The sequence below is a fragment of the Magallana gigas genome, chromosome 9 (assembly GCF_963853765.1).
Source record: "Magallana gigas chromosome 9, xbMagGiga1.1, whole genome shotgun sequence".
In the NCBI taxonomy this organism is placed as follows: domain Eukaryota; kingdom Metazoa; phylum Mollusca; class Bivalvia; order Ostreida; family Ostreidae; genus Magallana; species Magallana gigas.
Window position 1 is genome coordinate 17,752,263 of NC_088861.1, and position 554,163 is coordinate 18,306,425.

At 33.4% G+C, this 554,163-nt stretch overlaps 19 protein-coding genes, 11 long non-coding RNA genes and 2 pseudogenes across 37 annotated transcripts; 19 read left to right on the plus strand and 13 right to left on the minus strand.

Annotated features, from left to right (window-relative positions):
- Positions 1–5,649: 5,649 nt before the first annotated feature.
- LOC117681872 (uncharacterized) lies at positions 5,650–7,066 on the minus strand. Its single transcript, XM_034448256.2, has one exon. It carries the CDS (start codon positions 6,853–6,855, stop codon positions 5,824–5,826), a length of 1,032 nt encoding a protein of 343 aa, XP_034304147.2. The 5' UTR covers positions 6,856–7,066; the 3' UTR covers positions 5,650–5,823.
- Positions 7,067–10,435: 3,369 nt separating this feature from the next.
- Positions 10,436–13,993, plus strand: LOC117688357 (uncharacterized). The gene is made up of 6 exons (XM_066071379.1): positions 10,436–10,810; positions 11,840–12,101; positions 12,269–12,449; positions 12,704–12,789; positions 13,179–13,316; positions 13,521–13,993. Exons 3-6 carry the CDS (start codon positions 12,328–12,330, stop codon positions 13,967–13,969), a joined length of 795 nt encoding a protein of 264 aa, XP_065927451.1. The 5' UTR covers positions 10,436–10,810; positions 11,840–12,101; positions 12,269–12,327; the 3' UTR covers positions 13,970–13,993.
- A 31,688-nt stretch (positions 13,994–45,681) lies between these two features.
- On the minus strand, positions 45,682–49,424 carry LOC109617505 (uncharacterized). Its single transcript, XM_034483269.2, has 2 exons — positions 49,031–49,424; positions 45,682–45,773 (listed from the first exon to the last, which is right to left on the minus strand). Exons 1-2 carry the CDS (start codon positions 49,420–49,422, stop codon positions 45,746–45,748), a joined length of 420 nt encoding a protein of 139 aa, XP_034339160.2. The 5' UTR covers positions 49,423–49,424; the 3' UTR covers positions 45,682–45,745.
- Positions 49,425–113,308: 63,884 nt separating this feature from the next.
- LOC117691831 (uncharacterized) lies at positions 113,309–114,730 on the plus strand. Its single transcript, XR_010709007.1, has 3 exons — positions 113,309–113,547; positions 113,922–114,325; positions 114,433–114,730. It is a non-coding gene; the product is annotated as an uncharacterized lncRNA (long non-coding RNA).
- Positions 114,731–144,157: 29,427 nt separating this feature from the next.
- On the plus strand, positions 144,158–148,144 carry LOC136271854 (uncharacterized). The gene is made up of 9 exons (XM_066072394.1): positions 144,158–144,571; positions 145,112–145,246; positions 145,802–145,911; positions 146,760–146,790; positions 146,883–146,966; positions 147,064–147,085; positions 147,294–147,357; positions 147,881–147,906; positions 147,993–148,144. The coding sequence occupies exons 2-7, from the start codon at positions 145,207–145,209 to the stop codon at positions 147,346–147,348; spliced, it is 342 nt and encodes a 113-aa protein (XP_065928466.1). The 5' UTR covers positions 144,158–144,571; positions 145,112–145,206; the 3' UTR covers positions 147,349–147,357; positions 147,881–147,906; positions 147,993–148,144.
- Positions 148,145–161,721: 13,577 nt separating this feature from the next.
- Positions 161,722–164,999, minus strand: LOC117683143 (uncharacterized). Of its 2 annotated transcripts, XM_066072293.1 has the most exons (5): positions 164,118–164,999; positions 163,659–163,991; positions 163,311–163,461; positions 162,701–163,050; positions 161,722–162,609 (listed from the first exon to the last, which is right to left on the minus strand). In XM_066072293.1, exons 2-5 carry the CDS (start codon positions 163,944–163,946, stop codon positions 162,394–162,396), a joined length of 1,005 nt encoding a protein of 334 aa, XP_065928365.1. In that variant the 5' UTR covers positions 163,947–163,991; positions 164,118–164,999; the 3' UTR covers positions 161,722–162,393. The 2 variants fall into 2 exon arrangements, with proteins under 2 accessions (XP_065928365.1, XP_034307901.2); XM_034452010.2 differs by having other exon boundaries at positions 163,659–164,999.
- Positions 165,000–169,222: 4,223 nt separating this feature from the next.
- On the minus strand, positions 169,223–170,381 carry LOC136271181 (uncharacterized). The gene is made up of 3 exons (XR_010709042.1): positions 170,287–170,381; positions 169,787–169,886; positions 169,223–169,383 (listed from the first exon to the last, which is right to left on the minus strand). It is a non-coding gene; the product is annotated as an uncharacterized lncRNA (long non-coding RNA).
- Positions 170,382–190,947: 20,566 nt separating this feature from the next.
- LOC136271347 (uncharacterized) lies at positions 190,948–192,301 on the plus strand. Its single transcript, XR_010709280.1, has 4 exons — positions 190,948–191,079; positions 191,425–191,439; positions 191,938–192,020; positions 192,138–192,301. It is a non-coding gene; the product is annotated as an uncharacterized lncRNA (long non-coding RNA).
- A 6,871-nt stretch (positions 192,302–199,172) lies between these two features.
- LOC105340102 (uncharacterized) lies at positions 199,173–485,060 on the plus strand. Of its 6 annotated transcripts, none has more exons than XM_066071980.1 (12): positions 199,173–199,295; positions 208,401–208,468; positions 208,896–208,967; positions 209,346–209,446; positions 209,883–210,017; positions 210,264–210,428; positions 482,021–482,059; positions 482,156–482,268; positions 482,525–482,552; positions 482,637–482,720; positions 482,811–482,826; positions 483,245–485,060. In XM_066071980.1, exons 1-12 carry the CDS (start codon positions 199,275–199,277, stop codon positions 483,294–483,296), a joined length of 894 nt encoding a protein of 297 aa, XP_065928052.1. In that variant the 5' UTR covers positions 199,173–199,274; the 3' UTR covers positions 483,297–485,060. The 6 variants fall into 6 exon arrangements, with proteins under 6 accessions (XP_065928052.1, XP_065928054.1, XP_065928053.1 ...); XM_066071982.1 differs by having other exon boundaries at positions 482,183–482,268; XM_066071981.1 differs by having other exon boundaries at positions 210,264–210,413.
- LOC117691836 (uncharacterized) lies at positions 201,719–202,726 on the minus strand. Its single transcript, XR_010709787.1, has 4 exons — positions 202,635–202,726; positions 202,294–202,383; positions 202,119–202,183; positions 201,719–201,890 (listed from the first exon to the last, which is right to left on the minus strand). It is a non-coding gene; the product is annotated as an uncharacterized lncRNA (long non-coding RNA).
- Positions 234,475–236,959, plus strand: LOC136271383 (ATP-dependent DNA helicase pif1-like). Its single transcript, XM_066071310.1, has 2 exons — positions 234,475–236,382; positions 236,952–236,959. The coding sequence occupies exons 1-2, from the start codon at positions 234,663–234,665 to the stop codon at positions 236,957–236,959; spliced, it is 1,728 nt and encodes a 575-aa protein (XP_065927382.1). The 5' UTR covers positions 234,475–234,662.
- LOC105324325 (uncharacterized) lies at positions 244,753–248,952 on the plus strand. The gene is made up of 3 exons (XM_011423392.4): positions 244,753–245,364; positions 247,145–247,337; positions 248,079–248,952. The coding sequence occupies exons 1-3, from the start codon at positions 245,162–245,164 to the stop codon at positions 248,724–248,726; spliced, it is 1,044 nt and encodes a 347-aa protein (XP_011421694.3). The 5' UTR covers positions 244,753–245,161; the 3' UTR covers positions 248,727–248,952.
- Positions 256,488–258,281, minus strand: LOC117691756 (integrase/recombinase xerD homolog). The gene has a single exon (XM_034478440.2). The coding sequence runs from the start codon at positions 257,686–257,688 to the stop codon at positions 256,762–256,764; it is 927 nt and encodes a 308-aa protein (XP_034334331.2). The 5' UTR covers positions 257,689–258,281; the 3' UTR covers positions 256,488–256,761.
- LOC117684331 (uncharacterized) lies at positions 258,246–260,670 on the minus strand. Its single transcript, XM_034455975.2, has one exon. The coding sequence runs from the start codon at positions 260,478–260,480 to the stop codon at positions 258,246–258,248; it is 2,235 nt and encodes a 744-aa protein (XP_034311866.2). The 5' UTR covers positions 260,481–260,670.
- LOC136271667 (uncharacterized) lies at positions 271,306–306,984 on the plus strand. Its single transcript, XR_010709606.1, has 5 exons — positions 271,306–271,446; positions 276,880–277,069; positions 277,329–277,439; positions 306,662–306,719; positions 306,861–306,984. It is a non-coding gene; the product is annotated as an uncharacterized lncRNA (long non-coding RNA).
- Positions 282,425–283,378, minus strand: LOC136271384 (uncharacterized; annotated as a pseudogene).
- On the minus strand, positions 283,797–291,472 carry LOC117690891 (uncharacterized). The gene is made up of 2 exons (XR_010709366.1): positions 291,225–291,472; positions 283,797–284,202 (listed from the first exon to the last, which is right to left on the minus strand). It is a non-coding gene; the product is annotated as an uncharacterized lncRNA (long non-coding RNA).
- Positions 285,099–285,823, plus strand: LOC136271968 (uncharacterized). Its single transcript, XR_010709887.1, has 3 exons — positions 285,099–285,242; positions 285,339–285,443; positions 285,598–285,823. It is a non-coding gene; the product is annotated as an uncharacterized lncRNA (long non-coding RNA).
- On the minus strand, positions 286,591–287,951 carry LOC136271969 (uncharacterized). Its single transcript, XM_066072596.1, has 4 exons — positions 287,871–287,951; positions 287,618–287,773; positions 287,353–287,484; positions 286,591–287,259 (listed from the first exon to the last, which is right to left on the minus strand). Exons 1-4 carry the CDS (start codon positions 287,926–287,928, stop codon positions 286,697–286,699), a joined length of 909 nt encoding a protein of 302 aa, XP_065928668.1. The 5' UTR covers positions 287,929–287,951; the 3' UTR covers positions 286,591–286,696.
- LOC136271209 (uncharacterized) lies at positions 328,802–330,386 on the plus strand. The gene is made up of 4 exons (XR_010709087.1): positions 328,802–328,926; positions 329,274–329,288; positions 329,787–329,869; positions 329,987–330,386. It is a non-coding gene; the product is annotated as an uncharacterized lncRNA (long non-coding RNA).
- Positions 347,428–365,543, plus strand: LOC136271603 (sialoadhesin-like). Its single transcript, XM_066071942.1, has 8 exons — positions 347,428–347,503; positions 361,796–362,095; positions 362,184–362,489; positions 362,655–362,924; positions 363,273–363,587; positions 363,685–363,794; positions 364,243–364,264; positions 365,334–365,543. The coding sequence occupies exons 1-8, from the start codon at positions 347,449–347,451 to the stop codon at positions 365,447–365,449; spliced, it is 1,494 nt and encodes a 497-aa protein (XP_065928014.1). The 5' UTR covers positions 347,428–347,448; the 3' UTR covers positions 365,450–365,543.
- On the plus strand, positions 350,833–352,386 carry LOC136271385 (uncharacterized; annotated as a pseudogene).
- Positions 370,963–373,966, plus strand: LOC105331615 (uncharacterized). The gene is made up of 4 exons (XR_010709130.1): positions 370,963–371,558; positions 372,116–372,180; positions 372,290–372,436; positions 373,587–373,966. It is a non-coding gene; the product is annotated as an uncharacterized lncRNA (long non-coding RNA).
- Positions 374,000–376,451, minus strand: LOC136271242 (uncharacterized). The gene is made up of 5 exons (XR_010709132.1): positions 376,315–376,451; positions 375,960–376,040; positions 374,519–374,549; positions 374,238–374,420; positions 374,000–374,116 (listed from the first exon to the last, which is right to left on the minus strand). It is a non-coding gene; the product is annotated as an uncharacterized lncRNA (long non-coding RNA).
- On the plus strand, positions 380,174–383,378 carry LOC105330004 (uncharacterized). Its single transcript, XM_034474315.2, has 5 exons — positions 380,174–380,876; positions 381,182–381,455; positions 381,837–381,986; positions 382,111–382,279; positions 382,415–383,378. The coding sequence occupies exons 2-5, from the start codon at positions 381,335–381,337 to the stop codon at positions 383,019–383,021; spliced, it is 1,047 nt and encodes a 348-aa protein (XP_034330206.2). The 5' UTR covers positions 380,174–380,876; positions 381,182–381,334; the 3' UTR covers positions 383,022–383,378.
- LOC136271239 (uncharacterized) lies at positions 391,476–433,205 on the plus strand. 2 transcript variants are annotated; one of them, XM_066070810.1, is made up of 6 exons: positions 391,476–391,614; positions 405,443–405,632; positions 405,930–406,040; positions 431,815–431,872; positions 432,016–432,182; positions 432,366–433,205. In XM_066070810.1, the coding sequence occupies exons 1-6, from the start codon at positions 391,543–391,545 to the stop codon at positions 432,986–432,988; spliced, it is 1,221 nt and encodes a 406-aa protein (XP_065926882.1). In that variant the 5' UTR covers positions 391,476–391,542; the 3' UTR covers positions 432,989–433,205. The 2 variants fall into 2 exon arrangements, with proteins under 2 accessions (XP_065926882.1, XP_065926883.1); XM_066070811.1 differs by having other exon boundaries at positions 432,402–433,205.
- On the plus strand, positions 414,802–417,986 carry LOC105345503 (uncharacterized). The gene is made up of 2 exons (XM_034483444.2): positions 414,802–416,128; positions 417,809–417,986. Exon 1 carries the CDS (start codon positions 415,062–415,064, stop codon positions 416,100–416,102), a length of 1,041 nt encoding a protein of 346 aa, XP_034339335.2. The 5' UTR covers positions 414,802–415,061; the 3' UTR covers positions 416,103–416,128; positions 417,809–417,986.
- On the plus strand, positions 433,263–437,635 carry LOC136271241 (uncharacterized). Its single transcript, XR_010709131.1, has 5 exons — positions 433,263–433,864; positions 436,400–436,510; positions 436,645–436,836; positions 436,971–437,018; positions 437,182–437,635. It is a non-coding gene; the product is annotated as an uncharacterized lncRNA (long non-coding RNA).
- Positions 440,481–444,322, plus strand: LOC136271240 (ankyrin-1-like). The gene has a single exon (XM_066070812.1). It carries the CDS (start codon positions 440,482–440,484, stop codon positions 441,700–441,702), a length of 1,221 nt encoding a protein of 406 aa, XP_065926884.1. The 5' UTR covers position 440,481; the 3' UTR covers positions 441,703–444,322.
- A 21,144-nt stretch (positions 485,061–506,204) lies between the features above and the next one.
- On the minus strand, positions 506,205–508,425 carry LOC117691832 (mannose-binding protein A-like). Its single transcript, XM_066070482.1, has 4 exons — positions 508,142–508,425; positions 507,792–507,868; positions 507,377–507,470; positions 506,205–506,564 (listed from the first exon to the last, which is right to left on the minus strand). Exons 1-4 carry the CDS (start codon positions 508,278–508,280, stop codon positions 506,338–506,340), a joined length of 537 nt encoding a protein of 178 aa, XP_065926554.1. The 5' UTR covers positions 508,281–508,425; the 3' UTR covers positions 506,205–506,337.
- A 14,200-nt stretch (positions 508,426–522,625) lies between these two features.
- LOC117691523 (perlucin-like protein) lies at positions 522,626–527,200 on the minus strand. The gene is made up of 4 exons (XM_066071587.1): positions 526,888–527,200; positions 525,867–525,943; positions 524,477–524,570; positions 522,626–523,581 (listed from the first exon to the last, which is right to left on the minus strand). Exons 1-4 carry the CDS (start codon positions 527,198–527,200, stop codon positions 523,364–523,366), a joined length of 702 nt encoding a protein of 233 aa, XP_065927659.1. The 3' UTR covers positions 522,626–523,363.
- A 3,843-nt stretch (positions 527,201–531,043) lies between these two features.
- LOC105346265 (ras-related and estrogen-regulated growth inhibitor) lies at positions 531,044–543,864 on the plus strand. Its single transcript, XM_011454767.4, has 4 exons — positions 531,044–531,543; positions 537,608–537,664; positions 540,253–540,326; positions 543,112–543,864. The coding sequence occupies exons 1-4, from the start codon at positions 531,411–531,413 to the stop codon at positions 543,553–543,555; spliced, it is 708 nt and encodes a 235-aa protein (XP_011453069.3). The 5' UTR covers positions 531,044–531,410; the 3' UTR covers positions 543,556–543,864.
- The last annotated feature ends 10,299 nt before the right edge of the window (positions 543,865–554,163 follow it).

The window sequence follows — 554,163 nt, forward strand, 5'->3', positions numbered from 1 at the left end:
GTTAACTTATTTCAGAAAAACGTATCAAGTCCTCTTTTTATTGCTTGTGAAAGTGGAGATGATAGCATGGTAGAGTTTTTTATCAAAAACAATGCGGATGTTAACTTATGTGACTCAGACGGATTCAGCCCCCTTGCTATCGCTTTTACCAATGGATATAAAAGCATTGTACAATTTTTAATTGAAAACGGCGCAGATGTTAACTTATTTCAGAAAAACGTATCAAGTCCTCTTCATATTGCTTGTCAAAGTGGAAATGATAGCATGGTATAGTTTTTTATCAAAAACAATGCGGATGTTAACTTATGTAACTCAGCCGGATTCAGCCCCCTTGCTATCGCTTTTACCAATGGATATAAAAGCATTGTACATTTTTTAATTGAAAACGGCGCAGATGTTAACTTATTTCGGAAAAACGTATCAAGTCTTTTTCATTTGGCTTGTCAAAGTGGAAATGATAGCATGGTATAGTTTTTTGTTTATCAAAAACAATGCGGATGTTAACTTATGTAACTCAGCCGGATTCAGCCCCCTTGCTATCGCTTTTACCAATGGATATAAAAGCATTGTACAATTTTTAATTGAAAACGGCGCAGATGTTAACTTATTTCGGGAAAACGTATCAAGTCCTCTTTTTATTGCTTGTCAAAAGGGAAATGATAGCATGGTAGAGTTTTTTTTTATCAAAAACAATGCGGATGTTAACTTATGTGACTCAGACGGATTCAATGTTTTTCTGTCGCATTAAATTATTTTAATACAACTCTTTCTTTGTATACGTATTAATGCTCTTTTAGAGCCCTACTCAGTATTCTGAAGAAGAAGAAGAAGAAGAAGATACGTTAACATATTATTGCTTGTCAAAGTGGAAATGATAGCATGGTAGAGTTTTTTATTAAAAACAATGCGGATGTTAACTTATGTGACTCAGACGGATTCAGACCCCTTGCTATCGCTTTTACCAAAGGATATAAAAGCATTGTACAATTTTTTAATTGACAACGGCGCAGATGTTAACTTATTTCGGAAAAACGTATCAAGTCTTTTTCATTTGGCTTGTCAAAGTGGATATGATAGCATGGTATAGTTTTTTTTATCAAAAACAATGCGGATGTTAACTTATGTAACTCAGCCGGATTCAGCCCCCTTGCTATCGCTTTTACCAATGGATATAAAAGCATTGTACATTTTTTAATTGAAAACGGCGCAGATGTTAACTTATTTCGGAAAAACGTATCAAGTCTTTTTCATTTGGCTTGTCAAAGTGGAAATGATAGCATGGTATAGTTTTTTTTTATCAAAAACAATGCGGATGTTAACTTATGTAACTCAGCCGGATTCAGCCCCCTTCCTATCGCTTTTACCAATGGATATAAAAGCATTGTACAATTTTTAATTGAAAACGGCGCAGATGTTAACTTATTTTGGGAAAACGTATCAAGTCCTCTTTTTATTGCTTGTCAAAAGGGAAATGATAGCATGGTAGAGTTTTTTTTATCAAAAACAATGCGGATGTTAACTTATGTGACTCAGACGGATTCAATGTTTTTCTGTCGCATTAAATTATTTTAATACAACTCTTTCTTTGTATACGTATTAATGCTCTTTTAGAGCCCTACTCAGTATTCTGAAGAAGAAGAAGAAGAAGATACGTTAACATATTATTGCTTGTCAAAGTGGAAATGATAGCATGGTAGAGTTTTTTATTAAAAACAATGCGGATGTTAACTTATGTGACTCAGACGGATTGAGACCCCTTGCTATCGCTTTTACCAAAGGATATAAAAGCATTGTACAATTTTTTAATTGACAACGGCGCAGATGTTAACTTATTTCGGAAAAACGTATCAAGTCTTTTTCATTTGGCTTGTCAAAGTGGATATGATAGCATGGTATAGTTTTTTTTATCAAAAACAATGCGGATGTTAACTTATGTAACTCAGCCGGATTCAGCCCCCTTGCTATCGCTTTTACCAATGGATATAAAAGCATTATACATTTTTTAATTGAAAACGGCGCGGGTGGTTAACTTATTTTGGAAAAACGTATCAAGTCTTTTTCATTTGGCTTGTCAAAGTGGAAATGATAGCATGGTATAGTTTTTTTTTTATCAAAAACAATGCGGATGTTAACTTATGTGACTCAGACGGATTCAATGTTTTTCTGTCGCATTAAATTATTTTAATACAACTCTTTCTTTGTATACGTATTAATGCTCTTTTAGAGCCCTACTCAGTATTCTGAAGAAGAAGAAGAAGATACGTTAACATATTATTGCTTGTCAAAGTGGAAATGATAGCATGGTAGAGTTTTTTTATTAAAAACAATGCGGATGTTAACTTATGTGACTCAGACGGATTCAGACCCCTTGCTATCGCTTTTACCAAAGGATATAAAAGCATTGTACAATTTTTAATTGAAAACGGCGCAGATGTTAACTTATTTCAGAAAAACGTATCAAGTCCTCTTTTTATTGCTTGTGAAAGTGGAGATGATAGCATGGTAGAGTTTTTTATAAAAAACAATGCGGATGTTAACTTATGTGACTCAGACGGATTCAGCCCCCTTGCTATCGCTTTTACCAATGGATATAAAAGCATTGTACAATTTTTAATTGAAAACGGCGCAGATGTTAACTTATTTCAGAAAAACGTATCAAGTCCTCTTCATATTGCTTGTCAAAGTGGAAATGATAGCATGGTATAGTTTTTTATCAAAAACAATGCGGATGTTAACTTATGTAACTCAGCCGGATTCAGCCCCTTGCTATCGCTTTTACCAATGGATATAAAAGCATTGTACATTTTTTAATTGAAAACGGCGCAGATGTTAACTTATTTCGGAAAAACGTATCAAGTCCTCTTTTTATTGCTTGTGAAAGTGGAGATGATAGCATGGTAGAGTTTTTTTTATCAAAAGCAATGCGGATGTTAACTTATGTGACTCAGACGGATTCAGCCCCCTTGCTATCGCTTTTACCAATGGATATAAAAGCATTGTACAATTTTTAATTGAAAACGGCGCAGATGTTAACTTATTTCAGAAAAACGTATCAAGTCCTCTTTTTATTGCTTGTTAAAGTGGAGATGATAGCATGGTCTAGTTTTTTATCAAAAACAATGCGGATGTTAACTTATGTGACTCAGACGGATTCAGCCCCCTTGCTATCGCTTTTACCAATGGATATAAAAGCATTGTACATTTTTTAATTGAAAACGGCGCAGATGTTAACTTATTTCGGAAAAACGTATCAAGTCCTCTTTTTATTGCTTGTGAAAGTGGAGATGATAGCATGGTAGAGTTTTTTATCAAAAGCAATGCGGATGTTAACTTATGTGACTCAGACGGATTCAGCCCCCTTGCTATCGCTTTTACCAATGGATATAAAAGCATTGTACAATTTTTAATTGAAAACGGCGCAGATGTTAACTTATTTCAGAAAAACGTATCAAGTCCTCTTTTTATTGCTTGTGAAAGTGGAGATGATAGCATGGTAGAGTTTTTTATCAAAAACAATGCGGATGTTAACTTATGTGACTCAGACGGATTCAGCCCCCTTGCTATCGCTTTTACCAATGGATATAAAAGCATTGTACAATTTTTAATTGAAAACGGCGCAGATGTTAACTTATTTCAGAAAAACGTATCAAGTCCTCTTCATATTGCTTGTCAAAGTGGAAATGATAGCATGGTATAGTTTTTTATCAAAAACAATGCGGATGTTAACTTATGTAACTCAGCCGGATTCAGCCCCCTTGCTATCGCTTTTACCAATGGATATAAAAGCATTGTACATTTTTTAATTGAAAACGGCGCAGATGTTAACTTATTTCGGAAAAACGTATCAAGTCTTTTTCATTTGGCTTGTCAAAGTGGAAATGATAGCATGGTATAGTTTTTTTTTTTATCAAAAACAATGCGGATGTTAACTTATGTAACTCAGCCGGATTCAGCCCCCTTGCTATCGCTTTTACCAATGGATATAAAAGCATTGTACAATTTTTAATTGAAAACGGCGCAGATGTTAACTTATTTCGGGAAAACGTATCAAGTCCTCTTTTTATTGCTTGTCAAAAGGGAAATGATAGCATGGTAGAGTTTTTTTTATCAAAAACAATGCGGATGTTAACTTATGTGACTCAGACGGATTCAATGTTTTTCTGTCGCATTAAATTATTTTAATACAACTCTTTCTTTGTATACGTATTAATGCTCTTTTAGAGCCCTACTCAGTATTCTGAAGAAGAAGAAGAAGAAGATACGTTAACATATTATTGCTTGTCAAAGTGGAAATGATAGCATGGTAGAGTTTTTTATTAAAAACAATGCGGATGTTAACTTATGTGACTCAGACGGATTCAGACCCCTTGCTATCGCTTTTACCAAAGGATATAAAAGCATTGTACAATTTTTTAATTGACAACGGCGCAGATGTTAACTTATTTCGGAAAAACGTATCAAGTCTTTTTCATTTGGCTTGTCAAAGTGGATATGATAGCATGGTATAGTTTTTTATAAAAAACAATGCGGATGTTAACTTATGTAACTCAGCCGGATTCAGCCCCCTTGCTATCGCTTTTATCAAAGGATGTAAAAGCATTGTACAATTTTCAATTGAAAACGGCGCAGATGTTAACTTATTTCGGACATGAGAGTAAAGTACAATGCTTATTAGATAACTGCGGATGTAAATTGTTGTAGTTCACAAAGCTTTAATCCCCTTCCTGTAGCTTCTCAAACTGGACATGAAAGTACTGCACGACCTTTAATTGAAAACGGTGCAGATGTTAACTTATATCAGAAAAACACATCAAGTCCTCTTCATATGGCTTGTCAAAGTGGAAATGATAGCATGGTAGAGTTTTTTATCAAAAACAATGCGGATGTTAACATATGTAACCCAGACGGATTCAACCCCCTTGCTATCGCTTTTACCAAAGGATATAAAAGCATTGTACAATTTTTAATTGAAAACGGCGCAGATGTTAACTTATTTCAGAAAAACGTATCAAGTCCTCTTATTATTGCTTGTGAAAGTGGAAATGATAGCATGGTATAGTTTTTTATAAAAAACAATGCGGATGTTAACTTATGTGACTCAGACGGATTCAGCCCCCTTGCTATCGCTTTTACCACAGGATATAAAAGCATTGTACAATTTTTAATTGAAAACGGCGCAGATGTTAACTTATTTCGGAAAAACGTATCAAGTCCTCTTATTATGGCTTGTCAAAGTGGAAATGATAGCATTGTAGAGTTTTTTTTATAAAAAAAACAATGCGGATGTTAACTTATGTGACTCAGACGGATTCAGCCCCCTTGCTATCGCTTTTACCAAATGATATAAAAGCATTGTACAATTTTTAATTGAAAACGGCGCAGATGTTAACTTATTTCGGAAAAACGTATCAAGTCCTCTTTTTATTGCTTGTCAAAAGGGAAATGATAGCATGGTAGAGTTTTTTTTTTTTTTTTATAAAAAACAATGCGGATGTTAACTTATGTGACTCAGACGGATTCAATGTTTTTCAGTCGCATTAAATTATTTTAATACAACTCTTTCTTTGTATACGTATTAATGCTCTTTTAGAGCACTACTCAGTATTCTGAAGAAGAAGAAGATACGTTAACTAACATTTAAGGGTAGACTTTACTTTACCGGTCCCCAGAAATCAAGATCCGCGCGCATATTGCACTATGACGTAAGATTTAGGTCGTTGCTATGCATCTATTTACGGCGGCCATTTTGAGCTCTCGATCAGAAAACTTCCGAGATTCTAGTTGACACAAAATACAACGATATGAATGGAATAAAATCTTACCTTAGATTTGAAAGTCGTCAAGACTGTTGTTCGGATTTTGAGGGAGGTCTACAAGTGCCACTCGGGGTTTTTTGGTCGGTTCTTTCGTGGTAATAGCGGGGGTGATGGTAATGAAGTCGGATTTGATGGATTCAGGGTTGTAGACTTTTGTAATAATTTCTAAAAAACGCGTGAATGGGTCTGTGGAATCGTTGAGGTATAGTTTACGAATACAGTACTGGGAAAAATAACTGTCATACAGGGTTTTCTGTGTACCGTTGGAGGGTAAGGATTTTTTCAATGCTCTCCAGGTAGATTCAATGGTGTTTGTATGAGCACCTGAGTTTGGATCTACAAAATTTACCGAGTGGTTTACTGTCAAATGAGTAAAACCCTCCTTGTCCAAAGAATTGTAGGCTTTCCAACAATCACTATTTATAGTTGATCCGGGTTTAATGTGTTGTTTTATTATATTGACAAGCGTATCGGCAGTTCTGTTCTCAACGGTTGTGAAAAAACACTTTTTTGAGTCCCGCTCTATGCCCCCAAACACCCAGACTCCATCCACCCGTCTGCCCTTGTGATATTTTCTTTTCCCAAACTTGCTTTCGTCTATTTCCACTACAATTCCCGGGCCACCGATGACATTGTTTTCATTGGTTTGCAGAATGTTATCACAAACTTCTCTGGCGTAGTTATACCAGTCTACTATAGTCCTTTCACAAACTCCCAGTTCATGGCACACAAACTCCTGGTTACATCGATAAACCCAAAAATAGGTTATGTGAAGAATTTGTTCTAATGTCAAATTGTGATTCTCGAACCACGATCCTTTTCGAACGGAAACTTTTTTATGACATTTCTTGTTTGAACATCTCCAAACGTAATTATCCCGGCTAAAGGAGGAATCTTTTCGAAATCCAAAACGCCCAATTTCACAAAATTTGCATATACAGTCTTTAAGATTAAGGAGTAAATTAAGATTAATTAGCCATGCAATAATAGATTCTGTAGACTCACATATTTTTGCTAGATCCTTAAGCTTCAACGGCATCACGTGTATTTATTTACATTGCAGCTGTCAAACTATGAAAATTACACCACTAGGCATGCGCAGCTCGCGCTTCGTTAACGATCATACATCATCGATATTCACTTTATAAACATCAATATATATTGAAATTTATTTTAAAATTAGGTTGAAAACTCTCGTTTTAAAAAACGAAGTTTTAAACCATAAAAACTACCGTAGATTTCGATTTTGGGGTCAAAATAGCTCAAAACCTCACAATTTTCATTTTTATCGATCGCTCACGCGATCTCATATATATAGAAATCGCCTACGGCGATACTATACTTTAGCGCGTTTTTGGAGGGACCGGTAAAGTAAAGCATTAAATTATTTTAATACAACTCTTTCTTTGTATACGTATTAATGCTCTTTTAGAGCACTACTCAGTATTCTGAAGAAGAAGAAGATACGTTAACTAACATTTAATAAGTACGTTAAAAATATTAAACTAGACAAGGAGTTTACGAACGGCTTTCCCCAAATTTATTTCAAAATTAAATTGGTTGACGGTTTATAATGATGAAATTATGGTGTACAGATTCAAAATATTCTATATTTTTTAAAAATACAATACTTTTAAAATTATTTTACATCAAACAACAATTATGTTAATAATTGTATTTATGTGTTGAATGCTATAATTTTATTTGCTGATTTATTGTATTTTTCATGTTTATGTTTGATCTACATTCTTTCTTACCCCTGCAGTTTATTTATAGCAGGCCAGTGATTAACTGCTGCTATTGATCTGTACCAAAAAATGTCCTTATGTTTGTTACTTTTTCCATAAGAGAATCTTGTGCGTAAAATAAGGAGGGTGTCTCAATTAATTTTGTTAGTTATAGTATGTTTACAGGTGTAGTAATTTGTAATGATAGGTCAGTGTTTAACTGCTATTTTTTAGTTGCACATTGTGTCTTTAGAAATTGTTAGTACAATTTTATAGTTAGTCTATTAGAGTGCCTGCGGGTTATCACCTTGGAATTGCCATTCATGTTACATTTGTACGGGTTATAGTATAATGAATTATATGCACTTATTGCCAGGTCAGTGTGTAACTGCTGGTAACACTATGCCAAGTCAGTGTTTAACTGTTGGTACATTTGACTATAAACTGTGATTTGTGTATGTGTTCACATCAGCATCAACAAGTGCACAACTCACCTTGGATGGCACAATGGAATTGCCAATTGTCATTATGCAATTCACATTTGGTGGCATATTTTATTTTTGAGGTGCTATCTTTTTGCTGGTTTTGTATATATTGTATATAATTTTGAACAAAATATTGTTTTTCTGTATTTTAAGGGGATCAGCATATTGATAAGTTATTTAACATTTTGTGTGAACAGTTTTGGGTCTGATCCCCTACTATGTTGTTTATATTTTTCTTTAATTTCGTCATTTTTAATAAATGACAAATTTCATCATGCACAAGTGTTGAGTTCATTTATCAGACAGCAAAAACGGAGCTGCGGTGAGGTTGTGCAGCATGAGAAAACATAAAACAACAATTATGTTAATAATTGTATTTATGTGTTGAATGCTATAATTTTATTTGCTGATTTATTGTATTTTTCATGTTTATGTTTGATTCGATAAGTTGCATTTCTTTCCCAGGCCTTGTAGAGGTCGTTGGCCATATGATGTAATTTCCCTGCAGTGGTCACTGTCCATGTCTATTTTTAGCCAAAATTCCTAGTCTAAAAACCAGTGACCTATTATGTAATTGCTAAAAATTCCATGGTGTAATTCTCCCCAAATTTAATTTAATAGCCAATCAAATTAAGCGATACGGTCACGTGGTTTGATGCGGTCAGTATCTGACCAGTGAGAGTAGGGTCATTCTGTCTTCATCTATAAGAGTGTTAGCACGAGTAATGTTTTGATACACCCACCACCATCCCCGTTTCTCCACTCCAATATTCGAAAGTTGCATACATGTACAAAATATTGTTATTTTGCATATGGCATATTTTATTTTTGAGGTGCCATCTTTTTGCTGGTTTTGTATATATTGTATATAATTTTGAACAAAATATTGTTTTTCTGTATTTTAAGGGGATCAGCATATTGATAAGTTATTTAACATTTTGTGTGAACAGTTTTGGGTCTGATCCCCTACTATGTTGTTTATATTTTTCTTTACTTTCGTCATTTTTAATAAATGACAAATTTCATCATGCACAAGTGTTGAGTTCATTTATCAGACAGCAAAAACGGAGCTGCGGTGAGGTTGTGCAGCATGAGAAAACATAAAACTGATTATGTTGATTGCTTCTTGCTATCAATATATCATTATTGCCGATCATTCCTTTACAAGGAATACTTGTTTCAAGTTACAAGTTGTTTGTTCACACGTGTTCTATAAGATGGTACAATTTTATTAAACTGACGGCGCTTTCTTTGCTCTTGGTTAATTCTTGTAACTATTTGGTGTTGAAAAAAGGGTGTTATAATTGGATATCTGTTTGGATATATGTTGTCACCTAACATGAAACAGTCTAATGGGAAAGGGAGGCCTGTTCCAATTTTGTATGACATTAAGGAATACTACTGAGCGTCGTTTTGATGTCCAAGAAATCGACTTCTAGATGACGAATCAAACCCAAAATGTCAATTATGATTTGTGCACGTAACGCGTGATATTTTCTATGACCAGAGTAATAGTCTTTGTAGTTCCGTTCTGGGACAATATATTTCGACTGATGTTTCGTCGATTGCACCAACTGCATTTTGGTAATTTTGGCCAAACACGTATCATATCCCGTCATTCATCAACCGATGGCCACGTGATGAATAAATTTGATACAGCATGGAATGCAGGCATTAACTGGTCAATTTCTTCATGAATTGTTGTGGTACTTACATCAAACAGTAGAGACAAGAAATTGTAAGATGGATAACATCTCATTCAAATCATAAATAAAAGCGTACGGTTTTTTGGTGAAAAATTATGGCCAGTCATTTTCCTACCCATAGCGTTAGTTATTTTTTGCACAAGGTCTAGAAAAGTTTAAAGACTCTATCTAGCCTGTTATCTCATAAAAGCCATAGGAAACATGCTGAATATATCTCTTCCTTGCCACACATCTGGTTCACATGTACAAAGACGATGTCGCACATCCACCAAATGATCCGATAGGGATTTATTAGTGATAATCATCAATATTGATAAAAATTTGTTTAACAATAAAACAATCGGGCGGACACGAAGCAAAAGCTGGGAGAGCTGTGTATCAACCTCTAATGATTAAACGCCGCTTAATGATACAAATATCATTAAGCTTTGCAATTGCAACCCCTAATGCTTTTAATTCTGGTATTAACTGTTGACAATATCAACCACTAATGAAAAATCGCCGCCTAATGATACAATTTTATCATTAAGCGTCGCGAATGCAAAGCAGACCTAACGCTTAATAAAACAAGCAAACAGCTACAAGATCAACCCGTATTGATACAAACATTTTTATCATTAAGGATGGATTCTTCTCATCATTTTTTTACCTCAAGTGGGTCTCCATATATGAACATGTCGTAAAATTCAAACTGTTGCAATTCACAATGAAACTACATTAATAATTATGAATATATTTCATTTCACAAAATAATAACTTCTTAAATGTGTTGAGACCAAGGAAAAGGTAAAATTATGTCGTTTACGAAATGCCGTGGTCGGCGCGAATAACAACAAAAACAAATGGAGAGGGGGAGGCCGAGATTGAGGGGTCGTTTTGTGTCAAAACGACGGGAACGCAAATACGACTCCATAAAAAGGGGGATTCGGCAGAGATGGGGGAACACAAAAATAGCCGAGACACATAGCTATTCTAAAATCGCTTCCACCAATGAAACAATTGAGTCAGACGACTATCACTCCGTTGACAATGTCCCAGTAGATCTAGAAGAGGTTGAGATTGTTTACACTGAAAATGTAAGTTCTAACCGCTTATATATTAAATATATTTGAGAAAAATGATATTTACGCATTCTATGTTCACTAGTATCATAACATACACATTGCAAACTCTAACATCGCTCACACTGTATTCGTTGAACATATACCGGTATATCGCCACTGCACAGGCAGACGACAGAGATAGCGTCATTTTTGTTGTTCTCTAATTAGATTGCAATATGTAACACATACAATGTTTATTTCTCTCTGTTAAATTTGTAAAAAGGTTAAAGTTATCCAAATTATTCCTAGAGAAAACGATCAGAGAATAATTTCCCACTGTTTACACTCCATCATGAAATATGGCGGCCCATACGTATAAAAAATATGGCATTATAACCCCCCCCCCCCCACATAAATCATACAATACTTTGTATCCATTAAACGTCTTAGGTGTATATTTCAAAGTTACAGAGATACAAAAAAAATCATTTACAATTTTTATGATGAGATTAGTAATATTAAAAGATTTAATTTAACTCTTTATAAATTTATTCCTTGTTTGTTATAACCCGGGCCCTTTTTAAATTTTATGGTCACAAAACTTCAACTAGCACAGTAGAACCTTTTTTTATATAGAATTACCTTAAGTTAATAAGAGATCTGTATTAAGATGAAGTAAAAAAAATTAAGGTAAATTTGAATTTTTTCTTTACTATTAAAATTGTCTTTAAAATCTTTTTCATTTTTCTTTTTCAAATTTAAGTCAGGTCGCATAAGTTTATTTTTTAAGGTATAGCAATATGGATTTTAAAAGTTTAAACCTTCACTAATACAAAATAAAGATGGATATCATAAGTCATTATTTTAAAATTCATATATATCATTATATCTAGGCCTATAAGTATTATTTCATTAAAATTTATATATCAAAAGAAATATGCATACAATAAAGAATTCGAAGGAAAAAAAATGACAAAATACAACATGGAAAAAATGATTTTAAAAGATCAGAGTTTTTGCATAAAGAAATCTCAGAACAAGAATTTTCTTTTTTCAATTAAGGTAATAGACTCCCCTCGTCTTGAAAAGGACTGGAGATGTGGCCGTAGGTTGATTGAGCTTGGGGTACTTGCTGATGGCTTGTCTGCCTGCAAGAAATGTGGCTTACCCTTACAACTTTCCCACTGCCAAGGAATAACAAACTTTGGTCTTTCAGCTATGCTCAAAATACCTTGCATGAATTCTGCTTGCAAAATGATCAACAATGTTCCAACAGGAAAAAGGCATAATTAAATTTGGGATGCCAATACAAAGTTAGCAGCAGGTCAGTATATTCAATGTACATTGGATGAATAAAAATTGACAAACATTCAAAACAATAATGATAACTAAGTTTAAAATAATGAAAATTGTATTCAAATGAATATTATATTAAATAATTGATGGTATGTATTTTATTATTGGATTATTTTTCTTTTCATGTTCTGACAGCTGTACAACACACTGGGATAGGCTTTGACCAGATAAGTGGAATACTGGCTGAGCTAAACATGCCACCCATCAGCAGAACACTACTTAGCAGCAGACAAGTAGAGATTGGAAAAGCTACAGAATGTATTGCTTCCTTATCGATGCAAGAAGCTCTAGAAGGAGAAGTTATGGCAACAAACATGTACATTTTTATAATTCATACACTTAAAATTGATATTATATAGGCATATGGTCATAAGCAATTTGAAATAAGTCTGAATTGCCCCCCCCCCCACCCCACCCCCATGTACCCTCTTAATACTACAAGAGCATGATATAAATTCTGAGTTTTAAACAGAGATACATTTCACAAAAACATAAAATGATATTATATATATATATATGGCTGTTGAATTATTAAGAAATGTTTATTACATATATTATATCTTCCCACAGAAAGAAACAGTCATCCAGCATAAGTGTCAGTGTAGATGGGGCTTGGCAAAAGCGCGGAAGTGGCCGGTCATATGATAGCCTTACAGGTAATATTATACAATAATGGAGTCTTCACGATTATCATATGGTTTGATATTCAAAAAAAAAAATAATTACTGGGTCAAATGTATTATTTATATCATACCTGTATTTGTAATTGGTTATCGCTTTTTTCATACAAAAATAAAGTATGAATTTTTTAAATTTATTTCTTGATAAATATATTATACTTGATTATGTAAATATTTTATTATTTATTTGAAAGTTTATATATAAGTTGATATATGTTATATACATACAAGTACTATAAAGAACTTTACAGTTTAAATAATTATGTCATTCCTTGTAGATGTGAATTATCTATGTTATTAAAACGCAATATGATTTTTATAGCCAAAATTTAAGAACACTGATTTTCATCTTAATTCATGTTTAGGCCATTGCTCAATGATGGGTGTAGAAACAGGGAAAGTCATCGATTACAGTGTCCGTAGTAAAACATGCAAGATTTGTGAGAATGCGGAAAGGAAAAATACACCACCTGCTCCACATGAATGTACAAGAAATTGGACAGGTAATGTCACTAAGAAAACTTCAACAAAATAATTTAATTCATGCAAATATTTACAAGCATACCTGCAGAAAAATTTAAGCAATGTGAAATACTTTACTTTAAAATCCTATTCTCTTAATTCTAAAGTCTTAAGGGAAAAGAGATATATTATACTTTTTAAGAAAAAAGTTTTTTTGATATTAAAAAAGAATGTTATATTTACAGGAAGCTCAAAGTCCATGGAGCCTGATATGATAGTGGAGATGGTAGGAAGGACACTGGAGAAAGGAGTAAGGATGGAAGGACTGGTTGAGGATGATGACACAACTGCTATCACGCGAATCAACAAAGAATTTGATGCACATATCCAGAAACAGTCCGACAAGAACCATGTAAAAAAGAACATTGCAAATTCCCTGTACAATCTTCAAAAAATGCATAAAAGTCTCTCCACTAAAATCATAAGATACATTCAGAAGTGCTTCAACTATATGGTTTCTCAGAACCAGGGTAGCCCAAGTGGAATTGAAAAAGGCCTGACTGCTTTGTCCTTTCATCCCTTTGATAATCACAAAGAATGTGATCAACTTTGGTGTCACCATAAAAGAGACCCAACCAAAAAGTTAACATCCCTCCCTTATGGTCGACCATTGGAGAATAAAGCTCTGCAGTAAGACCTGGAAGGCATTTTTAACAAGTTAAAGAAGCACAGAAATTAGCCAATCTTGGAAGCACGCAACCAAACGAAAGTTTTAATAAAACTGTGGCATCCAAAGCTCCAAAAAATCACCTCTTCAGCAGAACAATAACCTACAGGGTAGCAGCAAGAGTGGCACAAAAAAATATTGGTCAAGGCTATCTGGTGCAGGCAAGCAAAATTTCCATTACATTTAAAATTAGGCTTTGATTACTTTCTGTGTGAGTATATATGTATATACTAGTGCAAGAATTGTAACTATGAATTTAGCAATTCATTCTTTATAAAGTCCCTGTTTTTATCAATAGGTCAACAAGAAGATTGGCATTTCCCCGGGAACTTATACAAGGAGGCTAGCTGCTCTCAAAGACAGAATAAATAGACGGAAAAAAGCGATGTCGATCACCAAAGAAGCAAAAAGAAAAAGACTGCACCTGAAAGCAGAGAGGTTTGAATGAAATATACCTAACCATTACCATAATGTTAATGTTATTGATTTTTTTTTTACAAATAGAGGTTGCGTAAAGATACGTAATTAATGCATGCACGCCAACCAGTGTCGATACTTAATATGATGACAGTGAAATGATATTTTATGCTGACAATTATATGATGAACAGTTTACATATACAGTATACTCTTAATGATAAGTGATAATCTGATCATACCTGAATTCACATACAGTATAGATTTTTTTTTATTCATATATAGAAAGCAAATGACAGCAGCAAGGGAGATTAGAGATGGTCCTACCTATTGCTCAGAAATTGTCTTGCAGACCCCTACTGGTATTGGTGAAATACCACCAACTTTGAGTAAACCGTCCTTTCAGCCAATTGAAAATTAAGGCATTTACCAGCACGTCTACTTTGACCTTGAAACAACAGGGCTAGGTTTGTACTGCGTGTTTGCATAAAAACAAAAACAAGTACACAAGAATTTCAAGTACATGCAGTCCAATATAACATCTTTTCAGCATGTGATTCTAATGTCTTTTACCATACTGAAATGATGTCCCATTATCGAATGTTATTTTATTGTCTGGATGATATGCTTTGAATACATGTAACAAGATTGTATTGCTGTAAAGTTAAAAAAGTAATATATATATATATATATATATATATATATATATATATATATATATATTGGTGTATCCAATTTTTTAAGATACATATGTTATGGTAGATTATGAAACTGATATGCTTTGTCAACTGTAACCAATGTTTAAACCTTTCAGCCAGAAGCTCACACATTACACAAATTGCTGCTGTGTGTGGATCAGACAGATTTTCCCAGTACATTTTACCAAAGATCCCAATCACAGACAAAGCTACTGAAGTCACTGGATTAAGAGTTATGAATGGGAAAATGTTTCATGACGATAAAGAAGTGGATGCTGTACACTTGGTGGCTGCTATTGATGCACTTTTGAATTTCTTCACAAAATTCCAGTCAAAAGTTGTTTTAGTTGGACATAATGTCAAGTCTCTTGACTGCCATATTTTTCTGAAATCTCTGCAAAATTGTGGTAAAACACAGGAAATTGGTAACTGTGTTGCAGGGTTTGTTGACACAAAACAGTTGTTCAAAGTTTTTGATTCAAAAGTTGGATCATTTTCCTTAGAAAATTTGTACAAACGCTATGTGTGCGAACCTTACAAGGCTCATGATGCACTAGAGGATGTTTTAGCGTTACAAAAACTAGTGACCTCTGTAGGTGTGGATTTGAGTGATCCAAAGTATTTGTCTTCTTCATTCACATTTTCAAATGCAGTTGATAGCCACTCTTATAGCTTAGAAGTACGCAAGAACTTGCCCTCCTTAGAACATTTGATTTCAGAAAAGATAGTTAGTAGACACATTGCTAACAGGATTGCAGGGAGTGGACTTTGTTTTAGTTTTTTTACAACAAAAAAGCTCCACGTGTTACAAAGTCTTTAAAGATATGTTCATCTTTAAACAAATATTTTTCATCAAGTTGTGAAAGTTAAGATTCTAGACTAGTGTTTTGAGTGTACATGTACTGCATGGTTAATAGTATAGTTACATGTAGCATTTGTTTAGCATTTTTTACACTGATAACCAAATCAGCCAAATTTCATTTTTAACTTGAAAATATAATTTCATTCAACATTTTTAGATTTGTGAACAATATATATATAGTTACATGTATATGTACAGCTAAGCTAGATGCCATATATTAATACATTTAGTATTTTTAGCATTTTTTACACTGATATCTGTTAATCACATCAGCCCAAATTTCATTGTAAACAGGTAGATATAATTTAATTCATTGTACATTTTGAGATTTGTGATCAATATATATTTTAAGTACAGCTAAGATGCCATATATAAATTGTATTTTTAGCGTTTTTTACACTGATATCTGCCAACCATATCAGCCAACTGGAAGCTAGAATTTTCTTGGTACATTTTTGAGATTTGTGATCAATTTTATAGTTATACTATCAATTATTACAGTGTATATCATAATTAATTAATATTAATTAAATGTACATACATTTTTAAAAATTTCATAATACAGCTTCATTTTATGGCTTTGTTTTTCAATGTAACATTATTAGATTCAGGGAAAAGATGTAACTTTTTTAAAATCAATTAATCTTATAATTTTGTATCAGAGGAAATTCGGACGGAAAATTCCTTATTATATTATTAATTCATAATATCACATTTTATAAAGAATATTTTATCCAACTGCTTGTCTGGCCTGATTAATTTTTGTTCTATAAATTACAATAAAATATTTTCATGTTTTTATTGAAAAATTTTAAGATGAGGAAATTCGAGCTAATCTGAAAATCTTATATGCATGAATACCTAACAATTCCTTTACTGTAAATGATTTGCTCACTACTTATCTTCACTATGAATGTAAAACAAAAAAATTCTGAATATATAATACATCGAAAAAAAAAATCCATTAGATGGGGATTTACGAACACATAAATATTAATTCTTCAAGTGTACAGAGGAAATTCGGAATACATTTTTTGTGAGATTCAAGCAAAAGTTCGGTTTTTTTACAACTTAATATCATGCTTTAACATAGAACCTTAGACTTAAGTTGCTTTTTTACATCTAATCATATTTTATTTTCTTGAACAATCAATTTAAGATACCACCATGGAATTTCTGTGTTATTACACTAAAAAACTCTATTTTAAGCATTGACATTTCAAATGACCTTCAAGGAAAATCAAGCATGATTACCCTAAACTGTTTGTGTTTTATTGAAATGAGCACATCTTAAAGTCTCTAGATGCTTAATTTCATCATTTTCTGAATATAAGAAATATGAAAAGAATCCATCCTTAAGCGTTGCAATTGCACTATTAATGATATAATGATATATCTAAATGAAGAGCACTGATCTGCAATGGACGTACGACTTGTTGTGAATGTCTTTAATGTCTTTAGTGGTTATAATAGAATATTAGTAAACGTTACAAACACTTGTAGAACTCAATAAAAATCGCATTGTTTTTATTATTTATAGAACTCCTCCCCACCTAATAATAATGCATAATGATGGCACTGTACAAGACTACATCCACGTGCATATGCGTCCTCTCTTGACTAAAACTACAGTCTTTAGTAAAGAGATATTAAAAATAACACTCTTTTATAACAATTACAATGGTACATGAATGTCATTCAAATGCGTTAGTTTGATTGAAATATTAATATTGAAAAATATTTGCACAGTATTTCCTTAAAACAATAACTTAGTAGTTACAAAGTAGTACAACGTCATTAAGTAGAGATAGGTTAAAGCAATTTCTTTTATTTAAGGTACATGTAGTACGAAACACCCATGAAATTATTTATTTGAAATATTTCCTGAAATACACAAAATTATGACTTAATATGATTTAAAAACTAATTTCAGTCCATTATCTTAAGGAAAAAATATAAATCATACCCATCAATTACTCAAGGCCAAATGAACTTAGGATACAATGTATTTCGATAATTTTGAAACATGCATTTGGATGGTGTTCAAATAATTTTTGTGCCATTTAGCCTTTTATTATTTAAAAAAGCGTAACTTGTGTTCTTTTCAAAGTAAACACTGAAATTTGGACACAACCACCACCAGTATTTAAGCTTTATGTCAAACAAATTTCAAGGCCATATTCAACAGGTCAAAGGTCAAATATGATGACGTCATCTAGGATTTTTATCAATTTATACCTCCGTTAAACATACTTAAACCTTAATTAATCTAAAACCAATGGTTAAATTTTCTTTATTTTGATATATTTTAAATACAGGGTCATGCCAATCATACTGTTAAATTTTATTTAAATTTGAATTATACATTTTCTTTTTAGATACTGTTAGGTGCTGCAAATTTTCGTCTTAAAAGAGTATTCACAATCACTAGTTTTACATTATATTGCATGAGAAATTATCTTAAGTTACCGGTTAGAATTTATTTCAGTATTTTTAAGTAACAAGAAGGTCTCCTGTTTGCATAGCAGCACAAATATTTGTAATATCTTGAAAAATAGCTTAATAGCATAGACAATTACAACAATGACTATTTCATTTTACACTTTCATTTTTAATGGTAGGTTTGGGGCGATGTGGGCAAAATTGTGAGGTCGGATTTTTTTTGTTCAAATTTTACGTATAAAAAGATTTCATTCAAAGAAAAAAAATATAAAAATTTCAGAAAAATTGAATGATAGGAAAAATTTTGCTTATCTGTTTTGTATTACCTTAATGCACCTTGGTTTTCAAAATAGCATTTTTTTTTTATCCCTATGAGAATAATTAGAGATTTAATTTTTTTGATACCCGTTAAATAATAGCATCAGTTATATATTTAAAGCTGACATGAATTCATAAATATCCATTATTTCCCTTTTATCTCCGACTACCGCCATATTAGTTGACGATTTCTATTGTTCTGCTCATCGCTCCACACCCCCTATATAAGCTGAGAGCCCTATTCATGCTTCACCGCATTCAGGTATTTCATGCACCCGAACACGTTACCTTGGACGAAAAGACGTGAAGAAAAGCGTTTTGAAGGAAAATAAAATGGCAACCGCTGCACTGGCAAGAAATATCCAATACATGATGAAACAAGACAGACTGAAATCCAGGCGCAGATACTTATAAAATTCCTCGATAATTGTAGACAGTTTTCCTGCGTATGTTATAACATCGCACATGCGCAAACAAGACACTGTGGCAGATCGAGCAATGTCAATGATCGCATGGATTTTAGAAACCGTGAAACGCATGGAAACGATGTTACGTTGTCTCTTTCTTGGATTTACTATCATTTATCTACTGTGTTCGATGTAGTGCCGCCGGGATTTTCAAAAAGACGCAGGCGTTATTCACTCTGTATGAACGACACACGTGTTCGATGTGAATGCGTAGTGAGGCAGCATTGTATGTGCAAAATAATAAAGATATCTGGAAAATCCTTTCACAGAATAAACATATTTTGTATTTCATTGATTGTTGTTTTTTTTATTCTTTACCACAAACATTTTACTACAATGCATTTAGAAGTCCGTGCAACCTGAATGCCTCGATCGGAAAGCAACCGATCGTAACTTTCTCAACCGGTATATATACCCCAGTGGCAGTAGAGGAGCGATCGGAACTAATATGGCGACCAAATGCTTTTATGAATTCATGTCAGCTTTAAACCCAATCTGTATGTTTTAAACCTCTTAATCTAAAAATGCTTGGACAAGTTACCAAACAGCGATCTATGCTACGGAATAACAAAGGACTATGTGCGGTATGGTCTAATATCTGCCCCCAATTTTAACCAATTTTTTTGTCGTATAAAAAAAAATCTTCATAAATCACTGTACAGTGGACGCCTATCACTTTAATCTTGATTTTTAGTCCAGTCATTCTAGCCAAAATATGACCAAACCTCAAACTAATTGCAACAGAATGTTCTTCTAGTTTTCCAAGCTGGTTTAGGTGAACTGTTGAACATAAAAAAAATCGAGAATGTTTGGATGAAAGGAAATTGTTAATTTTGGGTAAAAACCTTGGATTTTGATGAAAAAACGCCGAAAACTGGAAATTTGCCGTGACTAAAAAACAAAAATAGCAACGGACTAAATTTTTAAGAAAGTCAATAGATCTTATTATAGTTATGATTTATTTCAACGTTGATGAACTGCAAAGTTCAGGAAAATGAAAATTTTGGGTGAAAACTTTGGATTTTGATGAAAAATCGCCGAAAACTGGAAATTTGTTGTAACTAAAAAAAGAAAATAGCAACGTACAGTACCGTCAACGCGGATCCCGTATTTGACCGCGCTCCCCCCGCGGTTATTTAATCCTTTCCGCGTTACACCATCGCGGTTAATTCATCGCGGTCCTCGTTGCAGCCATGTTTAAACCGCGGCGGTGTGACCTACCGTTGAACAAGGTGATCGAAGATTTTTACCTGTATGCTATTAGACATTAAGACGGCCACCTAACACTGAGAGTCATTCTATACTGGCCATGTCTGATGTATTGGTTTTATTTCACATAAAATGATTACGTATTTTTAATGCACGTTTTCAAAACTCCTTATCAATTATTTTAGAGATATTTTAATTAAAGAATCATCTGCACCCGTAATAATTTTCATGTATATTGTAACTGTTGATATACCTATTATTTCAAAAATATTTAATCATTTTTATAATATAATCTACATGAAGGAGAGGGTAAGAACTATAATATATTATTTTCCGATTTTTTAATGATTGATACAGTTCCGACTACAAAAATGCTTTTATTCCATATCAGTTTGTAGCTCGTTTTACGACACTCTCTCGATGCTCAAGACAATTAATCTAGTCCGTGACAGGCACATGCTACACGGAGAAAGTTTACCTATGGTCAACGGCATGATATGACAATTTTACTCAACCCTTAAAATACTAAGTTATATTGATATAATTTTATGCGAGTTCAATATGAAGCTACAACACAAATGTACATGTAGTATCTGCTGCGAATACCGTTTTTCGTAACCGCCCCCTCCACTTCTTCAACGTTTTAATGACTGTCAAAGTACATGTAAATTGTACTTGACTTCAGTCCCAATTGTTTAACACAAAGGTGTGAAATTATCGCATTGACGGGAAATCACTCCACGCTTGAACGCACAGAATACACTGGTACATGTACATGTATATGAGACAGGTGAATAATCCGTGTAACGAGTGACCATCAGGAATTTCATGTTTTTCAAACAATTTTACTAACAGTAATAACAATAAATAGTTATTCATTTTACTGTTATCTGTTTAACTTTTAAACGTGTTTAAGATGCACCTCCCCCCTCCGCAAAAACCTGAAACCTTCAATATAGACTAAACGAGAGAGAGAGAGAGAGAGAGAGAGAGAGAGAGAGAGAGAGAGAGAGAGAGTGTGTGTGTGTCAATACTCAAGACAATTAACCTAGTCCGTGACAAGCACACGCTACACGGTGTACGTATACCATACGATCAACGGCAAAATATGAAAAGTTTACTTTACCCTTAAAATATAAAAAGATATTGATATCATTTTATGTGTGTTGAATATGAAGCTACTACACATATGTCGTATCAGTTGCGAATTATAACGTTTTTTCTAACCCCCCCCCCTCCCCTTTCCAACGTTTTAATGACTGTCAAAATGTACTGTATTTGTCCCAATTGTTTTACACAAAGGCGTGAAACCATCGCACAGACAGGAAATTACTCTTCGCTTGAACGCACAGAATACACGGGTATGAGGCAGGTGGATATTCCTTGCAACAAGTGACATCCAGGAATTCTACCCGTATATCAAACAATTTATCTAACAGTAACAATAAATAATTGTTTCATTTTACTGCCTTCTTACACTGTAAAAGGTGTTTAACTTGTCTCTTCCCCCGAAAGAAAGAGAGAGAGAGAGAGAGAGAGAGAGAGAGAGAGAGAGAGAGAGAGAGAGAGAGAGAGAGAATTAGTTTTCTTTTTAAATAACGTTGTTTACGAACTAAACTTCACAAACACAGTGTCAAACATTAAATTAAACATCATAAACAGTGTTTAAATACTTTATTGTTAGACAAACTTCTTTTTTTCCTGTACCTAAAAACTAATAGAACGAAACTGTTTTCCTTTATCAAGGAAGGAGCACGTGGTGCAGCTCGCGGGCTGATTTGATTGACAGGTGAAGCACTCAGACAGAAACTGCATATTAGATTCAATCACAATGTATACGGTCCCTATTTTTTTATGAATACTAAACTTAGGAATATTTCATATTAGTATATTTGAATTGAATGCAGTGGCGTCGTGGGGGGGGGGGAGGCTAAAGAGCATTACCTCTCTCTCTCTCTCTCTCTCTCTCTCTCTCTCTCTCTCTCTCACATAAAGATCGTAGATAAAATCAAGATCGGCGACACTAAATCAAGAAGCCTCCTCTGTAAGATAGTTGTACGGTTAGACGAAGCCGAACGCAATTTGGAGATTTTATTTTGTCTTCAATAGGCGTGAAAACCCCTAGGGCATGCCTTTTTCTACCCTGGGTTTGTTAATCACTATACACAGAAAATGATCGCGACTTATAATTGATATACACAATAAAGGAAATGTGTACAAAATAGTTGGCATTTGAATGTTTTAAAAGTAACTCGAGATGTATGCATTTAATAACATGTACAACTTCCCATGTTGTTTTGTGATGTAACAACCTCATTCCATTTCTTGTAAAGAATAACAGCTTAAATAATCTAGTTAAAGACAGTAGTTACAACAATTATTTTAATATTATCAATAAACCTGAAAAATATCCTCGCGACCTTTAATTGCCATAAACCACTTTGCGAATATTCTTATATAATAACTGTTTTCCAGATCGTGAATTATATCATTTGTACAGAAAACCTTGCCTATGATGAAGTTGTTTAAGAACATAAAATACACAAAAAATACAAATATGATAAACACATTTAAATGTGTACTTATTGTTTTCTATATTACAATTGCAAACTGTTTGAAAGTTTGTTGAAACTCGATCGCACGGACATATATAGATCGGCAAAAGCATGTCATCAATTTAATTTACCCGGTATGCAGTTTACGTAGATTAAATAGGAAACTTTCATTACTTGTTCACAATTTAACAAGACTGAATAAACAAAAATTATAATCCGACTGCCACGCATACTTATCAATTTTTGAATTTGTTATGTCAATTTGAATGGAATGTAAAAATACACTGTCAAGTATCTAAATGAAGAAGCATTGATGAATGATTTTAAACACACTCTATAAATTTAACATTTTAAAAATACATATCGTATGTTATTCTAGATCGTTCCATTAATTAAAATGATATATATACATGTAGGGTCGTGTAGCTGACAATTATTTTTTAGTCGAGGGAGATAACTCGCGTTTCAGTTCGATACTTTTGTTCACATGTAATTTATCGTCAAGACCGCGGCGGTGTTGATTTGCTGGACAACTCTACCGCGGGGGTACGCGGTTTTACCTGAGACTCCTGTTTTAAACCGCGTTGCAATTTGGACCGCGGGGGTGCGCGGAAAATACGGGATCCGCGTTGACGGTACTGTACATAATTTTTAATCAAGTCAATAGATCTTATAACAATGATAAAAAAAAATAAACTATGATGATTTGTGAAGTATAGGAAGTGATAAGTTTGGGTGAAAATGTTAGTATTTTTGATAAAAACTGGGAATTTATGTTTTCTTAATAAAAATTAAATTATATCACGAGTCTTCAAATTCATTTTATATATATGTTAAGTGTTTAGATGAATCAAATAATGACCAATTCGTAAATTCAGATCTTATAACAACAATAAAAAACGATTGATCGGTATGATACTTTTTTTTAAACCAAAATATTTACTTTATATGATAACAAAACCATGGAATTGTTTTACCGAAACCCCTTATTTATGCTTATTATGTTTTTGCGTATTCTACATAAATCTCTAGAAGTTGATTGTCACTTAATCGTCCATGTCAACTGTTTTGCTCGAATTTGTACAACCAGTTCCTTTACATTCGCCACAAGCTACTGAACATTCAAGTCCGTTTTTTCTACAAGTACATCTTTTAGTGTCACAGTTTGTCTTACAATTGCATCGAATAATGTTCAGCAATTTAGAGGGAGCTGCGTCCATTGTACACGTAACTGGAACAAGGTTTCCATTAGCGACTTTCCAACCCCATTCACACGGATTTAGATTGTCCTTGTTCATCCACATTTTCATTTGAAGATAAGCCCTCTGGCTATGAAATGAAGCTGCATTTGATGTTGGCGGCAAAGTATGAATTTGAACGCATGTTTTGTTTGTCAATACTCTTGGAGCAAACTTCCTGTAGCGAAGAACATTCAGTCCTTCATATGGAGCACCATTATATAAAGAGGAAATAATGTTTTCACCAGCAGAAATAACATCATCCTTTGCGTTAGCATTGCATAGTAACTGTGCCTGAGTCTTGAGAAAGTCATGTTCTCCAAATTTCTTTAGGGTCGCTGCCTTACTGACACCGAACATTCTTGAAGTTGTGTCACAACCACTGATAGCATGAACTAAAGGTAACAATGTACATAGCTCCTCACCAAGCAGCAATTTGGTCTTCAAAATATCCCATATTTTAATATGTGTGTTTACTTTTGACACATTGCCGGATTTGAATATCAGCGAATTTGATGTAACGTCCGCATGATGAAGGAGTAGTACCAAAAGATCAGTGTCCTCTCCAAGCAAAACAGTTTTCGCCGATTCGATGGCAGTAAGGGCTATCAATACATCAGCATCGGCATCTGCGTGTTTTGTTTTGATTCCCCTTTCTACCATCTTTGCACTCAAGAGATTAATAAAGTTTTGCTTATTCTCAATGTTTGCTAGAAACATTTCTTTTTTAGATTTGAAAGGAGTTCTATCTGTGAATGAAACTTTTGTGCCTATGATTCCTTTGGTGCGCCGCTGGTGAATGGCATCTTTAGTATCTGGACCCGAAGCATATCCATCAAATACAACTATAGCTTTACTGTATTTCCGTTCTACGCTGTCAATGTACCTTTGACAAATTTCACCGAAAGAAAGTCCGCTTTGCCAGTGTATACGATGGAGAAGAGAGCCGCCATCAATAACATACTGAGTTTCGTCGTTTTCGCTCATTTCAAATGCGCAACAATCGCCCTTTCCCCAAATAGCATCTGCAAGACTAGACTTTTGTGCTGTTCGCATGAGACCATTTGGATCAAACATTGAGCTGGGATGACTACAGAGTTCATAGGTGAATATTTCGGACTGATCTTCATATATGCCATTTGATGCAGCAAGAAAGCGCTGGAAGAGAAGCTGTGAATCAACAATAATGACATCATCATCAACTTTGATAGCCGATTTTGCACTTAAGATAGTGGCCTGTTCTTTCCTTTTAAATGAAAATTCATCTATTTTTTTTCCGTCCATGGACTTCAGTATTTTAATACCTAATTCCTTCGAATTATCAACATTGACAAATTTGTCCGCCGAGACTCCTGTTTCTATGTTTCGCAAACTCGTTTCCTCTACAAAAGGACTTCTGCTAATAAGAAACGATAAAAATGTTTTCAAATCTTGACAGTCATTAGATCTCCTTGACTCCCCACCTTCTTTATGTTGGTCACTTGTTCCATAATTGACTCCAGTATACTCTTGCAAAGCATTGTTCATTTCCGCGCAGTCTGGCATAGATAAAATCCATTGGGCTCACTGACCCTCTGACATACCTCTTCCTCGAGTCATACCGCCTGTCGTCTTTAGGCTTCTCATTAAAACCTGTTCTATGACCAAATCAGAAGAAAGACCTGCCCAGAATTTATCACTCCTCCTTATAACATGATGGCCTGATTTAACCACCATTGCTCATTGGCAATTTATCTATGACGTTAACTTTATGACCTTATTCCCGCAAATTTGCAAACGGATGAAAATATTCTCATTTTTTGCTTTAAATTTTCCATTTGGAAGTATAGAGCGCAGGTCTGCTCAAGTAAGATTTTAACATATGTTTTTCTTCAGATAATTATACACATTATACTAAAAAATGGTACTTGAGCAAGCCTGCGCTCAATGTTTCCCAGTCGAAAAACCATTGGAAAACACCCATATTTTGCTTCAAAACATCAATTAATCAAAATTAGGCAATATTCATGACGTCATTTCTACATTATGACGTCACTGTGGTGATAACTTTTGCACCCTTATTTTTAATATGATTCCAACTATCTTCACCCTTATTTTTAAAGCGCTTTATAAAACTTTAATTTTGGGGGCAAAAAATGCATAAAACCGCACATAGTCCTTTGCTTTGATTTCCAAAACTACAGTAGAAATGAGTGTCATATTCAGAGGTAAAACATTGTCCCCAACCCCTATAATTTGAAATAAACAAGAGATGTTTGTGAAACACTTATGCCCCCCTCCCTTGGAAACATCTACAAAGAAATGAGCGGAACTGCAAAAAAATGGAATTCTTCTATGTCCAAGAGCCATAACTCTGTCGAACATTGCTCGATCAAACCCAATATCGAACTTGACCTAGATATTATTTAAATAAACCAGTATACTAAATTTCATTTCAATATGTTCATCCTCTGAATAGAAAATGAGCGGAAACTGCAAATAAGTGGAATTTTTCTACGTCCAAGGGCCATAACTCTGTCGAAAATTGCTCGATCGAACCCAATATCAAACTTGACCTAGATATTATCATGATACACCTGTATATCAAATTTCATTTTAATATGTTCATCCTCTGAATAGAAAATAAGCGGAAACTGCAAATAAGTGGAATTTTTCTACGTCCAAGGGCCATAACTCTGTCGAAAATTGCTCGATCGTACACAATATCAAACTTGACTTAGAAATTATCATGATAAACCTGTATACCAAATTTCATTTCAATATGTTTATCCTCTGCGAAGAAAATGAACGGAAACTGTTGGTGGACCGACAGACCGACCGACAGACAGCAGCAAAGCAATATGCCGTACCTTCTTCGAAGGGGGCATGATTATATCAAAGGACTTACTTTGTAATAAATGGTTGGTTAAATTATATAAGTCTTACAAAGTCAGTTAGCGTTTGATAAGGTCAATTCATGGCTAAATTAATTATCTGAAAATTAAAAGTGTTGTCTTAGTTAAATGTTCATTTGTATACATTCTTAATTATTTTGCAGCCAGAAAGCACTGGATGTTGACAGCCATCATAAAACATTTATCTAATAATATTGTAGCATGCAAATACTGACTGCTGACATTCACCATTAAACTTTTTTTTAAAATTTTTATTGAATACAATCATTATGCTCTCTTTCTCTCTCTCCCTCATAATAAGTTTTAAGCATAAATAAATCGTTCATAGCGTTTATCACATTCAATTTAGGTCTAGACCTGTATTTATACTTCGAAGTTCAAAACTTACGGTATGTTAACATGACACAAACAATTGTGAGCTTTGTATTTCGCTTATAACACGGCGACCGAAACTCTATATTTGGTTGACTATTATTCTGTCATTCAGATAGCTTCAACCATGTCCAATCAAAACCACGTATTGCAAACACATAGATTTTATTGGATGTCAAGGTAAAAACTACAATGGAAACAAATATAAACAAATTAAGTACAGGTACAAACGAATAAATGGTACATAAGACAATTCTAACACATTATCAATAAAACGTTAACCGACATTGTGACACGAACTGCGTTCCATAGAAAAATTGTTTGAAAATGGGGCTTAGATAGTTAAACATTGATACAACATAATTAAACGTTTAAAGCATAACAGTGATATATGTAAAGAAGGTTCAAACTGTAGGAAATCATGTTTGACTAATAGCGTAAACACAAATCATGAAAATATATGATGACTGAAAACACGTGATACATATAGGTTTTTCATGTAAACAATTCAGACTAGTTCAAATACGTAAAGAAACTGACAGTATGTATTAGACAATCATAAAAATACAAATGAGACAATATTGATAACAAACTTACAGTGTGGTGGACCCAAATCACAACATAATCGACAGATCAACGAGAACCGAGCGCGTCACGTGCGCAGCAAAATCAAATTAAGGGGAGTAACTCACAAAAAGTATGGAGACACATTTCTAACAAAAGTGTACCAGAACACTCCTCACCTGACATTAAAGAAAATGTCACTATAACATAATACACGATAAACGAAGAGAACCTTAAGCATATCTTGCAAAGACTACAAACTGAGTCACAATCACATCAAAGTTTACACACTAAGTAGCAGCACCATTTCTGAGATTGGTCTGGTGTAGGTAGAAGTGGAACCGTTTTTGGCGACACGAACCTCCGCCTTTCTGACTCGTCCATCCTGACTTGGCAAGGGATTCACTATGGTTCCAGTTGGCCATTCGTTCCTCGATACGGTTTTGTCTCTAAGTAGCACAATATCTCCGTGTTTCAAATTGGGAACAGAGTCTTTCCATTTCCGACGTGTTTGCAGAGTGTGAAGATATTCTTTGTTCCAACGTTGCCAGAATGTATCAGCTAGGTATTGCACCCTACGCCATTGGGCTTTATACATGTCTTTCATATCGAACGTTCCAATGGGTGCAGGATAACAACCAGATTTTTGGGTATCATCGCAGGACTTAATATCAAGGGAGATTCTGGGTCCGACGACACCGGAACGATGGGTCTACCATTGACTATGGCACAAACCTCTGCCTCTGCTAAAACCGTGGTTAGCACTTCATGAGTAAGGTCTTTCGATTGAACCTCCAGGATCATAGAGTTGAGGATTCTTCTTGTTATACCGATCATCCTTTCCCATATACCGCCCATGTGTGAAGAATGTGGGGGATTAAAAATCCACACAGTCCGTTTCTCTTTTAAGAAGTTATGGACTGGCCCCTCTTCTACGTTAATGGAGTTCATGTCTAGATGATGTACAGAACCCACGAAATTTGTTCCTCGGTCTGAACGAATTTCTTTCACACTGCCTCTTAAAGCAATGAATCTACGAAGGGCATTAATGAATGATGATGAACTGAGTTCCTCTATAACTTCAAACTTCAATGTGTATGGCCCTTGTAGAAAGACATGTGAATAACAGAGCCCAACGTTTGCTGTTGGCTTGACCGCCTCTCGTCTTGCGTGTCACGACTGACCATGGCCCGAATGTGTCTATTCCCACTGATGAGAAAGGAGGGTTGGGGGATACTCTATCCTCAGGTAAGTCTGACATAAGTTGTTGTTCTTGTTTTCCTCTTAACTTATGACAGATGACGCACTTGTATAGCAATGACGAGATCAATCTCCTTTCGCCAACTATCCAGAAACCAGCATCTCTTAATGCCCCTGCTGTAAAGTGGCGGCCTTGGTGCTTTACTTCACAGTGATAATGGCGGATCAACAGAACTGCAATGTGGTGTTTCCTGGAATGATGATAGGATGTTTTCTTTGTACTCAATACTTGCCCTATGGATTCTACCGCCAACGCGCAGCAGTCCATCATCATCAAGGAATGGATTCAGGTTTCGAATTCGACTTGTTTTTGGTAATGATGATCTGTGCTTTATGCAGCTGATTTCCGTTGAAAAAACTTCACTCTGTATCTGTCTAATGATAAGGTTCACAGTTGCGCTGTAAGATATGTCACTAAGTTCATCTTTAGTGCCGTCTTTGTGTAAAGTTCTTGCAAAAATTTTCAAGCGTTTGAATGTGTTGACTAGATTTCTCCACACAGAAAACCTTTCAATACGATGGGTGAGAGCAAATGTGTTCTCATGAAGTTCTGTTTTGAGAACTTGCACTTGTGGTCTAATTTCTTTGTCTTGATCTACGTTTACTAACGGAAATTTGGTACCATTTGAATCTTCCGTTGGCTCGTACAGGCTGGGTGGTCCTTGCAACCACAGCCTGTTTTGAAGCCTATCAGGAGGAGTGGATCTGGTCGCTGCATCTGCAGGATTAGACTCGGTGTGGACATACGACCACTGGTGTGGTTGAGAAAGCTTCCTTATTTTGGCCACACGATTTGTCACATACATGTAGAACCTCCTTGTAGAGTTGTGAATATACCCTAGCACTACTTGGCTATCACTGAAGAAATGGAATGAATTTCTTTCAAGGTCAAGCTCATTGGAGATGGTTTCGGATATCTGGACGGCTAATACGGCCGCACAGAGTTCCAATCTTGGAATGTTGTGTCCGTGCAAGGGTGCAACCTTTGCCTTGCCCATGATATATCCCACATGAACACCACCTTTGGTATCAGTCATTTTCAGAAAAGCGACAGCTGCTATCGCTTTCTCTGAAGCATCGCAATATATATGTACCTCCTTGCGGATCATGTCTTTCCACGAGATGGTAGCGTAAGTACGTGGAACCGATAGCTGATCCAGTTCTAGCAGAGAATTCTTCCAACGTTCCCATTTGTCTCGCATATGTTCTGGAAGTGGCTCGTCCCAGCTTTTCGTACTGGCCATTAGGTCCCGCAGAAGCAATTTGCCTAAAATTACCACTGGAGCGATGAACCCTAAGGGGTCATAGAGGCTATTAACAACGGATAAGATTCCCCGCTTGCTGAATGGTTTCTCTCCTAAAGATGTACGGTAGGTGAACGAGTCACTCTGCAAGTTCCAGTACAAGCCTAGACTGCGCTGCATTGGGGCCTCAGAAACACCAAGATCAATGTCCTTCAAATGGCTTGCTTTGTCGTCCTCGGAGAAAGCATTCATAACATATTGGCTGTTGGATGCTATCTTATGCAGTCGCAAGTTTCCTTCTTCCATCAGTGCTTCCTGTGTCCTTTTCATGAGGTCGATAGCATCAGATGCGGTCGGTAGAGACACCAGTCCGTCGTCAACGTAAAAGTTTCTTATCACGAAATTCACAACATCAGATCCATAGACTTCTTCACCAGATTGTGCAGCTTTCCTTAAGCCATACGTAGCTACTGCTGGAGACGGACTGTTTCCGAAAACGTGCACTCGCATGCGATACTCCACTAATTCCTTTTCTGGGTCATTATTTTCGTACCAAAAAAAGGGCAAAAAGTTTCTGTGTTTTTCACTGACCACAAAGCAATAAAACATCTGTTGGATATCAGCAGTGATAGCAACAATGTCTTTACGGAAACGCAATAACACGCCAAGAAGGCTATTGATCAAATCAGGTCCAGTTATGAGAACATCGTTCAATGAAACATTGTCATATTTGGCCGATGAATCGAAGACTACTCTAATTTGTGTTGGCTTCTTTGGGTGGTATACCCCAAAAATGGGTAAGTACCAGGCCTCCTCACCATCTGTCAAAGGAGGGGCAATCTCAGCATGGTTGTTCTCAAAGATTTTTCGCATGAACTCCAGGAAATGATTTTTCTTCGCATCATCTTTTCGAAGGGAGAAATCCAGGGATTTAGCTCTCTGAAGGGCTTGGGTTCGATTATCCGGAAGTCTTCTCCTTGGAGAACGGAAAGGTAGAGGGGCTTCCCAAAACCCTTCAGCATTTTTAGAAACCGTCTGATCCATAATACAAAGAAACTCTTCATCTTCGACGGACAGTCCGACAGTGTCATCATCATATCTTCTAGCAAAAATGTCTGAATCACACTTGAATCTGTGTCAAATGAGTCTGTTGTGAACTCTTCCTTAAACTCAAAGTTGTTAGGACATGGCTTGCATATTGATGATCTGCCATTACGTAACAGGTAGGTCTTATTTACAGTGACTGTATCTGGTCGATGAAACTGGCTGATACATGTTTCTCCTACAACCACCCAACCTAAGCGCAATCTCTGGGCATACGGAGAGTGACGAGGACCTGTGAGTTGTTCGAGAACATGGTGCGCTTCGGGTAAGTCACGACCAATCAAGAGTACAATTGGAGCAGAGTCATCAATTTCAGGTAGGTAATCCGCAATTTTCCGAAGGTGCGGGTGATGGCGTGCAGCGGCCGGGGATGGGATCTCTTCCCTGATATTCGGTAAGTCACATTCAATCAAAGTTGGCAGTTGAAGAATTGTACTACCATCCAATGATTCCACAACTACACCACTAGCCCGTCTACCATATGTGTTTACTGTTCCTGCGCAGGATGTAAGATGGTATTCCAAAGGACTTCCATTCAAGTGTAGTAATGAGAATAGTTCTGATCCAGCCAATGACCTATTGCTCTGGTCATCTAGAATGACATACGCTTTAATTGCCTTATCAGGGCGTTCTTGTTTGTACACTCTCGCGAGGACTGTTTTCGAACAGGATTTTCCACTGAATTACCTCCACATACCTTCGTACATTTGTTCCACACTTCAGGGGTCTCCTCACCGTAATTTGAGGACTTTATTTGTTTTGTGAGATGTAAGGCAGTTGGATGAGAATTACCTCCACACTCTCCACACACTACTTCCTCTTTACAATCTCTCATCTTGTGTTCAGTTGAAACACAACAGCGAAAACATAGGGCATTATCTCTGATGAATTTTTTGCGTTCGTCCATTGGTTTCACTCTAAAGGCTCTGCATTCGTTTAAACTGTGAAATGTCTAGTGGAAAGGACAATGTTTTGTTTTGAGGCCTTGCAATCCTCCTTAGGTTTGTAAAGCGTTTTCTTTGTAGCGATCCCAGGTCGATTCCAATTTTCGTGACCTTTGACAAAGTTTTTTGACACTGTCCTCGATGATGTGTTACATGAAGTGTCATATGAGAAACTTGGGTTGTTCTTGACACGACTGGTTTCACGGATAAACTCTACGAAACATTTGAATGGAGGAAATGCAACCTCATGTTGTTTCTTGTACTTGACAGCATGAGTTGTCCATTTTTCTTGTATTCCATAAGGTAATTTCCTCATAATGGGTAGGATCCCAGCAGATGAATCATAGAATGATAACATTTGTTTGAATTGTTCATCTTCTTTTGCTGCCTCAATCTCACAAAGAATGTCACACAACTCATAAAGTTTTGTATTGTCTTTGGCACTTAATTTAGGGAAATTCTCTGTCTTCTGACGGAGAGCTGCGTCTATCATTTCGGGGCAGCCAAATCTCTCAAAAAGTCTTTCCCAAAGTCTGGAGAGTCCCTTCGCAGGATCATGAGTATTTGTGGATCTGATGCTGTAGGCATAGCATGATGATTCCGGACCTAGGAATTTCACTAAGAGGTCGAGTTCCTCTGATGGGCTGACTTCCAGTTCTGACATGACACTCCTAAAACTGGCTTTCCAACTCTGCTTTATCATTAAATGAAGTGAGTCTAGAAAGGAGCAAGTCTTTCTTTAACAAAAACGAGTTAAGTCTGAACCAGTGGTCTGTGGTGGTTCAGGTTTGTGTCTAGGTGGATGACTACTAGGCAATGTTATGGGTGGTGGATTGGTCACTGGAAAATTTGCTTCGGCTTGAGGCCTAACACTGTGCTGCGGTAACTGAGCACTTGTTATGACCTCTGGTTGTTGACTGACAAATCTTGCTGTGTCCCTGACAGGATCCATAGCTCCATCAAGTCTCAGTCTTTCTGTAGAATGAACAGATTCAGCATCTGCTTCGCTCTCCAAGACTTGATACTCAGCTTCTGTCGCTGCCACAGTCTTTCGCAGGGAAAGCAGCTTCACCTCTTCTTCCATTTCCACCCGTTTTCTCTCCAGTGAAGCTGTTGTTTGTTTTTGTTGCTCCTCTAAAAGGGCATTCTGTTTTCGCAAAGCTGCTTCTTTTTCAGCGAACTCCATGTTCACTCTCGCTGCTGCTGCTTTTGCCTTTAATTTCAAAATCTCGGAGGATATTGAGATCACTGAACTGAAACCAGCATGAGATTTTTTGGCAGATAATGTTTCCAACTTAACTCTTTGCTTCACCTCATGGGATGTGGATGCTGCAAGTTTCTGTTCAATGGACTCGATCTGTATGTAGGCGTCCTTCACTGCTTTGTAATATTCCGGGAGAGTTGCTTCCAGTTCATCCAAGTCTTTCTTGTTTTTTTTCAGTGTTCGTTCTTATGTAGAAATCTTTAATTTCTTCAACGACTGTGCAAAATCCATCGAAGTGCCTTGAAATTTCGTTTATTTATCTCTCATCACCTCGTACATTTCTGCTCCCTTTTCTGTATGAGTCCGGGGACGTTTTTCTTTATCAGCATCTGACATCATGAACATCGGTCATCACACTTTTTTACTATTCTGTCATTCAGATAGCTTCAACCATGTCCAATCAAAACCACGTATTGCAAACACATATATTTTATTGGATGTCAAGGTAAAAACTACAATGGAAACAAATATAAACAAATTAAGTACAGGTACAAACGAATAAATGGTACATAAGACAATTCTAACACATTATCAATAAAACGTTAACCGACATTGTGACACGAACTGCGTTCCATAGAAAAATTGTTTGAAAATGGGGCTTAGATAGTTAAACATTGATACAACATAATTAAACGTTTAAAGCATAACAGTGATATATGTAAAGAAGGTTCAAACTGTAGGAAATCATGTTTGACTAATAGCGTAAACACAAATCATGAAAATATATGATGACTGAAAACACGTGATACAGATAGGTTTTTCATGTAAACAATTCAGACTAGTTCAAATACGTAAAGAAACTGACAGTATGTATTAGACAATCATAAAAATACAAATGAGACAATATTGATAACAAACTTACAGTGTGGTGGACGCAAAATCACAACATAATCGACAGATCGACGAGAACCGAGCGCGTCACGTGCGCAGCAAAATCAAACTAAGGGGAGTAACTCACAAAAAGTATGGAGACACATTTCTAACAAAAGTGTACCAGAACAACTATTAAAATGTTCTTACTAAAGAATTGTAAACATTGAAATTCGGAAAAATAATTTTTTAGCAAAATCAAGATCATCCGTGTAGCTTGCAATTAATAGCTTACGATATATATCGTTTAACATTATCAAATAATATTCATGCTATTGTACTGGCTGGAAAAATCCCCTTTAAACATTTTGTTAAATATTGCAGCTTGCAGATATTGGTTATTGATATTCACCTTTAAACACTTTCTAATAATAAAGTAGCCGGAGTAAAGTAGAATTATGACCCCCGTAAAATAATTCTTCAGGCAAAAGGGTCATTTTTCTGCCTATATAGAATAATGACCGGGGTCATTTTTCTACGTCGAAAATGACCCCCGGTCATTATTCTATACAGGCAGAAAAATGACCCTTTTGCCTGAAGAATAAGTGTCAATTTTATAAAAATGACCCCACTCTACATGAAGAAAAGTGACCCCTGTAGAATAATGAATAAAGTTTTTAAAACAATGTTTAAAAAATGTTTAAAAAATGGTAAATGCTGTTAAAAAGGTTTGGTTTTTTATATAAAATGTCTTTCGCAAATCAATTTTGTGCCGGTGTAACGAAGAATATTGACCCGGGTTGAAAATTGACCCGGGAGTCATTTTTCAACGTTGAATATTGACCCGTGGGGTCATTTTTCAACGTCGAAAATTGAGACCAAAATCGTGAAATTTATACCCGGGGTCATTTTTCAACAGTATGAGAAAGATTTTTCTAAACTCTGATGACCTCGACCCGTTGAATATTGATCCTGTTGAGAATTGACCCAATCCTCAGAGTTTTGATCGGAACTGGAACTTACTCTACACGGTTTAAATGTACAATCATGCACATATTTGAAAGTTTCAGTTTTAAAATGTACATACTGTCCGATACATATGCGGACGTGCTTAATTTCTTTTAGGCTGATATGTCCAATTAATCATTTAGTTTTTAGATTGAAAATATATCCATTTATTATTACAATACTATGTAAATAAAGCTAAGAAGATGACCGTTTGCTTCGGAATGGAGCAGGCGAGTAGGGCTAGAATACTTTTTGACATAGATGACATGGTTTTCATTCCCTCATGTGACAGAATTTAAAGTTAAACTTGTCACAATCTCTGATAAATATATCTAACAAACATATTGCCCGTTATCGTCACTTTTAAGGCAATTTAACAGAGCTCTATTCGACAGGCACCTGACGTTGTATATTTTTCTAATAATTGAAAATATATAACCTCTATACTGCTTTATTGGGTAAAGGGTATATATATTTATATCAAGACAAAAGGATATAATGTCAGATACCTATGCTTAATTTGAAGAAGTCGGAATATTTCACTGACAAAATAATAAATGAATGATTGTCATATTTTTATCCTTTTTCATATATACTGGGTTTTTTTATACGCATATATACAGCATATACATATTTACACATGTTTTTAATTTTTTACGACTTTAAAATAATTTTTCATAAACTTGTCTGATTAACTATATTGAAGCACCATCCAATTTTCTGCATATACAGTCATAGTTCTTCTTAAAAATGCGTTTATTTCTATTATTTTGAGTTTTCAATTCTATCATTTACCTGTAAATTAGAAACACAGGCAACTGACGTAATATATTTTCTCAAAAATAAAAACATAGGATGGTTGATCTAATTATATTAATGGTATATACATGAAAAGGTATGCGAAAAGTATACAACTGATAGATATGTTGTTTGGAGCAGCTGTATCAAGGAAAAACCCGAATTGCTTAAACATGTACAAATTGAAGCAACCAGGACAGTGACAGGGATCAGAATTAATTCTTCTAAAATAATTTTATATAGTGAGCTTAATTTGGAAACCTTGCAATCTCGAAGGGATAACCATAAGCTAATTATATTCTACAAGAATATAAATAGTTTAGCACCCCAAGATATGTTAGATTAAATTCAATCATATTTTCTTACTGAACATGCATATAATCAATTAGCTTTTTTACTATCTACCACCATATACTTAATACAATAGCTTTGCTCCGTATACATGTAAATTATGGAATAATCTTCATGCAGAAAAGAAAATTTCATGAACTTTATCTTTCTTTTAAGTCAAAACTTAAAAAACAAAATATACCAAGAGCTTACAAACCTTTCAGTTAAGACAATAGGAAATATTATTTTACGTCAATTACGGAATATAGCTAGTAAAGCTTACTTATTTAAGGATTTTTTTATTTGATGTGAGTCGATGTTTATATTGTGGATCTGAATCTGAAGGAAATGTGATTTTTCCCCTGAATATCAAAGATACACTCAACAAAGAGACGAACTTTTTAAACAACTTATTGACATTAGTGTACCATTTTATATGAACTATATACTTACTGGTAGTTCTGATTTTTCATATAGATAAAATTGTAAAATTGTTTCCCATGTTTATACTTATATTAGATCTCCAAAGCGTTTTTGATTCTCTTAAGGTACACTGTTTAAACCTATTTAAGTATTTTATCTGTATATTTACTAAATATACAGTTCCCTTTTATTTAGTGTTCTTTTCAAATGGGCTGGATCATGAGAATCTCATTCTTATGTTTGTATCTCTGCAGGTATAAATGAAGGTGATATGTTATAGGTGTGTGAACATGTCTACCAACAATATGTCTTACAATCATATATGATAAATATTCAGATAATTATTTAATATTCAAGTACCTCATGTCTTATATACACATAATATACACTTTTAACACGTTTAAATTAAATTAATAATGTAGGTGGCTGTGATAGGAAGGTCGATCATCTACTCCAACGCTGCTGTTAGATATTCTACTACTTATTTCTATTCAAAAAATGCAGTTTACCAATTTATCGACGAAAACAATTACTGTTAGTAAATGTATGATACATTTTTGTGATCAAGGCAATTTAGAAACTTTAAAGCAAAATTCTATTGTCATCCTGTACAAAAATTAGGTTGCTTACTTGCTACAGATTCCATGAAGCATAATTGTTAATGCCTAGAAAAATTAGCGATTTGATGATATTTAGTTACATCAGAAGTTATTCTAACGGAACAAATAAAACACCAACATTCGGCTTTCAAGATATAGTTACTACAGCATTGTTCATGAAAGAGTACAATCATGTTAGCATATCATCATTTTGTAAACTGTTATTGGCTGGATGGGTGTGAATACAAAATTTAGATAGTCACAGTTTTAACAAACTGAGTGGGTGCAAACACAAAAATCTCAATATGACATACTGTAATTTTTTTTATTTACACCCACTCAGAAAATTTACAATGAACAATATCAAAGTTTCAATTTACTGGGTGAACGTAAAACCAAAATTAAATAATATGACGTATTGTAATTTTTTTTAAAATTATTTACATTTGTACACTTCTCCAGGGAATTTAAAAAAAGGGTTTTACTGAATTGAATATTTTAACGTGTAACCAAGTATACTAATATTATTAAAAACATATATTCTATAAAAATATATAGATATCACACAAAAGACCAATTATACGCAAGAAGTTTATTATGAATAAAATTACATGTATATATTTAAAGGGATACTATGTAAATTCAAAAAATAATTATTTAAGTCTCATTTTAATCCCTCCCCCCTCCCCCCCTCCCCCCCCCCCCACCATTTTAACACATGAACATGTAAATCTAAAGAATACATATATACAAACTGATGATTTTTAATTAAATAAACTCAAGTTAAAATATTGATTCGTTAATTTGTGCTTCTGTGCTGTTGAATTTTGAACCGGTTTCATGATCAAAATTCCACGATGCGGGTCAATTTTCAACGGATTAGGGTCTTTTTTCAACACCTTTGGTCTCAATATTCAACGTGGAAAAATGACCCCCGGGTCAATTTTCAACCCGGGTCAAAATTCTTCGTTACACCGGAAAACATTTGTTGATCAGTTGGCAAAAAATATTTAAAAAAAAACACACACATAAAAAATAAAATTTTTAAGATTAAATATAGCAAACTGTATATTTATGATGCATTGTTGCATATGCATAATATATATTCATTTCGAAAGTGCATCAAACCCCCTGACATTGATTAAGAAAATAAAAACAAGATACGCGAGGACCACATCGCATACTCAAGTTCATAAAGCACTGGCAAGAACACGAAAATACACTGCTAAATAAAAAGATTATGTATATCCTTCTATTTCAGCACAGAACATGTGTTTAACTTCAAACACCTACCCAAGGTTTTTTTTAAAATCGATATTTGCTATATTCATTTACAAATAAGGGAATTTTATACAAAGTTTAATTGATCTCCTTTTGTATAAGTTTTGCAGTTATTTTACTTTTGGAAAGAAATTGGTATAAAAAGTAAACAATTTATATATTCCTATCCATAATTATGATTTCTAACAAATTTAAGGATATACAGGACAGTGATCACGTGAATATCATTGTTTTGCTGCTTTGATTTGCTCTGTTATGATTATGATTACATAACTGATTTGATTTTATGATAATTTGATATATTTTATCTATGACATCAAACATGATTTGTTAGATTCCCCCACCCCGTACTTTACTGATTTTTAGAAGTCATTTTCACAATGTTTCAACTTTCTTTTTTACATTGTACCAATTTAAGTCCTAAAACATATACAAAATATAATATCAAATAAAATATGTCTAACAACTTTAAAAAAATACACGTATACTGTTTTAGAAAGACTGTAGGAATCTGGATTTATTTGATTTATTTGCTCGTAGCAGTTCATCATAAACCAAAGCCAATGTTCTAACTGATTTTAAGTATATTGCTATTTTTATAGAATATGACTTTAAAGTCAGTATATTCAGTTATTAAACGTGAAAGAAACTGATTTTGTAAAAAAAAATTCACAATTTTATTTAAAAAAAAAAAACACAAGGTAAAAAATGGCAATACAATTAGTATATTTTGCGAAGGACATTCTTAAACTTTGTAAATAACAAATATTTGTTAAGTAATTTAGTAATAAATTAGTTCCCCCATCCTGTTTCTTGTTAGCTGAAATTGATCTAGTGGCTCTAAAGAAGACAAATAACACCCTTAATGCATTATATCATACATGTATAGAACAATATTGTAAAATATGATATGATATTGCATTGAATCATGTGATTTTGTAGAATGAAATTTTATGGTATCATATGATACAATATTTGTATATAATGATACGATATTGTATACTCATATAAAATATGATATAGTAATGTCTTATATGATGCAGTATTGTTTAAAATGTATGATATGTATCCCAAAATCTTTTTTATTTATATCATATAATATGATTTTGTATCATAATAATGATATTGTATCATGATTTGATATTGTTGCATTTATCACCATATTGTGATTAATGCTTTTAATTCCTGTGCAAGCGCGACAACTCTGCATCATTGTTCAATTTAAACGTCCCTGAAACTATGATCTTGGCATATACAGATTGTTTTATACGACTAGGCCTCTAATAGATACTGATTTATCAGAAGACGGTTACAAGGCAGACGAGCGGCTAAAAAATTTGAACCCAAGCCCAGTATCCAGGGTCCAACTCTTACGGGGCTGGGGCAGGATTCAAACCACGTCAAAATACAAGTAAGCTATCTAGGTCCATCGGCAACTGCTATGCCTTTAATTGGGGGGTCCTGCTCATTGAACCCCTGCAAGTTTAGACACAGATGTGAACACTGCGGAGGACCCCACCCTCAAGCTAATTGCCCGAGGCAAAACTAAGTCTGTCGGGTTTATCCCCCTGTATAGTCTGGCTTCAACACTATTGTTTATAACCAAATATAAATGAGTTAGATTCACACCCCTTTCAGAATGACACACTCCAATTGATAAAAGGTTTCACATTTGGTTTTCCATTACAGTATGCCGGACCAAGAATTTATTATGAAGCAAAAAAATTCAAATCAGCTAGGGATGCTCCTCAAATAGTGCAGCAAAAGTTAGATAAGGAAGTTAGCTTTGGTAGGATGGCTGGTCCCTTTGATGAAATTCCTTTCCCAATGTTAAGAGTTTCACCGGTTGGCCTCGCACCAAAGAAGGACGGGGATTGTCGTCTAATTCATCACCTATCCTAACCAGATTTTAACTCGGTTAATTATTTTATTGACCCAGATATTTGCAAAGGTTAAATATAGTAACATAGATGAAGCTGTACTGATGATCCAGTTACTGGGGCAGGGTACTTTATTGGCCAAAACTGACCTCAAGAGTGCATTTCGTTTATTACCTATCTATCCGGGCGACTTTGATCTTTTAGGTATTTTTATTATTATCCCGTTTGGTTCGAAGCTTTCGTGTGCGTTATTTAATAAGTTTAGTACATTTTTACATTGGCTTACATCCAAGAAATCTGGTAGTAAAAATATCATACATTACTTGGATGATTTTTTATTTGCAGGGAGGTCAGATGACTCTATATGTTAACATACTTTATACATTTTTCACCTCATTTGTGCTAAACTTGGTGTTCGGTGTTTGCTGACGACAAGACAGATGAGCCTACTACATGTTTAACTTTTTTAGGGATTGAACTTGACACTGTAGCTATGCACATGCGCTTACCTGCAAGCAAACTGGACGAACTGAGGACCAAACTTCAAACCACCTTACTCACACCAACAATTACCTAGTAGGCTCTGGGTTTCAAATTATACGATTCAGCTTTTTACAGATAGTGCAGGTGGTAGGTCGGGGGGGGGGGGGGGGGCTTTGGTATTTTTGTTCACAACAATGGGCTTTTGAAAGGTGGCCGCATCAATGGGTACAATTAGGTAGGCTACAGGACATGACTTATTTAGAGCTCCTTCCAGTTGTAGTTGCATTACATGTTTGGGGTCCTTTGTTGGCCAAGAAGAAGTATACTTACATCAACATTGAATTTTTGGTGTTCTACACGATCTTAAATCATACAGACGATACAACATCATTGAGATGGAAAAAAACCGTACGACTAACGACATTTAAAATTAAAATACATTAAACCAGAGGCATAAATAATATGTTATTTATGTATTTGATTAAACATTTAAATACCCGGTACTTAGTGAAACTATTATTTTAAGCAATGGAATTTTGTTTACATTTGCATTACATGGCAGTTGCTCATTCCTGCAGCTATATAAATATGGTCTGAATGGAGTGATTTTATTATATTATAAATTTATAATATTACAAATTGATTATAAATTGAGACTATAATCTGTCGATCCCAAAATATTCATGCAGCACATTTGGACGATTTTTTTTTAAATAAACATACCTGTAAAAGATGTAATTGAAATAGATGCTGAAATGCAAAACCCCGTAGACTTCTTTATTTTCAGCCGTGTATTAAAACCAGCTGATGAGCTAGAGAGGACGTTTTAAAGAAAGTATAATGAGAATTTTTAATGCTTCTGAAAGAGAATTGATTAAACCTTGAGGTATATATAAATATCGAGTTATTTTGCAAATAGTGAATCAAGGATATTTTGGGATATAATATAGTGGTCAATGCATGTACTATTGATTCTGAGGAAATAAGTATTCTTGAATAAACAATTAAATATTGTTAATCTCTCAAAACAATTAAAAAATTACATACAGTATATTGTTTTTAGCATATTAACAAATCTATGAAGGAAATAACATTAGTTAAGATTTTCCGTTTTCCGCTCCGTTCCGCTTTCCGTTCCGTTTTCCGTTCCGCGTTTTAGCAACACCCATTCCTCTACCCTATTTTTTTCAGAAACTAGAGGTCCGGCATAACCTGTTATTGCAGTGGTAAATTATTTAAAAGTTCGAGCTCATGGTTTATGTCAAGGTCAATTCTTAGTTCATTTTGATGGCAAACCCCTGACACGTTATCAGTTTTCAGCTATACTTGCCAAATCATTGCAATTCTGTGAGGGAAATATTGGACGATTTAAGTCTCATTCGTTTCGTATTTGGGCTGCAACAGAGGCATCAATGAGGGGCATCCCTGGTCAAGTTATTAAACAATAGGGGCGCTGGAAGTCAGAGTATTATGCTTCATATATTAGGTTTTAATACTGCTACATATAAGTTTGCTTGTAGATTATTGTTACTGTTCACTTTTGTATTGTTCTTACATTAACAAATACTTAGATTTACAGGATGTAAGAAAGTTATATGGGTCATGGGATCGTCCATCGTGTACTGGGCTGCACGAAGTGCCTGTATTCGGCCGGGACGAAAACATCTCACCCTACCAGACAAGAACATCAACATTTTTTGTTTGGAGTAAGGGTAAACAGATGGAAGGACTTTGACCCTCTTTTCGACCGACAATAAGTTAAAGTCTAATCCGTCACCGGATTACCTGGTAGTACACTTGGGGTCAAATGACCTTCGCATTTTGTGTTGGTCCCAGGTATGACTATTATTATACCCCCCCGCAAACGAAGTTTGGGGGGGGGGGTATATAGGAATCACCTTGTCCGTCCGTCCGTCTGTCTGTTCAATTCGTGTCCGGTCCATATCTTTCTTATGGAGAAATATTGGAAGTTCTTACTTCACACAAATATTGCTTATGACCTAAGGGTGTGTCATGACCTTGACTCAAGGTCATTTGGGCAAGGTCAAGGTCACTGGCAGAAAAAGTTCAAAATTCGTGTCCGGGCCATATCTTTTAATGGAGAAACACTGGAAGTTCTTACTTCACACAAATATTGCTTATGACCTAAGGGTGTGTCATGACCTTGACCCAAGGTCATTCGGACAAGGTCAAGGTCACTGGCAGAAAAAGTTCAAAATTCGTGTCCGGGCCATATCTTTTTAATTGAGAAACACTGGAAGTTCTTACTTCACACAAAGATGACTTATGACCTAAGGGTGTGTCATGACCTTGACCCAAGGTCATTTGGGCAAAGTCAAGGTCACTGGCAGAAAAAAAATCAAAATGCGTGTCCAGTCCATATCTTTCTTATGGAGAAACATTGGAAGTTCTTACTTCACACAGAGATTGCTTATGACCTAAGGGTGTGTCATGACCTTGACCCAAGGTCATTTGGGCAAGGCCAAGGTCACTGGCAGAAAAAGTACAAAATTCATGTCCAGTCCATATCTTTTTAATGGACAAATATTGGAAGTTCTTAATTCACATCAAGATTGCTTATAGTCTGAAGGTGGGTCATGACCTTGACCCAAGGTCAATTGAGGAAGTTCAAAGTCATTGTTTTAAAAAAAATCGGGCTGAGTATACTTATAATTCAAAATGTTTATATTAAATGGCTGCTTGACATGTGGAATTTTGTTTGATTCGAGTCATGTTTGTTAACATAAGGATGCAAATGTCCTCATGCATTAACAGTTAACTTGAACTAAAATGGAATTTAAAGAATAGAAATTGGTTTGTGTACTCATATTAGCATTAACAGTTTTATTAAAAAATAGAGCAGTTGTTATGTATATATAGAAAATGGAGAGTGAAACAGATTCATCCAATGTTTTCTAATATAGAAAAAATACATGAGTTATGATTTTCTTAGCGGGGGGTATCTATTGTGAGCTTGCTCACAGTACCTCTAGTTTGGTCAGATATGTTGCCACGATTGTACTGGCACAATGCAAAACAGCTAGTAAGATTGATGCCACACGCAAAGCTGTAAATCGTGCTGTAAAGCAATTTCTTAGACGAGAGGGGGGTCTGGTCATAAGGCACCCAACAATCAATTTTGCTCAAAAGCAGCTGTTACGTTATGACGGAACACATCTTAATGAGTTTGACAATGCAGCATTCCTCAATAGCCTTCAGGGGGGCCTTGAAACCATTGTGTTTTCATCATCAAACATCACTGTATTCTCAGATCAATAGATATAAGTATGCTTTATTAAGTCCACAAGCAAACACGTGCATCGCGATTTAGTAGCGGGTGAACTCGTAGAGACAAGTTCATTTGGCGGAATCCGGGGATTACCACGAAGGAGGACTTCTCTAATGTCTGTCTCAAACCTCGGGGGGGGGGGGGGGGTATTCATACTCAGTGCTAAGGAGGATTCGGGGGTCAATTCGTTGGTACATGAAGGACCGGCTTGACTCTTGGTGCCAAGGGCAAGCTTGGGGTGTGTGTTATCCCCAGGTGGGTTATACCAGGGGAGGCAGGTAAGAGTTAGGGCCCGAGTCAGAACTTTATTTCCTCTTTGGGTTGTGACAGTCAATCTGGTGGTCACCTAGATGACTGTTCCCACCACAGTTGCCTGTGGGGGTACTATCGCGCCAGTGACCAGGGAAGATCACCCCTGTAGGTGGGTAGTGTTCCTTGGGTTCCGTCGGTATGGGCTTACTTTGTATAAATACTTGGTACAAACTGAACTTTTATTCTGCAGCCACATCAACATTAATTGATTCATTAGGCTTTTGAAGCGAGCTGGTAGTTTGTTATCCGGGTCAGAGTTCGACCCCTTTCTTTATTTATAATTACATTGAAATTAATGTTAAAACGGGCTTGGCCTCTTTGGGGAGATCTATCAACAAATGTCACGATACTATTAATTAAAAAGTTTATAAGTGCGCTTTAGCGCATGCAATGAAATTAAAATTTTATGAATAAAACTGAAGTAAGGTATAACAATGTATTCTCCCTGGCTTCCGGTAATCCCAGCCTATTTAAAGAATAAGATCTCGCAAGATATTCCTTCTTTAGTTTGGCGGAGATATGTATATATAGATTTTTTTTTTTATATTTTTTTCAAATACTCATAAAATTCTAATTTCATTGCTGTGTGTAAAGTGACATTTGATTGAAAAAATAACAACTTTTTTTTTTTTTAAATTTTGTTGTCAAGGTAACAGAGTTTCAGAGTCAAGCTGCCTTTTCACTTCTTGCTGCCTGGATATGGCGCTCTACAAAATACAATGACAAAGATTTATGTATCAACTGATCACATCAAGTTGATTAATTTAAATACAAAATGTAAAATCAAAGACTATATCAAACACCTGAAGTAAGCATAAGCACTTAGGGTGAGGAGGGTGGGAGGCTTTAACTTACTTCAGTTTTATTCATAAAATTTTAATTTCATTGCATGCGCTAAAGCGCACTGATAATTTTTTTAATTCTATTTCATAAAACTGAAGTAAGGTATAACAATGTATATTTAAAGCCTGATATGTTTTAGATTTTAATTCTCTTTTACTTTCAGAACTGAATTAGAAAATTCTGACTCATTTACAATTGGTTTATTGTAAAACGTATAGAAAGTATTTGCTGATTTCCAGTTTGCTAACTCCATAATTTGCTTGACCGACAATCCAAGCTTATTTGCTTTAAAAGTACTGGCCCCTCTTGTAGAATGTGCTTTAAAAATGCTTGTATCAATTCCTGCATTTTCCAATACTGTTTTTAACCATCTAGCAGTAGTACAGGACCCAACTGGCTTATGGGGTTTCAAAAAACTGAGAGAAAAAATTATTTTCTCCATTTCTAATAGGTTCTGTGATTTTTAAATATTGCATAATGTGTTTTCTGACATCAAGTCTTTCATTTTCATACTCCTTGAATATCAATTTAACAGGTTCCATTCCCACTTTTCGTGTTTTAGTCAGTTGAACTATTTTAAACACAATTTCGTTTGGGGAAATTTGCATAAATTTCAGATCTAAATGGAACAGCTCCGATGACCTACAAGCTGTTGACAATGCCATAAGGCTGGCAACTGTCAAAGTTTACAACTTTAAACCTAAATTTTCACAAGGGCCTAAGGAAATTAGATATTTAAGTACAATATCTACATCCCAAGTGTGATTGTATCTAGGCATAGGTGGCCTGGAATTAAACACTCCAGACATAACTTGCTTTATAAGGTTGCTTTGACCTACTTTTATACCATTAATTTCAGGATGAAATGCTGAAATTGCAGATCTGTAACTGTTTACAGACCTATATTCGTATCCCTTTTTGAAACAACTCTGACAAAAAATTTGCTATATGTTCCGAAGAAGAGAAAAAGGGATCAACTTGTCTGCTACCACACCAGCTAGCCCAGTGTTTCCAGCAGCTGTTGTAAGCTGATTGGGTTCCCTTCCTCCATGATGCTGCGAGTAATTCTGAAGTGTTTGCTGATAACCCATGCATTTCTTTGTTTCGCCTGAAATTTTCCAGACCACTAATTTTAGCGTCCCATTGGTTATCAGAGGATGGGGATCCCCCCTGGTAACAGAAGGAGGTCCTTCTCTGGGGGTAGAAAAATGGGGTCTACTATTGACATATTCAGTAACATTGGATAATAAGGTTGTGTTTGCCATGCTGGTGTCACAATGACTAATTCCTCCCGCTCTTTCTGAACTTTTGCTATGCATCTCTGTATCAGGCAAAATGGTGGAAATGCATAAGCTTTCATTCCTCCCCAATGTGCTAGGAATGCATCTGTTCCCATAGCAAATGGGTCGGGTTTCCAGCTCATGTACCTCTCTAGCTGTGTATTTAATCAGGTCCATCTCTAGAGGACCCCATAACGAATTTATCTGAGCAAATATCTTGGGATTCAACCTCCAACTGTTGATGCTCATGATTGACACATTCCTGCTCTCCCAATCTGCTGTCTGATTGAGAGATCCAGGAAGGTGCTCTGCTGTAAGAGTTATCTTTCTTTCCAGACAATATTCCCATAGATCTTTTGCAATGTTTGTTAGAATGGGTGATTTTGTTCCCCCCATCTTGTTTACATAAATCACAGCAGTTGTATTGTCCATTTTCAAATGAATGTGTACATTTTGTTTGTTTTTGGTTACTGATTTTACTGCAATATTTGCAGCTTTCAGTTCTAATGCATTTATGTGAATTTTTTTCTCTACTGGGCTCCATGGACCCCCCATTCTTGTTTGGGAAAATGGGCAGTGGAACCCCCACCCCATCGTGGATGCATCCGTCTCTATTACTAAGTCTGGCTCGTTTGTTATTATTTGTTTCCCATTCCAGACCTGCAATTGTTGAATCCACCAGGAAATTTCTGTTTTGCACTCCTGAGACAGATTTATTTTGTTCTTGTAACTCTTTTCTTTGATCAGACATTTCGTTTTGAACATTTGTAATTCCCTGACATAGAGTGAGGCTGGAATTACTGCCTCCACTGTTGCATTAAATGATCCAACTAAACTTGCCAATTCTTGGATTGTAATGTGGTCGGATTCTAAAGCTTTTTGACATTTCATTTTTATATTCTGAATTTTGTCTTGAGGAAGGTAAACACTCATTTCTACTGAATCTACTTTTAGACCCAAGAACTCTATTGTTTGTGTTGGTTCTAGAACTGATTTCTTCCAGTTAATCAACCACCCCAGGTTGTGTAATAACCAAATAAGGGAATCTCTGTCCTTCATCAACCCTTCTTTGGTTTGATTCAGAAGTAGAATATCGTCCAGATAAATTACCAGCCGTATCCTGTCTGCGCAGAAATGCTATGATTGGTTTCATAACTTTTGTGAACAAACGGGGACCTGCTGCTAAACCAAATGGCAGGCTTGTGTACTGCAGGAGTTGACCCCCCCCCCCCCCCCCCCCCCAAGTGAATCTCAGGTATTTCCTGTAAGTTTGGTGTATTGGAATGCAAAAATATGCATCTTTCAGACCGATTTTGCACATAAAATCTCTTTTGATCATAATGTTTTTGACTACTTGAAAACCTTCCATCTTGAAATGTTCGTATACTACATACTCGTTCAACTTTTTTAGGTTGAAAATGGGACGAGACCCCCCATCTTTCTTGGGACGTACAAACAAAGTGCTTATGAACTGATCTTCAACATTGTTTTTGGGGTCCACAATCTCCACCGCTCTTTTTTCTAACATTTCCCCAATTTCCTTGTTCAAAATCTGATATTCTTTCTCCGAGTAATGAATTTCCGTTACAGATATTGCCTGGGTGTTTTCAAAAAATCTATTTTGTACCCCCTCAGTTCGGTCAGAATTGAACAATCTTTTGTTATTTTTTCCCAGTTTGAAGCAAAATACTTTAGTCTCCCCCCTAACGGGATTTGATTTTGTACAATTTCTGTCAATTTCAACTTTTCTACACTGGGATGGAGATTGTGGTGATCCCCTAAAACTTTTGATATTTGTTCTACCACTATCGGTATATTTATCTGAAACGTCATTGACGTACCTTTGTTTCTTTGTAATGCCACTTCTGCCTCTAAAGTTCGACCCCCTGGTCCTTTTCTGCTCACCAGAGGGTCCCTGACGAAAGGGCTGGTCGACAGTCTGAGTCAGCCTAGGTTTCTTGGTTACAGGCCTGGCGATATCCCTTGACATCTCTCGGGCTCGCTTTCTGTCTTTTGACTTCCGGTACAGGGTAGCATAAAAATCGTTCCCAAATAGTACAGTGTCGTCCTGAAGTTTTGCCTCGTTGTCGCGTAACATGCTTTTCGCTTTCTTTGTACTCCTGAGAATCTTGGCGAGGAAATTTATTCTCCGCACGTAAAGACACGCCACGTTCACCTGGACAATCATAAGAATAGTCTTTTCCAGCAACTTGACCACATCTTCAATACCCATAGTTGATGTGTGGCCCTCGTGAGCTTTGTCTAATTCTTCCCATATGCGAGATACTGGTCCCATACACTGAGCGACCCGTTTCTGAACAAGTTTCAACGACGAATTGTGCATTTTTAAGAACTTCATAGACTTGTGATCCGCCACTAAGTCCTCAATGTAATCGTCAATTTCCGGAGGATTCAAAAATTCGTTACCTGGTATGGGCGCGTCTTCTAAAATACAGGAGCGGATCTTCTCCTCTGTCAAATGAAGTTTGAAATACTTCTTAGCATACTTTGCCTTGCCTTTGTCCAACAAATATTCCGCCTCATCATTAAGCGGATCAAAACGCTTAGCGTCCAGTTCATCATCCGAATCGGCCTCTTTGGGCTCCCGGGTGCGTGATAATGGCTACTTGTACGTAAAATCGTCAATTTGGCCCTCTTCTTCAGAACTATCGTCTTCGTAAGGGTCTGACGAAGCACTGTCGTCGTCATAACGATCTTTCATATAAGTTCTCATAGAGTCTTTGTTCTTAGTTGTTTTTGGTATACTGTTACCACCCCACGGTTTTCTGGGTTCGCCATCATGGCCGCATGTTTTATCTGTCTCGACAGAAATGCCATCTTGGCTTAAACTTGCCCTTTCGGGGCTACCATCAGGACTACTCATGTCCTAAAACAATTCTCCACACGATATGTGACCAATATATGGAGAACAAAGTACAAATCCGAAGAATTACAGGTGATCGGAATTGGAGCAAAAAAATATCGTCTGCTATGTATCGAAGTCAAACGGAAGAATGAAGATCTCGCGAGATCTTATTCTTTAAATAGGCTGGGATTACCGGAAGCTAGGGAGAATACATTGTTATACCTTACTTCAGTTTTATGAAATAAAATTCAGGGGACCCACTAAATGTCATACAAAGTAGCATTTACTATACTGTTTCAATAAACATCACATTTAAATCATGGTGTCATTTTGACCCTCAAATATATTTTTCTATTTTTGACCATTTCCTTATAATTTATTATAAGTTCCACATAATTTATTATATCTTTAATTTTGAAAACTTATATTTTATATTTACTTACTTTAATCAATTTTACATCAGATTTACTTAGATAAATAACTTGAGGCCATCTGTCTTTAATTCACACGCACAGTTGTTAAATCAATTAGTGCCATCCGAGCTAATTCAATATATGATGGCGTAGTATAAAACTTCAATTTTACTCCTCCTTTCCTTATTTTCATATATGTACATTTTCCAGTATCTTTGCCTGTGATAACACTACGTATCGATTTTGAACTACATTGTATATAACCCATCATACAAACGACGCCAAATTGAGGCGCCAGCGGGGTTTGCTCATTTATATCTAATTGTTTAATCGTACGATGGCAAAAAATTATATAAATATAAATAATAAGGAATAATTCTTTGAATATTATGAGGTTATAATTTCGGTCGGGGCGTGATCAAATCTATCATAAAGCTCTTCGGGCTTTATTGGATTTGATCACGCCCCGACCGGAATTATCACCTTATAATATTCAAAGAATGATTCCTTATTATTTATCAAATACGTATTCCTTATTATTTATCAAATCTATCATAAAGCCCTTCGGGCTTTATTGGATTTGATCACGCCCCGACCGAAATAATCACCTCATAATACTCAAATAATGATTCCTTATTCCTTATATCAATTTTTTACATACTCCCAAAAAAGTGGGGGGGGGGGGGGGCAACTCCATGATAATTTAATTTTTTATATGTAAATTTTCAAACATGTGTTGCTGCGAGAAAAAGTGTGTGGGGGGGGGGGGGGGGGGCAGGCCCCCCATATGCTACGTGCCTCTTTATTTAAGAATATAGGTATAGACACGTCCGATTTCATCGTAAACGTTGTAGTTTTCTCAATTACCTCAACACAATTCCGGCGATTAGGGCTAATTTGTCCATGATCAACGTTTATTAAAGATCAATTATTAGGACAAAGCTTTGGTTTATTACAGTGTTTATATCATTTACAAATATATCTATATGTATGTATATGTTTAAAAATAAAGTATAGTTTAATAAAATAAGTTGTATTTAAAGTTATTGATGGAAAACTGGTGTTGTACAAGGGATGTATACAACCTGTGGTAACGGGGGGAGGGGGTACACTCCTAAATTATTTAGGGAGTTTTTGGTTAGTACCAATGAAAGCTTAGGAGAGAATTTTGAGACGACATGACCTGTTATTCTCGGATACTTTGGCATTTAGTTTTTACATAAATATTACTTTACTTTTACCTTTACCATTAAGATATATATAATGATTTTTTTTTGTTTTTAGCTCACCTGAGCTGAAAGCTCAAGTGAGCTATTCTGATCACATTTTGTCTGTCGTCCGTCTGTCCGTAAACTTTTCACATTTTCAACTTCTCAAGAACTACTGGGCCAATTTCAACCAAACTTGGCACAAATCATCCTTAGGCAATGGGGATTCAAAGTTGTGAAAATAAAGGGCCACACTCGTTTTCAAGGGGAGATAATTAGAAATTAATGAAAAATTTCGAGAAATTTTCAAAAATCTTCTTCTCAAGAACCAGAAAGCCAGGAATGCTGAAACTTGTGTGGAAGCATCCTCAGGTAGTGTAGATTCAAAGTTGTGAAAATCATGACTCCGGGGGTAGGGTGGGGCCACAATGGGGGGTCAATTTTTACATAGGAATATATAGAGTAAATCTTTAAAAATCTTCTTCTTAGAAACTAATCAGCCAGGAAAGCTGAAACTTGTGTGGAAGCATCCTCAGGTAGTGTAGATTCAAAGTTGTGAAATTCATGATCCCTGGGGGTAGGGTGGGGCACAATGGGGGTCCGAAGTTTTACATAGGAATATATAGAGTAAATCTTTAAAAGCATCCTCAGGTAGTGTAGATTCAAAGTTGTGAAAATCATGACCCCAAGGGGTAGGGTGGGGGCAAAATGGGGGGTCGAAGTTTTACATAGGAATATATAGAGTAAATCTTTAAAAATCTTCTTCTCAGAAACTAATCAGCCAGGAAAGCTGAAACTTGTGTGGAAGCATCCTCAGATAGTGTAGATTCAAAGTTGTGAAAACATGATCCCTGGGGGTAGGGTGAGGCCACATTGAGGGGGGGGGGGGTTTAAGTTTTACATTGGAATATATAGAGTAAATCTTTTAAAATCTTCTTCTCAGAAACTAATCAGCCATATGATTCTTTATTATTGTTAAGACTTTGGCTCCAGGACAATTCTTCGGCCTCACAAGAAGGTTCAATGTTTGATGTTGCTTAATATCCCATATATAAACAATTGTAAAGGATCTTTTTGAGGACTGCAATACTCAACATGTGAAATGACTATAAAATCATCCTGTTAGAAAAGGGACTAATGATTATAAACATAAGAATATCCAGGGGAAAAAATGGATTTTATTTATACAGGATCTACATGTATTATTGAACATTGTCAAGATTGTTTGTATTATGACTCCATTAAGCTGATTTTATCATACCTATTGTTCCTCAGGTGAGCGATGTGGCCTATGGGCCTCTTGTTAGATAATCTTATAGCTCTGGCTGAGCAATCATTATATACATGCAAACTCTGTTATATTCAACTCTGTTATATTCAACACACTGTGCCAACAATATTTTAGTAAAGGATGAAACTGCATGCGCGATACGTAGGCAATGTCGGCAAAGTTTTGAGAAAAAAAAATTGAAAATAATACATACATATGTTGTATTCTGCGAACTTAAAAATATTATCACCGTGTCAAATGTTCCCCTTGGACATGACACCTTTTCCCCTGTCACTGGCGTTGAGTGACTTTGATCCGGACACCCTTAATTGACTGACAGTATATCTTAGTAATCCGTTAATTAAAGTAACTCTTTATATTTACTTTTCTATTATTCTCTATTGTTAAAAATGTTTTGTTATTTATATGTAATTGTTGGCCATGTTTAACTATTCGGCGGCTGTTCTCAAACACGAACTTGCCCAAACAAAACAATCTCTTTAAGATTCACAGGACAACTTTTTAGGATTGATTGCCCAGTTCAATAAAATGCAAAAGGAGTTAAATTCGACTTGACTCAAAATGCACGCGATTCAAGAGAATTCCCGAGAAGAAATAAGACAGCTGCAGACAAAACTAGACGCATCCATAGAAATAAACAAAATGGCATCCGAAGAAGCGTACTGTAGTGGAACCTGGTACTTGTTCAAAATGGAATCCGAAGAAGCGTACTGTTGTGAAACCTGGTACTTGTTCCTTCTCGGCCCATTCTGGAACTAGGTAGATCACATTTCCAATTGCTGGTAGACTCGAACCGTCTGTGAGCATGGGTCGAATTCACCGCAGCTTTACGATAGTGTCCCCTGAATCACTTTTCTTTGCCTTTTCCTTTAGTTCTTCCTCTCTTTCACGTATTATTCTGCTTAGGTGTTGTATTTGTTCTTCCAGCTGCTGAATTTCTTTGTCTCGCTTCTGTAATTCAGCCAGCACTACAAAATGGCGTTTTTTTAAAGAACTTTGCTTTTGCAGTTTAGTGGTCAATATCTCTCCGCAAAACGTTAATTTTCTGCTTCGCATCATCCAGTTTATTCTTAGTAAGCTCTTCATTGAATTGAGCGTCTTTTATCCTGGAAAAAGGAAGTTCCGCAAGGAATAAACGTTTCTCGTTGAAAACTCTGATCCGAATTCTGTCTTTTCTTTTCCGATTTTCTTTTGTCTGTTTGTGTCGAGCAGTCTGCCCTCTGGGTCTCTACGACTTAAATGGCGTGAACGTCACTTTGGCGGCTAAGTTTCTTTGTCTTGCACATCCGCGCAAAATGTCCATTCTTTCCACATTTAAAACATTTAGCAAACCGTGCGACACAATTCCATACGTGATGAGCAAGTCCACACTTTCTACTTTTTGGATAATAGATATGGTACAAAACACCTTCATCTAACACATAGTCTTGAGATTCTAGTGTCAACACGTCCTCTGTTTGGTAGTTCTTTATTTGCTGTAACGTTTTCCGGGTTCGAAGATTCGGTTGCTCTGCCTGAGCAATTATAACACAAATCAAATTTCTCAATCTAAGCAAAGCAGTAATATATACAATTCACTACTTTCTACTAGAGCGCACGCGCTTCCTCGACAGAAATTATTCTGTTATCACAACACATACAATAAAACCTCGAAAGCCTTATGCAGGCACGTAAGGTATTTATTCGTGTTCTAGGTTTCACCCTAATTACTGCTTCCTTTACAGCCTCTTCTGACCTCGGCTGTCTGTTCAGAAGTCCGGCTGAGAGCTCAGAAACTTTCCTTATATACCCCAAGTCGCGTGATACTTGGGGATCTAGAAACAGGAAGTAGTACTCTAGTATGAGAAGCGAATATGATTTTGATTCCGACTTTCGTTTCATTACCCACGCCTCCAGGAATGCGTCCCGCATTTCAAATAACAATATGATCTGGTAATGCGCGTGGAACATAACAAAACTGACAATAAACAACTTGATTCAAAAGAGAACCATGATCAACAAAAATAATTCAAAGACAGTGCGCTCATTACAAAAATCAGTGAAAAGATCTATTAGTATGAGTAAAAATATGAAATCAGCAAATCATCTATGAGCAGTCCGCATGCCTTACAAATAATGAATAATCAGCCAATAATGAATATGCCTTAATCAAAGAAGAACACATCTTCAACTTAAATTTATCTAAAATCAACTCTTGTCTTCACGCGATGTGACAGTGGTTTTTCCCTCCTAGCTGTGACCATTTTATCGGCTATGATTTACAACAGGTCAACTATCGCTAACCTTTTCCCGTACAAACAAAAGTCAATATATCGCTTGCACTCTGAACAATTATTCACGTTTAATATATAGCCGCTATAGTCGACTTCATAGTCTTGTAACTACATTGGCGCATTTCTATCGCGTCTCGGTCGACAGTTTACGCTCGCCTTTGTTTCCTCAACGGAAATGAATGGCTCCGTTTCTTCAATGTGAACATCGTCATGAGGTGAACTGTCACCTATCTGTAAGTCACCTTTGTTTTCAGCCTCGTTGTCAGAATTGTCCTCTCCCCTTAATGTCTGAGCATGGCTCTTTCTCATTCGGTCACAATGAATGACAGTGCTCTTTTCTCGAAAACCACATGCAACGTTGTAATACATCTGACAGCTTATTCTCTACTTTATAAGGACCCCTCCAAAATGAAGTTAGCTTGGGAGAGCATCCGGTTTTCCTTACTGGGAAGTATACATATACCATATCGCCTGGCTTAAATGACGACCAAGATACTTTAACATCATGGTACTTCTTCTGACGAAGCATCTTTCCTTTTACATTGTCCCTGACAATGGCATGCGCCTTCTTCAAACGTTCGCGCAATATCCAAACCCATAGATGAGCTGGTATTTCTTTAATTTCTGTCAGCATCTCGTACATTAAATCTAAAGGCGTCGTTGCCTCTCGACCTAACATAAGCATATTAGGAGAGAAATTCGTTGTCTCATTCATCGTTTATTGAGAAGCCATGAGGATATAAGAAAGACACACGTCCCAATCTCGTTGGTTGTCTCTGACATAGGCGCTCAGCATTAAAAGCAAGGTGCGGTTGAATCGCTCAACCATTCCATCGGATTTAGGACGGTATGGCGTTGTCCGTTCTTTTGTAATGCCCAGCAATTTGCTCATTTCTGTGAACAGCTTACTCTCATACTGTCGGCCTTGGTCGGAATGAATGATGGATGGAACACCAAACCTCACGATAACTTGTTCCATAATTGTTCGAGCAATTGTCTCCGCTTCCATATCTGGAAGAGCAATTGCCTCTGTCCATTTTGTAAAGTAGTCCGAAACGACTAGAATGTAACGATTTCCTCGGTCCGTCTCGGGCAACTCACACTGAATGTCAGTTGCTATTCTCTCCATAGGCACACCAGATGTTGTGATTTGCATAGGAGCGCGGTGTTTCGGAATAGGATTTTTCCGCTTAGAACACGTGTCACATTCCGCTGTGTACTGATGTACATCTCTCTGTAGATCTGGTCAATAGTATCGTTGCCTTATTTTTGCCAGCGTCTTTGTCACTCCAAGGTGACCTGACGTCTTATTGTCGTGACACATCTCCAAGACATTTCTACTCTCACAATCTGGTACTATGGCTTGATAGATCTCTCGATTTTACGGAAGCAATACCCATCGACACAAACCATCCTGGATACTTAGTCTTTCAAATTGGTTTCACAACGATTTGATCATGTACCCTTGCTGCGAAACATCAGAAAATGAGGGTCTTTTACCGAGGTCAATCCATTTGCGAACTAATTGAATGTCTTTGCTCTCATCTTGAGATCCTCTTAGACTAGCGCTCGCCAACCCATTTTTGTTATCCTCGACCTCAGTAGATGAGTGCAATACCCTAACTAAAGGTTTTGAATCTTTTGTATCCCAATTAGAATCAAATCCACACTGAGTGCATGGAATTCTACTAAGGGCATCCGCGTTCCCGTGTTTTCTGCCCGGGCGATTCTCTATCTCCATATCATAAGTGCTGATGACTTCTAGCCATCGCGCTAATTGTCCTTCCGGGTTTTTATACCCCCGCTCCGAAGGAGAGGGGGTATACTGTTTTACCCTTGTGTGTCTGTCTGTCCGTCCGTCCGTCCGTCTGTCTGTCTGTCCGTCTGTCTGTCCGTCCGTAACAAAAATTTCTGTCGCATTTATCTCAGCAACTATTTATCGCAGATGCTTGAAATTTTAACACAGTGTTTGTTAAGGCATGCCATATCGTGGGATATATTTTTGTACCAATCGGACGCCAACTTCCTGTTAAATGACGACTTTGCTTATTTTTTAACCAAAATTTTCAAACAAATTTTCGTCAAAGAAATCTCAGCAACTGTTTATCGCAGATGCTTGAAATTTTTACACAGTATTTGTATAGGCATGCCATATCGTGGGATATATTTTTGTACCAATCGGACGTCAACTTCCTGTTAAATGACGACTTTGCTTATTTTTTAACCAAAATTTTCAAACAAATTTTCGTCAAAGATTTCTCAGCAGCTATTTATCGCAGATGCTTGAAATTTATACACAATATTTGTATAGGCATGCCATATCGTGGGATATATTTTTGTACCAATCGGCGTCAACTTCCTGTTAAATGACGACTTTATTTATTTTTAGCCAAAATGTTCAAACAAATTTCCGTCAAAGATTTCTCAGCAACTATTTATCGCAGATGCTTGAAATTTTAACACACTATTTGTATAGGCATGCCATATTGTGGGATATATTTTTGTATCAATCGGACGTCAAACTTCCTGTGAAATGATGACTTTGTTTATTTTTAGCCAACATTTTCAAACAAATTTCGTCAAAGATTTCTCAGCAGCTATTTATCGCAGATGCTTAAAATTTTTACACAGTATTTGTTAAGGCATGCCGTATCGTGGGATATATTTTTGTACCAATCGGACGTCAACTTCCTGTTAAATGAGTACTTTGTTTATTTTAGCCAAAATTTTCAAACAAATTTTCCTCAAAGATTTCTCAGCAACTGTTTATCGCAGAGGCTTGAAACTTTAACACACTATTTGTTTAGGCATGCTATATTGTGGGATATATTTCTGTACCAATCGGATGCCAGCTTTCTGTTAAATGTCGACTTTGCTTATTTTGCATATTCACATCAGAGCGGGGGTATCACTAGTGAGCATTGGCTCACAGATATCTTGTTGAACCTAAGAAGCCATTTCAGTGACCCATGGTCAGTCCTTAACAAAAATTGTTTTCAATAAAGATAGTGCCTAAAGTACTTTATGAAATGGACAACAGCGAGCAATTCTTTTCTCGCCACCCAATACCGTCTCTCTGTTTCAGATAGTGCACGACTGGCATACGCTATCACCCGCTCGTTTCCGTTGATTTTCTGCAAAAGCACAGCGCCTATTGAGCAGTTACTTGCGTCTGTATCAAGAATGAATCGGTTAGACACATCAGGTAACGCTAGTATTGGTGCAGATATTAACCTGTTTCGAAGATTTTCAAAAGCGCTCTGTGCTTCTTTCGTCCACTGAAACGTTCGCCCCTTTTTGTAAGACGATGCAATGGTTTTGCCTCCGAGGCAAAATCTCGAATAAAACGTCTATAATAACTGCACAACCCTAAAAATGAGCCATTGTCAGACAGTTGGCCACTGGGCTACTGCTGCAATCTTTTCTGGGTCTGTAGCAATGCCCTCATGAGATATTATGTGTCCCAGGTATTTTACATTAGTTGCAAAAAGGTTGCACTTCTTTGCCTTTAATTTCAGTCCAGCTTACTGAAGTGTATCAAATACCTTTCCCAAGCTCTCTAGCATGTTCTCAAAGGAATTTCCAATAACTATTATGTCGTCAAGATACACTAAGCAAATGTCTCACTGAAGACCCGCTAGAACAGTCTCCATCAGACGTTCAAACGTCGCAGGCGCACAGGTTAGACCAAAAGGCATAACCTTAAATTGAAATAAGCCTTTCCGTGTTACAAAAGCTGTCTTAGCTTTATCCTTTTTTTCCATGCCAACCTGCCAATACCCACTGTTAGGGTCTAATGTGGAGAACATAGCATGACGCGAGAGATGGTTAAATGCTTTGTCAATATTTGGGAGAGGATATGCATCTTTGATAGTTACTTCATTTAAGCGGCGATTATCAATACAGAATCGCATTGACCCGTCCTTTTTGCGCACTAGAAATACAGGCGATGCACAAGGGCTATTGGAAAGTTCTATAACATCTCTTTCTAGCATTTTATTGACTTGTTTGTCGACTTCATGTGACAAATGCAAAGGAATCCGGCGCACGCCTTGCTTAATTGGTTTCTCAACTGTTCCAGTATTTATCTTATGCTTAACTACTGCTGTTCGTCCAGGGTCAAAATTTGATCTTGCAAACAGATTTTATTTGCGTAAGAATTTTTCAGCATCTTTGGCTTGAAAGAGATCGCGGAAATCCTCTCACAGCTCACCAGATGACTGCTTTTCAAACCTAGCCGTGCTCTTTTTTGCATCAATAGCCGTCATCTTAGCTATGGTTGTGTCCTTGTATATCGTCTGCGGTACATCTGTTATATTCATAAGTCGAACAGGTATATTCTATTCACCTTTAACTAACGTTCGCCCAACTAGCGCACGACCCCTTTCTAGAAACTTTTCTTCTGGCTCGACAATGTAATCTATGGTACCGCATTTATTGTCACCAGAAATTTTACCCTTAATGACTAATTCACTTCGTGGGGGAATATGAACATCGTCGGCAGCAGTGATACGATAACAGCCCATAGCTCCTTCACAAGAGACTGCGCATTCCTCGTCATTTAGCCGCAAAGTATTAGTTCCAAGATTTATAATACCATTTCCCATTTTTAGGAAATCAAGGCCGAGTATTCCATCGATAGTGATATCCGTCACTATCGCTGGAATATGTGTTTCAGACTGACAAACATCGATACCAAATATTGCTCTTCCATACTGAGGGAGAGCATCTCCACTTGCATTTAATACTCTTTGCGAACTTTCTTCTAAGAATCGGGCGCGTGTGTTGTGACATCAAATCGTATATCTTCTTTGATATTGATGTCAACGAAGCGCCTGTGTCGATCAACATCTTTGCTTGAACTTCATTGACCTTAGTATGTAGAAAGATACCAGCTTCATGGTTTGAAGTGTTTGCGCCTATATTTGCGTTCATACACCTGTTTTTCCTGCGATTGCATCGAATTCGTCGAGTTTTCCCCTCGCCCGAACTTTTCTATAAGGCTCATTTTTCTTATCCGCTTTTCTACTTTTCAAACTGGGACAATTTCTCCGAATATGGCCCTTTTCTAAACAGTAATAGCAAACCACGCCATTGTTGAGGTTTCCGCCTGAAGGCTGTATAGGTCGTCTTTCTCGTGTCCCATTTTGAACCTATTTTTCTAATTTATCTAATTTAGTCTGCATTGCCTTCATTAGCTGCGTTGTCTGAGGTTGTGTGCTTTCATCACTTTCAATCATGCGCAAGTCTCCTCGCTTTTCTGTTTTGAAATACGCATCCAGCTCCACAGCAAGGCGAATTGCGTCATTTAGATTTTCAGGTCTGCTCTGTTTGATGCGCAATCTCATATCCGAGTTGACTAATGCATCGATAAACGCATCTTTACCTAGTGTCTCCCTTACCTCAGACGGTGCCGTCGGATAAGCTAAACAGGTCAACCTATGAATAGCCTGATCTAATTCCGACAGGGTCTCAGACGCTTTCCGTCTGGTTTGGCGGCGCAAAACGTTCCTCTAGAGCAAATACCAGCAAATCATACCGTTGTCCCATTTCTTTAGAAACATTCCAAAGTATACCTTGAGCTGCCCCACACAGCGAAACAGATAAGTATAATCCTTTCTCCTTCTCTGACCAATTGTTAAGGGCAGCGCAGGCGTCAAAATGAGATTTGTAGTCCAGCCATGAATGAGAGCCATCAAATGTTGCTGGTTTGATGTTGCATCTTGTGCCCTTACTTCCTGGATCTGTGCATGCTTCAATCTCTCCTCTCGGAACCGCTGACTGTCTACTTTCAGTCTGTAGCTCACGAACTGGTGCGTAATTGATACTATTTCTCCTCATCGCATCCGTATTTCTACGCTCTAATGGCGCACGCGTCAATGTCGCACTCGACAGTATTGGCGCTTCCGCGGCTAGCGGTGCGCTCGCTGTTTCAGTGCCTAATATGTGATCACCCAGTGCATCCGCAAGCAAAGCCTCACTAGTATTACCTTCACTGTGTGCCTTTGCCTGGCGCACTGTAACATGGCCTGTGCGCTCAGTATCATCAATACCATCCCTTTCTTCAATAGTCTGCAATACAGCTGTATTCTCAGGGTCGTAATACTGACCTCCACTCGCTTCATTCAGTGTAGCGCTTCCAGAATCGCGCGCTTGCGTTCTTCTTTCCCTAGGTGTAGAAAACCTCTCTATTTCTTTGCGCAATCGATCGCAGCTCTGCTCTAGAAATGATATTTCTTCATCTATCATCTCATCCATATTAATTGATCACAGCTATTATAAAGAAATAAATAAATGATTATCTATAACCGAATCCCGACGCTGCTACCAATTTTATGTAACGTGTTCCGGGTTCGAAGATTCGGTTGCTCTGCCTGAGCAGTTATAACACAAATCAAATTTCACAATCAAAGATTTAAATCAGTAATATATACAATTCACTACTTTCTACTAGAGCGCACGCGCTTCCTCAACAGAAATTTTTCTGTTATCACAACACATACAATAAAACCTCGAAAGCCTTATGCAGGCACGTAATGTATTTATTCGTGTTCTAGGTTTCACCCTAATTACTGCTTCCTTTACGGCCTCTTCTCACCTCGGCTGTCTGTTCAGAAGTCCGACTGAGAGCTCAGAAACTTCCCTTATATACCCTAAGTCACGTGATACTTGGGGATCTAGAAACAGGAAGTAGTACTCAAGTATGAGAAGCGAATATGATTTTGATTCCGACTTCCGTTTCATTACCATGTACGCAATGATGTCTTTGAAATCAGAGTCATTCCTTTGAAATTCTATTAATTCCGTTTTTGAGACTGCTGTTATCTCATGCACACAATCAAAATCCGTGAAAATGGCCTCTATACCTCTGTACTCCTCTGTACTCTTCTATCCCTCTTATGAGTGATATCGAACTGATAACCCTGAAGGAATATAGCACATCTAGCCAATCTGCTATTTGTTTCTACCTCTTTCAATTTCTTGACAAACGTTATTGCACTGTGATCTGTGAAAACCTGAAATTTCTTATTTGCTAAATAGATTCTGTAGTGTTTGATCCCCTCTACTAAAGCTAGGCACTCTCTATCAGATATCGTCCAATTTCTCTCGACCGGTCTGAGTGCACGTCCACCGTAAGCTACAACGGTCTCTCGTCCTTTAGAATCTTTCTGTCCCAGAATGTAAGAAATAGAAAACCCTGAAGCATCCGTGTGTGACGGTGCACATTTTGATTTTTATATATTTTACGTAATAATTACATACAGTCTATAATATTTCGTAAATGTTTTAATTATTTTATATTTTACAATTTAAGATTTAAGGTACGTGAAAGTTAAGAATTTCTGGGCTAAAGAAATATTAAGAAGAAAGCGTCGTGCTAGATAAATAATGTACATGGGTTCGGATTAACGTTTACACGTTTCCTTTTTGTTCGGATCTAGAAAGTTAGTAACAATTTATTTAGGAATAAATCATTCTCACATTTCGGCAATTATCAAATGTTCAATTGATTTTTATATATTTTACGTAATAATTACTTACAGTCTATAATATTTCGTAAATGTTTTAATTATTTTATATTTTACAATTTAAGATTTAAGGTACGTGAAAGTTAAGAATTTCTGGGCTAAAGAAATATTAAGAAGAAAGCGTCGTGCTAGATAAATAATGTACATGGGTTCGGATTAACGTTTACACGTTTCCTTTTTGTTCGGATCTAGAAAGTTAGTAACAATTTATTTAGGAATAAATCATTCTCACATTTCGGCAATTATCAAATGTTCAAGTTAAGAAGTAATGCAAACAAAAGTCGGTCTATCTATTCAACTGTCAGTACGTAGGTATTTGAGTTAATTTTACTATCACTTTAGGATTAACGCATAACAATAGATGCCAGGGATAGTGAGAAACTCTTCCGCTAATTGAATAAAAATTAAGGTAAAAGGGGACGCTAACCTCGCGAGGCTCCCCAAAGGAAATTCAATAAAGTCATTATAATAATTTGTTAATTACACTGTAATTACCCCCTTTGAGTGACCTCACTGAGGACAGGTCGAGGATTAAGTTTATTCCCCCGTCTCCCTCTCGTCACTTACGCTTGGGACACAGAGGAATAAACATCATAAGTACATTGTATCCTCGACCTTGTCTTTATTCAGGTCAGTATTTTCATGTTTTATAAGTTAGTTTTGTTTTATATGAAATATAAGTATTTTTATTAATCAAGTTTTTAAAAATTAAGTTAAAGTGATAGCTTTAATTTAACATTAAGAAATTAGTAAAAGTTCCTTAACATTTCTAGCTTGGGCGATAAGATAATTTTAAACATAATTTTGTACAGTAAATCCGATTCATATTCACTTACTTTAATGATAATTTAATACTAATTTGGATATTGGGTTCAGTATTTGAAAATTTGTTTAGTCAATATTTTTACTTTAAAATTGTAATACTGTCAATCAACGGCCGGGAATTGATACCGGAAGTTGGTTTTAAATATGGCCGCCACTCTTTAAATGGCGGACCAGTGATGTTATATTAATGTCTATTTTAATCATGTTCTTTAATAATGTTCAATTTAAATTTAATTGTCAATATGTTGTAATTAATATTCATTTTTATACTGTGTCACTTACGCTTGGGACACAGAGGAATAAACATCATAAGTACATTGTATCCTCGACCTTGTCTTTATTCAGGTTAATAAGGTTTCTAACCATATACGTCCGGGCGTAAGGCTAATTACAACAGCGAGTTCCCCTTTACGAGAAGAACTTCGTAAAACGTGGTGGAGGAAAAGATCTTGGACCTCTCTTTCATCAGATGCCAAGGCCCCACAACTACTATCTTCGTACAGTGTACGACGTGGACGAAGACATTGACGATTTTGAACTAGAAGTCGAGGACAACCAAGAAGTCGAGGACACCTCAGAAGCCGAGGTAATGAGTTCTATTCAATTGGAGAAGTTTGGGGGTGGCGATGAGAACGCCGCAGCATGGCTGGCCAAATATCGCCAGTATGCTGTATTCATGAATTGGCCACTGGAAAAACTGACAGCGGGCTTTCAATTCTTTCTAACAAACACTGCTCTCGTCTGGTATGAAAATCTTGATGAAAGGGTTAAAACGAGAGGGTTTGAAGATGTTACGAGAGCATTTCTAGAAAGATTTAATGAACAAAATCAGACTGATGTATCATTATTTAAGATTCAGCAGTTGCCCGGTGAATCAGCCGAGCAATATGTTACTAGATTTCTGAAACAAGTACAAAAAGTTAACGGGCCTGAGCATGTGCAGGTTGGTGCTCTATTGAATGGTTTGTCGGGCTCAATTAAGAACTATGTGAATATGAAGGAGCCACAATCAGTAGAACAAGTCCGTCGATATGCAGTTCTTGCGGAAAAGAATTGCACTTCAGATGCACATGTTGAATCGTTACATGCTAAATTTGACGAAATGACAAAACAGATACAACAATTAACGCTCAATTCTGTAAATGTCAACAGTGTTCAGAGAACTCAGGGTCAAAATCATAGAAATTATCGATCACAATCTAGACCAATTCTGGGTAGATACTCTTACCCTCATCAATCCAACTCTGAGTATCAATGTACGAAATGCGGGATGGATTGTAGGGGTAGGAGGAACTGTCCTGCACACAATCAGACTTGTAGAAAGTGCGGTAAGCCAAATCATTTTCAGAGAATGTGTAGATCGGGGGTTCGTAAATAGGGATTCGGGCCTATCTATAGAAATTCTATAGGTGGGCACACTGACAAAGAATTACTTAGAGCTGCTATGAGTGCTAGGGATAAAACACTTTCTGAAATCAAGCAACATCTTTTGATGCAAAATACATTATTGTCGGAGAAAAAGTGTAAAAATAACAAAAGTGCTAAATCTACAAAATCCCCAAAACCTTCTGTGCTCAGTCTAAAAACATCTTTACAGAAAAGTACAGTAACAGTTCATGTAGCAAATGTTAAAACTAATGCTTTGGTTGACACAGGTGCTGATGTTAGTTGCGTTCATTCAAAATTGCTTGCAAAATTAGAAATGTCTAATGTTGAAGTACGGTCATCTAATATCATGCAAATTACAGGTGTTGGCGGAGAATGTCATAATGTCAAAGGGGAAATAACTCTTCCACTAACATTTGGTGATGTAACAATTACTAACACCTTTCTGATTTTTGACAATTTGCATCATGCACTAATCCTTGGTAGAGATTTTCTTGTTGAGAATAAGGTAGAAATAGATTTTTCCTCAGAGACCATGACGATCCCAGGAAACAAACCTCTGGTATGTACATTACATAGAAATTTAGGGTTAGTCAGACCATTGGAATCTGTGGTGATTGAACCAGACAGTTCAGTACGCTTGAATGTGTCAGTATCAAGGCAAGTATCAGGTAACTCGGTACTTTTAGAACCAACTTCAGCACTCGCAAACCGTCAATTGCTAGGAGCGCGCTGTTTAGTTAAAGTTCACAAAGGCTGCGCTGTAATGGAAATTATGAATCCGACGAAAAACAAACGTTTTCTTTCATCGCAACTTGTCATTGCTACGGTTTCAAACGTACATCAAGAATCAATTGTTGATATAGACGCGAATTCACGCGCGGAAAAGACGGTAGTCGCAAATATTTCGACTGAAAATTCTATAGAGTTTGATTTAGAAAAATGCGATTTAACAGTTAATCAAAAAGAACAACTTCATGAATTTCTCTATCAAAATCGGTTCGTATTTTCGTCTAATTTGTCGCAAATAGGTCAAAGTAAAACATATCAACATCAAATTGATACGGGCAATGCACTTCCGGTTCGCGGACCGAACTACCGAACGTCACCGAATATGAAAAAGGAAATTGAGCGCCAAGTCGACGAAATGCTGCAAAATAATATCATAGAGCCTTCTAATTCTGACTGGTATTCGCCTGTGGTACTAGTCCCGAAGAAAAATGGTGAGTTCCGCTTCGCGATAGACTATCGGAAACTAAATAAGGTCACGAGACCAGCTTCATTTCCGCTTCCGAAGTTAGAAGACGTTGTCGATGCTATTGGCGAAGCTGATGCTAAAATTTTCTCGGTATTAGATCTTGCCAGCGGATTTTGGCAGATTCCGATGGATCCGTCCACAAAACATAAAGCAGCTTTTATCACGCACACGGGAATTTATGAATGGACACGAATGCCATTCGGACTTCGCAACGCGCCGATTACTTTTCAAATGGTTATGACCCAAGTATTACGTGGTCTTCATTGGAAACAAGCTCTGGTTTACGTGGATGACATCCTTATTTACAGTAAGAACTTTGAAGCTCATTTGCACCATCTTAAACAGGTTTTTCATAGACTACAGGACGCTGGACTTACACTGAAGCCGTCGAAATGCCAGTTTGCAGTAGAACAGGTATCGTATCTTGGGCACAGGTTCTCTAAAAACGGTGTTATGGTTGATCCATCCAAGATTGCGTTGGTACAGGACTATCCTGTTCCTAAGAACCAGAATGAGATACGAAGCTTCATGGGACTCTGCAATTATTATCGTAAGTTTGTCAATTCGTATTCTATTATTGCATCTCCTTTAAACGAGCTTCTTCAGAAAAATATTCCCTTTGAGTGGACAACAGACTGTCAGAAATCCTTTGAAACGCTTAAAGCTTCACTCTCCTCAGCACCAGTCTTAGCTTATCCAAACATGTCAGAACCTTTTATCTTGACGTGTGACGCTTCTGCATCGGCTATTGGATTTATATTGGGACAACTGCAGAATGGTAAGGAACATCCAGTAGCGTACGGGGGCCGATCGCTCAACAAAGCTGAACGGAAATGGGGGATAACAGATAGAGAATGCTTAGCTGTCATAGAAGGTATCAAACATTTTCGTGTCTATTTAGCAAACAACCATTTCAAGGTAATAACAGATCACAGAGCTCTGAAATGGCTACAAAACCAGAAAGATCTAACTGGACGACTCGGACGATGGGCTCTACGATTACAAGAGTACGATTTTGAGGTAGTATATCGCCCCGGAGTTACCAATCAAAATGCAGACGCCATGTCCAGACGCCCATATTCCAGTGATCACAATGCAGACGACAACACGAAGAATGACAGACCAGAAGTACAAGTAAGCATTGTTGACAAAAGTTTGCCACTTTCTGATGAGACGTGTAAAACTGTTTTTACGTACGAGGAGAACCCCTCTGTTCACCTGGTGGATGCAGAACCACAACCAAGTTTGCCAGATTTTCATGAGATTGGTCAACTACAACGAGTTGGTGTGTCAAAGATGCAACATCTAATCAAATACCTAGAAACGCAGGAATTACCGGATGATGAGAAGTTGGCTAAAACCATACTCTACATGGAGAACTACTTTGTCCTTGAGAATAACGTTCTCTACCACTTTTATGAGCCAAGAACAAAAGGTAAAACTGATGCTAGCAAATCAATTAAACAGTTATGGCTGCCAGAGACCTTGCGTACAGCTGCCCTACAAGCCTACCACGACAACCTAGCTGGAGGATGTCACTTGGGAATAACAAGAACGCACAGAGCCCTACAACAAAAGTACTTCTGGCACGGTATGTATCAAGACGTACATGATTATATCTCATCCTGCGACGTATGCCAACGAATCAAACGACCAACAAACCACCTGAACGCACCTCTACAACCACTACCGATATCGGACACATTAGAGACTTGGCACATAGACTTCCTATCGTTCAACAAAACAACTGAGGGATATCAACATGTACTCGTGGTTACCGACAGTCTGTCCAAATGGATTGAAGCATTTCCAACCAAAACACAGGAAGCCTCTGAAGTAGCCTGGATCTTGTATGCAGAAATATTTGCGAGGTACGGAGCACCAGTAACCTTAGTGTCAGATAGAGGAAAGAACTTTATGTCTAAGTTGGTAAGTGCTTTGTGTGAATTTTTCAAGATCAAGAAGATAGCTACAAGTCCTTATCATTCGCAGTCCAACTCTCCAGTAGAAAGGTATAACTCTGTCATCTCACAATGTCTCAGAGCCTACATTGATAAAGAACAAAACAACTGGCCTAAACTTTTACCAAGTGTTCTGATGTCTCTGAGAAGGTCACCATGCACCGAGTCTACGCAGTACTCGCCTTACAAGATGCTTTTTGGTAAAGAGATGAATCTGGCTTTCGACACACAAATTATTCCCAAGGAAACCATGGGTAAGGATGCAAAACAACACTTTGACGCACTTCTTGATGAGTTAAAAATGGTTGAGGACACAGCAAAACAAAACGTTTCTCAAAAACGGGAACAAACAACAGCTACTAACAATGTAAAATCCAAAGAACCATCTTTTCGCATGCTCCAACAAGTCCTCGTTAAAGTTGAAAAGACGCCGGTGGGTTTTTCCAAAAAGCTACATGCAAAATGGGAAGGACCTTACTACATCGTGAAAATTACAGGTAACAACACATACGGTTTACGAAAGTGTTCAGACAACAAACTTCTTAAAGCGTCTATTCATGCAAATCGTTTAAAAGCGTACCACGATCCACAAGATAGACGACTGCAGCCTGTTGAGGATCAAAATCTAGATGCAGGTAAGAATGACAATGAGCTTGCCGAACAAAATAATCAATTGCAAAATCAAACCGGTACGCCCCTTGCGCCCAATAACACTGTTACCGATTTTCCTCACACGGCCGAAAATGCAAACATGCAGCAAACCGCGGCGCCGAGCAATCCTAGCAATGGCTGGTTTCCGATCAAAAAGATAGTTAAGTCCAGATATGTACAAGGTAAGCGTCAGTACCTAGTGGATTGGGAAGGTAAATACGCCAAAAGTTGGTTACAGGAAGAAGACCTTGGCCCAGGACTCATACGTGAGTATCATGCAACGAGGACTATGGCAGGTAAAAAGCGTAAGCGCAATAAAACCTATTTTAATTAAGCATACATAGGTAAGTTGAAACTTCTACCAGATGCATTCTGTATTTTATTCAAAATTTACTTAGATTTATTATTAATGAGCATCCTTCATTGTTTGTAACTTTGGGATTATTCTCGTATATTAGTGCTAAGTGTGGTGGCCAACACACAAATTAACAAACAATTAAGAATCCTTCATTTATATCTAATTTTAGACCTCAAAGTACAGAATGCAGTGGTATATTTTCTTCATCATCCTTGTGGCTTCTCTGGTTTCACCTGCGGAAAGTTCCAACAAGATTAGGCTGAACTATGGGGTCATCTTCAAGGAAGAGACCAAGGTACAATTTTCGAACGAGATGTGGCTGCATACATTTGCGGTTGACATACCTAAGAGTATGGCACTTGAATCGGCAAATGAGTGTTTTAACTGCACACAATTTAATAAGGTTGTTCAAACCATGAACCAAATTAAAATTAGATGTCAAGCAAGGCTAAATGCCACTATTGAAGAACTGTACACGTTAATTCCTCAAATACGCCAAGACCGAAAATCGGGCAAATCGCCCAGAGCATTATTAGGGTTTGTTGGAACAATTTATAAATCTGTCTTTGGGTTAGCAACAGTTGAAGATGTTAATATTTTGGCACAGCATATTAATAGAGTCACATCGACTGTCAACAAGGTTACCGAAGCGCTAGCTCAACACGGAAAACATTTGTCGTCTTTTACGGCAACGGTTACCCGTAGACTCGATAATATGGTTCTAGGTGTAAAGCAAAATCATGACGCACTTATTTCTTTAAGCAATTCATTACGAAAAGATATTACGTTGTTGAATGATGCTATTGACACTGTATCAACGTTTTTAATTAACCAACTTAATGATGCAGAAACTTTAGAATCTCAGTTAGAACAATTCAAGCTAGGTGTAGAAACTTTAGTGCAAGGAAAACTTTCTCCTATACTTATTAAACCCGCCCTTTTACAAAAATCTTTGCGAGAAATTCAGGGAATACTAAGCAAAAACTACAGACGAACTTATATTTCATCTACTGATCCTCAAGTTCATTATGCGCACTCTAAATTTTTCTTTGCACGACATCGTTCAACTTTGTTTATTACTTTGAAAATACCGTTATCTACTTTTAGATTACCATTTACCCTGTACAAAGTTGTTTCCCTTCCAGTTCCTATTAACTCCTCTTCTAACCATGCGACAGAATTACTAAATTTGCCTGATTATATTGCCATTTCTAACAAAGCAGATTACTTTACAGAAGTCAGTAAATCGATGATTGACACATGTGCAGGTGACACACTCAAACATTGTTTACTAACAAAGGCACTGACTTCGACTACTAACAACGACTCTTGTCTTATATCGCTTTTCAACAATAACATAGAAACAATTAATAAAACATGCAATTTCAGATTTGTTCAAGAACGATTAAGTCCTAAATTTATCGAATTAGATACATCTTCAATAATTGTTTACAATGTTCCGGAAATTATATACAACTGTAAGCATAAAGTCGCCAACATTACAGGTTGCAAATTTTGTTTAGTTAAACTTCCATGTTATTGTTCTTTGACTTACTCTAATCTCTACTTTCCCGCTCGTTTAACTGCATGCAATTCAAGACCCAAACTAAAACCAACTTACTTTCACCCTGTAAATTTAGCATTATTACAGCAGTTCTTCAATGCATCGTCTATAAAATCTATCTCAGGTTATACTATGTTTCCCGAAGAAGTTATAATTGACATTCCTGCATTTCAAATTTATAATCATTCTATGTCAAACATTTTTGCTAAAGATCAAAAAGAGCACTTGAATTTGAAAAAGATGGTCAAAGCTGTTAAGCAAGATTCTGTCATTTTTCAGTCATTAGCTGAACCATTAGCCAATGGAGATCTGACGGTACCAACATCAATTTTTGACACCTTTAATATTTTGACAATAGTTTCACTGTGTTTATCAATATGTTCTTTTGTTGGTATTGTTTATATAGTGTATAAGTTTAGAGCACTATCAGCAGCATTATTATTAACCAAAGCAACTTCAGTCAAATCATCTGCGGTTCCGGTGTTTAGATATATAAGACCAGACAATACACTACAAGATGACGCAACATCTACAAATATTTCTGATATTTTGAGTTGGGACCATGGCATTTTCATCTTAGTATCCATTTCAACCCTGTTTATTGTTATAATGGTCATTAAATATCTGCGAAAACATCGTCACAATTGCAAAATAGTTCTTGAAGTTACGACAGGATCCCTATGCGCTATGGTACCTATTACATTCTTCTCCTTGTGTCCATCCTATTGGGAAATTACGCCTCCTTCGGATATAGAAAACATTCAAATTTCGGGATATTTTCGGCCAATGTTAACTCTTCAATGGGATAATTTAGCAATTAAAAACAAACTTTCAGAAAAACAAATTGAAGTAAAATCTACTATTTCTCTGTCGTACTGGCAAGCCTACAAACTCCGTAAAATTCTCAATCAACCATTTTGTGCGTATCTGATTCTGATCCATGATAACTATTACTACGCATTATCAGACTGAAATCGTTTTCATTTGATTTTGATCATGGCTCTTTGCAATTCTGTTTACAAAAACATTAACTTGTATATATGTTGGGTTTTTTTCCCCGTTTCTGTGCGTTTTTCTTTTATTTTTCATGTCACAAGCATGCAAAGGACTGATGTTGGAGACCTGGTTGTAACGGCAGACAGCAACACACAGAAGACATCTATTCAAGTATACCACACAGACCTAACCGGCGACAATCCGCGCACGCAATGGTTCGTTCCTTTGAGTCAATAAGGACTTTTCCAATGGACTCCATATGCCAGATGGCAACCAAACAAACTTTTTGCGTGTGAACTTACCGCTGAACTGTTCGAATTTCTATTCCCGATGAACTGTGAGTGAACTGAACTGTGTATTCGATTGATTTCGCCACCTGCACACCTGAGTCGTGCCGGACTGTTTACATAACTAATTGGATTACACATGTGACTGTGTGGTGTTGTGACAGTGTTATGTTTTGATAAAAGGTGTCGTATATTGTGTGTATTCAATGTGTATTGCATGTTTATTATGTTGTCTTGTATTATGTTTTCATTTGCATGTGTTGCTTGTCTTGCTGCAGGTTCTCCTATTTCGTTTAATTATTTGTTTGTTTTTTTTTTCTGTATTTTGTGTATGTAAATGTTTTTTGTGTGTGTATTTTTGATGCTTACGTAGCATTTAGAATTTTTTTTTGGTGATTTTGGTGTTGGTTTAGAATTTGTCCTTATTAATTTTGTGTATTTTTCTATTTTAGTTTTTGATAGATTTTTTTTTTTTCTCAACTTCAGAGGACTGAAGTTAGGCGAAGAAGGGGGTAGTGTGACGGTGCACATTTTGATTTTTATATATTTTACGTAATAATTACATACAGTCTATAATATTTCGTAAATGTTTTAATTATTTTATATTTTACAATTTAAGATTTAAGGTACGTGAAAGTTAAGAATTTCTGGGCTAAAGAAATATTAAGAAGAAAGCGTCGTGCTAGATAAATAATGTACATGGGTTCGGATTAACGTTTACACGTTTCCTTTTTGTTCGGATCTAGAAAGTTAGTAACAATTTATTTAGGAATAAATCATTCTCACATTTCGGCAATTATCAAATGTTCAATTGATTTTTATATATTTTACGTAATAATTACTTACAGTCTATAATATTTCGTAAATGTTTTAATTATTTTATATTTTACAATTTAAGATTTAAGGTACGTGAAAGTTAAGAATTTCTGGGCTAAAGAAATATTAAGAAGAAAGCGTCGTGCTAGATAAATAATGTACATGGGTTCGGATTAACGTTTACACGTTTCCTTTTTGTTCGGATCTAGAAAGTTAGTAACAATTTATTTAGGAATAAATCATTCTCACATTTCGGCAATTATCAAATGTTCAAGTTAAGAAGTAATGCAAACAAAAGTCGGTCTATCTATTCAACTGTCAGTACGTAGGTATTTGAGTTAATTTTACTATCACTTTAGGATTAACGCATAACAATAGATGCCAGGGATAGTGAGAAACTCTTCCGCTAATTGAATAAAAATTAAGGTAAAAGGGGACGCTAACCTCGCGAGGCTCCCCAAAGGAAATTCAATAAAGTCATTATAATAATTTGTTAATTACACTGTAATTACCCCCTTTGAGTGACCTCACTGAGGACAGGTCGAGGATTAAGTTTATTCCCCCGTCTCCCTCTCGTCACTTACGCTTGGGACACAGAGGAATAAACATCATAAGTACATTGTATCCTCGACCTTGTCTTTATTCAGGTCAGTATTTTCATGTTTTATAAGTTAGTTTTGTTTTATATGAAATATAAGTATTTTTATTAATCAAGTTTTTAAAAATTAAGTTAAAGTGATAGCTTTAATTTAACATTAAGAAATTAGTAAAAGTTCCTTAACATTTCTAGCTTGGGCGATAAGATAATTTTAAACATAATTTTGTACAGTAAATCCGATTCATATTCACTTACTTTAATGATAATTTAATACTAATTTGGATATTGGGTTCAGTATTTGAAAATTTGTTTAGTCAATATTTTTACTTTAAAATTGTAATACTGTCAATCAACGGCCGGGAATTGATACCGGAAGTTGGTTTTAAATATGGCCGCCACTCTTTAAATGGCGGACCAGTGATGTTATATTAATGTCTATTTTAATCATGTTCTTTAATAATGTTCAATTTAAATTTAATTGTCAATATGTTGTAATTAATATTCATTTTTATACTGTGTCACTTACGCTTGGGACACAGAGGAATAAACATCATAAGTACATTGTATCCTCGACCTTGTCTTTATTCAGGTTAATAAGGTTTCTAACCATATACGTCCGGGCGTAAGGCTAATTACAACAGCGAGTTCCCCTTTACGAGAAGAACTTCGTAAAACGTGTACAAAATAAATGTTTTATTGAAATCAGGGAATGCCAAAATTGGTGCTTCAGTACGTAGTTGTTTGAGTTTGTCATATGACTTTTGACACGGTTCGTCCCAACAAAATGTTGTTCCCTTAACTAGTAGCCTATTGAGGGGGGTAGCAATGTCTGAAAAACCGTGAATGAATTTGCGGTAATAATTCGCAAGTTCAATGCTCTGATGTCAGTTGTATTTTTCGGTTCCGGGAAAGATTTGACAGCTTCTACTTTTGACTTATCTACAGAAATTCTATCTTTTGAAATAACATGGCCTAAATATTTCACTTTCCTGACAGCAAAATTGCATTTTGATGGTTTGAGGCGCAAATTTGCCTATTTGAGTTTTTGAAAAACTTGATCTAAATGAAATAAATGTTCGTCGAAATTCTTTGAGAAGAATAACATGTTGTCAATGTAAACTAGTGAATACTTCCAGTTTACATCACGAAGTACATCTGACATCACAGACATAAATGCGCTGGAACTTCCCTGTAAACCAAAAAGGATGCGCTTGTATTGATTCAAACCTTCATGACACATAAATGCTGTTTTGTGTTTTGTTCTGGGGTCTAGATTGAGTTGCCAATATCCAGAGAACACATCAAGAGAGCTGAAAATTTGTGCATTGCTCTCTCCCAGTGTGTCAATAATATCTTCCATGCGCGGCAACGGAAAATTCATTGGTTTTATTACCGAATTTAACTTCGGTAATCTACGGCAAATCTGTAATCGCCGTTTTTCCTACTGTCATGTACAAATTTAGATTATTGATAATCAAAATTTGTAGTTGTCATGTACAAATTTTGATTATCAATAATCTTGATTTTTGTAAAGAACACTACGAACAAGTACGATGGGACTTGACCATTCGCTGGTTGACGGTTCCATGATGTCATTTTCTAATTGTTCCTTGACTTGGTGCGAAATTCCCTCGCGTGCTCGCGGGGATGCGCGGTACGGTCTCTTTTTATTTGGATTAGCGTTCCCCGTGTTTATTATTATATGCGGGTGGCAATTTGATTGACCTTACTCTGATAAATCTTTGGCAAAGACGTCGCGATTTGACCAAGCATATCTAAAAAAAATTCCTTTTCACTAATTGACAAATCAGATTGAGAACAATCAATACCCATATCTATTGCTTTTTGAGCGTTTGAAGTTTTGCATAATGATTGCTTATCTGAAAGTGACACACAAGTAACCTGTTTGTTTTCATTTCCAATTTCTGAAGTAACATTTTCAATTTCATAGAATTTGCCTACAGATAAGTCTTTTGATAAGTTAATTTCTGAAATAGTCGGGTTCATGATTCTTGCTACAGATTTGTTGTCTTTTATTTGAACCAAGCAAGTTGATCCTAAAACCGAATGAGTCCCAGTCAGTGTGGAATTCATTTCAATGACACCAAATTTTGACTTTATGAAATCTTTGCGATTTGATTGAACTGTTAATTAGAAGAATAAGATTTTTCCGTGAAATCAAATGCGATATATCAGAGAACCGGTAGATTTTCACACTGTCAAAATATTTCTCATACTCTTCTATTCCGGTAGTAATAGCTTTTTAATTCGTTGAATGATTTCAGAATTTGACCGCAAATTCTTCAATTGTAATAGAATATGCGAGAATTTATTTTGTATGTTGGCAGTAGCACTATTATTGAGACATATCCGCTTCTCTCGTGTTCCTTCCGACTATTATAAAAAGTGTAGAATCGTCTCCCGTGATGTGAACTTCTAAACTTAGGAAAAATATTTGACTTGTATTTTTTCACAGTAATTACTCCACAGATAACTGTTAGATTTGAACAATACTTCTCTGCATCCATTCGGTATGTCTCAGCCTTCAACTCCTCTTATTAACAATGAGTGTGCGGTGTAGTGGGGTTTTTTTCCTTTATTAAATCATGCATGTGTTGCTCATGCAATCTAAAGTTGTACAATTTTACTCAGATTACTTCATAAATCATCATCGGAAATACACGACCAGTCTCGCATTCAATTATACGCGTATGATAGACGGGTCTTTGGTTTTTAACAATGATTTATAAAAAAGTGATTTCGCAATTAGAGCATATTTTCATCACACACTAGAATGTAACATGTGGTGTTTAAGATTCATAGCGGGTGCAAAAGCAGCAATATAAAGACGTCTCAGCATCATCTTGTGTGCAATATTACGCGTTCGAAATGTGTAGATATTGACGTTACATGTGTATATGCAGAATTGGACATTATTCCAGAATGTGTTTTACACAGATGAAGAAACCAACAAAATATGTTGAAAAGGAAGCAGTTTTGGGTCGTAAAAAGACGCGAGACATGAAACGACTGTGCAAATATCTTGAAAACAAACGTACTTTGAGAGAATTGCCGTTTAATTCAATTCGTAACAATCAATTTCATTCTTTGTTTGATACCTCAAGTATTCTACGAACTGAGCTACACAACATTAAGGTTCAGCTACGCAAGTCCGATCAACTTACGAAGAGTATGGCTGAAAAATCTACAAAGTGCTAAGTCTGAGAACGCAAGACTTCAAAGTGAAAATACGGATTTGAGAACAAAACTCCAAGAAAACTCGAAACGTTCTGACATTGATATGTATGTGAAGAAAATTCATAAATTAGAAGCAGAGGCACACGGGGATAAAGTACTCATGGATATAATGCAGAGGAAACAAAAAGATATCGGGAGTGAACATTCTCCATATGTAATGAAAATTCAGACAGAGGCTTACGATACAATCAAACAGCTGAGGGAACAAAACAACGCCCTTCTGCAGACCATTTGGGTATTGGAATGTGATAACAAACATCTAGAGGCCATGTTGCTTGATAAACATCTTGACCGCCGATTTTAACCACACAGGCAGCAAAGAAGACAACAACGCGGCTACCGTCGATGATAAAAATTCAAAACACGACGACGTGTTTTACGCGGACGCGAAGCATGTGTCACGGTGTGAAATTCAATCTTTCGGACTATTTTTAATTATTGTGTAAATTTACTTTTTCCGACTGCGTGTTAATTGCTACAAGAACTTTTCACCTATTTCGACAGTTGTTTTATAAACGTTATAAATTCCGCGCAGCATTAATCCCACCTGAGGCACAATCAGTGATGGACAGCTAACTTTTAATTGACTTCTGTTTATGTTAATTGACACCTAAGTTTCTTTCATCTTATTAATCCTTTCATGTACATGCTGCTAGAATGTCCCGAGTTACTCAATAGCTGTTTGATAATTGATTTACTTACATCTGTACTTATTATGTTAATCCTTCATAAATTAGAAGCAGAGGCACACGGGGATAAAGTACTCATGGATATAATGCAGAGGAAACAAAAAGATATCGGGAGTGAACATTCTCCATATGTAATGAAAATTCAGACAGAGGCTTACGATACAATCAAACAGCTGAGGGAACAAAACAACGCCCTTCTGCAGACCATTTGGGTATTGGAATGTGATAACAAACATCTAGTTGCCATGTTGCTTGATAAACATCTTGACCGCCGATTTTAACCACACAGGCAGCAAAGAAGACAACAACGCGGCTACCGTCGATGATAAAAATTCAAAACACGAGGACGTGTTTTACGCGGACGCGAAGCATGTGTCACGGTGTGAAATTCAATCTTTCGGACTATTTTTAATTATTGTGTAAATTTACTTTTTCCGACTGCGTGTTAATTGCTACAAGAACTTTTCACCTATTTCGACAGTTGTTTTATAAACGTTATAAATTCCGCGCAGCATTAATCCCACCTGAGGCACAATCAGTGATGGACAGCTAACTTTTTAATTGACTTCTGTTTATGTTAATTGACACCTAAGTTTCTTTCATCTTATTAATCCTTTCATGTACATGCTGCTAGAATGTCCCGAGTTACTCAATAGCTGTTTGATAATTGATTTACTTACATCTGTACTTATTATGTTAATCCTTTATTGTGTTATTCCATTGTTCATTATATATTATTCGGAATTGTAAAATATAGTCAGTTGGAATCAGACCCTCGGTGCTGATACATACCAAACTCACGTAAAAGTATATTTCATGTAAAGTCTATATTAAAGTCTGAAAAATAAAACGCGCGTTGGCTTGTTGGAGGTTTTATGAGGCTGGGTCCAACAACAAGAGAATACATTGTAAGCTCACGGTTGGCCTAGTATTCTGAACGGGAGAGAGCGCCCCGTAATATTGTGTCACGGTGTAAAATTCAATCTTTCGGACTATTTTTAAATATTGTGTAAATTTACTTTTTCCGACTGCGTGTTAATTGCTACAAAAACTTTTCATCTATTTCGACAATTGTTTTATAAATGTTATAAATTCCGCGCAGCATTAATCCCACGTGAGGCACAATCAGTGATGGACAGCTAATTTTTTAATTGACTTCTGTTTATGTTTATTGACACTTAAGTTTCTTTCATCTTATTAATCCTTTTATGTACATGCTGCTAAAATGCTCCGAGTTACTCAATAGCTGGGTCCAACAACAAGAGAATAAGCTCACGGTTGGCCTAGTATTAGTTCTGAACGGGAGAGAGCGCCCCGTAATAAAATTTAATATTTCCCGGTGAAAGAATTGGACCACAATGAATGGGGTGGTGCGAATTTGTACATAGGAATATACTGAAAAAATCGTTTAATATCATCCTCTCATAATGAATTGGCCACAAAAGCTCAAACTTGTGTGAAAGCATCTACAGATAGTGTAGATTCAAATTTGTTCCTATTATGATCCCCGGGGCAAGGATGGAGCCACAATAATGAGTATAATTTTTACATGGAAATATGTAAAATGTTTTAAATATCCTCTCAAAAACCAAATGGCCAAAAAAGCTTAAACTTGTGTGAAAGCGTCCACATTAACCGAAGATTCAAGTTTGTTCAGATCTTAATCCCAGGGGGGAGTATTGGTGGGTTGAATTTTAATGTAAGAATTAATAGAAAAAAGTATTTAAAAATCTTCTTCTCAAAAACAAATCGGTCAGAAAAGCTGAAACTTGCATGGGTCATCTTCAGGTAGTGTAGATTTTTGTACGATTGTTAAAATCATGATCCCTGGTGGTAAGGTGGAGCCACAATGGGGCTCAAATTTTTACATAGGAATATATAGAGAAAAATCATTAAAAATATTCTTCTTAAAAAGCCAATTGGACAGGAAATCGTAATTTTAGTGAAAGCAGTCTGAGATTGTGTAGATTGTAGATAAGTAATAGTCAAAGTCATGATCTTCAGGATTAGGATGGGGTCGCATTGGAGGATTGAATTTTTACATAAGATAAATTTTAAAATTATTCTCCAAAAGCTCAAATGTAATGATTGATAGTATTAAATGAACTTATTTGCAACCATTTTGACATAATGTTGACTCAATTGTTTAGACAGTTGCCCCATTGCAAATATTGGACCCTGTAAGGGGTTAAAATTTAGATTAGATCTCTCTCAACTATAAAGATTTATTGGAAACTTTGAGGTCAAAAAATTTCACATAGATCAATAACATCAAAACGTATGATTTTTCAACGCTTTATACATGTACAATCTTTCTCCATGACAAATTGAAATATAGGCTTTTTCTCCAAGGACAATGGAACTAGTTAATTTTTAACCTTGTCATTAGAAATCTATAAAATCATATTGTTAAAAACATTCTGATTGAACTTGTGTAGTAATCTGAAGTTGACATTAAAAAGATGCTTGATCTTCTGATAGACAACATCTGTAGTTTTATGAGACCAGGCCTCAGGATCATGAAGCAATTTTAGACTGAAGTCAAAATTTCAGTCTGTCATAGTCTCATTATTTATCATAATATTGCGATTGAAATTGTTGATTGACATCTTTATACATGTATTAAGATTTGAACAAACTAATTTAAGGTAGCTCGCGGGTTTACTGCCTGTAGAAAACCTACCCTGAAAATTTGTCCGTGTGATCTATAGGTTTCAAGGTTTTATTTCTAAAATTTATTTAAGATTCGTATGCGTGTTAATAATGTTAATTAACGGGCTCAAACACAGTGTCGCTTTTAAAATCGAGCAACGCCATCTCAGTTGAATACATAGTAAAATGCATATTTTTGTCGGGAAACGCGTATCAAACTTATGCTCTAAACTTTTAAACGATTTAGACGAATTTTATTTTACTCAACACAATAACAGAAGTGATAAATTTGAATCAATACGTAAAAAACTAGAAGGTATTTTTTTTTTACAAAAAAAATACCCAAAACACATGTCTCCCCTTCTCCCCAATGATTGTAATATGGGACAAATTTAATAAGTAAAAAAGAATGATGTCAGCTATGTTATATATCATCCATATATGATACAAGTCCTTATTGTATGGAATATCTAGATCCAAATAGTGAAACATCACTTTTTCGATAGATTATAAAAGTATGTTTTAAGTTTAAAGTCTCTTCGTCAAAGTTTTTTGAACTTATGGTCTGGAGGAAAAATTGAATGTTTTCTTAATTTGACCTTGAGTTAAGAAAAGGTTCAAGGTAAAAAATTAAGAACAGTATGTCTCATGGTATTTTAGTTCATTGTTTACAGTTTAAGGTCCTTCTGTCTAAATATATATTACATAAAGACGAGAATGGTTTTTTTTCTAATGTGAACTTGAAAAAATATAAGGCTGGGGTCAAAAATATTGGTAGGTTCCTTCAAGGTTACTATCTATCCGTGTTACAAGTTTAAAGTCTGTATGTTAAGATATGTTATGATTCGTACAATATTTTTTAGAAAATGAATTACCTTGCAACAAAAACTTGGTCAAGGTAAAACATTATGATGCTGTGCACTTTTACTCAAAACCATCTATCTATGTTTTAGGTTTGAAGTCTTAATGTCGAAGGGTATTTAAGTTACGACCCAAACAATTTTTTTTTATTTGACCTTGAGTAAAAACAAGGTCAAGGTCAAATATTAATCAATAGTACACCTCACTGTATTATTATTGTTCTTTATTTAAAGTTTGAAGTCCTTCTATCAAGGTATATTCAGAAAATGAACAATGAAGTTTGTTTTCTAATTTGACCTTTAAATAAAAATTTTAGGTGAAGGTAAACATTTTTGGTAGGGTTCAGCTAGGTTATATACCATCTAGCTATGATACAAGTTAAAAGGCTGTATGTTGAAGCTCGAAGGAGGTAATATTTTTTCATTAACACCAATATTCATTTTTTTACCTGTGGAAACCTTAGTCATATAATCATCCCGTATGTCCCACAATCTTAAGTTTAATATAATTGTCAATCGTCCTAGATTACGCTGTTTTGGTGGAGAAGTTTAAAGGTTAAGAAATATGATTTTAAATCATTATCTTGAATTAAATTATGTCAGAAAACGATTAATTACTAGTACTTATGTAGATATCAAATGCTCCTTACTTTGGGAACAGTCCTCGGCTGTCCATCCTGAGAAACACAACTGACTGATTGTTTGATGTATTGGATGTAAACTAACTGTGTCTATATATTGGGTGTGATGGTCAACAGACCAAATATGTTACATATTTGATACTCCAAACATTGCGTGCCACGCAACTGTATGTGTAATATAACTATATTTAATATATGTTAAATTTGAATACAATGTACAGTATATTGTTTATATGTGTATACAAATAATAAATGTAAAGAAAACTGTATTATTTTAAAGTGTTGTTATGGTCCGGACAATATCTTTTATAAAACGCTTGACCTTGAAGAAAAACATAAGCCAAGGTTAAAATTTTTGTGATGTGCCCTCTTTCTCAATACCATCTACTTAGGTTCGAAGTTTGAAGTCTTAATGTCAAAGAGTATTTTAGTTACGCCTGGGCAAAATATGGATGAAGAATAAGAAGGCAAAGTTATTTTGTTTACTATATTTATTTGAGCTGCTTAGTTAATTTTTGTTTTGTTTTTTATCTTATTTGAAGTCCAGTGTTCGTACAATAAATTCGGAGTATTCTGTGCAAAGGACTGTTCTTGTATCCAAGGCAACTTTGATAGATATGATGTCAGAGATACACGCATTGCGCCTTGCACTATTTTATTTACTATGCAATGACAACCTTATTTAAATCTTTAGCTTACTGAAAACGGTTATCTTATCCGTTTACCCTGAAAATAAAACATTTATAGAGCTACATACATAATGATTGAAAACACGTTTTTTTTTCACATATGCGTAAGAATATTAGTAGGAAGTGTAATTCGCATACTAAAAGTAAAGCTCATTCATGCCTTGCCATTTAGGAAATCAATAAAACGGTGCTATATATACATGTAGTTAACTGCATGTAGCGTATATTATATAAACAGAGCAGACCAATGATATTTCATGCCGATCATTCCTTTAAAAGGAATACTTGTTATTAATTGTTTCTGTTCGCGAAAGTATCTTACTCTTCAGCGATGGATGCTCAAAAAGTAATTCATCGTGTCCATTGTATCAAATGTGTAAACATCTTGTTATCATTTGGTTTATTTTTAAACCAGCATCACTTGATTGGATATAAATCGGTGTTGATGGCTTTTTTGTAATACTAGTGTAGACATTTATTGTCTAACTTTTCGATCCCCATCAGTTTTTTGTAGAAACAACATCGTACTAATCTTTATTGAAGGCGATTATGTCAAAAGAACATGTTTACAAAATTTACTATTATAATACTATATTGGCATAAAGATGTCATCATCTTGTAAATCATGTTGTCAATTTTGTATTCACCTCCACCAAGTAAATTTAAAATTTACATGACAAAGAGATCTTTAAAAGTTGTCTAGTTTGATTCTCCGCGTGTAGTTTTTGCATGTGCTCTTTATTTTGAGAAAATGATTTCATCATCATAATTGTCGAAATATAGAAGCATCACATAGACAACTTTATTTACACAGTGGGTACGCCCTGTATGAAGGCAAGAAAACAAAATATTTTACGCGCATTTTTTATCGAACGCGGCAACCGTTACATGCGGGGATCCTGAATTTTTTTCAGGGCCGAGTTCCGTGGAATAATTTTGTTTTCCGGAGATGGGGGAGGTTCGAGGCCATTTTTCGTTTATTTTACTACGTAGTTTTTTTAGGACCTTCCCCCTCCTTTAGATCCCTGCATGCAGGTAGAAAAATTGCTTTATGTATTTTGATATTCACAAAACAATTTCATTTCTTCTTGCCATGGTGTTTTAAATATTTTTTTGGAATTTCATAAATAAATCTGATTTTCACTCTTGAGTTTGGTTTTTGTTGTATTTTTAGAATTATTGCGTATTTTAATATCATCCAGATAAACATATGGAACAAACTTATCCTTTCTATTTATATTTTTATCTACCAATTGCATATCGCTGATTCATACCTTTCGTATTGCTTTTGAATTTTTCGATGTCGACCGGTACACATAGCGGTATCTTTGGAAACTGCATATTTTCCTAAACGAAATACACAAATTTTCTTGAATGATGCATGACGTTGTTTTTAAATCCCTCGTCCAGCAGAAAATGCTTGCAATTCATGTTTATAATGTGGACAATATCCGTTAGGTTGAAAAAAGACACATTTTTCGGACATTAATAAGTTTCCTATCGGAAACCGCTATTGCCTTCTAATGCAATTAAAAATTAAAATAAACTAGATGCTGTCATTCGACAATAATATCTGAACCAAGTGTTTGCCCCTAAAACACTCTTGTACCAGTTTTAGTCATAAAAAGGACACATGCAATCTCTGGTGCTTTTAGAGAAATATAAATTTTATGATGGATGAGATCCCATCCTATAGTGGCCCTTTATGTTCAAATTGGGGTTAAACGGTTTGCAAGTGATTTATCTTTAATCTTAACTTTCCATGTCATAGAAAGTATGATCTATATAATTATTAACTACAAAATTAAATATGCCTCCTACCTTGGAGGTTGCCGGTGAAAAGCAGAATAATAACCTCCGTAGAATAATGACCGGGGTTATTTTTTGACGTCGAATAATGACCTCTGCAAATCGAAATGTACTTTGTATGTTTTTTGCTTTATTTAAGTTGTCTGGCGGTTTCAGACCACAACTGACAAGGATTGTTTTTTTTATATTTATCATACTCCCGCTCCGAAGGAGAGGGGGTATACTGTTTTACCCTTGTGTGTCTGTCTGTCCGTCTGTCTGTTCGTCCGTAACAAAAATTTCTGTCGCATTTATCTCAGCAGCTATTTTTCGCAGATGCTTGAAATTTTTACACAGTGTTTGTTAAGGCATGCCATATCGTAGGATATATTTTCGTACCAATCAGACGTCAACTTCCTGTTAAATGACGACTTTGCTTATTTTTTAACCAAAATTTTCAAACAAATTTTCGTCAAAGAGTTATCAGCAACTGTTATCGCAGATGCTTGAAATTTTTACACAGTATTTGAATAGGCATGCTATTTCATGGTATGTATTTTTGTACCAATCGGACGTCAACTTCCTGTTTAATGAGTACCTTGTTTATTTTTAGCCAACATTTTTAAACAAAGTTTCCGTCAAAGATTTCTCAGCAACTATTTATCGCAGATGCTTGAAATTTTAACAAACTGTTTGTTTTAGCATGCCATATTGTAGGATATATTTTTCTATCAAACGGACGTCAACTTCCTGTTAAATAATGACTTTGTTTATTTAAGCCAACATTTTCAAACAAGTTTTCGTCAACGATTTCTCAGCAGCTATTAATTACAGATGCTTGAAATTTTTACACAGTGTTTGTTAAGGCATGCCATATCGTGGGATATATTTTTGTACCAATCAGACGTCAACTTCCTGTTTAATGAGTACTTTGTTTATTTTAGCCAAAATTTTCAAACAAATTTTCCTCAAAGATTTCTCAGCAGCTATTTATCGCAGATGCTTGAAATTTTAACAAACTATTTGTTTAGGCATGCCATATCGTGGGATATATTTCTGTACCAATCAGACGTCAAATTTTCTGTTAAATGTCGACTTTGCTTATTTTGCATATTCACATCAGAGCGGGGGTATCACTAGTGAGCATTGGCTCACAGATATCTTTTTTTTTTTTTTTTTTTTTTTTTTACAAATTTTGCAATCAATTCTGTCATTAATTTTATTAGTTATTTAATTATCATTATTTTGGTTGTTAAATAGTTTTAGGCAGAAGGGATCAAATATTCAAAATTTGATATTGTAAGTCGTTTTAATTTCACGGTGTTAAAATTTCACGAAATCAAAAAAGGTACCAATCGCGATGGTTTTAATTTCACGCTCCAAGGAAACCATTTGATCAAAGTATAGTCATAAAAGCGTTTAAAACACTGAAATTAATATTTACGATGGGTTTATTTTAGCGGTAAAACGATAAATTGCGAACATAGTGAAAATCAAACCATCGTGATTATTTGCCAATCTACAGTATTAATGTTATAAAATGTGATTATTACGTATTCATCTAACGTCATATGGTTTTATCTGTAATTTCATTTGGGATAAAAATACAGTCACGGTAGTGGCAAAGTGCAGCATACATCTTTTGTTTTTAGTTTTACATGAACTTTATACAAATGGAGGACTCGGGTTGTTGATATTGTTTATGGTGATTTTATAATCGTTAATTTGGAAAATTATCAGTTATGGATAAAGACATTAATCGCATATCCAAGGCAGTATTGCAAAGTGAGGGGTGATTTTAATTATTGACAGGTGTAATTTTGGTTGAATTTGTTGTTAGCTTAGATGTTAAATGACCGACCGGAAAACGGAGAGGATCGCAAAAATAATTTTACCGATGAGTTTCAAGCAAAACTCTCAGCTGATGTGACTGTAGTTTGGAATAAATCCAAGATATAGGGTATTTATTTTTATTTTGAGAAAAATGTATAACGTCAGGTACCCGTGTGTGTGGTAAAAATTAAAATTTCAATTGCATTGTCTATTACTTTCAAGGCATAAAGTCAATGTTAATATTTAATGGGAAGAGGAATGAATATCATCATTATAGTTCTTATGTGCGTGTTTCGTTAGTATTTCCCAATTTGGCAACGCATTATTCAAAACATGTAACTTACTGATTAAAAACTAATGTTTGATAATTCCCTTACATTATAAAATATTCGTATTTTCCAACAAACTAAGATTTATACGATGATGTTTGCAATTGCTTTTGAATAAATGAAATAAAACTAAAACTTTGAAATGCAAATAAATTTGAAAATCATACTTACCATAGAAATACAATTAACGAAGCTTCAAAAGCAACCTTGGATTTCCCTTTGCATTGTTTGAAGTCTAATGTATATATCCTGATAATCATTCGAGAATTTTGGTGTTTGTTTATATTTCGGTTGCAAAACTGATGTGATCATGAAATACTTGAATCAAAAATACGTGTTAAACTTATAATACATTGCATTATACGTTTTCAGAGTTTAAAGTACGCATACATAGAAAACTCTTTATGGTTAAACACTATTGTCCTTATACTGAATCCTGGACCTCTATCTGTTTTTAAAGATGATTAGATTCTGGAACTCATATGTCTTGCTATTATATCTAATGGGTGTATTTGTTTCAAACATTTGACGATTGTGGACGGGAAATATATCTCTTTTATGGTGGAGGTGTCTTCAGGGAGTGTGTGAATCGATCTATTGTAGCTTTCATAGAATGCTATTTTGAAATCATTGGCATTTACATTAAACCTGCTTAATCCGGTCCGTGATCAAATCATCTACTGCAGCAGATCCTTAAACCGAACTGTATTAAACTCAAAGTTCTACAACCTTTATACAAGGTAAAATACTGGAAATGCAATGTAATTTTAAAACTTTTAAGCTTTCTATTAAAGAACCATCTTATTTCTTCTTTTAAAGCTGTTATGTTAGATGAATAAACACATTAGTTTGTTCATTTTCTTCGATTCAGTTCATGTATCAATGTTAAACTTTTTTTCACTCCTACCTGATATCGGAGATGGTGAACTGATAAATATAAATTGTCTGAAAAATAATTGTCGGCCTCTGGCAAACATTACCTGGGACAATTTTTAAAGGACACTCAGAAATCTCCGATCAGAAACTTTTTTGACCACCTGTTCAGAAGGGTCTCGTTGCTGCTGGTGTATTGTAGAGCCAGCAACATCAGAGGAGAACATGTAGAATCAAGAATATATATTCTAGATGTAACATGAAGGATTAAGAAACTGTTTCGCCTTCATTCTCACTTGGTTTAGTTTCTTATGTTTGATCCATGCATGATAATGTAATCACTAAACATTATTGTTTAAAAAACATATTTAGAATATGTTCTCTCATGAAAAATGTCTCGAGCATTACATGTATTTGGTTTTTGTAAATAGATAAAATGTCAGTTCTTAAAAAAAACCTATAGATCAAGGATGATTCTCTACAGAAATATTTACACAACATGAAATCCACAATAGCAAAACTGTTTATATTTTCCATACGTCATTTTCATATACTCCTGTATATATGCGAAGTCTCAAGAAAATCTTCCATCTGGCTTTATTTAAGGATCATTTTAAATACGGGTATATTTATTATAGGGTTATATATGATATTGTCAACAACTACGTAACGTCAAATCCACACGATAATGCCTCATCACTGAGGGTCCCTTATCGCGTTTTCTGTTTTGTGCCTTACAAGATCCATTAAACCATTGTTTGTCAGCGCTTAACCGTATAAATTTTTCAAGTCTGGTTATTATTTGGCTCTGATTGTTCTGTACTAGCTCTGCATTGTTTGAAATTCCACATCCCAAATTTAGAAAATTTATCCGAAAAATAATTTCCTATCTTGAAAATTGTTGGGGAAGTTATTAGTACATGGGGTACCAGAAATGCATTATTATATCAAACAGTGATTAAGTTCAACAGCAGGTATTTTTTCATTAATCAAAATCTAAGAAATATGCATATTTTATATATATATATATATATATATATATATATATATATATATATATATATATATATATATATATATATATATATATATATATATATAAAATCAATAAAACAACAAGTTCCTATCTTGAAAACTGTAGGAGGAGTTATCCGTTCAATGGAGGTACCCTTTTGGCAGCCGTCCAATAATCAGCCATCCGCCATTTTCATTATTTCAATAACCCAAAATTTCCGTTAGAAAACCTGTTTAAAAAATACAGAGCATGGTCCTTTACGCAGAAAGACTTTTAAGTCCATACAATACATATATTAGTATTTCTTTCATCTATTTCAATAAACAGTAATTGAAAATAATTATTTTTAACAAGTGTTATGCCTTTCGTTCCTATACACTCAGAAAAATATAGGTAATCATTAATGGAGAGTAACCAAAATAAAGATGATCATTACGATCATTCATGGTATCATATTTTCCATGTGTTGTTTCTGTTTTGTATATCATACCTGCATGATGATATTGAAAATAGAAAATTCATTAAAAGTTTCCAATATACATGTACGTGAAACATATTGAGGAAAGAGAGAAAATAAGTAAGCTATATGCAATAGTGATGATACGTTACGCGAAGATCTGAGAACAACAGACAGGAAACGATATTGCTTTTCTGTAAAACTTTTTTAAAACATAAAAAAATGCTAGGAAAAGGTTTACGGCATACTCGTTTTTTATTTGCTTCAATATACAATGTGACTACACCACTAGATGTCTATGTCTTCCTTGTATAAACTGACAAACAGGTTACGCAGTTATCTATATGTACATGTATTTACAGCCGGAAGAAAATCAAATAAATGAAAGCAAGATGGATTCACGTTTTTATACCATCTTAATATATATTTCGATATTCGGAGGCAACGGTAAGTATGCATGTAATTAATAATCAATGCTAAATTAATCAGAGTGTGATTTCATTTGACTGAAACATAATTATTCTTACTGTTAGAGTTTATGGTCGTACACAGGACAGATATACTTATTGTCTTCATTGTACGGAAGCGTATCGTGGCCTACACACTTTAAGTTTCAAGTTAAAAACTGGCATTTGTATTGTATTGTCAACATATAAAGTAAAGTGACTTCTTACATGTATGTATGCCAATGTATTGAATTGTAATATTTTTTGTTATTTCTCAATAATCTAAATCTCCTTAATGACATTTACCAGTTTTATTACTATCAACATTATTGACTTTGCAAAATTATAAATTTTAAATGTTTAACTAACAATGTTTTTTTTATTATATTAAGAAAGAAATTTAGACAAAAAACAATAAACTTAATGCTTTCAAGTTGTGTATACTTTCATTTCTGTGGAAAGTGATGCAAAATATTGTCGTCGAATGAACTTTGCGGGCGAGGAATTTTTGGTGGTACCTTTATGTCACCTCACTCTTAATCTAGCTGCAGACGGCACGTGTAGACTAACAGGGACATTTTAATAAAAAATAAAACAAATCAAAACAAATTAACGTTAACTCTTATTCTTCTTAGTTTTTTAAATCATAATCTTGGTTAGTGGGCTGCTGTATGGTTTATATTTAAGTAATCATTATTCGTAATAATCATCTATGTTTATGTTACTCTCCATTAAACATGCGATTAGTGTTTGAAACTGATGATGGGACATTAAACTCTTTACTTGCACGTATAATATTACCACCTCTTCCAAAACTAATGTTTTATTTACCAAATAACAATATATTATAAAATGTTTTTGAATCATATTATGCATTGCATTATCGCATCATGGTTTGGCGCAAGTCTTTTTATTAACCGGATGAAGGAAAGATATCAGATAATGATAATGAGAAAATGCAACACTTATGCAATTAGAATGACGCTATTCAATAAAGTCAACTGAATGTTAACTGAAAGGTTTGAATTGTCAACCATCCAGTACACCTTCAGCCAGATTTCATTTGACTGACTAGTACTGTTTTATCCTGTGTTTAGTTTATGCATAATAACATTTGATATCGTAGTTAGATTACATTGTACATGTAGTTGAGAAGGTTAGTAATCATCCAATAAAATTGCTTCAAGATCGTGTTATATCAATTTGAAGACAAATGGGAAACAAGCCTCATTGATGGGAGACCGTTGTAACAACGTGATTATTGAATCATGATCATAAGTTTGGGGTAGGACTAATCATGTTTAGCTTTCCTTACTACGATTACAAATGCAGATTTCTGGATGCATGACAGTAAAATAAATATGTTATTTTGAACCTGTTTTTCCAAAGGAAAAATACGGTTATTGTACATAATACTTCTACAGTTTTTAAGATATGAAGTACTTGTTTCGCAGATCAATTCTACATAAATCGAAGATATGCATATTACTTGAATTTAGATTTTTGATAATCAACCAAATAAAAAAATGTCCCACCCGTTGTCCTTTATTCACATACTGATGCATATAGACATATGTACATGTAGGGTGCTCCTATTGAACAGATAACTCCTCCTATTGTTTTAAGAGTGAAAGTTGTTGTTTTGCAAACCAAATGTTCAAATAATTATATATAAACATAATTATTCATATAAAGTATCTTTAAAACGATTATTTCAAACCAGCATAATCAGTCTCCTTTCTAAGACAGACATATACAAAGTACGGTAATGTAAACATCTCTCTATGCGTGAAGAATGAGAACCGTTAGATTTAGTCCTAGAATTGATAAGGACAATTACACAGCATCCTTTATTATAATTTTTTTATGACTTTCTTATTGCAATAAGGCTTAATTGACCGAAAATTACAGCAATGCCTATTATTATACAGATACAAAAATAACTATCGTTTAGCATACATAAATTTATAGAAAATCGGACCAAGCAGCTTTAAGTGTTGTGATCTTTGGTTACTTGAATATATATCAGATATACACGTAAGCCTTACGCAAGAGTTGCAAGTACTAACCTCGCGCAACTCACAATTCTTGTATATCAAAACAATACTACACAATTTATGTAATGGAAAAAACACGATACATTTTTTTAATGGTGCAATCTGGTTTCATTATTCTCATTTTCTTCATAAAAACATGAAACTGCATCTCAAACTGAATTTAAAACAAATCAGAAGAATTTAGATATGCAAAAATATTCCACAAATGTACAATTTCATGTAAAAGAATGAGATTTATTTTTCAGGAGATGCAGTATTGCTGGTTCTGTCCTCGTCAAACGTTTTAGTGAACCAGGCGATAACAATTTCCTGTTTATTTGAAACTGGACAAGAAGGCGTCGAATTTTTTTTCCCAAACAATATAAATTGTATTGCTCATTATAGTTCAACGACTTGTGGGAAATTTTCGTTAGAGTGTCCAAACAAACTGACCTACAGAATAAATGCAACTGTGTTGCCTTCATGGCACAAAAAAGAGTTATATTGTGGAGATCCATTTGGAGGGCCACGCAGTAATATTGTACCTCTGGACGTAGTTAGTAAGACTTCATGAAAAATATTGCTTGGGTTCTATTACGAGTACATATAAAATTGATTTTTTCAAAAATGAATAAATAATCTATTGGCATTTAAATGCGACCAGAGTTATGTTTTGACGATCTATTTACACACTGTTTGCATAAATTCGCCAATATTTGATCATCTTAGATTTCATATAATATGCAATATTCAACATTCCGTATATACTGAAGATAATTACAATGCTAATTAACTTGCAGTTCCTGTATCAGCATTAATCCTGAGTCCAACTGATCTGTCTGTGAACTCGGGAAACAAAATCTTTCTGGAATGCCAGACAAATGACTGCAGTCCACCTTCAACGATCATTTGGTATATCGATGACAAGAAAGGTTCCGGTCAAATAAATGTCACCATCGACACAAATAGCACTGGTCTTTCAAGAACGACTTCTGTGCTTCAGTATACGGCTGCACCAAGTGATTACGGTAGACTAGTGTATTGTTCTGCCTCCAACTTCGAGGGATATACCATTGTGTCAAATAAAAACATGTTAGATGTCAGATGTGAGTTTTTCAGATCAATTGCAATGTTGCTCTTTTCATATTTAGACATTTAAATCAAAATCATATCTAATTTGATTCATACAAAATCAATATCACCTAAAAAAAAAAAAAAGCTTTAAAAGATAAGTAAATGTGACAAATTTGCAGTACTCGTAATCATCGTTTTAATTTTCATCGTCCGTTAGATATTTCAGATGTTCAAATTATCCCCGCACACAATGTTAACCTAATTGCTGGGACGAACCGGATTTTGATTCACTGTTATATTGTAAATGCCAATCCGAAAACCGTAGAATACCAGTGGTTTAAAGGGACTTCATCCAACTTTTCACTGATATCATACTCCCAAACACTTGTCTTAAAAACAGTTGACAGTAAGGACGGTGGAAGGTATTGCTGTAGGGCAACAAATGCTGCCGGAACATCAAATGACAGTATTCAAGTCATCGTACAATGTAAGCCATTTTAGAAATGAATGCTGTTTGTATGGTTATTATATTTATTGAAACTTTAAAAAAAAAATTATATATTGTATCAGTTTTTAAAGCTATAATATATATTTCAGTATTTTCACTTGCTTGTCTCTGAAAGGGTTGCATTTGAATACAAAAATATACATTATGCCTTAGAAATGAATTTAATTTTTTTTTTAGAATTCTTAATTTGCATGTTATACTGACTATTGCAGTATAATTTGTTGTAAATATTCATACGTTACGTTTTGAAGATACTCCTCTGGCAGCCAAGGTTGTAAAGGTAATATGTCTTGACTCTCGTGCTTTCATTTTATGGACGTCTTCGTACACTAGCTCAAGTGATGATTTCTTTGAAGAAAAACTTCAGTACAAACTTTATGAAGACAAGCTTTTCGAACTGTCTGATAATCAAACCTGGAACAGAACCAATAACCACTTTCAACTGACTCAGATAACAGGTCTGGAACATTATTCAAAATATGTATTCAGAGTGTTGACATTGAATAAATATGGCTCCGTTTACTCTAACAACGGAACTTGTGTAACAGGTGCTCAACAAAACCAAGGCAAGATTTGTTTTCTTTATCACTTCTTAATGTTATTATATGTATCGTTTTTTATTCTTTGTAAAGTAACATATCAAATGACGTTGTTTGAATATTTCAGATTTGAATAAAACCAAAAACGCTCAGTTGGTATCTGTGATTGGTGGCTTGTTTGGTTGTTTTGTATTTATTGTTATTGTGATTGCCATGGGCGCCGTTTTTAAAAATTACATAAAGGTTTGTTTTCTCGATTTTTTTTTACATTAGTCAATAAAATTATATAAAATGTGAATGAATTTCTTCCATTTACAATGAGACATCAACAGTAAAATTGTTCACAATATAACAATTTAATATTCATGTGTACATGTTTGTATTTGTGTGTCAGGATATCTTAACCATTTATTTCATAAAATGTCAAATAATGCGACATTGGAAATAGTTTGACAAAACACCATATTATTGTGCATGAAGAACTGTTTTAAGATTTATCTTTTTTCATTCTTACCTATATCAATATCTTAATATTTTTCTTAATTTTAGGCAAAACAGAATTCGGACAAAGGTATATTTTAACAAAATAAAGTTAGGGGAAGGGGGCTTTGCATATGAAACTTAAATTGATTCAACATTTCTATTATTGATTAAAAAACCCGTCAATATTTCATTCAGAATCATTAGGGAATAAAGATAGATCTGCGCCATACGAAGATCAGTTCTGTGGAGAAAAAGACCACCAGTATGAAGGAATAGTATCAACAACTGCAGGTAGCTTTTTGTTCTCGATAAGTGTAGATGAAACTGATCTAACGCATACTGTTTTAAGCAAAAACATTCAAGTAATGTCGGTAACCATTGCTGCAATTCATAAAATAAAAAAAAATGAATTGTTCATTTGTTTTCTTTCAGGTAACATTGAACTGTACTCAACTGTTAGTTAAGATCGATTGTAAAACCATCAATACAGTATGATGTCATTAAACATAAAATGATTGTTGTTGTTGATTTTGATGACAGTACATCTAATGACAATAAATCACTATAGTCCTGATAGCGGCTGTAACATAGCACCAGGTAATAACTCTTTACTACCATATTTTGAGATGTTATGTTGATAAAATCTTTTATGCTCTTCTCAATTTTAACTTATAATATATCTGTCTTTTTTGTTTAATTTGTAATCAATATGAATAATATACATGTACTCACCGCTGTGTATTTGTCATAGAAAAACAAAATGGCAATTGATCGTTTATGGTTGTATGAACGTCAAGAAAATAAAGAAATTGTATGCATTGTCGGTGTGGTCAATATGAAGTATTGCAAGTTGTTGTTAAAAATATAAATCTCAATTGTATTCATATTCATCAAATGAGCGAAATACGCGACTTCTTATCACAATGATTATCTTTAAAAGTATATTTATCAAAGCAGTATTAATAAAAGAAAAACAGTATGTGCAGATTTCATTTGCAGATTATATTCCTGAAAGGAAATAATTCCTTTTCATGTTTATCTTTACCTACAATGGCAGAATATGTTGACCGAACAGCAGGATGAATTTAATTGAAGCACACTGTTCGTTAAAATCAAGGAAACTATTAACGATTGATGAGCCACAACATATTGTTTGTGAATAGAAATAAAAAAAGGAAACAAAATCATTTCATCCTCCTTCCTTGATTAATTTATCACGGTTGTAGGAAAGACTTTCCTCCCGCTGTCGTTCCCTTAGGGAAAAAGGGTCAAGGTAGGACTTCATTGAGAAATGTATGACATATTAAATAATACATTTTACAATTTTATTAGTTGATGTCATAAATTTGAGAATGTAATCAATTATCAACAAACTACCAAACAACTTACTTTTGAATCAAAAATGACCAATTTTGTTCCAAACCCGGAGAGTTGGACGTGGCCGATACAAACTCAAAATTGATATATCCTTTAAAAAATGTTCATGTTTTAATAATCACAACCAGTGCAAAATTGCAGATTATATGAAATTATATGAAATCGGCAATTTGAAATATCGCTTATATTGAAGCCACTGATCGGTCCCCAAAGGTGATCATTAGTTGCTTTTATAACGGTTATATTGAAGTAATCCCTGGCGGCTGTCGTCACGGTTGGTGACAGTAATTATGCCAGACTGACCAGTTGATATACAAAAGTGTGAATTGATAAGTTCTCATCATGTGTGTTTTTATACTTCTTTTAAAAAGTTAAATTTATTCACTGTTGAATTCTTGTTTTTACGTATACGGATGTATTGATGCTAGACGTATTATGAAAACCCCACAGAAAAGAAAAACCTTATCTTTGGGCACTAAATACGAGTTAGATATGGCTATTGATAAACGGACAAAGCCTAAATTCGAAATTGCTAAGGATTTTGAGATTAACGCGAGTACAGTTACGATGATATACAAGCAACGTTCAGCAGTATTGGAAGCGTTTCAGTCTAGTGATTTTTCTCTAACACGTAAAAGAATGCGATCAGATTATGATGAGGTTTGAGATAATAACAAAATGAAACTTACAAAACTTACGGATATAATTTTAATCAAACTTTCAAGCAAGCCAATGAGTTTCTTGGCTAAATTTGAAAAATTGCGCATTTTTTTTATATGAGTTCTCGTGAAACAATTATTATACAAGAACTAATGATCTTCCAAATTCCATGTAAAAGTGGCCATACATCTCGTCTAATTTTACACAGTCGAACTGTTCAAGATTCGTTTCTCACCCTTTAAGGTGGAATAACACAACTGGAAACAGTCACTCAAATAACATAATTTTTTTTGATAATGAAAGTAAAAATGATAAACTGTGCAAATGTCAAATAAATGAAAAATTTGCAGTTTGGGGATAAAAAACAAATGTCTAAAATAATTATACCAGTAAGTAAAAACACAAGCCCCTACAGAATTCGAACTCGGGATATATGGATCACAAGTCCGACACTTTATCCACTCGACTATGGAGTAAGTTACATATGTCAGTCCAAAAAAAACCTTTTTAATAAAACGAAATGTCGTTTCGATCAGCGGTCAGCCATTTTGTGATGCTGTGTTATTCCACCTTAAATAGTCGATGCACGCTTGTGTACTTACAATGGTTTGTTCCTATTTACTTTTAAACGTTTTCTCCTTCACTCCGCAAATGGTCTGATCAAATCTCGACGTACTGCCATTTTATTCTGTTCAAGACACAACAATTTGACGTCAATTAAAAGGGCAACTACTCAAATTAAAAAGTAATTTCAAAAGAAAGCACTTCAAAATATTTTAAGAACAAACAGAATCCGGTTTCTGTACTACACATTATGAAATATCGAGATGAATAGGTGAAGCGTCGGCCATATTGCCGAATATCATTTCTAATCAGATGGACATAGAGATATATCTGGCATTCACACGTCACGTTTAAACAAATGCAATTGTGACATTTTAGTCCATGGATTTAGCTGCCCTCGTGCAAACTACAAGTAAAATGCCATTTAGTAATACATGTAATGTAACAACATAACAAAGCTACTGTAAAACAAAACAAAGCTTCGACGACAGATATAAATCGCCATTTTGAAAAGACTTGAACATCGTTCAAGGGAGAAACGAAGAAAATCATCCGCTGATGTTTGTCATCTTTCTGATTTGTAAATTTGTCAAACCGTTGTTAATTATTTAATAGTCATTAAAAATAATTATACATATATACAATTCTATACATAACAAATACGACGAAAACACTAAAACCAAACACAGGAAAACACATCTGCTGTATCATTCTGATCTTATAATATAAAAAAAAGAAAAAAAAGAAAAAAATGTTTTGTTTGCTCTTGGAAACAATAAAATATATATATATATATATATATATATATATATATATATATATATATATATATATATATATATATATATTTGAAATCATGCTTAAACGCATTTTATTTGTGATACAATAAAATAAATGCTTAAATACTAATACTAAGGGATAACAGGATATTTCTAAATGTAAAACGCCTTATCAGTGGCTAGTATTTCAATGACAACTCTACACTTGATTCTGATTAATTATTCAGGAAAAAATTAACTTAATCTTTTTAAGGACGTTATATTTATTGATAGTTTTAATTGGATCAATATTTATTACACAACAGAATGCGTGCTTCGTGCATGGGGAAGGTCCTCTTGCTTGTAAGTGTAGATGTAGAGTTTTTCTAAAATATACACTGCATATTATTTATTGAATTATTATCTTTGATTGTTTGCACGTTCACTACTCTCTTTTATGATAGACGACAGAAGCGTTTTAACTAATGAATATGTATGTATGTAATTTTGTCGCTTTACACCTTTTAAAGGACTATATACGGTGTAATGTGTTTCTCGCCTCCAAAATTGAAGTTCTATAGAGGGATCTAAAAATTAGGTTAAAAATAGTTAAACTCATATTTAAATTAAGTATGTTAAAAGTTATCGTCCCAGTGACGTCATTCTGTAAAAATGATGTCTCGCAGATTGTTTTATTTGCATAGATTATTTTTGGGGGGATTATATGTGCGTGTTCCGACGGTTTTTCGAATCGGAAGGATCGAGCACATTCTTGATTGAGTACCATTTAAACTATGATGGGTATTATTATAATTAATTTTATGACTACAATGGAGGGCAGATATTTGACCATATCAAATGTAGTTCAATTTAATTTATTCGTAATTAATATAAAAATACGTAGTGCAAATATCTTAGGGAGGTCCTTGGAAAAGCCACAATGAGCTATAAACATTTGAAGCAAAACACGTTTTGATTTCAACTAAAACGTGGTATTAACATATGGCTTCAAAAACATTTTTTCCTTTTGAAGTTATACTGTAATAATCAGTGCAAAGTTAATATGTATCCCTGATCTGATAATTTACCGATGACTTTCGTGGTATATTAGACAATAATAGTCGTGGCATCTCTTTAATCTTGGTAATAACTGTATAAGAATAAAATAATAAATTGTTAAGAAAAAAATAATACATGCTTTACGGTGTGAATGTTGGGATGAACATAGCAGTTTCATTGTCATTCAGCTCCTTTTAAAAACAGCGCCGCTACCTCTAATATTACTTGTTAGGTTTGTCATTGACTGTATACGGAAAAAGCTTTGCCTTCTACTCCTGTAAGAGTTCCTTTGGTATTTTCCAACACTTCAGCGATCAACCAAGATTTGCTGAATGTAATTAAAAAAGTTGAAGGCAAAACTGCGAAGTTGTGAAGGCGAGGCGAAGTTGCGAAGGCAAAGGAGCGATAGTACTGCGGCTTCTCCGCTTTTGCTGCTTCGCCTTCGCGTTTCGCCTACGCACATTCGCCCTAAAGGCGAAAGTGTGATGGTCGAAGTGGCCCCATCGGAACACCATAGCTTCCCCTATTTCCTTAAAATGCATCACATACAGACCCATGTTACACAAAAACACAGAATGATTAAAAGATAACACAAATCTTATCTATAGAATATTCAAATGATACAATGATTTGTTACAGATAATAATGGTTATAACGATGTGCAGAGGACAGGAGCAAGATGAATATAATTCAACTTGTTTTAAAACGTAAGAATATACATTTATTATTGTATCTGATTTCTACACGTATAGTTTAAAGTACACATAAGTTCGTTTTGAAATGTTAAAAGGTTACCGATGATTAGATAGAAACCCTTTTACTGGAAAATTCTTGGAAAACCATATCTTTTCTTAACATAAACCAAATTCACACATTCATAATGTCTTTCTTGTTTTTTAAAAGAAAACAATTGCAAACGATATGCAAATTAAAAACATGCCATGTATTACTTATTGTCTGAAGTCTATCTCTCCGTAATGTGTCATACATCATTTTGTCAAATCTTTTCGTCCATTTCTTAAAGCTGAACACCGCTCGTAAATAGGCACTGTCCGCCATATTTCTCTTTAATCAATGCTGTCCCTACAACCCTTACATAAGGGACAGACCTCTAAACAGTTCAAAGTACTTCGCTGTAGAGGTCTCACCTGTGTGGACGTACATTTTGCCTCGCCGTGTTACCCGGTCGCGATAAAATTATCAAATTTTACGCACTTTTTGAAGCCAGGAGAATACTAACATCAAATAAATTGGTCAATGCATTATTTACGAACAGAAAATGAACATAAGATAAGAAAAAAATGCATAAAATCTAAAGACCACGAAAGGAATACTACATGTCGGCCACGAGGTTCAGGTGTGCAATCGGGTGTAACGAAATCGAAGGGTTTATATACCAGGTATCTGTGTGACGGTGCCTATTTACGAGCGGTGTTCAGCTTTAAGATCGGCGTTTTTAAGTCCCCTATCGATAAAACCAGGGAGAAGGGATGGGGCAGTATGGTCTTTTTTGCGGCTTTTCAGTCATCCTGTCTGTCCCTTACGATGACATATTTCCGCCCCTACCTGCAATATAAATTATGTCAACATGCAGGAAAATTACGTCAACATGCAAGATAATTATGTCTACATGCAAAATAAGTATGTGTACATGCAGGTTACAAATCTTTTTGGAGAACCTGATTTTTATATTGGTAAAATAACTTCCTCCCAGTGCTGCCATCCTAAAAGATGACAAGGACGGGATAGGAGAGGTTTGGATGCAGGATACATGATAGAAATATAAAAGTTAAATCCTATCCTATCCTATCCTGTATCCTGTACCCAATCAGATTCGAGTATAAATTTCATAGTCATTTTGCGAAAGGAAAATTAGCGTAACAATGTATTTGCAATGTCAATTCGTTCTACAAGTTAAAACATTTAAGAATGATTATTGATGTAATATATCAACAAACGGTGCATGACACTGATGGGCGTTTGTCAGCGCTTTATGTTTGTCAATTCGTACCCAAATTTAGAGTTACTGTGAGAATTCGATGTCATATACGATTACTTCATAAATGGATGTCTTTACATCGGTTAAAGTCTACAAAATATTAAAAGCTTCATTGAATTTACAGTCAAACAATTAGGCATTATAAAAAATAAACCTATAAACAAGAAACAGACATTGTGTGTACTTTTCACGTTTCATGTGCATGTAATTTCTTCGATGCCCGAAAACTGAAACGTTATTTTTGACCGATATTAAACTGACCAGATCAAATTAATAAATGTTAGCTAGCTATAAATGCGTATGAATTTATACTCTGAAAAATTTTTAAAGGGGCAGATCACGATTTTGGTCAAATTCTTTCTTCTGTTTTTATTATTAACAATGCTTTAGGAATGCATTTATAATGATTAACCCAAATTTTAGTGTTAATCGTAAAGTTATAAGCAAGATACAGGGCCCACAATTATTTATCATGTAGACAAGGCTCTTGCCCTGTTTTTATTTATATAGGTTTAATATACCAGTAAAAAAATTTTCAAGCTGATTTATCTATCTTCTTATTTATTCTAAGCATAAGTAAACATTTCCTAACGTTACCCCCCCCCCCCCCCTTGGCCTTATTTGGTTAGTTCAGATGATGTCTGCTACCCCTTCCCCCTTATCCACCCCACTATTTGGTTATCAATAACTACTATAGATACTAATATGATTATACTAGGATATGTGTTTAACCATTTATTTTTCTTTGTGTTGCTGGCCACCTGACATTTTGTTTAATTAAAACTAAAAGTTGTATTTAAACCTAAGCTGTACTGCAAATATATATGATTTTTTTTTTTACGTATTTTGAAATGGTCTAATAAGTAACCAGTTCCCCTTTTTGTCCTTTGGGTGGCGGAATCCAATTGTCATTGGATTTTGTGGCAAAATGTTTTGTATATTGCCACCTTAATTTTTACGTTGTTTTGGTTTTCATATGACAGGGAGATCCCCCTGTCATTGTTGTAGACTAGTTTGGATATATGTTATCGTGGGATCTCCCATCTTCTAAATATGTATTCATCAATGATGGTTATGTCTTACTTAGTATTTAGGGAGATCCCACTGCCTGTCTGAAATTAGGTGCTTAATAAGTCTCTTTATATTTATCTGGTATCTCCCTAGTAGTTAAGGTAGTTTATTTGTAGTTAGTTGTTTATCTTCGTCATTAATAAATGACAATATTCATCAAATCATGACTTGTAGTGTTTAAAGGAGTAAAAACTAACAGAGCTGCAGGACCAAGATGGAACTGGTTTCCACACATTTTAGCATAAGATAAATGGAGGATATAAATGTTTTTTGGATATTTTATGCAAAATATTAAGCGCCACGGTCGATCAAAATTTCTCAATCGGGAAACGAATCATCCACCTACGCGGCTAACCTCCCGTACTTATGACGTCAGTAAGACCCAATTGCCTTATAAAGCTCTGTAGTGAATACAAATATCCATATCAATTTGCAGAAGATTAAAAGGAAAAATTTAGGTATTATTTTATATTAAAACTTATATAATAAATCAAAACACCTTTGATTTTACAACGTGTATAATTATGTGCGGTGTTTACTCGCGGATACATGTACCTTCTATCTCCCTCTCTTCAAAATTTGTTGATTCTCTACACATTGATTCACATTTATTTCAATCAAGCAACCGATTTATTCTACCGATATATTTCTAATCCTTATGTCATATTTCCGCGATCTGATAATCAAGTGTACACAAAGTATTGTCTTAAGATATTGCTACATATCCGTATGTCATAAATTTATAGGCCAGATTAATTAAAATCTATCAATAGATCTAATTCTAAAATAAGATTTACGAATATCATAGCGGTATTTTACAGCCGCTTTTAAATAAAAACGATACACAATGCCTCTGGCTCAAACAATTTCATTTGCCTGCCTGATACTTTCTATGTGACGAAATAAATAACATGTAAATGAATTAAAATGCTTTAATTCTCTTTAAGTAAAGCTCAATTATTATATGTATCGAAGAAGAAAAGTGTGTCTCTGTTTTAATATTTTTAGGACAATTTATTAATGGTAGAGCATTTTCTTTTGTTAATTTTTTACTTATTTTTTATACGGGATATTCATCATGATATTGACAATCTGATAGTTATATTTATTAACGACCAATTAAAACAAAATCATCTGTACTACGAAATCAGATGATCTCATCTGTAAAGAAACACACGTTCATATATGCAAACATAGATAAAATTAAATCAATACACTACTGTAAAATTTCACTAGTTCTAATGCATTGTTTACACCGGAGGGTCTGTGTGACGTCATGAATCCACAAAATCAAGAACCATAAGCGGGATCAATTTTTTACAGGTGCTGAGTTTTCCCGGTAATTTCTCAGTAATGCAAAGGCAGAAAAATCTTACAACACGTATTTCAACATTCGCTTATACAAAGCTTTGTATTTATGAAAGAAAATCATAGTGTTAAAAATCGTTTCATATGACCTTTAATTCTTAATTGTCGTTTTATTTAACTTTTATTCTTATATTTGGATGGTATAAGATAGGATAGGACACATTGAAGGATAGGATATGAAAGGATAAGATAGAGCTTATTTGCAGGATAAGATACAGGATATAGGATCGGATAGGATAGTTTTGTCAACTTTTACGATAGCAACACTGTACGCCCGTATCGGACTTCATAGATGCAATATGCAACCAAATTATGACAACATGCGACTTATTAATGCTGATATGCGACTTACTTAGGTAAACATGCAAGTTAATTGTGTTAACATTCAAGATATTTCTGTCAACATGCGAGATAATTATGTCAACATGCAAAACATTTATGTTAACATTCAAGAAATTTATGTCAACATAATAGATAATTATGTTGACATGCGACTTATTTATGTCAACTTAATAAAAGTTGCATGTCAACTCATTTATTTAGCATGTTAACATAAATATCTTGCATAGTGATAAATTAACTCAAATGTTGACATAAATATAAGTTGCATGTCGACATAAATATGTTGCATGTCTACACACTTATCTCGCATGTCAACAGAAATAAGTCGCATGTTGCATCTTGCATCTATGATGTCAGAGTCCGGCATTAGTAAGTCATTTTACCCATATAATAATCAGATCATCAAAAGAATTGCAACTTGAATGTCAACATGATTATCTTGCATGTCGACATAATTATTTTGCATGTTGATATCATTAATTTTGCATGTAGGTGGCAGATATATGCCGCCATAGTCCCCAATTATTTCCCATACTTTCTGGTTTTCGGTCCGGCAATTTGATGAGAACCTTTTATGTAGCTTTAAAACGATGCCCTAAAGATAAAGTTTGGCGTTTGTTACTTTTAATAAATAAGTATTTGCACATTTAATTTTAATTAATTCATTAAATCATCGTTTCACAAAAAACGTTAATGTTGCGGATATACGTTATTTTCCGCACTGTATTAATGCATGAGATGTAAAGAGAATCTTTGAATAGTTGTGGCCACAGAATTTTTGTATATCAAATATTGATATTACTTTGCTTTAAGATACATTTTATTCGCAATTAAACAATAGAATATCACAACAAAAATTATGTTATTTCAGGGTTTGGAAAGAGATATGGTCATTCAAATATGTAAAGTACAGGACAGAATACAGTTGGTGGAGAATCACCATTTACAGGCTAGTAAACTGCTTCTTCTTGCCATAAGATAAAAATTTAAATAGAGGTAATCTTTGATTAATGTTTAATGTACTAGTAATGCATTGCAATGGATTTCATGTTTTCAAAGTAATGCTTAGATTGTGTAATGCCAAAAATTTAGCATTTTAAAGAAATGGTAATATAATGCATTAATATAAGGCCGGCATTACATGGTATAACTTTGCATTACTATGCTTATTTATGCATCTTCATATCTTAAATTGTGATAAATTGAATAACTGAAATTTGATTTGATTTAAAATCATTTTAAAGAAGAAAGAAATAATTCTAGAGATAAAACTAGTTTAGTTGTATTATTAAAAAAGATTTTTAAAATTTATTCTTAAATTGCCAATATTAGTAGCTCTAACGAAACATTTTAATACGGTAACATTTTATGAGGGTTATAATTAAGAGTTTGAAATCATTTGAAAATTTACTCCAATTAGTTGTGCATTTAATAAACTCATTACTGTGTAGAATGTGTCAACAACACACAGGATAATCTAAGTATCAAAACAATCCATTGTTTTAATAAGTGATAAAACCCCTATCCCCTTCTCTTGGCATTGTTTCGATAGAATATAGGACAGACATGCTCCTTTAAAAGCAAACATAAATGAACTGTCAAACTATGATCTCTGGAGCCTTAAAATCACTTTCAATATTATGAACCATTTAAAAAAAATTACTCTCCCTGTCTAATAATAAAATTAAGTTGTATAATAAAATTAATACAACAACAAAAATAAACATACAATATATTTACCATGTACAGTCATTCCATCACATATACATGTACGTATAAATGTATACACATTTACGTGTCTCGTTGTTTATAGTTGGATCACACAATCATTTTGACGCACTGAAAACTGAAACAAATAAAGTACCTCCCAAGCTACTTAACTCTTTAATTTGTCTAGTCATCTGTTTCCTTTATTGCCCGAACACTTAATTTATCCTGAGTTAAAGATTGCCAAACAGTATCTTTCAGTCCCAGCTTCCACTGCTCCTATAGAACGTTTATTTATTATAGTTGGAAAGATTTTCAAACCCGACAGTATGCAGTTAAAATATGAAACCTTTGAAACTTTGATTTCCATAAAGTGCAACAACAATCTTGTACATTTTATAAGCCATTAAAATGGACCTGGAAGTAAACATGAACCTGTAGATATGTTAAAGTGATCTTATATTTTGAAACATTTGCAAAATCTCTTTTTTAGCGTTACTTTTTAAAAATTAGTTACATGTATTTATACAGGAAAATGAGAACAAGGTTTTTGATTTAATAGTTTCATTTGGCGAACATTAGTCATCATGGCATATTACTTTGTGGGATGCCATTAAACACGCAAATTTTGGGCAAACCAACACATATTTCAACAATTGCATCACCAGTTATACAACACACAACATATGTTTAAATGACCACCCCAGGTAAACCGCGAGTGGTTACGTATTTAATTTTAAGTTATATACACAATACAATTTAAACCCACATAAAGCAAACATTTTACCCTTCTTCACAATACAAAGGTGACAACTTAACAATTATACAATACTTATGTAGGCATCAGTTTATTGGTGTGCTGAAGCGTCAGTGCATATGCCAATACATTTCCGGAAATTAATACATATGTCTTCCAACGTTATAATCTGCAAAAAATCAAAAGGAGCCAGCAGCAAAAAACAAATCATATCTGAATTGAAAACTTTAATACCTAAACAAATGGGAATATGTGGGTGGGATATTAAAACGGATGCCAAAAAAATTTTTCTTAACCAACTTTGTATGTAGCGACTTTCAGAAAAGAATGTTGATCCCGAGCTTCTTGACTTTCTATAAGAAAACCATTGGCCGATCCCGACCAAAATTAAAATAACCCTTTTCCCGAAAAATTAAGTCATCGATTTTATATGCATAGAATAAATGGTGTCCTCAACTTTTATCAAAGTAATAGTAATGATAATGGTAATGCATTACTTTACTCATGTAATTGTAATGTAATACACTAAGAGCATTAAGAGAACAAGCCCGTATACATATATGACCAGATAGTAAAAATGTATGCATTTTCCTCACTTATCGTTGATCAACTGTTATTGTGACACTAAAATGGAAAAAAAATTACATCTCAGATTTGAAAAAATTACATATCTTCTCCATAAAATTTACATTTAAATATTTTAAATAATATTGTATATCGTGTTTCATTTACCTCATTGCAGATCACGGGTGTTACAGATATCAAAGCGAGTTTCAGAGCTTGTTCCAATTTGTTTCCAAAGTTATCTTAACGTGTCAGGAATCTGTGCAATTGGTAATGTACATTTAATGTAACATGTTATAAAGAAATAACAGGTTTGTGTATTTTATGCTTCAAAAACTTTATAGGTATCATTTATGATTTTATGATAAACATTAATAGTACAATTTAAGCATATGGTAAGGTTGTAAGATTTAAAAAAAAAAACAAATGATGCTTTTTTCTCTCAAAATCACACTGCAAATTAAAAAGCTATAACTTTTCAAAATCGATATTGCTGAAGTTTTACATCCTATTATCCAAACGAACTGATGACTTCCAATTTTTATACGAACTTTTGTATAGCTAGTTCAACACTTAATTTTAAACAAACTATAGTTTTCTTTATGTTACGAAATAGGTACAAATGGAGTGAAATGTTCATGTTCATATTGTTCAAACTCTTATTTAATTACATTTTTAGACCAGTGTCCGTTTAATAAAACTAATATAAACTGCACGTTGGACTGTCGATGTGTCCCCCAACAGTATGAAGCGTGTTACACCAATGGCACGTGTATGTGTTATAGTGTTTTGACTGTGGACGGTGCACCCAAAGGTAAAACAAATTTTTTCAAGTGAGGATTGATATTTTGTTCATAAATTTCTACGAAAGTTTATTTCTGAATGCAAACTCAAAATAACGTTTCCGTAAATTAAACATCAACATTGTTATTTCACATTTTATTGATTCAATATTCCTTTTTTTTTCTTCTCATGCAAATTTCTGTGCGGTAAAAATTGTCAATTTCAATGTATTCGAGAGCACGGTTTTTCCTCTTGGAAATGAAAGCATTGGGGACGCGTTTTTATTTTCGTCAAATATCTATAAAACAAACATGGGAATGATTACTGCGAAGTCATAATTACAGAAACCGTAATATGTATCTTACAAAATGTTTTTCCATACTTTTAGATCACATATCTATTACATAGAATTTAATGTAAAGCGATAAAATAACACACGAAAATATGATTATACAAGGTACATTGGGCTTTCTTATTTATAGTTGAAAGCCCTTATACTGTAGCATGTTTTTTTTTTATCGCATCCTTCGATAGGGAATTTTTTTAATAGTTTGAAAAATGGAAAATTAAAAAATAATGACTTTATAATTTTAGGCCAAAACAGTGGATCCTTCAGTGGACCTATGATAGGCGGATCGCTAAGCGGCGCTTTTCTTGCTCTGTTTGCTGTAACTGTTGGATTTGCCATTTTCAAAAAGAGAAAAGTAATGAACACTTTTATTTCATGTAATAAGGAAGGTATTTCGTTCATCTCAAAGTCTCAAACAAACATCATTTCAATGTTTTTTATTAATTTTTCAAAAAAATCACAACATTATTAGTTTTCCAAAATATGTCAGAACATAATGCAAAAATTAAAGTTATTAAAATAAAAATGTTGGGGAAAAAACGCATTAAAACAATGATGGATGGTTCGGTCAAATCCGATGTTTGGCATTACCAAACACTGTAAACATTATTCAGTTCAATGATACTAATTACTACATGTTTCCAAACAATACAAAAACCTTAAACACAAATTAATACATTTAAAGTTGATAAAAAGTTTGTAATGGATACGTACTTTACTGGTAAACAGTATTGCTTAAAACTATTTCATCAATATAGATGTATTTGAAATTCACATTATGAAACAATACAATTACAGCAACACAAACAAATACATAGACATCTCTCTCACTCACTCACTTTTTGAACATCAAAAAAAATATTAAACCAAAAAAAAAGCAACAAAAAAACAAAACAAAAACAAAACACCAAACATCTGAAGATAAAACAGTAAAATCGCAAAACAGGGGAAAATAGCTTGGATCTTTAAGGGGATTAAACCCAACTCGCCCAAGTACAAAACCAAAAGGGTTACCATTACACCAACATAACGTTCGCTTCAAAATCTTAATGAAAAAACTCTAAAGCATGTATGTGTTGATTAATTTTGAAGCTTTATTTATATTCTGCATTCAAAGTTTATATAAACAAATATTTAAAAAATATAAAAAAAAAAAAACAACGGTATAGTTTATCATTTTTGAAATTTCATTAAATTCAATAGGCCATCTCTAAAAAATCGCAGCAATCAAAAATGGCAACAACAAAAAAAAAATTCCGGATAATTTAGAGTTATCGAACATTGCTGAGGATCAGAAATTGTTAATTGAATAGAATGTTTAATAAATGTTATTTGATAGATTCTCATTTTATTCGCATTTATTTGCAAAAGAAGTTCAAAGGATGAATTGCCAATTATATCGCTTTGCCTATTTTAGATTCCTTTGTTGTCACTTTTTAGTACGATTACGTTTAAAAAATAAAAAAAATATAGAACTTATATCAAAAGAAATAAACGGCTATTTCTCAACTTGTGAACTGATTGTTCTATCTGAATTTGTAGAAACCAAAGCAACCAATGTCAGTACATACAGGTAAATTGAAACAAGTTTTCCCACAATGATATACAAGTTTTACCATACACGAGGGCTGATAAAAAAAACGAATGCATGTCGATTTATAACAGATGTACAGAATTCCATATATGAAGACGTTTCCTTGCCAGCGAACGAGCATCAGTATCACAGTGTGTCGTTCTACCAGAATAGAGGTATATTGTATTCAAGAATGAATAAAGTGCCAGATCAGTTTTATTTATTGCAAATCAATCAAATAATCAATACTTTTAATATGCATCCTTTACTTTTAGTTTCAATTAAAACACCCAAAAGGTATGTTTAATGTCTGAATTATATTTGTCTATCTTTTTTCATTTTTTTTCAATTTTTCTGAGACTCTGCCTTACTAAATATTGTGTAAAAATAAATATATCTTGTTTCTTATTATAATTGTAATATTAACTATGTAAGGTTAATTTTTAACTTAATGAAAGAGTCTATTTTGATTGATTGTATATTAAATCATCAAATGATAGTTTATCATTTATAGGGATAAAAATAAGGAGATAGAGGACATAATTTATGAAAATGTGACCGGAAAATAAATGATGAAAGGTAAATCTGTTATTGATAAAAAATCAAGGAATACAATTATTGCTGGTGTTGGAATTATTTGACATTTCAATTACAATCAAATAACAAAGCGAGCTTAAAAATAGTATGTCAATCAATATTGCATAAAAGTCAACTAATTTAGTAATGTAGTCAGATAGTTATTAAAGCAACTGTGACTTTATGTTCCATTCCTAAGTGGTTCAACTTAATGGTAAATGACATCAACTTAGCGTTGATTGGAACATGACAAATTAAAAGCGTACACCTCTAACTTCAAAGTGTATTTTCAGTGTTAAAATTAATGGTCATTTGAATCCCTAAATTTCGATCGTCTATGACATGTTTTTAATAAATGAAGCAATTTTTGGAGAAAGAAGTGTAGTAGGACATAGATTGAAAATAAAATGATGGTTTATTTCAGACAGGAAAAGTAACAGCTCAATACTTACTTTTAACAAAAGGCAGTTAAAAATTATGCATTTTTTTCTATTTTCAGGCTCGGTGGGATAAAAAATTAACAGAGTAAGGATAAAATGATCGTGAACAAAAACAATATGATTTAGTGCTGATTATACATGTACATATTAGCATTTAAATGCTTATTTTCATTTTCAGATATATGACCAGTTTCACGTCAAGATTATTGTATGATAGACAACTCTTGATATTTATTCAGAGAAAACATTAATATATAAAACATTCACGAAATCATTAAGAAAATCTGTTAAGCTATCTGCCTTGTTAAATCCGGATGTGTATCTCAAAACAATGTCTAATTCACTATACGATGTTTCTATGGCTGATGAAAAAAATCTATTTAATTATTATATTTTGTTTGGTGTTTGTCTTTATATCTCTTTTATTTCCATCTTTTAAAGGATATGTTGAAATAATTTTCAAATAACCATTCAAAAGCTTTTAGCTATAGCTTTTTTTTAGCTTAATATGACACGACCCAGTATGATTTCCTTTGAAGTCTACTGTACAATAACATTTCATGATGAAGTCGGACCCAAGTACATGTTGTTAAATATCAACACACTTAAAGCTGTCATGAATTCATAAATACACATTATTTCCCTTTTATCTCCGACTACCGCAACATTAGTTGTCGATTTCTATTGTTCTGCTCATTGCTACACACCCCCTATATAGAGCACGAGAGCACTATTCATGCTTCACCGCATTTTAGTATTTTATACACCCGAACACGTTAGCTTAGACGAAAACTCGTGTAGAAACGCGTTTTGAACAACATTATATGACAACCGCTGCACTGGCAATGGTTTTTCAATGAACGACGAAATAAAACAGACTGAAATCCAGGCACAGATACTCAAATATTCTCCGATAATTGTGGACCGATATACTGTGTATGGGATAAAACACACTGTGGTAGATCGTGCGATGTGAAAATCGCATGGAGTTTTAGAAGCGGAGCGTTTTTAAAGAAACAGATAGAAACGATGTTACAGTGTTAATTTTCTTGGATTTACTATCATTTAGCTACTGTGTTCGATGTGCCGCCGGGATTTTCAAAAGGATAATGACGTTATGCACTGCATGAACGACGCACTTGCTCGATGTAAATGCGAATTAAGGCAACATTATCTGTACAAAATAATACGGTTACCTAAAATTCTTTCAAAGAAAAAATATAGTTTTTATTTTACAAATTGTTATTTCCTTTATTACACACATTTTCCTACAATGTGTAGTTTATGCATTTAAATAGAGGACTTCATGTACATCAAAACTTTGTATTTAGTTTTTTCCCCACAGGTGTGGGAATAGAGAAGTTTTTTTCTCATTTACCATTTCTATACTTATCTTTATTTAATATTGAGCTGTTTGCCTGAGTAGTCTGAAAATAAATTTAAAAAAAACCACATATCGTGATTTTTAACTGGTAAGAAGAACAAATTGGGAAGAATTTTCGAGAAGATTTTCTTTCTAGCAAGTTTAGTCTTCGGTTTAAACTGAAATCTGCTCTAAAGTATGCACTCCAAAAATGAAAATGAATAAGGTAGCAGGGACTTTTTTCTTAACTTTGCAAAGGTATTTAACTATAACATCGTATTTACCAGCATTATACATGTAATATAGCTAACGTTTGCGCTCTATCAGTTTACTTAAAATAAACAACTTGTGGAAAACGGATCTTCTCAATTTTTCTTGTAAAGGACCTAATATTTGAAATCATGAGGGAATACTTTTTCCCACTATTCTAAAGGAACAGTTTTAAAGTTCAAGCGATACTTAAGGTTAAAATAACCATATCTAACCTGGTGACTGCCCCCGTGTTGCTGTTGTACCGGTGAACAATATCTCTTAATTTTAGTGATTTATTTTACCTGTGGTCACCAAGATAGATTTGCTAACAGTGCTAGTTAAGTGCATCCCTTAATCTTTAATTGTAAAAACACAGGCTATTAAGGCGATTACGGAATTAATTGAGTCAAAACTGGAATGAATTAACAAATTAAAACCTTTTGATAAAGTATAAGTTTATCAGACAAGTTTATTAAATTTAATCAAAAGCAAGATAGAATTAGAAAAAAATAAACAGAAATAGGATTTTTACAAAGAAAATCCCACTTCATGCACATTTTGTGGCCTGGTTGTCTGAACACAACTATGAAATTTGCCTGAAAATTTCATGCAATACCAATATAATTAAAATCAGATTCACAGATTAATTGAATCGCTTCGCAGATAACTCTTTGAGTCAGACAGAAGGATGAAGTCCGTCTGCCTTTCGAATACTATGGTGGCAGGGGACAGTTTTTTTATACAATTCATTGTAGCCAAGGGATGCATGTCTTCGGAACTCTGTAACTAGAATTTCCTCAGTTCCCATTCAGCACAAATACCTTTAATTCACTCTTTATAAGGCCAATCACCAATTTCTGAAGAAAATTACTAATCAAAACCTGTAAAATTCTCTACACACTGGTTTTTATGAGATTTTGACCCTTTCATCTTTTGCTAATTTTTCATGATTTTTCAGCTTTTTAGACCTCCCCCAGCTAATTCCCTGCAGAGGGTTGACCTTCCGTACCGCGTGCATGTTGCACTATCACATGTCACAAACTTACCGGTGTTTAGTTTTCAATGTCCCATCCACCTACTTTTCGTGTTATTTTACCTCCCGCCTGTAACTTGCAATTTCACTGTGTAAAGTCAGCACAACAGTCATAGCCGCAGGTTTCGCATTTTACTTCTGATTCTCATGTACCTAACATAAGGGGATTGCATATCAATTTCAACAAGAGACACCCCTCTAACTAATGATAATCATTTAAAATCATTTCATGAATTTTAGCAACACTCATAAGACTTCAAGTACAGCAACTCTCAATTTTACAAAAATATTGACGGGGTACTTTATTCGAAACTGTCCCTTGCTACCTATGGACATTCTTAATAGAGTTGAGTTTCGTCTTGGTCTACGCGATTGACAATTTGAGGCATTGTAAAAAAGAAAATTATTCAGGACAATTTAAAACTTAGAGTATTTTATTCTACGTGTATTTGGACCAACGAGGTATGGAAAGGACACGTGCTATTACCAACTGTTGATTGTTATGCCTTGCTAAAAAAGGTTAACGTTATCAACAGCTTATTATAGAATACACTAATGCTGCAACAATCTTCTTTTTCTTGTTTGCAAGTATCATTTGTAAACTCTGTGAACATTTTTTTGACATAGGTTCAAATCACAGGTTAAACTTGCTAGAAAAAATCAGAGAGGATATTAAAGTTTGTTTAGACAAGGCTTTTTATTAGGCTAATCTAGATCGTTGTAAATAAGCCGATTAAACAACATCTGATTTTGACAAGAATGATAATGTACCTAAACCTACGTATTTATTTATTTTTACCTCCCTAACTATATGCACTGTTTCAAGTTAAACCTTTATCGAATTAAACTATAGTGTCTTTGTCGTTTACATTATTAAAAAAAATATCATTTATAGTGCTATTAATATTTGTGCTTTTTGAAATGATAAAATAAAAAAAAGGAAGGTAAAACAAATTTTAAAAAAAAAAGAAGCTTAAATAACATTAGTTACTGTTAGTCGCATTTCCGTATTGGGTCTGTAGGTCTAGTCACATGTCATTGACTGGTTAATTTTTTTAATACGGTGAAAAATGGGTTTTCGCTTTTGTATCTGAATAATTACGTTGAGTGGCGTACAAAGATGACAAGGAAGAGCGAGGCTATGATGGAAAGGTGGGGATTTTACGATTTGCTGCTGACGAATTACATGCTATAAATGCGTGTGTGCAGAATTCCAAGAGAGACACTTCGTACAAAGTAGAGGTTCTGTCATCATTCTGCACTATTCTAGAACTTTTGTTATAGTAGTGAAGATAAACAGAAGAGCATACACGGTTTGATTGATTTTTTTTAATTTTTTTTTGATTTTTTAAAATTTTGGACTCCGTTTGTGAAATTGAATACTAAGGAAATATACTAAGGCTGTTAAAAAGGAGTATGGGTGGCATAGGCAGGGTTTGAAAAAGGGGTTAAGTAGTTGAAGTTTTCTGTTTTTTGAAGATCTGTAAATAATTTTGTGCTATAGGCATAACATTATTATTTTATCTCATCAATTTAATTTGTTATATTTTTTGATAATCAAAAAACGGAAAATGTTAACGCTGTCAGTGCCTGATGGGACAATGCAAGTACCATTTTGCTGCTACAGCACTGCTAAATGGATATTTATACTTACAAAAACATGATCAGCTTTCTTTACTTTTTTTAGGAAGATGGATTTAAGGTTGGTACAGTTGAAAAAATGAGGAACCATACAGACCCTATTGTAAACAATTTATTATGTATATCTCTTTGATTTTTCCTTTCATTTGAAATACAATTACATTAGATATTATGCAATACAAATAATTTTCCATAAGTATTAAACATTAAACTAGCGTTTTATTAATAATAAAAATCATCATTAGTATTCAGTAACATTGTCTTTAGGTGCAATGGCTTTTAATGGCTGGAACTACACATTCATGCATGTCTGACCATAAGTAATACGTATTTAATCAATTGATTGTAATTTTATTTGGTTTATTTTTAATAGGGAACAGTCGTACTCGTACGGTAAAAGAACCTCCCAAAAACATTTTACAAATGTCTGGCAAAATCAATCCGACAGAGGTGGTTTTAAGTTCTTTGTTATCATTGCATTTGCAACGAGGATTTGAATCTTTGAATAAATGTGTACATCGATGATCATTTTTAATTATTTATATCTATGTATTTAGGTCTTTATCCAGACGGGGGATTCGGGGGAGCTCCTCCTTCAAGGAAGTTAAAACCAAATACTTATGAAGAAAGCAAGCTTATGGTCACACATGGAACACCAAAACCGGTTAGCCCACCCAGTGCTCCCGAACCACCACCAAGCAGCACGTGATTATAGGAGGCTGGTGGCCGACAGCAATAGTTCTAATGTGAAGAAGATGCGAAAATTTTACACAAGGGTGTTACCTTGTTTACATTTGTTTCACTTAAACATAGTTATGATGATTAGTTCTTATCTATATCAAAGGAAGACCGAAAACCTATTTACTTTTTTAAATTCATTAGAACGGATCCAAAAAAGTTTTTGTAAATTTTTGTTGTTTTGAATTGTAAATACTTTGTTGGAAAAAATGAAATTATTCTTGGGTTCATTGTTTTGCTTTTGTTTTTCTGCTGAGTTTAACATGTAAATATTACAGCAAACATTTTAAACATTATACCAATTTTTCATTTCACATATTGATGTTCTTGAACATACATATACATTTCCTCTTGTGTTGCGAAAACTAATGAATAAAAGGACTAAAGGTTTTATATGTTGTTTCTAAAACAGGAATCCGGAAATAATGGCTTTAAAACATCTAAAATAAATTTGCATAAAAAAAAGTTCCTTAAAACCTCGCTTTAATATGCATGTATGGTAACAATTTTGATGCATGAGGAAGTATAAAACACTAAACAAATGACACCAAAAACAGAAGCTGTGCTTCTCAGTAATTGCGTTGTAATTTGCAAATGAAAAACCAAAAGTAGAGCTTTCTAAAACCCACACTAAGGCATTAATTTATAAAGAAAATCGGAAATTAATTTGTTTAGTGTCTATTTAATGGATAACATGTAAAAATAGGAAAATTAACTGACATTTGACGAATGGGTAATGCAAAGGAAATAAACAGTCTCAGCTAAATTAAGATTGTTGAAAAAAAAGTTTCTTGTTCCAAAAAAAAAAAGAAGAAAAAATATATATCTGACTATGCTATCCATCTCAATTAATTAGAATTCAGGTAGAATATGACATGTTCCTTGCTGTACTGATTCTGACTTCTTTAATATTTCTGAAGCATATGTGTTTGGTTCTTTTACCGTGCCACTGTAAAAAGACCACAAGTGTAGTTTTTACTTTTCTTCGGTAAACACATTTAAGTAAAAAATAGCTTATAATAAATATAATTATATAAAAAAAATAGAACCAGTCATGTGGATTTCTTTATGCACAATTTATATTTTTGTTCTTTTAAATATATTGCTGTATATATCATGTAAGTAAGCTTGGGTTCGTTTTATTGCTGACTTCAACACGTTAATATTACAGCAAACGTTTCAAAAATTATACCAATTTTAGATTTCATAAACTGATGTTTTTGAACATGTATATACATTTCCCCTTGTGTTGCTTTACTAATTAATGAAAGGACTAACACCAACAGTACCGATTTCATATGTTGTTTCTATAAAAAAAAAAGACAACCCGGAAATAATGACTTTCAAAATCATCTAAATTAATTATGCATAAACAAGAAAGTTCCGTAAAATCTTGTTTTGATGTACATGTATGGAAACATTTTTGATGCATGAGGAAGTCTTAACACTAGAGGAATGACACCAAAAACGGTAGCTGCCATTCTCATAAATCGAGTTAAAAACTGTGCACGAAAAACCCAAAGTAGAGCTTTCTAAAACCAACACTAAGGCATTAATTTTGAAATATCATAAATTAATTAGTTTAGGGTTTTATGTAATGGATAAAATACAAAAATAGGTATATAAACAGACAATTAGCTAATAGGACATGACAAAGATATAAACTGCCTATTAATCGAATTAAAAGTTTCTGGTAACAATAGGAAATTCTCTGATTACGTTCTCCATCTCCGTACTACCGCAAAACGACCGTACCGCAAGTGTATTTTTATGTCATTATTACATATACTATTAAGTGCTTTAAGCAGCAATCAACTGGCCCCGTGTTCCCCGTCATCTACGGATCAGTCTTGTTTGATTCCGTTGCTACTCAGTTATTGAAACGTAAAGATTTTGTGACAAGCACTGGCAAAACTGACTGCGTGTATAACCTCTCCCTTCTTTAAATTAACAAATTATTTCTAAAAAAAAATAAAGTAAACTAGCTGCAAAACTGTAGCTCCATGGAACTTTTGGGTTGACGGACCGTGGGGTTACAGTGTTATTTAAACCAAATACTGTATATTTAATGCGAAATAGTTGCGCACTAGTTTAGACGTACTGTACTCATTTAGGAAAATATTGTTTAATATTTTACCAAACATTACTGAGACACTTTACTTTAAATTTTAGTAATTTTTTGCCTCTAAATATCTTTTAAACACCCTCACAGCCCCGTAAAATGAAACAGTAGGGTTTGTTTACAAGTAAAGATGGCGACTCTTAATCCTGACGTGAATTTAACATACCTCATTTTCCGAGGTTAGTAAGGGTGTTTAGAAAACGTTTTCAGCCAAACGGGTCTTCCTAAACTGACTTTAGGCGTACATGAATTTATAAAAGCATTTGGACGTCATATTAGTTTCGACCGCTTCTCATCTGCTACTGAGGTGTATATCAGTTTCTACAAAATCAACCTGTTTTCTGAAGTTCATTCTTTCACTGCACGATCTGCTACAGTATGTGGTTTGCGCATATGCGATGATATAACAGTACGACACTGGAAAAGGTTCTACAATGATCAAGCATTTTTAAAATATGTAACCCTGGATGTCAGTATGTTTTGTTTTGTCTTTCATTGGATATTCCTTTAACTAGTTACATGTACTAGGGCAGTAGTAACTGTTGTCTTTTGCTTTTAATTTACGAATTATTTGTTCAATGCGATGTGAAAATCATGAACAGTGGTGTCGGATTTATATAGGGGTGTGAAGCGATGAACGTTACAATAGGAAAATCGGTAGTCGGAGAGAAAAAAGGGAAAAATGCGTATTTATAAATTCATGTCAGCTTCAACACACTACTCGATTAAAGCTGGTTCAATTCAACCGCATGACTGAACAAACTTGAAATTAAAAGCTATTTGATTTGAAAACTTTACACTTTCATACTGCGTATGAATTTACTAGTAATTTTACGAATGAAGTTGTTCCCCAAAAATATAATTGTTAAAACACCATGTTTTACAATTATTCATCAATACATTTGATTTTATTGTTGATTGTTTTGACCATATCAAATATAGTATTTTTGCTTTTCAACAATACAGTTGATTTTATTGTTGGAAGCATTTCAAGAGTTATTTTTCATGGATTATATTTTCAAGGTTTATGTCAACAATCTATGTAAAAACGGATTTAAAAATATTCACTTCTTTCGTGATCTGCAATTTATACCGATTTTATTTAATAAAATAATTGATTTTATCAATAAGGAAATGTAAGTATAAGCATTAAATGAATTATTTTTAACGTCTTCGTGTCGGTTATTGCTAACGCGCGTTATTCAACTTGTCTGCTCAGCTCCTGGCAGTTATTGACAAGACGTGTCAAAATCAATTATACAATGCTAAAATAATCAATTTTCCACCTGTTAATATGAGTTTACTGCATGGTACCACATGGGCCGCAAAACGGTTTCCATTGTCCTGTGATGTGTATGCTCATAATGATCGCAATCTCGACCTCACTCCTTTGATAATTTCTTCAGCTGTAGAATGGAATCCAATTTTGTCTTTGTAAACTCATTTACTTTTCGTAAAGATGTGTTTGCTACCAATCAGTGTGGTTTTTTTTTAAAATTTTATTTTTTTATTTACTTATTTATCTATTATTTATGGACTTCATATACATGTTTTATCTGGGCTGATGTAGGGAAACTCTGATGTGAAACTTTTTGTCCTTAAAAATTGTGATTAATGAATGTCTCCTACATGTACATGTAATTATATCTATGCGTGATTTATTTGCAAACATGGAGAGGTCTTTGAAATGTCTCTGTAGGTCTCTAATGTGATTTGTTTATATATTTGTCGGTTATACATCCAGTGTTTATACCTCCTCATCTAGGAAGCAAATACGTGATTCATGATCTTAGGGAGATTATTTTGTTAATTCATCTCTGTCGCCTGTGTTTCTCCCCGATAACTTCGATATGCTTTCTTTTTATTAATGTGACTTTTAGCTCTATAATTTGGTCACTTAAGACTACTCAGGACAAACTACGATTTATTTTTTTTTATTTTTTTACATTTTCTTTTTCTGCTTTTCCTGCAATTCAGAAATAAAATATTCAGAAAATTAATTATTTTTTTTTTGAAGTTTTCCGAGCCTTTTATGATTTCTAATATCGTTTGTTACTCCATTAAAATGTCAATCCTGTCCATTTATTAGCAAAAGTATATAGAAAGGTCAAAGTACTTGTATCCAGAAAATCCCTGAATAGTAAATCTCATGGAAAAGTCTGCTTTTCATAATAAGTTCTTTTTCCTGCTGGGTTGCATGTTCACATAATCAACCTCCCAAATACCTCTTTGGCTGGATAGACGAGTTTGACATATTTAACGGTATTAGGGTTTGGTTAAAATACACAGGACACAAATGTGAGTATTTTCATCCGAAACTCACGTTCATAATGATGATGACATAATGACTTACAAAGACATTTTACTTTTTATGAATGACACCGAAATAAGAATAAATATAAGACATTTGATCATGCCGCGTGTGTCATGCAAATTAAATCATCACCTATTCGTACACAATTCGTTGAAACTCACCCGAAATTCCACATGTAAACGAACCAAGTTGTTTTGAACATTGATTCCAGTGCCATGTTATTGCGATTGCTTTCTAAAAAACTGGCTATATTGAGATATAAATGTACACACTGAAAAGAATTGGGACTTGTCGTCTGTAGTTAGAAATATGCATTCATTAATAGAGCATCTGAATAAAAATACCCCAAAGAAATCATTGGATTTCATTGTAATGCCGATTGTTTATGTTAAATGTATATGCCGCGATGCAGTATTAACGTTCCCCTGCGTTTGAGTGACTATGTACATGATAAAAGACCTTGATATTTTGTATTATTCGTGGAATTTTCATAAAAATCCATTGTAGCATATTTTAGATATTTGAGTTTTAAGAAAAATGTTAAGAAAAAAAAAGAATAATAACAGTGAAAAATAGAGAAAAAGAAACCTAACCGAAAACAATAGGGTCTTCCGTTGGAAACGGAAGACCCTAATAATATTTGATAAACTTAAAAAAAAAAAACTAAAAAAAAAAACTGATAAACTTAATGAATTAAATGTAAATTTTTGTGAAGTAATATTTAATTATTCTACAATATCAAGTTTACACAAAATCTCTACACTTGCAGAGAATATCCTTCTGTGACAAGGAAATAGGTGTCTATAAAAAAGAAATATTAACCCAAATTTGATACATAATGCCAGGGAAGATAGCAATATTTACACAATTTATCACTTTAATTATAATAGTCATTACCAAAACCAACTCATTTGTTTCGGTTTATTTGAAATTTGACGAATTTATGAGAACTGTTGACATTTTTCACAACATAAAGAGTCTTTCATATCACAGGAACCGACCTAATGTTTGGGAGACTTATTTTTCCCTAACAAATAAGTAGGGAGAAGTTTGAGAAATCATGTAGACTGTCATTATTTGATACAACATATTAACCTACAGGAATGATGATATACACTGATTCAACTTGATCAAAATTGAATTAGAATTTAAGCAAGTCAGTTAAAAAATAAAACAACTTCTTAAAGTTTAGAAAAAAATTATCCAATCTATTTTAATTTATTTGATGTATTCATACATTTGATAGGTGAAATTTTTGTAATTGTGTTAGCTAAATGACAAATAAAATCAATCTCTGTACTTCTACGTATTTTAGAAGGTAGGTATTACTCCAACCATTTGATCTAATTACAACCATTGTGTAGAGGATCATTTTAATTTTTAAGATAACTGTAGACAGACGGTTTTATGATTATTTTAGCAATAATTTAGCATTATTATTAACTAATTACAAGTTACCAACTAATTGTATTACCAACACTAAAGGTAATAAGCATAAGTTGTAATTTTCAATGCACGTAGTGTACATCATGTATATAAGTGTTGCAGCACCCATATTCATTTAACCATAAAATATAAGACAATCGCAAATTATTAATCACAACTTTCAGTGGTTAACTGAGGCTGTGGAAACGTCTTTTGAATTAAATGATTATCATTTTAATGTCTTTGGGATTTATTTACACTATCTTGAACTCAGAATACAGAGCGAATTCAACTTCTCTTTAGGAGGAAATTCCGGTGAAGGTATCGATCATAAAGCGAGTATTTCGCCTAAGTTGATGTTCAAGGCTATAAAAATAATTGTAAAACCAAAACGATGTGGGTCTTTATAAAACGAGTTTGGGTAAAATTAGGTTTCTTAAAAAATGTGGTTAAAAAAAACAATTCAAAGAAAAAATTGACCGGAAAACTTCATGAATGCGCGTAGCGCATTGATGAAAAAGTTTTCCGGTCAATTTTTTCTTTGATACGTCGATCAATAGAAAAATTATTATCTTCATTTCTTATCATTTAATAAAACATTTTCAAATCAAAAAATGATAAGTGTCATTGATCAAAATGTAAATAATGTAAATGAAGCGGGGCATATGAATACAAAACAACAACAGCAACAATATTCAAAATGGATGCGCCTTCAGCTGATGCAGAGCTACTGAGCTGAATTAATGGATTAAACACAAATAGTGAGTTAAAATCTGAACCGGCTGAATTGAAAACAAAAGGAAAATACATGCGATAGCTTGTGATATTATTCACTGTGCTGAAAAATTCGTAATAAAACTAGTTTTCATGTGTGATCGCTGGAATATGCAAATGGAGATAACCATCCAAGGAGAGGCGATCATGGACGAATATGGTTGATATGTCGACAAAAAATAGTATGTAAAAGCGACTTTTGTAAACGTTGTGGTAACTAGCTAGCCAGTGATGTACTTAAATGGTATATCTGCCGCTTGGAATGCGCCGGAGGAGTTGATGCATTACTCTTAGTCTTAGCTTTTCTTTACGATGCTTATTCTGATGACCGATCATGTACGTGTGTAAATTTAAAAATCATCGTTACCAAATTTGAACAGCAGTGTTACCGTGAAAGTGTATAGGCCTATATGTTCTTTATAATTAATCTGGAAAAGGAACAGCCAGCCTCGCAGTAATGTTGATTGATCTCAAGCAGACGAAATCGTGAGAAGACGCTTAATTTTCTATTTCGTGAATCAAATAATGTGTTTTGTTTATTTTTTAAAGTTAATTTTAAACTTTCAAGTTTTTTTGTTTGTAAAATTGTATTTTGTCTGCTGACAATAAACAGACATAACTTTACATTTTGTTGACAGTGTTTATATTGGAAATTCCCGTTCTATAAATAGTGTTAGATCAGAACAGTTTAGAAAAGTAGATCATGATTTAATGCTTATATTTACATTTTTTAACTTCTTGCTTTGTCTGTAAATGTGATTCATACCTTAAAATTCCTATCTTATCCTAAGGGTAAGTTAATATTAATGGAAGAGCCACAGTAACAGCCACAAGCGTGAACTTTGATTTTCGCTTGTGACGTTGCAGTTTACAGCGTTCAACGTTTGTGACGTATTATAAAACTCGTCAATTTGACCTTCGACTACTTGTTGCATTTAGAGGCATTTGAAGATCACAGAATTTAATGGAAAAACACAGTAGAATGTAAATATAAGGATTTGCGAATTACTGTGAAGTAAAATCAGGTAGAACATCTGTATGTTAATTCTTACGGTCGGCGGAATATCACCAGTGACCGTTTGATGCTGAGGATATTTTGGAAATGAACTTTGCACAAAATTGAATTCGTGAATTCTTTGTTGAGCTAAGAAAATTATGGCGATTTGTTTTCAATTACTTTCTTAAATTTTGGTTTGTTTTTCATATAACAAAACAAATGTTTACTGTGTTTTCGGGCAACATTGATTATATTAGCCCCCTTGGGACGAAAATATTGCACTCCGCTTCGCGTCGGGCAATATTTCGTCCCTTGGGGGCTAATATAATCAATGTTGCCCTCAACCCCAGTCAATATTTGTATAATATTCTTACAGTGCGCTGTTTTCAACCCAACCCATAAAGTTTATGTGAAAAAAATTTCAGTGAACAAACAATATCATAGCATCCAATCTTTGGCTAATGTTTTCCTTTTGATTTACAATCTGGGTGGGACCATTTTTTGGCTGGACAATTTGCTCTAGTACACTCCACCATAGGTACATCATCTCCCAGATCGTCAACATAGATATAGAAGAAAAAAACAAAACTGATATAAAGTACACTTTTTTTTAAAAATTAAGAATCAGGTGAACATTCCTTACAGTGATATACTTTGAACATTGAATCATCGACATCTCATGTTTTATTTTGTTTTATTTTCCTGACGTTTCTTTATAAATTATACTCGTTTGTTTTTGATTCTGCATTGTGTCTATGTTTTTTTTTTGACTTTTATTTTTGCAATAAGAGTGTATCCGTATGTAAAAAACTGAAAATTGAGAAAACCGATCCGCAAAACAATTTTCTATCTTGAAAACTGTATGAGGAATTATCCGTATTGTAGAGGACCCTATATGCAATATCATTACAGAGAATGACTACTTAAAACAGCCATTATGCATATCTCTTATGTATGTTCTCTTGAAACTGATCTGTAAAACTTCTTATCCTGAAAACTGTAGACAGAGTTATCCGTACAATGAAGGAACCCTTTTGGCAGCTGTCCGTTTGCCAACCCGCCATTTTCATCATTTCGATTCGAGCATGATTTTAACTTTTATGCTCATATAATGCATTTATTAGTATTTTTACGTCTATTACAATAAAAAGTATTTTAAAAAAATTAACAGCAAACAAGTTGCTAAAAGATTATCAACAGTTTCGATTGAAGTCATTATTTCGTAAGTTCTACGGTCGACACAACGACCTTGTCAGCAAATACAATCTCCTGGTAGGTCGAACGCAGACTGACATTTTTCATACTTATTGTTAGGCCATTATGAGTCACAGAATTGTCTACAGATTTTTCTGTTGTCCCGATTACGACAAAGAGCACACGACACTCAGCAGAGGATGATCACTCCTCTATGGTACCTGATCCTGCCTCTAATCTAATTTTTGTACGTTTTTGCTTTGCTCCTGTTTTGTATTTTTAGGTTACCTGAGTCACTCAGATGATATACTGCAATTGGCGTTCGTTAAAATTTTTTTATTCTTTACTTCTTGAAAACTACAAAGCCAATTATTGGTGTGAAGCATCTCTATGGCAAGATAAATATGTATTGTGTAATTTATGGTTCTACCCAACCAGGGGGTTATAGATGGAGCAAAATATGCAAAAAAGCCAAATGTTCAAAAATATATGATTATAATTTATGACCCCTTGATCAGAGGTTCAGGCCCAAGGGCAGCGTCCATATGGCCATATAGTAAAAATGTATGAAATCCTCTATTTCCATATAGTTTACATTTGAGAAAAACTAGATAAGCGGTTATAATGTCCATGAAATCCTCTACCAAAATTGAGAAATGCATGACTCCTGGGAGAGGGATACAGGCCCTACGGCGGGGCCAATAAAGCGATATAGTGAAAATGTATTGGATCTTAAAAAATCTTTTTCTCTTCCCATATATATATTTTTGAGAAAAACTAAACTTATTTTCCAAACATTTTGGCACCTGGATCTAAGGTTTAGAAAATCCGAGATTCCTTAGGCTCTTGAACCCCAAACCCTTCTTTTTATGAATGAGTAGTTTTTAAATATTAAACATTAAACGCAGGCTGGCAGTCGGAGGGGTCTCAGATTAGGGTTTAGACCTCAAAATAAAGCGTAAAATGCAAACATGAGACTCTCTGATATGTCAATCGGAGGGAAAAGTTTACGGCCATACTGATTCTTCATTTGCTTACATTGCAATTACGACACCGAATGTCTTCCTTGTTTATAATGAAAAACAGGTTACGCAGTTACATGTATCTATATGTATTTAAAGCCGGAAGAAAATAAAATAAATGACACCAACATGGATACACGTTTTTATACCATCCTAATATATGTTTCAATCTTCGGAGGCAACGGTTAGTATGAATATTATTAATCATAAAATTATTAGACTCTATAATTTCGTTCGACTTAAACAGTATTATCCTTATTGCTATCTCGTAAAAGTTCAACAGCCGTAGACATGGCAAACACCCATATGGTCTCCTTTGCATGGAAGCGTATCGGGGACTACATATGTTTTGTTTCAAGTAATACATTGTAGACTATTGTCCTATTTATTGTATTGCCAACTTATAAAGTATTGAGATTTCTTATTTATGCCATTGTGTTGAATTGTAATTATGTTTCTATATAATTGAAATCGCCTTAAAGAATTTACCAGTTTTATTGCTTTCTGCGTTATCGACTTTACAAAATGTGAATTTTTATATGTTTATTTAAGAATGTAATTCAATTTTATTGAGAAAAAATTAAGACAAAGAACAACAAAAGAAATGTGTTGAAGTCATGTATGCTTTCATTTATTGAGAACATGATGCAAAAATATTGTTGTCGAATGTCATGGAATTTCTGATGGTACATGGAGCGGGGGGCTCTTTAGTTTTGTTTCCACAAAATCAAATTTGCATGGATTAACTCCAAAACGATGATACAAATGCGTGTAATTTTTCATTGGAAATTTGCTATATATATTCTGTTCATCGAAGAAAATACGGGAGATAACTCCAAATCAGTGCATTAATATGAAAAATACCGAGAGTTGCGAATGTCAACATGGTTTTCAATGAATAATTTGACTGTTATTTTCAATGCAGTTTCATTAATATTCTCTAAAATCGTTTTTGAGCGATTCTGAAACTTTTTGCTACATTATGGGTAAATGGGAGGTATTTTAACTATGGTGAAGGCCTGTCTCGAGACAAAGTTTAATTATTCTAACTAAGCAGAATGTAGTGAAATTTAGTTATAGTATTATTGTAGGCTTAAAGGGGCATGGTCACGATTTTGGTCAAATTCTTTTTTTATGTTTTTATTATTTACAATGCTTTAGAAATGCATTTCAAATGATCAAATAAAATTTGAGAGTCGTTCATAGAGTTATAAGCAAGATACAGGGCTCACAATTCTTTGTCATGTAAACAAGGCTCGTGCCCTGTTTTTGTTTACATAGGTTCAATTTACCAGTAAAAAATCTTTTTCATGCTTATTTGTCTATCTTTTTATCTATTTTAGGCATAGATAAACAATTCCTAACGTTTAACACATTCCTTTTTAGGTTTAAACCTGAAGTTTGTATTTCAACGTTCAAAATGTAAACAAACGCTTTGTTTACATAGCGAAGAATATTAAGCCCTGTAACTCGCTTATAACTCAACAAATGACTCTCAAATTCCGGTTGCCTATTAAAAATGCCTTTCTGAAGCAGTGTAAACATTAAAATTGGAAAATTAATTTTTGACTAAAATCGTGACCATGCCCCTTTAAAGCTTGTTTATCTATTACCCTCAGCGTTAGCAACACACTTAGCAACGGGTAACTCAACGAATTGTTACATGTGCGTAAATTATGCGCGTACGGTACGGTACGGTTTTCCATAGAATGCACGTCATTTCTATATAAAAAGCAGTAATTAAGACATTCAGTATAATTAAATAAATAGTGCCTATTTGGGAGGATAACAGTTGATATTGACACCCCTCGAAAAGCACTGTCAACCTCCGCTTCGCGTCAGTTGACATTGGTTTCATCGGGATTGTTACCCTCCAAAACAGGCACTATTTCTATAGTGTCGATGTATCTATTTCGTAAATGCCCGATATCATATGCAATATCGACCCGTGCACGCACGGGTCAAAGTCTAGTTGAAATAAAATATTTCAATAGTGGATTGGATTCATTTCAGTTTTATGTCTATTATTTCCTCAGTGTGTTACACTTCCCTTTGCAGTAGGGGAATTTCTTAATAAAAGAGGTATGTCTTATGAGATGACGAATTCCTTTTAAATCATGATGTACTTTGATTTACTTTTGTATGGTCATGTTTCCCATACCACCTGTTATCTGGAACCGAAAGTGTTATACGCACACGGAATGATAGGCTTAAAAAATGACATGCATCCCTACCACTACTGAAATACTTTATTTCAATAGTGGTTGTAATGTAACGCGTCCTTAACCACTTGAAATAAACTAGTTCAATAGTGTTTGGAATGAAAAGTCTTCTAAATCACAATGACTATTGAAATAATTTATTTCAATAGTATAATGAAATACATAACCAACCATTACTGAAATAATTTATTTCAATTTTGATTATAATGAAATGCATACCAAACCACTATTGAAATAATATATTTCAATAATAGTCGTAAAGAAGTACATCCCTATCCACTATTGAGATAATTTTTCTCAATAGTGATATATACAATAACATGTACATGTATCTATAAATGATTTATTAATATACAAGGGTTTGAATAGAAGTTCTGGCAATTTACAAGGTGTTTTATCTTGTACAAATAATGTACAATTTTCATAGAACATGATGTGTCTATAGAAAAAGAAAGGTAAAAAAATTGAAAACAATTGTATATGTTAATCTGCGAAAATTTGGTTGTTTCTGCACAACAGTGAACATCCTAATATAAGTACATTGATTTTATAGTCTCGGTTATTATTACCGTTAAATATATGCAAGTCTATAACACCTTAACTGTGTATTTGAAATTGTTCATTAGATAAAGTGTTTCTTGCATTCCAAAATAGTTTGCGAAAATGATGTACAACTTCTTTCTTTCCAAGTGTGTTACAATAGTGATTACAAAGTAACTGTTATATTTATAAAGGAATTCATTCCCATCAGCGACTAAAAAGAATAATTTTAATAGTATTTGAACTTCAATAGTGTCTGTAAAGTAATTCTTATAATGAAATACATCCAGGACAACTATTGAAATAATTGATTCAATACTAGTTGTATTTCAATAGTGGTTGCAAAGTGATTCTTCTTATGAAATACATCCCCAACAGCTACTGTGGTTTCATCAATATTTGTTGAATACCAATTTTCGTGGATCTCGTTGTAAAATTGATCCACGAAATTAAATGTTCATTGAAGCGCAATTTCTATAAACATTTGGTATTGATAGGGTCATTGGCCATGAAGTTACGTATCATTGAAACTTTGATTCTCACTTTATCGACGAAAATTGATATCCTTGAATATTAATGAAAACACAGTATTGAAAACTTTATTTTAATAGTTGTTGCAAAGTAATTCTTCTAATAAAATGCATTTCAAAGTGACTGAAACAATGCATAGTTCTTGATATTTGATTTTTGGTAATTAAAAAAATTTGCGACGACATTATTTCGCAAAAGATTCACTTGAGACAAGCTGGTTCACGATACAGACCCGTGGTGTTTTTACAACCAGGGCTGGTAAGCGCGAAAAGTATTCGCGCCAATGAGGCAATTGCAAACCCCGCCGAAATTCCTTGTTTGCGAATTACAGTTGGTTTACAGTATAGGGCATCCCTTTTGCACTGATAGCTTCTCCTGCAGTTTCAAGACAGAAATTTGTTGTTTTGAAAATCAACTGTATAAATCAGTTTTAAAAATTTCCATACAAACATATTATCTTAGAAATGTAATTCACCACAGCAAATATGGTCTCTTTCAAAGACAAAAAATATTCAAAGTAGGGTAAAATAAACTCTGTACGGGAAGAAGGAGAATAGTTTGAATTAGTCCCCAAACTGACAGCGTTTTTGAAACACACATGTTATTTATCGATTGTAAACGAAACACACTTGAGAAAGATGTGAGAAACTAAATGTAGGTTTATTTTATATTTGTCAAAATTATTAACAAAACGTATTTGTATTTCCCTTTTTTACGGCGAATGTCAAAGTCGTTATGAATCATATCCGCCTTGACGTTGGGAGCGAATCTTAATACGAAGCAAAATAACGCGACACCCTTAAATATAAAATTAAAGGGTTTTTTAATAATGATTTTCCCATTTAAAAAAGGCTTAATTGACCGAAAATGACAGCAATGCCTATTATTATACATATACTAAAAACACTATCGTTTGGCGTATATAAATTAGATATAAAATCGGGTCAAGCAGCTTTAAATGTTGTGTACTTTTATAACTGGGATATAAATTAGATGTACATGTAAGCCTTACACAAGAGTTGCAAGTACTTTGCTCGTTCAAATTACATTTCTTGTATTAAAATGATTCTACGCAATATGTGTAATATATTTAGTGTTATAATAAAAACACAAATGATTTATATTTGTTATCTTTTTGTACCTTTATTCTTAATATATTTATTAAAAATGAAATGGCATTCAAAATTTCATTAAAAATGCTAAACAATTCAAAAATGCAAAAATATTCCTAAAATATAAAGGAATGAAATATCTTTTTTCAGGAGATGCAACATTGCTGGTCATTTCTTCGTTAAACGTTTTGTTGAACCAGACGATTACAATATCCTGCTTATTTGAAACTGGACAAAAAGGCGTCATTTTTCAATTTCCTGACAAAATATACTCTGCTCAATATTGTTCAATGATTTCTGGAAAATTGTCGTTAGATTGTCCCAATAATCAGACCTACAGATTAAATGCAACCGTGTCGCTTTATTGGCACAAAAAACAATTCTATTGTGATGGTTTATTTGGGGGACAACAAAGCAACCCGGTAACTCTGGACGTAACAGGTAAGACTTTATTATCCCCTCGCGCAACTTGTAGCGAGGGGGATATAGCATCGCTGCTGTGCGTGTGTGTGTATGTATGTGTGTATGCAGGCACGTAGCATCGTTTTTGAAAGTGGGGGGGGGGCAGACTCATCCAATAAATTTTGACAAGCCAAAAAAAAATAGTTTGGATTTCCAAAAATTCCTATTTCGGGGGTGGGGGGCTGGCGTGGTATATCCATAACTTCAATTTCACATGGGGGGGGGGGACTCAATGATAATTCAATTTTTTATATGTAAATTTAAGAAAATTATTTGCCCCCCCCCCCCATGCAACGTGCCTGTTATGTATGTGTGTCTACTGTCAGCTCTTTAGCATTACTCCAAGAAAACCCTCTCATGAATATTTATCAAACTTTGTACGCTTCGTTGGCATGGTAAACGGTCAAATCCTATTAAATTCCAAGTCAATTGATTAAATATTTTTTAAATTATCGTTAAAAAAACGAAGTTAAAACAGGAATGTTATGGATGACTTGAAAATAGACATTTCTGGTAATTTTATGTACGACTTGCAGAAAATCCTACTGTATGCAGTTCAAATCGGGTGTTGCTAAACGCGGAACGGAAAACGGAACAGAAAGCGGGACGGAACAGAAAACGGAAAATCTTATCTAATGTTATTTACTTCATAGATTTGTTAATCATGCTAAAAACGATATAATTTATGTAATTTTTATTTTTTTTCGAAAGATTAGCAATATTAGATGATTTAATCAAGATCTAGTATTTCCTCAAAATTAAGAGAACATGCATTGACCACTATATTCTGTCCTAAAATATCCTCGATTCACATTTTGCTTACATTTTTGTATACCTCAGGGTTCAAGCGATTCTCTTTCAGAAGCATTAAAAATTCTCATTATTCTATCTTTAAAACGTCATTTCTAGCTCATCAACTGGTTTCAATACACGGCTAAATATAGAGAAGTCTACGGGGTTTTGCATTTCAACAGACACGGGTGATAACGTTGAAAAATTGTGCAAGGTCTTCTGAGTGATTAACAAATGGAAAAAAATGTCAATATTTCCATTTTAAATCTCCTTAAGAAATCTGTTTTCGATCCTGTGAATTTTACCGATTTAAAATGATAATGTGTCAATTAAGCTTTGTAGGATATTTCCCGGTTCATCTATTTCAATTTCATCTTTTACAGGTATGTGTATTTTATTCAAATCGTCTAAATGTGCTGCATGAATATTTTGGGATCGACAAACTATAGTCCCAATTTAATCGGAAAATCAAACCAGGCAACGTCTAGAGCTCTCTATTCGGATCATATGCATTAAACTGCAGGAATGAACAACTGCCAAGTAATGCAAATCTAAACAAAATTGCATTGCTAAAAATACTAGTTTCAATAAGTACCGGTATTTGTATTAATGTATTATAAATGTCGTCAGTCATACCTTTTTTTTTTTATCTCAATGATACTGTATCGTCTGTATGATTTAAGATCGTATAGAACACTGAAAATTCAATGTTGATGTAAGTTATACATCATATTTGAAATTTAAAAATACTCATTAAACACATGAAATGCTTATACTAACTGCGTACGTTACGCTGATATGCCAGCAATACCATATAAGAAAAATAAGTAAAAAGTTAGAGCTTTTACTCGTTTGATCATGTTAATATTTCACAATACGTATACATTTTATTTTTTCCGTTTCGTACTCAACTAAAGCCAAATGAATACAATGATATATTTGATAGACATTTATAAGAATATCAATAAGACAGCTATAGATAAATGATACAAAGTAAATCGTTTCGGGACAGTTTATACCCTAAGACTTTCAAAGCGTGAAATTATATTTTCCGTTCCGTTCCGCTTTCCGTTCCGTTTTCCGTTACGCAGTTTAGCAACACCCGTTCAAATCTACAACTTGACATTTTTTGGGATTTAAATCTAGTAGAGGTAAAAACACAAACAGTTTGTAGCATTGGAGGATTAGAAGTTTGCTCATAGTTAAAATTTGAAGCGGGCAAGAAATTAAAGTCATCCGATTGACATCGAAACAAGCAGTCGACTTTCTGACAAATTTTCCCGTATTACTTACAATAGAACTAGTCCAAAATTCGGAGGATACTTTGACAGAAATCTCACATTTATCACGCGAAGATTGTTTTATATCAATAACAACTGCATATCTACTACTGTGGGTCGACATACGACAAGCAACTAGAATTGTCCATCAGAGCAGACTACCGATCACTAGATCTTTAGCTACGTTTCATAATGTATACGGATCGTTTATGCATGCTTAATATCAAAATGAATGCATGCTTAATATCAAAATGAATGTCACTAAATGAATCTAAATTATTAAACTTTAAAGCCTATGTGTTGAGTTTTTGCTTGGAATAGAAAAACTGTACAACCACGTAAATATACCCCCCTCCCCCAATTTATACACCACAAAGCTTTGGGATTATGATAAGATAGAAATTATGAACTCAAAGTGGTTTAAAAAAATACTTGTTTCATATTTATTATGATCTGATAAATTTACATGTATTTTCCTAAATAATGCATCCCCCCTACAATTATGAATAAGTCATGTCGCGAGGGGATGCTCCGCTTAGCGGTGTCCTTGTTTAGATTGGCTCGGTTTTTTGTTTGTTTTTTACAAATAGGTACTCGTACACAGAAATTTATATATTTGTTTAAATATGTATAAACTACATGTACATATAGGCATTTAAATTTGCGAAGTTTATTTTTCTTTATTACAGGCTGCATGAAAAAATTCACGAATATTTTTTCGACTTACATATTTTTTCAAGACAGTTTAGCACTCCCTATAAACTGCAAATTAACAAGACGCAAATCAATTTAATTAATTTACTTACAGTTCCTGTATCCACATTAATCTTAAGTCCAACCAAATTGTCTGTAACCTCAGGAAAAATCATTTATCTGGAATGCCAGACAAGCTACTGTAACCCGCCTTCAACTATCATTTGGTACATCAATGGCGAGAAAGTTGCCGGTAATGTAAATGTCACCATCGACACAAGTAGCACTGGTCTTTCAAGAACGACATCTGTGCTTCAGTATACAGCTGTAACGAGTGATGACGGTAATCCGATATTGTGTACTGCCAGTAATATTGAGAGACTTACCATTCAATCGAGAACACACAGATTAGATGTGAGTGTGTCAGATGCTTTTTTTACCTTTTGACATTTATGTAAGGATATCTATAGTAATTTGATTCATACATAAGCATTATCACGATAAGAAAAGATTTAAAGGTTAAGTTATTGTGATAAATGGCAATACAGGTTACAAACGCTAGAATTTTATATCCTTTATTAGATATTTCAGATGTTAAAATTATACCTGCACACAATGGTTACGTAACTGCTGGGACAAAACGGGTCTTAATACACTGTTATGTTGAAAACGCCAATCCGGAGACCGTAGAATACCAGTGGTCTAAGGGGACTTCATCCAACCTCTCACTGATATCATACTCCCAAACACTGGTCTTGAAAACAGTTGACAAAAAAGATGGTGGACAGTATTGCTGTAGGGCAACAAACGCTGTCGGAACATCAAATAGCACTATTAAAATCATCATACAATGTAAGACATCATAGAAATAAAATGTTGTTTGTAGTGTTATGATTATTTAATCTTTTTTAAGTAATAACTATTATACATCAGTTTTCTTAAGGTGGATCTCTATACCAAATAAGTGTAGGAGATTTTTGTTGCATGCATATTTTACTAATACATGGCACGATGTTCAACAATAATAAACCTCAGAGTATAACACTCTCTTTGCTAGCCAAAGTTTTATGATCCGCACCGCTTCTCACAAACCCTTTGGCATATCTTGGTATCAAAAGTCCAAATTTTTATCGTCACGTGATCTCATCCTTTTTTAAAATCAGTCAAAGGATGCAAGATGCCATACTATATATTTACCTGGTGCAGAAATGGCAGCATCTGTAAACATTGATATTGACAAGTTGGAAGAACGTTTTAATGTCCAAAGTATTCAATAAATAGGAATAGTGAATTGTAATATATAGATCGAATGCATTGGTAAGGTGAAAGACTGGGAGCGGTAAACAGTTGGGAAATCCTCAAAATACGAGTGCATGCCTCTGTTGATATACAATCTGGTATACTTTTTATTGCACTATTGAATGATACATGCATCATGAAGGCTCAAACAGAAAGACTAGAAAAATAAGCTTTTGAGCTATTCGTGTAAGTGACACTCGTGAATAAACAGTAGGAAAACATTGTTAATCAAATCGGATATGCTTTGCATTTTTTGATTGGTCGAACGATAACAGTAAACCCAAATATACATACAGTGAAAAAATCCCGACTTTTGATAGCACAATATGCCTAGGGTTTGTGAGGAGCGGTGCGGATCAGAAAATCTTGGCAAGCAAAAATGTATTTTCTAGAGATTTATTTTAGAAATATAAGTATGGTTCCAGATAACCCCTCATTTGTCAAATTTTTAAACATTTTCTGTTTTAAAATTCTTATGAAAGTGAATTGTTATAACGTTTATATGAAAAATAAAATAATCATGTATGATTGTATGATTTTTATTGGAATCCACATTAATATAAAATTAAAATATAAAAAAATATTCAAGGCACCTGTTAAACAAAATCCCACAAAAATCTGAAAATATAAACAATACTAGTTGGTTAATGGAATGAAGAAAAGAAATTGAATAAAATTTAAAAATATAAAGAAATACTGAACTATTGCACAAATCTTGGTTTAAAAGATCTGTTTTAAAGTTGTCTTTCTTTATTTTACATGGTCTCAAATATCTTGGGACCAAGTTTTTCAATTATAAAAATCACGAAGAATCTTAAAAAGAAACAAGTCTATGCTAAATATGTAGATATAAGGTTAGTATTACATATGATAATGTTTGAATCTGAATTTTTTTTTTAAGAATGCTTCTTATATATTTAACTCTTTAAATCAAAATCTAGTAGTAACTTGCCTTTTACTTTTTCATATATCATAGAAATGATATTCATACGTTTTGAAGATACTCCTCTGGCAGCCAAGATCATAGACGTCATATGTCTTGACTCTCGTGCTTTCCTCTTATGGACGTCTCAAGCGATGATATCTTTGAAGAAAAACTTCAATACAAACGTTATGAGGACAAGCTATTTGAATTGTCTGATAATCAAAACTGGAATAGAACAAATAATCACTGTCAACTGACCCAGATAACAGGTCTGGAACATAATTCAGAATATGTATTCAGAGTGTTGACATCAAATAAATATGGTTCCGTTTACTCTAAAAACGGAACTTGTGTAACAGGTGCTCAACAAAACCAAGGCAAGATTTGTTTTCTTTATCACTTTTTAATTGTTATTATATGTATGTTTTTGATTCGTTGTAAAGTAACATATTAAATGACGTTGTTTGAATATTTCAGATTTGCATAAAACCACGAACGCTCAGTTGGTATCTGTGGTTGGTGGATTGTTTGGTGGTTTTGTATTTATTGTTATTTTGATTGCCATGGGTGCCATTTTGAACAATTACATAAAGGTTTGTTTTCTCGATTTTTTTTATACTAGTCGATTAAATGATATAGAATGTGAATGAATTTCTTCCATTTACTATGAAACATCAACTGTAAAATGGTTAACAAAATAATAATTTAATATACATGTGTGCATGTTTGTGTTTGCGTGTCAGGATATCTTAACCATTAATTTAAAAAAAATGTCAAATAATGCGACACTGAAACAATTTGACATGACACCATAATATTGTACGTTAAGGACTTTGTTTTAAGATTAATCTTTTTTTCATTCTTACTTACATTAATGTCTAAATGTTTCTGTTAATTTTAGGCAAAACAGAAATCGGACAAAGGTATATTTTAACAAAATACAGTTAGGGGGAAGGGGGTTTTTGCAAATGAAACTTAAATTGATTCAACATTTCTATTATTGATAAAAACGTCAATATTTCATTCAGAATCATTAGGGAATAAAGATGCATCTGCGCCATACGAAGATCAGTTCTGTGGAGAAAAAGATCACCAGTATGAAGGAATAGTATCAGCAACTGCAGGTATCTTTTCGTTCTCGATAAGTTTAGATAAAACTGATCTAACGCATACTGTTCTAAGCAAAAACATTCAAGTAATGTCAGTAATCATTGCTGCATTCATAAAATAAAAATAAATAATTCGTTGATTTGTTTTCTTTCAGGTAACATTGAACTGTACTCAACCGTTAGTTAAGATGGACAGTAAACCTATGTATGTTTACATTATGTTTACAGTATGTCATAAACAATGTCGTTGTTGATTTTGATGAGAGTACATTTAATGACAATATATCAGTATAGTCCTGTTAGAGGCTATAACATAGCACCAGCTAATAACCCCAGCTAGCATATTTTGAGATGTTATGTTGATAAAATATTTTAAGCTCTTCAAATTTGAACTTATGATATATCTGTTTACTTTTGTTTAATTTGCAATCAATATGAAAATATACATGTACTAACCCTCTGTAAATTTGTCATAGCATAACAAAATGGCGATTAATCGTTTATGGTTATATGTACGTTAAGAAAATAAAGAAATTGTATGCATTGTCGGCGTTGTCAATATAAGGTATTGCAAGTTGTTGCTAAAAATATACATATAAATTGTATTTATATTCATCAAATAAGTGAAATTCGCGACTTCTTATCATAATAATTATCTTAAAAAGTATATTTATCAAAGCAGTATCAATAAAAGAAAAACGGTATGTGCAGATCTCATTTGCAGATTACATTCCCGAAAGGAAATAATTCCTTTTCATGTTCATCTTTACCTCCAATGGCAGAGTATGTTGACACAGAACAGCAGGATAAATTTAATTGAAGCACACTGTTCGTTAAAATCAAGGAAACTATTAAAGGTGGATGAGATACAATAGATTGTTTGTGAATAAAAAAAAAGGAAACAAAATCATTTCATCCTCCTTCCTTGATTAAATTTTCTCTGTTGTAGTAAAGAATTTCCTCTCGCTGTCGTTCCTCTTCGGAAAATTGGCCAAGGTAAGACTTCATTGGGAAATCTAAGGACATAAAATGTATTAAATAATACATTTTACAAGTTTATTGGTTGATGTTACCAATGTGATAATGAAATCAATTATCAACCAACAACTAAACACACTATTTTTGAATCAACATTGACCAGCCTTGGTCCGAACCCGGAGAGTTTAACGTGGCCGATACAAACTCAAAATTGTCATTATTCTTTACATAATGTACATGTTTTAATAAACGCAACTAGTGCATAAATGGCAGATGCTATATAAAAAAGATTTATAGGTATTTAGTTTGTTCACCTAAATTTAAAAAGATGAGGTTATAGACATAAACAAAGAACTGATGCAGCGACGGGAGTTGATTCTCTTCATTGAATTTATTTCAAAATCAACCATTTTTTCTTTTGCATGTCATTAGTTTCTTAGCTGTGTTTGAAAAATTACGCAATTTTTAAAAAAATATGAATTCTCTTGAAACAATTATTACATAAGAAGCGACGATCTTCAAAATTCCATGTAAAAGTGGCTATACATCTCGTCCAATTTTACACGGTCGAATTCTTCAAGATTCTCTTTCTCACCTTTTAAATAGTCGATGCGCGCTTACTTTTCTCCCTCACTCCGCAAATGGTTTGATCAAATCTCGACGTGCTGCCATTTTATTCTGCTCAAGACACAACAATGTGACGTCATTTAAAAGGACAACTACTCAAATTAAAAAGTAATTTCAAAGGACAGCACTTCAAAATATTTTAAGAACTTACAGAACATGGTTTCTGTACTAAATATTATGAAATGTCGAGATGAATAGGCGAAGCGTCGGCCATATTGCCGAATATCATTTCTAACCAGATGGACATAGAGATATATCTGGCATTCATTTGTCACGTTTAAACCAATGCAATTGTGACATTTTAGTCCATGGATTTAGCTGCCCTCGTGCAAACTACATGTACAATGCCATTTACTGATACATGTAATGTAACAACATAACAAAGCTACTGTAGAACAAAACAAAGCTTCGACGACAGATATAAATCGCAATTTTGAAAAGATTTGAACATCGTTCAAGGGAGAAACGAAGAAAATCATCCACTGATGTTTGTCATCTTTCTGATTTGTTAAATTTGTCACACCGTTGTTAATTATTTAATAGCCATTTAATAATTATACATATACATACAATTCTATACATAACAAATAAGACAAAAATACTGAAATCAAACATAGGAAAACACTTCTACTGTATCATTCTGATCTTATAATACAAAAAAGAGACCAAAGTGTGATGTTTGTTCTTGGATATAAAAAAATAATAAAAATAAAATAAAATAATTTTTTAAAAAATCATGCTTATACGCATTTTACTTGTGATACAATGAAATGAATGCTTAAATACTAATACTAAGGGATAACATGATATTTTCAAATTAATGTAGAACGCCTTATCAGTGGCTAGCATTTCAATGGCAACTCTACACTTGATTCTGATTAATTATTCCGGAAAAAATTAACTTAATCTTTTTAAGGACGTTATATTTATTGATAGTTTTAATTGAACTAATCTTTATAACACAACAGAATGCGTGCTTCGTGCATGGGGAAGGTGCTCTTACTTGTAAGTGTATATCTAGAGTTTTGATAAAATATATACTGCATGTTATTTATTGAATTATTATCTTTGATTGTTTGCACGTTCACTACTCTCTTTAATGATAGACGACAGAAGCGTTTTAATTAATGAATATGATAATTGTAATTTTATCGCTCTACACATTTTAAAGGACTATATACGGTATAATGCGTTTCTCGCCTCTTAAATTTAAGTTCTATAGAGAGTTCTAAAAATTAGGTAAAAAAAACTCATATTCAAATTAAGTATGTTAAAAGTTATTGCCCCAGTAACGTCGTGCTTTAAAAATTATGTCTTGAAGATTGTATTATTTCATAGATTAATGTTTTGTTTTTTGGGTTGTTTTTTTTTTTTGGGGGGGGGGGGGGGGGTTATATGGGCGTTTTCCCAAAGTTTCTCGAATCGGAAACATTTGAGGCAAAACACAGCGTTTTGATTGCAACTAAAAAGTGATATTAACATATGCTTCAAAAATATACTTTCCTTTTGAAGTTATACTGTAATAATCAGTGGAAAGCTAATAGGTATCTCTGATCTGATAATTTACCGATGCCGTTCGTGGTATATTGGAGAATAATGGTCGTGGCCTCTCTTTGCTCTTGGCAATAACTGTATAAGAATAAAATTATTAAATTGTTAAGAGAAAAACAAATACATGCTTTACGGTGTGAATGTTGGATGAACACAGCAATTTCATTGTCATTCAGCTCCTTTCAATAAGTACCGCTACCTATAATATTACTTATTAGGTTTGTCAGTGACTGTATATGGAAAAAATCTCCGCCTTCTATGATAACTACTGTAACAGTTCCTCTGTGAATTTCCAACACATCAGCAATCGACCGAGACTTGCTGAATGCAAGTAAAAAAGTTGAAGGCAAAACTTCAAAGGTGTGAAAGCGAGAGTGCAAAGTTGCAAAGGCGAAGGAACGATAGCAGTACGGCTCCTCCGCTTTCGCAACTTCACGATTTCGCCTTCGCATCTTCGCGTTTTGACTTCGCAACTTCGCATCTTCGCCTTAAAGGCGAAGTGGCCCCATCGGAACACCATAGCTTCATCTATTTCCTTTAAATACATCGAATAAAAAATCATATGACACAAAACACAGAATGATAAAAAGATAAAACAAGTCTTATCTATAGAATATTCAAACGATACAATTATTTGTTACAGATAATTATGGCTATAACGATGTGCAGAGGACATGATCAAGATGAACATAATTCAACTTGTTTTAAAACGTAAGAATTTACATTTATTATTATTTCTGATTTCTAAACGTATAGTTTAAAATACACATAAGTTCTTTTTTAAATGTTAAAATGTTAACCGATGATTTGATAGAAACCCCATTACTTGAAAATTCTTGGAAAACAATATCTTTCTTTAACATCAACCCAGTTCACACATTCATAATGTCTTTCTGGTTTTTGAGAAAACAATTGAAAGATACAAATGATATGCAAATTCAAAACGTGCCATGTATGACTTATTGTCTGAAGCCTTTCTTCCATAATGTGTCATACAGCATTTTGTCAAATCTTTTCGTCCAATTCTTTAAATCGGCGTTTTTAAGTCCCCTATTGCCAAAACAAGGGAGAAAGAATTGGGGATTATGGTCTTTATTGCGGTTTTTCAGTTATTCTTTTCCCTATGTTATCTCTGCCCCATACATGCAAAATAAATTATGTCAACGTGCATGAAAATTACGTCAACATGAAAGATAATTACATCTACATGCAAGTTACAAACCTGATTTTTGTATGGGTAAAATCACTTAGTTACGCCCGTATCTGACTTATCTGACTTAAAAGATCCAATATGCAACAAAATCACGATAACATGCGACTTATTTATACTGACATGCGACTTATTTAAGGCAACATTCAAGTTAATTATGTTAACATGCCAGATGTTTACGTCAACATGCGAGATAATTATGTTGACAAGCGACTTATTTATGTAAACCTAAAAAAATTGCATGTCAACATAATTATATCGCATGTCAACATAAATATCTTGCATGATGATAAATGAACTCGAATGTTGACCTAATTATAAGTCGCATGTCGACATAAATATGTTCCATGCCTACATACTTATATTGCATGTCAATAAAATGAGCGCATGTTGTCAAAATTATGTTGCATCTTGTATCTATTATGTCAAAGTCCGGCATTATTAAGTCATTTTACCCAAATAATGTATATATGCATGAAATGTAAAGAAAATCTTTGACAAGTTGTGGCAACATAATTTTTGTATATCAAATACTGATGTAACTTTGCTTTAAGATACATTTTGTTTCCAATTAAACAATAGAATATCATAACAAAAAAAATCTTTTTCGTTTCTTAGTTTGTTTGTTGCTTTTTCTGTCAATTCAGGGTTTGGAAAGAGATATGGTCATTCAAATATGTAAAATACAAGACAGAATACAGTTGGTGGAGATTCACTATTTACAGGCTAGTAAACTGTTTTTTCTTTTGATAAGATAAAAACTTAAATGGGGGTAGGCTTGGGGTAATATTTAATGTTAGTACTGGTAATGCATTGCAATGGATTGCATGATTTCAAAGTTATGCTTAGAATGTGAAATACAACAAATATAGCATTATACATGTAAGAAATGGTAATGTAATGCATCACTTTCAAAACTCTAACGTAAGACTGACATTAAATAGCATTACTATGCTCATTTATGCATGTTCATATTTAAAATTGTGATAAATTGAAAAACTAAAATTTGATTTGATTTAAAATCATTTTAAAGAAAAAAAAAACATAATTGTTGAGATAAAACTAGTTTAGTTGTAGTTCTATAAACATTTTTAAGAATCCGTTTTTAAATTGCCAATATAAGTAGCTTTAATCAAACAATTTAATAACATTTTATGAGGTCTGTCATTAAGAGTATGAAATCATTTGAAAATTTACTTCAATTAGTTGTGCATTTAATAAACTCATTACTGTGTAGAATGTGTCAACAACACACAGAATAATCTAAGTATCAAAACAACCCATTGTTTTAATAAGTGCTAAACACCCCTATCCCCTTCCCTTGGTATTGTTTCGATAGAATAGAGGACACAAATGCTCCTTTGAAAGCAAACATAAATGAACTGTCAAACCATAATCTCTCGAGCCTTAAAAATCACTGTCAGTGTTATGACCCATTTAAAACAAATTTACTCTCCCTCTCCAAATTAAGTTGTAAAATTAATATACAACAAAAACATATACATTCAGTTTATATACACCATGTACATTCATTCCATTACATATACGTACAAATCTTTTTACATGTCTCATTGTTTATAGTTGGTTCACACAATCATTTTGACGCACTGATGACTAAAACAAAGTACTTCCCAAGTCAACTCTCTAATTTGTCAAGTCAATCTATAAATATGACGCCGATCTCTCTCTTTCTCTTTCCTCTCTCTCTCTCTCTCTCTGTTTTTGTCTCTCTGTTTCTCTCTCTCTCTCTCTCTCTCTCTCTCTCTCTCTCTCTCTCTCTCTCTCTCTCTCTCTCTCTCTCTCTCTCTCTCTCTCTCGCTGAGCTGTTACATTAGTTTGGACTAATAGAAGATACAAGATTCACTAATTTTTTTTAATTGCCTAAGGCTGTTTAAAATTAATTCTACGTTTAACGTAACCCGCGCGCGTAGGTTTCGGCGAAATCGTCGTTTTGAAAAAACAAACAAATCCGGATTTGAAAAAGTCGTTCCGGTTTGGGTTTTCATTTAGCGACTGAATTCTACATCCTGTATGAGAGAAAAACATGCTCAAAGACAGCATTGAGGTATTCAGTTTTCACAATTCGAAGAATATGAGAGTATACGCCACTATCAAATTAAAAAAAACAACAATAATGGATCAGACAAACACATGATCGAAGTTGGCAGTAAAAATCTTATTCGAGATTGTTTAATGTCGGTTGTCAAGTCACAGAGCCTGAACCATGCTGAACCAAATTCCGCCCAAATAGGCAAAAACGAGGTTTGTTGTATATATTAATTTAAGTGATCCATCAACAAGTGAAATGACTACCCATCTTATTTAACAAAAACTCAGAATGTGTACGGTTAAGTTATTTTGGCATTTTTTTAAGAAGGGGAAAGCTTAAGCAATTTCTTACCACCGCTTTACTGAAAAGATATAAAAAGAGTTTAAAAATTTATACCTTTCTCCATAGACTTCAATATTAGCTCCAAGATGTGATAATTTTTTTCCTTTTTAACTTTTGTTCAATTTCAAAGGTTAATGACCCTATAAAATCATACAAAGATTTCAGTGTTCGAACTACCAATATTTGGTTTTAAATATAATAATTGTGGATGTATATACCTTGAAGTGAAGCAATACATTAAGTCAGCATAATATACTGATTTAGATAAGAGTTTTGACACGATAATGACTGCAAATCCCTTTCATTTGAAATGTATCTACATGTTTAATAACATGTTCAGGAATAATAATTCATTCTTTCACAATATATAATAGGAAGAAACTAACAGGAGGCCCAACTAAAGTGGAAGAATGGAGAGAAGTGGAATACACTTGTAGGGTGGCAGTTATTTCAAGAACCCTGTCTTGAGTTCTTAGAAGTAGGTACAGTGAATCTTACAACACAACTCTGATATGTTAAATTTTAAAATATGTCATTATGAAAATGTATGAAATAATATCATTATTTTGATTGTAGATAATCTGTGAATCACATGTGTTTGCAACATTTTCCCTGAAAAGAAAAAGTTTTCCCTTTGGTTGCTATGTTGATGTAAATCCATTTGATATACCACTTGATGTGCTTGCAGGTCACTCCACTTCTCGTCCAGTATACATGATGTACCCACAGAAAGGATGTAAACATAAATTACACAAAAGTATATGCTTTGAAAATGCAAAAATTAACATGGACTGAATCTTACCATATGTATTATATGACAGTGTTGATATATTGATAACTGAATGGGTGACTTTCAATAAATACACACTTGTTTGAAATTTTTGTTTGTTTATTTTTTTCCTCCCTCCCTCGTAGGTTTTAAATTTTCATGTTACGTTAAACGTAGAATTAATTTTAAACAGCCTAAAGACTTAATATAGCTTGAGTTAAAGATTGCCAAACAGTATCTTTCAGTCCCAACTTCCACTGCTCCTATAGAACGTTTATTTAATATAGCTGGAAAGATTTTCAAACCCGACAGGTTGCAGTTAAAAGATGAAACATTCGAAACTTTGATTACCATAAAGTGCAACAGCAAACTTGTACATTGTATAAAGCCATTAAAATGGACCTGAATGTGAACCTGAACCTGTTGATATGTTAAAGTGTTCTTATATTTGAAATATTTGCAAAATATCTTTACGTAGCGTTACTTTTTTTTAAAACTAGTTATTTAATCAGGAAACTGAGAACAAGGTTTTTGATTTTAAAGTTATTTTGGCGAACAATAGCCATGGCATATTACTTTGTGGGATACCATTAAACACTCTTATTTTGGGCAAACCAACACAAATTCCACAAATGCATAAACATACATTTATACAATACGCAACATATGTTCAATTGACTTACCCAGGTAAACCGCGAGTGGTTACTCATTTAAATGTACGTTATATGCACAAAACAATGTAAACCCAGATCAAGCAAATATTTTACAGAAAAAACGGTTTAACATTTTACCCCTCTTCACAATAAAAAGGTGACAACTTCACAATAATATAAAACTTATGCTGTTGCTATGATGTGCAGAAGCGTCAGTGCATATGCCAAGACATTTCCGGAAATGAATACATAGGTCTTCCAGCGATATAATCTGCAAAAAATTAAAGGAGCCAGCAGCAAAAATAAATCATATCTGATTTAAAACATTAATTCCTAAACAAATGGGAATAGATCGACTGGAAATTTAAAACTGATGCTAAAAAAAAACTTGAAATAAATGATTAAAAAAATATTCCTCAAAATTTTTCAACCAACTCTGTATTCAGCGACTTTAAGAGAAATATTGATCCCGAGCTTCTTGACTTTATATAAGTAGACCGTTGGCCGATGCCGACCAAAATTAAGATAACCTTTTCCCGTAAAATAAAGTCATCGATTTTGTATGCATAAAATAGAAACGTGTCATAACTTTTAACAAAGAAATGGTAATGATAATTGTAATGCATTACTTTACTCATGTAATTGTAATGTAATGCACTAAGGGCATTAGGAGAGCGAGCCCTTATACATATATGACCAGATAGTAAAAATGTATGCATGTTCTGCATTTTTCGTTGATCAACTGTTATTGTGACACTAACATGGAAAAAATTACATCTCAGATTTGAAAAAAATCACATATCTTCTACATAAGATTTACATTTAGGTATTTTAAATAATATTGTATTTCGTGTTTCATTTACCTCATTGCAGATCACGGGTTTTACAGATATCAAAGCGAGTGTCAGAGCTTGTTCCAATTTGTTTCCAAAGTTACCTTAACGTGTCAGGAATCTGTGCAATTGGTAAAGTACATTTAATGTAATGTGTTATAAAGAAATATAAGGATTATGTATTTTATGCTTCGAAATTTTTATAGATATCATTTATGATTTCATAATAAACATTGATAGTACATCTTAAGCATATGGTAAGGTTGTAAGATTAATAAAGTAAACAGTGCTTTCTTCTCTCAAAATCACGTAGCAAACAGCTGTAACTTTTCAAAGTTGATATTGCTGAAGTTTTACATCTTATTATCCGAACGAATTTATGACTTCCAATTTCGATAGACAATGTCTAAGTTCATCCAACACTTTATCGTCGGAACCGACGGGTTTGGTTTTAAAGCAGTGTAACGGATAGATATCCCGTTGGTTCCGACGATGCCAACACTAATAAATTCTAAACAAATTAGAGTTTTCTTTATGTTTCATCATTTATCATTAAAAGGTAACAATATCCTCAAAAATCGAAATAGGTAATAGGTATTAAAAATGTAACATGTACATGTTAAATTGAGTTTTAGTGCATTTATTCAAACTCTTATTTAATTACATTTTTAGACCAGTGTCCGTTTAATAAAACTAATATAAACTGCACGTTGGACTGTCGATGTGTCCCCCAACAGTATGAAGCGTGTTACACCAATGGCACGTGTATGTGTTACAGTGTATTGACTGTAGACGGTGCACCCAAAGGTAAAACAAAATTTTTCAAGTGAGGATTGATATTTGGTTCATAAATTCCTACGAAAGTTTATTTCTGAATGCAAACTCAATAACGTTTCCGTAAATAAAACATCAACATTGTTATTTCACGTTTTATTGAATCAATATTCCTTTTTTTCTTCTCATGCAAATTTCTGAGCGGTAAAAATTGTCAATTTCAATGTATTCGAAAGCATGATTTTTCCTCTTGTAAATGAAAGCATTGAGGACGCGTTTTTTTCGTCAAATATTTATAAAACAAACATGGGAATGATTACTGCGAAGTCATAATAACAGAAACCGTAATATGTATCTTACAAAATGTTTTTCCATACTTTTAGATCACATATCTATTATATAAAATGTAATGTAAAGCGAAAAATATCACACGAAAATATGATTATACAAGGTACATTGGGCTTTCTTATTTATAGTTGAAAGCCCTTATACTGTAGCATGTTTTTTCTTTATCGCATCCTTTAATAGTGAATTTGTTATAATGTTTGAAAAATGGAAAATTTATAAATAATGACTTTATAATTTTAGGCCAAAACAGTGGATCCTCCAGTGGACCTATGATAGGCGGATCGCTAAGCGGCGCTTTTCTTGCTCTGTTTGCTGTAACTGTTGGATTTGCCATTTTCAAAAAGAGAAAAGTAACGAACAGTTGTATTCCATGTAATAAGGAAGTTATTTCTTTCATCTTGAAGTCTCAAATAAACTTCATTACAATGTTTTTATTAATTTTCCAGAAAAAAATGTCACAACATTATTAGTTTTCCAGAATATGCCAGAACATAATACAAAAATTAAAGTTATTCAAATAAAAAAGTTGGGGAAAAACGCAATAAAACATAATTTTTTGAACAACATAATAATATCTAACAAAAAAAATACACCAGATATCTGAAGATAAAAAAAAGTAAAATCGCAAAACAGGGGGAAATAACTTGGATCTTTTGGAGGATTAAACCCAGCTCGCCCAGGCAGAAAACCAAAAGGGTTACCATTACGCCAACATAACGTTCGCTCCAAAATCTTAATGAAGAAACTCTAGAGAATGTATTGATTAATTTTGAAACTTTAACTATATTCTGCATTCAAGGTTTTTATAAACCCCTACACATAAAAAACCGTATTGTTTATGATTTCTGAAATTTCATTAAATAAATAGGCCATCTCTAAAAAATCGCAGCAATCAAAAATGGCAAAAAAAATCCCGGATAAATTAGAATTATCAAACATTGCTGAGGATCGGAAATTGTTAATTGAATAGAATGTCTTATAAATGTTATTTGATAGATTCTCATTTTATTCGCATTTATTTGCAAAAAGAGTTAAATAGATGAAATGCAAATTATATCGTTTTCCCTATTTTAGATTCCTTTGTTGTCACTTTTTAGTACGATTACGTTTAAAAAATAAAAAAATATAGAACTTATATCAAAAGAAATAAACGGTTATTTCTCAACTTGTGAACTGATTGTTCTATCTGAATTTGTAGAAACCAAAGCAACCAATGTCAGTACATACAGGTAAATTAAAACAAGTTTTCCCACAATGATATGCAAGTTTTACCATACACGAGAACTGAAAAAGATAACGAATGCATGTCGATTTATTACAGATGTACAGAATTCCATATATGAAGACGTTTCCTTGCCAGCGAACGAGCATCAGTATCACAGTGTGTCGTTCTACCAGAATAGAGGTATATTGTATTCAAAAATGAATACTGCCAGATCATTTTTTTTTATTGCAAATCAGTCTAATAATCAATACTTTTAATATGCATCCTTTACTTTTAGTTTCAATTAAAACACCTAAAAGGTATGTTTAATGTCTGAATTATATTTGTCTATTTTTTTTTCAATTTCTCTGAGACTCTGCCTTACTAAATATTGTGTAAATATATATATTTTTTGTTTCTTATCATAATTGTAATTTTAAAAATGTAAGGTTAATTTTTAACATTATGAAAGAGTCTATTTTGATTGACTGTATAGTAAATCATCAAATGATATTTTATAAATTATAGGGTGAAAAATAAGGAGATACAGGACATAATTTATGAAAATGTGACCGGACAATAAATGATTAAGGTAAATATGTTATTGATTAAGAATCAAAGAATACAATTGCTGCTGTTGTAATTATTTGACACTTCAATTACAATCAAATAACAAAGCAAACTTAAAAAAAATATGTCAATCAATATTGCAAAAAAAAAAAAAAGTAAAATAATTTTGTGACGTAGTCAGATACTTATTAAAGAGTGACTTATGTCTCGTTCCTGAGAAGTTCAACTTAATGGTAAATGACATCAACTTAGCGTTGATTGGAACAGGACAAATTAAAAGCGTACACCTATAACTTCAAAGTGTATTTTCAGTGTTATAATTAATGGTCATTTGAATCCCTTAATTTCGATCGTCTATGACATTTTTTTAATAAATGAAGCAATTAAAAAAAAACCCACAAAGATTGTCACTGGTTTCTTGGGGGACAGGATATCAGAACGAAAGTAAAATGATGGTTCATATCAGATAGCAAAAGTAATAGCTCAATACTTACTATTGACATAACGGAGTTAAAATTGTATTTGTTTCTTTTTTCTATTTTCAGGCTCGGTGGGATAAACTATTCACAGAGTAAGGATGAAATGATCGTAAACAAAGCTACATAATTTAGTGTTGATTATGTACATTAGCATTTAAATGCTTATTTTAATTTTCAGATATATGACCAGTTTCACGTCGAGATTATTGTATGATAGACAAGTCGTGATAACAGTCAAGAAATCATTAATAAAATCAGTGAGCCTATGTGTCTTGTTTGATGCGGATGTGTATCTCAAAGCAATGTATAATTCGCTGTACCATGTTCCAATGCCTGATGAAAAAAATCTATTCATAATATTTTATTTGGTGTTTGTCTTTATATCTCTTTTATTTCCATATTTTAAAGAAAATGTGGAAATAATTTTTAAGTTACCAATTTAAAGGCTTTTAGCTTTAGCTTAAGCATTTAAGCTTTAGCTTTACCTTAAGCATTTTAGCTTAATATGACACGACCCAGTATGATTTCCTTTCAAGTGTACTGTACAATAACATTTCATGATGAAGTCGGACCCAAGTACTATAGCATTGAATCATGATTTTTTGAAGTATACACTCTCATAACTGCCGCGGTGTGTGCATACAAATTGAGTAACGCGCGTTAGCGCGTTATGAAAATTTGTATGCACACACCGCGGCAGTTATGAGAGTGTATACTTCAAAAAATCATGATTTAATGCTTATATTTACATTTTTTAACTTCTTGCCTTGTCTGCAAATATGAATTATACCTTAAAATTCCGATCTTATCCTAAGGGTAAGTTAAAATTAATGGAAGAGCCACAGTAACAGCCACAGGCGTGAACTTTGATTTTCGCTTGTGACGTTGCAGTTTACAGCGTTCAACGTTTGTGACGTCATAATAAAACTCGTCAATTTGACCTTTGACTACTTGTTGCATTTAGAGGCATTTGAAGATCACAGAATTTAATAGGAAAACACAGTAGAATGTAAATATATGTTGTTAAATTCCCACACCCTAAAAGCTGAGATAAATTCATAAATACGCATTATTTCCCTTTTATCTCCGACTACCGCCACATAAGTTGTCGATTTCTATTGTTTTGCTCATTGCTACACACCCCCTATATAAAGCATGAGAGTACTATCGCTTCTCCGCATTTACGTATCTCATACACCCGAACACGTTACCTTGGACGAAAAGGCGTGTAGAAACGCGTTTTGAACAAAAATATTCATGACAACCACTGAACTGGCAATTATTATCCAATGAACGACGAAATAAAACAGAACATTGCAAATGCGCAAACCACACACTGGTAGATCGAGACATGTCAAGATCACATGGATTTTTAGAAACGGGGCGTTTTCGTAGAAACCGATGTTACGGTGTTACTTTCTTGGATTTACTATCATTTAGCTACTGTGTTGGATGTAGTGCCGCTTGGTTTTCAAAAAATGCAGACGTTATGTACTTTGTATGAACGACACACATGTTTAATGTGCATGCAAATAAGGCAGCACAATCTGTACAAAATAATACGGTTACCTTGGAAATTCTTTCAAATAAATCTTTTTTTTTTATATTTTCCTACAATGTGTAGATCATGCATTTAGAAGTCCGTTCATCCTTAATGTCTCGATTGCAAAGCAACACACCGTAACTTTTTTCAACCGGTATATATATCCAAGTGGCAGAAGAGGAGCGAGGAAAGTAAAATGAATAGAAAAAGAAGCTTAAATAACATTATACAATTATTTAATGCTTGAGCAGTCAATAGACCAGATTATTTTTCCCGAGGTGCATGGAACAGCTCAGTATGATCTATTGCCCGAGGCCAACTGCCGAGGGCAATAGATCATATTATTACCTAATCAAAGGGATTTCGTTGTTTTATTACAAATTAAATATTTGCGTCTATTTTGAACTGCCGGTCAATAGACTGCGATCTATTAGGCTACCGGTCAATAGACTGCGATCTATTGGACCGCCGGTCAATAGACTGTGATCTATTGGACCGGCAACGTATATCAGAACGCGTTCATGTTATGATGTTCAGACTCTGAAACATACTACTACACCACACGCTCGCTGCACGCTCGCTACACGCTCGCTAAACGGTTCACACGAAACGCTAAACGGTTTACACGAAACGCTGCACGCTTTGCCCGAATCGCTAAACGATTTACACGAAACGCTGAACGGTTTACACGAAACGATTCTCGCACGAAACGATTTGCTCGCTTTTCACACGCTTTGGACACGCTTTTATCCTGATCGATTCGGGTCCTCTCGGATTTTTACCTTGAATCTGTTAGTAAGAACTAATTTTAAGAAAACACGAAATTATAGAAATACTGATATTATAAACATATACTTACAAATGTACATAGGTATTGAATTGATTAATTAAATTAATTGGCACTTTTATTAAAAGCAAAAAAATATTTATTCACAGATTTAGCAAAAAATACTACTTCAATAAATATATTTATTGCTCAAAAGAAATATCAATGATTCTTATTAATGCCGTAAAAAATACAAATTCCATAAAGTTAAAAGTTACCGTAACACAATATTCAATACCAAAAATAAAATCCGTATGATTACAAAATGAAATCGGTTTTTCAGTATTCGGCGGGATTTGTTTTTTCTTCTCACATTAGTATTCTTATTGGTTTCAGAGAATACGATGTAAAATACAATAAATAAACCTGTAATTATTTACATTGAAAATTTTGAAAGTTATGTAAATTAAGATTAGTCACATAAGTTAGAAAAATGCTATAAAACCGATTATTTTTTTATGTCGTATCATTCGCGTAAATAAATGTTCCGTACATAAAATCACAGAGAAAAATCAATCGATTAAACAATAAAGAAAGTTGTCATTATTATTTCGGAAAGAACAAAAAATAAAACTGATTTTAATTTTTGTCTCAATATTCGTATACATAACCGGCACCCCGCATAACGGCGTACAATATATCTATCATAAGCTATTTGAATTAAGTACCATGCATATAGACTCCCATAATAATCAATAGCATGTGTACATTTTAGGAAAATTTCAGTGTGTTAATTACTTGTTGTTTTCCGTTATCAGTGTTGAAATAATTAAAAATAATAACTTGTAGATATATTTTTAATCGGGATTCAGAAGTTTACTTCTTGCATTTCATAGAAATGAACAGTATATTATCTTTCGATGTTTACAGTTGACTTTGTTCAAATTAATGTTAAATAATCTATCATATCAATTGTGTGCATCATCAAATACTGATTCCGATTACCTTGAAGTCATCAAATTTCTATTGGCTATTGACAAAAAAGACACGCGTGACCATCCAATGAAAACGAATACACAGAGTTTGATTGACAGGTTCAGCCAGGTGCAGGTCTTACCCGATGTCCGAGGTTATGTGTCCTGGTTGTACACAGCCGAATAGTCTCAGTAACTAGTCTTCTTTCAATACGCGTACTTTTCTTTTGTTTGTTTAGAATTAATTCAATTTTGTAAAAAGATAAGTACATGTATATCATTTCTTATAATTTTTTTCACAAGAATATCTACTAAGGAGTTTTGCCAATCACAAACAGTTTTAAGTAATGTTTAACACGAGCGCAATTTTGAAGCAATTAAATTGTCAGAGAGTTCCGAATGAAATCTGATGAACGTTTAACACGGTTCTCGCACGCTTTTCCCGAAACGATTTACACGCTTTGCCCGAAACGCTGCACGCTTTGCCCGAAACGCTAAACGGTTTACACGAAACGCTTCACGATTCACACGAAACGCTAAACGGTTTACACGAAACGCTAAACGGTTTACACGAAACGTTTCTCGCACGAAAGTCGCACGCTTTTTTGGTGTAGTAGTACGTTTCAGGGTCTGTACATCCTTTCTCAGGGAATGTATATTCCTTTACATAGACGCTGTTTTAGTACTTGGTAAAACCAAATTCAATGTTATCAAAATGAAGTATCAAATAATCAACAGTTTTAAAGCCTCATATCAGGTAAAATACTATTTAAAATCTAATGGGTTGAAGACTCCGTCCTTCTTTGTGCAAACTAATATTAAATTGAGATGTTGTAATGCATACAACAGGTTTGGTGCATGTAAAAGATGAAAAAAAAACTTAGTAATATGCAAACTGTAAACCCAGAAAACTAAAAAAGAAATTAGGTAATAAAACAATTATTTAATCCTTGAACAGTCAATAGACCAGAATTTTTTCCCTTGGTGCAGGGAACAGCTCAGTATGATCTATTGCCCTCGGCCGTTGGCCTCGGGCAATAGATCATACTAAGCTGTTCCCTGCACCAAGGGAAACATATTCTGGTCTATTGACTGCTCAAGCATTAAATAATTGTATACTGTGCTGTTCCCTGCACCAAGGGAAAAAAATTCTGGTCTATTGACTGTTCAAGCATTAAATTATTGTTTTATTTCCTAATTCCTTTTTTAGTTTTCGGGGTTTACAATTTGCATATTGCAGATGGTTTTCGTGCGATTATCTACAATATACTCAGATTTTATTTTCATCTTTTACATGCACAAAACCTGTTGCATGCATTACAACATATCAATTTAATATAAGTTTACACAAAGAAGGGGGAGTCTTCAACCCATTGGATTTTAAATAGTCTTTTACCCTATATAAAGCTTTAAAACTGTTGATTATTTGATACTCCATGCATTTTGATAACATTGAATTTGGTTTCACCAAGTACTAAAAACATCGTCTATGTAAAGGAATATACATTCCCTGAGAACTATCGAAAGGATGTAACATTAACATACCCGCGTTCTTAAATACGTTGCCGGTCCGATAGATCGCAGTCTATTGACCGGCGGTCCAATAGATCGCAGTTTATTCACCGGCAGTCCAATAGATCGAAGTCTATTGACCGGCGGTCTAATAGATCGCAGTCTATTGACCGGCAGTTCAAAATAGACGCAAATATTTAATTTGTGATAAAACAACAAAATCCCGTTGATTAGGTAATAATAGTAACTGTTAGATCGTTTTTCCGTATAGGATGTGTAAGTCTAGTTACATTGTACGTGACTGGTTAATTTCTGGAACACGGTGAAAAATGGTGTTCTCGCTTTTTTATTGTATCATTTGGTTGAGTGGCATACAGAGATGACAAGGACAGGCACGTAGCATCAGGGGGGGCCTGGCCCCCCCACTTTTTCTCGCAGCAGCAAATTTTTTAAAATTTACATATAAAAAAATGAATTATAATGGAATTGGCCCCCCCCCCCCCCACTTTTTTGGAAGGTAGTAAAACATTGGTATGAAAATTAGGAAATGCGTAGTCAAATTGAAGTAACCGCCCCCCCCCCCCCCCCCCCCCCGGATTAGGAATTTCATGATCTGGAGGGAAAAAAATTTTGGTAGGGAATAATTTTTTTTTTGAGCTGAGTCTACCCCCCCCCCCCCCCCCCCCCCCCACGGATTAGGATTTTGAAGATTTTTGGAAAACTTTAAATTTCCCTTTTTTTGCTTGTCAAGATTTTTTGAATGGGTCTGGCCCCCCCCCACTTTCAAAAACGATGCTACGTGCCTGAAGGAAGAGCTAGGCTGTGATGGAAAGGTCAGGAATTGTATGATTTGCTGCTGACGAATTACATGCTATAAATGCGTATGTGCAGAATTCCATGAGAGACACTTCCTACAAAGTAGAGGTACTTGGAAAATGCACAATAATAAACACATTAGCAATCTCTAAACTTATATATGTAGCTAGCATTTTGGAAATACCCGACAATGATTTCATAAAAAATGTTAAAAGGCTTATATTTAATTTCATGTGGAATAAAACTGATAGGATCAAAAGAAATACCATCATAGGTGAAGTATATGAGGGAGGAATAGGTCTTGTTGATATAGAATCTAAATTTACGGCCCTAAAAAGCTATGTGGATTCCACGTTTACTTAGTACAGAACACAATATTAAATATTTTTTTAACAGTTTCTGTAAGGATACAACAATTGATATTGAATATCTGATGAAAACAAATGAGACGGTTGCCAAAGACTATGGTATAATAAACAACTTCCCAGAGTTCTACAAGCAAGCTTTTGTATGCTATAATTTATGTAAAGATGATACCAAAACCAAAATACCTGCCTTTTCTACCGAAGCTTTTTTATTACAACCTATTTGGTCAAATAAAATATTCAATTTTAAAGGTAAGACAATCTGCTTTGAAAATTGGATTAAAAGCGGAATTCTATATGTAAAAGATATTTTTGAAGAGAATGGAACTTTAAAAAGTTCGTCGGATATATTCGATACATTACGCAAAAGAACAAACTGGTTATGTGAATACAAAATAATAAAACAAATTTTTACCAAATTTGAACTCAAATACGATTTTTCAAAAATCCCATACTTACAAACAAAACAAATACAAATAATTTCCGATCAACACAACACCAAAACTTTTTATTCAAGATTAATAAAACGTAAATTTCAAGCACCTTGTACACAATCTAAATTAGAAAAAGAATTAAAGTTGTAAAGCAAAAATGTATGGAAATCAATATATACACAGAAAATTAAAAATACCAAAGACAAATCCTTAACTGAGTTTAATTACAAACTACTGAACAATCTGTTATGTAACAATCTTTTAGTGAGCAAATGGAATAAAAATATCACTGCTAAATGCAAACAATGTAACGAAATTGAAAATTCAAAACATCTTATTTTTGATTGTGTTAATGTAGTAAAAATTTGGAAAGTGGCCAGCGAGTGCTTAAATTTTGATATTAATTGGAAGCATATTGTTTTAGGGTTCTACCTGGAAGAAACACAAGTCACCAAATTATATAATTATTTTTTGTCATTTATTGCATATAGAATATTCAAATGTAAAATGTATTGTAGACTTGAAAATTTACCCGAATCAATTTTATTGATAAAAAACTCATTCAAAGAGTATATTACGACACACTGTGCAGTTCAATTAGCTTTTTCAATTGTTGATATCTAAACTTTGATATTTGTTATTCTTTTCAAAACAATAATATACCCGATACACATAGGGATTGTCTATGTGTATTAGCGCTTTACCCGGGGACGTAGTGATGGACTGTATGCATATGTATGTGTTATGTCCACCGGGTAAGCCAGGGGTTCAACTTATTTTTACTAAGTATACCAATGAATGTAACATTTCAATATATGCATGTATGATTATGTTTTCGGACGATACATTGTGTGTTAGTATGTATGTTTTATTATATTTATCACTGTGTGCATAATAATGAATAATGATTTCAATTGAATTTTATATCTATGTATAAGCTATCTTTGACCACAATCTTGTAAATTGTTTTATATAAAATCAATAAAAGAATTTGAAAAAAAAAAAAAAAAAGTAGAGGTACTTTCATCATTCTGCACTATTCTAGAACGTTTGTTATAGTAGTGAAGATAAACAGAAGAGCACACACGGTTTGTTGGTTTTTTTTTTACTCCGTTTGATTAATTTAAAACTAAAAAAATATACAAGTCTGTTAAAAAAGGAGTAAAGGTTGCATTGACAGGGTTTAAAAAAGGGGGTTACGTAGTTGAAGTTTTCTGTTTTATAAAGAACTGTAAATAATTTTGTGTTATAGGCATAACATCATAATTTTATCTAATTGATTGAATTTGTAATATATTTTGATAATGAAAAAAATATTAACGCTGCCATTGCCTATTGGGGCAATGCAAGTGCCATTTTGCTGCTACAGCACTGCTGTTTGGGTATTTTTACTTACGATAACATGATCAGCTTTCTTTATTTTTTTTTAGGAAGATGGATTTAGGGTTGGTACAATTGATAAAATGAGGAATCATACAGCCCTTATTGTAAACAATTTATCATGTGTATCTACTATTGGATTTTTCCTATCATTTGAAATTAACAATTTTTTAATATCATGCAATACAAATCATTTTATATAAGTATTAAACATTAAATTAGTTTTTTGTAGTTAATGAAAATCATCATAAGTATTCAGTAACATTGTCTTCGGGTCCAAATATTCTATCTCGTGCATACATATACCTAAGTAATGGCTTTCATTGGCTAGAACTACACTTACGTGCATATTATTCAGCTAGCTGAAAGTTTACTGAAATTTCTGAAGAGAGAACGAAATGGCAAAATTTCTTTATATTCTTTTGAAGATATTTTTTTCATTTCAATCAGGTGAAGAGCAAAAAAAGAACCCCCCCCCCCAAAAAAAAATAAAACTTAACAAACAAATAAACAAAACAAACAAAACCTGTGTAAACCACAAGTATTTATTTAAGTGATTGTAATTTCATGTGGTTTATTTTAAACAGGGAACAGTCGCACAAATACGGTAAAAGAACCCCCCAAACATATTTTACAAATGTCTGGCAAAATCAGTCCGACAGAGGTGGTTGTAAGTTTTTTTTGGTCATTGCTTTTGCTAAGAGGATTTGATTCTTTGAATAAGAAAAAGGTAAATGTGTACATCGATGATCATGTATAATTATTTATATCTATGTATTTAGGTCGTAGTCCGTACCGAGGACTCGAAGGAGCTCTTCCTTCTTTGGAAAAAGCGAAGAACTTAAAACCAAATACTGATGAAGAAAGCAAGCTTATGATCACACATGGAAAACCAAAACCGGTTAGCCCACCCTGTGCTCCCCAACCACCCCAGAGCAGCACGTGATTATAGGAGGCTGGTGGCCAACAGCAGTAGTTCTAATGTGAAAAAGATGCTAAAATTCTACACAATGTTGTTTCGTTGTTTAAATCACATTTAGTTAATTTAAATATACTTATGATGATTAGTTCTTATCTTTATCAAAAGAAGAAAAACTCTTTTAAATTCATTAGAACAGGTCCAAATTAGTTTGATTATCTTGTATGTAATGAACACAACTGTTTTGTCTTTTTGGTAATTCTTTATACATGATTTATAATTTTGTTGTTTTATTTTTGTTTTTGCAATTCAACATTGAAGCAAACTTTAAACAAAAAACACATTTTACATATTGATGTTCTTGAACATGCATATAAATCCTTCTTGTGTTGCGTTAACTTATGAATGAAAAGATTAATGGTAAAGGTTACTGTGGAATCATTTTAATTCGCGGGGACCAATTTTCGTGGATTATGACTTTTTCGCTCATTTGTAGGGATGTAATTTCGTGGATGCGTCGGTTACTGTTTCAGCAACAAAATAACTCTTTCTAAAATCTTTTTTCGTTGAAGATTTAAATTTGTGGTGGAAGGCTACCCACGAATACCACGAAAATTAAGCCACCACAAATTCTAATGATTCCACAATATATGTTTTTCTAAAAAAAAAAACAACCCGGATATAATGGCTTTCAAGAACATCCAAAATAACTATGCATGAACAAATTTCTTAAAAACTCGCTTTGATTTACATAATATGAAAACTATTTTGATGCAAGAAGGAAAAACACAGTAGGAATGACACCTAAAACAGTGGCTGCTTTTCTCGGTTATCGCATTGAAAGCAGTTTATGTAAAACCGAAATTAGAGTTTTCTAAAACAAACACTAATACATTAATTTTATTTTAAAAGATTAGAAATTAATTAGTTGAGGGTTAATAAAATGAAGTAAATGTAACAATTGGTAGATTTACATTTTTTTGTCAAATAGGGAATGAAAAAGAAATAAACTGTTACTTAAATTAAAATTGCGTTGAATTACAAAATTTCTGGGAACAAACAAACTATAAGAAAACAATAGATTGGTCTCTGACGACATAGTTCATCTCAGTTGACTGGGATTCAGGTAGAATATTATGTGTTTCTTGTTATACTGATCCCGACTTCTTCAATATATTTGAAGCGTCTGCGGTTGATAATGTTAATGTACCACAGCATAACGACCACCAATGTATTTTACGTCATTATAAATACACCGTACATGTAAGTGCTTTAAGCAGCAGTCTTCCGGCTCAATATCCTCCGTCATTTTCGGATTCGTCGTGCTTTGTTCCGTCGCTATCCGTAAATCGAAATGCAAAGATATTGTGACTACTACTGACAATACTGTCTTCACGAATATACATGTAATCTCAACTAGTTACATTCTGCTTTAAACCCCATTCATTTATGATACGAGATACGTGTAAGTAATATACGTAACAACAGAACATATGAAATAAACTAAGACCGACACTAAGAAGCTTTTTTTGCACGTCTTAATCTGTTACATGTAATTTCTTCATACAACCCTGAATAAATCTGCACTTTCACATAAACACTTCCCTAAAAAAAAAAAACATTGATAAATTTACAAATAAGGTTTGGAGAAAAAAAACATATCAAATTTACAGCAAACGTTTTAAAAGTAATACCAATTTTAGATTTCACGTATTGATGTTCTTAAACATGCAAATTCACCCTTCCACTTTTTTGTGCGTTAACAAAAGTATGTCCAAAGTTACTGCTTCCACCACTTTTTGATGATTTTTAATACAAAAGTACAGAAAGAAATACAGTTGAAATAGACAGAAGGGAAAATATCAAAGATATCTTCATGGACAAATTATCATTTTTCACTCATAAAAGTTGACAGGAACGAAAACAAACTTCGTACGGAGATTTATAATGAGAAACGTTTACATCTCTCTATTCGGAACTCACTCGGAATACCTCGCACAATCTTTCAACGTAATCACCCGGGCTATTTCATGGCTGATGCAATGCAAAATCCCCGTAGACCTTTTATTTTGGGATGTATATTGAAACCTGAAGCTGTAGAGTTCGCGTTTCAAAACAGATAATCTGGATATTTTTCATATTAGTGGATGAATTTAGTTTCAGCACAAAGGTATTTATGATTATCTAAATACCAAACGAAAAGTGGTGGAAGAAAAAACTCGGGACAGATGTAATTGATGAAATGACTACAACTAACAGTAACGGTTTCATATATACTAATATCATGTATAAAGACAAACCGGAGATAATGCCTGTCAAAAACATCCAAAATAATAATATATAAAAAAGTTCCGTAAAATCTTGCTTTGATTTATATTTATGGAAACTTTTTTGATGCAAAAAATAAAACACAGTAGGAATGACATCAATAACAGTAGCTGATCTTCTCAGTTATCGCATTAAAGGCTGTAAAAAAAACTAGCTGCAGAACTGTAGTTCCATGGAAAATTCAGAATGGCGGACTGTTAACCTCCGTTAAATTATCTTTCTCTCTTTTTCTGCTATTTCTGCAATGCAGTAATGAAGTATTTAGTATATTAAGTCTTTCTTTCTTTTTTTTTATCAAGTCTTTCTCCTGTTTTGAACACTTTCCAGCCTTTCATGGTTTCTAATATCGTTTGTTACTTCATCAAAATGTCCATCCCTTCCATCAATTAGCGAAAATAGAAAGGCCAGAGTACTTATATTTAAATATTCCATGCTTGGATATATCTCATGTTAAAGTCTTCCACTTTATTTTCGTCAGTTGATTTCTCCCTAGGCCTGCTGGATTGCATGTTTACAGATTCTACATCCGAAATACCTCGCCTCGTTGACTAGTTAAACGGGTTTGGTTTCAATACACAAGACACAAGTGTGACTATTATCACATATCAGTAAACAATTCGTTTATAACTCACACGGAATTTCCCATTTAAACAAACCGAGTTGTTTTTGACATCGGTTATTAGTCCCCAACCGGTCTCATCGGAGGGGACTATAGCTTTCCTCTACGTCCGTCAGTCTGTCCGACTTCATTTTTGCACACTTTTTTTATGCGTTTAAGGAATAATATGAAACTTGCTGAACAGCTTCAAAAGCTACAGATCAAGTTTACACTTTTGTAGCGTCTGGTTGACATATTTTCAAATAAAAATATTTTTTTTATATTCCATTTTTTTAATGTTCGGGTTCGTTATCGGGATTCAGAGTGTATTCAAAAAAAGAGGCCAGTAGTAAGTAATAATATCATGTGTTACTTGTACCATGGCTTTCATCATTTCTAACAAACAAATAAGTTCTGTAAAACAGTGTCAATCATTGTGTTGTAAATTTAATTGTAAATCTATGTACTTTGCACATAGCCATGATTTGTACAATAATTTGCCCGGTACTTTTCTTAACATATATCTTTAGAACTATGTCCGACCCCAACCCGAAAATAATCAAACATAAATGTTTTCCAACGAAGCCGTTTCTTGTGAACAACAGAAGCTGTTCCACTTTCACGTGTTTCACTCTAACCCCGTCATTTAGGAACTTCGGATACGAAAGAACGTCCCTTACAGCTTTTCTCAGTGGTCTTTTGCAAATGTCGTTGCCGCCCATTAGAACAAAACAAACATTCGGTGGTGGTTTGGGGAAATTAATGAATTCAGGGCAATTAGACAGGCCTTAAAAAGTAATACCTCCTCGCGATTCGATACATGATATCCTATGGAAGTATCATTCATAAACTTTTGGACCGATCCTCTGTCGCAGAAAATATCACAGGTTCAAACAACAAGTAAAACTTGCAAGAAAATATTTAAATGGATATCTATAAGTTTGTTTAAACGAAACCTAATATTGGTCTTCTCTATATCGTTATTCTTGAAGTTGCGTAATAACTGATTTAATAAGAATGATAATGCGCCATAACTTACGTATTTCGTTTTTGTTTACCTCCCAGACTTCCTCGCTGTTTCAAGTTATACATTTTCAGACTTGAATCTCAAATTGAAGTTTCTCTGTCTTTTAAGTTAAGAAATAAAATATCATTTACAAAGCATTTCTTTGTGCTTTTTGAAATGATAACAATGGAAAAGAAAAGTTAAATAAATTCAAACAGGAGGCCAATTGGCCTTAACAGTAACCTGAGTAGCAAATAACCCCTACACAAACTTGTTGAGGAGTCTTATATATGCATTTAATTAGGTTTCATTCTGGAGTAGAAACATTATAAATTTGTAATGACCACCACCTCCCTGCCTGAAATCTTTCAAAAAGAACTTTAAAATCTATAATTTTGGTGAAAAACTTCAAGATCTGGTCTACAACATTATGAATTCAGTTTTCCTTTCAGGTGTGTGGGAGTAAAGAAGACAATTTTTAAACATTATATGCATTAACACCTATACATCCATTTTGGCCCTGCCCTAGAGTCAAAACCCATACTCCAGGGGCTATGAAATTTTAAATTTTAGTATAGGACTTCCTGGCAAACATAATAATGAAGTCAATGTTTCATACAGATGTGTGCACTGGATGAAATATCTGGTTTCAGCGCTGCGGAAACCCTTTGGAAACTTAAGGTTACTTTAAGTTTCCGACAGGTTTCAGCACGGAAACTTCAAGTTTCATTAAGTTTCCGCAGTGCTGAAACTTAGGCTGTCCATGAATCCAAATGGTTTCCGCAACGGAAACTTACTGAAACTTGAAGTTTCTGCATAGTTTCAATCTCCATATACGTTTGGGATACATATTGTTTACAAATGGTTTCCGCGACGGAAACTTACTGAAACTTGAAGTTTCTGCATAGTTTCAACCTCCATATACAATTGGGAAACATATTGTTTACAAAGGGTTTCCGCAACTGAAACTTACTGAAACTTTTTATATATTTGCTTTCACAAAAGCTGAGCAAGGTTTCTACTTTATGTAAAACAAAACAATTTCAAACAGTTCCAAATTTATTTTGTTCAAAAATCTGAAATTGTTTCCAATAATAAATAAAATACAGCCAAGATACAATAATGGAGAAACATCCATATGGCAATTTCCTTATTAGGGACTTTTATTTAAAAAATGATAAAATTGCACAAGAAAAAAAACTCCCATAGAAATCTTTACATTAAAGAGCTAGAGCCACGAAGGGTCAAAATCAGCCTAGTCTCCGAATTTTACGATATAACCAGGAAACAATCTCAGGTCAATATACTTCACAAAAATAAAAGTCTTGGTTTGGTTTGGTCCCTATCCATGCTGAACGACGCATGGAAAGAGCGCTTGTTTAATGTTAAAATTACAAACGTTCAATGACGTGACTGACGTCACATTTATTACATGTCAGAGTTGATAATAAATATCAATGATACTACAACTAACATCAATATAACAATAACACTTTTGCACCAATTTCAACAAACTAGAAACCATTCAACACGAATATACATTGCATGTGGTATAATTAATAAATGAATGCATCATTAAGATCATATACCCGTTTATCTCACGGATATCCAATGCAACACTTTAAAATGTCCATCTTTTCAAGAGAAACATATACTATAGTACTATTATGTGCGCACAATAACTTTTAAGCAATAAGTCTAGCGCAATGAAATAAAATTGTTATTATATGGGTAAAAAATGCAATTACGTAAATAAGAATATCATAGCTAAATATTATATATTATCATTATCTGTTTTTTGCCATCAAATATGTTCACTATTGTTCATAAATTGGGAAAAAAAACCAATGTTGCTTAAATAGTTAAACATCTATAATGAGAAAACTGAGAGACCACGTTACCAATACAAAGTATGTGCAAAAGTAAATTTTAAAGTGTTCATTCTTCTATGGTGCTGTCCTCGCTGTCAGATGCGTCTATTGGTTCTGGAAGGCTGGCTGCGTCTTCGACATAGACCCCCCAGTTCCTAACCCCAATATTCAAAGAGTCCTGTTTGTGTCTGGCATACCCGAGATACCACAGGACGGACGCAACGTGTGCACACACACCAACCACTCTCGCCCCGGTCTTACACAGACAATACCATGCTGTGACCTGAATCAAAGGAAAAACAAACAGTTAATAGGTTTTAAAACTCTTTGTGATTCTAATTACTTTACTAACAAATAAACAGTTCACACCATACCTCAACTTCGTTGTAGGATATCCACAAGACATGTGCTTTTGAAGACACGTGTCTGCTCTGCATCTTAACTTTTAGAAGTTGTGGATCTTCTCTATGAACGAGGATGTCGTGGTTTCCGTCAAGGTGCTCTTGGATGTAGCACCTTGAGAGTTTAAGCTGGTAGGGCCCACATGTCATCTCACGTAGCTGTTCCTCGGTCATTTTCGGGAAATCATCGATGGTTGAAGCATCTCTCCACATCGAGGATTTCCTACTGTGCAAGCTCTCTGCCTCCACTCGCTCTTTCAGCACATTGACCTGACGACTAAGATGCAACATTTTAGCCGCCACTGCAACATCGTCGTCATGGGCTATTTAGAAACAATCAAAATAATTTAACTGAAATGTCACTTTATTACAACGGTGGAAAAGTTCCTGTAAAAAGCTTTATGCATATGCGCGAAACCAGAAATTGTTACCGGGAAGGGGGGTGGTTTACCAGGGGAGGAGGGGGAGGGATACATGGCCAATTCTGTTACTTGTACTTTATTGGTTGCATTGAACAAGTCTGAATTTTTACAAGACAATTCTAGTTCCGCGTCGTGCATAATGCATATGTTATTTTAAATACCTGGTGATAGTGGAGGTAAGAATTTGTTAGAGATGGCGCAGACAATTCTTATGTAGTCTCCAATGTAAGGGACTTGGTTTGTTGGGAGAACTTTGTCAAAGTACTTCCACCTCTTTATTCGGGCATTCGCCGACTCCACTACCCATCGCACCTTTAGTTGAAAACATAAAAAAATATTACTATATAACTGTTTAATAATTATGATCAGATATTTTAACAGTTTTAATTAAATATTTCATTGATTAAGAAAAATATTGTCATGGATGTAAGAATCAAAATCTACCAAGCTGAATTTTGATACTAGAATAATCTAATTAGAGCAGTTTTAAACATAAAAACTTCAGTTACCTTTGTAACCAAACGACTAGCATTAGCATCCTCTGTCGACAGTTGCTTATCCCCTCGTTTCATGAAGCATGGCATTTCTGATTTTATCCCCATATCCTCCAGTAGACTTATTGCATCTCTAAAACCCCGGTCGACAACAAATATGTCATTTTCTTGCACCCAGTGTTTAATGTCTTCCAAGTTTGACTTTAGCATATGGGTAAGGATGTTTGCATCATTGTTCTTATTATCTGCGAGGTAAGGTCCAACCGCTGTTACAAAATGGCCTGTTGTCGTAACGACCACCATCGCTTTCACTAACGGTCTTCCTTTGTGGACACTGTACGAACGTCTCTGGAAATGGAAATTGTTACTTTTTTGGATATAGATATAAGTACCATCTAATACTAAAATCACTTGTGAATTCCCAATATCTCCAAACAATGTCTGCGCTAGAGGTTTCGTATGCTTTTCAATTACCTCTTCACGTGATATATGCTGAAGACCCAAGTTCTGTGGAACAATAGATGCAACGAGAGACTTTCTTACAGATGCTATGGCTCGACGCAAACTAGATTTAGAAATGTTGAAGATGGTTGAAAGTATTTTATTGGAAAGTCCAGATTTCAATTGAATACGAAAATGCCCAAAGATGTTCGTGTGGTCCTAGCGGGTGTGTTTCTAAGATCTTTTAAAGCTGATGCACAGATTTCATCGAAAGCGTTTTTGCATATTCCAGTCAGATTCAAATAATCATTATTTGTCAGGTTGGACGATGTTTCAAAATCAATTCTGCGATTTTCGTTTTGCTGTGCAGCTGTTCGTTAACTTTTGATCAGTTCAGTAATAGACGTCCTGCTAAGGAGTGAGCTATTTGCTGTCTTTATGCTATGCAACATATCGGCTTTAAATTCACCATTTTCCAAATGATTGGGACAACATCGACTACCCGCTGGTACAATAATCTCACAGTTCATGAACACATCAAATCTCGCGTTTGATGGTACCACCACCAGCTTTGGTCCCGGACGCTTACACAAAAAGCACTGTGCTTGACTTTTAGGGGTAGAGGGGATCGACAAAGAGATAGAGGGTGGACTTGATAGAGCGCTGGATTTTGGACGTTTTGGTGTGGGAATGTATTCATCGTTGCTTTCATCATTTTTAGCGACAACTTGAATTTTCTGTCTTTCTGCAGCATAGTATTTATGCCTACATCTGTTGCACAATGTGTCATTAGTATCTTTGACTGTAATAAGAAAGGTTTTCTGAAGGAAATGAGTTTCCTGTGTTGTTATTTTACGTCTCTCCCGTGGCTTTGTCCGTTTGTTACACAGTACACTTGGAAAAAACTTTGGTCCACCACCGGGCATTCTGTAAAGGAAAGTCGTGAAGTTTCGGTCGTAAAGTATTTAATCTTAAGACTATGTAAAAACTTCTGACTGAGAAAACACCATTTTATTACTGAGTATGTGTATGAGCGTCGAAAATTATCGGAATTATGCTGTTAAAGCCACAAATAAAACTGAATGGCAGAAAAAGATTATACCACATTTTTTTTCAATAATGACATTACTTTATGAACCAAAAAAAAAATACTGATACATATAGATGTCATCATTTCGCCAATATTTAGAAGCCAAGTATAAAAAATAAAATAAATATTATTCATCGATAAAAAATATCAAGTATAAGACTTCAAGTAATGCTATTTAAAATTTTACATCAGCGACACATAGTATATTAAATTACATTTATCTGTTCTTATAATTCATCATTATGGAATCATTACTAGATAATCACAAAACATTGTGTAACATTTCTAGCTTTATATCAGGACAGGCTTACACTGTCGTTTAAGGTAAATAAACTAATTATCACAATATCAAATAGAGTGAGTGGTTTATTAGTTTTCTGCTTGCTATTTTATTCATGTTTGTCAGACATGTCATCTTTTTTTTTGAAGAGGCAAATTATTTGACAAGCAAATAAACATTAAAATAAATTTTAAAAAATCACTAATCAACAAAATCCGAATCACCGGGGAAGGGGGGGGTGGTTGTTGGTGGCTGCAATACTAGTTGGTTCATAAAACTTTAAATACATTGATGCATTCGCGTATCTAGAGTGGGATGGTCCGGACCCTCCCCTGGAAATTCAAATGTATTGATTTCACATAAAGGGAAATTATCAAAAATAGGTGTCAGGCCCCTTCAACCCCACCCGCTAAAAACAAAGAAATCTCCAGAAAAAAAGTCTGGATTCAGGTAATTTTAGTTCCATCAATTTCACTACAATTTTCTACATGCTCCCAGAGTATTGGGGGCATCTTTAAAATTAAATTTACAATTTGTAAATTTGGAAATAAATATTTACTGCGTGAGAAAATGGGAGAGCACCCCCTCCCTCCCCCTTCCCACCCTGTCACTAGCCTGTTATACAATCATAGGAAAGCAGTTGATAGATAAAACGTGCAAATAATATCATGCATTATACGCTGTAAACTCACTATATGCTAAGAATCTCTCTCTCTCTCTCTCTCTCTCTCTCTCTCTCTCTCTCTCTCTCTCTCTCTCTCTCTCTCTCTCTCTCTCTCTCAAGAGGCGTAACTCAAAGGGAAAAAAACCTAGTACACTCCCTTTGTATTTTCATTTCCTATGTAAACAGTGTAGGTGATTAATTGCAGACGATGATCGATCTGGTTAATTAAAATCACTAGATAACGCATGGAGTTACCAGATTTACACCTTTGATGGTAACTTTTATTGATTTTGTATTGTAAAATTACAAACATAACGGTACAGAACTTTAGATGCAGATCATGTAAATATTTGTTATATAGGCTATAATTCGAATTTCCTATGTTCAATTGTAAGTACATTTCGTTGTCTGAGATCTGATTTCGTTTACACAGTGATTTCATAGATTATCGTTGACTTAAAATGATAACACTAACTTTTAATATGGGATGTTTGCTTTAACATTACTCTAAATGACGACTTCGATAAATAGACCTACACTACGTATTGTAGATGCAGACGTCATGAATGTGCATGAACCATGTTATTACAGTTAATGTAAAGTGGTTAGGCCTATATGATCTGTGTAAATTGATACGTACATTCAAGTCGTTGTATCCATGGTATATCTATGTGTCCTCCATCTTCTAAGCTTGTGTTTTTCGCAATCTTGAACAGAATTTTGGCTATGTGAAATCTAGTAGCCTACATCATTTCGAGTTATCTCCCGTTGAGTAAACAGTGACCATGGCGACACGGTGCCGATGGTAGGAATTCGGAAAAGCATCAATCGAAAGTTTACAATATGCCTATTGATATATTTTTTTTTATTTCAAGCATCATCATATTAATAAGTGAAGTTCCACAATTTAATAGAAAAAATATCGGTCAGAACACTGGCTAATATATAACGCTATATATAGGGCCTGTTATAAATGGAACGACCAGATTTCATTAATATATTATTATTCCCAATAAAACTAAGAAATAAAGCAATCCCATACATTTTATTTACATGTATTTGCAATAAAAACCGTTTTTCAATTAGACCAACATTGTAACACCGTTATTATATATAAAACAATAGGGTTTCCCCGGGATTTTATCGTTCTGAGGATTTTGACGCTGAAAGAAAAGTTCGATTTTCGACGTGGCCACACCTATCGAACAAAATAAAAGTAAGCATTATTTATGCCTTTTTAAATGTCCTTTAAAATAACATATTCTTTATTTTGTTCGAAGGGTGTGGCCATCACGAAAATTTGAAGTAAAGACGAAAAAACTGATACTTTTTTAATGAAAAGCAGCAACGAGCGCGTGTTTAGACGTGTACAGTGCAGTTGTGACGTCATACAATAATTTTTGTGTACTACAGATTTAGAGCTCATTACTTATAAGTAATATTTTTATTATTATTTTCCTCCTTGGCTTGTTTCATTTTTCATGAAAAAATTAGGCTGATTTTGACCTTTCGTGGCTTTAGCTCTTTTGTATTTTTTTTCATCTCGATTAAATGCCTATCAAATCTCCCTTTAAAAATGCAACAAAGATCTTACTTTTTTAAAAATATGAATGCAATTTACAAAATAACTGCACGTACATGAATAAACAAAGAAAACTTCACTGTTACATGAACATGATACACTTGTCTCAATTTGTTTTGAACTACAATGAATATGTACACCATAAAATATTTGTCAAAAGTCTAAAGTATCCATCTTTAAAAAAAAAATACACTACAAGATAGTAGTTGACTATAGAGGTATGACCCAGATTTGATTTGAATATGTCAATAAATTCCAAAATGAGGTCAAAGTGACCCACTTACAAGTTGGGATAAACCTTTTCTTTGTTAGTAATATAATCTAATGTTTTACAATAGAACAGGATTTGATATCATTTTTTTGATAATCCATTAAGTCCAAAGTGAACTTTTCATTTCCACCCATGATGTACCAACTGATCAGATTTTAATATCATAAGCCTGTCAGTATTTAATAGATGACCCAAAGGGGGATATGAAAAGCTTGTTAGCCAATAAAAAGCTAACAATTGAGCAGTCTGTCAAATCATGTGCAAAAATATGATGTACACATTTAATTAATTATGCTGATTGCAACACACTTCATTCCTGATGAATATTCTTCTTTACACATGGTTTACCTTCCTACATTTCACTACTTTACCTACATTAATATTTTTAAATCCAAGACATGAAGTAAAATATACATTGTCTAGTATATATGACAAGTATTACTACATGTACATGTACTTGCTTTTTGTAGCATGAATGTATAAAATACAAAGTATCACACAGATCATTCACCTTACAATTCTCATTAATACCAGCATTTTACTTATGATATAAAAGCTAATTCCAATTATATATTAGTTACATAACACAGATTAGAATAAAACTCACATGGAAACAACTTTCCATCCAAGTAATTTTGTTACATAAAAATTGTAATATATGGGGTATATGTTGTCTTTATATATTTTCATATACGACATAATTGAATATTGTTTGGTGTATTTTATCATTTCTATGACCCATGCATTCATCTCCTAATGCAGTGTTTTTACATTTAAGATTGGTTTCTTAATTTTTCATATATTGCTGCAAATAAAAACTAAGTTATCAATAAATGTTTAAACAAAGAAAATGGAAACAAAGTAGTTAACACTTATCAACTTGGAGGTGTGAGGTTATATGTTACATGGAGTCTAATATTTTATGCAATATTTGCAAATATAACAAATTATTTAAGAAAATGGAAGTTAATATCTGCAAGGTCTAATCAATCATTTAATAAGTCAAAACCATGTGATTTTCTAAGATTCTAGCTTACAGACAGACATTGTAATATACTGGTATTTGATCATATAAAAAAAGTACTTTTATAGTTTATAGGTGTTTTGAAATGAGAATACTTTACAGTTAAAAAGTCTTGTTCTGCAGAGGATTAGTCGGGTCATAGAGATGTGTCCATTCGAAGCAATAAGGAGTGTCCTTGGCTGTTGTTGATGTAACCCGAGTCGTAGTTTTTGGAAATAGGCCTTTTTTGGGGACTTTCGAGCATTGTCCAGACCGATGAAGCACTCATATGATCACATCATGGCTACAGCAGACTTAGTAGTTCTGGACAGTGGTAGCATTAATATTCTTCTTCTTGCGATGAACTTGTTCCTTTCACTGGGCTGTACTTTATGTCTGTTTTATTTATCTTAAACATGAATAATAAAGTTTCATTTAGATTTTTAAGCAATAAACATAAGTCATTCAGCCTAACATGTAATAAAAGCATTCTGAATAATATTCTGAATACAGAAGCTACTATGCAGTTGCCAGTTGCTGTTTAAACTATGTCATATAATGACTACAGTAGTATCTGGTCTAAAATGTTTCATTTTATGTTTGAAGCTATGTTATTTTCATTTTGATTCAATTATTGTTTGTTAAACAATGGAAAAACTTATCAACAATAAGTGTGTTTCACCCCCCCCCCCCCCCATCAACCTCCTTTTCAAGAACTTAGACCTGGATTTCCCAAAAATTACTAAAGTAAATTATAAACATCCAACACATGTATAAGTTAATGGTGAAAATAATCAATTTCAAACCAATACCTTGCGTTCACATCGTCCAGCTGGTCAAAACATTCACCCGAATCACCGAACAGAGGATGCAACTAATCACCGGAAACATTGACTTTGTATGCTGTCAATGCTGAAAAAGAAAAACGTGAAAGATTTTATTTTCCGGATTTAATTAATAAATTTTTTTCGTTACAATTAGAGTTTGTAAATTGTATAATGTGCGAAAGATTCATTGTTCGTCTTGTTTACCATGTTTACCAACCAAGCATTCATATATTAGGGACTTTTATATAATTATGTATGTGTATACCCTGGATAATCTTGATTATCATGCATATAAAGTTGGTTAATGGTTAACTTGGTCAAAACGTATATTTAAAAGAGATACGGTAATAAAATTAAAACGCCGAACCAAGTTTGAAAAAATGACGCCATCTTGATTTGATGGCGCGAGATCTCGTTTACAAATGAGAGATAAATTATAGCCTTGAAAATGTTATTGGGAGTGTCTATATTGTGAATTAAGTTACCTTGACATGAGTTCTTCATTCCTGCATTATCTCCTTGTTGTAGAGGCTATTAATGCTTCTCAGTTCTCCATTTTACAACAGCACCTTCTTGTCCATTGTAAGCTTCGCTCGGAATCATAAAGTGCGCCAATACTGACAAATCAGAACCCGCTAAATCTTGGAAAAGTGCATCTTGGGATAGTTTAAAATGAATGATGTTTAATCAAAATTATCGTTTTTTACCGAATAGTATACTTTTTACATGTATATTTATTTTAAATAAGAATTGTCGGAGTCAGTATTTCCTGGTTAAATACGACAAAGTATTGGCGTGTGTTTGTTACACTATTGTATTTGTAACACGTGATTAACCCAAAAAAATGGCCGACCGTTTGTTTACAAATGTCTAATGAAATAAAACAAGTTTTAATGAGACATATGTATCAGATTTTGTCTTTAACTATATTGTATTTACATGTACTGACGATTTTGCCAAACTAAATATAATAGAGCCATATATAGTTTACTGACAAGTTAGTCTTGACTTGTCCAATTTTCACCGCGATTCTAAGCACGGTCATATTCTTATTCAAATTATAGAGGTGTGAAAATATTATGTTCATCACAGAGCAGGTTCTGCATGAACACACAGAAATCACAAATATAATTAGATGCCGATCAATTAACGGGGTCCGGTTAACAGCGTTCACCCGTACGGTGAATTTACAACTACGATGAATTGATGGCAATTATTTTACAGTTACACATGTGCACTGATTGGTCATGCGATGATTAGTACGTTAAGAATACTTACGAAATTAAAATACAAACGCGTTAAACAAGCCGGGAAGTAAGACGTACACGTCGGACTGATATATAAACAAAATATAATCTTAATTATTTGGTATACTTTCTACATCAAATGTATACGAATGTATAATCAAATTTAAAAATGGGATTAAAATCACGTGCACCACATGGCTAGTGCTGGATTTTAAACTGATTTTGTAATATAACGTATAACTTCAGTAAAATTATAAATAATGCTTATTATATCTTATAACAGAAACATGTGCATGTTTCATAAACATGTATTAATATCTGTGTTTACAGTACAGAAAGAAAATACAAAGTATAGAAATGCACGAATCACATAGGCGTCGAACCGGGGGGGGGGGGGGGGGGGGGGGGGGGGCTTAGTGCAAAGTTAGACTTAACCAATAGGCATATAGCCCCCCCCCCCACTTTTTCTCGCCGGAAATGTAATTGTTCCTAAATTTACCTTGAAAGATTGAGAAGTTGGAGTAATAGGCATACTAGCCCCCCCCCCCCCCCCCCCGACTCGAGTTAGGAATTTCATGATTTTGGGAAAAAAAATTCGGGTAGGGATATATATTTTCGGAAGTATATAGTATAGGTATACCCCCCCCCCCCCCCCCCACGGATTAGGATTTTCATGATTTTGGGAATTAGGGTTTTTTAGGGGTTTTCCTCAATATTTCTGAGGATTAGTCTAGCCCCCCCCCCCCCCCTCTTTCAATTTGCTTCCGACGCCAGTGAATCATGATACAGTCATACATGCAGTAAAGTCTGAAATGCATGTAAATAATTAAACAATTATTTTATTAGACTCAAACTCCAAGTGGGTTTTACTTGTTATTATCAACTGTAGAATTTTTTTTTTTTAAATTCCTGTGTACATGTGTTGGCGTGGTATTAAAAAAGAAATGAATTAGCTCTAAACTTCAGGTTGTACGAATATTTGGTACGATTTGTAAAAATTTATAACGACTTTACCTTAATTTGTTTGCTTAATTAGTTAATGTACCTCAAGGTTCATTCAAATGATAACTAAATGATTTAAGAAGGAGTCTTACAAAATAGGTATATTAATTTATTTTACTAAATAATTATAATTTACTTATCAGTTTTACTAACTCAGGTACACACAAATTGAAAAAAAATTCCCGCCGGGCTCCAGTTATAAACTCACGCTTCGTACTGTGTATATGTTATGTAACAGTCTTTTGTTCACTCCTGACAGAAAAAACCCTGCAATCCACACAGAATATACAGGCAAATCACAGAGGAGGTCACCTGGACAAAGAATGTATACACATATATACACGTGCCCGAGTACCTAAGATTAATGATTTCATCATATGCATTAAACAAGATCAGACATCAGTTTTTCTTTTCAAATTCAATTAATTACTTAGTAAGGTTCTTAATCGCCTTACTTGCCACATTTGAAGATAGTTACATGTATACATATAGTTTCAGTCACGCTGAAACCTTACTGTACATTTTAGTATGTACGGATTCATTATCGTTAGTCTAGAATTAAACTTAAACCTGTTGAAAATAAATGATATCACTATTAAACTCAAATCAATTATGGTAATAGTTTCAGCAATGCGTAAACCATTTGGAATCTTAACTTAAAGTTTCAGCATACTGAAACCTAGCGAAAATGTTCTGAAACTGATTGATATTTCCATAATAATTTACACAACTATTAACATGATTCAAATTTAGTTTCCGCATTGCGGAAACCATCAGGAATCTTAACTTAAAGTTTCAGCATACTGAAACCTAGCGGAAATGTTCTGAAACTGATTGATATTTCCATAATAACTTACACAACTATTCACATGATTCAAATTTAGTTTCCGCATTGCGGAAACCATCAGGAATCTTAGACTAAAGTTTCTGCTGACTGAAACCTAACGGATACTTGCTGAATCGATATAATGGTTTCCGCATTGCGGAAACTATACATGAAACTTCAACTTCAAGTTTCAGCAAGGTTTCCATATAGTTTCAGTTTTGCTGAAACTTGATTTTTCATCCAGTGGTGAGAATAAAGAAAAAGATTTTAAACATTATATGCATTAACACTAAATTGCCCCCCCCCCACCCTGTCTTGAACCCTGACCCCGGGCCATGAATTTCACAATTTTGGTAGAGGAGATAGTAGACATCATAAACATGTATTCAGTTTTTTGCCTGCATGTGTGGGAGTAAAGAAGATGTTTTTGATATTTGATACATTTTCACTATATGGCCATATTGGACCCACCCTACAGCCCGAACCCCTGACACGGGGGTCATGAATTTCACAATTTTGGTAGAGGTCTTCATGGACATCATGCATTTTGTTGTTAACAAATTTATATGGGAGTAGAGGAGAAGATTCTCTAAGATTCAATACATTTTTACTATATGGCCATATTGGCTCCACCCCAGAGCCAGAACCCCTGACACAGGGGCCATGAATTTTACAATTTTAATAGTGGGCTTCATGGACATCATAACCATGCAACTAGTTTTTTCCTCACATGTGTGGGAATAGAAAGGAAGATTTTTGAAAATTTTGCTTTTTGGGCATACTTGGTCCCACCTGTGGCGCCCCGGGGGTGGTAGAGCCATGAATTTCACAATTTAGATTTCTCTTACTATAGAGATGCCTCACATCAAAAATGGTAACAATTGGACTTGTGGTTTTTAAGAAGTTGAAAATGTAAAAACGGACGACGCACGACGACGGGCGAAAACGGATAGCAATAGGTCACCTGGGTTTACTCACGTGACCTAAAAGAAGCTTAAATAACATTAGTAACTGTTAGATCGCTTTCCGTATAGGGTGTGTAAGTCTAGTCGCGTGACTTGTTAATCTCTGAATCACAGTGAAAAATGGGTTTTCGCTTTTGTATCCGAATAATTACGTTGAATGGCATACAGAGATGACAAGGAAGAGCGAGGCTGTGATGGAAAGGTGAGGAATTATACATATTCTATGAGAGACACTTCCTACAAAGTAGAGGTACTGTCATCATTCTGCACTATTCTAGAACGTTTGTTATAGTAGTGAAGATAATCAGAAGAGCACACACGGTTCGATTGATTTTTTGTGTTGTATTTTTGGTTTAATTTTGGACTCATTTGATTAATTGAAAACAAAGAAAATATACTAGGGCTGTTAAAAAAGGAGTATGGGTGGTATAGGCAGAGTTTGAAAAAAGGGTGTTAAGTAGTAGAAGTTTTCTGTTTTATTAAGAACTGTAATTAATTTTGTGTTATAGGCAAAACATCATAATTTTAACTATTTGATTAAAGGACTAAGTGCGGTTTTATGCATTTTTTGCCCCCAAAATCAAAGTTTTAGATAGAGCTTTAAAAATAAGGTGAAAGATAGTTAAAATCATATTGGAAATAAAGGTGTAAAAGGTTATCACCACAGTGACGTCATAAAGTAGAAATGACGTCATGAAGATTGCATTATTTTGATAAATTTGTGTTTTTTTAGCAAAATATGGGTGTTTTCCAATGGTTTTTCGACTGGGAAACATCGAGCGCAGGCTTGCTCAAGTACCATTTTTTAGTATAATGTGTATAACTATCTGAAGAAAAAAATATGTTAAAATCGCACTTGAGCAGACCTGCGCTCTATACTTCCGAATGCAAAATATAGAGCAAAAATGAGAATATTTTCATTTGTTTGCAAATTTGCGGGAAATAGGTCATTTTGGTGACGTCATAGATAAATAGTGAATGAGCAATGATGACTAAAATCAAGATAAAAGTTATAGGCATCCTCTATACAATGATTTGTGAAGATTTTATTTTTATACGATACTATTTAAAAATTGGTTGAAATCGGGGGCAGATATTTGACCATACCGCACATAGTCCTTTGTAATATTTTTTGATAATCAAGAAAATGTTTACGCTGTCAGGGCCTGATGGGACAATGCAAGTGTCATTTAGCTGCTACAGCACTGCTGTTTGGGTATTTACACTTACAAAAACATTATCAGCTTTCTTTTTCTTTTTTTTAGGAAGATGGATTTGAGGTTGGTACAATTAATAAATTGGGGAACCTTACAGACCCTATTATAAACAATGTATCATGTATATCTATTGGATTTTCCCTATCATTTGAAATATATTATTTTGAATTCTATGCAATGCAAATCATTTTCTATAAAAAATTAAAATTAAATTAGCGTTTTTATTGTTAATAAAAATCATAATTAGTATTCATGCAGTAACATTGTCTTCAGCTCCAAATATTCCATCATGTATATACCTAAGCAATGGCTTTCATTGGCTATAACTACACATACATTCATATTGTTCAGCTAGCTGAAAGTTAGATAAATTTCTGAAGAGATAACGATATGGCAAAATTTCTTTATATTCTTTTGAACACATTTTTACATTTCAATCAGGTGAAGAGCAAAAAAAAAAAACCAAATAAACAAACAAACAGAACTTGTGTAAACCACAAATTATACGTATTTATTTAAGTGATTGAAATTTTATGTGGTTTATTTTTGATAGGGAACAGTCGCACACATACGGTAAAAGAACCCCCCAAACATGTTTTACAAATGTCTGGCAAAATCAATCTAACAGAGGTGATTGTTAGTTCTTTTTTATCATTGCTTTTGCTAGGATTTGAATCTTTAAGTAAATATGTACACCGATGATCGTGTATTATTATTTATATCTATGTATTTAGGTCTTTATCCAGACGGAGGATTCAGGGGAGCTCCTCCATCACTCAAAGAAGCGAAGAAGTTAAAACCAAATACTTATAAAGAAAGCAAACCCATGGCCACACATGGCAAATCAAAACCGGTTAGCCTACCTTGTGCTCCCGAACCACCACCAAGCAGCACGTGATTATAGGAGACTGATAGGCCAACAGCAACAGTTCTAAGGTAAAGAAGATTTTACACAAGGATGTTACCTTGTTTACATTTGTTTTAGTTATAAGTATAGCTTGTAGTGTTATAGTTAAGATGATTAGTTCTTATCTATATCAAAGGAAGACTGAAAAGCTATTAACTATAAAAGATCCGACCTAATTTGATAATTTTGTATATAAAAAAAACACAATTATTTTCTTCTTATGGTGGATTCTTTGTGCATAATTTAAATTTTGTTGTTTTGAATTTTGAATACTTTGTTGGATATAATTAAATTAATCTTGGGTTCATTGTTTTGCTTTTGGTTTTCTGCTGAGTTTAACATGTAAATATTACAGCAAACTTTTTAGACATTATAACAATTTTTCTTTTCACATAATGATGTTCTTGAACATACATACATGTATACATTTCCTCTTGTGTTGCGAAAACTAATAAATAAAAGGACTAAAGGTTTTATATGTTGTTTCTGAAACAGGAATCCGAAAATAATGGCTTTAAAACATCTAAAATAAATTTGCATAAAAAAGTTTTATAAAAACTCGCTTTAATAAGCATGTATGGTATGGTAACAATTTTCATGCATGAGAAAATATAAAACACTAAAGAAATGACACCAAAAACGGTAGCTGCGCTTCTCAGTAATCGCGTTGAAAGTTGCAAATGAATAACCAAAAGTGGAGCTTTCTAAAACCAACGCTAAGGCATTAATTTATAAAGAAAATCGGAAATGAATTTGTTTAGTGTCTATCTAATGGATAAACTATAAAAATAGGAAAATTAACTGACATTTGACGAATAGGAAATGCAAAAGAAATAACATGTATATTCTAAATTAACATTGTTGAATAAACAGTTTCTTGTTACCAAAAGAAAAAAGAAAAAAAAAAGATGTATATCTGACTATGCTATCCATCTCAATTGATTTGGATTCAGGTAGAATATGACATGTTCCTTGCTGTACTGATTCTGACTTCTTTAATATGTCTGAAGCATATGTGCTTGATTCTTTTACCGTGCCACTGTAAAAAGACCACGAGTGTAGTTTTTACTTTTCTTCAGTGAACACATTTAAGTAAAAAATAGTTTATAATAATTATAATTATATTTAAATAATAAGACCAGTCATGTGGATTTCTTTATGCATAATTTATATTTTTTTTTATTATAAATACATTGCTGTATATATCATGTAAGTAAGTTTGGGTTCGTTTTTTTTTTGGCTGACTTTAACACATTAATATAACAGCAAACGTTTAAGAAATTATACCATTTTAGATTTCACATATTGATGTTTTTGAACATGTGTATACACTTCCCCTTGTGTTGCTTAACTAATTAATGAAAGGACTAACACCAACAGTAACGGTTTCATTTGTTGTTTCTATAAAAAAATACAACCCGGACATAATGACTTTCAAAATCATCTAAAATAATTATGCATATACAAGAAATGTCCGTAAAAACTTTTTGATATACATGTTTGAAAACTGTTTTGATGCATAAGGAAACGTTAACTCTAGATGAATGACACCCAAAACGGTAGCTGCGATTCTCAGAAATTGCTCTAAAAGCTGTACACGAAAAAACGAAAGTAGAGCTTTTTAAAACAAACACTAAGGCATGAGTTTTAAAATATCATATTTTAATTAGTTCAGTGATTATGAAATGGCTAAAATACCAAAATAGGTATATTTTTTCAAAGAATCTAACAAAATATATTCCATAGATTCTTTTTGTTCGTGGTTGTTACCTAACCTTTTTTTCGCCTGTTGCATAAGTTTTGTTTTTTTAAATTTCTTTATTTTTGCATGCTATATGTATGTTGTATCTCTCCCCCCCCCCCCCCCAATCTTGAAGGTGTGTAATTTCCCATTTTCCGATTTGATGGTTTGACCATATGCAATGTCTATATAGGTGTTTTATCTGTTTATTTTTTTTCTTTATTATCCATTTTATTCATTACAAAATGACGTGGCTGTAACTTTGATTATAAATATATTTTTAATTTCCTCCCTACTTACTGTTTGCAATATTAGCTTTGATCGGTATGACAGTAAAGTTTAGAGCTTGTGTGTATCTTCACCATCCCTCTAAGCCCAAGAAAATTTATAAAGTATGATTATCTTTGGGGTCATCGTTTACACTGAAAAAGCGAGTACACGCAGTACAGACTCTAAATTTATCGCGGGAAATATAGCGCAAGATCAATATGACGTCATACATAAAATTGTTTTGCTATGTTTACGTTTCTCGACATAAAACAAATGAATGCAAGCGTGACTGTAGAAATACCTTGGTTCCCAGTAATTAAAAGCTTGTGCGATGTTCACAACGTGTCTTCAAACCCCAAGATCTCATATCTTATATCGTTTATTTGTACCACGTGAATTTTGATTGACAGTAATTGACATGTGCTGAACAAGTTTTTCGCCCGACTATGATTATCATGGTATACGATGTAAAAGGGACTCTCTAAACGGAACACATGGTCATCATCACTTTCTCGATAATTTATTAATGGTTTACCAATTTCAGTTTATTCTAAAATGAACTGACATAAATATGCAAAAATATAATCCCTCAAGGCGCCTCACTTACAAAAATGAATTGAGGTTGTAGCAACTCCTAACGTGCGAGTACCCGTTATTGTCGAGTACCCATTATTGCCGAATGTTATACAAACAGCAAGATTTCCGCTATCTATTCGTTGGTTTAGCTACAAACCAAAATAAATAAAAAAATAAAAAATAGAATTTTTAAGACACTATATGGGTTGGGAATGAAGAAAATTTACTGCAAACCTCTCGGACATCACCTTAACCAAGGTAAGCCTATGGAAACGTATCGCATTTGTATCAGTGCGATGACACATGCCACTGAATATTTGACTTGTAATCCACTTTGATGACAGGGCATTTTTTGTTTAGGTCCAAATTCTAAGAATACTTACCTCCGTGTTATGATATTTGGCAAAAATAAGCAAGATATCATTTCTACTACACAATATTTTAAAAGAAAACCGAACATCTGCTTGCTTTTTGTTTCTAACCTGAGGCGGATCAAAGATTTTTCACACATTTATTTATTTCTTTTACTGGACACACTAAAACTTATTCTATAAAAGCTTTTGAATAAATAAACAATGCATTTATTTAATATTAATCATTTGTCCCCGCACATGTTCCTCCGTTTGTGTGTATTTGGTCACAGGGACATTTAAAAGAAAATTGCTTAAAATATGATTGAATAGCGTTTATGATATAATTTTTATGTTATATTCTTACATTTAATCTTATACTGTAAAATTCTTTTAAAAGTTTGACCTTTTTACCAATTAATTACTGGAAAAAAGTGAAAAGATATGAGCGGCAATAATGGGTACTCGAACTTCCTGTAAAAAGTTGATATTGATGAGAATAAACTTAAAAGTATTCCTCAAATTAAATAAATGAACAGTGCAGAGATTTGCCCAGAAATTTTTACATGACAGCTTACATGAAGAGAGTAATAGAAAAACAAATTTGTGTATTTTTCTGCAATAATGGATACTCGCACGTTATGATAAACACGCAAAATACATGCTTACAATATAACGAATGTGGTCATTTTAAAAACTTTGAGCAATTATTACCTGAAAGAACTAGAAAAGACATATTTCTATCAATAAACATGTCCAGGGAGATCTTCGCGAGCCCTGCATGTGTTTTGTTTACAGTAAATACGCCTGTGTAATAGAAGGCTGAACACCGAAACACGTTGCGATTTTAATATGTATGGGTTGTTCGTAACTATTAATTTTAATCATAATGAAATAATTAGATTTATTTGATGGAAAAATTTGTCATTTTCTGAAAATTTATGCATTTATGAGTAGTACAAAAATACCGAACCCGGTCGGAACATTTATTAAGTCGGTTTTTTAATAAGATGCGCTCTTTAAATACCATTAATTTTTGGCATAGCACTACGGGAGCTAAAAGGCATGCTTGGATGCTGCCAAAAGAATTTTCTTGATGTATCTGTAGGTTTAACTCGTTCTTTTTCCCGTGCACTGGAATTCGCCGTTTGCAAAACCATGGCGAAAAGCTCACGCTTAAATGATGTAATGGGATGAAAAATGTAGATATTTGTTAATAAAACGGCATATTCATTGATTATAAGCAATGATTTAACAAGTGTTCATTTCAAAACGTTGCAATAAAACGTTTAATTCGTCTGAACTACACAACTTTGCTCAAACGCGAAGTAGACAGACAATGCAGAATACATAATTAGGCTATCACTATAACATATAAAATCATTTTGTAATTATGTAGAGAAACTATTAAAAATATGTATTTCGTGGTTCTTTAGTTCTGACTTATTTCATCTATTACCGTGGTTACATTAACATTTGTAACAACAAACAAATTCCTCTATTTTGTTTTAACGCCGTTTTATTTCATTAGCCAATATAAAGTCAAATATGGCCAAAATGATCATATAGTGCTTATGAACATAATTTAAACAAATCCTCTTCACGTTTACCGACACTGAATATAAACTGGCAGCATGTTTTAATAAAACCATAAAGCTGTCTTCATAAATAAAATTTCATGATACTTAAGGCAGGAGTTCTGCCGGGAGGGGGGGGGGGGGAGGTGAGTGGGTGGTGATCATGTTTTAAGATCTTTTTCTTTTGTTCTACTGTTGAGCTTTATTGTGGAGATAAATACATATCTAGAAATTAGAATAAATAAAGTTGTCTATTAGAGTTAGATATCAGAAAAGCCTTTGACCCATGGGACAATAGTTTTGTCATTGGGAGAGGGGTGTAATCAATCTTCCCTTGCTTGTTCATAATAAATAAGTTATCATTGTAAATAATTTAATAAAGATAATAATAATTTAATTAAGGGGCCAAAAAGGGAATTGATTACTAGGTAAAACAGGCATTCTGGCCATTTTTAGTTTATAAATGAAAACATAAAGACGTAAAAGCTATTTTTACAGTAAAACAAATATGGGAAAATGTTTTCCTGTCATTAGAGTCTTGCAGCTTTCTCAATATCCGATATTGGGTTTTTCACCAAAATTATAGATTTTATAATCCTTGTTGCAAGATTTTACGGGAGAGGGATGTCATTAATGTTTTCTAGATGTCTTCTCCAGAATAAAGCTAAATTAGATGCATATATACAGGTATGCATGGGCTAATGATACTCATATGACTGTTAAGGACTGTGGACCACTTGTTTAATTTTGGAATTTATTTTTGGAATTTTATAAGACGTCCACACAGCCATACACAATATGTAGTTACATAGTAAGTTATCAAAGATATATGACAGAATGATTCTGTTTTAGGAGGGATGGTGGAAAAATCAATCAAAATTATTTTTCTTCACAGCCCAAATATGGTATTGAACTTGTTGATGTTGTCATTGTTTTGAAAAAAAAATAATTTGATCTATATCAAATTTTACCTTAATATGCAGTAATGCAACCACAAAAGATGGTAATGTATTTTGTTTAAGGTATTTCTATACTCGGCACTAAATGGGCTCAATCATTAAAAGCTTAGCTTTAAATGATAAATATACATTGTAGCAATACATATACAAAAGAAAATATGTATGTTTACATGCTAGTTTGTTTGTTATCACCTCACAGACGGGAGTATTCTCTTGCGAAAATTATTGACAATTATGAAATTTGCCAGACGTCCGTTTTTTCCTTAAAATAATTACCAATTTTGGGAAAATTAGAACTGAACATCGTAATAGAGTATAAATATTTATTCAAGCCATATCTCATCGATAGTTTTGCGCAAATTTTTGTAAGTAAGTACGCTTTATGGACCTGATGTATCAAAATAGAATACAAATTAAAGTACTGAGGAACTGACGGGAGTTGATTTTGTCGATGTTTATTTATTTTAGATATGTTATTTTGCATGACAAGTACATGTAGTTATACCCGCACTTTCTAAAGAAAGTTCGGGTATATTGTTGTTACCCTGTTCCGTCCGTCCGTCCGTCTGTCCGTCCGTCCGTCCGTCCGTCCGTCTGTCACGTTTTACTTTCTCAAACTGCTCTTACATCTTATAAACCAGCAAACTGAACTCTTGGAGTTTGATTTGGGGTATCATGTTGTTTTGTAAAAAGGTTTCAAAAATTCTCTGTTAGTCCTGGGGGTCAAATAATTGGTAAAAAATGACGTTTTTTCACAAAAAACCTTCTTCCTCGAACTCCTCCTACATTTTCAAAAGTAGACAAATCATCTTTTGGAATATGTTTTAGGGTATCCTATAGATGCGCAATAAGGTTTCGGAATTTTCAATTTTGTCCTGGGGTTCATTTAATGGCTAAAAAATGACGTTTTTTTACCAAAAAAACTGGTTTAAAAAACGTCATTTTTTTTAAGCAGTAGCCAAATGATCTTCTAGAATATGATTGGGGGTGTCATATTGAGGCATGATCAGGTTCCAGAATTTTTTTTTTAATTAAGGGGATCAGTGGGCAACAAAAAATGACGTTTTTTGGCCAAAAAAATATGGTTCCCAGAACTCCTCTTACAACTTTTGGAGTAGCTACGTCATCTCTTGGGATATAATTGGGGCTGTCCTAGAGACGTGCAATAAGGTTTTAAAAATTTAAATTTCATCCTGGGAGTCAAATAGTAGCAGAAAATTGACGTTTATCACTAAAAAAACAAACATTGATCCAAGAGCTCCTCTGATGATTTAATGGATAGACAATCATATCTTGGGATATGATAGGGACTGTTCTATAGATGTGCAGTAAGGTTTTCAAAATTTAAATTTCATCCAGGGGAGTCAAAATGTAGCAGAAAATTGACGTTTATCACTTAAAAAAAAACATAGATCCTAGAACTCCTTTTATGATTTAATGGATAGACACATCATATCTTGGGATATGAAAGGAACTGTTCCATAGATGTGCATTACGGTTTTGAAAAATTAAATTTAACCCTGAGGCCCATTACCTACCGGTACATACCTTTTGATGCCCTTTAAGGATCAAGAATATATATGGTTAAGGGGTGGGGATCTCAACTGTTTTCGAGATATTCGTGCACTTCCTGTTCAATGGGGGTCATGACCACCCCCGGGGCCCATGACCTACATACCGTTTGATGCCCCTTGACACAAGGAACAAGAATATATATGGTTTAAGGGTAGGGATCTCAACTGTTTTGAAGATATTAAGGGACTTGCTGTTTGAGGACGTCCGGACCACCCACAGGGCCCATGACCTACATAACATTTGATGCCCCTTGACATCAGAAACATGAATATATATGGTTTAGGGGTCATGATTATAACAGTTTCTGAGATATATGGTAATTTCAAATTCCTGGGGGGTGGGGATGACCCCAGGGGTCAGATCTAATAAACCCTATATATTGCCAGTAACAGCCAATATATGATTATGAAAACCCTATATTATTATCTTTGTCCGTTTTTAAGTTACCATTTACAATAGAGTCTATGATTCTTCCTACAAGGTTCAATGTTAGACCCCACACCCTTTTGACACCCCCCTCCCCCCCCCCTGCCCCGAAAAGTGGTTGTCTAACCCAAAATGAGAAAAATCAAACCAGGGTGCACAACTAGATTTGCAGGCCTATCATATCCTTGAGTTTTGTACAATTATGTTCAGCCATCTCTGAGAAACAAGTTCAGAGCGGGAAAGAAGAAAAAGAAGATGAAGAATATATACATGTATTAAGAACCGTACAAAAACAATAAGTCTCCAAACTTCATTCAGGAGACTTAATAATTAATAAAGATTAAATAGAGATAGGATCATGAAACATCAATAATTTAAAGATAATTGACAATTTCTGATTCTAAGGGGGTCAGGATGACCCCTTAGGGTCATGACTTACATGCCATAATGATCTGATGCGCCTGCATGACCTAAGGAGGAATAATATCTTTGGATTAAGGTGGGGATCTCAATGGTTTTTATGATATTTGATAATTTCAGGAAGAGCACTTGGGATCATGACCTACATACCATCTTAAATGCCTTGAACAAAGAAACAATAATATAATATGTACATGATATATGATTCAATTTAAGAACCAAGATATAGATCAGTCATCTGTTTTGTAATACTTCCTATGTATATATACATGTACATGTATTAGTTTGTGTTTTGTTCTATACTATTCATGTTCATGACTGTAGTATGGCTTAGTCTTATTCTAAATTACATTAAAATATTGTCAAATATATGAATTGGAACCCCCACTCCCAAACAAACTCAAATATAAACTGTTCTCTCTCTCCCCCCCCCCCCCTTCCTTGTCGAATAATCTATTAAAATCAAAATATAATTTGGGTGTCTAAAAACTTTTATAAACTGGTAAAAAATGTTATTCTTAAAAAAAATTACATTACACCTTGCATAATTGACAAATGATCTATTGAGATACGATCAGAGGTCATATTTCTACCTTGGGATCAATAAGTAGTATTCATTGACAAGTTGAAATTAATTAATAACAATAAATGATTCAAATTATAAATGTTTATACTCCACTTTCATCCCCCCCCCCCCCCCCCCCCAATCTCACCTGCTTATAAAGATTCAGTCTTCTTAATACATTCTTACATGTGTATAGTAGCAAATTTTAAATCATTTCTTGATTGCTTTTTCTCTCGTGATTCACATTAACATTTTGGAAATTGCTTAATTCAATTTTTAAGATTTATAAACAAAATGTTATATGCATCACTGCCATGTGTATTCACCTATTTGGGGCAATTGTAAAGTCTCCTAAACAAAGCAGTGACATCATTAGGCTAGGAATTACCCACATGGATCAAACACTACTGTATAACATATGAATAAGATAAAATACATTATTATTTCTAGTTCTAAAATGTCAGGGTGTCTCCAAGGGGGCATTATCTTACAATACAATTTTACGCGCAATGACACAAAGAGCAAAAATAAATTAAACGGTTTAGGGATGAGGATCTCAGATCTCAGAAGTTAACAAAATATACAGTGTATTATATCATTTCCTATTTCATAAAGGCGGGGGGGATGGGGGGGGGGGGGTTAAAGACAACACCTGGGGGTCATTAATGTACTTTACACCAGTTGATGCATCATAATGACTTTAGAAGATATTTTGTATTTTCCTGTTTCGTGGGGTCAGAACAGTCCCATAAGGTCATGACCTACATTGTATTTGATGCATTATAATACATTAAGAAAGAAATACTCCTTCCTTCCTATTATTACTCATATAAAAAATATAAGTGTCTACACTTACTTACATATGTAATACACAAATTTAATAAGAAATTGTTTATACAGGGTCAATATGGGGTCAACTCAACAGTGCATGCAGTCTGACAAATGAAAAAAATAACTTTTGCAACTAAAATGACAGAAACTTTACAAATGCGATAGGATAGGTAACGATGATAAGCTTATTTAAATATTAAAAGATGATGATACAGTATGCTGTCAAAGGGAGATTACATTTAGAAAGTGAAAGTAGAACTTATATGCTGGCAGGAATCCCATGCTGGCATCTTATTATATTGTGCTACTGCTACTACATGTATTATGCTTACCTAAATTGGTCAACATCATAATGATAATCCAATTAAAACACAATAATGAATTCCTTTAGCTGATCTTAACTACCGTAATCCTTTTCTGCATACGGAAAACACAGACATGTATGTATGGGTGTTGCTAAAACGCGGTACGGAAAACGGAACGGAATGGAAAATATCATCACGTTTATCGCTTAAAAAGGGTATAGACTGGCCAGAAACGATTTACTTTGTATCTCTTATTTATATCTAATGAATGATTATCAACATGTTGTTATCTTATTAATATTCATATGAATGTCTATCAATTATAGCATTGTATTCATTCGGCTTTAGTTGAGTACGAAACGGAAAAATCAAATGTATACGAATTGTGAAACATTAACATGATTAAACGAGCAAATTAGCTATAACTTTTTACTTATTTCTCTTATATGGTATTGCTGGCATATTAGCGTAACGTACGCAGTTAGTGAAAGCGTTTTATGCGTGTTTTGAGTATTTTTATATTATTTTCAAATATGATGTACAGGTATATACTTACATCAAAATTGAATTTTCGGTGTTCTAGACGATCTTTTATCATACAGACGATACAATATCATTGAGATGGAAGAAAAAAACTGTAGGACTGACGACATTAAAAAATTAAAATACAGTAAACATTAAAATACCCGGTAATTTGTGAAACTAGTAATTTGTGAAACTAGTATTTTTAGCAATGCAATTTTGTTTACGTTTGCATTACAAAGCATGCAGTTGTTTATTCCAGCAGCTATATACATATGATCCGAATAGAGAGCTCTAGATGTTGCCTGGTTTGATTTTCCGATTATATATTGGGACTATAGTCTGTCGATCCAAAAATATTCATGCAGCACATTTGGACGATTTATAATGGAAAATGTTGACATCTTTTCTCCATTTGGAAGTCACTCAGAAGACCTTGCACAATTTTTCAACACTATCATCCGGGTCTGTTAAAATGCAAAACCCCGTAGACTTCTTTATTTTTAGCCGTGTATTTATACCAGCTGATAAGCTAGAGAGGACGTTTTAAAGAAAGAATAATGAGAATGTTTAATGCTTCTAAAAGAGAATCGCTTGAACCCTGAGGTATATATAAATATACAGCAAAAAGTGAATCGAGGATATTTTGGGACAGAATATAGTGGTCAATGCATGTACTGTTAATTTTGAGGAAATAAATATTCTTGAATAAATACTAGTAATCTAATATTGCTAATCTTTCAAAAAAAATTAAAAAGGTACATAAAGTATATCGTTTTAGCATACTTAACAAATCTATGAGGTAAATAACATTAGATAAGATTTTCCGTTTTCCTTCCGTTCCGTTTTCCGTTCCGCGTTTTAGCAACACCCATGTATGTATACACGTGAACCCATCTAATCGAAGAGCTGGGTAAAACTAGTACCCGCTAATGAGACATGCAAACCTGTGTTGTGTACGTAACTTCAGACAAAGATCAGTCATTTGTAACATGCATGTATTTTTATGACCTATTCTTCAAATCCACTTGCACTATTTTATTAGGTAAATAACAGCTTTAAGGTGGTGCAGGACACCTGCATATTGTGATGTACATGTATACTTCCTATTGAGATAAACAATAAAGTATGTTGAATATTGATTAAATATTTACCGCCCAAATAATGTTACCTAACATTGAAGCGCAATGGGTTAGAGCGTTTACATGTCTGCAAGAGCATTGGGGTCCAAGGTGTATTTTTGGTAATTTACGAATTTTCATGGGGAGGGGGGGGTCTGGACCCCTCACTCCCACCCCTTCTCTAAATCTGTGCACACGATGATGTTCATGTAGGCACACAGAAGCAAATCTAAAACCGGCAACCGCCACGGGGAGGGGGCATAATTTAATTTTTAATTTTGTTTGTAATAATTAAATAGACCATTATACTTCCTATGACATAAAATGTTAAGATTATTGATTAACTGAAAATTCACTGCAAACAGTTCTACCCCAAATTGCACATAAAGTGCTGCTTATGTCACGATGTGTATTATCATATGGGCAGGGATCTCATTCTTCAGTTATGAAAATTATAATTTTTAAATGTATTACCGGAGTTTGCATGTAGCCTTCATTTTTAATTAAACTGGTACAAAACAGTGTTATTTAGGGGCAAACACATGGTGCGGGTATTACTGTCTAATGACAGCATCTAGTTTCTAATTTGTATTTGAATTACGCACATTTTTATAATATGAATTTTTGGACTTTTTCGACAAGAATGTCGAGAAACCCCCATATAAATCATGTTAAATAATATTTGAAGATAAATTTAATTTAATCAAACTATGTATCAGTAATAGAAATATTTCTCGAAAATTGTATGGATCCAAGCAATACTGAATTCTAGTCTCGTTCGACCAAACGGTCGGCTGACACCGTAAATCTCCGACAAGCAAGAGAGACTCTCTGCTTGTCGGACATTTACGGAGACAGCCGAGCGTCGAGTTGAACGAGACTATATTGAACTCTGGCGTAGAAATACATACGACTACAAAAAATATCTGAATTGTTCGTACCATTTAAAATCTGACTATTTTCAAGGTATTTATAAATAAGTTTCCTTGAAAAACAATGCTTTAGCATACATTACATCGAATTTATCAATTATTTTCAAAAACTAAGAACACTGTGCCGGATAATTATGCCAGTGCCAAGGTGGCATTTTTGCACCCGTATATGCTGCATATATCGAAAAATTCATTGCTTAAAGAGATAACATTCACCTTTGTTATCATTGTATCTCACCTGTCAGGTGAGATATTTACCTTTCAAAAATAAATTCCTATATGAAAGTAACTTTTCCCATAGGAAAAACAATATTCCTATAGGTAATTTGAAAGAACTACTGTAGAAACATATATTTTCGTTGGGTCAAAATTTCGTTGTTTTTAAACCAAACAAGATTTCGTTGGCATTTAATTTCGTCATATCGTAATCTTTTTGTATTCATTAATACCAGGGTTAAAAATTCGTCATGGATTTAATTTCGTTGATTTATATTGCCAACGAAAATAACGAAATTAAATCCTCAACGAATATTTCTGCTTCTACAGTATATATGATATTAGTCAAATTTGGCCCCCAAAATTCGCTATTTTTAAAATGATTCAGGAACATTAATTTGTTGTGTTATTTTATAAAAGAGTTGACATGAAATATGTTTTTCACTTATTTATTTGATTTATATGCACTCACTGGCAGTATATGACGTCAGAAGTGACGCTATTTTAATAATTTAATCAATATCAATCAAAAATTGAAATTTTTCTTATCTTTTTTCGAATGGGAAATATCGAGCAACTCTTTGAAAAAGAACGAACTTTTTGCCACTTTTAAGTATTGGATAGAAACATCTTTGGTGAAAATATTTTGTTTGTTCAAGCAGTCGCGCAATGTTTCCTTAAAGAAAAACTACCTAAAAACAAGCCGTTTTATGCTAAAAATGAGAAAATGGCGGGAAAAGGTAAACTTTATGATGTCATATTTTTAAATTGTGGGTACTCAAATCAAAATGAAAATTATGAAAAACTTCAAATGTATATTTGTACAAATAAAACGAAGAATTACAGTAAAATGACAATGTTCATTTTAGGGGGCCATTTTAGGCTCAAACCATATATAGTCCTTTCCTATCGGAATACAAGAACTTCCTATAGGGATTTTAATTCCGATAGGATTTGATTAAATCCGATAGGAAAACTTAATATCCTATAGGAAAACTACATGTCTGAATTAAATTCCAACAGGAAATACCATTCTCCTATAGGAAATATAATTCCTATAGGACTTTTAAAAAATCCTACATGATTGTCAATATTTTCTGTAGAAGAATCAATTCTCCTATGGGAATTATCATTTTCCTATGGGATATTAATTTTTAAAGGTAAATATCTCACCTGTCAGGTGAAAAACACTATAAACATAGGTGGTTATATATACTCTCTAGACAATGGTCTACCATTTGGTATATATGGATTTTTCCGAAACTTCATCTTAAGCGGATGCAAAAATGCAACCTTGGCACTGGCATAATTATCCGGCACAGTGTTTAAGTCTTGTCAGCAGCGATGATTTGTGCTGAGGTTCAAACACTGTTTCACTTTCGGTTTGTCCGAGTAACTGCATAGGAGAGTTGATTAAAATCAACTCCCAAAAAAGCAATGCTTGTATCGCGTTTTGTAATTTTTTTTACTATTTTATGGACTCAAACTTAAATTCATGGTGTTTATTCTATAGATTGGCATCTTAGAAAAAAGATTTGGTAAAATAAATTATATGTTGACGGATTACTTTTCACGCTATAAGCTCTAAACCAAGTAGACCCTGACGAAAAAATCCGTAAGAATCACATTTTGCTACAGTTTTCTGCCTATATCTATCAACAATGTTAGATATCATTTAAACAGTCATTAACTAATTGAAGATTTATTAAATTCGAAATAGCTTCTGTCTCTAAATTTAAACCGGTTTTAGTAAAAGAAAAATAAAAATTCGGGGGGAGGGGGGCATCAAAACAAAGAAGATATAAGCATACCTGATATCCTGGTTAATCAGAAACTTCGTTTTTCATTTTACTTTAACAGAATCGAGTTTCTCAACATTAATCATTTCTATCTCTCATAGAATACATATATTACCGTTCTAATTGCTTATTATTGCCATTGTTTACAACAGCGATGTAGAGCAAAATCAATACCGGGTATCTAAAACGCTTTGTAAATGTCGAACCAATATTGTAAAATCCGTATTATGACGTAGTGCGATACTCGGACTACTTTAATACATAAATATAAAAATCGATTTTTATAAAATAATTGGATTTGTAACTTTAATTGAATCTACTGTTGGACATTCGCCAAAAATAATATTAAATACATTAAAACCAATTCTATGTGAATTTTGTTTAAATATGCATGCTTAATTGGTTCCATAATAGTAATTGGTTCCATAATAGTAGAACATCCTCACAATATACAAAAAGCATGTTTAATATTCGCGAAAATGAAATTTACCCAAAAAAGAACAAATATCTTCATCAAAAACTTCAATTTTTCAAGGTAATTTTCTATGTAAGGAAAGTTAAATGAAAAAAAAAAATTAATTAATAACTAAACTGTTACATCGATTTTCCGTGCAGGGTTTTATAAATCTTGTCACGTGACTGGTTAATTTTTTGGTACATTGAGAACAATGAGGTTTTTGCATTTGTATTGGATTAATTACGTTGAGGGCCCTAGTTATAACAAGATATATCAGAGATAACAAGGAAGTGAAAGGCTGTGATAGAAGACGGGAGAATTCTACGATTTGTACTGACGAATTGCATGCTATAAATGCGCGTGTGTAGGATGCTATGACAGACACTTAGTACCAAGTAGAGGTACTGTCAATATTGTACACTGTTCCTTAGCCTTTGTTATAGTAGTGAAAAGAACCCAAAAAGTATATTTGGTATGTTCATTATTATTTTTTTGTTTTTTGTTTGTTTTTGAATACGTGTGACTAATTGTAAACTAAGAAAATATACCAAGGCTGTAAAAAAAAGTGTATTGGTTGCAGAGGCACGGTTTGAAAAAAAGGGGGGTTACATAGTTGAAGACATAGTTGTAGACATACTATCAAAATTTTATTTTATCAATTCAATTGAATTTGGAATTTTGGATAAGGAAGATAAGGAAATTGTAAAAGCTCTCACTGCCCGATGGGACAGTGCAAGTGCCATTTTGCTGCTACACCAATGCTGTTAGGGTATTTTTACTTTCAAAAACATGATCATGTTTTTTTTTTCCGTTTTAGGAAGATGGATTTAAGGTTGGTATAGATAATAAAATAAGGAACCTTACAGCCCATATTGTAAACAATTTATCATGTATATCTATTGGCCATTTCTTTTCATTTGAAAGGAACAATTATTTAAAAATAATGCAATAAAAATATTTCCTATAAGTATTAAACATAAAATTAGCGTCTTTATTGTTAATAAAATCATCATAAGTATTCATTAACATTTTTGTCAGGTGCATATATTCAATCACGTACATACATATACCTAAGCTATGGCTTCCATTGGCTGGAACTACACATACATGCATGTCATTCGATAGCTGAAAATTTACTGAAATTTCTGAAGAGATAACGAAATGGCAAAATTACTTTCTATTCTTTTGAACATATTTTCACATTTCAATCAGGTGATGCGCAAAAAAAACAACAAAAAAACAAAAAACCCCAAACAAACCCGTGTATATAAACCACAAGTTATGCGTATTTATTAAGTGATTGTAATTCTATGTGGTTTATGTTTAACAGGGAACAGTCGCACATATTCGGTAAAAGAACCCCGATAAGATTATTTACAAATGTCTGGAAAAATCAATCCGACAGAGATGATTGTAAGTTCTTTTTTGCCATTGCTTTTGCTACAAGGATTTGAATCTTTGAATAAAAAAGTAAATGTGTACATCGATGATCATGAACAGATTTATAGTTATTGATATCTAAATATTTAGGTCTTTGTCTAGACGGAGGATTAGGAAGAGCTCCTTCATTCGAAGAAGCGAAGAAGTTAACACGAAAATATTATTATAATAATAATTATAAAGAAAACAAGCTTATGGTCACACATGAAAGACCAAAACCGGTTAGCCCACCCTGTGCTCCCCAACCACCACCAAGCAGCACGTGATTATAGGAGGCTGGTGAACGACAACAATAGTTCTAATGTGAAGAAGATGCGACAAATTTACACAAGGATGTTACGTTGTTTACATTTGTTTCACTTAAATATAATTATGATGATTGTTTAATTATCTTTATCAAAGGAAGACTGAAAATCTTTTAACTCTTTTAAATTCATTAGAAAAGATCCGAATTAATTTGATAATCTTTTATATAAAGAACACAATTGATTTCTCTTTATGGGGGATTCTTTGTGCATAATCTATTATTTTTTTTTTTTTGAATTTTAAATACTTTGTTTGACATTACATGACATTACGCTTGGATTTGTTGTTTTGATTTTGTTTTCCTGCTGAATTAAACATGTAAATATTACAGCAAACTTTTTGAAAATTATTCCAGTTTTTCATTTCATATATTGATGTTGTTGAACATGCACATACATTTCGTCTTGTATTGCGTTACCTATTAAATAAAAGGACAAATAGTAAAGGTTTTATATACTGTTTCTTGTTACAAAAAGATGTATTTCTGACTACTTTGTCCATCTTAATTGACTGGGATTCATGTTCCTTACCGTATTGATCCTTACATCTTCAATATGTTTGAAGCACATGTGTCTGATTCTTTTACCGTACAACCGCAAAAAGACCGCGAGTGTATTTTCTACTTTTTTGCAACGTACAAATGTACGAAAAAAAATAGTCCTTATCAATTTATAATCATATTAAAAAACAAGTCATATGAGTTTCTTCATACATAATTTATATTTTTTGTTCTTCGATAATTTAATATATTGCTGTATGTATTATGTAAGTAAGCTTTAGTTCGTTTTTGTTCTGACTTAAACACGTTAATATTACAACAAACGTTTAAAAATTATACCAATTTTAGATTTCATATACTGATGTTTTTGAACATGTGTATACACTTCCCCTTGCGTTGCTTAACTAATTAATGAAAGGACTAACACCAACAGTAACGGTTTCATTTGTTGTTTTTATATAAAAAAAAAAAAAAAGACAATCCGGAAATAATGGCTTTCAAAATCATCTAAAATAATTATGCATAAACAAGAAAGTTCCGCAAAAACTCGTTTTGATATACATATATGGAAACATTTTTGGTGCTTGAGGAAGTCTAAACACTAGAGGAATGACATAAAAAACGGTAGCTGTGATTCTCAGAAATCGCGTTAAAAACTGTACATGAAAAACCCAAAGTAGAGATTCCTGAAACCAACACTTAGGCATTAATTTTAAAATATCATAAATTAATAAGTTTAGTGTTTTATGTCATGGATAAAATACAAAAATAGTTAAATAAATAGACAATCAGGGAATAGGGCATGAAAAAATATTAACTTCCTCATCGAACATTATATAATGGAAATAACAAGTATTCCTTTTAAAGGAATGATCGGCAATAATGATATATTGATAGAACGAAGCATTCAACATGATCAGTTTGATGTAAAATAATTTAAAAAGTACTGTATTTTTAAAACATATAGAATATTTTGAATCTGTACACCATAATTTCATCATTATAAACTGTCAACAAATTTAATTTTGAAATAAATTTGGGGAAAGCCGTTCGTAAACTCCTTATCCAGTTTTATATTTTTAACGTAATTATTAAATGTTAATTTAATGTATCTTCTTCCTCAGAATACTGAGTAGGGCTCTAAAAGTACTGGCGTCGGAAGCAACTTCAAAGTGGGGTGGGGGGTGGGGGCTAGACTAATCCTCAGAAATATTGAGGGAAAAAAGATAATTCCCAAAATCATGTAAATCCTAATCCGTGGGGGGTGTGGGGGGTATACCTATACTTCCCAAAAAAAAAATCTTACCTACCAGAAATTTGTTCCCCCCAATTCATGTAATTCGTAATCCGTGGGGGGGGGGGGGGGGGGGGGGGGGCTATAACTCCAACTTCTCAATCTTTAATGGCAAATTTAGGAACAAATATCTTTCCTAAGCCCCCCCCCCCCCCCGGTTCCGACGCATAAAAAGAGCATTAACACGTATACAAAGAAAGAGTTGTATTAAAATAATTTAATGCGACTGAAAAACATTGAATGCCATCATAACTTGCTATTATATACTGACTGCGTATATAGCCTCTCCCTTCTTTAAATTAAAGAATTATTTCTAAAAAAAAAAAAGTAAACTAGTAAACTAGCTGCACAACTGTAGCTTCGTGGAAATTTTGGGTTGACGGATCGTAGGGTTACAGTTTTATCCAAGCCATGGCCAAATACTGTATATTTATTGCGCACAAATTGTTGCGCACGAGTTTGGACTTACTGAACTCGTTTAGGAAATTATTTTTTTAATTTTTTTTTTACCAAACATTCCTGAAACATTTTACTTTAAATTTTAGTATTTTTTTTTTACCTCTGAATATCTTTTAAATCCCCACACAGCCCTGTAAAATGAAACAGTGGGGTTTGTTTACAAGTAAAAATGGCGACACTTGATCCCGACGTGAATTTAACATACCTCATTTTCTGAGGTTTGTAAGAGTGTTCAGAACGTCTCGTCTTAAACTGACTTTAAAGCGTACATGAATTTAAAAAGCATTTGGATGTCTTATTAGTTTCGACCGCTCCTCAACTGCTACTAAGGTGTATATACTGGTGTATAAAGTTACGGTCGGTTGTTTTCCGATCGTGGCATTCAGACTACATATACTTCTAAATGTATGAACTACACATTGTAGTAAATGTTTTAAAAAAGAAATCAAGAAACTTGCAATCAATAAAAAGAAAAGAGGGTATATTGTTTGAAAGAATGTGCAAGGTATCCATTCCGTATTACCTTACACGGATACATGTTGTGCTGCGTTACTAAGCGTGTATATCGTCCACGTGTGTCGTTCATGTTGAGTGCGTAACGACAACATGTGCTAAGGACAGGACCGACCCCCTTTATATCCCTTCCCACCCCAAGTATCGAGACTTTCGTGACCTTAGTCCTTTTTCCTTAAATTTTCCTATTAAGGCTTATTTTAAACTAATTTGTACGTTTTTTGCAGAAAATTACTTGTTAATAAATCAAAAATTTCTTTAAATAATCTCTATATATAATACAAGAGGGTTGCTAACTTTGTCTGCCGGCCAAAAGGCACTGCCGATGAATATTTGTTGAAATGTACTATCAAACTACAACTGCCAGTAAAAATGGTGACCTCATCCTATTGTGGACGCTGGTCCCATCACATATACATCCGACCCATTAGATACATGATGGTATATTCGTAAAAGTAACAACGCACATGTAATATAGATTTTATCAGTTTCTACAAAATCAACCTGTATTCTGAAGTTCGTTCGTTCACTACACGATCTGCTACAGTATGTGGTTTGCGCATATGCGATGATATAACAGATGATATAACAGTACGACATTGGACAATGATCGAGCATTTTTAAAATATGAACGTCAGTACGTTTTGTTTTGTCTTTCATTGGATATTTCTTTAATTAGTTACTAGGGCAGTAGTAACCATTGTCATTTTCTTTAGCGTTTTACGAATTATTTGTCCAATGCGACGTGTTCAGATGAGTGAAATACCTAAATGAAAATCATGAATAGTGGTATCGGATTTATATAGGGGTGTGAAGCGATGAACGTTACAATAGGAATGTCGGTAGTCGGAGAAAAAACTTAAGGGAAATAATGGGTATTTATAAATTCATGTCAGCTTCAACATACTACTCGATTAAAGCTGGTTCAATTCAACCGCATGCTGAACAAACTTGAAATTAAAAGGTATTCGATTTGAAAACTTTATACTTTCATAATGCGTATGAATTTGTAAGTAATTTTAAGAATGAAGATGTTCCCAAAAAATATAATTGTTAAAACACCATGTTTTACAATCATTCATCAATACATCTGATTTTATTGTTGATTGTTTTGACATATCAAATATAGTCTTTTTTCTTTTCAACAAACAGTTGATTTTATTGTTGGAAGCATTTCAAGAGTTATTTTTCATGGATTATATTTTCAAGGTTTATTTCAACAATCTATGTAAAAAACGGATTTAAAAATATTCACTTTTTTCGTGATCTGCAATTTACACCGATTTTATTTAATAAAATAATTGATTTTATCAATAAGGGAATGTAAGTATAAGCATTAAATGAATTATTTTTAACGTCTTCATGTCGGTTATTGCTAACGCGCGTTATTCAACTTGTCTGCTCAGCTCCTGGCAGTTATTGACAAGACGTGTCAAAATCAATTATACAATGCTAAAGTAATCAACTTTCCACCTGTAAATATGAGTTTACTGCATGGTACCACATGGGCCGCAAAACGGTTTCCATTGTCCTGTGATGTGTATGCTCATAATGATTGCAATCTCGACCTCACTCCGTTGATAATTTCTTCAGCTGTAGAATGGAATCCAATTTTGTTTTATCTGTTCTCCAAGTTCCTTGGGCTGATGTAGGGAATCTCTGATGTGAAACGTTTTGTCCTTAAAATTTGTGATTAATGAATGTCTCCTACATGTATATGTAATTATATCTATGCGTGATTTATTTGCAAACATGGAGAGGTCTTTGAAATGTCTCTGTATGTCGTATTTCTCTAATGTGATTAGTTTATATATTTGTCGGTTATACATCCAGTGTTTATGCCTCCTCATCTAGAAAGCAAATACGTGATTCATGATCTTAGGGAGATTATCTTGTTAATTCATTCCTGTCGCTTGTGTTTCGCCCCGATAACTTCGATATGCCTCTTTTATTAATGTGACTTTTAGCTCTAAAATTTGGTCACTTAAGACTACTCAGGACAAACTACGATTTTTTTTTGATTTTTTTTTTTAAATTTTCTTTTTCTGCTTTTCCTGCAATTCAGAAATAAAATATTCAGAAAATTAAGTATTTCTTTCTTCTTTTTTTTGAAGATTTTCTAGCCTTTCATGATTTCTAATATCGTTTGTTACTCCATTAAAATGTCGATCCAGTCCATCTATTAGCAAAAGTATATAGAAAGGTCAGAGTACTTGTATCCAGAAAATCCCTGCATAGTAAATCTCATGTAAAAGTCTGCTTTTCATTAAAAAGTTCTTTTCCCTGCTGGATTGCATGTTCACAGAATCGACCTCCCAAATACCTCTTTGGCTGGATAGACGAGTTTGACATACTTAACGGTATTAGGGTTTGGTTAAAATACACAGGACACAAATATTAGTATTTTCACCCGAAACTCACGTTCATAATGATGATGACATAATGACTTAAAAAGACATTTTACTTTTTATGAATGACACCGAAATAAGAATAAATATAAGACATTTGATCATGCCGCGTGTGTCATTCAAATTAAATCATCATCTATTCGTACACAATTCGTTGAAACTCACCAGAAATTCCACATGTAAACGAACCAAGTTGTTTTGAACATTGATTCCAGTGCCATGTTATTGCGATTGCTTTTTAAAAAATGCTATATTGAGATATAAATGTACACACTGAAAAGAATTGGGACTTGTCGTCTGTAGTTAGAAATATGCATTCATTGATAGAGCATCTGAATAAAAATACCCCCAAGAAATCATTGGATTTCATTGTAATGCCGATTGTTTATGCTAAATGTATATGCCACGATGCAGTATTAACGTTCCCCTGCGCTTGAGTGACTATCAAGCGGAAGCAGAAGAAAATATCCTATTTTTGTGTTAGGCCAATAAATGATCATTCTATTTTTTTCCTGTATTACCCGATTTATTTAACTTTGAAAACCCTAAGTTTTCAAAAGTTTATCTTTTTATATTAAATATTTGAAAAAATCGATTTTGGTAAATCATGGGTTTGTGTGTCATCATGTCTCTTTACTCTGTTCGTTTTAAATATTGTTTTCATCTCGGATCGTTAACACAGCTTATAGCACATGTTGTTTAATGTCCACCATATTTTAAGGTTCGCAGAATACAACATATCTTTATATCATTTTCAATTTTTTTTCTCTCAAAACTTTGCAGACATTGCCTACGCGTCGTGCATGCAATTTCATCCTTTACATACATATTTTTTGCACAGTATGTTCAATATAACAGAAATTGGATGTATATATTGATTACAGTTAAGCTATACAATAATTTGAAATCAAAAAATATTTATTTCATAGTTATATCTTAATGGTAAAGGTAAAAGTACAGTATTATTTATGTAAAAATATAATGCCAAAGTATCTGGTAATAACAGGTCCTGCCGTCTCAAAATTTCTAACGCTTATCTTGGTTTTCAACTCAAAGTGATCTATCAAAAGTGCACAAAATAAAGCCAAATACTCAGAATTTATGTAAAGTGTTGACTTGAGGTAAGTTGGTGATGTTGGGTCTATATTTCTCAGTAAATGTACACATATTGAGTAGAGTTTAGGAATCCAATGCTTTTTTAACAAAAAGTGTGTCAGTCGTATGACGGAGATTTTTTGCCGTTTTTTACAAAAATCAGGACACGCAGAACTCTTTCTTAGTACTGCAGCAGAGCCTTTAGTTCGTTTATAAAAACAAACGTTATTTGTTGGTCGTATATATTTCGAAATCCATTTATTATGCACATAAGCTGTGATAAGAATACAATAATTATTGCTGACCTCTATTTTTAAACAAATAGATGGCAATAAATAAAGATCCAACTTAATTTAAAAATGTTCGCCTTTTTTCGCTTCTGAACAATTGGTCTTAAATACTATTATTCCCATTTATTTCATTTTCATTATTATAAACATTGAAATATGTTCTAATATCTCAACTGTTATGTCAAAATATTATGTCAACTTATGTAAAATCTTTAAGGGCCGGATATATGTGGGGTTTTTCCATTTCTATACATTGCATGTAAAATATATTGAGTGACTCGCATAAGTAGTTTCAATAGATATCGTAGAAACATGTCGTCATTTTTAAGGCAGAAAGGAAATTAGAGAAATAACAGACGAGCTATGGAGAAGAACGTGTTTTTTGTAAGTTTTGATTTTAAATTATATATATTTCAAGAATACAAAGAACGGGAGGGGTTAGTGTGAAATTATTTCAACTATAGTGATAAACAATGCCTTATGATTAATTATAAATTCAATATAGAACAATTAAAGTGTGTATTGAGCTGCATGATTATAGACATTTTATGGATAAGAACAGGTTGGAAATTATACAATAAAAGTTTAAAGCAATCATATAAGAAAAATAAAGTTGTCTATGTGTTATAAGATAACTTAAGTCACCCTGTTACCAATTAAACATTTCATCTCTGCTCTGTAATCACTGGGGTAATATTGACCAAATTTGATGCGTTGACTTCATGAGGGTCAGTGGTTCTTAGGGTGGACTCAATTGCAGGGTATTCTGTAAACCTTTTTTTTTCGCGGTGACTTTATTTAGCGATTAACTGCCGATAAACTGGTTCGCGACGACTATTGTTCGCGACCAAGCCTTATCCAGACCTGTATTGTAATAAAAACTATAGACAAAGGATTTGTACGCGGCGAAAAATATTTGCGACAACAAGGCTCTCGCTAACCTCGCGAAAAGGACTTTATTCCGTATGGTCAAATATCTGCCCCCCAATTTTAATGAATTTTTAAATTCTATCGTATAAAATCAAATCTTTATAAATCATAGTACAAAGGATACCTATCATTTTAATCTTGATTTAAGTAACCTTTGCTCATTCGTTGTTTATCGTGTCTGCTCATTTACGAATTTAACATATGTTTTATTTCATATAATTTTACACATCATACTAAAAAAGGTACTTGAGCAAGCCTGCGCTCGCTGTTTCTCAGTCGAAAAACCGTCGGAAAACACCCATATTTTGGTACAAACCATCAATTTTACAAAGTAAGAATATCCTCATGACGTCATCTCTACATTATGACGTCGCTGTAGTGAAAACCTTTTACACACTTATTTTCAATTTGATTTCAGATATATTTTACCTTATTTTTAAAGCTTTATATAAAACTTTAATTTTGGAGGCAAAACATTCATAATACCACACAGAGTCCTTTCTCGCACGCGAATAAAAGTTGGTCTACAGTATACAGATAGTAGGCAGACTAAGTGGTTATGGTAAACAAAGAGTTCTTTACTACACAGGCAAAAATGGCTCGCATGAATCTCATGTGAAATTCGCAAAGTAACACCCATGAATTTCATGCGAAAACTTCATGCGATTTTGACATAATTTTCATGCGAATATCATATGATAATTTCGCACGATATTCATGCGAAAATGTATATCTTATGTTTCACTGTTGTTTCATGCGAATATCATGCAAATATCATGCAATTTTCATACAAAATACTATGCAGCTTTTAAATTCAATAATCTTGAAATCTTGATCTCTTTTTATCTAAATTTGAGAATATAATCTGTTATATTTTGAAAAGAAAACTGAAGTCCTAATTAATTTGCTTTATATAGAATTAACATTAACAGAAAACATTGACAATAACCTTCTTAGGAAAATCTTCTTTATTTAGATAAGAACATAATTCAAATTTCTTCTTCTTCCACTTCTCGAAAAGGCTTGTTAGTTCATCAATGTACAAGAAAATATACATAATGCAGTGTTCATGAAATTTTCCTATTGCTGAATGGCATACTGGTATCTATTTTGAATGTGAATTATTAATATTGGAAGATAAAAACAAAATTAATTGATATATGACATGCAGTTGGTAACATGATAAATGCTCGTTAAAGCAGATTTGATCAAATACAATAAATTTATGTTTGTCATATCCGATTACTACGATTCTCACTTTATCACTCTGATGATCTGATCCATGTCCTTATTGTTATTTTAAGCTTTCAGTTTGTGAGTTTATTACATAAGCCAAATCGCTCACCTGAGCATCAATAGCCATAACTTATCAAATCTACTTTATGCTGCCAAATACAAAACATTTGGACAATTTTGAAGAGTACTGTACATTTTGTTTAAGAGGATTTTCAAATTTTTCCTCACATAATCATCAAGCCGCTTTTGTTGTTTCAATCTTTTAGGAAAATATTTCTAAATGTCAAAAACAATTTTTATTGTGGCCCAACCCTAGGAACCATTACATGTATATGAACAAATTTGAATCTACAATACCTCAAAATGCTTCCATACAAGTTTCAGCTATTCCGACCAAAGGCTTTTAAGTTGTTTTTTTTAAAAATAACAACGCATTCTAATTTCACTAAAAGAAGGTGTGACTTTTCATTGTTAAATTAACAAACTGGAATTCCCCTTCACCTAATTTTGTTTTGTGTCAAGTTTGATTAAAATTGGCTCAACTGTTCTAGAGAAGGAGAAAATGTCAAAATTTTACAGAGGGATAAAAGACAGACAATAGTGATCAACACACAAACTTTTCACTCAAGCCTGTTGTCTGAATCTCTTAAATGAGCTTCAATGTTAAACATTGATCCAAATTATCATACAATTCTTAAAAAGTAGAAGTATTACTTACCACTGCATCCATGAATTCTTCCGGAATGTTGTTGGTTGTCATGCTTTTAAAATCTTTTCCAAAGAGTCTTTGCAAATCTGCAAACTTAAGGTTCTCTGCAAATATTATTGTTGTATAATTATTAAATGATTTCATTCCTGTTTGATCTTATAAATATCTATATTTTTTTTTTTATAGATATAATTAAGTATATAAGTAATACAGCTATTGTAATCTTGATATTCATTAATGAATTTCTTATTTAATGTTTTTCACATCTCCTATACAAATTCTTAACAAAACTACATATACATGTAAGTTGTTGTGCTTACTCAATTACGAACCTGCTATTAATGGCGGAAAGACACTCTGGAAAAATATGGAAGGATCTTTTCTTCTCTTCTTTTGACTTTTGGAAGAAAACAAGCTATGTAATGAACAATTTTCAGGCTTTGGATTGGCTCGAGTAGGCCTATAGAATCTCAGTATATTTAGTACTTTGAATTGATTTATCCTCACCTTTTATACAGCCAACAGGCATGTCATCATGTTCACACCTCCATCCAAATAGTACCAACTCCATATCCGTGTAGGGATGTTTTTGTCATGCTTCGATGAAAAAGATATCAGATATTTTATTGCATAAGCCCATAACATTACGCTAAGGATATAAGGATATAAGCAAAGTTTGCTCAGCTCTGTTCATCATCACAATACACTTCATCTTTATTATAAATAATTGTAACGAATTCTTTATAATACTTTGCAAAAATTTCGAATGATGGTTTTTATTTATCAAAACGGGAAGCAGAGATCTTCCGATAATACATAAAAATTTCATTTAGGCCTATGTTTCTTACCTATGTCATTCACTTTGTACTCGAGTCTCGTTCCCGCTGACGTCACATAATGCGTAAATTTTTGGTACTGAGAACCGTCAGGATGGTGTTTGATTTTACATAGAGCAATATACCAAAAATCAGTAGATCAGATCAGATTTTGTAATTAAGAGATATGATTAGAACAATTGTCGTTAATAATTCAAAGCGCTACTGGTTGATGTGCATCTTTTTTGTAAGCCCTTGCAAACATTTTATTCGTTTCCGAAATCCCGTTCGAGTTATCTCCCGCGATAACTCATATGCAGACACACTGAATTTTCTCTAGCTGCAAAGTTATGTACATCGGCACTCGCTGATCAGTGATGCAAGCCGGCAGAAACTTTACATCAACATCATCAAGATGTGTCCGATCTAACGTACTATTATATACTCAGCGATTGAAAAGTTCGTGATCCTGGATAGGAGAGGAGCGGATCGTCAACATGCAGGTACTCTAGAACTACGATGTTTCAAGTGTGTGCATATTCTATGTTTACATGTTATATGTTAACTAACGTTTCCAGATACGTGTTTAAACACTAAAAAATCAACTGTTATTATTAAACTTAGATGCAGGTCTTTACATGTAACTATACAATATACGGGGAAATTCGGGTTGACAGAGGGTCTGTCAATTTTCTCCGAAGAGCTTCGGATAAATTTCTATCTATTGTGTATTTCTTAAACAAGAATGAATGAACACAGTGTAACCGTAATGATTACGAAATAAATCTGCAGATATATATTTTAAACATGCGGTTTCAAGCGCGGATCCAGAAAAAAAATGCGGACGGGGGGGGGGGATTGATTGAGTAACAAGGTTGGGAGGGGGAGTAAGCCATATTTTTATGAATTTTATAACTTAAATTTGAAGAGTTTTTTAGGGGGTATGGATCCCCTTGACCCCTCCTAGATCCGGTCTACATGTATAATTTTTGTGCATACTGTCTACAGGGTTGTTTTAAGATCCGAAGCAATGTTACACAGACAGAAGAATAGGTGAATGCCTCTCCGGTATATGTTGTATATATGATGGCTATAACAATAACATACATGAATATCACTTGGGAAATCATGCACAACAAACTGTCCATATGATGATACCTTGTAAGTATTTATTTGGTGAAATATGCCTATGCCTTGCGTTTTGAATATTTCTAAAGTTTGTAATTACATGTATATAAAATCATACATGGATTAACATATATTTGATAAAAGAGGTTGGACATACCTCTTGATCTCATTTGCTTTTGATCAATAAAACATACTGTAAGTTATTTCAATACAGAAATACATTATAATTGTTTTGTTTTTTTAAATTTTATCTGAGTGTATAAATCTTGTGCTTTTATGCTGTTATACATGTACTCAATACATGTACATTTGTTTGCATGTTTTATTATGAATTATATTTTGTTTTGCATATACACAAGGTTGACAAAGATATTGAAATATGGAGAGGGATAAAGAGACATGCTACAGAAGAAGGAAGATAAAGGCACATGATACAGACACCAGAGTGATTACACCAACATCAGTCCAATACCATTGGTACACACTGAAACTTGAGACCACAAAGGCCTGGATTCTTTTGAAATATACTGTCATCTGTGCAATATCACTTGGAATCATGGAAAACTTGTATCACAGTGTTAACAATTTTCAGTGAATTTTCATTGTCTAGCATAGAAATAATTAATTTTATGTTTGAATATATAGCTGGAAATTTTCCTATTTGTAATTCACTTACTGCGTTCAACAGGTTTGGTACACGCAAACTCATAAATTGTATCTCAAAAACATAAGACTTAAAGTATGTATCCTAAATAATGATCAATGCAATCAGCACAGTATTACACATGTAATAAAATCTTAATGTTTACTGACCTTCTAAGAAGAGAGATATAACTCTCAGTTGGTGTGAATGACTATTGTAAAGGCAAAGTTTTACATGTTTACATAAACAAAGACTTTAAAAGTTTTGAAAACATTTAAATTTTGATACAATGTAAACTCTATTCTAATTTTTATTTATACATGTATTAATTCCAACACATGTAGAAATTGTTTAGTTGTCTTAATGTCAAATTTGTTAAAAAAAAAAGACACTATAGTATGTCAACATATGCATTAAAGAATGTTTTTAAAGTGTTATAAATTGATTTGTCATAATTAAATTTTTATATGAAAAACATGCAATTTTCATGTGAATTTTGCATGAATTTTATATGAATATGACACAAATATCTAATCGCATGAAAAACATACGAAAAACTATTCGCATGAAAATTGTACATTTTTCATGCGAATATCATGCGAACATATTCGCATGATATTTGCATGAGAAACTTTTTATCTGATTTTCGCATGATATGAAAATTATGCGAGCCACTCTTCCCTGTGTAGATCTGGGAAATCTTGACCACTAGTCAGAAGTACTCTTTATTTATTAATAATATTAACATTATAATCATCATTTGTCACATATTTTAAATCAATGTATCTTACTTATTAATGAATTATACCATTCTCACAACTGAATAAATAACTGTTGGCCTTTTTTCAGAAAAAAAACATGTACATATCATACAGAACAAATTGTGTGATGTGTGGGTTTTTTTAATGGCAAGATAACGACTCTGCTATTTCGGGAAAATTCTCTAAATGTTAAATACAAATATAAGGAATATTTTGAGATGAGCAGGAAAAGGAAGAATTAGGCCCTGTCATCAATAAATGATCATCGAAAACATTTACTTTTTGTATATAATTTTTTATAAATATAAATTATCAGTCTTTCAGAGAGTTTGACTTCCTTGTACAGTTATTTTGTCAGTTGTCAAACATATGATATACTAAAAGGCTAAAAATGTAAACAAGGTTTTATGACAATTTTTTTTTTATGAAAATTCGTTTACAAGTTTAATGTTTTCAAAAATATTGATCATTAGTTCATAGATTAAGTGCAAAATTGATAAACGCTAAAAGCTAGACACTGTTGTTATACGGATCAAAAGAGATCTATCAGTAAAATCTATTTGGAAATGAGTTTTCAATTGCGTGTGCTTGTAGTTATATATTAAGTAGATCTACAAAAAATGAAGATAGGGTAATATAAAAATTATGTCGTATAAATTAAGAGGATACATATATGACTCATTCATCTGGAACAGCAAACAAATACATGTAACATTAAGAGCCCTATCCTTAATATTATAAATATCGTGATATTATTTCTATACATCAAGTGATGTAAAGTTATCTGGTGAGTTTGTAAACAATCTGGCTACTCATTCTTGACATTTAACGAGGCCAGGTCTAATTTGTTCTGCCCTAGATTTTTAATGAAATTTTTTACATGAATTTCTACTGATATAATTATTATTTTAAGATAAAAAAAAGACATTTACCACACCGTTTGTTTATGGGGTCATCTCAAAGTTTTTTAATTGTTAACATAGGACCCTGTGGAATTATGCATGAAATGTATAAATTTTGCACAATTTTTACATCTTTTTAAACGTCTACCCTGGGGATTTCTTTTTCCGTTCTACATATTAAAGTTATTGCTTAAAGGCATCAAATGGTCATATAAAAAAAACCCTTTTACCTCCTGGTTTGTTCCAGGGGTCTTATCAAAGTTGTTTTTTGTATGCCCAATTTCCCAGTTTGCCAGATAATGGCTATTTTTTATTTGACAAAGACGCAAATGGTGATCTTTATAGTATTATTAAAACATTCAGTAATAAATAAATATATAACATCACATGTTAAGGGTAATTAATTATATAATATAAAATACATGATTACTGTCTTGAAATATATGAATTAAGCTTTATTTGGAGGGGTTAAGAAAACGTGACAGAGGTCTAACTTGCTAAACCCTTTTCACGTTTTCGACCCGAGCCAAAATATAGCTTATACTTCGAGACATTTATGTTTATATATGTATAATTTTCCACAATATAATATCAAATTTACGCATCAAACGAGCTATATTCAACAAATTTCGCTGAATATCTCAAGTTGAAACTATCACGCGATGGCGTCAACAAAGCAAAAAGATGACGTCACAATACAAATGGAACGCTGCGCGAAAGCGTGCGTACTCGTTCTGTACTGGGCCTCGTTAAATTGCCAACTATCTCTATAATTCAATTTTTGTTGTAGTGCCTCATTTGATTGGCTAAACAAGTTCATCTCTAACGTATAACATCCAAATAACTTGCGTACGTCATTCAATGAGACGTATGCAACGCGTATTAATCCGCTTGAATTCACATTTAAGTTTTACACATAATAGAGTCCGTTTTTAAAATAATGTGCCTTATTTATAAAAAATTTAATTGCAAGGAATAAATTTATATTTTCTACCTATGTTCCATTTATACAAGTATAACATAACTTTGGACACTTCAGGCTTTTTTATTAACCGTCTAGCGTAAACTGTACAGTTTTATTGTATAGCATTAGTGAGAATTAAATTTATTCTTTTAATAAACTTTTTTTTAGAAAAACAAGAACTCAGTCTCTTATTGTTCCTTGTGTCTGTACCTGTATATATATATGAAGGTCATGATAAATCAAGGTCTTCCCAATCCTTAGAAATAAAAGGTAAAAAAAATATGAAAAAACGATAAACGATCCTTGATTAGAATTGTTTTTATCATTGTGTTTTGAGTAAAGATGCATTGCCATGCTAGAGTTTAATGTTGAATTTAAGCAATTAAATGAAAAGCTTAACAGAAGAATGTCGGAATTAAACTCAATAAAATAACTATCATTTTGAATAATTACATTGTATGAAAACACAACAAATATAAATAAATACATAGGTGTAAACTACTACACCCTAGTTAATTTACAAGATGCTACAAAATTGTTAATATCATGATGACACCAGAAAAATGATCATGAAATATTTTGTTCCTAAGCTTTTATTGGTGGGTTTGAAAGAATTACTGTACGTTATGCTGCATTCTATATTAACTGTAATGGTAATTGTCATTTGCATTGTCTACTTTTCGATACTTGTTGCGTGCTACAAATTAGCTACGATCATTATAAATAAGTTTTTTTATTACAGAAAATAAGTTTTGTATTACAGTCTTTCAGGTAAAAATGATTTTTTTCTAATCAGCTGTACTTTAAAACATTTTAAAGGAATATGGGATAATTGTGTACATATACGTACTAGCCAAAAAGGCAATTATCGTTTATTATTCCTCATCCACAAGCTAATATAACACCAAATCAGTTCACAAAAATAGCTTTTAAGATAGAATTGTATTCTTTCTTATTATGTTAGGATATTGCCATATCCTGGTGAATTTTTAAGGAAATAATAATCTTTTCACTAAGAGCAACATATAAACAAACTACAAGTTTAATATTGTATTTAACGTGCAAATATAGTGTAAAACAAAAAGGCCACAATTGCAATGGTTTTTTTCAATAATCATGAAATGTGTTTTAAAAAAGAAAGAGGAAACAAATTAAAACAAGAGTCATTTAAAGTTAATATGTGCAATAAATATACATAGTGTCACTTGAAAACCATAAGTGATTTGTGTAAAGCAGAAATACAGTTGTAAACAATGTCTTGCCTTAAAATAAGATATAGTGATTGTTTCTTTTATAATTGATATAACAGATATACTAAATTGATTTTTGAGCAAAACGTTTACATTGAAAGATAACGAATTATGTAACCTCTAGTAATATGTTCGTATATGCTTCTTTTAGCTATCGATAGCTGTAATGACGTGCATCGGTCAGGAACAAGATAAAAAAACTTCAACATGTTTCAAAACGTAAGAATTTAATTTTCCTCTGATTTGTGTAAATATTTTGCGTTGTATAGTAAAATTTGCGTATATCGATGTATGCCCATATATTACAAAAAAAATTTCCAAACAAAAAAATTTGGATTCAAGTATTTAAGGTGTGTGTTTATGCTCCATTGTTACATCAGCATGGACAATAGGTCTAAAACAGATTCAATGAAGGGTCATTGGTTAATCAGACAGCAAAGGTTTAGCTTCCTATACCCCAGGGTCAGAATTCTAAAAACTGGGAAAAGGTTTATCGTAATGTTTATTAATGATCTCTACTATGTATCATAACCATGCATTTGATTTAAAGTTTACTCTATGGGGATATTTACGTGTAGAGGAATAATTTGAATGTAAAAAAGAATATTATTCTTAAAAATTGTGTAGGTGTGTGTTATATTTTTAGAGTTATGAAGGAGGAAATTACCAGCCAGTATGCATTGTTAACGACAGGAACCGGTTGGTGGTTTGCTAACAAGTAAGTATATCATAACCCTGGATAAAAGCCAAATACAATATATATGTGATATTGAATAACATTTACTTGATAGTATACATTTAATTAACGTATCAGTTAATCAATGCAACAATTCACAACATTCACTTATTTAATAGCTAAACAGAAAGAATATTTGAGAAGGATAAATTGAAATTTAAAACTTTAGTTTTTAAATAAAAGGATTTTGTTTTAATTTTTAATAATAAAACATAAAATTCAAGCGATAAATGATACAGGGTACCACTTTAAATCATCTTCTCCAAAGAGACGCTTCAAAAATTGTCACATTGCAGATCTATAAATTGCCATGTTATATTTGCATTTATTAATGTGTATCAAATTCATATTTACATGTAGATTAAACAGAACACAGAGGAGACTAATTACAAAACAGATTCTAGTTCAAGTTAATATGTGTTGCCAAGGATACGAAAACATATCAGGAATCTGCACAAAAGGTAATACAATACAAAATACGAAAAATGTCTAAATGTCTTGTGTGAAGTAAAGATATGAATTTTTTATATCAAAATATGTAAAATATGTAAAATCTACAGGTAAGAATCAATCATAAAATGTACTTTTTAACAAGTGTTTAATCGTAGCATGTCAGTAATTAAAGTGATACAGTTAAATTTAGGTTCTCTAAGTTCGAATTCATGATGCCTCATTTTTTTATACAGATTATATGGTCAGTTTTCACCATGAATGTATGTGCAAAAGAGCTCTCTTTGCATATAATATTACTAAAACAGCTTCGCAAAAATCTGCTTTCCAATAACATTAATAATGAACTCTACGTATTATTCCTTATAGTTCACTCTGCACTGTAAAGTTCTTTTGTTTACTATTTGAGTTGCTTCGATAAATTTTTGTTTTGCATCTTATTTGAAGTGCAGTGTCCGTACAATAAATTCGGAGAATTCTGTGCAGAGGACTGTCCTTGCATCTATGGCAACTATGAGAGATGTGACGTCAGTGGTACATGCCTGTGTTACTCAGGATGGACTGGCGAGGACTGTTCCCAAAGTAAGGGCCTTTCGATATCTACCTGAGTACTAGTAATTAATAGTTTTTGACATAATTTCATTCGAGATAAAGATTTTTAATTATATTTTTTAACTTTTATACTTCTCCTCCGCAAAAACCACTTAATCTAGGACGATTGACAATTCTATGAAACTTAAGATTGTGGGACATACGAGATGATTATATGATTAAGGTTTCCAGAGATGAAAAAAATGATTATTGGTGTTTGATGAAAAGATATTGCAGAAGCCTTTGAAGATTTTCCGCCGGTCTCCTCTAGCAGTAACTGCACTCTAACCGACGCCAATTATTCTGAGGTTTCAAACCATGGATGCATCTCTCTGTCTAGTGTCTGTGTCAATGAAAGCGAAAAGCGGTCCGAAAATTGTTCGGATGGTGAGATATATTTGGGTTGGTAGGCGTTAGTTAGTAAGTTAATTTCTTTTCACACACACATACACACACACTGAGATATATATATATATATATATATATATATATATATATATATATATATATATATATATATATATATATGTGTGTGTGTGTGTGTGTGTGTGTGTGTGTGTGTGTATACATGTATCAAGTCATTATGATAATTTTTCACAAGTCCAATGGTATACTAGTACTGGTTTATATCTATGAATGGTCAGCATATAAAGGTTTGTTTGGAACAAAGCTAAACATTTTTATAATACTCTTAAAATGAGATTGTCTTCTTCTCGAACTTCCATTTTCGCGCACTAGCGTATGTAACAACAAGGCGCCATCTAGCGACGATATTGTTAATCAACCAAGAAAGACAACCAAATTTGAATTTGCTAATTTTAACGGCAATTTAAACTCGAAACTCAAACTTTTCAATACTTTTTAAAATTAGGAATTATTGTGCTGAGTGAGTTAAGTAATTAGTAAAATCAAATTTTCACATATTTATATTAAGACTGTTTTTTAGATCGATATATGTAATAATATCTGCAGTTTTATTAAGACTTGTATGGCTTCAAACTTGCGCGCCATGTCAATATATGGGGTCCGTATTCGACAACCAGACAGAATATCTCAAAATATTTCGAAACACATTCCTATAAATGCCAGTTGTTTACAGGGTAAAAAGTCATTGATTTCATGTTTAAGCTCTTATCGCAAAAATTCGATATTGCCTGATTCTTATGTGAACCTGTACTATATTACTTGAAATATATGAGTAATTTGTGTTTAAATTCGATATCACTTGTAAGTAATTTTTAAAAATATTTTCTTTAATTTCACTTTCAGTTTATCATCAAAACTTCCGGTCTCCTGTTTGATATTAAGAAGTAAATGAATATAATTATATTAAAGATCTTCAATTCTACATGTACTGAAAATCTATTATAATAGCCTTTTTGGACAAAGGGGGTAATAAATCTCTCCTCAGATAATAACTCAAGATTTGTCAATAATTTTCTTAAGAGGAGTTTAATTCATAGAAAATAGAGCATGGCAGAATAATGTACGCATCCCATAATCAGCCTGAGACTCCAATGTCAGCCCAAAGACCATAGAGCTGATATTGGTTGATGTTTGATTTGAGTGTGATACAGATTTTGGCCATGTACTGTTGTTTTGATAATATTTTTGATAGAAAACTCGTTTATATTTTCATTTTACTTTATTCTAGTTTTCACAATATCCAAACCCGCGTAGTTTTGACGCTCAGATGTATGGGACCTATGCTATAAAACAGATGTCCTTGTCATAACGTCAAAGTAAAAACTGCAGATATGCATCAATTAAACGAAAAAGAACAAACGAAAATAAAACCTCGAAGTATTCCGAAATCTAAATATTAAGTGTAATGATAGCGCGTGCCTTTGTTCATATCAGGGGTGAAAAAACATGCATTTTATACCTTAATTTAGTCCGTTATATCTGACGTTTTCCTGGCTTTTTAACGATTGTGATATTTTACTTGCCAGAAAAGCGTTAGAAACGGCGCCATTCCAAAAAACGGATACTTAAGTCTAATTTAAATACACACTTAAAGAAAGTCTTGGTCCCCACGCTCAAAGAATTGGAATATTGTTGATCGCAGAGCGAAATTCATGTTCTTATTCACCAGTTCAAACAAATATAAATATATGTAGGAGCAGATTCGCTTGCGTCTGGATAACAAACTTCATTTTTAATTAAAATTTTATGAAAAAGTATATCTAGTATTATCTTCTGGTTGCATTATCAACATTCTACAATAAAGAACAAATAAAAATTTGATCAAGGAGATATACAGTGAATGTAAAGGGAGGAGACGGGGCTGTATGTTGTAAAGAAGGTAAACCTCGGCTGACTTTCATTTTCTAATACCTGGACACAGGTAAACTACATGTACTTTGTCCGTATTCTTATCAAAGAGCCTATCAAAATCGTTATAATTGAAATAACGAAAACTGACAACACCTGTTCATCTTACCAATTATGAATATAATCAATATTTTTAATGTATTTTCCCGATAACTCCTCATTAATATGAATCCATTTTTCTTCTTCTATTTTTGACTTTAAACCTTTGTAAAAAATATGATTTAATAATAAAATTAAACCACTTTGAGTTATTTTCATTTGCTTATTGTTCATTGATTTAAAAATGGTAGATGTTGTGGTCATGCACGAGTGATACATCATATTGTACACCTTTGGATTTTTTGTGATCGGCTTTGGGTAATAACAGTTGTCTCCGTATAAGGCATTCAACAAACATCACTTTATGTGCACACATAACGCTTCGCATATGTTATTACTATATTATTATTGCTTATTATGCAGTGACATCTTCATGTAAATCTTTTATGAATAACCATTATTATGATCTATTGATATAGCATCGCTGCTGTGTGTGTGGGTGTGTGTGTGTGTGTATGTGTGTGTTTGTCTGTCTGTATGTACATTGTCAGCTCTTTAGCAAAATTCCAAGAAAAACCCTCTCATGAATAATCTCAAACTTTGTACACTGCTTTGGCATGGACAAAACCCATATCCTATTGATTTCCAGGTCAATTGAGTCAATATTTTTTAAAGCTGACATGAATTCATAAATACGCATTACTTCCCTTTTATCTCCGACTACCGCCATATTAGTTGTCGATTTCTATTGTTCTGCTCATCGCTACACACACCCTATATAAGGCCGAGAGCCCTCGTCATGCTTCACCCCATTCAGGAATTTCACACACCCGAACACGTTACCTTGGACGAAAAGACTTGTAAAAACGCGTTTTGAACAAAAATAATATGACAATATTCACTGGCAAGATATATCCAATAAACGACGAAACAAGACAGACTGAAATCCAGGCGCAGATACATCAGAAGTTCCTCGATAATTGTAGACCGTTTTCCTGTGTATGTTATAACATCGCACATGCGCAAACCACACACTGTGGCAGATAGAGCAATGTCAATTATCGCATGGATTTTATAAACGGGGAGTTTTTGTAGGAACGGATAGAAACGTTGTTACTTTCTTGGATTTACTATCATTTATCTACTGTGTTGGATGTAGTGTCGCCGGGGTTTTCAAGAAGATGCAGACGTTGTGCACTCTGTATGAACGACACACGTGTTCGATGTGCATGCGAAGTAAGGCAGCACTATCTGTGCAAAATAATACAGATACCTTGGACATCAAAGAATAAATATTGTATTTCATTGATTGTTGTTTTCTTTATTCTTTATTACTACATTTTACTACATGCACAATGTGTAGTTCATGCATTTAGAAGTCCGTGCAACGTGAATGCCTCGATCGGAAAGCAACCGACCGTAACTTTCTCAACCGGTATATATACCCCAGTGGCAGTAGAGGAGCGATAGAAACTAATATGGCGACCTAATCCTTTTATGAATTCATGTCAGCTTTAAGTTATCGTAAAAAAAAACCCGAAATCAAAACAGGAATTTTATGTACGATTTGACAATAGACATTTCCAATAATTTGATGTACGACTTGATGTAAACCGCTAACATATTTTAATGACAATGTTCGATATTTTTTTTTAAAAATTGATAATGACTACTTCATACTTTGCAGAGATTTAACTTAACACTAAATCAAGCTATGGACACTCAAAATCAAAGCCATATAAACAACCTTAATGTAAAAGAAAAAGTTTTAGAAATAATGAAAGACTTAAAACTTGTGGATTACCATCGTGTTCTTAACCCAGACAAGAAGGTGTTTACATTGAAATAGGAACATCCCCTTAAACTAGGAAGTCTTGATTACTTTCTGATATGGAAAATTTTACTAATGTAGTTGAAGATATGTAAATCAAATGTGGCTATCGGTCTGACTATTCTGCTGTTGTTTTTGAATTTAGAATAAATTTATTTGAAAGAGGACGAGGTTTATTGAAAATCAATAATAATCTACTTTATGATAAAACTTACATTAATAAGGTCAATAATGAAATGTAAATAGTAAAAACACAGTATAGAAATAGTTTCTTGGAGACTGATTGTAAACTTAATGACTCTGTCTTTTTGGAAATATTACTTAATGAAAATTCGTGGAATTACATGTAACATATCCTACTCCTCTTTCCAAAAAAACCCCCCAATAATTTAGAATGTGCTTTTATTATAGAAATAAATGATGTTGAACATAACAGTTAAATTGTTTATCATACTGTTTTAGAAGATAAAAAACAACACTTGAAAAGTTACGAAAAGAAAAATTATATGCCACTTTGTTCGATCTAGGGCAAAGTTGCAAAATGGGTAGAACAAGGGGAAAAAGCAACGAAATACTTTTGTCACCTTGAATCTAGAAATTTTTCAAACAAAACAATTTTAAAAAATGTTAACCTAAGAGGAGAGACCATATATAATCAGTCAGCAATTGTGAATAATGTTAAGCTATTCTATGAAAATTTATGTAAAAATTTTGATAATGAACCAGATGATATAGTGTGCTCTCTCTTCCTGTGTACCATGTTTAGATGATAAGGTCTTACGGAAATTTGAGTAACTTATTACAGAAAAAGAAGTTCTCCAAGTTCAAAGATATGAAAACCAATAAGTCACCAGGAAGTGATGGTTTTACGGCCGAATTTTTTGAATTCTTTTGGAATGATTTAAAGTATTTTATAATTAGTGCTATCGATGACATATTTAATCAAAAACAATTACCAATATTACATAGGCTTGGTATTTTTTCTTGTTTACCAAAGCGTGACAAACCTAGGCAATTTCTGAAAAACTGGAGACCTATTACACTTCGAAACGTTTTTTTTTATAAACTAGTATCGGGTTGTATAAGTTATAGGAATAGATCCACCCTAGACACTCTAATTGCCAATACTTAAACCACTTTTATTCAGAGCAGGTTTATAGGTAAAAATACTAGATTTATTTTAATCTTATGGATTATACATAATTCAATAACATCCCAGGCCTTCTTATGTTAATCGATTTTGAAAAAGCCTTTGATTCTATCTCATGGTCATTTATTTATAAAGTTTTAGAATTTTTTGGATTTGGTAAATATAAAATTGACTGGGTGAAAATTTTAAATACTTATTTTAAATCTGCAATTCTGCAAAGTGGTCACTTATCGGATCAAATTAGTATTCAACGTGGTTGTCGACAAGGTGACCCAGTTTCCCCTTATCTATTTATACTTTGTGCAGAAATACTTTCTATTTTGATAAAACAAAACAAAGAAATAAAAGGTGTAATTATCAATAACAAGGAATATAAACTAATACAGTATGCCGATGACACTTCAATAACCCTTGATGGTTCGGAACAGTCTCTTTCTGCTGCTCTTGATACTTTAGAAATTTTTGCAAGAATTTGTGGTTTAAAAATAACAAAAATTATTTGGATTGGCTCAAGAAAATGTTCTACTCAAGTCTTCCATCATACTTCGTGGAAACTAGATTTGAGAGCAACAGAATTCAATTTATAAAGTATTCATTTTTCAGTTAATCTCAATCAAATTGTTGACTTAAATTATGATATACAATTAACAAAGATACTTGCATTGATACAACAATTAAATATACACATTTTTACTCCTATTGGAAGAGTAATCGTAATTAAAACACTTATATTGCCAAAGCTCAATAATTTTTTTTATTTCTCTACCAAATCCCAATTTTTGTCCCAAGAACTTTTAAAATTTCTATGGAAAGCCAAGTCTGATAAAATCAAACGGGAGGTTGTTACCCAAAAATATTTTAATGGTGGACTTAATATGGTCAATATTGATAATTTTTTTAGTATCTTTAAAAAGTTCCTGGATACAAAAGCTCCTTAAAGGAGAGCAATCATAGATTCATATTTTTATGCAATATATGGCAAAACTGCTGTCAGCAAAATGCTAAATTTTGTAATGATTTTATTAATTTTTTTTAGAAAGGATCATGATTGTATGTACTGTCATCATATATTGGTAACTTGCAAAATTATTTCAAGGTTACGTTTTCTCCTGTATGGTACAATTAGAAGATAACAGTTGGTATGAAAAGTTAATTTATAAAATACTGGTACGAAAATGGTGTAAACACTAATGATTCCTTAGATGATAATGGAATTTTTCTACCAAAAGACATGTTTGAAAACAAATTTATCATTAATCATGTATGTACAATGCAAAAAAATAGCACTGTAAGTGCCATTGCAAAGTTTTTAAGACTTTCTTGTTTCACTTAAGAACTGTACTGTTGTACTATTGGTCCAATTATACCATTGTATTATGAACCATTGTTCCTTCATAAAAATTGTACCAATATTATCTATAAAAATATTAACACTAAAGACAAAACTACAGCTTCTGTTGTCAAATAGAATTCTGAAATGTCGCTTAATGTACATGGCTATTTAGAAGAAATAAAACTAAGAAAGATGTGTTTAAACTATGTATTAAATTGACCAAAGATGCTGCTGCTCGATGGTTCCAGTATAGGATTTTACACAGAATTCTCCCAGTTAAAATTTATCTGAAGAAGATAAAAGCTATTGATAATGATGACTACACATTCTGTGGGAATTCTACTGAAACTATTGAGCATATTTTCATTAGTTGCTCCTATTCATTAGCTATGTGGAATCAGTTTAGTACTCACATATATATTACTACTTCAGAAAGAATTGGTTTCAATATATCAAATGTTATTAGTGGATATTATTTATTATTTTGTCCTCTTCTAGATAGAGAAATGGTTGTGAATCTCCTTATTTTATATGGGAAACTATACATTTTTTACTGTTCTAAATAAAACAAACTTCCATATTCATCTGGTTTATTATGTTACTTAAAAGTGAAATATGAAATTGAAAAATGTGTATTTTATAAAAATTCTGAAATATAAATATTTGAGAAAAGATGACCTTTGTTGAGAAATATTCTTCAAGAGTAGACTTGTTGACTTGTGCCTCAAGCTTTCTATTGTATATTCCTGTTGAGATTGTATGAGGGTGTTTTGAATGTCTATGTGAAAAATTATAAATTGCAAATAAAAAAAAACCGCTAACGTATGCAGTTTAAATCAACAACTTGACATTTCTTAGATTTAAATCTAGTAAAGGTAAAAATACAAACGTTTTGTAGTATTGGAGCGTTAGAAGATTGTCCATTGTTTAAAGTTGAAGCGGGCAAGAGAATAAAGTCACCCGATTAATATCGAAACAAGCAGTCGAATATCGGACATTTTTCCCGTATTACTTACAATAGAACAAGTCCAAAATTCCGGAGAGACTTTGGCAGATATTGCATATTTATCACGCGAAAATTGTTTCATATTAATAATATCTGTATAACTACTTCTATGGGTTGACATACGACAAGCAACTAGAATTGTCCACCAGAGCCGGTGTAACGAAGAATTTTGACCCGGGTTGAAAATTGACCCGGGGGTCATTTTTCCACGTTGAATATTGAGACCAAAGGTGTTGAATAAAGACCCTAATCCGTTGAAAATTGACCCGCATCGTGGAATTTTGATCATGAAACCGGTTCAAAATTCAACAGCAAAGAAGCACAAATTAACGAATCAATATTATAACTTGAGTTTATTTGATTAAAAATTATCAGTTTTTATATATTTATTCTTTAGATATACATGTTCAAATGTTTCAAAGGGGGGGGGGGGGGTTAAAATGAGACTTAAATAATTATTTTTTGAATTTACATAGTATTCCTTTAAATATGTACATGTAATAACTATTTTATTCATAATAATCTTTTCGCGAATAATTACTGTGTGTGATATCTATATATTTTTAAAGAAATATATGTTTTTAATAATATTAGTATACATGGTTACACGTTAAAATATTCAATTCAGTAAAACTCTTTTTTTAATTTGCTGGAGAAGTGTACAAATATAAATAATTAAAAAAAATTACAATACGTCATATTATTTAATTTTGGTTTTACGTTCACCCAGTAAATTGAAACTTTAATATTGTTCATTGTCAATTTTCTGAGTGGGTGTAAATAAAAAAAATTACAGTATGTCATATTGAGATTTTTGTGTTTGCACCCACTCAGTTTGTTAAAACTGTGACTGTCTAAATTTTGTATTCACACCCATCCAGCCAATAAAAGTTTACAAAATTATGATATGCTAACATGATTGTACTCTTTCATGAACAATGCTATAGTAACTATACCCTGAAAGCCGAATTTTGGTGTTTTATTTGTTCCGTTAGACTAACTTTTGATGTTACTAAATATCATCAAATCGCTAATTTTTCTAGGCATTAACAATTCTGCTTCATGGAATCAGTAGCAAGTTAGCAACCTAATTTTTGTACAGGATGGCAATAGAATTTTGCTTTAAAGTTTCTGAATTGCTTTGATCACAAAAATTTATCATAAATTTACTAACAGTAATTGTTTTCGTCAATAAATTTGTAAATTGCATTTTTGGAATAGAAATAAATAGTAGAAGATCATACAGCAGCGTTGGAGTAGATGATTGAACTTCCTATCACAGCCACCTACATTATTAATTTAATTTAAACGTGTTAAATGTGTATATTATGTGTATATAAGACATGAGGTACTTGAATATTAAATAATTATCTGAATATTTATCATGTATGATTGTATGACATATTGTTGGTAGACATGTTCACTCACACCTATATTAACAAACATATCACCTTCATTTATACCTGCAGAGATACAAACATAAGAATGAGATTTTCATGATCCAGCCCATTTGAAAAGAACAGTAAATAAAAGGGAACTATATATTAAGTAAATATACAGGTAAAATACTTTAATAGGTTTAAACAGTGTACCTTAAGAGAATCAAAAACGCTTTGGAGATCTAATATAAGTATAAACATGGGAAACAATTTTACAATTTTATCTTTATGAAAAATCAGAACTACCACAAAGTATATAGTTCATATAAGATGGTACACTAATGTCAATAAGTTGTTTAAAAAGTTCGTCTCTTTGTTGAGTGTATCTTGGATATCCAGGGGAAAAATCACATTACCTTTAGATTCAGACCCACAGTATAAACATCGACTCACATCAGAAAAAAAAACTTAAATAAGTAAGCTTTACTACCTTTATTCCGTAATTGACGTAAAATAATATTTCCTATTGTCTTAACTGAAAGGTTTGTAAACTCTAGGTATATTTTGTTTTTTAAGTTTTGACTTAATAGAAAGATAAAGTTGATGAAATTTTCTTTATTCCATAATTTACATGTAGACGGAGCAAAGCTATTGTAATAAGTATATAGTGGTAGATAGTAAAAAAGCTAATTCGATCTATGATTATATGCATGTTCAGTAAGAAAATATGATTGAATTCAATCTAACATATATTGTGGTGCTAAACCATTTATATTCTTGTAGAATATAATAAGTTTGTGGTTACAATGTATCCCTTCGAGATTGAAAGGTTTCCAAATTAAGCTCATTATATAAAATTATTTTAGAAGAATTAACTCTGATCCCTGTCACTGTCCTTGTTGCTTCAATTTGTACATGTTTAAGCAATTCGGAATTTTCCTTGATACAGCTGCTCCAAACAACATATCTATCAGTTGTATACTTTTCGCATACCTTTTTAATGTATATACCATTAATATAATTAGATCAACCATCCTCCGACTGTATATCTAGATGCAAACCTACTTTTTTTTTAATTGATAACATTTTTGCTGTAGAGGGTATATGTTTTTATTTTTTAGAAAATATATTACGTCAGTTGCCTGTGTTTCTAATTTACAGGTAAATAATAGAATTGAAAACTCAAAATAATAGAAATAAATTGCATTTTTAAGAAGAACCGTGACTGTATATGCAGAAAATTGGATGGTGCTTCAATAAAGTTAATCAGACAAATTTATGAAAAATCATTTTTAAGTCGTAAAAAATTAAAAACATGTGTAAATATGTATATGCTGTATATATACGTATAAAAAACCCCCAGTATAAATGAAAATTGTTGAATTGCCTTAAAAGTGACGGACAATATGTTTGTTAGATATATTTATCAGAGATTGTGACAAGTTTAAACTATAAATTCTGTCACATGAGGGAATGAAAACCATGTCATCTATGTCAAAAAATATTCTAGCCCTACTCGCCTGCTCCATTCCGAAGCAAACGGTCATCTTCTTAGCTTTTATACATAGTATTGTAAGATCAATTGTGAGATCAAAACTCTGAGGTTTGGGTCAATTCTCAACAGGATCAATTTTCAACGGGTCGTTTAGAAAAATCTTTCTCATACCGTTGAAAAATGCCCCCCGGGTATAAATTTCACGATTTTGGTCTTAATTTTCAACGTTGAAAAATGACCCCCCGGGTCAATATTCAACGTTGAAAAATGACCCCCGGGTCAATTTTCAACCCGGGTCAATATTCTTCGTTACACCGGCTACAGATCGCTAGATCTGCACCTACGTTTCATTCCTAAAGGAGTTGCAGATTAAATGACATATCGAAATTACAGAAGTCGATGTAAATCTTTTTAGGTCACCTGAGTCACTCAGGTGACCTATTGCAATTGGTCTTCGTCCGTCGTCGTGCGTTGTGCGTCGTGCGTCGTGCATCGTGCGTCGTGCGTTAACAATTTTACATTTTTAATTTCTTCTTGAAAACAACCAGGCCAATCGTTACCATTTTTGGTGTGAAGCATCTCTATGGTAATGTGAAATTCATGGCTCTACCACCTCTGGGGTGCCACGGGCGGGGCCAAATATGCAAAAAAAGCCAAATTTTCAAAAATCTTCTTCTCTACTCCTACGCATGTGAGGAAAAAACTGGTTGCATGGTTATGATGTCCATGAAGCCGTCTACCAAAATTGTGAAATTTATGGCCCCTGGGTCAGGGGTTCTGGCTCTAGGGTGGGGCCAATATGGCCATATAGTAAAAATATATTAAATCTTAGAAAATCTTCTTCTCTACTACCATATATATTTTTTAAAAACTAAATGCATGATTATGATGTCCATGAAGCCTTCTACTCAAATTGTGAAATTCATGACCCCTGGGTCAGGGGTTCAGGCTCTAGGGTGGGGCCAATATGGCCAAATAGTAAAAATATATTAAATCTTAGAAAATCTTCTTCTCTACTATCAAATATATTTATTAAAAACTAAATGCATGGTTATGATGTCCATGAAGCCTTCTACCTAAATTGTGAAATTCATGACCTCTGGTTCAGGGGTTCAGGCTCTAGGGTGGGGCCAATATGGCCAAATAGTAAAAATGTATTAAATCTTAGAATGCTTTCTTCTTTACTCCCACACATGTGGGAAAAAAATTGATTGCATGGTTATGATGTCCACGACCTGCTCTACCTAAATTGTAGGTGTTCCGGCTGTAGGGGGGGGGGGGGGCAATATGACCATATAGTGATAATACATATAATGTTTAAAAAAAAATTTTTCTACTCTCACAGTACGTCTGTAAGAAAAACTGACTTCATAATTATGCTAACACTACTTACTAGGGGTACTAGGAAGTCCTCTACTAAAATTGTAAATTTTATGTCCCCTGGAGTATGGTTTTGACTTAGGGTGGGGCCAGAATGGATGTATAATGTTAATGCATATAATGTTTAAAAATGATCTTCTCTACTCTCACACACCTGTAAGGAAAACGGAATTATTGATTTTTGAGACCAGGAAGCCCTGTTCCAAAATTATAAATTTCATGTCCCATGAGGTAGGGTTTCTGAGTCTAGGGTGGGGCCAAAATGTTCATATAATGTTAATGCATTAATGTTTTAAAAAGTTGTCATCTTTATTTCTGCTGATACTGAATAAAAACTGACTGCTTGAAAGAAAGAAAAGAAAGCCATCTATCAAAATTTTAAATTTCATGTCCTGCAATGTAGGGATTTAAATTTAGGGTGGGGCCAAAACACTCATATATTGTATAGGGTAGGGATTCTTATTGCAGGGTGTGGCCGAAATGGTCATTTAGTGTTAATGTATATACTAGAATGTTTAAAAAATGTCTCCTGACACAGAATAAAAACTGACTGCATATTCCATTTAGAAAAAAAATTCAGCTGTCATTTATAATAATATTGGCAATGCATGTTACCTACATGTAAGGCAAGGGTTGTGGCTGGGAGGGGGTGGGGTATATATTTTTCTTATTTATATATTCTGCTCAGGAATTTCAATGAAAGAAATGAGTTAATTCACATAGTTTGAAAAGAGAAAGAATGAAGCTTAGATATTGTGAAAGTTAATTGAGTTATCTTCCATTGTGTCTTCATAATGGAGTTATCTTCCCTTGCTTCTTCAAAATGGAGTTAATAATGTAATTAAGAAGTTGTATGTTCAGAAGAGTTATGCAAGTGTTTTTATCATGTTAAACAATAACAGTTTTTTAACTTTTTGAATAAACAAATATACCTTTAGTAAAGTAATAATTGGCTAACCTAAATCACTGATAAACAGTACATATATATGTAAAATGATTTTGGTATAAAAACCAGATAGTGATAAAATGTTACTGGAGGTTGAACATTTAAAAGCTGGAACGAATGTGAGATATACATTTTTGTTTAAATGCCCACAAGAAGATTTTCTGTCAACCCCTGGGGATGGGGATGGGAGGTTGTTTTAAATAAAGCATGTATACTTTATAGCAACCTTGTTTTAGTTTATCTGTGAAAACATAAACACATAAAACTTATCTTGAAAGTTAACAAATATAGGAAGATTATTTTCTATCAGTGCCTTGTACCTTTTTAATATCAGGTCATGCACTTTATTTTCTACTTTGAGTTTTTGCTAAAATTATATGTTTCATAGTCATTTTGGCCTAGCTTTTTTTTAAAATTTGTTTTTTGGGTTGTTTGTTTTTGTTTTGCATTGGGTACTTATAGTAATTGTATGCATTTCATGTGCAGTATAGATATGACTGTAAATATTAAAAAAAAAAAAATGAATGTAAGATATTACCGTTGTTTATATTATTTTTTATTCCCGTATCACCCCCCCCCCCTTTTCAATTGATCAAGTTCGCCGCCCGAATATGAAATACCTTCCGAGACCCGAGTGGTTTTTTTTTCTTTTCTTTACAAACGATTTATTATTGTGGCTTATGTGATGTTTTGTTATCGTCCTCTGGAAAATATCTTACAACAATTTATTCCGGGAATTTTACTTCCTTTACCATACCATCTCATATTTACGCGTTTTCCGTTCATGCGCAGAAGTCTATCCAGATTTTTCCATTGTGGCATGGCATGGTGACAATCGTATTTGTGTTTGGACATCGAGTTCGACTGCAGATTATTTTGTAAACAATTGGTGTGAAGATCCAGGTTTTTGTTTGCTTTCGGTTTGTAATTTTCATAACGACGTGATATTAATCGCCGAGTAATCTTTTCCATCGTTACGAATTAATCGGTTGCGTGTGTCGCACCGCCATTTTAATAAAATGATTTAAACAAAAATGTCAGCATTATTAAATGTTTAGATAGACCTGTTTCCATGTTAAGCAGTGTAAGAATCTGTTTTCCCCTTTCATAGGTGTTGAAGATGCTTTAAATGCGTAAATGGGTTCGCATGAACTGGGATTCTTAAATTTTGTTGTACCCAATATTGACAGAACAACACTGTATCTTGGAATTCTTTAAGATGTCTTACAGTGCATAATAATCTATTGTGTTTATTGTAGTATTTATTTATTGATTGGTAGAATAAGGGTGTGATGTGACATGTACTGGTCTCTCTACAGTTTTGTCTGTAGCATTATATTTGTAGGTAATTTAAATTATGGATATTTAATCTAATATGTTAATGGTGTGACAGTTGGACCGGGGCAGATTTCACACAGGGCAATTTGATTGTTTGAACAACAATTCATTTGTAACGCAAACAGTAGGATCTGCATACTCAACCATTAGCCAAAGTTGAATTAATTAACTTGGCACAATGTACATTATGACATCATGTTTCATACTAGCTGCAATAATGTAGCCCTCTCCCGATTTTTTTTTTTTGGGGGGGGGGGGGGGGGGAGAGGGCTACAACTCCATAGGATCTCCGTAATGGTGCAAGTGCGGGAGTGATTCACTCCCGCAACGATTTAGTCTCAAATCGTATATAAATGACAATAACATCTGCATTTCTTACCTGAACTCAAACATTGTAGATGTCTGTGGCATAAATCAATCCAAAAAATTCACATATAGTCCATATATCGGTTATTTTCGTGTATGTCAACAACGCAAGTTGAATTTGTCCGCCATGTTTGCTGACCTTGACCGGTTTTATTTTGGGACAGCCAATGAGAATTTAGGAGCGGATCTTGAACTTAATGTAGGAATTCCCCTATTTTAAACATAATTAACGCGGTAAATATGAATTTTCCATTATATACCATTTCCTTAAATGATGTTTCAGTGATAGAACGAGGTAAGATTGATTATTTACACTGACATTCACGTTATCAAGCCCATCAAAACTCCAAGCGTAAATCCCATAAAATCATGCGAGAACTGTCATGGCTGCTGAAAAAGACGACTGGTAAACATGCTGATGTGTTTTATCTGGTTTTGATTTATATACGGTTAGTTTGTTCAATCTGAATTAAAAAATCATTTTATCCAGAGGAAGTCAAATATAAAATCGATCTTTTCAGACCGAAGTCAGCCGCATTAAAAAATTAATTTTGCACCATTACGGAGATCCTATGGAATTGTAGCCCTCTCCTGTAAACATCAGATATAAAAAATCGGCTACATTATTGCAGCTAGTTTCATACATTTTCGTATGTAAAACATACAAGTTTTGTCTTCTGGAAACAGCCAACGAGAGTTAAGTGATTCCGACAAGAATTTATTTGTTCTTTAATTGTTTATCAAATTAAACCACATGTAGACTGCTGGTAATAAAACTGAATATTTTATTCAATATCTAAAAGATCAGTTTCTTGATGTTAATGTTTTTATTTTTTATTTGATAATACAAATATTGAACTAGTGATGTGTCTTTATTGAAGCACTTTTGAAACTTATTTGGGTGTCACTTTAATTAATTTTGATTTAAATTAGGCCTACATTCAATTAAAAACATTGGAGAGTTTTTAATCAAGTGTAGGGGCAATAAACGTCGATGTGTGCCAGTCAATCAATGATAAAACTTTTAAAAACAAAATGGTGGTGTCCAGGACTGGAAGAACATTTTTCAGCCCATACCCCATATCCAATTCTAATTTTCACTGATTTTCATATACATGTTACCATTAATCTTTGCGGAGCTGCACTCGGTATTAATGAACATGTTCTGTATAAAATAATGCTGGTTTTTACTGATGTACAAGGGTAGATTTTTGAGCATAGAATAATAAATTGTATAGTAATTCATACTTTCATGTTTGTTTTATGGACATCGTGTAGTGGACTTGTTAATGGATTGGTATACTTTTTGCGATTTCAGGGCAGTCATCAGATTATATCAATTGTACATATAACAGAGGTGTGCATATTGCTAGGAGTTTGATTTCTGATAATTTATGAAAAAAAATACCAGCTTTTGAACTTGGTCATTTTTGACAAAATATTGCATATAGGGTACCCTTATTGTACGGAAAACTCCTCCAACAGTATTCAAGATAGGAAGTTGTTGTTTTGCAGATCAATTGTACATAAATAAGAGGTGTGCATATTGCTAGGATTGTGATTTTTGATAATTTATGAAAAAAATACCAGCTTTTGAAGTTAGTCATTTTTCGACAAAATATTGTATATAGGTTACCCTCATTGTACGGATAACTCCTCCTACAGTTTTCAAGATAGGAAGTTGTTCTTTTGCATATCAATTTTACATATATCAGAGGTGGGCATTTTGCTAGGATTTTGATATCTGATTATTTATGAAAAAAAATACCAGCTTTTGAACTCGGTCAATTTTCGACAAAATATTGTATATAGGTTACCCTCATTGTACGGATAACTTTTTCTACAGTTTTCGAGAGAGGAAGTTGTTGTTTTGCAGATCAATCGTACATATATCAGAGGTGTGCATATTACTAGGATTTTGATTTCTGGTAATTTATGAAAAAATACCAGCTTTTGAAGTTAGTCATTTTTTTGGCAAAATATTGCATATGGGTACTCCATTTCTTTGGATACGGTAGGTAGTGTTTATCAATTCAGGGTTGACATGGATAAGGATACAGTTCACATAAAAGGAAACCTGGTTTGCTCAAATTGCTGTCACATTGACAGCTTTTCACTTGTTTTTTTATGACATGGACAATCAATATTTTCCATGTCATAAAAAAAAATACATTTAGATTATGTTTTTGTATCAATAGATATCAATATTTTTTAGCTTTATCAATATAGAAAAAAAATAGTTTGATAATCAGGATATCAATGTGCAAAAAATTTTAAAACAGAACATAGCTACATACCTACCCACTTCAAAAAATTTGGTTCAGAGTTAACCAAACATTTTTATTAATACTGGCCTAACCAAATTCTTGAATTTTAAAATAACTTAAGTATTAACAACAGAATTAAGAAATAATTATTAATAGGTAATTATAATTACCTGTATTTATCAATGATGATTCTTTAACGATATTAAGCTAATTTGAATTAAAGAATCATATATTTATAAGTATTCTCTGATATTCCTTTTTGTTATTGATATCATTTTCCGTTTCTGTATATTTTGAAAAACAATTAAGTTGTTTAGTCTGTGTACTTGTCTGCATCAGGCAGACGTTTGCTTTTATATCAGGGTGATCGAGAATTTCTTTTTAACATGGTTCCAGCATGGTGAAGTGTGTTTTAAAACAATCATAAATTCACAATCAACATAAAGATTTATTAAAGTGTTTTGGTATTAATTAAAGCATCTACATGATCAAATTGAAAATATAAAATTTCAAACTCAACAAAGACAAACTTCAGACAAGGAAATTAGCAGTAAGTGCATAAAGCCAATTATTTATTCACCTGTTTTGTTCGATGATCCGGTGCTTTTGGGATATACTGCAGTTTGTAAGCACAACTCTTCTTAAACTGCTGCATGGAATTAAGGACACTTTGTAGCCATTTAGAACACAATGTGCATTTGTGCTGCGCAGTGCATATTAGTAGAAAATGACCGGTGTCGGCTGCCAAAAGGGTACCCCTATTGTACAGATAACTACTCCTACAGTTTTCAAGAAAGGAAGTTGATGTTTTGCAGATATATTGTACATATATCAGATATGTGCATATTACTTGGATTTTGATTTTTGATAATTTATGGGGGAAAAATACCAGCTGTTAGACTTGGTCAATTATTGTTGGTACCTATACATTTACTTTACTGTGGCATTGGAAGCAAATTGAAAATTTGGGGGGGGGGGGGGGGGGGTAGACTTATAAGAAATCTTGACAAGCAAAATTTGAAAAGTGTGGTGGTAGATTTATTATTTTTAGACATCTTGACCAGGAAAAAAAAAGTTTAATACATGTATATGGCTATGGTTATTTCTGTCTATCTTTACCATAAAAGTGTGTGGGGGGGGGAATGTAAGGTAAAACGGGCATTTTTAAAAAAAGAAATGTTGGAATGGATTTTTTAAATGGAAGAGTTTTTAAAACTTATGAATAAAAATTATATGAACCATGAAGTATTTCTGATAATCAAGTGATTAGGCAAATTGTGAATCAAGGTAATCTTGGGACAGAGTACAGCTTGACCTCTAAAATTGGTAGTCCTGGGCATTGAGCCATGGTAATGCACACATATGTGAATAAGTAGTCCACATACATATTTTATGGTTTATTGTTTAAAGGTCAAGGTCACATTGATCTTTTATCTAATAATGTGTTCAAAATTCAGAATACCTTTCAACTCAAAACATTGATACTTTCCATGTGATTATCTGAGGTCATACATTTGAAGTTCATTTGTTCAAAGGTCAAATGTTAACATTCTGTTCAATTTTAGTTGCACAGTAATTAAATTAATTCAATGGGGAATTAAATGTTTATTTCAGACACTGCAATGCCTCGCAAGAAAAATTGGCGGCTGTCATTGGCGAAGAAGGGAAACCAGAGTCGTGCCAGCATTAATGACCATGGACTCGTGGATCCTGGCCACGTAAATAACAGGAGCGAATTAGACCCAACAAGTGACATTACAGTTAACGGACCTTTGAGAATCGTGGATCCTGGCCACGTGAAAAACAGGACACGAGACCTGGGGGATACTGCCTCGTTAAAAAGAGTACAGAATTTGCCTTTGGGCGCAAATAACTTTGCAAATTTGCCTTCGGGCGCTCAGAAATGTGCTAGATTGCCTTCAGGTTCTAAGAAATTTGATAGTTTGCCTTCACGTGCAAAAAAATGTGCTAGTTTGCATTCTGGTGCACAGAATATTCAAAATTTGCCTTCAGGCGTCAAGAACTCCTCAGATTTGGATGTGAATGCTCAAGATGAAATGAATTATTCATGTATTTCTCATGGTGTTAATATTTCTAATAGTTTGCCATCAAATAATCTAAGCAGTGCATTTTCTGAGAATGTAATTTTGAGTCCAAACCCTTGTGTCATTGAAAACCTTTTATCATTTCAAGCTCAAGAAACTTCGAAAATGGTATTTGCCTCAGTCAATCAAGCTAATGATATTTTCCCCAGTGTTTCAAGGGGGGTTCAGTGCACATGTAATGCATTAATGGCAATCATACAACACAATGCAAATACAACACAGGAACTTGATGATATACTTTTTGCTGGAGATGATTTATATAGACTGCGTGTAGGAGAATTACAATCCACTGTTCAATTTATTTCTAAAATGCTAAAGTTTGAAGAGCTCCCCACAGTTGTTTCCATTCACAATCAGCACTTTGAAATAAAATATCATGAACAGATTTATGGAACAGTAACTCATGAAAATTGGAATGAATCAGGTGAAAGTATGAATCTAAAGGAAGGCATTGAAATGCTATTCTCTGGTTACAGACAAGGTTTAATCATAGTTGGTTGACTTTGTTCAGCAATATATACAGATGAGAAAAGCTGTCCAGTTTTCTTTGATAGTCATTCACATTCACAGGATGGTATGTCATCTGCAGATGGAACTGCTCTGAAAATCACTTTTAATAATATTGATAGGTTAGTGGATTATTTGTTCGCATATTATCAAAGTTGTAATATATCAATGACAACCCAATTTGAGTTACAACCAGTGTCAGTGACAAGTGAGGCAGGTACTCTGAATCTAAGGAATGATATTAATCCCCAAATGCATAAGTATTTCCAATATCAAGAGGACATGTTGAAAAAACACAAAAAGTCAAGATCTCGTGAAACCAGAAAAGAGTACATGAGGAATTATATGAGTAGAAAGAGGGAAAACTCTGAAAAACAGAGGGAAAAAGACAGAGAAAGTACTTTAAAGAGCATGAGTAAATCTAGACAGTGTAAAGAATTCAAAGAGAAAGAATTAAAAGCAAAGAGATGTGCTAGGAAAAACCCAGAAACTCAAGTTAAGGGGAAAAAAGCACCTTAAAGAGCATGAACAAATCTAGACATTGCAAAGAATTCAAAGACAAAGAATTAGATGCAAAGAGATGTTCTAGAAAAAATCTAGAGACTCAAGAAAAAACCAGAAAAAGCACTTTAAAGAGCATGAGCAAATCTAGGCAGTGCAAAGAATTCAAAGAGAAAGAATTAAATGCAAAGAGATGTTCTAGAAAAAATCCAGAGACTCAAGAAAAAAACAGAAAAAGCACTCTAAAGAGCATGAACAAATCTAGACAGTGCAAAGAATTCCAAGACAAAGAATTAGATGCAAAGAGATGTTCTAGAAAAAATCCAGAGACTCAAGAAAAAAACAGAAAAAGCACTTTAAAGAGCATGAACAAATCTAGACAGTGCAAGAATTCAAAGACAAAGAATTGGATTCAAGGAAATGTTCTAGACAAAACCCACAAACTCGAGAGAACGACAGAAAAAATACCTTAAAAGGTATGAATAAACTTAGGCAATCTCAGGTCTTTTGTCTTAGAGAGAGGAATGAAAAGAGAAAAAAAACGGGAAAATACCCTGCAGCTAGAAAAAGAAAGACTATAAAAACAACAAAGTAGAAAAAAATATCGAAATGCTGATAAAGAACTTGATAAAATCTGCAAAGCCCAGAAAAGATCAACTACAGTATTCACAGCACATGAAAAAGAATTGTCAAAGAAAAGGAAACAAGGACATTCTTTAGATCAATGCATACAAAAATTTCATAATCAAATTAAAAATGGCCCAGTTTATGTATGCACTTGTTGTAATCAAACTTGGTTTTCTAAAAGTTTTGTTAAGATGGAGTCTGTAAATATTAGTCAAACAAGTCGAGGCATTTGTACTGGTTTTAAATATGTTGATGATGTTGAATGGTTATGCTTAACATGTCTTAAAGCCTTGAAAGATGAAAAGATTCCACGGTTGTCGGTGAGGAATGGAATGAAATGGCCAGACAGACCAGAAATTTTGAAATTGCATCCATTGGAAGAAAGACTAATTTCTCAGAGAATACCATTTATGCAGATAAGAGAATTGCCCAGAGGAGGGCAGATGTCTGTTAAAGGAAATGTTGTAAATGTTCCTGTTGATATCCAGCCAACAGTAAATGCTCTTCCTAGACAGTTAGATGAACATGTTACAATTGCTGTAAAGTTAAAAAAAAGACTTTCTCACAAGTCTGCATGTTTCTCTGAAAATGTCCGTCCTAATAAGGTCATGAATGCTTTACAATGGCTTATGGAAAACAGTGAATTATATAAATCTTCAGGCATTAACATTGATCATTCATGGAGAGAAATTATTGATAATGACAACCAGGAAGTTGTTAAAGAGCTTGTTGGAACATCCTCCAGCACGCGGGTATGATAAGGCAACGAATGCGACTAAATTCCTCTGATCGATATGACGTCACAATAAGCAGCATGATGTCATATCTTACTCAGAAATATGTCGATTTTAACTTTATCTCTGGTTTAAATTATAAAAACTACAGGCATAAAATATCACTAGAAACTCTTCTAACTGAATATAGCTTCGATTTCTCTCTATTGCGTATAATTATCATTGATGACGTCACAAGCATGTTTAATAGAGAATATCATGTCGGGAGACAAATCATCGGAATGCAGTGTAAACAATGCCGAAATAAGACTTATTTAATACAGATATCTAAGATTTAGATGAGTGTCAGTTAGGATATAATCAGGATAATACAGGCATGGATATTTTGTTTTATCAGCGAGTGTTTTAAGGTAAGCAGATCGACATTTATATGGCTTAACCATCCTTTCCTCTGTCAATGTGTACAAAAAAAGGCAAAAGTGTAACACTACCCTGGATATTATGAAAGATGACTTTGGTAAATATCAACGGTATATGACCTAAACTACTTGAAAAGTGCTGCTAGAATCCTGTGTTTCGTTGTTTTAAATGAAAAATACGTAGTATTTTCAATGAAATTATAGAAGTTGAGAGGGTTTCCGATAAATATTTACAATATCTTTTTTATGCGATTAACAATAGGATTCTTGCAGTAATACCAATAAACATGAACTAATTGCCAATCGAATTATAGTAGCAAACATACAAATAAACTTCGGGGTAGTGTTACACTTTTTCATTTTTTGTTAAGGTAAAAAAGTGATCTATTTTTAACTGTCACGTGATACCATGGCTCGGCCGCTTCAAAGATCGAGTCGATTCCGAAGTAGAAAAATGATATCTTTGGGAACACATTCACTTGGTATTCATATTCAGCACTGTTTTCATTGAAATTAACAGTTTTTAAATTGATCATAATTTTGACGGTCATTAAACTCGGAGTTGCCTTAACATACCCGCGCACTGATGAACGTGAAACAGAACCAAATGATGATGGATTTTGTGAAGTTGCTGCAGATGATAATATTCAAGGCACTTCTGATACTCTTGTTGATGAAGCAGATAATGACACCAACAAGGCATATGTTTTTGCCTCTGGAGAAAATCAAAGACCAGTAAGTTTATATGAAGATAAAGATGCAGAGTATTTATGTTTTCCTACCATATTTTGTGGACATAGACGAGTAGAAAATAATGACAGAGTTGTATCAGTTCATTATAGCGATGTTGCAAAATGGGAATTGCGTAGCGTTGATTGACGAGCAGCAAAATTTGTTCCAAACATTTTTTTCAGGTTGAAGAAAATTCAGATTAAACAAGTTAGTGATAAAGTTAACTTAGCATTGAGAAGATGCAAAACAGAGGGAAAGACGATCACAGCAGAACAAGTTCTGAATCCTGCCACTGCAGAAAAAATTGTTAGACTAAATGAAGTATATTATATCTTCAGAACACTCAGAAATTCTCCAGCTTATCTTGCATCCAAAAAGAAAGATGTTTTTGCAATGATCAGACAATTAGGTCTTCCAACATGGTTTATTTCTCTTTCATCAGCTGATACTCGATGGGTTGATCTTCTGAAAACATTGGCAATACTTAGAGGAAAGCCTCTTTCAAATGAAGAAATAGAAACTCTGGACTGGAATGCAAAATCTACTCTAGTTAAGGAAGATCCAGTGACACTTGTGCTAGATATTTTGACAACAGAGTACAAATATTCATCAATACTGTTCTAAAGAGTCATCACAATTCTCTTGGTGTTGTCACAGATGTATTTCGGCGTGTAGAATTCCAGAACAGAGGTTCACCACATATTCACATGCTTGTGTGGACCAGTGATGCTCCAAAGTATAAAGAAAATAGTGATGAAGCAATTGAAGCTTATGTCGACCAGTATGTTACCTGCAGCTTGCAGGAAAATGAGGCTCTTTTGAAACACCTTGTAGAACTCCAAGTTCACAAGCATTCAAAGACATGCAAAAAAGGTGGAAAAACAGTTTGTCGGTTTGGATTTCCTTTGCCACCTCTACCCAAAACACTGCTGCTTGAACCATTGGATGTTGATGTAGATACATATAGAAAGAAGTACTCTGTTCTTCAAGAAAAATTGAATGAATACAAAGATGGTTGCAATTTAGACTATGACTCATTCTTGGAAAATGTCATAAAAATGTCACAAGAGGACTATATCAAATGTATCAGAGCCTCCTTAAAAAGTCCTAAAATATTTCTAAAAAGAAGTCCATCAGAAATGAGAGTTAATTACTACAACCAGTCATTGTTACAGGCTTGGAATGCTAACTTGGATATCCAGTTTGTTTTAGATCCATATGCATGTGCAACATACATTGTGGCCTATATCAGCAAATCACAAAGAGGAATAAGTGCAATGCTTGATAAAGCATCTCAAGAAGCTACTGATGGAAATATGGATCTTAAACGACAAGTTCGGCATATTGGAAACAAGTTCCTTAATTTTGTAGAAGTTAGTGCACAAGAAGCAAGCTACTTAATTCTACAGATGCCTCTGACACAATCTAGTAGGGAAGTAGTTTTTATAAATACTTCATCTCCAGAAGAGCGCGTTTTTCTTCTCAAACGAGACGAGGAACTGAACAATTTACCTAAAGATTCAACTGATATCAAAGCAGATAGTTTAATTCAAAGATATGCAAGACGTCCAAAACAATTGGAACACTGGTGTTTAGCTGATGTTGTAACAGAATTGGAAGTAAGTTTTCCCAAAGAAATGGAAAAAGAAAATGATGATGAGGAAAACAATGAAGATTGTCCAAATGAATCTGCAGAAGATATCTTTTCTGAAAGTGATGTTGTTGTTCATTTGAAAAATGGCATCAAAATTAGAAGGCGTAAAAACAAAAGAGTCATCAAATATGTAGGATAAAGTAAAAAGACAAATTCTGAACTGTACTACAGAGAAAGACTGTTTTTGTTTCTGCCTTGGAGAAATGAAATGGTTGACCTTCTTGGAGATTTTCAAACATATGAACAACATTATTATAGAAAAGCTAACATAATTAAGATAAAGCAAAGAGAATATGAACATTTCATGGAGGAATTAGAAGAAGCTCGACTTCAAGCTGAGGAAGATCTTGATAATTTGGCTACAGTTGCACCAAATACAGAACAAGCAGAGGCAGAAGATTTAGAAGTAGATCCAAAACCATCAGAAGAGTTTGCTCACTTTGATCCAGATACAATTCAACACAGAGACTATGATATAGGGCCAGAGATTGGCATGTCATCAAAAGTATCAGAAATAGAAATGAGTGCAGTTCGCATCCCAGATGAACAATATCACAAATTATTACAGAGCTTAAACATAAAACAAAGAGAATTTTACAATCATGTTGTAACATGGATTCAGCATAACACTGAACCATTGTATGCCTTCCTTACTGGTGGAGCAGGTGCAGGAAAATCGGTCGTTATTGATGCCATATTTCAAACATTACATAGAATATTGTATTCTAAAGAAGGAGAAAATTCAGATGATATAAGAATACTTCTTTGTGCATCCACAGGAAAAGCTGCTTATAATATTAAAGGAGCTACTATTGCATCAGCATTTCACAGAAAAATGTACCAGAACCAACAAAACATGAGTGCTGATGAACTGAACTCATTTAGAACTAAATACAGGAATTTGTCAGTTGTAATTGTTGATGAAATTTCAATGGTAGGTAACAACATGCTTACGTTCTTGAATGAAAGACTTCAACAACTTACAGGCAGAAAGCAAGATTTCGGTGGTATTAGTGTTATTGCAGTTGGAGATTTATATCAATTGGCCCCTGTTTGTGACAAATGGATTTTTAAAAATTTGTCAAATCCTGGCCAAGGACTTGCAAAAAATTTGTGGCAGGAACACTTTCAAATGCATGAGTTGACTGAAATAATGAGACAAAAAGATGATCTCAGATTTACAGAAATGTTGAATAGACTCCGTGAAAACAAATTAACAGCAGAGGACAAAGATATCATTAACCAAAGGATTATTACACCAGATTGCCCTGAGTATCCAAAACAGGCACCCCATCTTTTCATTGAGAACAAATTTGTTGATACTTTCAATTCAAATCTGCTTGAAAATTTAACCACCTCAAAAGCACTTATCAAAGCTGATACAGATGTATTGTCTCAGGCCAAACTCTCAGCAGAAGTAAAATTAAAGCTCATTAAAAACTTGCCAGAAAATCAATCAAGTACAGGACAACTGAAAACTCATCTGGTTATTGCTGTTGATATGATTTATGATATATCAGTAAACCTTGATGTTGCAGATGGATTAACTAATAGAGCTACATGTGTAGTGAAACACATTGAATACAAAACTTCCATGTTTAGGCCTGCTATTATTTGGGTTCTGTTTAAAGATGCCAAGATTGGAATATCAAGAAGACATCAATACCGTCATTTGTTCAATATGAATACTAGTATATCCTGGACACCAATTTTTGAAATGAAGAGAACTTTTATTTACAACAAGAAAACTTATGAGAGAGTCCAATTTCCTCTTCAGGCATCTGCTGGTAAAACAATTCATAAAGCTCAAGGAGCAACACTTTCAAGTGCAGTGATCAACCTGTCACAAACAAAACAACGTAGAATTCCACATATTCATTATGTAGCACTTTCCAGAGTAAAATCACTAGATGGATTATTTATTTTAGATTTTAATGAAAAGAGTCTTGACAAGGACGACAGTGTAGATCAGGAAATGGTGAGACTAAGACAACACAAAATGCAGCTTTGTTATCAACCACTGTACACTCTCTGCATGAATCTCAAATTTGTATTCAATAATGCAAGATCCCTACATAAACACTTCTTTGATATCAAAGCTGACCCTAATGCATTAAGTGCAGATATTATTGGTAAAGCTGAATCTAGGCTCTGTGAATCTGACAAAGATGAAAAATATTCATTGGATGGCTTTAAAATATTTCGCAATGATGGCAAAACTGACCATTGTTCAAGGTCACACCATGGGATTGTTTTATATGTAAAAAACAACTTGACAGTCTTGTCACACAACTCATTTTCTAGTGACTCTATTGAGTTTTCTGTTATAAATGTGATAATCTCAAATTCTGAGGTTCAGTGTGTAGCACTTTACAAAAAGCCTTCATGTCACCTTCAGGTCTTTTGTAAAACTTTGGAAAACAAGTTGTTACCATTTATGCAGAACAATGCTAAAACTGTCATTATGGGAGATTTTAATTTAGATTTAACCAGTAAATGTCATGAAAATTTCTTAAAATTCATGAAAGAAAAATTTAGTTGTAATCAAATGATGAAAAAGGTCACAACAAAAAATAACACGCAGCTTGATCTTGTATTTACTGATTTTCAAGATGTCCAAACAGAAGTCCTTGAGGCTTACTGGTCAGACCATAACATGATATACTGTGCAACACACTTGTAGTGAAAAGATCCTGTGTAACAACAAATTCATGTTAACAGAAGTTAAACCCGCCATTTCCCTATATACAGGCAGTTTGTTGATATTCTGTTTCCTTTTTAGGATACTGAATATTTATACAAACTGTCATGAGTGGTTATGCAAAATAAGGGTTGCCACTTACTCATTATACCCCCCACAAACAAAGATAGGTACATGTATATAGGAATCAGCTTGTCCATCTGTCTGTGCAATCATGTCCGCTTAATATTTAGGGCCCCGCAAGGATTTGCGGGTGCCCTATAGTAATCGCTCTGTCTGTCGGTCCATCTGTCTGTCTGTCTGTCACTCTTCCGTCCACAAATTTTCTGGTTTTTTTCTAATAAAATATTTTATGGTTGCCCAATCAAGTTCAAATTTGGTATTGTAGTTCAGTAGTCTGAAAAACATATTTTGATGCTAAGGTTGGTTCTCTATGTCTTCTGGTGGTGGGGTAGATTCCTTATGTATACTAGGAAGGCTGTGCAATATTTGTGCAATATTTGTCCTTTAATTGGATTAATTCCACATGAAGAAAATCCTAAGCTTTATCTTTATCTGTCACATTGAGATTAATTACTGCACTGCCTGTGTCTGCAAATGAACTTTGTTTTGAAGTTAAGGTCAATTTTGAATGATGTCTAGTATTGTGTACATTCTTTGAAATATGGATTTAAAATATAATATTCATACTTTATTTTGGTTAAAATACCGTACACAATGATTTATGATAATTTTATTGAATTCTAAAATCAAGATATATATTAAGATATCCTTTTTCACTATTTTATTTTTTAATTATTTATATTATTTTTTTCTGCCTTAATGCTGTAAATTTTAACAGGTAATCAAATAATAACCTCATTCTGTCATTTCTGAAAAAAAAAATCTTATCTTTAGAAGAAAAGGATGAGAGAGCAGAACAATTAACCCCCTGGGATTAATTATCTTGCCTGCTGCAAAAAATTTAGACGCTTATCTCTATCTGTCATATGAAGATTATTGAACACCTTTGTCTGCAACTAATGCTTGTTTTGAAGTTGAGGTCAACCCTGGGTGATACATTGTATTTGCATTCACTGAAGGCTTGCATTTTATAAAACACCTGTTTATAAATCTTTTTTAAATACACATTTGATTTAGTTTTTTTTATAAGACATGAGGTTATCCCTGTTTTATGCAGATACAAGGTTACTATTTAGAGTTTTTGGACATTCAGGAATTATCTTGAAATTTGAAAAATACAATTGTTACTTATAATTTCATAAATATTTTTTTAAATGTAATCAAATTAAACTCTCATTCCATGAGCTGCACCCTTATATTTTTACCCCTCAGTTTAACACTTTAATTGTTGGATGAAAATCATATCCAACTACAAATCATGAGATCCTATATATTGCAGTTCTTTACATCTTATGCCGGGCATTTATTTTTCATCATTGTTAATATAAAGAGGATGGAATTCAAAGTTTTTTTTTCACTTCTGTATATTAATTGTCACAGCGGGGACCTTCCTGACTGGTCAGTTTTCTAGTTTCTTATAGAGGAACATTACAAATTATTACTTCACACAAAGATTGTTTATTAATAAGCTGTGCTTTGACTTTGACCTCAGGTCATTTTGGAAAGTTCACGATAACTGAAACAAAGTGCATAATTCATGTGCACTCTATACCTTTTTATCGAGAAACAGAAAGTTCTGACTCCACACATAGATTGTGTATGACCTGAGCTTGTATCTTGATTTTAAGACAGCTCATATGTGCAACTTCAAGGTCACAGGAACAAAAAATGTGTGATTTGTGTTAGCTCTATACTTTTTTCATGGAATATATTAGAAACAAAAAAAACTTCAACTAAAATTTTTTAATCACCTGATGATGTGTAGTTATCTTGACCCAAGATCATTTGTACAAGTTCAAGGTCACTGTAAAAATAGTAAAATTCTGGTCTTTGCAATTTCCTTCTATGAAAAATAATTGGAAGCTACAACTTGACAAAAATATTGCCTCTGACATGGAATTATATCCTGACCTTTAACTTTTGTCATATATGCACATTTAAGGTCAATGTGAATATGGTACATCTATTATTTTCCAAAATAAATACTTGACCAATAGCATTTTCTTGGTGGGGGTATCATTTGTCAGGGGTATCATTTGTGACCTTGCTTACAGTACCTCTAGTTTATACTGTATTTGCTCCAAAACATATTTGCAGACACACTTAATAAATATTTAGAATGTGCTTAAATATTATTTGTGTGTCCGATGATTCATTCCCCAGAATGATCCTACTCCAATGTTTAGCAAACTAGAACAAACCTATGGCAACGGTGTCAACTTGTGTATATAGGATGGGGTTTAACAATATTGACTTTATATTGTGACATATCATTATGAGATTATTTGTGCATGTTCTTATATTTCAAAAATCCTGGTCATTTCGGATTCTGATGACCATGAACTATATAAACCTGATTATAATGAACTGTCAAATGTATGACTATGATTATTTTACATGTATGGATATTATGCAACATACTGGCTACTGCTTGAATCATATTTATTATTCTGGTCACACTTACTAATCTTCCATTATGGTCATTTTAATGAATTGTTTTGTACTTAATTCTTTGGTTTGATGTCCCCAGCCAGAAAAGGAATTATATCACTTGATACTACCTCTTACAGAGATGTTCCAACTGGTACGTCACTGGAAAGTTCATCTGAATTAGGGGAGATCAAGGATGCTTTCCTGCTCTGGGCACCAGGCAGAAAAAAATCTCCCCCTGGGAATTTCTTTTGTTTGGGAGACGTATGTATTGTAAACAAATGACTATGCTGTGACCTTGATAAGAACTATTAATATGAACACATAAATGATTATGTATAGACTGCACAATTATTATGAATATTAACCTATTAATCACTCTTTGGAAAGTCCTTCAATAAGTACAGTTTGAATTTAATTGTGCAGTAGTATGATCTCATACCTCCAGGTATGGGATGAGAGTGCTATATTTGTCGTAATTACAAACCCTATGGAGCTTTGTTATTGCATTGTTGTCACATATTACATGTTTTTTGTCAACCTTTGACATATGCTCGTGTTCATACTCATGATTTGTACCGATGCAAGAAACTGCAAGCCCGCATCCATCTATGCTGTGATGGACAGTTTCACAGTTTTGATATTGTATTTGGAATTGAAATACTGCTTTTAAATTTGGTCACTGAATCTACACTCATGATCAGCACAGATGGTCATGACTAACCAAAACTGTCTATTATAGTCGAGAGGGTATATATACTCATGTCATTTTCTTAGAGACGAGAACCAATATTCAGACCTACCACTATACGACACGATAATGAAAATTGTGAAAACAGTAACTTGGACTTTCCTTTAGTAAATAATAAGCAGTAGACCGGGCCACTTTTTGCGCGGTGAGCCAAACGTCTTACAGATCTTTACTACCTTACTTGAACATAAACTGTAAACTACTAATCATTGTATTTTTTTTAACATGATTTTTTAATTTGGTTTTATTTTTACAATCATGACATCAGCTGAATTATATAACATTGAATGTATTTTCTTGAAATTTTCTTACAAAACATTGGTGTCGGAACAAAATTAAAAGTGGGATTGGAGGGGGGGGGGGGCTAGATGATTTTTGGTTATATCTAACTTTTTTCTTTTTGCTTTCGATATTTAAGAGTGAAATTATGTTGTTTCTTTTATTACCGGTGTATATATACAGTGTATACTCTATCATCATTAAAAATCTATTTATTATTTTCTCATTTTTATATTTATATGTTGAATATAAATCTTTGAATTTATATGGAAAAAAATCTTGAACCTGAATCATCATGATTCAGTGATGGTATTTTAACAATAGTTATTAGAAAATATGTGGTTTTTAATTCAATGGCAAATCAAAACTGATGCAAATCAAATACTCTTCACAGTTTCATTCTATCACCTGTCATAAACATTACCGGTAATTGTTGTGAAAGTATTTTTTTGAAAACTCACATGCATGTAGGTTGTACAACATAAACTTTTAAAGATAAGCATGCCATCACAGTACATTGGTAATTTTTGTATTTAAAGATATTTAAAAAATGCACATTGAATATTTTTTAAAAATTTAATTATAATTTAGAATTAATATTTTAATTATGTAAATATTGCTCATACAGTGTGTTGTTGAAGTAATTCCTAATGAATTATTTCTTGTATTATACGTTATATATTTTAATTAGAATAAATTGAAATTATAAACATCTGGTTGTTTTTGTCTTCATCACAATGAAATATGTATTTCATTAATGCAAAGGAGTGAAAACAGTAAAATGTGGTGAATCATGTTCAACCCGACAATATGCAATCCATCACAGTATTATGGTACAACATGTATTAAACGTAGTAAAATGGAACACCGCAAATAGCTGTGCAATTGTAAATTTCTCCATACCTTATCCCCTAAAGCAAAAAAAAAATTCAATCTTTACTAGCATTATTGCAATCTGAGCTAGAGAACATTTTCTGTATTTTATGAATCATATCTGTATTTTATCACATATTAATCCCAATATACGGTGGATATCACTCATGGGATAAATTTTTGATATTCCACTGTGTGTTCTTACGACACGTGACATCATAGTTAATCATTACGTAGGTTTAGACGGTTGATTGACGTAGAATGAAAAAGTAAATAATTAATTCAGTTGAGAGGTGTTGAGATAAAAATTTGAAACATTTAATATTGTTTCAGTTATTTGTCATGAATTCATAAAAAAAATGTTCGAAAATGAATGTCTGTTTGTTAAACTTCAAGGAACTTTTTTTCCATGCGTAACGTTGTTGACGTGTTGTAAATAATGTGTTGTGCGGCTCACAATCACAATTTTTACAGAAAAAGTTGGGATAAACAAAATACTTGGTAAAACATGTGATAAAAAGAATCTCTCATGATTTGCGATGGTATATGGTTTTTATCCAACTCGTTGTGTGTTTTCTATCCCGTCGCCAAGGCTCAGGGATAGAAAACACACAACTCATTGGATAAAAATCATAAGGCTCGGGGATAGAAAACACACAACTTGTTGGATAAAAATCATATACCATCGCAAATCACGAGAGATCCTATATTTATGAATCATATCATGCCATCATGGTAAAACTAAAAAACTACTTGTAACTTGCATTGGCAAAACAAAGATAAATTATTCCAATCCTGTCTGCATTTCATTGTATCTATTGACGTACTACTGGTAGTTGTTAATGTTGGATATTTGTAGTTTGTATGTGATTTTTTTACTTTTTGAATATCTTGCCATGAACCTATTCCACAACAATTTCCCCTATGTGCCCCCCCCCCCACCTTTTTGGTTGAACTGCTCCTGTTTTACCATTTACGACTGTACGGAAAAAGGAAGTGGTTTTAATCAGACTTAATTCTATTAGGAGTGTTCAAATCTAATAAAGTCCGAATGGCTTTATAATAGATTTTATCAATCACCTCACATGCGAGAATCTAGGCAAGGAAAAGGGGTCAAGGGGTCAGGACCCCTACCCCCCACCTGCAAATTCATATTTCTCTATATTTATATTATGAAATTGCCCCCTAAGAATGCCTCGGCCCCACCCCCTCCCACGAAAAATGTTCTGGATTAACGCATGCCTCATTATTAGTCACCCCGCAAAGTTGCGATAAAACTTCAAATGCGCTTGCGTAAATTGTAATTCTGGAAAGGAATTAGACAGTCCGTGTTTGAGAAATTCGAATAACATTTTCTAGGTCAAACTGAGCATTTCTTTATTGGAATATCGTTTGCAACCACTGTCCGCAGTCTGCATATAATATATATCTCACATACTCTTAGTGTGATTGGAGACAATATGGTTTGCAAATAGACAACATGCACGGTTGCTGTAACTTAATACAGAAAAAGCTATACACCGTGTTTAATGTGTCAACATTTACATTTACAATTGAAAATGTTATTTGGAATATAATAAACAACAGTATTCAAGATAGGGCTGTCCACCATGCAAGTGTGTAACCCTGATTTAAAAATAGATTACCCATAGATGAAAACAAGTGGGGGTGGGGGGGGGGGTCATCTTAACAAGATGAATTATATAGTCTATTACGGTAAAATGTAACTAATAATTGCTTTTTATCATCATTCACGAACAAACAGTTTAGATTAAGACAAATATATATTCACATTGCTGGAATATTAACAGGACGAACAAAATCGCCAAAGCGGGGTACATGTACACGTGTGACCTGATTTCATCACTTCCCTTGAAAATGGTATAACCCGCGTGTTTACTAGGTGCAAGTGAAACAAATAGCCTACTAGTCTAGTGCGTATATATAAATTCGATAAATTTCGGATCCAAAGTATATGTATCTATTTGTTACTAAACAAATGAAAAAAATTTATGTGACCCCTCTCTATATGGATCTATCAGTATGCTAATGGATGTGTTCCTATGCTAATGGATGAGTTCATTCAGATCCATCGAATCGAGATCTCGGCCGTTTTATCAATGGTAAAGCAGGACTTCGCGACTTATTGAAAAGTCTCAGTCAATTCTGCAAGACGATTAGTTGACAAGTCCTAATTGGGATCATGACGATACTTGGCTGGGCTACCCCCCCCCCCCCCCCACACACACACACAGACATACATGTAACACACCTAGAACAGAAAGAATATGCAAAAATTGTACACTTAATAAAATTGAAGATGAAGAACATTTTCTTATCCAATGCAGCAAATTTACAAAAGAAAGAGAGGAACTATTTGATTTAATTTCATCTAAAGCAAAACATTTTTACTAGTTTAGAAGATAAACAAAAATTATTTTGGATTCTAAACTGTGAAGAATTAGATATATTAAACTCTGTTGGTAAATTTTTACAAAAGGCATTGCCTTAATTTGTATTTCCTATTCAAATATTGGTTTTTTTATTTTTCAATCATATGATAAACTATTTCAAATTTGTATGTGCATTTGTATCTTGACATATTTATGTATGGTGTTTAACATAAATATATAGAAGACACTATATTGAATGTATGGAAACATACATTATTATACATATATATATACATATATACTATTTAATTGTTCATGTCTGTCATAGTTCTTTAAATCATCCAGCTCTTTCCCTCTTGTATATGTTTATTGAATGTTTGATGTTCATTGGATGTTGTATGTCAACAGTCTTCATGTTGCCCCTTGAGGGCCCTTAATTGGTTCATAAAGAAATTGAATTGAATTGAATTGAATTGTACACACTTTTAAAGCACGATTCTGCTTTAATACCCTTCCATCCAAAATACAAGTAAAGAATTTGACAGTGTTTTCTTCTGCTTTCAAGATCACATGCAATTTATTTGATGCATGTACATTCCTAAAATAATTTCAAATAATTTACTTTCAAAATATGAAATGATATACAATGTACATGTACATGCACTAGATTCGGGAGAAAATCAACCGAAATTTCATCTTAAATTTGCTGATTCCCTTTATGAATTTTGATCAGCAAAAAAATTATAATTCATTTCAAGCATGCTTCCGTTGAATAGTATTCTTTTTAGAGAGCTGTTATTTGAATTCATATAATTTTCAGCACATTGAAATAGTCATCGATGAGATGTATTCCTCTCTACATTACACAATCGATTCGGTGTGTTATACTGACCGGAAAACGTAAATCTTACGTTTCTATCACGCAGTAGCTCATACCCCCACCCCCCACCCCGCATGCACAAAAACCTCGACGATGACGTATTGTCAGGTCCTCGTTCATAAAAATCTTGCTATATTTGGTATAACCTTCTCGAAAATTTCGCTAACAACCAGATTCTCAGGTCCGCGCCCAGGCTAAACTTCTTGCCTTATTTGGTATACCCTTCTCGAAAATTTCCGCGAAAAAACTACCGCAGTGTTCAAGAGACTGCATTACCAAATAAGGACAGATTCTGCATCAAACCAAACTTTACTCCATCGCGGAAAAAAATAGTTCTGACTATTTCTCCTGTTTAGGGCAATATGCATATTATCTCGCACACAAATATCAAAAGAATTTGTTTGGTAACTTAGTTTTTTTTACGATAAGACGAAATAAATATTTCAAATACTTCAAATAACACATTAAAACAAAAGAAAATACAGGTTTCATGCTAGCGTAGTATTTTCCTCTTTTCCCGCTATCATTTTCTCACTCTTTCGAGAAACGGCTTACAGCGAAGATGGCATCCGCACAGAAACGTCCAAAAAGAGACGAAAACGAAACCATAGATGGTTATATCCATATGATATCCCCCGTGAAGACGTCAAAAAACAAAAACATCAAGTATTTCAACGCCGTCATGCAAGAAAAACTGAAATTTACGGACGTTGTTTGTTTCAAGTCAGACCTACACTGCAACTTCCAAGACTTGGAAAAGAAAAAGTAAGTTCTTGTGCTTTTATATAGTAATATTCTGAAAACGTTTTCTGTATAATATATAGACTTTTCTCAACGAACTATCAAAGACTAAAGATAAAGTAGCCTATAATAATGATTGCTTTTGCCTGACGTCAAAACGTTAGGCATCGATCGATAGAGTCCTCATCTAAAGGTTATATCTAACGTTTGAAAGAAGCGTTCTCCGGAACAGTGCTAGAAATGAAAGCTATTTTCCATTTAAACGATAACACTATTTATGTTTGTTTTGTCAACATTTATATTAGTTACATAAGATGTAATGAACAGCAGTGAAATTTTTTCAAATTATAAGACGATGACCATGTACGTATGTAATCCTGATTTAAACAAAAAGTGGCAATGATTCAAGCGCGTTACTAATGCCGTCGAGTTTTCCTCTTCTTGACAGTCAATGTTTACGTCGGCTGCTCGCTAGACTCGTCGGCCGATCCCTTTGCCAACATCAAAGAATTGCCGCCGCCGCCTCAACAACGCATGCGGTTGTAACCGGTAACAGTGCACGCACACTGAATTGAAATTAATGAAATAGTGTAGGGCTACTGTAAATCGTGAAACAACTATTTTTATTACATACACTTATGTATTATTATTATTCTAATGTTTAGAATTACTTTGTGTTAAATGTATGGAGAGAGAAAGACCGAGCAAACTTACCTATGCTAAGCAAAGTAAGCTTCATCAGATTAAAAAAAAATTCCTGACTCTTTTTTTAATCATGTAGAAAATTAAAAATGTGGGTATATTGTTGCCAAAACAGTTATTTCCAACATGCAATCTCTAAATGTTGAGCGAATTACTTCTTTGATGTTGGTAAAGCACCCGGCAAGGTCTGACGGTCGTACTGCGTGGGTGTTTTGGCGGCATGTCTTTCATGCCGGCCAAGCATATGGCGTAAGCCGTCAAATTTTAGCGAACAGCTGACAGAAAACACTGGCACCAAAGTCTGCAAATCGACCGTATTTTGAAACTAGCTCTAACACAAAGGCAAGCATGTCAATATCTTGTTACCTATTAAGTACTATGGTGGAATGCAAGTAATAATTCAGGCATGTAACATCATCTTTGAAAGTGGGAGGGGGGCAGACTCATCTAAAAAATCTCATCAAGCAGAAAAAGAAAGGAAAATAAAAAAAGTTACTTTACAAATCCTGAAATTCCTACTCGGGGAGAGAGGGGTATACCTTTAACTTCAATTTTACTGTTTATTTCCTTATTTTCAATTTAATTTCTTACATGGTGCCATAAAAGTTGGGGGAGGGGGGGGGGGGCAACTCCATGTTATTTCCATTTTTTAAAAAATTTTTGCTGCACAAAAAAGTTTTTTTTGAGGGGTGGACTGGCTCTCTCCACCGCACCCCCCCCCCCCACACACGCACACCCGATGCTACATGCCTGTAATTAACTTGGCGATTATCCTTATTAATCAAAGTCATCAGTTTGGATTAAACTTAAGTGCTTAATACACACTCTCACTTCTGTACTGCACTTTCATGTGCCACAGTCTTCATATAGTAAATGATATTTTCACATTCACCATGGCCCTTCTTCATTATTCATAAACTCATCAAAGTCTTGCAACATCAATTCTAACAAAAATGAACAAATGAAATAATGCATCGTTAACAACCATTACGCAAAACATTTGCTGTGTACCACATTGCATTTACTTTGCTTTGATCAACACAATCCTTCTTTGCTTAGCTTATTAAAAGTAATGAAATGGTGTTTTTTTTTTTGCTTACAGAAGCCCAGTGTCCCTCAAGAACATTCAGAGAGTTCCAAGCAATAGAACTTCAGCAGACTTTGACATAAGGGTTGGATTTGCATCAGAATTGTCTACTCCAGTGAGAGCATTGGACTTTGACTTTCAACCTCCACCTACGCTTCAAACCACAACTATCAAAGATATTGAGCAGAACTTGAATGCTTTTCAAAAGGTAAAACGCACAAGATTTACAGTTCATTTCATTCTGGCCTATGAAACCAAAGTTCTTTTTAAGTTTTTGTTATATTATGTCCAATGATTCACCTACTGCCAGAAATCCATTCAAATAAAATTCACCAATTTGTTTGTTTAATGACATCTCCTTAATGAACCATTCTTCAAACAATTTAATTTTGAAACTTGCATTAAATAGTATACCTAGAATTCATTATCTTTCTCTTTAAATTATACCAATTAAAACTAGATTTTTTCAACTAAATGCAATTTGTCTAGTTGGGTATTTGACTATTACCATTTGACTTCAGTGTAAAATATGTCAATTACTATGAAACCTTTGGCTTACAAACTTCTTATAATAAATCTTCATTGTTCCTCAAATGCTAGTGTCAAAAAACCAATCAACATCACAAATTCATATACATATAAGGAATATACAGCATGTTGACTGATTAACTAGTTAGACTAGTTGAAAAATTTTCATTCAATGTCTTAACAAATTGGTTGCAAGATGATATACCATACACTTTGTTTATTTGACAAACACAAATCACAGAACTTCAGAATAATGAATGTGTTCACTTCTGTTCCATAAATAATGTGTATCTTGTATTATAAATAACATATTTGATACAACTGTACATTATGTAATTAACTTCACATTTTTACTTAAAAATTAATATTATAACTCAACATGGTTTTTATTCAATTGTAAATCTGTTCTTCTCTTCTTCAGGCAACCATTGCAATCAAAGTTATTGACATTGGACCTACAGAATCGCGCACAACCCGGTCAGGGCAAGTAATGGATTGCAAACAGATTATCGTTGCTGATTCTACCAGCTCAATCTCCTGCTGTTTGTGGGAAGCCCACTTTGACTCCATAAAACTCGCCCAGTCATACAAAATAACCAATGTAGCAGTGAGAAATTTCGACAACATCAAAACTCTTACTACATGCCCAGATACTGCCTTTGAAGCAACCAATGACATTGGCCCCATTGTAGAATCTGAAAAGAAACCCATTTCAGTAGAAAAAATTATTCGCATCAAGTCTGCTGCATGCACCGCTGCCAACAAATGCTCAGTCTGCAGCAAAGACGTGGGGAACTTCAACTCTGAGCTTGACACCATAAAATGCCAATCTTGCAACATGAGACAAAGAACCCTCGACATCACAAAGCAATACAAATGTGAGGTAGTCGCTCAAGTCGACAACAACAACACCAAGTTAATAATACCGGATTTAGTGTTGAGAGGCCGTCCAGACCTTGTCCTTGATCCAAATCAGTTGGAAACACAACTTCTCAATTCCGTATCTCTAACTGTGAAACTCAACATTGGCTTAACACATGTGTTGGACATTACACACATCGAAAATTGAGGGATTTATCAAAGAAAACTGTATACCTTTTTGTTAAGTGCAAATCAGCAATTTGTATCGGTTAAAAAAATTGGTACTTTAAAGTTGTAGCTGCTCATTTTTTATTTTTTTTTTGTACAAATATACAAGTACAAATAAGCAATTTGTATCGATGACTTAAAAATCTTGGTACTATGCAGTTGTAGCTGCTCGTTTGTTTTTTTTGTTTTTTTAATACAATTATAAGTACAAAACTAGACATGATCTCGTTGCGAGCAACGAGGAGGTCTTCCGTCCGATTTTAAGAAAAGGAAATAAAATTGCCTTTGATCTTCATCAACGAAACATATCAGTAAATGCGGGGGGATCTAATTTTGTTCAACAAGTGTTTCGAAATTATATACCGTTCTCGAGATATCTGGAAAAGATCATTTTAGGGGCCGGCCCTATAACTCCTTTAAGGGATCAGGTAACAAAACAATGATGATTGCATATTGTTAAGCATTCGAAACTTTTCTCCATTTTAATATATTGAAGATCAAACTTTCGGACTTCTGTCCCCATAAACCCTAATTACGTAATAAAGGAGTAAACAATTGTCATTTATAGGTGTATGGTGTTTCGATGAATATAATTGCTTCTATAATGTATTACAAAATAGTTCACAATTAAAAATCCCCTAATTACGTAATATATGAGATTTTTTTAAATCATATATGGATGCATAACTGGAAGATTAACATTTTTGCATTTTAAACATATTACAAAATATTTCTCAGTAAAATGATATGGAAGAAAAACTTCAGAGCCCTTTTGGCCTCTAATTTTAGGGGCCAGCCCCTTTTTCTTGATGTCAAATGAAAGGTCTTTTGATATCAAACATATTTTGTTCAACCAGTGTCTAAAAATTCGTTACTGTTCTGGAGCTATCTGGGAAAGAATAGTTTTAGGGGCCGACCCCTTATCTCCTTATTGGGGCCACCGAACGAAACTTTGATGGTTGAATATTGTTTAGAACATCATTCTAAGCATCTTTATATTGCTTTTCAATATATTTGTCCTTTTTATGATACAGGTGAGCGAAATTTTGAATTTCTGGCCCCTTAAAACCCCAAATTACGTAACGCATGAACTTTTTTATATTATGAATAGTTAAATAACTGTAAGATAAACATTTTTGCTTCTTAAACATATTACAAATTACTTCTCTGTAAAGAGCTATGGAAAAAAGACTTTAGAGCCCTTTTGGCCCCTAATTTTAGGAACCAGTCCCTTTTTCTTGATGTCAAATGAAATGTCTTTTGATATTAAACATATTTTGTTCAACAAGTGTCTAGAAATTCGTTACCGTTCTTGAGCTATCTAGGAAAGAATAGTTTTAGGGGCCGACCCCTTATCTCCTTATTGGGGCCAGAGAACGAAATTATGATGGTTGAATATTGTTTAGAACATCATTCTAAGCATCTTTTATTCTATATTGCTTTTCAAAATATTTGTCCTTTTTGTGATATAAGTGATCAAAATTTTGGACTTCTGGCCCCTTAAAACCCCTAATTACGTAACGCATGAAATTATTTTTATAATGAATAGATAAATAACTGTAAGATGAACATTTTTGCTTCTTTAACATATAACAAAATATTTCTCAGTGAAGTGCTATTGAAGAAAGACTTCAGAGCCCTTTTGGCCCCTAATTTGAGGGGGCAGCCCCTTTTTCTTGATGTCGAATGAAAGCTCTTGTAAAAAAAAATTTTAATTGCTCTACATGTGTTAACAAAATATTTTCGAGATAAGAGATATTTAAAGAAAACTTAGAAAAATCACTACATTTTTTACATCTCAATTTTCGGGTTCAGGCGAGCTTCGTCGCCTTTTGCACCAGACATAAATGGCTCACTTTAGACAAAACTACAATCATTTGTCTACAATTCCTGAAAATTTGAATTTGATATCTTTTATCGTTTAGGAGGAGTTCGACGGACAAGCTGACCCTCTAAAAATCGCTAAAACGTCTATTTCTCTGAAACGGAAATGACGTCATCAAAATAAAAAATTTCCAATAAGGTTTAGCTCATTTTCTATTATATCTGAAAGTTTCATGAAAATCGGCCAAGCCATTTCCGAGAACTCGCGTGCACAAAATTTGAAAGAAAAAAAAACAAAAATAATAATAATAGGGAAGAAGAAACCGAAGAAAAACAATAAGGTCTTCCGTTGGAAACGGAAGACCTTAATTATTTGCATCAAGTCTGCTGCATGCACCGCAGCCAACAAATGCTCAGTCTGCAGCAAAGACGTGCGGAACTTCAACTCTGAGCTTGACACCATAAAATGCCAATCTTGCAACATGAGACAAAGAACCCTCGACATCACAAAACAATACAAATGTGAGGTAGTCGCTCAAGTCGACAACAACAACACCAAGTTAATAATACCGGATTTAGTGTTGAGAGGCCGTCCAGACCTTGTCCTTGATCCAAATCAGTTGGAAACACAACTTCTCAATTCCGTATCTCTAACTGTGAAACTCAACATTGGCTGCACACATGTGTTGGACACTACACACATCCAAAATTGAGGGATATATCAAAGAAACTGTATACCTTTTTGTTAAGTACAAATCAGCAATTTGTATCGGTTAAAAAAATTGGTACTTTAAAGTTGTAGCTGCTCATTTTTTATTTTTTTTGTACAAATACACAAGTACAAATAAGCAACTTAAAAATCTTGGTACTATGCAGTTGTAGCTGCTCGTTTGTTTTTTTTGTTTTTTTAATACAATTATAAGTACAAATAAGCAATTTGTATCGGCGATTTAAAAAAATTTGGTACTATGCAGTTGTAGCTGCTTGTTTGTTTTTCTAGTACAAATATGTACAAATAAATAATTTGTATCAGTGAATAAATAAAATTTAGTACTATGCAGTTGTATCTCCTCGTTTGTTTTTATGCCCCCCATCAAAGAAGGGAGGTAATATTGCTTTGCTGCTGTCTGTCGGTCGGTCCACCAACAGTTTCTGTTCATTTTCTTCGAAATTTGGTATATATACGTTTATCATGATAATATCAGGGTCAAGTTCGATATTGGGTACAATCGAGCAATTTTCAACAGAGTTATGGCCCTTGGACTTAGAAAAATTCTAGTTTTTATACACGTTTATTATTATAATGTCTAGGTCAAGTTTGATATTGGGTACAATCGAGCAATTTTCGACAGAGTTATAGCCCTTGGACTTAAAAAAAATTCTAGTTTTTTGCAGTTTCCGCTCATTTTCTTAGGAGACGATAAACATATTGAAATTAAATTTGGCATATAGGTTTATCATGATAATATCTAGGTCAAGTTTGATATTGGGTGCGTTCGAGCAATTTTCGACAGAGTTATGCCTCTTGGACATAGAAATATTCCAGTTATTTGCAGTTTCTGCTCATTTTCTTCGCAGAGGGTGCACAGATGGATATAAAATTTGATATACAGATTTATATAAATAATATCTAGGTCAAGTTTGATTTCGGGTATGATAGAGCAATTTTCAACAGAGTTATGACCCTTGAACTTAGAAAAATACCAGTTATTTGCAGTTTATGTTCATTTTCTTTGTGGATGTTTCCAAGGGAGGGGAGCATAATTGTTTCACAAACATCTCGTTTAAGTACTAATATGCAAATACAAACAGCAATTTGTACGAAATTTTTTTTACTTTTGAACCATACAGCAGTAAACCATGAATAATTTTTATCAAAATTCCACAGTTTTTACAAATCAACAACGAATAATGTGAAATTCACATTGTCATCAAGAGTCACAAATTTTGCATTTAAACAAACGGCTTGACTTTACAGGGGTGGTGACGGTGTTGAAATACAATCGCACCCAAGTCAAGACACAATACCATTAAATAAATGTAATTTGCATAAACATTTTAGTAATACTATTTTCCCCACAAAATTTACGTTAAAAAAAGTTAATCAGACGAAAACAACCGCACATTTTTATGCACAATAAATACACAATTTTTTAAATGGCTGACACGATAGCTTAATATGGGCTTTTAAACCTTTTAAACATGTTCAGCAGAGCAAGTGCTCGACACCGCTTGCCAAGTTGCATGTATGTGCTTCATGTGTTATAACTGCACATCTACAATTCCTTGATTTTAACAAATTTACCCAATCAATTTTTCAACACTGTCTTAAATCAAAATCAACTTTTGCTTAAAATCCATGTTCACAAAACACAATGCTCACAAATGCTACCGTTTAAGACAGTAGACCATACAAAATCTACAACCTATTGTACTCAGGTGACCGTCAAGGCCTGCGGGCCTCTTGTTACTTGTAAACAAACCACACTGTTTCATTTTACGGGCCTGTGAGGGGGTTTAAAAGATATTCAGAGACAAAAAATCGAGCAAAGGCAAATTCCAGTTACAGAAAGGATTCACTACTTGAAAAAGTACATTGGTGGACCAGTACAGGATGTAATCGAAAACTATTTCCTTATAACTACTAGTGATTCCTTTAAGGAAGCCAAATCATTGTTAGATCAACGTTATGGGGATCCTTTCATTATAAGTAGTGTGTTCAGAAATAAACTTGACAAATCGCCAAAAATTGCGTCAAGAGATGGCCCTGGTCTTCCGAAATTTTCCGACTTTTTGAGACAGTGTTATACTGCTATGAGAAGCATTGGAAACATAGATGTCTTGAACGATAGCAGAGAAAACCAGAAAATGCTGAGCAGACTACCGGACTGGATAGTTGTCAGATGGGGCCGCATTGTAGTGCAGAAAAAGGAAGAACCCTACCAGTATCCTCCTTTCAAGGACTTCATGGAATTCATATCCAAAGAAGCTAAAATCACCTGTGATCCCGTGATTTCAATTCAAGCAGTTAAATCTGAGCAAGTGCAGCGTGGACAAAGTGAAACGGCAAATTCCTTTACTCATTCAAATAAATAGGAACAGATATTCATCTTTTGCTGACAAAGGAAGAACTTTCGCTACATTCACGACTCCCAGGACAGGAAAATCCTGTGCTTTTTGTAAAGGAGAACATTATCTCAACCACTGTAACGATTTTCTAGCTATGGATGTAGAAAATAGAAAGAAATATGCCAGAGAAAACAATTTGTGTTTTAGGTCTCTAAATGCTGGTCACATTTCTAAGCATTGCGAGCGAAGACTGAAGTGTAGGACTTGCGGTAGGAATCATCCTACATCTCTTCATGGTGATATACGCAAAGCAGAGCCGAAAGAGAATTCAAGGGACAAGAAATCGGAGAACTCTGTTCATGAATCACAACCTTTTCCGTCTCAAACAGGGAGCATTAGATCATCATCCCTCCAAAACCATGATGGCGTGACAAACAAGACTTCTATGATAGTGCCAGTATATGTTTCTCACAGGGATAAACCAGACCAAGAAAGACTGGTTTATGCACTTATAGATACTCAGTCAGATACAACATTCATATTAGAGGACACCTATCGTGAACTTGGACTGTCAGGAACAACGGTCAAATTGTTGTTGTCTACAATGTATGCAGAAAATCAGGTTGTTGAAAGTCATAAAGTAAGAGACTTAGTAGTACGTGGATTCAGTAATGAATTGAAGATACCATTGCCTGATACATTTACACGAAACATTATGCCAGCTGATCGCTCTCATATTTCTACTCCAGAAGTAGCAAATGCATGGCCATATCTTAAACCAATAGCTTCAGAAATTATGCCTCTGCAAAACTGTGAGATTGGACTTTTGATTGGTTACAATTGTGCGAGAGCCCTAATACCCCGGGACGTAATAGCACCCCAAGATGAGGGACCATATGGACAAAGAACAGATCTCGGTTGGAGTATTGTTGGAATTACTGATCAGAGTTTTGAAGATGAAAATGATTGCATTCGCACAAGTCATCGTATCATTGCATGTGAAGTACCTCCGAGTATTTTGAACTCTGACGGACATGGACCAAAACATGTGATGTTTTCCCTTCAAAACAAAATCAAAGAATTGATAAAGCCAGAGACACTTTCACAAATGTTTGAACTAGACTTTATAGAACATTCTGTTGGTATTTAATCGATTTCTAATGATGATCGTAAGTTTCTCGCCATTCTAAAAAATGGAATTCACTTTTTAGATGGACATTACGAAATGCCATTACCATTCCATGAGGACTTACCTTATCTACCAAACAACAGAAGCATGGCTGAGCAGCGTTTGAAGCATTTAAAAGGAAAACTTGACAAAGATGAGACATACAGATCACAGTATGTAAGTTTCATGACAGATATGATACTGAAAAGTTTTGCTGAAAAAGTTCCAGAAAATGAGCTGACATGCTTTGATGGTCATTCCTGGTACATTCCTCACCATGGTGTTTTTAACCCACAAAAACCAAACAAGCTTCGTGTTGTCTTTGACTGTAGCGCAAAATATGAAGGACAGTCGTTAAACGATTACCTCCTACAAGGACCTGATCTTACCAATACGTTAGTTGGAGTTCTGTGTCGATTTTGTAAGGAACCCATTGCTATTGTTTGTGACATTGAACAAATGTTCCATCAGTTCAGAGTGAATTATGAACATCGAAACTATTTACGTTTTTTATGGTGGGAAAATGGTGACACAAATAACTTACCTTCAGAATTCAGAATGTGCGTGCATCTCTTTGGAGCTGCTTCTTCACCTGGCTGTGCAAATTTTGGTATGAAACAAATGGCCAGTGATAACGAAACTGAATTGGGAACAGACGTAGCAAACTTCGTGCGACACAACTTCTATGTCGATGATTGCTTGAAATCCGTATCAACTATATCCGAAGCGGTGACTCTTATTCAAAAAAGTAAGGAGACGTGTCAGAAAAGTGGACTACGATTACACAAGTTCTTATCAAATTCCAAAGACGTACTGAAAGACATTCCTCAAAATGAGAGAGCTAAAGTATTGGAGAATGTGGACCTTCTTCATGACAAATATGACGTGTATAAAATCAGACTCTTTCAGTTTAAGATAGTATTGAATGATCGACCCTTGACTCGACGTGGTGTATTGTCAACTCTGAGTTCTGTATATGATCCACTTGGGTTAATCTCTCCATTTATTCTTGTGGGAAAACAAATTCTCCAAGAAATGTGCAGAAATCAAATAGACTGGGACAGCCATATACCAGACACATTGAGAACTCGATGGGAAAAATTGAGAATAGATCTTCAACAATTCCAGAATTTACATGTAAAGGTCGCAAGATGTTTCAAAACAAAGGATTTTGGAAAAGTCATTACAGCAGAATTGCATCATTTTTCCGATGCCAGTACCATGGGATACGGTCAATGTTCTTACATTCGTTTAGTTGATGATCAAGACAATATCCATTGGTATAATATACACTTATAAGAATATTTCCAACACATTAAGAACAACACAACTTAGGTGTGAGCCAGACGAGCTTTGCGGGCAGCTGGCCTTTAATGATAATACATCATCGATATCATGTGTACATAAAGTGTAACAAAAAATATAATTCCCCATGAATGACGTTAAAAACCGCCCAGGAAAAACCATAGATAAAATATTTGAAAAAACTATGGAAACCTGTGTCCGAACGCAAGTGTAAATAACGTCTAGGGGCGAATATCGGACTTATTCATACATTATTATAAATATTATTATTAATTACGGCATGCTATATAATTCACTAAATATAGTGACATCAAAAAACTTAAAAAAGAATGTAAGCTTCGTGCACTGAGTGAAACTGGCTAGAATGACCTTTACTTGTATTCCTACGCGAATCTATTCGAACACGTTAATATCATACAACATTTTCCCGCTATTCTACGAAACGCGGGAAAACTATAGTATAATATACACTTATAAGAATATTTCCAACACATTAAGAACAACACAACTTAGGTGTGAGCCAGACGAGCTTAGAATTAAATGTTCAAAAGTAGGCAAAGTATGAAATATTATGCGAAATAGTTTAAGTACCGAAAAAAAAAAACCCAAACAAAACAAAACATGTAACCTGACTGTCTTTTGTTTGTTATCATAATCCCAAATTTTTTGAAACTGAAAGTCTGCTTTCTAAACTGTCTTTTACATAACCGTCTTTAGACGAATCTGATGCCCATCGTCCGTGCTTTTTCCAACATCGCTCATTTACGTTGGAATTTGCTGCTGCTGTCGCGCCTCCCGATCGTAAGGAATGAAGACCAATGTTGACATTTCCCATAACGGATTTAAGTTTTGATAACATGCACTCTCTTGCTCGTGTGTAACTCAGTTTTTTATTTTTGTATATTAACTTTAAACCCTCCTTGGATTTAAACACGGACTTAAACAAAAAATGATCAGAAAAAATGTCTATATTTCCTAGCGATATATAACGTTGCAACATTTTTACTGGACAAGCCGAAGTAACACCCGTTGAAATTAGTATTTCGTTTCCTTGTCTATATTGGTCAGTTTTGCTTTTGTTGATGAAAATTTTGACGTATCCATCTAAAAATTTAACATCTGAACAACGAAGTGAACTTAGTTCCTCGTAGCGTAAAAAACCTGCAAAGGAAAGTAGAATCATGCACATATCACGCACTTCCAACAAACTGGAACTATCTGCATAAATATCACACAATAATACGAGATCTTTAGTCGTGACGACTTCTTTTTTGATAACTCTGGCTTTGTTGTTGCGTTTGGAAGCTTCTACTATATTTTTAATGAATGGATGTTCTGTTGGATCCTCATATCCTAAAATGGAATGCGCCCATTTGATAGCGTACAGAGCACTGGATATAACATGAAAAGAACATCCGATATTCAACAAATACGTTAGATAAAGAGCGACATGCATTGAATTGGCTGGAATAGCTGATTTTCCTTTGTTCGTAATGAATTTTGACCACCTATTGAATGACGACATATATTTTTTGCTTGTGTTTTCACTTCTGGATTTCACGATATATTCACACATTTTTTCTGCTAGAGCTGCATTGTCCGCTGATGATGTGTCGATGCCCGCTAAAAATAAACTGTCGTGTACTCTCTGTTCAATGTTTAGCTCTGGAATAAAAAATGAAAAAAAAACTGAACAAGTTGCATTAAATATCTAAAATTCCAAGCGCAATGCTACCATGTCGAACATTTTATGGCCCCCAAATATGCCGTTTGCCCCTCTGCCTCTTTCGGTTATCAAAGAATTAAGTTTTTTCACGCCCTTAATGAAATAATCCCACTTTTCCGCTTTGCACAATAATGGCCAAAACGGGGCCGATTTCCACTGAGGAATAACAAGGGTACCCTTACCCTTATCCTGTTTTTATTTATTTATTGTCTTGCAAACCAACCTTGGTGGTGGAACTAACCAGTTATTATCGTTACCCCAGAATTGCTTAAAAGCGTCTATCCCGCCTGTGTTTGGACACCACCATCTAGAGTTAAATTTGGTACATTTACTATTATAATCTGTAGCAAACCTATCACAAGTGTGTATGCCCCAACATTCGTCAATAATTTGAAAAACACTGTTTTTTATTCCCCAGTCGTCACTGTCAAAACACCTGCTAAGTGAATGTTTTCTGCCCTTGGTAACCACTGAATGTCAAAAATGATATGTAAATTCTGTAATTTTTCAAAAATTGTTACGGCAATTTCATGTAAATACGACTTTCTGCTACCGACTTCCAAAATTCTGCAAACATTTTTGCTGTCGGTATACCATGTTACTTCTTTACCCTGAATACTTTCTCCTATAGTATTCAAACACCTGTTAATTGCCTCTAGTTCCCTCCAGGTGGAACTTTTCATGGATTCCTCTCCAGTCCAGAGGCCTACTACATCTGAGATCTCAGAATTTTCTACATAAGCTCCAAAACCTGAGTCGGATGCATCGCTAAAAATTTTTAGTTCTGAAAGTTCTTTGGAAGTCTTTATTTCTTTGCCATTTATAGATCTTAAATTAATCTTCCAAAATTCTAATTCTTCTAAAGTTTGCAAACTTAATTCAATGTAAGAATTCCAACTGAATCTTGACAATATATCTTGATAAAGATACCTAGTTTTGAAACTGACCGCATTTCCTATAGCGTTTTCCATAGATATGATCTGACCTGCTATACTAGCGATGGATTTCACCCGAAAATGCGAGCACCCTGATTGACTTTTCAAATACACTTCTTCAATGCAACTGAGTAGCTTCCTTACTCTCTCTTGGGTTACTTTTAAAATACCGTTACTCATATCCCATTCGAAACCTAACCACACAATATTCTGTTGTGGGAACCAAACACTTTTAGACTCTGCTATAATGAAACCCAACTCTGTCAAGTCGCGTTTGATAACCTCACTGAGTGTAGACGCTTGATCAAAATCTTCGGCCCCTGCTAAACCATCGTCCAAGTACATAATGACCCGATAACTCAAAGATCTCCAATACTGAACCACCTTTCTCATAAGTTCTGTAAAAATAAATGCTGCAGAAGAAATGCCAAAAGGTAATACGTTGAACACAAAGTATTTTATATCCCCTTTCATCTCCCATCGAAAACCTAGATATTGTTTATGGTGTTCAAAAATTTCAATGTGATGATATGCTGATTTTAAATCAAAACATATCAAAAAATCGCCCTTCTGAAAAATTTCTCTAGCAGTTTTGACATCTTCCATTCTGAAAACGAAATCGTGAATACAACTATTGATATGCCTGCAATCTAACACCAACCGAGGTTTACCTGTTTTATTGAACGCGAGTGTCAAAGGATTGACAACAAAAGGAACATTCTTGACCTCTGTTACGCAAAATTTATCAATGAGTTTTTGAATCTCAGAACAAACTACTTTGACATTATCCCTAGCAGATTTATTGTTGTCTAAACACACACTTTTTGGAATAGTCTTAAACGGAATTTTGTATCCATTTTCAATAACGTCCAAAATATACTTATCTGCTTGTATATCTACCCATTTAGTCAAATGACCTCTCAAACGTCCAACTGGACTGACATTTTCATCTATTGTGGCCACAAAACGGCAGACATTATTTTTACTTTCTGAAAAGTGCTCACTCATGCATGCATGTAAATCTTTGCTCTGAACAATACACATACTTTGAACATTACTATCTAAAGTACTTAACTTAGAGCCTGTCTCTTTGTTGTTGTTGTTGTTGGTGCAATTCTTTGCCCAATGACCGGGGAAACCGCATTTGAAGCATGTTCCCGATTTTTTACTGTTCTCGTAGGACTTGGTCTGGTTCTGCACGCTGCTGGCTCGCTCCGGGTATGGATTGGTACGCCTGGCCGTCCTCGCCTTCTGTATCCTCTCCTCCTTTAATTTCTTCTCCGCCCTGATTTCAGCTTTAAAAATTCGTTTTTCGTCCTCCTCGTCTGACGCTAATTCATGCTGTGTATATTCTTGCACTGTTCGCCAACCTGTTTTGGAAGAGTCTGCTAATTTAATTAACTTTTGTCTCTGATGAATAAGCTCTATACCTGATGAAATGCTGTTAAAGGCCATTTCTGGTTCCCCTTCGCTTAAGCTGGTGTTGGCTTCTATCAATTTTTCTCTTACGCTGTTGTTGAATTTGTACTGGGCTTCGTTTCCCTTCCTCTTGAAAACAAACGTCTTGTCGTTTGCTGCCTGAATCCTGGACAATTGCTGTTCGTGTTGCTGTTTTTGTTGTTTGGATATCTTTTGCTCGAATGAAGAAAGTTTGGAGTCCATTATTTCTGAAACTCTTTGTAAGAATTCGTCATTTGGTGCCGCCATGCTGCCCGCGATAAAAGAATGTAAGCTTCGTGCACTGAGTGAAACTGGCTAGAATGACCTTTACTATTAACTCTGACCTTTTATACTGGCCTTCCTATGGCCCCGCCCTGTATTCCTACGCGAATCTATTCGAACACGTTAATATCATACAACATTTTCCCGCTATTCTACGAAACGCGGGAAAACTATATTCATTAGTGATGGCAAAGTCTAGAGTTACACCCCTAAAGTCAATAACTATACCAAGACTTGAACTCACTGCAGCCGTGGTGTCAGTGAGAATGAACTTATTATTGCGAAATGAGCTAGAATACACTAACATGACAGAGTGGTTTTGGACCAACAGTAGTGTGGTTCTTGGTTATATTGCTAACAACACTCGAAGATTTCATGTGTTCGTTGCCAATCGAGTTCAGCAAATTCGTGATGTCAGTGAACCATACCAATGGAATTAGGTTAGCTCCAGTGATAATCCAGCGGACATCGCTTCTCGTGATGCATCTGCAGACGAACTTGTGAACAATTGTAGATGGTTTTCTGGACCTAATTTCCTGTGGACTACAAACCCTTTCAAGAATTGTGATGTGACCCATCCTAATTTTCCTGATGATGATCCGGAAGTGAAACAATGTCAAACATTGAAAACAGAAACAACTTTGTATGACAGCAGTTTATTAGACTATTTGAATCGTTTTTCAGATTGGAACCATTTAAAGCGTGTGATTGCATGGTGTCTTAGATTTATTGATTGTACACAAAACAGAATCAAGACAAAAGCAAGTAGCCTGCCAGACAGAAAAGACTCCTTTTCTCAGAATGAACTCTCAGTTACTGAAGTATATCATGCGGAAAATAAAGTCATTATCCAACTACAGAAAAATTTCTTCAAGGAAGAAAAAGAAACTCTTTAAGAGGACCAAAGTGAAAATTCTCACATCCTTACAACTGAAGTTCAACTCTCCAATTAACCGCCTCGACCCATTCTTAGATGATAGTGGTGTACTTAGAGTAGGAGGGCGTGTCCATAGAGGAAATTTCAACATACAATTGAAACATCCAATAATTACATGTATACCAAGAAAGTCTAACATTACAAATTTATTGATACGTCACTATCATGAAAGAATTCGACATCAAGGACGTGGTATGACAACTAACGAAATAAGAGCCAATGGATATTGGATAATTGGTAGTAGATCTGCTGTCTACTCTCACAGATTTCGAAATGTGTGAAATGTCGTAGGCTGCGAGCTTGTACTCAAGTGCAAAGGATGAGTGATCTTCCAGCTGATAGATTGACAGATGAAGCTCCGTTTACTTACAGTGCAGTTGATTTCTTCGGACCTTGGTACATCAGGGAGGGACGTAAAGAGTTGAAGCGTTATGGCGTTCTTTGTACATGTATGGCATGTCGAGCTGTTCACCTAGAAACTGCATGCTCATTAGACACTAGCTCTTTTATCAACTCATTGTGCCGCTTTATTTCCATTAGAGGCCCAATTCGACAGCTTAGATGTGATCGACGAACTAGTTTTGTTGGAGCAGAAAATGAGCTTAGAGATGCAGTTAAGGAACTTGATGACCAACAACTACAAAGATACTTAACCAGCGAAGGATGTGATTTCATTACATTTAAAATGAATGTTCCCTCTGCAAGTCATATGGGAGGAGTCTGGGAAAGACAGATACGATCCGTGAGAAATGTGCTTTCCTCATTAATTGAACATTGTGGATCTCATCTCGATGCTGAAATGCTAAGAACCTTGATGTGTGAAGCTGCTGCTATTGTTAATAGTCGACCTCTTACCGTAACAAACATTCATGATCCCAATTCATTGGAACCTTTGACTCCCAATCATCTGCTGACTATGAAATCCAAAATCATATTACCACCCCCAGGACAATTCCAGAGAGAAGACTTGTATTCGCGCAAAAGATTGAGAAGAGTACAGTACCTTACTAACGAATTTTGGATCCGTTGGCGGAAGGAATTCTTGAACACACTCCAGACGAGAGGTAAATGGACGTCAAAACGCGATATGTAGGTGATATAGTGTTGATCAAGGATGAAAACTTACCAAGAAACCAGTGGCGCCTTGGCCGTATTCACGAGTGCTACACTGACAATGATGGACATGTACGGAAAGCCAAACTCGTGATAGCCAGTTCTTCTTTGGATAAATATGGCAAACGGCAAGATCCTGTGACTTACCTTGAAAGACCAATCCATAAGTTAGTGTTATTACGCGAGACCGAGGAATTCCCCATCGAGGAGCCTAATTAACTGTGTCGTTCTATTTATAAATTGTGCTAAAGACAATTGCGTTACTTTGCGATAATTTATATGCTTTGTATTTAACTTTTGCATTATGATTGATTATTGTTATTGTGCACAAGTCAAGAATTTTGATATTTGATATAGTTTATTTAAATAATATTCCTAAATTTGAGGAGCCATATTACGGTTAAAGTTATTACACGAATAATTATATGTACGAGTGTTTGTAACTCTTTTGTGTCGGAAATTTTTGATCGTGCGAGTGCGAAAGAAACATGTATGTGTTCCCTCGTTTATAAGTGGGCGCAAGGAGGTATGTAGAGATATATCGATATATTAATATGAAATATTATTATTATATAATTCAGTAACGTTTATATTAATGCACGGTAGTAGTTATATTCTTTATTTAATTACAGTTTCACGTATATGAAGGAATGCGAGGTGCAAGGTGATGAGAATTGGAGAACATGCGTGTTTAGTTGAACATTGTTACGTAAAATATTGCGTCTTGACACTGCGTTTTGAATATATTGAATAAACCTTCATGCAGTATGAACTCCGCTCCTTTATTGAATATTCGTTAGGAACACATCCCTACCGAAACAAATACAAAATATCAAGGTCTTTTATCATGTACATTTTTGTTGATGATCACTTCCGGTCGGCCGTTATATTCGTTTTTCGTTTTGTAATAAGTGTTCTTGTCCTCCCTTTTTCGCAAAAACGATTAAAGATAGAAAATTGAAAGTTTCAGGAATGATAGATTTTTGAATTTCTAGGGCCGATCAGGTAAAACTACGATCGTCCGTCACTTGAGGTCCACTCAAACAGCATTTTTGGAAAATTGTATTTTAAAATTTTTTTAAATCAAATAATCTACAATTTTTTTCCATCAGAATATGTTTTAATATTATCAAATTTTTATATGAGCAGGTCGTCCGTCAGAAAAAGAATATTAAGAAAGCTGATCGTGTTTTTGTAGTATTAATACTAAAACAACAGTTCTGTAGCAGCAAAATGGCACTTGCGCTGTCCCATCAGGCTCTAACAGCGTAAACATTTTCTGTATCTTGGTTATCTAAAAATATTATAAATTGAATTGAATAGATAAAATTATAATGTTATGCCTTTAACACAAAATTATTTACAGTTCTTTATAAAAGAGAAAAAGTAAAATAATTAACAACCTTTTTTAAATCCATACTATGCAACCAATACTTATTTTTTAACAGCCTTAGCATATTTTCTTAGTTTTTTAAATAATCTAACAGTCCAAAAATATATCAAAGCAAAAATTCAAACAAGCCGTTTGTGCTCTTCTGTATATCTTCATTACTATTACAAAAGTTCTAGAATAGTACAGAATGTTGACAGTTCCTCTACTTTGCACGAAGTGTCTCTCATTGAATTCTGCACACACGCATTTATCGCATGTAAGTCGTCCGCAGCAAATTGCAGAATTCCCCAACTTTTCATCACAGCCTCGCTCTTCCTTGTCAGCTCAGTATGCCACTCAACATAATTATTTAGATACAAAATCGAAAAGCCATTTTTCACCGTGATCCAGAGATTAACCAGTGACGTGACTAGACTTACATAACTTAAACGGAAAAGCGATTTTACATGTACTAATGTTATTTAAGCTTTTTAAAAAAAAATATTTTACTTTCCTTTTTTATTTTTTTCATTTCAAAAAGCACAAAAAGAGCACTGTAAAATGATATTTTTTTTTGTTAATGTACAGGACAATGAAACTATAGCTTAACTTCAGGTCTGAAAATGTATAACTTGAAACAGTGTATATAGGCAGGGAGGTAAAAAAAAAAAAGAAGTACGTATCTGTAGGTTTGCACGCATTATCATTCTTATCAAAATCAAATGTTTAATCGGCCTAATTTACAACGATCTAGAATAGCCTACAAAATGCCTCGTCTAAACAAACTTTAAAGTAGATCCAGTGTTCTGTGACGTCACACTTTTTTGTAAAACTTTGAATTCTTTAAAAATTGTGCAAGATAGTTTTATTTATTTTATGTGAATATAATCACATGGATGTAATTAGAATTATTGGTAGGTTAAAGATATTTTCGCACTTAATTTTATCCTAAATTTCCAAATTTTTATATATTTTATCTATGCAAAGGGGAAATAACTCTTTTTCTGACTTTTCTCTCAGTTGTATGTCTAAATGCTATAGTTTTTCTTATTCCAACGATTAATTTTAAAATATTTCTGTAATTTTAGTTTTCTGATAAAGTTGACATTAAAATTGAACAAGAAAAACAAATTTCTGCCTACAAGATTTTACTTTTAACAGAAAAAAAATACATTTTTCTAATGCTAAAATATGCTTTAGTTTATGTTTATCTGGCATCTCAAAAAGTGTGATGACATGTATATTTTTTCTAACAATTGATGACATTTAAGTCTATTAAGTCGAAATCAGTTCGGATTTTCAACTTTCCTCAGAGAATTTTACGAGTATGGAGCTACCTTAATATCCTATCCAATGTGTTCTTGTAAAGAGGAAGGTACAGTTTCTTTCAACATTTGCCCTAAAATTCAAAAGTTGTTTAAATCTCATAAAAATACACATGTACCATCTTGAACATGTATGTATATAAAATACTAAGTTTTATTTTGTTTTTTACTTTTATTTTGTTTCAATAAATAGTTATGACTTAAACATTTTGGCATATTTTAAAGATTTGGTAAAAACTGATAAAAAAGGCACTTTTCTCAGAGTTTATTGAAGAGGAAAATGTGTCCGCAGCTGTCGCTCACAACGAAATTAATATATTTTATGTGATATCACATTTTTCTATTAAACTAAACCACTACGGAATTGATGTCTTCTGCTCAGTTTTATGAAAATTACGGGAAAATGCACTGCTTGTGACGTCATAATTAAACTTGTGGAAGTATTATCGGGTAACTATATATAGATTCATAATTTATGGGTAATCTTGTGTAAATAAACGTTGCATTTCAATTTCTTGTGATATCTTTATAAAACCCTCTTAATCAGGGCAAAATAAGCTTGAAATTGTACAATACCTATGATATTTTCGTGCAACAAAAGTAATGTCAAGAAGTTTACGAATGATACTTGCATACAAGAAAAAGAAGTCAGGTGTAGCTTTAGTATATCCTATAATAAGCTGTTGATAACGTTAACTGTTGTTAATAAGGCATCACAATAAACAGTTGGTATTAGCAATAGTCCTGTTTATACCTCTTTGGTCCAAATACATGTAAAACACTCTAACTTGTAGATTGTCCTGAATAGCTTTTCTTTTTTACAATGCCTCAAATTGCCAATAGCTTAGACGAAGACGAAACTCAACTTTATTATATATAAGAATGTCAATAGTATTCGAAAGGCAGACGGACTTCAGCGTTAAATTCTGTCTGACTCAAAGAGATATCTGCGAAGCGATTTAATTAATCTGTGAATCTGATTTTAATTAGATTGGTATTGCATGAAATTGTCATGCAAATTTCAATGTTGTGTGAAATCAAGCACAAAATGTGCATTAAGTGAGTTTTTGTTTGTAAAAATCCTATTTTTTTATTAATCATAATTCTATCTTGCTTTTTATTACTTGAAATAAACTTGTTTGATAAACCTATACTTTATCAAAAGGTTTAAATATGTGTTAATTCATTCCAGTTTTGACTCTATTACTTGCGTAATCACCTTAATGACCTGTGATTTTACAATTAAAGTTTACGGGATGCACTTAACTAGCACTGTTAGCAAATCTTCCTTAGTGACCACAAGTTAAATTAATCACCAAAATTAAGAGATAGTGAGAACACTTGTTGTTCACCGGTACAACAGCAACATGGGGGGGGGGGGGGCAGTGGACGGGTGTTGAAGCCTTATCGTTTGCACTTTAAAATTGAAACTTTAAAATAGTGGGAAAAAGTATTCATTTACATTTTGACCCTTATGATTTCAAATAATATGTCCTTTACAATGAAAATTGTGAAGATCTGTTTTCCACAAGTTGTTTTTTTAAGTAAACTAATAGAGCGCCAATATTAGCTATATTGCATGTATAATGCTGGAAAATTCAATGTTATAGTTGAATCCCTTTGCAATGTTAAGAAAATAGTTACTGCTATCTTGGTATTTATTTCATTTTCGGGGTGCATACTCTAGAGCAGATTTCAGTTCAAACCGAAAACTAAACTAACTAGAAAGAACATCCTCTCCTTTATTTTCCCAATTTTCTTCATTGCAATTGAAAGTCACGATATGTGTTTTTTCGATTTATCTTCACTGTTAAGATTTAAAGAGATATCTGAGTAATTGTGTTATAATATCATGTATGTGACCTTATAGAATGTTCAAATAAATCACATTTGTAGATATCTTACTTACTTGAGATATATAGATAAAAGCGCCAGAAATATAGATATAGGTATAGATATGTGGATAACTTGACAAAATGTTGATATTAGCAAGACTGGCTTATATGTTCAATCTATATATACATCTACTTGAGATATATTGACAAAACCGCCAAAATATAGAGAAATTTGTAACAAAATGCTTTTATTAGTAACTGAAGACACAAAGTGGGATATATGTGTAATTCTATCGCAATAACTTGTGGAGGACCCGATACAATGTTGATATTAACAACCCTGAAGATGTATGTCCTTAATCTTTATGTACCTCTACTTGAGTTGCATGAAAAAATTGTCTATAAAATAGAGATAGTTGAAACGATATGCACTTGTTGCCGACGAGATTAAGAGAGATATCTGAGTAATAGTGTTGTAATATCATGCGGATGACGTGATTAATTGTTATAAATTCTAACACTTGTTGATATTTGCAATCTATAAGTACAGCTACTTGAGTCAATTGGACAATATATCAAAAATAGATATATTTTAAACGAAATGCACCAATTTACAGATGAGAGTACATTTGTATGAGAGGAATATGAGTAAATTATGATAAAGTGCAAGGTACATATTAAGAAAACAAATAGAAATCCTAAGTATGTTTTCTCACTTTGACAGAAACTAGTAGCCAAGTTTCTTTCATCTCGTAGCCAGTTACTAATAGGTAGCTTTTCTTACTTCTCGTAACCAGTTACTAGTAACTATTTACTAGTAACCAGTTACTAGTGGCCAACTTTTATTTCATCTCGTAACCAGTTACTAGTAACTAACTTTTCCTACTTCTTGTAGCCAGTAACTAGTAGCAAAGTAAACAAAAGGGCATTGATTACTCAACACTATGTTTATAAAAGTTATACACTTTTGGTTCATTTCAGCCCACCAGAATGAAACTTTAGTTATCAAATAGAATATAAGACTTTTTGAATTGAATTTTAGTGTAATTATCAGTCACTTATAAATCGCTGTTTTACATCAAATTTCTTGACAGAAGAGGGTTCTGTACTGGATTGGATATTTCAGAAATAGACGTATGGCTTAGAACCATAGAGTTAAATGCATTACAATACTCTAGGTACATTTGTAAGTGGGATGTGTAATACTAGACGTTAATTGTTAAACAAATGGGTCATATTTATTTGAGATTGAAAGTGACCAAAGAGTGTTGATGTAAATAAAGCAGAGTGGCATACCTTTCTCTTATTAATGAACAGATGGGGAGATTTTTTAAAAGTGTGGTTGGGCAGGGTTTTTTTAATTATTCACTTGGATGTATTTTGTCACATTTTTTAAAGATTACTTCATCAATATGGATGTAAATCTTCATGGTTATTTTGTATAATTCCTAGTGGGGGAATAGGGCGGGTGTAGTCTTATTGACAGTAAAGGGACACTTTTTAAAATCATGAAAGCTTTTGCAATGAATATTTTATAATTGTTCATGCATTTTGGAATAAAACGTTGCATCAAGAAAATGACAAGTCTTGGTTTTACCATACTTTATGATTGAAAATAGTTTCTATGGTATTTTACCTTAGTTACAATACACATGTATTAGTCTGAAAGACATGTTTTAAAGGGGCATGGTAACGATTTTGGTCAAACATTATTTTTTCGATTTTAATGTTTACAGTGCTTCAGTAAGGCATTTTTAATAGGCAACCAAAATTTGATTGTCATTTGTTGAGTTGTAAGCGAGTTACAGAGCTTACAATTCATCACTATGTAAACAAAGCTTTTGTTCACATTTTGAATGTTGAAGTGAAAATTCCAGTTTTAGACCTCAAATGAATGTGTTAATCGTTAGTAACTGTTTATTTATGCTTAAAATGAATAAGAAGATAGACAAATTAGCTTGAAAAAGAGTTTTTACTGGTATATTGCACCTATATAAACAAAAACAGGACATGAGCCTTGTTTCTAGACGAAGAATTGTAAGCCCTGTATCTTGTGATAAATAAAGTGACCATACCCAACTGTGTGTGAGACAAAAATTGTATGATTCGGACGACATTCGGTTCAGCTGTTGTCTTGACCGATCTCTTTTTGTCGTCGGCCGACCAATTTTGTGTCCGTCAGGCCAAGTTTTTATTTTTTCTGCGACGATGGCCGATTTGCTTAGTTGAAACAGTCGTTGAATAATCCATCAAACAACCCTCGACCATCGTCCGACTATTGGCAGACAGTTTACGTCTGTCGTTGATCGGTCGACGTTTTGGCATTTGTATTTTTCATAAATGTCAGCCAGCATACACCGATTGACGACCGAAAATCGACTGGGGGTCAACTGGTCTATCTGGCAATTTAGACAAATTAGCTGAAGGGCGACCGACTGTATACAGATAAAATTAAACATCAACCGCCTATGGGTCGATGAGCGGTGGCCAGGCGAACGACGCTATGTTTCAGACTTCGTCAGCAACCTGATCCACGATACAGAATAGTCCGTGAAATAACAATTTGCGTATATCTATTTCCGATTTTATAGGTAGAACGTTGAAAACAATATCACAAGTATCGGATCTTGTTTTGGCCAGAAGATTTTGTGCATTTTTGAAAAACATTAAGGCTTTGGTAATCGTTAGCAGGTAGATTGTTTCACAGCTCACATCCGTAGAGGACTGTGGGAAGAACGATTGTCTTATAGAGATGTGACAAAGTTAGCGGGTTAAAATAGTTTGAGAACGTAATATGCTTTTTGTCCTTTCCGACAAGCTGATAGAATTCTATCTAAGACTGTCAGTTTGTTGTTGATAACAATGCCTATGTGATTATAGTTGTCCGCACATGGAATTATTGTATCACCAAGTTTCCATATACAATCAAAATCCAGTTCGGAACCTTTGGAACGGACTTGTAAAATGCACACTTTTTGGGCATTGGAGGAAAAATCACTTCCTGGAATATTCATAGGAGACGTAAAGCATACGCTGTAAAGCCGTTAGTGTTATTGCAATACATGCAATATCAACAGCAAGCGATGGGCAGTTGCTGATTATACTAAAAATACGATTATTTGTACAGGACCTTTCCAGGTTAACAACAGGTTTTTTTATATACACAAGATATAAGTAGGTTGACAGAACTCCACCTTGTCGTACACCCTGTGACACGGAAAACCTTTTGATTAACAACAGCTGCGCTGGTTGTGTTTGTATGACAGTCATTAATGATTGACTAATTCTTCCCTGATACATCCATTTTGCTTAATTTGACAGAGAGGCAATGCCTCCAAACCTTATCGAAAGCTTTTGAGATATCTAAAAAAAACATTAGTAAATATTACTACCCTGTGTAACATTATAACAAAGTTTCTTGCATATAGAAAGAAGCGGTTAAATACCCAAGATGCTTTTGAAAACCTTGTTGTTGTCTGCAAATGAAACTATTGTCAATAACGAACTCCGATATTCTTGAATTAATAACATTTTATAAAACTTTCAGGAATACACCTGCAACACCCACGTAATTGATGCAAGTGGTATTATCATTCAACTTAGAAATAATTGCTAAGTCGCAAAGAGTTTGGTCTAACAACCTTGACAAACTCATTGTTGATGAAATAATTCCTCTAACATTCCAAGATAAAATAACTATCATTACGAATTATATCAATACAATTGTGATATTGTGAAGATCCATACATTGTATAACTTTAGTAATAGGCACCCTGTCAATTAAGTCATACTCCTGCCACCGTTCGGGTTGTCGGTGGTACCTTTCATTGTCACTTCGGTTTTGCCATCTATTCTCCCATTCGTGAAAGCTGTGCAATCTGCGACACGAAATAACGTCAGAATCCGCGACTCTCCACACGTTGCGCGAGTTGATGGGGTAAGTTGATTTTTGCTGCCAGTTGCGACCGATGAAAGCGACCGGAAAACAAGACAATGTGTGTTTTTTAACTCCTTATAATTAGCTTGTAACAAAGTATGTCTTGTTTTGATGATTCGGTATCAATTCCTGAGAGATAAAAATCTCATTCTAGAGTTTCTCTTGTAGGTTTCCCGTCGGAGAATGTCTTGTTTATAATCGCTAGTGCCTTTAGTGTCGTCTGACGTAACGTTCAGATCGACAAAAAGAAGACTAACATCTGTGTCAAGGTCAACAGGATAGTCTAATATGTTTTTTTTCGCTGCACGAGTTACCTACATTTTATACATATTTGGATTTTCCACTTTCGGTTACCTAAGTTTCAAAATGGCCGATCATATGCATTGGGCTGCTTTGCTGTTAAGCACTTTTGTGGCGTTTTTTTGCGATTGCGTAAGTATAATCATTATAATGTTTATTAATTACTTGTTGCAACTACTTAAGATACGCTAAAGATAGTATTTTATATATCATGTGACAACATTGATCAAAGTTTATTATTCTCAGTCAAAACATTGACGTTAACTAGTTTATATCATTTAATTGAAAAAATGATATGGAGGTGACATTATTGTTCCATGTAAAATATGGATGCTATCGTGCACAAGAGGTACAAGTTGTTAATGTTTTAAAAGAAGCAAACCATTAAATGTACATGGATGACCTATTCAATGTAAGTGACTACCACATGTCTATGTATTTAAATCCCGATTGCATCTAAAGCCTAAGCAATCTCGTCTGAGTTTTATTTTAAATGGATTTATGCTTCGCATTAATTTATTAAGGCTTACGATTTATAGAATTGTATATGCTTTAGAGCCAGGCAAAGCCTGTAATAAACTGTCATACAATCTAATCAAAGCTGAATATCATTCATAAAAAGACATAGTCACACAGGTATATATACACCTTTCAATATCGTTACACCCGATTGCACACCTGAAACTCGAAGCCGACGTGTAATATCCCTCTCATGGCTTAAGCTTTTGTGCATTTATTTTTTTTTTTCTTATTTGTGTATTTTCTTTTTAGTAATAATGTATTAATCTGTATATTTGATATTCACCTGCTTCGAAAAAGAGCTTTAAATTATTTCTTTATAATATCGCGACCATGTAACACGACGATGTAAGATATGCGTCCACACAGGTAATACCTTTGCATCGAAATACTGTGACCGCGTAGATTTTAACGGTGCTTGAGAATTCGTCTGGATCTGCATCGGTCGTGTGCAAAACGAACCGGGTGAGGGAATGTTGGCGTTAAGGGTATAAGGTATAAGGTTGTGGCGCGTTGTAGGCCGTAAGGTAAAAACGAAGGGTAGGTTTGCCGTATTCCCGAAGGTCCAACAGTATAAAGTTCCAGAGAAATAAACAGGTAATTAATGCAGGATCACTCTGATTTTATTGGACGCAAATCAACGATGGCAATATTAAAACAATTTTAACAGATAGACATGTTACAAACAAGTCGGATATATTACCAGTAGTGGCCTCCGGACTCAAGACTCTTGGTGAGTCGGATGTGGCCGAGGCTGGCTGCCGTATTCCAGACTGCCGATTGACAATGTACATAACTATATATAAGAATCTGAACAATGAGTATAAATTGACAGGTGATGACATAAGTAAGCTGAGTGAAAGGTTCACAGATATAAAATAATTAAACTCAATGAGTCTTTGATGTCCAAGAAATGAAAAAAAATGATTATTGCACAATGTTGTTTTTAGAGATTAACAGTTCTTGAGACATGGCACTCTGTTTCTTTAAAATCACATATAGAGTCCGAAAAGTGTAAATCACTAAATAAATAAGTAACTTTGTAAGAAATAAACTGGAGAAAATCTTACGAAACAGATGTTGAAAGATGTTTAAAAGTAAAGTCCAAAATAAAGTTATAATTGAACAGTTAATTTTGCACGGTGATAGTTTCCCATCGCTCCCGGGAAAACACGTCCTCTTGTTTTGAATGGAATATCACAATCTTGTCATTTTGTTGAGTTCTTTGGTTTTTTGAGACAGTAGTAATTGGGCACTGAAATTTTTGCACAGTGATAATATTTCGAATTGTTAACGCTGACATGAAGTCATAAAAGCATTTGGTTGCCGTATTAGTTTCGATCGCTCCTCAATGCTTTCTTAAGAAAATGTTGCTCGGCATTCAGGTTGCACGGACTTCTACTTGCATGAAATGTTTGTGAAAACAAATTAAAAAAACTACACTCAAATAAACCATAAAAGAGCGTTTATTATTTGAATGAATTCTCAAGGTATTCGTAGTATCCGCATTACATTTACATGTCATAGGCGTCGGAACCGGGGGGACTTTTTTTGCAAAGTTATACCTAACCATTAGAAACATAGCATGATAGAGGGTTCAGCCCCCCACTTTTTCTCGCAGGAAAGATTATTGTTCCTAAATTTACCTTGAAAGATTGAGAAGTTAGTTTCAGAAGCATACTAGCCCCCCCCCCCCCCCCCTCCCCCCCCCCCCCCCCCCCCACGGATTAGGAATTTCATGATTTTGGAAAAAAGAAAACTTGGGTAAGTATTTTTTTATTTGTAAGTATAGGTATACCCCCCCCCCCCCACGAATTAGGATTTCCATGATTTTGGGAATTACTTTTTTCTCAATATTTCTGAGGATTAGTCTAGCCCCCCCCCCCCCCCCCCCCACTTTCAATTTGCTTCCGACGCCTATGCATGTAGTGCTACGTTTACCTTACACAGCTTGCTCATCAAAAACGTTTACTTAGTTGTTCATTCAATGTAACAACCAAACATCGTTTATATCAGTTTCTGTAAAACACTCCGTTTTCTAAAGTACATGCTGTCACTGCATGATATGCTACAGTATTGGATTTGTGCATTTGCGACACAGGAAAACGATCTAGTACAATGACCAAGATTTTGTTTTTATATATGTGTGCTTGTATTTCAGTTTGTTTTGTCTCGTCCCCACTGTAGTTTCCTTTTCAGTGCAGAAGCTGTCAGTATTTTTGTTCCAAAAACGTTTCTACAAAAATTTCTGTCCAATGTATCATGTTCGAGTGAATGAAATATCTAAATGCGGTGAAGCATGAATAGTGCTCTCGGTCTTATACAGGGGGTTTGAAGCGATGAGCATAAAAATAGAAATCGTCAAATAATAGTCGGTAGTCGGAAATAAAAGGGAAATAATGCGTATTAATGAATCCATGTCAGCTTTAAAAAGTCTGCGGTTTATGTAAGGGTTGTATGAATAGCGACGATGAGAGAGAAATATGGCGGGCAATGTCTGTTGTACGAGTACTGTTTCACCCCTGTGAATGTGTTCGGATTGTTTTCTTTATCGTTGCTAAGTATATAATAAATCCAGAGGTGCTCGAATGAAAGTTCACGAGACTTCACCGAGATTTGTTCAGTTCCTGTGAAACTTCGAGCGGAAGTATAAGTGTTCGGATAATATTCTCAAAATACGTAAGTATTGGTTGTTTTTCACATCATATATCCTACATGTACTTTGATTTATGTTAAAACATGAAAATCTTTAAGATGTATGTCCTATTTCACCGTCTAGCGGTTATCTACAGTATATTAAACGATAATATTCAGAACAGAGTTATCGTTCGTGTTCAACCACGTGTAGAGTGGTTTAAAATATAAACATTGTGTTGCTTAATAAAACATAGCCATGTTTGATGCTTGTGGTTTGCAAAAACCATGTTTTTAGAAAAATAATGGGTGTCTGTTTTGCATAAAAACCTAGTATATCGAGCCATTTTCAAGGAACTTTCTGCATAAAATAGTGTAGTTTGTTTTACTATTGATGCTATTACTAGGTCAGGCGCGGATCGAAAATTAATCCTATGGGGGATCTCTACTAAAGCATATTAATTGTTGCAATAGCAGACAAAAACTATTTTTTGTATTGTCACATTTATTTCTAGAACACATTTTATCATCAGTTAATGAAGATAAAGTTTAAAATTAATAAACCTCTAGATTTTATATTTGATTAAAAATATCTAGATTCTATGAAATAGACTATAAACACGAGGCATGATTTTTACTGCGAAACTGAAAGGGTCAAATAAAACCACGTGGTCTAAAATTTAAATGACAATAACATTCGCAAGGGTGTGTTTAGCTTTTAAAATTTTACTTGGAAAACCGGCTACGTTCTAACAATATCCAGTACGGGGTCATCTCAGAGCAACCTTTCAGAAATAAATAAACATTAGATGTTAGCCAATCAGATTCAACCTTTGATTAAACATGTCTTAAAATAGATTGATAGTTATCATATTTATGCTCGGTCATCTATTATTATTTCCCTCAAACCCTTTCAATCTGCTATTTTTTCTTGATTTCTGAAAGTTGTCAAATTATATTCAGTATCTGTGTCAATTCCATTGGTATTTTTCTGTATAGAAATACACCAGGACAAATCATCGCACTCAATCATTGTTTCGATTGATTGTCTGCGTTCTCTTATATGCTGTGAATTTTAGGAAAAAATGCTACAATTTCAAACGTTGAGTAATTTCATGAAGATTGATTATAAGTTGGTTATCATTTTCACGTGATTGATAAAAAATAGATCATTACAATGAAGATTTTCAACATATCTTATTTGCTTTACTTACATGTCATTATATTCTTTGCAAGTTAATCAGTATTTGAATCATATGAATCGAAATGGGTTATTAATAACTAATGGGTCTTATCAAATGAATCAAATGTTGTTTTTTTTTAATTTTATAATACCGTTAGTTATTTTCCACCCCATGTTTTAATTTCATTTCTTGCTATCAAATTCATCTCATAATTTAATTATTTTAACTTGCCGATAGAAGGCGGTCGGTTATATAATATAAAAGTAAAAGGTAGTTTTGCTTTTCTGCGGTGCTATATAGTTTAACCAGACGCTTTGTCTAAGCAATGTATCTTTGCTGAGATAGCGTGTAGTTGAACTAAATGTTTATAAAGTGTGAAAAAATAATCATATAACAGTTAAAGAACTATATATGATAAGAGTTAAATTTGGCCCCCATAATTCGCCATTTTTTAAAGTGTTTCGCTACAATAAAATGTTAACTAAGAGTTGATATAAAATATACTTTTCATCTATTTATTTGATTTATTTGCACTCACTGGCAGTATATGACGTCAGAAGTGACGCCATTTCTGTAATTCAATCAAAATCAGCCAAAAATTGACATTTTTCTTATCTATTTATGAATGGGAAAAATAGAGCGCATGCTTGAACAAGGAAAATGTTTTTGTCACTTATTAGTCTTGGCTAGATACATCTCTGATTAAAATATTTGATTTGTTCAAGAATGCGATCTATGTTTTCGGAATGAAAAACTGCTTGAAAACAAGCTGTTTATGCTAAAAATGCAAAAATGGCGGGAAAAGGTTGTCTTTACAATGTCATATTTCTAAATTGTGGGCACTTGAACCAAAATGAATATTATGTAAGCACATTACATACATATCTGTACTAAGAAAACAAAGAATGATAGTAAAATGATGATGTTCATTTTAGGGGGCCATTTTAGGTCCTTATCATATATAGTCCTTTATTAGTAAAATAAATAATACATGTTTTGTGTTTATTTGCATTTTATTTAAATTCAAAAACAATAGACTGAGGTAAACAACATTGTCCATATGTCTTTTTGTACTACAAAATCTCGATCTTTTTTTCATTTCAAATATTTTGTTCAGAAAAACGAATGGTTTGCGTCCGTTCTTTTGACGCTTGGGTCGTCTTTTTTATATAAATAATCATACGAAAGTACAAAAAAAAAATTATTATTGTCTCTGTAATATTTTTAGAAACCAATAGACGGCTACAAGTTTCCGGTGTATACAACAGAGTCCTGTCCAAGAAATCAGACAGAGTGGAGCGAGAGATCATCTGCCATCAACTGTACCGAGAGTAATGGCTACCTGTGTCTTCCAAACGAAGACCTCATAGAACTCTTAGAGTTTTGTTACTTTGATTATCAAATACCGATTGCAAAAGGTAGACATTCTTACATGTAGAATATGGGACTATTAAAACTTTCAAAATGTATCGTTTATATATTGAACCATCTTGTTTGTTCATTAATAAGTTTAAATAGGAAAAGTTAATGTTGATACAATAATTATTGACAAAGAGAGAAAGTGGTACATTCATATGTTAAACAATAATCAATACATATACAGGGCCAAGTACGCATCGGGCTAATAAAATGCTTTAAATTCTATATAAAAATAATACATATTTAATATATTTTCAGGTTTATGTATGTTCTTAAGAAAACGAGATTCATTCATCGATGATTATAGCTGTCGTAATTTTGTTGAAGGATGTCCAAATTCTACCTACCGAATATACGAGGCCTACAAATGTAAGTAGCTAACCGAATACGTTTTGTTTTGTCCATGAAAATAGTCAAAGGCGCCTGTAATTTAATTTTTTCCGGGACAATTTATTTCCTCTTCAGAATACAACTATGAAAAATACTACTAATAATCAAAAAGTAATTTCATTATGGTTTGGACCCTTTACCCTGAGGCCAATCACTAGGTGTATTAGGTCAAGGTGTTAACTTCATTGAGAATGCTTACATATATACTGCTTGCTGCTTAATCCATTTATGTTAATATATATTTGCATAATAGAATGTGTTTAAATGAAATCATGGTGTTAACTTCAGGCCTTATTGGATCAATAGATATAATTAGAAATCGGCATCCGAGTTTATAAAAGAGAATCTAAATGATTGTCACAGATTGGCCGTGCTGGTTGTCAGAAAGAATAACTAGTTGAATAATTAACTAAATTTTAATACTGTTCAATACATTTGGTTATACTTGTAATTCAGTTTTTTACATAGAATTATATTTAAGTTTTTTGTATGTCACTTATTGGCTGGTCCGTAATGGCGGCCTCGGTGGGCTCACAAAACCATCCGTCCGTGTATCCGTGTAAGACAGGCCAAAGTTGGTGAATCTTGACTGTTGAATAGTTGAATGGTGACTTATTATGGTGGTTCCATTTTTCTAAAGGCTGACTCCCTTGAATACTGCAATACTGCAATACTGGAATACTGGGATCTATTAATAGTATACATTTCATAACTGTATATACGATACATTGGGGTTATATTCTATGCACGTTTTTCCACATACATATACATTACTTTACACATATACTTTACATGTATTTACTTATATTATACATGCATACTTTTACTCATGTTTTACTTATATAATTTATACTTGTACTTTACACATACTATATATATTATACAAATAGCATGTTTACCTATACACTGAATTCACGCAATTACTATACACACTTTTTACAATGTTTACGGAGCATTGTTACTTTACAGTTACTTTGTATACTTTATAAACATTACCAGTTTTTATGGACTTAAACAATATGGTAAGTTTAAAACAACTTTATGGAACAAATGAACAAAAAACACAAAAAGGAATTTGGCTGTCATTGCAACTGAAATGAAAAATATACAAACTTTAAAATAAAACTCTCTTACCTCAGAAGTGAGAAGAACCTGGTTAGAAAATACTCAGATGTAAATATTTTGTTGGACAAACTCTATTACAGGACAGCATGTCCTTCTCATGTGCCTGCTACGCCCAAAACTGACTACACTAGCACGGGTATTTAAATGCCTAACCAGTTGAGTGAGTTTAACGTACTAAAAATAAATCTATGGACACCTGATGTGATTAAAAATATATATACAGGTAAAAACTATGGTAAACAGTTTGGACCTTAAATGTGACAATCCTTCCCCCTTAAAGAGGTACGTAGTACTGTTTGAAAACCATTTAAGGTACAAACACTTTCATACACAAACAACAAATGAACAAACTCAATTGATACATTTTATTTATTTACACAACTACGCAAGAGTCTCTTTGCATCGGTTTCAATGTTCACTGAGAATTAGAGACGACTTAAGAAATCGGCACCAACATTCTCTTTTCCTCGGATAGAGACAATACGAAATCTGTATGGCTGCAACGCTAATGACCATCGCATAAGTCTAGAATTCAGGAGTTTGGAACTGTTTAAATAAACCAATGGTTGGTGATCCGTTTCTAAAATAAATTCACGACCATACAAGTATTTGTGAAATTTCTGAATTGCCCACACTATTGCAAGACATTCCCTCTCGATTGTCGAATAATTCTCTTCAGCTTTGTTCAGCTTCCTACTGATGTACGAAATAGGCTGTTTTTGATCTGAATCTTCCTGAAGTAGAACAGCACCGAGTCCACGATCTGATGCATCCGTTTGCAGAATAAATACTTTTGACAAATTTGGAAGCTTAAGAATTGGGGGCTTTTTTCAGGTTTTGGAATGAAATTTCTTGTGACTCTGTCAACTGTATTTTGTTTGGAGAAAAGTTCCGAGTAAGATCCGTTAGTGGTAGTGATATATGAGCACAGTTTGGAATAAATTTCCGGTAAAAATTTACCAAACCCAGAAATGATCGTAACTGCTTCTTTGTAACTGGTCGATTTGCTTCCTGCACTGAGCGAACTTTATCAGGATGTGGTTGCACCATTTCCTCTCCAACAATGTGTCCAAGGCACTCCAATTTACTGTAAGCTATGACACATTTACTCGGTTTGGCTGTCAAATTGGCTTCTCTAAGTCGCTGCAAAACTTCTGTAAGAGATACATGATCTTCAAACGTCATGGAGTAGATCAAGATGTCATCAATGAAGTTCTCTACATTTGATAAATCTTGAAGAACTAATCGCATTAATCTACAAAAAGTTGCAGGTGCTGTAACTAGACCAAACGGCATTTCGTAAACTGAAATAATCCAAGGGGTGTTTGAAAAGCTGTTTTTGGTCGAGATTCTACAGATAAGGGAACTTGCCAATAACCTTTTGATAAATCTAGCCGTGAGAAATACGCATGTCCCGCCAATTTTGAAAACATCGCATCTACGTTTGGCATTGGCTCTGCATCGAATACTGTTATTTTGTTTAACGAACGAAAATCAACACAAAACCGATATGATCCGTCTTTCTTCACAACGAGAACTATAGGAGACGAATAAGGACTCTCTGATGGCTCGATAATGTTTAACTCTAACAGCTTTTTAACTTCATCTTTTACAGTCTCTACCATTGAATATGGGAGTTGTCTGGGAGCAATCCTGACTGGTTTATCTGTTGTAGTTCTCACCTCATGGTTCAATACATTGGTTGAACCGGGGATGTCAGTGAATACATCTGTATACTCACTAAAACTTCTTGGATGCGTTCTTGTTGACTCTCCTGGAGATCAGCGTTAGTGTCAACATTGAGATATGACTCACTCTTTGGAAAGCTGAAATATTCAATTGGTTGCTCATCTTCGATAGTTTCTGCGGTGACTACTGAAAGGAGATTTCCATCTTCTGGATCACGTTCTACATATTGTTTCAAAAGATTGATGTGAAACGTCTTACTTTTCCCATTTACGTCAATCTCATAATCAACTCTGTTAAGCTTATTGCGAACTACAAATGGTCCTTTCCACTGCATAAGCAGTTTGTTGCTATCTGTCGGGAGCAAAAAGAACCTTTTCTCCTGCCTTTAAACTGCGACTTCTGGTCTTCTTGTCATAATTTTTCTTGTATCGTGCTGATGATTCCTCAAGGTTCGATGAGCTAATTCACACGTAGACTCCAGTCTGTCTCGCAAATCAAGAACATATTGGTAAGTTGTCTTTATTTCAGGATCCTTGATTTCCTTTGTCCAGAGTTCCTTCAGGATCGTCATTGGCCCTCTTACAGGTCTGGCATATACTAAATCAAATGGTGAAAACCCAAGACTATCTTGTGGAACATCTCTATACGCAAATAGTAATGCTGGCAAATATTTGTCCCAGTCTTTAGGCCGGTCAATACACATTTTTTTCAGCATCTGTTTTAGAGTTCCATTGAAGCGATCGACTAACCCATTACATATAGGATGGTATGGGGTTGTGGTCAATTGTCTCATGGATATAAGCCTGCTTATTTCCTTCATCAAAGCTGACGTAAACTGGCTTCCCATATCAGTGAGCATTTCTTCGGGGACACCTATTCCGGAAAATATCTCAACCAAGGCTTCGGCAACGCGTTCTGTGTCGATTCCTGCCAATGCAATGGCTTCTGGGTATCTAGATGCATAATCAACAAGCGTCAAAATATATATATTACCTTTGTCGGTTGGTGGATGTAAGGGACCCACAATATCTACAGCCACTCTTTTGAATGGAACGTCTATTAACGGCATTTTGACAAGAGGAACTTTGGATACTCGTCCTTTTGGTAGCGTCCGCTGACATGTATCACACGAATGACAGAATCTTTTTATTTCTGATTTCATTCCAGGCCAGTAGAACTCCGTTAGGATTCTGTTAATGGTCTTACTGGTAGCCAAGTGTCCTGACATGATTGATTCATGGGCTAGCCTCATAACGGTATTCCTGTATTTTGATGGAACAATCAGCTGAATGTATGTTTTGTCACCTTTAAATTCCCTGTACATTAGCCCATTTTTAGAAAACCAGGTAACCTTTCCATCTCGGGATGTTTTACGCTCCTTTACATTCTCACGTATAACAGATAAAGTTGGGTCAACCTCTTGTTCTCGGTGAATATCATCTGTTTGAATATCATCTACCACAATATCGGGAACTTTAAGAGGAGGATGAGGCTTTTCTTTCTCTCTTCTCTGTTGTCTTGTTTCTACTGCAAGAACGGACTCCCACTCTGGATTTGGATCGTAAGGCTTCCTTGCTTCACTAACTTCACCAATAATGAGATCAAATACTGGATTATCCATGCACCAGACATTGTACTTACCTGTCAAATATGGAGAATCTATATCTATCGTGGCGACAGGGACTACCCTCTTTGTACTGTCAGCAAGAACACAAGTTACATGCTCACCTGTAAATTGATCTTTCAAAACCAAACTTTTTCTTACCACAATGTTTTTGCATCCAGTGTCACGCAGTAATGTAACAGGTCGTCCATTAACAAAACCAGCTGATAGAGGTAACTGCTGAGTTTTGCTATGACACGCTGATGTAAGAATCATGTTATCATTTTTACTCACCCAAGAATCAAGTGGTGGGTTATTAGTGACTATCAAAGCACTGCAATTAATGACTGATTGCTCATGGTCCTCTGCATCGTTGAGAACGGCTCCAGAAACAGAAAACTTACTTTTTCCTTTTGTAGGACAGTTGGGTGCTATGTGGCCCTTCCGTTCACAAAGATAGCACTTCCGCTCTGATATTGGTACGAACGGTTTTTGTTTTTTTATCTGAGGGTTCTTACCATTTTTAACATTATTCTTACCTTTCACATCAACACTTAGTTGTTTCCTGAAAGATTTTTTGACAGAGATTTAACGCATTAGTGTTTCGAGATTCTGAAAACTGATCTGCAAGTTTGCACAATTCATCTGCTGTCTTTGGTACGTTTTGGCGCAGAAAAGTTGTTAGTTCTTGGTTACAAACATGCAAAATTTGGTCTCGTAGCATCAAATCAAATAATCCATCTACAGTTCTTGGTATCTTAGACATTTCGATCCATCTTGTAAGATATGATCCGAGCCTTACCGTAAATTGTGAAAACGTCTCACCTGGTTCAGGTCTACTGGATCTGAACTTTCTCTTGAATCCATCTTCCGTCAGATCATATCGTCGAAGAAGAGCTGACTTTAGTTCGTCATAATTTTGAGCAGTTTCGGAAGACATTAAAGCGTACACATCTAATGCTTTCCCACACAATAACGCACTAAGACTAATTGCCCACGTACTCCTATCCCAATGTTGGACCGAAGCGTACCGCTCAAACCGTCTAAGATAACTATCCATTTCATCATGTCTTTCATCAAACGGCGGAATTTAAGGCATTCTTGCTTTAATACCTGAATCTGTATCTACACTTTTAACATTACCTTGACTCATCTTCATCTCAAGTTCAAGCTTACTTTCTATTTCTTTCAATTTCACTGCCTGATCCAATCTCTCTAATTCTAATCTATACGCTCTCTCTTCCTTCTCTCTCTCTCTCAAAAGAATTCTCTCATCTCTCAGCCTATCTTGCTGCTCTTTTACATAATCCTTCAACTCTTGATCAGTGTAACCTAATTCTTTTCCCGCTGCTATGATTTCGCTCAAACTTTCGCTTGACATAGTGGTTCAATATTGCTGGCAGACAATTCAACATAAAAAAAGGTAGACAAACGACAGACTTTTACTTTGACCTTCACTACAAATGCTCTGCTATCAACAACTGACAGACTGTGACCTTGACTTTCACTACAATGTTCGACTATCAAGGGCGTATTGTAAAAGTAGTCACTACAGAATATCTACTTTAAAGCAAAAACATGATATCTCAAATTTGGGCGACACAGTACCTATAGATGACTAACTAAACAGTTTTTGAATATAAACTTTACCGTTTAAGTCTGTAATCAAACAGCTGAAACTTCACTTTCCTGACCAGATCCTCAAACTCACATTCCAAGGAAGGACAGTTCTTGTTGATGAATTCACTTTTATTCACTTCTGGATCCCAGTAGCAATGTAAACCGCCAAATTTCTTTTTTTTCTACAATATTATGTAAAAAGTTGTAAATGCGCACGAAGTACAAAATTAATACAGTTACAAAAAATTGTAATTATTTTTTTTTTTTCAATTACAATACAGATATTTGATTTCTTTTAATAAGATGAATATGTTTCTGACAACAGCTCTGTGTTACATTACTACTATCCCACTTCTGACACCAATTGTCACAGATTGGCCGTGCTGGTTGTCAGAAAGAATAACTAGTTGAATAATTAACTAAATTTTAATACTGTTCAATACATTTGGTTATACTTGTAATTCAGTTTTTTACATAGAATTATATTTAAGTTTTTTGTATGTCACTTATTGGCTGGTCCGTAATGGCGGCCTCGGTGGGCTCACAAAACCATCCGTCCGTGTATCCGTGTAAGACAGGCCAAAGTTGGTGAATCTTGACTGTTGAATAGTTGAATGGTGACTTATTATGGTGGTTCCATTTTTCTAAAGGCTGACTCCCTTGAATACTGAATACTGCAATACTGGAATACTGGAATACTGGGATCTATTAATAGTATACATTTCATAACTGTATATACCATACATTGGGGTTATATTCTACAGGTTGGGATTCATCCCTCGATACCGCGATTGTCTCTGAAATGAGGGATATTTCCTTTTATGTTCACAATAAAGTCGCGCCAAAGCGGGATTTTTTCGTGCATTGCAATTGTTCGGACCGTTTTGTTTATCTGAAGAACATTCGCAGCATGTCAGCAAGTGTGGTAAGTCGAACACATATAACTGACTATGTGTAAGAGAAAAAATTATAAAAACGATGTATAATTAATGGATATTGAGAAATATTTATACCAAAAAGGTGTTTAAGACCACAAACAACAATAAACATGTTGAAATCAAAAGGTACCTGAAGAGTTTGCATGTCATTCCTCCATTTTGAATCGCCACCTAGTAGTGACGATTATAATTAACCAATCATATTTGATCTTTTACTTTTTCTATGGCATGATCAATGTACGGCGAACTGTTACTGCTAAAAATCAACAGTACAAGAAGCTTTTTTGTTATCCGTTTTCTATAGTATTCCTATAATCGTTTTCCGATTAAACATATAAGAATAGTCTTGGATAAATTCTGTATAATAAAAAAAATATTTTACTTTCTGTTTAAAGGGGAAAATTCGGGGGTGGGGGTGGGGTGGGGGGGGGGGGGGGTTGGTGGGTGCTGTTGCCATTGATATAGCTCTCTTGAAATAAAAAAAAATATATCCATTCAAACCATCGTGCATTTATAATTTTTCATAACATGTTGTAATATATTGATGTAACCTTTCAAATCGTTAGTATTCACTTTATCCCACCACCCCCCCCCCCCTTCCTTTTCCAATGAACTGCGTAAAGTTTGTCATTATAAATACACAAATCCATTACAATTCATATATGTACCCTTTTTTAGGAAAAGGTTTCTAAGAAAGGGGTGGTGTCCCTTAAACCACTGAAGGTGAAGTCGGGGGTTGTGAGACTGCAGAAGCAGTCTCTCATCACCAAAACCCTAAGTAGGAGGAAAAACACGTTATTCACCAAGGTTTGTAATTTTAAGTAGTATATTGCTTTTAAAACATATCAACCAAAGTTATTTAAGACTGCATATTTATATTACACGTGTAATAAATTCATATAGGCACACGAGCTGCATGTAGTGACGGGGGCACCTGTCAGAGTTGAGGTACATGTACCCAACTCTGACAACAGGTATCTCTACCGGAGTGATGGCTTGCCAGCAGAGGTAAGAACTGTTTTACATTTTAATCAACAATTTGCAACAAAGATATTAATAAAAGAGATTCTTTTATCATGTTGGCTATAGTATGTAATTGTAATTTTTTTAGGTTTCTTAGTTGATTAGGAATGTTATTATATTGGTATTCTTTAATATGTAGAAAAATCAGCCACAGCAAAGTTCTGTTGAACAAACACAGCCTGGACCCTCAACAGGACCTAGATACCCTTCACCCTCACGGCCTGTATGTCAGCAAGATGCAACAACACAAACGGTTTCCGTTTACGAGGAGGAGGACAAGTGCCGCATGTGTGGAGAGGGCCAGCTGAGGACAAGGGCACTTTGGGTGGGATGCTCCCAACCAAAGTGCAACTTGTGGGTTCACGCCCGTTGCCTTCACCTAAGGGCAAAGAGCCAAAGGGCTCTGTCAAAGATCGAATGGTTTTGCCCTCAGCATTGGAGGGAAGAAATAAATTGATGTTTATTTTGATTATGATTTTACCTTCTTTACTTGTCCAACTCTCTTAGTTCTTCCAGAAAGAGAATGATGACTGGCTTGGGCTTTACTTTAATAGTCTTCCACCTTTCTTTATAGGACAATACCAGACTAAGGCTCATATTGTCCAGAAGATGTTCCGCCATTTTAATCAATGATGCCCTAGTCTGGTTGTCCAATGCTTGGTGTTTTTCCCTCTCCTCTGGAAGAACAAATATTGGTTGGTATTTGCGCCTGGATGAAAGGTCGTTGCCAGCAGATTCCAAGAAATCTTTCATGTTATCTTGGCATCTTCTGGAGAAATGTACGAGTTCCTCATCCAGACGGACTCCACCAACACTGATCATCGTGCGTGAGGCAAGCCATCTGCTGCTGCGTACCATTTTCCTTTTAAAATAAATACCAAAAACAATTTAAATGAAATTAAATGAAAACATCTTTTATAATGATTTTAAAGCTTTTAAAATGTTTACCTGAATTCAAATATCTCCCTGGATAAATCAACAGCATATGTGTAATCTGTGTCACTAGAGGATTCTAGGATTCAACTGTAGCTTGTACACCTGTGATCTAATCTATTTAAAATATATATTGATATGAATGTAGCATAAGTTATTGTATCTATGTAAAACCCGTATCGCTGCCGCCTCTTTCTGAAACATTGAATTTGGTATGCAATTAAACAAAGGACAATTAAGATGCATAGGAATTATTTGACAATTACCAGAGGTTTATACAGTGTTTCAATATGATCTTCATCTCATTAGGCAAGAAATTTATGCTTATTAGGTACCTTACTTAATCTGTCAACATTTCGAAAAATGTTGGTCCATATTTGATTGGTGGGGACTCCAGAGGGTACAAGTCTTTTTGTTTCCCTGTTTTTGGCCTCAAGCACGAAGTCACCACCTTCACCTTTGCTTTCGTTACCCGATAAGCTGTAGGATTCATGTCTCTCAATGAACGCAAGTACTTCAGGCGGACATTGTATACGAGTCAAGGAATCCCTTATATATGTTTCCATGTAAAAAGGCATATTTAGACCAAAAAATAGAGGCGCAAACTTTCCTTTGCTACAATTAATAGCATCAGCATTGTTGCGCCTTACACCTGCTCTAAATACATGGATGGAGAGGCAGTAAGTAAATACCACCTCCCGCATAAATTCATACATTGGGGTTAGCTGAGACGACTGAAGCCATTCGTAATACCCCCTCAATGATGGATGGATGTGGGTACTCTCACACTGTTGCACATAGGGTGTGACAAGCTCCTCAGACACCGCATGCAGAAATATTTGTAATGCCTGCCAGCTCTTGTGGTGGTCTTTAGAGAATGATCAAAATAAAAGGTATCATAAATGGTCAAATATAATTTTAATTTGCTTACATAAATGTAGCAATGAAATACATGTTTTACCTGTACAAGCACGTAACGATGCTAACGCATTAGGACTTTTAAACCCTAACATTTTGCCTAAGTCCTCAAATGCGACTTTCCACAGGAAATTAACTACACCCTTTACCATGTTAATTTCATAATGACCCAGTCCTGAAAGGATGAAAAAATAATAACCATGAGTACATATTACGTACCATGTATAATATATAAATTTTATTGGAAAGCACATATGCAGTAATAATTATAGATTTATTTGTGCTTGTGTTAATTAATATTAAACTACCTGGTATGAGGAGTAAATTCTTAAATTTTTTGCATTCATCGATCCTAAGGCCAGTTGAATGATCCGACAGGTTTCGATGTTGATCGAAACTATGTTCGTCGGTAAATTCCCTCTGGCATGTTGGACACAGGAACGAAGAATCAATCAAACGGCTACCTATTATTGATTTTTACATACATGTACCGCATTGTTGAGTTTAAAGGAAGTAAATTTTAGTTCATTAAAATTTCGGATATGTTAAAACATGACCCACCAAGTGTGAATGGCAATGCGTCACAGCCAAGAATTGTCCATTTCCTGTCTCCACACATTGTGAGGTCTGATATGTGACTAAAAACCTGTAATAATATTTATTCAAAAGTATGCATAAAACAAACACTATACATGCGCACTCGAATTTCCTCTGTTGTTTTTGCGCACCAGAATTTCCTCTGTTATATATTCATACTGTTGTTTACTTTATTTTATCAAACAATTAAAAAGATGTTAGGTAACCCATATACCTCATCAATTGCGTCATACGAGCAGGGGTTTTCGAAGCAAGGCTCCCCAATCACTACAGTGGGTGGCTCTGCCGGGTGTTGGGACCCGATGAAAGCATATCTTTGATAGATTGAATGTAGGTTATTATGGCATGTCATTGATAAAAAAAAATTTGAACAATGATATACTATGTATAATATACACACCTTTCATCCGTTCTAATTTTCAGTCGAACGTCGTTGCCATCTATATGGTCTGTCCCCAACCTATGTTCCTCCCAAACACTCTCTATTTTATTTCCAATGAATTGGTCTCTGTATTATGAATTATTAATATTTTTAGATATATTTTTATTGTGTGTTTCATTGATAATTATTCAAAATATGGTAAGAATTAATATTTTTATAAATATTTATTTCATAATACCTATATTTCCGGAAGTTTTCATTCATTTTTGTTTGATGCTCCATTAGCATTCTTGGCACATCCTTGCATCCTTGTGACGCATGCAGCCAGTTGCATGGAGATAACTGGTCCTGCTCCTGTAGAGTGCTATTTTTATCAGGGAGGATATGGATTATGTTTGTAAAAACACTTGCAGTAGACTTAAAGTCATACTGCACCCTCCATTTTCTCTGCAGAATCTGTATATAATTTATGATACTTAAAAGTATGCAATGATTGGAAAACCGGCACTTGAATTACATATTGAAATCATCTTGGGCAATTTAAATTTAAAAGAAACCTGGAAGAGATTTGCACACCTGCATATATAAATGTATTTATGAATAAATATCATAATATATAATTTAACCTGATTGTTGTCAAAGAATGTGACAATGTCAAAATCTTTTGGGCATTCCAGCTTCATTGTCCCATGCTCTTGTATCCAACGCTAGAATTACGTAAATATAATAAATCATTTATTTTACACGTTTACCCCTGTATCGCAATGATATAACTCATTTGGCCATTTCTGTTCATGTGTTATGAGACAAAATACTGTATATTATGGTAATGAAAATAACAATTAATTTTATTTGTGTATATATTTTTTTTAAACCAAGCTATAGGCGTATACCTGTAACGTGGAGTATGATCCACACGGCAGTCCCGAGGACAACAAAGAAACTGCCGTTTTACTGCCTGTTGCAAAATACAGCATCAGCAAATTCGCAAAACTGAAAGGTGCCACAAAACTGCCATTTCACACATAGTACAGCTGCTCCACAGCTCTGACCTTGGACACGCTTAAAACTGTGTCCCCAGATAATCCGTGTACGAATTTCAAAAGCACTGAGTTGCGTTTTTGCATCCAATCTAAAAGTAAATTTCAATACTACCTTTACTATAGCTCAATGTATCATTTATTAGCACTTCTTCAGTTTATTTATGTTTCAATACTACATCTTACCATCAAAATTGAGCTGTTGGATAAAGGTTGCATCTTTGTATTCATTGCAACATGATGTGGCATCTTCTGCAACCTGTCTTGCCAAAAAACGCCCTATACTGCCTGCTATTTTACCCAAACTTTCTTCAGTAAACATGCCAGATTCAATACCTTCTAAAAAATCATTAAGGTATTCCCTTATCGTTATTTTCTTCTTTTTACAGAGATTCTCTTCTGCATATGAGGCACAAGCATTGCAAATATATGTAGAATGGTAGAATAGTAAACCGTTTTTTATGAGAGCTTCAGTTGCACTCTTCCTAATTTTTTTCCCATCGTTTTTATAAACAACAAAATCCTTCCCATTGGAGTAGGTGTCGTGCTCCTTGCAGCTGCACTGCTTCCTTTTGGGTGGCATTTCTCTCCTATTATAAAGTTATATGCATTTAATATAAATTTCTATCTCACCTACTCTCTCTCTCTTTCTCTCTCTCTGTCTGTCTCTCTCTGTCTGTCTCTCTCTCTGTCTGTCTCTCTTTTTCTCTGTCTGTCTGTCTGTCTCTCTCTCTCTCTCTCTCTCTCTCTCATAAGAGACCGTTGATAGTGTTGTTTATTTGTACAAAACCATATTGAAATGGAAAAAGAATTATAAAGTATAAGAATTTCACTTTATTTTACCAATAGTTCAGAAAATGAAATATAAAAAAAATGTAAACTTCTTTTAAATCTTAGAATATTATGAAAAAACGTTGAATGTGTCATATATTTGTACAAAACGTATTTATCAAATTAATTGTTTATCTTTGTAATGGGTTTCTGAGGTAATTGTGCTAAAAGTAGACTATCAGGATATCTTATTGAAAACAAGCACGCACTGAACGCCTTACTTTATGAGACGATGCGAAAATTTTATCTGAAACTGCTTTTTATTGGATGATCAAAAAGTCACATGCTTCCGGTATTAACAGCAATGGAAGACAAAGTCAAGTTCTAAAGAAGTAAGTTTAGAAAAACCGTATAAATTTCGTAGGTTTTGCTAAAATACATATTTTAACTGATGTTGGATGAAAAAAATACCTTTTCTAAGTCTTCAAATGGTAAAAGGCGCTCACACAGACTATGTAACTGATATCTACTGGCACGGAATCCTTCGTCAACTCTTCCTGAACATGTACTGTATCAGAAATTTCGCGCTTTTGCTTATAAAGCATGCATTGCTTTAAATAACAAAAGATGTTAATATTGTCTCGCATACACGAGATATTTATTGTGACCATAAAAGGAAATATCCCTCATTTCAGAGACAATCGCGGTATCGAGGGATGAATCCCAACCTGTTCTATGCACGTTTTTCCACATACATATACATTACTTTACACATATACTTTACATGTATTTACTTATATTATACATGCATACTTTTACTCATGTTTTACTTATATAATTTATACTTGTACTTTACACATACTATATATATTATACAAATAGCATGTTTACTTATACACTGAATTCACGCAATTACTATACACACTTTTTACAATGTTTACGGAGCATTGTTACTTTACAGTTACTTTGTATACTTTATAAACATTACCAGTTTTTATGGACTTAAACAATATGGTAAGTTTAAAACAACTTTATGGAACAAATGAACAAAAACACAAAAAGGAATTTGGCTGTCATTGCAACTGAAATGAAAAATAAACAAACTTTAAAATAAAACTCTCTTACCTCAGAAGTGAGAAGAACCTGGTTAGAAAATACTCAGATGTAAATATTTTGTTGGACAAACTCTATTACAGGACAGCATGTCCTTCTCAGGTGCCTGCTACGCCCAAAACTGACTACACTAGCACGGGTATTTAAATGCCTAACCAGTTGAGTGAGTTTAACGTACTAAAAATAAATCTATGGACACCTGATGTGATTAAAAATATATATACAGGTAAAAACTATGGTAAACAGTTTGGACCTTAAATGTGACAATGATGTAATAGATGACGTTAAAATATATTACAAATATAATGGTACATTGTAGCCCTTGTATTGTAGTGCTATTATCAAATTAAAAAATCGACCAAGGACCGCATTTTATGCTAGTGACCTCTATACATGAATATAGAAAAAAATCCGTCCTAATGTCAACCATTACCACTGTTTCCTTCATTTTGAAATAATTATCAACTAGAGGTACTGTCAGCAACCTAAACAAAAGGCCCATGGGCCTTATCGCTCACCTGAGCAACAAGAGACATGATAAAATCAGCTTAATGGAGTCATAATAAAAATATGTGGACAATGTGGTATATTACATGTAGATCTTGTATGAATAAAAGTCAAACCCCTCCCCCCACCCCGATATTTTTGTGTTTATGATCCATTCCCAGATAATTTTATAGTCATATCATGTTTAGCATTGCAGTTGTCAAAAAGATCCTAAACAATTGATTAAAAACGGAATATACAAACCCACATCACACTCTGAACCCCTTGTGAGGCCCAAGAATCGTCCAGGGGCTAAAGTCTAAGCAATTTTAAAGAATCAGCAATATGTCAAAATGCTTGCATATAAGTAAAACAATACATGATAACATTTCAGTTTTTGTGATGAATTAAAATGGTTTGTACAATTATATCCCCAATGTGGCCCCACCCTACTCCTCAAAATTTTGATTTTAACGAATTTGAATCAACAATATCTGAAGTTTATATATTCCTACATGAAAATTTGCACCCCCCCCCCCCCGTTGTGACCCCATCCTACCCCCGGGGATCATGATTTGAACAGACTTGAATCTACACAACCTGACGATGCTTCCTGATTTTCACAAACCTGAGGGTGCTTCCACACACGTTTCAGATTTCCTGGCCAAATGGTTCTTGAAAAGAAGGTTTTTGAAGATTTACTCTATATATTCCTATGTAAAATTCGACCCCCCCCCCCCCCATTGTGGCCCCCCTCCCCCAAGAGTCATGATTTTCACAACTACCTGAGGATGCTTCCATACAAGTTTTAGACATAATTACAAAAATATAGCATATAATTAATGATATATATGTATTGAATGTTTATTTATAAACCCTCTCGTCGACAGATAGACCTCTATTTGTCGCAAGATTTCCGCATACTTTCGTAAGGGAAACTTAAAAATAACAACAGTCCAAATCCCCATTTCTGACAGCTAGAACACCCACAGGAGGCACAAAACACCATCATGTCCCATTATCGGCAATTTAATTGGTGATAATTACTTTAATTGTCGTTTAAATCTAATCCAATTACAAAGATGGCTAACAGCACCTTCTGGCTCGAGGTCGCATATGACGTCACATATCATGGCGGGTAGATCAAGAGAGAAAATATGCATATCGCGATATTTGAATTTCATCGCTCTCAAAGTCACGAATTAGGCAGAATATTTTATGCAAACGTTTATAAACTTCATTTTTTATGAGTATAGAATGATTTTATTTAAAAAATTCCGAAAAATTGCAAAACCTGCGATATGTCCTTCGGGCTTTATCGGATTTGATCATTCCCAACGGTATTGGATTTCTTCATACTACTCAAAGAATAATTCCTTATTCCTTAGATAAAAAGTAAAGGAAGGTCACTGTGTCGAAGTTTTTGTCCTATACTTTAACGATTATTTTTAGAATTTAATTCCCTTAAAATGTTTTGTAGAAAGTAGACTATAGAAAAAGCGAAAAATGTTGAAATTCTTCAGACAGACAAAGGGACAAAGGACAATAGGTGATCATAAAAGCTCACCTGAAAATTCGGTTTCGACGAGCTAAAAGAAATGAAAAACTAGTCTGAAATTGTTGTGTTGGAATATTAATCTACTGTTGACGTGCATATTTTTCACAAGTAACAGAAATGTTTTACCGGTATAAATATCAAACCAATATTTGTCTACCGTGTACTTATTTTATACTTGTTTCATGACTTTAGATATTGAACGCAAATTGTAAGTAAAAGTACAGCACAGCTATCGAGTATCCCGACAATAGGATCAGTACATCGGTACGTCCAGAAAAAATGTCTTCCCTGATCTTTTTAAGTTTTTCTATTTCATCATTATTAAGCCATTTAACAGGTCGAGGCCACTATATTTTGTGACGTCGGCACATATTTGCATACTAAATTAGCCATATAACTGTTTACTTTTATCGACAAACGAATGAGTTGCAAAGCATTGTGGGCTACTACAAGTTTCTGTGAATACAAAGCGTATTGAAAATATATACCATTTTGAATTTTCCTTTGAAAACTCATTTTGAATGATTTTTCTGAATTTATGAAATTTATAAGGACAATAATGTCTGATCTTCAATTTATATGCTCACATTTAAAAAAATATTGTATATGAGGACTTATATATTAACCTATTTAAATACCCCATTGTCAATGTTCAAAAGAGAGGTACATGTACGTCCTATTAGAAGCTGTCAGTACCGTTTTTTTACGTGATACCCCATATTTGGGACATTAGTAGAATGCGCGTTGATATTTTCTTTAGGGACATTCATCAGAATGCTTAAAGGACAAAATATTATATGCTGCATAGCTTGCGCTTCTACATTTGTATATTTGTGCATTTCTACTACCGTGGTTATTCACGTATGTTAAAAATGTACAGTTACCTGTACTTATTTCTACTGCACAATTATAAAGTCACCAATACACAATTGTGCAGTGTTTTTTTAAAATCAAAATCTGTTTGTACTTGTATGCGTATGTTTGTCATTCGTTTGATACTGACCATTTTTAAGCAACAATTGATCAATTCAAACAAGAGTATTTTTCAATGTGAGCATGGAACAAAGTTAATGGTACGTAATCATTCCTTTTTACCTTCTAAAGTGAAAATCAAGATGTACAAACATTCCGACAAGCAATTAAATATTGTGTTTAAAACAGGCAAAAACCACGTGCGTTTGTTGAATCGTAAACACGTTGCAGACCGTCATGCATTGCAACTCATTCGTTGGATTGGAGGATCTGTTTCCCGAAAATACTGTCTCGTGTTAAATAATGCTATCAATATAAGGTAGTGTACCCGACCTATATAAGCTAAGACATCATTTGTATTCCAAGAAACTATTATAATAGTTATTGTTTGATTATATACAGTACCCGCAACGTTATTTTTTTTACAAGATAAACGATAAGATAGGATTCACGCACAATAGGATAGCATTAACGCACGATAGAACAGTATACACGCACGAAAGGATAGGATAAACGCACGATAGAACAGTATGCACGCACGATATGATAGGATTGATACACGATAAGAAAGGATAAACGATGAAAAACGTATGATCGCTTTAAAACATATTTACGAACAAACTGATAATGGCAGAATTTGAGAGAGAACACGTACATATAAAGATTTACGTGGAATTTCGTTTTAGTAACAATTGCCGAGTTGTTAAGCATCGCTGCATTTACAGAATGTATAAAAATGACCAGTTATTTTTTTTTCAACTAAAATTATGAGCTTTAATGATCAATAAATTTTCTGTATTGTTAAAATTGTTTTCATTACCGAACACCCTAGCCGACCCCCGCGAACATTTCAGCCCGAGATTAAATCACTCGGAAAATAGCGGGTTTAATTATATAAATCCAACTATTGTATAAAGTAAATATAAAATCTATCATAGGTACATTTTTTTCTGTATAAGAAAATGATGCATTAAAAACAAATTATTACAGTCAGGTTAAATAAATATTTACGCAGATACACATTCCGCGTACGATTTGTTAACATTGTTTTCATCACCACACACCCTAGCTGATTGCCGAGAACATTTCAGCCTGAAATCAAATATCACACGGAAAATAAGGGGTTCAAAACACAACTCGGGTTTTAATTAAATATTAATTATATCATAAATAGTTTTGTTTCTGTAAAATATGATGCATCAAAATTATATTGCATAAAAGTTAATGTTTACGCAGGTATACACCCTGCGTACGATTTATCAAATTCGGTCTACAGGTAAATATGTTACCTGGTTCTTAAGAACTTCGTTTTTCATTTTCAAAGTTAACAGATATGATTTACATATAATATTGGTTAATTTTGATCTAAAAAATTTATAAAAATTAGTATCCTGACGGAATGTTAGAGAGGATTTTACAATTCTTGTTCAATAAATATTCGTATACGGCGCACCAAAAGAGTTGCAACTAAGTAATAAATTTACTTGCTTATGAAAAGGCACGAAACGATTAACACGATAGGATAAACGGAAGAATTGTTGAAATTAAACGATAAACCTGATGGGATTAACGCATGATAGGATAGGATTAACGCACGATTGAACAGTATACACGCACGCGTACGATACGATAGGATTGATACACAATACGATAGGATAGGATTGTAAAAAAATAACGTTGCCGGTACTGTATTGATCGTCATAAGAGAGAGAGAGAGTGAGAGAGAGAGAGAGTAAGGCTTAAGTGCATTTTACTTGTAATTCACTTAAATAAGATACTTTTTAGTAGTTTGCATATATAATGAACATTTCTATCGTTAAATTGCACATTAAGATACAATCATGTCAGAGTCCATTGCTTCCCCTGTCAATCAAATCAGCCCACGAGTTTCACAACGTGCTCCTTTCATGACAAGAAAACAATGTGGTTTCATTGTTATTTAAGAAAATAAAAATATGTTTAACAATGAAGTAGTTAGTTTTCGTAATGTTTAGATTCTTTATTCTTATACTGCATATACGAAAGTTGCAATACTGTGTTTTTAAAACTCTCTCTCTCTCTCTCTCTCTCTCTCTCTCTCTCTCTCCAACCTGAGTGTATGTAATTGTGTGCAAACAAATAATTTTGAATTATTAAGATTTTATTTGTATGAATATAATTCATTTTTTAGACTCGATTTTTAAACAATTGCTATCTTCGCTAGCCAAGGGTTTCTGATCCGCACCTCATGCACCCTTGGCCTATTGTGCTATCAAAAGTCGGGATTGTTTACGTCACGTGATCTCTAAGCCTATTTATAAATCAGCCAATGAAAATTTCCGTACTTTAACATCATTATTTACAATATATGACGGCCTCCATGATTGACATGGGTATTTTGAAAGAACGTTTTAATATTCAGGATTTGAAACGTATTAAGCGAGTAGGAATTAGTGCAATATTAAGTGGAACGGATTTTATTTGCAAGATGTAAAACTGGAAGCGGGAAACCTCTTATATATGAGAGCATACCTCTGTTGATACCAGCTTCGAGTTTACTCGTTATTGCACCATTGCAATCTATTACGAAGGAACAAACAGAAAGACTACAAAAGTTAGGATTTTCAGCTATATGTTTTGGTGACAAGGACTCTAATGACCCTAAGCTAACGAAAATGGAATATGACTTTGTATTTGGAAGTCCAGAAGCGCTCTTGGGAGATAAAAAATGGCGCGAGAGGTTGCAGACACCTGAGTACCAAAGGAAAATAAAATTGATTGTGGTGGATGAAACGCATTGGTAGGTCACTGTTTCTTTGAAAACTGGTATCAATTTAACCTCTACAAGTTACATATTTTAACCACTGTCAAGAAATTTCAAAGGGACTAAGACATGGGGGGGGGGACTGTTTGGGTATATCACTTGTCTTTTTTTTTAAATATCAGTCGGGTTAAATCGACATTCATAATTTTATTTTAAACGCTTTTCAGGGGGATCGGCAGTTAAGATAAAGAACCCCTTCGGAAATGGTTTTCCAGAATAGGAGAAGTACGATCAAATTGCCTTAAAGTACCCATTGCTGCATTGACTGCAACTTCATCAGCTTCTCAAAGGAGGACAATTTTGAACAAACTATGTTTCAGTAAGCACTCTGAAGTGATTGCAAAATCTTCTGACAGAGAAAACATAAAAATAACATCTGTTCAAGTTCCCAATAATGAAGATTTACACACAACATTTGGTTGGCTAATTGATGTACTAAAGGCAGAGAAAGAATCATTCCCAAGACATGTGATTTTTTATTAGACAATTCATACAGTCTCTAAGATATGCTCTGCTTTTGATGATGTGCTAGGAAGTGATTGTAAATACTTTAACATGTTTCATAGTAAAAGAAACTCTGAAGGAAGAAATCCAAAAAGATATGACACAGGATGGCCTTATCCGAGTTCATATTTGCACAAACTCTGCAGGGATGGGGGTCAACTATTCCTTTTTAAGAAATGTAATTCATTATGGATTGCCATTATGGATCTTGTTCAGCTGGCAATTCAACAAGGATGACATCAACCCTTTACATAACTGTTGTGACGTTTGTGAAAAGGAGTGCCAATGTGGTGGTGAATCATGCCCAGCAACGCACCCAGCACGAATGGAAAGGAAGATCTATTGTCCTAGTATGGAACGTACTGTATCAGACCAAAAAAAACCCCGTGTCCTTTTAAGAGACAAATGGGCATTGAAGTTTTCGTTATCCATTTCCAACCCATTGCTCTCGTCTGAACTGATGCATGGCCTAACAGACGATGTGATTGAGGATATTGTGGCAAAATCTGACAAGCTTTTTTCTCCATATGACATTTTGGCTACTATGCCCATTTTGGTCATATGAATTTTCAGAGAAGATATGCACTATATTAAGTGATGTGTTCGGAGACATTGATATGTATGGCTTTGATGACAGTAATGATTTCGATTGATAAAGAACAATTGTAAATGTTATATAATTTTGACAACTTTGTTCATTTAAATCCTAAACCTATGTTTTACCAAATGTGCTTTTTTCAATCATATAAAAGCACAAAAAAGCATTTGTTTATTCCCGAATTAAAGACATCAAATACTATTTAAAAGTCCTTTTCATTTCTTTCTACTCATTATTAATGTAATAGTCATACTTCGTAATATTGAAAGAGGAAACTTCTAAGGTATTTGAGGGATCAAAATATTAAGCGTAAAACTCTTCAATGAAAAAGAGGTGGGACTTCTAAATCAATTTAAAATTTCTTTCTTTGGTGCCAAAGATATCCTCTTTCGAGAAACCGAAGTACAGCTGTATTGCATTAGCAATGTTAAAGGTATAATTGCAAACTAAAAAAATAAATTACTTCAGTTGTAAGATTTTTTTTAATTCAGGAAGTGGATTTAAACTCTGCTTGTTATATAATCAGTGATCCATACAGTTTTAAATTAATCACTTGATATTGCTAACTGAAATATTACCAGAATCTAGTAAGGTGTTGGTAAAAATTAAGACAATGAGTACAAATTCTGACTTAAGGCTTTAAGTGGTTCATGATACTGGGGCCTGAGATCTTTAGGAACACTTGAAAGTGCTCAACGTATACCCCTGTAATATAATCCATGATGCATGTAATTCACAATGACCTAGCGTTTATATAAAAGTGTACAAAATAATTTGTCAATCTGGTAAATTAATATATTGTAAAAGAGCTAGAGTAGATATTGATTTGCACGCCTTACAAAGTTTCAAATAAGTTCGAATTTAGGTCTTTGTTTTTGTGCACTTATCCATTTGTGGACATTTTAGGAACAACTCTTTGTAATGGATCTACAAAGTTTGCAAAAATTACCTAATATTGTTTTCATGAGCTGCCCCTTTTCTGCTTCTTGTATGATTAAAGAGATGTCCATCACTTTACTGACGGGTGGTCTTGCAGTTCCAAAATGGGATCCACATTGTCTGATGATGTTTTGTTTAATGTCATCTTGTACTTGGCTTGAAATTGCAATAACTCTAGCACTGTCATATGTCACATTAGCACCTTGAGACCGTGACTTCTGCTTTATAGCATTAACATTTATGTCAACAAGTAAAACATTTCTACCAATTCTCCCATTTGTGTTAGAACAACAATTCCATTTGTACTCGAAGGCTTGACGGGGGGAAAGAAGTGCATTTTCGTAAGCAAAAATTCTCCAAAGCCACAATCTATATTTTGTGTGATGGAATGCATCTGCAAGTAGCATTTCAAACTTTGCGTTGCGGAATATTCGATTGCCGTCTGCCTTTTGATAGGCATCATACGTGTCACAAAGAATCAATGAACAATTCATGAATGATGCTCTGGCTTCTGCAACACCGTCCTTGGTACAAGTGGCAGTTTCGCCTTCCTGGGGAAAAGTCCAGTTGTGGATACTTTGTAAATGCCTCTTAAAATGGCCCAGAGTTTTGTACACTTTGCTACATTCACACGTGTACACCCCCTCTGCTGCATTGTAGCACGCCTGTAGTTGGGAACTTTGGGTGTCCATTTCTTCCATTTCATTAGTTTCTAAAAAAAACCAGTACCTATAAAAAAAAAATATATATATTCCCTTTAGATAACATATCCTGTAAGGCAAAAAAACCCAACATTTTCTATTATGAAATACTAATTAAGTAACGTAGGACATTTTAATGACAGTGTTATTATTATTTCTAAATTGTCGCAATTTCTCTACCTCAACTTTCAATTCATTTTTATTTTAAACTGCAGATTTGCTCATTTTATACATGTATTAATCAAAGTAAATTTACCAGGTACAAAGACAGAATAACTATAACGGTGAAACTTTATAAAGTATAATGAAAATTAATTTGCATATTATGAGCATGATCCACCGATCATTAAGCGTGTAGTTTTTCACTCGGTTCTATTTATTATGCCTAAATGTATGTGACCCGTGGTTATAGTTTAGACCTTTCTTGATGTAGACTTCCAGAATGTGTCTTCCAATGAATTGAAGCCACCTAAGTTTGTCTTCATTTTTTCATGTTGATAAGAGAGGACGGTGCTTATAGGGTCGGACTCCAATTTTTCCATTCCAACGTAATCCATAAATGCACTGCATATATACCCATCTAAAACATCCTCAACAAATACAAAGGGTGCCCAGTTAAAAAAATTGAGGCTTCTTCAACATACAAGTTGATTAATGCTGCCACAAGTTGATATTCTACAGCTACAACTAATCATGATTCCAGGTGCTGGAAAAAAAATCGTAAGCAAATGCAACCAAATAAGATGAATCATGAAAACACAAAGATTATAATAGTACATTAACTTGCTAACTAATAACTGTCATATTCACAAAGTATCCATTCACACATGCATGTCCATATGTATTAGCAAAGCGGATGGTAAGTATCAACATTTTTTCACTGGAGAAAACAGAGAGAGAGAGAGAGAGAGAGAGAGAGAAAGAAAGAGAGAGATTGGTTTGACCTTGATTTTAGCATTAACGATACCCGAATCTCTCTGTGACTGTGTCATGACCATGAACATCTCTTCTGTTGATAAGATAACGCAGCTGGAACAAAGATCCCCCATCTCTTGCTGTCTGGCACTTGTAGAAGGTTTTGTAGATTTCCCTAAAAGGAGATAAACTGTTTTGATAAAAACATGCACTTGTAAATGTTCATCAGTTATTATACCCCCCGCAAACAAAGTTGGGGGGGGGTGGGGGTGGCTGGGTATATAGGAATCACCCTGCCAGTCTGTCCGTCCGTCTGTCTATGCAATCGTGTCCGGTCCATATCTTTCTTATGGAGAAACATTGGAAATTTTTACCTCACACAAAGATTGCTTATGACCTAAGAGTGTGTCATGACCTTGAACCTAGGTCATTTGGGCAAGGTCACTGGCAGAAAAAGTACAAAATTCGTGTCCGGTCAATATCTTCCTTATAGAGAAGCATTAAATGTTCTTACTTCACACAAAGATTGCTTATGATTGAAGGGTGTGTCATGACCTTGACCCAAGGTTATTTGGGAAAGGTCAAGGTCACTGGCAGAAAAAATGCAAAATTCGTGTCCGGTCCATATCTTTCTTATGGGGAAACATTGGAAGTTTTTACTTCACACAAAGATTGCTTATGACCTAAGGGTGTGTCATGACCTTGACCTAAGGTCAATTGAAAAAGTTCAAGGTCATTGTTTGAAAAATGCTAAATTATGTCTGTGTCATGTCTTGTATTTATGGAAATATTAGATGCTAAAATTTGACACAAAGCCTGCCTGTGTCAGGCCACATAAAACTATTTTTAGACTCTCATCCCCGTCTCTCTGAAAATGGCCTGCCCCGATGATTTTTTTTTTTGGAAAAAAAAATGTATGGAAATTTTTCCGGCTCAGTATACCAATAATTAAAATGTTTATATATTAAATTTTTCTTAGCGGGGGGTATCACTTGTGAGCTTGCTCACAGTACCTCTAGTTTGAAAGTGTTTTTAAAGTTTTGTGAGAAATTTGTATAGGTATCATTTTTTCTAGATGATCATTAACTCATGTATAGTACGTAATCAACTTCATTACAAAGAAATATTTTTTTGATAAAGAATAACATGAAAACAGAAGCAATACTGAATTATTAACAATAAATTGAATAATTAGTAAAACAAGGAAATGAAATTATGTTAGTATTAACATATATAATGCCACACCAATTTAATTTCTTGCTCGTCAAACGAGCTCATATTTAAACAAAACTCTGCCAATAATATTATAAAATTTATATATCCAGGTAATTCTGATCTTTTTCTGATCTTTTTTTTGCCCTATTCCTTGTACTTTAAATCGTTAAAAAAACAATATTATTGTCCAGTCAAATTTATTTATGTTCTCCCTAAAGAATTACCCTATAAAAAAATAATTTTATTAGATCACCTACCCACACTTATTTTTCATCAGATTCTTAGTCTGACGAACAAGAAATTTAATTGGCGTTGCCCAACTTTAAATAAACAAGATTGAGGTCTTTAACTTTCAAGCCCACCTGATCACAATGAAAATTAAACAAAGCTATTCAACAAGTTCGAAAACACTAAAACAAACACTAAACACAATAAACAACAATAATATATAATAATAAACACTAAAATATTAATCACCTGAATTGAAATAGAAACTGAAATGAACAAGCCAACTCAAACTCTATTCTGCTCTACGAGTATACCACAAGTGAATTCATTATCCTGTAAAATCCCTCAGGCCTATGAATCACCCCTTTCAATCTATCAAAATCATTGGGAGAGTTCAACATAGCCAACTGGGCCGAGTAAGCACGCTCATTTGTAAGTACATCTCCTCCAAAAACCTTCTTTTTTATTACTTTTGGATCTTCTCCTTAACTGTGGCTTATATAGTTGTCATGAATATGTTCGAGGATAAGGAATTATGTCTTCATATTTATTTTCGCTCTTATCGAACACGTTTAAGATTGAGAAGTTTGATTTCCTACTACATTCTTCAACATAGGGATGATCAATATTTGCAGGTAGTACTACACATTTCTGAAGACCTTGTAGTGCTGGAACGTACTTTGTAGCTGCCTTTACAATATGGAAAACCATATCATTTTCTAAACTTTCACACTATTCTCTATCAGGGACAAATTGACTGTTGGGTACATTTACATGTAGTATATCAGCCTTGGGATAATCATCCGGAAGGTCACAATTTACAACCCTTCTTTGTACACCAAGCATTAAAAACCAATGATAACTCTGAACTTGCCTAGTTTTCGTCATTGCAGATGGTCTTTTGGTCCAATCAAAATTGTCTCCTATTATTTCTACTGGTGGAAGTGGTTTCAGAACTTTAGATTCATGTGAGTCAAAAGCCACCTGAATATGTATTTTGGATCCTCCTATGCTTGCTAGGGAAGTTAACATTGTTCTTATGAGTAAACATCACGAACGGAGACTGTACGTCATATGAGATTTGTTATGCCCTTTTTTATTTGTCGACCACTTATAGATAGTAAACCCCAATCAGAATTAAGGGAAAAAAATCCCGACTTTTCATAGCACGATAGACCAAGGGTTCGTGAGAAGCGGTGCGGATCAGAAACCCTTGGCTAACGAAGATGAACAATTAATAAAAATGTGTACAGTAGACGATGTAATCAGATTGTTCGCTTAAAAGTTCGACACTATTCAAACCACACATATTAAATTGAAAATTGGCCAGGCATGCTGTAACTTGTGTGGAATCATCCTCAGGTAGTGTAAATTCAAGTTTTTTCAAATAATGATACCCGGGGGTAAGGTGGGACGAATTACAATGGGAGTTTGGATTTTTACAAAAGAAAATATAAATTAAAAAAAAATTATTCTCAAAAGCTTAATGTCCAGACAAATTTAACTTATGTGGAATCGGGTAGTGTAGTTTCAAGTTTAAGATCCTATGAGTCATTCAGGTGATCTATGCGATATGTTCTTGTCCGTCGTCGTTCGTCGCTTGTCGTTCGTAAAATGTTGAACATTTTAAGCTTCTTATCTGGAACCACTGAAACAATTTCAACCAAAGTTGACATATAGCATCTATGGGTGAAATGAAGTACAATTTGAACTTCAAGGCCCCTGTCCCCTGGGGTATGAGGGCTGGGGCTAAAGCCATCAACATTAATGCAATATTTAAAAAAAATCTTTACTCCTGGACATCAAGCAGTCAAACTGATGGCATAATTGTAATAAGCATTGAGCTCCGTACCAACATTCTGAAATTCATGGTCTAAGGGTAAGGGGTTCTGGCGATGAGCAAGAATGCCTCTAAATCTTCCAAAATTGTGAATTTCATGGCCTTGTGTCAGGGGTTCTTGAGTTATGGTAGGGTTCTAATGATTATAGCGTGAAAATGCATTCTTTGCTAAGGAATATTAAGCAGACGAACTACATAGTTCATAGTACTATGATGTACCTAGTTAATTGCCCCTGGGTCATAGGTTATGGTGTTAGCATAGGGCTCTAATGATTACTTTAAATTCCTTATATTATGCGAGTACTTAGTACCGCGATCCCGCTGGTTTGTATCAAATCACGAGAAAAAAAAATCGCGAATGCGGAAATTTTTTCTTATTTCTTATAGTTTTTAACTCTCAGAAAATAATGGCCAGATTTTTAAATTCGCGAAAGAAGCTTCTCGCGATTTTAGGCTGATATTAATTCTTCGCGTTTAAATAGGAATATGCAGTATATAGGGTAGGGTGATCTAATTTCGACCGATTATTGATTTGGACTTGAGATTTGTTAAGTTATGTCACTGTATGTTATCCTTTCAATATTTTTCTTACAATTTAGAAAGTTAATTGAATTAAACAATCCCGAAATATTAAGAACTATTTAATTAGATTAATTTAATCAGACGACCGATAAGGCCAGTGGGCCTTCTGTTTCAATAATGATCCCTGGGAGTAAGGTAGGGCCATAAACGGGCTTTGAATATTTACACAGGAATATATAGAGAACAATCTTCAAAAATCTAAAACTAATTGACCAAACAAGCTTTAACTTTGTCGAAGTTTCATTAGGTAGTTTAGATTCAAGTTTTTTAAAACATGACTCCTGGGGGAAGGTAGGGGCTCAATAGGGTGTCAAAATTTTACATAGGCATTTATAGAGAAAAATCTTTAAAAACCTTCTTCTCTAAAACCAATTGGTCAGACAAACTGTTAATTGTGTGGAATCATCTTCAGGTAGTGTAGTTTTAGGTTTCTTTAAATCATGATTCCCGGTGGTATGGTGGGACCATAATGGGAATTTAAATTTTACATAGGAATATACAGAGAACAATCTATAACAATCTTCTTTTCAATAAAGATCCCGAGGCGTAAGGTGGGGCAACAGTGGGGTTTGAACTTTTACATGGGAATATACAGAGAACGATTTTCTTCTCAAAAACCAGTTGAATATACAAGTTTTAACTTGTGTCGAAGCTTTCTTTAGTAGTGTAGTTTCAAAGTTATCCAAATTATGATCCCAGAGGTATGATGGGACCATAATTGGGGTTCCAATTTTACATAGGAATATACAGAGAACAATTTATAACAATCTTCTGTTCAAAACCCATTTGACCAGTGTGCTATTAGAAAAACAGCTAAGTGAACCAGGATATCGTGTATATTCAGCTTTATTGATAACGCGTGTGCCAACATATTGTAAAAGGCTGTATCAAAAAATAAAACACAAATAAAGGCACATTACAAAACCATGTTATAGAATACACACACAGTCACATGCATTTATATTTTAGTAAGCTATCTTTAAGAAAAAGTAGAGAGAAAATACATATTCAGAAAACTTAATAAATTCAAGATCTATTAATAAACCAGAAACTTTTAAAAACAAATTGTTGATACCAAGTATACATATAAAGGACATTTTAAATTTGGCCGCCAAAGTAGCTATTAAAGTATTAAACCGTGTTTGATTAAAACTAGTTGATTAAAACATAAAAAGCAATATAGGAAAAAGAGATATTCATAACTACATGTATGAGGTTATAAAATCAGTCTTACATTTTGAGCAGGCTAGGATGGCGTAAATCAAAAAAACGATGGTGGAGCACCTCGTGTACATCAACAGGGTAAAACGTTTGACAACGAAAACATTGAAGAGTTCAAAAATACAAAAAAAATAGATAACTCGTACAACAAAAGACAAACAAGCGGCAGAACTCTTGTTTGGTTACAGCACAACCAGAAAAGGTTTAACTTACATGTGTGTGTGGAATCATCCTCAGATAGTGTAGAGTCAAATATGTTCAAATCATGATCCCTGGGAGTAGAGTGGGGACACAATGGGGTGGGGGATTAAAGTTTTACAAAGAAATATATACAGAAAAATCTTTAAAAATCAATACAATAAAGTGTTTAAGGTGGAATGCAACACCATTTTTTATAGATCGTTTAAGCATGCTTTTAAAACATAATTTTGTTGTTCACAGACCGATATATTCTCTTTATTATTTGAAATGATTTTTTGCATTTTCTCTGCAAGCAGTAATATAGAACCATTAGTATTTTAAAATTCTCAATTCAACCTGAATTTTTGTCCTCCTACGAAAAATCTTCGCCACGAATTTGTGTTCACCTATATACTTCAATAGTTTTGTATTGTAAAATTCAAATAATTTGACCATTAAGACACATGTTACTTAAATGTACAACACAATATTCTTTTATAATTTTATCTAAATATGCCGCATCATTTGATGATAGTCGACAAATACCATACAACGGTAATGACAATTTTAATAAACTCTATTTTTTTAAGTAGAAGAAACGGATTAAAGGCGTTGACATTTTTTCCATTCTATATTTGAATTGTTTAACATTTCGATCATGAAAGTAAAATACTTGAACATCCTTGCAATGTGTTGCTTTCTTGTAGATAGGAGTTGTGTGTCTATTGGCAACGGATGTTTTCTTGATGATCCAACCTGTGTCAGGTAAACAGTTTTTTTTTTATTTCAAAACATTTTGATCTGTCAATTATTTATAGAAAATATCTCTGACGTATTTTCTCTCTCCCCTTGCATTTTCTGTAAATTCTTCTGAATATTTGATAATTTAACTTTTCTTTCGTAAAGAACCATAGCAACGTACAAAGTGACATTTAGTTCAAGAACGACAGCTTCAGTAGAAACACAAGAAAAAACAAAACAAGAAAGAAATGACTGGGTGTGGATAATAACACTTCTTGTTGTGATTATATTGGTATTTTTACCAATCGTCATGTATTGTATTAAAATTAAGGGTAAGTATAACATACAGATCACTTTTCTCTTAAATCCTATAAAAATGAATATAACATTTAGGGAAGTTATTTGGGGTGTTATATATATATATATATATATATATATATATATATATATATATATATATATATATATATATATATATATATAAGCACAAACATTGCAATAACTCTTAAATTGACCTGCCAATCAAGAATATATATATATATATATATATATATATATATATATATATATATATATATATATATATATATATATATATATATATTTAAAGCATAGGGAAATTCTTTTCATAAGAGCTCCACCTCCGCTCCGGCCGGGTTTTAAACTCACGACCTCTGGAATGTACTCTCCTAGCAGTGAGCGGCCACCGCGCTTAACACTCAGCCATCTAGGCTAAACAAACAATCTGACGAACGGAACACCTAGTGCGCTGGAAATGAGCAACTAGCGCGCTAGATTCCGTTCGTCATTGAAAGCAAGATTTTTTTGTCTTACCTAGATGGCTGGGTGATCGGCCACTCATTGTTAGAAGAGTAAGTTCAAAGGTCATGAGTTCAAGCCCCAGCCGGGGTAGAGGTGGAGCTCCAATAAAGTGAATTCCCCTGTGATATTTTTTGATTTAAGTAATGATTTTACCAAACATGAATCCTACGAAAATATTGCAGAAAACTCTTTATTTGGAAAAGGAATAGAGAAAGAGATCGATGCTGCAGAAAACAGCTTGTGTCAAAATAAATCAATTACAAAAATGTGTTATGTCGTTTATCAATATCTATTTGTTTATTATGAATATTTTTAAAATTACGCATTTATTAAGCTGGAATACAGTATGCTATTATTAAACTGGAATACCTGGTAAACAAATTTTTGTCTATTTCGATTGCTAGATAATGTATCGGTTTAGTTGATTACCTTAAGAACTAAATAAAATACAAAAAGAGATAAAAATGTTGACAAAATAATAAAAAAAAGGTTTCTTACCTCTATTTGTAGCTTCCATTAATGGACATAACATAGTAGTGGATAGGTCACAAACAAACAGTTTTGATGTAAATGTACGTGATGAGGAAGGATTCACTGCCCTGTATTGTGCCTGCTGCGATGGCCATAAGAGCACAGTGAAATTTTTAATTGACAACGGTGCAGATGTTAATCTTTGTTCAAAGGATGGAACGAGTCCCTTCTTTGTCGCTTGTGAAAATGGACATGATAGCATTGTACGACTATTTCTGAATAACGGTGCAGATGTTAATCTATGTACAAAGGAAGGAACGAGTCCCTTCTATATCGCTTGTCAAAATGGACACGATAGCATTGTACGACTATTGCTGAATAACGGTGCAGATGTTAATCTATGTCCAGAGGATGGAGAGACACCTTTCAGCGCCGCTTGTCGGAACGGACATAACAGTATTGCAAAACTTTGGTTAAACAAACGTGTACAAAAGTAACACAGAAACGTAATTAATCGTTTAATATTTGGTAAGAGTATGTCTTTCGAATATTTATTTAGAAACTAGCATATTGCGCTTGTAATTCTTAAATTAACTATTAAAGATTTTTGCAGTTAAACTTTCTATATCTACATGAATTTTTGCCTAAAAATTCATCAGAGCAGGCCTGCACCTAGAAAATGTATATTTTGATGGCTTTTGATGAAAGGATTATACTAAGAGAGGATTTTTAGGGGCCCTCGTGCCCTAAGGTAGAAATTTGCAAAAACCTACAAGAAATCTATAAAACTCATTTGTTTTATAGTGGTTAAAAAATGAATACATTGTGCGTGTTACATCTGTAGGGTTTGAATAGCTCGGTTGGTTTCACTTACTCCGTATCTAAAAGTGTTTAAGGCCTTCCGTTTCCCTCTTGTTTTTCTATGGTTTCTTTTTAGGGTCTTGTTATTATTCAACCGATTTTCACAAAATTTTTAGGAATGATAGAGCATTATCGGGGCTACATGTTGATAAATTTTCAAATGATGACGTCACTTTCAGTTTCAAATATTGACGATTTTGTTTTTTTTAAGAGTCATTTTGTCCACGCATCTCCTCCAAAACTTTTCAAGATAGAAGCTTGAAATTTTCAAGGAATGTATATAAATGTCTGTAGATGTACCTCTATGCTTTCAATGATTAAAAATGCACAAGGCCTCTAAACTTTCCTGCAGAATTATGATAAATAGACGAAAATAGAAAATCCCACTTAAAGCACATTTTGTGGTTATCCTTACACAACTATGAAATTTGCCTAAAAATTTCATACAATACCAATCTAATTAAAATCAGATTCACAGATTAATTAAATCGCTTCGCAGATGTCTCATTGAGTCAGACAGAAGGCTGAAGTCCGTCTGCTTTCGAATATTTAGGACATTCTCTAGTTAATAAAGTTGAGTTGCGATTGACAATTTAAGGCATTTTGAAAATGAAAAAAAATATTCACGAAAATTTATAGTTTTGAGTGTTTTATTCTACATGTATTTGGACATAAGAGGTATAAACAGGACACGTGCTATTACCAACTGTTGATTGTGATGCCTTGTTTTAAACAGTCAACGTTACCAACTGCTTAGTATAGAATATACTTAAGCTACAACAGACTTCTTTTTCTTGTTTGCAAGAATCATTCGTTAACTTCTGTACATTTTTTTTTGTCATAGGTTCAAATCACAGGTTAAACTTGCTAGAAAACATCGGAGAGGATATTAAAGTTTCTTTATAGTAGTCATTTGATTATGCTATTCTAGATCGTTGTATATCAGGTCGATTAAACATCTGATTTTGATGCGCCTAAACCTTAGTATTTAATTTTTTTTACCTCCCTGACTATATACACTTATTCAAGTTATACATTTCAGACCTGAATCGAGTGAAACTATAGTTTCTTTGTATTGTTTATTAAGAAAAAAATATCATTTACAATGCTCTTCTTTGTGCTTTTTGAAATGATAAAAATGAAAAAGGAAAGTAAATTGAATAAAAAAAGAAGCATAAATAACATTAGTAACTGTTAGATCGGTTTTCCGTATAGGGTGTTTAAATCTAGTTACGTGACTGGTAAGTTTCTGGAACACGATGAAAAATGGTGTTCTCGCTTTTTTAATGTATTAATTTGGTTGAGTGGCATGCCGAGATGACAAGAAAGCGCGAGTCTTTGGTGGAAAGCTGTGGAATTCTACGATTTGATGCTGACGAATTACATGTTTTAAATACGTGTGTGCAGAATTCTTTGAGAGACACTTCGTACAAAGTCGAGGTACTGTCAACATTCTGCACTATTCTAGAACTTTTGTTATAGAAGTAAATATAATCAGAAGAGCACACACGGTTTTTTTGATATGTTTGTTTGTTTGTTTTTATTTTGGACTACGTTTGATTATTTAAAAATTAAGAAAATACACTAAGGCTGTTAAAAAGGGAGTATGAGTTGTTAATTGGGTTTGAAAAAAGGGGGTTACGTAGTTGAAGTTTTTTGTTTTATACAGAACTGTAAATAATTTTGTGTTATAGACATAACATCATAATTTTATCTATTCAATTGAATTTCTAACACACATGTATTTTTAGATAATCAAGATGTTTTTCATAAATTATCTAATCAATCACATCATTGATTACATCAGTAATGGGAGTTATGGATTATTTTAGTTGTAAAATATTATGGGTAAAGAATTAAATATTCATAATTTTATGAACTTATTAATTATTGTTATATAATCATCTATTGTCATTTTCCTGATTATTTCAAACCAAATTTGGTTAACAATAAAGTCACAAAAGTGGCAGAGTGCAACATACCTATTTGTTATGTGATGTTTTGCTGTACAAAGATGAAGGGCTCAGGTGGTTCAATTTTGAGCGGATAGAGGTTAATTATTTCATGAGTGAGAAATAATGCTATATGCAGTAATGGTCTATTTTGAAAATTATCAATTATGGATAAAAATAATTTTGTGTTATAGACATAACATCATAATTTTATCTATTCAATTGAATTTCTAACACACATGTATTTTTAGATAATCAAGATACGGAAAATGTTAACGCTGTTAGTGTCTGATGGGACAATGTAAGTCCCATTTTGCTGCTACACCACTGCTGTTTGGGTATTTATACTTACAAAAACATGATCAGCTTTCTTTATCTTTTTTTTAGGAAGATGGATTTAAAGTTGGTGCGATTAATAAAATGAGAAACTTTGCAGACCCAATTGTAATCAATTTATCATGTATACCTATTTATTTGAAATTAACATTTTTTTATATTAAGCAATACAAATCATTTTCTATATGTATTAAAGATTAAATTAGCGTTTTTATTGTTAATCATCATTAGTATTTAGTAACATTGTCTTCAAGTCCAAATATTCCATCACGTACATACGTATACCCAAGCAATGGTTTCATTGGCTAGAACTACACATACATGCATATTATTCAGCTAGCTGAAAGTTGACTGAAATTTTTGAAAAGATAACGAAATTGCAACATTTCTTTATACTCTTTTGAACATATTTTCACATTTCAATCGGATGAAGAGCAAAAAAACAACAAAAACAAAAAACCGTCAAAAACAACAACAAACAAACAAACAAACAAACCCGTGTAAACAACAAGTAATACGTATTTATTTAATGGGGAAGGAAAGTCAAAACATAATTTATTTATTTTAATAAAGTGGTGTAAATTACATGTCTCACATGTGGTCATGCTGTTTTGAAAATAAAATACGTAATTAAGCTTTAATGAACGTTTGAAGTTGGAGAAATCGTATTTACTGGAGGCTGACATGATGTAGAACTCTTTTGTATTAAAAACCAAAAAAATTCATTATTTTGACGTCACACCATCTATTCCGGTTTGGTTTACATATACAAATGAATGTACACAGTGCGCTTAATATAATTAACGCTGGTTCATACCTTTCTGTTTCTCAAATAATCGACTAAACAAAATTGATAATGTTTGAGTTCACACGTCAATCTAAAGAATAAATACATGTATCATTGTATGCATAAATAACGTTATAACGTTATGCATGACAGCTGTTAATCTGCTATCATTCAAAGTTGAAAACAACCTCGATTAATTTGTTTATTCCAAGTCAAGTTCTTCGCTAACTGAATAAATGTTATAATTGTAATCGGGATGTTTACAATTCATTCTTTTAAGTCAGAATGACCATGTCGAAATAACGACGGCAGACATTTTTATGATACTTGGCATCTGTTTACAATTTCCACATTTACGCGGAGATTTCTCCGACACTAACTTCCGCTTTTAGATTTCAACGAACATGCTCCATTTGACGTTAGTTTGTAGGTTGCAAAGGTAACAGAACGGTCTCAAATCAATATTGTTTCAAATTTTCCAGAACTTGTCATTTAGAGCGAATATCATGATGTTATGTTGATAAGACAAACCGGAATAGATGGTGTGACGTCATAGATTAAAGTTAAATGGCAGCCCCCATGGCGGCGGGGAATTTAAATTAAGCGATCGATTTTCTTAATTTTTTCATTGTTCCGGGGTTTTTAATGAAAATAAATACGATTTACAATTATAGTAGATGATAATTAATTGATTTATTGTACAACATATTTTTAGTTTCCTTCCCCTTTAAGTGATTGTAATTTTATGTGCTTTATTTTTAACAGGGACCAGTCGCACACATACGGTAAAACAACCCGCCAAACATATTTTACAAATGTTTGGGAAAATCAGTCCGACAGAGGTGGTTGTAAGTTCTTTTTTGTCATTGCTTTTGCTAAGAGGATTTGATTCTTTGAATAAGAAAAAGGTAAATGTGTACATCGATGATCATGTATAATTATTTATATCTATGTACATGTATTTAGGTCGTAGTTCGTTCCGAGGACTCGAAGGAGCTCTTCCTTCTTTGGAAAAAGCGAAGAACTTAAAACCAAATACTGATAAAGAAAGCAAGATTATGATCACACTTGGAAAACCAAAACCGGTTAGCCCACCCTGTGCTCCCCAACCACCCCAGAGCAGCACGTGATTATAGGAGGCTGGTGGCCAACAGCAGTAGTTCTAATGTGAAAAAGATGCTAAAATTCTACACAATGTTGTTTCGTTGTTTAAATCACATTTAGTTAATTTAAATATACTTATGATGAGTAGTTTTTATCTTTATCAAAAGAAGAAAAACTCTTTTAAATTCATTAAAACAGGTCCAAATTAGTTTGATTATCTTGTATGTAATGAACACAACTGTTTTGTCTTTGTGGGTATTCTTTATACATGATTTATAATTTTGTTGTTTTATTTTTGTTTTTACAATTCAACATTGAAGCAAACTTTAAAAAAAAACACATTTTACATATTGATGTTCTTGAACATGCATATAAATCCTTCTTGTGTTGCGTTAACTTATGAATGAAAAGATAAATGGTAAAGGTTACTGTGGAATCATTTTAATTCGCGGGGACCAATTTTCGTGGAGTATGACTTTTTCGCTCATTTGTAGGGATGTAATTTCGTGGATGCATCGGTTACTGTTTCAGCAACAAAGATAACTCTTTCTAAAAAAAATTTCGTGGGAGAGGGCTACCCACGAATACCACGAAAATCAAGCCACCACAAATTCTAATGAATCCACAGTATAAGTTTTTCTAAAAAAAAAAAAAACAAAAAAAAAAAACAACCCAGACATTATTGCTTTCAAAAACATCCAAAATAATTATGCATGAAAATTTTTCTTAAAAACTCGCTTTGATATACATAATAGGGAAACTATTTTGATGCAAGAAGGAAAAACACAGTAGGAATGACACCTAAAACAGTGGCTGCTTCTCTCGGTTATCGCGTTGAAAGATGTATATGTTAAACCGAAATTAGAGTTTTCTAAAACAAACACTAATACATTAATTTTATTTTAAAAGATTAGAAATTAATTAGTTGAGGGTTAATAAAATGAAGTAAATGTAAAAATTGGTAGATTTACATTTTTGTTGTCAAATAGGGAATGAAAAAGAAATAAACTGTTATTTAAATCAAAATTGTGTTGAATTACAAAATTTCTGAGAACAAACAAACTTTAAGAAAGAAAACAATAGATTGATCTCTGACGACATAGTTCATCTCAGTTGACTGGGATTCAGGTAGAATATTATGTGTTTCTTGTTATACTGATCCCGACTTCTTCAATATATTTGAAGCGTCTGCCGTTGATAATGTTAATGTACCACAGCATAACGACCACCAGTGTATTTTACGTCATTATGAATACACTGTACATGTAAGTGCTTTAAGCAGCAGTCTTCCGGCTCAATATCCTCCGTCATTTTCGGATTCGTCGTGCTTTGTTCCGTCGCTATCCGTAAATCGAAATGCAAAGATATTGTGACTACTACTGACAATACTGTCTTCACGAATATACATGTAATCTCAACTAGTTACATTCTGCTTTAAACCCCATTTATGATACGAGATACGTGTAAGTAATATACGTAACAACAGAACATATGAAATAAACTAAGACCGACACTCAAAAGCTTCTTTTTTGCACGTCTTAATTTGTTACTTATGTAATTTTTTCATACAACCCTGAATAAATCTGCACTTATCACATAAACACTTCCCTAAATAAAACACATTCATAAATTTACAAATAAGGTTTGGAGAAAAAAAAACATATCAAATTTACAGGAAACGTTTTAAAAGTAATACCAATTTTAGATTTCACGTATTGATGTTCTTAAACATGCAAATTCACCCCCTCACTTTTTTGTGCGTTAACAAAAGTCTGTCCAAAGTTACTCCTTCCACCACTTTTTGATGATTTTTAATACAAAAATACAGAAAGAAATACAGTTGAAATAGACAGAATGGAAAATATCAAAGATATCTTCATGGACAAATTATCATTTTTCACTCATAAAAGTTGACAGGAACGAAAACAAATTTCGTACGGAGATTTATAATGAGAAACGTTTACATCTCCTCTCTATTCGGAACTCACTCGGAATACCTCGCACAATCTTTCAACGTAATCACCCGGGCTATTTCATGGCTGATGCAATGCAAAAATCCCCATAGACCTTTTATTTTGGGATGTATATTGAAACCTGAAGCTGTAGAGTTCGCGTTTCAAAACAGATAATGTGGTTATTTTTCATATTAGTGGATGAATTTAGTTTCAGCACAAAGGTATTTATGATTATCTAAATACCAAACGAAAAGTGGTGGAAGCAAAATCTCGGGACAGTTGAAATGATGAAATGACTACAACTAACAGTAACGGTTTCATATATACATAATATAGTTTCTAAAAAAAAGACAAACCGGAGATAATGCCTGTCAAAAACATCCAAAATAATAATATATAAAAAAGTTCCGTAAAATCTTGCTTTGATTTATATTTATGGAAATTATTTTGATGCAAAAAATAAAACACAGTAGGAATGATATCAAAAACAGTAGCTGCGCTTCTCAGTTATCGCATTAAAAGCTGTAAAAAAAAAAACTAGCTGCAGAACTGTTGTTCCATGGAAAATTCAGAATGGCGGACCGTAAACCTCCGTTAAATTATCTTTCTATCTTTTTTTGCTATTTCTGCAATGCAGTAATGAAGTATTTAGTATATCAAGTTTTTTTTTTATCAAGTCTTTCTCCTGTTTTGAATACTTTTCAGCCTTTCATGGTTTCTAATATCGTTTGTTACTTCATCAAAATGTCCATCCCTTCCATCAATTAGCGAAAATAGAAAGGCCAGAGTACTTATATTTAAATATTCCATGCTAAGGATATATCTCATGTAAAAGTCTTTCACTTTATTTTCTTCAGTTGTTTTCTCCCCTGCTGGATTGCATGTTTACAGATTCTACATCCGAAATACCTCGCCTCGTTGACTAGTTAAGTGGGTTTGGCATGCTTAACGGTACAAGGGTTATGGTTTCAATACACAAGACACAAGTGTGACTATTATCACACATCAGTAAACAATTCGTTTATAACTCACACGGAATTTCCCATTTAAACAAACCGAGTTGTTTTTGACATCGGTTATTAGTCCCCAACCAGTCTCATCGGAGGGGACTATAGCATTCCTCAACGTCCGTCAGTCTGTCCGACTTCATTTTTCCACACTTTTTTATGCGTTTAAGGAATAATATGAAACTTGCTGAACAGCTTCAAAAGCTACAGATCAAGTTTACACTTTTGTAGCGTCTGGTTGACATATTTTCAAATAAAAATATTTTTTTTATATTCCATTTTTTTAATGTTCGGGTTCGTTATCGGGATTCAGAGTGTATTCAAAAAAAGAGGCCAGTAGTAAGTAATAACGTGTGTTACTTGTACCATGGCTTTCATCATTTCTAACAAACAAATAAGTTCTGTAAAACAGTGTCAATCATTGTGTTGTAAATTTAATTGTAAATCTATGTACTTTGCACATAGCCATGATTTGTACAATATTTTGCCCAGTACTTTTCTTAACATATATCTTTAGAACTATGTCCGACCCCAACCCGAAAATAATTAAACATAAATGTTTTCCAACGAAGTCGTTTCTTGTGAACAACAGAAGCTGTTCCACTTTCACGTGTTTCACTCTAACCCCGTCATTTAGGAACTTCGGATACGAAAGAACGTCCCTTACAGCTTTTCTCAGTGGTCTTTTGCAAATGTCGTTGCCGCCCATTAGAACAAAACAAACATTCGGTGGTGGTTTGGGGAAATTAATGAATTCAGGGCAATAAGACAGGCCTTAAAAAGTAATACCTCCTCGCGATTCGATACTTGATATCCTATGGAAGTATCATTCATAAACTTTTGGACCGATCCTCTGTCGCAGAAAAATATCACAGGTTCAAACAACAAGTAAAACTTGCCAGAAAATATTTAAATGGATATCTATAAGTTTGTTTAAACGAAACCTAATATTGGTCTTCTCTATATCGTTATTCTTGAAGTTGCGTAATAAATGATTTAATAAGAATGATAATGCGCCATAACTTACGTAATTCGTTTTTGTTTACCTCCCAGACTTCCTCGCTGTTTCAAGTTATACATTTTCCGACTTGAATCTCAAATTGAAGTTTCTCTGTCTTTTAAGTTAAGAAATAAAATATCATTTACAAAGCATTTCTTTGTGCTTTTTGAAATGATTACAATGGAAAAGAAAAGTTAAATAAATTCAAACAGGAGGCCAATTGGCCTTAACAGTAACCTGAGTAGCAAATAACCCCTACACAAACTTGTTGAGGAGTCTTATATATGCATTTAATTAGGTTTCATTCTGGAGTAGAAACATTATAAATTTGTAATGACCACCTCCTCCCTGCCTGAAATCTTTCAAAAAGAACTTTAAAATCTATAATTTTGGTGAAAAACTTCAAGATCTGGTCTACAAAATTATGAATTTAGTTTTCCTTTCAGGTGTGTGGGAGTAAAGAAGACAATTTTTAAACATTATATGCATTAACATATATACATCCATTTTGGCCCTGCCCTAGAGTCAAAACCCATACTCCAGGGGCTATGAAATTTAAAATTTTAGTATAGGACTTCCTGGCAAACATAATAATGAAGTCAATTTTTCATACAGATGTGTGAGAATAGAGAAGAAGATTTTAAACATTATATGGATTAACACTATATTGCCCCCCCCCCCCCCCACCCTGTCTTGAACCCTGACCCCGGGCCATGAATTTCACAATTTTGGTAGAGGAGATAGTAGACATCATAAACATGTATTCAGTTTTTTGCCTGCATGTGTGGGAGTAAAGAAGATGTTTTTAATATTTGATACATTTTCACTATATGGCCTTATTGGACCCACCCTAGAGCCCGAACCCCTGACACGGGGGCCATGAATTTCACAATTTTGGTAGAGGTCTTCATGGACATCGTGCATTTTGTTGTTAACAAATTTATATGGGAGTAGAGGAGAAGATTCTCTAAGATTCAATACATTTTTACTATATGGCCATATTGGCTCCACCCCAGAGCCAGAACCCCTGACACAGGGGCCATGAATTTTACAATTTTAATAGTGGGCTTCATGGACATCATAACCATGCAACTAGTTTTTTCCTCACATGTGTGGGAATAAAAAGGAAGATTTTTGAAAATTTTGCTTTTTGGGCATATTTGGTCCCACCTGTGGCGCCCCGGGGGTGGTAGAGCCATGAATTTCACAATTTAGATTTCTCTTACTATAGAGATGCCTCACATAAAAATGGTAACAATTGGACTTGTGGTTTTTAAGAAGTTGAAAATGTAAAATTGTTAACGGACGACGCACGACGACGGGCGAAACGGATAGCAATAGGTCACCTGGGTTTACTCACGTGACCTAAAAGAAGCTTAAATAACATTAGTAACTGTTAGATCGCTTTCCGTATAGGGTGTGTAAGTCTAGTCGTGTGACTTGTTAATCTCTGAATCACAGAGAAAAATGGGTTTTCGCTTTTGTATCCGAATAATTACGTTGAATGGCATACAGAGATGACAAGGAAGAGCGAGGCTGTGATTAAAAGGTGAGGAATTATACATATTCTATGAGAGACACTTCCTACAAAGTAGATGTACTGTCATCATTCTGTGCTATTCTAGAACGTTTGTTATAGTAGTGAAGATAATCAGAAGAGCACACACGGTTCGATTGATTTTTTGTGTTGAATTTTTTTTTAAATTTTGGACTCATTTGATTAATTGAAAACAAAGAAAATATACTAGGGCTGTTAAAAAAGGAGTATGGGTGGTATAGGCAGAGTTTGAAAAAAGGGTGTTAAGTAGTAGAAGTTTTCTGTTTTATAAAGAACTGTAATTAATTTTGTGTTATAGGCAAAACATCATAATTTTATCTATTTGATTAAATTTGTAATATTTTTTGATAATCAAGAAAATGTTAACGCTGTCAGTGCCTGATGGGACAATGCAAGTGTCATTTTGCTGCTACAGTACTGCTGTTTTGGTATTTACACTTACAAAAACATTATCAGCTTTATTTTCCTTTTTTTAGGAAGATGGATTTGAGGTTGGTACAATTAATGAATTGGGGAACCTTACAGACCCTATTATAAACAATGTATCATGTATATCTTTTGGATTTTTCCTAGCATTTTAACTATATTATTTTGAATTTTATTCAATACAAATCATTTTCTATAAGAAATTAACATTAAATTAGCGTTTTTATTGTTAATGAAAATCATCATTAGTATTCATGCAGTAACATTGTCTTCAGCTCCAAATATTGCATCACGTACATGTATATACCTAGGCAATAGCTTTCATTGGCTAGAACTACACATACATTCATATTGTTCAGCTAGCTGAAAATTTACTGAAATTTCTGAAGAGATAACGATATGGCAATATTTCTTTATATTCTTTTGAACTTATTTTTACATTTCAATCAGGTGAAGAGCAAAAAAAAACAAAAAACAAACAAACAAACAGAACTCGTGTAAACTACAAATAATACGTATTTATTTAAGTGATTGAAATTGTATGTGGTTTATTTTTAATAGGGAACAGTCGCATACATACGGTTAAAAAAAAACCCCTGAAACATGTTTTACAAATGTCTGGCAAAATCAATCTAACAGAGATGGTTTTTAGTTCTTTTTTATCATTTCTTTTGCTACGAGGATTTGAATCTTTGAGTAAATATGTACATCGATGATCGTGTATAATTATTTATATCTATTATTTAGGTCTTTATCTAGACGGAGGATTCGGGGGAGCTCCTCCATCACTCAAAGAAGCGAAGAAGTTAAAACCAAATACTTATAAAGAAAGCAAGCTCATGGTCACACATGGCAAACCAAAACCGGTTAGCCCACCCTGTGCTCCCCAACCACCCCAGAGCAGCACGTGATTATAGGAGACTGATGGCCGACAACAATAGTTCCAATGTGAAGAAGATGCGACAAATTTACGCAAGGATGTTACGTTGTTTACATTTGTTTCACTTAAATATAGTTATGATTATTAGTTCTTATCTTTATCAAAGGAAGACTGAAAATCTATTTACTCTTTTAAATTCATTAGAACAGATATGGATTAGTTTGATAATTTTCTATATAAAGAACACAATTGTTTTCTCTTGATCGGGGATTCTTTGTGCATAGTTTATATTTTTGTTGTTTTGAATTTTAAATACTTTGTTGGATATCATAAAATTATGGTTGGGTTCGTTGTATTGCTTTTGTTTTTCTGCTGAGTTTAACATGTAAATATTACAGCAAACTTTTTAAAAATTATACCAAATTTTCATTTCACATATTCATGTTCTTGAACATGCATATACATTTTCTCTTGTCTTGCGTAAACTAATAAATAAATGGACTAATAGTAAAGGTTTTATATGTTGTTTCTAAAACAGGAATCCGGAAATAATGGTTTTAAAACATGTAAAATAAATCTGCATAAAAAAGAAAGTTCCGTAAAAACTCGCTTTGATATGCATGTATGGTAACAATTTTCATGCATGAGGAAATATAAAACGCTAACGAAATGACACCAAAAACAGTAGCTGTGCTTCTCATTAATCGCGTTGTAAGTTGCAAATGAAAAACCAACACTAAGGCATTAATTTATAAAGAAAATCGGAAATAAACTTGTTTAGTGTTTATGTAATGGATAAAATGTAAAAATAAGTAAATTAACTGATATTTGACGAAAAGATTATGCAAAAGAAATAAACTGTCTCATCTATATTAACATTGTTGAATAAAAAAGTTTCTTGTTACCAAAACAAAAGAAAAAAAAGAAGAAAAAAAAAGATGTATATCTGACTATGTTATCCATCTCAATTGACTGGGATTTAGGTAGAATATGACATGTTCCTTGCCGTACTGATTCTGACTTCTTTAATATGTTTGAAGCATATGTGTCTGATTCTTTTACCGAACCATTGTAAAAAGACCACGAGTGTAGTGTTTACTTTTCTTCAACGTACACATGTAAGAAAAAATAGTTTATAATAATTTTATTTAAAATAGAACCAGCAGTCATGTGGATTTCTTTATGCATAATTTATATTTTTGATATTATAAACATATTGCTGTATATATCATGTAAGTAATATGGGTTCTTTTTTTCTTGCTGACTCTAATACATTAATATTACAGCAAACGTTTAAAAAATAATACCAATTTTAGATTTCACATATTGATGTTTTTGAACATGTGTATACACTTCCCCTTGTGTTGCTTAACTAATCAATGAAAGGACTAACACCAACAGTAACGGTTTCATTTGTTGTTTCTATAAAAAATACGACCCGGACATAATGACTTTCAAAATCATCTAAAATAATTATGCATATACAAGAAAGTTCCGTAAAAACTTTTTGATATACATGTATGGAAACTGTTTTGATGCATAAGGAAACGTTAACTCTAGATGAATGACCCCCAAAACGGTAGCTGCAATTTTCAGAAATTGCTCTAAAAGCTGTACATGAAAAAACAAAAGTAGAGCTTTTTAAAACAAACACTAAGGCATTAATTTTGAAATATCATATTTTAATTAGTTCAGTGATTATGAAATGGATAAAATACCAAAATAGGTATATTTTTTTAAAAGATTCTAACAAAATATATTCAATAGATTCTTTTTGTTCCTGGTTGTTACCTAACCTTTTTTTCGCCTGTTGCATAAGTTTTGTTTTTTTAATTTCTTTATTTTTGCATGCTATATGTACGTTGTATCCCCCCCCAATCTTGAAAGTTTGTAATTTTCCGATTTAATGGTATGACCATATGCAATGTCTACATAGGTGTTTTAACTGTTTAATTTTTTTCTTTATTATTACTTTATTCATTACAAAATGACATGGCTGTAACTTTGATTATAAATATATTTTTAATTTCCTCCCTACTTACTGTTTGCAATATTAGCTTTGATCGGTATGACAGTAAAGTTTAGAGCTTGCTTGTATCTTCACCATCCCTCTACGCCCAAGAAAATTTATAAAGTATGATTATCGTTGGGGTCGCAGTTTACACTGAAAAAGCGAGTACACGCAGTACATACTCTAAATTTATCGCGGGAAATATAGCGCGAGATCAATATGACGTCATACATAAAATTGTTTTGCTATGTTTACGTTTCTCGACATAAAACAAATGAATGCAAGCGTGACTGTAGAAATACCTTGGTTCCCAGTAATTAAAAGCTTGTGCGATGTTCACAACGTGTCTTCAAACCCCAAGATCTTATATCTTATATCGTTTGTTTGTACCACGTGAATTTTGATTGACAGTAATTGACATGTGCTGAACAAGTTTTTCGCCCGACTATGATTATCATGGTATACGATGTAAAAGGGACTCTCTAAACGGAACACATGGTCATCATCACTTTCTCGATAATTTATTAATGGTTTACCAATTTCAGTTTATTCTTAAATGAACTGACATAAATATGCAAAAATATAATCCCTCAAGGCGCCTCACTTACAAAAATGAATTGAGGTTGTAGCAACTCCTAACGTGCGAGTACCCGTTATTGTCGAGTATCCATTATTGCCGAATGTTATACAAACAGCAAGATTTCCGCTATCTATTCGTTGGTTTAGCTACAAACCAAAATAAATAAAAAATAGAATTTTTAAGACACTATATGGGTTGGGAATGAAGAAAATTTACTTCAAACATCTCGGACATCACCTTAACCAAGGTAAGCTTATGGAAACGTATCGCATTTGTATCCGTGCGATGACACATGCCACTGAATATTTGACTTGTAATCCACTTTGATGACAGGGCATTTTTTGTTTAGGTCCAAATTCTAAGAATATTTACCTCCGTGTTATGATATTTGGCAAAAATAAGCAAGATATCATTTCTACTACACAATATTTTAAAAGAAAACCAAACATCTGCTTGCTTGTAATACGCCATTTTGTTTCCAACCTGAGGCGGATCAAAGATTTTTCACACATTTATTTATTTCTTTTACTGGACACACTAAAACTTATTCTATAAAAGCTTTTGAATAAATAAACAATGCATTTATTTATTATTAATCATTTGTCCCCAGACATGTGAAGCACATGTTCCCCCGTTTGTGTGTATTTGGTCACAGGGACATTTAAAAGAAAATTGCTTAAAATAAGATTGAATAGCGTTTATGATATAATTTTTGTTATATTCTTACATTTAATCTGATACTGTAAAATTTTTTTAAAAGTTTGACCTTTTTACCAATTAATTACTGGAAAAAAGTGAAAAGATATGAGCGGCAATAATGGGTACTCGAACTTCCTGTAAACAGTTGATATTGATGAGAATAAACTTAAAAGTATTCCTCAAATTAAATAAATGAACAGTGCAGAGATTTGCCCAGAATTTTTTACATGACAGCTTACATGAACAGAGTAATAGAAAAACAAATTTGTGTATTTTTCTGCAATAATGGATACTCGCACGTTATGATAAACACGCAAAATACATGCTTACAATATAACGATTGTGGTCATTTTAAAAACTTTGAGCAATTATTACCTGAAAGAACTAGAAAAGACATATTTCTATCAACAAACATGTCCAGGGAGATCTTCGCGAGCCCTGCATGTGTTTTGTTTACAGTAAATACGCCTGTGTAATAGAAGGCTGAACACCGAAACACGTTGCGATTTTAATATGTATGGGTTGTTCGTAACTATTAATTTTAATCATAATGAAATAATTAGATTTATTTGATGGAAAAATTTGTCATTTTCTGAAAATTTATGCATTTATGAGTAGTACAAAAAACCGAACCCGGTCGGAACATTTATTAAGTCGGTTTTTAATTAGATTCGCTCTTTAAATATCATTCATTTTTGGCATAGCACTACTGGAGCTAAATGGCATGCTTGGATGCTGCCAAAAGAATTTTCTTGATGTATCTGTAGGTTTAACTCGTTCTTTTTCCCGTGCACTGGAATTCGCCGTTTGCAAAACCATGGCGAAAAGCTCACGCTTAAATGATGTAATGGGATGACAAATGTAGATATTTGTTAATAAAACGGCATATTCATTGATTGTAAGCAATGATTTAACAAGTGTTCATTTCAAAACGTTGCAATAAAACGTTTAATTCGTCTGAACTACACAACTTTGCAGACAGACAATGCAGAATACATAATTAGGCTATCATTATAACATATAAAATCATTTTGTAATTATGTAGAGAAACTATTAAAAATATGTATTTCGTGGTACTTTAGTTCTGACTTATTACATCTATTACCGTGGTTACATTAACATTTGTAGCAACAAACAAATTCCTCTATTTTGTTTTAACGCCGTTTTATTTCATTAGCCAATATAAAGTCAAATATGGCCAAAATGATCATATAGTGTTTATGAACATAATTTAAACAAATCCTCTTCACGTTTACCGACACTGAATATAAACTGGCAGCATGTTTTAATAAAACCATAAAGCTGTCTTCATAAATAAAATTTCATGATACTTAAGGCAGGAGTTCTGCCGGGAGGGGGGGGGGAGGTGAGTGGGTGGTTATTATGTTTTAAGATCTTTTTCTTTTGTTCTACTGTTGAGCTTTATTGTGGAGATAAATACATATCTAGAAATTAGAATAAATAAAGTTGTCTATTAAAGTTAGATATCAGTAAAACCTTTGGCCCATGGGACAATAGTTTTGTCATTGGGAGAGGGGTGTAATCAATCTTCCCTTGCTTGTTCATAATTAATAAGTTATCATTGTAAATAATTTAATAAAGATAATAATAATTTAATTAAGGGGCCAAAAAGGGAATTGTTTACTAGGTAAAACGGGCATTCTGGCCATTTTTAGTTTATAAATGAAAACATAAAGACGTAAACGCTATTTTTACAGTAAAACAAATATGGGAAAATGTTTTCCTGTCATTAGAGTCTTGCAGCTTTCTCAATATCCGATATTGGGTTTTTCACCAAAATTATAGATTTTATAATCCTTGTTGCAAGATTTTACGGGAGAGGGATGTCATTAATGTTTTCTAGATTTCTACTCCAGAATAAAGCTAAATTAGATGCATATATACAGGTATGCATGGGCTAATGATACTCATATGACTGTTAAGGACTGTGGACCACTTGTTTAATTTTGGAATTTATTTTTGGAATTTTATAAGACGTCCACACAGCCATACACAATATGTAGTTACATAGTAAGTTATCAAAGATATATGACAGAATGATTCTGTTTTAGGAGGGATGGTGGAAAAATCAATCAAAATTATTTTTCTTCACAGCCCAAATGGTATTGAACTTGTTGATGTTGTCATTGATTTGAAAAAAAAAAATAATTTGATCTATATCAAATTTTACCTTAATATGCAGTAATGCAACCACAAAAGATGGTAATGTATTTTGTTTAAGGTATTCCTATACTCGGCACTAAATGGGCTCAATCATTAAAAGCTTAGCTTTAAATGATAAATATACATTCTAGCAATACATATACAAAAGAAAATATGTATGTTAACATGCTAGTTTGTTTGTTATCACCTCACAGACGGGTGTATTCTCTTGCGAAAGTTATTGACAATTATGAAATTTGCCAGACGTCCGTTTTTCCTAAAAATAATTACCAATTTTGGGAAAATTAGAACTGAACATCGTAATAGAGTATAAATATTTATTTAAGCCATATCTCATCAATAATTTTGCGCAAATTTTTGTAAGTAAGTACGCTTTATGGACCTGATGTATCAAATTAGAATACAAATTAAAGTACTGAGGAACTGACGGGAGTTGATTTTGTCGATGTTTATTTATTTTAGATATGTTATTTTGCATGACAAGTACATGTAGTTTCTAATTTGTATTTGAATTACGCACATTTTTATAATATGAATTTTTGGACTTTTTCGACAAGAATGTCGAGAAACCCCCATATAAATCATATTAAATAATATTTGAAGATAAAATTAATTTAATCAAACTATGTATCAGTAATGGAAAATTTTCTCGAACATTGTATGGATCCAAGCAATACTGAATTCTAGTCTCGTTCGACCAAACGCTCGGCTGACACCGTAAATCTCCGACAAGCAAGAGAGACTCTCTGCTTGTCGGACATTTACGGAGACAGCCGAGCGTCAAGTTGAACGAGACTATATTGAACTCTGGCGTAGGAATACATACGACTACAAAAAATATCTGAATTGTTCGTACCATTTAAAATCTGACTATTTTCAAGGTATCTATAAATAAGTTTCCTTGAAAAACATTGCTTTAGCATACATTACATCGAATTAATCAATTATTTTCAAAAACTAAGAACACTGTGCCGGATAATTATGCCAGTGCCAAGGTGGCATTTTTGCACCCGTCTACGCTGCATATATCGAAAAATTCATTGCTTAAAGAGTTAACATTCACCTTTGTTATCATTGTATCTCACCGGTCAGGTGAGATATTTACCTTTCAAAAATAAATTCCTATAGGAAAGTAACTTTTCCCATAGGAAAAACAATATTCCTATAGGTAATTTGAAAGAACTATATATGGTATTAGTCAAATTTGGCCCCCAAAATTCGCTATTTTTAAAATGATTCAGGAACATTAATTTGTTGTGTTATTTTATAAAAGAGTTGACATGAAATATGTTTTTCACTTATTTATTTGATTTATATGCACTCACTGGCAGTATATGACGTCAGAAGTGACGCTATTTTAATAATTTAATCAAAATCAATCAAAAATTGAAATTTTTCTTATCTTTTTACGAATGGGAAATATCGAGCAACTCTTTGAACAAGAACGAACTTTTTGCCACTTTTAAGTATTGGATAGATACATCTTTGGTGAAAATATTTTGTTTGTTCAAGCAGTCGCACAATGTTTTCTTAAAGAAAAACTACCTAAAAACAAGCCGTTTTATGCTAAAAATGAGAAAATGGCGGGAAAAGGTAAACTTTATGATGTCATATTTTTAAATTGTGGGTACTCAAATCAAAATGAAAATTATGAAAAACTTCAAATGTATATTTGTACAAATAAAACGAAGAATTACAATAAAATGACAATGTTCATTTTAGGGGGCCATTTTAGGCTCAAACCATATATAGTCCTTTCCTATCGGAATACAAGAACTTCCTATAGGGATTTTAATTCCGATAGGATTTGATTAAATCCGATAGGAAAACTTAATATCCTATAGGAAAACTACATGTCTGAATTAAATTCCAACAGTAAATACCATTCTCCTATAGGAAATATAATTCCTATAGGACTTTTAAAAAATCCTACATGATTGTCAATATTTCCTGTAGAAGAATCAATTCTCCTATGGGAATTATCATTTTCCTATGGGATATTAATTTTTAAAGGTAAATATCTCACCTGTCAGGTGAAAAACACTATAAACAAAGGTGGTTATATATACTCTAGACAATGGTCTACCATTTGGTATATATGGATTTTTCCGAAACTTCATCTTAAGCGGATGCAAAAATGCAACCTTGGCACTGGCATAATTATCCGGCACAGTGTTTAAGTCTTGTCAGCAGCGATGATTTGTGCTGAGGTCAAAACACTGTTTCACTTTCGGTTTGTCCGAGTAACTGCATAGGAGAGTTGATTAAAATCAACTCCCAAAAAAGCAATGCTTGTATCGCGTTTGGTAATTTTTTTTACTATTTTATGGACTCAAACTTAAATTCATGGTGTTTATTCTATAGAATGGCATCTTAGAAAAAAGATTTGGTAAAATAAATTATATGTTGACGGATTACTTTTCACGCTATAAGCTCTAAACCAAGTAGACCCTGACGAAAAAATCCGTAAGAATCACATTTTGCTACAGTTTTCTGCCTAGATCTGTCAACAATGTTAGATATCATTTAAACAGTCATTAACTAATTGAAGATTTATTAAATTCGAAATAGCTTCTGTCTCTAAATTTAAACCGGTTTTAGTAAAAGAAAAAGAAAAATTCGGGGGGGGGGGGGAGGCATCAAAACAAAGAAGATATAAGCATACCTGATATCCTGGTTAATCAGAAACTTCGTTTTTCATTTTACTTTAACAGAATCGAGTTTCTCAACATTAATCATTTCTATCTCTCATAGAATACATATATTACCGTTCTAATTGCTTATTATTGCCATTGTTTACAACAGCGATGTAGAGCAAAATCAATACCGGGTATCCAAAACGCTTTGTAAATGTCGAACCAATATTGTAAAATCCGTATTATGACGTAGTGCGATACTCGGACTACTTTAATACATAAATATAAAAATCGATTTTTATAAAATAATTGGATTTGTAACTTTAATTGAATCTACTGTTGGACATTCGCCAAAAATAATATTAAATACATTAAAACCAATTCTATATGAATTTTGTTTAAATATGCATGCTTAATTGGTTTCACAATAGTAATTGGTTCCATAATAGTAGAACAATGTACAAATGTACAATGTTACAATATACAAAAAGCATGTTTAATATTCGCGAAAATGAAATTTACCCAAAATAAGAACAAATATCTTCATCAAAAACTTCAATTTTTCAAGGTAATTTTCTATGTAAGGAAAGTTAAATGAAAAAAAAAACTTAATTAATAACTAAACTGTTACATCGATTTTCCGTACAGGGTTTTATAAATCTTGTCACGTGACTGGTTAATTTTTTGGTACAATGAGAGCAATGAGGTTTTTGCATTTGTATTGGATTTATTACGTTGAGGGGCCTAGTTATAACAAGATATATCAGAGATAACAAGGAAGTGAAAGGCTGTGATAGAAGACGGGGGAATTCTACCATTTGTACTGACGAATTGCATGCTATAAATGCGCGTGTGTAGGATGCTATGACAGACACTTAGTACCAAGTAGAGGTACCGTCAACATTGTACACTGTTCCTTAGCCTTTGTTATAGTAGTGAAAAGAACCCAAAAAGTATATTTGGTATGTTCATTATTATTTTTTTGGTTTTTTGTTTGTTTTTGAATACGTGTGACTAATTGTAAACTAAGAAAATATACCAAGGCTGTAAAAAAAAAGAGTATTGGTTGCAGAGGCACGGTTTGAAAAAAAGGGGGGTTACATAGCTGAAGACATAGTTGTAGACATACTATCAAAATTTTATTTTATCAATTCAATTGAATTTGGAATATTTTTGGATAAGGAAGATAAGGAAATTGTAAAAGCTCTCAGTGCCCGATGGGACAGTGCAAGTGCCATTTTGCTGCTACACCAATGCTGTTAGGGTATTTTTACTTTCAAAAACATGATCATGTTTTTTTCCGTTTTAGGAAGATGGATTTAAGGTTGGTATAGATAATAAAATAAGGAACCTTACAGCCCATATTGTAAACAATTTATCATGTATATCTATTGGCCATTTCTTTTCATTTGAAATGAACAATTATTTAAAAATTATGCAATAAAAATATTTCCTATGAGGATTAAACATTAAATTAGCGTCTTTACTGTTAATAAAATCATCATAAGTATTCATTAACATTTTTGTCAGGTGCATATATTCAATCACGTACATACATATACCTAAGCTATGGCTTCCATTGGCTGGAACTACACATACATGCATGTCATTCGATAGCTGAAAATTTACTGAAATTTCTGAAGAGATAACGAAATGGCAAAATTACTTTCTATTCTTTTGAACATATTTTCACATTTCAATCAGGTGATGCGCAAAAAAAAAACAAAAAAAACAAAAAACCCCAAACAAACCCGTGTATATAAACCACAAGTTATGCGTATTTATTAAGTGATTGTAATTCTATGTGGTTTATGTTTAACAGGGAACAGTCGCACACATACGGTAAAAGAATCCCGATAAGATTATTTACAAATGTCTGGAAAAATCAATCCGACAGAGATGATTGTAAGTTCTTTTTTGCTATTGCTTTTGCTACAAGGATTTGAATCTTTGAATAAAAAAGTAAATGTGTACATCGATGATCATGAACAGATTTATAGTTATTGATATCTAAATATTTAGGTCTTTGTCTAGACGGAGGATTAGGAAGAGCTCCTTCATTCGAAGAAGCGAAGAAGTTAACACGAAAATATTATTATAATAATAATTATAAAGAAAACAAGCTTATGGTCACACATGAAAGACCAAAACCGGTTAGCCCACCCTGTGCTCCCCAACCACCACCAAGCAGCACGTGATTATAGGAGGCTGGTGACCGACAACAATAGTTCTAATGTGAAGAAGATGCGACAAATTTACACAAGGATGTTACGTTGTTTACATTTGTTTCACTTAAATATAATTATGATGATTGTTTAATTATCTTTATCAAAGGAAGACTGAAAATCTTTTAACTCTTTTAAATTCATTAGAAAAGATCCGAATTAATTTGATAATCTTTTATATAAAGAACACAATTGATTTCTCTTTATGGGGGATTCTTTGTGCATAATCTATTTTATTTTTTTTTGAATTTTAAATACTTTGTTTGACATTACATGACATTACGCTTGGATTTGTTGTTTTGATTTTGTTTTCCTGCTGAATTAAACATGTAAATATTACAGCAAACTTTTTGAAAATTATTCCAGTTTTTCATTTCATATATTGATGTTGTTGAACATGCACATACATTTCGTCTTGTATTGCGTTACCTATTAAATAAAAGGACAAATAGTAAAGGTTTTATATACTGTTTCTTGTTACAAAAAGATGTATTTCTGACTACTTTGTCCATCTTAACTGACTGGGATTCATGTTCCTTACCGTATTGATCCTTACATCTTCAATATGTTTGAAGCACATGTGTCTGATTCTTTTACCGTACAACCGCAAAAAGACCACGAGTGTATTTTCTACTTTTTTGCAACGTACAAATGTACGGAAAAAATAGTCCTTATCAATTTATAATCATATTAAAAAACAAGTCATATGAGTTTCTTCATACATAATTTATATTTTTTGTTCTTCGATAATTTAATATATTGCTGTATGTATCATGTAAGTAAGCTTTAGTTCGTTTTTTTCTGACTTAAACACGTTAATATTACAACAAACGTTTAAAAATTATACCAATTTTAGATTTCACATATTGATGTTTTTGAACATGCATATACACTTCCCCTTGTGTTGCTTAACTAATTAATGAAAGGACTAACACCAACAGTAACGGTTTCATTTGTTGTTTTTATAAAAAAAAAGACAACCCGGAAATAATGGCTTTCAAAATCATCTAAAATAATTATGCATAAACAAGAAAGTTCCGCAAAAACTCGTTTTGATATACATATATGGAAACATTTTTGGTGCTTGAGGAAGTCTAAACACTAGAGGAATGACATAAAAAAAACGGTAGCTGTGATTCTCAGAAATCGCGTTAAAAACTGTACATGAAAAACCCAAAGTAGAGATTCCTGAAACCAACACTTAGGCATTAATTTTAAAATATCATAAATTAATAAGTTAAGTGTTTTATGTCATGGATAAAATACAAAAATAGTTAAATAAATAGACAATCAGGGAATAGGGCATGAAAAAATATTAACTTCCTCATCAAACATTATATAATGGAAAAAACAAGTATTCCTTTTAAAGGAATGATCGGCAATAATGATATATTGATAGAACGAAGCATTCAACATGATCAGTTTGATGTAAAATAATTTAAAAGGTACTGTATTTTTAAAACATATAGAATATTTTGAATCTGTACACCATAATTTCATCATTATAAACTGTCAACAAATTTAATTTTGAAATAAATTTGGGGAAAGCCGTTCGTAAACTCCTTGTCCAGTTTTATATCTTTAACGTAATTATTAAATGTTAATTTAATGTATCTTCTTCTTCAGAATACAGAGTAGGGCTCTAAAAGCACTGGCGTCGGAAGCAACTTGAAAGTGTGGGGTGGGGGGGGGTGGGGGGGGGGAGGGGCTAGACTAATCCTTAGAAATATTGAGGGAAAAAAGATAATTCCCAAAATCATGTAAATCCTAATCCGTGGGGGGGGGGGGATATCTATACTTCCCAAAAAAAAATCTTACCTACCAGAAATTTGTTCCCCCCAATTCATGTAATTCGTAATCCGTGGGGGGGGGCTATAACTCCAACTTCTCAATCTTTTAAGGCAAATTTAGGAACAAATATCTTTCCTAAGCCCCCCCCCCCCAATTCCGACGCCCATGAAAAGAGTATTAACACGCATACAAAGAAAGAGTTGCATTAAAATAATTTAATGCGACTGAAAAACATTGAATGCCATCATAACTTGCTATTATATACTGACTGCGTATATAGCCTCTCCCTTCTTTAAATTAAAGAATTATTTCTAAAAAAAAAAGTAAACTAGCTGCACAACTGTAGCTTCGTGGAAATTTTGGGTTGACGGATCGTAGGGTTACAGTTTTATCCAAACCATGGCCAAATACTGTATATTTATTGCGCACAAATTGTTGCGCACGAGTTTGGACTTACTGAACTCATTTAGGAAAATTTTTTTTAATTTTTTTTACCAAACATTCCTGAAACATTTTACTTTAAATTTTAGTGTTTTTTTTTTTACCTCTGAATATCTTTTAAATCCCCACACAGCCCTGTAAAATCAAACAGTGGGGTTTGTTTACAAGTAAAAATGGCGACACTTGATCCCGACGTGAATTTAACATACCTCATATTCTGAGGTTTGTAAGAGTGTTCAGAACGTCTCGACTTAAACTGACTTTAAAGCGTACATGAATTTAAAAAGCATTTGGATGTCTTATTAGTTTCGACCGCTCCTCAACTGCTACTAAGGTGTATATACTGGTGTAGAAAGTTACGGTCGGTTGTTTTCCGATCGTGGCATTCAGACTACATATACTTCTAAATGTATGAACTACACATTGTAGTAAATGTTTTAAAAAAGAAATCAAGAAACTTGCAATCAATAAAAAGAAAAGAGGGTATATTGTTTGAAAGAATGTGCAAGGTATCCATTCCGTATTACCTTACACGGATACATGTTGTGCTGCGTTACTAAGCGTGTATATCGTCCACGTGTGTCGTTCATTTTGAGTGCGTAACGACAACATGTGCTAAGGAGAGGACCGACCCCCTTTGTATCCCCTCCCACCCCAAGTATCGAGACATTCGTGACCTTAGTCCTTTTTCCTTAAATTTTCCTATTATGGCTTATTTTAAACTAATTTGTACGTTTTTTGCAGAAAATTACTTGTTAATAAATCAAAAATTTCTTTAAATAATCATACCATCTCTATATATAATACAAAAGGGTTGCTAACTTTGTCTGCCGGCCAAAAGGCACTGCCGATGAATATTTGTTGAAATGTACTATCAAACTACAACTGCCAGTAAAAATGGTGACCTCATCCTATTGTGGACGCTGGTCCCATCACATATACATCCGACCCAGTAGATACATGATGGTATATTCGTAAAAGTAACAACGCACATGTAATATAGATTTTATCAGTTTCTACAAAATCAACCTGTATTCTGAAGTGCGTTCGTTCACTACACGATCTGCTACAGTATGTGGTTTGCGCAAATGCGATGATATAACAGATGATATAACAGTACGACATTGGACAATGATCGAGCATTTTTAAAATATGGACGTCAGTACGTTTTGTTTTGTCTTTCATTGGATATTTCTTTAATTAGTTACTAGGGCAGTAGTAACCATTTGTCCAATGCGACGTGTTCAGATGAGTGAAATACCTAAATGAAAATCATGAACAGTGGTATCGGATTTATATAGGGGTGTGAAGCGATGAACGTTACAATAGGAATCTTAAACTAATATGTCGTGGATCGGTAGTCGGAGATAAAAGGGAAATAATGCGTATTTATAAATTCATGTCAGCTTCAACATACTACTCGATTAAAGCTGTTTCAATTCAACCGCATGACTGAACAAACTTGAAATTAAAAGCTATTTGATTTGAAAACTTTACACTTTCATACTGCGTATGAATTTACTAGTAATTTAACGAATGAAGTTGTTCCCCAAAAATATAATTGTTAAAACACCATGTTTTACAATTATTCATCAATACATTTGATTTTATTGTTGATTGTTTGGACCATATCAAATATAGTCTCTGCTTTTCAAAAAAACAGTTGATTTTATTGTTGGAAGCATTTCAAGAGTTATTTTTCATGGAATATATTTTCAAAGTTAATTTATGTCACTAATCTATGTAAACACGGTTTTAAAAATATTCACTTCTTTCGTGATCTACAATTTATACCGATTTTATTTAATAAAATAATTGATTTTATCAATAAGGGAATGTAAGCATAAGCATTAAATGAATTATTTTTAACGTCTTCATGTCGGTTATTGCTAAGCGCGTTATTCAACTTGTCTGCTCAGATCCGGGCAGTTATTGACAAGACGTGTCAAAATCAATTATACAATGGAAAAGTAATCAATTTTCCACCTGTTAATATGAGTTTACTGCATGGTACCACATGGGCCGCAAAACGGTTTCCATTGTCCTGTGACGTGTATGCTCATAATGATTGCAATCTCGACCTCACCCCGTTGATAATTTCTTCAGCTGTAGAATGGAATCCAATTTTGTTTTCTCTGTTCTCCAAGTTCTTTGGGCTGATGTAGAGAATCTCTGATGTGAAACGTTTTGTCCTTAAAAATTGTGATAAATGAATGTCTCCTACATGTACATGTAATTATATCTATGCGTGATTTATTTGCAAACATGGAGAGGTCTTTGAAATGTCTCTGTATGTCGTATTTCTCTAATGTGATTAGTTTATATATTTGTCGGTTATACATCCAGTGTTTATACCTCCTCATCTAGGAAGCAAATACGTGATTCATGATCTTAGGAAGATTATCTTGTTAATTCATCTCTGTCGCTTGTGTTTCGCCCCGTTTTTTTTTTTTACATTTTCTTTTTCTGCTTTTCCTGCAATTCAGAAATAAAATATTCAGAAAATTAAGTATTTCTTTTTTTTTTTTTTGAAGATTTTCTAGCCTTTCATGATTTGTAATATCGTTTGTTACTCCATATAAATGTCGATCCTGTCCATCTATTAGCAAAAGTATATAGAAAGGTCAGAGTACTTGTATCCAGAAAATCCCTGCATAGTAAATCTCATGTAAAAGTCTGCTTTTCAAAATAAGTTCTTTTTCCCTGCTGGATTGCATGTTCACAGAATCGACCTCCCAAATACCTCTTTGACTGGATAGACGAGTTTGACATACTTAACGGTATTAGGGTTTGGTTAAAATACACAGGACACAAATGTGAGTATTTTCACCCGAAACTCACGTTCATAATGATGATGACATAATGACTTAAAAAGACATTTTACTTTTTATGAAAGACACCGAAATAAGAATAAATATAAGACATTTGACCATGCCGCGTGTGTCATGCAAATTAAATCATCACCTATTCGTACACAATTCGTTGAAACTCACCCGAAATTCCACATGTAAACGAACCAAGTTGTTTTGAACATTGATTCCAGTGCCATGTTTTTGCGATTGCTTTCTAAAAAATGGCTATATTGAGATATAAATGTACACACTGAAAAGAATTGGGACTTGTCGTCTGTAGTTAGAAATATGCATTCATTGATAGAGCATCTGAATAAAAATACCCCCAAGAAATCATTGGATTTCATTGTAATGCCGATTGTTTATGCTAAATGTATATGCCACGATGCAGTATTAACGTTCCCATGCGCTTGAGTGACTTTCAAGCGGAAGCGGAAAAAATACCCTATTTTTGTGTTAGGCCAATAAATGATAATTCTATTTTTTTCTGTATTACCCGATTTATTTAACTTTAAAAACCCTAAGTTTTCAAAAGTTTATCTTTTTATATTAAATATTTGGAAAAATCGATTTTGGTAAATCATGGGTTTGTGTGTCATCATGTCTCTTTACTCTGTTCGTTTTAAATATTGTTTTCATCTCGGATCGTTAACACATCTTATAGCACATGTTGTTTAATGTCCACCATATTTTTAAGTTCGCAGAATACAACATATCTTTATATCATTTTCAATTTTTTTTCTCAAAACTTTGCAGACATTGCCTACGCGTCGCGCATGCAGTTTCATCCTTTACATACATATTTTTTGCACAGTATGTTCAATATAACAGAAATTGCATGTATATATTGATTACAGTTAAGCTATACAATAATTTGAAAAAAATATATTTTTTTCATAGTTATATCTTAATGGTAAAGGTAAAGATATAGTATTATTTATGTAAAAATATAATGCTAAGTATCTGGTAATAACAGGTCCTGCCGTCTCAAAATTTCTAACGCTCATCTTGGTTTTCAACTCAAAGTGATCTATCAAAAGTGCACAAAATAAAGCCAAATACTCAGAATTTATGTAAAGTGTTGACTTGAGGTAAGTTGGTGATGTTGAAGATATCTTTCTCAGTAAATGTACACATCTTGAGTAGAGTGTATGAATCCAATGCTTTTTTAATAAAAAGTGTGTCAGTCGTATGACGGAGAAATTTTGACGTTTGTTATAAAAATCAGGACACACAGAACTCTTTCTTAGTACTCCGGTAAAGCCTTTAGTTCGTTTATCAAAACAAACGTTATTTTTTGGTTGTGTATATTTCAAAAATCCATTTATTATGCACATAAGCAGTGATAAGAATACAATAATTATTGCTGACTTCTATTTGAAAAATAGATTTAAACAAATAGATGGCGATGAATAAAGATCCAACTTTCTTTAAGCATGTTCGCCTTTTTTCGCCTGACAGAACAATTCGTCTTATATACATTATTCCCATTCATTTCATTCTCATTATTATAAACATTGAAATATTTTCTAATATCTCAACTGTTATGTCAAAATATTATGTCTTAGGGTTTTAATAAGTTTAAGACATGTATAGATGTTAGGATGCCGTCGTTTTTTGTTGCACTTGTGTTTCGGGACAATGTCCCAACCGGCATCCGCCCGTGTATCACCTTCCTTGAACGCGATCGGCATTTCTGAATTTATTGGGACTTGCTATTGCTCACAAAGTTCATTTGGTCAAAATTAATACTCAAATTCCAACTTCTGAGACAAATGATTAATTCGTGCTTCCCATAAAATTACACAGGAAATCTCTGTCATCAAAGACCTTTCCATTGTGAGTCACTAGGTGTGATTTCCGATAAACCAAAAACCCACAAAAAGAGGTGGGTCTTGACAGAGATATAAAGCCAATATAATAACGAGATTCCACTATTAGAGTCGTCTATTGGAACTATCCACAAGTTAATGCAAGATCGGCAAGAACTAGCCAAAAAGAAGGAAAGTCTGAAATTTGCTTTGAGAACTAATATCTTTCCAAGCTGGCTTTCACTAAAATATCAGTGTCATGTTAACTTACCTAATCCAGAGGACAACGACGAAATTGTTAAATTCTGGAAGGATACTCAGAAAACTGAACGACAGACAACACTGAAAAACCTAACGGATTATTTTGAAAGTTGTTTTGAGAAGAAAAACAAACAAATAAACAATGTGAGGAGTACAACATTTCAAAAACTTGGATCTAAACAAAAGTTAGCGCGGATACTAAAAGAGAACTAGATAGGCAAATCAAAAAAGCGCAGGTTGATCACACCAAGGCCTTGGAAGCTTTTCGGGACAACCTCCATAATGGACAGTCATCCTCTTCTCGAGACACACCCAGACCTGAGCCTACCACTTATAGGTGCCCAAGAGGACAAGGAATATTCGTGGAATGAGGCGGAAAAATTATAAACCTTATTGAAATAGTGACCGGTGTCTTTTTAATCACCTCATCAAAGGAACATTACGATTTCCGAATCTGTATATCAGAATATACATTTGTGTCGATGGACTTTTGATTTAACATATTTTTACGTTATTATTTTATGATACTGGCTTTTTACACTGTTTTCTAACATGATTAAAACTGTGTATTTGTTCAACCAATCATCTTTCTTTTAAACGATTGTAGGCGTGTCTAAGCTTGCACTTGCGCTACATACAAATTGGCATTGATGTAAACCCTTTTCATTCATTTATGTTTTATCCATGTGATAATCAAAATGGGTAGATGTTTTAAAAGAGAACAGAAATCCAAAAAGGCTCTTTTACGAGTACGACCTATCTCTGCTCGTAACTTGCAGCCTAAGAAAGCTCTTTTACGAGTACGATCTGTCTCTGCTCGTAACTTGCAGCTAAAGAATTTAAAGAAAACTGAAATGCAAGTTTTTAACTTATCAAAACATTGTTTGACATGTGCTGAACAACATCTTTTAAGTAGAGGACTAAAATTTATACCAAGTCCTAAGTCGTACAAAGCCAAAAACATTGTACTAAGAGATTTTGACGAATTTGCACGAAAATTAAGATGCAAATATATGTTCAGCAAATCCGATGACAATTTACTGCATACTTTTAGACAGCGCTTAGGTTACATACCAGAGCACACATGTGATGCATTTGAAAAGTATATCGATAAGACTAAACTCAAATTTACGTCAATGCCAATGAAACGTTTTGAAGACAATCTCACTAAACATGAGAGGGAAGCATTTGTCTCATTAACAAATAATCTTGGGATTGTAATTAAAAAGGTGGACAAAAGCAACACAATTGTTGTAATGGACATAGATCAATATATCTCAGAAGGTATGAGACAACTATTCTGCCTATTATGTCCAAAGAGAAAAACCTGATTTAGAAGCTCTACATCAGAGCATTCAATCTAAAGTTTTTGAGATGTATAAAAACCAAACTTTAGACAAGGAAACATATCGGTTTTTAAGCACAAATAAAATAAAATTTCAATTTGAAATGTGAGAGTTTGTATTTTTGCTCCCTAAAATACATAAAATGAACAAACAAGTGCTTGATGCACTTTTAAAAGGCCAATGCAGCCTCCGAAAAATTCCACCTGGTCGACCAATTATCTCTCAATGTGGCACACCAACAGAAAATATAGGTCACTTCTGTGATCATTTCCTTGTGCCCATCGTTCAGAAACAGAATTCTTACATCAAAGACACGTCTGATTTTATACAAAAAATTACTTACTAATTATCTCACATCAGTGTCAATTTCTTAGACACGACCATATACAAAGGAACGAGATTCTCAGATAGCCAGCGATTAGACAATCGCTCATATATCAAACCTACTAACAGCTTCCAATACCTGCACAGACAAAGTGCTCATAGCTCATCAGTTTTCAAGGGCCTAATTAAAGGAGAATGTACCAGACATCTGAGAAATACTAGCAATCAGGTTGTATTACTAAATATTTTCAAAGATTTTCAAAAATCATCTCGAAAAAAGAGGTTACAAACAATCAGAAATTGAACCTATTATGCAAGAAACTCTTTCTGCAAATATAATGGATATCCTCAATAAACAAAAGAAGATCTAGAGAAACACTAAAAGGGCTGTACCGAACGTTTTGGTGACCAAATTTAACCCATGTATTAAAGGGTTAAGGAAACGACTGATGAAATACTGGGATAACATACGACATGACGAAGTATGCAAAAAATTATTCACAACACCTCCTATCCTTGCAATACAGTAAACACAAAAATATAGGTGATCTAATCATTAGATCTAAATTAAAACCAAATGAAGTTCAAAGAGATTAATTGGTTTATGCATAAGGTGAACTCCTGACGAGGCGGACTTTATTACAATTCAAAAATGACATGTGCTATTAATACATCCGAAACACTCCTAACTATGACATATAAGCAATTGACCAAATGCTTCATTAATAGTGTGTCGGGTTCTAATAAGTTTAAGACATGTCTGGATGTTAGGATTCCGTCGGTTTTTTTTTTGCACTTATGTAAAATCTTTATGGGCCAGATATCGATGATGGGTTTTTCCATTTCTATACATTGCTTTTAAAAAATATTGAGTGATTAGCATAAATAGTTTCAATAGATATCGTACGAACACGTCGTCATTTTTATAGCAGAAAAGGAAATTGGAGAAATAAAAGACGAGCTATGGAGAAGAATGTCTTTTTTGTTAGTTTAGATTTTGTATTAAGGTGTATTTCAAGAATATAAAGAACGGGAGGGGGTGGTGTGCAATTATGTTACATGTAACTTTAGTTATAAATAATGCCTAACGATTAACTATAAATTCAATTTAGAACAAATTGAGTGTGTATTGAGCTGCATGATTATAGGCATTTTATGGATAAAAACAGAGAAATTATACAACAAAATTTAAAGCAATCATTTCAGAAAAATAAAGTTTTCTATGTGCTATAAGATAACTTAAGTCACCCAGTTACCAATTAAACATTTCAGTTTCTGATCTGTAATTACTAAGGTTATATTGAGCAAATTTGATGCATTGACTTCATGAAGGTCAGTGGTTCCTAGGGCGGGCTCAATTGAGGGTATTCTGTAAACCAATTTTTATTCGCCTTATTCGACTTTATTTCGCGATTAACTGCCGATAAACTGGTTCGCGACGACTTATGTTCGCAACCAAGCCTTATCCAGACCTGTATTGTTATAAAAACTATAGACAAAGGATTGGTTCGCGGCGAGAAATATTCGCAAAGGCTCTCGCTTACCTTGCGAAAATTTCTCACACGCGAATAAAAGTTGATTTACAGTATACAGGTAGTAGGCAGACTAAGTATGTGGTTACGGTAAACAAAGAGTTCTTTACTAGGTGTAGGAAATCATGACCACAAGTCAGAAGTACTCATTTATCAATAAGAATATAAACATTATAATCATCATTTGTCACATCTTTTTTAATCAATGTATCTTACTCATAAATGAATTACCATTCTCACAACTGAATAATAAACTATTGCCTTTTTTCCAGAAATACATGTTTATATGATACAGAACATTGTGTGTGTGTGTGTGCGTGTGTGGTGCAACAGAAAGAGATGAAAATGAAAATTTCTTGGAACTGCTTTGTGTTGTAGAACCACAAAATAACCATTACATGTACGTAGATTACTTTTCTACGGCGACTTATCAAGAGTTTTCAGGTAATATAATTTGTGAGTATGTACAATATAAAGTTGTCATTGTATGTGTGATATAAAGTATGCTACAGTGAGTTTTGAAATGTTTCTGTAAATCAATCATTTAAATGCTAGAAATGAAAATTGATCTGAAAGTTGAGTATAGAACATACTGTTTTAGATTCCTGAACAACGCTTGAAAGGTATATACCTTGCTTCATGGAAACAACATGCAGATAATGTAATGATTAATAAGTAAGAATCATTCTGAGAATGAAGTAAAGAACAAGGAAACTGAAGGATGTTTTTAACTTTATGATAACATGGGATAAATTATTAAGTTATCAAAAAGTAACACTTTAAAAATCAGTTCTGAAGACTCTGCAGATTTTGTAAACTCAGAAAAAAACAAAGCATACCATCATTGAAATTTCTTTTAGCTTCTACAACCCTGACAAAAAATATTATCTAATATTTGATTTCAATTGTAGGGTAGAATACACGGAAATACCAGACGCAAGCCTAACGAACGAAGAAAGTCATTATCATACTTTAAATTACGAGAAACTTTAATTTCTCATTGTTTATTCTTATATTATCTAAATTCATTGAAAACTTTTAATACGTTAAATTTATTGCAGGTAATTTAAATGTTATTACAACAAAGAGTTGCAGAGACTACAGTTGAACAAAATAGATAATATGCCTGACTGAAACAAATTTCCAGGGACTTTAAATGAATCTTTCAATTATGAATATATCTATTTACCCGTTTGGGTTTTTTGTTCAGAAAGTGTTTGGTGTTATTTTTTTGTACCTACTGTCTTAATCACTTATCGGTGAAGAACCTAATTAATCTCTCAGTAATGTCAAATTTATGTCAAAATAAACTTTAAAGAGGAAACGTTATGGAAAAATCTAAATCAAATATAAAATTTAAAAAAAGAGAACAAAATCGAAAAAAAAACCCATAACTGATAATTGCCATTATTAAAATTTCCAGAAGTGCATTAAGACTTTAAAAACGGAACGTTCTGGATTCTTTGTTAGAATTTTAAAGCAATGTTGCATGCTCAGATCAGATCAGGAAAGTATTCGAGGACTCGACAATCACACAATCATACCGATCATCGACTTAGACTTTTATAGTCGATTACTCGTTAAAAAGTAAAAAGAAAAAGTCTGAAACATTTTTTTATTCTTTATTTCATCAGTTTTTTGGCCTCAAATTAAATTAAAATCTTTCTTTTCTCGACATTATTCCTACCGTATCCAGTGAAATGGAGTATCCTATATGCAATATTGTGCCAAAAAATAACTAAGTTCAAAAGCTGTTATTTTTTTCCGTTAGTTATTCGAAATCAAAATCCTAGCAATTTGCACACCTTTGATATATGTACAATTCATTTGCAAAAGAACAAATTCCTATCTTGAAAACTGAAGGAGGAGTTATCCGTACAATGAGGGTACCCTTTATGCAATATTTTGCCAAAAAATGACTAAGATCAAAAGCTGGTATTTTTTCATAAACTATCCGAAATCAAAATCCTAGCAATATGCACACCTCTGGTATATGTACAATTGATCTACAAAAGAGCATTTTCCTATCTTGAAAACTGTAGGAGGAGTTATCCGTACATGTACAATGAGGGTACCGCTCGCCCGCCGTCCGCCATTTCTACCATTTTAATAACCGGATTTTTCCGATGGAAAACAGCGTTAATAAAACTTTCCTAGCTTTATATAAAAAAAAAACTAACTAGTATTTTCATTAATATTACCGAGCTCTATATTCTGTCATGGAAAAGGTGGAAAGGTTTTTCAAATATCCAAAAAAAGGAGAAAGAAGTAAGATATGTTAGCATACACATAGCTTTCATAGATGATAACGTTGAAATACAAATTTAAGAATCTTTTTTTTTTGAAAAAAGATTTATGACCCAGGGCTCCAGCTGAGCTTCACCAATTTCACCAAATTGGCGAAAAGAAATCCAAATGGGGCGAAAATCAAATTTTGGTGACTCCTTTAGTTTAATGTATTTCTCTTTACCACCCGTTTGTTTATTCGGTCAGTCTGTGTTAATTCAATCACCACGAGCAACCGGAAATCTCGCATCGTTTCAGTGCACATAGCTCTTACCATAGATTAGCCCCAGGTTATTGTGATCGGCTTCGGCCGATCACTATTGTGTCCATATGAGGCATCCGGCAAATGCTTCCACGTGCGCACACATTCGCTTGCATAAGTAGTATTTATAAAAACTTAAAGTTTGGTTTAGTAGTTATGTAACATTTTACTCAGTTTTATTTAAATTCATTTACCTTAAGAGATGCAAACATACATAAAATACAGTTCGACCTGTTAATTTAAGAATGCACATTTTGTCTCACGCGTAAGAATTTCGATCGAAAGATTCATTCAGTAATGCAGCTGACCTCGATGAACTGACCTCAATCATAAGAAGATGCTCCATGAACTGACCTCGATCTATTGATGTTGCATAATATAAGCGAGGAAGACGGCTTGATTTATAAACAAGGTTACGTTATAATGCGACCTCAGTAGCAAGTTATGATGGCATTCAATGTTTTTCAGTCGCATTAAATTATTTAAATACAATTCATTCTTTTCATACGTGTTAATGCTCTTTAAAGAGCCCTACTTTGTATTCTAAAAAAGAAGATACATTAACATATAATAGTTACGTTAAAAATATAAAACTAGACAAGGAGTTTACGAACGGCTTTCCCCAAATTTATTTCGAAATTAAATTTGTTGACGGTTTATAATGATGAAATTATGGTGTACAGATTCAAAATATTCTATATTATGTAAAAATACAGTACTTTTTTATTTATTTTACATTAAACTGATCATGCTGATTTCTTCTAGCTATCAATATATCATTATTGCCGATCATTCCTTTAAAAGGAATACTTGTTTATGGCTTCAGACCATCAATTGTTATGTAACACTTGGAAGGGAGCTCTCACTGCAGTGGTAAATTGTTAAACAATAAGTGTCTTACTGGAAGTCAACCATTTTCACATTAAAGGTGCGAGATCGTAATCTGAGAATAGGCCTAATTAATATGAACACATTAAATATCCCAAAGATCGTTTTTCGAATAAGCAATAAACACCCATTACAAATAAAGTGCTTATAAATCAGCAGCATCGTCAATTATTTTTAAAGTAGGATTAATATTATTCCTAAAAGCGTGATCCAACAAAAACCAAACAATATCATGTTATACCACAAATGGAAAAGTATGTTTAAAATGAAATAAAGTAAATACAGAATTAATAAGGAAATTATAATGAAACCGGAAAAAATGTTTTGACGAAAAAATAAAACGTATTATGACAATATTCTCCTTTAAGACTCTCATTTCCAATTAAACCTTTTAAAAAGTATATATATTTAAGTTAATATAATCTATCGACATAAACCAGATATCTTTTGATAAATGTATTCAGTATAGATTGCAAATTTGCTTAAGAGAAAATGCAAATATAAAACAAAACTAGAACTTTTATTGTCTTCAACAAAAAGTAAGGGCTTTTCGACATCCCATTTTCACCTTTTTTAAAAATTATTTTAAACTTTTGAACGCCTTGGTATAACCAGTTGCATAGGTAGGAACTAATGAGTAGTGCAATGTCATAAGTAAGATAAATCCAGAACTTTACAATTACATACACTTCTAATTTTCAGAAGAATATTTTCAAAAAATCAAAAAAATTTAAAGTAAGTATTTATTACTGGGACACAAAACATGGTATGCCTACAGAATTAATGCTTTTCATTCTAAGAGCAAAGCGAGATAACTCTTTCTAAAAAAAATGAAATTTAAACAAGTTGTGACCTTTAGGCCTTTCAAACCCCTATAAGGAGTCAAAAAGTGGCCCCTCGGACCATAATTTGAAGATTGTACTCTTTATTTTTAACAATAAACTGAAAAGATTTTTAAAATCGGACAAAAAATAAAAAAAAGGTTACAGCTGAAGGGCTGTTTTAAACGTTGGTTCCTGCAGACCCCTTATTTTTTTTAATTGTCTACCCAAAACTTTTCCGGTCTGCAGACTGTGTGTGTCATTATATAGATGGAATATTGTAACATTTAACTGAAAACTTTTTGAGAAAACGAATGACGCGTGATTTTTGTTTAACATTGAAACTCCCATAGACGATTTTCATTGACCTATAAAACAGGAAGTAGTCAACATATTTTAATGAAACTCGGAACGTATATTATTTTCTTCTACTTTAATAATGTCCAGCCATCAAACAAAATTTTAAAGGTCATTTGAATATTTTTATTTTTTTTCATCCCCCTTTTCTACATGTGTGGGCTTTACATTTCAAAAACGGTTAGATATAGATACTTGTCAACGCTTACAATTTTGTAAGGCCTGACAAGATACATCTAATTCTAAAATTTGAACCTTCAAACTTAAAAAATAAACAAAATATTGCGTTTTCTTTAATATTTTGAATTGTCCTTCTAGGTTCCGGATGTCCAAACCTTACATTCCATAGATTTATAGATTTGCTGTATAACAGTTGCATAATTGAATCAAAATATCTGACAGCTTTTAAAAAATCGTTGTCAGAAAACTGTCTAGTATAATAATAAAAGAAGACGAAAACAAAAGGTCTTTTCGACCGAAAGCCGAAAATGCCCTAATAACAGGAGACTGATTTAATTAAAGTATTTCATAACATAAAGGTGCAGGTGAATCTAACACCATCATAAATCATTTAAGTTTGTAAATGTAATCTACATTGATACGAACATGATTGTTTATAAGGACAGGTCATGATTAGGAGACAAATTAATACATGTACTAGTAACATCCTATTCCTGACACTAATGGTTGCTATAAAAATATATCTTTTCGCGGGGGTGTTAAGGAAGCATATGGGCAATTAAGCGTCTTATTTTGACTGTTATATACAAAATCGTGAAATTAAATAATTATTTTGAATAATATCAAAAACTTAGTATTATCCTTTAAAATAGATGTCAGTGCAATAAAATCGGGTAGTACATTACTGCCACATTGGTGCATTATCACGTGACAACTACAAATAGCTTGCGGTTTCCAAAATAAAACAAGCATACCAAGTGTAAGCAAAACATCTCAGTTTAATCAAAACCGCTGCTAGAAGCCTATGTTTGTCCTTATTAAAAAGTTATTTATCCGGTTCTAATAAAACCTTCCCAACTTTTATATAGTTTGCACGGAAAACGCCAAATTGCATCAAAACAACACACAGCACGGGATTCTAGCAGCACAATTCAATTTAAGCATTGATCAAACTAACGATACGTATAAAATTTCAAGTTCAATATATACGAGGTAGTGTTGTTCTAGTCGGATTTTTACATCGTAAACAACGACAGAGGAAAGCCTGGCCGAGAAATAAAAGCAAATTTACATACCTTTTAGCGAATGATTGATAAAACTAACATCTCCCCCAGTATCCTATTGTTCAATTCTCAATAAATCACACCACAGTACTTTATTAGAGGTCTTAGATCAGTTATATTTAGAATATGTTTACAATGCTTTCCGATCAAATTCACACGACATTCAACTTTTAGTCATGACGTCATCAATGTGTTAATCTACGTAACACAAACTAATTTCTGGAAAAAAATTGTCTTCAGTATTTTTTATTTGTTTTTGATCTACGTTTTGTTTCTTAGATATTTGAATATGTACATAATAACTAAGATTTGTGATTTCACGGAATTACATGCAACTCAGATTCCATATGCTTCCTTAACACCCCCGCGTTATGACTTAAATCTACGATAAAGATTGATATAAATGCTGATATTATTAATTAACAGGAATTTTGATGTCCACATAAGGAAGCTTTACTTGAAACTTTAAAAAACTGCCTCAAAACCGATACCAAATAAGTCAATAGTCTGTATTCAGATACCTGTTGACATTAGAACTTTAATTGTACAAAGTGATTTTTATATTTTTTTGATAAAACTGCACAAATTAAAATTAAAGTTCACTAAAATTATTGTGACATACATAATAAATCAAGAATAAAGTTTGTATCAACGGCGACAATTAAGTTTAGTTGTGTCACATGTTTTGCTTTCCAAACAAATGCACACAAAAGAAAACAGAATATTGCATTATTAAATTGTAAGTGTTTTACTTTATATATATATATATATATATATATATATATATATATATATATATATATATATATATATATATATATATATATATATATATATATATAAGCCTCAAGCAATGAATAACAGTACATGTTAATTAAATGACAATAATTATAAAGATAGAACATTAACAAAGGACAAAACTATGATTTAGACTATGCCAAGTACTTATAAAATATTAGAAATGAGATCCTGCTCACACGAGATATTCTTAAATGCGGAAGAAATAATCGTACCTAGTTAACTCGAAACAGACAAACAACAAAATGCATCTAATCGGTTTTGTTATTTTGAAATATGCTCTGCTGATATGGAAGTGTGGTAAGTACTTTTTTCTTTAGATTCAGTTGACAATAAGTAAACGATCTAGCATTTAAGTACCATGTGTATTAAACTAATGTAGATATCGTTTGATATGGATTTTATTGAAGAAATTAGAAATCACTTTGTGCGACTTCTACCATTTTTATGCATTTTTTTTTACAAAGCAATTATATATGTATTAATTATCATATCGGTTCAGAGTTAGTGCTTAGTCCGGAAAATATAGCAACAGTAGAAGAGGGTTGACCCTTAACATTGACTTGTCAGTCTAACAAATCAAGTGGAATATACAGATTATTCTATATTGACGCCCATGGAAATAGAATTAGTTATGGAAGTGGTGGAGGTGCATTCCTTTCGTGCACGAGTTCCACAAATCAAGCAAATATGGAATGTGAATTTGGCAGTTCTTGGATATTTAGACTGACAATTACTCATCCAGTTCATAATCAAACCGTATTCTGTAGTGGGTTTCGAAATAATAAAGAATTGTTAACAAGCACTACGATAACAGTGGAAGGTAAAGAATTATTAAAAGTATGAAATTTATAAAACTTGCGTAAATACACAACACACATGAATAGATATGATAAGCTTGTATATATTCAGAAACACCCATTTTATACAGTATATAAAAACTTGCATGACCATCGTTATGATTTCATTCAAGGAACCTTCGCGGCTCGATCGAAATCGTCTTAGAAATTTCCGGGAACAAGAAACTATAACCTTTGGGTATTAAGGTTCCTATTATATGTCATGACAAATTCCTTATATTTCTTCAATCTTTTTTACTGTGACTTCAGTAATCATCAATTGTATCTTTTATAATTTTCACAAACTTGACTTCAATTTACTTCCATTGATCTCTCTTTTCATGCTCAGAATGAGTGTATTTTTGTCATTTGAATACCACTGCCAGAGAAACATTTCTGTTAGTCCTGTTTTGTTTTATAACTCTCTCTGATATGTTGCTTCATTGGCGTTACATGTATAACAATTTTCAGTTAATTTAATTTGTTTTTGGGTATTAAATTCTTTTTTTCATAAAAGAAATGCATTATAAGACCAACAATTTGAATAAATAAAATGAAATTCTTTTAATTATTATTTTTATTATTATACAAAATTTATAAAGCGCCATATATAATTTATATTAAATTACTCTATAGCGCTGTACATATAAAAGCTATTGGCATAAAAGCTAAGAACATAAATAATATACCTAAATACACTAAATTTAAAAAAAAACTACATACTTATATAACACTAAATTTTGTTTACATGTAAAAATCAATGCTGTGCTGTCTCTGTACTCAATAAAATAAAGTTTAAAATGCGTAAATACTTAAAAGTCTGGATAAGCCTTGCTGAAAAGATTGGTTTTCAATATTTTTTTAAAACGAATAAAATTTCCCTCTAATCTAAGATTTTGGGGAAGGTTGTTCCACAATGTAGAACTGGTCACGTCGAACCGCCTGTCACCATACGACCTAGTCCGCGCACGCGACTGAACAAGAAGCATAGAGCTCTCTGAGCGCAGAGACCTATTTGGCTTGTAGACCTGGACCAGTTCTTGTATATAAAATGGCGATGTTCCGTCTAAGGCTTTGAAAGCCTGTAGGATCAGCTTGTATTGAATTCGCTGCTCGATTGGAAGCCAGTGTAACTTGACCAGCACTGGTGTTATGTGGTCATATTTCCTAGTACGCGTTATAATCCTAGCGGCTGTGTTTTGAACCCTTTGAACTCTTGACAAGGAACTGGTACATACACCGTGTAGTAAGGCATTGCCGTAGTCCAAAGGAGAGGTTACAAGTGAGCATACAAGGGTTTTACTAGCGCTTTCTGATATTAAGGGTCGAATGCGACCAAATGTTCCGCAGTTGGTGGTAACATGATTTTGCGATGTTTCGAACCTGGTGATCCATGTTCAGTAACGAATCAAAAATGACACCTCAATTTTTTACAATTGATGAGACGCTAATTTTGTTGCCGTCAAAATTGATGCTGGGTTCTTTGAAGTAATTAATTTTGTTTTTGGGCGAAGACAATTAGCTCTGTTTTTTCTTGATTAATCTTCAAATAGTTGGAACGCATCCAAGAACCAATACCAGACAGGCAAGTCTGCAGACGAGATGCTATATCTATCCAGTTGCTAGTAGGTGTAATTGCCATATACAATTGAGTATCGTCAGCATAGGACTGAAAACTCATGTTCTATTTACGGCAAATATCATATATAGGTTTAGCAAACAAGCTGTAAAGCTTTGGTCCAAGGACCGAACCTTGTGGAACACCAAAATTCAATTGAAAGTCCTTAGACTTAGACTGGCCTATAGCAATACTTTGCTGTCGATCACTGAGGTATGACTGTATCTATGACAAGGCAGCACCCGTTATTCCAAAAGAAAATTCTAGGCGATTCATAAGAATAGTGTGGTCTATCACATCAAATGCTGCAGATAAGTCCAGCATCAACAGAACAACACACATTCCTTTGTCTAGAGCAGATGTTATGTCATGATGGACTCTCAAGAGTGCTGTCTCCGTAGAATAATAAGCACGATATGCTGACTGTTGTCTATCATGCAGATTGTTTGATTGTAAATGATCTTCTAGCCTAGAATTGATAACCTTTTCAAGGACTTTAGAAATAAATGAAAGGTTGGAGACATGACTGTAGTTCTTTAACACCTCTTTGTCTAATCCCTGCTTTTTTAGGAGAGGACGAACAACGGCGTTTTTCAGTGATGTCGGGACAGTTGATTCTAAGATAGTTTTGTTTATGATGGTTGTGATTGTTGGGAGAATGGTATCAACACAGGGCTTCAAAACAGATGTTGGAATCGGGTCTAATTCGCACGATTTTGATGGAGAAACCATGATGATCTTCCGAACTTCAGATTCTGATGCTAATTTAAAGCAAGCGAGAGGTTTACCTTTAAATTTGGTGTCTGCTCTTAATACATTCACATGGGTCTTTGTATTTAAGACAGAGAGATGGTCTCTAATAGTGGGAATTTTATTTAAGAAAAAATCACCAAAAGTGTTTGCCAGATCTTGTTCACAACTGTTCGAAGGTAATATTGGGGCGTTTTGTTTACCCATTAGTGATTTTGTAAGCTTATAAAGCTGTTTCTGATCATTTCCAATTTCGTAGATTTTATCTGAATAATATTTTTTCTTTGTTTCGAGTAACAGTTTAGTTACTTGAATGGATTTGTCTCTAAACATTTGTCTATGAACAGTCAAGTTTGTTATCCTCATCTGCCTTTCAGCCCGACGTTTTTCTTGCTTTGCAGTCCTTAGATCTTCCGTGTACCATGGGGTATGTGGACGAAGAAGGATTGTTCTGGTCTCTTCTGGGGCGTGTTTGTTTAGGACGGTCCTTAGCTCATGGTCATAACTATTTAACAGATCCTGTAATGAGACGTTTGTACACAAAAGAACCGACGAAGAGTCAAGGTCAGACTTGAACTTTTCGATATCAAGCTGTTTCATTCTACGAAAAGTTACAGTCTTGCGTTCTTAAAATTTTTTTTAGGAACTGATCCTTTGAAAAAACAAAGAAAGGCTGATGCGATCCCTTCAGTTTTTCCTTGGAAGAGCTGCATCAAACAGAAAAAAGATGAGCAAAGTGAGCAAATAGATGAACACAATCTTAAAGTTGAAGAGATTAAGAATGAGGCTGAAGAACCATTAGAAGTATTGATGGATGATGCTGATATCTCTGATGTGGCAAAATGGTGTACTGTTGAGTCAACAGACAGCAACTTAAATCTGGACCAAAATGTATTAATTTTTACTGAGTTGGAAGACAAGAAAGAAGTGTGCTTCACAGAGACATCATCTCAAAACATCCCTACACTTTTTGTTATCCATAGAAAACTTTATTGATGACCAAGAAGGAATGCTATTTTACACCGTTCTTGCATCACATACAGATTTCCTCTTTGTTCTTCATAGTTTAGGTCCAGCTGCTTATCATTTAAGATATCTTTACAATCAAGTTCAAAATTTGTCAGTTGAAAATCAACTGCTTTTAGCTTTGATAAAACTAAGACAGAACCAAACAAACTATGAACTGGGTCGCTCATTTGGAATATCAAAAACTACAGTAGACAATATTTGGATTACATGGGTAAATTTAATGACAAGACAATTTAGAGAAATTAATTTCTGGCCTGATAGAGACACAGTTAATTTGTTTTCACCCTGTGACTTTTTTCAAAAATGTCCCTCTACAAGAGTTATTATTGATGGCACTGAAATACCAGTCAAAAAACCAAAACCCCCTATTGCTCAACAATCTACCTTCTCAACTTACAAGAACAGAAATACTGTTAAAGTGCTTGTTGGTGCTACACCTGGAGGACTTATATCATACATCTCCCCAGCTTATGGAGGTTCTACAAGTGACAGGCAAATTGTTGAACGTAGCCCTTTAACAAACATTTGTGAACCAGGGGATTCGATTATGTCGGACAAAGGATTTGTTTGCCCCAAAGGATGTTAAGGTGAACATTCCCACATTCTTTAAGAAAAAAACCCTATGTCTAATAAAACTGTTTTAAGAGATAGAAAAATTTCAAGCAAACGTGTTCACATTGAAAGGTTGATAGGGCTTGCGAAAACATATAAGATATTAAAAGGACCCCTCAACTCTACAGAAACAAAATTAGCAAGTGAAATTTCTTATGTGTGTTTTATTATGTGCAATTTTCGAAAATGCATTGTCCCTAAACATGCATAAATATACTCCTATTCAAGTTGAAAACTTTCCGTTTTTTGCAGAAAACAAAAAGTATCACATATTCATAGATTGCAATTTTATTTATTATCAAAAACACTTTTTATAGACAATATGCACTGAAAATGTATCCAATTTGTAAGTGCTGCATATTTCAATTTAGTGTACAGTCAGAGTTTAATGTTTAACTAATTTACAGGGAATTCTAATGTATACCAAGAATTCCACAATAACTCAATAAGGCACATTTCAGCGTTTAATCCATTTGTTGAAAAAAAACCCTATTCAAAACAGTTTCCTTGAAATGAGTCTCAAAGAATTCTTTCAATTTCTTGAGCGTGTTTTTAATAAAATGTTCATCTCTAGGTATTGTAACTGTTTTTATGTCTTTTACAGTATAAACAATAAATGTACATTCCTTCCTTCCTTCCAGAACAGAAGAGCTGTCCTTGCACTTGATAGTAATGATCATGAGAATTATCAAGCTCTAATGTGTCATTTACATAATTAAGATAAGGTACGGTTTACTCTGATATTTTTTTATTTTTTGCTGAAAAAGGACATTTGATTTCAACTAATCTGTTGTCATCAATGACTGCATCAGGATATGCTGCCAAGTAAGGATGTGATTTAGACACAAAAATACCACACTTTTTGGTATGAATACCAGATATTTCTTGAAATTTTTGTAAAGCAACTGATTTATAGCATTTGCCATGTAAAATAGCAAAGGAAAATAATTGGGGGCTATGATTTGTCAATTTTTTTGCAACTTTGTTTAGATCAGTTTTCTCAGTTGCTTTACAAATTTTTTAAAAGTTAGAGGAATGGATTCTCTTTTAACGTTCATTATGCCATAATCTATTGTTACTTTGTCCACATGTCTGTCTTTCAGTCCGTATTATATAATGTCAGTTATGGCAGTAATATTCATATTCCGAAGCCAGTTGTCGGAAAGAGAACCTTGTGGATAGTCATGGTCATTGTTTAAAGCCACTTTGTTGGCATATGAAAATAGTTGAGACACAGGGACATAATTAAGATTTGGGTGATTTAACCACACATTTCTAAATACATGTATGTCTTCATGTCCAGCTGCATTCTGAAAGTCTCTTGGTCGAGGTTCAAAAATGACATTAAGGTCTTGATTTGCCAGTGGTAAGTCTTTGGCCTTGATGGGGCTACCCTTATAACGTTTGGTATGATGAAATGTTTGTAGGTTTTGAGTACATGTTTCTTCTATTACTATGTCTCCACACTCACTAAACATTTGTAAACCAAACAACACAGTAGATACATGCTTACACACAGCAGATGGGCCCATCCCTGCAGCACATTCACACTGGCATTGCACAATACGTCCATCTACATCTACACAGATATCCACTTTGTATGAAATGCTCTTCTTCACCTCTGCATGGCATTCAGCTCTCACAACAATCGCACGTATTTCAAATATATATATATACTTCACATGATCATCTTTTCCAAATTTCCCTAAATATGCAGCAATAGCTTCTTTTTTACATGTGTAAATTGTGTGTCTTTGTTAATATCCTTGTACTGGTCATAGCAGGGCACTTTGATTTCATATTCTCTCTCAACATTCTCACTGCTACCAAAATTTTTGTTTCTGTCATAAGCTTCAAGTCTGAAAATATAAACCTTAATAAGTTTAATCTTTTACTTAATTCGGATTTATTGTTATTTTTCTAAAATTTTTCATTCAATTATGTGTTAAAATGAAAGGCATTTTTCCTTGTGTATATTCAAGTTTGTGTTCAGTATATTTTTTTTTACTTCAAAATAATGTCCGATGACTTAACCCTATAGCTACCACTGTAATAGTAATTTGCGTAAGTAAATATTTCTCAAACATCAGTTAAAACAACCTTAAAACATTTAGATTTCATTTATCCACTCTACATGTCAAAAATGTTTTACAGAGGACATTATGGTTAAATATCGAAGAGAGTCAGACCGTTTGACAAGTTCTCTCTTCTGACTGGATACTCGCGCATTCCGTCGACGCAACTGGATACTCGCGCATTCCGTCGACGCAATTCGTGTCTTATTTCTTTCAGGCACCACGATCCGTAATCAGCCATTATGTGTAATGTTTGAATGAATCTGCGAAGCGAATTACGATTGAAGGTTAAAGTGAAAGCGATCTTCAGTCGCGGAGGCGAGAATAGGTTTAAACCTAATCGGTGTGAGCGCCACCTATAATAAGGGGCGGGTAATTGGGAGTTTTATTTGCTATTGTAAATACACGCACATCACGTATTTAATACTGTAGCCTAAATTATGTTAAATATCATTTTTATAAAACAAAATGCAGGCTTATTTATATTAGCAAATTTCATTTCTCTGTTACCTCCCGAAAAAACCCACCAACTGTCCACGTAACTCTGGGAACACTCTCGTACTTATATAATGATTTAAAATGATAATATTTACTTTTGATAATCCTGTATAAAGTAATGGTTTACCTGCCATACTTTTATTCCAAAACACAAGTTTAAGTTTGTTTGCAGTTTTGAACTTGATTTATCATTGATGAGAATGAAAAACAATTTATTGTAGTGTTATAGAGCATCGATTGTAGTGTTGATTTTCTATTTCAAAAAACTAGGTAAATGACCTACATTTTAAGTTTGAGGCCATTGAATATATTTGAAATACTAGCATTTATAAAAAAAATAATTGTTAAAATTAAATGTTGAATAATAATAAGAATCAAGGGCAATGTAGCTAAAAAGAAATTATAATAATAAGGTTTTAAGGCACAATTTTTAAAACATTTCAGTCCAAATGTCTTCTACCAATTAACTAAACACTACCAAAAATCCCCAAAATCCACAACTGAATGATGATAACTATAAGACATTAAAATCATAAACAACTTATTTTGACCATACTGGCACTGTACACTACTGAATTCAAAATCCACTGATATTCCAAAAAATTGACTGACATTGTCTGATATCTACTGTATAACCACTGTACCCTACAGTAAATCCACTGTACACCCACTGTACAGAGCTACTGTACCACACTGTATCCCACTGTACCCCACTGTACAGAGCCACTGTACTCCACTGTACTCCACTGGACAACACAGTACCTACCCACTGACCAGCACTGTACCTCACTGTACACCACTGTACGGGGCACTGACCAGCACTGTATCCCACTGTACACCACTGTACAGGGTACTGACAAATACTGTACACCACTGTAACCCACTGTACCTAGTATGTTTTTATAAGTTATTATGTTTAAACAATGAATTGAATATTTACTTTATTTAAGACCAAAATCTGGATTTGTTTTGATTCTTTCCTATTGCTTACAAGAGAGAAAATGGGCTTCTATTTCTTTAAGTTCATATATAATTACATGCGCGGTCAGAATTCTTTCCAGGGAAAGGGCAGGGATACTTGTTTTCTGGGAGAGCTTAGACATATTTTGGATAGTTGTACTATGTAAGTTAAAAAAAAATTACATTATCCTCTAACCCCCCCCCCCCCCCCATCCTCCTATCCACGCATGTATTTATCTTAAAACTCGGAATCCAATTATCATACAAAATAAAGCAACTTATTCAATAAAAAGGGGAAAATATTATTATATATTTCAAAATCAATGTTTTAGTAACTAAATATCTAGTTGATTTTTTTTTTACAATTAATTTCATTTAATCAATATTGTCAAATAAATATTAGTATATATGTTACATTAAAGTTTTAAAATTAAGAGACATTAAAACTATGAATTACAATCTATAGATAGTTTTAAATCTGAATTTTAAAACTTTAATGTAACATATATGTGGAGGAGGGACAACTTTTTCAACGATAAAAACAATTCCACCATATTGCTCAACATACTGACTTTTTTTTCAAAAGAGAGAAATAACTGAGCTGGACTTTAAAATGCCTTTGAAGTTTTACTTCACAGGACGATCAGCGAGTCTGTGTATAGTATACATACTTTCAGTAGATCAAAAGGTGTGAATGTCCCAATATTCAACCTTGTAAATTGTCAGTCTGACACCTTGTTCAAGATATTATGTAATTCCCTAATAAGAGTATTTGTGGTCTTTAGATTATTGAATCCATTTGAAAAATATTTTTTTTTAAAACATAACATGTATGAATAAACAAAATACTCTTTATATTAATCATTTTAGATACGTTTTTTTATTATTTAAATCAAGTCGGATATTAAACATGTTAAACATTTATAAATCCTCACCCCCCACCCCCCACCCCACCCCCCCCCCCCCCACCACCAGTCGCTGATATCAAAATAAGTATTGTGTTAAATCAAAAATGAAATATGGTGATAACGAACAGTGTTCAAATAATATTTCACCTTATCACGGTACTTTTAATCATATACTTCTGAATTTGAACACTGTTCATTATCAACACATGTAATACATCTACATACATCTTCTCTTGCACAGCTTAAGAATGTTGCCATGATATACATGTAGTAACAGTTTTAGTAAGAAAAAATATACCCCCTCCTTCCCTCCCTCTCTCTCTCTCTCTCTCTCTCTCTCTCTCTCTCTCTCTCTCTCATGTTGTAACTATTCCCCTCCCCCCCCGCGCAATATTTTTGCTGCATCGCAATTTAATTTTAGCATCTCTTCAATTATAAGCGACACCTAAATTAATAGGCAAACATGTTTATTTTCTCTTTCCGTAATAAGTGAATTGTGTAAGGGTCGGATAAATGAGAAAAATAGTTTTATTATTCAGTAATTGAAAATTTATTTTTGAATCATGTTGAATGTTTATGACCTAATAAATTTCACGACGATAAATGAGCATGCAGCCCAAAACATTCATACAAAATTTTCCTTTTTAAAACAAACTTATGAGCTATTAAAGCTGTATTTACTGATTATACACTCATTTGGAACTTGTTGCACGAAAACGTCACTCCATGGAAAACGAACTCCTTTAGTTGTCATCGTATAATGGCTGCCTTTACATTCAAGTGAATATTTTACTGATCGTGTGGTTTTCTTATACAGTTATATTTGTTAAAATTAACGTCTCAAACAATGTCAAGTGCTAAACACAATGAACTGAGTTAAATCTTTAAAGCATAATTAGTTTACTGAATTTTTTTAATTGTGCTTTACACACGTGCTCGGACGACATTTCCGTATAAAATCGCTTCGTATGGTCAAATATTTGCTTCCTGTGTATAGTGATTAGCAGCGTTCACGATCGCTGGTAGACTTCCATCCCCGGAGGCTTTAACACCTCTAGAAATTACGTCCCGCCCTCACCTGAGATTTACCACCCGGTAAAAAAGTTCGGCCTTTAAAACGCTCTTTCGTATTTTCTTCTGTTTTTTTCTTCATTTACTGAAACCAGTATATTGTATCATAACAAACATTTCAAATCTTCTAAAAAATCTCTCTCTCTCTTTCTCTCTCTCTCGCTCTCTCTCTCTCTCCATGCTAACGTACGAATAGTTTTAGTATTTAAATAAAGTACTACCGGTAACATGTAGTAATGTTGACAGCGGCTAAATCTACATATTGGCATTAAAAAATTAAAGTATGTATTTATCTTTAGTTTCGGGATAATGTCTATGGATTCGAATGATTTGAAGTTCGTTATTCAATGATTGTCTTAAAAAATCTTAATGATTGAAAGTCAACGCTAAAAAGTAATATTTTATATCGACAGTGTACTGTCTCCTTCTTTGTGTATGTCTACAGAAAAAAATCTTTTGTCTGTCTGGGAACAACGAAAAACCCGGAACTAACAGAAAGGCTCAGACTATACACACGGCCGGGTGACTGTGTCAAGGTTTAAAACTGATCACCTGTGTATATGTGTTGGGGCTTAGGAATAAATAGATGTAAACGTCGGGGAAATACACTGTTAAAACAAAAAATCTGAGTTTTCACTTTAAAAAAAAATCATTATGGTTGCCGGATGCATTGGGATCCTAATCATTTAAAATTCGCTTAAAAGATTATTATAATTTACTTACATGTAGGACTAGTTTCATGTAATGTTTGCACAAAAGTGAGATTTATCATATCTATCTAATAGTGATTACACATCGAGGTCAAAATTTAAAAAAAAATGCATTAATTTTTATAACCGATTGCTTAACATGAATCGTTTCGACATAACACAGAACTGCAAGGGGTATCAAGTGGATTCGGGAAGAAAAAGGGGGGAGGGTGATATTATCCATAAAATTACATTTCATTGTTCGACTTAAAGTTTGCAGATATTTGTTTAAACCACGGAGTTGGTTGGCAAACATAAACGTAAGACATAAAGAAAAAAAATCGTTATGTAAAAGAAGCAGATTAATAAACAATCAATTTCTTATTATTCTAATCGATTTCTGATAAATATATCTCTCTTTCTCTCTCTCTCTCTCTCTCTCTCTCTCTCTCTCTCTCTCTCTCTCTCTCTCTCTCTCATGAATTTTCTAGTGCTAAAACTTGAGGCCCTGAGTCATAAAGGTATAAGCACGTTAAAATCCCCTTACGGCATCACAAACGCCACTTCCAACATAGATTTTATTGTGAACTTTTCTACGCTTGCAAATGACACCAATACAATATTGTCAGAAAGTGATATACCTGTACTCTCTCTCTCTCTCTCTCTCTCTCTCTCTCTCTCTCTCTCTCTCTCTCTCTCTCTCTCTCTCTCTCTCTCTCTCTCTCATTATACAAAAAAGTGTGTAGCGTAGGGCATTTTATATATCTTATTTCTTAAACATTTTAAAGTAAATCATACATTAAGAAAACTGTACAGCTAAGCATATTACAACATGTTACAACCTTCCTTGATTTAAATCCTTCCTTTTATTTCTTGCTGAAATTAATGATACAGTTAATTACCGCTCAATATGTCACTGATTATGTTTAAAATTTATAATGTATTCTGCAGTAGGTGCTATTTTGTAAAATTAAAACCCGACATTTGCAATGTATATTTAGATATTTTAATCAAAATAAATCAATTAACAAATGAGCTAGAAACTCGCACGCTATCTTCAAAATGTACCTGTGTAGTCAAGCGGACAGTCATGATATTTGGACATGTGTACACAAAAAAAACAAGCATGGATATATTTTGTGGATTTTGTGTTTAATTGACTGTTTTTAGTGGCTAAAACGCAGATTATGAGACACAGAGAATTAACAACCCGATCATTTAAACGAGGGCTTGTCATGTATCATGAATAAGAAATGATTATGTAACCTTGCTGGTTGGGGGGGGGGGTATTTTCGAATGACTGGCAGAATGAACATAATGACATGTACTTTTTTAATAATCAGATTCAACATGTAAAATTTAATAATTTCACCTTATAGCTAGGGAAATTATCATAATTTTATGATCGTAACATTCAATAACAATAGACATTTATTAATAAAGAAAACGTATTAAATAAATTTAACGACCTGTTGCATTCTTCTGTCAAGTTATCTGTATACATAATGATAATGCTATATACAGCATAATAAAAATAATTATCGAAGAAAAAAATATACTGAAGATTTAAAAATCTAATTTTTATCTCAAATTAATAGTTCAGTGCCGTACAGTAGGGTACAGTGATGGTCAGTGCCCGGTACAGTGGCGTACAGTGGGGAACAGTGCTGGTCAGTGCCCTGTACAGTGGCGTACAGTGAGGTACAGTGGAAGTCAGTAGGACTGTACAGTGGTGTACAGTGGGATACAGTGCTGTTCAGTAGAAATGTACAGTGGGGTACAGTGGGGTACAGTGGAAGTCAGTGAAATGTACAGTGAGGTACAGTCAATGTACAGTGGATGTCAGACAATGTCAGTCAATATTTGGGAATATCAGTGGATTTTGAATTCAGTAGTGGTACCAGTTATCGGCTAAAATTTAACGTTTTCTTTTCGTAATTCCTTATTTCTTGGTATTTTTGGATAAAACTTGATATACTTTAAAAAGTGAACTCCTTATTTATCAATCTGTTAGTTTATATCATTATTTAGAACCAAACATATTTTGTTTTCTGCTTTTTAGCACGCCCCGAATTTGCCAAGTTGTTACGATATACTGTACCAGTTATCGGCTGCGTGATAATAACATAGTAAAATCCGTGTTCATGTTGATTTTATACTCTGCTAAATGTAGTTTGAATTATGCCCCTTGTGGGGTCAGACTAAAGTAGTCGGGGTCATGATACATTATAAACACAACTCATAAAATTATTCGTTTATTATCATACGGTAATGCAGCAAATCGTAGACTATTCAATACATAATTGTGCAATCAGGCGTTCAATTGCGCTACGGATATCTCGGAAATTAATGAATTCCTTCTGTTTATAATGTTAAATGTATTGATATTATATGTCAAATCAGAGAAGGTATATAATAACGTATCACAAAGAGGTAATATTCTATTTTTAACTTATTACGTCATTTCCCCCACTGCTGAAAGTGCAAAGATGTAAAATCGGCGGTAAACATTGATCGTTTAAGCTCATGTATAAAACATATTCAAGAAAGTTTTCAAGCAAACTTACTTTACTTTATTAAAAAAAGACGACTGAATTAAAAAATCTTGGATTGTCGCGTGCTATAAACCCGAACTCTCAGTTTAGCCGATAACTGGTCTTAGCCGATAACTGGTACAGTACCAGTACCCTACTGGAATTTAAATCATATTAGGCCAATGATCAAATTTTTATAAAATCTCTCTTTTCATGATTTTGAGTATTTTTTCAAAAAGTTTTTTGGATTTCACTTCATACATTTATTTAAAGATGGAAGTGTTAAAAAACCAACAGAAAATCTGCAAAAAGTTATTGACTAACAAATAAAATTGTTTGTTAATTTAATGCTGGCAAATGTTTTAATAGAAAACAGAGTCAGAAAAAATACTAGTCGTTCGATTTTCCTCTGTTTTGCCTCAAGCCATTTTTGTTTGAGTCTTATTCCATTAAGTTATAAAAGTACCCATTGTTTTAATAATATAAATTGATTTTATAGAAAGATGAACTATCGACTACCTATCTTTATGAGTGGCTTATCAATGAATAAGTTATCAAATACTCTTGTTCGGGGAACAAAAAGGTCTCAGTTAATGAGTGTAATGACACTGGACAATGGAATCTATCCGCGTGATCTCACTACCCAGTTGAAATGGGTGCCAATATATATAAGCAGGTGAACTATGATTGACCAGAGTTTTATTCATAGGAAGTTATTCCGTTTTATCTCTTAAATATCAGAAAACCCGTTTGAAAGATTCGTCTTATGAGCCCGAAATGTTGAATAGGCTTCAACATACATTTTTGTTGTTACAAGTAAAGTTTAGTGCAAAGCGTCCTGATATTTCTAAATATAAACTACTCAAATAGACAGAGGAGAGATAATCTTTGAAAGATTTATAAATAAACAACGTTTTAAAGTTGGGAAGAAGTTCATGTAGTTTAATTTTAAAATCTGAGAAGGAAAATGAAACCATGATTTGTTAAATAAATCAATATTTGTTTTCAGGGGATGCATCATTTTCTATCAAGCCCTCAACAAATGTAGTTGTAAACCAGACGGTCACTTTACAATGCTTGTTTAAATCCGGACAAATGGCAGTTCTATTTAATTTTCCTGGACGAATTAGCTGTGCAGTAGCATTTGGTAGTTGTGCAAGAGGTTGTGGCAATTCGTTATCGTTTGAATGCCCTAACAACAGGACATACATTGTCAATGTCACCGTGTTGCCTTCATGGCACAATACAACTTTTTCTTGTGAACACCCATTCGAGGGAGGAAAATCCGAAATGACCTTGAACGTGACAGGTATGATGTGTACATGTCTCATAGTCAGTGTACTAGTGACCTTTCATGTAAGTACAGAAGGTAATTTATTTTATTTAAAACTTAACAGTTCCTGTCACTTCTGCCATCATCAGTACGAACCAAACGTCTCTACATTCGGGAAAAATAATGTACTTGACTTGTCAGACAAGTTACTGCCATCCACCTGCAACTGTCACATGGTACAATGACAATATAGAAATTTTGGATAATACAATTGTTACAATTGATAAAAATCCGTATTTCCTTTCAAGGATGACATCCAAAATACAGTATACTGTTATGCCACAAGATAATGGTAAAAACATATATTGTATCGCCAGCAATATTCTGGGAGAGAGGGTTGTTTCAGACAAAATAACACTTGACGTCAGGTGTAAGTATGTTAATCGAATACATGTACTCATACATGAAAATCAATGTTGATGTTTATGTAACAATCGTAGAAAAGTTAAACACATTTAAATATCCTTATCTTGTAATTTTTATTTTTACAAAATATAAAACCAAAGATTTTAATGATATTTGTTGTTTTATTAAGATATTTCAGATGTTTACATTATTCCATCTCGTAATTTACACGTTGTTGCGGGGACAAAACAAGTTTGGATTCACTGTTACACTGAAAATGCAAATCCGGAGGTCATAGAATACATTTGGTTCAAGGGAAATTCTTCTAACCTCACAGTTTTGTCACATTCCCAAACATTTGTTTTTAAAACAGTTGACATTCAGGACAGTAGTCAATATACCTGCAGAGCAACAAATGTAGCAGGAACATCAACCGGTACTATTCAAGTCATCGTACAATGTAAGTCACTAAGTGCATTATGTTGACCTCTTTAACTCGAAGTCTAGTCTTACTAATGACGTTTTAATGAATTCTTGAATTCAAGCCTTTACATTGTAATTAATACATAAAACGATCGAAGTTAAATTGCCACAGGCGATTGCAAGCGAAAATTTTCATTTTTTAAATTAAGCATTTACGTTAGGTTGGTCTTCAACATCATTGAATATTTTTATGTAATTATTGCTTGACAACTTTTCTTTATAATTGTAATTGTCATTTTTATTATAAATACATTTAATTTATTGATTATCACGGCATAATGATAACAAAGATTTCATATCTTTAACCATCATATCGATTTTTAAGATTCTCCAATGGCGGCACAGATTATAGAAGTGGTATGTCAGGACACTCGTGCTTTCATTTTATGGACGTCCTCTAACGCATACTCTAACGATGATACTTACAAAGAAATCCTTCAGTACAAACGTTCGAACGACTTGCTTTATAAGACATTAGAAAAGCCAAATTGGAATAGAACCAACAATAACATAAAACTTATTGAAGTGACCGATCTAAAGCCTAATACAGGATATTTATTCAGTGTTTTGACCTTAACTCGACTTGGCGAAGCATACTCTAACATCAAAACATGCATTACTGATACAGAAACAATCGAAAGTAAGTTTATATTTCATTAATTTTTATTGTATTTCAATAAATAACTTTTTCTATTTATACGAAGATCTTAATTAAAGTAAGTTTAACTTTGTTTAAGAAATCAGAGGAGACTGTAATACTCAGATTGCGTTCGCAATTGGTGGATTGTTGTGTGCCTTTGTGTTGATTGGCGGTTTCATTGTCACTGGAGCCATATATTACAGAAAGGTGTGTTTCAGTCGTTGATTTATAAATTTTTACCGTAATAAAGCGTCACAAAGTTGTGTTAAAACGATCAACTTACGAACAAAATGAATCTATATCGAACGTTTTTCCGGAATTAAATTTCAATTGCGATATTGACATTAAAAAGATACACCATTTTTGCATTATTAAAATATTGTCTGAAGCAATAAGATGTAAAATATAGCTAAATAATAAGAATTAATTTAAATATGCATTAGATATGTAAAGATTTTTCCAGTAAAAAGTTTAATAACATAAACGACAATTATAAAACAATAAAATACATGTGCACATAAAATTATCTTGTGAATGTTGTGATTAGAATGTTTCACACTCACTCTAAATGGCTTGTAAGTTACTGTTTATTAAGCATAGTACATGTATTTTTTTATTTTTTTTTGCTAAAAATGTGTTTTATTTCTGATTTAAGGCAAAACCAAGAAAACAAACAGGTAATCTATACTACTATATTAAAATGATAGACTCGAATTGTTGGTCTTTAATACCGAGAAATCGGAAGAATACTGTCTTTTGCTTAATACATTTTGAATATCATTGGTACTTGAAAATTACCAATTTGTTTTTATTTTTTCTCAGTAAATCTTCGCTAATTAATAATCAACAAAAATTCCAAAAAAAAAAAATCCCGGAAATGACATGGATTTTTTTTATTTTACAATTCTGCGCTTGCACAATTTACATTCACGCTAACGGGATCTTTAGTTTATGTTTCAAAAATATCACATCTGCATGAATAAACTCAGAAACGATAATACAAATACGGGTAAATTTTCATTGGACTTTTGCTACATGTATATATTCTGTTCATATATATTATGATTTCTTATGAGAGAAAGTATAAAATAACAAATACACATTTCAACTTAGTACCTACATGTACTTTTGTCTTCGTGATGACAAATAATATTTGATTACATGCAAAAAAGTTACATTATATTTGTTAGGAGAGTGAAGATAGAATATGTTTTATCGTAAAAATGAATAATGTCCTACGGACCCAGTTTTACAAAGAAAATACTTGTATGTTGGTGAAAAGAAGGTGTTGAATTCTTTCATTCTATGAATTAAATGTTTTATTTGAAAGGTATTTGCAGTCTCAAAAAGGTTTGTTGTGATGAGTAAATAACTTTCTTCAAAATCGTTCCGGAGCGATTCTGAAATTTTTTCTGCTACATTACGGGTATAAGGGAGGCATTCTAACTGTGGTGAGGGTCTTTCCCGAAACACAGTTAGATTATTCAAACGAATGAAAGTGTAGTGAAATTACTAGCATTATTGTAGGCGTATAGCTTTGTTATGTAAATGTCAATAATAGGGTGTGTCGATGTACTTATTTCGAAAATGTCTGAAATGCAATGTCCATCCGTGCACGCACGGGTCAAAGTCTAGTATGTCATTATTTATAAACACTCACACACATAGAAAAAATACTATGCTAATTAAAATTATTATCTAAGACCCACCTGTGTATATCATCAGAAGTATGGTTTTATCCTTCAGTAGCAGCAGGAAGTCACAAAATCACTGAGACATATGAAGATCAGCTTTGTGAAAGCAAAGATCATCACTATGATGGAATATTACCAACATCTTCTACTGCAGGTAGACTAGCATAGTCAAATTGAATATCATTTTTATTCTGAGTTTTTAATGGTATATATTTTCCGTGGCTTGAAAATATGTGATATAACTCATCGCCATCAATAGTAAATCAAACGTTATAGGATGTAAAAAAGCAAATGGAAATGATGTGCAAGTTTTTTTTATATACAAGTTTGACTTGATAATATTGGTCTCTCATTAGTGATTTTTTTTAAGAAATATAAAGCATAACATAAAGCTCTCATTTAAATTTAAGATTACTCAGAATGTGTTTGTTTTCTTCAAACCCAAAACTGAGGGGGAAAGGGGTGTTGAAGATTTGTTTTTAAAATGATGTGTATGCAATACTTTAAACTGAATGACATGTGTGCAAGTTCTGAGACACGACTACTAAGAATGCAAAAATCATATGATGCTATGAATAAATAAGACGGATTTATATCTACATATGGATCGTTTGTTTTCTTTCTATTTATACTATTCACAAGCGCTTTAATTTTACCAATATTGTCTGAATATGTTTTAGGATAATTTTGTTAAATTAGATATTGATATCGACATTTCGATTTTTTTAAATTATAAATGTGATACTAGGTTAAATAATATACAAATGGCATATCACGTTTAATTTAGCGAGTTCAGTAACAGGTTTTAACAAATATAAAGTGCTTATTTTCCACGAATTACTGACCAATAATTGCCTGCATGTTTGGCAAAAATCTTTGTACATGTATCATGCGTAACAGAAATAATCAACAAATTTCATAGTATTTTTCAAAATAAACGATTTTTTGAAAATCATATGATGACAATTAAAAAAAAATATCGTACAGAATAAGAAAATCATTTGTATTGTTATACTTTCATGTTAAATACTGAAATCTGATTGGTTAAGACGCAGTTAATAATATTTACTATTACCCTCAGCGTTAGCAACGCACTTGGCAACGGGTAACATTAAAAAATGTTACATGCGCGAAAATTATGCGCGTACGGTTCGCTGTAGAATTCACGTTATTCCTATATAAAAGCAGTAAAATTTTCTTAAAAATTTTAAAAAAGACATTCAGTATAACAAAATAAATAGTGCCTGTTTGGGAGGATAACAGTTGAAATTGACACCCCTTCGAAAACCATTGTCAACCTCCGCTTCGCGTCGGTTGACAATGGTTTTCTAGGGGTGTCAATTTCAACTGTTACCCTCCCAAACAGGCACTATTTATATAATAACATCTTAGAGTGATATTTTTCCAAATCCCCAAAACAGATAATCTTGTTATCTATGTCGGCCTGGGCATTAAAGGTACATAAACTTTGTTGGTATTATATTATGTATATAAAAGTCGATAGAAATTACAAATTTGGTTTTGTTTATTATGTGATTTTTTTATTTTCAACAATGACTTGAGCTCTCTGCAAGTACAATCATTAGTACGAGTAAATCTATATTGTATACATTAATGAATGATGGTGAATAATTCTTATTTAACATACCAAGTCTGGCTTGCTTATTTTGGTTTAACTTTTAGGTAACACCGAAATGTATTCGAACGTCGAGTAACCAGGATGTTCAAAGAAATGTCTGGGATACGTAAATTTTGTATCAGTATATTTGAAATAAAGTACTTAAAAAGCATATATCATTCAGTTTTTAAAAACGTACTATCGTATGTAAATTAAGTTCGATTTTATGCAATTAAATTAAGTACAATATAATGTATATTTCATGAACCAAGCTTGGTTATCATACTAATAAGTAGTAAAATTATTCTTTTGTATGTACATGTACTTGAAAACATTTCGTTGAACGCTTATAAAGAAATTGAATTTTGAAAAAAAAAAAATAAACACATTTATCCACAATTGATTTCCGTATGAAGGGGCTATAACTTATGTAGTTTACTTGACGTATGACCATCACCTCCATTTTTCGATGCATAATACAATGTATATCAACAAAACAAGACATGGTATATGTTGCTTTTTGCCACCAGCGTGACTTTAATTGTTACATAACATTGTAACACATTGCATAAAATTATATAATGAAAATAATATTACGTAATACTACAATTGAAATTTAATTGAATTATGTCACAATTCTGGATTTGATCTTAACATGATGTAATTATAATTAATTTCTGAATAGTTATTAATAATCATATACAAATATGAATTTTATTAATTAGCTGTATTGGGAAACTGAAATCGAAAATTGGTTACGTAATATCGTCAAAGAAATTCCTTGTGGTCTGAAAACGCCATGTACATGTACAATAAAATACATGCTTGGAAAAAGAAAAGAAAGAATAAAAAAGTAAAATACAAAAAATAATATAAAAAATTTAACACTGGAAAGGTGGAGGGGAGGTGGTGAATTTTTTAAGAAATGGTCCGAAGGAACAGAATCAGTATTCAAAGGTGTTACCCATGCGGCGTCCTAAAAGAAAGTGAATTAACGCGTCTTTCTAAACAAAGAGAGTCGCTACAATTGCCGCATTTCATTTCATTGGTCAAATGATGACACCAACATTACGTGACCAAAGAGAGCACTCTCTAAATCTTGATAATACAAATAAAAAAAAGCAATAACTCATAAGGCGAAATATTGTAAAATCAATATATATAAAGCATTTTAAGTAATTTTAAATTCCTGTATAATACTGTTACAGAGAAACAGTTTGAAGCTATAAAATGTGTAAGCCATTTTCTGGACTACATTGTAACAATTTTTCTTTGAATAGAAGTAAATTGAAATTGATCGTAACACCACAGTAAAATATCAAAATCATTGACACTACATGAAAAATATCAGCACAAAGCAGATCTGCGCCGATCAAGAACGAAAGTTTGTTAAAATACTGAGGCCTTCATTAAAGATATCCTTTTATGTAGTGTTTCAAATCATAAACTAATAACTCGTAAGAGACAGGAAAACATTAAGGAAACGAAATGAATACAAAACACTATTATCTTTATATTTTAAGCCGAAGAGTAAATCAAGGAAGTATACATGTGATAAATAAATTAAGAAATAACAATGTTTCTCGGATTGCATTCATAAAGGAAACGATAGAAATTGTATTAAATTGCTCAAATAAAAGGAACCAACTTATCTTAATGACAGTTAACTAGAAACATATCGATAAGAAAGGGCATCGAAGTAATGCTAAATGTAATAGTAATTGTTTTTTAAAACATTGCATAGTTGACGATGCGTCTTGTTTGTTTGTTTCCTCAAGACTATATTCAGTAATGCTGTTCTATAAGGAAAGCAAATACAAAGAAATATTGGCTATAAGAAGGTTAAGTTCTTGGTGGTTGATATGACAAGCACAGCTTATCAACCACAGCTTAACCCGACATTTTTTAATAAAACAAATATCTGTTTTAAACACCAACATATGATTATCGTATAGAGTTTGATTTATTTTACTGCATCTAAGCTTATCTTTCAACTTTTAACTACATTTCAAATATATTTAATTCAGGCCTATATTTTTGCAAATTCATTGATTATTATCTATTTGTTTTGTCAGACTCACCTCTGCATATCAATTTGTGTATTGGTAATATGAAGGTATCTGACAATTAGATCCTACAGTGTAACATACTTCATTTTTAATTAAAAGTTTATAAAAGTATTATGTATGATCTTCTAATTGAATAATCAACATTCTACAATATAAAAGAAATAAAAAATAGAACAAATTAGAAATATATTGAATTTAAAGAGCGGTAAGGGGGCTGCATGTTGTACCTGAAGAAGCTAAACCTCGGATGACTTTCATTTTCTAATACCTGGGCAGAGGTAAACTACCTGTTCCTTACGAGTACATTGCCCGTATCCTCATCAAAGAATCAATCAAAATCGTTATGATTAAAGTAACTCTCTTAAATACCGGAAACAGACAAAACCTGGATATCTTATTGATGAATATTATATTATTAATTATTCCATTTTTCTTCTTATTTTGACTTCAAAGTTGAAAGCTGTAATTCTATATTGCAAGCAATATGATTTAAAGATAAAATGAAATCACTTTGAGTTATACTAGCACTCCTTTGCTTATTGCTCGTTGATTTAAAAATGATAGATGTTGTTTTCATGCACAAGTGATACACCATTTTGAACAACTTTTATTTTTTTTTGATCGGCTTTGGCTAATCACAGTTGTGTCCGGCAAACTTTACAATATGTGCACACATTATTCTTCGCACTACTTTCAGTTGCTTATTATGCAGCGACAGCTTCATGTAAATCTTTAATTAATAATGTAATAACCATTATTTTGATCTATTTGACTTAAATATCTATACAGTTACAAATTATTGTGCTGTTTTACTTTATATGCGTAAGAATTTTGCTCGGAAGTACTACTGAACGTAAAGCCAATTTTTTACTAACTATATCGGAAAGCAACAAAACAACGCGATTCAATACATGTTGTAAAGATAGTGTTGCAGTTCCTATGCTTATTGTCCCTAAAGAAATTGCAGATTAAATGAATTATCAAAATTACAATTCGATGTAAAACTTTTTTATGCAACATTGTACATGAAGCGTTTTCCAGAATTGGTGCACGAGCAGAAGTGACAAAATGTTTGTGCGATCGAAAAAATTAGGTATCAGTCGAAAACTGTTGCCGAAATAATCGTAACTATAAAAGAATTCGTACGAAATTCGCACGATCTAGGCAAGTGTTGTGCAATGTAAACCGCTTAAATCTTACGATATATCTTGCGTCTATATGAGACTGTTGTACAATGAAAGTGACTGTTAAAGAAAATGCGATAGGATCGCGCGAGAGACCAGGTGATCGTACGATTGAACGTGCGCCAACGCGATTGGACCTGCGATCATGCGTTCCATGGTACGAATGGTCTTGCGAGTCAGATGGGGTATATATATCGCCCATTTCCGACGCTCTTCAGTAGACATAGTTACAAGCGAGAGAACATACCAATCACGAAGAAACAGAGATGCATCAGCATTTAGTATTATACCTCAATATGATTATATTGTTGTATCTGATTGGTCTAGAAAGTCACGTGGCAGGGCGATTTCATAGTGATAGGAATAAAAAAAAAGCCGACATGAGCATATGATGTTGACAAATATGATAAAATCAAAAATATTTAATCATTATAATTCTCTTTATATCCCAAAACCAACTTAACTAGTATGATTCGAAGTTACGAAAGAAAAGTGAAACAGTAACAGAAAATCAAACAATCACGACCTTATTGCTATTGAAAAGTCAAATAATTGTTAGAAATCAAAGTATTTTGTATAATTATGTTGTTCGGGATAATAAAACGTTTATTGCATTAATGTTAAAGGAATATGAAGATCTATTCCCCCAGAAAAACAAATTTCCCTCGGGCGATCCCCTCGGGAAATATGATTTTTCTTGAAGAAATAAATCCTCATATTTCCCTCACCATCATGCAATAAATGTAAATTGTTGAATTGTGGTCTAAAACAGAGATGCTTAAGCCCTTTTCACAATTGGCGCACGAGCAGGCCCCGGGGCCAATAACGTTGTATTTTACTCAACTCAAATCTGAGTAGAGTAAAATTTATTTTACTCTACTGAGTTTCGACTCAAAAAAGTGTGCCACGAACACGAAAGTAACTCAACTCAACTGAGTGACAAAACTCTGTATGGAACTCAGATAATTATTAATGACATAAGCGGCCATGCATGAAAAAAATATGTAACTGAATAATAAAATCATTCTATATCTTATTTGCTTTCATTTTTTGTTCCACCGTATGAAATATATCGATTGTGACGTCATTTTATGTTTTGATGACGTTTAAAAATCGTCTGTATGGGACGCCTGTATTGTCAAAATGGACGAAGTCGACATACTGTACGATATTCTTATGCCGAATATTAGCACCGCAGATACAGAAGAAACTGTTTGTACAATATCGCCGCCGCTCGTCTCCAGTACCCCGAAAAGGAAACCAACATGGACAGATCTCGAACAGAGTGTTCTCTTGGAAGAAGTAACCAAAAAGGAGAAGTCTCTATTTGGAAAGTTTAAGGGGTGTGGTAGAGGGAAAAAAGAACGGGAGACAGCATGGGAAGATGTGGCAAAAGCGGTTTCCAAGTACGTATAATAATTTTTAAGCATTTAAGAATCAATACATTGAATAACTTTCTATTTTAAAAAGGGGTAACCCTGTTTTACAAGCAAAATATAATGACATGGAATTTTTAAACATAAAACGTGTCAACACGTTAACAATTAATTCAAAACTTAAATAATGATGGTTAAAAAAACCCCTAATATCAGAACAATAAAATGTTCTTTTTGGTGTTTAATGCGGGTGTAAAGGTACATGGAGATAACATGTACATGGCCCGCTAACGTTAACTTGTTTGAAATGCGTAGATTTCGGTTTGTCATTTTCAAATGCATTAAAAAACAATTTGCTTTTATAAGCAATTAAGGAATAAATAACTAGTGAATATTATACCATTGTATATACTGTCATAGAATAATATGCTACATGTATGTTTCTGTAGATCTCAAAGTACGGCATCCCGTTAAACGCTTTCTGAAGTCTATCATATTTTTTTCAGTTATGCATGATTTTTATTACAGTAAAACAAAGCCAATGGTCAATCTTAAGTTTTAAATAAATATAAAAACTCTAATTTCAGAGTTGGTGTTTATGTCCGAACAGGAAAAGAAGCTGGAAAACAGTATGCAAATTTGAAATGCAGAGGTAATTATATAGAATCATTTTAATATATACGTGTTAAGTTTGATTTATGTCATAAAAAATGAAAGAAAGTTTGGAGCGATAACCTAATTGATACATTTTTAATGTACAGCTAAGGATAAAATTTCACAGATGAAGAGGCCTAAAACCGGTGGAGGACCGAAACCCCAGTCCCCCACCCCCATAGAACGAGCCGTCATCGACTCAATGGACGGTCGGCCCTCACTTCAGGGTCTCGACTCCGGCATTGATACTGGAGGTATACATAGGCGCAATCTTAAAGCTGAAATAAATGTATAAATACGCATTATATCCGTTTTATCTCCACTACCGCCATAATATTAGTTTTCTACATGTATTTCTATAGTTACGCGTATGAATGCATGTTTACTTTCATTTTTCCACAAAAAAAAATCAACTCTTAGTGACACTGTCATGTCGTACTAAGCAAGTACATGTAGTTTCTTTTTTAATTTACACATAAACTCGGACATCGGGTAACACCTGCAGCTAGCTAACCTGTCAATCAAACTCTGTGTATTTTTTTCATTGGATGGTCACAAATCTTCTTGGTCAACAGCCAATAAAAATTTAATGATTTTAAAGCAGTCAGAATCATTGTTTGATAAGGACACGACCTAGCTTAACAAAATTAAAGAAGAATAAAGGGCAAAATTTACTGTTCACATTCTATAAGTCTACTTCAATTATGTATGATACTATAATTTTAAACAGTTTGTGGTAAATACGCCCTGTAGTAAATAAGCTGCGTATATTAATTTATTTTGTTCTTTTCACGCGTACAATCTTTTTAATTATATTTAGAAACAAAAAGAAAACGTTATACAATACTGGTTTAATGTATTTAACATATTTTTTATGCGGTTGATACGATAGAAATATTTGTTTGATTGCATTGCATGTTTTAAATTCTGTGAATAATTCACTTTTAAGTTATTGATAATCTTTAAGATCATTTTAGCGATGAATAACGTAACATCTATCTACTGTTGTAATGATACGGAAATTAAATTTTAATGCTGATTAATTAATAAGCCATTACATATTTCAACATTTACATGTATTAATTTTACGCGACAATTTCAATTTGCCTACGACAAAGATACGAATAACGAATATAATTGAGCGATAAATACTTGTACGTGAATGTTCAGCACAAACCCCTTCTGTATCATTAAAAAAAAAATTGTGAGTTATTTCTAAATAAACGTTAATATTGCTACAGTTCTCTAGTACTGTATGTGGCAGCTGAGGAGCGATAGGAACTAATATGGCGATTTACCAAGTGCTTTATGAATTCATGTCAACTGTAAAAAAAAAAAAACCAACAACACAAAAAATGACATTAAACGCTAGTGTTCTATTGCATAAGATTGCTTTTTATTCAGATGTAATGGACTTCGAGTCGAGCGTGGAGTGCCACCAGTCTACGTCATCATCTCTGAGCACCACCAGTTCAACCGTTCCGGCTACCAAAACCCCGACTGTGAGTCATTGTGGTCAATCTACATCCAACAAAAAGCAAAGTTTGATGGATCTACAAAAACAGCTTTTGATGAAGGAAATGGAAAAGATGGAGATGGACATGGAAGTCATGGAATTAAAGAAGAAGAAACTGAAAGAAGAAATTCATCTTTTGAAGTTAAAGAAGGAGAAATTAATCAGTGAACAATAAATTATCTAATTTCTGAATTTATAGGTGTGTGTTTTCTATTAAGATAATTACCAGTTTATCAATTTGCAAAAAAGGTCTGTGCAATATGGTCCCGCACTGCCTTTCCTTCATTCCGACCTCCGTCCACTATCTGTCTGTTGACCGGTGGGATGTCAACGATATCCTGTCGCTCAATGCCCAGATTGTGCAGCACAACACAGGCCACCACAATAGAACAAGCTTGTTCTGGCTGAACTCGTAATCCTTTAAATACAAATAAAACGAAGTCAAAAAGGAAGAGACTTGTACTTGAAACAGTATTATGAGTACATATACATGTTCATGTAAATTACATTCTAATATTCTAAGCATTTGAGCATATAACCTATTTGAAGGCAAGGAAATCGCCTCTTGAGGATACCGAACGCTTGCTCAATCGTTACCCTTGTACGACACAATGCATTATTGAAATTTTTTTCGGCTCTGTTTGATGGAGTCAGGTAGGGTACCATCAAATATCTTTTCAAGGCATAACCAGAATCACCTAAGATCAAACCTGTGCGCGCATCTAAGTATGAAAAATATATATGCATGTATATTTTATTTGTCATCCTTTTAAATTCTTGTTTTTATGAAAGAAATTGATTTTTGAATTTATATACTTACTAGTCTCAAATATCCTGGCTAGTGAGGATTCCTTAAGGTAGCTCGCGGGTTTACCTGCTTGTGAGAAAACCTACCTTGAAAATTTGTCCACGTGATCCATAGGTTTTATAGTTTTATTTCTAAAATTTATTTAAGATTCGTCTGCGCGGAAATAATGTTATCGTGTTTCAAATACAGTGTCATTAATAAAATCAAGCAACGCAATTTCAATGAAATATATAGTAAAATGCACATTTTAACCGAGAAACGCATTACAAAACTATGCTTCAAACTTTTAAACGATTCAGACGAAATTAATCATACTCAACACAAAAACAGAGGAGATAATTATGAATCAATTCATAAAAAAATATCAGTATGTGTTCTCGGCCAATTTTTGGCAAAAAAACTTTAAAGATTTAAAAGATTTCTCAAAACCTTATATTTTCATTCCGACGTTAGCCTGACGTCATCATTTCCTTACTTCTTAGAACACCAAAATTGAAATGCATTTATTGACAAGACTAGCTGTTTAACACATTTTAGAACATGTAAATGCTTATTAGACATTATTGTGAATGTTATCAAATGCAATTAATGTAAGGCTGTAAAGATACAAAAAATTGCTATTTTTGTTTTTATGAAACTCTGAGTCAATCAATGCAAAAATAAATTGCCAGGCAACCACTGACATTATAAGTAAGTAATCGAATAAAACAGTTATCTCAAGCCAAAAGAAATTTAAGAATTTAATCGGTAGTACAAATTACGGAAGTTATAATTGTAAAAAAAAGCGAAGTTATTGCATACATTCTATTTTAAAACATGACTTTAAATGGAAGAGTTCTAACGCACACTCAATCTTTATCTTTATAAAACAAAATGTGACAATGTATGTGACATCTTTAAATTTTCAGCACTTGATATTATAAATCTTTGTATAAACAGTCATAAACCGCATATAAGCTTTTTAAAATATTTTCTTTTATACTTCTAAATATCTCATTTGTCATTTTAAAATAATTTAATTCTGGTTGTAACGCGCTTTCTGATTGGCTAAAAAATTATTTTATATCGTATAAAGAATGTTGCCTACGTCATAGTAAGATTAACGTCAAAAAAGTATCAATACGCCTGACGTTACGTTTGAATTTTGTACAATTTTACGTCATTTTAAAGGTCAAATTACCGTTTTTATCTACAATGAAGAGTAAAAAAAATTAAATTATAAGCAATGAATTCAATATTTATTAGTTTTATACGATATAGAATGGTTTGGAACAGTTTACGCTTTTTTATAAACCGCTTCGCGGTTTATAAAGCGTAAACTGCCCCAAACCATTTTATATCGTATAAAACAAATAAATATTGAATTCATTCCTTAAATAAAATCATGAGTTTACTATGACGGTCAACTCTTTACGTCGATTCCTATTGTGACGTCAGCAAACCCGCGAGCTACGTTAAATACACGGGAATCGTGTACACTTCCGGGCCATTTTGCAACGCAATTTACAAAACGATATGTAGCATCGCAAGCCATCTACAATTTATACTCATTTAATGAGGATAGTTATAAAATAGTTAGGGTGACTTTAGGATTGGATATTAGAATAATTATAAATTCATTTTCATAACGATATGTCAAATCTGTAAGAGAGAGAGAGAGAGAGAGAGAGAGAGAGAGAGAGAGAGAGAGAGAGAGAGAGAGAGAGAGAGAGAGAGAGAGAGAGAGAGAGAGAGAGAGAGAGAGAGAGAGAGAGAGAGAGAGAGAGAGAGAATTTCAGATATGTGTTGGAAATTATTGCATGTATGACCTGGACATTTAGAGCATAATATCCTTTCCTGCAAACAAACTCAGCCTCGTTTTGCACAGGACATCGAATACGAATTAAAGTCCCATCGACACAGCAAACCACATTTGGAAACCCTTTAATAATATGAATTTATAACTTTAAATTTACATTCACACATTCGGATTTTATTTTTTTTACAAATATGAAAACATTCCCAGTAAAATTAAAAATACGCAGACTTGGTTTTTTCTGTGCTCAAGTTTTCTAAAACGTTTATATTCGAGAAAACCACACTTTATCAGTTTATTTATTATTTTCTCTCATGAATTATCTGATATTTATTTTGACAAAATATGCTAATAAGGCTAAAGGTGAAAGACTATAATATAATATCAATGGGTAGATGTTTTCACGCAGCCCTCTCTGCATATATAAGGTCGTTTGAAATATAGTGTTGTATGAAATTTATCATATTCATAGCCTTAAAAAAATTAATAATTGTCCTATGGCCTTTCCATACTTTACGTATTTTAATTAGAGTGACCTCCCTTGGAAAAAAACAAAACAAGACGCTCGCTCTAGGAACGACCCTAAACGATGGTAAGATATGATTTTCTGTATTGATGGAATGAGTTTAATTCAATTAATGTAATTAATCTTACCAGCCAATTGATAGAATTTGGTTCTTATAGATGAAATGTCGTTTTGTGAAGGGAACTTTACAAATCTTGCAGATAAAGCAGATAAAAGGGGGGTAACTGCTCGAACTGCACGTCCAACAGCTGATTTGGATACACAGAGGGAATCTCCGATCAGCTGGTAGAAAGACCCAGTGGCATAAAACCGCAGAGCTGCCAAGACCTGTAGAAGGGGTGGTAAGGGACAGCTTCATTGCGTCTGGTGGGTGATGGTGTCCAAAATCAAGCTACAAATGAAGAAGATCGTGGCGGATCTAAAGCGATATCTTTGAAAAATTTCATCCTCGGACAAAAGCTCTAATGGATTGCTACGGTCTCGCACTGTTCGCCTCGGAACTCGCATCATATTCCACAGAAGGACACGTCTGGCAGCCATTTTAAATGCTGAGTGAAACGCTTGAGACAGGTGCTTAGCAATCTCAGATATTTTGAGAAAAACTCAAGACTTTTCTCAGCTTGAGTGAGACTCTATTTTCGTGGCACACTTTATTGAGTGAAACTCAAGAGATCTGAGAAAATTCTCAGACTTGAGTAGAAAAAGACCGTTGAGTTCGACTGGTTTTGTCGTGGCGACTCACATATATACCCAGTCTAAAGCCCCTTTCACAATTGGCGCACGAACACTTTACGATCGGATTTTTTTTTTAGATTCGCACGACTTATCAGTAGTATGCCATGATTTACCACTAGTATATATACCCTGTATAAGCATCTCTGTTTCAGATCACAATTCAACTATATACATTTATTGCATGATGGTGAGTGAAAAATGAAGATTTATTTCTCAAAGAAAAATCATATTTCCCGAGGGCATCGCCCGAGGAGGAAAATTTGTTTTTCGAGGGGATTATATTGATAACGTTCATTTCTATCAGATATAATAATATAATCATATTGAGGTATAATACTAAATGCTGATGCATCTCTGTTTCTTCGTGGGTGACATGTTCTCTCACTTTCATCTATGTCTACTGAAGAGCGTCGGAAATGGGCGGTATATATACCCCATCTGACTCGCACGACCATTCGTACCATGGAACGAATGATCGCAGGTCCAATTGTGTTGGCGCACGATCAATCGTCCAATCACCTGGTCTCTCGCGCGATCCTATCGCATTTTCTTTCAACAGTCGCTTTTATTGTACAACAGTGGAATATAGACGAAAGATACATCGCAAGATTTAATGCGGTTTACATAGCACAACGCTCGCTTAGATCGTGCGAATTTCGTACGAATACTTTTTGGGAGTTGATTTTAATCAACTCTCCTATGCACTTACTCAGGCAAACCGAAAGTGAAACAGTGTTTGGACCTAAGCACAAATCAATACCGCTGACAACACTTAGTTCCTGAAAATAATCGATAAATTCAGATGCAATGTAAATCTGAAGCATTGTGTTTTAAGAAAACCTATTTATTAATACCATGAAAATAGTAAGATTTTAAAAGGTACAAACAGTTTAGATATTTTTTGAAGTCGTATAATATTCATAAGCTAGTCTCGTTCAACCAGACGCTCGGCTGTCTCCGTTAATATCCGATAAAACAGAGAGTATCTCTTGCTTGTCTGAGATAGACGGAGACAGTCGAGCGTTTGGTTGAACAAAACTAGAGTACATTTTTGCCTGGATCCATACAATTTCTCAGAAATATTTTGATTACTGATACTACTTGCCATGCAAAATCACATATCGCTGATTTTAAAATAAATGATAATCGATAAAATCAACTCTCGTTAGTACTTCAGTACTTTGATTGTGATCGGCTTCGGCCGATCACTATTGTGTCCATATGGGACCTTTAGAGATGCAAACATGCATAAAATACAGTTCGACCTGTTAATTCAAGAATGCACATTTTGTCTCACGCGTAAGAATTTCGATCGACATTCAGTAATGCAGTTGACCTCGATGAACTGACCTCAATCATAAGAAGATGCTCCATGAAGTAACCTCGATCTATTGATGTTGCATAATAGTAGCTAGGAGGACGGCTTGATTTATAAACAAGGTTGACCTCAATAGCAAGTTATGATGGCATTCAATGTTTTTCAGTCGCATTAAATTATTTTAATACAACTCATTCTTTGTATACGTGTTCATGCTCTTTTAGAGCCCTACTCAGTATTCTGAAGAAGATAAGTTAACATTTAATAATTACATTAAAAAATATTAAACTAGACAAGGAGTTTACGAACGGCTTTCAACAAATTTATTTCAAAATTAAATTTGTTAACGATTTATAATGATGAAATTATGGTGTACAGATTCAAAATATTCCATATTTTTTTAATTAAATACAAAAGTTTTTAAATTATTTTACATCAAACTAATCATGTTGATTACTTCTTGCTATCAATAAACTTTATTGCCGATCATTCCTTTCAAAGGAATAATTGTTTCAAATGCAATTATTTCGGCAACAGTTTACAATTCATATGCAGTCGCTTCTGGCCCCGGGGCCAGGCTTGTTGAGTTTACGTCATAATCGAGAAAACGGCGCTGAAACACAACGTCAATAACGTCGCGTTTTTTATAACGAAAAAAGAATGACACATTTCCCATAATCGTTTTGTACATTTTTGAAATGATTTCCATACAAAACTACGTCGATTTTAATCAATAAACTAATAATGAATAAAATAAAGTCAATTTTAAATCTGTGTTACACAAAAAATTGAATTTTACGACAATAGTAATGTAACTTGATATATTTATTTACTGCATGTGTATCGATTGATAGCCAAATTGAAACGTTACAAGTATTCTGAGTTTTTCCATGGTCCTTGACAAAATTAATGCTCAATAGTCAAATTCAATCATAATTAAAGTTTTTGGGGAAAAACGTCGTGTAAAATATTTAGGTCTATACAATATAAGAGAAACAATTTTATACACGAATGACATCCCGTATTTTCTTGTCGGAGTTATCGGACGTAGTAAAAACGAAAGTATAACCAATATAAACAATCGGCGGGAAGTTCCGCAGACGAACATTGACAGCTACGCTGAAGTAGAGGAGAATGATAAAATATTCATTATGAGCCAGTCAAGCAGAGCCAGTGAAGTGCCCGACGAAATAATTTGTCACCAAGATGAACCTTTCATCGATGAAATCACATCTTTGAATGATTTATACTTCGGAAATCATACCGAGTTTGTGCCATTGTCATCGTACGAAGAAGAGGACAGTGAGACTGCAGACATCAGTGTCGGTAATTATTCAGATTCTACATGTAATTCAGATTATCAACACGAATTTGAATACAGAACTGTCGACCAAGACGAAGTTAATTTTGTCGGTGTATTCAAAACAAAAACATGCGGTTGCAGTAAATTGTATGGTTCCCCATGTAGTACAAAAATCGAATTCGACCGCATGCTAGAATACAGACAACAGTGTCAGGAAATGTCAAGTGAGGAATTAGATTTAACAGTGAAAGTTCAACTTGCCGCACACAGGAAATCTAGTACATACTGGCCCCAGTCTACAAGTAAAAAGCAAAAAACAAAAGAGAGAGAAAGAGTAGCACAAAAGTACTATTTTGCTGGTCAGCAAGTATGCCGAGATACTTTTCTTTTTTGCCATGGCATAGGGAAATTCAAGCTTAACAGCATAGCTACATCTCTGGATAAAGATGGCCTAAAACCTAGGATTCATGGAAACACTGGGAAAACCCCTAAACATGCACTCAGCCTCACAGATGTTCAGCGTATATCTCAGTTCTTGAAAGAATATACATTGAAGAATGGATTCCCACTGCCAGGCAGACAGCCAAACTACTCAACCCGTGGTGACAAAGTCCTGTTGTTGCTTCCCTCTGACAAGACAAAGTCTGATATTTGGGAACTTTATAACCAAGCAGCGACAATGCTTAATTATAGGTATGTGTGATTCTGTTTTAATAAAATAGTCAAAGTTATTTGATGTACTCATGCTGAATAATAACCAAATAATGTAGTGCATATTTTGTGGGTCTGTTGAGCATTTTAGAGTGTGTTATAATACATGGTGCACATGATGTACTTTAAAAGAATTAACATTCCTAATAATTACCGGTACTAATGATATACATATTTGATTAATAGTGTACATGTCCAAAAAGTTTTGTATTTTTTGAAAACATGAAATTGAAAATTTCATGGTAGTCTTCAAAACTATGCATAATTAGGTTTCGTTTAAATGACAGACAAGTGAGCTTATCTGAGTTCAAGAAAGTTTGGTTGGAACAAACACCACACATCCTGATTATGAAGCCAGCTACTGATCTGTGTCCCAAGTGCCAGAGATATGTTCATAACATCAGTAATGCAGGGAACCTGTCAGAAGAGGAAAAGAATCCATGCTGGATGAGTACACGTGTCACCTGGACAAAGCCAAGCAACAGAGAGAATACTACAAAGAAAGGTGTCTACTGTCCAAAGAACTGTTTCAAACACATGACTTAAATCAAACTGAAAGAGGTAAGTTTCTTCTTGATTTTTTTCATCACATACACCATTTAATTGTGTTTGGTAAAGGTCAATAAATGTTTTCATAAATTGGTTCCATGCATACAGTCAAATTAATATTATTTATTACTCACTCCTGATTGAAGATGATAGTCTACACCAAGTAATTAATGTACAAAATTCAAGATATCGTAAATGGTCATGGATAGTTGCACGAGAACTACTCAGCAACAACAATCTTTGTGAGCAATATGTTGCATAAATTCATGCTTGAAATTTGTAAATGCATTTCATAAGTATTGGTGAGTGATTTATATAGTTTGAAATAGTACATGTACATTGTAATAAGTATTTTAGAGGTTACATAGTCATTCAAAATGTTATTTATTTTAGGACAAGTATGTACAATGGACATGACTCAGATGTACAGCTTTGACTTTGCTCAGCAGATTCACTATCCTCATCATGCACAAGAGGTGGGGCCTCTGTTCTTCAAAACCCCCAGAAAGTGCCAAGCCTGTGGTGTGTGTGCAGAGGGAGCAGGTACATGTTTTATCATTAACAATCAAGCTTAATCAAGTCTAATTTGTAAATTTCTTTTATTTGGGTTGTAAAAATATATTGAAAAGAATATGCGAGTAAATCAATGATTTCACTTTTACTATAGGTCAGCAAGTATTCTATCTGGTGGATGAGGCTGAGGAGGTAGGCAAGGGAGCCAATACTGTGGTGAGCCTATTACATCACTTCTTTGAGCATTGGGGATATGGAGAGAAGGATGCTGTGCTGCAGATGGACAATTGTGCCGGACAAAACAAAAACAACACAATGATTAGGTAAAAAGTTCAAATGTTCCTTACATAAAGAGTGTCATATGTTTTTAAGTATATCTGTGAACAAACTTATAGATTGTACATGTTTATAGTATTTGTATATATCACATGTTAATGTTTATGTCTTGAAATTCTCAGATATGGCATGTGGAGGATAATGACAGGTCGTCATCGCAGCATAGAGTTTTCCTTGATGGAAGCTGGACATACAAAATTTAGTCCAGACTGGCATTTTGGCCTCTGGAAGATGAAGTGGAGACATTCTACAGCAGAAACTCTTGATGAGGTAGCAGAATCAGTGAGGCGCTCCTCAAGAAATGGCCACAACATACCCCAGCTCATCAATGATGCTGAGAGGCCGGTCTCCTTCTACGACTGGACAAGTTTCTTTGAAGCTTTCTTCAAGAAACTACCATCCATCTCTAAATTCCACCATTTCAGAATGTCTGAAGAAAGTCCAGGAGTTGTCTTTGTCAAGGCTTATCGTAGCTCTGCAGAGAAACCCATCAACATTTTGAAGAAAGGACAGCAACTACCTAATGTTGACACCCTGCCATCCGTGATTACACCCAAGGGTCTTGATGCTGCCAGACAGTGGTATCTTTATGATGAAATCAGACCATTCTGCAGGGATACTTCAGATAGTCTACAGTCTTGCCCTAAGCCTGTGTGTCCAAAACCTCGTGTCAAAATAGACCCAGAGAAAAGAAAATGTCCAAAGCAGTTTGCCTCTCCTGAGATGTGAAATTTTAGGTGTATTGTGTACTGTAATGTGCAGTGTCATAATATACATATTTATGTATAATATAATACATATATTATATAAATTGCAGTATTTGAAATTATTTGTACATGTATGTAGTTTGTAGGTAAAATTATTTGTTAATTACTAGTATTACCTTTATTAGATAGGAATAATTGTGTGATGTTTCAAAATGATAAGCCGTAAAGTTCTGTTTTTAGACAACTATATTACATGTAAAAAGCTAATGTAAAACTTCTCAAATCATGACCTTTTTGCACTAAACTTTGATAGAAAATGATGCCATTATATTCAATTTTGATCACAAAACATTTTAAATGAATAAATCTTTTTTTTTTTTTGCTATTTAATAACTTTGTATTTATCTTCTAGATTACTTTTTCATATTTGACTTTTCTTCCAATTTTCAATGCATTGTGAGAAATTGCTTAAAACATATCTCATTTTTGCAGCGTCATAGCTCCTGAAATAAAAGGAGATAAATTCTAATATTTGGTATTTTTATTTATTTATACCAAAGCAACATAAAATTGCAAAAATCTCAATTTGTTGGAAAAACTCAATAAACCTGGTTTTCTGGTGGCTTATCACATATGCTTTGTGGCACAGCATGGCATATTAAGGCTGATAAGTTGTGCAATGATAGTAAAACGTTACAAGATTACATGAGACATGTCGCAAAACACACGCATATACAGCAGTGATTCATCTTACGACCTTTTAAGTACACAAAACGTTGTAAAACGTTCGTTCTAATGTTCGTGCGTTGCACTGCGATGATTTGGATCGCATTTGGTCGCGTCTGAATAGTGTGCATGTCCACTAGTTTGAGGAGACTTGATGCGACCAGTAAAACGTATGCAACGAATGCGAGAGCTCGCTGAAAGTATGCGAGAGCCCGTTCAACGTATGAGAGGGTTCGTGCAAATCTAAAAAATTCCGATCGCAAAGTTTTGTAAAGTGCTCGTGTGCAAAATGTGAAAGGGACTTTAAGCAATATAGAACTTTATTTGGAATGTTCGTACTAAATTCTATAAGACCTTGAAATTTTTTGAAAATGGGTAAACAGTCAAATATGACATATTTTACGCTTTATATAAGGGGGAACCCATTATTATAAAAAACTTGAAATAAAATTAGTTTAATCTTAACGTTTAGAGTCAGACAATTCTTCAAAACTGCTGTTTCCGACTTTTGTTTCATAGAGTCATATTCTTCATAAGTCTAATTTTTGGAAGAATCATTTAAACATCTGAAATCTATAAAAACGCTTTTAAAATTTTCCGCTATTTTGGCAGGTCTAGATTAGTAGAATGGCTACGTAGTTAAATAAAGTTGTTACTTTGTCCGACTTTTTTGATTGAGATTGAATCCCGGAACAGTTGGAACCTGTTTATAAATGTACACGTTTCTTTCGATCTCATGACAAGGTAAATAAATGTATATAGATAATTGACGAATGTCAGAATAAAATTATTTGAACGCTTGTCAATCAATGTTATATTTGGCATTCGTAGTTTATTATGAACTTAAATTATAAACATTTTCTTCTAAACAAGGGATTTTAAAACAATGTACGTATTAATGTAGAAAGTTGTTTTTCCCTTTTGTATGAAATAACCGGACATGCCGATTTCAAAGATATATGTACAAGTTGTTAGAATAAGAACAAGTATGAATCCGTGATGAAACAATAAGAAAATTGAAAATGTGTACGTATGAATTGGTTCCTCCTTTTTTTTTTATCAAGACTATGCCTTTATTTAAATACAATAGAAACATGCAATGATTACACAATATAGTTATAGTTATATGTTTACATCAAAATACATTTAATTACTGGTTCTCTTCTAAACTGTATTGATGAAAATCAAATCGCAGTTGCTGTGTTTGATAGAATACGCGTAAAATGTTTGTGTATTTTGCCTTCATACGGAACATACTATGTAAATATAGTCGTCTACGTAATGTGCTATAATTATATTTACAATGTACCTCTGCAAGCGATACGAATATTTAAATGTCCTTACCACGTCATGTAATAGTCTGTTTTGTTGTAACGCTCTTTTTGGCAACTGATACCACATGCCGAACAATACTTGTCTACTTTCGGTTTATAATTTTTGACATCTAAAATGGCTGAAATACGACGCATTGATCTGCTCAGAGGACGTTTTGTTTTGTTAGCTATATTATTTTGCCATTGCGAAAGTGTAAGTATAATGACTTATAAATCACCATAACGATTTATTTTCAAATATTTTTGATATACGCTAAAATCGTTATTTTGAGTGGACATGGTTGATCAAAGCTTTCTGTTTTATGTCAAAAGATTTATACTTTATTATAAAAATTTGATATGGAGGTGACAATATCATTGCATGTAGAATATGAGCGCTTCTGTGTGCAAGAGGAATAAGGTGTAGTGTTTAAAAGAAGCATAGCATTACACGTATGTACATGCGTAACATATTTCAAATAATCAACTACCGTAACGGTACCACATGTCAGTGTGTCGAAATTTCGATTGCACTTGAACTGTAACTGTTTACGAGCCTATAGGTAGGCACTCGTTGTTTGAGTTGTTTGATATAAATCCGGATTTCGTCTTTGTTTATTGAGACTTGCAATTTTTGACTGTTTGAGAGCAAACGCAAAACCTGTACCGGTGTAAAGAAGAATAATGACCCACGTAGAATAATGACCGGGGTCATTTTTCGACGCAAAATAATACCCCCCCCCTTCCTTTGCTGTATAATAACTTGATTTTTCTGAAGAAGAAAGACGCAGGGGTTATTTTTCTTCATGTTAAACATGAAGAGAAATGACTGCCGCAGAAAAATGACCCCCCTCCCCTCTGTAAGCAAGGATAAAAATGGCTTACCCCGTATCAATGATACATGTATCTGAATTAAAATCACTTGAAGAATTTTCTCTCTGTTCTTTGAAAGTATTGTGAGCAGATTTAAAATTGATCAAGTATTTATTATACAACAAAATTTGTTACTTTCAAATGCCTATGGTTTTAAATTTACAATATCTAATTATGAATTAAGTTCATAATCTAGTTCTTGTGCGCAGGTGGATTGAGTTGGTGAACATTTTCTTTACTTTTCCATTGGCCGTTGTTCCCATTGGCTAGTATTATCGAATCAGGTCATTTCTTTTATTATAAAACCCGGTAACTTTTGATTTTGTTTCACTATGGGTCCGGCGATTTTGTACACCCACACCTTGCACAAGAATCGCCTTTTATACATATTAAACTTTCTGAACAAAGAAAACCTTGCCTTTATTATTTACTCGGTCGCAAATGGCGTCGCCGGTATCTACAGTCAATGGTGAATCTTGTGTGAGAAAGAATGTCTACATAATCCAGTGAGCAGTCATCGCACAAAACAACTCACCTGTGAAAAGTCCGGAACATACCGTTACCTCTTTTGATAGAAATACCATTAAACGCTGAATCATGACGACAAAGAAATAACGACAACAAATAAAAAAATCCACAAAAAGAACTCGATAGACGCATAGATGAGGAGAACGAAGAGCACAAATCCAAAACTACCTATCTAAAACCAGTCCGTAATGTGCAGAAATTCAGCGGAATGAAGATAAGGACGATATTCATGTCGACAACTAGATAGAACAAGTTGAACATGTCATCAAAAGTCAACGTATGAGTAGAGAAGAAAGTACCGACTTCATATGTTGAAATCTAACGGGATCAGCAAAAGAAAACATCAAATATCTGTCATGTGAAAAAAGAAGCAATCCAACAAAAGTGTTGCGTATTTTAAGTGAAACGTTTGGAGACAAAGAAGGAATAACGTTCCTACAGCGAAATTTCTTTGAGCGAAAACAGATGGAGGGGGAGTCTTTACGTGAATACAGTTACGCTCTGATAAACCTCATCAAGAAAATTACGACGAAAAACACAGATATTATTCCGAACCCCTATATGACTCTGTGTGAACAATTTGCGCAAAATGTGAATGATATCTCATTACGTAGAGAATTAAAACGACTTATTCGTCAACAGCCGGATATACATTTTCTGGACTTCCGGGACGAAGCAATATTGTTTTCAGAGGATGAAGAAAAGAACCGCTCAAAGTGCTCAACGGACAGACATAATACAGAAAAACAGGCCGCGGAATCATCAGAGAAGTCAGAGAAAACTACTCACGGAATTGACAAATACTTAGAAGTCATACAACGGTAGGAAGAAAACATCGGTTTTCAATCTTACAAAGTTACCTGAACGGCAAACTTTATCCAAACCCAAAGAACAATACCGATTACCATATCCACAATTAAACCGCCGCCGTTGCTACAATGTAAAAGCGTAAAATCATATCCAAAGAAACTGTCCACGAAATCTCACTTCGGCAAATTACCAATAATCGGGAAAATAGATCCTTCTGATTAGCAGAGTCCGACATCAGTAGGGAATAAAGAGGACTCTACCTGTGTCAATCATATTATTGGTCAAAGTCCTACAGATAGATTTAAATTGTTTGGAGTAGAAATTAACTGTTTATTAGACACTGGGTCTATAATGACTACAATAACGGAGAGTTTTTATACAAACAGCATTGAAACACTCTGTAAGATATTAAAGAATGATGTGAAATTGAATTTAATAGCGGCAAATGGAATTTTCAATCCCTTACATCGGATACATAGAAGCTGATGTTGAATGTATAGGAAACGTTATAGAAAATCGCGGTATCCTGATAATTAAAGATACAGAACATGGAATGACTCGAAAATGTAAACACAATATCCTGGGAATTTTGGGAATGAATATTATTGGACAGTGCAGAGACAATTTTCTTCAAAAACATGGAAATTATTATCACGAGAAAGTGTCTGAAATATCCTGCAATTCGAAAAGTAAGTCAGCATTCCGATTGTGTGATCGAGATAACAGAACTGTGTATGGTTTTGCTATAGTGTCTGCGCGACATCCCGTTAGAGTCCCAGCAAGTTCTGTGATCGTGATCAACGCTACTGGGCCGCCGATACCTGGGTATCACTCAGCCTTTGCAGAACCATTGTTGCATAGCGAGCACCTGAGTGACAGCATTGTTGTAGTCCTGACATTTGTTCAAGTGATCAAGGGCCATTTCTATTTGCGGTTAGCGAACATAACTGATTCTGATGTCTGGATTTCACCTCGAACACGCATTGCTATATTATCTAAAGAAGAAAAAGTTATCAATGAAATTAGTGACCCTGTGCAATTTTCCAATTGTGGCACTGTGGAGGAAATATTTGTGCAGTGTTATGTGACAAAAGTTCCTGTGACCCGGAGTTCCGTATTCCTGTAAACTTGGACAAAGATATTCATCAGTTTTTAAAGTTTTGGAAACAGGGGGTATTTCCAAAGAAAGAAGAAAGGAAAAACTGTGAAAAGGCTGTAAATATTCTTCTCAGTCAGTGGTACGGTTTAAGTAAAAAAAAACTAGTTTACCATCCCGAAGGCAACTTGATTGTTAACAGTTATGTCTCTTCTCTCTTCGACATATGGCGGGAAATGACGCTGAACTCGTGTATAAACCTGCTGAACTGTGCTTGTTACTTTACCATGAATAATTCTTAATAACATTTTATTTAGCTTTATTATTTATAAACGATATTCGATTTACATATTTTGTTCACAGCTTGCTAAACTTTATTTTATCGTGATTTTACAATTGGATCAGCAACAAATTCCCAGGTCTACGCGCGTGTGTTTAGAAATCTGTACATGTGTTGCTACTGTTGCAAAGCCATTCCATAATCCAAAAAAAAGCAAACAAACGAAAGAAAATCACAATAATTTTTTTTTTACATCTCTCAAAGGAAATTATATGATAATTAAAGAACAATAATCATGAAAGAATATTTTTTATAATAATATAAGCAATATTCATTGTTGAATGAACTGTCAATCAAAGAATGATATATATTTTCGTGAAAAAGACTTAGGAGGCAGGTAACATAAGAATATAAATACTTCTTATTTACATTTCTGGGGAAAGATGATTAAAATTAAAATTATTTTACGTTAGTTTTGTTTTTCTTCTACGTAATACATATGCATCGATATTCTAAACATTTTTGTAATGTTGTATTTGTGAACATGAATACACTTTTTTTAGAGCAATTGATTGAAGAGTACCTGACTATAGTAAATCTTAAATGTATAATAAACACTGATCGGATATAATAAAAAGAGATCATTTCTAAAAGAGTTGATAAGGGGCTCGTGCTCATTTTAGTGGTTTATGTCCCCCTTGATTTTGATCACACGAACTTAGTATCACACGTGTTAAGTAAGGGAACTTTCTTAATATTTCTAACAATCGGCTGAGGGCTGCTATCATATCTAGATGTGTCCATTTAACTCACTAAAACTTTGTCATTTTTTCAATTTTTTTTACAAAGATATTGTGGTGAGTGGTGAGCCGTTATCTCCCTTTTCTTTAAAATGTACATCAAACAAATTACAGGCAGTGCAGGAGACATATTGGGTTATTATTTCCAGGACTCAAAGTCTGTACCGGTACCACCAGGCCGTTCCGAGGGGTTTATTTCTCACTTGATTTTGATTCCAAGATGCATCTATATATATTTCTTATCCAGGCAATCTTTACTGCCTCGGAAGTTGTCAATGCTCCTACAAATTATTGAAACATTAATTATCTTGATATTAATTAAAGTATGCCGATGAGAAAAGTAAAATATAATTTCTCTTTGAGTACTTAAAGTACTTTGATGATTTTTCTAATTGGCCGTTGGCTTCTACTGGCTTATGGCTGATGTTAGTGGCTGATAACTTCAGCATGGTTATAATGCCTAACAATGGAGTGAACTTTTCATTTGGTTTCATCATTAATTCTGCGTGATGCACTTGCATAACCAGTAGTTTGTAAGAGGGGAAATCGTCACTGCAAGTATATATCATGAACAATATCGAGTCTACTCTTTCATTGCCAATAAACATAATTTTGTTTTATAGTGTCTTGTATTTCGAAATAATTTTAATGTATTTTTGCTCGAAATAATGAGATATGTGTAAATGTAACTCGCTAAGATGATGACCATACCCGATTGAATACGTCAGTATCTTGTTATAACGGAAGGATTTTTATTTTACGTAGATATACCCCTTCTTCTACTTAATTTATAGCTGAATATAAATGTAAATTTCTGTAAACTGCAGTAAAAATTTAAAGCTTACATCACAAATAATAAAAAAAATATACTGAAAAACTTTAATCTATAAGGGGTCATTATAATTCTACAGGGGTCACTTTTCTTCATGTAGAGTGTGCTGATTTTATGATTTTTATGACACATGTTTCTTTATTCGTGTACAGTCGTAAAGGAATGCTAGAACGTCGTATTTTTGTTGTTTATAGGCTTTAAATTATTTCAAGTTGTTTATTAAATTTAATAATTGGCTTTAGAGCAAATGAACACCTTGTTTCAATTATTTGCTTTTTGTATCTCTTATTCACTAAGAATTCAAATTAGTTTTTTTTTTCAATTTACACAGTATTTTTATGAAAATTAATTATGAGTATGTTATATAATTGATAAAAAATAGACCATTACATAGATGATTATGATCATTTCTGATTTGCTCTTCTAACGTATACATTTTTAAAGTTCTATTTAATGTGAAAATAGCATGGAATTGAAATGGATTATTGATAGCTTAACACAATTTATGAAGACCTTAACAATTGAATCAAAGTTTTTGTCTTATTTTATATGACCTTCAGTCAATATCCTTCTCTATACAATTCATCTCATACATAAAGTTTTTAATAAGAAAATAATCGATAATATTTGAACGCTTGTCAATCAATGTTATATTTGGCATTCGTAGTTTATAATAAACTTAAATTATAAACATTTTCTTCTAAACAAGGGATTTTAAAACAATGTACGTATTAATGTAGAAAGTTGTTTTTCCCTTTTGTATGAAATAACCGGACATGCCGATTTCAAAGATATATGTACAAGTTTTTAGAATAAGAACAAGTATGAATCGGTGATGAAACAATAAGAAAATTGAAAATGTGTACGTATGAATTGGTTCCTCTTTTTTTTTTAATCAAGACTATGCCTTTATTTAAATACAATAGAAGCATGCAATGATTACACAATATAGTTATAGTTATATGTTTACATCAAAATACGTTTAATTACTGGTTCTCTTCTAAACTGTATCGATGAAAATCAAATCGCAGTTGCTGTGTCTGATAGAATACGCGTAAAATGTTTGTGTATTTTGCCTTCATACGGAACATGCTATGTAAATATAGTCGTCTACGTAATGTGCTATAATTATATATACAGTGTACCTCTGCAAGCGATACGAATATTTAAATGTCCTTACCACGTCATGTAATAGTCTGTTTTGTTGTAACGCTCTTTTTGGCAACTGATACCACATGCCGAACAATACTTGTCTACTTTCGGTTTATAATTTTCGACATCCAAAATGGCTGAAATACGACGCATTGATCTGCTCAGAGGACGTTTTGTTTTGTTAGCTATATTCTTTTGTCATTGCGTAAGTATAAGTATAACGACTTATTAATCATCATAACGATTAATTTTCGAATCTCTTTGATATACGCTAAACTCCTAATCCTGGACAAGGTTGATCAAGGCTTAGTGTTCTATGTCAAAAAATTACGTTTACTAGTTTATACTTTATTAGAAAAATTGGATATTGAGATGACAATATCATTGCATTTAGAATATGAGCGCTTCTGTTTGCAAGAAGTATAAGTTGTTATGTTTAAAAGATGCAGAGAATTACATGTATGTACCACAGGGGCCAAGTTCGTTTTAATATTAATTTCAATGTAGCCATAAATAAAGAAAGGGGTCGAAATCTGACCAAAATAAAAAACCACCAGCTCGCTTCAAAAGCCTTAAGAATCAAATAATGTTTATAACATTTGCAATATGCATGTAGTTTTCAGAAAGGTAACGTCCGAGATACACTCATGCCAAATTTCAAGTTGATGAGTCTTAAAATAGCGGAGATAAATGTCATTATTCTCTTGAAGTCGCCAGTTTATTTTTACTTGGACATTTACCGGTCCGGTGCACCCGATGGGTTTTTACCTATGACAACAGCAGTATCTCGACAAATGGAGAAGCATTTGCACTAATCTTTTAAAATCTTACATCAAACGTACGATACTTACATACAAAAACTCCGATAAAATTCCTTAAATACTCTCATACTGAACTTTTATTCTGCAACCACATTGACTTCTGACAGGGCCAGACATTTTGACTGCTTCGAGAAAGACTGATTATGATTGGACCATCAGGAATACTAACCAATGAAAGTGAGTTTAACATTAGCTATCACAATGGCCGACCTGGTCAGAAGTTGATGTGGCTGCAGATAAAAGTTCAGTTTGGAGAGTATTTAAGGAATTTTATCGGAATTTGAGAATGTAAGTAGTGTGTGGTTGATGTGAGATTTTAAAAGATTAGTGCGAATGATTCTTGACTTGTCGAAAAACTGTTGTTGTCATTGGCAAAATCCCATCGTGAGCCCTGGACCGGTAACTTTTATGAAAAATAGATGCATTTTGAGAATGTTTTTAAAATTAACTGATTTATTAGGCTTTTGACGCGAACTGGTAGATTTTATTTGGGTCCGAGTTCGACCCCATTCTTTATTTATAGTTACACTGAAATTAATGTTAAAACGGACTTGGTCCCTGTGGTATGTACATGCGTAACGTATTTAAAATAATCGTAATTTCGATTGCACTTGAACTGTAAAAGTATACGAGCCTATAGGTAGGCACTCGTTAGAGTTGTTTGATATGAATCCGTGTTACGTCTTTATTTATTGAGACTTGCGATTTTTGACTGTTTAAAAGCAACGCAAAACCTGTACCGGTGTAACAAAGAATAATGACCCCCGTAGAATATTGACCGGGGTCATTTTTCGGCGTAGAATAATACCCACCCCCCCCCCCCTTGCTGTAGAATAATTTCATTTTTTGTGAAGAAGAATGCGGGAATTATTTTTCTTCATGTTAGACATGAAGAGAAATGACCCCCGTAGAAAGAAGACCCCCTCTGTAAACAATGATAAACATGGGTTACCCCGTATCCAAGATACATGTATTTGATTTGAAATTACCTGAATTTTCACTTTGTTCAGATGATTTTGAAGTTATTAACACCGAACTTGTAAAGAAATAGCTGCATACAGTTTTCCATATCCGTAGCAAATACACACAAACACACTTCCATTGCCAAAAATTGATTTGTTAACAGTTACGTCTTTTCTCTCGTCGACATATGGCGGGAAATGGAGCAGGACTTGTGTAGAAACCTGCTGAACTGTACTTGTTACTTTACCATGAATAATTCTTGACAACATTTTATAGAGCTTTTTAGCTCACCTGAGTGAAAGCTTAAGTGAGCTTTTCTGATCAAAATTTGTCCATTGTCTGTCGTCGTTGGCGTTGGCGGCGTTGTCATTGTTGTTAACTTTTCACATTTTCATCTTCTTCTCCAGAACCACTGAGCAGATTTCAACCAAACTTGGCAAAAAGCATCACTGTGTAAAGGGGATTCAAGTTTATTCAAATGAAGGGCCACGCCCTCTTTAAAGGAAATATAATTTAGTACTAATGATTTGTTATTTTTCCAAAATATTCTTCTAACAAACTATTTGGCCAGAAAAGCTTCAACTTGTGTGACAACATTCTCATGTATTGTAAATTCAAGATTGTTTAAATCATTATCCCCGGGGGTAGGGTGGGGCCACCATGGTGGTTTGGATTTTTAGCTACCCTGAGCTGAAAGTTCAAGTGAGCTATTCTCATCAAATTTTGTCTGTCGTCCGTCTGTCAGTAAACTTTTCACATTTTTAACATCTTCTCAAGAACCACTGGGCTAATCTTGGCACAAAGCATCCTTAGCCTAAGGGGATAAAAAAGTTGTGAAAATTAACGACCTCGCCTTTTTGCAAAGAGAGATAATTAGGAATTTATTAAATTTTTCGAGAAATTATCAAAAATCTTCTCTCGAACCATAAGACCAGGAAAGCTGAAACTTTTGTGAAAGCATCCTCAGGTACATGGAGTGTAGATTCAAAGTTGTGAAAATCATAACCCCTAGAGGTAGGGTGGGGCCATAATGGGGGTCGAAGTTTTACATCGGAATATACAGAGTAAATCTTTAAAAATCTTCTCAGAAACTGATCAGCCAGAAAAGCTGAAACTTGTATGGACGCATTCTCAGGTAGTGTAGATTCAAAGTTGTGAAAATCATGACCCCCAGGGGAAGGGTTGGGCCACAATGGAGGGTCGAAGTATACATACATTACCGATCAGACCCAACCTAAACCCAAACTAAACCCAAAGTAAACCCCGGGTTTACTTTCTGTATTTACTTTGGGTTTACTTTTTGAAAATTTGGGTCCATTCGGGGTTTACTTTGGGTTTACTCGGGATTTACTTTGGGTTTACTCGAGAATTGCTTTTGGAGTTAACTATAAGCACTGAAGTGTGAAGCAGACATGTATTTTATTTGAAAATCCTACTGCCTGTGATTCCTGCCCCTTGTATATTCGGAATACACATGTAGCGTCTGCTTTCGGGGTATACTTCTGATCGGGGTTTACTCTCTGTGTCCACTCTGGGTTTACTTGAGGTTTACTCTGGGTCTACTCTGGGTCCACTCTAGTAAATCCAGAGTAAACCAAGAGATTAAACCCAGGGTTTAGTTGGGGTTTACTTTCTGTAAGGTTGGGTCTGATCGGTACTGTAGGAATTATAGAGTAAATCTTTAAAAATCTTCTACTCGAAACTAATCAGCCAGAAAAGCTGAAAGCTGAAACTTGTGTGGAAGTATTCTCAGGTAGTGTAAATTCAAAGTTGTGAAAATCATGACCCCCGGAGGTAGGGTTGGGCCACAATGGAGGGTCGAAGTTTAACATAGTAATTAAAGAGTCAATCTTTAAAAATCTTGTACTCAGAAACAAATCAGCCGGGAAAGCTGAAAGCTGAAACTTGTGAGGAAGTATTCTCAGGTAGTGTAAATTCAAAGTTGTGAAAATCATGATTCCCTGAGGTAGGGTGGGGCCACAATGAGGGGTTAAAGTTTAACAAAGGAATATATAGAGTAAATCTTTAAAAATCTTCTTCTCAGAAATTAATCAGCCAGAAAAGCTAAAACTTGTGTGGAAGTATCCTCCGGAAGTGTAGATAGTTATGAAAGTTGGGAAAATCATAATCCCCAAAGGTAGGGTAAGGCCACAATGGGGGGGGGGGGGTCAAATTTAACAAAAGGTATATATAGAGTAAATCTTTAGAAATCTTCTTCTCAGAAACTAATCAGCCAGGAAAGCTGAAACTTGTGTGGAAGCATCTTCAGGTAGTGTAGATTCAAAGTTGTGAAAATCATGATCCCCAGGGGTAGAGTGGGGTAACAATGGGAAGGGGAGGGTCGACGTTTTACATCGGAATATGTAGAGTAAATCTTTAGAAATCTTCTTTTCAGAAACTAATTAGCCAGGAACGCTGAAACTTGTGTGGAAGCATCCTCAGGTAGTGTAGATTCAAAGTTGTGAAAATCATGATCCCTGGGGGTAGGGTGGGGCCACATTGGGTGTGTTAAAGTTTTACATAGGAACATATAGAGTAAATATTTAAAAATCTTCTTCTCAAAAACTAATCAGCCAGGAAAGCTGAAACTTGTGTGGAAGCATCTTCAGGTAGTGTAGATTCAAAGTTGTGAAAATAATGACACCCTCGGGAGTAGGGTGGGGCCACAATGGGAAGGGGGGTTTCAAAGTTTTATTTAGGAATACATAGAATAAATCTTTAAAAAATCTTCTCAGAAACTAATCAGCCAGATGATTCTTAATCATTGTTGAGACTTTGGCCCCAGGACAATCTTTAAAAATCTTCTTCTCAAAAAGTATTGGGCCAGAGAAGCTTAAACTTGTGTGAAAGCATCCTCATGTAGTGTAGATTTAAGATTGTTCAAATCATGATCCCCGGGGGTAGGGCAGGGCAACAATGGGGAATGAGTTTTCACGTAAGAATGTGTAGAGAAAATCTTTAAAAATCTTCTTCTTAAAAACTATTAGGCCAGGAAAGCTTACACTTGTTTGGATAGCGTAGATTCAAGTTTGTTGAAATCATGGTCCCTGGGGGTTGGGCGGGACCACAATGGGGGATGCATTTTTACATAGGAATATATAGAAAAAATCTGTAAAAATATTAAGGAAAAGTTTATTGTCCAAAAATCAGTAACTTGTGTGAAAGCATTAGTTGCGCAGATTAAAATTTGATCAAACCATGATTCCCTAGAAAAAAAGTGGGACCATAAAGTGAGGGGGGGGGGGGGTTAACAAGGAATCGAGAAAAATCTTCTAACAGCTACAACAACGAAAGCAGCTTGATATTTACCATAAAAATTTGTGCCGGATAGAAATCGGCAGATTTTTTTAAAAATTGAGCAAGATCTACTGTACTTCATTGATATTCATTGATTCAAAATATTTTGCTTTTGATACTGTAATGCTAATTTGATCAGAGTTGAGGCAATTGTTGCTCAGGTGAGCGATGTGGCCCCTACCTCTTGTTTCTTTAAAAACGATATTTGATTTACAAATTTTGTGCACAGCTTGCTAAACTTTATTAGTCCCCTACCGGTTTCACCGGAGGGGACTATAGCTTTCCTCTGCGTCCGTCAGTCCGTATGTCCGTCCGTCCGTCTGTCTGTCCGTCCGTCAGTCCGTCTGTCTGTCCCACTTCAGTTTTCCACACTTTTTTTCTTTATGCATTTGAGGAATAATATGAAACTTGCTGAACAGCTTCAAAATGTCAAACTACAGATCAAGTTTACACTTTTGTAGCGTCTGATTGACATATTTTCGAGAAAATTAATTTTTTATATTCCAATTTTTTAATGTTCGGGTTCGTTATCGGGTTCGGTGTGTACCTGAATAAACGAGGTCAGTATGTAGTCAGTAATAATATCGTGCGTTACTTGTACCATTCCTTTTCCTGTACCATTCCTTTTATCATTTCTAACAAACAAATAAATTCTATAAAATAGTGTCAAGCATTGTGTTGTAAATTTAATCGGCAGGGTTTTTTTGTAGTATTATTACAATCGGGTTCGTTGTCGGGTTGGGCTGTTTAACTGTTTCGTTTGATTCGGGGTACAGAAGACGGTAAGAAATGATATTGTGCATAACAGTGCATTGTTTTCACAAATTTTTACCAGCGAATACAGAATAGACTTTAGAAATTACAGGAGATGAAATAAAGAGTATTATTTTACCTATTTCCTATTTAATTTCTATATCAACTATATAGTTTTAATTTCCTCTGTTCTTTTATCTCTGATTAAAGCATGACATCTCGTTTACAATAGCTCTGAAATAGTTGTGTGCTTGGAACCTTTCATAGAATAATACAAACCGGTAGGGGACGTGTATTGCTTATGCAATACTCTCAGAATGCTTGTTTTATCGTGATTTCAAAATTGGACACATTTCCAGGTCTACGCGCGTGTGTTTAGAAATCTTGTAAAGGTGTTGCTACTGTTGCAAAGCCATTCCATAATAATAAAAAAAACAACAACCCAAAATACATACAGAATGAGTAATTTACATCTCTCAGAGGAAATTGTGTGATAATTAAAGAAAAATTATCATGAAAGAATATTTTTTGCAATAATATAAGCAATATTCATTGGTGAATGAATTGTCAATCGAAGAATGATATTTATTTTTGTGAAAAAGAAAGGAGGCAGGTAACGAAGGAATGTGAATACTTCTTATATGTATTAACATTTTTGGGTGAAAGTGATTTAAAAAAAATCATTTTACTTTAGTTTTGTTTTTCTTCTACGTAATACATACACATCGATATTCTAAATATTTATTGTAATGTTGTATTTGTTATCATTAACATACTTTATTTTTTTTAACAGCAATTAAGTGAAGAGTACTTGACTGTAATAAATCTTAAACACTAATCGAATATAATAATCAAAGTACTGAAAGTACTGAGAGACGGAGGCATCGTTGCGGGGGAGATTAATCTAATTCCAAGTATTGAAGTACGGATGGGAGTTGATTTCATCGATTGATATTTATCTTAAAATCAACAATATGTAATTTTGCATGCCAAGTAGTTTCTCATCCGTAATTGAATAACACATATTTTCATAATATGAATTTTCGGGCTTTTCATATGAATCATGTTGCGTAATATTTTAAGATAGAATAAATTCCATTAAATGCAATCATGTATCAGTAATGTAAATATTTATGGAAAATTACAGGATCCAAGCAATATTTAACTATAATAATATTTTATGCTTCAGAATGCATTACATCGAATTTATAGAATATTTTCGAGAACAAAGTCTTGTCAGCGGTTTTGATCTGTGGTTAGGTCCAAACACAGTTTCACTTCCGGTTTGCCAGAGTAACTGCATAGGAGAGTTGATAAAAATCAACTCTCAAAAATAATAATGGTTTTTTCTTCTTTAAATGTTAAGGTATAGAAGGTTTAGAGTATTAATTAAGAGTTTGCAATACTAAATATTACAGGACAGAAACTCTTTGCTAACATATTCATGCTCTTTTATGGAATATATAAAAACAATTTACAAACAAAAAAAATATTTTGGAAGTTAGTACTATGCATAATGATTTACAATATATACTAAAATTTATTATATATAATCAATAAAAACTTTTGAACAGTGAACTTTTTTCATATGAAAAAATCGTTCATGCTTAAAACCCCCTAGTGTTACATGTAGGTAATGCATGCATGATTTCAATCTCGCATAGTTGTTTTTCTTTTTCTTTTGCAGAATGTACGATTCGATTGTAGAGAGTGATCAAATATATTTCTAAGCGTTTCAAAAAGTTATGGAGATGAAATATTTATATATAAGAGACGCTACAGCTCAGTTTTGCTCAAAATTACCGTCGATTTAATTATTTCAAGCGGTCCAAAAAGTAAATATTGCCAGCTCAGCCTTTTGATCAACAGCTTAGCGCATCAACTGTAAACATTTCATCGTGACTTTCTGCAAGGGATGAAAATATTACGAATTTATACAGATTTTTCTTGTGGTGTAAACAAAATTTTAGATATATATAAATTTAGAATTTCGGAAAAATATTTAACACGCAATTGCGAGCTTTTTTTGCTGTAAAAAGATTCAATCTTTCAGTATATGCACGACTTCTATTCTTTTATCTAACTAAGGAAAATATCCAAGATAAAGAGAATTCGCTGTAATATCTCTTTAAAGCTTAATTTAAAATAATATACAGCGGTAGATCTTGTAATACTCCGTACTTCACTTTTAAAAAAAAATATGTACATTCTGTCAAATGTTTTTACACTTTTTTCACCCGAAAATCTCTTGTCAGCTTGCAAAAACACACTGACTTCCCAACTTAATTTGAAAATCGACAGCGCTGGCCAGACAATGCAGGATTAATCAAGCTTCACAGCACGTGGCCTGGGTACTCTACCTATGAACACACTGAATGTGTGTGTGTGTGTGTGTGTGTGTGGGGGGGGGGTGTTAAAGGGTGTAATCTGGATGTTTAATTTATTTGTTTCACTATCCTTACAGTAGGTTAGGTATGCATGCCAAGTAAAACTAAACTAAAATGTGCCATGCTACGATCACGGTTGTTTGTACATGTACTTCATTGGGGGAATACTCAATGTTCACATAACAGTGGTTCAGCTTATTAAATATAATCATTTTATTGGATCGATGCCGGGGGTGGGAGTATAGCTATACATAGAAAGATATATCTCCGCAGGAGATTAATTGATAATGCGCAAGTAATACGATACAGACAAAGAACCACGCCGTGTTTATCCATTGAATCTCATAACTATTCAATACTTTGGTCAACACAAGATGGTTCTTGAGGAATCCTCATTTTTTGACGTCACGGACAGGAAGCTGTATAAAAAGTATAAATATAGCCACTAAACGATTACACACCATTGCTATTCTTAAACTCATGCATATTCATACTTACTTGGAATTTGACATATGGACTAAAATTTTCGAGAGAAATTATGTTTATTGATCGCAATATGTATAGTTTTATTTATTTTAATTGCAAATAAGATAGTTGTTTCAATAAAAATATTGAAATATGAATCCCAAACGAATATTGCAATTTTTGCCGCTAGGTGGTGTCCGTCAAATCCACTATCGACGTCACATGTGAGCTAACCGGTAGCAATAGAGGAGGCTCATAGAGCCTCCGTCTAAAAAGAGATTATTTCTTAAAACGTTGATAAGGAGTTCGTGCTCATTTTAGTGGTTTATCCCCCCCTGATTTTGAACACATGAACTTAGAAACACACGCGTTAAGTAGGGGAACATTCTAAATATTTCTAACAAGCGGCTTAGGGCTCCTATCATATTTAAATGCGGCCATTTATCTCACTAGAACTTTGTCATTTTTTCCAACGTTTCACAACGATATTGTGGTGAGTGGTGGGCCGTTCTTTTCCTTTTCTTTAAAGTGTACATCAAACGAATTACAGGCAGTGCAGGAGACATATAGGGCTATTATTTCCAGGACTCAAATTTGGGCTGTACTGGTACCACCAGGAGGTTCCGAGGGGTTTATTTCTCACTTGATTTTGATCACAAGACGCATATATATATATATATATATATATATATATATATATATATATATATATATATATATATATATATATATATATATATATATATATATATATTTCATATCCAGGCAATCTTAATGCCTCCGAAGTTGTCAAAGCTTCTACAAATTATTGATGCATTAATCATCTTGGTATTAATTAAAGTGTGCCGATGATAAAAATAAAATATAAATTCTGTTCGAGTACTTTAAGTACTTGGATGATTTTCGTTATTGGCCCTTGGCTTCTACTGGCTTAATGGCTGCTGTTAGTGGCAATGCCTTACAATGGAGTAAACTTTTCATAATTTTGGTTTCATCATTAATTCTGGGTGATGCACTTGCATACCCAGTAGTTTCTTCTAGGGGAAAATCGTCAATGCAACTATATACATATACATGCATCACGAACGATATCGATTCTATAAACATAATTTTGTTTTATAGTATCTCGCAATAATTTTAATGTATTTTCGCTCGTAATAATGAGATACATGTAAATGACACTCGTTAAGATGACAACCATACCCCGATACTATACGTCAGTATCTTGTTATAACGGAAGGATTTTTTTTTCTTAGATATACCCCTTCTTTCAGTTTAAGTTTATTTGAATATGAATGTAAATTTCTGTAAACTGCAGTTAAAATTTAAAGGCTATTTCACAAATAATAAAAAAGTATTTTAAAATAAACTTTGATAATCTATAAGGGGATCATTATTCTACAAGGGCCACTTTTCGTCATGTAGAGTTTGTTCATTTTTATGAAAATGACACTCGTATTCTTAAAGCAAATGGGTCATTTTTCTATGTAGAATAATGACCGAAGGGTCATTTTCCTGTGTAGATTAATGACCGGGGGGGGGGGGGGGTCATTATTTTCCGTCGAAAAATGACCCCGGGCTCAAATTTATTCCATCACCAAAACAGAAGAATATAAAGAGGCGTATTTTGAAAGATTTTGATGAGTTTGCAAGAAAATTAAGATGCAAATATCACTTTGATACCGGTGCGGTTTCAAAACTTCACCCATTTAGAAAATCGTCGGGGTATCAACCCCCTACAACTTGTAATGAGCTCGAACAATACATTGACAAAACGAAATTAGAATTGTCGTCTATCACAACCAAAACACTCAGAGATAATCTGGTAAATAGTGAAAGAAACGCACTCTCTTCGCTAAAGAACAATTCCAATATTGTCATAAAAAAAGCTGACAAAAGTAATACTATAGTTATAATGGACAGAGATCAGTATATCTCTGAGGCGGAGCGTCAATTACTTTCAAAACATTACTTGCAAGTAGAAAAACCTGACTTACAACACTTGCACGACCTAATTCAAAAGAGAATTATTGAAATGCACGCAAGGGGCTCCATAGATAAAGATACTCTACGATTTCTTAAGGAACAAAAGCCGCTGCTTGAATGCGGTAATTTCTACCTGCTCCCTAAAATACACAAAATTCAGGACAACGTCCGAAATGCCCTCCTTAATGACCTATGTAGCATCAGACGGCTACCCCCCGGACGGCCAATTATTGCTCAATGCAATACACCAACAAGAAAAATTGGGGCATATTGTGATTACTTTCTTATCCCAATTGTACAAAAACAATCAACCTATATCAAGGATACAACTGATTTTATCAATAAGATCGAATCTTTACAACTCCCTACTGATGCGCTACTGATCACTTATGATGTAACCAGTATGTATACAAACATGGAATTTGAAGAACTACTTAACGCTGTTAAACATGCGTACACCAACGCTAATAAGAGCAATTTAGACATACAGCATCCAGATGTCGGAGATTTAATTTTCCTGCTCAGATGCGTATTAGAAAACAATTACTTCGAATTTGACGGGAAATACTACAAGCAAATTATAGGATGTAGCATGGGTGCAATACCTTCGCCAGAAATTTCGGATATGAGAATGTACGAAATTACTCGATACATAGAATCTCAATTTCAGTATTCTAACAAAATACTATTTCACGGAAGATTTAGAGATGATGGATTTATCATTTTTGATGGATCGAAAGAAGAAATCCTTAAGTTTTTTGACATCAGTAACAACTGTCACAGGCATCTTAAATTCACATTTGAAATTTCTCAAACATCCGTGGATTTTCTTGATACAACGGTCTACAAAGGCCTAAGATTTAGCAAATGTCAAAAACTGGATATCAAATCCTTTATCAAACCAACGAATAATTTTCAATACCTTCATAGAAATAGCGCTCACAACGCATCAGTATTTAAAGGTTTCATCAAAGGAGAATGTATCAGGCATTCAAGAAACAAACGATCCATCCACCCTCAATATAACTTTAGAGGACTTCAAAGGGCACTTATTAAAGAGGGGTTACTCTGAAAAGGAAATAAATCCGATCATTGACGAAATCTCAGGAAAAGAAAGGCAACTCTTACTGAGTAAAACAGAGGAAAAAATTAAACTCAAGCATCCACACGTCATGGTTACACAATTCAACCCCCGCGTCAAAGGATTAAAAAAACGTTTATTAAAGTACTGGAACATTTTGAAGACGGACTCAACTTGCAAACAGTTACTGTAAACGTGGTTATATTGACGAGTTCAAAATTTGACGATTTTTTAGTAAGAGACAATTGGCGAGTTTTAATTTTGACGATTTTTTGAATAAGAGTAAGAGTTATCTATTTTTGAATTCTTATAATGCCAGGGTTAGAGTTATCTTTCTTGCGAACTCGGTATAAATAAAAGTTAACTTTGATTGAAAAAAAGTTTGTACAGATTTGATGGAATAAAAATGTTCTTTGTATTTTGTTTTTATTCACTATACGATATTGCCTGAGGTAATAAAGTAGGTCAAACACGGCATGATAATTACGCACGAAGTTATTATAGAATGTTGTGACGATTGAGTGATAATTGCATTTAAAACATGCTTGTTTAGATTTTATGGGTTTTTTAAATACTAATTACGTGCTTTATAGCTATTTACATAAATGAATAATTAACTTTGATCAAGTCCTAACGGGATAATGCCGATAAAAAATTCTGGTATTAATACGCTCTATATATGATGTGAAGTTTGGCGAGTGGAAATTTTGACGAGAAAATAAAAATCGCCAACATAGTCAAAATTAACACATCGTCAAAATTTCCACGTTTACAGTATTTGACACGGAACCTATCATTGCATACAGCAAACACAAAAATATCGGAGATCTTTTGATAAAATCTCGCTTGCAGTAGATACATCAAATCTGGACCCCTGATGAGGCTTACTTAACCGCCGAAACACTCTACAACTACCATTATAACTACATGTATTTTTTCAATATTATCATGATGCAACAATCAGGTGTGGTTTAGAGTGTCGGGTCCTAATAATTCAATATCAAGTCTGGTTGATTGATGTTGTTTATTTTAAACACCATACCCCGATACTATACGTCAGTATCTTGTTATAACGGAAGGATTTTTTTTTCTTAGATATACCCCTTCTTTCAGTTTAAGTTTATTTGAATATGAATGTAAATTTCTGTAAACTGCAGTTAAAATTTAAAGGCTATTTCACAAATAATAAAAAAGTATTTTAAAATAAACTTTGATAATCTATAAGGGGATCATTATTCTACAAGGGCCACTTTTCGTCATGTAGAGTATGTTCATTTTTATGAAAATGACACTCGTATTCTTAAAGCAAATGGGTCATTTTTCTATGTAGAATAATGACCGAAGGGTCATTTTCCTGTGTAGATTAATGACCGGGGGGGGGGGGGGGTCATTATTTTCCGTCGAAAAATGACCCCGGTCATTATTCTACGGGGGTCATCATTCTTTCTTACACCGGTTATTATTATTTATTTTTATCGATGTTGATTGTTTTATATCTTTTTATCGTCTTGTTCTGTAATTCATAATGTTATATTGAGTATACAAATCTTATTTTGAGTTAATCCCATCGGTATGTTGCTGTATACGTGTACAGTCGTAAAGTATTTTATGAAGATTAATTATAAGTTTATTATCAAAAAATAGATCATTACATAGATGATTGTGATCATCTCTTATTAGCTTTACTAACATTTACATATTTAAAATTCTATTTAATATAAAAATAGCATGGAATTCAAATTGATTATTGATAGCTGAACACAATTTTTGAGGACCTTAGCAATTGAATCAAAGTTTTTTGTTTTAGTTTATATGCCCTTAAGTAAATATCCTTCTTTATACAATTCATCTCATACATCAATTATTTAATAGGAAAATAATCGACGCTTGTCGTTTCTCCGGAGCAATAGTTCAACAATACGCTTTGTTTTTAGAAATGCATCTTCGCTTAGTGTGGTTGAAGCACATGTACACCAAATATGAAAAAAAATATATTATTTAAGTAAACTTTAGTAATGAAATAAATACAGTAACTGCATGTATAAATGTAGTTCTTTGCATTTTAATAATACTCAAAAGCAATAGATGGAAACAACCTTGTCTTGATGTATATAAGTACATTTTTCGTAATGTTCTAATTCAATATATTTCATTTGAAATATTTTGGTCAGAAAAACAAATGTCTTTTTTATCTGTTCTTTGACACTTGTATCATTTCTTATTTGAAGGATTATACGAAAATACACAATGCAATTACAATTGTCTCTGTGATATTTTTAGAAACTAATAGACGGCTACAAGTTTCCGGTGTATACAACACAGTCCTGTCCAAGAAATCAGACAGAGTGGAACAAGAGGTCGTCTGCTATCAACTGTACCGAGAGCAATGGCTACCTGTGTCTTCCAAGCGAAGACCTCATAGAACTCTTAGAGTTTTGTTACTTTGATTATCAAATACCGATTGCAAAAGGTAGACATTCTTACATGTAGAATATGGGACTATTAAAAGTTTTAAAAATGTATCGTTTATATATTGAACCATCTTGTTTGTCCATCAATATGTTTAAAAAGGAAACTTTAATGTTGATACAATAATTATTGACAGAGAGAAAAAGTTGTACATTCATATGTTAACACTAATCAATACATATACAGGGCCAACAAGTTCGCCTGTTGGTTCACGTTTGGATAGTCAAACAAATTTTATAGGACCAATAAAATACTTTAAATTTTATATAAAAATAAGACATATTTAATATATTTTCAGGTTTATGTATGTTCTTAAGAAAACGAGATTCATTCATCGATGATTATAGCTGTCGTAATTTTGTTGAAGGGTGTCCAAATTCTACCTACCGAATATACGAGGCCTACAAATGTAAGTAGCTAACCGAATACGTTTTGTTTTGTCCGTGAAAATAGTCAAAGGCGCCTGTAATTTAATTTTTTCCGGGACAATTTATTTCCTCTTCAGAATACAACTATGAAAAATACTACTAATAATCAAAAAGTAATTTCATTATGGTTTGGATCCTTTACCGTGAGGCCAACCACTAGGTGTATTAGGTCAAGGTGTTAACTTCATTGAGAAGGCTTACATATATATTGCCTGCTTCTTAATCCATTTATGTAAATATATATTTGCATAATAGAATGTGTTTAAATCAAATCAAGGTGTTAACTTCAGGCCTTATTGGATCAATAGATATAATTAGAAATCAGTGTCCGAGTTTATAAAAGAGAATCTAAATGATGTAATAAATGACGTTAAAATATATTACAAATATAATGGTACATTGTAGCCCTTGTATTGTAGTGCTATATATTAACGAATTAAAAAATCGATCAAGGATCGCATTTTATGCTAGTGATCTCTATACATGAATATAGAAAAAAATCCGTCCTAATGTCAACCATTACCACTGTTTCCTTAATTTTGAAATAATTATCAACTAGAGGTACTGTCATGCAGCAACCTAAACAAAAGGCCCATGGGCCTTATCGCTCACCTGAGCAACAATAGGCATGATAAAATCAGCTTAATGGAGTCATAATAAAAATATGTGGACAATGTGGTATATTACATGTAGATCTTGTATAAATAAAAGTCAAACCCCTCCCCCCAACCCCGATATTTTTGTGTTTATGATCCAGTCCCAGATGATTTTATAGTCATATCATGTTTAGCATTGCAGTTCTCAAAAAGATCCTAAACAATTGTTTATAAACGGAATATACAAACCCACATCACGCTCTGAACCCCTTGTGAGGCCCAAGAATCGTCCAGGGGCTAAAGTCTAAGCAATTTTAAAGAATCAGCAATATGTCAAAATGCTTGCATATAAGTAAAACAATACATGATAACAGTTCAGTTTTTGTGATTAATTAAAATGGTTTGTACAATTATATCCCGAATGTGGCCCCACCCTACTCCTCTAAATTTTGATTTTAACGAATTTGAATCTACGATATCTGAAGTTGCTTTCAACTTAAGTTACAGTTTTTCTAGGCAAATGGTTTTTTTTAGAAGATTTAAAGATTTTTCTTTATATATTCCTACATAAGAATTTGCACCCCCCCCCCCCGTTGTGACCCCATCCTACCCCCGGGGATCATGATTTGAACAGACTCGAATATACACAACCTGACGATGCTTCCTGATTTTCACAACTATCTGAGGGTGCTTCCACACACGTTTCAGATTTCCTGGCCAAATCGTTCTAGAAAAGAAGGTTTTTAAAGATTTACTCTATATATTCCTATGTAAAATTCGACCCACCCCCATTGTGGCCCCCTCCCCCTACCCCCGGGAGTCATGATTTTCACAACTACCTGAGGATGCTTCCATACAAGTTTTAGCTATAATTACAAAAATATAGCATATAATTAATGATATATATGTATTGAATGTTTATATGTAAATCCTCTCGTCGACAGATAGACCTCTATTTGTCGCAAGATTGCCGCATACTTTTGTAAGGGAAACTTAAAAAAAACAACAGTCCAAATCCCCATTTCTGACAGCTAGAACACCCGCAGGAGGCACAAAACACCATCATATCCCATTATCGGCAATTTAATAGGTGATAATTACTTTAATTGTCGTTTAAATCTAATCCAATTACAAAGATGGCTAACAGCACCTTCTTGCTCGAGGTCGCATATGACGTCACACATCATGGCGGGTAGATCGAGAGAGAAAATATGCATATCGCGATATTTGAATTTCATCGCTTTTAAAGTCACGAATTAGGCAGAATATTTTATGAAAACGTTTATAAACTTCATTTTTTTATGAGTATAGAATGATTTTATTTTAAAAATTCCGAAAAATTGCAAAACCTGCGATATATCCTTCAGGCTTTATTGGATTTGATCATTCCTGACGGTATTGGATTTCTTCATACTACTCAAAGAGTAATTCCTTATTCCTTAGATAAAAAGTAAAGGAAGGTCACTGTGTCGAAGTTTTTGTGCTTTACTTTAACGATTAATTTTAGAATCCAATTCCCTTAAAATGTTTTGAAGAAAGTAGACTAGAGAAAAAGCGAGAAATGTTGAAATTCTACAGACAGACAAAGGGACAAAGGACAATAGGTGATCATAAAAGCTCACCTGAAAATTCGGTTTCGACGAGCTAAAAGAAATGAAAAACTAGTCTGAAATTGTTGTGTTGGAATATTAATCTACTGTTGACGTGCATATCTTTCACAAGTAACAGAAATGTTTTACTGGTATAAATATCAAAATCAATACCGTATTTGTCTATCGTGTACTTATTTTATACTTGTTTCATGACTTTAGATATTGAACGCAAATTGTAAGTAAAAGTACAGCACAGCTAACGAGTATCCCGACAATAGGATCAGTACATCGGTACGTCCAGAAAAAATGTCTTCCTTGATCTTTTTAAGTTTTTCTATTTCATCATTATTAAGCCATTTAACAGGTCGAGGCCACTATATTTTGTGACGTCGGCACAAATTGGCATACTAAATTAGCCATATGACTGTTTACTTTTATCGACAAACGAATGAGTTGCAAAGCATTGTGGGCTACTACAAGTTTCAGTGTATACAAAGTGTATTGAAAATATATACCATTTTGAATTTTCCTTTGAAAACTCATTTTGAATGATTTTTCTGAATTTATGAAATTAATAAGGACAATAATTATGTCTGATCTTCAATTTCTATGCTCACATTTAAAAAAATATTGTATATGAAGACTTATATATCAACCTATTTAAATACCCCATTGTCAATGTTCAAAAAAGAGGTACATGTACGTCCTATTAGAAGCTGTGAGTACCGTTTTTTTTTACGTGATACCCCATATTTGGGACAATATTAGTAGAATGCGCGTTGATATTTTCTTTAGGGACATTCATCAGAATGCTTAACGGACAAAATACTATATGCTGCATAGCTTGCGCTTCTGCATTTGTATATTTGTGCATTTCTACTACCGTGGTTATTCACGTATGTTAAAAATGTACAGTTACCTGTACTTATTTCTACTGCACAATTATAAAGTCACCGATACACAATTGTGCAGTGTTTTTTTTTAATCAAAATCTGTTAGTACTTGTATGCGTATGTTTGTCATTCGTTTGATACTGACCATTTTTAAGCAACAATTGATCAATTCAAACAACAGTATTTTTCAATGTGAGCATGGAACAAAGGTAATGGTACGTAATCTTTAATGTTTTACCTTCTAAAGTAAAAATCAAGATGTACAAACATTCCGGCAAGCAATTAAATATTGTGTATAAAACAGACAAATACCACGTGCGTTTGTTGAATCGTAAACACGTTATAGACCGTCATGCATTGCAACTCATTCACTGGATTGGAGGATCTGTTTGCCGAAAATACTGTCACGTGTTAAATAATGCTATCCATATAAGGTAGTGTACCCGACGTATATAAGCTAAGACATCATTTGTATTCCAAGAAAATATTATAATAGTTATTGTTTGATTATTTACAGTACCCGCAACGTTATTTTTTGTACAAGATAAACAATAGGATAGGATTCACGCACTAAGGATAGCATTAACGCACGATAAAACAGTATACACGCACGAAAGGATAGGATAAACGCACGATAGAACAGTATTCACGCACGATATGATAGGATTGTGTTAAGAGTAAATTGTAACCTTAATTTCATTGTAGTAAGAATTCTACAAATTCTTGTAAGGTCAGCATATGATGTAAATTATGAATGGGGGAGAGGCTTTGACAGTTCTCCTCGCTATCTTTCACACCTTATCGCTCAAATCGTGGGACTTGGCAGAATTGGTTCCAATTAAATTTTAGATTATAAACAGGATAGGTATTTTCACATTAATCTCTGTTTTAACTTTTAATTACCTCCATCCTGTCCGTGGGAATTTGACATTTTATTTCTATTTAAAAGATATTGTATAAGAAAATCTGGCAGTCTTTGTTCAACCTCGCATTGATACACACATGTAATAAACTGATGCGAAATCATTCGATTGGGTTCAGTTTTATGCGTGTAACAATTTGGTGGCAGCGGTGGGATACTTTCACTCAAAAGTCGTGGTGTAACGATTGTAGTAAAAGTATATTTTACTAATTATTGTGGGAAAACAATTTTTAGTTAAAGTGAACCAATACCTATTAAATATGTCGGACACGGAGGTTGATGACACAGGAAGACCAAGGCGAGCTACAACCCAAAAACTAATCGAGTTTACGGAAGATGAGCTTATCGAAGAACAACCGCAATTGTTTAGGCAACCCAAAAATCCGCCGTTAAAGAAAAAGACAACAAAAAGGGATCAAAATTTGGAAATCGAATTGGAAAGAGAAAAGATTGCATTGGAACGTGAAAAACTTAAGATAGAAATGGAAAGATTGGCTTTAGAAAGGGAAAAAATTCAACTGCAAAAACAGGAAAATGAACCATCGGCAAAAGCTATGCCGTTTAAGATCAAATTACAACCGTTTGACCCGAAATGTGATGACATACTAACATTTCTATCGGAATTTGAGGCTATCGGGGAGCAAGCTGAATGGAATGAGAAACAAAAAGTCTTACAATTAAGAATTCTTTTAACAGGTGAGACTCGTCAAATTTCATCACAGTCATCATCTACATTCGATGATTTAAGAAAGGCACTTGTTGATCGATATGGAAAACGCCCACATGAGTACTTTAATGAACTCGTAAACGTAAAACGGGAAGGAAACGAAACGTACAGAGGGTTGTTCTCAAGAATAGATTAGTACCTACGGAGATCCATTGAGGACAAGGATCCAATAGAAATTTTGCGAGAAGAATTTTTTCTAAAAGCATTACCGCCAGCACAAGCACAATGGGTAAGAAGAAACAAGGGATCATCTACTGTCGTGGAAGCCGCCGAGGACTACATACCGCCAAAAGGACCAAAGGAAGTTGGACCGTCCCAGGGATTTACCGGGAATGGCAAGGGATCTGGACCATCTCAGGGATTTACTGGGAATGGCAAAGGATCGGGACCAGGAAATGGTCAATACCATAAAAAACACAGGAAGGATGTGATATGTTTTAAATGGCAAAGGGCATTTTGCTAATAAATGTCCTAAAATTTCATTAGTGTCTAAAATAATTAAACATGAATGTGATGGATTAATCTACATTCCAGGACACGTGGATGACAGGGAAGTTTCCTTTGTGAAGGATACGGGAGCGTCAATGACTTTAATCAAGGAGGACCTTGTAGATTCCTCATGCATTTTGGAGGGACAAAAGACCACACTGTACACAGCCATCGGGCAGCCATTTGAGGCCAAAATTGGGTTAGTGAAACTCGACACTCCGTATTTCAAAGGACATGCACAGGTTGGTCTTGTTCCTTCTCTGGTAGCAGATGCGCTACTAGGAAATGATGTCATTAGCAGGAAGAATGTTAATGTTGTGACGAGAGCACAAGTGCGTCAAGAAACAAATGAAGAAGTATTGTTTGACCGAAAAATGAATGAATCTGATATAAAACCAAAAGAGATTGAAGCAATTAAGGACAGTGAAACAACAGAGACTGTAAACATGGAGAACCTACATGGAATCAATGCAGAAAAACTTGCAGAACTTCAGAGGAATGACCCAAAGTTAAAATCATGTCGTGATAAGGCTGTATCGACAGAAACAGCCTGCACAATACCACTCGCATTTTATTGGGAAAATGGAATCTTAAAACGAAAATGGACATCGGCAAACCAACAAAAGCAGGGATATCAAACTGTCCTACCAAAAACTCTCCGACAATCGATCATAAAACTTGCACACAACCAACCACTTGCAGGACACCTTGGAACAGAGAAAACAAAAGAACGCATTTTGAAATCTTTCTATTGGCCAGGGATGTTCCATGACATCAGCGATTACTGTTCTTCATGTGACGTATGTCAGAAAGTGGCAAAAAGAACCAATGTGAAAGTCCCAATGATCAATACGCCAATTATATCTACTCCGTTTTTCAAAATATCAATGGATATCGTAGGCCCTTTGGCTAAAACAAAGAAAGGAAACAGATTCATTCTCACCATTGTTGATGACGCAACGCGTTACCCAGAAGCATTCGCATTGAAAAGCTGTGATGCTGAGAGTGTGGCAAACGCTCTCATTGAACTCTTTAGCCGGGTAGGCATTCCGAAACTTATCTTGACTGATCAAGGAACTAACTTTACGAGTAAACTCATCAAGGAGTTATTCACATTGTTGAAAGTGAAGGGAGTGACAACTTCACCATATCATCCTCAAGCAAATGGAAAAACTGAACGTTTCAATGGGACATTGAAATCGATATTAAAGAAGCTTTGCACTACTGAGGAGCTAGAGTGGGATACTCTACTCCCATATGCATTGTTCGCGTACCGTGAAGTCCCTCATCAGGAGACGGGATTCGCACCATTTGACCTACTTTACGGGTGGCCAATTAGAGGACCAACGGAAGTAATAAAAGAATTTATGGCAGGAGAAGAGGAAATCCAAATGTCAACCATCGAGCACATAATCAAGATTCGACAAAGGTTACAGGACGTAACGTCAGTGGTAAAAAAAAATCTGACAAAAAGGAAGGAATTCGTTAAAAAATGGTATGACAAAACAGCGTCAAGGCGAGAATTCCAACCTGGAGATGAAGTTCTCATCCTGTTACCATCAGAATCATCACGAATGGAGGCTCAGTGGAAAGGACCCTACCGTGTGACAGAACGCATCAATGATGTCAATTACAAAGTCAATGTAGGAGGACGCCGCGGAGTGGCAGTGTACCATATAAACCTTTTAAGAGAGTACAAAAGATCCATACTCTTTATTGCTGAGAAAACAGAAGACACTGATGGACTAGAAGAAGCGACTCCATGCACTGAAAACAACAAACCATAAGTGATTTAAACTTTGGCGAAAATTTAGACCATTGTCAAAAACAGGAAGTCCGCAAAATATTCTTGAAATATGAAAATGTTTTCACCAACAAACCTGGTCATTGTACCCTGACGGAACATAGCATCAGAACAACAACAGAAACATCAATATTTCAAAGACCGTATAGAATTCCTGAAGCAAAACAAGCAGCCGTGAAGGACGCAATTGAAGAAATGTTGAAGCAGAGACAAATTCAACCATCAAATAGCCCTTGGAGTTCGCCAGTTGTCCTTGTAAACAAACCAGATGGAACTATCAGAATCTGCATTGACTACCGAAAACTCAATGAAATAACAGTGTCAGATGCATACCCAGTCCCAAGAATCAGCGACATCCTAGAAAAAGTTGGAAATGCCGAATTTCTAAGTCATTTCGATCTGACCAAGGGATACTGGCAAGTTCCGTTGTCAGAAGATTCCAGAGAAAAATCAGCCTTTGTGACCCCATATGGACTTTACGAATTTTTAGTTATGCCATTTGGAATGAAAACCTCACCTGCAACATTCATACGCCTAATGGACAAGGTGTTACATGACGAGAAAAATGTTGTTACATATTTTGATGATATAATGATTTTCTCAGATTCCTGGGAATCTCACCTTGGGGATATCGAGAATGTTGTCAAGAAATTGCAGAAAGCTAACTTGACCGTTCGCCCTTCAAAGTGTAAGATAGGAGCTACACAATTGAAATGTCTGGGACACATTGTCGGGAATGGAAGCGTCACACCAGACCCATCTAAAGTACATGCTATTCAGGACTTTCCTCTTCCGGTGACGAAGAAAAACCTGAAGTCGTTCTTGGGATTGACGGGCTACTACCGTGCATACATAGCGAAATATGCCGAAATTTCTGTATTGCTAACCAACATGCTGAAGAAATCTGAACCGACAAAATTAAAGTGGAACTCAGAACAAGTGACGGCATTCAAACTCTTGAAGGAGGCCTTGATGACAGCACCAGTCCTAATTACACCAAAATTTGAAAACCCATTTATTGTCCAAACTGATGCAAGTCAATACGCAATAGGAGCCGTTCTCAGCCAAGAAATGATAGATGGTGACCATCCAGTATCCTACATCAGTAGAAAACTATTGCCGCGAGAACAAAACTACTCAACAATTGAAAAGGAACTTTTGGCAATTGTTTGGGCCATCGGTTCTTTCTCCTATTACCTGGACGGCAGGAAGTTCTTTGTGGAGACAGACCATAATCCACTTAGCTGGCTTCATCGCATGAAAGACAGAAATCAAAGACTCTTACGTTGGGCCCTTTCATTACAACCGTTTGATTTTGAAGTAAGATACCGCAGAGGCACTAAAAATCAAAATGCCGACAGTTTATCGCGTATATAAACTAACTATCCGAATGTATTATGAATAGTGACCGTGAATTTGAAAAATATGGACTGTTCATCATTGCTTTTATATTGAGTATAATTTGTGGCTTCTGGACTGTATACTGTTAATGGATTGTTAATGGACAATTTTTGTTCAATGTAAAACAGTGAATTTTATTGTTTTAAAATATGTATTATTTCCTAATTTTAATTACCCTTACAATTTTAATTTTGAAAAAATTCAACTTTTCTAGTTAAATTTTTATCTTAAGGACGGAGGTGTTAAGAGTAAATTGTAACCTTAATTTCATTGTAGTAAGAATTCTACAAATTCCTGTAAGGTCAGCAAATGATGTAAATTTCTTCTCCCCTATTGGGGTCTCTGTCTCAAATGAGATGATAAGGATACCGCGTGGTTCATAGATAAGTTAGCGTGGTTCAGAGTCGGACGGAATTTTAGTTACTTTTGTATTGCATGACCGGATTATTTATAAAGTGTGTGATTTGTGATATATTCTGTACAATTTCACAGTTGTGTCTTCTGACACTTTATTTGCATAGCGTATAGACGCTGAACTTGCGTATAGACGCATTTGAGAAACTGTATACACAGTAAAAATGAGTATAAACTCTGAAAGTCAAAATGTTGACACCTCCCTCACGGAGAAAAACGATGAAGGGGGAAAGGACAATGTTCTCATCATGGAAATGATGAAGGAAATGCAAAGGAACATGTTGTCGTTAACATCAACTGTGAGCGATCTGCAAGAAAATCGCGGAACTAAGCGCAAGTTGCGTGAATTGGACGAAAATCCAGGCACATCGAAGTCAAACGCTGACTTCAGTGACATTTCTGATGAAGAAAAAGACGAGTTCGATGACGTCTTAAATGAAGTTAATGAAGACATTGACACTGATTGTGACAATTTGCTTGATGAACTGGCCGAATGTTTTGGTACTGAAGATAAATGTGGCGAAGCAATTCATGAAAAACTCGCCAAAGTCACAAATGACGGCGTTCGAGCTGTTGTAGATTCGGAAAAAATTAAAGAAGTGAGCGAAAAATATTACAGACCGAAGAATGTGCAAAACTTGGTTACCCCAAAATTAAATGAAGAAATCCGCGCTCATTTGAGTCGGAAAATCCGGAGCCAAGATATACGGATTCAAAAAACACAGACACTGGTCGGGAAAGCCATCATCCCGCAGCTACAGCAAATTAATTTGCTACTTAAAGCAAAGCAGAAGGGTGAGACACCCTCCATGAAAGAACTCACCAGCCTTTCGATGGACAGTTTAAAACTGATGACTTACGTCTACTGCGACCTGTCGAACAGGAGACGGGAATTGATCATCCAGCCCGAGAAGAATGAGGAATTCCGGGCATTGTGTTCGAACGAGTATCCCGTCACCGATAAATTATTTGGTGACGACCTTGGCAAGAAAGTTGAGGACATTCTAAAAGCCAACAAAGTAGGATCCAAAATCTCTGGGTTTAACAAATTTGACAGACGCGGTAATCAGAACCGTAGACAGCATGGACAAATCCAGAGAACTTCCAACTACGGAAACTACAAGGCCAATAATTTTTTAGGCCAGCGCTGGGGGACAAATTACAAGAAGAGATCAGCTCCCGCAAACAAGCAGAGGAAGCAGTAGTTTCCGTTGAGCAACGAGATACAAATGTGAGTAATTTTCAAAACACTTCCAAAAATTTTTCAGCGGGAAAAATGGTTCATTTTATTGAAAATTGGAAGTTAATTACGAGTGACCAAACGATCCTTAGTTTTGTTAGTGGGTACTCCATTGAATTTGATTCATATCCATTTCAAACGTTTATTCCGGTGCCGATTAAGTTCAATGAGTCAGAAACAGAGACAATAGACAATGAAATAAGTAATCTTTTTAAAAAGGGAATTATTGAACACGCCACTTCTGATAATGATGATGAATATATATCAAATATTTTTCTTAGATCGAAGAAAAATGGAAAGTTTCGAGTGATTCTAAATTTAAAGCATTTATACAATTTTATAGAATATCATCATTTCAAAATGGAGACTTTTACGGCAGCGCTAGGGCTTGTGTCTGAAAATTGTTTTTTCGGATCAATAGATTTGCAGGACGCTTACTATTCATGCCCGGTTCACGAAAGTGATAGAAAATTTTTAAGATTCTATTGGAATGGAGTAAAATATCAATACACATGCCTAGCAATGGGTCTAGCATCAGCTCCTAGGATTTTTACAAAATTGTTAAAACCAGCGTTCTCTACGTTACGGAAACGAGGATACGCTAATGTTGCTTACATCGACGATTCCTTATTAATCAGCAAAACACATTCTGAGTGTAGGGAAAACATTGCGGAAACAGCGCAACTTCTTGATAGTCTTGGTTTGACAATTAACATAGAAAAATCTGTGTTTACACCAACAAAATGCATTCAATTCCTTGGATTTGTGATAAATTCTGAACTAATGTCCGTTTCATTAACTCAGGATCGTGCTGATTCTATACGGGAAAAATGTCTAGAAGTTCTTAATCTGCATAAAATAGCGATAAGACAATTTGCACAGTTAATTGGCAAATTAGTGTCAAGTGAGCCAGGTGTCCGTTATGCGCCTTTGTTCTACAAATCTTTAGAAATTGAAAAAGACAAACACTTGAAAGCAAACGCGGGTGATTTTGAAGCAAAAATTGTCATTTCTGACAAAAACAAAGAAACGATTGCATGGTGGATAGATAACGTGGAACGATTCCCACGATCCATTAATGTTAGTAAACCGTTGTTAGTGATCAAAACAGATAGTTCAATGACGGGATGGGGCGTTTTTAATGAAAACAACGGAGATTGTTATCAAGGAGAATGGTTAGATGAAGATAAAGAAAACCATATCAATTACTTAGAATTAAAAGTAGGATTTATCGCTTTGACGAAGGTTTGTGCCGATATACGGAATGCACATGTTAGACTTTATATGGACAACTCGGTTGCTGTAACTTATAGCTCAAAAATGGGGGGAAAGATTGCGTCCCTTAACGACCGGACGGTTTCTATCTGGAAATTCTGCATGGACAGAAATCTTTGGTTATCTGCAAATCATATTGCGGGTGTTGAAAATATAGAGGCGGATTTCTTATCTCGCCATAAGAATGACGACCTTGAATGGATGTTAGACAGAAACATTTTTGCAAAAGTAGAATGTCTATTCGGGAAATGTGATATTGATCGATTTGTTTGCGTCAAAGCATAACTTTCAATTTCAGCCATACGCTTCTTACACCCCGGATAAAAATGCCAAATCTATTGACGCTTTTAGTGTTGATTGGAGTGACCTAATATGTTATATATTTTGCCCTTTCAGTGTGATAGGAACAGTACTTCAAAAGATTACCACCGACAGGGCAGAGGCAATTTTAATTGCCCCAATCTGGCCAACACAGCATTGGTTTCCCCGCCTTCTTCAGATGATATGCGAGGACAGTTATCTCCTTCCGAATACCCCCGCCCTACTGACGATGCCCAACAATCCCAGCAAGTACCACCCGCTGAGGAAAATGCGGCTGGGAGCATTCCGTGTATCAGGGAATCATTCAAAAATCGAGGCATATCAGATGACACTCAAGCCATTCTACTATCTTCATGGCGAGAATCGACTAAAAAACAATATAGGACATATATCGGAAAATGGGTGTCATTTTGTTGTAAAAGAGAAATTAATGTATTTGAAGCAGTTATGAATGGGGGAGAGGCTTTGACAGTTCTCCTCGCTATCTTTCACACCTTATCGCTCAAATCGTGGGACTTGGCAGAATTGGTTCCAATTAAATTTTAGATTATAAACAGGATAGGCATTTTCACATTAATCTCTGTTTTAACTTTTAATTACCTCCATCCTGTCCGTGGGAATTTGACATTTTATTTCTATTTAAAAGATATTGTATAAGAAAATCTGGCAGTCTTTGTTCAACCTCGCATTGATACACACATGGAATAAACTGATGCGAAATCATTCGATTGGGTTCAGTTTTATGCGTGTAACAGATTGATACACGATAAGAAAGGATAAACGATGAAAAACGTATGATCGCTTTAAACGATATTTACGAACAAACTGATAATGGCAGAATTTGAGAGAGAACACGTACATATAAAGATTTACGTGGAATTTCTTTTTAGTAACAATTGCCGAGTTGTTAAGCATCGCTGCATTTACAGAATGTATAAAAATGACCAGTTATTTTTTTTTTCAACTAAAATTATGAGCTTTAATGATCAATAAATTTTCTGTATTGTTAAAATTGTTTTCATTACCGAACACCCTAGCCGACCGCCGCGAACATTTCAGTCTGAGATTAAATCACTCGGAAAATAGCGGGTTTAATTTTATAAATCCAACTATTGTATAAAGTAAATATAAAATCTATCATAAGTACATTTTTTTCTGTATAAGAAAATGATGCATTAAAAACGAATTATTACAGTCAGGCTAAATAAATATTTACGCAGATACACATTCCGCGTACGATTTGTTAACATTGTTTTCATCACCACACACCCTAGCTGATTGCCGAGAACATTTCAGCCTGAAATCAAATATCACACGGAAAATAAGGGGTTCAAAACACAACTCGGGTTTTAATTAAATATGAATTATATCATAAATAGTTTTGTTTCTGTAAAATATGATGCATCAAAATTATATTGCATAAAAGTTAATGTTTACGCAGGTATACACTCTGCGTACGATTTATCAAATTCGATTTACAGGTAAATATGTTACCTGGTTCCTAAGAATTTCGTTTTTCATTTTCAAAGTTAACAGATATGATTTACATATAATATTGGTTAATTTTGATCTAAAAAATTTAAAAATTAGTATCCTGACGGAATGTTAGAGAGGATTTCAAAATTCTTGTTCAATAAATATTCGTATACGGCGCACCAAAAGAGTTGCAACTAAGTAATAAATTTACTTGCTTATGAAAAGGCACGAAACGATTAACACGATAGGATAAACGGAAGAATTGTTGAAATTAAACGATAAACCTGATAGGATTAACGCACGATAGGATAGGATTAACGCACGATTAAACAGTATACACGCACGATACGATAGGATTGATACACAATACGATAGGATAGGATTGTAAAAAAATAACGTTGCCGGTACTGTATTGATCGTCATGAGAGAGAGAGAGAGAGAGAGAGTAAGGCTTTAGTGCATTTTACTTGTAATTCACTTAAATAAGATACGTTTTAGTAGTTTGCATATATAATGAACATTTCTATCGTTAAATTGCACATTAAGATACAATCATGTCAGAGTCCATTGCTTCCCCTGTCAATCAAATCAGCCCACAAGTTTCACAACGTGCTCCTTTCATGACAAGAAAACAATGTGGTTTCATTGTTATTTAAGAAAATAAAAATATGTTTAACAATGAAGTACTTAGTTTTCGTAATGTTTAGATTCTTTATTCTTATACTGCATATACGAAAGTTGCAATACTGTGTTTTTAAAACTCTCTCTCTCTCTCTCTCTCTCTCTCTCTCTCTCTCTCTCTCTCTCCAACCTGAGTGTATGTAATTGTGTGCAAACAAATTAATTTTGAATTATTAAGATTTTATTTGTATGAATATAATTCATTTTTTAGTCTCGATTTTAAAACAATTGCTATCTTCGCTAGCCAAGGGTTTCTGATCCGCACCTCATGCACCCTTGGCCTATTGTGCTATCAAAAGTCGGGATTGTGTACGTCACGTGATCTCTAAGCCTATTTATATATCAGCCAATGAAAATTGCCGTACTTTAACATCATTATTTACAGTAATGACGGCCTCCATGATTCACATGGGTATTTTGAAAGAACGTTTTAATATTCAGGATTTAAAACGTATTAAGCGATTAGGAATTAGTGCAATATTAAGTGGAACGGATTTATTCGTAAGATGTAAAACTGGAAGCGGGAAACCTCTTATATATGAGAGCATACCTCTGTTGATACCAGCTTCGAGTTTACTCGTTATTGCACCATTGCAATATATTATGAAGGAACAAACAGAAAGACTACAAAAGTTAGGATTTTCAGCTATATGTGTTGGTGACAAGGACTCTAATGACCCTAAGCTAACGAAAATGGAATATGACTTTATATTTGGAAGTCCAGAAGCGCTCTTGGGAGATAAAAAATGGCGCGAGAGGTTGCAGACACCTGAGTACCAAAGGAAAATAAAATTGATTGCGGTGGATGAAGCGCATTGGTAGGTCACTGTTTCTTTGAAAACTGGTATCAATTTAACCTCTACAAGTTACATATTTTAACCACTGTCAAGAAATTTCAAAGGGACTAAGACATGGGGGGGGGGGGCTGTTTGGGTATATCACTTGTCTTTTTTTTAAATGTGTTATCAGTCGGGGTAAATCGACATTCATATTTATTTTTTTAACGCTTTTCAGGGGGATTCTTGGGGTTAAGATGAAGAACCCTTTCGGAAATGGTTTTCCAGAATAGGAGAAGTACGATCAATTTGTCCCAAAGTACCCAATGCTGCATTGACTGCAACTTCATCAGCTTCTCAAAGGAGGACAATTTTGAACAAACAATGTTTCAGTAAGCACTCTGAAGTGATTGCAAAATCTCCTGACAGAGAAAACATAAAAATAACATCTGTTCAAGTTCCCAATAATGAAGATTTACACACAACATTTGGTTGGCTAATTGATGGACTAAAGGCAGAGAAAGAATCATTCCCAAGACATGTGATTTTTTTTAAGAAAATTCATACAGTCTCTAAGATATGCTCTGCTTTTGATGATGTGCTAGGAAGTGATTGTAAATACTTTAATATGTTTCATAGTAAAAGAAACTCTGAAGGAAGAAATCCAAAAAGATATGACACAGGATGGCCTTCTTTGACAAACTCTGCAGGGATGGGGGACAACTATTCCTTTTTAAGAAATGAAATTTATTATGGATTGCCATTAGGGATCTTGTTCAGCTGGCAAAAGATACTCAATGCCGACGCAATGTACTGTGCAATTCCTACCTGTGCAACAAGCATGACATCAACCCTTTACATAACTGTTGTGACGTTTGTGAAAAGGAATGCCAGTGTGGTGGTGAATCATGCCCAGCAACGCACCCAGCACGTATGGAAAGGAAGATCTATTGTCCTAGTATGGAACGTACTGTATCAGACCAAAACAAAGTGCCCATTTAAGAGACAAATGGAGGGCATTGAAGTTTTCGTTATCCATTTCCAACCCATTGCTCTCGTCTGAACTGATGCATGGCCTAACAGACGTTGTGATTGAAGATATTGTGGCAAAATCTGACAAGCTTTTTTCTCCATATGATTTTGGCTACTATGCACATTTTGGTCATATGAATTTTCAGAGAAGGTATGCACTATATTAAGTGATGTGTTCGGAGACATTGATATGTATGGCTTTGATGACAGTAATGATTTCGATTGATAAAGAACAATTGTAAATGTTATATAATTTTGAAACTTAACTTTGTTCATTTAAATCCGAAACCTATGTTTTACCAAATGTGCTTTTTTCAATCATATAAAAGAACAAAAATAGCATTTGTTTATTCCCGAATTAAAGACATCAAATACTATTTAAAAGTCATTTTCATTTCCTTCTACTCATTATTAATGTAATAGTCATACTTTGTAATATTGAAAGAGGAAATTTCTAAGATATTTGAGGGATCAAAATATTAAGCGTAAAATTCTTCAATGAAAAAGAGGTGGGACTTCTAAATCAATTTAAAATTTCTTTCTTTGGTGCCAAAGATATCCTATTTCGAGAAACCGAAGTACAGCTGTATTGCATTAGCAATGTTAAAGGTATAATTGCAAACTAAAGAAATAAATTACTTCAGTTGTTAGATTTTTTTTAATTCAGGAAGTGGATTTAAACTCTGCTTGTTATATAATCAGTGATCCATACAGTTTTAAATTAATCACTTGATATTGCTAAATGAAATACATGTATTACCAGAATCTAGTAAGGTGTCGGTAACAATTAAGACAATGAGTACAAATTCTGACTTAAGGCTTTAAGTGGTTCATGATACTGGGGCCTGAGATCTTTAGGAACACTTGAAAGTGCTCAACGTATACCCCTGTAATATAATCCATGATGCGTGTAATTCACAATGACCTAGCTTTTATATAAAAGTGTACAAAATAATTTGTCAATCTGGTAAATTAATATGTTATAAAAGAGCTAGAGTAGATATTGATTTGCACGCCTTACAAAGTTTCAAATAAGTTCGAATTTAGCTCTTTGTTTTTGTGCACTTATCCATTTGTGGACATTTTAGGAACAGCTCTTTGTAATGGATCTACAAAGTTTGCAAACATTACCTAATATTGTTTTCATGAGCTGCCCCTTTTCTGCTTCTTGTATGATTATAGAGATGTCCATCACTTTACTGACGGGTGGTTTTGCAGTTCCAAAATGGGATTCACATTGTCTGATGATGTTTTGTTTAATGTCATCTTGTACTTGGCTTGAAATTGCAATAACTCTAGCACTGTCATATGTCACATTAGCACCTTGAGACCGTAACTTCTGCTTTATAGCATTAACATTCATCTCCATAAGTAAATCATTTGGCACATTTCTACCAATTCTCCCATTTGTGTTAGAACAACAATTCCATTTGTACTCGAAGGCTTGACGGGGGGAAAGTAGTGCATTTTCGTAAGCAAGAAATGTCCAAAGCCACAATCTATATTTTGTGTGATGGAATGCATCTGCAAGTAGCATTTCAAACTTTGCGTTGCGGAATACTAGTATTCGATTGCCGTCTGCCATTTGATAGGCATCATACGTGTCACGAAGAATCAATGAACATATCAGGAATAATGTTCTGGCTTCTGCAACACCGTCCTTGGTACGAGTGGCAGTTTCGCCTTCCTGGGGAAAAGTCCAGTTGTGGATACTTTGTAAATGCCTCTTAAAATGGCCCAGAGTTTTGTACACTTTGCTACATTCACACGTGTACACCCCCTCTGCTGCATTGTAGCACGCCTGTAGTTGGGAACTTTGGTTGTCCATTTCTTCCATTTCATTAGTTTCTAAAAAAAACCAGTACATATAAAAAAAATAAAATATATTCCCTTTAGATAACATATCCTGTAAGGCAAAAAAAACCCATTTTCTATTATGAAATACTAGTTAAGTAACGTATGACATTTTAATGACAGTGTTATTATTATTTCTAAATTGTCGCAATTTCTCTACCTCAACTTTCAATTCATTTTTATTTTAAACTGCAGATTTGCTCATTTTATACATGTATTAATCAAAGTAAATTTACCAGGTACAAAGACAGAATAACTATAACGGTGAAAGTTTATAAAGTATAATGAAAATTAATTTGCATATTATGAGCATGATCCACCGATCATTAAGCGTGTAGTTTTTCACTCGGTTCTATTTATTATGCTTAAATGTATGTGATCCGTGGTTATAGTTTAGACCTTTCTTGATGTAGACTTCCAGAATGTGTCTTCCAATGAATTGAAGCCACCTAAGTTTGTCTTCATTTTTTCATGTTGATAAGAGAGGGGGATGCTTATAGGGTCGGACTCCAATTTTTCCATTCCAAAGTAATCCATAAATGCACTGCATATATACCCATCTAAAACATCCTCAACAAATACAAAGGGTGCCCAGTTAAAAAATTGAGGCTTATTCAACATACAAGTTGATTAATGCTGCCACAAGTTGATATTCTACAGCTACAACTAATCATGATTGCAGGTGCTGGAAAAAAATCGTAAGCAAATGCAACCAAATAAGATGAATCATGAAAACACAAAGATTATAATAGTACATTAATTTGCTAACTGGTAACTGTCATATTCACAAAGTATCCATTCACACATGCATGTCCATATGTATTAGCAAAGCGAATAGGTAAGTATCAACATTTTTTCACTGGAGAAAACAGAGAGAGAGAGAGAGAGAGAGAGAGAGAGAGAGAGAGAGAGAGAGAGAGAGAGAGAGAGAAAGAGAGAGAGAGATTGGTTTGACCTTGATTTTAGCATTAACGATACCCGAATCTCTCTGTGACTGTGTCATGACCATGAACATCTCTTCTGTTGATAAGATAACGCAGCTGGAACAAAGATCCCGCATCTCTTGCTGTCTGGCACTTGTAGAAGGTTTTGTAGATTTCCTTAAAAGGAGATAAACTGTTTTGATAAAAACATGCACTTGTAAATGTTCATCAGTTATTAAACCCCCCGCAAAAAAAGTGGGGGGGGGGTATATAGGAATCACCCTGTCAGTCTGTCCGTCCGTCTGTCTGTGCAATCGTGTCCGGTCCATATCTTTCTTATGGAGAAACATTGGAAGTTTTTACCTCACACAAAGATTGCTTATGACCTAAGAGTGTGTCATGACCTTGAACCTAGGTCATTTGGGCAAGGTCAAGGTCACTGGCAGAAAAAGTACAAAATTCGTGTCCGGTCCATATCTTCCTTATAGAGAAGCATTAAATGTTCTTACTTCACACAAAGATTGCTTATGATTGAAGGGTGTGTCATGACCTTGACCCAAGGTTATTTGGGAAAGGTCAAGGTCACTGGCAGAAAAAATGCAACATTCGTGTCCGGTCCATATCTTTCTTATGGGGAAACATTGGAAGTTTTTACTTCACACAAAGATTGCTTATGACCTAAGGGTGTTTCATGACCTTGACCTAAGGTCAATTGAGAAAGTTCAAGGTCATTGTTTGAAAATGCTAAATTATGTCTGTGTCATATCTTGTATTTATGGAAATATTAGATGCTAAAATTTGACACAAAGCCTGCCTGTGTCAGGCCACATAAAACTATTTTTAGACTCTCATCCCCGTCTCTCTGAAAATGGCCTGCCCCGATGATTTTTTTTTTTTGGAAAAAAAATGTATGGAAATTTTTCCGGCTCAGTATACCAATAATTAAAATGTTTATATATAAAATTTTTCTTAGCGGGGAGTATCAATTGTGAGCTTGCTCACAGTACCTCTAGTTTGAAAGTGTTTTTAAAGTTTTGTGAGAAATATGTGTATCGGTATCATTTTTTCTAGATGATCATTAACTCATGTATAGTACTTCATCAACTTCATTACAAAGAAATATTTTTTTGATAAAAAATAACATGAAAACAGAAGCAATACTGAATTATTAACAATAAATTGAATAATTAGTAAAACAAGGAAATGAAATTATGTTAGTATTAACATATATAAGGCCACACCAATTTAATTTCTTGCTCGTCAAACGAGCTCATATTTAAACAAAACTCTGCCAATAATATTATAAAATTCATACATCCAGGTAATTCTGATCTTTTTCTGATCTTTTTTTGCCCTATTCCTTGTACTTTAAATCGTTAAAAAAACAATATTATTGTCCAGTCAAATTTATTTATGTTCTCCCTAAAGAATTACCCTATAAAAAAATAATTTTATTAGATCACCTACCCATACTTATTTTTCATCAGATTCTTAGTCTGACGAACAAGAAATTTAATTGGCGTGGCCCAACTTTAAATAAACAAGATTGAGGTCTTTAACTTTCAAGCCCACCTGATCACAATGAAAATTAAACAAAGCTATTCAACACGTTCGAAAACACTAAAACAAACACTAAACACAATAAACAATAATATATAATAATAAACACTAAAATATTAATTACCTGAATTGAAATAGAAACTGAAATGAACAAGCCAACTCAAACTCTATTCTGTTCTACGAGTATACCACAAGTGAATTCATTATCCTGTAAAATCCCTCAGGCCTATGAATCACCCCTTTCAATCTATCAAAATCATTGGAAGTGTCCAACATAACCAACTGGGCCGAGGAAGCACGCTCATTTGTAAGTACATCTCCTCCAAAACCTTCTTTTTGATTACTTTTGGATCTTCTCCTTAACTGTGGCTTATATAGTTGTCATGAATATGTTCGAGGATAAGGAATTATGTCTTCATATTTATTTTCGCTCTTATCGAACAAGTCTAAGATTGAGAAGTTTGATTTCCTACTACATTCTTCAACATAGGGATGATCAATATTTGCAGGTAGTACTACACATTTCTAAAGACCTTGTAGTGCTGGAATGTACTTTGTAGCTGCCTTTACAATAAGGAAAACCATATCATTTTCTAAACTTTCACACTGTTCTCTATCAGGGACAAATTGACTGTTGGGTACATTAACATGTAGTATATCAGCCGTGGGATAATTATCCGGAAGGTCACAATTTAAAACCCTTCTTTGTGCACCAAGCATTAAAAACCAATGATTACTCTGAACTTGCCTAGTTTTCGTCATTGCAGATGGTCTTTTGGTCCAATCAAAATCGTCTCCTATTATTTCTACTTGTGGAAGTGGTTTCAGAACTTTAGATTCATGTGAGTCAAAAGCCACCTGAATATGTACGTCATATGAGATTTGTTATGCACTTTTTTATTTGTCGACCACTTATAGATAGTAAACCCCAATCAGAATTAAGGAAAAAAAATCCCGACTTTTCATAGCACGATAGACCAAGGGTTCGTGAGAAGCGGTGCGGATCAGAAACCCTTGGCTAACGAAGATGAACAATTAATAAAAATGTGTACAGTAGACGATGTAATCAGATTGTTCGCTTAAAATTTCGACACTATTCAAACCACACATAATAAATTGAAAATTGGCTAGGCATGCTGTAACTTGTGTGGAATCATCCTCAGGTAGAGTAAATTCAAGTATTTTCAAATAATGATACCCGTGGGTAAGGTGGGACGAATTACAATGGGAGTTTGGATTTTTACAAAAGAATATATGAATTTAAAAAAAAAAAATTATTCTCAAAAGCTAAATGTCCAGACAAATTGAACTTATGTGGAATCGGGTAGTGTAGTTTCAAGTTTTAAGATCCTCTGAGTCATTCAGGTGATCTATGCGATCTGTTTTTGTCCGTCGTCGTTCGTCGCTTGTCGTTCATAAAATTTTGAACATTTTAAGCTTCTTATCTGGAACCAAAGTTGACATATAGCATCTATGGGTGAAATGAAGTACAATTTGAACTTCAAGGCCCCTGTTCCCTGGGGGTATGAGGGCTGGGGCTAAAGCCATCAACATTAATGCAATATTTAAAAAAATCTTTACTCCTGAACATCAAGCAGTAAAACTGATGGCATAATTGTAATAAGCATTGAGCTCCGTACCAACATTCTGAAATTCATGGTCTAAGGGTAAGGGGTTCTGGCGCTAGGGTGGGGCTCAATGATTATATAGTGAAAATGCATAATTTCTTTATAAATCTCCTCCTCTGCACCTGGGTACTTAGCTTATGAACTAGTTTCATAGTTATGATGAGCAAGAATGCCTCTAAATCTTCCAAAATTTCATGGCCTTGTGTCAGGGGTTCTTGAGTTATGGTAGGGTTCTAATGATTATAGCGCGAAAATGCATTTTTTGCTAAGGAATATTAAGCAGACGAACTACATAGTTCATAGTACTATGAAGTACCTAGTTAATTGCCCCTGGGTCAGGGGTTATGGTGTTAGCTTAGGGCTCTTATGATTACTGTAAATTCCTTATATTATGCGAGTAATTAGTACCGCGATCCCGCTGGTTTGTATCAAATCGCGAGAAAAAAAAATCGCGAATGCGGAAATTTTCTCCTTATTTCTTATAGTTTTAAACTCTCAGAAAATAATGGCGAGATTTTTAAATTCGCGAAGGAAGCTTCTCGCGATTTTAGGCTGATATTAATTCCTCGCGTTTAAATAGGAATGTACAGTATATAGGGTAGGGTGATGTAATTTCGACCGATTTTGTTTTGGACTTGAAATTTGTTAAGTTATGTCACTGTATGTTATCCTGTTTCAATAATGATCCCTAGGAGTAAGGTAGGGCCATAAACGTGCTTTGAATATTTACACAGGAATATATAGAGAACAATCTTCAAAAATCTAAAACTAATTGACCAAACAAGCTTTAACTGTGTCGAAGTTTCATTAGGTAGTTTAGATTCAAGTTTGTTTAAAACATGACCCCTGGGGGAAGGTAGGGGCTCAATAGGGTGTCAAAATTTTACATAGGCATTTATAGAGAAAAATCTTGAAAAACCTTCTTCTCTAAAACCAATTGGTCAGACAAACTGTAAATTGTGTGGAATCATCTTCAGGTAGTGTAGTTTTAGGTTTCTTTAAATCATGATTCCCGGTGGTATGGTGGGACCAGGCTTGGGGTAATGCTAAATGTAATGGTAATGCATTGCAATGCATTACATGTTTTCAAAGTAATGCTAGTAATGTGTAATGCCTCAAAATTAGCATTACAAGTAATGATAATGTAATGCATTACTTTCCAAAATCTAGTGTAATGCTGGCATTATATGGCATTACTTTGCATTACTATGCATATTTATGCATGTTCACTAAAAAAAATGTGATGAATAAATGAATAGTTGAAATTGAATTTGATTATATTTATTTTTAAAGAAGAAAGAAATAATTCTTATTGAGAAAAAAATGTTTTAATTGTACATGTTTTATTAAAAAAGGTTTTTTCAAATTCATTTTTGAATTGTTTATATTACTAAAGATAACAGCACAATTTCATAACATTTTTAAGAGTGTTGTTATTAAGAGTTTTTAATCATTTAAACAATTTACTCCAATTAGTTTGCACTTCAATAAGAAATGTGTCAACAACACACTATGCCCCCAGGATAATCTAAGTATCAAAACAATCTATTGTTATAAGAAGTGCTAAACACCCAATCCCCCTCCCTTCCCTAAGTCACAATAGAATAGGAGACAGACATGCACCTTTAAAAGCAAAATGAATGCACTGTCCATCCATGATGAAAATCAATATCACATCCAATATTATAATCTATTTGAAAATAATCTTACTTATTTTCTCTCTCTTTCTCTCTGTCTCTCTCTCTCTTGTAAATTAATTACACTGTACATTAGTTTGGACTGATAGAAAATACAAGATTTATGTATTTAATCTATTATTGCACTTAATATATCCTAAGATAAAGATCGTCAAACAGTATTTTCCAGTCCAAGCTTTGTCTGCTCCTGCAAAACATTTATTTAGTATATAGCCCGGAAGATGGATGCATTTAAAAGATGAACCCTTTGAAACTTCGATCATAAAGTGCAACAGCAATCTTTTGTCTTCAAGTGTCCTCCGTAAAAAGAAATATGAATAAAAAATATTAAGATATATAACTGGGAAAAATCATCTGTTTATAAATTAATAAAATTAAGTGTCCAAAATTATAAAGATTTGTGTAATCTGGGGATATTTCTATATTTAGCTTTTAAAAACCGCAACATTATTTCATAAATTGGTTTTTGTTACGCATGTTATCCTGTGTCTCTATTTCATATCTGATATTGTTTCATGCCAAATGTCTATAAATATCATTTTACTTATGTAATATGTTGTTCATATTGCCACAATATGATTATATATTGAGCAAATAAAGAATGACTCTTGTTTATTCATTGAATTTGAACCTGATATTGAGCATGAAGCTGTAGATATGTTAAAGAGTGTTGTATATTTGAAACATTTGCAAAAACTCTTTATTAGCTTTACTTTTAAAAAAAAGTAATGGTAATGGTAATGCATTACTTTACTCATGTAATGGTAATGTAATGCATTACTTCAAGAAAATCAAGTAATGGTAATGGTAATTTAATGCCCAAATTCATAAAGTAATGGTAATGTAATGCATTACTTTACAATGTAATTCGCCCCAAGACTGGGAGGGACCATAATGGGAATTTAAATTTTACATAGGAATATACAGAGAACAATCTATAACAATATTCTTTTCAATAAAGATCCCGAGGCGTAAGGTGGGGCAACAATGGGGTTTGAACTTTTACATGGGAATATACAGAGAACGATTTTCTTCTCAAAAACTAGTTGAATATACAAGTTTTAACTTGTGTCGAAGCTTTCTTTAGTAGTGAACAATTTATAACAATCTTCTGTTCAAAAACCATTTGACCAGTGTGCTATTAGAAAAACAGCTAAGTGAACCAGGATATCGTGTATATTCAGCTTTATTGATAACGCGTGTGCCAACATATTGTAAAAGGCTGTATCAAAAAATAAAACACAAATAAAGGCACATTACAAAACCATGTTATAGAATACACATACAGTCACATGCATTTATATTTTAGTAAGCTATCTTAAAGAAAAAAATAGAGAGAAAATACATATTCAGAAAACTTAATAAATTCAAGATCTATTAATAAACCAGAAACTTTTAAAACAAATTGTTGATACCAAGTATACATATATAGGACATTTTAAATTTGGCCGCCAAAGTAGCTATTAAAGTATTACACCGTGTTTGATTAAAACTAGTTGATTAAAACATAAAAAGCAATATAGGAAACAGAGATATTCATAACTACATGTATGAGGTTATAAAATCAGTCTTACATCTTGAGCAGGCTAGGATGGCGTAAATCAAAAAAACGATGGTGGAGCACCTCGTGTACATCAACAGGGTAAAACGTTTGACAACGAAAACATTGAATAGTTCAAAAATACAAAAAATTTAGATAACTCGTACAACAAAAGACAAACAAGCGGCAGAACTCTTGTTTGGTGACAGCACAACCAGAAAAGGTTTAACTTACATGTGTGTGTGGAATCATCCTCAGATAGTGTAGAGTCAAATATGTTCAAATCATGATCCCTGGGAGTAGAGTGGGGCCACAATGGGGTGGGGGATTAAAGTTTTACAAAGAAATATATAGAGAAAAATCTTTAAAAATCAATACAATAAAGTGTTTAAGGTGGAATGCAACACCATTTTTTATAGATCGTTTAAGCATGCTTTTGAAACATAATTTTGTTGTTCACAGACGGATATATCCTCTTTATTATTTTAAATGATTTTTTGCATTTTCTCTGCAAGCAGTAATATAGAACCATTAGTATTTTAAAATTCTCAATTCAACCTGAATTTTTGTCTTCCTACGAAAAATCTTCGCCTCGAATTTGTGTTCACCTATATACTCCAATAGTTTTGTATTATAAAATTCAAATAATTTGACCATTAAGACACATATTACTTAAATGTACAACACAATATTCTTCTATATTTTTATTTAAATATGATGCATCATTTGATGATAGTCGACAAATACCATACAACGGTAATGACTGTTTTAATATACTCTATTTATTTTTTAATAGAAACGGATTAAAGGCGTTGACATTATTTCTAATACATATTTGAATTGTTTAACATATGTAGAGTGTATCATGAAAGTAAAATACTTGAACATCCTTGCAATGTGTTGCTTTCTTATAGATAGGAGTTGTGTGTCTATTGGCAACGGATGTTTTCTTGATGATCCAACCTGTGTCAGGTAAACAGTTTTTCTTTATATCAAAAAAAATTTGAGCTGTCAATTATTTATAGAAGATATCCCTGACGTATTTTTTCTCTCCCCTTACATTTTCTGTAGATTCTTTTTCTGAATATTTGATAATACACTTTTCTTTCGTAAAGAACCACAGCAACGTACAAAGTGACATTTAGTTCAAGAACGACAGCTGCAGTAGAATCACAAGAAAAAACAAAACATGAAAGAAATGACTGGGTCTGGATAATAACACTTCTTGGTGTATTTGTATTGGTATTTATACCATTCGTCATGTATCGTATTAAAATTAAGGGTAAGTATAACATACAGATCACTTTTCTGTTAAATCCTATAAAAAATGAATATAACATTTAGGGAAGTAATATATATATATATATATATATATATATATATATATATATATATATATATATATATATATATATATATATATATATATATATATATATATATTTATCTGACAAAGATATTCTAGAAAAGCATTCTAAGATGTCATCGACCAAAATGACAGCTGTTCAGGTACTGGAAGAGAGTGATTTAGAGGAGACTGAGTCCATGTCGAAGAAAAGTATCTTAATGACAAAGAACAAAATTGAGGAAATGAAAACCAACACGTTCCAATCTCTTAAAAAAAATCTTTATATTCTTTCGGACATTAATGGACACTTTAATGAAGAGGGATTTTTTAATAAAGATTTTGTCCAGGCAGCATTTGATCTGGAAAGACACAGTTTTGCTTTAGATCACGAAAGCTTAGAAATTTACCATCAGTTTGAAATAGAACTTGGAGATATGTTTGTTCAATATAGCGGCGTGAAAACAGCCTGTGATGTAGTTGTGTTCTGTTTAAATAAAGGATATTATGATGAGAAAAATGAATTGATCGATGGAGTATCGAATCCACTGAACAGTTGTATGATAACACTGCAGAACTTTACTGATGTTAATGCCAGGCACTGTCACTTACTGGTGGAACATGGCGAATTCCTGCCCCAGATCCTGAAGGCCTTACAGAGGTTGACATCAAGTCACTTGGAGGACAACAAGCGGGTGTGTTATCGTACTTGTAAATTTTTATATTTATTCAATAGTGATTAATTTAAAGTTTGTTTCCAAGTGACAAATGTTTTCAAGCATTCATGAATATATCGATGATTACATACATCTTTGTTACCCAGGTAAAAATCGTGTTTTTGCAGTGAACTTTGATATTATTTCCAAAATAGAAATATACTGTGGTTTCATTAATTTTCAAGGGTATCAATTTTCGAGGATAAAGTGAAATTCAGTTTCAAGGAAACATAAATTCGTGGCCAATGACCCAATCAATACAAAATGTTAATAGAAATTGCACTTCAGTTAACACTTAATTTTGTGGATCAACTGAATAACGAAATCCACGAAAATTGGTATTCAACGAATATCGATGAAACCACAGTATTAGATTACAGTTAAGATGAAGTAAACCCATCAATACACTAATTCTTGAAAGAATTTCATTAGAGAAAATGTTTATAGAAAAATTTTGAATTTAAAATATTACAATTAAAAGGTCTTAAAGTTTGTTTAAAAATTCAGCAGCCTGGTTTAGACAAGGTATACCGTGCGATTGGAATTGTCTTTTGTCTCAACGTTTTAGTACAATGCATTTATCTTTTTAATCACAGGGAAATGATGAAAAAGTCCTTTATTGCTATATATCCATAATTCACAATATTGCTCAAAACCAAAATTCCAATACTGCGTTGAGGAAAATTGGATTTATTCAGGTGCTTTTGCCTTACCTAAAATCCAGAAGTGATCGAATTCTTTTGGTTACCCTAACTACCCTGGCTGACTTGGTCGCTGACTCTGAAGCTAAGCATGTTGAAGCAAATAGGGATCTCGTCAAATCTCTTCTGAAATGTTTAACCTACTCATTAAATGATCGCCATCGAAGATATGAAGGCTGGTCTGCCATGGAATTAACCAGAAGTAATTATAACTTACATATCATCTCGGGGTTGTTTAATAGTTAAAAATATGTGATCAGGGACAAAACAGTTGTGCAGAGTGCAGAGTTTTCACACGTTACCAGTTTAGAATCATTTATGTGACCTATTGCCGCGTTGTCCTTCTCTTGTCTTCGCAAATTGTGCGGCATAAGTCGTCCTTTATGAACGGACAATTTTATCCTCTTGATAACTAAAAGTCCTAATCATCATTGTTTATGTGAATTTTCTTTAAATTAAACAATATTTACTTTAAAGCTGTTTATGACTATCAAGAGAAAAAAAAATATCTGAACAATAAGAATAATATATATCAAAATACTAGTAGGTGACGGTCCTGTGGAATGACAAATCAGCACCACAAGTATTTTTTGTGAGGTTATAATAAATGTTTACCTTTAAAGAATGCAATGTTTTTGTTGTGAGAGGATAATTGTTTCTTAAAAAAGTATAAAGTAAATACATTTGGTAAACATAATTTCAAGGCGTCACCCTTTAAGCTAAGCATAGCAACAGTATTACAATGATGTTATAGAATATATCCTCACGTAATACTTTATCTTTCTTTAAAATGTTAAAATAAGTGAGCATTAAAACACCAGCTTTTTGACTATGTTTCTGCACTAGGATTCAGAGGACTGCAATGTGGCAACGCACTTTGAAAAAATTTACGCACTTTGAAAAAAATTAGAAATTTCTTTTCAAAGTGCGTTAAATTTTGGGCAAAGTTAACCCACTTTGAATTTTTTTTTTCAAAATGCATTATGAAGGTACATTAACATTTTTAGTATCGACACTCTTAACGCACTTTGAAAATATATTTTTATATCACATATTCTGGAACTGAATTTGTTGATAGTATGATGATTTGTTAACACTAGTGAATCTAATTTACCGTATTTAGTACGGGGATGGGGGTGGGGGTGGGGGTTAACCAAAGATACAGGTCAAATACCAGTGCATAATTTAATTGATTACAAGATGAAGGTTCCTTGTCACTCATTTTTTCCTCCAAAACATATGATATTCGGCAACTTTTGGTAAATATTTAAGATCGGAAAAAGCAATATGCTCTGTATAAGTACATGCTGTGTTATAGAAAAAATGAGCTGGCCGACCAATACTTTCTCCATTGGTATGTTCAAGAATCTATGTGTTTTAACAGTAACCCTCTTTTAGTATTTTTATCAAATAAATCACTTCAATAAAACAATATTAACATTAACAAACATTAAATTATTATAATCTTTAAAATAAGCATTAGGATGAGGGTTGATTTTCTCGCACTGATCTTCTAAAAGATCATATTGTTTTTTAAAAAGAGAACTAAGGTATCCTTTTTTACATCATATTTGCAATAAGTCAGTTAAAATATATTATAGATTGATCTCCATTATTCATATCTATAAATCTTAATCGTTCGGGCATAGCCCAATATATTTTATAAGAAGTAAATTTGCTGCATACTCAAAAAAAGGAAAATGCAGTTGCTAAGCGATGAAAGTTTATGTCATATTCGAATTATTCAAACCTCCCGAATTATTTTTCTTTCTGTGTAAATTGTTGATATTGTCTAATGAGAAAAGAAAAAAATTCTCATCTAGAAACTTTTTATCAAGTTAGCTGAGAATGCAATGAGTTCTTTTTTTAAATATATCACATTAAGCTAAACAAAGTTCAAATAATCATTTATTGTATATAAAATAATCAAATATTTTCACCGAGTCTGAAAATTTTTTTTCAAAGTGAGTTGACTTGGTCTCAAAATTAACGCACTTTGAAATTTTTTATCAAAGTGCGTAATTTTTCAAAGTGCGTTGTAACACTGCAAGTTGTGAAATCCATGACCCACATCATCCCAGTGCTATAACATTTTCTGAAAATATGGTTTAGTAATCATAAAAAGATCATGCAATCAATAATAAAAAAATAATCTTCTCCGCTATTGTGTATTTTGCAGACTTAATTCGAAATAGCAAGGATACATTTGTTTAAACGTCTAGTCATAAAGACATCGGTCTAAGAATATGGTTATGATCCTATGTTAGAACTGGTTAGAATCCTCTGCAAAAAGAAATGTCTCTTGGGTCACAGAGAGGAAGGGGAACCTGGTTAGACAAAATACATTTATATGTCCTCTCATTTCCAACAGGGTATCAAAAATAAGTTGAGTAAATGAATAGAAAAGGTATGACGGGTTCTATCAAAAAATAAAGTTTATGACTTGGTCAAGGTTTCTTGGTGATGGCTTAAGAGGGTCACTATTGGTCAGTTATTGAATGTGACTTTTTTAAAAATCGTTTCATATCCGGATATCTTGCAAAAAACCTAGTAAATTGCTACGATTGCTTGGGATTCATCTTCAATATGAGGGTTATTTGATTACAGGTTATATGATTAGTATGTAACTTAACTGGTTATTTGCAGAAGTATACTATTCTTTTCTTGGAAAATTCGTGTTTTTGTTGTTTGTAAATATTAGAATCTGCTGATTATCTGTTTCTAAATTTTCTTTCAGCTATCAGAAGAATAGCGAAAAATGATGTAAATAAAAAGTCTTTAGTAGCCGAAGGTTCATTGCCAGTTCTTGTGGCCTTATCGCAATCAGAGCATGAAGACGAGCAAAAAGGTCCATATCATAAAATGTTAATACAATGCATAGTTACAGCTGCAACTTAATTTTTTGCAAAACTTTATAAAAAAAGAAATGAAAATAATATTTTACAAATATTTAATAAATTAAATTGCTTTAAATTTCAAAAGAGGCTTTTGGAGCGCTGTGGGTGTTGTCGTTTGACAAAGACAACCAGAATATAATGCTTCAAGATGATGCAGTCATGGAAACATTGATAAAGTCTCGAACATCTCAAAACAAAATAATAAAAAATGCGTGCAATGGAGCTCTTTGGAATATGAGAGAAAAGCTCATTGCCAACGTAAAGTATGAGGATATAGGTATCTTAAATTTATGTTGACTAGTGGATAATGTTATAGATCGTTTTCAATATTAAAATGCTTATAGATACACTATTTTGAAATATCTAGACCAGCTAGCAGAGTTTACTTTATAATACATTACATATTTGTAGTCTTTGACTGGGATTGAGATTGCATATCTGCAAGTTCTAAGACAAGAGGTAAAATTAATTAGCCTTTTATTTTTTACAAATTAGCATTTTAATGTTAAAAAATATAGTTTAATAGGTTGCTGCCAATGAATCTCATGAAGAATTATCGATTGTTTGATTATATATATTTTTCTCTTAATTTTCTCTTAATTTCATTTTATTTCATGTTTAGTCACCTGATTTTTTCCACAAGGCTCTATATGAGATAATGGAGATAAAAGATATACTTACACTGGCCAAGTTCAGCTTTGCTTTGGATGATACACTTGTGTAAATATTCATTTAGACGTTAAAGTTACCGAAACAATTAGTGCCAGAAACACAAGAGGAACGACGAGTTTTTTGAAAGACACTTCGATATTTAGGTTTTTTTTAAAATGTATTTCATTCACCTGTATGGTGTATTGTAGAAAAATAAAAATTCTGTATGCTAGATAGCATATTAAAACATTTTTTGCTTCCCCTGTTCATGTTTAATTCCCATATAAGAGTCAACTGTATAGTGTATATTTTGAAATGAACTTGTTAAACTGTTTATTAAACTGCCAAATTGACTTTCATCTTTAGAAAATAATTGGTCATGTAAAAAAGTTTTTAACCTTAAAAAGAAAATATGGAATTTAAAATATTTTCATTGTTCTTTACCGCTTTCCAACTAGACCGTTTACCTCTAATAATTTCTGAAACCATGAAAGAAAAATGTAACAGGTTTTTCTTGGTTTGGTAGCGCAACACCCTCTATGTTTAGTCTGTGCATACTTCCTCTTGTTGGGGTATATATATATATATATTTGTATTTCCATTGCTCTTTCCCACTGTAAGCCCATACGGAGGAGCTGCAATTATTTCTCTATAATCGCAATTGCTCTGTCTGTATACTATGACGTCATAAAGGTGTCACGTTATATATACTTTTCCATGACGTTATAGATTTAAACCACTATACGATACATCATGTATTTTTCTCCAACTCCATTAAATATTAAAACATGTTTTTGATAACATTTTAAAGGAATTACTGTTATAACATATCATTGATTCTGTTAACCAATCTATGTGAATTAAAAAGATTCATTACAGTCTGAATGTTTACTTTTGATGTAATAGCTAAATGTCAAGGTCTAGGTTATTTGCAAGTGGTAAAATGCAAATATAAGTAATAAACAACGATTATTTAGTGAACATGGCGTTATATTTGCATTTCCATTGTTCTTTCCCACTGTAAACCTATACGGAGGAGCTGCAATTATTTCTCTTTAATCTACAATTGCTCTGTCAGTATACTATGACGTCATAAAGGTGTAACGTTATATATACTTTTCCATGACGTTATAGATTTAAACCATTATACGATACATCATGTGTTTTTCTCCAACTCCATTAAAATTGACGTATTTACATGTAATATTAAAACATGTTTTTGATAACATTTTAAAGGAATTACTATTATAACATATCATTGATTCTGTTAACAAATCTATGTGAATTAAAAAAATTACTTTACAGTCTGAATGTTTACTTTTGATGTAATAGCTATAGTCTGTCCCAAGATATTTTTGCCGCATATTTTCTTAATTCATTCAATATTTATAAATACCTCATGGTTCAGACGATGTTCATTCAATAGTATGAAAAAATCCCAAGATTTCCCCTTTGAAACGCCCCCTCTAGCTTGTCGGGTATCAGTACACGGCTAAAAATAAAAAGTCTACGAGGTTTTTCCATTGCTAAGGAGATGAAGACGCCCGGATGATAACGTTGAAAAATTGCGCGAGGGGTCCCGAGTATTTCCGAATGGAGAAAAGATGTCAACATTCCCCATTATAAATCTCCGTAGGAAATCTGTTTTCGTTCCTGTGAATTTTTACGAGGGAAAAATGATAATGTGTGAATGAAGTTATCTTGGGAATTTTCCCTTCCATCGATTTTAATTGCACTTCAGTCACAGGTATGTGTATTTTTATTAAAAATCGTTCAAATATGCAGCAAAAATAACTTGGGACAGACTATAAATGTCAAGGTCTAGGCTAATACAGGGTATTTGCGAGTGGTAAAATGCAAATATAAGTAATAAACAACGATTATTTAGTGAACATATATATATATATATATATATATATATATATATATATATCCAAATCACAAAAGTATTTTCTCAGTGTCCGGTAAAAATATAATAAAAAAATCCCAAAGCAACACTAACTGCAAAACATAAGCGCTTCCATTGTTAAAAATCTTCAGACGTTTTACAGTCGTTAAAACTATGACGTAATTACGTTACCTTGTGATAACGTCAACAATAATACTATGACGTCATAATGCTTCTTGAAGGAAACAATCATAGAATAAAGTTATATAGCGTAATATACAGTAAAACAAAATCAAAGACGATGAAACAGGAAAATGGACGGCAAACATTATTTGCAGCTTAAAGGGACGGCTATGGGGACTAAAATGGCCCCTACTTATGCCACCCTCACATTAGGATACTTAGAAGAGAAAATGTATGAAAAAGCTAGACGGCAATTTAACCATCAAACCGCACAAAATATAAAAAATGGATGGAAAAGATATCTTGATGACTGTTTTATCCTCTGGAACGTGAGCGACGCCAATTTAACAGTCTTTTTAGACATTGTAAATAATCTGGATCCAAACATCAACTTTACGCTAGATGAAAGTGCGATCTGTATTCCATTTTTGGATGTGCTCATTTCTAAATGCGGGGAAAATATAACCACCGACATGTATTACAAATCAACAGATAACCATCCGTACCTTCATTTCAGATCTTGTCATCCGGGCCATACTAAACGCGCAATTCCATACAACTTAGCAAGGCGTGTATGTACCATAGTTAGCGACAACGAAAAAAGAAATGAACGTTTACATGAATTGAAAGCAAGTCTGATAAAACAATGTTATCCAGTGGGAATGATGGTAATGAGCAACAAGCGCGCTAGATTCCGTTCGTCATTGAAAGCAAGATTTTTTTGTCTTACCTAGATGGCTGGGTGATCGGCCACTCATTGTTAAAAGAGTAAGTTGAAACGGTCATGAGTTCAAGCCCCGGCCGGGGTAGAGGTGGAGCTCCAATAAAGTGATTTCCCCTGTGATCTTTTCTTTATTTAAGTAATGATTTAACCAAACACGAATCCTACGAAAACAATGCAGAAAGCTATTTATTTGGAAAAGGAATAGAGGAAGAGATCGATGCTGCAGAAAACAGCTCGTGTCAAAATAAATCAATTACAAAAATGTATTATGTCGTTTATCAATATTTATTTGTTTATTATGAATTTGTTTTAAAATTACGTATGTATTAAGCTGGAATACAGTATGCTATTATTAAACTAGAATGCATGGTAAACAAATTTTCGATTGCTCGATAATGTATCGGTTTAGATGATTACCTTAAGAAGTAAAAGAAATACAAAAAGAGATAGAAATGTTGACAACATAATAAAAAAAAATGTTCTTACCTCTATTTGTAGCTTCCATTAATGGACATTACATAGTAGTGGATAGGTCACAAACAAACATTTTTTATGTTGATGTAAATGTATGTGATGAGGAAGGATCCAATCCCCTGTATGACGCCTGCTTCGATGGCCATGAAAGCACGGTAAAATTTTTAATTGACAACGGTGCAGATGTTAATCTATGTACAAAGGATGGAACGAGTCCCTTCTTTGTCTCTTGTCAAAATGGACATGATAGCATTGTACAACTATTGCTGGATAACGGTGCAGATGTTAATCTATGTACAAAGAAAGGAACGAGTCCCTTCTTTGTCGCTTGTCAAAATGGACATGATAGCATTGTACGACTATTGCTGGATAACGGTGCAGATGTTAATCTATGTCCAAAGGATGGAAACACACCTTTCAGCGTCGCTTGTCAGAACGGACATAACAGTATTGCAAAACTTTTGTTAAACAAAGACATTGATGTAAATGTATGTGATGAGGAAGGATTCAATCCCCTGTATAATGCCTGCTCCAACGGCAATGAGAGCACAGTAACATTTTTAATTGACAACGGTGCAGATGTTAATCGATGTACAAAGGATGATACGAGTCCCTTCTTTGTCGCTTGTCAAAATGGACATGATAGCATTGGACAACTATTGCTGAATAACGGTGCAGATGTTAATCTATGTAGAAAGGAAGGAACGAGTCCCTTCTTTGTCGCTTGTCAAAATGGACATGATAGCATTGTACGACTATTGCTGGATAACGGTGCAGATGTTAATCTATGTCCAAAGGATGGAAACACACCTTTCAGCGTCGCTTGTCAGAACGGATATAACAGTATTGCAAAACTTTTGTTTAACAAAGACATTGATGTAAATGTATGTGATGAGCAAGGGTTCACTCCTCTGTATGGTGCCTGCTTTAGGCGCCATGAGAGCACGGTAAAAATTTTAATTGACAACGGTCCAGATGTTAATCTATGTACAAAGGATGGAACGAGTCCCTTCTTTGTCGCTTGTCAAAATGGACATGATAGCATTGTACGACTATTGCTGAATAACGGTGCAGATGTTAATCTATGTAGAAAGGATGGACAAACATCAACGGTGCAGATGTTAATCTATGTCCAAAGGTTGGAAACACACCTTTCAACGTCGCTTGTCGGAACGGACATATCAGTATTGCAAAACTTTTGTTTAACAAAGACATTGATGTAAATGTATGTCATGAGCAAGGGTTCATTCCTCTGTATGGTGCCTGCTTTAGGCGCCATGAGAGCACGGTAAAAAATGTAATTGACCACGGTGCAGATGTTAATCTATGTACAAAGGATGGAACGAGTCCCTTCTTTGTCGCTTGTCAAAATGGACATGATAGCATTTTACGACTATTGCTGAATAACGGTGCAGATGTTAATCTATTTAGAAAGGAAGGAACGAGTCCCTTCTTTGGCGCTTGTGAAAATGGACATGATAGCATTGTACAAATATTGCTGAATAACGGTGCAGATGTTAATCTATGTCCAAAGGATGGACAACCGCCTTTCAGCGTCGCTTGTCAGAACGGACATAACATTATTGCAAAACTTTTGTTTAACAAAGACATTGATGTAAATGTATGTGATGAGAAAGGGTTTAGTCCTCTGAATGGTGCCTGCTTTAGTGGCCATGAGAGCACAGTAAAAGTTTTATTTGACAACGGTCCAGATGTTAATCAATGTACACATGATGGAACGAGTCCCTTCTTTGTCGCTTGTGAAAATGGACATGATAGCATTGTTCGACTATTGCTGATTAACGGTGCAGATGTTAATCTATATAGAAAGGATGGACAAACGCTTTTCAGCGTCGCTTGTCAGAACGGACATAGCAGTATTGCAAAACTTTTGTTAAACAAATGTGTACGAAAGTAACACAGAAATGTTAATTAATCGTTTAATATTTGGTAAGAGTATGTCTTTCGAATATTTATTTAGAAACTAGCATATTGCGCTTCTAATTCTTAAATTAACTTTTAAAGATTTTTGCAGTTAAACTTTCTATATCTGCATGAATTTATGCCTAAAAATTCATCAGGGCAGGCCTACACCTAAGAAAGGGATATTTTGATGGCTTTTGATGAAAGGGTTTTACTAAGAGAGGATGTTTAGGGACCCTCGTGCCCTAAGGTAGAAATTTGCAAAAACATACAAACCATCTATAGAAACGTATCTTTTTTATAGTGGTTAATAAATGAATACATTGTACGTGTTACATCTGTAGGGTTTGAATACCTCGGTTGGTTTCACTTACTGCGTATCGAAAAGGTCTTCCGTTTCCCTATAGTTTTTCTATGGTTTCTTTTTAGGGTCTTGTTATTATTCATGCGATTTTCACAAAATTGTCAGGCATGATAGAGCATTATCGGGGCTACATGTTGATAAATTTTCAAATGATGCCGTCACTTCCAGTTTCAGATAACAATTCGTAAATTTTAAGTCCACGCATCTCCTCCAAAACTTATCAAGATAAAATCTTGAAATTTTCAGAGAATGTACATAAATGTCTGTAGATGTACCTCCATGCTTTCAGTGATGAAAATTGCACAAAGCCTCAAAACTCTCTTGCAGAATTATGATAAATAGACGAAAATAGGATTTTTACAAAGAAAATACCATTTAAAGCACATTTTGTGGTTATCTTTACACAGCTATGAAATTTGCCTAAAAATTTTATACAATACCTATCTAATTAAAATCAGATTCACAAATTAATTAAATCGTTTCGCAGATGTCTCATTGAGTCAGACAGAAGACTGAAGTCCGTCTGCCTTCGAATACTATGGACATTCTCTAGTTATTAAAGTTGAGTTTCGTCTTGGTCTTCGCGATTGACAATTTAAGGCATTAAGAAAAAGAAAAAAAAATCAGGACAATTTATAAGTTAGAGTGTTTTATTCTACATTTATTTGGGTATAAGAGGTATAAACAGGACACGTGCTATTACCAACTGTTGATTGTGATGCCTTGTTAAAACAGTCAACTTTACCAACGGCTTATTATAGAATATACTTAAGCTACAACAGACTTCTTTTCTTGATTGCAAGAATCATTCGTAAACTTCTGTACATTTTTTGTCAAAGGTTCAAATCACAGGTTAAACTTGCTAGAAAACATCGGAGAGGACATTAAAGTTTGTTTAGAGGAGACATTTTATTAGACTATTCTAGATCGTTATAAATCAGGTCGATTACACATCTGATTATAATGCGCCCAAACCTTCGTATTTATTTTTTTTTACCTCCCTGACTATATACATTGTTTCAAGTTATACATTTTCAGACCTGAATGGAGTTAAACTATAGTTTCTTTGTCTTGTACATTAAGAAAAAAATATGATTTACAGTGCTCTTCTTTGTGCTTTTTGAAATGATAAAAATGAAAAAGGAAAGTAAAATGAATTTTAAAAAAGCTTAAATAACATTAGTAACTGTTAGATCGCTTTTCCGTATAGGGTGTGTAAGTCTAGTTACGTGACTGGTTAATTTCTGGAACATGGTGAAAAATGGTGTTCTCGCTTGTTATTGTATTAATTAGGTTGAGTGTCATACAGAGATGACAAGGAAGAGCGAGACTGTAATGGAAAGGTGGGGAATGGTACGATTTGCTGCTGACGAATTACATGCTATAAATGCGTGTATGCAGAATTCTATGAGAGACACTTAGTACAAAGTAGAGGTACTGTCAACATTCTGCACTATTCTAGAACGTTTGTTATAGTAGTCAAGATAAACAGAAGAGCACACACAGTTTTTTTGTTTTGATTTTTTTTAATTAATTGAAAACTAAAATATATACTAAGGCTGTTAAAAAAGGTGTATGGGTTGCATAGGCAACGTTTGAAAAAAGGGGGTTACGTAGTTGAAGTTTTCTGTTTTATAAAGAACTGTAAATAATTTTGTGTTAGCCCATAGGCATAACATCATAATTTTATCTATTTGATTGAATTTGAAATATATTTTGATAATGAAGAAAATATTAACGCTGTCATTGCCTATTGGGACAATGCAAGTGCCATTTTGCTGCTACAGCACTGCTGTTTGGGTATTTTTACTTAGGATAACATGATCAGCTTTTTTTTTAGGAAGATGGATTTAAGTTTGGTACAATTAATAGATTGAGGAACCTTACAGACCTTATTGTAAACAATTTATCATGTATATCTACTATTAGATTTTCCCTATCATTTGAAGTAAACAATTTTTTTAATATTATGCAATACAAATCATTTTCTTTTAGTATTAAACATTAAATTCGTGTTTTTGTGTAAATGAAAATCATCATAAGAATTAAGTAACATTGTCTTCAGGTCCAAATATTCTATCTCGTACATACATATACCTAAGCAATGGCTTTCATTGGCTAGAACTACACATACATGCATATTATTCAGCTAGCTGAAAGTTTACTAATATTTCTGAAGAGAGAACGAAATGGCAAAATTCCTTACATAACATTTCAATCAGGTGAAGAGCCAAAAAAAAATTTAAAAAAATCCAACCCCCCAACCCCCCAAACCCCCCCCCCCCCAAAAAAAAAAAAAAAACTAAATAAACAAAACAAACAAAACCCGTGTAAACCACAAGTAATACGTATTTATTTAAGTGATTGTAATTTCATGTGGTTTATTTTTAACAGGGAACAGTCGCACAAATACGGTAAAACAACCCCCTAAACATATTTTACAAATGTCTGGGAAAATCAGTCCGACAGAGGTGGTTGTAAGTTCTTTTTTGTCATTGCTTTTGCTAAGAGGATTTGATTGTTTGAATAAGAAAAAGGTAAATGTGTACATCGATGATCATGTATAATTATTTATATTTATGTATTTAGGTCGTAATCCGTACGGATGACTCGAAGGAGCTCTTCCTTCTTTCAAAAAAAGCGAAGAACTTAAAACCAAATACTGATAAAGAAAGCAAGCTTATGATCACACATGGAAAACCAAAACCGGTTAGCCCACCCTGGGCTCCCCAACCACCCCAGAGCAGCACATGATTATAGGAAGCTGGTGGCCAACAGCAGTAGTTCTAATGTGAAAAAGATGCTAAAATTCTACACAATGTTGTTTAGTTGTTTAAATCACATTTAGTTAATTTAAATATACTTATGATGATTAGTTCTTATCTTTATCAAAAGAAGAAAAACTCTTTTAAATTCATTAAAACAGGTCCAAATTAGTTTGATTATCTTGTATGTAATGAACACAACTGTTTTGTCTTTGTTGGAATTCTTTATACATGATTTATAATTTTGTTGTTTTATTTTTGTTTTTACAATTCAACATTGAAGCAAACTTAAAAAAAAAAAACCCACATTTTACATATTGATGTTCTTGAACATGCATATAAATCCTTGTGTTGCGTTAACTTATGAATGGAAAGATTAATGGTAAAGGTTACTGTGGAATCATTTTAATTCGCGGGGACCAATTTTCGTGGATTATGATTTTTCGCTCATTTGTAGGGATGTAATTTCGTGGATGCGTCGGTTACTGTTTCAGCAACAAAATAACTCTTTCTAAAAAAAAATTTTCGTTGAAGATTTAAATTCGTGGGGAAGGGCTTCCCACGAATACCACGATAATTAAGCCACCACAAATTCTTGATTCCACAGTATACGTTTTTCTAAAAAAAAACAAAAAACAACCCGGATATAATGGCTTTCAACAACATCCAAAATAACTATGCATGAAGAAATTTCTTAAAAACTCGCTTTGATATACATAATATGGAAACTATTTTGATGCAAGAAGGAAAAACACTGTAGGAATGACACCTAAAACAGTGGCTGCTTTTCTCGGTTATCGCGTTGAAAGCTGTATATGTTAAACCGAAATTAGAGTTTTCTAAAACAAAGACTAATACATTAATTTTATTTTAAAAGATTAGAAATTAATTAGTTGAGGATTAATAAAATGAAGTAAATGTAACAATTGGTAGATTTACATTTTTTTGTCAAATAGGGAATGAAAAAGAAATAAACTGTTATTTAAATTAAAATTGCGTTGAATTACAAAATTTCTGGGAACAAACAAACTATAAGAAAACAATAGATTGGTCTCTGACGACATAGTTCATCTCAGTTGAGTGGGATTCAGGTAGAATATTATGTGTTTCTTGTTTTACTGATCCCGACTTCTTCAATATATTTGAAGCGTCTGCGGTTGATAATGTTAATGTACCACAGCATAACGACCATCAATGTATTTTACGTCATTGTAAATACACTGTACATGTAAGTGCTTTAAGCAGCAGTCTCCCGGCTCAATATCCTCCGTCATTTTCGGATTCGTCGTGCTTTGTTCCGTCGCTATCCGTAAATCGAAATGCAAGGATATTGTGACTACTACTGACAATACTGTCTTCACGAATATACATGTAACCCCTGCGAATGTGTTCGGAATGTTTTCTTTATCGTTGCTAAGTACGTAATAAATCCAGAGGTGCTCGAATGAAAGTTCACGAGTTTTCACCGAGATTTCTTCAGTTCCTGTGAAATTTCGAGCGGAAGTATAAGTGTTCGGATAATATTCTCAAAATACGTAAGTACTGGTCGTTTTTCGTATCATAACCTACTTTTGTTTATGTTTAAACGGGAAAAGCTTTCAAGATGTATGTCTTATTTCACCATCTAGCAGTTATTTATATTAAACGATAATATTCCGACCAGAGTTATCGTTCGTGTTCAGCCACGTGTAGAGTGATTGAAAATATAAACATTGGGTTGCTTAATAAAATCATAGCCATGTTTGATGCTTGTGGTGTGTAATACCATGTTTTAAAAGAAAATAACGGGTGTCTGTTTTGCATTAAAACTTAGTTTATCGAGCCATTTTCATGGAACATTCTGCATTAAATAGTATAGTCTGTTTCACTTTTGATGTTATTACTAGGTCAGGCGCGGATCGAAAATTAATCCTCAGGAGGGATCTCTTTTAAGCATGTTAATTGTTGCAACAGCAGACAAAAACTAATTTTTGTATAGTCACATTTATTTCTAGAACACATTTTATTCACCAATTAATGAAGATAAAGTTTAAAATCAATAAACCTCTACATTTTATATTTGACTACAAGAACCTAATTACTGTGAAATAGAATATATACATGAGGTACGATTTTTACTGCGAAACTGACAGGGTCAAATAACACCACGTGGTCTAAAATTTGAATGACAATAACATTCGCAGGGGTGCATGTAATCTCAACTAGTTACATTCTGCTTTAAACCCCATTCATTTATGATACGAGATACGTGTAAGTAATATACATAACAACAGAACATATGAAATAAACTAAGACCGACACTCAGAAGCTTTTTTTTGCACGTCTTAATCTGTTACATGTAATTTCTTCATACAACCCTGAATAAATCTGCACTTTCACATAAACACTTCCCTAAAAAAAAGCATTGATAAATTTACAAATAAGGTTTGGAGAAAAAAAAACATATCAAATTTACAGCAAACGTTTTAAAAGTAATACCAATTTTAGATTCACGTATTGAGGTTCTTTAACATGCAAATTCACCCCCTCACTTTTTTGTGCGTTAACAAAAGTATGTCCAAAGTTACTGCTTCCACCACTTTTTGATGATTTTTAATACAAAAGTACAGAAAGAAATACAGTTGAAATAGACAGAAGGGAAAATATCAAAGATATCTTCATGGACAAATTATCATTTTTCACTCATAAAAGTTGACAGGAACGAAAACAAATTTCGTACGGAGATTTATAATGAGAAACGTTTACATCTCTCTATTCGGAACTCACTCGGAATACCTCGCACAATCTTTCAACGTAATCACCCGTGCTATTTCATGGCTGATGCAATGCAAAAATCCCCGTAGACCTTTTTATTTTGGGATGTATATTGAAACCTGAAGCTGTAGAGTTCGCGTTTCAAAACAGATAATCTGGATATTTTTCATATTAGTGGATGAATTTAGTTTCAGCACAAAGGTATCAATGATTATCTAAATACCAAACGAAAAGTGGTGGAATCAAAAACTCGGGACAGATGTAATTGATGAAATGACTACAACTAACAGTAACGGTTTCATATATACATAATATAGTTTCTAAAATAAAGACAAACCGGAGATAATGCCTGTCAAAAACATCCAAAATAATAATATATAAAAAAGTTCCGTAAAATCTTGCTTTGATTTATATTTATGGAAACTATTTTGATGCAAAAAATAAAACACTGTAGGAATGACATCAAAAACAGTAGCTGATCTTCTCAGTTATCGCATTAAAAGCTGTAAAAAAAACTAGCTGCAGAACTGTAGTTCCATGGAAAATTCAGAATGGCGGACCGTTAACCTCCGTTAAATTATCTTTCTATCTTTTTTAGCTATTTCTGCAATGCAGTTATGAAGTATTTAGTATATCAAGTCTTTCTTTCTTTCTTTTTTATCAAGTCTTTCTCCTGTTTTGAACACTTTCCAGCCTTTCATGGTTTCTAATATCGTTTGTTACTTCGTCAAAATGTCCATCCCTTCCATCAATTAGCGAAAATAGAAAGGTCAGAGTACTTATATTTAAATATTCCATGCTTCGGATATATCTCATGTAAAAGTCTTCCACTTTATTTTCGTCAGTTGTTTTCTCCCCTGCTTGATTGCATGTTTACAGATTCTACATCCGAAATACCTCGCTTCGTTGACTAGTTAAACGGGTTTGGCATGCTTAACGGTACAAGGGTTTGGTTTCAATACACCAGACACAAGTGTGACTATTATCACATATCAGTAAACAATTAAGAAATGAACGCAATGTCTACCCAAGTTATACTCGTATAACCTGGGTTGGGGCAATTTACGCTTTATAATCCGCGAAGCGGATTATAAAAAAGCGTAAATTGCTCCAACCCAGGTTATACGAGTATAACTTGGGTAGATATTGAGTTCATTCCTTATAATTTAATTTTCTGGAATTTGCTGTACAAATTGAGTCCGTTTTACTTTAAAAAATGATATAAATCTGTTCAAAATTCAAATGTAACGTCAAGTGAATTAGTACGTTGGTGCATTGTGACGTGTCTTGTGACGTGCAAACCAGGTTATACAAATTTAACTAAATTTTTCTATCCAATCAAATGCCGCGTTACAACCAGAATTAAATTATTTCGTTTATAACTCACACGGAATTTCCCATTTAAACAAACTGAGTTGTTTTGGACATCGGTTATTAGTCCCCTACCGGTTTCATCAGAGGGGACTATAGCTTTCCTCTCCGTCCGTCAGTCTGTCCGACTTCATTTTTCCACACTTTTTTATGCGTTTAAGGAATAATATGAAACTTGCTCAACAGCTTCAAAAGCTACAGATCAAGTTTACACTTTTGTAGCGTCTGGTTGACATAATTTTCAAATAATTTTTTTTTTTATATTCTAATTTTTTAATGTTCGGGTTTGTTATCGGGATTCAGAGTGTATTAAAAAAAAGAGGCCAGTAGTCAGTAATAATATCGTGTGTTACTTGTACCATGGCTTTCATCATTTCTAACAAACAAATAAGTTCTGTAAAACAGTGTCAATCATTGTGTTGTAAATTTAATTGTAATTGTAAATATATGTACTTTGGTACATTGCCATGATTTGTACAATATTTTGCCCGGTACTTTTCTTAACATATATCTTCTTAAGAACCATGTCCGACCCAAACCCGAAAATAATTAAACATAAATGTTTTCCAACGAAGCCGTTTCTTTCTTTAAAGTTTTGTGAACAACAGAAGCTGTTCCACTTTCACGTGTTGCACTCCAACCCCGTCATTTAGGAACTTCGGATACGAAAGAACGTCCCTTACAGTGGTCTTTTGCAAAAGTCGTTGCCGCCCATTAAAACAAAACAAACATTCGGTGGTGGTTTGGGGAAATTAATGAATTCTGGGCAATTAGACAGGCCTTCAAACGTCATACCTCCTCGCGATTCGATACATGATATCCTATGGAAGTATCATTCATAAACTTTTGGACCGATCCTCTGTCGCAGGAAAATATCACAGGTTCAAACAACAAGTAAAACTTGCCAGAAAATATTTAAATGGATATCTATAAGTTTGTTTAAACGAAACCTAATATTGGTCTTCTCTATATCGTTATTCTTGAAGTTGCATAATAACTGATTTAATAAGAATGATAATGCGCCATAACTTACGTATTTCGTTTTTGTTTACCTCCCAGACTTCCTCGCTGTTTCAAGTTATACATTTTCAGACTTGAATCTCAAATTGAAGTTTCTCTGTCTTTTAAGTTAAGAAATAAAATATCATTTACAAAGCATTTCTTTGTGCTTTTTGAAATGATAACAATGGAAAAGAAAAGTTAAATAAATTCAAACAAGATGTTTATTGGCCTTAACAGTAACCTGAGTAGCATATAACCCCTACACAAACTTGTCGAGGAGTCTTGTATATACATTTAATTAGGTTTCATTCTGGAGTAGAAACATTATAAAAAACTATATATGATAAGAGTTAAATTTGGCCCCCATAATTCAACATTATTTAAAGTGTTTCAGGTACAATAAAATGTTATGTTATAATTTAGAGGAGATGATATATAATATATTTTTCACATATTTGTTCGATTTCTTTGCACCCACTTGCAGTATATGACGTCAGAAATGACGCTATTTCTATAATTCAATAAAAATCAGTCAAAAATTGACATTTTTCTCATCTTTTTACAAATGGGAAATATAGAGCGCATGCTTGAACCAGGACAAATTTTTTGTCACTTATTAGACTTGGCTAGATACATCTCTGATTAAAATATTTTGTTGGTTCAAGCATGCGCTCTATGTTTCCTGAAAGTAAAACTCTTTGAAAACAAGCCTTTTTATGCCAAAATGCAAAAATGGCGGGAAAAGGTTGTCTTTACAATGCCGTATTTCTAAATTGTTGGCACTTGAATCAAAATGAACATTAAGTTAAAACATCACATATATAGCTGTACAAAGAAAACAAAGAATTACAGTAAAATAATGATATTCCTTTTAGGGGGCCATTCTAGGCCCATACCATATATAGTCCTTTACATATAAAAAATAGAATTTTTGGACCAAGTAAAAAATAAATTGAAAATAAGGAAATGAACAGTAAAATCCACGGATTGGTATTTTAATGATTATGGAAAGGTGTCTTTTTTCTTTTTTCCTTCCGTTTTTTTTTTTTTTGGGGGGGGGGGGGGGAGCTTGTCAAGATTTTTTGGATGAGTCTGTCCCCCCCACCCCACACTTTTAAAAACGATGCTGCGTTCCTGTTTATGATGGAGACGGGGCGACTTAAAAACATTCACTTTTTTAATAGGTTCTGTTTGTGGATACTCACGGTCCTTTACAAAAAATAGGTCATTGGGAGTCAATTCAAGATTTTCATTATCAGGTTCAGGATTATTTCTCGAAACTTCTTTACAATTGCTTTTAAATCTGGCATACATGTCAAAAGGATTTCAGGAAGTCGCTGGAAATATCGGTGTCATTTGATTTCATTTTTACATAAAGCACGGGATCCCTCTTTTCCATTAAAAAGAAAAGTTGCGTGCGCTGTAATGCCGTCAATTACATTTGCATCTACACTAAGCGACCTAGAGCACACCGTACCATGCACTGTAATTGTGGTTGGAACTGCATGCTAGTCTAGGTCCTGATACATGTACATGTAAGTTGAAGTTAAGGGAAATCGTTTGACCGGAATTGGCGTGAATCGTATAGCCGGTACACATATCTGCACCAATAATCCGTTCGGAATTTCTTTAACATTTGCTAGTAATGCCCGGTGCAGAAAGTATTTATTTTGAACGATTATCGACATAAAATTACACGAAGCACCACAAATTAGGACCACTGTACAACTCGATCGATCCGGCTGTACTAAAACCCGATTGACACTCGATCGAATGGGGGTCCTCCAAATGTTAATTCACCAAGTAAAATCCAATTAGCGCTTCATCATTTATCATAGATCTGAGATAAATTTTGATTCAGACCGGTGATATCCGGACGACTGTCCGATTCCGGCTGATGTTAAGAGTTTCAACAATTTTTCAAACAAACAAATACATGTTTATGTACATGTAACATGTGAAAAATGACAAATGGATAATAAATGTAGTACAGACTATGGAAGCAAAGTAAATCCCACTGTAAAATGTAAATATACATGTACAGGCACATGTAGCAAATTAACCCCCTTTGAACAACAAGCAATATAAAGATGACAAGTAAGAAAACCCAATTTTTGTTCACCAGCTTAGTATATTTCCCGTTCGTTAAAATAGTTTCCTGTGCATCGTTGAACTTCCTCATATAGAAACGAAGTTGATCCCTCTCTCTCTCTCTCTCTCTCTCTCTCTCTCTCTCTCTCTCTCTCTCTTTCTCTCTCTCTCTATCTCTCTCTCTCTCTCTGAAATATAATTAAACACGATAAAGTTCGGTAAGTAATAAAACAAAATATCCACACACAAAAATCTCTGGATATATATTTCATCTGACTTCATGGCCTCATGTAAATGGGTAAATTGCAAACCCTTGTTGCATTTATTCACACCAAAGCCAGATACCCCATCCCTCACACGCGAGCAGGTGTTACGTGTGGATACATGTATATATGTTTTACTATGATAAAAATATTGGTTGTTGTCATCCCGTGTACAATAAATTGTAATTGAATGAAAAGAATTTAGCGAACGCGAATAACTTAATGTAATTTTTTTTAACCTGACCTTGAAAAAAAGTTATTCAGATTTAGCAAATCAATTTAACCCTCACCCTTATCCTGACTCTGGGGAAGTTTGTTTCAGTCTGGACGGACCGGGAACACAAAGACAGTGCTGTTTTGGGCCCGGCTCGGGGTGCGGTAGCCCGCCTCCGAAGCGAACACAGAACGTACCCGTTGACGCCCGACTCCGCATAGGCTCTGTGGTGATGCTCGTCTTGTCCGAGCCGGCGCTACGGATACGGCGGCGGACGGGGAAGAATGGCCTGTCCACAGAGGCTTTGCGTCTATGGTCCGGCAATTCTGCTTCGGTGCTCGAAGCGATGACTTACTTGCAGCACGGATCCACAAACCCTTCGGACGAAATGACAATACCCGGCGCTCGGCGGGAAGATACATGAACAAGTATCAAGCAGGGGCATTCCCCGTGAAATGGAGAAATCGCACTTTCCCTGATTAAATTCTCCACTAAAAAATTGGCACTCATCAAAATCGGAGGGGGGTGGGGGACCAAGCAGAAGACAGAAGCGATATCCCTGTGTCTGCATGGTCGGTCTGGGTTATCCAGACTCGGAGAGAGAGAGAGAGAGAGAGAGAGAGAGAGAGAGAGAGAGAGAGAGAGAGAGAGAGAATTCAAATGAGGCATCTACATGTCGTAAGATCATTATATAGACATATCAATATCTGTAAGTTTTGGGTGAGATAAAAAAAAGAAAAAACAAAGAGGTAGATATTTGTCTAGTAAGTAATGCGTTATAATTCAGAAAGAGTGGCTAATAAGGGGCGTCTTCAAATTCAAGTATCTTGACATCCTTTTGATACGGAAATTGTTTCTGTTTTGAATCATTCATCATTTGCAAATTTAGAAGATTGCAATAATTATTGCTGTTCAATGAAGAAATACAATTGTTACAATGTAGAAAATGGTTTGCGCTCACGCGATAACCATTGAGACTTAAAAAAAAAGATTTCTTAGCCTTCGTTTTTGCTCTTTGGTAGCTTGATTTAAGGGAAATAAAATACATTTACAAATATTTATACTTGCATATAATTAATGATTTTACATTGTTCATACGTTCACAATTGTGTGTATGTAAAATAAATGAGATGGAGATAAGTGTATATTTCCGGAATCAATAAAAATGTTTTCTTCTATAAAATCACGGACTCTTTCAACAAATGACAGACTTCCAACCGTAAACCATGTTTAATTCGTAAAACCTCTGCCTATTCCCTGGTCATCGTCGGTACCATCTGACATAGGTATGCCGACAGACCTTCCATATATAGAAGAACCGTTGTTCCTCTAAATCACCGCCACGATCAACAATACTGCACGTACTTTTGCTTATTTATTGTTTTTAGAGAGAGAGAGAGAGAGAGAGAGAGAGAGAGAGAGAGAGAGAGAGGGAGAGGGAGAGAGAGAGAGAGAGAGAGAGAGAGAGAGATTACACCACCTCCCTGCCTGAAATCTTTAAAAAAGAGCTTTGAAATCTATAATTTTGGTGAAAAACTTCAAGATCTGGTCTACAAAATTATGAATTCAGTTTTCCTTTCAGGTGTGTGGGAGTAAAGAAGACAATTTTTAAACATTATATGCATTAACACCTATACATCGATTATGGCCCTGCCCTAGAGTCAAAACCCATACTCCAGGGGAAATAAATTTTAATATAGGACTTCCTGGCAAACATAATTATGAAGTCAATTTTTCATACCGGTGTGTGAGAATAGAGAAGAGGTTTTTAAACATTATATGCATTAACACTATATTGCCCCCCCCCCCCCTCCCCATGTCTTGAACCCCTGACCCCGGGCCATTAATTTCACAATTTTGGAAGAGGAGATAGTAGACATCATAAACATGTATTCAGTTTTTTGCCTGCATGTGTGGGAGTAAAGAAGATTTTTTTTAATATTTGATACATTTTCACTATATGGCCATATTGGACCCACCCTACAGCCCGAACCCCTGACACAGGGGTCATGCATTTCACAATTTTGGTAGAGGTCTTCATGGACATCATGCATTTAGTTGTTAACAAATTTATATGGGAGTAGAGGAGAAGATTCTCTAAGATTCAATACATTTTTACTATATGGCCATATTGGCCCTACCCCAGAGCCAGAACCCCTGACACAGGGGCCATGCATTTTACAATTTTAATAGTGGGCTCAATGGACATCATAACCATGCAACTAGTTTTTTCCTCACATGTGTGGGAGTAGAGAAGAAGATTTTTGAAAATTTTGCTTTTTGGGCTTATTTAGTCCCACCTGTGGTGCCCCGGGGGTGGTCGAACCATGAATTTCACAATTTAGATTTCTCTTACTATAGAGATGCCTCACATCAAAAAAGGTAACAATTGGACTTGTGGTTTTTAAGAAGTTGAAAATGTAAAATTGTTAACGGACGACGCACGACGACGGGCGAAAACAGATAGCAATAGGTCACCTGGGTTTACTCACGTGACCTAAAGGAAGCTTAAATAACATTAGTAACTGTTAGATCGCTTTCCGTATAGGGTGTGTAAGTCTAGTCGGGTGACTTGTTAATCTCTGGATCACAGTGAAAAATGGGTTTTCGCTTTTGTATCTGAATAATTACGTTGAGTGGCATACAGACATGACAAGGAAGAGCGAGGCTGTGATGGAAAGGTGCACACACTGTTCGATTGATTTTTTGTGTTGAATTTTTTTTTTAATTTTGATTAATTGAAAACAAAGAAAATATACTAAGGCTGTTAAAAAAGGAGTATGGGTGGTATAGGCAGAGTTTGAAAAAAGGGCGTTAAGTATTAGAAGTTTTCTGTTTTATAAAGAACTGTTATTAATTTTGTGTTATAGGCAAAACATCATAATTTTATCTATTTGATTAAATTTGTAATATTTTTTGATAATCAAGAAATTTTAACGCTGTCAGTGCCTGATGGGACAATGCAAGTGCCATTTTGCTGCTACAGCACTGCTGTTTGGGTATTTACACTTAAAAAAACATTATCACTTTTCTTTTTCTTTTTTTTAGGAAGATGGATTTGAGGTTGGTACAATTAATAAATTGGGGAACCTTACAGCCCCTATTATGAACAATGTATCATGTATGTCTATTGGATTTTTCCTATCATTTGAAATATATTATTTTGAATTTTATGCAATACAAATCATTTTCTATAAGAAATTAACATTTAATTAGCGTTTTTATTGTTAATGAAAATCATCATTAGTATTCATGCAGTAACATTGTCTTCAGCTCCAAATATTGCATCACGTACATGTATATACCTAAGCAATAGCTTTCATTGGCTAGAACTACACATACATTCATATTGTTCAGCTAGCTGAAAGTTTACTGAAATTTCTGAAGAGATAACGATATGGCAAAATTTCTTTATATTCTTTTGAACTTATTTTTACATTTCAATCAGGTGAAGAGCAAAAAAAAAAACAACAAACAAACAAACAGAACTCGTGTAAACTACAAATAATACGTATTTATTTAAGTGATTGAAATTTTATGTGGTTTATTTTTAATAGGAACAGTCGCATACATACGGTAAAAAAAAACCCAAACATGTTTTACAAATGTCTGGCAAAATCAATCTAACAGAGGTGGTTTTTAGTTCTTTTTTATCATTGCTTCTGCTACGAGGATTTGAATCTTTGAGTAAATATGTACACCGATGATCGTGTATAATTATTTATATCTACTATTTAGGTCTTTATCCAGCCGGAGGATTCGAGGGAGCTCCTCCATCACTCAAAGAAGCGAAGAAGTTAAAACCAAATACTTATAAAGAAAGCAAGCTCATGGTCACACATGGCAAACCAAAACCGGTTAGCCCACCCTGTGCTCCCGAACCACCCCAGGAGCAGCACGTGATTATAGGAGACTGATGGCCGACAACAATAGTTCTAATGTGAAGAAGATGCGACAAATTTACGCACGGATGTTACGTTGTTTACATTTGTTTCACTTAAATATAATTATGATTATTAGTTCTTATCTTTATCAAAGGAAGACTGAAAGTCTATTTACTCTTTTAAATTCATTAGAACAGATATTGATTAGTTTGATAATTTTCTATATAAAGAACACAATTGTTTTCTCTTGATCTGGGATTCTTTGTGCATAGTTTATATTTTTGTTGTTTTGAATTTTAAATACTTTGTTGGATATCATAAAATTATGGTTGGGTTCGTTGTATTGCTTTTGTTTTTCTGCTGAGTTTAACATGTAAATATTACAGCAAACTTTTTAAAAATTATACCAAATTTTAATTTCACATATTGATGTTCTTGAACATGCATATACATTTTCTCTTGTCTTGCGTAAACTAATTAATAAATTGACTAATAGTAAAGGTTTTATATGTTGTTTCTAAAACAGGAATCCGGAAATAATGGTTTTAAAACATGTAAAAAAAAATCTGCATAAAAAAGAAAGTTCCGTAAAAACTCGCTTTGATATGCATGTATGGTAACAATTTTCATGTATGAGGAAATATAAAACGCTAACGAAATGACACCAAAAACAGTAGCTGTGCTTCTCATTAATTGCGTTGTAAGTTGCAAATGAAAAACAAAAAGTAGAGCTTTCTAAAACCAATACTAAGGCATTAATTTATAAGTAAATCGGAAATAAATTTGTTTAGTGTTTATGTAATGGATAAAATGTAACAATAAGTAAATTAACTGATATTTGACGAAAAGATTATGCAAAAGAAATAAACTGTCTCATCTAAATTAACATTGTTGAATAAAAAAGTTTCTTGTTACCAAAACAAAATAAAAAAAGAAAAAAGAAAAAAAAGATGTATATCTGACTGTTATCCATCTCAATTGACTGGGATTTAGGTAGAATATGACAGGTTCCTTGCCGTACTGATTCTGATTTCTTTAATATGTTTGAAGCATATGTGTCTGATTCTTTTACCGTACCAATGTAAAAAGACCACGAGTGTAGTTTTTACTTTTCTTCAACGTACACATGTAAGAAAAAATAGTTTATAATAATTTTATTAAAAATAGTCATGTGGATTTCTTTATGCATAATTTATATTTTTGATATTATAAACATATTGCTGTATATATCATGTAAGTAATATGGGTTCTTTTTTTCTTGATGACTTTAATACATTAATATTACAGCAAACGTTTAAAAAATAATACCAATTTTAGATTTCACATATTGATGTTTTTGAACATGTGTATACACTTCCCCTTGTGTTGCTTAACTAATTAATGAAAGGACTAACACCAACAGTAACGGTTTCATTTGTTGTTTCTATAAAAAATACGACCCGGACATAATGACTTTCAAAATCATCTAAAATAATTATGCATATACAAGAAAGTTCCGTAAAAACTTTTTGATATACATGTATGGAAACTGTTTTGATGCATAAGGAAACGTTAACTCTAGATGAATGACCCCCAAAACGGTAGCTGCGATTTTCAGAAATTGCTCTAAAAGCTGTACATGAAAAAACGAAAGTAGAGCTTTTTAAAACAAACACTAAGGCATTAATTTTGAAATATCATATTTTAATTAGTTCAGTGATTATGAAATGGATAAAATACCAAAATAGGTATATTTTTTTAAAAGATTCTAACAAAATATATTCCATAGATTCTTTTTGTTCCTGGTTGTTACCTAACCTTTTTTTCGCCTGTTGCATAAGTTTTGTTTTTTTAATTTCTTTATTTTTGCATGCTATATGTACGTTGTATCCCCCCCCCCCCCCCCCCAATCTTGAAGGTGTGTAATTTTCCGATTTAATGGTATGACCATATGCAATGTCTACATAGGTGTTTTAACTGTTTAATTGTTTTCTTTATTATTACTTTATTCATTACAAAATGGCTGTAACTTTGATTATAAATATATTTTTAATTTCCTCCCTACTTACTGTTTGCAATATTAGCTTTGATCGGTATGACAGTAAAGTTTAGAGCTTGCGTGTATCTTCACCATCCCTCTAAGCCCAAGAAAATTTATAAAGTATGATTATCTTTGGGGTCACAGTTTACACTGAAAAAGCGAGTACACGCAGTACAGACTCTAAATTTATCGCGGGAAATATAGCGCAAGATCAATATGACGTCATACATAAAATTGTTTTGCTATGTTTACGTTTCTCGACATAAAACAAATGAATGCAAGCGTGACTGTAGAAATACCTTGGTTCCCAGTAATTAAAAGCTTGTGCGATGTTCACAACGTGTCTTCAAACCCCAAGATCTTATATCTTATATCGTTTATTTGTACCACGTGAATTTTGATTGACAGTAATTGACATGTGCTGAACAAGTTTTTCGCCCGACTATGATTATCATGGTATACGATGTAAAAGGGACTCTCTAAACGGAACACATGGTCATCATCACTTTCTCGATAATTTATTAATGGTTTACCAATTTCAGTTTATTCTAAAATGAACTGACATAAATATGCAAAAATATAATCCCTCAAGGCGCCTCACTTACAAAAATGAATTGAGGTTGTAGCATCTCCTAACGTGCGAGTACCCGTTATTGTCGAGTACCCATTATTGCCGAATGTCATACAAACAGCAAGATTTCCGCTATCTATTCGTTGGTTTAGCTACAAACCAAAATAAATAAAAAATAGAATTTTTAAGACACTATATGGTTGGGAATGAAGAAAATTTACTTCAGACATCTCGGACATCACCTTAACCAAGGTAAGCCTATGGAAACGTATCGCATTTGCATCCGTGCGATGACACATGCCACTGAATATTTGACTTGTAATCCACTTTGATGACAGGGCATTTTTTGTTTAGATCCAAATTCTAAGAATATTTACCTCCGTGTTATGATATTTGGCAAAAATAAGCAAGATATCATTTCTACTACACAATATTTTAAAAGAAAACCGAACATTTGCTTGCTTGTAATACGCCATTTTGTTTCCTGAGGCGGATCAAAGATTTTTCACACATTTATTTATTTCTTTTACTGGACACACTCAAACTTATTCTATAAAAGCTTTTGAATAAATAAACAATGCATTTATTTATTATTAATCATTTGTCCCCAGACATGTGAAGCACATAATCCTCCGTTTGTGTGTATTTGGTCACAGGGACATTTAAAAGAAAATTGCTTAAAATATGATTGAATAGCGTTTATGATATAATTTTTATGTTATATTCTTACATTTAATCTTATACTGTAAAATTATTTTAAAAGTTTGACCTTTTTACCAATTAATAACTGGAAAAAAGTGAAAAGATATGAGCGGCAATAATGGGTACTCGAACTTCCTGTAAAAAGTTGATATTGATGAGAATAAACTTAAAAGTATTCCTCAAATTAAATAAATGAACAGTGCAGAGATTTGCCCAGAAATTTTTACATGCCACTTACATGAAGAGAGTAATAGAAAAACAAATTTGTGTATTTTTCTGCAATAATGGATACTCGCACGTTATGATAAACACGCAAAATACATGCTTACAATATAACGATTGTGGTCATTTTAAAAACTTTGAGCAATTATTACCTGAAAGAACTAGAAAAGACATATTTCTATCAACAAACATGTCCAGGGAGATCTTCGCGAGCCCTGCATGTGTTTTGTTTACAGTAAATACGCCTGTGTAATAGAAGGCTGAACACCGAAACATGTTGCGATTTTAATATGTATGGGGTTGTTCGTAACTATTAATTTTAATCATAATGAAATAATTAGATTTATTTGATGAAAAAATTTGTCATTTTCTGAAAATTTATGCATTTATGAGTAGTACAAAAATACCGAACCCGGTCGGAACATTTATTAAGTCGGTTTTTTAATAAGATTCGCTCTTTAAATATCATTCATTTTTGGCATAGCACTACTGGAGCTAAAAGGCATGCTTGGATGCTGCCAAAAGAATTTTCTTGATGTATCTGTAGGTTTAACTCGTTCTTTTTCCCGTGCACTGGAATTCGCCGTTTGCAAAACCATGGCGAAAAGCTCACGCTTAAATGATGTAATGGGATGAAAAATGTAGATATTTGTTAATAAAACGGCATATTCATTGATTGTAAGCAATGATTTAACAAGTGTTCATTTCAAAACGTTGCAATAAAACGTTTAATTCGTCTGAACTACACAACTTTGCTCAAACGCGAAGTAGACAGACAATGCAGAATACATAATTAGGCTATCATTATAACATATAAAATCATTTTGTAATTATGTAGAGAAACTATTAAAAATATGTATTTCGTGGTACTTTAGTTCTGACTTATTACATCTATTACCGTGGTTACATTAACATTTGTAACAACAAACAAATTCCTCTATTTTGTTTTAACGCCGTTTTATTTCATTAGCCAATATAAAGTCAAATATGGCCAAAATGATCATATAGTGTTTATGAACATAATTTAAACAAATCCTCTTCACGTTTACCGACACTGAATATAAACTGGCAGCATGTTTTAATAAAACCATAAAGCTGTCTTCATAAATAAAATTTCATGATACTTAAGGCAGGAGTTCTGCCGGGAGGGGGGGGGGAGGTGAGTGGGTGGTTATTATGTTTTAAGATCTTTTTCTTTTGTTCTACTGTTGAGCTTTATTGTGGAAATAAATACATATCTAGAAATTAGAATAAATAAAGTTGTCTATTAGAGTTAGATATCAGGAAAGCCTTTGGTCCATGGGACAATAGTTTTGTCATTGGGAGAGGGGTGTAATCAATCTTCCCTTGCTTGTTCATAATAAATAAGTTATCATTGTAAATAATTAAATAAAGATAATAATAATTTAATTAAGGGGCCAAAAAGGGAATTGTTTACTAGGTAAAACGGGCATTCTGGCCATTTTTAGTTTATAAATGAAAACATAAAGACGTAAAAGCTATTTTTTACAGTAAAACGAATATGGGAAAATGTTTTCCTGTCATTAGAGTCTTGCAGCTTTCTCAATATCCGATATTGGGTTTTTCACCAAAATTATAGATTTTATAATCCTTGTTGCAAGATTTTACGGGAGAGGGATGTCATTAATGTTTTCTAGATTTCTACTCCAGAATAAAGCTAAATTAGATGCATATATACAGGTATGCATGGGCCAATGATACTCATATGACTGTTAAGGACTGTGGACCACTTGTTTAATTTTGGAATTTATTTTTGGAATTTTATAAGACGTCAACACAGCCATACACAATATGTAGTTACATAGTAAGTTATCAAAGATATATGACAGAATGATTCTGTTTTAGGAGGGATGGTGGACAAATCAATCAAAATTATTTTTCTTCACAGACCAAATGGTATTGAAATTGTTGATGTTGTCATTGTTTTGAAAAAAAAAATAATTTGATCTATATAAAATTTTACCTTAATATGCAGTAATGCAACCACAAAAGATGGTAATGTATTTTGTTTAAGGTATTCCTATACTCGGCACTAAATGGGCTCAATCATTAAAAGCTTAGCTTTAAATGATAAATATACATTCTAGCAATACATATACAAAAGAAAATATGTATGTTTACATGCTAGTTTGTTTGTTATCACATCACAGACGGGTGTATTCTCTTGCGAAAATTATTGACAATTATGAAATTTGCCAGACGTCCGTTTTTCCTAAAAATAATTACCAATTTTGGGAAAATTAGAACTGAACATCGTAATAGAGTATAAATATTTATTTAAGCCATATCTCATCAATAATTTTGCGCAAATTTTTGTAAGTAAGTACGCTTTATGGACCTGATGTATCAAATTAGAATTCAAATTAAAGTACTGAGGAACTGACGGGAGTTGATTTTGTCGATGTTTATTTATTTTAGATATGTTATTTTGCATGACAAGTACATGTAGTTTCTAATTTGTATTTGAATTACGCACATTTTTATAATATGAATTTTTGGACTTTTTCGACAAGAATGTCGAGAAACCCCCATATAAATCATGTTAAATAATATTTGAAGATAAAATTAATTTAATCAAACTATGTATCAGAAATAGAAATGTTTCTCGAAAATTGTATGGATCCAAGCAATACTGAATTCTAGTCTCGTTCGACCAAACGCTCGGCTGACACCGTAAATCTCCGACAAGCAAGAGAGACTCTCTGCTTGTCGGACATTTACGGAGACAGCCGAGCGTCAAGTTGAACGAGACTATATTGAACTCTGGCGTAGGAATACATACGACTACAAAAAATATCTGAATTGTTCGTACCATTTAAAATCTGACTATTTTCAAGGTATTTATTAATACGTTTCCTTGAAAAACAATGCTTTAGCATACGTTACATCGAATTTATCAATTATTTTCAAAAACTAAGAACACTGTGCCGGATAATTATGCCAGTGCCAAGGTGGCATTTTTGCACCCGTCTACGCTGCATATATCGAAAAATTCATTGCTTAAAGAGTTAACATTCACCTTTGTTATCATTGTATTTCACCGGTCAGGTGAGATATTTACCTTTCGAAAATAAATTCCTATAGGAAAGTAACTTTTCCCATAGGAAAAACAATAATCCTATAGGTAATTTGAAAGAACTATATATGATATTAGTCAAATTTGGCCCCCAAAATTCGCTATTTTTAAAATGATTCAGGAACATTAATTTGTTGTGTTATTTTATAAAAGAGTTGACATAAAATATGTTTTTCACTTATTTATTTGATTTATATGCACTCACTGGCAGTATATGACGTCAGAAGTGACGCTATTTTAATAATTTAATCAAAATCAATCAAAAATTGAAATTTTTCTTATCTTTTTTCGAATGGGAAATATCGAGCAACTCTTTGAACAAGAACGAACTTTTTGCCACTTTTAAGTATTGGATAGATACATCTTTGGTGAAAATATTTTGTTTGTTCAAGCAGTCGCGCAATGTTTTCTTAAAGAAAAACTACCTAAAAACAAGCCGTTTTATGCTAAAAATGAGAAAATGGCGGGAAAAGGTAAACTTTATGTCATATTTTTAAATTGTGGGTACTCAAATCAAAATGAAAATTATGAAAAACTTCAAATGTATATTTGTACAAATAAAACGAAGAATTACAGTAAAATGACAATGTTCATTTTAGGGGGCAATTTTAGGCTCAAACCATATATAGTCCTTTCCTATCGGAATACAAGAACTTCCTATAGGGATTTTAATTCCGATAGGATTTGATTAAATCCGATAGGAAAACTTAATATCGTATAGGAAAACTACATGTCTGAATTAAATTCCAACAGGAAATACCATTCTCCTATAGGAAATATAACTCCTATAGGACTTTTAAAAAATCCTACATGATTGTCAATATTTCCTGTAGAAGAATCAATTCTCCTATGGGAATTATCATTTTCCTATGGGATATTAATTTTTAAAGGTAAATATCTCACCTGTCAGGTGAAAAACACTATAAACAAAGGTGGTTATATATACTCTCTAGACAATGGTCTACCATTTGGTATATATGGATTTTTCCGAATCTTCATCTTAAGCGGATGCAAAAATGCAACCTTGGCACTGGCATAATTATCCGGCACAGTGTTTAAGACTTGTCAGCAGCGATGATTTGTGCTGAGGTCCAAACACTGTTTCACTTTCGGTTTGTCCGAGTAACTGCATAGGAGAGTTGATTAAAATCAACTCCCAAAAAAGCAATGCTTGTATCGCGTTTGGTAATTTTTTTTACTATTTTATGGACTCAAACTTAAATTCATGGTGTTTATTCTATAGATTGGCATCTTAGAAAAAAGATTTGGTAAAATAAATTATATGTTGACGGATTACTTTTCACGCTATAAGCTCTAAACCAAGTAGACCCTGACGAAAAAATCCGTAAGAATCACATTTTGCTACAGTTTTCTGCCTATATCTATCAACGATGTTAGATATCATTTAAACAGTCATTAACTAATTGACGATTGATTTAATTCGAAATAGCTTCTGTCTCTAAATTTAAACCGGTTTTAGTAAAAGAAAAATAAAAATTCGGGGGGGGGGGGTGGGGGCATCAAAACAAAGAAGATATAAGCATACCTGATATCCTGGTGAATCAGAAACTTCGTTTTTCATTTTACTTTAACAGAATCGAGTTTCTCAACATAATCATTTCTATCTCTCATAGAATACATATATTACCGTTGTAATTGCTTATTATTGCCATTGTTTACAACAGCGATGTAGAGCAAAATCAATACCGGGTATCTAAAACGCTTTGTAAATGTCGAACCAATATTGTAAAATCCGTATTATGTCGTAGTGCGATACTCGGACTACTTTAATACATAAATATAAAAATCGATTTTTATAAAATAATTGGATTTGTAACTTAAATTGAATCTACTGTTGGACATTCGCCAAAAATAATATTAAATACATTAAAACCAATTCTATGTGAATTTTGTTTAAATATGCTTGCTTAATTGGTTCCATAATAGTAATTGGTTCCATAATAGTAGAACATCCTCACAATATACAAAAAGCATGTTTAATATTCGCGAAAATGAAATTTACCCAAAAAAGAACAAATATTTTCATCAAAAACTTCAATTTTTCAAGGTAATTTTCTATGTAAGGAAAGTTAAATGAAAAAAAAAATTAATTAATAACTAAACTGTTACATCGATTTTCCGTGCAGGGTTTTATAAATCTTGTCACGTGACTGGTTAATTTTTTGGTACATTGAGAACAATGAGGTTTTTGCATTTGTATTGGATTAATTACGTTGAGGGCCCTAGTTATAACAAGATATATCAGAGATAACAAGGAAGTGAAAGGCTGTGATAGAAGACGGGGGAATTCTACGATTTGTACTGACGAATTGCATGCTATAAATGCGCGTGTGTAGGATGCTATGACAGACACTTAGTACCAAGTAGAGGTACTGTCAATATTGTACACTGTTCCTTAGCCTTTTGTTATAGTAGTGAAAAGAACCCAAAAAGTATATTTGGTATGTTCATTATTATTTTTTTGTTTTTTGTTTGTTTTTGAATACGTGTGACTAATTGTAAACTAAGAAAATATACCAAGGCTGTAAAAAAAAGAGTATTGCTTGCAGAGGCACGGTTTGAAAAAAAGGGGGGTTACATAGTTGAAGACATAGTTGTAGACATACTATCAAAATTTTATTTTATCAATTCAATTGAATTTGGAATATTTTTGGATAAGGAAGATAAGGAAATTGTAAAAGCTCTCAGTGCCCGATGGGACAGTGCAAGTGCCATTTTGCTGCTACACCAATGCTGTTAGGGTATTTTTACTTTCAAAAACATGATCTTGTTTTTTTTCCGTTTTAGGAAGATAGATTTAAGGTTGGTATAGATAATAAAATAAGGAACCTTACAGCCTATATTGTAAACAATTTATCATGTATATCTATTGGCTATTTCTTTTCATTTGAAATGAACAATTATTTAAAAATTATGCAATAAAAATATTTCCTATGAGTATTAAACATTAAATTAGAGTCTCTATTGTTAATAAAAATAATCATAAGTATTCATTAACATTTTTGTCAGGTGCATATATTCAATCACGTACATACATATACCTAAGCTATGGCTTCCATTGGCTGGAACTACACATACATTCATGTCATTCGATAGCTGAAAGTTTACTGAAATTTCTGAAGAGATAACGAAATGGCAAAATTACTTTATATTCTTTTGAACATATTTTCACATTTCAATCAGGTGATGCGCAAAAAAACAAAAACAAAAACAAAAAACCACAAACAAACCCGTGTATATAAACCACAAGTTATGCGTATTTATTAAGTGATTGTAATTCTATGTGGTTTATGTTTAACAGGGAACAGTCGCACATATTCGGTAAAAGAACCCCGATAAGATTATTTACAAATGTCTGGAAAAATCAATCCGACAGAGATGATTGTAAGTTCTTTTTTGCCATTGCTTTTGCTACAAGGATTTGAATCTTTGAATAAAAAAGTAAATGTGTACATCGATGATCATGAACAGATTTATAGTTATTGATATCTAAATATTTAGGTCTTTGTCTAGACGGAGGATTAGGAAAAGCTCCTTCATTCGAAGAAGCGAAGAAGTTAACACGAAAATATTATTATAATAATAATTATAAAGAAAACAAGCTTATGGTCACACATGAAAGACCAAAACCGGTTAGCCCACCCTGTGCTCCCCAACCACCACCAAGCAGCACGTGATTATAGGAGGCTGGTGACCGACAACAATAGTTCTAATGTGAAGAAGATGCGACAAATTTACACAAGGATGTTACGTTGTTTACATTTGTTTCACTTAAATATAATTATGATGATTGTTTAATTATCTTTATCAAAGGAAGACTGAAAATCTTTTAACTCTTTTAAATTCATTAGAAAAGATCCGAATTAATTTGATAATCTTGTATATAAAGAACACAATTGATTTCTCTCTATGGGGGATTCTTTGTGCATAATCTATTTTTTTTTTGAATTTTAAATACTTTGACATTACATGACATTACGCTTGGATTTGTTGTTTTGGTTTTGTTTTCTTGCTGAATTAAACATGTAAATATTACAGCAAACTTTTTGAAAATTATTCCAGTTTTTCATTTCATATATTGATGTTGTTGAACATGCACATACATTTCGTCTTGTATTGCATTACCTATTAAATAAAAGGACAAATAGTAAAGGTTTTATATACTGTTTCTTGTTACAAAAAGATGTATTTCTGACTACTTTGTCCATCTTAATTGACTGGGATTCATGTTCCTTACCGTATTGATCCTTATATCTTCAATATGTTTGAAGCACATGTGTCTGATTCTTTTACCGTACAACCGCAAAAAGACCACGAGTGTATTTTCTACTTTTTTGCAACGTACAAATGTACGAAAAAAAATAGTCCTTATCAATTTATAATCATATTAAAAAACAAGTCATATGAGTTTCTTTATAGCCTACATAATTTATATTTTTTGTTCTTCGATAATTTAATATATTGCTGTATGTATTATGTAAGTAAGCTTTAGTTCGTTTTTTTCTGACTTAAACACGTGAATATTACAACAAACGTTTAAAAATTATACCAATTTTAGATTTCATATACTGATGTTTTTGAACATGCATATACACTTCCCCTTGTGTTGCTTAACTAATTAATGAAAGGACTAACACCAACAGTAACGGTTTCATTTGTTGTTTTTATAAAAAAAAAAAAGACAACCCGGAAATAATGGCTTTCAAAATCATCTAAAATAATTATGCATAAACAAGAAAGTTCCGCAAAAACTCGTTTTGGTATACATATATGGAAACATTTTGGTGCTTGAGGAAGTCTAAACACTAGAGGAATGACATAAAAAACGGTAGCTGTGATTCTCAGAAATCGCGTTAAAAACTGTACATGAAAAACTCAAAGTAGAGATTCCTGAAATTAACACTTAGGCATTATTTTTAAAATATCATAAATTAATAATTTTAGTGTTTTATGTCATGGATAAAATACAAAAATAGTTAAATAAATAGACAATCAGGGAATAGGGCATGAAAAAATATTAACTTCCTCATCGAACATTATATAATAGAAATAACAAGTATTCCTTTTAAAGGAATGATCGGCAATAATGATATATTGATAGAACGAAGCATTCAACATGATCAGTTTGATGTAAAATAATTTAAAAAGTACTGTATTTTTAAAACATATAGAATATTTTGAATCTGTACACCATAATTTCATCATTATAAACTGTCAACAAATTTAATTTTGAAATAAATTTGGGGAAAGCCGTTCGTAAACTCCTTGTCCAGTTTTATATCTTTAACGTAATTATAAAATATTAATTTAATCTATCTTCTTCTTCAGAATACTGAGTAGGGCTCTAAAAGCACTGGCGTCGGAAGCAACTTGAAAGTGGGCGGGGGGGGGGGGGGGCTAGACTAATCCTCAGAAATATTGAGGGAAAAAAGATAATTCCCAAAATCATGTAAATCCTAATCCGTGGGGGGTGTGGGGGGGGGGGGTATACCTATACTTCCCAAAAAAAAAATCTTTCCTACCAGAAATTTGTTCCCCCCAATTCATGTAATTCGTAATCCGTGGGGGGGGGGGGGGGGCTATAACTCCAACTTCTCAATCTTTTAAGGCAAATTTAGGAACAAATATCTTACCTAAGCCCCCCCCCCCCCCCCCATTGCCCCCCCCCCCCGGTTCCGACGCCCATGAAAAGAGCATTAACACGTATACAAAGAAAGAGTTGTATTAAAATAATTTAATGCGACTGAAAAACATTGAATGCCATCATAACGTGCTATTATATACTGACTGCGTATATAGCCTCTCCCTTCTTTAAATTAAAGAATTATTTCTAAAAAAAAAAAGTAAACTAGTAAACTAGCTGCACAACTGTAGCTTCGTGGAAATTTTGGGTTGACGGATCGTAGGGTTACAGTTTTATCCAAACCATGGCCAAATACTGTATATTTATTGCGCACAAATTGTTGCGCACGAGTTTGGACTTACTGAACTCATTTAGGAAAATATTTTTTAATTTTTTTTTACCAAACATTCCTGAAACATTTTACTTTAAATTTTAGTATTTTTTTTTTACCTCTGAATATCTTTTAAATCCCCACACAGCCCTGTAAAATGAAACAGTGGGGTTTGTTTACAAGTAAAAATGGCGACACTTGATCCCGACGTGAATTTAACATACCTCATTTTCTGAGGTTTGTAAGAGTGTTCAGAACCTCTCGTCTTAAGCTGACTTTAAAGCGTACATGAATTTAAAAAGCATTTGGATGTCTTATTAGTTTCGACCGCTCCTCAACTGCTACTAAGGTGTATATACTGGTGTAGAACGTTACGGTCGGTTGTTTTCCGATCGTGGCATTCAGACTACATATACTTCTAAATGTATGAACTACACATTGTAGTAAATGTTTTAAAAAAGAAATCAAAAAACTTGCAATCAATAAAAAGAAAAGAGGGTATATTGTTTGATAGAATGTGCAAGGTATCCATTCCGTATTACCTTACACGGATACATGTTGTGCTGCGTTACTAAGCGTGTATATCGTCCACGTGTGTCGTTCATTTTGAGGGCGTAACGACAACATGTGCTAAGGAGAGGACCGACCCCCTTTGTATCCCCTCCCACCCCAAGTATCGAGACATTCGTGACCTTAGTCCTTTTTCCTTAAATTTTCCTATTATGGCTTATTTTAAACTAATTTGTACGTTTTTTGCAGAAAATTACTTACTAATAAATCAATAATTTCTTTAAATAATCATACCCTCTCTATATATAATACAAGAGGGTTGCTAACTTTGTCTGCCGGCCAAAAGGCGCTGCCGATGAATATTTGTTAAAATGTACTATCAAACTACAACTGCCAGTAAAAATGGTGACCTCATCCTATTGTGGACGCTGGTCCCATCACATATACATCCGACCCAGTAGATACATGATGGTATATTCGTAAAAGTAACAACGCACATGTAATATAGATTTTATCAGTTTCTACAAAATCAACCTGTATTCTGAAGTTCGTTCGTTCACTACACGATCTGCTACAGTATGTGGTTTGCGCATATGCGATGATATAACAGATGATATAACAGTACGACATTGGAAAAGGTTCTTCAATGATCGAGCATTTTTAAAATATGGATGTCCATACGTTTTGTTTTGTCTTTCATTGGATATTTCTTTAATTAGTTACTAGGGCAGTAGTAACCATTGTCATTTTCTTTAGCGTTTTACAAATTATTTGTCCAATGCGACGTGTTCAGATGAGTGAAATACCTAAATGAAAAGCATGAACAGTGGTATAAGATTAATATAGGGATGTGAAGCGATGAACGTTACAATAGGAATCTTAAACTAATATGTCGTGGATCGGTAGTCGGAGATAAAAGGGAAATAATGCGTATTTATAAATTCATGTCAGCTTCAACATACTACTCGATTAAAGCTGGTTCAATTCAACCGCATGACTGAACAAACTTGAAATTAAAAGCTATTTGATTTGAAAACTTTACACTTTCATACTGCGTATGAATTTACTAGTAATTTAACGAATGAAGTTGTTCCCCAAAAATATAATTGTTAAAACACCATGTTTTACAATTATTCATCAATACATTTGGTTTTATTGTTGATTGTTTGGACCATATCAAATATAGTCTTTTTGCTTTTCAAAAAAACAGTTGATTTTATTGTTGGAAGCATTTCAAGAGTTATTTTTCATGGATTATATTTTCAAAGTTAATTTATGTCACTAATCTATGTAAACACGGTTTTAAAAATATTCACTTCTTTCGTGATCTGCAATTTATACCGATTTTATTTAATAAAATAATTGATTTTATCAATAAGGGAATGTAAGTATAAGCATTAAATGAATTATGTTTAACGTCTTCATGTCGGTTATTGCTAACGCGCGTTATTCAACTTGTCTGCTCAGATCCGGGCAGTTATTGAAAGACGTGTCAAAATCAATTATACAATGGAAAAGTAATCAATTTTCCACCTGTTAATATGAGTTTACTGCATGGTACCACATGGGCCGCAAAACGGTTTCCATTGTCCTGTGACGTGTATGCTCATAGTGATTGCAATCTCGACCTCACCCCGTTGATAATTTCTTCAGCTGTAGAATGGAATCCAATTTTGTTTTATCTGTTCTCCAAGTTCTTTGGGCTGATGTAGAGAATCTCTGATGTGAAACGTTTTGTCCTTAAAAATTGTGATAAATGAATGTCTCCTACATGTACATGTAATTATATCTATGCGTGATTTATTTGCAAACATGGAGAGGTCTTTGAAATGTCTCTGTATGTCGTATTTCTCTAATGTGATTAGTTTATATATTTGTCGGTTATACATCCAGTGTTTATACCTCCTCATCTAGGAAGCAAATACGTGATTCATGATCTTAGGAAGATTATCTTGTTAATTCATCTCTGTCGCTTGTGTTTCGCCCCGATAACTTCGATATGCTTTCTTTTTATTAATGTGACTTTTAGCTCTATAATTTGGTCATTTAAGAATACTCAGGACAAACCGCCCTTTTTTTTTTCTTTTTCTGCTTTTCCTGCAATTCATAAATAAAATATTCAGAAAATTAAGTATTTCTTTCTTCTTCTTTTTTTTTTGAAGAATTTCTAGCCTTTCATGATTTCTAATATCGTTTGTTACTCCATAAAAATGTCGATCCTGTCCATCTATTAGCAAAAGTATATAGAAAGGTCAGAGTACTTGTATCCAGAAAATCCCTGCATAGTAAATCTCATGTAAAAGTCTGCTTTTCATAAAAAGTTCTTTTTTCCTGCTGGATTGCATGTTACAGTCATTTCATGCATATCTTTTACAAACTTATGCTATGCTATGGTATGCGATTTCAATGATATGCTATGAGATTTGTATGCTATGCTATGAGATTTGTATGCTATGCTATGAGAAAGTTTACCACAAATATATGATGTAAACATTTATTTTTTCAAATAAAAACATTTAAAACCGCTTTAAAAGAATTGTGTATGCTATGCTATGGTATGCTATGGTATGATATGACGAATGCGATTCTATGAAATTGTATGCTATGGTATGAGATTCCAATGCTATGCTATGAGATTTCTATGCTACATGTATGCTATGAAATTGCAATGCTATGCTATGCTATGGTGTATGTTGTAAAAGATATGCTTGAACCGACTGTAACAGAATCGACCTCCCAAATACCTCTTTGGCTGGATAGACGAGTTTGACATACTTAACGGTATTAGGGTTTGGTTAAAATACACAGGACACAAATGTGAGTATTTTCACCCGAAACTCACGTTCATAATGATGATGACATAATGACTTAAAAAAAACATTTTACTTTTTATGAATGACACCGAAATAAGAATAAATATAAGACATTTGATCATGCCGCGTGTGTCATGCAAATTAAATCATCACCTATTCATACACAATTCGTTGAAACTCACCCGAAATTCCACATGTAAACGAACCAAGTTGTTTTGAACATTGATTCCAGTGCCATGTTATTGCGATTGCTTTCTAAAAAATGCTATATTGAGATATAAATGTACACACTGAAAAGAATTGGGACTTGTCGTCTGTAGTTAGAAATATGCATTCATTGATAGAGCATCTGAATAAAAATACCCCCAAGAAATCATTGGATTTCATTGTAATGCCGATTGTTTATGCTAAATGTATATGCCACGATGCAGTATTAACGTTCCCCTGCGCTTGAGTGACTATCAAGCGGAAGCGGAAGAAAATATCCTATTTTGTGTTAGGCCAATAAATGATGATTCTATTTTTTTCCTGTATTACCCGATTTATTTAACTTTGAAAACCCTAAGTTTTCAAAAGTTTATCTTTTTATATTAAATATTTGGAAAAATCGATTTTGGTAAATCATGGGTTTGTGTGTCATCATGTCTCTTTACTCTGTTCGTTTTAAATATTGTTTTCATCTCGGATCGTTAACACAGCTTATAGCACATGTTGTTTAATGTCCACCATATTTTAAGGTTCGCAGAATACAACATATCTTTATATCATTTTCAATTTTTTTTCTCTCAAAACTTTGCAGACATTGCCTACGCGTCGTGCATGCAATTTCATCTTTTACATACATATTTTTTGCACAGTATGTTCAATATAACAGAAATTGGATGTATATATTGATTACAGTTAAGCTATACAATAATTTGAAATCAAAAATTATTTATTTCATAGTTATATCTTAATTGTAAAGCTAAAAATACAATATTATTTATATAAAATATAATGCCAAGTATCTGGTAATAACAGGTCCTGCTGTCTCAAAATTTCTACCGCTCATCTTGGTTTTCAACTCAGTTATATATCAAAAGTGCACAAAATAAAGCCAAATACTCAAAATTTATATAAAGTGTTGACTTGAGGTAAGTTGGTGATGTTGGGTCTATATTTCACAGTAAATGTACACATATTGAGTAGAGTTTAGGAATCCGATGCTTTTTTAACAAAAAGTGTGTCAGTCGTATGACGGAGATTTTTTGACGTTTGTTACAAAAAATCAGGACACGCAGAACTCTTTCTTAGTACTGCAGCGAAGCCTTTAGTTCGTTTATAAAAACAAACGTTATTTGTCGGTCGTATATATTTCGAAATCCATTTATTATGCACATAAGCTGTGATAAGAATACAATAATATTTGCTGACCTCTATTTTTAAACAAAAAGATGGCAATGAATAAAGATCCAACTTAATTTAAGAATGTTCGCCTTTTTTCGCTTCTGAACAATTGGTCTTAAATACCATTATTCCCATTTATTTCATTTTCATTATTATAAACATTGAAATATGTTCTAATATCTCAACTGTTATGTCAAACTATTATGTCAACTTATGTAAAATCTTTAAGGGCCGGATATTGATGTAGGGTTTTTCTATTTCTATACATTGCATGTAAAATATATTGAGTGACTCGCATAAGTAGTTTCAATAGATATCATAGAAACACGTCGTCATTTTTAAGGCAGAAAGGAAATAAGAGAAATAAAAGACGAGCTATGGAGAAGAATGTCTTTTTTGTAAGTTTTGATTTTAAATTATATTTATTTCAAGAATACAAAGAACGGGAGGGGGTTGTGTGTAGTTATTTCAACTATAGTAATAAATAATGCCTTATGATTAATTATAAATTCAATATAGAACAATTAAAGTGTGTATTGAGCTGCATGATTATAGACATTTTATGGATAAGAACAGGTGGGAAATTATACAATAAAAGTTTTTAAAAAGCAATCATATAAGAAAAATAAAGTTTTCTATGTACTATAAGATAACTTAAGTTACCCAGTTACCAATTAAACATTTCATCTCTGCTCTGTAATTACTAGGGTTATATTGACTAAATTTGATGCGTTGACTTCATGAGGGTCAGTTGTTCTTAGGGTGGACTCAATTGCAGGGTATTCTGTAAACCAATTTTTTATTCGCGGCGACTTTATTTAGCGATTAACTGCCGATAAACTGGTTCGCGACGACTATTGTTCGCGACCAAGCCTTATCCAGACCTGTATTGTAATAAAAACTATAGACAAAGGATTTGTACGCGGCGAAAAATATTCGCGACAACAAGGCTCTCGCTAACCTCGCGAAAAGGACTATATTCCGTATGGTCAAATATCTGCCCCCCCAATTTTAACGAAATTTTAAATACTATAAACTCAAATCTTTATAAATCATAGTACAAATCTCATTTTAATCTTGATTTAAGTAACCATTGCTCATTCGCTGTTTATCGTGTCTGCTCAAATACGAATTTAACATATGTTTTATTTCATATAATTTTACACATCATACTAAAAAAGGTACTTGAGCAAGCCTGCGCTCGATGTTTCTCAGTCGAAAAACCGTCGGAAAACACCCATATTTTGGTAAAAACCATCAATTTTACAAAGTAAGAATATCCTCATGACGTCATCTCTACATTATGACGTCGCTGTAGTGAAAACCTTTTACACACTTATTTTCAATTTGATTTCAGATATCTTTTACCTTATTTTTAAAGCTTTATATAAAACTTTAATTTTGGAGGCAAAACGTTCATAATACCGCACATAGTCCTTTCTCGCACGCGAATAAAAGTTGGTTTACAGTATACAGATAGTAGGCAGACTAAGTGGTTATGGTAAACAAAGAGTTCTTTACTAGATCTGGGAAATCTTGACCACTAGTCAGAAGTATTCTTTATTTATTAATAATATAAACATTATAATCATCATTTGTCACATATTTTAAATCAATGTATCTTACTTATTAATGAATTTTACCATTCTCACAACTGAATGATAAACTGTTGGCTTTTTTTCCAGACAAAAACATGTACAGAACATTTTGTGTGATGTGTGGGTTTTTTTAATGGCAAGATAACGACTCTGCTATTTCGGGAAAGTTCTCTAAATGTTAAATACAAATATAAGGAATATTTTGAGATGAACAGAAAAAGGAAGAATTAGGCCCTGTAATTAATAAATGATCATCGAAAACATTTCCTTTTTGTATATATTTTTAAAAAAATATTAATCATCAGACTTGCAGAGAGTTTGACTTCCTTGGAGAGTTATTATGTCAGTTGTCAAACATATGATATACTAAAATGCTAAAAATATAAACAAGGTTTCATGACAATTTTTTTTAATGAAAATTCGTTTACAAGCTTAATGTTTTTTAAAAATATTGATCATTAGTTAATAGATGAAGTGCAAAATTGATAAAAAGCAAAAGGGAGACACTGTTGTTATACGGATCAAAAGGGGTTTTTCAGTAAAATCTATTAGGAAATGAGTTTTCAATTGCGTGTGCTTGTAGTTATATAAGTAGATCTAGAAAAAATGAAGATAGGGTAATATATAAATTATGTCGTATAAATTAAGAGGATACATATATGACTCATCCATCCGGAACAGCAAACAAATACATGTAACATTAAGAGCCCAATCCTTAATATTATAAATATCGTGATATTATTTCTATACATCAAGTGATGTAAAGTTATCTGGTGAGTTTGAAAACAATATGGCTACTCATTCTTGACATTTAACGAGGCCGGGTCTAATTTGTTCTGCCCTAGATTTTTAATGAAATTGTTTACATGAATTTCTACTGATTAAAGTTATTGCTTAAAGGCATCAAATGGTTATATAAAAAAGCCCTTTCACCTCCTGGTTTGCTCCAGGGGTTTTATCAAAGATGTTTTTTGTATGCCTAATTTCCCAGTTTGCCAGCTAATGGCTATTTTTTATTTGACAAAGACGGAAATGGTGATCTTGATAGTATTATTAAAACATTCAGACACATTTAAGTAATAAATAAATATATAACATCACATGTTAAGGGTCATTAATATAAAATATATGGTTACTGTCTTGAAATATATGAATTAAGCTATATTTAGGTGGGTTAGGAAACGTGACAGAGGGCCAGGCTTGCTGAACCCTCTTCACGTTTTCGACCCGAGCCCAAATATAGCTTATACTTCGAGACATTCATGTTTATATATGTATAATTTTCCACAATATAATATCAAATTTACGCATCAAACGAGCTATTTTCAACTTTCGCTGAATATCTCAAGTTGAAACTATCACGCCATGGCGTCAACAAAGCAAAAAGATGACGTCACAATACAAATGAAACGCTGCGCGAAAGCGTGCGTACTCGTTCTGTACTCGGCCTCGTTATATTGCCAGCTATCTCTATAATTCAATTTTTGTTGTAGTGCCTCATTTGAATGGCTAAACAAGTTCATTTCTAACGTATAACATCCAAATAACTTGACTACGTCATTAAATGAGGCGCATGCAACGCGTATTAATCCGCTTGAATTCACGTTTAAGTTTTACACATAATAGAGTCCGTTTTTAAAATAATGTGCCTTATTTATAAAAAAAATTATTGCAAGAAATAAATTTATATTTTCTACCTATGTTTCATTTATACAAGACTTGGGACATTTCAGGCTTTTTATTAACAGTCTAGCGTAAACTGCCTAGCGTTCTGTTTTATTGTATAGCATCAGTAAGAATTAAATTTATTCTTTTAAAATTTTTTTTTAGAAAAACAAGAACTCAGTCTTTTACCTGTATTTTCTTATTGTTCATCGTGTCTGTACCTGTATATATATGTAAGTCATGATACCTCAAGGTCTTCCCAATCCTTAGAAATAAAATGTAAAAAAAAATATGAAAAAACGATAAACAATCCTTGATTAGAATTGTTTTTATCATTGTGTTTTGAGTAAAGATGCATTGCCATGTTAGAGTTTAATGTTGAATTTAAGCAATTAAATGAAAAGCTTAACAAAAGGATGTTGGAATTAAACTCAATAAATTAACTATCATTTTGAATGATTACATTGGATGAAAACACAACAAATATAATTAAATATATAGGTGTAAACTACTAAGCCCTAGTTAATTTACAAGATGCTACAAAATAGTTAATATCATGATTACACCACAAAAAATGATCATGAAATATATTGTTCCTAAGCTTTTATTGGTGGGTTTGAAAGAATTACCGTACGTTATGCTGTATGCTATATTGACTGTAATGGTAATTTTCATTTCCATTGTCTACTTTTCGATACTTGTTGCGTGCTACAAATAAGCTACGATCATTATAAATAAGTTTTGTATTACAAAAATATGTTTTGTATTACAGTCTTTCAGGTAAAAATGATTTTTTTCTAATCAGCTGTACTTTAAAACATTTTAAAGGAATATGGGATAATTGTGTACATGTACGTATCAGCCACAAAGGCAATTGTCGTTTATTATTATCCACAAGCAAAATATAACACCAAATCACTTCACAAAAATAGCTCTTAATAGAGAATTGTATTCTTTCTTAATATGTTAGGATATTGCCATATCCTGGTGAATTTTTAAGAAAATAATAATCTTTTCACTAAGAGCAACATATTAGCAAACTACAACTTCTAGCTAAATATTGTATTTAACGTGCAAAAATAGTGTAAAACAAAAATGCCACAATTGCAAGGTTTTTTTTCAATAATCATGAAATGTGTTTTAAAAAAGAAAGACGAAACAGATTAAAACAAGAGTCATTTAAAGTTAATATGTGTAATAAATATACATAGTGTCACTTGAAAACCATAAGTGATTTATGTAAAGCAGAAAAACAGTTGTAAACAATGTCTTGTCTTTTAAAAAAGATATCGTGATTGATTTATAATTGATATAACAGATATATTAAATTGATTTTTGTGCAAAAACATTTACATTGAAAGATAACGAATTATGTAACCTTTAGTAATCTGTTCGTTTATGCTTCTTTTAGCTATCGATAGCTGTAATGACGTGCATCGGTCAGGAACAAGATCAAGAAAATTCAACATGTTTCAAAACGTAAGAATTTAATTTTCCTCTGATTTGTGTAAATATTTTGCATTGTATAGTAAAAGTTGCGTATATCGATGTATGTCCATGTTTTACAAAAAAATTACAAAACAAACAAATTCGGGTTCAAGTATTTGAGGTGTGTGTTTATGTTCCATTGTTACATCAGCATGGACAATAGGTCGAAAACAGATTCAATGAAGGGTCATTGGTTTTATCAGACAGCAAAGGTTTAGCTTCCTATACCCAAGGGTCAGAATTCTAAAATCTGAAAAAAAGGTTTATCCTAATGTTTATTAATGATCTCTACTATGTATCATAACCATGCATTTGATTTAAAGTTAACTCTAAGGATATATTTACGTGCACTGGTACTGTACCAGTTATCGGCTAAGACCAGTTATCGGCTAAACTGAGGGTTCGGGTCTATAGCACGCGAATATCCGAGATTTTTTAATTCAGTCATCTGTTTCTATCAAAGAAAAGTAAGTTTGCTTGAAAACTTTCTTCAATATTTTTTAAACATGAGCTTTAACGATCATTGTTTACCGCTGATTTACATCTTTGCACTTTCAGCTGTGGGGGAAGTGACGTAAGAAGTTAAAAATAGAATATGACCTCTTTGTGATACGTAATTATATCCCTTCTTTGATTTGACATATAATATCAATACATATAACATTTATAAAGAAAAGGAACTCACTAAATTCCGAGAGATTCATGGCGCAGTTGAACGCCTGATTGTATAATTATGCATTGATTAGCGTACGAATGTGTGTATTACCGTATGATGATAAAAGAATAATTTTATGAGTTTGATTTATGTATAATAACCCCTACGACCTATAGGCTGACCCCGCAAGGGACATAACTCAATCAACACTTTGCAGAATATAAAATCAACATGTACAAGGATTTTACTATGTTATAATCACGAAGCCGATAACTGGTACAGTAAATCATAAAACCTAGGCAAAATCGGGGCTTGCTAAAAAGCACAAGAAACAATATGTTTTGGGTTCTAAATGATGATATAATCTAACCAATGGATAAATAAGGAGTTCACAATTTAAAGTATGAAAAGTTATATTCCAATATATCAAGACATAAGGAAACACGAAAAGAAAACGTAAAATCTTAGCCGATAACTGGTACAGTGCCAGTAGAGGAATAATTTGAATGTAAAAAAGAATATTATTCTTAAACATTGTGCAGGTGTGTGTTATAATTTTAGAGTTATGAAGGAGGAAATTACAAGCCAGTATGCATTGTTAACGACAGAGACCGGTTGGTGGTTTGCTAACAAGTAAGCATATCATAACCCTGGATAAAAGCCAAATACAATATATATGTGATGTGGAATGAACATTTACTTGATAGTATACATTTAATTAACGTATCAGTTAATCAATACAACAATTCACAATATTCAATTAGTTAATAGCTAAACAGAAAGAACATTGGAGAAGGATAAATTGAAATATAAAACTTTTCTTTTTAAATAAAAAGATTTTGATTTAATTTTAAATAATAAAACATAAAATTCAAGCGAAAAATATTACAGGGTATCACACTTTAAATCATCTTCTCTAAAGACACGCTTCAAAAATTGTCACATAGCAGATCTATAAATTGTCATGTTATATTTGCATTTATTAATCTGTATCAAATTTATATTTACATGTAGATTAAACAGAACACAGAGAAGACTTATAACAAAACAGATTCCAGTTCAAGTAAATGTGTGTTGCCAAGGATACGAAAACATATCAGGAATCTGCACAAAAGGTAATGAAATACGATATAAAATACGAAAAATTTCTATATTTGTTGTGTGAAGTTAAGATATAAGGTTTTCATATCAAAATAGGTATAACTAATCTTCAATCTACAGGTGAGAATCAAGCATAAAATGTACTTCTTAACAAGTGTTTAATCGTAGCATGTAAGTTATTAAAGTGATATAGTTAAATTTAGGTTCTCTAAGTTCGAATTCGTGATGCCTCATTGTTTTATATAGATTATATGGTCAGTTTTCACCATGAATGTATGTGCAAAAGAGCTCTCTTTGCATATAATATTACTAAAACAGCTTCGCAAAAATCTGCTTTCCAGTAACATTAATAATGAACTCCACGTATTAATTCCTTATAGTTCAACCTTCACTGTAAAGTTCTTTTGTTTACTATTTGAGTTGCTTAGATAACTTTTTGTTTTGCATCTTATTTGAAGTCCAGTGTCCGCACAATAAATTCGGAGAATTCTGTGCAGAGGACTGCCCTTGCATCCAAGGCAACTATGAGAGATGTGACGTCAGTGGTACATGCCTGTGTTCCTCAGGATGGACTGGTGAGGACTGTTCCCAAAGTAAGGGCAATTCGATATCTACCTGAGTACTAGTAATTTATAGTTTTCTGACATAATTTCATTCGAGATAAAGATTTTTAATTATATTTTTTAACTTTTATACTTCTCCTTATATATATAAAAAGTCATTATGATAATTTTTCACAAGTCCAATGGAATACTAGTACTCGCTTATATCTATGAATGATCAGCATAAGGTTTGTTTGGAACAAAGCAAAACATTTTCATAATACTCTTAAAATGAGATTGTTAATGAACAGTAATCGAAAAATCAGCATAATTTCTTCAGATTTAAACCCTCTTCTTCTGGTGAAAATCACCTTTTTTAATACAAAATCATAGATATTGTATTGATGTTTCATAAGAACATATGAAGAAAAAACTATTATTAATAAATTATTAGTATAGATACACACTGATTAAACGTCAAACTTATTTCTTTTATTGTAAAAAGGTGTCTTAAATACCTTTTATGTATGTGTCCACACCCTTTCTAATTTTTTCATATTTTCAGACAAAATGGGCTACATAACAACCAATGAACAATTCAGCGGTAAGTATTCATTATGTTAAATATTGATATTTATGTTAATTTCCATATTAATTGAAATTCAAGTGATTTCTTTAACAATGATGAAACCATTTACAGGTCAAAACAATGCTTCTTTATACAAAGGACTAATTTTTGGAAGTTCAATTGGTGGTGCATTACTGATTTCACTTGCAATAATCGGAGGATGTGTTCATTTCAAATACAATCGAGTAAGAACAAAATACAACCGATGCTGCAAGTGCATACATTTTATTTTTTAAGTTAGCATGAACATTTGAGTCTGGGTTTACAAATAGCAATTATTGATAAATGATGATGTCATGAGGGTTTTGAAAAAAATAAGTAGCATTCAAGAAATTTCGTATATCTGGTGCGATCGGGTAAATCATTTATCATTAAAAATTCAATTGAACGGGTTATAGTGATTAGTAATATATGTATGTTAATTTTTCATTCTATTTGTAGAAACAAAAACCGTTACCAAAGGATACAGGTAACTATTTATAACAATAGGATTACAATTAAAAACACACAGCTAGATTTCAGGATATTTATATTGTTATTTGACAATTTTCAGGTAATCAGAATGGCGACTACGTTGATCTTTCTTTCCAAATGAACGAATACCAATATGAACATGTGTCTTCGTATCAGAACATAGGTATGATTTAATATTAATAAACACGTTATGTCGTTTTAATGGAACAATCTAATTGTTAGAATATTAACTGTTTTTCCATTACATTTTAAGGTAGAACTTCGGACGGGTAATGACTAGTTTTGTTTCATTTTATTTTAGGAGAGAGAGAGAGAGAGAGAGAGAGAGAGAGAGCATTCTAATATTAAACGAATTTCAGTCTTATTTGCTAAAGTAATGTTTTTTGTATTCTTTTTAATAAAGAAATTTTAACATGAGTGCTTAGAATGTGGTTTAATATTATTAGTGTTTCAAAAACGGAAATTTTTTTCATTAATACTGTTAACTCTGCGAAGTGGTCAGAACTTACTACCAAGATTAGCAAAATAAGACGGATACTTGTTGTAAAGTGAAAATCAAATACTAGACATATATTATCAATTAAGATGTGTACCTTGCGGTGCCCAGGCTTAGATTATGTGATATAATTTCTGCAGACGTATTTGATATCATGTTGTATATATTCAGTGCTTGTTTTTCTTATATAGAACAGACAAAATGGAAACCTCGGACCTTATCTACGTAAACCGTGACAGTTAGCAAAAAAGGATATTGCATGTTTTATTTAGGTCACCTTAGTCACTGAGGTCATCTGTTGCCACTCAGCTTGGTTTGTCGTCGTTCGTCGCCCATCGTCCTTAACAATTCTACAGTTTTTACTTTTTTATAACTATATTTTTTTTATCATTTTGTCATATTTAGTTTAAAGCATCACTAGTATACGAAGAATCTTAATTGTAAAATTTCTAACTTAGCCACCTCCCGGGACTTATCCAAAAGTGTCAAGAGTTTGAATATTTTCTTCTCTATTCTGATATATGTGGAAAAAACTTGACGCTTAATGGTGATTGATATAGGATTTGAGTTAATATGTAAAACAAAACACAACAATAACATTCATTTTGGATTCAATTTACCTTACATTAGGAGTACACCATGAAATCATATGTATTCTTACAAATAAAAAATTCGGGAGTTGTAATAAAGATTTGTCATTAATCGAATTTAAGTGTGAAGAACGTGTTTTGAAGTGTTTTGAATGTATTTGTAAAACAATTGTAGTTCTTAACTTCATTGTTTTATATTTCAGAATGTTGTATTATAAAAAAAATTCAAAAAATCCCACATGTTGTTATAAAGTTCTTACTTTAAGTTTGATATTATTTGTTATCGTCAATGAAATTTGCATTGTTAATTCTAATTTTTTGCAACGTTTTATTATAATCATTCGAAAAGATGTGTAATATTCCTTCATGTTTAAATATCATTGTTACCTGAATGTAGTAAGTACTTTCAGTCATTACTTTTATTCATTTTTCGCAATAAAAATTGTGTTTTACGCGTTCATTGTTTAACATAAACACTTTACAGCTGATGAATTGTATATGAGTCATTAGAGAAATTGTGATTTTTTTTCTACCTTTTGATACGTTAGAGGTAACAAAAAATCAAAATTTGCGTTATTTAAGATAAATTTCATTTTAAATGTCATAAAATATCAACCGTTTCATTTTAATCACGTGCATAAACAAAAGATAAACACCATACCATATATCCTTAGATCCTTACATGTAACAAACTTTTTTTGATTCAACTCAATTTTTTGTTTGCCTGTTTTGAAAACTGGATGGAATTTCAAAGATGTGATAAGTCTTGTTTTTACTACAAATATTGTCATTTACTTGCTTTTGATACTCTTTTAGACATCATCACCAGCCACGTAAAGTGAAGTAGTGAGTACGTAGAATTGATTAATTTTCTGAGGTTGATAGCGTCTTTAAGAGAAAGTCTGAGACAAGTAAAGCAAAGACAGGCATTGGTAGTGAATTATCTGAAAAATTTGATGGTACTAAGTATTTCCATAGAATTTGTGTGGAAATAAGGTAAATTAGGAAGAAGCTAGCGCAAGCTTTTGTGGGCCATACATTGCAACTTTTTAACGGCTCCCAGGTCGTCTATGCAGCTAGCGATAAACGCATTTCAAATAAAACCAACAAAAATGTTTTCCAAAAACATTGTTTAAAAAACAATTCTTCAAAGTTTTTGACATGGCACAAGAAACCTTTCTTTTCTTTCAGGTTTAGAAAATATTCATATATGTTAGAATATATTTATATGGTAGACAAAAGTGTTGCTAATGTAGACTTTAGAGTTACACATTTATAATGAAAATTAACATGAATGAGAGTAAATATTATATGTCTGCCTGAATTGATTTAAGGATTATTGTTTTTTTCTTGAAACTTGTTTACCGTGTATTAGCTACATGTTTGAAAGAATAATAAAGATGTAGAATATCGGAAACATTGTGTTTTGAATAAATTTGTATCAATTTTATCTTGTTTACTTAAATAATTGATAGTATAAGGACTTTAGATGTGAATTAGCAGTATGTTATATAATTTTGACATAAATGTTTAACAAAATAGAAATTTATCTTATCCATAATTCATTTCTGCATGCAGAACTATATAGAATTACTCATGTTACTACCACTTTTTGACAAAATTTTATGCGATACACATACGTGTCAGAAAAGTTCAACTTAAATTGATACAACGGGGGAATTGTTTATAATACCAGTATGAAAATGAAAAAAAAAATTCTGAGGCTTTTTTTTATTATGGGATAACATCTTATCTTCCTTTGGAAGAACTTTGGACTCTACACATTTTTTCAACGTTATCATCCAGTTACTTTCATGCCTGTGGCAATGCAAAATCTCCGTACGTTTTGAGGGATTTTGTTTTGCTGTGTATTGAAATCTGACAAGCTAGAGGAGCTTCTCAAAGGTGGAATCCGGTGTTTTTTTCATATTTGTTATTAACATTGTTTTAACGTTGAGTTATTTGTAAACCTTGAGTTATTTATAAACATCGATTAATCATGAAAAATGAATCGATAATATTTTGAGACAGAGTTTAACTTGCGTTATTAATAATCATCCCTTCTCAGTTTTTCCATACATATCAATGAATCAAATCAAGGCATGGTATATGGCACTCTTTGCCAACAGTTTTGAATTTGATTTGACGATAATTGTAATGGTAATAAAATTAGAATTAATATTATTATATTGTACACATATAAATATCATTGAGAGGCTCTATTGAGTAAATAAAATTTTAAGTCGGTTACGTAATATCGTCCATCTAAATTAAAAGTCTTTATGTATAAAAATGATAAATACTAATAAAATAAAGATTAGAACAATATTATTTCAGTAAAACAGATTTGTAATTTAAATTATAATGTTTCGCTTATTTACGTAGGGTTACATTTGTATGTTTCGCATTTTAGTCGTTTGACAAAGAAGCAATAGACTTGTGCAGTTGCATTAAAGATGGTTGGATGACCGATACAATTCATTACTCCAAAGTTGTAGAGTAAAATTAAAACGAACTTCGTATTCTGAAAAAATGGTCATTTAAAAAAATGGAGGACGTATTAAAAAAAAATACATAAGTAAAATTGCTAATACTTATTGAAAATTAAGAACATTTACAAAACGACAAAAATTACAGAAGGATTCACCAGAATTACTGCACATTCGCGATTATACGTTTAGTATCAAAATACAAAAAATCATACATGTTATTGAAGACGAAACTAGACAATTTTAAATCAATATCAAAAATGTTATATTGTTCACTTTTTCTTAAAAGTTTTGAATGCACTTTAGCTACTTGTATAAATGTACGGTTAGTGATAATATACAATTTCTGTCTACAATGTATTTCCTATCGATTCATATTCATAAGCTAAACCGCCCTGTCCTCGGTTTCGATAGTATTTAGAGAATAATAGAATAATGTAAACCATATTATTTACTTAAATCCATCAAAGGGCTAAAAACTCTGTGTCAATACTCAACTTGTATGGAGCTGACGTAAAAAAAAAATTGACGCCGTGTGGGATATTTACATCATCGGATGTAAAAAAAAAAAAAAAAAAAAAAAAAAAAAAAAAAAGAACAGGAACTGTTCCCCTTGATTTTTTTTAAAAAAAACATTGGGTAGAGGAAGTAGAATGTCTATTACCGCTTGTTGTATAGTATTACCGGCATTTTAGACTTCAGCAGATATTACATTTTACGTAATCACACATTGTATATGTAGAAGGGGGTTGTCATGAAAGTCTTTATACGTAATACTCCGACTGTCGGAGAGACCCGAATATTTGCAATTCGATGTAACGCTTTACCTGAGTAGGTTTCCGAGGGTGTAAAATTAGCTGGATTGTTGAACTGGTCTGTGTAGAACTGATAACAGATGTTTAAATCAAAATTGTTAGCTGAAAAAAGGAACAATGCATGTTATTTATTTTTCATTTTTTAACAAAAGTACCTATATAATATTTTATCATGTAAGGCATTAATAAAATTCAGTTGATTCAATTTTGGTATGTAATATGATTAAGACAAAATGGATCAGAAAGGCAAACTATTATGGTGATTCTTATACCCCCCCCCTCCAAACTAGCTATATGTTTGCACTAATTAAGTAGAGTTATTTTCAAAACTTTCAGATGACATAATGCATTGTACTCTAGATCTGTCTTAAGAAATCCTCGATTCACATTTTGCTTAATTTCTATGAATAAGTACCTTAGGGTACAAAGGATTTACATTCAAAAGTATGAAAAATTCTAAGATTTCTCTTTTGAAACGCCCCCTCTAACTGATCAGGTTTCAATGAACAGCTAGAAAATATGATTTTTTTTTAGGATTTTACATTGCAACAGACATTGAAAGTACCAAGATGATAACGTTGAAAAATTGAGAAAAAAACCCACGAGGCACATGTATTCCGAGTGGCTTCCGAATGAAGAAAATTTGTATTTACGTACTACATGTATTATCCGTTATTGATTGTAGAATTACAAGAATGTACTTCATTTTAGGGATTTTAATTTTGACGTATCTTCAAAAGTCGCCAAAATTGGCCAAAATTATATTCCAAAAACTAGTTATACGGTATAGATGGAAAATCGTTAAGAATTTTCTTAAGAACTGCAATGTTACACATGAGCGATGTGGCACTTGGACCTCTTGTTATACATGTAAAATCAAAACCATGGTTATGTGTAACAGATTTCAGAAAATTCGTTTAATGTAATTGTTTTATGAAAATGGTCAAATGAATACAAAATTGGACCAATACCAACTAATTAGTTTTTAAATTCAATTTCAATCATTTTAAATCCTGCGATATAATGAGAAAATAAATATACCGATTTACAAACGATTTGTTCATTATAATTGAACAGGATCATAATGTCACATAAAGGGGCCATAAGTATCTTACCAAATCTGTTTTCCACATAGGCGGTCCGTAACAGTCCAGTTCCGTCCATTTAGAACTGGAGATGATTTTGATTTCACTAACCTCTACGTAAAAACTCTGTGTTCGTTCCCTTTCAATCAAAATATCTTGGTTATTTTCCCCTTTATCTATTTCAATTAAACTTCTTTCACAGGTATGATAATGTGTACATGTATGTTTATCAAAAATCGTCAAATGTGACAGTACAGTGACTCGGGACAGACTTTACCAATCACAAGTTTTAATTTGAATAGATAACTATAATAAAGTAACCCGCGATGTAACGAGAAAATACATTAATTTAATTGCAGACCAAAAAACCCATCATAAACGAGGATCACATTGCCATTCGATTCATGAGCGGATAAAAGGACCATGAAGTAGCTTACCCGTTATACTATGCACCTGGGTGTTCCGCGCTAGTTTCATTTCGACAATTTAAAACTGTATATTGTTTTGGAATCTTACGTCATATCTGACTATCAGACGTGAGCCAGCAAATATATATAAATTTTACAAACGACAGCGTTTGCTCGAATATATCGATCTGATTAACTAAACCGGAAATGCCGCCCATTTGCTTATTCACTCATACCATTGTATAGGAGATTCAAAATGTACAAAACAAGCTTGGATGCAATATCAGATAAAAAAAAAAATTTGATACTAGAGAATCTTATAAATTCATGCGAGGGGAATTTTCATGGATTAACTTTTTAAAAAAGATTTTTTTTCGATGTAACTTCGTGGATAAGCAACAAAACAATATAATATGAATAAAAACCGTGCTTCATAATTTGCTTGGGATGTTAGTTTGTTGGTGAAAAGTATTTACAATATGCACGAAAAGTGTGCCCCGACAAATATTATGGACTCACAGACCCAAACCCCCCAGACATATTACCTTTAAAGATTAAAATCTGCCTGCTGAATAAAGAATAATTCTCAAGAGTAAGGAAAAACACGACTGTTAATATTGAAAGTTAGTTTTATATAAAGTTACATCTCAATAAGACGCATTTAATGTTACAATATGCATTTGTGTCTCTATCCTTATAACATTTTGTAAACCAGTGTAAAACACTTACTTTGTATCACTTTAATGTATAGGTCGAAAATGGGGCCGATGTAAAGGATTCTTCCTCTACTATTTCCCACGAAACAATACCAACAGTAAACAAACATTGAGAACTTCATAACAATCGTAATTTTTGTATCGAGTGTGCTTTGTTATTTCTAAAAACCTTTCGGTGATGATGTAGACATTGCCTCAGAATTAAACGCAGACGATTGTTGATGTAGCAGAATAGGGGACGTTGCTCACAAAATAACGCTAAAATACAAAAATTGGGAAAAACAGCTCAGCGGTTGATAAGCTTAGAACATAAGCCTTGTAATAATTATCCTATCGATTTTATTCCAAGTGTATTTCTTCCAATTGCACTTGATGCGTCTTAAACTGCAGGTTTACACGACTGAGCTGTCTCATTTAATTACAATGCGTCCTGGTTGTATGTGGTATTCGATTAAATATAAACGATTTCTTTTACATAAAATGTCTAGCAGGATGTTTCACACGATTGAAAAAGCATCTGACTTTGAAAACACAGTTGCACATGTATGTTCTAAACACATTTGCAATTTAAAAAACTCAGACTACTAAATCAAATTAAATTAAATTTAAAGCACGGATTTGAAATATAAACAAGACAGACAGATCAAACAATAGTACATGTCAGCTATGCAAAGACATGTCTTGTCAATAAGAAAGAAATTCTGCTTTATAACTCATTACTTTGAGGAAAAAAGAAAATAAAACCAATGGAATGAAAAAATAATCTTTACCGAAGTAGATCGTCTCTGTTGTCTAATGCGAGGGAGTGAATTGTGCGTGTATATGGAATTTGATATTTGATATACCCTTGCAACAAGGGTTCGTATTGTTTGTTGTTAGGGGGCTTGCGTCGATAACACATTGACAGTGGACTATTTTATTTTCAAAACTAACGCTTTCACTTATGTCTGGCTCTATCCCGTTTGTTGTTTCTTATATTAAGAAAAGGAAGATCAACGATGATGTAAGATTTTGCCTCCAAGCGCTAGCATTAACAGACAATTGTTGCTGACCTTGAGATTTTAACACAAGACCAGACAACTTATTCTGAACAAAATCTCTTTCAATGGTATTCGATGGGTTTTTTTATATTTGACTCAGAAAAATCCGAACCACTATGAGTTTGCTTGCAACACTCTTTATTTACATGTAACAACACGGCATCTGATGTTTAACCTTTGAATCCAAATATATGTGTTAATGTACCATTCTGAAAACTGGTAAATTGAAATGAGCTCAAATATATGTATACAACACTGAAAGGACCCAGCAGTTGATAAGCTTAAAACATCGGGTTTTCCCATGAGAAAGTTCAACGTGTTTTTCCAATTGCACTTTATGCATTTTGAATGCAGGTTTACACGAGTAAAATGTCTCATTTAATTATGTTACTTCCAGCTGGGTGTGTTATGCTAGTATTAAACAATTCCTTTTGCATGTTGCTAAGAGTAATTAGTTGTAAACGATTTTAGAAACCGCTTTCTAGATTCGTGGGCTCACGTTTACACTTCTCACTGTTTTTAGCTGACCGTTATGATACATGTTCATGTACGAGTAAAGAGCAATGAAAAGCAGACTTTACGATCTTAAACTTATAACTATCTATATGTTAAACAAAATTCATAGACACGGCAGATAGGTTCTTACATTCAAAAATTTGTTGTTCAAGAAGTTACGTATCTTAAAATATAACAATACAATATTCGACTTTTAAATCTAGATAAATCTACATTTTTCGTATATTTTGTCCAGGGTTTCAATCAATTTTAATGAATATCACAATTTAATGTTATACAAAAAGAATTCAATACCTTCTTTTCAACTGTAACATTTCAAAGAGATATGTTCTGTAAACAGTTTTTATTTATTCAGCCAGGAAGAAAGCGATCACAAAGATTCAAGAAGATGATATACTCAAATATATAAATATTTAAAGAAACGTATAAGAAAGTTAATCAACCAAACAATAACAAAGTGGTGCAATCTACCGACGATTGAAGAATTCACGCAGCACAACTGCACTGAGGTTATCATTCAAGTCTTCAACCCTTTTCTGTAACCATCGGATCAGTTTATAAATATGTTCAATGATAATGATAATTATGTAAGACTTTGTTGATGGCTTTTTTGGGAGTTGATTTTAATCAACTCTCCTATGCAGTTACTCTGGCAAACCGAAAGTGAAACAGTGTTTGAACCTAAGCACAAATCATCACCGCTGACAAGACTTAGATCTTGAAAATAACAGAATCGATAAATTCGCTGCATTATATGCTGAACCATTTATTTTAAGAAAACTGATTTATAAATACCTTGAAAATAGTCAGATTTTAAATAGAACTAACATTTTAGATAATTTTTGTAGTCGTATATATTCCTACGCCAGAGTTCAATTTAGTCTTGTTCAACCAGACGCTTGGCTGTATCCGTAAATCTCCGAGAAACAAAAAGTTTATCTTAGTAGTCGGAAATCAACGGAGACAGCCGAGCGTCTGGTTGAACGAGACTAGAGTTTAATATTGCTTGGATCCAGACATGTGTACAATTTTTAAGAATATTTCGATTACTGATACATATATTTGATGGAATTAATTCTATCTTTAAATATTACACAACATGATTCATATGGGGTTTTCTCGAAATTCTTGTCGGAAAAGTTCGACAGGTCATATTATGAAAATGTGCGTAATTCAAATACAGATTAGAAACTACTTGCCATGCAAAATAACGTATCGTTGATTTTAAAATTAATACTAATCGATAAAATCATCTCCCGTCAGTAACTTCAGTACTTTGATTATAGTTTGTTTTAAAGTATTTTAAGGAACAAAATATATTTTTAACATAACACATCATATCATAAAATATTTCTAAGCCTTCTAAGACAGGCACACAGTTAACATGTATGTATCTGATTTTTTAGATAAAGTTTACATAGTTATTTGTCAAAAGTATCAGTTCATATATAGATAGAGCAATTAGATGAAAAGTAATATCGCGATATAAATGCAAACTAAAGAAACATTTCAGCAAAATGACAATTCAAAGACAAATGTTGACACATGTATTTACATCTCGGTGAATATTTAAATAGACATTGCATATTCTGGTAGTAGGAAAATCAGAAAACAATGGTTTATGTTAAATGAGCATTTAATATAATCGAAATCTTTTCAGCGAAATGACAATTAAAAGACATGTGTACACATTGAGTTCTCGAAGTCTAACAAACCCATTGTATCCTTGGCGCGTGCTTTCTCTAAATATTAACAAAAGAAATACGAAGGAAAGCAAATAAAAGTTACTACTCCAGAGCATAAAATTCAAATCAATAAAAAGCAGATACAAATAGATCAAGTCACTTTAACCTGAACTCATCGCTGATCAGTTGCAATAAGATGTACCAAGTCTGTCCGATATTTCTTCTCGGTATCTACGTTTGCAAAGGAAACGCCTATCTGGTAGATGGTAATGTACATTATGCAAGGATCCCAGGAAACGATAACAAAATTCCACCGAGTTCCGATATCACATCGGTAAATGAACATGTATCTTCTTTATCCGAATGTGGAATCAAATGTTCGGGGGAGTTTGGATGTTGCTATTTCTTTTATAGTAGTTCTTCACGGAGATGCCTCACAGCTAGCGGTGTTAAGGATAGTGTATTAGTTCCATCGTCGGGATTTAGGCATTACTCGATTCAAGGGGCTGGTAATATATTTTTTTTAATAACTATTCTTTTGATTTTTAAATGTAGCTGAATAAATCATTAGCGCTTGTATAGTCTTTACATTTTTATTCATATCGATGATTTGAACATATTTACATGTTTATTATGGTCTACAATGTCTAGATTTAAATCTCATGATGAATTTGGTATTGATCAAATGCAAAATACTTCAGTTTTTAGCTCACCTGAGTTGAAAGCTCGAGCTATTTTGATCACATTTTGTCCGTCGTCCGTCTGTCCGTCTGTAAAATTTTTACATTTTGAATTTCTTCTCTAAAACCGCTTGGCCAATTTTAACCAAATTTGGCACAAAGCATCCTTCTAGGAAGGCGAATATAAATTTTATAAATGAAAGATCGATCTTTATTCAAAGCGGAGAAAACCTCGAAACTGTGGAAAAAGGGGGATGTATTTTTTAAAATCTTCTCAAGAATTTATTTCTTATTTGTAAAGCCGACAAGCAGTTCAATTGTTTTGCCGTGTCGTTTGACTGTCTGGATATAATTGATCGTTCGTGTTATTCTTTGATATATTGATTTTAGTTGATTTCAATTTTAACGGGTGACAATGTATGTGTAGGTCAGACCGCGTTTAATCGATTAATAGTTCATTCCACCGATCGTCTATTTTATAAAAAAAAAACATGGGGTCAATTTAAGAGTGACAGAGACTTGAAATATACAACATACACGTATCAAGGATCCTACATGTTGTACACACAGCTCTGTGTTCGTTAGTTTGTTTGTTTTTATTTTTGTTTGGTTACCCTTTCCTTACAGAATACCATGATAACATCGATATGTTCGTTCATTCAAACTCATTGCGATAATATTAAGACCTAGTATATTTGAGAAGTTTGATAATTATTATTTTGTTTTCAACCAAATCATTACTATAATGAAGCTAAGTACATTAAATACACGAGAAAATTATCAATGTTGTTGTTTTTTAAATTAAAAATAGATATTCCTGAGGGTCAGTGTTTTGAAGATTCGGTCTACACCATTGGATTGACACGATTAACGTGGGATGATGCAAAGGTATTCATGTGATAGATAAATAGATAGATAGATAGATAGATAGATAGATAGATAGATAGATAGATAGATAGATAGATAGATAGATAGATAGATAGATAGATAGATAGATAGATAGATAGATAGATAGATATAGATAATAGATAGATAGATAGATAGATATAGATAATAGATAGATAGATAGATAGATAGATAGATACATAGATAGATATATATGATAGATAGAGAGATAGATAGATAGATAGATAGATAGATAGATAGATAGATAGATAGATAGATAGATAGATAGATAGATAGATAGATAGATAGATAGATAGATAGATAGATAGATAGATACATAGATAGATAGATAGATAGATAGAACTGAAATCTACACGCACAGTTTATCGATTAGTCGAAACCTTCAGCGAGTAAAATCACTGACTGCACGAATTTATCATGATGATGTCAGACTCAAATTCCCATCGAAGACGATAGGCTGTGTTTTTTATGCAACGTACTGATGTTCGTTAACAATAATTGATTTTTCTTGCTTTTTACGATCAATTTATTAATTTGTTAAAGGAAAAATTTAAATATATACTTTCTTTGATGAAATCAGCTTTAATATGTATGACCTAACAGCAAGGAGAGCTATTCTTAAAAAAAACTACAATGCTATCTTTGGTGATATGAAGGTTGTGACATCGCAAAAAAGGCACTGTTAGGGTTTTGTGATTTTTTTCTGCAATGAATCATCAAAAAAAGCATATTATTGTTTATATTTACAACACTCGTTGAACTATTTCATAAATTGATCGTAAAAAAAAAGTCAGTTAGATTAACTAAATTATTGATAATGTACATCTGTACGTTAGATAAAAGAAACAGCCTCATCATCTTATATGGGGATTTGAGTTTGACATCATCATTATTTTGTGCAGTCCGTGATTTTTCTTTAGTATCTGACATTTTAGACCGATTGATAAACTGGTTAGAACTTAATCGTGTAGATTTCAGTTCTGAAAAGACTTTTTTATATACAGCTGTGAATTACGAACAATATTTGTATGAAAAATTGAAAACATACTGAGTGGATGTTTTATATTATTGTATTCCCTTAATTTTGTTTAAAATACATATTATTTAATCAGTGTGTCGATATGCACAGTACTGTCGGTTCATTATATATCAAGCGTTTTGCAAAAATAAGACAACTCGTGTAAGAATTAAAATATATGCTTGTCATTTTAAATTGATGCGATTTTAAAGGAGTTTTTGAGAAAAAAGAAATAGCCTTCGTTGTTTATTTAAAGTAAAATAAAAAAACGTTTACTGAAAATGCCAGAATAATTAAGTAAAATGATAGGGAAGCAAGTTAAAAAGCTCGAAACGAGATTGTCATTTTGCTTAACTATCATTTTAAATATCATCAGTAGGAAGGTTGCACAGTATTTGTGATTTAAGACATGTTAATATACTGAGGAATACTCTACTGATATAGTCATGGAAAATAGCAAATCTGTCCAGCAACCGTCTATTCTCTGTCTCTTCTCCTGCAGTTTACCTTTTTATTTTAGCGATGATCTAACTATCGCTTTTTTGCGACCATTCTTGAAATCGATAAAAAAATACGTTGAAATAGAGAATAGCATTTCTTTATATTCAATTTTTAAAATTACAATTTATGAACTATGCAAAAATGAAAACAGGCAAAAAAACACACACAAAAACAACAACAACAACAAATAAACAATTGAAAAAATAATGAAAAGCGCCACAGATCTAGATTTACCTTATTTTTGAAAATGGAATTGATATGCAAAAAAATTGTTTACGTTATTTTATTTGTTTTCCCTTCTGCTTTATAGGCGGCATGTCTTAACATGGATGCGAACCTTGTGGAGATCGACAAGTGGGAGGAAAACACATTTCTGCAAATAATGTCTAGGAACTTTATAAAAGGTACTATTTATTTTTGCAGAGTTAAAAAAATTTGTCTTAAAACCATTTATCAAAAATATGGGTGTTGGCTTGAATAAATCAATTATATTAACTTGAAAAAAGACACTCTTCGCTTGATATTCTAAATACAGTTTATTAACATTGTTCATAACATCACGTATGCCCTTCTTTTTGTGAATTTCAGAGACATCCTGGATAGGCGCAACAGACTCCCGCTTGGAAGAGACTTGGCAATGGACTGATAGCAACGATACGTTTTCTTTCACTGCATGGGGAGAGAAGCAACCAAATAATTATCACAATCAGGATTGTCTCACGTTGTTCGATGAGTTTGATTATTTGTGGGCTGACGAACACTGTACAAATAATCTGTACAAGTATACATGTGAAAAACTCATAGAGTGATATTGTATTAAAAATGATATTTCGACAATTATATGATATAATTTTAATTTATGTTTTTTTTTAATTCGTGAAAAGCTGTCTCCTTGTTGATGTATTTAGAAAATACATTTTGATTATCATAACATTTACTAGCATTCAACATTTAATATATTTAAGGAGGTTGGGTGGTCCGCAAACTACGCCCCAGATCTGTCTAAACCTTGACAAATGATATCTTTTAGTCTTAGAATATCATTTAGTAAAGAAAATATCCAATTTTTTTGGTATCTAAAGATTTTATTTTACTAAATACAGCTTCATAAAAAACTCTTCGTGTCAGTGAGGTAAATATAGCCTAGAATGACCATGACCAGCCAGTTCTCTTAAATAGTATAAGGCACAGTATTTGTCGTTCTGTCATGTTGTAAATTTTGAATTGACTGGTTGGGTGTAAATACAAAATTTACAACATGACAGTTCTTCAACGTACGTATCAATCTGTTATACACGTCCTTGGTCCTCATTCGTCATCTATACATACTTGTATCTGGAGTTTCGAATTTTCTTCATGACTGACACTTCTTTCAAAATCTTCCCAAAAATATAACAATAATCCCGTGTTAGGGCTTTTGTTGCTGTTAATGCATTGTTTTTCTAATATATAATAACAAATGTATTAAGTGTAAACAAAAATCGTTTGAATTCGAAATTATAAACATATTGACACGACAAGTAAACGGAATTTAAAATTAAAGCCGCCATTCCCAATAATTGGCATTAGACCAACAATTTTACATTTACATATAACTGTTGAGAGTAATGTGTAACAAAAGTTCAATAAATATTAAATTATGACAAACTAAATTCCGATCAGAAGATGGTGTTATATTTTCTGAAAAGTTAGAACTTTATCTAACATTTTGTAACAACAGCACTAAGTAATATAATCTAATTACATAATGCATGCTGAAAGTTCAATCATTTTTATGAAATAGATTTAATGTTCAATTTGCGTCTTTATATCTAATATGAGAATTTCTTGAATACTAGTATGCTATTTCTAAAAACATGTATTTTTGTAGATATCTTAGCGATGTTAATCATTAAAAAATCAATTATTACATCTAGTGATTACAGTGCAAACATTGACATAAAAGGCGTTTGATTTAATTTTCGGTATGAATTACAATAAGTTATTCTAGATATATATTTTGTCAAAATCTATGACCAAGTTGTTGTGGTTTCGATTACTTTTAAGTACAAAATAAACCTAGCTTTAAAGTATCTTTTTTAATTTTTAATGATTCTTTGTTTGCCTCGTTGTTTTAATTTTTAGTTGCCTAACATTCTTAGAATAACAATAGTTTTAAAACTAGATACGATCTTGTTACGAGTAACGAGTAGGTCTTCCGTTCAATTGTTTAACAATACGATTAAAATATCAATGAAATTTCAGAATTCCCCCTCAAACACTCCCTTTCAGATAATGTATACGATTGTCAATATCCTTTAAAATGCTTAACAAAGTGTTTTGCTTTTTCACATACAGAGCATTAAAGATTTAAGAGTTTCGTCACCTAAAATCCATAATTGCGTCATCAGTGGGTGTGGCAATGAGTTTTACAAACTGATGTTGTTACGATCAACAACTTTGTGTCTGTAATGGCATTATGCATTACAAAATCTTGATCGTTTTTTAGGTATGTGAAAAAGACTCTACGAGTGTCTTGGCCCTTTATGTAAAGGGCCAGCCCCTTTTTCTTGGGTTTATTCAAAAGGTCTCACAAATACTAACAATTTTTGTTCTTACACCTATCTAAAATTGTTGTTCACTTTTTAGATACAGATGATTGTATATTTTAGGAGCCAGCCCTCTAAATCCTTAACGGGAACATACATTGGTGTTTTGATTGATGGAATCGATTAGATTTATCAATACAAGCATTTTCGCTCCCACAAAGCTTAACAAAATATGTCTCCTTCTCTAGATATATTGCGTCAAAGTTTAAGTACTTTGGCCCCGTAAAAATCCCTAATTACGTAATAAATGGGCGTGGCAATGATTTTACCTGATATATATTGTTACGATCAACAACTTTGCTTCTATGATGCATTACAAAATCTTAATCATTTTTAAGTTATCTATAATAGAGTTTACGAGTGTCTTGGCCCCTACTTGAAGGGGCCAGCCCCTTTTTCTTGAATTCAATCAAAAGGTCTCACAAATTCTAACATTTTTTGTTCTTACACCTATCTAAAATTGTTTAATATTTTTGAGACACAAATGATTGAATATTTTAGGGGCCATCCCTTAAGATCCTTAATGGGGACAGACATTGGTGTTTTGATTGATGGAATCGATTAGAATCATCAATGCAAACATTCTCTCTTCTACAAAGCTAAACAAAATATGTATCCTTCTTTAGATATATTGCGTCAAAGTTTAAGTACATGTACTTTGGCCCCTTAAAATCCCTAATTACGTAATAAATGGGCGTTGCAATGATTTTATTTCTGATAGATATTGTTACGATCAACAACTTTGCTTCTATAATGCATTACAAAATCTTTATCGTTTTTAAAGTTATTTGTATTAGAGTTTACATGTGTCTTGGCTCCTAAATAAAGGGGCCAGACCCTTTTTCTTGAATTTATTTGAAAAAACTTCTGATTATGTACAACTTTATTTGCATATGTCTTAACAAAATATTAACTGAAAAAATGATACAGATCAAAATGTATGAAAATTTTGATGCAAAATTCGTATCCAATTTTCGAGCTTAGGCAAGCTCAATGAAATGGCGCCACTGGGGCCAAAAAAATACGTTCTGCAAAACTTCAAACTATGGTCTACCTATCCTGAAAATTTCAGTCTCTGAGTTTATGTCTGCACAAAATTGGTCGTAAACACTTACAAAATCGGCCGTAAATCGGAACCGGAAGTGACAATTTAAAAAATTCAAAAAACTTCTAAAATTATGACCACTGGAAATCATCTGTGAAAAAAATGGACGAAATGGGCCGAATAGTTTTCGAGATATCGCGTGCACAAAATTTGTGGAAAAAATAAAAATAACTAGATACGACCTCGTTACGTGTAACGAATAGATCTTTCGTCCGATTTTTTTTAAATCAATTTAAATGATACCATGAAATATCGATACAATTTCAAAAATTAACACCCCCTCCCCCCCCCCCCCCCCCGAAATTTTAAGATAATAAATAAAAATCCCTAATTACGTCAAACATGGGCCTGGCGATGACTTCTTCAAACAGATATTCTAGCGATCAACAACTTTGATTCGATAACGCATAACAAAATATTTATTGTTTCCAGTTATTCGTAATAGACTTTACGAGTCTCTTGATCCCTAAATAAAGGGCCAGCCCCCTTTTCCTGATTTTTTTTTTTGGATAGAACTTTTGATTTTCTACTACTTTTTTTCTATATGTCTTAACAAAATATCAACCGAGAAAAAGATACTAATCAAAACGTATGAAAATTTTGATTCAAAATTTGTACCCCATTTTCGTGCCTACATGTAAGCGAGCTCCAAGGAATAGCGCCACTGGTGCAAAACAACTATATAGTGCACAACTTCAAACCATGGTCTATCTATCCTGAAAATTTCAAAGTCATATCTTTCATAGTTTCTGAGATCAGCTCTGCACACAATTGGTCGTACAAAATTACAAAATCGACCGTAAATCCGGACCGGAAGTGACGACGACACAAAATTCAAAAACATTTAAAATTTAGATAATGCCCCATCATCTGTGAAAAATTTTTTTGAGATCGGTTGAGTAGTTTTTGAGAAATCGCGTGCACCAAATTTGGAGAGAAAAAAATAATAAACAGTACGAAAACAACTAGATCTCGTTACGAGTAACGAGTAGGTCTTCCGTCCGATTTTGTTTTATATGATACAATGAAATATCGATACTCTCTGCCAAATCTCAGATCCGGGTGAAACTAGGATTTTTGTCTCGAGACCGGAAACGAACGAAAGGAAATGATTAATGAAAATAAAAGCTAGTTTTACTTTATACATTTGCCTAGTGTACATCACTGTTTATCGTCCTAGATGAACCACCAAAGACAATCAGTTCAACTCGTTAAAAACATAAATTGTATGAACTCTTCTCGTTAGTACCGGAAGTGACGGGTGACAAAAGAAACCCGTTAAACAATTCTTCAATCAATTGTCTATCATTCATAAATGTTCGTGTCTAAATCACTTGTGACTAAAATCTCGCGGGTATCAAATTTGTAAAAAGGATAGGTACCCAAGATATTTGATATAACTCACAGGAAGTAGAATATGTTTGCTTATTTAACATATATAAGATTTCAAGAATATGTTTGCTTATTTATTAACATATATAAGATCGTGTAATGATATACTGGTATTCATTCCATGTAAAAAAAAATAAGGAAAACATATTTTTAAGTACTTCCAGTGACGACCGGAAGTGACGACAATTCAAACAAAATAATGTTAACATGGATACATACTTAGGACTATCATCTCACAAAGTTTGGTTGTTCAAGTCATCACTGATTTTGAGATCTCGAGTAGTTATTTGTTCGTTTTTTGGTCTCTTCACAGGAAACGGACAAACGGAAATGCTCAGCGAAAGTAAAAGTCTTGAACATTAGACACTTGTACTTTATTGTTTATTAATTGAACTAAAATTGTCAAAGAAAAACAGTTACAGCTTGATTTGTTTTAACCCTTCCGGTGAGGACCGGAAGTGACGGTTGACAAAATGAAAGCGATTACACGCATTTTCTATCGAATGTCTATTATCTATATAAGTTTTGTGTATTGATCACTTTACTTTCTGAGATTTCGTGGGTAAAACATTTATTTAAAAAATGCTTTCTGAGATATTTGAGATTTCTCACCGGAAGTAGAATTTTTTGTTTTTATTTAACATCGGATACATGACATATGTAAGGATTATTACTTTTATTTCAATTCTATATAAAACAAATTAAATGCAAAATTCAAAAAAAATTGAAGTCCTTCCGGTGACGACCGGAAATTATGACGAACAAAACAAAATGGTTGAAAGACATCTACAACTTTAGTTTTACAATCCTACAAAGTCTAAATGCTCAAGTCCTTATTATTTTTGAGATCTCAATGTCACAAGCTTTTTGTCGCGGGACAGGAAACGGACGACAGGAAATAAACTTTGAAAAAACTAAAAATTGGATACTTGAGATATAATTTATTTCTATCACTCCTAGAAATTTCAAGAAAATCTATTGAGCCATCTCTGAGAAATCGTGTGTGCAAAGAAGGGGAACAAAATTCGTACCCAATTTTCGAGCCATAGTGAGCTCTTAAGAACGGCGCCAATGGCGTAAAACAAAAACAATAGGCACAACTTCAGACTATGGTCTACCTATCGTGAAAATTTCATATTCATATCTCTGATAGTTTTCTAGATGAAGCGTGCACAAAATGGACCGAAAAAGTGACAAAATTAGCAATAAATCGGTACCAGAAGTGAAGACGGCAAAAATATTAAAAACAAAATAAAGTCAGATCACTTCTTATCATCTGTGAAAAAATTGTGTAAATCGGTTGGATAGTTCCCGAGAAATCGCGTGCACAAATTTTGTGGAAAAAAAATAATAAGAAACTGTACGAAAACTATAAGGTCTTAATAAGGTCTTCCATTGGAAACGGAAGACCTTAATAAGAAACAGCACGAAAACTATAAGGTCTTCCGTTGGAAACGGAAGACCTTAATAATAAGAAACAGTACGAAAACAATAAGGTCTTACGTTGGAAACGGAAGACCTTAATAATCAATAAAGATACAATGTCATGTATTATTGTACATATATATATATAGTTGCAAAAAAGAAATATTTTTTCTGATTGGAGATAGATATTATTTATTGCAGAAAGATAAAGATGGCAATGAAATGTTGCTTTTGAAAAATATAACTTTTTCACATAAAGATTGATGACTGAAAATATTTAAACAATAAAATGCTTATAAAATTTATGCAGGATATAAAGTAGTGACATCGCAAAAAATGTATAACCTTCCTCGCTATATCTCGGGGGAAATAGGTACTTTTTAAACTAATGTGTTTCCCATTTCGTACGCTTTGACGACCGCCACTTACTTATATGGCGGCCGTCACATACAGACAGAGGACAAAAGTATTCGCACGATCGCGTCATTTTTTGAACGCGTTTTTTGCGTATTGTACAATTCAGGTTGTCTTTCTTTGTATAGGCACAATTCAACCTACGCCCAAGATATAATTAGAAAGTATAGATCATTAACAGTGACGTGTTATTATCTATTTTCGTCTGCTTCTCAGTAATGACGAGAGTTGATGAGAGGAAAATTATGGGTCGAAAATCAACTGAGCTAAATCAGTGCTGCAAAAGAAAACATCGTAACATTGTTACAGGATGGTAAAAGCTTTGGTGAAGTTGCGTGTTTGTTGAAAATACCTAAATCAACTGTGTAGGGAGTTGAAATTTTCCAGGAAAACTCACTAGCCCAGGGGCTTCTAGCCCGTAAAAAGTTACTAGCCCAAAGCTTAAATCACTTAGCCCAACCGTTTTAAGATGCAAAATAAAAATATAACACAATTAAAACAATTAAAGCTGTTTAATTTATTTTAAAAAAATTCATCTCAGTGATAACACATTTTATGTTTTAATTTTATTCATTTTGAATCCCCCAATTTGCTAGCCCGATGGACTATCAGTTGGTAAAAAGCCTGAATAGTCCCGGGTTACCGAATGTTTTAACCCCTTTAGTGTATAGGGTGTGAAAAAAAAATCGATACATGGTTTGGTAGAAAAGCACAGGATTGGAAAATTAGTGGATGAGCGTGCAGCACGGAGACTTGTTAGACAGACTCGGGTGGATAGAAAACGGCCTCTATCAGATGTGACAAGTAAGTTTAACGAGAACAACAATGCCAATGTGAAGTAGTTTGAAACGTTATGGTTACAGAAGATGTAAATGTAAAAAGAAAATAAGGATCCGAGTGGCAGATCATGTGAAAAGAGTGCACTGGTGTGCAAGTACATATAAAAGAATGTGGACCGTTGAAAATTAATGACTGGAAAAAAGTAATTTTTTCGGATGAAAGTCAACTTGTCATTGGAAATGACTGCAGGGTTTACTAAATGCGAATTTCATTGAGATTCATGTGAGCCAATTGTGCCTGTGTATGGAGAAGGAGTGACGAATCCTGGCTGCCAGCTGTATTTCATGATCTGGGGATGTGTTACGTATCATGGAGTTAGTACGCTTTGTAGAGTGAATGGCAACAGAACCTCCAAAAAATACATAGTTTAGATAATAACATGTGGTCTGTGGTAGCAAGACATTTCTATGATAATAACTATTTATTGATGGATGATAATGCACCTGTTCAACCGTCTCATCTTTTCACAACTTACAAAATGGTAAACAACGGCCCAATGCTATAGTGGCCCCCACAGTCCCCCGATTTAAACCCCATAGAGAGTAAATGTTTGGTTAGTAATTAATAGAAAACTTCAAAGTCATGTTAACACCATAAAATCAGTTGATGAACTATATTAGAAAATTTTGGACATTTGGACTTCATTTACCGTGGATTATGTAAAAAAAAAAAAAAAACACCTGTATGCATCATTTCCGACAAGAGTGCGTCGAGTTCAACAGGGTATATCACAAAATATTAAGCAACACCTTAATTGTTTTCTTCGTTTTATTGATCTTTCAAAAAATATGATGCACATTTCCATTTATTTATGCAATCCAAATCGTTCAAAAAAGGTTTTATAAGCTGTAAGAGTTTCTGATAGACAAATGACCGCCGTCATCGTGCGAATGCTTTTGTCCACAGTCTGTAGTTATATAGCGGTTCCCAGATTAGTGGCCACCTTATAATTTGGCGGTGGTCAGATAATTAACTTGTGGCGGCCACCATAATTATATAACGCCGCCACTTATTTATCTTGCGGCCGCCACATAGTTATATAATAACGGTTTCCAACTAAGCGGCGACAGCACCTTAATTATCTGGCGGCCGTCAGATTGTTAACTTGTTGCGGCCGCCTGATAAATAAGTAGTGGCCGCCAGATATTGTGTGGCAGACTGATGAAATCTATCCGGTTTCCGTAATTCACTACCTTCTTAACATATATCTAATGTATCTGAAAGTCTCAAAATTAGATCTAGGAGCGTTTATCAGAAAAGTGCGTAAAAAATTAGTTAAAAAAGAAAATTGGACGATTTGACGAACGAAAGTTATCTTTTAAATATTGCGATTGAAACTGCATGTTTTAAGAAAGGCATTTAGGGCTTAACATTTTTTTTCACGTGACACTGTAACATTTAGTCTATGATTATTTAATCATTACTGTTTCAGCTTTTGTTTTAAAAAATACTTGAAATAAGAACTCATTGTCGATTGCAATGTTTATTTTTCAAGCGGGGATTTAATAAGGACAGTCATGGGCCATGCGGTTACAGAGTATTTTACGGATTAATAAGTGATTATTACAGATTAATTTAATGTTTGAAATTTTCAGATTAAAGAGTGAATTTTACAGATTTAGGTATAAATTGTACAAATAAAAGTCTAAAATTGACAGAATAAAGTAATTTTTACAGATTTAAGTGTAAATTGTACAGATTAAAATGTACATTTTATCGATAAAAGTGTGGATTTTAAAGATAAAAGTGTATTTTTTTCACTGTTAAGTGTAAACTTAACACTTTAAAAAGTAAATTTTTCATATTAAAGTGTAAATTTTACAGATAAATAGTGTGAATTTTACAAATTTAAGTGTAGTTTTATACAAGGAGTTAAACTTTAAGGTGTAACTGTACGTTTTACTTTAATCTGTAAAATTTACACATAAACGTGTAAAATTTAGACATATCTGTAAAATTTACAGATTAATTGTAAATTTTTAAGATTAAAGTGTAATTTTTACTCTTCAAAGTGTGAATTTTTACACATTTAAAGTGTAAATGTTACACGTTTAAAATTGAACTTCACAGATAAAATTGTAAATTTTACAATATAAACGGTACATTAAACAGATTAAAGTGTAAGTTTACCCATTCAATGATAAACTTTACAGATTAAAGAGTAATTTTTACATTTAAAGTGTGATTTTTCACATTAAAGTGTTTATTTTACAGATTCAAGTCTTAATTTTACAGATCTAAGTGTGAATTTTACAGATCAAAGTGTGAATTTTACAGATTAATGTTTGAATTTTAGAGATTAATGTGTGATTTTTAGAGAATAATGTGCACAGATAAAAGTGTAAATTTTACAGATTAAAGCATAAAATTGACTTTTTAAACTGTGTATTTTACTGATTTGTGTGAATTAAGCATTTTGTTGTCTGAGTTAATAGAATAATGTGTATTTTACAGATTAATTTGTAAATTTCACAGATAAAAGTGTAAATTTCACAGATTAATGGGTAAAAATGACTTTTTAAACTGTGTATTTTACTGATTTGTGTGAATTTAACATTTTGTTGTCTGAATTAACAGAATAATGTGTAAATCTTACAAATCTATATGTACACTTTGCAGATTAAACTGTAGATTTTACACTTTTAAGTGTGAATTTTACGGATTAAAGCGTGAACTTTTTAGTTTAAAGTGTGAATTTTACAGATGAAAGTGTCAATCTAACATTTTAATCAGTGAATTTTACAGTGTAAATTTTACAGTGTAAAGTATAAATTTTACAGATTAAAGTGTGAATTTAATTTTACAGATTAAAGTGTAGAAATTAAAAGACATGAAGTGCATACATGGCACTTATACGCTTCCATACAAATATAATAATAAAAGATTAAGAATTTGATAAAAAAATTCCATGAGTGAAATTAAATCAAAAGAACACTAAAAAAAATATTGTTTTTAATATACACATTAGATTTTGAAAAAGGCGATAACACTTAAATATCTACATTTTCTCATTAAAAATCAAAGCTTTTATAAAAATTATATTTTACTAATAAAAATTGAGTAATTCGCAGATTATCCAAGTTTTTGTTCGCATACTACGTATGCTTCAAAATTACAAACGACGTCGTTCCATTGGTACCCAAACCCATGGCCAGATTTAAGGACAAGACAATGCTCAGATGACGAAAAGTGATTATCAGGCTGATCTGGACCCCAATCAGAGAAAGTGATTTCTCTCCAGGAGGATAGATGTACCCATGAACCTTCTTTGAATACGTCTGTAGCTCCGATCAAAACATCTACAATGTAAGATAATTTTTGGACGAAACAAACAAAGTAAGAGATAAGTGAATATGGTATAGGACACCTCTCTTGACAAATAATCAATCAAATCAAGAATAATTTTGAAAATGTTTTCTTTTCCAACATTGTTACTAAAGAGGATAACACAATGGATTAAATCATTTACTACAAATTTGTAAGTCATGAGTTCGAATCCCGCTGGGGCTTTTTTCATTTATGTCTTAGTTTCAAAGAATCTTTTAGACAAATACTTTGAAATTTTAAAAGCTCTAAACCAGTAAAAATATTTCCATTATCATATACTTTTATATACTTTATTATCAATTGGTGTCCTACTCCACCTTAAGGTACTTTTCAAAACGAAATCAATATTACACGAACAATTTATATAATTTGGGTACGTAGTTGTGAGAAAATAGCAGTCATAGACCATATTGGAAACAGTCAACCAATATTTTCCACGTAAAATTCTTTTTCTTTTAATTTTTTTTAAAAATCGGTGATACACGAATGATCTATGACAAGTTTAAGAATACACTTTAACACACAAAAAACACACAACAAATTCACACACACACACACACACACACACACACACACACACACACACACACACACACACACACACACACACACACACACACACACACACACACACACACACACACACACAACTCTTCCCGCCATGAACCTTGTAAAAAAAAATCGCATTTATTTCCGGCAAGACATTTTCTCGAGGATCTCGCACACGAATAAAACTCGATTTACAATATTATTATTATTGAAATTGAGTGGACAATTCACATACCTCCTGATATATTTATTGCCATTTCCTTCAAAAAGCTGTTCTCTTCTGCAGAATCAATTTCAGCAACTTTAGCTCCAATTTTCATACATTCTACCTAGGAAGAAACGAGAAATTTTCAGTCTCAATCGATCAAGTACATTAAAAAAGAGTCAGCATTCCAATAATTTGAATTCAGGAATGCAATTTATTGTTTTGCATTTTGTCTTCCAGTTTTAATAAGGTTATAGCAATAATAATTTTAAAAGAAAGTTTTTTTTCTTTTAAATAAGCCTTGTACCTTTCCCTCCTACTGTATATGTTAAATAAACATTCAGAAATAAGCAATGCAGTTCAATAAACATCTTAAAAAATTAATTGAAAATAAATGATACAAACTAACAACACAAGTACCAATTTTCTATCCCCGTATTCTTACCTGTGCATCTCCAAGCTTCATTCTTGTATTTAATTGAAGATAAACAGATCTACCGAAAGTTATCCAGTTTAATGTCTCTGTCATTTTAAAGACAATGAATATGAAATATTAAATTATAATTTGTTATATTCCGTTAAATGTAATTCAAAGTGACTTACTACAAATAATCGGGAGTAAACAGTAAATACTATACAAATATGAAGTATCATTTTAAAAGAGATCTAGAAAAAATGATTATTTTACGATTTTCTCCTAAAAGTCTAAAAACTGTTCATCAGACAAACATGTAAATACATATTCACATAGATTTCTGTAATTAATTTAAAAAGGCCATCATTTGGTACATGTACCTCTTTTACTAGAGAAGTAACGGAACCCATCTGACTGAACCAGGTCTACTCCATTAACAGTCCCTGTACAGAAACATGTCTTCATCCCGTTATTGTAGAAAAACGATGAAGAGTCAGGCAATTTGGAACACATTGACATGCATTCAGACAAACTCTGAGTTTGATTCGATTCGTGCAGAACATTTCCCGAGGGTCTTTTGTTGTCATCTTCAAGCACTCGATGGTACGCAATAAACTCCTTACTTATGCTAAAACTAAACTGAACAATTCTTAGCAGAAAAATATATATGCTTAATACTTTCATCGCCAATACATAATTTTCTTCCCGAAAAAATTATGTGAACTGTAAACATTTAAACAATCTGTTCCTGTGAACTTTCTTGACAAATTGTTTTCCGGACATTAAGAACGTTTTATATACGTGGTTTCTCGCACCGTTGATTTTACGCATAAAAATCCACTTTCCTTTCAAATGTATTTTAAAAGAGCTTGTCAGTCACTAAACTGTATTTATAAACCAATGTTATACATCAGTGTAATCCTAGTAACATCAATTATGCACATATGATAAGGAAGCAGGCCACACCTCCAAACTGACGCTGTACTTCTCTATTAATAGAAAGCTGCATACCAAAAGCTCGTGCTAATCAGTGAACAATATTAATGTTGGTGAAATGCAAGAGCTCGAGGCTAATGCACACGAGTCCTGACTAGATGGGGAATCCCTACCGCCAAATATCAATAAATCAGCATCCAAAACGGCAAATGTGAAAGAAGTTCCAGGGAGGTGTTTAAATAAGTAAAATTATTTTCACCTGTTAGATAATAATTGGCTTAATGTTTGATCATCATATTTATTTGAAAATTTACTCATGAACCATGCACTAAATTAAATTTTAGCGTCACCAATTGCAATACATTGTTAGTACATTACAAGCTCCTTTTGGTTTACCCCTGCCCAATTAAATAAATTTCCCTCCAAAACATTCCTGTAATCCAAATAATGGAGAATAAGATCATAAAAAGATCACTGAGGGTAAATTTAATAAATGAGAAAATGTTACAACAGTTCGAAACTATCCATTTAATTGACTTAATTAAGAGACACATGTTGGTTATGCATGTTTTTTTCTTTTCTTTTTTTTCTTCAAATTTACAGATTTCCCGCAAAAGATTTGAACAAAACAAGAGGGCAAATGATGTTAACCGAGATAGCTGTCGATATTGATAAAGTCATAATAACGACAAAATATTTCGTTTTGATTTCTTTTTTTATTTGTCAAGTTGTTAAAGAACAATTGTAAGAAATAAAGATTTTAATTGGATGGAAATTACCGCCAAATATCTATATGTCTTGCTTTTTTTTTATTATGAATTGAAAAAATTGAAAAACACGATATTTATTAAAATCTTTTTTCAAACCAATTAGGAGGTATTTAGTGCGTAATATCTAATTTTGTCCTTTAGGTCAAATTACATTCTAATTTTTACTGTCCTAAATAAGAATTTCAGATAAAAGATTTTTTTTTAAAAAGGTTGGGTGGGGCATCCCCCTTATTCAACTTCCCGCTTTATGTATTTGTTCATTGTTTACAAATTGATCTTTGAGGTTTACTACCAATCTGTCTGCATAAAAATGCCTTAAATTAAAAACAAAACAAAAAACAAAAACCCTTAATGTAGGGACTGTTTTTTAAAGTAATTAAACGTGATCAATACCGGGGTAAAGCAGGATAATGACCCCCGTCGAATAATGACCGGGGTTATTTTTCAACGTAAAAATTAATGACCCCTGGGTCATTATTCTACGTAGAAAAATGACCTTTTGCCTGAAGAATAAGTGTCATTTTCATAAAAATTAGCACACTCTACGTGAAGAAAATGACCCCTGTAGAAAAATAACCGCCTTATGAATTAAATATTGTTGGTTATTTTTATTGCAGTAACCAGAAAGTAACAAAATTTAAAATTTATATTAATAACTTAAAGTGAAAAAGGTGTATTTTTTTTTAAAGAATCAAATTCTTTTGTTATAACAAGATTTTGACATATTGTACATTGTACCGGGGAATAGTTCTCATCTAACATGTACATGCATCTCATTTTTACGAGTGAAAACACATTAAAACTATTTTGAGAATACAAGTCCCTATATAACAAAGTGCTGTTCATTGGCGATAAAAGAGTTGACTCTATATTATTCATGAGTTATACTTGCACTGACGTTTATAATTTTCCCAAGTACTAACTATTGGGTATGCAAGTGAAGCATCCAGAATTAAAGGGAACGGTCATGCAAAAATAAAGAAGAGTTGTAATCACTATATTTACTATAAAAATGATGTCAACCATTATATTTTACTTAACATGATCCCAATTAAGCAATATTTTAATAATCACTGATTAAATATCAAAGTTTGACAAAATCGTGCGAGCTGCCATTTTGATGCTCTTCACTGTTTAGAGTTAAATATGTTGTGGCTTATCTTCGGGTTTGATCGCAGCATCCCCATAACTTTAAAATGTCCTGTAATATCAGCATACCCCATTCAGAGTTCAGTTCATACATGTGGTCAGTGCCTAGGGAAGTTTATAATTAACAGTTATGTGTGTCTAAATATGCCTGCTTGTCAAGCCTTTAATTGCAAGAATAAGTAAGGAGAATGCAAAAAAATATTTTTGTGATACCAGACACTGCCAAAGATGCTGCATCAAAACGCGATGCAAACAATGTATTACTAATTTAAAGAGTGGAAAGTTGTGTTGAGATGTATGACAAGTTTTGACAAGTACAACAGCACAATAAATTTTCATGGTAAAATTTTAACTTCTACTCCGATCAAAAAGATCTTCCCTTATCTAGATGAAGAAGAAAAAGTAAGTTTATTCATGGATGACTCTGTCACAGGATTGAACTTTCATGAAAGTCATGACAGCAGAGATCGTACTTTTGTTATTGATATGGATGAAAGTTTTGATGCAAAAAATGTTGATGATCACAGTGATGATAACTGTGATGAATCATCATTACTCATACAAACCAAGACGTTTATTGTGTTTGGAAATTGTTTGGATGATATTCTGAATTGTTTGATATGCAATATTTGTAAATGCCCTGTGGACCCTTCAGAAACATGTACCATCAAAGAATACTGTGGTTCAATGCTGAAAGTGTCAGTATTTTGCACTGGTGGTCATTATCCCCCCCCCCCGACCCCCGCAAACGAAGTTTGAGGGGGGTATATAGGAATCATCTTGGCCATCCGTCCGTCCGTCTGTCTGTTAAATTCGTGTCCAGTCCATATCTTTCATATGGAAAAACATTGAAGTTCTTTCTTCACACAGAGATTGCATATGATCTAAGGGTGTGTCATGACCTTGAACCCAGGTCATTTGGGCAAGGTCACTGACAGAAAAAGTGCAAAATTCGTGTCGGTCCATATATTTCTTATGGAGAAACATTGGAAGTTCTTACTTCCACAGATATTGCATATGACCTAAGAATGTGTCATGACCTTAAACCAAGGTCATTTGGGCATCAAGGTTACTGGTAGAAAGAGTGCAAAATTCGTGTCCGGTCTATATCTTTCTTATGGAGAAACATTGGAATTTCTTACTTTACACAGAGATTGCTTATGACATAAGGATTTGTCATGACCTTGAACCAAGGTCATTTGGGCAATGGCAAGGTCACTGACAGAAAAAGTGCAAAATTTGTGTCCTGTCCATATCTTTCTTATGGAGAAACATTTGAAGTTCTTACTTCACACAAAGATTGCTTATGACCTACGGGGTTGTCATGACCTTGATCCAATGCCATTTGGACAAGGTCAAGATCACTGGTAGAAAAAGTGCAAAATTCGTGTCCGGTTTATATCTTACTTATGGATAAACATTGGAAGTTCTCAGTTCACACAAAGATTGCTTATGACCTAAAGTGTGTCATAACCTTGACTCAAGGTCAATTGAGGAAGTTCAAGGTCATTGTTTAAAAAATGCTTAATTCCTGTCTGTGTTATATCTTGTATTAATGGAAATAATTAGAAGCTAAAATTTGACACAAAGCTTGCTTGTCTCAGACCACATAAAATTATTTGTTGCATTCTCATCCCCGTCTCTCTGAAAATGGCCTGCCCCAATGTATTTTTTTTTTGGGGACAAAAAAAATTGTGAAAAAAATTTAATAAAGAATCGGGCTCTTAGTATACCATTTATTCAAAATGTTTATATTAAATGGCTGCTTGACATGTGGAATTTCGTTTGATTTGAGTCATGTTTGCTAACATAAGGATGCAAATGTCCTCATGCATAAGATGGAATTTAAAGAATAGAAATTGGTTTGTGTACTAACATTAGCATTAAACAGTTTTAAAAAATAGAGCAGTTGTTATTTATAGAAAGTGGACGGTGAAATAGATTCATCCAATATTTTCTATCATAAAAAAAACATGAGTTATGATTTTTTCTTAGCGGGGGTATCAATTGTGAGCTTGCTCACAGTACCTCTAGTTTAGTTAAGAATGGTTATCTTAGCCACTGTTAGGGAAAATGCCTGTAGCCAATTTGCTTGTATGTGCAGCAATCCTTTTTACAGGTCAAACATATGGACATATCTCTCAGTTTGCAAAATTTATGAATCTTCAATTTGTAAGCAAACCAACATTTCAACTGTACAGCGAGTAATTGTAATGCCAGTGGTTGATCATTTTTCAACTGTTATGCAAAACGACATTTTCAAGAAAATTAAAGTTTCCAATCGTTGTCTTAGGTTGGCTGGTGATGGTAGATGTGACTCTCCTGGCTTCAATGCAAAATATTGTACATACTCGTTATTAGATATGGAAACACAAGAAATTGTGGCTTTTGTTAATATCAAAGTGACTGAAACAGGAAGTTCAAGCAAAATGGAAGTTGAGGGGTCAAGAAGATGCATGACATATCTGATTGAAAAGGGCTTTAAAATAGAATTATTAACAACTGATAGGCATGTTCATGCAGATTAGAAGTCTTGTAACAAAAGAATTTCTCAAAATTGATCAATAAATTTTGACCTAACTTCGTTAGTCGGACAAACTTAAGCCCAAATTTACGCCTTTTTGAGAAATGGGCCTAAGGTTGGCTTTCCGTGCTGTTTTCCAGAAGGACCAGGAATTCGTCCTCTTCTTTTAAAATCTGCACTTTCCTCTGAGTCTATGTTTTCTATTTTCTATATTTTTGTATTTTCTACATTCATCAGTCCAATGGCTACCGTCACAAAAGGTACATACAATTGGTTTGCCTGGAACTCATGTTGGTCTGTTTCGTCGCATTGCTGACTTAGTTATCGTCACTAAGGTTTAAGGGGCTCGTAAGAGGCGAAAGTCAGGGTTTAAATGTCGAAGAATTCAGACATCTCCGCTTAGTACTTAGCATGCGCATATCGTATTTCCTTTTGCTTTGAGGGTATGATTATATGTTGTGGATCATTTTCAAATTCATAGTACATTTACTCGAAAATACACATATACTATACCATTGAATGTTCCAAATTCAAATTGTTTATAACAGTTTATGTTTATAAGAATAGAATAAATGCCTATACGTTTCTCAACATAATGAAAGTTTAGAGAAAATACAGAAGATATAAAAATGGCAGACAAAAGAGGTTGCAAAAACCAAATAAATGACAATTGAATTCATTGCAGACGATATTGACGCACAATTGTACATAATTGAACGAAACAATACATAGAATTTAACTCCAATATTCGTGTACAATTCGTGTACAAATCTAAAAATATTATTAGAATGCATGGGCATAGTACAGTAGAATGACAAGTCATGCTTCATACAGATATTAAGACACTTCCAGTTGCTGGGACAAGGCTTTATACTTTTTTATCAAATCACTGAAATATTTATAGATACTAATATGGCTATGATTTAAGCAGCAACCTACTGAAATCGAAAATATCCACTGCATGTAAAAATAACATGAACCTTGTCCATGTCTACAGAAATCAAAGTACTGAAGTACTGAAAGCCAGACTCTTTTGATGTGTCTTAATGCATATTGTGTAGTAAAGACTCTCTCTCTCTCTCTCTCTCTCTCTCTCTCTCTCTCTCTCTCTCTCTCTCTTATATTTTAATGTCGGCAAAGCGTCAGAGAGCGACCAAATTTTGTAAGCGGCTATGTACAAAAATATGTCCGTCTAGTAGAAAAAAAAATCAACAGTTGCTGCCTTGAGTTTTGCAACAAGCTTTATAAATTCAATCCCCATTTCTTCAATGCACAGCAAAGTAGTTCATGGAAATTCATGCGCATTGTATGTGTCCAAAATGCATAGTCTTGTTTTTAAAACACGTAATTAATAAGAAAACTAAAAAAGAACAAACTTAAAAAAACAACAAACAAAAAATCAACACTATTGACGAAACGTGGCTCTTTGTGTAACTATTTGGTATAGCGGAAGCTCTTACCTTGACGCTGTTCGTTTTTTGTTTACTTTTGAAGTTGTGCTATTTATAGTAACATTGACGATTTGCCTGCCTTTAGCCAGGACTCGGCTTTCAGCAGAGTCGAGCTAAAAACGAAAAGTTCCATCCTCTGTTCCAGTGTTGTAAGAATTTAGACAATGACTTTAAAACAATTCTTGATTTTCTGCGATTCAAACGATAAAAGTTTTGAAACATATTTTCTACAATTAACAGCACAGGAAATAACAACATTTGAGGGCCAGAGTCTCCTGCACTCTATGCCCTGTTTTTGGTTTAATTAATTGCTTGTTTTGTTTTTGGATTATTTTATTATAAGTAACTTGAAACACAACTGTCGGCGAATTCTTGACGGGACGAAAGTGTTTACAAGTGTAGAAGAGCGAAGATTACACAGAACAATAATACTCCTGTATAGAGTATCTTCATTAAGTTTAATGGAAAAGGGTTCTACAAAATGATATGTAGAGTCTTTGCAGTTTAACAAGTACATTTGAGTCCTACTTTTTTCTTATCTGCTTTGAGTTATTGGGGTATACATTTGTATATACAATTAGTATAACAAGCTAGTTAAATTTGTAAATAATGCAAACGTGTTGTAATGTTTTTTAGCAATATAGGTAAGGAACATACAACTACACAAAAGCACAAATCCCAACTGTAAACGTTATGAGATGCTCCTTTTAAGTATTCTCAATTTTTTGAAATCAGTTTCGTTTCATAGGTTCAAATTTGATTAGAAACATTAAATTTCTAGGTGTTGATGTGAAATACATGTATACTTCTGAATTATAGAATCTTTTAAATTATTGTGTTTATATAAGTTATCGGGGTATACCCATCTTTAATTCTTCATACTTTAGGTAAAATTCATTAACGAGTAGTAATGTATATTACATACGTTTAATGAATTGAGCCCATTATTTATCAAATTGATTTAATCTTAATTTATTAAGAAATAGGAACATATATTGCCTAGATTTAAACCCAAATTTAGTTCTGACTAAGTTTTTGCCTTTTTGTGAAACGCAACTTAGTCTGGTTTTGAGGTTTAGTCCCTGATTTAGTCCGGACTAAGCTTACGCCTGGGCGTAGGCCTTTTGAGAAACTGGCCCCAGCTGTGGTGTGCCTCTCCTCATGTCTTACAACACTCAAAGCTTAAAGTTCTGGTGATTCTTTCAGTGTGATGTAACGTTTCATTAAATCTCAGTTTCTGCACCGTCCACTTTTCTTGTGAACCATTTTGTATTTCAAGCTGCAATATATTTTTGAGGGGATAGTTTCGAGGTAATCATGGAGATGAACACATCCAGGTTGACATCCTTATGTAAAGCTTCAAAGCTGCGCATGTGTCTCTCAGTGTCACCATGTAGCTTCCGCAGACGTTGTTTGGCATTGGTAGCTGACTGTGTATTGATGAAGTTTTTAATAACTGTTTGCACATCTTCAAATTTGTCTTGAAGAACAGAAATAGCTACATCATAGTTTTCATTTGAAAGTGAAAGTCCAGATATAGCTAGTCAATCTGTTCCTTTAAGTTTGCTTCTGTGATTGTTGAATTTCTCAATTTTGGAGAACGTTTGGTTCCTGTGAACAGTAGCTTTAAAGGCATCCCAGAATTCCTTGAACTTAATTTCATCTCCATTGTAGGAAGATAGTTCTAACTATGGAAGTTTAACAGCCACCGAGTCTGTCACTGTCTCTCACCTCAATCTTTTGCTCTCGCAACTGTCTTCTGCTTATCTTACTTCCTCTAAATATATCCTGACAAAAAGTAAACGCTTGGACAAAAACGGAAAATGGATAAAACATAAACAAAACACCTTGATCTGACAAAAACGGACATACATTAACATTTCTAGGAAAATTCACCTTCTCAAAACATACAAATAATCATAAACATCTTTGTTCATATTTGAAACAAACTTAAAAATGGAATTGTGATAAATTAACAACAATCAGTGGTATGATAAGGTATAATAAATTGTATCAAGGTTTATATTTTCCATACACAATCTTATTGCGGTATACAAGCATAGTAAATCCGATTATATTTTCTTTTGAAGCCTTGTCAATAAATTATCAATTAAACATTCGTTGCCGCTTCAAATCAATAAGAGAATCATACTTGTTTTTATGATTTAATGAATAGTTTACAATACCAAAACACGATACAGTCATGTGCGCCATTTTATAATTTTATTCTAGATTTAGAAAACAAAATCACAATTCCTTATCTCTTGACGATTAGGATAAGGTATATTTTCAATATAAAAACGCTACAAAAAATTTAATGTTATTTTGTAAAGGAGAATTTCCGACCTTTGAATATTTTACTTCATGCATATCTTTATGCAGAATTTCTCATCAAAAAGAGGCTAATAATGTCGAAATCTTGCCAGAGGCATCAAGTGAAGACACCGTGAAAGCAAAAGCCAGGTATATATAAGATTTTCAGAACGTTTTTATAAAAGATTCATTATGCCAAGCGCAGAATTAATGGCATATCTTTTCCATTTACTTTAATTGTTTATCTGCATGTTGTTTAAAGCTTCTGAAAAGGTTAGACAAATAATACAGAAGTAACATGGTCTGTAATAAACCCTTAATCATGAAACATTACATGAAATGTGTTTTGGATGTACTATGCCTAATACTTAGAACACAAACTAAAGGATAAAAAAGTGTTCTACTACGATTAGCCTATGCCTGGTAGGTAAGATCGGTATATCCCTCTAAGTATAGGAAGGACAATGAAGTAGTGCCATTAAGCAAAACGCTGTGAAATCATTAGATTTCGTGGTGGCTCAATTTTCGTGCAATTCGTGGGTACCTCTCACCCACGAATTAACATCCGCCACGAATAAATAGATTAGGAATGTAAAGTTATATTTCCTTTTGTAAGTATCAAAGAATACACGAAATTACGTCCCCATAAACCTGTAAAATTAAAGCAATCCACGAAAATTGGCCCCCTCGAATTTTAATGATTCCACAGTAATTCCTATACTTCCAGAATGCTTTTACTTTTATTGTGACATTTTATATCAGAATGCTTGACACATGCCAGAAAAGAGGATTTTCAATTTTAAAAACAAGTGTCTTAATATATCAATTATCATTTGAAGGAAAAAAATTAAATTGTTTGATATACAATCTTTCCAAAACTGGAAAATTCCCTAATTGCACTTTCATTTTTACATTGTTTTATTGAATCTGACATAACACCTCAAATTTTAAAGGAAGAGAATCAAATTGATGAGCTTTCAATCAAGGGATCCCTTGTAGCTGAACAAAAATGAGGGCCATGGCTACATATATGAACCCTAATGTAAACATTGCCGCTAAGGAAAATACATTATTGGACTAAACACAGATACCTTGTTTAAACTTGCTTTACATTTCAAAAATTAACGTTCCTCGTCTGTTCCATGCATGTACCGTGACAAACAATTTGTTAAGCAAATTCAAATTCAACTCTCTGAATTAAACTCTATGCAAATATACACAGTTTGTTGTTTGTATTTCCAATGTTGTTTTTTTCTGATAAGTAAATCTTCCAACTTCTGTTGAGGTTTAAAGTTGACAATAAACAATATTATGCAGATATTGACTGGGGTTGAGGGCAACATTGATTATATAAGCCCCCCAGAGACGAAATACATGTATTGCTCGATGCAAAGCCTCCGGCTCATGCACTATGTACCTGACCTCTATATAACCGTAATACGTGTACACCACTATTGTTATCATTATACTAACTTTTATATACTGATGTGCCTTGGTTAGCAACTGTGACGTCCAAGTATTGTGTTCAGCTAGTCCCTAAAATTATCATTGCAAAAGCCAGTGTTTGCTTTTTTATTGATTTTTCTTGATTAGTCATTAAACGAGTTGCTGTAATACCAAACAATAGTATATGAACACATGGGCCAAGCCCGTTTTAACATTAAGTTCAATGTATAAACCATAATTAAAGAAAAGGGGTCGAACTCTGACCCAGACAAAATCTACCAGCTCGATTCAACAGCCTAATAAATCAATTCATTTGTAAAAGGTTCGCAATATTCATGTAGTTTTCAGAAAAGTAATGTCTGGGATTCACCTATGCCGAATTTAAAGTTGATAAATCATCCCGAAGTTCAAGTTGATGGGTCTTGAAATAAATTATTCTCTCGAAGTCGCCAGTTTGTTTTTACTCGGACATCCACCGGTCCAGGGCTCCCGGTGGGTTTTTACCTATGACAACAACAGTATCTGGACAAATGGAGAAACTTTCGCACTAATCTTTTAAAATCTTACATCAAACGCACGCTACGTACATACAAAAACTCCGATAAAATTCCTTAAATACTCTCCATACTGAACTTTTATTCTGCAATCACATTGACTTCTGACAGGGCTAGACATTTTGACATCTTCGAGAAAGACTGATTCTGATTGGACCATCACAAATATTAACCAAATGAAACTGGGTTTAATATTAGCTATCACAATGGCCGTCCTGGTAAGAAGTTGGTATGGCTGCAGAACAAAAGTTCAGTTTGGAGATTATTTAAGGAATTTTATCGGAATTTCAGGATGTACGTAGCATGCGTTTCATGTGAGATTTTAAAAGATTAGTGCGAATGTTTCTCGACTTGTTAAAATACTGTTGTTGTCATAGGAAAAATCCCATCGTTAGCCCTGGACCGGTAAATGTCCGAGTAAAAATAAACTGGCGACTTCAGGAGAATAATGACGTATATATCCGCTATTTTAAGACCCATCAACTTGAAATTTGGCATGAGTGTATCTCAGACATTATTAAAACGGACTTGGCCCCTGTGGTTATGAAGAGAATATCATTTGTCGAGTTATGTTGACAATATTACCATGTTATGTAGACAAAATTAAATAAGTTTTTAAAATCTCTACCATTTTTGGTTTTCATAATTTTTTTTATTAGAAACATGTCTGTCTTTGAAGTGTTTTAGGGATAATTGTATCGTTCTTAAATTAAGACCAAATTATTTGTAGTTCTGAAATATCCTCATTGCAGCTCAAAAAATGTTTTCAATTTGATCTCTGTTGATCCATCAAAAAATATACTGGTGTGTCGACCAACCTTAAGTAAGGTCATTATGATTTCCATCATCACACATAAAATTCATAAAAATAGATGTGTCCAATCATGTGACTATATCATTACATTATGATGGCTTACGAGCTATATATTTATCACTTGAATGTATCACCACGTTCTGCGATCCGTGCCCTTCATGTGAAATGGCAATTTTGGAATCTTTTTGATATTCTAAATTGTTTGATTTACGCGAACTGGTACATTATGAAATAAATATTTCATAAAGAAAACCCATTTTTAATTCCGTAAATTTCTGAGAATTCTTTCATTGTAATCCCCATGCACCTAGTTTGATTGATTAATACGAAATGGTTGATGATGAAATGAAAACTTCATCCAATGCACATATTTTTTGGTTTACTTAAAAATTCAAATAATTCTTTCATTGCAATCCCTTTTACCAATTCTGATCGATTTACACGGACTGGTACATTATAACATAAATATTTCATACAGAAAACATTATTGGTTTACGAAAAATTCTGAGAATTCCTTTATTGCAATCCCCTGCGTTAATTTTGATTGACAGGTAAATTATGAAATTAATATTTTATACAGAAAACACAGGCACTAGTTTCTTAAATCATGTTTACCCCATAGTATAACAATAATACAAGGTATCCATGGAGTATCCCCTAACGTAAATTGCAATGATATTCCCTTTGAACGTAAACGTTATCATCATTCTCCCATACGATAATTTATTTAAAAAACCATATGCATGCTTGCCTCAATTTACATCTATCTGTATTAGCAGTGTCGAAGCAATGCTCGCCGACTGGAAAAGTCAATCCATGATTCTCTGTTTACTGGTCTCAAGCAGAATGCAGAAATCAATTGTTTTTAAAAAAGATACTATGTGTTACAAAAAAGCAAATATTAAGTATGGCGATCGTATACAAACAAAAAATAGGAAAACTACATCTAAATTTTTTAAGAAATAAAAGCTTTATATTATACATCGTTACTGGCGATAATTTTAGCTTTCCCCAACACCCCAGAAGTGACATGTAATCAAATGACATGCATTTTCTCTGTATATTATGGGATTTAAAAATTGTCAATGTATGTGAATTAGTTTTCAAGGTAAAAGAATACTTTATAGCATTTTGCATTACATTTTGCGTTAATCTCAAGGAAAATATTATTCATTGTAACACAAGATGTGAAAGATTTATCTTAATTGACAGATTATTGTTTTTATACACAAGTGAGTTAATCAGCGCGCAAAGAACCCTCCATATACAGTTTATATAAAATCACTGCATGACATTTCCCCGATTGCTTTAGGGATAACGGAAAAAGTTACAGACAGGGCTTTCCTTACATGTACCATATAATCCTATATCAATTAAAGCCTATATCGAGAAAGATATTATACTAAAATATACTGAAAAATAAATATATCAACATATCTGTCTACTCTTTCAAAAATTGGTTTCACCTGATGTTTTTTCAACATAACATCAATTTCTAACCCTTCAAAAATATTCAATACTTGCGATATATTGATTAAAACTGGTGTTTGCATACCAAAATTTTTAATTTGTGTCATTGTGTCAAATTAAATGCTTTGTCATAGAGTTGATGTGTGCTCCATATTTTGGTTTTAGTCTAATTAAAGTCTAAACGAAACAACTTCAATAAGTATCATTATTAGTTTCATTATCAAACTTATATAGCACTAAAGTATAATGAAAATTACTCGAAACCGCTTTAACGATAAAATGCACGTGCAGATATACAAATTTTAAATTGAAAAACATAAGAATTAACCCATACATGTAGATCGATAAAGAAAATTTATAAAACAGCTAAAAAATGTAGACAACCATCTGGAAGCATAACTAGATATTAAACAATAGAGTAAGAAAATTACAGTTTAAAAGATAAAAATGTAAAAAATATTGTTGTTAATTTTAAAAAGCAATCCTAAAAAGACGAGCCATTAGACACTTATTAAAACTGCCTCTGTTTAGTTCATGCCTCACTTCTGTTGGTAGGTTGTTCCAGAGTGCGCTAACATCGAACCGCCGACTCCACACAACTTAGTTCGAGCAAGAGGATACAATTAACACCTGGAATTCTCAGAGCGCAATGATCTTGTTCAGATATGAAAAATGACAAGGTATTGAACAATTGAACATTTCAGGAAAAAAATATAACGGGTTTTGCTCTGTAACTTGCTTTGATGAGGTACCGGGGGAATCAAGGATTTCTTCGGGACTTCAAAATAAAACAAAATATTAAAATAATTACAAAATATAAAGTTTATTAATTTGAAATAGCAAATGTCAAAAGGATGGTATAAATTCATAATAAAAATAGATGTTAAAATTGACAAAGAAAAATAACATAAATTAAAAATATATTTACCTTCGAAATAAAACCAAATATTAAAATAAGACAAAATATAAAGTTTATTAATTTAGAAAGCAAATGTCAAAAAGGTGACAATTTGCGTATGGCTTTTGGTTTTATTTCGTCGATAATATAAATATTACAAAGTCACGCCCATTAGATAATCTCGAAATATAAAATATAATTGGTTATTTAATTACTTATGGGCGTGGATAACAATCATTATAATTAGCGTTAATAACCATTTTTCAAATTATGTAAATAAAACGCTCAGGTTATGTAATTAAAATAGCCATCTTTCCTGTGATGCTTATTAAACAATTGACATGAATTTGAAACATTATGAATTAAAGAAAGTATTAAGTATTAAAGACTTAAACATTTGATATACATGAATTATACTTATTTGAAATCTTAAACCTTATCGCAACATTTATGACCACATTTCTTTTTGTTTTGTTTTTTCTGGGGTTTTTTCTATTTTCTAAGCATATATACAATAATGTTTGATATAAAGGGAATGTATACAAAATATATAAATGTGACAAAGTACAGTAAAATATTTACAAAATATGTACTGCTGTAACAAAAATTATAGAAGTCCGTGAATTCGTAGCAAAAATCGCATGTAGTATTTTACTAAATCACTCTGTGATCGCACTATACATCTTATAGAACTGGATTTTGTAGGCTTGGGGTTCGATACAACCAGCGCTTAACGTATTTTGTTTTTTTGCCTCACCTATGTTCTTAAAATATTAAAAATGATTATAGTTAGAAAGTTTGCTTATACTGCATATGATAAAATATTCATTGAAATAGAAAAAAAAGGTATTCTATGATTAAACAATTGGCATAATGCCGTCATATTTGCTAACCTTCTTTAAGTGATGGCAAATGCAACATTATGGAAAAATAGCAACTTTTAAACTTACAAAAATGCCCCACCACAAAAATGATTTAATCAATCATTAATTTGATTGAAATGCATGTCGGTTATGCATGTGGCAACCAAAAGAGCTGAAGGTAATGAATAAACTCATTATAACAACAAAATGTATCGTTATAATATCTTTATTCATTTGTCAAGTTTTTAACAAAATTGTCAGAAATAAAGATTTTTTTTTAAGAATCTTGATTTCTACAATTTAAGGTTAAATTAAGCTTAAAATGCGACATTTTCAAGTACACATGGTAAATAAGTGACCTTATGTATGATGTCATATTTTTATGCCATCCGTTACCGTTGTAATCCACGGCCTTCAAAACCCAACGAATCTTTCACAAACGTATGATATTTCATACAAGCAATCGAAGTCATCCCACTGATAATTGAAATAGCTTGATATACAAACACAATCTTGGTTATTCCAATTGTCAGGATTTATACTGCTGAATTGAGTGAAAGGAACGGCTTCAAGCGAAGATAAGAACATCCATTCATTTTCTTGAAATGCATCTGTCACACCAATCATTATGTCTTAAAAAAAGGAAAGATAATTAAAATAAAACAAAATTACAAAAATAAAGCAAAACTTGATTACAGCAACAAATATAAAAACGTATGTGACGTTCTTACTTTAAAAATTCATTCAAATTGATATTGTAAAAAATGCCTCTAGTTTTATAAGATATCAGCCTATTTCTACCACAGGTATCTTGGTGAGATTTCTTGCATGACGTTCTACCTATCTGTTTTTACATTTCCATTCTAGAGATTCCTTTCATTTAATACTTGAAAATTTTGGTAAACAGTTTGCAAGTTTACTATGCCCCATCTTATTGCGGTATATAATGACATATAAAAATGAAACTTTACGGAAATAAAAACTATTTATAAACCATTGATATGTTTCTTTTGAAGCCATGCCAAAAGAGAATCCTACTTTTTCCATTGACTTTATGCATAGTTAACAATATCGGAACACGATACTGTCGTAAGCGCTCTTTTAGCATTTTTACTAGATTAAAAAAAAGAAAAAGAATTTGCAATTTCTCATCTCATTAACATTGCACAGAATGTAAATTTTGAATAAAACCTCGATGCATAGGAAAGTTATTACTTTCACTTTCGACTGCATAAAAAAGAAGCGCAGTCATGCGCACTTGAACTGTAGTTGACCTCATTGAGCGAAAAATGAAATGTTTCATAATGAAAGGATTTTACTCATGTCAAACAACAAAAGTTATATACATGTATGATAGCGGTTACTACATGTATCCATGCCTTGCGTTAATACGAGGAAATATAAAGTTTATTTATTGTTGATTAATTATAAGTTGATTATGTTGATATTATATTTTTTGACAACTAAGTTAATGTATAAAAACATTCTCAAACTTGTAGGCGTAACTGGTATTTTGAGAATTCTTACCTATGTTTTCCCTGATAGCGATGTCTGTTACAAAACGGCTCTCCTCCAAAGTCTCTAGCTCAACAAGTTTGGATCCAAGTTCTTTACATCTTTTCTAATGTCAAAAAATATTGGCGTCGATATGAATGCAAAATAAAGAGACATTATCCGTGTAAAGAATGATAAGAACATAAAGCACTTTGTAGTGTAGTAGTTTATGGCACATAAGCTGGAATGTATGAATGAATATAAAATTAACGCAGGTGGATGGCTAATAAACATGCTATTAGATATATTTCAAAATTTTAAAAATTATATTTAGGCCATTAACTATTATGTAATAAAAATTCTTAATAAGAGAATAGTGTTTAAGTATTTTACTATGTTTTTATACAGTTCTTTTCTCTAAAGGAAATTACTATAGTCGGAACAACGCCAGCATCATTCAGGCATCACAAGAAAAAGTAAAAGGGAAGGCCAGGTAGACAATATTTACAAAGAGTTTAGAAATTCGTTATACAAAAGTTCAGATCTACCAGTTAACTGTACATGTATGGCATATTTTCCTATTGAATTCATTGTTATCTAGACGTTGAATAAAACGTCTTGGAAACTCAGACATTTAATTTTCTTTTTAAAATTATATATAATTAAACCCTTACATGTAACCATGTTTCATAGTTGTGTAGGGCATGTACTCTGGCTAATACTTGTACACAAGCCGAAGAAGAGAAAAAGTGTAATCATTATTTACTATAAGTAACACTTCCATCAATACAAAAACTGCATATTTATTGAGCACATATGGTAGCGCAACGCTATGGACTTATCATCAAATGTATTTAAAAAAGTATTCCGTGTACGCTTTATTACCAAAAATGCCCGAGACATTTTAATTTTGTTTATATCTTGTCTTGGCATGCATCTGAATATCTTTTAAACACCCTCACTAGCCCCGTAAAGTGAAACGGTGTGGTTTGTTTACCAGTAAAAATGGCGACTCTTCATCCCTACGTGAAGTAAACATGCTTCACTATCCGAGAGTGGAAAGGATGTATAGGAAAATGTTTGAAGCAACTAAACTGTTGAATCAGTAGTAAAGTTTATCAGAAAGTTTTTGGTTTAAAATATCTACAGAATGCCATGTATATTGATAAATGAGTTAAATAAATCCAAAATAAGAGCCAGTTTTGTGCGTAATAGATACATGTATACAGTTTTTTGTGTATGATTGGAACTACTGTTGAGTTACAGTTCTGCAACAAAGATCTTCGTGACATTTTAAATACCTTATATTGCAGAATCATTGACATTTGTTTAAATAAACTGCCATTATTCCGACAAGTTTGAAAAAACAAAACTCCTTCCTTGATGAATATTGAGTTAAATCGCACAATTACTGAAACTATACCTGGGCTTGGTACAGGTTTGCTCCTTCTTTTATCAGTAGGTAATGAGATTGACCAAACTTCTGCCATTTATTGACTTCTTAAAGATAAACAAAATATTACATATTTCACCATGAACATATTTTCAAACATGTAACATACGTAAAATCTACATCTTTTTTTGACGTTTACTTTATGTTATGCATTTTATAACAAGGTTCTTATATTGGGACAGAAATGGATGAAAAAATTTAATATGAGCTCGAACGGCATTGTCTTTAAACAAACAAAGGGTAATGCTCTATTTTTTTTTCATATTAGAGTGTTGATGTTTAGGCACCTAGAACTGTCAACGTTACAACTCTTCTAGGTTTTAAGCATCATTTTCTATCAAAGTAAAGTTTCAAGAAATCATCTCAACTTAGCACATTACTCACATTTGATCTACATGGATAAAGTTGATGATTGTGTATTTAACGGAAATGTCGCTCATACTTTTATTTTTTTTAAGTTCCTAACAAAAATGTTTACGACCAGACCCAACCTTACACCAGAGTAAACCCCAACTAAATCCCAGGTTTACTTTCTAGGTTTCCTTTGGGATTACTCTGGGTTTTCTTTTTGAACATTTGGGTCCACTCGGGGTTTACTTTGGGTTAATTCGAGAATTACTTTTGGGATCAACTGTACGCGAAGTGTGAAGCAGACCTGCATTTTATCTTACTATCTAATTGCCTGTAATACCTGCACCTTGTATATTTCGAATACACGTGTAGTGTCTGCTTTCAGGGTATACTTCTAATCCGGGTTTACTCTCTGTGTCCACTCTGGTCTACTCTAGAAACCTGGAGTAAACCCAGAAAGTAAACCCAACTTAAACCTGGGTCAGAGTTGGGTCTGATCGGTACTGCACTACTAATTTTATTTACTTAGATTTTGGGCTCGAAACTAATATATCCAATATGGTGCTAACTGGGTTTTATTTTTAGATTAAGATGTCAATAAAGCACTAGGATAATCTGTTACTGATATTGAATAATGTACCTGGACCTTGAGTTGTGTAATGTTGAAATCCTGGTGCTGACACCATTTGATGGTCTGCAACGTCACCAGCCGCTATACATTGTTTTGTTGCACTGTTAAAGAAGATGGAAACACAGCCTGGTCGGTTAAAGCAGCTTTTGCTACACTGGGACACACTAACAATGTCATCAAACTCGCTTAACACCATTCCAATCACTGGAATCTTGTGGTCAAACGAAGGATCACGGAACAACTGTAAGGATTCTTGAACACCGAGGACACCACTTGCCTTAAGGAAAACTAATGATATCGCCAAAATTTGCAAAAGCGACATCGTTTTCACTGTGTTGAATAGGTAACGTTTATCGGAGAATTTTCTATGTGCAAAGTTAATCTTGTTTTGGAGAAATATTGATTATTTCATTGAAAAAAAGAAAAAGTGAACACGATTTTAGATTTAAAGAAACATTTAATTTAACGATTCGGTACATTTATATTGTGCAAGTTTGGTTCGAATTATAAATAAGTAATAATTTCTTATAAATAATAATGATCAACAAGCCTTGCTTCAATGGTCATGGACATTTTACAACTTTGGCTCTATTTGACACTTGAATATTATAGAATGCAATGACTTGCATTTTAAGCAAAACTAAATTATGCTGCATATTTATTCAGCTGCCTTATTTGCCTTTCATTGCAACTACTAATGAAATAAACAATGAAAAAAAAAACAACCAGACCATATGCAGGTGATGAAGGTATATTGCTACATAAGTAAGGAAAGTTGACTCTAAAAAAATTGAAGTCATCGCGTTTATCATAAAGTTTTGTTGTTAGGTTACCATCAATGTCCATTTCCAGTAAAATATCAAAATATGAAACAGATGACGCAGACTCTCTGGTATCTTTTATTTCAAGTTCACTGAGATATATCGGGTCGACGTAAGTATGGAAATAACATTTGTTAATTGATAAAACGTCGTCGATATACCCGAATGTTGAGCTGAAGGCCACAGCGAGCGATTTATTTTTTTCACGTACAAGTTTTTGAATAATTTCTGCTTCATAAGAATACAAAGATAGGTCTGCAAACAATGGGGTACAATTGGTACCCATGGGAATTCCAACCGATTGTTGGAAGGCTTATTTTCCAAAAAGTACATTGATGTTGTCTATCAGAAACTGAAGAATCTTTTTAATGTCAACTTCAGAGTACTTGTGTGTGCAATCAGAATGGTTTTTAACAAACAATTTTTTAGATTTCCAATAGCAAGGTGAGCATTTTTACGATTTCCATTTTTATTGAAGAAACAACTGTCGATGATATCAAAAATCATAGGGAATGGTTGTATAAAGCGTTGAAAAATCGTACGTTTGGATGCTATTAATTTTGGTCATAGTTTGTGACCTGAAAGTTTCTAATAATTCTTTAGAGTTTTTTTAGTATCCACATCTGATTCACACCACTTCTGGAGCATATTGTTGTACAGAATTCTTGAAGTTTCTCCTTAACTACCGAAAGAATTTTAGTAAAGAATAAAGGGAGAGGTTTGGTAGAACATTTACTGGAACCTGCTATATATCTCTGTTTGTTAGGACTTGTATGTAAACATGCAAAAGAACTATGTTGATATGCAAGAAAATTGCAATTAGATTATAGATTATTCAGAATGTCAAAACTATATCAAGTATTGCCCACATATGACCTCCAACATGCTATATGCTACTTATTTATGTCGACATATATATATATATATATATATATATATATATATATATATATATATATATATATATATATATATATATATATATATAAGGATGGAAAATCGTCCTTGTAGATAACTGCTGCTGTTTGTATTAAAACAGAGAAAACCTCATGCTGAAAGCTAAAAATGAAATAAGCTAAAAATAACCAAGAAAAAACCTCAAAATATTATAATTACTGATATATCAATGGTCAGGAAAATAATTTTTCGAAAAATATAATTCAAACTTAGGACTTTTATATCCTTATTTTAAGGATCACGTATTTAAATAGCACAAACGGTAAAGCAATTCTCCAGAGTTTTTCCTCTTGCAACACAACAAAAACCTCAAGCATTATTTCAAAACATTTCATCGTCTCTAAATACTCACTCGATATACAGTATATAAAATCCGTTCTTAGGTAAATGAGATAACATATATCCTGCAAAAGTCCACTATTTAAGGAATAAGGAACATTCTTTGAGTATTATGATGTTATCAAATACGGTTTGGGATGACCAATCCAATGAAGTTCGAAGGTCTTTATGATAGATTAGATCACCCCCGACCGTATTTGATCATTTCATTCTATGCGGTGAATGATTCTTAATCACCTATATTCAATATATAATTTTCAATAATTGCATGATTAAATATTAAAATATTCATTGATGGAATGTATAAATTTGTGGGGGGCCAATTTTCGTGGATTGAATAAATTTTACAGGTTCTCGGCCATGTAATTTTTTGTATTCTATCATACTTACAAAAAGGGATTATGACTTTACAACCCTTATTTATTATGACGTGGAGGATGTTAATTCGCGATGAGAGGTATACCCACGGATTCCACTAAAACTAAGCCACCAAGAAATCTAATGATTCAACAGTATTGGACTATACATCACAAAATTGATTCGTAGTGTTTTTACAGACAAAGACACTGGAAAATGTAAAAATACATGTATTTGGGGTAGGTTATTTTTTTCAACCGTCTATCTTGAACGCATTCTACATTTTCTGATATCTTTTACAGTCCGTGTCATTGACCACAATTTTCCATATAAGAATTTTTTTGTGGGAAAATTGCGCTTGATATATTAATTAAGATAACTATTTCGCTGTCGTCGACACTGAATTTACCGGGTGACGGTTAATACGAAATGTACATAATTTTATACAAAATGTTGTAAATTTTGTATTTACTGCCATGCAGTAAATTCAAAACTTACAAAACGACAACGCTCTCCAAAAGTGTCCACATACTTACCTATCTTGGGATGAAATTACATGATCTGGTGAATAGAAAAAATAATGGTGAAATGAAAATAAACATAATCATAGTTTAGCCGCCCCCATAACCAACTAACAACCCCCCCCCCCCCAAAAAAAAAAAAAAAAATTGAAAAAAAAGAAATAAAAAACATAGGTAATTATGCCACACTTTGGGTAAAAAAGCCGCCAATATGATTTTTTTTTACAAAATTAACAGAGTGATTGCATAAAAATTAAAAAATCAAACATCAGTCTAGTTTGCCCTTACGTGTGTTGCATACTCCTTATTTAAGGCCCCAATCAAAGGAGATTCGAAGAAGGACATCTTTGCCTTTCTTTTACGAAGTATTGTAAATACACTGCGGTACTCAAGAGTTCGTTACTGATTGTTGCTTACACGCATTAAGATAACATATTTCACAGAAATGGGATTCATTCGAAGTAGATATATTTATATTTAATTTAATTCATTATTTTATTTAATTTCTGCTATATGTCTTTATAAGTATAAAACCGAAATGTAATCATTATATAATGCGTTGCTTTCCTGACGAAATGGTTGGCTGTATATATTTACTTTATTTAAAAATGCAAGCATTATTTGGAGAGGACATTTGCATATTAAAAGAACCTTTACAAGTAAAGCTTACTTGGCAACATATGAATTAAAATGTGATTCATGACACCTTTGAACAGGATAATTTTATTTCTTAATAGTCCAAGACATCTGCATATCACATTTGTTTAGATTATGGTACACTTGCGAAGAAATTGACCTTCCCAAAAAATAAATAAAGGGTTACAAGTTCTTTAATTAATTGAGCCGTATAGCTAGCCCGGCCAAAACGGGTACATCGAATAGAATGAAGATATAAAGAGAACAAACAAGAAGCTGGCTTAGAAGAGTGATTAGGAACTGAGTTTCAAATTTCAGGGTTCTTCGGTGAACCATTAATTTCTCCATTATAGATGTAAAACTACAATTTCAAAGAATATTCCATTACATCTGAGTGAGAATAGGTAACATTACACCGTATCTTATTTATTTTTCAACTGGCACTTGTTGCACATCGAGTGGTATTTATTAATAGGTGGTTGCGGGTTACGGTTCAGCAGCCGTGTCACAGATGTAACAGCAGACGATAGCTAGAACGCTCACTGGCTGGATTCCCCACGTGCTACACGTGCAGTGTTCGAGATAGTCTGCTGCTAAACGCTCCCTTCAGCCAGTGTCACTGTTCTAATCGTTAATTCAAGCAGCACGTGAAATTGCTCTCACTAACGGAATTATCCATCATTTTTTTTTTAAATAAACTGTCGCCATTTATGCAATTTGTAAAGCAGTGTCCTGGTGCTTTAGAAGTTTTTTGTTGAAAATATCTACTTTAAATAGCCAAAGGGATATACTATGGGAGACGAATTTCAATAAGATTGTGTTTTTGGAGTGTATGCTGAAGTGATTTGTGGAAAAAAGAGAAAAAATATTGTATAGATTGGTTCCACTCTGAGGATGCCGGATGCCTTTTCCGTATCATCTGGATAAGGACCCGAAGCCGGTAATGGATGACTCCAGGCTACCAAAGGGAGGTCACCATAACGGAAAAGACATAAATATTCTAGTTGTTGGACTCAAAGGTGTTGGAAAATCCGGTAGGTTTATTAATTTTTCAGTTTATAGAGATATCGCCATCTAAGTATGAATCTAGTATGGTTACTCGGATATAAGGCTAAAAAAGTGTTGGAAAATCTGGTAGATTAAATTGTATAGGTTGTAGATTTGTCACCACTTCACCACTAATTAAAAAATGCTATATTGTTGCTTAGATATTAAACTTTTAAAAAGGTTTAGTTTAATTTTTCTGTTTCGTCATAAAAAAAATATAAGCACTGTTTCGCAAAAGCAACATGTCAAAGCACTGTTAAAATAAATGGAGCTAACATGGCAGTGACACATTTCCAGCTGCAAGTTGACATCTACCTCAAATCGAATTAAAATTGTCAATAGCATAGCAATTTGTTTGAATATGTGTATTGTGTATTTCATTTTCAAGAGTTAGCAATTAATAGAAAAGTTGCGGTAAAGCAAAAATTGTGGTAGTTCTTGCCTCCCAACTGAAGTTATCATTCATCAAAAGACTTATGTACTTAATATTACGTCAGCGTATAATATAAATACTTCAATCTAACCTAATTTAAATCAATTTACAAGTTTTATGCTATTGTGTTTGATCTTTTGCATATTGTTTTTAACAATATGATAGACAAAACTGAAATACGAACCCAATGAAACTTCAGAGTCAATCGGGCCTTAAACTGATCTATTTTGTTTAGAAAGTGTTCAATTTCAAAGAACAACCTGTTTTCCAGAGACATTAATCGCTATGTTTACATTTTGTTCCTATCTTTTCATCCCCAAATTCGTTTTCACAGCTGGTGGTCTTGAAATGAGGTGTAATGTTCCATGATGGCTCTTCCATCGTTTGTTTTCTTTGAAAAGTATAAAGGGCCATGAAATTGGTTTCCAAAATCAGGGTTCAGCATCTTCAACTATAGCTTGCATCCAGGTCAGAAATAAGATGCAGAAAAAAAATTAACTTAAACTTAACGGTACATGTTTGAAGTTTGTGTTTTCGAAAATGTATACGTACATGTAGCTTTTTATCTTAATTCTATTAAGCGATGTTTTAACACAAATTAGCCATCCTGTGTACGTGTTCGTACGTATAATGTGTATAGACAGATACCGTAAGAGATTGAGAGAATTAAAAGAATCGGCCACCGTAGATAGGACAGCAATGAATTTTCAGTTCAATTAAATTTTATGCTTGAAATCCATTACCAGCATTTTATACAACTCGTATGTAATGTTCATATAGTTATAAATATCGCAGGGGGAAAATGTTGGTGTGGAAGGTTTGTTATGTTCATTGGTTAAGGAGGTAGGATTGCACTATAGAGGCAAATCGTTTAACCCTATGTGGTAATAAGAGAGGTCGCGACGGCGTAATTTTACCCTTGCTCCCGTTAACAAGCTTTAAAGCATTTTTATTCATTTAATTGACTGTTTTCTTTGACTAATGCAAGTTCGTGTACGATAACCGCTTAACAACTGGGTTCAAGGAAACGGTGCTCTTTGCTTTAATCAAAGCTCCTAGATTGATTTGCACTTATATATGTATTTGTAACGGTATCTTTCCCTTTTTAATACGATTATCATTAGCAGGTGAAATCTAAAGAGCCTTTGAATAAGTTTGATTTTGTTCTTCTTTGTAAAAAGTTGATTGGGGGAAAACAATGGAATTCAAGTTGTTGTGGAAACGATCAAATGAGGTGGTTATTTTTCGTCTCGTCCTTTCTTCCAGAATTCAAACATCAGACTAGCAGCTGATCTCTTGTGATTTTTTTCTTTGTTCTCCACAGAAACAGTTGTCTATGACTTGAGAAACCCACAATTTTAAACAAAAGACTTTGATAAATCAGACAGTCAGGAGTTACCACAACAGACATCGTGTAAACGTTCGAATTCGCCTCCTGAAAAAAAAAGCCATTTACCATTATGCCAGTGGCGAAAGATGACTTTTCTCACGTTTCTCTGCTGTGTTCTCTGGTGTCAGTTTGTTCTAATCAGCACCAAACATTTATCCAAATATCTTTTAAACCTATAACCCGGTAATTTCTGTAAATATTCTGCGAGGAACGAATATATTTATATTTTCACTAGCTAGCAAGATGAAATTTATCTTCCCGTGGATTGTCAACGCTTTTATCAGTAGCATATTGACTCAAGATTAAAGTTGTATATACATAGAGTCGATTTTTATGTTTATTAACTGGAAAAAACCGGGAAATTACTGTTGTAGCTGCCGATACGTTTATCTGAATGGCAAATGTCATTGAGGCAAATAAATGCGAGACTTTTTTTCAAACATGATTATATAAAATGATTCACATAATCCCAGTTTTTGGGTTATTTGGGTTTAATCCGCTTTACATTTTGACTTCGAACCAACAGTGTACTAGGCATTTGTGTATTGTTTGACTCCAATACACGCAACCGTTGTTATAAAATTCAATTCACGGCATACCGTTAAACCATGTCTGTCCATCTTGGCAAAACCGTGCCTTAATTTTGACTATGTCTTGCCTAGGGACTCAATCTGTTAATCCTGTATGGTTTTTATGTCCAACATCAAGGTTACTATTCCGGTACATGTACCGCCGTAAAGGGAGCGTCTTCATCCATTACAGACCGGAATATGCATAGGCTACATTAAAGCACTGTCCTCCCAGACGTACGACCATAAAGTTAACATGAAACAAACATTATTATATTATTAAGTCAGAAGCATTATGTAGTTTTGTTGTAGAAGTATCCATTATATACAATATTATAACAAATTTTTGATTGATATATGATTTACTGTGGAATCATTAAATTTCGCAATGGCTCAATTTTCGTGGAATTCGTGGGTACCTCTCATCCACGAATTAACATCCTCCACGAATGAATAAATTAGAGTAATAACATCATATTTCCTTTAGTAGATATATGAGAATACACGAAATTACGTCCCCACGAACCTGTAAAATTTAAGTCATCCACGAAAATTGGCCCCCCACGAAATATAATGATTCCACAGTAATACCTGCATTGGACAGTGCTAATAATGTAGCATATGCATCTTTCGGTATGTGTAATAGATGAAGACGCTTCTGTATGTCGGTACCAGAATCTAAACCTTGATGTTAACCATAGAAATCATACAATCAAACGCGAAGGGATGTGTTGCCTTCACAACGCCATAGGTATAGAACGCAAGTCTACATTCAAGGTCAATTTTTGAAATTGAATAACAATAGGATTTATTAAAGGAGGATGGCCGGTGTCTCGATTCTCTTTATATATTCGTAGACACCCCCTCCCTCTCTCTATCGCTCGCCTTTTTCCCCCACACACATTCATTTTTATTACATGTGCCTTGCTAATAGGCTGTTAAGCTTTGTGTCGAATCAATGAAGTACTAATATATTGGATGTAGCTTTAACCAAGTGGGAAACAATAGGAAGTAGTGCTAGCGCTTATAGCACCACTTCAACGCATTCCGCGGAATTGTAAATGATAAAGTTTCGTTGCCAACTCCAGCAGACAAATTCTATCTGAATGTATGCAAGCGATGGCAATAGCTAGCAAAATGTCACCTAATTGTTGGTAACATTTCTAGGAACGTCTGTCCTTATTATGTAGAGGATTGTAAAAATATCAACACAGATTACGTGATAAAATGGTAAACATACCAACATAGCAGACTGGATGTTTAGTAGGTTACCGGTATAGTATGACGATCATTTATATACAACGATTTGAAGGCTTGTCTTTATTTCATTGTAAAACTTCATCAAGGACATATATAAAGCTCAGATCTGTCAATTAATGAATTAATTAATCATAAATAAAATAATTAAGCATTCTTGTTTAATTAAGGTTTTTTAAATGTTTACTATAAAAGACTGCTGTTACATTATTCTCTGTTCTACGTCAATTAGATTGTTACATCATAAAAATGTACCAAGAGTCAACTTTCTCCAATTTGATGTTGTAAGCCTCTCTCTGAAAACTGCTAAAACTTGGAGTTTTTCAAATGGATCGTTTAAGATTCTAAATCACAAAAGATAGTTGAGGTTGATAAGACGTCCACACGCCCCGTGCATGCACACACTTTTTGATTATAAATTATAGGGTTACCTTGAATGATGACGTAAATTCAAGACAGTTAAGGTAAAAAACTATAATCAGAAATCAAGGTCGGGTTGCCTCGCATGTGTTAAAGCAGAACTTTTTTCCTTTCCGATTTGAAAAAAGTGGTAATTAAGGGTTTCCTCTTTTCATAAAATGTCAAAATATTTATTGGCAGAATAATTTATGATGGTCTTACATAAACCTTTTTCCATCTAAAAAATTTTTTTAAAGAAATGCAACGCAACGCAGTTTTAACAACCCATTTGTCTGAAATCAGGTTAAGTTCATTGCAAATAAATTCTAGAAAATTTTATGAAGATTTATTTATTGATATTTTAAAATTTACTTCTGCCCTTATTTTAAATGAGTTATGAATAGTTTCTGTCTTACTTTTACTTTAATTCAGTGCGATGTTTAGACGGAGAAATCCAATTAACTAATTATCTGTCTAATGAGTTATTTTACGGACACATATAGAGAAATGTTATTCCCTCGTTGACTCTATCATGATAACATCTTGCGCTCTGCAGCAGGATTTCTTTTTATAATCTCTGAGACTGATGAGATAATCCTGTGTTTGTTTAAGCACGACTGCGTTCCATCCAAGAGAAAAGCTGAAATAATAAAAGATAATCCTAAACTATACACACTGACTCACTCAGATCTGCAGGAAAACGGAGAACCGATTTTAACCTTGAGAATTTGACTTTATTTTCTTAATTTAGAAGCAATGAAAAAAAGTTATGGACAATGTCGCATAATAAAGTCTCCTGAATCAAAGTCTTATCTCTGTAATTGGTCGATATTTTATACTTTTTATAGTATCATAAAAGACATATTGATATTTAATCGCCATGAATTGAATTCCAATCCAAGACACTGAACTTGCTTTTGGCAAATAAACTCGTCAATGGAGGTGCAAAGTTCTAGAAGGTGAAAAACCAGTCACATAAATGCAACAAGCATATAATTATGGGAATAGTCACTTACGGAAATTATTAGGTCCGATAATAAAACCGGAATAAAAACCGGTTGCTGTAAAGTGCGCCCGAGACGAAAATTGACAGTTAAATGATTACGGGTTGTTCAAGCGATTCATCTTGAGCCAAAAAGCAAGCAAAAACATCAGCTTCAGTTTGTTAAGCTGTCAGTCGCCGGTATATAATGTAGTAAAAAGTATGGCGATGTCACACCGAATACGTAATACAAGTCCTCCCATCTGCTCGTCAAAGTTCGGATATTTACGCGGAAATATGCAGCAATGTAAAAAAAAAAGCACAATATCATCCACGGTGCTAAATTTTAGTGTCTTCTCTTAATTTTAGCATACGATGCATTTGATACTTGATATGCCCCCATGCAGCTTGCTTTAATTTACTGGATTATGATATTCACCTGCTGAAGTAGTTAAGCTAAGGGAAAAAACCCCGCTTTAGAAATATAAGAGTCACCTAGCGTACAATGTACATGTGCCAGGGCATATATTATTGACAGCACAATGCTTTCTTTGGTTAAATTTTGTCACTGTCATATTTACATATATATTTGAATCATTTATTCGAGTATCTGCAATTAAAAGTGGTTTGTAGTGTGTATTTTTTTTTCATAATTATCAATCATAACGTTACACAAAAGAAACAACCAATTTTGCATAAATGTGAAAGTTTCCATGGTACATGTAGCTACATTAACTCGGAAATTTAAGGTCGGTCGTAGACCGTTGTTCTCAATGTAACTTAAGCATCTATCGGTCAAAAAATTATCCACTCAAAATCCAACAGCAAATGTAAAAAAAAAAAGACTTAATTACTAAATAAAGGTTTTAAAATCATTGTTGATATGTAATAGCTACTTGAATTGAAGTTAACATTTAGTTAGGTAGATATTGCATTTTCAACGCAGTGGTTTTTTTTTCTTTATTTAACAGGAATGTCACAATGCATTGTATTAAATGGTTTTCCTTTCTTTTCTTTGAAGCTCTGACGGTGCGGTTCTTAACAAAACGCTTCATTGGGGACTATGATTCTCAGATCGGTGAGTATATCAAACAGGAACAAGAGTATTTATATACATCTCTCTCTCTCTCTCTCTCTCTCTCTCTCTCTCTCTCTCAGCCAGCTCTCTCTCTCTCTCTCTTCTCTCTCTCTCTCTTCTCTCTCTCTCTCTCTCTCTCTCTCTCTCTCTCTCTCTCTCTCTCTCTCTCCTTAAACGTCAACCATAAGTTTTTTAGTTGAAGATAAAAAAATGAATAAAACAAGAATCCATCTTGCTCTATTCTCTATCCCTTAATACAATGAGCAAATGTTCTGAAAATGAGTAAACAAAATCTACAAAATTTAAATAAGAAAAAAGAAAGCAACTCAAGTGTAACCAGAAACCCTGCCAATTTGGAAAATGGAAATTGAATAAAGTTGAAACAACAAGCTAGATACCTCCCCATGAACTTTTTGCGTCCTGATAAAAAAAAAGCAAGCTTTCCAATTTATTCTCAAGGTCGACAGGAGAAGGAATCATCTCAACCAAATTTCCCGCCTATTTCAAGATAGGACTGGATCAGTACCCAATCACTTATTTTTAATTAAGTTATAATAATACATGGAACATTTCTTTTACTAAAATTATTCCGAAGGATTCAATACACCTGCCGTAGCTTATAAAATTACAGTTTATTTTCATCAGTGATTAAAGTAGACTTTCTAAGATAAGGATATTTTTCAATGAATTTGTGTCAAAATCTCGCCTCATTTGAGAGAGGTTTATAAAGTGCCTAGTTAGTGTCAAGTTATAATTTGAAAAACAGGAAATAAATCTCATTAAAACTTATAAATGGGAACACACATGGGTTAAAAAAAACCTGCATCCCCTCTCGCATTACAGTCACTTAATTCATCAAATTGGGGAGTGAAAAATATATATATGATCCAATTATTGATAAGACTGTTATTTATATTCAGATGCATGTAAAAATCATTCAAATAGCAACTTGGTTACTAGAGATTCACAAACAAGACATTCCTTATAGTTTCACCTCACGCCAATTAAGTATGAAAAATATATCTTTCACCGTAAGTTGAAAAGATATCGATCTACAGTTTTTAAAAAAAATTTTATCAATTTATATGAGATGTACACGTTAATAGAGATGAATACTACACATATTTCAGATTGAACGTTGGAATGTCTTACCAAAAAAAAAATTCTTGGCACTAAACTTATCACATATTTAATTACATAAAAATTGGTCAACTAACATAATATGGAATCTGATAATGAATCTTTAAGTTTATAATTGATTGGTTTCATTTGTAGAGATATTTAATTTTAATCCTAATTGCTTTTAAAATTCTCCCATTATATAAACTTTTTTTTTTGGCTAGTTTTTTTTATAGACGGCATTATTGAATGTCACAATCTCTTAAAGCTTTCCAAGCATGGCTTCGAATCATTACAAAACGGCATTTTAGATGAAGCAGTTTGTTTTCCACGGATTTCTTAAAATGTTATGGGGTTTTGATTTGGGTTCTGATTATCTATCATATGATTTTGGTTTTGATTATTAAGGATATTTCCCAATTTATGATTTACTCTCTGCTTCTGAAGAACCTGTAAACCAATTTGATTATTATGCAAAATTTTACACCAAGGTTTTTTTTTTAATTGTTCACAAGATTTTTTTTACTGTCTTGAGATAAGGAATTGGATTTAAGGTCAGACGACACGTTCTTCGAGAATCTTTTTTGTATCTCCTCGTAATAAAGAGTTCCAATAAAAAATATTAATTTTATAATTACTTTAAAAATGAACAAAATTTACTTGGGTTTGGTTATGTGTCTAGATGGTCGAGTGGTTAGAACCGTGGCCGCACACTGCCAGAAGTGTATATCTTCTAGAGGTCGTGAGTTCAAAGCCACGCCCCGGCGGAGATATAGTTCTAATATATGAATTTCGCTGTGCTGTAGATGTATTTGTTTTTATATCAGCAATTCAAGGTATATTTCCAAGAAGATTATATGGGAAATTGCATACTCTAGTATTTTGCAGAAATGCCCGGTAAGGTACCCTAATTTTTTGCAAGAAAGCTTGTCAAAGTAGTAGTAAATCAATAAAAAATTCCAGGTAAAAGTTATCTAAAATTAAGGAACGTGTCGTCTGACCTTAAATAAGCGACCCGGAACCAAACTCTGATCGTGTCTAGCTGTATATTTATATACAGTGTATCATCAAGGGTTGAACCTCAAAGTTTCACGATTGGACAAAAATTTGTGCAAAACTTTGAGCTATCTGCAGTGTCCTTGAATCTTGCAGATGTTTAAGTGTGGAGGTTTTGTTAAGAACAATTATCTGAATGGGGGAAATGCGTACATATTAGATAAGAGTCGATTAGGATTTGAGTGGATTTATGAGAAGGCGTGGCGCGCAGTTTTAAACAGAGAGAGAGAGAAGGAATTATGCTGAGTCAAGTTAAACTATCTGAGAACACAAAAACAAGTTAATTTTTCACACACGTGTATTTCATCACTGACCACATGAGACTTTTTTTATATCATTTTAGAAGAGTCATACACATTCATACATGTCATTTTATAATGATTATTTATCAAGGTTTTTAATTTTTTTGACAGAGGCTGTTTACACACAGCAGTGTACATTGGACGGTAAGACGATCACGGTCCACGTCCTAGATACTGCTTGGCAGGTAATAAACATTTATTAAATATGTATATGTCTATATATTAAAAAATGTGATTAATTCCATGGTCGTTATATGAGATTGACTACTTCTCTGTAAGTATGAACTTTTCTTGGCGAAAAAAAAAACGTAAAATGAGATTTAACATTTTGCTGCGAGTGTTGCAGTAATTATAAATTTTAATGAAATTTTAAATGTTTCTTTTTTTCTATTCATAAAATGCATTGTTATGATCCATTTCTAACTCCTTAACATAGAGTTCCGCAACACGTCAATTTGTTGGTAGAGGGACTTTACAGAACCGGATTTTGGACAAACTTCAGCATTTATCCAAATCCACATACAGTTTCTGTTACGCGATACAAAACCCAAATCAATATAGTTCTAGAAAGACGAAGATTGGGTATAAAGGTTTGGGCAAAAAATAACGAATAAGAAAAATAAACTTCAAGTACTTCAAAGCTACAGAGTGCATAAAACTGTTTCGCAGATACCGAACTTCAAGGCATCCTACCGATTATTAGCATCCTTACCTGAGAAAAATCCTGGAAAATAAGTTTATTTATCTGCAGATCGCGGAAAGTGTATTTAGATAAGATCCTTGCCAATTTTTCAGACGGAACGATTCAAATCCCATAGGGAAATAAATGGCTAAGGTGTTAATATCATAAGAACAAAAGCTTAGGGAGACATTCCAAACATTTGGTGCAACGGGTTGTCTGATCTGAGGTAAATCTGCGCTTTTATTTGTAGTGTGTAAATATTAAATGTATCAGAGTCTGACGCCATTATGATTGTTATGTAGAATACGCCGCGGTTCATACCTACGGAGAAATTAAAGAAATGGTCTATATTGTGTTCTGAACATAATATTGAGAAGGAACTACTGGAAGACTTTAATTTTGAATGGCTTTGATTGACTTTTTTTTGTTTCATACGCAAGTATGGCGTCATGAAGGATGATAAGAAATCTTATAAACCGAGAAATAAAATCTGTACTCAGTTAATTTCATATTCTTAGAGATTAAACCTATTATTTTATATCCTTTTATTGAAATTATTGTGTCAGGTTATTAAGTGTTTTAGTTTTGTATTTTTGCAAATTGTCTTCTTTTCTGCCGATCTTTGTACTTAATTTGAAAAAGCTTTAAAGGGAGCATGGTAACGCTTTAGGTCAAAAATTATTTTGCCGTTTTTAATGTTTACACTGCTTCAGTAACTTACGGCGTTTCTAATTGTTAACCAAAATCTGAGTGTCAGTCGTCGAATTATAAGCGAAATAGAGAGCTCACAATTTGTTGTTATGTAAACACAGCTCAGGCCATGTTTTTATTTACATTTTGAATGTTGAATTGATAACTCCAGTTTTAGACCTCACTGAATGTGATAAACGCTAAAAACTGTTTATTTATGCTTAAAACGTATAAGCAGATAGAAACTTTAACTTTTACTGGTATATTACACCAATGTAAACATGATTTTTTGCGAGCCTTCAGTCGTTTACATAACAAAAAGTTGTGAGCTCTGTGTGTTAATTATTACTCAACGAATGACAATTTTGGTTGATCATTAGAAACGCATTTCTAAAGCATTGTAAACAGTAAAGATAGAAAAATAAAATTTGACCAAAATTGTGACCACACCCCTTTAATTATACGTGAAACATTAAAGAGTTTCTAAATTTACTGTGCATCTGTATACAAACTAGCATATTTTAGATATTTTAAAGATACTTGTATATCTACAAAACTTTTCGACAAATCTTGATGCTTCAATGTTTGATTATCCAAAATGCATGTGTTCAGACTACATAAAATGTAGATGATAGAGAAATAGTCCTAATTCTTATCGACCGACTTGTTTAAAGTTGCTAGCCTGTTGTGAATAAAGAAAAACGTATCAAAGACCCTTTGCCTTGCAAAAACATAAAACGTTAACTTAATATTATATCAATTATCTTCGATCCTAGATTTTTTTTCTCTTTAGCTCGCCATATCTTTTTCATCTTCGATGATGAATAGTTGTAATAAATTATTCGTGTAAACACAAACTGTTTATGCGGCAGTTTTTATTCCATTCGTAATTGCTGGTTAGGGTATATTAATCCTTGGTTTACATTCATAACGTAAACTCTGATTATTTTTTTATGATATGATCAAGAATGGCAGGATTCCTTTGCAGCTCAGGTTAAAACCAATAGATTAGTGAAACGAATTTAACGGCTGGTTGGTTTGAACAGATTGAAAGGAGATACCTGTCCATAGACCTATTTATGTTTTTATCGGCCAAAAATCTTGAAAATAACGTATTCCGACCAAATTATTTAATTAGGTTGATTTCTTTTATCTCATTGCAAAACTCCAGGAAACTGGAATATTCTAGTGTTTTAGCTGATACTTGTAGTATTTTTACCACTGCGAAGTTTCCTGACAGGCAAAAAAAATTTGGTAACTATCAACAGCCGCGTAACGTAATTCATTCAAAAAAGGTTACTAACCGTAGAAAAACCTTATAGCTCTTTAATTATAGCTAATTGGATTATCTCTCTAATTAATAATTAGCAATATTTTCTTCAAGCATACAGCATTGTAACATGTGACATTATCTGCTACTACAACACATTTTAGGGACGGGATGACTTGATCATCCTACCGGGTATCTTCTTTCAATGGAAACAGAGCTAGTTGTTAAAGATTACACACACGGACATTTTTACTGGTAACTAAGTATAACTTTTTTTAGTTACGTTAGACATACAATTATGTTTCATTTCATGTCTTTTCATTTTCAGGCTAATGGCTTTAGCATCAAGGATGACCAAATTGTATGGGCGGACGCTATCATAATGGTATATTCCATAACGGATCGAAAGAGTTTCGAGAAGTTGCGAGAAGTCGCCGATTACATCATTTCCAAAAAGACTGACAGTAAGACAGTACTGGCCCTGGTGGCCAATAAAAGTGACCTCGTGCATATGAGCTGCGTCACAAACTTGGAAGCAACACAGTTCTGCGCAGAGTACAACTGTTTGTTTTTTGAAACCTCCGCGAGTGAAAACTATAGTTCAGTGACAAACGCGTACATGTCCGTATGTAAGCAGGTGAAGATCAATTATAAAAAGAGAGAAAAGATCTCCAAATTCATGCAAAATCCAGCCATAAAGGCCAAACTCCAGATCCGAAATCCAATACGAGGCTTAGAAATGAAATGGCGGTCACGCGCTCCGACCATGTGACCTAAGCATAAAAATGAAATTTTACAAAAAAGAAGCATACATTGTGCTTGATGCTGCGGAATGTTATAAACCTGGTGATATAACTGTTATACCTATCATTTCCTTCATCTCAACAGATTATAACATCATATGATCATCGATTTCTTGCATCAGATGTATTCATTGTCTAATGATCATTTGTAATCATAACCATGCATTCATACGTGTATATTATTGGAGTCATTTTATTTTTTGGTTTATTCATCTATTGTATTGTTTGATGTAACATTTATTGGAATTAATTACATAAAATAAAAAAATGATACGATGCCTTGATATTTTTTTTTTACCTTTCTAACGATGTAGTTGCAACCGAGAAGTATCCGGCATTTTGGAAACTAAAAAGATACAAGTGCAATTTGTCTGTCTGTCCTCATCCTGAGTGACATATTCTTAACACTTCTACATTTATCATGAAAATAGATTGATTTCTAACCAAATTAAGATGGTAGCTTTATTATAATACACTTTTCAAACTGAATTATCTGAAATCAGCATGTTCGATGTATTTTTCAAAACTAATAAACGAGGATGTCTGAACATATTTACCGGGTGTTTCTTTTTCGTAGATACCAAGTAAACAGTGCGACATTTAAGTTCGGACATGACACAGTCCGGACTTTTAGCTACCATTTCCGTTTGACATAACTTACTTTTGTTTATAAATTTTGGTGGAATATTTTACTTTGATCCTATCATATGCATGTCAACATGAATGTACACATTGCTCTAGTTGTCTTATAACTGTGTCTCCCACGAAGTTATGTCTATTTACAAACAACTGTGAATCACAGAAATACAAATACTCAATGTTAACACCTGCTTTCTTGTTTACGAGTCTATTGCTTTTCCCCCGCTCAAATTGGATTACTTGGCTACAGTGATGGTTGTTTAGATGCTTGATTTAATAGCACCTGTTTCAAATGTGCGCCTTTCTTATACAAATGCGTTTCCTACCTACCACTCAATCTATGTTTACTGCTCCACTGCCCCCAAATATAACCCCATCTATCGTTAATTAAATTCTTATTCTTGATGTATTATAATAATTACTTCAATACGTCCTTATCCGCCAAGCATAGTGGTAGAGTGGGGTAGAGAAAATTCGGTCATGTGATTGTCGGAGCTTGACAAATCGTGATCTCAGCGAGATTCGTTGAGACTGGAAAAAAAATCTGAGTGACGTCTCTTCCGGAATCTTGGTGTTGACTGTCAGTGGTGGCACGACAAAAAAAAGCCATCAACAAAGTCTTACATAAGTATCGTTATCTTCGAACATATAAACTGATGCGATGGTTAAAGAAAAGGGTTGAAGACTTCAATGATAACCTCGGTGCAGTTGTGCTGCTTGAATTCTTCAATCGTCGGTAGATTGCACAACTTCGTTATTGTTTGGTTGATTATCTTTCTTATTCGTTTCTTTAAAGATTTATATATTTGAGTATATCAACTTATTGAATCTTTGTGATCGCTTTTTTTTCTGGCTGAATAAATACAAACTGTTTACAGAACATATCTCTTTGAAATGTTACAGTTGAAAAGAAGATATTGAATTCTTTTCGTATAACATTAAATTGTGATATTCATTAAAATTGATTGAAACCCTGGGCAAAATATACGGAAAATGTAGATTTATCTAGATTTAAAAGTCGAATATTGTATTGTTATATTTTAAGATACGTAACTTCTTGGACAACAAATTTTTGAATGTAAGAACCTATCTGCCGTGTCCATGAATTTTGTTTAACATATAGATAGTTATAAGTTTAAGATAGTAAAGTCTGCTTTTCATCGGTCTTTACTCGTACGTGTACATGTATCATAACAGGAGAAGTGTTGTGAAGTGTTGTTGTGAGCCCACGAATCTAGAAAGCGGTTTCTAAAATCGTTTACAACTTATTACTCTTAGCAACATGCAAAAGGAATTGTTTAATACTAGGATAACACATCCAGCTGGAAGAAGCATAATTAAATAAGACATTTAACAAATTAATAAATTGATCGTAAAAAGTAAGTAAACTAAATCATAAACTGTGCGTGTAGATTTCAATCCTGTCAGTTTCTACAGATCTATCTCTCTATCTCTCTATCTCTCTATCTATCTATCACATACATGAATACCTTTGCATCATCCCAAGTTAATCTTGTCAATCCAATGGTGTAGACCGAATCTTCAAAACACTGACCTTCAGGAATATCTATTTTTAATTTAAAAAACAACAACATTGATAATTTTCTCGTGTATTTAATGTACTTAGCTTAATTATAGTAATGATTTGGTTGAAAACAAAATAATAATTATTGAACTTCTCAAATATACTTGGTCTTAATATTGTGGCAATGAATTTGAATGAACGAACATAACGATGTTATCATGGTATTCTTTTGAAGAATTGTTTACAGAACATATCTCTTTGAAATGTTACAGTTGAAAAGAAGATATTGAATTCTTTTTGTATGACATTAAATTGTGCTATTCATTAAAATTGATTGAAACCCTGGACAAAATATATGGAAAATGTAGATTTATCTAGATTTAAAAGTCGAATATTGTATTGTTATATTTTAAGATACGTAACTTCTTGGACAACAAATTTTTTAATGTAAGAACCTATCTGCCGTGTCCATGAATTTTGTTTAACATATAGATAGTTATAAGTTTAAGATAGTATAGTCTGCTTTTCATCGGTCTTTACTCGTACGTGTACATGTATCATAACAGGAGAAGTGTTGTGAAGTGTTGTTGTGAGCCCACGAATCTAGAAAGCGGTTTCTAAAATCGTTTACAACTTATTACTCTTAGCAACATGCAAAAGGAATTGTTTAATACTAGGATAACACATCCAGCTGGAAGAAGCATAATTAAATAAGACATTTAACAAATTAAATAAATTGATCGTAAAAAGTAAGTAAACTAAATCATAAACTGTGCGTGTAGATTTCAGTCCTGTCAGTTTCTACAGATCTATCTCTCTATCTCTCTATCTATCTATCTATCTATCACATACATGAATACCTTTGCATCATCCCAAGTTAATCTTGTCAATCCAATGGTGTAGACCGAATCTTCAAAACACTGACCTTCAGGAATATCTATTTTTAATTTAAAAAACAACAACATTGATAATTTTCTCGTGTATTTAATGTACTTAGCTTAATTATAGTAATGATTTGGTTGAAAACAAAATAATAATTATTGAACTTCTCAAATATACTTGGTCTTAATATTGTGGCAATGAATTTGAATGAACGAACATAACGATGTTATCATGGTATTCTTTTGAAGAATTGTTTACAGAACATATCTCTTTGAAATGTTACAGTTGAAAAGAAGATATTGAATTCTTTTTGTATGACATTAAATTGTGCTATTCATTAAAATTGATTGAAACCCTGGACAAAATATACGGAAAATGTAGATTTATCTAGATTTAAAAGTCGAATATTGTATTGTTATATTTTAAGATACGTAACTTCTTGGACAACAAATTTTTGAATGTAAGAACCTATCTGCCGTGTCCATGAATTTTGTTTAACATATAGATAGTTATAAGTTTAAGATAGTCAAGTCTGCTTTTCATCGGTCTTTACTCGTACGTATACATGTATCATAACAGTCAGCTAAGAACAGGAGAAGTGTAAACGTTGTTGTGAGCCCACGAATCTAGAAAGCGGTTTCTAAAATCGTTTACAACTTATTACTCTTAGCAACATCCAAAAGGAATTGTTTAATACTAGGATAACACATCCAGCTGGAAGTAGCATAATTAAATAAGACATTTTACTCGTGTAAACCTGCATTCAAAATGCATAAAGTGCAATTGGAAAAATACGTTGAACTTTCTCATGGGAAAACCCGATGTTTTAAGCTTATCAACCGCTGTGTCTTTTCAGTTTTGTATATTTGAGCTCATTTCAATTTACCAGCTTTCAGTATGACCGTTATAATACGTATTTTTGATTCGAAGATAAAATGTCATAGATGCCATATTGTTACGCATAAATAAAGAGAGTTGCACGAAAGCAACAATGTGATCCGGATTTTCCTGAGTCAAATATGAAAAAAAAATCAGGAAACCATTGAACGAAATTTTGGGCAGAATAAGTTGTCTGGTCCTTGTGTTAAAAAACTCTTTCAAAGCCATAAACAACCGTCCCCTTTATGCTTTGAGGCAAAATCTTACATCATCGTTGAATTTTCTTTCTTAATAGAAATTTTCTAATGAATACAACAAACGGGAGTATTGCCTGGCATAAGTGTAAGCGTTAGTTTATATAATAAAATAGCCCACTGTCAACGTGTTATCGAGACAGCCCCATTACAACAAACAATTAGAGCCTTGTTGCAAGGGTAAATTAAAGAATCAAAAATCATACTCACAATTTACTTCCTCTGCTTGCGCCAACAGAGACAGCTTCGGTAAAGAAATTTTTTTCTTTCTTTTTTTATTCATTCCATTGGTTATATCTTATTTTACCTTAATGTAATGATTTGATACTGCAGAATTTCCTTTTTTCGAACAAGAAATGTCTATTCAAAGCTTACATGTACTATTGTTTAGTATCTCTGTCTTGCATATATTTTCAATGTATGCCTAAAAATTGTACTAATCAAACAGTAGTCTGGATTTTCATCATTATAAATTTGTTAAGAGCATATATATCTAGTATGTCTTCGATTCTGATTTGTGCAACTGTGTTTCCAAAGTCAGATGCTTTTTCAATCGTGTGAATCTTTCTGCTAGACATTCATGTAAAAGAAATCGTTTAAATTTAATCGAATACCACATCCAGCCGGAACGCATTGTAATTAAATGAGACAGCTCATTCGTGTAAACCTGCAGCTTAAAACGCATCAAGTGCAATTGGAATAAATACTTAGAATCCTCTCAGGGAAAAAAATCGATAGGATAATTATTACAAGGCTTAATGTTCTAAGTCTATCAACCGCTGAGCTTTTTTTTTTTTGATTTTGTATTTTAGAGCCCACTTCAATTTACTAGCTTTTATAGGGGCACTTATACGTATAACATCTGGCTGTTGGGGTAAAACATTAGATATCCTCTTCTTTAATGAAAAGAAATGAAAGTAATTACGAAGAATTTGGATTTTTGTCATACATTATTCCCAAAAAATCTAGGATGCCATCGAGCGTTATTTTGTGTACAACGCCCTTTATTCTGCTACATCAACAATCGTCTGCTTTGTCATTATCATCTACGAAATGCTTTGAAATAACAAAACACACTCGATACGAAAATTACGATTGTTATGAAGTTCTCAATGTTTGTTTACTGTTGGTATTGTTTTGAGTTTCGTGTGGAATAGTAGAGGAAGAATCCTTTACATCGTCCCCATTCTCGACCTATACATTAACGTGATACAATGTAAGTGTTTTACACTGGTTTACAATACGTTATAAAGATATTGACACAAACGCGTATTGTAACATAAAATGCGGCTTATTTGGGATGTAAACTTAGATAAAACCAGCATTCAATATATATAGTTTTTCCCTTAGGCTTGAGTTCTTCTTTGTTCGGCAGACACAGGTTTTCTTGTTGATTATTTATTTTTTTCATGTAATTTGATATTTTTTTTTTGGGGGGGGGGGGGGGTGGGGGGGTGGGGAAGGGGGTCTTTGAAATCCATAATATTTGTCGGAGCACAATTTTCGTGCATTTCGTAAATATTTTTCACCAACAAGATAACATCCCCCAGCAAATAATGAAGCATGAATTCATAGGATTCTCCAGTATATTAATCAAACAATATTTTGATCTGATTGCATCTAAGCTTGTATTGTACATTTTTAACCACCTATGTAATGGCCGGAATGAGTGAATAAGCAAACTGCAAAATAATACACCTTTGAGAATCTATGCATACATGTATTTGACTGAAAAAGTCAAATCTGCGCGATTTTTCTTTAATTTGTAATATACATGAAACGCTGTTGCAATGTAGCAATTATGCCACCTTACAAATAATCTCACGAGGAGAACAAAATGATAATAAAGTTATAAATTTCCAGGAAAAGGGCGGTATTTCCGGTTTAGTTATTAGATTGATATATTCGAGCAAACGCTGTCGTTTGTAAATCGGCTGATAGTCAGATATGGCGTAAGATTCCAAAACAATATACAGTTTTAAATTGTCGAGAAATGAAACTAGCGCGGAACGCCCATGTGCATAATAGAATGGGTAACATACTTCATTGTCCTTTTATCCGCTCATGAATCGAATGGCAATGTGATCCTCGTTTATGATGGGGTTTTTTTTGTCTGCAATTAAATTAAGGTATTTTCTCGTTACATTGTGGGCTCCTTTATTTTAGTTATCTATTCAAATTAAACATATGATTGGTAAAGTCTGTCCCGAGTTACTGCTGTACTGTCACATTTTGACGATTTTTGATAAACATACCTGTGAAAGAAGTTTAACTGAAATAGATAAAAAAGGAAAATAACCAAGATATTTTGATTGAAACATTTTTCTTTTACCCGGAAAAATTCACAGGAAAGAAAACAGATTTTTTTTTTTTTACGTAGAGGTTAGTGAAATCAAAATCTACAGTTCTAAATGGACAGTTCTGTGGGCATGTTCACGAAGCTATCTTAAGACTAAGATATGTCTCAGACATCACTTAGGACACGTCTTAGTCCTAAGTCAATTTCTTGAAGCCGTCCTACTTTAGGACATGTCTTAAAAAATATTTTAACTTTAAGACATCCTAACAGGTGTCTTAACTAGTAAAAATTGCCGTCGCCTATCACGACATACATACATTGCGGTACCGAGTTCTGTCAATACCCCCAGGAATTCCGTCAATGGGCGTGTCCCCAATTATACCTATCACCGACTCCTCAAGAGGCGTCAGATCAGCCGGCGGCGGTCCTCCTCCAGTCTTTTTTAGCTCTTTTCTTTGTTTTGCTGCTTTTTTTGTTTCTAACATGTATGTTGTCCATTTCTTTCGTATCTCATCCACATTCCTGGCATGTCCGGAGGAGTTGCAGGAATTGACTTTTCGCAAATTGCCTCCCATACTCGCTTTTTTGTGTTGTTTGTCGCTACCGTCGAAAGTTTCGAAAACAAGACTCCTTAATTGCATTTCTCCATTTCTTTGAGAATGATTTGAATTTCAGCCTCAGAACAGAAAAGTTAGTATTTCTTTTTCTTGATGACATGGCTATGGTTCACGCAGTCTAATACAAGATTATGATGGTCTTTCTTTTTTTTGTTTTTTGTTTTTTAAAAATGTTTTCATATGTTTGTTCACTTATGTATATATGTTTAACATATAAATCGTATGGTTCTTGGTAATAAACAATACAATACTCGCTTAACATGTATAATGTAATGAATAGGCACTGGACAGAACTGGACGCACGGATGATTTAAGACTGGCGCGAATTAAAACCAATTACCAATATCATTGGCTGATCATTTAAAAACACAAACAAGGTACACGTGCTTTTACAAGTGTATGTTGACTGCTGTGTGAACCATTCATTTACATACATTAGCTTTTCCTTAAAGTATTTATTTACATGTTAAAATTCCATAATATTGAAGACAATCACTTACATTTATTGGATTAAAGGCAGATAAAAAATCCAAAAGAACAATAATGTAGTGAATTTTTCACGAGAAATCTCTCTCTCTCTCTCTCTCTCTCTCTCTCTCTAACAAGATCGGGTGGGAAAGGGATATGGAAGAATTTGAAGTTCGGGAGTTTTCGTAAAGTTGAAATAGACACACAGGAAATATATATATATATATATATATATATATATATATATATATATATATATATATATATATATATATATATACACACACACACACACACACACACACACACACACACACACACACACACATGTGTACATGTATTATTCTTTTAACACCCCTCCCCCGCTTCGTTACAACGCTTATACCGTCAATCAATAACGACAAAATGCTCAACACACTGCACAGTTTATATAATACTTATGTGAAAATATAAATACTTTATTAAGACGATTTTATTTACTCTGTTTATGATATATGTACCCAAATTATGTTTTCTGATTGAAAAAATACATTCCAAAGTATAGAACAGTATTTTGTATTATCGTTTTAAACTGTTTTTCTTGTAAGGAAACACACAAACTGAAATTAAGATGTCTTAAATTAGGACACGTCTGAGATAGCTTCGAGAAACATCCTAAGATATGTCTCAGATTGGTCATAAGATTAGTCTTTAGATATGTCTTAGGACATGTCTTAAGACGAATCTTAAGATACTTTCGTGAACTTGCCCACTGGACTGTTACGGACCGCCGATGTGGAAACCAGATTGGGTAAGATACTTATGGCCCCTTTATGTGAAATTATGATCCTGTTCAATTACAATGAACAAATCGTTTGTCAATCGGTATATTTATTTTCTCATTATACTAGTATCGCAGGACCCTCTGCTTTTATTCTACTGATTGAATTTAAAAACTACATGTAATTGGTTGGTATAGGTCCAATTTTGTATTGACCATTTGTCATAAGACAATTCCTTCGAACGAACTTTCTGAAATCTGATACATATGACCATGGGTTTGATTATACATGTATAACAAGAGGTCCAAGGGCCACATCGCTCATCTGTAACATTGCATTTCTTTAGAAAATTCTTAAAGATTTTCCATATATGCCGTATGACTAGTTTTTGGGATATAAATTTGGCCAATTTTGGCGACTTTTGAAGATTCGTCAAAATTAAAATCACTAAAATGAAGTACATTCTTGTAATTCTACAATCAATAACGGGAAATACATGTACGTAAATACAACTTTTCTTCATTAGGAAGCCACTCGGAATACATGTGCCACGTGGGGGTTTTTTTCTCAATTTTTCAACGTTATCATCTTGGTACGTTCAATGTCTGTTGCAATGTAAAATTCTCAAAAAAATCATATTTTCTAGCCGTTCATTGAAACCTGATAAGTTAGAGGGGGCGTTTCAAAAGAGAAATCTTAGAATTTTTTCATACTTTCGAATGTAAATCCTTTGTACCCTAAGGTACTTATTCATAGAAGTTAAGCAAAATGTGAATCGAAGATATCTTAAGACAGATCTAGAGTACAATGCATTATGTCATCTTAAAGTTTTGAAAATAACTCTACTTAATTACTGCAAACATATAGCTAATTTGAGGGTGGGGGGGGGTATAAGAATCACCATCATGATAGTTTGTCTTTCTGATCTATTTTGTCTTAGTCACAGTACATACCGAAATTAAATCAATGGAATTCTATTAATGCCTTACACGCTAAACTATTATACAGGTACTTTTGTTAAAAAAATGAAAAATAAATAACATGCATTGTTCCTTTTTTCAGCTAACCAATTTGATTTAAACATCTGTTATCAGTTCTACACAGACCAGTTCAACAATCCAGCTAATTTTACACCCTCGGACACCTTCTACTCAGGTAAAGCGTTACATCGAATTGCAAATAATCGGGCCTTTCCGACGACAGTCAAAATATTACGTATAAAGATTTTCATGACAACCCCCTTCTACATATACAATGTGTAATTATGTAAAATGTAATATCTGTTGAGGTCTAAAATGCCGATAATACTTTACAACAAGCGGTAATAGACATTCAACTTCCTCTACAAAATGTTTTTAAAATATACAAAGGGAACAGTTCCCTCCTGTTTTTTTTTTTTTTTTTTTGTTTTTTTTTTTTTTTACATCCGATGATGTAAATATCCCAAACGGCGTCGAAATGACTCTAGAACCTGCAATTGGTGAACATGTACGTGTATATGTTGTACAATTGTAATTTAGCTGGGACACGTAGGCCAATAATAATAATCTTTGGTCACAAATCAGAAACGTTAATTGAAGATGGGCAATCATTGTAGGACGTTTTCATAAAAATGTGTTTAAGACAATTGCATAATTATATTAAACTTTCTGATTAAACGGAATTATACGAAGAGCCATCTTCAATATATAAATTTCTATTGTATCAATATAGTCTATTACAAAAAACAGATTGCTCGTGCATTCGGTTTACTTAATGGACGCATGATCACACGGACGCTGGTGGTAGGGTTTTTTGTTTTAAAAAAAATAAAACAATTTTATTTATTCCTTGCTTTATGAGTGCATGATACCATTTTATATACTGATATACATGTATACCCACAAAGCATAAATCGTTTCGATATAGAATGTAACAGCAACTGTAACTGTTCACGTTGATTAAAAAAACATTTGGCTTAGGCTTTATCAAATTTAAATTCTGCGTTGTTTTTTTCTGTGTTTCATTTGTTTTGTTATGGTTGGTTGGGGGGGGGTTGGGTTATATGGGGGTGTTGTTGTTGGAGGGGGGGGGGGTGAGTATATGAAATACTAATGTTTCCTTTCACAAATACATTTAGAAACGATACAAGTAACACATGTTTGAGAGTTGTTTATATGTTTATCCAAACGCTGGTTGGCCGTATCGCAAGTAACTTGAATAGGTGCTTTCGGTATTGTTAAGTTATTCGACCGAAAATTCGCTGCCAATCGT

What these genes read in the sequence shown, in the direction of transcription:
- LOC117681872 (XM_034448256.2), bottom strand. Translation starts at nt 6,855, where the DNA reads ATGCCGTTGAAGCTTAAGGATCTAGCAAAAATATGTGAGTCTACAGAA.
- LOC117688357 (XM_066071379.1), top strand. Translation starts at nt 12,328, where the DNA reads ATGCCACCCATCAGCAGAACACTACTTAGCAGCAGACAAGTAGAGATT. An exon ending in GAAGTTATGGCAACAAACAT is followed by an intron (nt 12,450 to 12,703) that starts GTACATTTTTAT and finishes ATCTTCCCACAG; the next exon opens with AAAGAAACAGTCATCCAGCA. An exon ending in ATGTACAAGAAATTGGACAG is followed by an intron (nt 13,317 to 13,520) that starts GTAATGTCACTA and finishes TTATATTTACAG; the next exon opens with GAAGCTCAAAGTCCATGGAG.
- LOC109617505 (XM_034483269.2), bottom strand. Translation starts at nt 49,422, where the DNA reads ATGGGTATTGAAGATGTGGTCAAGTTGCTGGAAAAGACTATTCTTATG. An exon ending in GGCATTACAAAGAAACAAAG is followed by an intron (nt 45,774 to 49,030) that starts GTACGTCAATGA and finishes TGTATTTTGTAG; the next exon opens with AGCGCCATATCCAGGCAGCA.
- LOC136271854 (XM_066072394.1), top strand. Translation starts at nt 145,207, where the DNA reads ATGTGTTACAGTGTATTGACTGTAGACGGTGCACCCAAAG. An exon ending in TGTAGACGGTGCACCCAAAG is followed by an intron (nt 145,247 to 145,801) that starts GTAAAACAAAAT and finishes TTATAATTTTAG; the next exon opens with GCCAAAACAGTGGATCCTCC. An exon ending in CCATTTTCAAAAAGAGAAAA is followed by an intron (nt 145,912 to 146,759) that starts GTAACGAACAGT and finishes CTGAATTTGTAG; the next exon opens with AAACCAAAGCAACCAATGTC.
- LOC117683143 (XM_066072293.1), bottom strand. Translation starts at nt 163,946, where the DNA reads ATGGTGGTCGTTACGACAACAGGCCATTTTGTAACAGCGGTTGGACCT. An exon ending in CTAGTCGTTTGGTTACAAAG is followed by an intron (nt 163,462 to 163,658) that starts GTAACTGAAGTT and finishes TTTCAACTAAAG; the next exon opens with GTGCGATGGGTAGTGGAGTC. An exon ending in CTTACCTCCACTATCACCAG is followed by an intron (nt 163,051 to 163,310) that starts GTATTTAAAATA and finishes GTTTCTAAATAG; the next exon opens with CCCATGACGACGATGTTGCA.
- LOC105340102 (XM_066071980.1), top strand. Translation starts at nt 199,275, where the DNA reads ATGGAGAAGAACGTGTTTTTT. An exon ending in TGGAGAAGAACGTGTTTTTT is followed by an intron (nt 199,296 to 208,400) that starts GTAAGTTTTGAT and finishes TGCTTCTTTTAG; the next exon opens with CTATCGATAGCTGTAATGAC. An exon ending in TTCATTTCAAATACAATCGA is followed by an intron (nt 482,269 to 482,524) that starts GTAAGAACAAAA and finishes TTCTATTTGTAG; the next exon opens with AAACAAAAACCGTTACCAAA.
- LOC136271383 (XM_066071310.1), top strand. Translation starts at nt 234,663, where the DNA reads ATGTCATCAAAAGTATCAGAAATAGAAATGAGTGCAGTTCGCATCCCA.
- LOC105324325 (XM_011423392.4), top strand. Translation starts at nt 245,162, where the DNA reads ATGGCATCCGCACAGAAACGTCCAAAAAGAGACGAAAACGAAACCATA. An exon ending in CAAGACTTGGAAAAGAAAAA is followed by an intron (nt 245,365 to 247,144) that starts GTAAGTTCTTGT and finishes TTTTGCTTACAG; the next exon opens with AAGCCCAGTGTCCCTCAAGA. An exon ending in ACTTGAATGCTTTTCAAAAG is followed by an intron (nt 247,338 to 248,078) that starts GTAAAACGCACA and finishes TCTCTTCTTCAG; the next exon opens with GCAACCATTGCAATCAAAGT.
- LOC117691756 (XM_034478440.2), bottom strand. Translation starts at nt 257,688, where the DNA reads ATGTGTGAATATATCGTGAAATCCAGAAGTGAAAACACAAGCAAAAAA.
- LOC117684331 (XM_034455975.2), bottom strand. Translation starts at nt 260,480, where the DNA reads ATGGCGGCACCAAATGACGAATTCTTACAAAGAGTTTCAGAAATAATG.
- LOC136271969 (XM_066072596.1), bottom strand. Translation starts at nt 287,928, where the DNA reads ATGTGTGGAGACAGGAAATGGACAATTCTTGGCTGTGACGCATTGCCA. An exon ending in CGCATTGCCATTCACACTTG is followed by an intron (nt 287,774 to 287,870) that starts GTGGGTCATGTT and finishes AATCAATAATAG; the next exon opens with GTAGCCGTTTGATTGATTCT. An exon ending in ATCGTTACGTGCTTGTACAG is followed by an intron (nt 287,260 to 287,352) that starts GTAAAACATGTA and finishes CATTCTCTAAAG; the next exon opens with ACCACCACAAGAGCTGGCAG.
- LOC136271603 (XM_066071942.1), top strand. Translation starts at nt 347,449, where the DNA reads ATGCATCTAATCGGTTTTGTTATTTTGAAATATGCTCTGCTGATATGG. An exon ending in AATGACCTTGAACGTGACAG is followed by an intron (nt 362,096 to 362,183) that starts GTATGATGTGTA and finishes AAAACTTAACAG; the next exon opens with TTCCTGTCACTTCTGCCATC. An exon ending in AAAACCAAGAAAACAAACAG is followed by an intron (nt 364,265 to 365,333) that starts GTAATCTATACT and finishes TTTATCCTTCAG; the next exon opens with TAGCAGCAGGAAGTCACAAA.
- LOC105330004 (XM_034474315.2), top strand. Translation starts at nt 381,335, where the DNA reads ATGCTGGATGAGTACACGTGTCACCTGGACAAAGCCAAGCAACAGAGA. An exon ending in CTTAAATCAAACTGAAAGAG is followed by an intron (nt 381,456 to 381,836) that starts GTAAGTTTCTTC and finishes TATTTATTTTAG; the next exon opens with GACAAGTATGTACAATGGAC. An exon ending in AAAAACAACACAATGATTAG is followed by an intron (nt 382,280 to 382,414) that starts GTAAAAAGTTCA and finishes TGAAATTCTCAG; the next exon opens with ATATGGCATGTGGAGGATAA.
- LOC136271239 (XM_066070810.1), top strand. Translation starts at nt 391,543, where the DNA reads ATGGCTGAAATACGACGCATTGATCTGCTCAGAGGACGTTTTGTTTTG. An exon ending in AATATACGAGGCCTACAAAT is followed by an intron (nt 406,041 to 431,814) that starts GTAAGTAGCTAA and finishes GCTTTCTTATAG; the next exon opens with ATAGGAGTTGTGTGTCTATT. An exon ending in GTATCGTATTAAAATTAAGG is followed by an intron (nt 432,183 to 432,365) that starts GTAAGTATAACA and finishes AAGATATTCTAG; the next exon opens with AAAAGCATTCTAAGATGTCA.
- LOC105345503 (XM_034483444.2), top strand. Translation starts at nt 415,062, where the DNA reads ATGAGTATAAACTCTGAAAGTCAAAATGTTGACACCTCCCTCACGGAG.
- LOC136271240 (XM_066070812.1), top strand. Translation starts at nt 440,482, where the DNA reads ATGTTCTTACCTCTATTTGTAGCTTCCATTAATGGACATTACATAGTA.
- LOC117691832 (XM_066070482.1), bottom strand. Translation starts at nt 508,280, where the DNA reads ATGTCAATGTGTTCCAAATTGCCTGACTCTTCATCGTTTTTCTACAAT. An exon ending in TTACTTCTCTAGTAAAAGAG is followed by an intron (nt 507,869 to 508,141) that starts GTACATGTACCA and finishes TTAAAATGACAG; the next exon opens with AGACATTAAACTGGATAACT. An exon ending in TGAAGCTTGGAGATGCACAG is followed by an intron (nt 507,471 to 507,791) that starts GTAAGAATACGG and finishes GTTTCTTCCTAG; the next exon opens with GTAGAATGTATGAAAATTGG.
- LOC117691523 (XM_066071587.1), bottom strand. Translation starts at nt 527,200, where the DNA reads ATGTCGCTTTTGCAAATTTTGGCGATATCATTAGTTTTCCTTAAGGCA. An exon ending in CAAACCTGTACCAAGCCCAG is followed by an intron (nt 524,571 to 525,866) that starts GTATAGTTTCAG and finishes TTTTGACATTAG; the next exon opens with AAAAGATGTAAAGAACTTGG. An exon ending in CGCTATCAGGGAAAACATAG is followed by an intron (nt 523,582 to 524,476) that starts GTAAGAATTCTC and finishes CCTTTTTTTAAG; the next exon opens with ACATAATGATTGGTGTGACA.
- LOC105346265 (XM_011454767.4), top strand. Translation starts at nt 531,411, where the DNA reads ATGCCTTTTCCGTATCATCTGGATAAGGACCCGAAGCCGGTAATGGAT. An exon ending in CAAAGGTGTTGGAAAATCCG is followed by an intron (nt 531,544 to 537,607) that starts GTAGGTTTATTA and finishes TTTTCTTTGAAG; the next exon opens with CTCTGACGGTGCGGTTCTTA. An exon ending in GGACTATGATTCTCAGATCG is followed by an intron (nt 537,665 to 540,252) that starts GTGAGTATATCA and finishes TTTTTTTGACAG; the next exon opens with AGGCTGTTTACACACAGCAG.